Source organism: Cuculus canorus, chromosome 4, assembly GCF_017976375.1.
Source record: "Cuculus canorus isolate bCucCan1 chromosome 4, bCucCan1.pri, whole genome shotgun sequence".
In the NCBI taxonomy this organism is placed as follows: domain Eukaryota; kingdom Metazoa; phylum Chordata; class Aves; order Cuculiformes; family Cuculidae; genus Cuculus; species Cuculus canorus.
Window position 1 is genome coordinate 22263544 of NC_071404.1, and position 576716 is coordinate 22840259.

At 36.4% G+C, this 576716-nt stretch overlaps 1 protein-coding gene and 3 long non-coding RNA genes across 9 annotated transcripts; 2 read left to right on the plus strand and 2 right to left on the minus strand.

Annotated features, from left to right (window-relative positions):
- The first annotated feature begins 26700 nt into the window (after positions 1 to 26700).
- LOC128851956 (uncharacterized) lies at positions 26701 to 59538 on the plus strand. The gene is made up of 4 exons (XR_008449477.1): positions 26701 to 26820; positions 32006 to 32132; positions 43123 to 43258; positions 58918 to 59538. It is a non-coding gene; the product is annotated as an uncharacterized LOC128851956 (long non-coding RNA).
- LOC128851957 (uncharacterized) lies at positions 32608 to 42904 on the minus strand. Its single transcript, XR_008449478.1, has 3 exons — positions 42783 to 42904; positions 40616 to 40658; positions 32608 to 32673 (listed from the first exon to the last, which is right to left on the minus strand). It is a non-coding gene; the product is annotated as an uncharacterized LOC128851957 (long non-coding RNA).
- A 78465-nt stretch (positions 59539 to 138003) lies between the features above and the next one.
- LOC128851955 (uncharacterized) lies at positions 138004 to 147718 on the minus strand. The gene is made up of 3 exons (XR_008449476.1): positions 147092 to 147718; positions 146559 to 146655; positions 138004 to 146480 (listed from the first exon to the last, which is right to left on the minus strand). It is a non-coding gene; the product is annotated as an uncharacterized LOC128851955 (long non-coding RNA).
- A 2782-nt stretch (positions 147719 to 150500) lies between these two features.
- On the plus strand, positions 150501 to 429309 carry PCDH7 (protocadherin 7). 6 transcript variants are annotated; one of them, XM_054064268.1, is made up of 4 exons: positions 150501 to 153711; positions 282625 to 282841; positions 316883 to 316921; positions 426331 to 429309. In XM_054064268.1, the coding sequence occupies exons 1-4, from the start codon at positions 150535 to 150537 to the stop codon at positions 426708 to 426710; spliced, it is 3813 nt and encodes a 1270-aa protein (XP_053920243.1). In that variant the 5' UTR covers positions 150501 to 150534; the 3' UTR covers positions 426711 to 429309. The 6 variants fall into 6 exon arrangements, with proteins under 6 accessions (XP_053920243.1, XP_053920244.1, XP_053920245.1 ...); XM_054064269.1 differs by lacking the exon at positions 316883 to 316921; XM_054064270.1 differs by lacking the exon at positions 316883 to 316921 and having other exon boundaries at positions 282625 to 282817.
- The last annotated feature ends 147407 nt before the right edge of the window (positions 429310 to 576716 follow it).

Sequence of the window (576716 nt, forward strand, 5' to 3'; positions counted from 1 at the left end):
GATGCTTTAGGTTACTCCCTTTTATTCATTTTAGTCTGGTTAATTGAAGCTACCACTAGCTTTTACACAATGGACAATGTTGACAATGTTGGATAACTCAACTCTGTTGAGTTTCTTCACACCATTCCTTCTCAGCCATCTCTCCTCCATACCAAACCACTCTAGTCTACATCCATGACTGCAAAACATTATGTAAATTTCATCATCAGTTTTAACTCTACACAAATTTTTTTAAAAATACGTACTATATATTTATAAAGATGTAGCAACCAGAACACTAAATAGTGCTAAAGATATTAGCAAACTTGAATTCCTTAGAGAATTTTAAGATTAAAGTGACATATATTTCTTCAAATGCAAATAATTCATTTTTTGGCTTTGCATAGTCCTTTCTTGTAACTATGGAAAACAGGTTTTACTTGACTGATCTTTTTTTTTCATTTTAAAACCCGATCTTTTGCCAGTTTGCCATTCTATGCTGAGACACTAGGCTTTATTTATTCTGGAAAGAGATATTTGTTAGAAACATACTTCTGTTTTAATTTGCTCCCTTTGACCTTGACTGCACTTTGAAAAGTACTGTCTAGTCCAACAACCATGTTTCAGTCTCATAATTCATGAAAGGACATATTAAGCCCAAGTGTGGACATGGTCCAGAAAGTTTCATGACAAAATGATATAATACTGCTCACTTCAGCAGTTATACTTGTGGTGACCCAGATTTTCTGTGCTACAATAATTTGGAATGAGCTTGTCTTTCCCTGAAATGTAATACTAGGAAATCTATATGTAGTATTTGTATCGTTCTTATTACAGAAAAATATAATCACCTGGCAATAATTAATGTTATCATCCTCAAAAAAAACTAAGAGGTGTTGGGAAATATGATTATATCAAACAAAGAGAAAAGCCCAGATGCAGAAAAAGTAAAGATCTCAGAAATATTTCAGTAAATAAAAATGTAAAATATGACAAACGTTTTGACAAGAGCACAATGCCAAGTGTGGCAAGATTTTGAAAGCTGGCAGTAGCTAAGGCATCCAGCTTCTCTATGCAATGGAGGAAAATCTTGCATATACCACAACCATCACAATGAACAGAGGGTGTCTAAGCCTTTCGGTTTAGAGATAACTAAATCGCTGTCTGGTTTTGTTTGTTTATTTTAAGAAGGAAGAAAGAAGTAGTGGTAAAGAGTGCTTATATCTACTTTTTCAATGGCCATGTGAATCAGCATCTCTGGCCTTACTCCTTTTCAAGTCAGCCTTGTTACTTTGCAGGAGCACACTGGATTGTTGTGCCAGTGAGTGCAAGGCAGCACTGAGACCTGAACACTACCCAGATTTTGTGTGGCATATAGGATAAAAGCAGAAATAATCTCAATATGAGAAGGCAAGCTTCTTCCCAAATAGTCAAGATATTAAATTTAATATTCACGTATCCTCCTGTTTCCCCTCACAATATTCCCACCTCCGCCATCCAGCAGCCTAGTCTTAGAAGGAGGAATGAAGAAACACCTCAATGCGCACACTGCTTCAAAGCAGCAACAGTATCTCCTGGGCTTTAGCTGCAACAAGACAGGGGCAAACTTAAATTGCATTCTTACTGTTAGTACACAAATGCTTTTAAATCACCCTCTAGGTCTCAGATTACTATCTTGTACTTCAAATGCCTAAGTGCATTTTTGGATCTCACTACTACCATTCATTGATTTCGATGGTACTTAAGCACTGTGGTGCTTTCAAAATTCCTTCAATCTGTATTTTTAGGAAGCTATTGCTTTTAAAACTCATCACACAGCAAAAATCTCAACCTGGATTTGCTGAATCACTGGCTGGTCTGTCTAATCAGTGATGTAGACTTCCTCACTAATCATGCATCTACTAAAGTACATACAGTTAAATAATAAAAACCTATCCCAGAAGTCTGAGTCAGTGCATATAGTTACTTTCATACAGCCCAGTGAATAAAAAGTTCAATTGACAGAAGTAAGCATTTTACCCCATATATCTCATCTTCATTTATAGGGATTTTAATTTCCTTTTAATGCATATATTTTTTTCATTTTCTTTTCCTCTTTTTCCTATGGAACACATAGACATAATCTAGAACATACCGAAATACAGTCAATGTCTATCCACTCAGTTTTATGTGAGTATAAAGGCAGCGTTCCTCTTATGGAAATGCATTTAAAACATTAATATTAGGATCATGATCTTTTATGATGAAAAATGTATTATTTTCTGTACAGTTACTAATAACAACAGCAAAAATAAAGCTTTCTTTCTGTTACAAAAGTGTTCTAGACCTGTTAAGGTCATACCCAAAATGTTAATCTTTCACTTGTGATGGTTTCTTTGTTCAGAAACGCATAAAACTGAAACCACAGAATTGCCATAAGTGTGTTCCTATAAAGATAATACAGAAATATTTGCTTGTTAGAAAATTATTTCAGATATACTGCAACCCTTGCATTTCAAAAAGAAGAGCAAAGAGAAAATATTGATCCACAAAACGTACAAGAACACTATGTACAATATGTAATATTGAAACTTTTGCTTTCCTTTATAGTTAGCTTGCAAACAGGTTTCCCTAATAGAAAATATTTTAAAGACACTAAAGGAATTTTGCATAGTTATAAAAGTATGAATTTGGGTGGAATTATTTCACATAAAAGAAAGTTTGGTATTATTATTTAAACGTCATTATTTTCTAAATACATATAATAAAATAGGAAAGATCGCATTTCAGTGTCTGAAAATAGTTCTGCTGCTCTTTCTAAAACGATATATGTTTACAGAAAGCTTAAAATATTTATGAATTCTAACACAGAAATTTCTTCATTTGATTTTTCCTTCTAAACCTAAATTCTTAAAAGATAAGAAGAAATATTACTGGCTAGTCAATATATTTGTTGAAGACAATGAGTATAAGATTTAAGGTAATTTTTCTTTATGTGGAAAGTCACCAGATTGAAGCTAGTGACAGATAACTTTATCTGATTTTATATTAGAATAAACTTTGTGGCTTTTACCTTTTTTTCTTTCTGGATTCCTTAAACAGGAAAAATAAATTTCTTAAAAAATAAAGATAATATCAATATATGTAATTTAAAAATGAGAAAAGAAATACAAAGCAAACAAAAATAATTCAGAACAATGAATTATAGTGCTGCTCGCATAGTATTTTTTAGTTGCTGCTTAAATGCTTTTCTAATTTGTTTAAAATATTTCTATCACATGTTTTCAAGGAAAGATACTGAGACAAAATTATGAAGAATTACTAAGTGGTTTTTATTCCTGAAACTTCTTATTGCAAGTCATGTCCTATTCTACTATTGTTATACCCCAGGTGAAACAAACCTGATTTTTGAAGTATCAGTTACCTTTGAGGCTTGTAGTACTGCACGCTTCCGGAACTGTTTGCGAGGAGGCTGGAGATGTGGCTGCTCCAGCGTTACACGTGCCTGTGCACCTGTAATCTGCTAATGCTCACCCCAGTGAGAAAGCACCGCACCATACCAGTTACACATATCAAAGTGTGGGTCTCTACACGCTGCCTCCCATACTGTCACTCAGGGAGGTTGTGCTGACTCCTCACAGTGTCTGATGGATAAATTGCTCTGTCCATCGAGGCTGAGCAGAGGCCACGATGCCCTGGGGAGACTGACAGCCCCAAAGCACGTTCACACTGCTGCTTTTTCCTATGCCTAATTTTTTGATTCCATTTAGTCATCCTGAAATTTTAGAGTAGAATGAAAGTCTTTCTGGAGTCAGAATGTTAGGGATCAAAACTTTTAATAATACAGCAACCAAAACATGGTTTTTATTGCTGCTGATGCTATAGAAAGACAACTGAGACTTTTCTTAGATCTCTGAAAAAAAATAAATATACACATGTCATTTGGGTAAGATGCTACTAATTTTGCTTTGTCACTTTTCTGACTTTCAACTCATTTCCAGATTCCTCCTGCATCAAATACACACAACGCTGTTCTTTGGTAACTCTGTTTTACAGAAGGACATACTTGCACAGTCCAGGTAGAAGCATCAATAGTTTTTTTGTGGTACTTGTATATTCTAAAGCTTCAGAGTTTCTGTGAGCAAATATAGTAAGATAATTACCAGTTCCCAGATCCTCAGCCACATTGTTACAATATTTTCTATACCAAACCCAGACAGTGTATTATGATCAAAAATTGAGAGGTGGTTCTCCTAAAAGAAATCTAGGCACTCTAAGATGGTCAGTCACTGCTAGTGAAGAATAATTTTTTTCCCATGCTAATACTGTGGCTATAGAAAAGGCTGTTCGATAAACTTTAAACATTTGGAGGTCTAGATGGATTTGTTTTATCGGGTACTGAAAATAGTTAAAATAATTCTAATTTTATCTTTTCTTCTTTAGCTGAAGTTCTCTTCCATTATCTTATCTGTTTCAATTGTGTGGGCTTTCAGTGTAATGATATGAAACTCCTGAACAGTCAGATACTTTAGGGCAAAATGTCAGCAAGTAAGTACAATTTCTTTTAGAAATCATGCTTAATATAGTATGTATGCTGAAGTGGAGAATTAGCAGTTTATCTTTTACATTTTTGTCCCTCCTTTGAGAAACATTGAAGTCCCTTTAAGTCAATTTAAGTTCAAAGTACTCTAGTTCTGGTACTTTTTGTCCCTTATTTAATTGAATGTAGCCTACACCAAGCCGTGTTTTGGAGGGAAGGGTTTTTTTGATTATCTATCATACATCTCCATTACCGACGCCTTCTCTGTCATCTTCACCTATCAGGAGAAAAGTATTGGTTCTGAACATGCAGAATAACTATGAAAGTATTTTACATTATTTATTTTTTTGTCGTGAAATTAGTTACTTTTTTGAATATCCATGCTGAATGGTGAATATCTTTAACTTCAGTCACAGTCAAGAGAGCCATGTAGTTTTTATCTTAATGGCAAGATATATTTGGTGAAATGCATAAAAATAATTTGCAACTTTTCCGTGTTCAGATGAAATAGCTGTAGTACTGTGGTATGATCGGGAAATACAATGGCTTTCTGGACAGTGACTTCTGTTATTGTAATTTGCTAGATTTCTGTGTTCATTGCAATTTAAAAAAAAAGAAGAAATAATTTGCAACAAACAACTTTGCGTAGATGACCATGGCTTCTTAATTATATAGTAAAGTCTTAAATCATATTTGAAGATGAAATAAGCAGGTTTCCAGGCAACTTTTATGTGATGAGATCTTCAAACAATAGAACAGTCTGTTTCAAAATAGAATTTGAAAAATACTGTTCTTTAACAATTTTACAGTATGGTAGGAGAGCATTTCTACTCTTAATTTCCATTTTTATTGAAAATAAAATGAGAAATTTTATTCCCTTGGTATTTATTTATATTTTCTGGATTGCCCAAGGTATTCATGATCATATAAAGAGCACATTCAGTAGAAGGGGAAATAGTGACATTACTTAATAATGTAAGGAACTCCACCAAAGGAATTATCACCAAGATTTTGTGCAAGGTGAGAGAAAACATTTCATTTTTGTATACATATCTAGGTCAGTGTATTTTTTTTGTCTGTAGTTATGGTCACAGCTAAACTTACTCATAATCCAGAGAAACCGACACATCATCTGGATGTAGCAGTGTGGAGGAGACATAAGACTATTCTGAATAACATTTTAAAGGATATTAAGGCAGACGTCTTAAGGTTTATGAAGATACATAAATGAGAACATGACTGAGACCTCAGTAATGACATTCGCCTGAGATATATTAATGATAGATTTCTTGTCGTTCAGGAATGATATCTGCCTAATCACAATATAAAAAGGGGCAGATTGAACAAATATGTAAAAAAATGTAGTTTTGTGCTGAACATGGCACAACATAAGAGAGAGAAGAGCCTTAATGTGCCAATATTAGCTGCATTATTTTTCCCTTTCTCTACAATCTAAAGCACACTGACTTTTTTAATGGCCTGTGAGACACAGATAGTAGAAAAGAGACTATTTACCCATTTCTGATGATGAAGGCAAAATAAAGACGCATATGACTAAAATGTTCTTTCCTGCTCTAACTTGCTATCTAGGTCAAGCAAGTAGCATGTCAACAATAAGTAGTACTTTCTGTCTCAATTGGCTAAGCAGATATAGGCAAACCAAACCAAGCCTTTGGCTTATAACAAGGTAAAAGATCCGACCAAACACTCATTCTGTTCATTCTGTATTTCCATCGTACAATGTTGTCATTTTATTTTTTTCAAGGTCTGGTTTGGTATAAGATACTTCAGTGAAAATGAATTAAAATATAAACAATTTTTATCTCTGTCTGTGACACAGCCTCTTAAACTGACAATAGCTAACAGATTTATCCGTGGTAAAAGAGCACTCTTCATAATAAATCACAATTTATGCCTACAGGTCAGAAATACCCTTTGTCTCCCTATACAAAAACCAAAGATGACACAATGACATTTATTTCCATGAGGCTTCTATAACAACATTTCTAATGGAGAACAATATATTATACATTTATAAAAAAACACTAAACTGACTGCAGGTCCTAGAAAATATTTTTTAAGTGTGATGCTCATATCACATAATACACCACAGACACTGAAAATACTCACGTTAGGTTTTGTGCGATTAAATTAGAATAGATTAGATGTCACTCACAAATTACCTTCTGCTTTTCTACAGTAATTCATTTAATTGGCCTCAATGATCAACTCTGAGTTTTCTCATCTCTAGTGAATTTGTTCTGCCCAGCAGCAGAGTTTTCAGGAGATATATCAATTCTGAACACTTTTCTTCAGTTCACTCCAGGTTCTCAAGTGATTACAAGACTAGACATGCATGAGGATTCAGTAAAAGTCACCAAAAAAACATCATCCAGAAAATTTTTAAAATATCAGTTCTTTAAAGATTCTGATTATTTTCTACTTATCCAGCAAGGCATGCCTTTAAATTTATTTCTCACCAGGTTATTTTTGATCAAGTAACATCCAGAGTGAAAAGAATATAGACATCTACAACACTGCATCTAGCATCTGATATCTGACTTTTAAAGCAATGGATACAGAGAATTATCAGAAATAGATTGTGTAGTCAAAATATATCACAATATTGCAAAAACTGTGGATCAATAACCAGAAACTCCCTAATCAAGTTGTGGTGCACAAGATGATCATAGTGGTTTGGGGTATTTTTCTTAAATACTATTTAAATCAGACCAGTATCAGGAAGATTAAACTATTAGAAAGTGAAAGGCATACAGATTAGGACATTAATTCAATGTAGGAATAGTTCTTTCCTTTACCATTATTGTGTGTATGCAAGTGCATGAGTAGGTATGCAAGTACAGTTAGTATTGGGTGGGGTTTACTGGCTACCTGTATAATTCGTAGAAAGCATAAAGAGTTTTGTTTAGAAAATCAAGCTTTTCTAGGTTAACTCGTTACTTCTCTTTTTAAAATATTTCCTCCCCTCCAAAGCTGTTTCGTATACTATTTTGAAAGAAACCTTTTTCTCTTTTCTGAAATAGGGTTATGGAAGTCAGAAATGGAAATTCGCTCACTGTTTTCAGTGAAAAAGACTTCTTTAGTTACAAGCCTGCTTGTAAACCTCAGTACAAGCATTACCACAACTGCAGTACATCCACAGCTTTCTTTTAAATCATGTAGTCAGTCACCCTAACTCACAACAGTATCCTACTGCAGTGACTGGCTGATCTAGCTTCACAAGTTATCTCCAAAGAGAATTCTGACAGGAGAGTCAGCATGGAATAATGAGACCTGAGGTTCTCCCTTTACAACAGAGCTGCACAGCAGAAGCAACGTAAGAGATGGCAGGAAGCCACTACACCCTTATTCAGTTATTCGGCAGATTTCCCACTTAGGTAGAGAATAAGCAGCAGCAGGAAGGGAAGTAGGAAGCTTCCACAAGAGGAAGAAAGAGGAAGAAAAATATGTCTCTCTAAAGCTAGACTCATGTTGTCTAATGAAAGTACAGCTGAATTAATACTTTTTCAATTATATTCCTACATGCCCACTCATACAGGTCACAAGGTAAAACTATTAATCACAGGAGTTTACTCTTACATTTCATAGGGAGGATTGATTGAACTAAAATTTGTATGAAAATATGAAATCCAATTATTTTTATAACATCAATTTGAGACTATTTGGGATAAAAGTAAAGATGACTAATTCCTAAAGATAGAAATGAAATAGCTGACAGGAAGGTCCGAGGAATTTTTGCAACTGGAAGTCTCTAGATCACATACTCCAGTTCTCAGGAAGGTTTTCAGCATCTGACATCTCCTGAAATGGCAACACCAGCAGGATGTAAGCAATCAAGGTATTTTGTGTCAGGGTTATCTTCCTGGTACAAGTATCACAGTGATGCACAGTGGGACCTGCTAGTCACTAAAAAGGAAGAGCTGGGCAGGGATGGGACAATGGCAGCCCTGCATTGCCAGTAGATCAGGGGAAGCTATTATTGCCTTTACTCAGTACTCATGAGACTCCACCTAGCGTACCATGTACAGCTTTCAATCTTCCAGCACAGGAAAAACATTAGCAAAACAGGATGAGTTCAATAGAGGGCCTCCAGCCAAGGCAGGGGCTGGAGCACTTGCCCTGCGAGGAGGGACTGAGGGAACTGGGCTTGTTCAGCTTAAAAAAAAAATGGCTTTGGGAGAAAATAGCAGCAGCAGCCCTCCAACACCTAAAGGGAGTAGTTTGACAGACAAAGCTCTTCCGTGTGAGAGTAGTTACATGTTGGATGCAGCTGCCCAGAGAGGTTTTTGGGCCTCCAACCTTGCAGCTGTCAGAATCCACTGCAGTAAGCCCAGGGAGCAACCCTGATTTTGTAACTGGAAGCGTGGATTATAAAATCATTAAGTTTCAAGATACTTTCTTATCTTGATGATTCCATGTTTTCAGTAATAAATTTGTCTTGGTAAAATGTATCCAACTTTTTTCCAATATATAGTCTAAAATGAGAATTGTTAACATTTTTCTAGGGCTTAATCTATGTTTTTTTTCACAAATGAAGGTGTATTTTCAGTTTTAGATTTTTGGAAAAAATAGAATTTTGAATAGCAGTAGAATTAAAAATTAAATTTAATCAAAATGGGTATTTAGAGACTTGAGTAGATATTTCTTGAAAAAGGATACAGTATATGGCTGAAAAATCAGGTCATTATTTTAGTCAATCTGCCAAAATAATTATGCAAACGAGGCAGAAAACATAATAAAACTTCTGGAGTTATGTTTTGCTGGATTTTGGACTCCAATTGTTTCAGAGATAGCTCTGATGAGCTGGAAATCCTCCTCGTGCCAAAGGTATAGATTAACCTGTATATCTATATAGAATGCCTGCACCTGATTCTCCTTTGGAGTGGTTCTTAAATGGCTGGGATATTCTAGGGCAATATAGAGTGCTAGAATATAAAGTTAGGTTTCATGACTTTGGATCACATGTGTTACTTAGAGAAATGTATTCTAAGTACTCATAACTTGCCTCTTAAACATGTTTTTATTAACTGAACCTGTGCATATTGGTTTGTTCATTGTATGCAAATTAATATAGGAAGACCTCTTCAGTCCGTGAAAGAAACATGTTTCTAATTTTTAACTTTCCATTTCACACCAAAATGCAATTTGTTTTATTGTTCCTGTCCATGGGAACAGAAAAATTCTCCAAGTACTACTTTTTTGTAGCATTGTTGTTGGTCAACAAGTTTAAAAATTGATGGAATAGAGCAAAATAATTGCTACATATTTGAGGACATAGAAGCAGTTTTCTAGATATTGAAGGTTACTTCAATAAAAAAAAAAAATTAAAAAAAATAAAAAAAGACTTTATTCATTTGTACTTCATTGAGCAAGCTGCCAATGAACACCTCCAGAGTTGCACCTGAATTTCTTCAATACCTCCAAAAACTGAATTTTCACAGCAGTCTTCAGTCAGTTGTCAGAAAAATAATTCCTCTGAAACATGACAATTAATTTGCAATAGTTGCCACACTACATTATAATTCATTCAAGCATTTTAGATCATGAAGTGTAGCTAACAAGAGAGACCCTTAAAGGTAGAAATACCTCCAGAACACAATAACACTTGGAAAGCAATCTGGAAAATTAGTTGGATCACTTCTTCAGTGATCTTGGTGTCTGCAGAGTTGTTCCTCTCACATATTCTCACTTGTCTGTTCTCGCTGCTGTGGTGCAGGTTTTTTCCCTCTTCTTAAATATGTTATCACAGAGGGGCTACCGCCACCACTGATTGGCTCAGCCTTGGCCAGCATCAGATCTAGGAGCCAGCTGGCATTAGCTCTATCAGATACAGGAGGTGGTTCTAGCAGCTTCAGACAGAAGCCACTCCTGTAGCACCCCTCCCTGTACCAAACCCTGGCCATGCAAACCTGATACATCCTACCACTTGCCTCTGTGAACCGCATATTAAAAAATTATCCACTGATGTGATCTCTCCATAATAGAAAGTCACTAGGTTGGTTATGCAGGACTTGCCCTTTGTGAAGCCATGCTGGCTTTCTCAAATCACCTCCCTGTCCTCCATGTCCTTTAGTGTACCTCCTAGGAGGATCTGTACCATGATCTTTATGAGGCCTTCATGAGGCTGATAGGTCGGTAGTTCCCAGGTCAAGGCAGTTTACGTCAAAAGCTAAAGCAAGAATGATCTATTCACAGAGAAACAGGAGTGAAAGTGATCTACTTGGGTGCAACCAGCAACAAAAGGGAAAGCTGACTCAGGGACCATCTTATTATGAATGATGTATTTCAAAAATGAGAGTCAATTATTCAGTTTCTCAATAGTAAATGTTCTGTAAATATCAAGACTAGTTTCCTTTTCAAAATAATATTAGGAAAATCTAAATTTTAAAAAAGGGTTTTTTTCTTCCTCTGGATGGCAGCAATCAGGATGAAATAGTGCAAATTGTTGTGTCTTGTATCAGTCTAGTGTGGGATCCTCCACTTTTCTGTAAAATTGGACTTGGGGTCAGAAATTTTCTAGGCTAGAAATGTGTACTAATGATTCTTGTAAAGTATAACAGGACGGTTAAACACATTTATATAAACTGTATGGTAAAATACAAGCATTTGTTATATAAAATAGTCACACACATTTCTCTCCTCCCTTCCTTGATGTTTTTCCAGTTTTCCCTGACTTTTCTGACTTAACAGCCTATATATACATATATATATACATATATATGCTGTTTAGATATAAAGGAGTCAATATTCCCCTTAAGCAACAAACTTTATTGATATTTGCACAGTGTAATTAACTACCTGCCAGAAATTATTTTGCAGTAATAGAAGTTGAAACTAAAAGAGTCCCATTAAGTTTATTGTTCATGAGATCTGCTAGAGCTACTACATTGTATTTGAACTGTTTTAGCCATTTTAATTTCAAGAAAAAACACTCAGGTTCTTACAGCTTACCAAATACATCTTTTTGGTAGTTTAATGGACTCAGCAGAAAAGAGTTTTCAATACAAACATTTCTTATTCAGATTCATCCCATTATGTCTAGAATCTCCACATATTTCTCAAAAACAATTATTTACTGGTGAGGGGGACTGCTGTGTCAATATGTAGAAATTGTGCTAGTTTTCTCCTAATAGTAATTTATTCTGTATTCCATTAAATATTGCATAATAGATGAAGACAGTAAAATGCAGGACAGAATTTTCAATGATATCTATGATGACTTACACATTCTAAGCAAGAGTATTTTTTTTATTTTATTTTGCTTTATAGAATCTGTGTATAGTTTTGATATGCTGCAGCCTGTTTGGAGCGTGTGGCATGTTCAATTTCTCTGCTGCCTATTGGTTCCATATTAAAAAAAAAAATCTCTAGGAGTGACAGGAGTAGAAGGTGTTCTTAAACTTGGACTACTCAAGTGAAAAATTGGGAGCTCTAGACCGATAATTACAGCACTCATTCTGGAATGCAGGCAGCTGAGTTCCACCTCTGTTGCATATATATAATTTAGGAGTTTTAGCCAGTGAATATGCAAAGTACACTGGAAGTCCTGGAAGCAAATAAGCAAATGCTGTGCTCCCTTGTTCTTCTGTATGACCTGTAAAATTCTTTTTTTCTGAACCTGCCATTTCTCAATATTGGAATACAACACACCCAAATTTCATAAAGAGTAGAGGCTGATCTCTCTTTTCATTGCATTCCCAGTAAAATTAGAGTATGTTCAACATTTAGGCTACCATACAGCAAAGCAGAATTGGTCTTGATGAAGCATATTAAAGCTATTCTACGTCCTTAGCAGGAATTGAAAAAATAGGAAATAACTTTTCCAACTCTGCTTTAAAACAGAACAACCATGCTGTTAAGCTCTACTTTCAGGAGAAAACTAGGTGACTTCAAGCTTATATTGAACAGGAGTAGCCCTGGTTCATGTTGCTTCTAGAATAGAAACATCTCTAAACTTATTTTTTTCAGTGTGCTATGATCTGTGTACAAACTGAGGGAAGAAGAGTGTATCTGGAGCCTGATGACAAGTCATTCCTCCAGGAAAATACAAGAAAAATCATGTACTTAATTTAGTGAAATAAGCTCTCCTGCTTTTAAGAGAATATTTCAACCAGACTTTTATGTTACGCACTTCTTTTCATTGAATGAAAATGTTCAGAGTTGTTAATCTACTTTCCTGGATTCATTCAAGTACAATGCAATTCAATACTTTTGATATAAGATATTTTCAAAGCATACCATAATATTAGATAATTTTGCCTGTATTTAGATGTGTTTCTGAAAATGTGCAAGCATCCAAATTCAGGCAAGTAGTTCATTTTGGCTGGCATTCATTTTGGATTCTGCAAGTTTAAGTAGCTTTGGAAAATAGGTTCTTTAGAGTGTTTTATGAGATCTGCAAACCCTGACCTTACTAAATGCCTAAATATGTGACTTGGGTTAGCCTAAAGTCATTTAGATAGTATTAAGCATTTAGCCTACACCTCAGACATTTCCGGACAAGCGTTCCAGGAGATTAAGCAAGCGAGTCTTTCAGAACACATTATAATTGCATGGGACTTAAGGAACTGACACTCTATTTCCATAGCCAAATAGTATATTCATTCTGTACTGAGACAGTGAAGAAAAAACAAATTTTTGCCATGATACTTCAAACTACTTCTGTTGTGTTATATGCTGTAAAAAAAAGTTTTGAGTTCTCCTTTAGTTATCAAAAAAAGAATATAGTTGATTCAGTTTCAATCCTGTCATCATAATCTTCATAGTGAATTAGTGAAATATTTTCATAAATTGACTTCAATCATTTAGGATAAAAACTTAGGAAATATTACTGAAATCTGTTTGTAGAATCTTAACATTTATTTTGGCGGGGGTGGTGGTATAGATGTTACTTTTGTCTTTTAAAACAGGAAATGTAAGGGTTTGAGTTTTTCTTCATTTTAGCAGTGGCTAGTGTCAGTTTATTTTTAATTGCATGTAATTTTTTAGAAGTCACCAAATGAAATTAGAATGATACTGTGTTTCAGACACACAGTTGAGATAAGAGATATTCTGCAGATGTCAAAAGTTACTATTTTTACACCAACAGTCAACAACAAAAAATCAGTTAGTTATGCTTTGCTGTTATAGAACAATCTGAACAAGCATTCTCCAACAATAAATTTAATCAGAAAATTTAATTTGACAACAGAAAAGAAAAAGCACAGATCAAGAAAAGAAAAGTAAAACAACATCTGTGTCTTCCTAATTAGGGGTAAAAAAATCTGACTTTGTCTGTTAAGGTCTGACTTGATAACAGGACATATATTTCTACACACAACTTCTGGTGTCAAGAATCTTTTTGTTGATAGTTTGTAAAATAATCTGTTAACTTTGAAACGCAGTGTAACTAATTTACTTGTACATACTGTATATCAAGTCATCCTTGTATTGTGTGCAGACAATAATGTTACTCCAGGTAATACTCAGCAGCCGTTTTGTATTTGACAAAACAGCCATTTTATACAAGTTCTTAGAAAAAGTCATCGCTTAAAGTTGTTTTATAATTACTTCAAACTGACTCTTAGAACCTTTTCTAAAATAATCGCACCACCACTTTGTCAGAATAGAAACTGTATATACATATACAGTTACAGTCCTGGGAATAATTTTCTGTATTTTCCTTAAGTTGTCAGGGGGAAAACAAAAACAAAAAAAAAAACAGCAAGAAATTTCATCTGCAACAGATCAGAAATTAATGTAAAATTTCAAGGAAGTCTTGTGGCCCAGAGAAGATTATGGACAATGAAGAGATAACAACAATACTAAATATACAATAGGACTGAGATCTGATGATTACATTTCGATCCCACTTCTGTCATTGACCAAATTTGTCATTTTTCATTTGCATTATTTTGCAAACATGAAATGGGCTTGAGATTGCATTTTTAAAATAGGGATGGCTGGATAAGATATACTAGGAGACTTGACTTTTTAAATTGAGTTTTGGAGTCTGTGCCCTTTGTGATAACTGAGCCTCAGCAGGATTGATGACATTTACTCTCTTAAAAAATGCATTTTGAGCATTTAACTGATGTTCACAGGTAATGTTTATAAAAAAAAATACTATCAAAGACATTGCAAGGAGTAGAAATACTACTCAGGAATTCCTGACTTATCTCTCACAGTAATTTCTTTAGGTTCTGTATATTCCTATGAGTGAGCTACAGCCCGAGTCCGAAGATTTCTATGTTCTCTCTTATCCTACCAGTTTTTTTTCAATTGGGCAGATGAAAGGACTTCCAGATGTGACTGAACTGCATCTATCACTTGTTTCTATTCTCTGTTCCTCTTTTCATACAAATATCTGATAGAATGGTTCAAGTTTAAACATGCAAGACTGGCAATAGTTACCTTCGATCATCTCTCAAACTAGTAATGTGCTTTTTTTTTTTTCCCCATTTACAGCTATTTAATTATAAATCTTAACCTGACAATTTATAAACTGCACCAGTTTTCAGCTGTTTGTTATGTAACATAAAGGTAAATCTATTTGAAGTTTCTGATGCTGGTTTAAGACTACTAATAGGCAAAAGACAACTGATGTCTGATAATTAGAGATGCATTATACAAAAATTATACATTGATCTAAAAGTGTTTGACCTCCTAGTAATAAGAATTACATATATGCTATCCATGTTTTGCACAGGAAGTTCCCTGAAGTAGATATATTCAGGGATCTCCATTTCCCACAGGTTTTTACATAGCGGACTGTCTTTTCCATGTCAGCTACGCAAGTTTAAGGCGCACTTCTTATTCTCAATGAGGATTAGTTAGACAAGCATATCAGAGGCAAGCTACCAGTACTTCCTTCAATCTATTCCAGCAACATACACAGAACTAAAACAAAGAAAAACATCCAAGGTTTTGTTTCACTGTCAAACTTTTAAATCCCATGCACCCATACAACCTGTTATCAACGCTAAAGAAATCATTCAGCCATTCAACCCTTGTCCATGTCCATGAGACATGTGATGGGTAAGCAGGGCTTTGAGAGAAATCACAGGATTGCAGTGGTAGTTCTTTCTCTGTTGCAAAACAGTTCTTGCAAGAATGGGTTCCACAGACCTTTAGTAGGATCAAGGAACTCCAAGTTTTCTTACATATCTTAAATACTGTAAAAATACAAAGGCTGCTTCCAATAGAAATGAATGAAGAAAATGTGTCTGGAATATGTAGTAATACTAACAGACTTTTCTAAGACTTTGATATACTTCTGTATAAAGTAAGGATTTAAATTTAAATTAAACCAAAAAGTGATGCCCAAGAAAGAAGAAGGAAAAGAAATTAAACTAGGCAAAACAGCAGAAAAACTCAGCTTTTCCCTTGCCTGTGTACAACGAGCCATAGAACAAGTTCAGACTGTTTTAAAAAACCATAGAACATAAAAATTATGCTAGAGGGTTTTTAGCTTGTGTCTGCTTAAATAAAAATAAAATAAATATCTTTACATCCCAAAGAGTTTGATTTTAATGATTACATAGTAAAAACTAAAATCTATCCTGGAGTTATGTTCTTTGGTATGTTCATGATGATGTTCCCACCTGCATTTGCAATCAGATATTCATTTCATCGTAACATAACAGCTTAGGAAAGATCAGTCTTAACATACCAGCCACCTGAAAGTTTCTATTAATTTAAATCAGTCAGTCTCTAGAAATGAAGACATTCCTCTTAGGTTTTAAAAATTTAGCATTTGTGTATTGATTTCAAGCACTGTTTCTATTATATCCTATTGAGTATTAATTTTTTTGTCAGTAATTTTTTCATTGTTTAAAAATTAACTATTATCTTTTCTGAGCAGGTTATTTTGGTTTCCAGCTCACTCCAACAGCTTTAAAAACTAGAAATGTTTTTATTCTTACAGGATGATCATTATGCAAGTGAAATAGCATTATTCCTCAATTAGAACAAGCTTGTTCTTATTTATATTCCAGTATTTCAAGACGGTAAAAAAAGTCTTTAGCACAACATGGAACTCAATAATTTCTTGCCATTTCTATGTGTAACAAATGTTTAAAAATATTTTTAGGAGTTTGAATGTTTCACTGAATGATCAAAGGCAACTTGCTTGCATACAACTCTATTAAATCAAAACAAACATCAAAACAAAAATTCCACCATATTTTATTAATTTATGAGGCTAAGATGATAAAAAAAAAGAAAATAATACTTGTTTGTCAACAAACCCTGAGAATGGAAGAAGGCTCAGAGAAGATGGGCACAGACGATGTGTTCATGAAGCTCAGGGATGGATATAAGGAGTCACCAGAGCTGCTGTAAAGAAAGCAGAACTTACATCAATTCCAAGGGGACTGGAGGGAGACCTTTGTTTTGTCTGCATTATTTGAATGGATCAACTGACTGCATCAGCTGTAGGGAATCAGTTGTGTAAATGGCTTTCCCTCAATCGAAAAATTGTGAATGCCTTCTTAGGGCAGTCAGAAAAGCACAGGGGCAGTGGAAGGAGGGGGCAGCCACGTTTATACACAACTTGGCAAAGTCCAACAAAAAGTATACAGTGTGAGCAAGCAGAAAAAAAGAACTTTGAAGAGAACAGCCTTCAAATCACAAATTCCTTCTTGGTGACTGGGGATACCCAGAACCATGATGGTAAGTTTACAGAGGTTGGCAATGCTAATTATGTTTGTATTGTGACCTAGTTCCAACAGCAATATCATGCTTGTATCTTGATTTCAGTATATTGCTGCATCACTCTGCTAATCAAAATCCCAAGTAACATCAAATAACTCTAGATAAGTAAATTCAAAATTAAAATATTAAACTCCTCCTTGTGTGGTATATCAAAAAGAACACAGTCAAAGAAAATTGGATTCTGATAAATCTGAAGGGCATATGAATTGTTTGCCTTCATATTTAACTCAAGTCACTTTTCCCTCTAATGTTATACTCCAAGTTGCCTTCTGAACAAGGATCATCAAATATTTCTATGTGAAATAATATATTCATTTTGAAATTAAATTAATCTCATTATATGATTATAGTTCCCCTATGTTTTAGCGTATTTGATAAGGTTTGTTTAAACACATCTATTTCATTCAGCAGTAAACAAGTTTCAGGAAAAGCATATTAGTAGCCTGTTGTTTTCTTTTTTCTTGAATAAAGCATAATTAATGAATCCAATTTATACTAATGCACTGGATATTGCAATTACAAAAAAATATATGCAATAATACCTGGGTAAAAGCCAGTCCCATTCAAGACAGTGTCAGCCATATCTCAATAAAAATGGAATAATATCTTTTTTGTTCAAATGTTTAGAAAATAATTCAAATTGTTACACCTATTTCTGACTGTGTCAGAATTTTCTCAATACACAGTACACAAAATACCAAAGCAAATGAAAAGCACTAGTTACATTCTCTCATCTCTTTTTGCCAGTGTCAGATTCCAGCATGTCCTCCGTCACTCCTTGACTGTACCGTCATAGAATTATGGAGTCATTTAGGTTGGAAAAGACCTTTAAGATCATTAAGTCCAACCATAAACTGTAATCTGAGACCATGCTGTAAGTCATTCTGTGCTACCTCATACTTTATTTTCACCCTGTTTGGCAGTTGCTATTTCTTTCATATACTACAAAATTTCCTCCAAACAACAGTTTATCATTTCCTCTGTATTAGTAGTGTCAAGTCTATATTTGAAGTGGGAAACATGACTGCTTCACCTGTTTCTATTCAAAGTAATGTCTCGTCACAGTTTAGCCATGGCCATCCAATTTCGGCAGCTAAAAACAAGCAGTTGGACTCCTAAATTCCCTTCCCCCCAACGCAGAAGGAAAGGGGAAAGAAAAGTGAGGAAAAAAAAGACTTGCAGGTTGAAAACTAAAACTACAGTTTTAATGAAAAAACAATAATAATGATGATGAAAATAATAAGAAAGTAATAAAATATAAACAAATATATGATGTCGTGCCTCCACTCCTCAATGACTATACATCACCACAAATGCTGCAGAGCAGGCACGAGGGAAAGGATCCGAGGCTACGAGGTAGCTGGGATCAGGAACTGGATTCAGGAATGCATGGATCCAGGATTGAGGGCAATCTTTGCTGCCCTAAGGATCTTGAACTCCACCATTTCATGGTCACTACAGCCAAGACTTCCCTTGAGCTTCACATTCCCCACCAGCCCTTCCTTGATGGTGAGAACAAGGTCCAGCATAGCACTCAGGAACCAGGAATCTCCTGGATTGCTTATGTCCTGCTGTGTTGTCCCTCTGGCAGATACTGAGGTGGCTGAAGTCCCCGACGAAGACCAGGGCTTGCAAATGCAAGGCTTTGCCTATCTGTCTACAGAGAGCCTCATCTACTTGCTCTACCTGGTCTGGTGCCCTGTAGCACTGTAATGTCATGCATCCCTGCCTTCCCTTTAATCCTGACCCATAAGCTCCTCATCCTCTGCTCTGGAGACCTTCACCTTGGTGGTAACCTGCTGGTAACCTAGCAGGTAACCTGTTCCAGGTGGTCTTCCTTGAGCAGGCATGTTGGACCAAGTAACCTCCAGAGGGCCCCTCAAATTTCAGCCATTCTGTGATTCTGCGAATCTTTTTATGCCCATATTAATGCACACATGCATAGAACAGTAGAGAAAGAGTTCCTGTTCTCTTATGTGGCTGTACATGCATATATATCCTGAATATATATGAAACAGGCATTCAGTTTAAATAATTTATTTCCAGAATTTTCTTTGAACTTGGATTATCTCGTTAGATATCATTACTTTAACATTCTGACCTATTTAACTTGACAGACATCATAGAAACTATTAACGTGTTCTGTCTTGTGTAAAGAAAAATCATCAATGGTTTTAGTAAAGGGGTGTACCCAGGTACAGACAGCTCAAAGAAAAAAGATAGATTTTTTTCTGTGAGTTGGGATCAAATACAATGCATTTTATTAGCTAAAAAAAAATAAATTGGTAAACACTACTAAATAAAGAGTGAAGTATAATTAAAATATTTTACTTGGGAAATGCTCAATTATTTTATTCTAATATTTTCAAAATAAACTACTTGAAAGTAGCTTTCTAATTTAAATATTAATCTAATTTACTTCAAAAGTAACTTTAAAATTTAAGTGACCTAAGAAACAAAACATTATGTTCCATATTGAACAAAGGTTTTACTTTATCCGTATAAAAAGGGAGAGAAAAATTTTAAAAAGTTGTTTTGGTTTGTGTAAGCTATTCCCTCCTCTCACCATTTTCCTCTTTGGTTTTAGGAAACCTAAAAAACCCCATCTATATTTCTACATTTTTCTCTAACTGTATTTTACTCCACTAAAAGCAGAAAGCAGGCACATGGAAATTTGAGAGACAAAACCAGTTAAAGAATGCATCATTTCAAGACATGAGGAAGTAGATACTAAAAAGACTATCCACAGAACAATAAGCTTGTATCAACTTCACCATCTCCACTGCCAAAATAAAGAAAAGAAAAAAAAAAATCCACTCTAAGAGCAAATCTGCAAAAGCCTTGTACTAATGATCTGCCTGCATACACATGATTAATGGCTGTAGTGAATAGCTTGTGAATGACGGTGCTCTGCTTAATGGAGACGACTAGACACACATGCACTCAGCACACTTATGAAATAATGTGTGCTTTGCTTAGTAAGGATTAAGACTAAATGCTTTATTTAAAGCTGAGAGAAAAAAAACCTGCAATCTGGTTAATTAATGAATTATTTTCAAGGGAAATAGTTAAATGAATAAATATTGGTGAATACATCATGATTTTTAACAAATTCTTATTTCGGTCCAAATTAGGTCAAACCTTTTATAAAATGGTATGCACATAAATGAGCTAATAGTCATTTATATTGTAAGCACAGCTTACAATATATGAAAGCAAGTATTCACATTTTTTAAGTCAATTTTATTTGGAGCGTAATGTGATACTGTTTGCACCACACTATAAGCAGAAATGCTGCCTCTTTCAAGAACTCCTTCCCATAAAATGCAGCTTACAACAGATGGGGGTAGAAATAATGCTTTAAATAAGAAACAAATATTTACCGGTCTCAGCATATCATGGGTATCCATTAAAATTCAGCCTGCAGCAGAACTGAAGATATTCTCACTGATACGATATTTCAGTGTTTGAAGGAAGCATGTGTTCTCTGCTGTTGCTCTTATCATTTAGCATATCATGTCATCTGTTTCCAGTAATAAAAATTACTAGTTTTCTGTCATTTCACTTGAATACAGATTCTTAATAAAATTATAAAACCCTAGTATAGATTTGACAATCTCTTTAGTCCACCTTTTATAACTATAGGGTTTTTTCCCTAGAGTGTGTGGCTCTGTAAATAGTATAGGACATATTGCAAAGGTCTTTGTAGGATTGAGTTTTAAAGGTAGAAAACAATGGATCCACCCTTCTCCTAAAAATCCATTTCAACTATATAGGGCGGGAGATCAGACTTTGCTTCAACCTCCATTACATTCATAAATCTTGTCTACCTATACAATAAACTTTATTTCAGCTGGTAAACGGTGCATTTTTAGGCTCAAACTATTTAAAATATTTGTGATTCATTGTCTTGCTTGTGTGTTTATACATCAGTTTTAGAGTTGCCAAATTTGATTACTCTGCTGAAAAAAAGATTGAATCTCAATGGACATTCCTGTAGTGTCATTCTACCATTGCGTCTTTGGCATTATTTTGTTCAGTTTCCCATTTCTCTTCTTGATCACTGTTTCTCTTCCTTTACACATTCAAAACCTAGCTCAAGTCCATTCTCTGCCAACTTCTTTAAAGACCAGACTCTTCAGCAGCTACTTAGTTTCTGCTCAAGGGCCACTGTCAAAAATTTCTCCCCATGAGATTCATCAGATAGTCTGCTTGTTTTCATTTGGCTCTAAGGCTAACTCTCATGTCAACCTATCAAAAGCTTTTTAAATAATTTTTCCAGGAAACTCAAAACTTACATAATTACTTTGACAAAAGAATTGCTAACATCTATTCCTTTAAAAAAATAAAAATATAAAAATTGAAAGAAGCGTTATAGTGTTCTATTCAAGCTCTAGCATTACAATCAATACTTGTACAATTAAAATAAAAAAGACTTCTTTGAATTCTGTAAACATTTTAAGTTAGTAACTTGTCACCCACTTTAGAAATACAGAAAACATAACTTTAAATGATGAATTGTATAATATTTTAAAACAGAATTTGTTAATCTCCTAAGAGCTGTTAGCTACTTTATTCTCAGCAAAGAACCCAAAGTTCTTGTAAATAAGAGTAAAAGTATGAACAATTTGATTTAAGTGCACAGAATTAAAACTTTAAAGAATTAAAACTTTTTGATTCCAGATTATTGACAGAAGCTAAAGAAAATCTCAATAAATTATCTATTTAGGAGAAAGTCAATTGCTGTAGATGAAGTGGAACAAAAATGTTAAGGAAGTATAATAACAGAAAGTAATTTATTTAAAATGTTAACACAGAGTTCTTAAGGATTTGAGACTAGTCTGTTTATAGGAAGAGAAGATTCCTGGAGCAGCTGTCAATAGTGTCATGATCCACTTTAAAAGAAAGTGAGTCCTTTATCCTGGCACGGCACCAGAGCGATTCAAAATCACTCAGAGACAGAGATGTACACTATATATTTTACAAAACAAGATGCATGCCTTTAAAACACTGGATTCAAACCATCAAACAACCAGTACGGGACAGAGCAGAGACAGGAAAAGCTGCAGCCAAGACAGTTACCGAAACAGTCCTTCAATTGGCAACGCTTGTCAACAGAGGAAAAATCTGCTTAACGGAGCTGCAAAACCAGCACCGGGAGCCCTAATCCTGCCTGGACTGAAACCTGAAATCGAATAAAATACACCTGCTGCAGCCCACTGCAGCTGCACATATTGCAAAGAAGGAAAAAGGAGAAAAGAAGAAAAAAGATAAAAGATAGGAAAGGTTAAAGGAGATAAATAGTTACAAGAAAAATAGGAAATCTGAGAGAAAGGAATAGGAAAGATGAGAGTTACTTAGGTACTCCACATGTAGCAGCACGCATTTCTTTGTCAGGTGGGTCCAGAAGATGGTGAGTGTCCACACAAACACAAGGCAAGACAAAGAGAGAGAGCCTTACAGGCTTTTGTGGGGATTTTTAAACTCCCTGTCCTCACTCCTCACCGAATCAGGTGGGGGAAGAACAGGTAACAGGCTCAGGTGTGTCCCTCCTCCCCAGCCAAGCCCAGACGTGCTCTCCAGCACTTCCAGCCTTGCCACTGGGGCTGGGGGTAATCACCTGCTCTGAGCCATTCAACTCATGCCAGGCCAGCTCCATACAAGTAGTACTATAGCAGAATTGTGACAGTGACATTTTAAAGGAGATTAGACAAATCAAAAGGGCAGGGGGGAAGAAAAAAAAAATTAGTAGGAGTACCCACACATAGGTTGAACAGTTTCTAGATATTAAATTTGAAAGAGGTAGTGCAGAGAGCAAATTGTCTGCATGCTGTAAGTGATCTTACTTGGAGTAACTAACCTGAGAAACAAGTGAATTAATTCCTGTTTCAGTACTGACCTGTATGTGGCACTCGATGTAACTATTGAAAAAATAAACTACAATAGTGGTAACAAAATGTCCATGCTGACCATTTTACACAAATGAAAAGCCAAAAGCAACAAAAACTCCATTACAGTAATAGAACTACATAAACTAAAACTACATCAAAATGAGAAAACTTATAAAATAAACAGATCCACTATTAAGGTATAAAGCTTAAATGCAGCAGAGAAATGAGGAGGGTAGGGAAGGGGACCAAAAAAGTCACAATGTGTTTCAGTAGTGACACAAAAAAAAAAAAAAAAAAGGATATATTTCAAAAATTGGAGATGGTAACCAAATAAAAGAAAGAGAAAGTAACAAAAGTTCTTATATATGGAAAAAAACCCACAAAAAGTCAAGGCCAAAAATTACTTTGAAGAGCAACTCATCAAAGACATAAAAAAGAATAGCAAAAACTTCAATCCCATCAGTAGCAGTATTACCTTCTAGAGGGTCAATGAGGCTGACAGATGACAAAGAAGTAGAAGGATCACTCCAAAAAGAAAAAGCCATGCCACAGGAGAAATAAAATTCTTTGCCTCAATGACTGTCACTGAAGGAACACAATACACTGATATCAGAGGCGTTTTACAACAGGTATATCTAAGGATTTTTCTGAAACCAGTGCATCAATAGAAAAGATTTTAAAGCAGATTAACAAAACCAAAGAGCAGTAATTTGCAAAGATTAGATGCGTTTTGTCCAGGAGTTCTAAAGGAACTCATATACGCAACTGCTAAACTAATAACTGTGGTACTGAATATATTACTTGAATTATCCTTAGGATTGGAAGGACAGAAGGTGGGCAATACAATTGCAATTTTTAAGAGGGTGCATAAAACTATCTAGAAAACCATAGATTCATAAGTTTTATTTTTCTAACAAGTAAATTATGGACTATATAATGAATGATACATTGCCTAAGCACATACACTACTTTCATATTAGCAAACTGTACAGCACATTAGAACTGGATCTGTAGAGGAAGCAGTTCATCCTGCATACCTGAATCAGCATTTTAGGTGTTCTGGAGGTTTTTACTTTGGACAACACTCCCACCCAACTTGGTGTTGGGCTGAAAACTTAGTGAGGGTGCACTCATTTCCCTCATGCAGATCATTCATTATGATATTAGACAAAAGTGGCCCAAGTTACTGAGCCATGGAAAATTAAAAGATCTACAGGATTTTCAGGTCTTCACAAAAACTCTACGACAATAGGAGCCCAAGCCTTATCTGCAAGGAAAGACTCATGAAAGAGAAAAAGTTCTTGGAAACAGTCATCGTGGACTATCATGGATAAACCATGCCTGGATAAACAAATTACCTTCTCTGATGAAATGTCCAGATCTGCAAATGAAGAGAGACCAATGACTTCCCTCTTCAGTTTCAAGGGGCCTCCCAACACCTATGCAGAATATTTCAAGATATATTCAGACTTTTCACAGTGTACATGACAGGAGAATTAAAGAACATGGGTATTAACTATGAAAGAGGAGAGGGTCTACTTGCAATTCAGGGAAACTTTTTCACAATCTGGAACTGCAAATAGCTGCCTAAAGACACGATGCAGTCTCCATCCTTGAAGGTTTTCAAGATCAAACTGAATTAAATGCTGAGAAATCTGATCCTCTTTCATAGTTGAACCTGTTTTGAGCAGGAGATTGGATCAGTGACCTCTTCAGGTCCCTTCCCATCTTAAAAAATTTGTGATAATTAAGGATAAACAGGAGATGAACCTGAAAAGTTCATCCTGGTTAGAAGTAATACGTACGCATATACATAACGTATAATGGACATGATATAGCAATGTGTGCTTAAGGCCAACTGTATCCTGGCCTGCATCAGAAGAAACTTTGCCAGCAGGTCAAGGAAAGGTGATTCTCGCCCTCTACTCTGCTCTGGTGGCACCACACCTTACATACTGCCTCCAGCTCTGGAGCTCTCAGCACAGGAAAGATATAGACCTGTTGGAGTGGGTCCAGAGGCAGGCCACTAAAATGATCAAAGGCCTGGAACACCTCCCCTGTGAAGAGAGGCTGAGAGAGTGGGGTTGTTCAACTTGAATAAGACTTTGGGGAGATCTTATTGTGGCCTTTCAATACTTAAAGGGTGCTCATAAAAAAAGATAGAGAAAAACTTTTTAACAGAACCTGTAGCAATAGGACAAGAGGCAATGGTTTTAAATTGAAAGAAGAGATGTTTAGACCATATATTAGGAAGAATTGTCACTGAGGGCGGTGAAACACTGGCACAGATTGCCCAGAGAGGCAGTAGATGCCCCATCCCTGGAAACACTCAAGGTCAGGTTGGGTGGGGCTCTGAGCAACCTGATCTGTTTGAAGATGTCCCTGCTCACTACAGGAGAGTTGGACTAAGTGACCTGCATGGTCCCTTCCACTTCAAACCATTCTATGATTCTATAATACGTGTACATATACACACACTAATATAGGTGCCTCCCACAGACACATAACCTATACTAAGGTAGTGTAAACATAAGGAATAAAGGAAATACATCATAAATCCTTCAGACTACTATGAAGTTGTCAAAGAGCATTCAGCTGAAGATGATCATGGTGCGATTACACACATGGATTTTAAAAAAATTTTGGACACCATCCTTCACCGAAGCCTTTGGTAGAAACAGAAGAAAAGAAGCATGGCTTTTTCATGCTTAATATATTTTGAAGGTAAGAAACGATGGTAGGAATAAGTTATTAGTGCTCCTAATGGAACAAGATCAGAAAGATAAACTATGCTGTAGACCCTGATGTGACGATATAATGATCTCACAAAGGAAATGGGAAAATTATTGACAAAGTTCGATGCTACTATCAAATTATTCAAATTAATCACTGTACTATTTGCTCGAACAAGCAATTGGATAATGGAATAGCAAGGCAAATTCAGTATTGATAAAAGCAATATGAAGCATATTTGGAAAAGAAACTCTAATTACGCATGCATAGCAAAGTTTTCTTACATCAGTCATTAAAAGTCAGGAAACAAATCTTCTGATCAAGTTCTAAAATTGTCAGTGACAGACGGAAGTGGTAGTAGAATATCAGAAAATAACTGGAAGCAAACCCTAACATAATTATACAATTGTATTAATATTTGATGCACCTGGATCTTCAATGTTCTGTTGAAGTCTAAACTTCCTGTTTCCAAATGCACTAGAAAAGATACAGAAAACAGTGACGAAATAATCACTGAAGTGGAAATAGATTTGTGCGATTCTCTGAAAGGGAAATGAAAAAAGGAGAATAATGCCGTATCAGGGGATATTAAATAGATCGTGTATGTCAATCTGGAAAATATGTAGTCGAAAGAAGGTCTAATAGAGATCTAAAAATGATACGAAACAGCTAAACATGATACGAAACAGCTAAATAGGAAAACCGTACTTGCTACTCAGCTCAAGAAGTAAGCAGCAATCGATGTAACAATCAAACAGTGGGTTAAAAAGAAAAACACTAGTTAACATGCTAGTTAAACGCACCATTGAGTTTAGCATGAGGGGATTGAGGCACGGGCTCCTGGACTTGTATTGACAGAAGACCCTTTCTTGCAAAACCAGGCTGCTTTTAGACAGCTCTGCTAAATTTCAAAACACACGGTGTTATCTGATTGGTTACAAACAACTGTCCCCGCGCTTAAACGTCAGAATAACCGCTCAACAGGTAACTGATCCCTCGCTGTTCACGCGCAGCCCCCGTTCCTTCTTTGGGCATCAGAAGGCTGCTGTTGTCTGCTTTGTTCTTCTGTTGACGGTACTTTTCGTAGTGCTTTCCGGGCGATGTTCCTGTGTTGTCCGCCTATCCAGGGTCCCTCCAGGGCGCTCTCCCGCCCGGCCGTTCCCTGTGTGCTGCCCATGCGGCGGGGCCCGAGCCGGGGGGGCGCTTGGCGGCGGGGGCCGGGCAGCCACTCGCTCCGGGCACCGCCGCCCGGGGGAAAACTGCCCACATCAGGACACTGTGGGACCTCCAGTATAAGTGGCTTTAAGCGGAATTAAACAGAACTGTGGAAGGAAGGGAGTTGCATCAAGACCTATGAAACCAGAAGGACCTGATGAAAATAATCAGCTCTGAAAACTGCTGAACCTCTGGTTGCCAGAATTTAGGGAGGTATTTCGAGGGAAAAAGCAACGCCTGTGTGTGACTTATTTCTATTATTTTTTTTGTAAGACTTTAAGTTGCTACCAGAGGCTTACACAACTGATCATAATACTTTTTTTTAATGACAAATAACTATTTCATGTAAATTTAATATTTCATATTGCTGCATTTCAAATGCACTATATTAATAACGGTTAAATTGCATATTTGGATTTAAACATTCCATTAATGAATATTTTTTTTTAACTAACTGAGACAATGCAGGCTCATGTAAACCTTTTTCTTAATTATTGCGCGAGCAAAGTCTCTTCTGCTGCAGATACCTTCCCGTTCTCTTGCTCCCCTGCAATAGCTCTGGTATGAGATAGCACGCTGATAGCTATCTGTGTTAAATGACTGATCAGTACAACGACGATAGTAACTTCGCAGCTCTGCCGGATAGAAATGTATCTCTGTATCTAACACCTGCTTAATGGACCACAGGACATTTGTAAATCTTTTTACTGGCATATTTTAAGAAGGCCACCCTAGTGTTAAGCAGCAATGAACCAGGTCTTACTGAGATCTGACTTTTTTATTTGCCTACTGGAAAACATAATGTGATGCCCATGAAATCCCTTTGAAGTGACTGTTCTGTTTCTTAGTACCTGCAGTGAAGATTAAATTAGTGACCGTGGGATGTGTTTGTTTTTTTCTCAGCTGGAAATAAAACAGGCAAACAGCTTTTCCTACAAAGAAACCTCTCAATGGTTCTCTTTTCTCTTGGGAATATTTAGTAAGGTACATACTAATAAACTGACTGTGTATTTCTTCTTGATGTATACATATCTCCTATGCATAGCAAACTTGATTACATAATTTCTAAATACCAATAAGCTTTAGAATTATTACCTCCTCTAGTTTGTGTGTATTGGCATATTTGTTTGTTGTCATAAATCTTGAGGATCTTCCCATTTCAAAGGTTTGGATAGCAGTCTTCCCAGAATCCTAAACTCAGAAGATCCCCTTTTAATCCATATGATGTACATTACATTGGAAAATATCGGTCATTCTCGCATTTTCATTTCCCCTCCTCTCTTACACTCCAGAGCTTACATCTTAATACTGTGATCATTTTCTTTTATCCTGTGTTTCCAATTATTAAGGGTTTTACTAGGTGTCAACAGCATTTAGAAACATTCCAAATAGAAAATGTACTTTAAAGTGGTGATGGCTGTGAATCACATATAGCTTACCAAAAAAACCCCAAAAAACAAACCCACAATCTAACAAATTAATTTAGTCATATTCCTGTGCCTCTTTTTCTCTTTCTTCTCTTCTTATTTTAAAATCTTTGATTTTTCATGTACCTATTTCAAAAACTGCAGCTGTCCCTCATCTGCATACAGTTACCAGATAACACTGTGATTAGAATTCTAAATTAGGTGATATTTGAAACTATACTAAATCAGAAGGTTGTTAGTAGGCAGAACAAAGGAGGCAGCAATATACTTTATTTTTGGGGCAAGAAAATTTTTCTTTACTTGTCTGAAAGTGCTTCACAAAGAACACATGAGAATAATTACTCTGAGGGATAATAGGACATATGGGAGCGTTGAAGATATAAATTCATTAAATACTGATTTTCATAGCGTAAAGAAATAGGTGGCATCTCGTGAAACTACAGGTATACAAAACAGATATACAGGCCCTCTGCAAAACAAGTAAAGACATTTATGCTTTAAGTGGGGAGGGGCATTTCAGATAAAAAAAGATTTGGGGATATAGAATAGTAACGTGAAAGGAAAAGATAAACTTTAATTTACTTCATCAAGTGCAGAGTGTCTACCTCTGAGCAAAGCAAAGTCATAAATTCAACAGCAGACGAGGAAAGATGAAAGGAAGGAAGATAAGGTGAGGATAGCCTGCTATCCTCAAACATAGCCATACTCAATCCAAAGAAGATTTCTATGAATAGTATACTTTCATGCTCCACAGAGAGAAAACAGTTATACCACAAACAACAGATCTGGGAATTAGATTTTAAATACAGCAATTACACTTATAGATAGGAAAACATTAACAGCAGGAAAGGAAATTGGTGTTCTGACATAGGATAGGAAGAAAAAATAATTTAAAACCCTAATAGGGGAAGCTGTAAAAGTTGCCAGTATCACAGGAGCTCCAGCAAAAGTTCACATTAGACTCATCAGAGAGGTTATGTCAAAATTGTACAACTAGTCTATTGATTAGAATGGATATCAATATTTGCCAATAATAGACAGCTATGTATGATACCTTACAGTGATAAAATTGATGATAATTAGGGCTAAACCATCGTTCATTCCTCAAAATCATTCTCGATCATGGACTTCAGGTTTAAATCAGAACAGAATAGGGGGCACTGCTTAATGATGAAAAACTCCACATGTGTAAGGGTTTATCCAATAAACATATACATGTCATCATGCCAATAGTACAGTGGAAGAAATTATGAAAGAAATAGTTATGAATATATTCAGGAATATCAGGCTAAGTAGTATAACTAAACTCAAAATAATGACAGATGTGAAATATATGTCTTGAGGTGAAATTGAATTAAACACAGGATGAGCTTGCAAGAAGTAGATGTTGCTAGAAACATTTCTTTTTTTAACAATATTGCTTTACTTTTAGTCAAAGGAAACATATCAGAACTAATCCATCTCCAGTTTGGCAAAATGCTAGATTTGATGTCATTTATGACATTCTTAACTATCCTACGTCAGATAAATATAGCTAGATTATGCAATTAAAGAACTCACTATAGAAATATAGGAGAATAAAATTTCCTGTTAGAACTGCTGTGCTTAACTATATTACTATATGTTTCTGAGTTTCACATTTATCTTTAAGGTTATACAAGCACTTATGTATAAGTGTTCAGCTATATTCGTGTTAACAATGATTAAATGTACTCATACATACATTTAAGATAGATTGCATGTATAAATTGTTTACACATGTACATAGAGTTTTTTCTACTTTTGTGGGCTTTCACTGTGGATTACCATTCTTTTAACCAATGTTTATTAAAAGGAAAGTAAGTGGAATTGGATTTTCAGGTAAAATACTTCCATCTCCTTCTGCATATTCTTCATTTATATAACCTTGTGCATCATCTCTCAACGAAATGTACTCTTAAATAAAGTTAATATTCTGCTCATATCCTCCAGGCCAAATGAGGGCACTTTGTGCAGCTTGATCGTGATCGTTTAGAAAACTCTCACCAGTTCCATACTCTTTCTAGCAAAAATGAAAGTGCATTGATAATGTAAATATAATGAGGAGGAAAGTGGGAAAAATATAATGTGAAAGGCACAGAAAAAGGAGCAGATAGTACAGCACATGTATTTTCCCTACACATCATCTTGGTTCACTCTAAGTGAACCAGTGGATCACACTAACAATCTTTTCAGTTTCTTGAAATGAACAGCTTTTTCAGTTTTAATAGTTCTTTAACACTGAATGCCCAATAAAATTTGCTTACTATGGGCCAAAAATGAACATGCATTACAGATGAAAGCATAGGAGCATAGCTCTTTTCTATATTATTCATTGATTTAAATTTCCACTTAGGCGTGTTTTTTGCTGTTATTGTAGCTATTGCATTTGACATACTCAGTACAATGCAAACATCCATACCCCGATCTGATACAACTAAATTTTCAATCCTGTGTACAAATACTCAAATAATTTCCTTTGCATTATTTTCTTTCTATTATTTTTGACTTTTCTCCATGGTTCTTATTCATTAATGTCTATTAGGTCTCCTTGGAACCTCTCCTCCTTCTCAATCAACATTTTATTTTATTTGATTTTCCACTATCACTGCTTTCACCTTTTCCAGATCAGTGAATACCACACCACATAACACTGGTTCTTCCTTTAAGCCAGTCAACCTCTTCCCGTTGAAAGCAAAGTAATCATTCTCACGTTTTGTTTTGCTTTATTTTAGTCAGATTTTGATTTACGATAGCACTTGTCTTCACACAGCAATAGTTTAACTTCATTAATAGATACCTATGAAGATTTTACCAAAAGTAGTTAAGAAATATCTGAATATACTGTGTCATCTAGTTCTCCAATATTTGTTATTATCTGCAATTCTAGCAAATTTATTTTTGGTAAAGGAAAAAAAGGAAACTAAGGTCAAAGACAAGAAGGATACAAAGTTGAATGCATAGTAAAATTAGACGCCTGTAAAGGAAGAAAGAAAAGGCAACATTATAAGCAGAGATTCAACATAGTAAATTAGATAATGGAAGCACCAAAGTTAAGTTTTCTTGCTTTTGTATTTGTGGGTGTTAGCTCCCTCCATTGATGATACATTATCATAATTTTAATTTTCATGACAAAAGCACTTTTCCTTTCAAAATGTTTGCAAACCATTACCTCAAACTGTCTAGAAGATACTACTCTCTTTTAAGCCTATGTCTTAGCCATCTTTTATTTGACTATGTATTAAGCTCTTTCTTTTCACCTTGTCAAAAGCGAATGGGGAATAGAGGGGAACCCATGAATCTGAAATGTTTGTTTTAAAACATTCTGCATCTATGTACTACTAAATTTTGTTTGGAAATCTTTCTCCAACTTTTAAATTGTCTCCACTTTTCTGAGATATGATTGCTCAGTGTTAAGGGGCCTTCTTTATCGTGTTTAGTTGGTAATCTAACATTAGAGCTTAATTCCAATCGTACATTAAACATTTTGACAAGATTCTCTGGCACAGGTCAGTTGACAAGGAGGAACCTTATCAGATGCTCATAAGCTCTCTCAGCTCCTGAAACAAGATGGCTTCATTCAAACTGCCTTCTGAGAATAACTCCTGGGTCTCCCTCTATGTTGAATTCTATCCAGTAAGTATTGTGGGAAAAGACTAGTTGACACATGACAAACACAAGCTACATTCTAATCGTTTACTGCTATAAAGGATCAAATTCTATTGGCTGAGAATATTCACAGAAGTTTCCAGTTAAATGAACACACCACCTCAGTATAGCATAACCGATCTCAGAATATTGATTTATGGACTTACAGTTTCATTTCTTCAATGTTACTTTGTTCAGTGTCCCGCTTATTTACCCTACTTTGCACTTAGCTTTTGAAGAGTAAATTTTCCAATTTGTCACTATTTCATTTGGGATTCCCTCTTTTTATCACATTTAATGTTCTTGCAAGATTGCAATATATATGAACACTTGTAATTTCAGTGTAAAGCATCTTTACGTCTAAATTTATCGTGTCCCAATGGTATTTTTTTTTTTACAAATCGCTATAATTGTACCTATATTTCTATTTTTTTTTTCTTCTTTTTTCTTCCATGAAAACATACCTGTTTTCAGGTATTGCAGCTGAATTTTGCTTCAGTCTTTTTGTATACGCCCATCTTTTCCCTGTCTACAAATGGAAACAGAGTGTTAGTAAGTCATCTGTTTTCTTGCTTGCTATTCAACATGATGTGCTTTATTAAATTTGAAAAATATTTGTGGTAAGCCATGTTACTATAATCATGGAAATTCTACTGATAATGTGTTTATTGGTGTATCAAAACTCTTGACTTGGTTAACTGCATGAGAAATTAAGAATTTAGGCTTTTGTGATCAAGTGGCAAATTGGATTTCCACTTACTTAATTTTCACAAAACAAATCATGAAACTTCGAGGTACCTTATCACACCCTCTTTACATTACTTTCCAAGGTTTTACCAGACTCAGTCTTTTTTGATTATCGTTCTGTAAAAGATCTATCAACAGCTCCTACATGCAGTTATTCACTTGCATACAGTATACTTCTGACTATGGATCATTGTCATAGGAGAAATAGCAAATATAAGATAGTTATGATTTCTATAAAAACTTCTTTAAAATAAGATATTGTTAAGGCATATTGCGGGCTGGCTGTACCCCAGGGAATTGGGAGCTGCACAGCCTCCCCATGGATTTGATAGGAGATGCCATAGAGCATGCCTCCACCCTCCTCCACCCTTTCTATGTGTGGAACTGGCTGAGCTCAAGCACTGTCATAAGAGCTTTGTGAAGAAAGAGCAGATAGACGTCTTGAAAGGTTTTCCTTCTTCATTTATTTGGGAAATTAAGAAAAAACATACTGGAGCTTTAGCCCTCCCCAAAAGGTCCTGCTGCTGCCAGAGATACTGCTGTAGGGAAGGAAAACTTACGAGTCCACACAGGTAATGTAAGTGCTCATGAACAAGCAGGAAAAAAACACAAGGGGAAATAAATCCACTTTAAAAGTCCTGAGAATTTTGTTCAAGATTTCAGGTGAAAACACTGAGACAAGGTTCAGCTAAGGTATATAGGGCAGGAACCTAGAGAGATGGGTGTATATCAGGACTACAGACTACACTTTGTTCTATGACTTGTAGAGTCTAAGGACATGAAGAGTGACTGAGGTGATGCTGTTGAGAACAATTTTCAACTTAATGTTCATTAAAATGACCTAATTTTCCATGCAGATGCTGTGGATTCTGGAACATTATGGTGTGTGTTGCCCTAACCTGAAATCTTCAAAGATTTCATCCTGAAACTACTCCAAGTAAAGTTTAAAAAGGGAATTTCATTTAAAGGGAGCAGATTGATAAAAGAACATTGACAAGAGTGTGGTATTGTTTGCCTGAAAAATTTTATTCACAAAATTTTTTCCACTAAGAGGTGCTTCTGAAAAGTAAACTATTTTCTTTTGCCATTTCATCTGTAAGCAGCTTACTATGCTCTGCATAATTAAGTGGGTTACTTCAAACAAACAAAAAAACCCAGATAAGACTGATGGCAGAGGTGAATCATTCTCTTTAATAGACTAAAGAGTTTGAGCTCCTTTACGCACTCTATACAGAGATATGTTTTAGACCCATGGCCATCTCTGTACCCGTCAGCTATTGGGTTTTCAGTTTCTTCACATTTCTCTACTTTATTCCTGTCATTTTTCCTGATACAATATTCCAGGTATGGCCTTTCATTGCAGTTTCCTGAGGGCACTCGGGCCCTAATGGCACTGAACACCTCTCATAATAGCCCTCCATCCCTCAAACCTCTTTCTGTTAGACAGGGGCTCCATATAAACTCAAGCTAGGACCTTTAGTCCTGGTCTGAGATATCCCATATGTGTCCTGCCTCTGTGTCTGGCCATGAACCCCTGACCTGTGGTCTGACTTCACAGGTTGTCATCAGACTTCTAGTGATTCGATTTGCCTGGCAGATAGGAGTATGTGTTTGATCATAGTTACCATTGTCAGGCCTAATCCTGCTGCAGGCTAACCTCTTAGCTTTACCTTGGATCTTGTTAATCAGTCGTGGACTTCCCTAATGATCTGGACCTGGATGAACTGTCACCCTTGCAGTAAATAACTTTTTCCTTGTGTTGAAGTGGATCTTCATGTGCTCCAGTTTGTAGCCATTGGCTTTTGCCCTATCACTGGGCAACATTTAAAAGAGTCTGTCTCCATCTTCTTGACATTTGCCCTTTAGATATTTATAAGCATTGGTAAGATCCCCTCTCAGTCTTCTCTTCTCCAGGCTAAGTAGACACAGGTCTCTCAACTTTTCCTCATAAGAAGATGCTCTAGTCCCCTACCCATCTTTGCGGCCCTCTACTGGACACTCTCCAGTAGTTCCTTGTCTTTCTTAAAATGGGGAGCCCAGAACTGGACACAGTACTCTAGATGGGGTCTCATTAGGGCAGAGTAGAGGGGGAGGATATCCTCCTTTGACCTACTAGCCATATTCTTCTTAATGTACCCTACAATACTATTGGCCTTCTTTGGCCCCAGGACAAATTGCTGGCTCATGGTTGTCAACTTGTTGTCCACCGGGACTCCCAGGTCCTCCACAGAGCTGCTTTCCAGCCAGTCATCTCCCTAACCTGTACTGGTGCATGGGTTATTGAACAAGACTGGATTGAGCACTGCCCCCTGGGAAACACTGGTAGCTACAGGCTTCCAACTAGGCTCTTCGCAGCTGATGACAACCTTCTGAGTTCTGCCATCCAGCTACTTCTCAATTGCTGTCCACTCATCCAACCCATGTTTCCTAAGCTTATCTATGAGGCTGTCATGGAATACAGTGTCAAAAGCCTTGCTGAAGTCGAAGTAGACAACATCCACCACTCTCCTTTCATCTACCCAGCCAGGTATGCCATCATAGAAGGCTATCAGATTAGTAATTGGCCTTTCAGCTGGTTATGATGCATATCATTATTCTTGATGAGCTTCATGAAACATCTGTTGACTAATATGAACTCCAGAGATTCTCCACTAATCATCAGCCACCAGACATCAAGTCATTAACCATCACCTTTGAAGATAATAATCTACTTAGTTTTAAATTAATCTAACAGTCCATACACTCAGAGTATATATACTATAATAATATTCTTCAGCCTGGAAGATGCAACAGAAGATAAAGGTCTCCAAAACCTAGACTGGCATGGAGAAATTGAACAGAGAACAACTATTCACTGGCTTTTCCAGTGTAACTAAAAGCCATAAATTAAAAGAAGCCATAAACTAAAGAAGCAGGTGGCAAATTTAAAACAAAGATAAGGAATAGATTCTTCTCAGAATAAATGGAGTATATTCACAGATCTTCACCAAATATTAAAAAAAACCTGGAATAAATAAATAAATAAATAAATAGATTCAATTAAAGGATACAGAATTAATCAAAATAAAAGCTACCATTTCTGCTTAACCTGTACTACATACAATTGTAAAGTGGAAAAGTGTAGCAGGAAAGAATGACCAACCCATTTCTTACACTCTTCCACTGACTTATGCTATTTACCACTAAAGGATGAGTGAGATGGATGCTTATTCTAGGAATTTATGTTATTCATGTCTTACAAAGACACTGGTTTGAGTAAGAAAAAGTAAACATTTCTTCTTATAGGAATGGAGCCTGGCAATGTGTTACTCTGCATTATTAATTGAAGCAAGGCAGATTACACAGAAAATACAGCCTGTTTTAAAAATATAAATCTGTTTAAATACCATAACAAATCACTGTGGCATGCAGCCAAAAATATTTGTCATACTCCTCCATCTTGATCATCTGATCTACTCCTAGCAAAAATCTAGTGAAATTATCAATATAAAATACTTGCTGCTGGCTGGACTACAGCTATTGAGGGGAGATAAATATGTGAAACATTTTTCAAACTTTGTGTCTTTTACCCTTTCCATCAATCACTCAAGTTCTTCATCAGGAAAGAAAAAAAGAAAGACAAGATTTTCTTTGCAAACAGGAACTAACTTGTTGGAAGTTGTTTTAAATGTACCCTGTTGTTAGGGTAACTAAAGCTCTAAAAATACATTAAATAAAAGGGACATCACCTTAAAAGCTACTCATGTAGTCATGGCAACAGTAATTTATGGAATGAAAAATAGTTCATAGAGGAGTTTTTTTCTCCTGATCATAAGGTTTAAAAAACAGACAGCCAAATTCTTTATATAAAGTATTTGTGTTTATTTAAATTCAGATAAAATCCAAATTAAGAATACGCTGAAGTATATTTCTTGTGGGAAATGTTTTGGTGTTTTACCTCAGTCCAGCCACTGCACGGAACATTCGTATCTTGTACAGAAACCATTTTTTATCATGTGTCACAATGTGATCAAGAAATGGGCTGATTTTGTTGCACAGAAGTGCAGAGTATTCTAAATATTTTTTTTTTCTTTTTTATTTTCATTCAGCTTGTGTGGCAACCAATTGCTAAACATTTTTGATTTTCCAGTTTGGAGCAAATGTCAAACAACTGTTGAATAGTCAACAATTAGTTCTTCTAAAACCTCTCAAGCTGTTTTATTTGCCTCCGTTTCAATCATAGAATCATAGAATCACAGAAGGTTAGGATGGTTTGTGTTGAAAGAAGCTTCAAAGGTCATCTAGTTCCAACCACCCTGCCATGGGCAAAGATCTCATGTCCTGTGAACTTGTACAATTTCGGATTCCTTAGATGATCTTGTACCTGACCTTCTCCTACAGTGGGTGGTTATTCATTCTCCCAGTCCCTTCCTTTGCCTTCTGCGCCTTGAGAGGTGTGGCTTGAGGCCTTGCCATTGAAGCCTGAGGCAAAAATGTCATTGAGTACCTCAGCCTTCTCCATATCTTGGGCATTCAGGTCTCCTGTTTCTTCAATCGGTTGTCATCTAACACAGAAATACTTCTACAACTCTCCTCATCTTCACAGCTCTTGCTTTCACTATGAAATTTTTGGAACCAGTGTCAAGTTATATGCTTGTTGATTGTCCCTGATCAAATACTTGGTTGATATCACTAGTAGTTTCTGCTCTTTTACAGCCATTTTTTAACTAGTAGAACAAAATCACTCAAATTTGGGTTTTTCTACCTTTAATTTGGCAGTGTAATATAACAAAGAATAAACAGTGAAAACAAAACCATTACCATAAGTAGAGTGAATTTCATGTTTTAAAATGGTGGAGTACATGAGCACAGTTAAATAAAAGTTTAATCAAAAATAAGCATCAAAGTTTACAATGACAAAACCAGCAATTAGTTTGGCACCAACCTAATATATATATCATTTGGATAATTTTCTCCACTTTTTCTTTAAAAATATGTGCTAATTAAATTTTAGTCTCTTTTTGGTGTTAAGTATGTCTATACCTATGCTGAAGAAATAAGACTTATGAAAACCTGAAGTACAATTTTGTTACACACTGTGATTACTCAAAACCAGTGCTTTTTTTGCATAGAAGTGTATCTCTTTGCTACATAGCTTTTAAGGGTAAATTTGTAAGACATTGATTTTTTCATGTATTTATTCAGATAGTTGTTTTAAATTTCCCTTCTTAAAAAAAGAATCATTAATACTTTTTATTGTTGTTGCTAGCCAGCATAGCTAAGAGAGCGAGAGGTGCCTAAATCCTTCTTGAACTTCATTAACAGTGTTGTTAAATAAAGGCCTTATTTAAAGCTAATTTAAGTCAGTGTAAAGATATTCATTGTGTTCAATAACCTTTGGATCAGGATTAAAATCTATTTAGTTACAGATATACTGTCAAAATGAAGGTTATGAAATTATGGAGTTATCACTAAGGACATAATTTGAAAGTAATGGAATTTCATCTGTAACCAAGGGCCTAATTTTGCATGCAAATCCTTGTTAGCACTGAAGAAAGATACAAAGAGAAGAATGCAGCTTGATGGCTTGATGGCTCAGGTTGTGATTTCAGGTGTAAAATTAGAAACAAATATAATAACATTGTAGATATGCACACTTGATATCATTTGGAGGTATCAAGCATAGAACTCATGAGACAGTGACTCTTTGAAGCAAAGATATGTTCAAAGTTCCTTACTACCTCAGAGCAAATAACTGCTTCTCCTAAGCCACTAAAAATTTCATTCAGACAAAAAAGTATCCATATTTGGAGCAAACTCAGAAGAATTCTATATTAAATAGTCTTATTTATATATGGACAATATTTTAAGCTTCAGAGAAGTTTGAATATACGTAGCATTGATGAGGGAATAAGAGAAAATCTATGGGTGAACCGTGTCTGTGGCATATTCATATTGCCTCCCACAAAATTGTTTTTGTCACATATCTCTGCAACTTATCAAAAGATAAGATAAATATAGTCAGCATTTTAAAATATGTTTATGGAGCTACCATAGAGAAATGAAAATATTTATTGGTGCCATAATATATAGAAAAACACAAAAAGCATCATTAGAAAATCGTAATAGGGTTATTTGTTAAAATACAATGATAGCAAAAACTCATTTTTGTGAATGAGCCACAGGCAAAGACAGTTAAGTTGGAAGAGAGCAAATAGTGAGAGTGAAACTGCAATGGAAGAAGAGACAGAGCAGTTCACTATTTCTCCATATATGTATTACTAAATATGTTACTAAATATATATTTAATTAATAAATACAGGCTGAAAAATCCTAGTTTACTATGAATTTACATCTCCTAGACATCTACAGTCTCCTTTGCAAGAAAAGAGAGAGCTGTTTTGCAAGGTGCTTATATAAGGCTACCAAACAAGGGAGACTGAGAGATCAAGGAACAATTTTTTTTGTCTTTTGTGACTAAGAAATCTGTGCTTATTTTGTGCTGGATTGAGCATAGAGTAGGCAAACACAATCCTGCCTAGTGGAGTGATTAAGTGTTTAAAATGACATTTTAATTCAATCAATTAAAAGCATAAACAGCATGAGTTTGATTGAATCAGTTTAAAGAATTAGACAGAAGTCAATGTGGTTGTCAGCAGGGGTGAAAAATTCATGTATCACCTACACACAGCTTGAATGCTGTATTTCTCAATTAGATATTACAAACAACCCACTCTACTCTATCATAGAAGAATAGCTCTTGAGCAAGAGAAAAAACAGCAAAGCTTTCAAAATGTGTGCAGTTAATTAAAATTTAGGCATCAAGTAACCATGGTCAAACGTTTAATAAATATGACAGCTTGATTAGTCTTTATTTGTTCTATATGTTCCATTAATTTAAAGAAAATATTTAATTTTAAGAAAATATTTAATAAATATTTAAATATGCTTTTAAGAGGAAAAAATATTTTACCATATAATGAAACATCTGCCTTTTAAGAAAACGTCATTTTTATATTCAGTAGATAGATCCCTAAAACACAATATATTAGAAAGACTATAAATATGTAACAACTGTTAATTGTGTATTGAGTAGTTAAGAGATAGCAGTATGAAAGCAAAGAAAAACATTCAATTGCAATGATATCATAAAATTGGTTTTATCCTACAATACACGTATTTGTATGGTAATTTAATGTTAATGTTAGAGCAAGAATTTCCAGAAGTGCTCACTTTGGCCTAACCAAATATTTACATCAAAGACAGAACCCATTGCCCTCGAGATAACTTTGGTTAGAAACAAACATGGGACAAAATCTGCTTTTGAAAATATATGCTCCAAAAATTAACACAAAAATATTAATTTAAAATTTTTTAATGAAATGTACGCGTCTAATTCCAGTCACAGTTATATAAGGACAACATGATTATTAGAGTAAACTGATTTAGCTCCATCAGTATCTACGCTTTAGTTGATGTACCTCTGCTGAACATTTTGTTCTATTAACTTTAGGTTCTGTTGTAACTAATATTTGATATTTCATTTTACCTATTTTATCAGTATAATATTTTCAGATGGCTAATTGTTCTTTAAAGTATTATCATCATACTAATTTGTTCACAGACTAGCTTTGATTGTTATGATAATAGTTTAAAAGCATATAATTTTAATAATATAGAGAAATACACACATGGAAGCAAATAACATATTCAAAATTAACATTCTCTGCTTTGATTCTTCTCACCTCATGTTTTGTTTATCAGCTTTACTCCAATAGTTCATCAAGTCTGAAAAGACAAAAAAGATTGCCACTTACTATATTGATAGTGTTCCTATCATTCATACAGTGATAAAAACCTTAAAATGAGCTAATGTTAATAATTTAATGAGAATATCTGCAACTTGATCTAGAAAAAGGACTGAGGTATTAAGCTACTCCAAGTAATCTAAAATAAATAACTAGATGAAGTACTTAGAGATATGATTTAGTAGTGGACAGGTACTGTTGGATTTAATGATCTCAAAGGTATTTTCCAACCTAATGATTCTGTGATCCTTAAACAGGTATGAAGTACGTTAAGTATTAATGCTTAAAATGCATTTGAACACTTCATGCTGTAACATACATAGCTGCACGGTACAAAGCTCATGGAAACAGTTTTTATTTAAAATAAAGGTCAGGCTAAGCACTGTTGGTTTATCCTCACACTAATTATGTAGCTTAAAGGATTAGCTGATGCAGGGTTATCGCTGGTAAGTACCCAAAGTAGTTAATTATCATGAAAATCATATTTACACATTCAGTATGACATATCTAAAAAAGTGTAAGTTGTTGTTGCTTATTCAGGAAAATATACAGAAGTGTAAATTTTCCATTTAGATGACTTCTCCACCTAGCTTGGGGCCCAACTACTAACCTGGTATTTATTTTATTCTATGTCTTTTTATAGAAATGCTTATGTCGTATATGCGATATTGAACACATAATTATAAGTATATCCAAAAATCCCTCCAAGCACAAAGAAATACAAAAGGGACACTGAACCAGCAAAGCAAATTACAGTCTGTGTCTTCCTATCATCTCCAGCACTTTTCTTTAGTCATTACTGCTAATCAAATCTTGTAATAGTCTCTGAAGGTCATCATATCAATGAAAATATAACAATAAATAGCAAATTTCATCATTGTAGCGCCAATATTCTTTCACTAACTCAGATAAAAAATGTACAAATTCAGATGGCCAAATTCTGATTTGTTAACTATTCAGAACCAATGTAGATGGAGCTACTTTAAAGTTAAACTTAGGAAACTGAGTATAAAGCCATACACATGAATTGGTCAGGTTAGGTTTTAAAGACTGGCCTACAAGTATTTATCCATTCATTTTATGCAACATTTCAGATTTTAGTAAGCTGTAATCTTTCATGTTCATGATTGTGCTAATATTACAGACTGTTTATTTTCTAACCAATCATAGGTCTCATTCCACCAAAAAAGGGGGAGCAAAAAAGGGGGAATGAAAAAGGAAGAGGAAAGAGGGCAGTTTTGCCCTAAATAAAGATTTTTAAAAGCACATATTTAATAGTAGAATGACTACAGTTATAACTTGTGATTCCAGAGTACTTCAGACAGCAAAAAGTTTTGCATGAGTAACTGAATTTATGAAATTTATACTTTATTTTAAATATTTCACTTCCTTTCCACAAGTTTTATATACTTTATGGAACTAACTAAGATGTATTTATCTACCTATAGGTGTGAAGAAAGGTCTTGCTCAGATTCAGATAGAAATATTCAGCTCTGAAAACAGCCTTTAGCACGTTGGCTAAATGAAATCTATATTAAAAAAATCTTAATAGTCTCTGAATGTCAACACAATAGCTTTCTACAGCCCAAACATGACTTCAAAAGGAGACAAATAATCATTTGATTATTCCTGTACTGAAACAAACAAACAAAAAAAGAGACTTTTTATATATTAAGATTTTTATATAATTGCAATTGCTGTTAGTTAGAACACATTGCACTGCATTGTTTCCAGTAGTTTTTACTTTTTTATCACAGATCACAGTCCAAAAAAGATTAGGAAAAAATGTTCAAGAGTTTACCACTCCTGAAGAGGAGGAGAATGAGTTTGAAATTTCAGTTATTGTTATTTTCTTCTGGAAATTTATTCCTTTCTACTATTTTTTTAATAAAAATTACATGGTTGAAAAGAGTGATTGTAAAGGGGGAGGATGGGCTTGAATTTCATGTTAATATGTAGATTTTACAAGTTTAGAACACCAGTAATCTGTTATGAGACTTGTTAGAAGGAATGATTTGTGTAATTATATGTAGCCAGATATATGTGCTCAAGTACTTATGTCTGCATATATGAAAATATCTCTGAAAATCTGGCATTTACTTACAGTGATGCAACTCTAGCCCCCTGTATGTATGGCTCAACAAACTTATGTTGATGGAACCTCATGTCACAATCTAGAAGAAATATTTTTAAAATATTACATAAAATCATGAAAGTGTCCAAAATCCATATGCCTCGACAACTATGATTATAAATGTGCTTAATATATGTTTATGGAATTTTTAAAAGTTGTGTTTTCAAGTTAAATGTCCTTTCCTGGATAATTACATCTATCAGAAAGCTGAGGATATTTTACTTCCAAAATTACAAAAGATTAATTCTGAACTCAGCAGGCTAGATTTAACTGATCTATAGGCATGGCATGTTTTAATTTTTTGATCTAGGTATATACATGTTTTGGGAGATGGAGGAGCCGATTCACTGGAAAGCAGATCCAACTCTTGAATTATGTCTCTAAGGACCTCAGATTGGTCAGTGCATGGGAATTCAGAGTGCTGGAATGGTATAAAGACTGCATGGGTGAGAACAATTTGTTCTTTACCCTCTAATCATGGACTAGTGTAAACTGTACTGACTGAACCTGTGTTCTTCATGCAGTTATATTAACTATGTATAGAGTCAATGCAATTATGTTGGGTCTCTGTGCTAGTAGTGCACATACATCAATCTATTTTTTTTCAGATTTTCTTGTCCTGTAAGCAGTGAGACATGCTTATTATGTTTTTTCTGTGACTTTTGCTAGCACAGCTTTAAATTATTGATTTAATTTTGCCAGCTTATTGTTCCACAGATTAAAGAGCAAAAAGTAAAGATTTTTTTTTTTTCAGTTACATTTCCTTATACTTCATATCCTAAAATTTCTTTCTCTAGATTAATCCTATCATTAGTTTTTCTTACTCGGCTTTTCAACACCTTGCCCTGCAGCCCTATGCACAAAGCTTTTTCATTCAGTACATACAGCCTTCACTTAGCTAAACTTGTTAATTATCTCCTCTGCTGATGAAAGAATTGTCTCCTGGGTAGATTCTAGTATTTTAGGTTAATTGCTCCGTAAAGAGTGGGGGAAATGGGAAAAACATAGAGAATTTTCTCATGCACCTAGCTGGACAGAGAGCTTCATGATTAATCAGTACATGAGGTACATGGCCGAGGTCCATGGGACCTGGTGAGATGCATCCACAGGTCCTGTGGTACTGACGGTTGAAGTTGCTAAGCCACTATCCATCATATTTGAGAAGTTGTGGCAGTCCAGTGAAGTTCCCACTGACTGGAAAAGGGGAAGCACAAATACCATTTTTTAAAAAGGGAAAAAGGAAGTCCCAAGGAACTTCAGGCTGGTCAGTCTCACCTCTGTGCCTAGCGAGATCATAGAGCAGATCCTCCTGGAAATTCTGCTGAAGCACATGGAAAATAAAGAGGTGGTTGGTGACAACCAACATGGCTTCACTAAGAGCAAATCATGCCTGAAAAAATTTGGTGGCCTTATACAATTGGGCTACAGCACTGCTGGAGAAGTGTAACTGGTGACATCCACCTGAATTTGTGCAAAGCATTTGACATTGTCAGGCACAATATCCTTGTGTCTAAGTCGGAGAGACATGGATTTGATGGATGGACCACTTGGTGGATAAGGAATTAGCTGGATAGTCTCACTTGAGGAGTTGTGGTCAATGGCTCAATGGTCAATGGCTCAATGACCTCAGAGGTCATTATTGGGACCGTTGTTTAACATCTTTGTCACAGACATGCACAGTGGGATTCAATGCACCCTCAGTGAGTTTGCTGATGACATCAAACTCTGTGGAATGGTGGACACACTGGAGGGAAGGTATGCCATCCAGAAGGTCTATGACAGGCTTGAGGAGTGGGCCTGTGCAAGCCGCATGAAGTTGAACAAGGAAAATCGCAAGGTCCCGCATCTGGGTTGCAGCAATCCCAAGCGCAATTGCAGGCTGCACTTGCAGCCCAGAAATCCAATCATATCCTGGGCTGCATCAAAAGCAGTGTGAATAGCAGCTGGAGAGAGGTGTTTCACCCCCTCTACTCTTCTCTTCTGAGACCTCACTTGGTGTTATGTGTTCAGTTGTGGGGATCCCAACATGAACCTGTTGGAGTGAGTCCAGAGAAGGGCCACGAAGATGATCAGAGGGCTGGAGCACCTCCCATATGAGGACAGGCTGAGAGAGTGGGTACTATTTTGGCAGAGAAGAGAAAGATGAGGAATAACAGTTGTAAGACGCAAGAGGGTAGATCTAGATCAGGCATTATGAAAAAATTTTTACTGTGTGGGTGGTGAGGCAGTGGAATAGGTTGCCCAGAGAAGTTGTGGGTGCTCCATCCCTGGCAATGTCCAGGATTGGATGGAGCCTTAAGCAACCTGATCTAATGGAATGTGTATCTGCCCATGGAAGGGGAGTTGGAACTAGTTGGATCTTTAAAGTCCTTTCCAACCTAAACCATTCTATGATTCTACAGTTCTGTGATGTGTCTCAGCAGTGACTTTCCTCTTCAGGTATGAGATTAGTTAAAAAAGATTGTATCTCACCCCTAAGAGTCCACTGCTAGCAAATGCTGGCTGGTAACAAGCCAGCACGATCACAGGAGCTGAAAGGGAATCCTGCTGCTGCAGTCACGTGCTGTGCAAAATCCTGCCACAAAACAGAAACATTTCTTTTACTGAATATGTACCTGGAAGTATCTTTGCTCTTTGAACCAGTCATCACACATGACTCAGTATGCTAAGATGATGTAAAATATTACCATAAGGAGGGTGGAAGATATTGTCAATAATGACAATCTTCAAGCTGCTATAACGATACTGACTTAACTTTAACGTATGTTCTCTTCTAAACATATATAATGATGTGATACTCTACTACAAGTCATAAGCAGCTTTTTTTGCTGAGCAGATAATCTAGTACTGTTGCAATTTATTTCACATAAAAACATAAAAATGTAAGAAAATTAATTAGAGAACTATTTTCAGCTGCAAAAGACTTTACTCAGGATGACATCTCTGAGCAAACCAATGGTATTAATAATGTCCAGTTGGCACATTCCAGCCCATAGTACTGAATAATTGGGTATAATTGCAAACATATACAGAAGGCCTGGATACTAACAACAAATGTTGACTAAGTGTCAAGCTGGGAACGTCCTCAAGTCTCATGAGCTCCTAAGAGGAAATCCAAAGTGCTAAATCTCAGTCACTTCCACAGCACTGCAGTACGTAGAACAAGCTCCTGCCGGGGTTGCATAGGGTGCTGATTCACATAATATCCAAGGTATCAATTTAAGAATCCAATAATAGGACTGTATTCCATATAATCCCCTTCCTATTTTTTCTTCCTTTCACATAAAAATTGCTTTTATTAAGACTTCAATCTGATAAATAGGAGAATTTTGTGGAAAGCAGAAGTCTAAAAAAGCAACATTGTCAGATGAAGCGTTCTTACTTTTCAGCAAGTAGGAAGGATTTTATTGCCTAAATCAGAAAATCTGGATCCTTTTCTTGCATAATCATACTTTCCGTGTGTGACCTTGCATAGGTAACTTGGCTACTGCATGCCTCATCATTTCCACCTCCTTAAGATAATTAGAATCTAGTAGAAAAAAGTGGAGAAATAGTTCTCTGAAATGCTTATCTGTACATTTTACATGAGTTTTCACCCTTTCCCTCCTATCGCCCGATTCTTGTAACTGTTAAGAGACACGTCTCATCATTGTGTGACAAATCAGAGATGTATCATTTTTAACTCATTCTGCAGTATTATAAATAAGTACACAAGGCAAAGTAATGAGCGGTCTGGTTCCCAGCGATATTTGCTTCATGTGCAAGAAGACTGTGAGATCTTTGTAAGAAATTCTGATGGAACCAAAATTCCCGTAGGAGTCACAGAGACAGAAGTCAAGGGGTTACAGAGATATACCTAAGAACAGAATGCTGTCTATAAGCTTTAGCCAACAATCCAAAGAAAAGGCTAGAAATTATTGCCCCATGTGACGTGCTTGCTACAATTAAATTTTTACTTGTTAAACTCATTTGCTTTCTACCTGCTTTTAGTTCCTTTGCTTTTGTCAATGCTTACTCCATATTACCAAAAAAGTCTTGTAAATTAAAACACAATCATATTCCCAAACACACTCCAAGTACAGCCATTCATTTCCTGTTATCTAAACATTTGGTTTTTTTTTTTTTTTAATTATTTGGAGGAAACAGGTAGCAGACTTTAAGCAGACTCACTTGAGTCATCTATCACAGGGCAGCCATTTATTTTTTGAGTGTTCTAGAATAGTTTTTCCTGCACGAAGACTACTTAAAAGAAAGGGGAAAACAGAACATTTGTTTTCTTGGAAGCAAGGTGTTTAAAATAGATTTAAAGCGTTTGGTGTTTATAGTATACAACACTTGGAGCCTAAGTTTCACGATATGGAAATCTTTTTTCCACTACTCTGACAGTCTGAAGAACATGAAAAGTCCAGAAGAATTCTGCACAGGCAGAAATAGCTTTTTGAAAACAAAGGGTAAATATTCAGCTTTGCCTTTTCAACTAGGATCAAATATTTTTATTCAGTCTTGTCCTAACGCTTAGGGGGTGGCTATGATATAGAGCACTGTACCCTTGTTTCCAAGGATATTTAAGAGAGTGAATGAATCAAAAAAACCACTAATGCTGTTTTGTAATTAATTTGGATCTATACTAAATGATGGGTAGTCTCATTGTACTATGGTGTACTACAATGTACTACATACATTACTTCAAATTAGGTAGTTCCCTTTTTCTCTAGCTTATCTAGAAAAATTTGTTAAATAAACAGCATTGTCCAAGCTACTTACTACTCAAACTAGAACCTTTTCCATAGACTAGCTTTTAAAGTTGTGATGGTTAAAATCTCTCATAGAAAAATGGTAGAAAATACTGATCTACAAATAGTGATTTACATGAGAAAAGTTTTTTCTATCTTTACATGCTTAAACTGGACTGTTTTTTCTCTCCTTTTCTTTTGGTTTGGTTTGGTTAGGTGTTTGGTTTGGGTTTTGCTAAAGTTTTTTTTTCTATAAACATCACTAAAAATAATGATAAAAACCCCATGAATTTATTTATTTTGGCTTGGCCATATTTTCATTTTCTCCATTTTACCTCAACTCTTTTCCTTTGGTCATTATTTGGGTTTGCTTTTGCTGTCTACTTAGTTTTTCCTAACATGACCATTAGCATGGGCCTTGGGTGTGTTAGGGAGCAGGAGTAAGGTTGCTCTACAAAGAAAGATGAGTCATTGTTCAAAGGTGACCTCAGCACATGTACTTTTCTCACCAGGAGGGCATAACCCTACGAAGTCTGACTACAGTGCACAGAGCAGGGTGCTAATGAGAGGATCAGTCAACAGATCCACTTTATCTGTGCTCTTAGGTTTTAGTAAATAGAAAATTATTCACATACCAGTAGTACTTCATTAAGTAATCTTTTATGACATGGTTCACTATTAACTGACCCTCCTGCAGTTCATATGTATGACTAGGAACATAATAGTATGTTTTAACACCAGGTAACACATCACCTGATACACATAAACAAATACAAAAATATTAGTGTAAGTCTTTGTTCCAGTGCCCTTTCCACCTCGATTACGCTGTAGTGCTCAGACTCTAAGTGCTACTTTATTAAATATATATGGAAATTATAATAGAGTATTGTATTGTTCTGTATCTTTCCACAATACACACTTATTTATTTGTATATGTGCTTTGCTGGTGCATTTGAGAAATATAGTTCCTACCAGTTGCCATGGTTGCTGCCTGCAATCTTAATAAACTTCTTAAAGTGTTTTGAAGAGTGCACAGAAATACCATCCTAGGCAGACTGCCAGCTGGAAGGATATTCTAAAACATTGCACTTGATCACCAGGGGTTTCCCACAATATCTCTCCAGCTGGCAGCCTGCCCTGCTAGACTGGACCCTGTAGGAGGGCAACACTCTACCTGTTGCTGGCGGATTTGATCTCATAGTAGAATGGGAGTGTATCACAAGTATAGGAGCACTGTTCCTATTGTGAGTGTCCAACCACTGACTGTATAAAGATAAATAATTAAAACTTTCCCATAGGCAAACATGAGATACTTGAATAATGGCTTTCATGCAATTTTATTTTTTTTTGTTACAACTTTCTGAGAAAAAGGTGAGTGTAGTATTTTCAAATTTAAATTCAATCCTACTGGATTTTGGAGAGGTTGTTGTGGAGGCATCAACAGGTGTGTAAGATAAATCTGTAAGACTGTTCTGGAGATGAATGCTGTCAGTACTTTTAAGTCAAAAGTTAACAAACTAATCATAATTCTATGGTTCCTTAAGGAAAAAAAAATCACAGTCTTTAAGTTATTAGTCAAGACTTTTAAAATACTACACACTAAATAAGTTAGAGTCTCATCATAAATAAAACCCAAAGAAATAATTCATAAATTTATGCATGTACATATAAAATAACACCTGCAGTACGAAAATGAGAGAGTACAAACTGAGATTAACCAGTAGCTGTTGGACAAATAGGAACAGTGATGACAGCAGGCACCCAATTTGAAAGCCTTCATTTAATAACAGAAACTTGATGTCATCTAATGAATCTTGAATTCCTTTTCTACACAGTAAAACAATTCCACTAGGACAAGCAGGGAATACTGCAATGCAACTTTGTCTTTAGTTGGTGTATTGATCTCTTGCTTTTAAGGCAAGGTGAGGATCACCAGTCTTCTACATGACAAGTATTTTGTATTCTTGTCCGGCACCATTTTTTTTTCCTTTTTTTTTTTTTTTTTTTTTACTGTTAGTATTGCCCTTCCTTTCTCTTTAAAATCACTGCTTTATATCAGTATAGGGGAACATAAAAAGCAGGGTCATTCCACAAGGAAGAAAAACGATGAGTGTCCACACCACGGGTAGGGCAGAGCCCTTACTTACTGGGATGTACTGGTCAGTCTGCTAATAGTAGAGTCCAGCAACATTTCCAGACAAGGGAAGGAGATGAATCAGGCCAAGATTCTAGGCCAAGATTCTAACTAGGGACTCTAGTTAGAAGCAGCTGAAGAAAGGACCAAAGTCAGGACTGAAGAAATCATACAACATACATATGTGAGGCCATTCAGGAGACAAGCTAGCTACAGTGTAGGTCCAAGGTCCATCCAGGAGACAGGATGAAAAACCTGACAAGTACACTTAAGCTACAGCCCAGGCAAGGGTGCTGGGTGATCAGGCCTCAGCTTAACTGAAGTTCCTGGACCCAAGGCAGATGGTGTGAGCTGAAGATCCAGGTGAGGTTGGTTAATCTGGTTATTAGACCCATGGATATCTTAAGAGCTCTGATAATCATAGACTTAAGCTTCTTCATGCTGTCACAACTTAGGAATTCAGCCAAGCAGGTTTCCAGTCAAGCTGGACTAAGAAACAAAATTATCATAACTGCACAATCAAGTTTCTTAGATCAGACATCGACACTGCATTGTTTGAACACAACCATGACTTTTATCAGATTAGTTGTTAAGCTCCAAATGCAGAGTTTGTTTTCTAGCCAAATTGCTGCTTTTGATAATACTGAAAACTCTTCAAGGAATGCTAAGCAACAAGGGACTAAGCTTAGGCCCAAGGTTTGTCAACATCCACAGACACTCTATGTCCCTATTCTGCTGGAATTTTTATGAGTAAAATTATCAGATTGGCTTCTATTCAAAGCATAGCCTAATAATTGGGAGAGGAATTACTATTAATACATAAACTTATGAGCTTTATAAAAAAAGAAAAAAGATACACCTGTTTATTTAGACGGGAGAGAGAAAAAAAGGCTATGGGGAAAGCAGCAAAATAATTGTCAGTCTTTTCTTGAACAGAAAACTGTTATATGACCCTAATGTGAGTTGATCTCTTGTTAAAGATGTACGGAATGCAGTGCAGTGCTAATTAGAAATACCATACAAATGCTCTTCTAAAAAGAGGTTAACTTTTTATGCTCTGCTGACTGATGCATTCATGTTTATACGCAGGGAAGTGTTCAATTCCCTTTTGAATTATGTGTTTTTTTGACACAATATGGGACAGAGAAAGTCATCGTGAAAAAACTTTGTATGGTGGAAAAAATATAGAAAAAAAGAATAAAAATCTGCCCTTGAATTTCCAACACAAGGACTGCCTATTCCTCTGTCACGTACTTCCAAGTCTAACTGTCACTTCTTCCACTCAATATTTAGGACACGGGACTAAGTCCTGGTTTCTGAAATATGACAAAAGCTACCAAGCCACCACAGCTAATAACTTCACACTTAAGGTAGAGATTTCATTCACAGAGAAGACTGAGAGGGATCAACTTTCTTTTTGTGCAATAGATCACTCTATGCCTCATCATGCAGACAAAAAAAAATGTAAAAGAGAGGTTTACTTGATGAGAAATAAAGAGAAAGCTTCTCTGGAGCGTGTCCAGAGGAGAGCAACAAAGCTGGTGAGGGGGCTGGAGAACAAGTCTTATGAGGAGCGGCTGAGAGAGCTGGGGTTGTTTAGCCTTGAGAAGAGGAGGCTGAGGGGAGACCTTATTACTCTCTACAACTACCTGAAAGGAGGTTGTGGAGAGGAGGGAGCTGGCCTCTTCTCCCAAGTGACAGGGGACAGGACTAGAGGGAATGGCCTGAAGCTCCGTCAGGGGAGGTTCAGGTTGGATATCAGAAAAAAATTCTTCACAGTAAGAGTCATTGGGTACTGGAACAGGCTGCCCAGGGAGGTGGTCGAGTCGCCTTCCCTGGAGGTGTTTAAGGAACGGGTGGATGAAGTACTTAGGGACATGGTTTAGGGAGTGTTAGGAACGGTTGGACTTGATGATCCAATGGGTCCTTTCCAACCTTGTGATTCTGTGATTCTGTGATTCTGTGATTCTGTGAAAGTTAGCATCACTTATTATAAAAATATAAATCTTTAAAAAGGAACATTTTCCTGTCAAGTTTTTACTTCTTTTGTTCTAGAATATGTAACATTCTGACCTTACAGAACAAATAAAACAATTGCTAGATAAAAAAGTATTATTTTTGACAAATTATAACTTTCATTTATAAGTTTATTCATATTTTCACAATATATTTCAAGATTCCCATTATGTTTATATTAGATACAGGTTAATTTACTTACTTTCACACCAGTTCTAAAACTGTAAGATTATAACACAAAATAACTTTATATTTGATCAAATCCTAACGATTACAGTAATTTCATTACCAATTCATAAAAATAGATAAATCTTACAAAAACCTTCTCAAAAGTTATCAAAATTAACACATTACAAGTCTTCAGTGTTTTCTATTTTGTTAAAAGATAGTAATTTTTTAAATTTAATCTAATTCATAAAACCAATATTTTCTTTGTGTTAATGGCAAAATTTTCCTGTTATGCCTATATACAGAATTTTCAACAAGACAACTTTCTCATAGAATCATAGAATCACCAGGTTGGAAAGGACCCACTGGATCATCGAGTCCAACCATTCCCAACACTCCCTTAAACCATGTCCCTCAGCACTTCATCAACCCGTTCCTTAAACACCTCCAGGGAAGGTGACTCAACCACATCCCTGGGCAGCCTCTGCCAGTGCCCAATGACCCTTTCTGTGAAGAATTTTTTTCTGATGTCCAGCCTGAACCTCCCCTGGCGGAGCTTCAGGCCATTCCCCCTTGTCCTGTCCTCAGTCACTTGGGAGAAGAGGCCAGCACCCTCCTCTCCACAACCTCCTTTCAGGTAGTTGTAGAGAGTAATAAGGTCTCCCCTCAGCCTCCTCTTCTCCAGGCTAAACAACCCCAGCTCTCTCAGCCGCTCCTCGCAAGACTTGTTCTCCAGCCCCCTCACCAGCTTCCTTGTTCTTCTCTGGACACTTTCCAGAGCCTCAACATCCTTCTTGTGGTGAGGGGCCCAGAACTGAACACAGTACTCAAGGTGCGGTCTCACCAGTGCCGAGTACAGAGGGAGAATAACCTCCCTGGCCCTGCTGGTCACGCCGTTTCTGATAAAAGCCAAGATTCCATTGGCCTGCTTGGCCATCTGGGCACGCTGCTGGCTCATGTTCAGTCGACTGTCAACCAACACTGCCAGGTCCTTCTCCTCTGTACAGCTCTCCAGCCACTCTTCCCCTAGTCTGTAGCACCGCATAGGGTTGTTGTGCCCCAAGTGCAGGACCCGGCATTTGACCTTGTTGAACCTCATGCCATTGGCCTCAGCCCAGCGGTCCAGCCTGTTCAGATCCCTTTGCAGAGCCTCCCTACCCTCCAGCAGATCCACACTTCCTCCCAGCTTAGTGTCATCCGCAAACTTGCTAAGGGTGCTCTCAATGCCTTCATCCAGGTCATTGATAGACATTGAACAGGGCTGGACCCAGTACCGAGCCCTGAGGAACCCCACTTGTGACTGGCCTCCAGCTGGGGTTAACTCCATTTACCACCACTCTCTGGGCCCGGCCATCCAACCAGTTTTCCACTCAGAAGAGTGGTGCGCCCATCCAGGCCAGAGGCAGACAGTTTCTGAAGCAGAATGCTGTGAGAAACTGTGTCAAAGGCTTTACTCAAGTCCAAGAAGACTACATCCACAGCCTTTCCCCCATCCAGTAGTCGAGTCATTTTGTCATAGAAGGCAATCAGGTTAGTTTGGCAAGATCTGCCTTTTGTAAACCCATGTTGATTGGGCCTGATCACCCAGTTCTCTTGCATGTGCTTCATGGTAGCACTCAAGATTACCTGTTCCATGACTTTTCCCGGCACTGAGGTCAGACTGACAGGCCTGTAGTTCCCTGGATCCTCCCTGCAACCCTTCTTGTAGATGGGCACAACATCAGCCAGCCTCCAGTCTAGTGGAACTTCCCCAGTCATCCAGGACCGCTGGAAGATGATGGAATGGGGTTTGGAAAGAACATCTGCCAGCTCCTTTAATACTCTTGGGTGGATGCCATCCGGCCCCATAGGCTTGTGGGTGTCTATCTGGGCAAGCAAGTCTCTAACCTCCGCCTCTTGGATCACGGGAGCCTCATCCTGCTCCTCTAACTCTTAGGTTTGTACACAGGGGGAACAACTTTCTTTGCTATTAAAGACTGAGGCAAAGAAGGCATTAAGTACCTCAGCCTTGTCCTTATCCCCTGTCACTGTTGTTCCTTCTGCATCCAATAGGGACTGAATATTCTCCCTCGTCCTCCTTTTCTTGTTGATGTATTTGTAGAAAGATTTTTTATTATCTTCCACAGACTTAGCCAATTTGATCTCTAGTTGGGCCTTAGCCCTCCTGATTTTTTCCCTGCACGATCTCACTTCCTCCCAGTAGTCCACCCAAGATGCCTGCCCTTTCCTCCAAAGCTCATAGACCTTCTTCTTCTTTTTGATGCATCCCAAAATCTCCCTGCTCAACCAAGCTGGCTTTTTCCCCTGCCGGCTCCTTTTCTGGAACATAAGGATGGCTTGCTCCTGAGCTGCTAGGGTTTCAGAGTACCCAGCCCTCGTGGGCTCCCTTGCCTTGAAGGACTGTCTTCCATGGGACTTTGCCAACCAACCTTCTGAACAGCCCAAAGTCTGCCCTCTGGAAGTTTAATGTGACTGTTTTGCTAATCCCCTTCTTTATCCCATCTAGAACTGAAAACCCTCTCATCTCATGATCGCTTAGTCCCAGGCGTCCCCCAACCGTCACATCCGCCACAAGACCTTCCCTGTTCTCAAACAGCAGGTCAAGGAGGGCACTCTCCCTTGTTGGTTCACTAACCAGTTGTATGAGGAAGTTGTCTTCCACGCACTCCAGGAACCTCCTAGACTGCTTCCTTTCTGCTGTATTGTACTCCCAGCAGATATCCGGAAGACTGAAGTCACCTACGAGGACAAGAGGTGGAGGTCTAGAGACCATGAAGCTACCTCTCTTTGATTACAAAAATTACCCAAAACTTCCACGTGGTCAGAAATTGTCCCACAAACTGAAATTAATTATATGTATATATATGTGTGTGTAATTATCTCTGCATCGTCACCTTCCCAGAAAGATCTCAGCCATGTCATTTTGAGCAAGACCAGACATCAATCAGTTCAGCACTTGGTACTAGTGAGAGGAACAAACATATGAAGCAACATTAAGTATGTCTAATACAGGATCTTTCACTAAAGTAGTATGTTTCAATAGCATTAGACACACCACCACTTTATAGAGACTATAGTTTTGCTGCTGTCACTACTTCGTCCATACAGCCATGAGTTGGGCTGAAACATCCAACAACTGTGCATGGGACCATGCTCTGCAAAGACGGAAAAAATCTCCTCGACCTATCTAAAGAAGTGTTCAGGAATAGAATGGAGAATGGGTTAAAAAAATATAAAAGGAAAACCTGTGATTCTTTTATGGTCATTGGAATAGTGATCATCACTTAAAAGGCCAAGCTTTGACTTTTTTGCTGAAAAACAAAAGAACAAGAAGATAATTCCAGAAGAGCAGTGAGCTATGCATCAAAAGGGTAAATTCCTCTGTCAGTAACTCAAAAGCAGCAGTGTCCTTTTCAAAAAATAGAAGTAAGGAAAAGAGATTAATTCAGCAATGTATTTAGAAGATCAAAGGGCTCATTTCTATTCAGTTTGATTTTTATTTGTCTTGAATTATATACATCAAAAGTACATACCTCAAGCTTAAGAGAAAAAGAGAATACGAAAGCTAAAGCACTGAAATTAACATCAGGGGAACAGAACAGGAAACAAATGCAAGACCAATAAGTAGCTATGACTTTTTCTGTTATAAAGATAAACATTTTGACCTTTTTAAAATATGACTTCTGAAATTGCAAGGGCAACATAATCAGGGCACTTTCAAAGGACACTGATTCAATGCAATAAATTGAAGAGTTTTTAAAGAGCTGAAAAAAGGGGAACTAATAAAATGTTAAACCACAATTTGCTTATCTTTAATAATCTTGGCCATTTTATATTCAAGCATTAGAACGCATAGGTTTCTGTACATTTGATAGCAAATTTCAGAACTTATTTGAATTATGAGTGCAGTGGAAACTTTTTTAAGGGCTGTACATGTAATGGCATTGCAACTGTAAATGTAAAGTTAACATAATCCTATTGCTAAGTATATATAAATCTTATTGCTATGTATATGTGTCTTAAGTAAATGAATGAAAACATTATCATTTTTTAACGATGCAGTTCCAAGAAGTCCTTATAAGATTACAGAAAACATAAAAGAAAATACCATGCTGCTCTGAAAAATGCACAATCTTGAGCTTGTGTGAGAAAAATAGCATACAATGTGTCACCTACCGGAAAAAAAAAAAAAAAAAAAACACCAACCAGAAAGCTGTCTGCTGTGCTGAGTTGAATAGCAACTAAGAGTATTTTCCTTTCCCTGAGGCAAATGACTGGTGATTTAGAAGAATCCTTTCTCACCCACTTATAATTTGTCCTCTGAGGATACTCTTTATTGCAGAGAAGCATGAACCAGCAGCTTCCTGGGGCTGGGAACAGGGAACTGGAGAAAATCCCCAGGCTGGGCAGACAAAGCCTGGCGGTCAGAGTCTGTCCCTCCCTGCTTGCTGGGCAGCAGGGTAGCCGTGGGCAGTTCCAGCACCTGGCACCGGGCACCTCCCTGGGTGGGTCTGCCTTAGTGGGGCCCATGGAAGCATGGCTGTGGGGAGACAGAGACCAGCCCTGCAGTCGGATCATTGAGGCAGGAGCTGAAGGCCACAGGGGAATGAATCTAGGTCCTTGGTCCTGGGCAGAGGTGTAGACAGTCCCCAGGTGAGGCTGGGCAAGGCCAATAAAGCCTGACAGTGTCCTCAGGGACCAGACACAATTAATATGTACCTTTACATCCAAATAATGTATTCACCTATCTTCTCTCTCCACGTTTTAAAGCTCTTCTCATTACTTTTTATGAATGGCTTCTGTGTCTTTCCTCATGGCACCTTAGAGCATGCAGGTCCACTACGGCCACTTTTTGTACTTTGAGGTTGTGGAGAGGAGGGAGCTGGCCTCTTCTCCCAGGTGACAGAGGACAGGAAAAGGGGGAATGGCCTCAAGCTCTGCCAGGGGAGGTTCAGGCTGGACATCAGGAAAAAAATTTTCACAGAAGGGGTCATTGTGCACTGGCAGAGGCTGCCCAGGGAGGTGGTTGAATCACCATCCCTGGAGGTGTTTAAGGGACAGAGTGGATGAGGTGCTGAGGGGTATGGTTTAGGGATTGTTAGGAACAGCTGGACTCGATGACCCAGTGGGTCCTTTCCAACCTAGTGATTCTATGATTCTATGATTCTATGAAAGCAGGCATAAAAGTAATTCTTGATTTTGCAGTTGGAAGCATACATTTTTTTGATGCTAGAACAAGTGCAAACTCTGAGGTCACTACTTAATGTTACATAAGTAAGGTAAGTACTGCAGGGGGCTAACACATAAAGATTCGGTTATTAGTATAGTTGCAAAATCTAACTTTCAATGTCTCTGCCATAAAATAGAAATCAATTCTTTGGATTAGGTAAGTAGATTTGTTATATGGGAGGAGTTAAATATCTGAGAATGAAATACACAAAGGCCAGAACAGTGAGTAACAAAGTACACAAGGAACTCCTGGACAAACTTAAACTCAAAAAAGAAGCCTACAGAGGGTGAAAGCAAGAGCAGATAGCCTGGGAGGAAAACAGAGAAATTGTCTGAGCAGCCAGGGACCAGGTTAGGAAAGCTAAAGCCCTGATAGAATTAAACCTGCCCAAGGATGTTAAGAAACACAAGAAAAGCTTCTAAAAAAAACAATAAAAGGAAGACTAGGGAGAATGTAAGCCCTCTCCTGAAGGAGAAGGGGCTTTTTTTGCCTCAAGTTTCACCAGCAGGGACTCAGGCTGTACCACCCAAGTTGCAGAAGGCAAAGGCAAGGACTGGGATATCAATGAATAGCCCACTGTAGGAGAAGAACAGGTGTGAGACCATATAAGAAATTTGAAAGTGCAAAAGTCCATGGGACCTGAGAGGATGCATTCACAGGTCCTGAGGGAACTGTGGGATGAAGTTGCTAAGCCAATATCTATCATATCTAAGAAGTTATAGAATCATAGATTCATAGGGTTGGAAGGGATCTAAAAGATCACCCAGTTCCAACTGTCCTGCCATGGGCAGAGACACCTCTCACTAGACCAGGCTGCTCAAGGCCCCATCCAACCTGGCACTGAACACTTCTAGGGAGAGGTCGTCAACAGCTTCCATGGGCAACCTGTTACAGCATCCCACCACCCTCATCATGAATAATTTCTTCCTAATGTCTAATCTAAATCTTCCCCCTTCCAATTTAAAGCTATTTAAAGCCCCTTCTTCCTATCATTACATGCCCTTGTAAAAAGCCCCTACTCAATTAATCAACTCCATATCTCTCCAATTTATTGACCATAATGTCATGCCAGACAATGTCAAATGCTTTGCATAAGTCCAGGTAGATGACATCAGTTATTCTTCCATTATCCAGCAAATGTAGGCAACCACCATATTTTTCATCTATGATTCATCCTTAGTGAAGCCATGTTGACTGCCACCAATAATCTCTTTATTTTATCTTGTGCCTCATCATTTTTTCCAAGGAGGATCTGCTTCATGATCTTGCTAGGCACAAAGATGAGACTGACCAGCCTATATTTCCCCTTTTTTTTTTTAAATATGGGAGGCTTTTTTCCCCTTTTCTAGTCAGCAGGGACTTACTGGACTGCTATGACTTCTCAAATATGAGAATGTTTCCTCCTGAGGAACAACTTTATTCATCCCCTTTTGCCCTTGCTTTTTCTCTACCCTCTAAAAGTGTTAATAAGAATGCCTTAGATCCTCATCAACCTATACCATCCAGAACAAACTGGCAATTCAAATACTCCTCTGAGAAGTCCTTATTTCAGCAGAAACACTATCGATGCCAAATCTTTCACATTCTTGATAGTTCTGTAACTGCTAAGATACTGCATGAAAGCACTGTCCATTTTTCTGACTCTTCCTGGGACAAGAATGTTGGCACAACTATCTGATTTTACCTGGGGTAGAGTTAATTTTCTTCCTCGTAGATCACATAGTGCTCTGCTTTGAAGCTGTGACCGTAACAGTGCTGATAACACACTGATAGCTATTGTTGAATAATGCTTACACAGTGTTAAGACTTCTTCTCTTCTCACAGTGCTCTGCCAGTGTGTTGACTGAGGGGGACACAGCTGACACATCTGACCCAAAGAATATTCTATACCGTATGACATAGTACTCAGCAATAAAAGCTGGAAAGAGGACATTCGGAGTTACAATGCTTGAATAACCAAGTAAACATTACATGTGATAAAGCTGAACACCTGTCTGTTGATGGGAAATAGTGAATGAATTCTTTATTTTGCTTGGCTTCTCTATGCAGATTTTACTTTACCTATTAAACTGTCTTTATCTGAACTCATGTATTTTTGCTTTTCAAATTCTCTCCCTCGTCCCGCTGTGGGGAAGTGAGTGAGCGGCTGTGTTGGGCTTATTTGCCTACTGGGTTTAACTCACAATACATGCCTTAAGTTATTTGAGTAATATTGCTTGAGTGATAACATAAGCATTTGTAAGTTTGATGTAAATGAAAATAATTTGACTATCTATTTGGATTAATTCATCAATAAAAATTATGAAGCACTTAGGAAAATGATAGAAATTAATATTTAAAATTGGCAAGTAAAGAATTTCAGCGGGAAAATGTTATGCAGAAATTAACAAAGGAATTAACCAATGACAGTAATATAGAGGGGAAAGTTCACTTCCCTCAATCTGCAGGCGATACTCCTCCTAACACAGCCCAGAATAAATTGTTTGATTATTAAATAAAAGAATGTTAGTGCCGACACAGTGTAATCCTGTAACTGAGATAGCTTTAGTATGACTGGTCAAAGATTGACCTATTGAGTGACACGACTGTTATTACTTTCTAATTCCCATCCAATTACAAGGTCAACATATCTATTCTGTGACAGTTGCTTTGGCACTTGGTTTACATTTTTTCCCTTAATTTCATGCCAATGGTCTGGCTACATCATCTTGTCCTGCACTAAATTATTTCTCTCTACTTAATATTTAAATCCATTGACTATTTGTAGCCTGTTAGTTCTCCATACCCTTTATAATTGCTGAGTCAAGTCATACATGGGTACTTCTTTTTATCTTTCCTGAGAAATCAATCCCTTCATCTCCTTGATCCTTTTTCTTTTGCTGTCCTCTGAACTTCATTCCGTTTGTCAATATCTTTTTTGGAATGCAGGGTCTAATATGAAATGTGATGTTCAAAATATATTCACTCCAGTACATCGCAAAGAGTTGAGTTTCCCTTGTGGCTGAAACCACACTGAACTCTTTAGTGTCTTCTGACCACTTAGTGCTCATTGTGCCAGCTGCTAAACCATAATATACCTCCAAGGTCCTTTATAATAGATATATTTCTCTTTATATTGTCTGCTCCTGTTTGACTGGGCTCATACAATGATAGACTTATTTGGAACACCCATGAAAGAATCTCTCAGAACAGAACAGTAAAAAAGGCAGAGCACAATAGAAACAGCCTTTGTAAATACATTGCCTCTCTTATGCTTTCTTAACATTCAAAATTTGTATCAGACATTTTGGGTTTTGTGGTTTTCATCAAAACTCCACAGGTTTCTTGGAGTTGTTAGTAGTGCAAGACCACTAAGGACCAGTTGGTGATAAGGGTTTTTTTCCTCAGCAATTATAAATTACGTAGTATGGTAACGTGTTTACTAGTCTCTGTATTAAAAGCGTGCAGGTCTCCTGTCCTACACTGTAAATTACTCATAATCATAAGACAGGGATAAAACCTGCTACTTCTGCTTTGCAAAGGTAGAAATTAAATGCTCAGTGTCTAAGAAACTGTTGATAAACTTAAAGGTCTTTTCAAGCCTAAATGATTCTATGACTCTATAATTTCTGCAATAGAACAGACTGCTGTCTCTGAGGTATAGAACTAAGATTGCCTAGATTGTCTGTGCTAGATTTCCTATGAAAAAATAAGGAAAGTACAAAAAATAAATAATTAACCATGTTTTTCTTATTTTATGACATCAGTTTACTTATTAAGAAATACGCATGGTAAGATGCACGAACACTAATAGCGATATTAATAAGGAAATTAAAACAGGCTCTAAACTACAATGCAACTGTTCTTGTTACAAATGCATAATGACTGTAAGAAGTATCCTTTTAGCTGTCTACTAAATCATATTAGAAGATTCTGTATACTCATGCAGTCAGAATATATCCTTAATCTCAGTTTCTTCTGTGTCTTTGAAGTTAATGTAAAGAAGAATAAAGCCTATAGAGTGATTAGAATTAATTTGTATACCTGGCAGTAGCACACACTTGCTGTCAGGACAAAGAATTTAAGTTTATGTCTTAATAAATTTGCTGTATTATTGTACTTATACTCCCCACCTACTCCCCAAACTCTGAACTGCTATATTTTTTTCTATTCAATCTGAATAGAAACTTCAAAGTATAAACCATCATTTTTTTTCTTTTTAAAAAAGTCAGCATTCTTTTTCCCATCTTTATCAGTAAGATGAAGTCCATAAAAAACACTAAGTTTTATTATGTCAGAAATTAACTTGCCATTTCATTCTTTTCTCCAGAAGCTTCTGTTTTCATTTTTCAGCTGTGATGATAACACCATAAACCCTAGTGTTGGGACTGCCTTCTGTTTGCTTTCCTTTATTTGTCCTGCATGCGTAGGCTATTTTCATCTCTAATACAGACTGTGACATGCTAAGCCAACTCTAGTTTACACAGCCTCTAAGATCATTCATTTCATCATTGTAATGTCACTCCCTCATCTTTTGTCTGCATTTCCTCAAACACATTCGACTGCATCAAGCTAGGTTTCTTGGGTAATACCTTTCTTTTCTCACACAGTTCCACTAATTTTTATTTCTGCTTTCAGTGTTTTACCATATCTTTCTCTTCTACTAAAATTTTAGTTCTTTTAGTTGCTGTTCATTTCTGTCAGGAATTTGATTTTTGAGCTGGTCTGCAAAGCTATTCTAAGAAAGGAGATTCAACAAGTTTTTGAGTTACCAGTTCTAGTGTCATACTACGTTCTTAGTGAACATATTTTTTCTAATGTCCACTCTGAACTCTATGTAACAATTTCAAGCTACTGCCTTTTGTTATATCATCTTTCAGTTTAGATCCATGATACCATTAACTGTCTGTCAATAAGCTTTGAGATGCTATTTAGATCAAACCTCAGTCTTTCTTTCAACATAGTAAACAAGCACGGTTCTCTCTGTTTCTCCCAGCAGGATTATGTACATCAGTCTAAGTTTGCCAAGATCCTCTTGGATCAAAGATCCAGAGTTTGGTGTGTTAGTTGTTCCCATTTTAGTATCACCCTGAAGATGTATTTTAACCTGTCATCAAGTTGGTTGGTGAAGAAATAGAATAATACTAACTCAGTACCAAACACAGATACTCGTTACCAGCCACCAAATAAATATCGAGGAATTGATTACTACCCTTAGACTATTGTGGTCCATCCAAATCTCTACTCATGCAATTGTTCAGACTATAATTTCTCTATTTTCAAACGAGCATGCTGCAATTGAAAATGTCAAAAAATCTTACTGCAGTCAAGATGTATTTTATTCATTGCTCTTCCATTCTACCCATTGCCATTTGGTGCACTGTTGAAAGCAATTGGGTTATTTACCATATTTTACCTTATTAAAATTCTATCAACTGTTTCTGGCTATCTTCTTTTATTATACATGCTCAGAAGTGGTTTTCAAGAGAAAATTTTCCATGATCTTTCCAGAGACTGAGATTAGACAGATCCATCTACAGTTTCCATGTCTTTGTCATTGTATTAAATATATTCATAAAATTGCCAGGAGCCCTCTTTTCCCAAATCATCATGATTTTTCATACATAGACAGTAGCCTCATGGTAACAGCCAACTATTTTCAATCAGTTTCTAATTAATTTTCCTCTGTTGTTAGTACTTGTCCTGCCATTTATATCATTGTTTTTTAATCTAAAACAAATAGTGTGACACTAATTGAAGTATACAAGAAAAAAGAAGAACAAAAGAGATCTTTTCCTGAAATATCATGTATTTTATTTAAGAACACTGTAGATCTGTTTAGTGTGCACAGTCGTGTTATTATTATGTGACAGAAATTTAATTTACCAAATATTTTCTGGAAAATTTAATTCCAATGGATACATGCTGGCCATACTTCCACAGGAGAAGATCCTACTGCTTTATCCCAGCATTATGTATTCTTCTGGCTCTAAAGAGAACTTCACAGTCTTACATTTCAGTATTATAGACATCACAAGTTTCACAGCAGCTCATTAATAGACTGGTATTTTTCACAAGATGGATGCTACTGAAAAATGAATTCCTGAAGCATTTAGTCCAAGTCATCACAAATTACACCATAACTGATTATAACCAACAGAAAACAATGAAAAGACAAATAGGATTAAACATACTATATATGCTTCTTTTGGTGAGTTCAGTCCTCTGAAAAATTATTTATTAATGAAAGCCATTTACTTTCCACAGTTCAATTTAACAGATCTAAACAAAGAGCTAGAGAGGCTAGTGAATAACTTCTCAATACATGATTTCCTCACTTTCCCTTATGATAATTTTTTGCACTTCTAAGGGAAATGGAAAAAGAAAGTGCCCTAAACTGTGATGAAATACAAAAAGATCTGTTGTTAGCATCAGTTCTGTTGCAGCCTTTCAGTATTAAAACTATTCCATTAGTTGCTAAGTAACTAAACTTTTAGGACTACAGAACTTAATTCAAAAACAAAACCAAGTAAAATATGAAGGGAAATTTCCAAGAGAAGGAAAATACTGCTGTTTTTCTCACAAAGTGTTCCTTTATATTTCAGTTGATTTTTCTCCAGTCATTATTGCTGCAGTCCAATAATTCCACGTCATTGGAAAAAAACTGATAAGATAATCTTTACAAATCATTCTCTATGAGGGTTTTAAATGATGAAGAATAACTGATAGTGCTGCTGTGGTCAAACCCTTCCAGATGTTTATCACTGTATGAGAGAGATAAGTATATGCTTTGCCAGGGTGAGTAGGTGCCATCCTTTCTGTAAGTATGGATTTGTTAATCATATTAATGACATTTGGAATTGAGCTTGCAGTAATTGAAATTGATTAATGAAGACTGAATAAAAAAAGAGTGCACAGCTGAAAAAAGGAGAGCAGAGGTACTTTTAATAAGCATTGGTAATGTCTACTTAGCTTGTTTGTAACAGGTTTCTTGAATGAAGAGATCGTGCCAGCTGGATGACATCACAATGATGGAGTCATCTGGTGATTTGATGACAGAAGATTCAACTTTTGTGTCTTTTAAAGAAAGAAAGAAAATAGTTTAATTCTTTTCAGCAGGCAAGTGGTTGTAAACACCACAGATAGATTCATTACATCCGCTTTTGTCTGGAATGCTACAGGGTAGCAATGTTGTTTTGCTCACCAGATTTGAAAGTATTGGTACATTGTTATATGCTACAGCAGATGATCTTTAGCTCTGACTTCCCATATTGTGTAATTAAGGCCATATAAACAAAAATTTCCTGACCGTATCTTTTTAAGTATTTAACTAGCCAGAATTTTAGCCACCTACAATATTTTTACAGGTAATTAAAAAAAAAAAAAAAAGTCTTTCCACAGCAGGTTCTCCAGAATTCATGCTCATTACTCATATCATCCTGGCTAAACCCACACAATCAATGCTTCAGTGCTAAATAATTAACAAAAAATTATGTCATAATATAGGAATATCAGGTACATGCATGTGGCTACATTGAGTCTCTGAGTGCCCTCCATGAAATAAAAAGTTTCAAACAGTTCAAATCAGAGATATATTTATGTAATAAAATACTACTCTTTTTTTTCCCTCCAAGTAAATATAGCTTCTATTTTTTTATTAGGAATTTAAAAGGCTGCATCTTCTTTTGTTTTTTAATGGAGTTGTAATTGATACCTGGGAAAATACAGTTGTTTGCAGTTCTCTTTGAGCTGCTGCTTAAAGGTCTGTGGAGTCCTATGCTGCAAGAATTCAAGCAGTTACTTGGCACATGGATAGATATTATGATGAAAAGTACTACGAGAATTTATGAAGAATAGAAGAGTAGGAGAGATAAGGCTATTTTTTTCCCTCAGTATCCTAATTCTCAGTTAATGCACTGATACTCCATCCAGGGGTTGCATATGTAAGAAACATCTCAATTTCTTCATCAAGTAGGTTTAAAATGAAACCTCTTTTTGGCTTAATCTACAAAAAATACTAATCAGATGGCTTGACAGAACAGTTCCTGACAAGGCATACTGACAGATATAATGAGAGCAACTTTAGATTGAAGCATGCTGAGGTAAGGAGCATCAGTTGGGGAAATAAAAATGTAGAGAGAATGATAATCAGCTGAAGATGAAGTTACTTTGATGGACTTTAAGACTCTTGAAACTGTGTAATGAGATGGGGTCAGAATATACTGTCATTTGTTATCAAATGAAGAAAAAATCCTGATATATTCTACCAGTATATTCTTAGTATTCTAAGGTAGCTAAGTGAAAGCAAACAGGTGAGAGTCATATATTTTAAATGGCGGAAAAGGAAAATAGTTCTGCCCTATCCTTTAATTTTTCCCCTTTTCTCTGCCTTTTGCAAATTGTCTAATTAAACTGAAAGCACTTCAGCATAGCAACTTACCTTCTTGCACAACTGTAAAACATCTAACACACCTCTGTGGACTCTACCCAAATTTCCTACAAAATGTCTTTAGTGACATTATTTAGACTGATTAAGACAATAATATAAAAAAATGAAAAATAACTCCTTGTACCTCTGAAGACAATTAAAATATCTTGAAATATGAATATTTCTGAGTCTCCGAGAGAGGTGAAATTCAAGGAAATCCTTGTTTTAATATTGTATATATAGACTATAACTCTAGGTATCTTTTTTTACAAACTTTTTATTTTCTTTTCTGTGGAATGCATTGTGAAATGCTTGTTGTTTTGTTTCAGTAGACATGAGGCCTAGGTGTTCAACCTAACATTCAGGCATGATCAGTTCCTTTTTGGATTTAATCTTGAGCACCTACTGACACAACAGTCATAAAAGCACACACAAATATTTTCAGATATTCCTCCAGGCTTTTCATTAATTGAACTAGGGAAAATCAGGAAACATTTTTACCTCTTCATCTTTAGAAAGCATTGATAATATTCACTTCATACAGAGAAATATTGTGAGAATTATTTGTCCTGCATTTTGAACACATCAAAGATTATAAAATGCTATTACTAATTTTTGTTCCTGCTGTTTAAGAACCATTACTGCTCATTCTGTGCTTGTTGGCTGTTAAAAATAATTGATCCCTTCACCTTTATTATGTCTCTTTACATTTGCATATAGTTATTACTTCTCTAATTAACATTGTTTTCTTCAGGCTAAACAAAAAATAACTCTATTTTAACCATTCTTTCAGGTTCAATTACCCAAACTTTTCATCATGCTTGTTTCTGCTCTCTGAACTACATTCAGTTTCTACTGCTAATTTTGAACTGCTGCGTCCCTTACTGACTAAATGGCTGCAACTGATTGTTACACCACCACGATTACAAAGGATTATTTTTAGCTACATCAGTTCCCTTATCCATCTAGATCACCGTAAAGCCACAAAAACATTCGTATTAATGAAAAAGGGCAACAGGCAAAACATGGGGAGTGGGAAGGCATAACTGACCCTTTCACAAATACTGTCTCCTTGTCACTTCCTTAAGGTGACCAGCCTTATCCTAAGGCCATTTCCTCCTATCTTTCAATCCTAAATCCTTCCTGATTCTATTTCCTTTTCACTTTATTTTTAATAGTAGAAACTTTTCATAATTCATTTATCTTTGAAGTTTTCATGTTCAATTTTTCTCACAAATTCTTCCTAGGATTTCTGCAATCTTTATGGTAATAGCTAAGAAATTCTGAAAGGTGTGTTCTTCTTGTTGAATAAGAGTGTTATTAAATGAGGACAAAGCCAGAGGTAAATATGAAAGAAACCATAGCTCCTGGCTCTATGTTCCTGCTGGGTTTGCAAGTCAGTGGATTGTGGGAGTCCTCCTTCTTCTCAGAGGCAAGATATTTCTAATCAGCACTATCATGGTCTAAGGCAATATCTTACACCACCTACCAGTTGTAAACTCAGCAGGAAATGCAACCCCCTGCTTCTCAAAGAAACAATATTTTTCCTCTGAGTGATGCACATTATCCAGAAAAAGGAAGAAGAAGAGATACAAATTAGATGTGAAAATATGCTACAGTCCGATTCAAGCTGCTATTGACAATGCTTTATACAAAAGCCACGATCCCACAAGCTATTCAGTGTTTTTCTCTTAAATGAATTTTGATGGGAACAGGATTATCAGATTACTCCTCTTGTGTTTCATGAGCTCCAGGGACCAGGAAAAGATTTCTGATTGAATTTTCTACACTCCACTGATTGTAGAAGAGAACATCATATCCTACAAAAGAACGGAAGCAGTATTTAAAGGGGACAGGCACATACAAATATCATGGTAAAATTATAACTTTTTCTGTGTCTGGGAGCCCAAAATGCATAGGTATATTGCTGATCTCATCTGTAGACTTCATTGGTAGCATAAAAAGTAAGGGCTGAAGTAAGGGCTGGCAGAAGTTTGAAACTGTTCATTTAGGCAGAGCTGCAATAAGCAGGCTTTCTTTCCCAGTCTATCATCTTAGAATGAATTGTCCTTTTTATACAAGTATTATAACGGATTCAGATTACAGTTCTTGTATTTCAGTCTCTACATAAAGCATACATACAATTCAATATTTCTATTATAGAACAGACATAGTATGGGTCAATTTCCTTTAAAACTATCAGAGCTTGTCAGGCAACAATATGGACAAGAAAGAAGACACAGAAGCCTTTTCTATAAAACAAAATAGTTTCCAGTGAAGAAATAACAGGAACTATTTAAAAAGGGGCCGCTACAGTGTTTGTCTCACAAAACACTCAACAGAAATAAAAGACTTTTTCGCTTAGGCTTGAGATAACCCACTTCACTGAAGAAACACTTATGTAATCCTATGCCCAATTTAATCCTGCCTTTTGCTGAGGCAGCTTAGAAAATTTCAAGACCTTATACTTTATTTCCCTTCTCTTCACGTTCAAATACACCTTCTTCAGCTTCAGCACATCAAACTCACAAGATTCATTAAGTTATAACAATCTTCATACAAAAATTTTCCACCTCACATCCTTCTGTCAATTATGTTGAAAGAAAGCATAACAGTTGTATGAATTAAGCTGCATATATGCTCATTATTTAAATATTGTCTCTCAGCTACATGAGAATTAGTAAAAAAACTTAGATTTTTAGAAGCTAGTGAAGGTTTGGAGGCTTTTTAATAGGTCTGTTCCTAGCTGGAAAAGAAATTGATTACATATGTTCTTTATATTTCCCAATGCAATTTATTTTTATAGGAAACTTGCTCCAGTCTTATTCAGGCAGTGTAGCCCAAACCACAGAGACAATGCTGCTAGAAATTACATAAAGATGTTATGGATTCAATCCCAGTTACCAATATGTAAAAAAACTGGAACAAAATAGATAAAAAGAGAATGCAATACCACTCATTTCCTCCCTTCCTTTTAAGGGAAACATTTTTTAAATGTTAGAATAATTCCTCAGTCTATTTATTAAAAGCATTTTTTTACTGAACAAGACTTTTCTACAGCTGAGAAAGCAAAGGACAAGACTCACCCAAATTGGATACTTAACCAGCTAGTAAAAGTTGCTTAATTCTTTCTGCTTGTGTAAAATAGTATAATTATCAGGGCTGCAAAGAAGCTACTCTGGCTGCAAAGGAGGTGTTTTCAGGAGAAACATTCATGAAGCACATATATTGGAAAAGCAACCAATATTTCAATAGAGATGTGAAGAATAAAGTCTGAGGTGGAATTTTCAAACACAATGTGTTTATTGTGGGCCTGATAATGATAACTTTCAGAATCTTGGTGATACCTTGCAGAAGGTGTGTGAAACTTGTAGGTATACAGACTATTGAGAGAATGAGTGGAATTAACTAAGACTGTCTGTGTGGTCGCCCTATTTTCTTTTCATTGCATGCTGAAGTGACACTGTTGCATGGGAAATGTTTGTCATATTCATTGAAAGCAGTTCATCTAGAAAGGATGGTCATAGGTTTCCTACTATGCAGAGTAATTTCCATTTCTATATTAGGTAATTTTGCATGAAGTCTAACTGGGGACCATATTATACTTCTATACTTTCACATTTAGGACATTTTCCTTCTTGAAACTCAGTTTAAAATTTTATTACTTCTGATTCAAATTATGACCTTTTAATTAGAGTATGAACATCTTTCATGTTTTACTTTTATCTGATACCCTCCATATCAAGCCATTTATTATGTTTTAATTATAGGTTCTAATATGGGACTGGTTTTTCCCTCTATTTGTGCTACGTCTCTCTGACATATCTGGTCTTTTTCTGTGCTGGTATCATAATATAAGTATTAATAAGAGTAGTATAATAAGAATACACCCCTAATTCAATCTCAGGCAACACTTCTCCCCTCCTTTACAAATCCTTTCTAAGATGAATGAAACATAGTTGGGTCCTCAATCTTGCCATTGTATACATCAGCTAAGAAAAGACAGGGGTCACAGATACTTGTCCTTCACCTTCTTCTCATTTAAATTTTACTAAATTACTTTCTACCTTTAGTGCTTTCGCCATCATCACTCTGTATGAAATATTTTCTCAAGTGTAATGGTGTTCCTTAATGTCTCAATGATTTTAGAGGATTTTAGGAATATTGCACATCTGTTGGATACACACATGCGACACGTCCTTGAAATGCAAATGTTTGTGTGGAAAAATGGATATGAGAATTATTTTTGGTAAAATGTAAAAATTTTAACAAAAAAAATTGAGGCTACACATGTGGAAGGGTGCTCAGCACAGCCTGTTGAACTGAGACAGCCAGACTACATCATTACATTCCTGTTTTGCATGACGCTCCTTTTGCCACCACTCTCATTGAAAGGCAGAGCACAACCAACAGACTTTAAACTGGCAGAGGAGGAAGCTGAAAAAAAATCAGGCTTTTATATAGGTTTCTACTGTTGACCATAAAGTTCTGGAATCTCTTACAGGCCAGCCTCCTTGGAAAAATGTTAAAAAATTAACATTTACAGGAAAGATGAAGTGGAAGGCAATAAGGGGTAAAGTCATTCTTCCATTAATATTTTTAGTTTTCTCCACTTATGACACTGGGTACAAGATCAAAAAGATTTTCCTTGTTGTTGCTTCATGTAACTAACCTCCCTTCTGTCCTCTGTATTATTTGTAAGTAAAAGCTACCATTTAGTGTTAAAATCCACTTCGCCCCTCTGTCCACACAAATCTTAAGTCTGAATTAAATTTTTCCTCTGAGTGACTTGGAAGTGATATCTTCAGCAATGCGCAGAAAGAAATATAAATGAACAAATACAATCAGCTACATGCAAAGGCTGAAGTAAAGTATTATTTGGGAAAAAAACTTAAGATTTTAATGTTATGGTGATTATATTATAAGTGGTAACTATTATATAACCTATCCCAGAATCAAAATTCTTCTGCACATACAGTATATCTGTATTCATTTGAGCAAATAAAAGAAAATACTTTTTTCTGATCAGCAGTATTCTGACTTGCTCATTTTAAATAAACTTTACTTATGCTATTCCTAGTGGTTACTATACGGTCTCCTCTTCATTATGGATACATTTGTATTTCCTATTTCCTTAGGATCTCAGTTTTCCATAAATGTTTTCTGTAACCTAATTCGGGCTCTGCTCATCTTACTATTGAGAATGAATTAACACTTTATACACTGCTAGATAGTTACCTTCACACATCAATGAGCTGCTGAGCACCTCCTTCATTCTCTCTGTCCCTCTTCGGGCATCTAAGTAAACTATGATTATGTAGTATACAGAACATGCCCCAAAGATGAATCACAATATGGATTCACCCCAAGTTTCCTTATTGTCACGCTTCGGTTAACCAAAACTATACCCTTAAGCAAATATATGCAAAACTTTATGAGAAAGAGAAAAAAAAAGCGGGGAGGGGGAGGGCAAGAATCAGGCAAATATAGTTCTACTTCACCCAAAGGTCACAGATATCTTTCAGCAGCAGACGTTTTATTGAATTAGACTATGTGCACTGCTTTCCCAAAAGACTTCCTGAAATAATCCCATTCATCATCTTCACAATATTCATTTCTTTTATATTTAGAAACATTTTTGTAACTGATAACCTACATTTAGTCAGAGAGAGTTTGTTGTTTTGTAAACTTCTGCACCTGTTTGTTCTTTTGCAAATATTGTCTTTTAGCTTGTCATTCTTTATCTCAGGTATTTATTTCTAGAAAGCAAACATATCCTTTCCTATGCTTCACTTTACCAACCAGACCATTCTCATTGAGTTTGTTTAAATAAAATAAAATTTCCAGCCTTCTGATCAACTTAATAACCTTTCTCTACACCTCATCTTAAAAAAGATGACCAGTACTATGCAAAAGATCCTATATACAGGATTTAACCAGTGCCTTGCAAAATGTCATTACTATTTTCTTTTCTAGAACAGAACCAGCTTTTCTGATAGTCTCTGACATGCTTTGCGCCCCCCACCGGCCTTGGAAACCATAATCATTCAGTAATTGTTTAGAATGTCCATTTCCTTTAGTCTGGATGTTTTTGAGCAGAAAAAAACCAGTTTCTCATCAATATAATTTTCATTAATACATAAATGGACTATTACCCATATTTCATCTCATTTTTAATGTCACCTAATTCTTCCTGTCAGATATTCTGAACTTATTCTGCAACATCCAATTTTACATCATCAGAAAATATCATGTCTGTCTTATGGCTTTCTGTGAACAATGAAAGTCAAATTGGTTTGTTAAACATTCTTTAATAAAAAGGTAATCTAATGGATAAAGGATTTGGAGATTTTCAAAGGCTTTGAAAAGTTTTTTTGCTAAATGCTTTCAAAGAAACTGAGCAACAATGGCGTAAGAGCTGGTGGGGATGACTTAGACTGATATGACCCTTGAAAATATTCATATGCAGCTTACCAAATGGGCAAGAAGCAGTGACAAAGTTTGCTTGTGACAGGACTTTATTCCCAATAGTAAGGATACAGGCTGATTGCGAGTAATTGCAGAAGCATCTTACAGGATCTGGGTACTAAAATGACAAATGAAGTTCAATATGAGTAAACATAAAAAAAGGTAATAATAATTGTATTTACAGTTCTAAGATAAAGCATTCTAACTTTTCATAATAAATTATCAGCTCTAAGCTGACAATCAAACCTTCAGAAGCACAGTTTGGGGTTACAAAAGGAGGTATCAAAAACCATTATCTCAATATTCAGCAGTGGTCATAAAACCAAATCAGGATATTAGGAGTTAGTAAAAAAAATGAATAGAAAATGTTATATATTTTTCTATGGTACACAACCAATATTCTCCTACATTTTGATACTGAGTAACATTCTGTTTCACTCTCCTCAGTAAGAATAAAATAAAAATAAAAATGGAAACAGCTCAGAGAAAAAAAACAAATATGACCAAAAGTATAGAAAACAATCCCCAAGATCAAAGTCTTAGTATGAGCAAAAGGAAACACATCATAAATATTCTAAGCATATATAGATATAGCCAAGAATTTTGTTCATAAAAACTGAGCAATCTAATCAGAATAAAACAAGTAGTAATAATAGCAGCACAGCCTAAAAAATACAGAAAGCCTCATTAATAATAGTAGTCTCTAATTGCTATAAGAGAAAAGTAAAATTTTCTTTCCTCTGCTGTTATATTCATCCTCATAACATCCTTCTATGTCCAAAAGTTGATGTCATCAGTCTTCATCAAGCAGAGAAGAAACACAAGGAACTCACAGCAAACTGAAGGGGCAGTCCTTTCTTCTTTGTTGGGATCCATGTGGGGATTACTTTCTGTTTTCCAGCCACAGTCCTCTCCTCACTGATTCCCAGCTGGTTTCCCCTCAACTGACAAAGGATTGGCAAAACTGGCAACTCCACCACAGCCCTACCCTGCCCCAGGAACCAGGCCCAACGTTCACACTGATGTCCTGGACTGGCCTCAGTTTCTCCTCCACCCCTCAGCCCTGCACAGCCATCCCAGGGCTGATATTTCTTCCCTTCACAGGGCCTGATCCTGACTCCAATATGCAAGCTGATGTCCCAGCATGGCCTCAAACTGCCTCTGTCACCTCAGCCTCCTTTTCTGTAGGCTATACAATCCCAGTCCCCTCAGCTGCTCCTCATAAGACTTGTTCTCCAGCCCTTTCACCAGCTTCATTGCTCTCTGGACACGCTCCAAGACCTTGATGTCTTTCATGTAGTGAGGGGCCCAAAACTGAACACAAGTATTCAACGTGTGACCTCACCAATGCAGAGTATGGGGGCACAATCACTTCCATGGTTCTGCTGGCCACGTGGTCCCTGATACAGTTCAAGAGGCTATTGGCCTTCTTGGCCACCTGGACACGCTGCTGACTCATGTTCAGCTGGCTGTCAACCAACACCCCCAGGTCCTTCTCTGCCAGGCAGCTTTCTAACCACTCTTCCCCAAGCCGGTAGCGCTGCATGGGTTTGTTGCACGACTCTGCACTTGGCATTGTTAAAGCTCATCCCGTTGATCTCAGCCCATCAATCCAGCCTGTTCAGATCCCTCCAACAGGTCAACACTTCCTCCCGACTTAGTGTCATCTGCGAACTTACTAAGGGTACATTCAATCCCCTCATCCAGATCATTGATAAAGATATTGAACACAGTTAGACACTGAGCCCTGGGGAACACCACTTGTAAACAGCCTCCAGCTGGATTTAACTCTATTCATTTACTACCAGTCTTTGGGCCCAGCCATCCAGACAGTTTTTTACCCAGCAGAGGCTATGCCTGTCCAGGCCAGTGGCAGACAGTTTGTCAAGCGGAATACTGTGAGATAATAGTTTCAAGGGCTTTACTAAAGTCCAGGTACACTACATCCTCAGCCTTTCCCTCATCCATTAAGCAGCAAATCTTGTCATAGAAGGAGATTTGATTAGTTTGGCAGGGTCTGCCTTTCATAAACCCATATTGACGCGGCGTGATCACCGGGTTCTCTTGAGCATGCTGTAGGATAGCACTCACGATGACCTGCTCCACAACCTTCTCCAGCAAAGAGGTTAGACTGACAGGCCTCTAGTTCTCTGGATCCTCCCTCCGACCCTTCTTGTAAATGGGCATAAGATTTACCAGTCTCCAGTCAAGTGGAACTTTCCCAGTCAACCAGGACTGCTGGTAGATGATGGAAAGGGGTTTGGTGAGCACTTCTACCAGCTCCTTTAATACCTTTGAGTGGATCCCATCTGGCCCCGTAGACTTGTGAGTGTCTAATTGTTTGAGCAGGTCTCTAACCATTTCCTCTTGGATCACTGGAACTTTGTTCTGTTCTTCCTTCCTGTCTTCTGGCTCATGAGGCTAAGTAGCTAGAAAACATCTTACCTTACTATTAAAGACAGAGGCAAAGAAGGCATTAAGTACCTTATCTTATCCTCTGTCACTAGTTTTTTCTCCTGCATCCAGTAAAAGATGGAAATTCTCTTTGGCCCTCCTTTTTTTGTTGATATATTTCTAGAAACATTTTTTATTAGCTTTCACAGAACTAGTCAGTCTAAGTTCTAGCTGAAATTTAGCCCTCCTGATTTTCTCTCTACTTGATCTCACTTCACCCTCGTAGTCCTCCCGAGATGCCTGCCCCTTCTTCCAAAGCTCATATGCTTTGCTCTTATTTTCTGAGATCTCCCCAGAGCTCTCTTCTTGGCCAAGCCAGTTTTCTTCCCAGTCAGCCCATTTATGGCACACGAGGGTGGGCTGCTCTTGTGCTGCCAGGATTTCCTTTTTAAAGAGTACCCAGCCCTACTGGACTCCTTTGCCCTTTAGAACTGCCTCTCAAGGAACTTTATCAATCAGCCTTAAATCATCTAGTTCCAATCCCCCTTGCTATGGGTAGGGACATCTTCCACTAGATTAGGTTGCTCAAAGACTCATCCAACCTGGTCCTGAACACCACAACACTACCTTGAACAGGATGAGGCATCCACAACTTCTAGGGACAACCTGTTCCGGTGCCTCACCTCTCTAAGAGTAAAAAATTTCTTCCTGATCTCTTATCCAAATCTACCCTCTTTCAGATTAAAACTGTTACATCTCATCCTATTACTGATACTGATATTACTGATTACTCCCTGATAAACAGCCTCTCCCCAACCTTCCTGTAGACTCCCTTCAAGTACTAGAAGGCTGCTATATAGAATCATGTCTAAGAGATTCACTGAAGGCTACAAAGCCGATTTTATGTCTGGATGCTGAAGTCCAGAGCTGAATAGAAGTTGGGAAGGCAGTAGGATGAAGCATTATATGTTGGCTGTGGTTTTATTCTCCTCTAGGTAAATACATGGACAGTGTTGAAGATGGTACTAGAGGAGATGGACTTCTGTCAACACCTATTATAGCCATTCATACATTCTTGTATTCCAAGGATAGTAACTACTAAAACTGGTTACTACACTTCTGTCTAGTATAACCATTTGATTGTCAGCATTCATATTCAATCGCTGTTTGAAACCTAAAGTATGGAATTTGCATTGCTGGGGCCAAAACTAGGTTATTTTTAATTCCACACCAGCTCCATCAGACAGTGCCTGATTTTTTTCCTTATTTTCTATTTATTGACACATATAAAGAATGTACAAATTCTTTGCAGAAGAAAAAAACTCTTATTTTCTGTTGTTGTACTCCTAGGATGTCTTCGAAGATTTTTTTTTTTTTTGCTTTATTTGGGATCCAATCTCCAAATAAATTTGTTATTTTGATCTAGAGAAATTTCATAAATTGTCCACAGCCCCACATTTTTTTCTCTCTTAAAACAAGAAACTTAGAACCAGATCTTTCTTTTTTTATTCTTTCACATGATTTAAACAGAATCAATTTAATATACTTCAGTAAAGTGATACTGTCTTCCTCTGTCTTGCATCTTTACTACCTGCCAAAATCAAACTGAATGTATCATAGTCTTTTTGATAACTGTTCCAGGAATAAGTGGATATTACAGTATTGATAATGTGTATAGAATTGTCTTATTTTATTAATTATTTCCATCCACTGTCTCAGTAATGGAGTTAAATGGGGTCTATATATCATGTTTGAATTGTTTAGTGTGCATGAGCTGTTCAGTCATAGTTTCTCCACTAGCGTATCAAATTCTCAGTTCCACAGATATTCATCCCTGGAAACAAAAAACAAAGCAAAGACTGCCAAACTTCCAAAAGTAGCCAGAACCAAGTACACCGGGCATTATACCTAATTTTATTCATATTCCGTCTACTTAGGTGTTTCAGAGGGTTTTTAAACAACATCCGGTTGTATTTTCTGGCAGGTGTCGCATGAACTGTCCGCGTAAACAACACAAATTTCTCAGAAACTAACAGGATTCTGAACTTTTGTGGGTATTTTACTGTGTTTCAAGGCAAAGTGAAAATGACTCCCACTGAAAGGTTTTATTTTGCACTGTAAATGGAGTGAAGTACCTTCAAATAACTATGCAACACATCTCAAGAGACAGGCAGAAAGTAGTGGGAGCAGTTACCTGTTACAACTCAGTCCTGGGTGGCACATTGGTACATGCCTTGATTTTCACCCGCTAAAATTTTGTCCCGGACAACACTAGCTTTAAGCACAGCAGGAACACATAACACATTTATTCAGCAGTTTATGCACCTTGTTGTTACATTGCATTGCAGCAGATTATTCATCTTTTTCACCAAGTGGTTTTAAGAAGTCTAATGCCAAAAAAAAGAAAGAATAAATAAGAAAAAAAAAGAAATCGTATGTAGTAATAATTATTCAAATGGTTTTTAAACTGATCTTGTGAAAAGCAAAGTAAATGATGTATGAACTAAATGGTTCACTAAGAGCTTTTGTGAAAGTATCTTTCTTTCACTAGCTTCCAATTAGCCTCTGAAATTAATGTGGTATGGGTAGTACAATTCATTTTCACCCTCTATTCTTCAAACACTTTTCTTACTCATTCTTATGGAAAAGAAGCAATATCCCTGAAGACAAGTCTGTTTTATTTTCTTATTGTCACCTTTGTTCCAACTTTTTTATTAGCATTTCCCTGGTGAGATTAAGTTTCATAATTGCTTCCTTTGTTTTTGTATGATAATGTTTCCTATTTAACTGAGTGAAAGAAAAACACAGTTGATCAGAGGACAGAATTTATTTTGCCCAAGGTAGCCTCGGCTGATTTTCACTTTAAGTATTGTCTTTCTCTGCAAATCACTTCATGTGGAGTCAGAGCCAAGTCAGTATCAAAGTTTGACTATTAATAATGATTCTTCTAATCAAAAAACGTGCTGTACACGTGATGTCTCCAGGAAAGAGCTCTCCAGAAATGGGTCGTTTTGTGTATTTTGCCAGGGACCTAACACTAAAAACTTAATCCTAAACTCAAAACGCCGGGCTAACTATAATTTGAAATATTAGACAGTTCAAATCCTCAATCCAGTCCACAGAAATATAATCACTAGTTCTTTAGTTACATACAATCAGTAATCTCTTTGATCTATATCTTTAGAGGTAGGACCCTTCTTCTGCATGGCGTGAGAATTTTTCAAAGCCTTGTCCCTAGTCAAAGCAGTAAAAAGCTGATGGCCTACGGAACCACTTCAACTAGGCAAACAGCTTTAAGGCAAGCATGTCGATTCAAAACATTTTTATCATAGAATCATTAGGTTGGAAAAGATCTTTGAGATCATCAACTCAAACCACACCTGTCTACTAGTAAATCATGTCCTCAAACATCTCAGGTACCCGCTTTTTAAACACCTCCAGGAATTATGACTCAAGCAGCTCCCGGGGCAGCCTGTTCCAGTGTTTGATAATGCCTTTTGTGAAGAAATTTTTCCTAATGTCCAATCTAAACTTCCCCTGATGCAGCATAAGGCCATTCCCTCTTGTCCTATCACCTTTCACTTGGGAGAAGGGACAAACACCCACATCTCTACAACCTCCTTTTTGGTAGTTGTAGAAAGCGATATAGTCTCCCCTCAGCCTCCTTTTCTCTAGAACAACAGCTTGTGTGAGAAGCTGCTAGAAGCTTTCTTTATGTCCAGTAGGGCAAACGCCAACCAGCCAACCAGCTCCAACACCAACCAACCAAGGCTGAGCCACTCAGTGACAGTGGCAGCATCTGCACAACAGCAGCCAGAATAGAAAGGGAGAATATGTGAGAGGAACAACTCTACAGACACCAAGGTCAGTGAAGAAGGTGAGAGGGGAGGTCCTCCAGGTGCTGAGGCAGAGATTCCCTGGCAGCCTGTGGTGAAGACTGTTGTGAGGCGGCTTATCCTCCTGCAGCCCATGGATGTTGCAGTGGATCAGATAGCCACCTGCAGCACATGGAGGACCAACACCAGAACAGGTGGGCACACCCAAAGGAGGCTGTGACCCAATGGGAAGCCAGAGTTGGAGCAGGGTCTTGACAGGGCCTGTGGACCCATGGAGAGAGAAGCCTACACTGAAGCAGGTTTGTTGGTAGGACTTGTGACCCTATGGGAGGACCTGTGCTGGAGCAGACTCTTCTCAGGACTGCACTCTGTGGAATGGATCCACACTGGAGCAGTTTTTGAAGAACTGCATCCCATGGGAAGGACTCATGTTGGAGAAGTTTGTGGAAGACCAGCTCCTGTGAGAGGGAACTCACACTGCAGCAGGTGAAAGTGTGAGGAGCCCTCTTCCTTCGAAGGAATGAGAACAGTGGGAGACAGGTGCTTTGAGATTTAGTTTTTATTTCTCATTATCTTGCTCTGATTTGATTGGTGGCAAACTAATTTCCCTAAGTTGAGTCTATTTTGCCCATGACAGTAATTGGTAAGTCATCTCTCCCTGTCCTTATCTCAACCCACAGGCCTTTCATTATTCTTTCTCTCCCCTGTCCAATAGAGAAGGGTGGAGTTATAAAATGCCTTTGGTGGGCACCTAGCAACCAGCCAGGGTCAATCCAATAAATTGTAAAATAATCTCTTAAAAATACTTTTAAACAGAGTAGCCAAAAATATACTTTTCTAGCTAATTCCTTCTGCTATCATACAAAGAAAACATGCACTAAGCTATTCACAGAATTTAAACAAAGGAACATTTGAATAATTTATTATTTTTATATGTAGGCATGTGTTCAGCTGGCAGAGGACATTCCAGTAGTGCCTCAAAGTAAATGAATAGGTAAAGGAACTAAACATTGCAATGTTTGGCAGTTACATGTGCCACTACCTGTAGAATCCTTTTGTATGACATAGGCAGTCGGTTTTTCCGGACAGTTTGTGTGAAGAACAGCACTCATCAATGCTGTTTAGGAAACTGCCTAATTTGTTATGTAAAAAACATGAAGACAAGTGGAAAATAGAAATCCTGTCTAAGGAGTTGTGTGGCATATCTTTTTATTCATTACTCAAAGTCATAAAATTATTTTTGAGATAAGAGAAATGAATCAAGCTGCTCATATTCTATATCCTAACAGTCAGCTAAGATAGGAAAGATCTGGATTCAAATCTTTTTACTTGATATAGACGTAATCGAACACCTAGGAATACCACCGAAATATAAGACATTCTAAAGCAAATTCAGCTGATTTCCTCCTGAAATTAAATCAGTATAAGTACTTAACTATAAATATAACAAAAATCACTGTAATACAGAACAGGACATTTACTTCAGGAACAATAGACACAGGCTTACAATCCTCCAAAATCATACAAAGAAAGAATGGTATAAATCTAGTTCTCTACTTACAAAATTAAAATGCATACAAGTACAACTTCACAAGTATATAATTTATATGTTCGCTAGACTGAAGAACTTCCCTCATCAGTTGTCTTTTTCACCACAGATTCTCAAAGATTCTGCATAAAGTCTGGTATCAATTTTTGTCAGTTTTCCATTTTACTTATCAGGGAAATTTCCACCCAGGCTCTATTTGTATTGCAGGCACCACATATTTACAAGAATAATTCAACTTCCTGATGCAACGGAGAATTACTATAGAATGAATGTTCATTGTTTCTGTTATCATAGCTAGGGAATTCTGAGCAAGTAGAATCAGTAATTGGCACCAGCTACTTATTTCTCAAGTTAAAAACTTCTTGATCAATCTAGAATGGTTAGACAAATCAATATCCTTCTAGCAATATTATCAAATCTGGAATTTGTTATATCTGTAGTTCAGATGATACAACATTACACGAGTGTCTCAATCTATTTTAGTTCTTGGTCACCTTTTTTATCAGAAACCTTTACAGGCAGTTTAGGATTTAAGCTGAATCTAATGAAGAGCGCTTACATTGCCCTATCCCTAGAGGTGTTCAGCCAAGGCCAGGTTGGATGGGTCCTTGGGCAGCCTGGTCTAGTGGGAGGTGTCCTTGCCCATGACAGGGGGGTTGGAACTGGGTGATCTTTAAGATCCCTTCCAATCCTAACGATTCTATGATTCTATGATCTCCTTTTATTTTTCATTTTTAATGTCATATTCATGAAGAGATACCTTTCTACAAAATACTTTGTAGTACTCTAGAAATGCTAGCGAAAAATTTCATTTCCCTTGCCCCCTAAATGATCATTAATGAGCAGTAAAATAATTCAAACTGCTACAGTTTGGTAGAATATTTTTTAAGCCTTTCCCAGGCAAACCACAAGACGTAATTATTCTCTTAGTATTACAAGTGTCTGATTGCTAGCAGTCTCACATCTCTAGATGCCTGTAATTATCTGTAGCAACTTGTTAGCTCATTTGATTAATTCAGAGAAACCGTCTGTTTCTTCTTATAAAGAAATATATAAAGATATGGACCTCTTGCCTCACACAGTGTGCTAATTGCTAAATTTTATTTTGTATAACAGTATAACAACATTTGAAGTTTCAGTGAAGAGATTAAGTCTCCCAATCTGAAGATGGAATAATTAGTCTTACAAGTTAACCATCCCTCTCTCTCATGAGAGAAGAATTATGTAATTTATGGTCAATTCACATGCAAAAAATTAGTATCAGCTATTCAACCATTATTTGAAGATGTTTGCAGTAGCCGATATAATTTATCTGAATTTTAAAGGCAAAACAATGTCAGTGAGACTGTAATATATAGTGAGCATATAATTTAATAAATATAATTTATGAAAAGTGATGTCAGGGTATATCATAAAATATGGAATCGCAAAATGAACACAAGAAAATCATATGCAGCATATAATAACAGAATCTTTATTGAAATGCTAATTAGTTGTTAAAAATTTATAAAATGTCCCAAATAGATAATTTAGGAGTGTGTGCAGTAAAACTTAGCAAAGAAATGCAGGTATATATGCTGTAATCAATATTGCATTTTTTAAAAACTGGAACTAGATGTGTAAAAGAAATTAGAGGTTCAGTTACGCATTGTAAATCAGGCTAAATTGAAAAATCAAACTATGAATAATGTTTTGCAAGTTTCCATTCATACATATTAAGTAAAGATTTTTACTGTTAACTGAAGTTGTTCTCCTCTTACTTGAAGAACCCAGTCAGTGTTTTGGCAACACCGTTATCCCCATGTATTTGTTAAACCAATTGTTTAAAAGCTGCATCAAGAGGACTTCAAGTTTTAACCTGTATAAAAGGTAAAGGTAGAGAGATTTATATAATATTTAGCTGTGATCCAAATGTGTGATGTCCAGCTCCAGGACAGTATTCAGGTTTATGAAATTCAACTTCAAACTCTACTTGGTCAGATAAGCAGTGTCGATCTACTTTCTATTCCTGACAATACAACACATTTTAGTTAATCATGAACAGATTTTCCATCAGAGATTAATGACAGAAAATAAAATTTCATTATTTGTAAATAGCTTTGATTTTTTTAAGGAGAGAAGGGGTCCTTTTCCTCCAGGACTGACTTGTAACAACAGTATAATTTGTGTTCTTTAAATGTAATATTTTCCGAGACCTTCAACTTTGTAGGTATTTTTTTTTACATCTCTTCCTTTCAGAGCTACATACTATGAGACACATACAGATGCCCAAACTTTACACAGATATTGTGTAGCTAAAATGACAAATATATTTCTGCAAACAGAAGAATATTCAGATTTTTTGGTCTCCTACTCAGAAGCTTTCTTGAACTCAAGACAGTCTTTCAGAGAATACTGTACCATTCATCGCTGCTTCTTTTCACATTAAGACTATAATCACTGTATTACCACCCTTGCACAAAATGATCACCAACAGTCAGGTAATGCCCAGTCAATTTGTCTAGATAATTATATGCAAATAAATCAGTTACCAGGGAGTATTGCTAGTCTTTGAAGAGAAGTTGCAAGTTATTCTCAAGAATGCTTCCATATCAATGTGGAATAAAGAAATCCACTATTAGCTCTGGTTTTTTACTCTGGGAATGTAGGACAGAGGTGAAAATAAAATGCTGCAAAGAATCAAGAAAGAATTGTAAAGACAGCAGTCGTTCTGCAGCATGTACTATCAAATGAAATAACATTTTTCATAGATGCATTCCTCAGACTTCCTTTTAAACAAATGGAGTTAAATTAGTTCCCATACACTCAGGAATCCTCTTACTTTTCTCCTTAAGAGCAAGCCTTTACTCTTTTTTTTGGTTTAAATGTATATAAGCATTCAATAAAGTAATCTGAGTATTCATACTAATATGTACTTTCATGAAAATACATTAAGTTGTGTGGCATTGAAACTAGGCTGGTAAGCATCTTCATTTCTATTTCAGAGTCCTTAGCTAACTCCCACACTTTTAGGAGTTTATTTGGCTGCACTTAAAGCCAGCTGATGAGAACTATTCTGAAGAAAAAGTAGAAAAAAACCCAGTGAGGCCCTGCATCTCCCTTGTGCAGGAGCTGCTTTTAAATTGAGGCCCTTTGCCCTATTTTGACTATTTTGTATCTGCATTGCAGCCATGCCTCTGTGCCTGACCACGTAGCCCACCGACTCAGATCCTAACTCTGATGTGTGAACTCACTTCCTGACTTAACCTCAGACCTTGTCAATCTAGACATTTTTGATGATCCGGTGTCTGGGCTGCCTCCCCTCCTAGTCCTCCCTGCTCCCTTGCTAGGTGGACTAGGATGAGTCGTTACCAGTGGGGCCCTTGTCCTGCTGGCCCGGATCCCAACAGCCTCCGCAGGTATATTCTGCCAGCCAGGGAGTTGCCAGCCCATACTGCACCTTGACATTCCAGATAAATGGGTCAAAACAGTTTTTTATCACTGAATTACCGACAACCTCAAAAAACTGAATTACTGACAAACTCATTATAAGCAGGGTAAACAAACATGACTTCTGAAAAGGAAATGCAACCCCCTAATCTAGTGAAATAGTGGATAAAAGAGAACAGGTTCATGTCATTTATTTTTACCTTAAATGAGTCTTTAACAAAGTCCTTCACAGAAGCTTTTACTAAAACTTCTAGTCACGCTATGAAAGGTAAAATACTGTGATGCATTATAAACAAATATAGATACAGAAAATAAAGTGTAAGGATAAATTATCAATTTTCAGCATGACAAAAAGAAGTTAATAACTGGATTCCCTAAATGTTTGTATGAATAATTTAGTTTCTAGATACGCTCAGTACTGATATGGAAAAGAAAATGAGAAGGAAAGCGGTGATAGTCGCTAGGAGCACAGCATTATTCACATGCAAAATCATAAGATTCCCAGAGAAGCTGAAATTTACCTCCATTACGACAATTAAAATTTAAGTCTGATAAATGGAAGTTACTGAATAAGTAATAATTTCACATAAACAAGTAATTCGCAGTCTTCCGTTAATTCCACCCACTTACGGAATTAGATTTTGTACCATTTTGTACTATTAAATAGTAACTCCTTCTCAGTTACAACAAAATAGAAAAATACGTGAAGAATTAACTAGTAAATGTAATTTAAAATATTGCGAGACAATGGACACTATTTTCTGATGTGTATCAGAAAAAGAGCAAGGAATTTTTGAGTAAGGCTGAGGTTTGTCTTTGTATCCTGTGTGATCAAGATAGAATCAGGAAATAGAAATGAACTATTACTATTGACAAATTCATATGGTTTTCATATTGTATATCATAATAGATATACAAATGCTTATATAAATACTTAGCTTTACTATGGTTCATTATGAAATCTACATTGATGCTTTTATATGAGGAGGGTAGTTGAACCTACAGTATTTCTGTAGGTTTAATTTTAACTATTTTAAACTCGGGAGACAGAAAATAAAAAATGAGAGTTGCCAACGAGATTTAATAAGTTATTTCTTTTACCTTTCTCAAACACACAGAAAATATCATTTTAGTAAGCCAAAAAATCATAGAGAAATCCTGTCTTGTTCCCAACAGTGATGATGGGAAATTTATGAGCTAAACTTACTAACTGAACTGTGAAATGGAAGTTCTTAAATTTACTGAAAGGAAAATATGGACTTTGTAATATCCACTGACACTTTCTTTGAACACATTTGGTAAATGTGCAGAAAATACAGTATATACGGTATATCTGCATACACTTATGGCATAGATGTAAATGGGAGATCTATCTTTCCATCTAATAGGTAACTGTAACTGGACATAATTAAAATATGAGTAGATAGAACTTCACATTACAAATTCTGCTACAGCTAGCCAATATTATAGTATATTAGCTTAATTTATTTGCTTTGAGATCCCTATTGGTACCTGAAGGATCATAAAAATTGTATTTAGAAAAATACTATTAGTGATAAATTAAGCCACATAACACAGAAGATTGTTAATGACACCAAATAGACAACCACATTGCATTTCTCAGGTGTGTAAAATCAATCTGCATATCCTGTATCTAGAGCAATAGTTTAAAAAAAAGCTCTCATTCAGGAAGAAACTGGTATATTTAAGGATTTTAGTTTTTATTTAGCAATGGCAACCTTCTAGGTGAACAGTCATAGACTTCTTGTTAAACTTCACTCCTTCTAGAGGATTAGAGACTGTCAAATCCCATCTTATTCACAGAACATGAAATATTCCCTATTGATGCCTTTTTGTCTCTACCTTTGATTTCCTTAGATTGCTATAAGTATTAATGATCCAGATTTCCAAGGCCTTTAACAGTAAGCAAAAAAATAAAACTCTTCCACTTCTCTCATGCACTACAAATTAATACAGGCAGCATAAAACTCAGTTTGTGGAGGAGGCAGTGTAAGAGATTTTTTCCAAGGGTTGCATAAGGCTGTGGAAATGTCTTTACTAGTGCTTTGTCATTGTGTATTCTAAACACAACACACAATGCTTTAACATTACCCCGACAAATAAGGATCATAAAAGATCTCATCACTTTAGATCTCATCATTTTAGAGAAGCTGCAGAATTCAATTCAGATGCTAATTCACAAGTCCAAAGAGGTTCTGGGGTAGGAGTCTATGGAATATTTTTCCATTAGAACAACAACCCATTTTCTTTTCCATTCCATTTTTAGTGTTAAAAGTGTGATGTAGAGGAAGATCTGTCAGTAAAAGCATCATGAAAAGAAGGAAGATACAATATTTCAAAAATAACAATTCAAACACCCACCAAGTAATTTCTTACAGCTGGACTATATCTATATTCATGTTCAAATGTGTATTTATACATGTACATTTAGGTATAAAGTTCTACTTATTGTTATACACTAGCAGGAGTGTTGGTATCAGTTTTGGTTTTCAACTGAACTCATTTTTTCCCCAGAGAAGTAGATATCCAGTGTGTGACAATACCTGGCTTAAAGGTGCACTGTTGATGATTTCCCCAGAGGCAATATTATGTGGTCAAAAAGGGATAAACCAAACTACCTATTAAATTCTAATGGGCAGAGGTCAGTGTAACACCTGCCCTGTCTATTTCCTACTTGTTTCTGAAATCATGCAGAGCATTCCTCTGTCTCAAAAGTTGTTCAAGCATATAACTGCAGTACCGATGAATTGAATCTTCTTTTTTTTCCAACTGATATTGTGGCAAATTGTTTTTCAGCTGCAAGAGCAGCTTATTTAAGATTTTCACTAGCTTTGTTAAGAGTGAATAAAGTGACCACAGACTGTGTACATCAGAGTCTCCTTACTACAAGAAGTCAGTGATAATGAGCAATTTGTCTGAACACCAAAGTGTGATACCTATGCTCTACTATGAAAAGGAATATTGTCCAATGGATTTTTCAATTTGTACAGCAGCTTCTTTTCTCCTTTTTCAGTTTTTCTTTGCTGGTCGCACTAGCTTTGGAAGCCACCCTCATTTTTAATCCTCTTTTATAAAAGGAATGAACTAGTACTCAAATTACATGTCTACTGTAATCCATTCCTTTAAGAGAACCTTTGAGGGACATAAAGAACTTCGAATTCAGCAGAATTTCCTGCCTGCAGACCTGCAGGCTGAAGCCAACCAAGTTCCTGTCTTAGTCTCACTTCTGCAGACACTGGAAGAAATTTTAAGTAGCTGGAACCACAACTGAAACTTATTACTATAGTGAATTTTATTTGATCACTTGTTACACTAACAGCTTCTTACTTGGTGTGTTTGGTCTTTTTTTCTGGTGTTTTACTAACATCCTAACAAGGGAAGGTAAATATAAGCAAGACAGTAAAGCTGGTTAGAAAGAAAGTCAAACCCACTGATGAACTGAATGTTTTTTTCAAACAAGACCTTGGATCACAAGAAAAATATGGAAAAGAAAAAGGGAAATGAGATAGCACTGAGTTAGCAGAGGGCTCCACTGTACTATGACCTTTTAGTTCATGATCAAAGCCAGTATAGTTCAATGATTTCTGTGAAAACTATGTTATTACAGTATTAGCATATGCACATACCATATCCCAAGAGCAGCATTGCAGTTGACACTAATGGATTTTGCTCTTGCAGCTTGAACAAAGATATCAAGGGCTGATATCAAGAACCAGCTGCTGATCACACCATGTCAGAGTTTGCAATTATGCATGGAAAAGTAAAAAAATTAAAATTCACTGTAACCTTTGGGCTATGTGAGATACATTTGTGTATAAAAGCTAACAATACTGTGCTACTTCATATAGCACCATTCCTGCACAGAGATTCACTTTCTGCCACATATATTATTATGGGAAAGGCAGGAACATACATTGGGGATACAAGAGACTACTTTGGGAATAAGGTTTTACAAAATGCAATAGTTTAGGAGTGCTGCAGCATGCCTGAAAAGGTTGACTGATGCTGCCTTGTTCTGTAGCATCAGTAGAAGGGTTAAAGGGACAAGAAGAGATGATTATGGAAAAATGCTATTTTTGCTTTCCTCTACTCCTGCTGAATTCAGATAATTGTTCTGCTCTTGAGGGATCTTTCATATTAGACTCTCCTTGCTCTTCTCTTTGTGGTTACTTGACACAGAAAGACCTCAAGAAGCAAGCAGGAGGTGTGAGAGAGAATGAGGAGGGACTTTGCCACAGAGAAAGACTGAAGATACCTAAAAACAATGGTCTGAAGTGAGCCACTCACCTACTTGCTTACTGCCCTTTAACCATAACCCTCCGATTTCCGAACATATGCTTAACTCTGATTTTGTTTCTTCAAACCTCATACATTTAATTGTATGACTTTATTCTTGTGTCTGATCCCTCTGTTTCTGCATTTATTTACTCACACATTCCATCATGTGTAATTGTTTGTATACAGAACTGAAGGCAAATGATATGTCACTGAAGATGCAGCATATACACAATGGATAGGTGAAGGCATTAAGAATGAGATAAGTAAGAAATCAATGGACTTGGAAGGTTCAAGAGCAAACCAAATCCATAAAGAAAAACTAAGTATGAAACATAAGCACCAGAAAAAGAAAGTGACTGTGTCTATGTGATGCGTTGAAAATAAATACTTTATATGTAAATATGCATAATGTAATCTGGTCTTATGATATATGATACATACCATATTTGATTATATTTCATACTGTGTATGATTTGATACTGCAACTGAGCACTGGCAGAGGTTGCCCAGGGAGGCTGTGGACTTTTCATCCTTGGAGATTTTCGAAAGCCATCTCGATATGGTCCTGGGAAACCAGCTCTTGGTGACCCAGCCTGAGCAGCGGGGTTGTACCAGAAGACCTTCAGAAGTCCCTTCCAACCTCAACCATTCTGTGATTTTGTGACAGGAATGTAAAGTTGAAGAACTGTAGTATATATACTGCTTAACTGCAGGAAATCCTGTCTCAGTCAGGTTCTTCTGTTGTTGCCCAGCCTATGAGATCTCAACCTTAGCAGGGTTCTAGACATTTTTGTAGTAAAAACAGTAGCTAATGCAGACTTATGCAGACTATTACCTCACTCAGCTGTTGTGATTTAACCCAGTAGGCAGCTCAGTCCCACACAGCTGCTTACTCACTCCCTTGAAGTAGGATGGAGGAGAGAATCTGAAAGATAAGCATGAGAAAAGTCATGGGTTGAGATAAGGTAAGATTAATAACTAAAACCAAACCAGAACAAAACTCACCAACAAAGAAAAATAAAAACCTAAAAACCAAGTGATTAAAAAAAATATTTTTTCACCAATATCCAATCAATGCTTAGCCAGTCTCCACGAAGTAGCAGCCCTGGCAAACTTTCTCTCTAGTATTTATTGCTGAAAACAACATTATATGGTATGGGATATCTCTTTCATTAGTAGATGCCCTTGCTGTGTCCCCTCCTAAATTCTTGTCTACCACCAGCCTACTCACTGACAGGACAGCATTTTTGGATTCCCTCAACAAGCATCATGTTGATAACCCTAAGACATTTGGAATTCAACTGTATGAATCTGAGGAATTGCTTTATGACATCTTTAGAATAGTCAGCTTTGAGTATAGACTGGGGTTCCAAGAAACTCCCGGGATTTTCTAGAACCACTCAAATAGTCATGAAATTGGTGATTATGTTCCAGCAAATATCTAAATATGGACTGTTTTCATCTTTCTCTTAAAATAGTATGGAAATATTCCTGAGTACTGCAAACAGAAGCTCCTTCTCTGTGCATTAGAACTTTTTTTATTCTTAATTGAGCTTAGTAAATATAGAAGCCTATGAAATACTGTGGACTTGTGCTCTGGAATAAGCTCTCACCAGCCTGAGGAGGAAAAGTGAACAAGGCTTCAGAAACCACATATAGAAGGTATGATTTGAAAATTATAACCATAAATGTTGCTACAGAATCATAGAATGGTATGGGTTGGAAGGGACTTTAAAGATTGTATAGTTCCAACCCTCCTGCCCTGGGCAGGGACCCCTTCACTAGATTAGGGCGTTTAATGCCCCATCCAGACTGTCCTTAAATACTTCAAGGCAGGGGGCATCCACAGCTTCCCTGGGCAACCTGTTCCAGTGTCTCACCACCCTCATTGTGAAGAATTTCTTTGTAATGTCTAATCTAAATCTTCCCCCTTCCAATTTAAAGCCATTCTTTCTCATCCTATCACTACACGCCTTTGTAAAAAGTCCTTCCCAAGCCTTATTGTAGGCTCCCTTCGGGCACTGGAAGACTGCTATGAGGTGTCCCTGGAGCCTTCTCTTCTCCAGGCTGAACAACCCAAACTCTCTCAGCCTGTCCTTATAATAGAGGTGTCCTCGCCCTCTGATCATTTTCATGGACCTCCTCTGGACCTCTTCCAACAGTTCCACATTCTTCTGTTGGAGATTCCAGAACTGGACACTGTGCTGCAGGTGGGGTATCATGTAAGTGGAATAGAGGGGAAGAATCACCTCTCTTGACCTACTGGCCACACTTCTTTTGATGTAGGCCAAGATGCGGTTAGCCTTCTGGGCTGAGAGCACACATTGCTAGCTCATGTCAAGCTTCTCATGAGTCAGCAACCCCAAGTCCTTCTCCGCAGGGCTTCTCTCAGTCACGTCGTCCCCTTGCTTGTATTGAAACTGGGGATTGCCCTGACCCAGGTGTTGGACCTTGCACTTGGCCTTGTTGAATCCCATGAGGTTCATTCACACAGGCCCACTTCTCCAGCTTGTCTAGGTTCCCCTGGATGGCGTCCTGTCCTTCTGGTGTGACACCTGCACCACTCAGCTAGATGTCATCTGCAAACTTGCTGAAGGTGGACTCGCTCTTGCTGTCTATATCATTGATGAAAATATTAAACAACACTGGTCCCAGTACAGACACCTGAGGAACACCACTTGTCACCGATCTCTACCTGGACGTCGAGCCATGGACCTCTACACTCTGAACTCACCCATCCAACCAACTCCTTATCCTCTGAACTCTCCACCCACCAAATCCATACCTCTCCAATTTAGAGAGAAGCATGCTACAGGGCACTGTGTCAAAGGCTTTACAGAAGTCCACTAAACTACATCCATTGCTTTTCACATGTCCACTATTGTGGTCACCCCATCACAGAAAGCCACTAGGTTGGTTAGGCAGGATCTGCCCTTGGTGGAGCCATGCTGGTTGCCTCTAGTCACCTCCCTGTGCTTTAGCATAGCTTCTAGGAGGATCTGTTCCATGATCTTCCCAGGCACAGAAGAGAGGCTGACAGGTCAGTAGTTCCCAGAGTCATCCTTTCTATGCTTTTTAAAAATGGGCACAATGTTGTCCGTCTTCCAGTCACCAGGGACTTCTCCTGACTGCCATGACTTTCAGATATCATGGAGAGTGGCTTGGCAACCACATCATCTAATTCCCTGAGGACTCTGGGATGCATCTCATCAGGTCCCATAGACTTATATATGTTCAGGTTCCTCAGGTAGTCACGAACCTGATCTTCCCCAAAAAGTTATGGCTCATAGTCACAGTAACTCTCAGTAACAGAGATTTAAATCCCAGCAAATTAGAAGCAGGCATTTAAAGAAGACGTCACAGAACATATGATGAGGGAAGATTTTCTTTTTCTATTTTTCTTCCTGAGGAAGAGTAGTACTAAAACTTGCAACAAGTACCTTATATGAGAACAAATCTATATTAGCAATGTCTACCACTTCTGGGGAAAAAAAAATGAAAAATTTTTGTCCCAAGGGATTCAATACGTATTGGTTTTATTGGTTTTGTTTCTTTTGCAGGCAAGTTAAATTCTACTGTCAGCAGCATGATGTACGCAATATTAAGCATTAGAGCTGAATAGAAAACTGAACTGGATCACTGCTATAGTCACTGCCCTTATGACTGCATAAACTTACATGATACTGAGTTTGTATTCAAAAGTTACAAAAAAAATGCAGTTTTATAAATCCAATAAAGTTTTCTTTAAAGCACTAATAATTAAACTCGTACTTAGCATTCTATTTAAACTCAGTTTCATGCTTTACACGTCACATGCTTTTCTACATTATTTATTTAGCTATCAGGCAAACTTTCTCTCCCTTCCCACAGTTCTGATGCAATGACTGTTAGAAGGAGAATCAGGAACACTTAAATCCTCAAAGGCAAACAGATGGCTTTTTTTCCAAGTGCTAAAAGACATAATGTACCTTTGCACAGCTACACAAGTAAGGGAAATAAGGTAATTGGAGCCTGCACCAGTCTATACACAAAAACTAACAGTAAGCAATACACTTTACCAGAAAAACAGTGTAGGAGTAAACAACACATATACACCTGTAAGGCTGTTTCTTCTTAATTTGTTAAAATTGTAAAATATGTTACCAAAATGTAATGTATGTATATGTGTATGTATATGTATATGTATATATATATGTATGTGATAGTACTATGTGATAGTACATTGCATGTGTACCCCATTGCATGTTCTGTTTATAAGGTATGGTTGAAAACAGGGAAAAGACTGCTGTTTTTGAAGTTAAAAGGAATGTTTATGGGGAAGGGAAGACTGCTCTCTTAGGGTGAGCATCTGGTCAGCTTGAAAATGTACCAGGTGAGACAGGCAGGCACTGAGGGGGAGCCTACCAGATGATGGAGGCCGAGACCTTGTGAGAAGCAAAGGCCCTGCTGTTAGATAGATAAAAAAAACCAAAGCCTGGGAGGGAAAAGATTTCATAAAGGCCTAGAAGCAATCCATGGAATTTGTTCATTAAGAACATGTGGAGTTATTTGATTAAAAAAGATATGGTGAGAGCAAGGGAGAATTGTTTCAAAACTTCTTAATTAATTATGATGCATGAAAGACACTACGTATGGGGTTTATTTGAGAGGTTTCTTTTTTTTTTAATAAAATGGATTATAGAATCACAGAATTATTTAGTTTGGAAAAGACTTTTAAGATCATTGAGTACAACTGTAAATCTAACACTGTCAAGTCCACCACTAAACCATGTCCCTAAGTGCCACACCTACCATCTTTTAAATACCTTTAAGGATGGTATCTCCACCACTTCCCTGGGCAGTCTGTTCCAGCATTTGACAACCGTTTCGGTGAAGTAACATTTTCTAATATCTAGCCTAAACCTTCCCTGGCACAACTTGAGGCCATTCCCTCTCATCCTATCACTTGTAACTTGGGAGAAGAGATCAAGACCCTCCTCACCACAACCTCCTTTCAGGTAGTTGTCTCCCCTCAGCCTCTTCTTCTCCAGACTAAACAAACCTCAGTTCCCTCAGCCACTCCTCATAAGACTTGTGTTCCAAACACTTCACCAGGTTCTTTGCCTCTGTCTGGACACACTCCAGCAGTGCAATGTCTTTCTTGTACCGAAGGGCCCAAACATGAACACTGTGTTATAGGTGTGGCCTCACCAGCACTGAGTACAAGGGGACAATCACTTCCTTAGTCCTGCTGACCACAGCATTTCTGATACAGGCTAGGATGCTATTGGCCTCCTTGGCCATCTGGGTACACTGCTGCCTCATATTGAGATGGCTGTCGACCAACACCACCAGGTCCTTTTGTGTCAGGCAGCTTTCCAGCCACTCTTCCCCAAGCCTGTCGTATTGCATGGGGTTGTTGTGACCCAAGTGCAGGACTCGGCATTTGGCCTGATTGAACCTTATACAATTGGCCTTGGTCCATCAATCAAGCCTGCCCGGATCCCACTGTAGTGCCTGTTTTCCCCCCAAGCAGATCAACACTCCCACCCAACTCGGTGTCGTCTGCAAACTTACTGAGAGTGCACTCGATTCCCTTGTCCAGATCATTGATAAAGATATTAAACAAGATTGCCCCAAAACTGAGCACTGGAGAACACTACTTGTGACAGGCTACCAAATGGATTTAACTCCATTCACCGCAATTCTCTGGTCCCAGCCATCCAGACATTTTTTTACCCAGTGAAGAATATGTCTGGCCAAGCCATGAGCAGCCAGTTTTTCCAGAAGAATGCTGCAGGAAATTATGTCAAAGGCTTTATTAAAGTTTAGATAAGCAACACACAGCCTTTCCCTCATCAGCTAAGCAGGTCACAGGAGAACAGGTTAGTCAGGCCAGACCAGTCTTTCATAAACCCATGCTGACTGGGCTCTGTCACCGTGTAAATGACATATAATGTCTCTCAAGATGATCTGCTCCAGAGCATTCCCCAGCGCACCAAGGTCAGGCTCACAGGCCTATAGAGACACTTTTAACTCTGGATCTATTTTACAGACATCATTAGATTCACCTTTGCGACAGTTAAAGTTAGTTCCTTAATAATGTTACCCTCCACTGAAATCTAGTCCTAAAAAACTACCTATGAAAGACTAGGACTCAATGTCCCAGAATTAAATAATTTGCTTAAGGAATTTGATGTAACATATGAATAGACATTTCAAGCAAGAATTTATTTGCCTTAAGGAATCAAGGACTTAGGCAATACCTTAATGGCTAAGTACTGAACAGAAAATAGTGTGTTTAGGGAAGCCATGACTACCATAATACTTGGATGGCTACATGCCAGATGGAAAACATTGTATTATCAACAGCTCTTGCTTTCTAAGTTTTTGTCAATATTGGTAGCTTTGCACAACTCTACCAATTTTTTTTCAAATATAATTCGCAGTAATTTGTTTAGAATACTTCAAAATTTGTAGTGGTGAACTATATCACAGAAACACAGAATAGCCAGCTCTGGAAGGGACCTCTGGAAATCACCTACTTCAACCCCTTCTGCTAAAGCTGGTTCACCCATAGCAAGTTGTACAGGTACATGTCCAGGCAGGTTTTTAATATCTCCAGAGAAAGAGATTCCACAAACTTTCTGGACAGCCTGTTCCAGTGCTCTATCTATTAGTAAAGTTTTTCCTCATGTTGTGGTGGAACTTCCTGTCCTTCAGTTTTTGCCTATTACCCCTTGTTCTGTTCCTGGGCACCATTGAAAAGAGTCTGTCCACATCCTCTTGACACTCACCTTTCAGATATTTATGAACATTGATAAGATCCCCTCTCAGTCTTCTCCAGGCTAAACAGACAAAGGTCTCTCAGTCTTTGCTTATATGGGAGATGTTTCAGTCCCCTAATGATCTTTGTGTCCCTCCATTGGAGTCTCTCCAGTAGTTCCTTGTCTTTCTTTAACTGGAGAGCCTAGAACTGGACACAAAACTTCAGATGGGGCCTCGCTAGGGCAGAGCAGAGTGGGAAGTTAACCTCCCTCAACCCGCTAGGTATATTCTTCTTAATGCACACCAGGATACTATTTGCCTTCTTGGCCATCAGGACACATTGCTAGCTTATGGTTATCTTATTATCCACCAGGACTCCTAGGTCACTCTTTGCAGAACTGCTTTGCAGCCAGTCAATCCCTAACCTGTACTGGTGCAGCAGGTTGTTCCTCCCTAAGTGCAAGACTCTACACTTGCCTTTGTTGAACTTCATTAAGTTCCTCTCCACCCAACTCTCCAGCCTGTCCAGGTCTCACTGAATGGCAGTACAGTCTTCTGGTGTATCAGCCACTTCTCCCAGTTTTGTGTTGTCGGCAGACCTGCTGAGGATACACTCTGTCCCCTCATCTGGGTTTCTGATGAAGACATTCAACAAGACTAGGCTCAGTACTGACCCCTGAGGAACACTGCTGGCCACAGGCTTCCAACTAGATTCTGCACTGGTGATCACAAACCTCTGAGCTCTGCCACCCAGCCAGTTCTCAATCCACCTCACTGACCACTCATCTAACCCGCACTTCCTAAGATTACCCATGATGGTGTTATGGGAGACAGAAACAAAGCCTTGCTAAAGTCAAGGTAGATAACATTCACTGCATAACCCCTCATCTATCCAGTCAGGTATGCCATGTTAGAAGTCTATCAGATTGGTTAAGCATGATTCCTCACTGGTCAATACATGTTAACCAGTTCAAGTGACATTTTTTTTCCTCTAGATGCTTGGAGATGACATCCAGAATCAACTGTTCATTCACCTTTCTAAGGATGGAGGTGAGATTAACTGACCAACAGTTTCCTGGGTCCTTCTTTTTGCTCTTTTTCAGGACTAGAGTGGCATTGATTTTTCTCCATTCCTCAGGCACCTTCCTGTTCTCCACAATATTTCAGAGGTGATGAAGAATAACTTAGTAATAACATCTGCCAGCTCTTGTAGCTCTCATGGGTGCATCTCATCAGGGTCCACGGACTCATGGGTGTTCACTTTGCCTAAATGATATCTAACTAGATCCTCCTCAACCAAGGGACAGTCTTCCTTTCTCCAGACTTTCTCTCTTTCCTCCAGTGTATGGGATTCTTGAGGACCAGCCTTAGCAGTAAAGACTGAAGCAAAGAAGGCATTCAATACCTCCATCTTTTTTTTATCCTCCATTACTAGGGTACCTGCCTCATTCAACAGCAGCCCACATTTTCCCTAGATATTGATGTACCTGAAAAAGCCCTTCTTGTTGTTTTCAATGTCCTTTGACAGACTTAATTCCAAGTGGGCCTTAGCCTTCCTCATTGTGTCCCTGAATACCCTGACAGCATTCCTATATTCCTCCTAAGTGGTCAGTTCCTTTTTCTGCATGCTATAAATTTCTTTCTTCCACTGAAATTCCTCCCAGAAGCTCGTTGCTCATCCATGCAGAATGATAATGACAATGTTTTAAAATAGAAAAAAAGAAAGTGTTTTGGAATAAAGAAATTATCTAAGCAAAGAACAGGATTTATTTTGAGTTAAGGGTCGCTAATATAAAAGGAAAAAATGGTGGCAGACTGTAGATTTATTCTGTCTGACAAGATTTGAGGATTTCTTTTATTACAAAGATATTTTCCTGCTCTTAAATTTTTAAAGAAACTATAGGGGTTTTAAGTCAAGGTAAGAAGTCCAGATAGTTTAAATCTGAAAGAGACATGTAAACATCTGAAAACTATAACTTGGAATGGATGAAATATGAACGATGGAGTAACACATAAAATATTCAGAAGTAAGTGTCCTCATACTGAGTATGAATTTTAAAGAAGAGAACAATGGACTGGCATTTTCTGAGGTACCTGAAAAAATCTGTGTACATTGACTATGCTTAGAGTGTTGAATTGAGCCGTCCTGAGAAAATTCTGAATCTGGCTGATTTTAGGCACTATAAATATGATAGTGAAGAGTATGAGATGATAAGCTTGGTGAATAATTTAAGAAATTCTGCTACAAGATCATAGTCATAATTTGGAAATGGCTGAAAGAAGAACATTCAGAAGCACTGTTCAATCACTGCAGTTCTGTGACATATTTACATTACTCAGAAGTTAGAAAAAAACAAGACAGAGAAATGTGATGGAGAACTATTTCTAGTAAAGGTAGAAAACCAGCAATTCTATTATCCAATATACTACTGAGATCTCACCTGGAATACTGTGACCAAAAACTACAAAAATTCAAATAAACAAAGTCCAGAGAAAGATTGCTGAGACAACTTGAGGAAAAAGATCAAAATATCCTACCCCCCCAAAAAGAATAACAAAAATCTTTAAGAAAGATAAAATAAACTTTCGTAATTGTGTTTGGACAAAAACAGAAAGTAGGAGGTATTTTAAAAGATGATTGTCACCCTATTTCAAATTTAGCATCAACATAAACTGACAGTCAAAACCCATACCAAATATGAAAGAATGTTTCCAAACATTCTTGAATAATATCAAAAACACCTTCTAAAATATTAGACAAGAATAGTGAAGATTAGGATCATGGAGACAAGGATCTTAAATTTTTCCAAGAGGAAGCCTGAAGCATTCTACTTCCATATAGTTACATGGGTTGGTATGGATTATGAAACAGCCAAAGAAAGGAAAATCTATAAATTAAAGTTTGTGAAACAGTGCTTTATGTGTTTTGTTTGTTGATAGTAAGAGTTTCAGTGTAGTTTTTAGTTAACTGATTCCTTCAGAGCTTCTGTTGGCCAGTGCAGAAGTTTGGATGGCTTTTTTTTTTTTTTTCCCTTAGCCATCATTTGGCACTGTGAATGGATAGAGTTTCACCTTTCTCTAAAGCATCAAATATAAGTGATAGTTAGAAACAAGAGTCTTCTCTTTTCCACAATAATTTTTTGACACTTTTTTCTAAGCCAAACAGTGGAAAAGGTATCAGGAATAAGTTAGGCTATATACGATGAACTAAAACTGAAGTCTGAAGACTTTGGAAGAGCAGAGGGGGGCAAAACCTACTGTTGACGTGTGTGTGCCTTCTAGGTAAAAATATTCAGGTCCTTAATGTTGTGGATACCCAAGAACACCAGACGTTTGAGTCTTCTGAATTTTTATAGTGAAAGTATAAAATTTATTAAGTTTTTGAGGTGAATTCCATGCCTTGCAGTATGTGACAGTGTACAATGGCAAGAGAATGCTTTCTTAGTCCCTTGTCATATCCTCTTATTTAGGATAGATGGAAGAACTCAGAATATTCAAGTGAAAAAAACAAAAATCTGTATTCTTGCCTTCTGTTTTGTCATCTTTATTTGATACATGAAGGCGTAAGTTAGTAGTCAACTGCAGTTTAGGTGGTTTAAAGTTAAGAAAGTCTTCATTAGATGAATAAAAGCTGTCTTCATTCAGCCTGGATAAATTTATTTTTCCCTGCAGTCTAAATCAGATAAAATTGTCCCAAATGTTAGTACTTTCCATCTGTGAACAGGTATATATCTTTTAAATAAATGGAATCATTTTAATTTCCACTTATTATATTTACAATATTTATATAAAAATAGAATTTTATATCAACAGCAAAAAAACAGACATTAAAACAACACCTTTCCTCGACCCTGCTCCAGGTTCAGCTTCTCTCCTTCACTCCCAACTCCCCTCTCCACAACAAGTGGCACAGAGCCAATGGAAGGGAGTTATTGTAGGCATTTCTCCATGCTGTTCCTTCCCCACCACCTCCTCCTCTGCTCCAATGTAGGCTGCAGTCCTTTGAGAATATGCATCTATGGTGATGCAAATCCTCCACAGGCTGCAGGGGAATATCAGTTCCACCATGGAGCACCACCTTCTTTTTTTCCCCGACACTGGTGTTTGCACTGCTCTTTGTCACTCTTTTGCTTCCCTCCTCTTCTCCCTATTCAGCATTTTCTGCCCTTTCTTAAACACATTTTCTCCGAGGCAGTGTCAGCGTGGCTGAGAGGCTCAACTGTGTCCTGCTATGGGTCCTTGGAGCCAGCTGGAACTGGGTGGAACCAGCTGTATCCTCACAGAAGCCACCCCTGTGCCCCGATCCCCCAGCTGCCAACACTTCAACAGTAAACACAATACTTAATGTGGAGGCAGCTTAGCACAGAACATTGTATATGAATCATATAACAAAGAGGACAGAAATGCAGGAGGGAACAAAGACAAGAACCCTTTCTTTCTAACTGAAAATAAGAGCTGGTAAAACCACACAGTTTCCGTTCAAGGTGTAGAGTTAGCCTCAAGTTACAGCTACATAAAGCTACATACATCAATGAGGCATCCTGCTTCCATTTTATATTTGCCTTCAACGTACTTTTTGAAAGATATCTTTGGATCTTAGCGTGCAGAAGCAGAGCCGTCATGGTTTCCCATTGCTGTTTTTTCTCCTAGAAATATGGCACAATTATGGACCATCCTGTCTTTCATCAAGGAGCTATTACCTGTGATTATGTAAAGTTTAGGACTCAGTTCAGTTTGCAAGCCTGTGCCTGAAAAAGTAGCTATTTAGAAGCATTCCAAAATTCTAAAACCTTAAGTGGATTTCCTCCTGTTTTCAAAACACCAAGACGAGCATTGTGGTATTTCTATCACACAGGGCACTGCTAATGATCTATCTAAATGCCACGGTTACCAGAAATTTGCCTTAGAGTTGCGGTTCTAATGCTATACTTCTTAGCATTATTTTTATTACTGGAAGTAATTGATATATTTAATTAATTCATTAATTCATTAATATATTTCAGAATTCTGAGTAAAACAAAAATATACATTCTGTACTGTTTAGCTTACAATGCATATCTACCTGGTCAGACACAGAAGCTTTCCAGAATAGATCCAAATAAGAATGAAGTATTACTGTTGAATGGGATGGAGAGAGTGAAATGATGTCAGCAACAACTATTTATTTCTGCATACTGCATATTATGACAGCTAGCATATTTTAAGGCAAAGTGAGACAAAATAAGAGTATATATGACCTCTATTTCTTTTCTTATAAATTTCTGGCAGTATAACTTTGAAAAAAAAAAATCTTTGCACTTTTGTTACAAAACAAGGTTATGGGTAATATTTGTACCTTTTTTTTCATGTATGCATTCCATTTTCAAGGGAGCTTTAGAGGTTTTTTATTTATTCAAGGCATTATATACTTTGGACGAATGATATACTTTTTGCAGTGATTCTTTAATTTCTGTTTGATTTCCCCTAGGCAGATCTTTGTTTGTAAATATTTATCCGAATGTTAAGCAATATTCTAATACATATTTCAAAAAGATCTTTGTCACTATTTTCATATCTTGCTCATAGTTACAATATCATTTCTCAAACAGTTGTGATATATGTAATCCTGAAAGCTGCTTCGATCTCTGAAAGAAGCTCGTTGGATCTAATCAGTGTGGATTTGGAAGATATGTACAACCAACTCTACACATGATTAGAATCTAGATCTGAACACTTACTAAACCACCTGACTCCCGTGTCCTCTGTAAAAAGTATAATTTTTAGCGCTGTGGCAGAACATGCAGCATCAGAGCCTCATTAAAAATTTACCTCAGAAAAGTTTAAATCTTCCTACTTTATGAGTAGGAAGATTTTTCTTCGTACTGATGTGCATGGTCCTTGTACTTGCTGTGATGACATGCTTTTCATCAACGAATTGTCATAACCACTCACAAGTTGTAGAGACATAGACCTTTAAATGGAGGTCACCGTACTATTAAAATACTCTGACATCTTGTAACCCCTTAAACTGCTGTCTATACTGAATGATAATCAGTGCTTTTAAAGATCATGCAAAACTAATTCTGTGGGATTAACAATTCCAAAATTCATAAATACTTTCATTTTCAACTTTTTGTCCTGTTGCCCAAGCCTCAGAATAAATGTAAGAGGTACAAGATTGTCTCTGTATATTCTGATATTAAAATAATATATTTTCTGTGCTTCTGGCATTCAGATTGCAATCATATTTTCATATGACATTATTTCAAATAACTCTAAAATGCAACTAGAATTGCAAACAATATTGTTATACCAAGCACAGAAAAAATTCTATAGAGATGTCTTGGTAGCTAATTAGTTTTAGATACTTGATATCAGAAATGTTTCCTGCACAAAGAATAAGTACATATAAATTATGTATAATTATTTTATAGTAGGTACACAATGTCTATATGAAGTCCAAGTTCAGTTTGTAAATCCCTGGATGTACAGAAAATATTTTTAATGAACGCTTTGCAATCCATAGTAATGCAATTAACTAATTACTGGGAGCAATTACTTAGAGATGTAAATATGTATTACTTTGTGAGTTTATAAATTTGCCCTTATAAATATTAAATCACATAAACAAAATTCTATCTTCAGGCTAACTTAAATGCATTAAAATAAAATTCAGAACCAATCTGGATACTACTTGTGTTGTTTCACTGCTTTTAGTTATTTTAGGCTATAGTATAAAATATCTTTTATAGGGTGAGCAGAAGTAGAATATGCTAATCTTCGTGACTTGTATTATGTATTTTGTAATTTTCTTTCAATATTTTTCTCCAATAACCTTCACTAAAACAACAGTTGTTGGGCAACAACTACAACTGACTTCAAAACTACAATGTATTCAACAAAACCGCTAAAAGCTATATGATGCTAAATTTTATATTTATGGATTTTCGCAGTGTTGTTTTATCGTTAGAGAGAATTGAATAGGTTACAATAGAATGATGGAATAATATAAATTCTTAGGATTAAAGCCATGGAACTGAAAAAGGATTGATTGACAACTGAATATTTGGATAAAAATGTCTTCTGTTCCACAGGACTAATATGGAGAGACAGATTTCAGAGAAGGAGGAAGTTAAACAAAAGCAGAATTGGATGTCTTTCTAAGAAAACAAACAAAGAATAAATTATTAAAAAAATAATTCTGCAAATAAGTAAGGAATTGATTAACGGATAAGAACATTCTAATGCCTGGGCTCAACACTTACTTAATTGAGAAATAGCTGAATCCTTTACTTTGATATGGAATCAGACCCTCTTGGAGGACATGGTTAAATGTTGTAGGCAATTAGAACAATAAAACCGCATGTGATCCTTTACTACTTAATATTACACGTGGGTTCTACTGGTAAAATAGCAACAATAATAATTGACAAATGCTGTAAGGCTCACAAGCCATTCAAACACACATTAATAATTTGTTGACTTACTGAAGCATGTTCTGAACACTCTGTTCTTAGGCCTGTCAGGATTCTTCCTGTGATCCTGTCCAAGACATCTAATTTCTTTAAATCTCTATTTTACAGATCTAAAACATCAAGTCAAAATATATCTAGACATTTAATATTTCGTGTATTCATCAGTACATGGGAGATGCACAGAAGCAGAGCTGACAGGAACAGGTTTTTTGAGTGATATGAATAAGATTTATATTTTAAAATATGTTTTATGTCTAATATGCTTATAAATTTTTAGAAGGGGCATAACATAATAGAACTATTTAAACAAATATTTTTATTAGGAAGGTTACACTTGTTAATGAGTCCGTAGTTATAAAATAATCTTCTAATGGTAATTCCCACATGAAAAAAAAAGCAAACCAAATCCAAAACCAAACCCCAATCAAACAAACCATTAAAAGCATAATGAGTCTGTCTTTTATTTATTTTGTTTATGTTTTAGAGGAGCTGGTAGCCACCATAGCACAGTATCAAAAAATTTTAAAAGAAGTTTTAAAATAAGGCATTCTAACTCTAATATAACTTCTAATAAACTGTTGAATTTTATTATTTTTTTACCTCTCTCTTCTTTCCAAGGTTCATATGTTCAAATTTTCTCCTAAATCAACTGAAGAAGGAAATTCACTGTTCCTTCACAGAGTTTCTGAAGGAAGAACTGGTACAGCTATGAAGAAAATGGTACTTGCAAGCTCCACTGTCAAGTACTAAGAATTTTTATTTGCACCTCATTCATGGTTTATTAAGAAACAAACAAACAAAACCCTATGAAGTTTCTCTTTTGAAGACCTTGCTGTGCGCAGCTGATGCTAGTTTGTCATTTATGTTGTGAAATTTGCATGTTACATGTACAGAAAACAAAAGTCTGCTGACAGGCCTAAGTATCCACATTCCATAAAATGTCACGTAACTATAATGCCAAGCAAAAGGATACCGAAGAGTTGAATTAACTTCAAGAAGTTTGATTGTCATAAGTAATAAGATGTACTAATAAAATAGAGGGTTTCCAGGGTTTCCAAAATTGCTGTTCCTTTCAGTTCCTTGAAAGTCAGTCATCAGAGGCTGGAAGGTTTCTGCACTATGGCATACATCCTAGGCATATAGAGCCTATACTCCTTGAAAGTGAAGTTCTGAATTTGTTTTTGTTTTAGAGAGTTAAAGAGCAGCTGAGTTCACACAGCTTTTGTGAATGTACAATCCATTCTACATTCCTGTAGAATGTATAGTTTCTGGGAAACTGAAATAGCAGTATATTGATTCACTATTTCTATTCACTATTGATTCACTAGCTTGATCTAAATTCTAAAATATTATAGTAGCTGAAGAAGTTTCACCTGTGTGAAATTCACAGCACCTCTTCAGCAGTCTTTCATGATAAGTGGCTTAGCAGTTTAAGCATATACCTAATAATATGCCAACCAATATGTTATGAAATTAACCCCTAGGAGGTTATAATAAGTAACTTATGAGGTTTCTCTACAATACACTCATAAGTGATTGTTTTTCCTTTTGATCGTTTCCTATCAAGTGGCTGCTTTACCAAGGAGCAAAATCAAGACCGTATGACAGGTAGGTACTCATCCAGACATAGATATTCAATCTCATCTCTGCATTGCAACATCTGCAGTTACTTTCTAATACTTCTTCCTTCTGTAGCTACTGAAATGTCCTACTAGGATAATGACAATATGCATTTCTTTTTCACTGTTATTACTGCTACTAATATTATTTCCTGCCTCTAACGTATATTAAACTGTTTTACTTACAAAAGGATGTGAAAGGAACCATTGAATATCTCTTCCTCTGAGTGAAAATCCAATTATTCATTTGATTCCGTATGGATTTGTTTTATTCGTTAGTGATATGTACTGTTTTATTCTTCATTTTAACCTTGCATCTAGCATTCTGTCATATTCCTTGGGGAAGTTGTTGTTCTTCTTCCTCCAGTGTTTGGTTTTACACATTCACTACCTTTAGTCTTTACTTGCTGTCTTAGGGAAAGGGTTATGTGTTGCATCACTGCAATTCACTTTGAACATTCCGCTTCTCAAGAAGGCGATAGTACATGGAAAGGTTGAAAGCTATACTATGCTTAGTATACCTCTTTGTGAACTTTTTTCTACCTTTCCTCAAAAGAAAAAAAACCAAAAGATAGTTTCAAAAGATGTGTTATCAAATTAGAATTACCTATGTTGAAAACTTTCATTGTAAAAATCAGTGTTAGTGTTTTCTTCTAGGTTTATATTTACTGGAAACCTTACATCTGAAAGAAAACGTTTTATTTTTTTAAATCTTTCTCTTTTTAACAAAGGAGTGACAGTTTAAAACATATAGGACAAAATTAGAAGCTGAAGTATATTCGTAAGATGAAATAAGCATGCATTTATTTGTAATGAAAAGAAATGAGGTCTTCTAATGTTAAAATTCTAAGTAATTCTATAATACTAAATGACCAAAAAAAGCCCCCAAAACAGTCAAAATATAGGTCTCAAAGACCTCATCGGGGTGCTAAAAAATAATGAGAATTCTTGAAGATCAAAACAATATTGACCTGAATTTTTCTGCTGATGTAATTTATTCTTTTCTGGTTTGCCTGCTAGAGCCAAACACTTGTTGCTATATGTAGCCCTAGAGCCAAAAAAAATGCACAGCTCGTGTAATACGGTAAGTGCTATCTCCAGTCAGGAAGTCCCTCCTGTGATATTTAAGTGCCAAAAAAAGATGATCTGCAAAGTGAAGACAAGTACATAGAATTCCTAAGTATCTGAAACTGCCAACAAGACAAATTGTTTTTATAGTAAGTGCCTAAAACACCCATTAGTACCACTTCCGCTTGGAAGCAAAACTGAATGCATTATAAGAGCACAGTCTGTTTGTAAAGCAAGCCCATGACTGACTATTACGTTGTTGGCATCTGCATCGCGAAGGAGGAAATTGAGAAAAGTTGTCCTGGATGTGGAGATAACTAATTCAATACTATTAAAAGAAGCTGCATCTGTGGCTGGATTGAGTTTTACAAATATACACACACAGAGTCACCAAGTCCTGCAAGCTGCACAGCAGGAGCCCAGCATCCAACAATCTATATTCTGAGCTTCTACCTTTTTCCTTATGCAATAGTTTCAAAAAAAAGTTTCAAATGAAGGAATGTCAGGATGCAACAAATACATTCGGTTTCAATGGATGAATACCTTTGTCTAATTGATGTCTTTGTTAATGAAGCCAGTCCAGAAATGGATAACGCTAAGCAATGAGAAAACCACTTATTCCTCTTTGGTTTATGTTTAACCTAGCATTCCCAGTAATTTTATCTATGTTCCTGATATTTAACAGTTAATTAGAACTGAAAATTGAAGACATTTTTTAAATAACTTCCAACTCTCTTCAGTTTTAACTGTCTAAAAATAAAAGCCTATAGTCAAATTGTTCTCTATTTGTTTATGTATCTTCTTGCAAAGGTCCTAGATCACCCGGATAGATAACTTCTATATAAAATCAATTATCTTTGCTGCCATTTCAGCTGGTTTTGCTGACAGCTAAGAAGGATATGATAGTGTGTGCATTTACATTGAAAAGTTATGTTCACAACTAAAAGGAAAGCAAATTCAAGTTTCACCCTTTTTTCTCAGTAAAAAGAAAAATATCTATCTCAGTAAAAAGAAAAATATCTATTCAAAGGCCAGGGCTTTTAGAGAGTTTAATTTGTTTGTTTGCTTTCCTATTAAAAGTTTATCACCCAACATGATTTCTAAAGAACTGGAAATCACATTATAGGCTTAGTTCTCTAGAGTCTCAGACTTTCATCTCTGCATTCCTAAAGTGGAAAAAAATCCAAAATCATCTGGAAGGAACAAATTAATGTCTCGTCTAGATATTTCCTTTATAAAATGATCAGTATTGATATATCCACTAAAAGCATGTTTGTGATAAGTTTTTACACATATTAAGCAAATTCATTATTTCCCCTATTATTTCCTCCTACTATTTTATAGTAAAAAGTTCTTGCACAGTTCAGAAAGACCTGATTACATTGTTTCTATATATTTTCATGGAATAACAGGTCTTTCACAATCTTCAATGGATAACTCAGGACTTGACAAAGAACAAAAACTTAAGCAATAAGCAGACAAATATGGCATCTTCTCTGCCATAGAGGAAAAATGTTATGTGATCATTCAATGAAAACATGGGAAGAAAGCCCAACTAAAGCTTCTCGATATCCATATACCCATTTTTCAGCATATTTATTTCCTAAATTTTAATGAGTTTATTTGTCTACAATTCTGGAAGAAAAGAAGTAAATAATACTCTGTTTCACTGACTGTAAGGCTAAAGCAAAGAACATTGACAACATTCTGTAAGTCATGGAGCAAAACTGCAGTAATGCCAAGAGTATCATCCACTTCAAGTCATGAAATATAGATATCTATCTCTATCTATATAGAGAGATACATATGATACAGATATCTAGATATACAGATATATTTGTATATCAAGTTTTAGCTGTTTTTTATTTCTCAGATGTTATGAAATACATATCCTTTTACGTGTGTATACTCATATATTCATAATTACATCACTAGCATACCATTTTTTAAATCAATGTATATTTTTTCATGACTTCACAGGCAATGACTACTCAAAGTGTTATTCATTCTTAAAAAAATAAGCATGAACATTAGAAGTTATAGCCAGCCAATAACGTGTGGACAGAGCCTGTACTGCAAGTAACATATTTGCAGTACCAACCCTTTGATTTTGTTGCCTATCTGTCAAGAAATATTAAACTAGAAGGATCCACACAACCACACCAGAACACACAGGTAGGGAGAATTTGCTCCAGGTTCTTCCTGGCTGTCTCGTCTGCCACCTAGTGACAAGAAAGCTGATAATTTTGATAATGTAGAGCTTTTTTAATATTTATTTGCTCGTTACAAATCAGTTGCAGGTTCACATTGAAGGAAACTTCTAAGATTCAAGATAATACTAAAGGCAAACAAAAAAAATGCACTTCCAACATCTTCTGAAGCTGATTTTTAATATTTCAAATGTAAATTTTTAAAGGACTAAAAAAAGGAAGGTTTTAAAAATGATGAGTCAACACGATTTTTAAGCCAATTCCAAAATACATAAGTGGATAAAAAGAGGCTTATAAGCATGTTAAAATCTAAGTACCCTACTTTTAAGGCTGTTGAAGACTCATAAATCTCATTGGCTTCGCAGGATTTATGGAGATCTTGTCTATTTCATAACAGGAGAAAATAATGATCTGTGAGATTGACGGTGGTAGTTCTTATTTAGTAACATTTTATTTCATGGTTAATCAGATCCTATTACTTTTAAGATGCATTTTAAACATTGCACAATGATTAAGGCATGTATTGAATGGTTGCCTGCAAAAGTGGTGAAATGGCCTTAATGACTCTGACCCCTATTCCTGTAAGAAAACAAATATTCCCAGTATTTATTATATACATGATCTGATCTCACTCGCTGATTAATTATGAAAAGCCTTGGACCTTGATCATCTTACAGTCTAGTCACTGAGTCCTGCAATGTCCAAGTCTCTCTAAGTTAAAAAGGCCTTTGTAATTTCTCTTAAAACTTGTATTTTCTGCCTTTCCCTTGTTCCCTTCTAGTCTATAGAAAACTTTTTCAAAAACTTATATTTTGGGGAGCCCTGAAAAGTTGAGGAAAGAGCAGCATCTTTAGTCAGAAAATAGCTCAAGGATGTTCAGCTGCAGTGTCTAAAAGGCTTTCTCTCCCTCTGCCACAGGCAGCTGCAGAAATTGATGTTGATTTGATGGAATGTGCCCAGTACAGAGAGATAGAAATCTTTTTTTTGATTAAAGAAGGTTTGCACATGCCAAAATAGGACCATGTTCTGTTTTTCACCACATCATTCTAATAAGTTCATGAAGAGACACATTGAATCCTTTGTCATGGTTTGTGGCTAAGCTATGCAAAATGCTTCATTCAAATTTTTGTGAAAGAATCCTTTTCAAAAGACTGGGCCTCCACTTGTTATTTTTGGGTCAGAAGTCCATAGTGCAAACATTCTTTAATTGAGCCCAATATATACTTCTTCAGCTTCCGAACACAGAGTCAGCCAGCCTCAGGACTTGGCATCTCAAAATTTCCCCGTGTAAGACTACAAGCAGTAGAGTATCCAAAGACTAGAATGCATCTTTTTGAAAACAAAATGTGATTTATTTTCACACAGAAGGGGTATTCACTGACAAAAAAAAAAAAAAAAAAAAAAAAAAAGCATATTCTGCTGCCTATACTTGGCATTTCCTTCGTATTTAGATGAAAACACAATTAGCACTGCCTCTATTTTGGTCTGCTGTTAAACTCATTTTCCTACCATGTTTCTCAGTTGTATTTGCTGTCCATCTGACTGATTCAGAAAAGAATCACTGACAACTCCCCCACATCACAACGTCACAACTTGCATGATAGATCTGTTATCATCTGAGTAAGCCTTTTGTTTCAGGCTGTATTTTTAACTGCATTAAAGTGGTGAAGTCATAAAGTCAACGTTCCACAACTATTATGGTGGCTTTTGTGTTCAGATGACTGTCAATCTGCTCCTCAGTCAATCCTTATAATGCTTTATACGTTTCCATATTTTCTTTATTACATGTGAAATGTCATAGGACAAAAAAGTGATGGTATAATAAAATATTGTTTAACATCAACATGTGTGATAATTACCATTGCAATTAACAACTGTGAGTAACCTGCCTGAGCTATAATATTACACAATTTATTCTATGTTGATCAAAGATTTCTCTCAAGAAAGGGTAATATAACATTCATTTGAGTAATGAATTCATCTCAACTTTAATTAAACAGTGACAATTTGGTATAACCAGAAGACAATTACATATGTAGACAAATATAACACAATTAAAACAGTTAAAATGGGATGGTGGGAATAAATGTGGCTTTGAGGATTTCTATGAATAGACCACTGGCTTTCCAACAAGATAATGTATGGATTCAAACAATGTTTAACCCTTTTAAAGTACTCTTAGGAGGTTTTATTGCTATCTGACTTAAAAAACGAAACTGAAATTAATCATCATCAGAAGATACACATAATTAGTGATTAGAAGTAAACTAATCATAATATTAAAGAAGCCCAAAATAATCTTATTCTGTCACAGTCTTACCCTTTTCTTAGTTAGCAATAATTGCATTTACAATTGACCAATAATATTTGGTACCCACAAAAAATAAAAAAGCAAGGGTGAAATAAAGGCTAACACTATTCCTGTAGAGTTCAAATGTAGGTATAGCAGTTGTTCGTGAGCTGTTAAAATCAATGCAAAAACTCTGGACTGGATCATGCAATGTGCATAGAAAACGATACTCACAAGTATGACTTCCATGATCTTTGCCTGACCACAGTGTTGTCCTAGTTCATATAAATAAGAGTAGCTATGAATACCTTTAGAGGGTGACTCACAATATAGCTTCATTAGCCCAGAAGGACAACAGCCATGACTTTATATCTTATAGTTTAGATTTAGTTTGCTTCTGTACAAAGTGTGTGTCTGGAGACATTTGCAATCTTCTGCAAAATGTTTCACAGACATGCTTCAAGAATGGTTTTATTTATGTGTGTAATGAGAGACTGGCTTTTCCTATTCAAGTTCTAATAGTACTGCATTTTTGCAAATTCTAAAATCAAATTTTTCTGAACGACAAAATAAGGATACGCTCCTAATGAAAATACACAGGATACATTTGTTTAAAAGTTCTACCTCTAAGCCTTTTTTAAATAAAAGAAATTATAATAGGAAAAGGAAATGCATTAATTTTGTTTTAAAGATTTGCCTTTAATCCAAGAAAGTAAGAAAATTCAAAGATTAATTCTCATTAATCTTCAGTTTGTAACAGAAAAGCACTGATTTCAAGACTTAACAATGTTGCAATTAGGAAGCCACAAAGGGAACCTAATGTGGGCATAGTCAAAGTTTTAATCCTAAATATGTCTGGCTCCTGTGAATTTATTAGAGCTTTAACATTGAACGTGATTTCTGTATATGATTTAAACATATATGTCCTTGACCCACTTCAAAAAACAACCATAACTGAAATACCATCTGTTAATCATTAAGAGTTTTGAAAAAAGATTGCATCTCTAGAGATGACTTTTGCCATGAAATTTGCACTATTTGGCTTAGTTTCATTTTTTTTACATATATTGAATTGCAGCCACTTGTTATTCTGAGCATTGGTTTTAGAATTTATTTCTGTTATTTCATTCCAAAGGTATACATTGTCACTTAATATCCTGAAAGAAAAATTTCTGTGTAATTATTGTTTTATCCTGACAACTACAAAAAATTCATTGTAAACTAATACCTTGCAAATGAAATGCTATTTATGCCCTTTAGTCACTATGTAATAAGATTATGAAGAATGTTTGTACCATGTTGAAATAGTAAACAGAAGCAAAGGCAATTTTCCACACTTTTCATAAGATTTTTTATTAAATATTTTATGGGAATAGGGATCCACGCTAGTGGCTCTCCGTGCAAGACTAAAACCTAAAATTATTACGTATTTGTAGAAATTAGTTTTTCTATCCATGATATAATGTTACATTATATTGGAAATATTCTGTGACTGTTATTGACACTAATACAAGAATAGCATTTAAGGAATCCTACCAAATTAATCCTTGAAGCTATATATCTGGATATTAGACCTAGCAAAATTTCGCATTGCTACACTGCTATTTCTTCATGGATCTAACTTTAAAATCCATTAAGCATCAGAAGCAGATGTAAATCCATGTTGAACACTTTAAAATCCATACTTTATGTTTACCTGCCTGTGCAATGAAGAATATAAGGAATCTGAAAAATATTGATAGTTTAATGTCTGTGTTCAACCTTAGCAACTGTGCTATCCTTGATACCTCAACTTTGATACCTCATCTATGTCAGATAAAGAATATATCCTTGATTCTTAAAGCGAATACTGATTTAGTTTTTTTACTTAATAAAAAAATCAGATACAAATCTAAGCCTGTAATAGCAGATGATGCAGAAAAATTTAAATTAAATATGAAAGTTGCAAATTGTCAGGCACAAGTCTTTACTATTATACTTGAATTACTGAAGTGCAGTGCCGTCAGAAGGGTCTCTGGAACGCTAGTTATTGCAATATTAGTTGAGTATGTTTCAGAAGTTCTTTATCAAGATTGACCAGATTAGTAACATTATCCAGCATTAAAGTTTTCAGATACTTCCTGGCCTAAGATATTTTCTACAGATACTTACTAGCCTGTTAAATTATGACATTTTGATCCACGATTTTCTTTGGAAAATTTAGGACAAGTCCATTTTTTTTCCCTGGAAAACTGTAAACATGTCTATTGTTTTGCTAGTGTTAAAATACTCTAGACGCTTTTCGTTGAAATGTTCTAGCACTAGCCTATTCCGGAATAGAATCATGGAATTTGACAGGAAGAATGGGGCTTTGTGGCAAACATATAGATCTGAAAACAAATTCTGCCAAGACTGGAAAAGTCATAAGTGTGAAGAATCATTGTTCATGCTGCTGAGTACTTGATAGTGTTTACCAAATACATTTCTGATTATTTCTCCCTTAAAAAATATGCTCTTATAGCTGCTCCAAGTGTGATCAAAGTGCCCATACACCAAAAGATGCAGGAAATTAGTATCCAGCTCAGAGGTAGGAGAGAATAGGAGGGTTTTCCTACTTTAAGCTGCTCTAGGTTAAGCCCAAATGATAAGAATCTGTGTCTTCTGTGCCTGAGTTACCATCCATATCACTGATAAAAAGAAATTAGGAAAGATTAACTCCTTTGAATCAAAAATGTAGGGGATTTGCCCTGAAGAAGTCACTGGGCTCCCATAAAGTTTTCCAGGACTATCAATGGAAATGATGACTGAGAATTCACAGTAGGTTGACTTTGGTCAACAGTAAAGCCCTCATCCAGTCATCCACTCATTCTCTCACACCAGCGGGATGTGGGACAGAATCAGAGGGGAATAAAATGAGAAAAAAATGCACGGGTCATGATAAAACCAATTTAATAAGTGAAGAAAAGAAAAAAAATAAATAAAACCAAACAAGCAGTACAAAGGCAGTCACCACCTCCCACCATCAGACCAATGCCCAGACAGTTTCCAGCAACAGCTGCCTTGGAAAAACTACTCCCCCATTCACTAGTTTTATTTCTGAGCACAATGTCAAATAGAATGGTATATGCCTTTGGTCAGCTAGGGTCAGCTGCCCTGGGGAGGGAAAAACAACACAAAAGTTAAGAAGCATCTATGAATTTAGGGTAATCAAATCTGATATTCTTTACATGAATTTCAGAGTGGTTTTTATTATCTGGAACTTCACATGTTCAAAACAGAGTCCTCTGCAGTTCAGATTTCTAGATCTCCAGATATGCTGTTACTAAAAAATCTAATTTAAATTATTTTCCTAGGATAACAAAAAAATCCCATATCAGAGACAAAGGTATAATTCCAGTAGCAAATATCTGCTTTTTTCCTTCATTTTTGCTATGTTCAATCTTGAAATTAAATCATGTGGCTTTGTTTTAAAATATGACACTTGAGCCATCCGAAGGTGAAAACTTATGAACTAACTAGCCTACATTATATTTCTTCAGTGGAGAATAAATGTAGTGACATCTGATATCTCCTGTTCAAATAAAATTGTGGATATCACTAAAAACCCCATAGATAATCCTCTCAACCCCAAGCATGAGGGATGCTGTCATAGTTTGTCTTTTCTAAGGAGAAAGACTTAGAGTAACACATGGTACAAGATATTTTGGAGCTGAAAAGAATAGCTTCCCTACTGAGTGATGATAGTATGAATATAAGATTGTTTGCCTTGTCAAGATATTCCCATGAAAGATATAAAGAGGCCATTATATTAGCCACATATATAAATGCTTTGTACTGAAGGCACAACACCGCTTTTTTTCCCCCACATTCAAATAAAATATGGCTCCCTGAATTAACATCTTTTTTCTTCTCTAGTCGGTGTCATGTTTTCTTGTGTTACTAATCAGTACCACCAGTGAAATTGTGCAATGGTATTAACAGAAAACCACCAGTGCTATCCTAGAGCTGCTTTGCTATTAAACCAAGAAGTTGGCATATTGTGAGCATCATTTTTAGCTCTTATTTTGATTTTCATCCCTTGAAAAATGGTTGTTCAAGTAAAAAGAATCAGTTGTACTAAACTCCAAATTCACTTCGCTTGATATTATCCGCTAAGCCTTTGAAAGAACATTAGAAGCACCTGTGTTTTAAATTGCAGCTGATAAAATAGCAAAGCTCTCAGTGAAGATAATGACCTAAAAAGGGATAACATCACAGTAGAATCAGACAGTGCCTTTCAATTGTCTGTTCTGCTATTTGTAAAGTTGTGCTATTATTTCTTGATTTAAGATTATGAAGAACACTGCTTAGGTAATATTCACTACTTCTGGAAAGCTTTTCATGCATAGAATCAGATAAACAAGATGCTACCTTCTAAGACTGCTGAACGCCTATTTAAAACAACAAATTTCTTTTGTCTTTTTAAAAAGTCAAAGAGTAAGCTTTCTCACACTATAAACGTGTTAGAACGTGATTTGAGAGCCAAAACTCAAGCCATAAATATAGGTCTCACTGAGTTTTAAGATGACTGAAAGAAGAAAGAAATTGCCTAGGGTTATCAATGCTGAAATAGCAGAAAATAGGACAAATGTACGATTTATTGAAAGGAATTTGTTCATAACAAAGAAAAAAAGGTAGCCAGCTACTTTGAAGAAAACAGCCACCTAAAACTGGTTCAAGGAACATAATGATTTTGAAAGTCTACACCTTTAGACAGTAAAGGTACTCCTTTTCAATATCCAGAGAGCAGCTATATATTCTATTTATAAAAGATGAACTTCTTAATATTTAAAGAAGAAAAACAAAGGAAAAAAATAAATTCCCTACGAAATTGTTCAATGTGTGTCTATCATCCGTGTAGGTGGGTGTACCTGAATATAAGATGATTCTTTACATTTATATATGAAGCACAATAGCAAAAAGTTAACACAGGATATAAAACAGAGAAGGAAAGCCTGGACTTCAGTTTTAACTAAGACCATGATTTTTCCTTATGCTAAGAAGAAAATAAAGGCACAAATTACATCCTATTTCTTTCCCATTCCTCAGAGAACTGATAATCAAAAATGTTGGAGCAATTTTCTTTTGCACGCTACAGAGTAGTGCTGAGTGAAATACTCACTGCTGAGGGGAAAATTATTCAAATTTCACAGAGCTTTTACCAACAATTGACCTAGTCAATGGTACTTTTGTCTATTAAAATGCACTTAAATAGCATGTGTTATTTCTTCAAAAAGCTAAGTGTTTTCTTCTAATCTTTGAGGTATTTTTAAGCATGGATACAGATAAGTTTTAGAAAATGTTACTTTTTCCTTCTCCTACATAAGAATGGGTTTTCATTTTTAAATGAAAGACAGAGAGCTGCATTTACTACTCTTTGTTTTAAGAAAAATAGACATGTTACATTTAACATCAGGAAACTGATTTTTTTAAAGAAAATTAAAAAATTAATTGTTAATCTGTCACTAAAGATTTATCCTATGGCTATGAAAGCTGAAAGTATCATTTTTCTTAAAATTCAAACTCAAATTTTGTTCAAAAGCAAATAAAGGAAGAACAAAGAAAATTTTAAAAGCGGCTGGAGGCCAGGGTGACTGCTTTAAACTAATAGATCTAAATTCTAGGTGGCTATCTTTGTGAGCAAGGTAAGGAAAAATCCAGTTCTCAGAAAAACAAGGCCTAAATTCCTTACTTCATCTCTAAAAAAAGGGTGGCATTTCTGAAAATCCCCAGGACACCTGTATTAATTTCAAAAAACCTCAATGCTGAGATTCACCATAGCTAAGTTAGGTGGCTACCTTTTCCCATTAGGCAATTCTTTCTTCTCAGGACATAATTTGTTTCAGCTTCTTCTGAGATGGGTACCTAAGGATGGTTCTTTTAAAGATGTAGCACTATTTTTTCCCCTTTAATTAATACTTTGTGTTGGAGCACTTTCCTAGGAAATTTGAGAGATGGGTTCTGTGCTTGCTTCAGCTGCAAGAGAATTAAGTTGGGTTTTCTTTGTTTTTTTGGGTTTTTTTTTGTTGTTTTTTTTTTTTTTCCTTGAGGACAGAGTAGAATAAGAGGGAGCTGGACTTGTTTAGCCTAGAGAAGAAAGAGCTTTGAAAAGATCTGTCAGGGCCCGCTATCAACACTACTGTTCATCCACCCCTTCCTCCAACCCCACAACCTGCACAGTCAAAGAGGGAGGGTCTTTTGATATCTGCATGGCAAATCTTCCAAGGTCAATTCGAATGCAATATTTATTTTGGACACAGTCAAAATAACAAATCAGACACTCATGTGTGCTCTGAGTTGCAACTTCTAAGGGTTACGAAAACAGATCCCAATCTGGTCAGATCACAATCTGACACCCTGAACACAGCCAAGGTCATTAAACAAACTACCACACAACTTGGCTTTGATCCAATACACCGCAGTCCTGAGAAAAAAAAAAGAAAGTACAATAAGATATGTAAGAAAGAGAGAGGAAAAAACACTAGGGGGAAAGGAAAAAATGTCACCACTCCAGTGGGGCATGGCAGGTCCTCTGGAAATTGTGGTCCATCTGGCAGCAATTCTTCAGGGGCACATGGTCTGGTAGTTATTCGGCAGCATTTCTTCAGGCTGGTTCCATGGGGGGAAGGTGGGCACACGCACCAAGTCTTCTAAGCAAGTTCTATTTATAGGGCAAGACTGTGCTCCATTAGCGTGTGAGGGGTGGTCATACTGTGCATGTGCAGAAGCACTTCAGGAAAGTTCTCAAATTGAGGCTGGGGGCTTTAAGGCAGTCAGGGGCTGGAGATGGAGGGGAGGAGCACCTCCTGATGCACCTCCTTCCTCCCCATCTCTGGCAGCCATAGCCCATCACAGGCAAGGGGAGGGGAGGGAGTACCAGTAAATGACTTGGTCTTTACAAGATTGTACGGCAGCCTTCCAGTACTTAAAGGGAGGTTCTACAGGAAAGGGACTCATTTTAGGGAGTGTAGTGATAGATCCAGAGGTAGTGGTTTTAAGCAGAAAGAGGCTAAATTTTGTTTAGATATTAAGAAGAAAATTTTACTGGCACGGTAATGAGACATTGGAAGATGTTGCCCAGAGAAGCTGTGGATGCTCCATCCATAGAGGTACTCAAGGCCAGGTTGGATGAGTCTTTCAGCAACTTAACCTGGTGGAAGGTGTCCCTGCCCATGCCAGGAGTAATGGAACTAGATGATCTTTAAGGTCCCTTCCAACCTAAACCCTTCTCTAATTCTATAGTTCTATGAGAGTACTTAATCATTCGTAGCCAAATAGCCTCTGTTTTTTTCAGTACCACATTTCTTTACAGTTCAGTAGAAATACAGAGGTGGCTTCTCAGAATTTAGGACACAAGTATTTTTCTGTCTCAAGATGGTTAAAGCCTAAAAAGGACACTTTCAGATTTCTCTGACAAGTGCTACAAGCAGCAAGCGATTGTGAAGTACTGAACATCACTTCAAGCTAAAAGATCAGAATTATAGCTGTTTTTTTCAGAATGCCCTTGTAGATCTGAATGCCTGTTTAGCTATGCCTTACTAAAGTCGAGACATAAGTATAAAATAGATAATTATGTCCCCAAAATAAATACCTCTAAAAATGCGTGAAAGCATTCAAGATGTCAAATAATTCTTTAGATGCCTATAAGCTTAGGCAGGGCTGTAAAAGGCTACACACATATGGAACAGCTGTTTAGAAATTAGGTGGAGCTTCAGGTGTCTTTGATAAGATTTCAGTAGAACCTACAACATTCAGAAACTCACTGATTTGTTTCAAAAGTATTTTTAGAATCAAGCAAGTAACTTGAAGCCAGACATCAGGTCATCTTTCAGATCAAGTATATATAAATCATAGTGGACAGTGAAAAGTTAGGCACACAAGGAAAGAAGGAATAATGCAGCCTTAGGAAAAAGAAGAATGATTCAATGCATATTTTAATGGATTCTGGTAGCTACTTTTCATAGAATCAGAGAATGGTTCGAATTGGAAGAGACCTTAGAGATCATCTAGTTCCACCCTCTTGGCCATGAGCAGGGAAATTTTTCACTAGGTTAGGTTGTTCAAAGACTCATCCAAAGTGATCTTGAACACCTCTAGGAATGGGTCATCCACTACTTCTTGGGACAACCTGTTCTTTGTAATATCTAATCTAAATCTCCCCTCTTTCAGCTTAAAACCATAACCCCTCATACTATCACTAAATGCCCTGAAAAGGAGTCCCTCCCCATCTTTCCTGTAGGCCTCCTTTAAGTACTGGAAGGCTGTTATGAGGTCTCCTGAGCTTTTTCGTCTCTAGGCTAAACAAGCCGAACTCTCTCAGCCTGTCCTCATATGGATGGTCCTCCAGCCCACTGATCAACTTCATGACCCTCCTCTAGACTCACTCCAACAGATCCATGTCTTTCCTGTGTTGAGGACTAAAGAACTGAAGGTAATACTCCAGGTGAGGTCTCACAAGAGCATAGCAGAGGGGCAGCATCACCTCCCTCAACCTGCTGGTTATATTTCTTTTGATGCAACCCAGAATACAGTTGGCTTTCTGGGCTGCAAGTGCACATTGCTGGCTCATGTTGAACTTCTCATCCACCATCACCCCTAAGTCCTTCTCTTCAGGGCTGCTGTTAATTTGTCCTCCACCCAGCCTGTAATTGTGCTTGGGGCTGCCCTGACCCAGGTGCAGGATCTTGCACTTGGCCTTGTTAAACTTCATAAGATTTGCATAGGCCCACTTCTCAAGCCTGTCAAGGTCCTTCTGGATGCCATCCCTTCTCTCTAGGACTTCAACCACGCCATACAGCTAAGTGTCACCAGCAAACTTGATTCATCTGCCTATGACTCTACTGAATTTTTCTAATTTTTTCATTTGTCTTTTGACTAAATAGTAACACTACTGTATAAGACAATGGAAAATGGGACATGATCCCCAATCACCTTTATTTCATTGAGTTAGGTAAAAGAATGAGAGGGAAAAAAAAAAAAAGTATAAAACAGACATTATTAAAACTACCAAATACCAGTCTTATTCAATATGTAACTTTCTGGTAATAATTTTTAAATTGCCACAATTTTACTCTATTTCTGCGTGTGTCTGAGAGGCAACTGCACTGATAAATGAACACATTCTCCAAAGTCACCAAGCACACGTGTATTTTAATATTTCTTAAACATAAACTTTGTTAAAACCAATGCAGGGTTGAAGATGGGTTTTGATGGACCTCATCCAACTTTGATTACCAATAGCATTCTCCCTGTACAAAAATTACTCACCTGTTTAAAAATTGTCAAATGCTAGAATGTCAGAAAATGAAAAATGATGGAATCCAGGCCATTCCTAACTAAGGTATAAATCTACATTACCTGTCAGCACATACCTGACAAATGCCCTCACCCACCCCAAATACATAAAGCTGTCCAAAAGTTAATGAAACACCTTTTTAGCTTTGAATGGAGTCTATAAAATATAACATTTAGTAATTAATCTGGGATTAGAGTACAAATTTAATCTGACCTGCGTGCACACAGCAGCGTTCCAAAGAAGAAATGGGATCAGACTGACTCCACCATGATCACCTTCTTCCCTGCTTCAGCTTTAGTTTATTTTGCTCTGTGATTTATTATCAGAGATATATTTCTGTGCCTGCCTGAACTTAGGCAAGTGAGGAGATAAATAGTCTGCTTAGAGGAAAATGGTTTTGTGTGTCCCCTAGTTTCCTGCATTGGCACACAAGACAGTAAACTGACACTAATTTAAGGATTTGACTTTTCTGTGAATGCTGACATTAGTATTTACACTTTATATCTCTTCATTAACATGTTAGTATGAAAAGGCAGAAATAAGTCTTTCATACTTTAAAAACGGGATTTATGGAAATCACTGAGAATACTTGTAATAAACTGAAGTTATATGCTGCTTACCTGTATGAATAAAGAAAAGAAAGAAGGAGATAACCTTTTCCCCCTTTCTTTCTCTGGTCTCTATTATATCTCGGAGTAGAGGAACAAGAGGGCAAAAGGTATGGAGAAAAGTAATTTTGTTCATTAGACAAACTGAAAAAGTTTGGCAAGAAAAAAGAATTTTTTTGTGAACAAAAGCCTTTCTCCAGAGATAAATAAGCACCAAAGCATCTTTCCCTGAATTGCTGTTTAGGGCACAAAATGTGTGAAGGATTTCTTCCCTGCACCCTGTTTCATGTGTGACAGTTTCAAAGTCACTTATCTCCATTAAAGTTATACTGTGGTGTTGCAAATGTTAATTGCTAGATGATGCCTTGCAGGTAGAATTGTTCTCTCTGCTGTTGTTCCACAAAACGTTACAATGGCTCCTCTTGAGAACGGTGACAAAAGAACAGTCAGTCACAGCTCCTGTCCTCCTTTTCTCTGTTGTTTGCTTGCCCCAATGTCTGAACATCTTGTCAAATTTAATCCAAGTCAAACAAGATAGAAATAGGGTTTAGAGCTGTGTTTTTTTTAACCCAGCACATTTTCTTCATTAATGAAAAACAGGAAGCTTGATTTAGAAATATATTTGATTCTTGGTAACACGTATAGATACAGTACACATTACCTACAAACTTTAGCAGGTTGCACATACACGGAACTACTCTTTAGAATATTTTCAAATGACTAACCATATTTTAAAAGACAATATGCATGTGCAAAATATGGCTTTTAAACTTCTGTGCAACATTGAGACATGACAGTCCAATTTTACATAACCTGTGCAAATCACTCCTGCAACTTGTGGATGACTGTGTTTTGAGATTTTAAAGACTGTAAAGACAAATGTTCCAGTCAAATTTCTTTTCCAGATGGGGAACTCATCCTTGAATTCCCAGCAACCAGTTTCACACTATAATAGGCACAAATCCTATTTTGGCACTTTTTGCTATACCCTCTGTCTGATTTTACCCCACTTGCTGTGTTATATCTAAATTCAGAGACATATTGGTTCTGTATAAAAAAAGAAATAGGAAAAAAGTGAGATAATAATCAGATGAGTTTCCTTTAGTGCTGAGAATCAGCAAAATACATAAGAAAAAAATGACATTGCTTTAACAAAGGAATCTTAAAGGTCTAGAGTAATTTGGACACTGTAGTTACTACCAGAGCTTGGAGAAAGACACACCCTGTCTTATAGATTGTAGAAGACACCTTCAGGATTTTTTTGTCTGGTATAAAAGCAGGAAAGTTCAAATAGGTCCAAATTTCTATAAATAAACAATACTGTATTACAGTGTTCTGTGAATGTGTCAAGTCTTGAAAAGCCAGATTGTGATCCTGGCTTTGTGCCCACACCAGGAATTATGAGACTGTTCAGCATTCATGCTGCCTACATTTGCTGCCTATATAACTGCTGTGAATATCAGAAGCAAGGAGCTTTTATAAGATTGATTCGTTGTCTTCATTGGTGGATGGAGAATGGTCAACTAGAAAGCTGACCATAAATGGTATAGAGCTATCCAGTACATGGGTGGAGTGGTCATATAAAGCTACTTGCTCTAAATAAAAGATTGATACATACTGGTATATTTGTCTACTCAAAAAAGAGAGTGGGGAAGAAAGTGTGAGAACACAGAACACTCTGTGGCTTTGAGTCATGATGTGGCTTTTTTTATGCTTGTGCATAATCATTATTGTTAACCTATGAGTTAATCCTAATTTAATCTCTGCACAATGGGGAAAGAACTCACACCTGGTATCTGCAGTTCCATCTGTCCTAATAAATTAAGGAGGGAGGTTGCTCAAGCACTAGACCTCTGTTCATCTACACCTGCTTAATTGGTAATTCTTTCCCTAGTTATTCTTTAGAATGCTCCATACATGTCTCTTCAAGACAAAGTCTGAGCAGGCTTTTGCTTCATTAACTGTTTCCAGAAGTCTATGGAGATGAAATTCCATCAGTTTTCCACCAGTTTTCCTTCCAAATATTCTACACAGTCCTCCAATACCATCCTCATAAACTAATCACCCCATTGTACATCACAGATCGTCATCTCACACTTCAAAAATTCCAATACATGATTCTCTGAGTTTCTTAATATAAAATACTATTCCAGGAAGCTGCAACATAGTTGTCACTTTAGTACAAGTACTTTAATCTTGTGGGGGTGAGTGGGGAATCCAATTGACCCCAAACCCCCAGACCTGTAAAATAAAGGCAGTCTCTCAGGGCCTTCAGGGTTTAGCTGAAACACAGGGGTGAGTACTATGCCTTGCGGATCGGGTAAACCTACATAAGGCTGGCTATCTCTAACCACTGTGTGTCCTTTTCACTTATCTCAGGAACTGAGGCTCTCAGTTCTCAGGAACTCTTACTGCTTGACTACGTTTCACTTCATAGTCTCAAGCTGCTGTCTATTCATTAGGCATTATTATCTATCTTTCCCCAACTAACTGTCTATTAATTTCTTATGAAAAATATCAATAGCACAGCCCTGAAAAGCAAATATGTGAATGCAATGATCCATAAATACAAATCATAATTTAAAAAAGCAGACATTTACATCATTTGAGGGTCTTTTACACAGACACTGTTTATCATATTCCTCTTCCAACGCACTAACAGATGACTGTAACAATTTCTAGTGCTATTGTGAAGGCAGACCTCTCTTTTATAAGCTGAACACTCCAGTTGTCTTCCCACTCATTACATCCTACATGTTGTCAATCTTAGTTTCAAAAACTGTCAATCAGAAATGCAGTGGGTGATATGTGTAGTATTTTTTTTAATCACATTGAGGTGAGCATTTCCTTGATTTTCCTTTATTCTCTTGATTGCAAAGTACAGTATGTGTCTTACATGCATACAAGCAAACACAAAAGTGTATAAAAAACAGTATTTTAAAAAGTGAAAACCTAATACTGGTACAGCCATCTTACATGTAATCAAAGCCTTATTGTCGGTCAGACATCACCCTGATCATTTAATACAATGGTTCCAGATATTATAATTTCCTCTTTAGACTTAAGGTTATTGATTTAGTAAGAACAATAATGAACAAACAAAAGAGAGAAAATAATAATTTGCTGAAGCACATTGTGACTTCTACAGTTACATTGGTATCTGTGATCAAACAGCCAGGAGAAGGAGGAGAAAGAAGGAGAGGATGACACAGGAGTGGAAATAAGATTGTATTAGATGGGTGATTAATCTGACTCAGAATGGGAGTTTTTATGGTTTCATACTAATACAATAATTGCTACTATTGTTATAGATGTATAGATGTCATCTATAACACGGTAAATTACAAGCAAAATGCTGTTCTTATTTAATCCACCTATGCAACTTCTGTGAAAGATTTTATTTTCACTGTTTGAGGAACCACAATGTTGATAAATCTTTTAAACAATCTCAAGAGGCTTTCCTGATGTCATTGATATCAGAAAATGGCAGTTTCACTTATCCTTATAAAGCCTCTGATGACATGTAATTTAAATAACTTGCCAGACTTGCTGAGCTGTTTTGCCTCAAAGGCATTAAGGCCGACCAGTTGGCAATCTAATACAGTGTTATAGAATTGATACTGAAATTATTTTAGCGGTAGGTATATACAGAAAAAGAAACCTTCAAAGGAGAAGAAAATACATGAAAACAAATTTGCACTTTCTATTCTGGTGCTAAAAAAAATATTTTCTTCTTGTCTCCCCTAGTAGCTGAACTTTTTATGGTGACGATTCATAGAACTGCTTGGTGAGGTACTTCAGCAAAAGGGTATATTTCCAGTTCAGACCTGAATAACTTAACAGATTTTGTGGGATGATCAAGAAGCTAAGCACTGACGGGTTTTATTACATCTTTAAAAAAAACTCTGCTTTACACAGTCTGAAATGGCTAAAGCCTTTATATCTGACAAATATTGCTTCAAATCAAATTATTTACATTTATCTTAACTATGGAGATTGTTGGATGTTGCTAAAATTACAACTGTTGCACAATGCTAAAGACAACATGAATGACTGTCAGCAACTAAAAGAAACAGGTTCTGTGCCCCAAAAAGCCTTATCATGTCTAGCTTCTCATCTTTTTAAACCTTATTTCTGTGCTTCAAAAAATACTGAGTTTCTTTAATGGGGCAATGTTATCATTTCTCTTCCAATCCTTGGTACACAGGATACCAAGAGAATAGATGAATTTTGTATTTGTCTGACTGCTGTTTTCTGCAAGGACTCTTTGAACTACAATCAATTTTATTGCTAACTGTTTATAGTTTAATTCCCTGTTTATTGGCATAACTGACCAGAGAGAGGTATCTAAATAGCATACCAAACTCATCAAAACACTAAGTGAAAAAGGAAGTTAACCATCCAGAGAATGCAGATGTGGTACAAACAAGCTTTCACATTCCAAATGTTTTGACACAGTATGTTGGACTTTCCAGCATTGTCATCTATAACTTGCTTTTCATGGTTTCATTGCTTTATTTCTCACGAGAAGCAGATATCTGTTCCTGTCTAGGCAGCGGTAGATGCAAAAATCTTTAGATAAGATCTCTGTATCACCATTCTCTGCATGTTGCATGCAGAAATAAGGGTCATTTCTAACAACCAGTTTTTGGGATGGAAGTAAACTAGTAGCTCATGCGACCAGAATTACAAAGTAGTACATACTTAAAATATACTAAAAATTACAGAGAAGATGGACTACAGCTAATTTCTGAACAATAGTACAGAAGATGGCACTTTTTTCATACATGTTCTGAAGTGCTTCTGACCTCAGTTTGCATTGCCTTTCTTACTTTTGCAAAGCACTTAGATGTTTTTGGAAAAGACACTAATAGCTAGATTTTTAGTTGAGCGAGGTGCCTATTCATTGGAGTAATGGAGACTTAAGACAAAAGATTACAATACGCAAAATTAAGTGGATGTTGTACATTCTGTAAGTTCAAGCAGAGATGTAAAATGAAAGGGATTATTTTCATCTACCTAGAGCTGGTGAACAAGACTGAGATGGAAATAAGACTTGGTTGATGGTGCTTGTCAGTAGCAATCATCACAATATTAGTGCCAAGGTGGCACAGAGTTGATTAAGACTTTCTAGAACCATACCCTTTAGAATGCTTAGTTAGGAGCAATTCCTGTTTCCATCAAATGAGATGTGTCCTGGAGATCAACCTAGCCCTAAATTAACAGCTAAAAATGGCTATTTCTCTATTAAATATTTGTAGAATAACCAGAAATATAATTGCAAGTACTATGGACTGGTGTTGATCCACAAAAGTGAATCTTAAACTGTATGTTAACTTTTCACTCCATAAAGAAGAGAAGAAGGTGGAAAGAAAAAACATAGGTAGTAGCACTCTTAGAAAAGGAGAAAGGATGATTCTTCACAATCTGTCCACATCCAGTTGCTATGTAGTACAATTCTTCATAACTCACACAAACTGCTTCCTGTCTCTGTTTCCTTTAAAAACACGGCTATACAGACATTGAGTAAATGAATTGAGGGATCAGAAGAAGTTTTTTGCATTGTAAAAGCCAGTGGAAAAATTGTTCTGGGAAATTGATTAAACCATGCAGGTGACAAGATGAATTCAACAATTCTTTAAAATGTCATACTTATAGAATAGTATGTGAGGATAAGCAATTTTAAATCATTGCCAAATCATTCAGCAGGGAGTAAACTGTGAAAAGGAGATCTTATTAATGCAGCTTGTATGCTTTTCAGCATTCATTTTTCACTCTGACAAAAGCACCAAGTAAAAGAAGGTTCTCCCAATTACTAAAATAGGCTGTTGCAAAGAAATTGGCAAAATTATGAAGCATATACATGCCAGATGGCTGTGTTTTCACATTCCAATGGAAGGATGTTGTAATTCCATTTTTGACTGCAGTTCTTTACATAAAAGACACCAAAAATAGAATGCATCAGAAGACCATATTCTACTGTGAGTATAAATTTCAGAAGTCCCAGTGCATAAAAGGAAATGACTGGTGATATCACAACTATTTAAAATGTTTAACAACTCTGTACAATATAAAACTAAGCACAGGCTGCTTAAAAACTCTCTAAAACTATCTAACAGTGAAACACTAAGTGCAATTTTGCATTTGGGCTCCTATTCCTTTTTCTAGATGTTAGGTATCATGTCCAGTCAGAGTAGACATCTATTGACAGTACTTACTGAGCTGAACAAAATTTGCCTTTTTCAAACACTGGCTAATTGTCCAGTCTTCCACAGCAATTTACACAGAAATGCAGAAAAGGGCTCAACTCACACAAAATATTAAAACCTGCCTCTCAGATTTATCCTTCCTATTGAAGTCGTGCTACAATTCAGCCATGAATGGAGGAGTTCCCTAGCCTGAACAAGAGCATGCAATTTCTGTAGTGTAGTACACAAAGTAGTTTGAGTATAGTCTGAATTTTGAATTTGTTCATTTCATACCAAAGATACACCAAACTAAAAAGATGAAGAGAGAGCAGTTTAGAAATTTAGAGATTGGGTTCCTTCCTCCTTATTCTTCTGGCCAAAGGCCCCCCTCTACATCTTAGATAGTGTAACAGAGTTTGAGGATCATCTCAAAATCAGTGCAAAATGTAAGTTTCTCCACTTTGAACTAAGGCTAATACAGAAGTAATTCTGAAGTGTTGCTTCAAATGTAGAAGTTTCATTTCTTCTTAAAGTCCACTTTGATTTTCCAGTGTGAATCTCACTAACAATATTTTATTCAACTGAAAATTTATATTCAACTACTAGGCAATGTTCTTCCAAGGGTATTTTAAAGAGCAGAATTTTAAATGACAGGCATTTCCAAGGGAATACTTTAAATTTGTTACAGATGTACAGTCTCTTATGGTTAAAGAAATGAAAAAGGAAAGAAAGTTTACAGTAGCACTTTCTCAAAAGATCTCTTATTTTTTTTCCATTTAATCTCTACAAAATGAATCAGGAAAATATTTCTGTTTAAAAGACAATTACAGATTAAACAGTACAAGAAAAATACTGGTGTAATCTAATACTCTTGCTGAACGTATATTTACTGAAATAAAATTTCTTACAGGAATTTGGATAAGAGGAAGGTAAAGACAGAAATACAGTTTTCTAATAACTGGACAAAAATAGACAGAAGTAGGATGTTTTAAAAAAAAAATGTGAAAAAATAACAGACACATTAAGAATGGAGTAGAAATGATAGAAATTATCAAAAGTACCTGTAGTGTATTATATCACAGAAAACAGGAAGAGTGGTCTTTGAGAACAAGGCCTTCTTCTGGAAATAATAATTAATAATAGAAGAAAATTGTAATTTACTTTTTCCATGTTGCATCAGAGATGTGTTGAAAATTGAAAAGTCAGGTATTTTGAACATAAAGAGCTGAGTAAATATATGGGAAGTGAAAGATATTGACACTAATATGTCTTCAAGAACAAGAAGGTATACATGAAAGTAAAGGAACTAGTTATGGTGTGCATGTCTGTTCGGGAATCTTTGTAGAGTTAATTCAAGATGTGAGAATGGTGTTTCAAGGTTATGTTTCCTCAGGACATCAGTGCCTCACAGAAATAGTTGACAAGACACATATAAGCTAAGTCACCTATGCATGCTGTCAAAAAACTTTGCACTCCATTTCACTTCAATCTGCAGTTCATTGACTGTTCACACTGCTTGTATGTCAGTTTGCTCTGGGCTCTCTTTTGAACTGTCACAGCTAGTTTCCTATCAGGGAATCTTCAGGTGGGGATAATTTACTCGAAAGTCAACCTATAGGCAGTACACATCTGAACCACCACAGTCAAACACAGACATATACATGCATGTACACGTCAACTCTTTCACAGCAAAACCAGAACTCAGGCTCTCATACCAGACTTCCAGCCATGCAACACACCCTTTTGGTATAATTTTATAAGAGCATCACTTGTGGGCTACAAAGGACCTTGACTTTCCCCATGAACTCTAAGCCCTCTGAGGGTGGATGACCACAGCAATGTAGATTCCCTGAGATGCCAGAAACAGTACTGCTGTATTAGTGACGTGCTTAGCCCAAATTAGTAACTCTCTTACTAACTGTTTAATTATACTGACTACATACATAGTTAGAATATCCACTCCTCTGCTTGAATTAATACAGCAAGTTTCATATAAGAAAACAAGACTCGCTGGGTTCTGCCCTACTGGATGCTGTGTACATACACTGGTAGCTTCTCAAAACAAATATGTAAAATAAAGGGTACAGGAGTTCAGTATTCAACTGGAACACGCTCCCAAGTTTGCAGATGCACTTGTTGGTGGGTTGTTAAAAAACAATTCAGTTCAGAACACAAAAGGTTTACACTGTCAGTGTCATACATTGAATATTCTATAACATTTTATTAAAACATACCTCAAAGTTATTTCTAATAAAAAGGAAGCAATTATCTTCTAAATACAAACACTGTAATAAGAGAACACTAATGAATGTGTTATGAGCTTCTCATTCTCTAAGTTCTTTACCTATTCACAGCATGAAGAGCCTGAAGGCACAAGATGAAAGTTTAAGCACGCAGTCAAGTCATGGAATAAATGTCTTCAAAATGCAGGGAGTATGTTTAATGTCCAAGGTCCTTTGGAAATAAATGTGTGGGATAATATATTAAGGACAGCATGATAGGACTAAATAAAGATGCTGCAACCATATCTATGTATATGAGCACTTATCTTTTAAATTATATCTTTTACTAATAATTTATATTTACATTTAACTAACACATAGCAATCTTGTTATCAATCTTCTCACTCAAGTAGATATAACTGAATTAAAAAGCCATTTTTATAATACTGGTTGTATTTTTCATAAGAATAAGATAGTATCACAATTTATGCCTATAGCTAAGGAATTAATGTTACTTTCTTTTTTTCCAAAATTGTTCATATGAAAATGATAAAACCTGAAACTACTTAGATAACTGAAAAAATGCTAAAATTTATTTGAAAGGACTTGAATGTTTACCTTTTATTTATATGTTTTCCCAAGCTATGGGGAAACTTTACAATACTTATATAGCAAAACTAGATCGTGGAAGATTACAAATCACAAAATATTTTTGCTTATGAGACCAAAACATATTATAATATGACAGGTTTGTGTGTTTCTTTAAAGGAGGAGGGGAAAAAAAAAAAAAAAAGAAGGAAAAAAAACCACACACAGAAAAAACCCAAACCAGAGATAAGGGTGAGAAAGCAAAAAGCAAAACTCTAAAAAAAAGAGGCTTCTGTCTTCGTGGCTTTTACACTATGCTGGCTTTCCCTCAAGATTTCTGTAGAATAGTGTGTGGAAGCAAAATGTTCTTCACTGCTTCTAGGACATACACTTTAATTTGCCAAGTACACCAGAGCTCGGTAACACAGCCAAAACATTGTCGTTGTTTAAAGTCTAATTTAAAAAAATCCACTCACTAAATTGAAGGGAAATTAGTGCTTATGTCTTGAAGAAGATTTGAGTCAAATATACCTCAATTTAAATCATTGACTCACAGAATTCAAACATTTCCATTATGTTTAGAACAGTCACTCCCTCTGGAGTGCCTGAAAGAGACATTTCTCCTCTCTTTGTTTCTTTCCTTTGAAATCAGTTTCTCTAACCACAGGAAACACACTGGCAAATTGTGAAGTGCAAAGAATTATTAAGATAAGTTAGTGAAAGAGGTGGAAATAGAAATCAAGAACTCGAGGCCTAATTCATGTGCCTTGAGGCTAAAGGAGGATTGTATAATACGAAGTTTCCTGTATACGACACCCACTGTTATACATTACACAAGAAAATGCCTCTCAGAAATTTTTATGGTAATGCTTTTTCCTTGGTTGGCAATGCAAACTTATCAGCATCTTTTAAAAAATGGAATAAGAAACTACTGCATATTCCACGTATCTTAATGTTTCAATCTATATAAAGAATTGGCTAAGTTTATTATACCATCTACTTGATTTGAAGGGGGAGGAATTAATGAAATGCCAAAATGTAGTGAGGCATGTTTTAAAAGCTTACTTACTAAATTACTTGTTCTGCCACTGTAATGATGACATTTGAAAAAGTCTTTACTGAGATCGGAGAACTGATTTTTCATCACAGAAAAACTATGTGTGGGAAAAGCAAATTATTTGCTATAATCTATATTCAGTATGCTCTTTCACAGCTAGAAAAATGAAGTACATCCATAAAAGAATCATTTAAAAACAGAATAAGGTAACAGAAAAGATAGTAATTCCAAAAGCAGCATCTGCCTTTGTCATTCAGACTCAGCATAAAATTAATGTCTCAGAGACTGCACTGAAAAGTTTGGAGTATATTATATATATAGAATATATAGACAGACATGGTTTACGTATTTTTTTCTTCCATTGATATTATTAGGATCATTTGTAAGGCCTTTGGTCTGAAGATAGGTGGGGAGGGAGTTTCTACTGCCCTCTGTTGATGATTTAGGAATAGAACTGAAGTCCACAGGAGAACAAGCTTGTCCACACCATCCTTTGGTGAGTAAGAGGGAACTGAAGCTTGGAAAGAAGTCAGTCTTCATCAGCTTTCATGGGGAAGCACTTCGAGACTCACCAGAAAGGCATACAAACTCACAAGAGCATGAGGAGAAAGAAAAGGTTCTGTGTTGTGGTTGGGCTCCTCTCAAAGGTCATGTGATTGACCCCATCCTGCCACCAAAGGTTTTGCTAAGGAAATTATACGGATGTGACTGCTGGAAGACATATTTGCAGTTAAAGAGCACTTTGTTAAAGTGGCAGAGGGCAGCAGTAGAATCATAGAATCATAGACAGTTAGGGTTGGGAGGGACCTTAAAGATCATCTCATTCCACCCCCCCTGCCATGGGCAGGGACATCCCACTAAATCAGGCTGCCCAAGGCCCCATCCAGCCTGGCCTTGAACACCTCCAGGGATGGGGCAGCCACAACATCCCTGGGCAACCTGTTCCAGTGTCTCACCACTCTCATGGTGAAGAAATTCTTCCTAATATCCAGTCTAAATCTGCCCCTCTCCAGTTTATACCCATTCCCCTGGTCCTACCCCCACAAGCCTTCATGAATAGCTCCCTTCAGCTTTCCTGTAGGCCCCCTTCAGGTACTGGAAAGTCACTATAAGATCTCCTCTGAGCCATCTCTTCTCCAGGCTGAACAACCCCAACTCTCTCAGCCTGTCCTCATAGGGGAGGTGCTCCAGCCCTCCGATCATCTTTGTAGCCCTCCTCTGGACCCGTTCCAACAGCTCCATATCCTTCTTACATTGAGGATTCCAGAAGTGATGAGTTCTCACAAGAGAGGAACAGAGGGGCAGAATCCCTTCCCTTGCCCTGCTGGCCACGCTTCTTCTGATGCAGCCCAGGATACTGTTGGCCTTCTGGGCTGCAAACGCACATTGCCAGCTCATGTCAAGCTTCTCATCGACCAGCACCCTCAAGTGCTTCACTGCAGGGCTGCTTTCAAGCACATCATCCCCCATCGTGTACTGAAAACGGGGATTGCCCTGACCCAAGTGCAGGACCGTACACTTGGCCTTATTGAACCTCATGAGGTTCTCACAGGCCCACTTCTCCAGTCTGTCCAGGTCGCTCTGGATGACATCCTGTCCTTATTCTAGTTGTTAACATCCAGTCTAACATGTCATGAAGATTTCAGAAGCTACCCTAAAAGTCCAATAGATCAAAACACAGTTTTAAATATGCATAGTGTCTCTAAGTTACTGTATTGCAAGAAGACAAAGTAAGACAGAAACATATACACTCAGACCCAGCAGTTGAAAGACAGTGATTTTAATACTATAAGAACATTGTTGTTTGGTAGATAGTTTTTTGTAAACATACAGGATGAATGTGCCTTAATCTGTATTCATGACCAATTCTGGAAAGAAGTAAGATTAGTACTGCAGTTATGGTTTTTTTAATTATTATTTTTATAGACATACATTCTTAATACACGATCTTTGCATAGAATTAAGAAACACTTTCTGTATTTAAATCTGATTTATAAGAAAGCAGAATTTCTAGAAGAATTCTAATCAACCTACTTTTCCTGCTTGCTCTTAACAGCAAGGCAGCTTCTTGACTATTCACTGTAACTTGACTTAACATTAATCAATACTTCTACATTCCTAGAAAGAGAGTAGTTAATTGTCCGTTTCTTTATCTTTTCTAGAAAAAAAAAAAAAAAAAAGCCTTACATAAACTTTTAACTGAGACTAGTAGAAATTTACCCCAAGTACAAGCTTAGTAGCTTCAAGATAGTAGGAAAAGTAGATATCTAACTTCAGCTGCTCATGAATAAAATCAAGTATATTAATTTCTGTTCTGCCCTCTGCTTCACTGGTGATGTGACACTTATCTCCAGAATTACTGGTGGGGAACGGGTGATTTTCAAAACTCATGGAGTGGTAAGTGTTCTTATAACTAACCAGCTAATTTGCTTCTGGGACATCTTTTTGTCCCCAGCTGTCAAAGCTTTGGGAGACTTACAGAAAACCAGTTTCACTCAGTGAAAAAAATACCTCAAATAAAAATTTAAGTTCTCCTGCTTAAACCCAAATACTTCACAGCAAACACAAAGAACTGGCGATTTTGAGTCTGAATGATCACTCATTCCCTACTGTGACCAGAAAACTTGTAAACAGTTTGGATCATGTGTGTACTTGATCAATAAGGCAGTGCTGAGAGACCTACTCGCCTCAAGGTATCTCAGATTTCCAGGATAACATTACCTACTGAAAATAAACTGCTTCTAGAATAAGACAACTAAAGAAGTGATGTGACAAAGGGATATTTGCTTATCTAGTATGTTTTCATGTTATCAGAGAGACAAAACACTGGCACCAAGATTTTTCGGAATTACTGTGTTTTCCTTTTCTCCTCCATTTCCTATTTTTTCACCCTGCTGTACTTGACCATTGTATAGACCCAACACGGCATGGCTTATAAAATGTCTCAAAGCAGGTGATTAGGTAGGGAGGATGTAGTGAAGGGCAAGCCTCAGCTGGTCTAGGTGGGCTTCCAGACTTGTTACCTGCTCTACCACCTGGCACAGGTGAGGGGCAGGGACAGAGAATGTAAATAACCCTGCTAAAGCCTGCAGCTGCATGGACACCCGCTGTCTTCCAAACTCTGCCCAACAAAGAAACACGTGTTGCAACACATGGAGCCTTTGAGGTGGTGTTTACCTTTCATCTTTTCTATTTCCCTTGTAACTATTTCTCCCTTTTCTCCTTTCCTCTCTTTCTTTGTTTTCTCTCATTCTCTTTTCCCTTTTCTCCTTGCAACACATGCCACTGCAACAGGCTGTAGCCGGCGTTTTTTGGTTTTGACTCCAGCAATGTCAGGCTCGCTATGTTGTTTTCTGGTTCCCTTAAGCAGATTGTTAGAGTGTTCCTAAGTTAGGGACTGTTCTGTAACTTCAGCCATTGTGGTTTCTTGTCGGTGCTCTGCCTTGTAGGAGTTGTTTGATTGTTTGAATCCAGTGTTCTCAGGGTGTGCACCTTGTTTAGTAAAACACTGTTTAGACCCTCTTCTGGAGTGATTTGTGTCGCTCTAGCACTGTGCCAGCATTCTAAAGAGCTCAATTTTAAAGTGGGACACAACAACCATCTTCTTTCCTTCAGTTTCCTACTACTGGGAGCACCAACCTGGGAAAAGCGCCTAAGTTAATACATTCACTGGATTATAATTTGTTCTGTTCTTCACCTTTAATACTGGCACATTTCTCTAGTGAGAGCAGCCTTAGTCATCAGGAAACACTGAACTAAAGGACTAAAGTGCAATTGATGTTTTACTAATTGTTCATAGAAATCAATGGCTGATATATTCTTCTGGAACTTTTCCCACATAGATTATTGTGGGTATTTTATGAATGCTGATTCTTTTTTTTTCCTTACATCTCACTTCAGTGCTTGCATTTAGGTGAACAATGCATTTTAAGTGATGCAAGGAAAGCATCTTTTTTTTCTAGACCTTTTAATCAGATGATAAAGTCAGAGGTCCTTGCAAAGGCCAAGCAGAACTCTAAGAAATTTGCTTCGGATAACTTGACATAAACATAACAATTAAAAGCTTTTGATTTTGAAATTCAAATACAAAATTCTCTAGCAAAATTTGATTATTCAATTTCCATCAGGCTTTTTCTCCATGAAGATTTTTATTTCCAGGGTTGCCTAATATTAGATCTTCCTAAAGTAGTAGCTAAATTTTCCCAGAATGTCTAATTCTTTATGTGTCTAAGAACTGCAGCAGTGAACAGCCCAAATTTGGTCACATATTTGACACTTTCCTTCATTATATGTGAAAGGCACAGTCGTGTAACATTTTCCTTATTTCCTCTGCCACTACCTCCACAGCACAGTAACCTTCACACTGAATGAGAATAGCTGGATACAGCTTCCTTCATGGCTTCTCGATTGCTGGCAATTTAGTTGGCCAGATGGGGTTTCTGTGGAGAAATGCGAAGGCTAAGTGTGCCCCTGCAGAGCTCTTGGCTCCTGCTGATTCAGCAAGTGAAGGGCAGAATCAAGTAGCATAACTTCCACCTCTTTTCTCACCTTCTTTATATCCCCTTCTATTTTCCCTCCTTCCACTCATCCAGGACTGTGTCCATCCTACTATTTCAGGTGACTTTCCTCCCCCGCTCACACCAATTAGGATCTGCAGTACCTTGAAATTAAGGGAAACTTTACCAGTCTTACTCTAAGTTCCTACAGAGAAAATGAGAAGTCACAGAGATTGAAGTGAGGCATAAAGCTTTAGCAGACAAACGAAGCCGAAGCAGTGTGCGTAAATAATATGAAATGGTAGCACAGAGCTCTTCAGCCAGGAATGGACCATCGTTCAGTGTCTGTGTATTGTCTCTGAAAGAGTGACAGTGAGGCATCAGTTGGTTTCTGTTCTTACAGATACCAGGAAGGCATTAAGAGCAGGAGCACAGCTGAGATATAATTTTTTCCGGAGGAGCCTTAAAAAAGACTAAGTGAGGGCAGATATTGAGAGAAATGAGATTTAAGCCCCATTGTAAATGGAAATATCTTCAAATAGAGTCATTTTTAAAATGTGCTGAGGCACCAGTCCATTTAAAAGTCATGGGAACATATTCATTAACCACATTAAAGTGAAGGAAAGTCCCGTAAGACATGCTTGCATTTACAACTGATTGACTTAAGAATGCCTTAAATTGGCACATAGATATTTTTATAAAGAACAGGCAGCTCTGGGAAACAAAACGCTGAAGAAAGCCAGCCAGTCAAACAAAACACCTTTTCAAATGCAGGCTACAAGCAAGTGGGATTCTGGACACAGTATACTTGTACTTCAAATATGAAAGTTTGGCTCTCTGACATTCTTCTTTAAAAAGGAAATGTGCCCTTTTTTTTTTCTGAAAGGCACGCTTTGTTTTATCATAAATATGTCTTAAGTCCCACAAAACAAACACAAGATGGGAATAATTTTGTATTGCTCTAGTTCGCAATCAGGCTTAATGAAGAATCACTGTGCTGTAAAGACAAGGCAAGAATTGAATATTCAAAACCCTTCTTTTCCCTTTATTAAGAGCAAAATATTTTTTAAAAAAATAGTATTTCATGACTTATTAGTCCTCAGCCTGGCCCAGAGGTCAGTTTTGTTTGAATAAGCAAGTCAGATGTTACAGCAGCCTTGAATGGCGGTTTTGATGAGACCGTTCGTGTGGTGAGAAAGCACTATTACATGGGCTATTCTTAGTCTCAGACTTTAAATTTCCACCATGACTGAGGGTCAATAACGATGTTTCTATTCTCCTACAGGCAGTTAGCTGACATCTAATTTTTCTTGCTAACTGAAAATAAAGCTATTTCAGTTGTAGGTAGTGACATTGGAAGGAACAGATAGGCCCAGCTTATTATTAGATGGCTACGTGGCTGGTGTCACCATAACAACTTTGGGGGTTTTGACAGTGGGAAGGCTTACATGGCACTGGGCTTACAGGCATCAAATGGGAACCATCTTTGTCAAAGGAAGAGGATCTTTGCTCAGGAGCTTGCAGGGCTCACTGACAGGGCTTTAAACTACATGAGAAGGGGGAAGAGGATAAGATCAGGCTTGCCTATGACAATCTGTGGGAGGACACGCTATGGTTAGAGGGACAGGGTTCTAGTGTGGGCTCTCTACCTGTTGCCCCAGGGCATGTTGGAGATGCTACAGCACAGCTGAAGTCTTGCGGAGATGAGCTCGGTGCTCCTGAGGTAGTAGGAACCAACAAGGAAACTTCCACTAAGAAGGTGATGTGGCCAGCAGCCCAGATTTAGTGCCTCTACACAAACACATGCAGCTTAGGCAACAAACAGGAGAAGATGGAAGCTACAGTGTTGCTGGAAAGGTATGACCTAATTACCGTTACTGAAACTTGGTGGGATCAATCCCATGACTGGAGTGTGGCTATCAGTGGCTACAGGCTGTTCAGAAGGGACAGACTGGGAAGGAGGGGTGGAGGCATTATGCTTATTCAAGAGTTCTTCCCCAACTCCAGTTCCTTCTTCTCCACAGTGTTGTATACCTAAATACATTTCCTTTTGTGGGAACAGGGAAGTTCGCTGTCTTCAGTAGAAAATACTGTATGCCCCACAACTATATTAAAAGGACTTTATCAGGGTTAAAAATGAAATGCTCATTTCGTAGTCAGAAAACTCTTAAAGTCCAGTTACATGTGGAATTGTAGTTCCTCACACTTGTACTTGTGCAGTCTGACATAGTCTTTCATCAGAGCAGTATTTTTCCCCTCAAGGCCCTACTTTCCTTGTTGTACGGAACTGACCTCCTCTGAAGTGAAATCAAGGAATAAAACAGTGTTTCATAGTGCTAGAACATTGCACCTTAAAGCTGCAGACTGACACTCAATTCCATCATAGAATTCCCTCCTGATATTAAGTCACAGAACAAAATATTTTGTGCTTTTATCTGAGTTCTTACCTGACATCCTGAGACTGACTTGCAGAACAGTGAGCATCTCCAGACATATCAGTGGCGGTTTTTGTTTGCATATCTAAAAGCTATGTAATTCTAAGCACTCCTCAAAATATGGACCTAAAAAGATCATATTAGATATCCTGGATCTGTGGATATTTTCAACCCACATCTCCATATAACATTCCCATTTGTAATACTGGAATCAGAATAACCCCCAATATAGTACAGTTATTCACAAACTAAATTATATTTTTGAATTTTTTTTGACAATGTAGTGATGTATATCATAAAATCTTCCATTTGATAATTCTGTGTCCAGGATGTTATTTGGAAAATGTGCAGTAAATAGAATCTTGTAACAAACACTGAACAAATAAAAATATTAAATAATTTCTTATTGAGTGCCACCTTACACATCTGTCCTGTGTAATTAAATAAAAATATATTATAATTTATTAAAACAGGCTTGTTTATTTAATATGTTTTTTTTGTGTTTAATTAAATAATGTATTATTTATTTACTTATTTGATGCAAATTGAAATCCAGTTAAGAAAGAGTACGTGAACATGTAATTAGACGGCAATCAAACATTGCAATGGATGCTGCAGTAGCATCTGAATTAAAGGTCTGCTGACTCCATTATTCTGATGTCTTCTGAGTGTTTGATATGGCAATATGAATTACATTGTTGATAATAGTTTTTGAGGGGTTTTGAGGAGTGGTTCTTTGGTTGTTCTTTTTTTTTTGCTATATCATTTCCCAGCTAAAACCCAAACAAACAAACTGAAAACAGAGCAAAAGTTTAATCATATGCTATATTAACGATGCTTACATGATTGGTCATCAGAACCGTATCATCTTAATCTGTTGAATAAGCCCTTGCTATTTGAACAACAACTAAGCATAGACAGTGTTACATTGTTTATGGAGAGCATGAACGACATAATTTTACAGTAAATTTCAGTTATTTTTTGACATCACTAATACTTAGGACAGTCAATAAAGTTTTCTCTCTATTAGGTCTAGCTTTTGTCTCTGTGTGTTCAAACATGGCAGCTTCCTGCTCCACATTTTTATTTCCAGATGAGAAATTACATAATAAACGTAGGAAAGTAGTTTCTGGGCAAAGAGATGGAATTTTCAAGAAAGTATCAGCCAACCACCTATTAAGCTACACCCAATGTGAATGAAATATTTTTGAATTTATTTTCTAAAAATGTAAAGTCCTTAAAAATCTTAAGTAAAATTCTTTTTTTTTTTTCCAGTGGATTGAAACTTGAACAAACTCTGGTGGAAGTATTTTAATATTCAGACAAAATACTCACAAAAAACTTGAAAACTCAAGCTCATAGTGAAATATATGAAAGTGTTGAAATTAAATATTTAAATAACATTGTCCAGCCATTCCTATCTGCCACTAAACCATGTCCCTGAGCAGCTTGTCTACCTGTCTTTTAAATGCCTCCATGGATGGTGACTCAACCACCTCCCTGGGCAGCCTCTGGCAGTGCCCAATGACCCTTTCTGCGAAAAACTTTTTCCTGATGTCCAGCCTGAACCTCCCCTGGCGGAGCTTGAGGTCATTCCCCCTTGTCCTGTCCCCTGTCACTTGGGAGAAGAGACCAGCACCCACCTCACTACAACCCCCTTTCAGGTAGTTGTAGAGAGCAATAAGGTCTTCCCTCAGCTTCCTCCAGGCTAAAGAACCCCAGCTCCCTCAGCCACTCCTCGTAAGACTTGTTCTCCAGCCCCTTCCACAGCTTCGTTGCTCTTCTCTGGACACACTCCAGAGCCTCAACATCCTTCTTGTAGCGCGGAGCCCAGAACTGAACGCAGTATTCGAGGCGCGGTCTCACCAGTGCCGAGTACAGGGGGGAGAATAACCTCCTTGGGTTAATGATAACTTCAGATCTGGAAAGAAGAAATTGTGTGCTAAATCTCAGTAAAATAGTAAAAAAAACCAACCTCCCTCCCAAAAAAACCCCATAATTTGAAGTGCCATGAAGTCATAATACCTGATGTTATCATTCTTAACTGTAACTTTCAGAGTACTAATAATACCAAGTCAAGTCAACAACTTCTTCCAAGATTGACATATTAGATGAAAACTAGAAAACTTATCTTCTCATGAATTTGAGTTCATAAATTTTCTGGAACAGTAGTAAATTAAATACATCGTCTTTAAATCCCACTATGAATCATGTAGTCTCCCTTGAGAAAAAAAAAAAAAAGTTTAGTAAAAGAAGTCAAAATATTTTAAAAGAAAAACAAAAGTCAATAAATAAAAGATAAGTAACTTAGTTAAAAAGTAGATTCATCCAGCTGTGTCGATGTATAGGTTTAAAATGAAAACAGCAACTCCCTCAGCTTTCTGAATTTTGCTTTTCTTCATTTCTCCCTCATAAAATTTTAATTGTATTTGTTCATAAAAGGGAAAAAACACTTCACTATCTTCACTCTTCCACTATTCTGTCCCTAATTTTCTCTCTATAATCTATCTCTCTAAACTCCTCTAAGGTACTTGATAGAAGAATCTCCATGGAAGGACATATCTAGATTTTGCTTGTCCATCAAGTACTTAAAATATATATATTCTTTCTGTATTTATAGCCTGGTAAAATCTGGTAACTGGAAACACCTCTCTGCATTTGGAGTGACCTTTGACATTCTTTTAATTCTTTTAATATAAAGCATTCAGATGTGCAAAATAATGAACTTGCAGATGAATAATACAGACAATACGTAGGCAATACATAGACAAGACAGACACACAGACATGCAATGGCAAAACAGCAAAACATGTAAATAGTATCACCTTTCAGACTTGAATGAAATGTCAACTATAAAGATTCAGATCTTATTCAGAGAATGAGATCTTCACAAACATGCTATAAATAAGCAAAAAAAAAAAAAAAAGTAAATTTATATTTAACTAGAGATAGCCAAATAAATTCTACACTGTTTCAGCTTTCAACAAGGTTTGTGATACACAGCAGGACATAAGCAGTCCAGGAGGTTCCTGAGTGCACTGATGACAACTTCCTTCTCTAAGTGATAGAAGAGGCAATGACGAGAAATGCTATGCTGGACCTTTTTCTTGCCAGCAAGGAAGTATTGGTGGGAAATGTGAAGCTCAAGGGAAGCCTTGGCTGCAATGACCATGAAATGTTGGAATTCAAAATCCTTAGGGTAGTGAGGAGGGTGTGCAGCAAGCTCACTGTCCTGGACTTCAGTGGAGCAGATTTTGGCCTATTCAGGGATCTGTTCAGTAGACTACCATGGGTTAAAGCCCTGGAGGGCAGGAGGGGGCAGAAAAGCTGCCTCCAAGCTCAGGGCCAATGCATCACAACAAAAAGGAAATCCGGCAATAACACCAGGAGGCCTGCAAGGATAAATGAGGAACTCCTGGACAAACAAAGTCAAAGAAGAAGCCTATAGAGGGTGGAAGCAAGGGCAGGTAGCCTGGGAGGAAAACAGAGAAGTTGTCTGAGCAGCCAACGACCAGGTTAGGAAAGCCAAAGCTGATAGAATTAGATTCAACCAAGGATGTCAAGGACAAAAAGAAAAGCTTCTACAGGTATGTCAGTGATAAAAGGAAGACTAGGGAGAACGTGGTCCCTCTCCTTAAGGAAACAAGAGACCTGGTTACCCAGAAGGCTGCAGGACTAAATGACATTTTTGCCTCAGATTTCCCTGGTGAGAACTCAAGCCTCATGTCCCAAGGTGCAGAAGACAAAGGCAGGGACTGGGAGATGTAAAACTGCCTGCCCACTGTAGGAGAAGATCAGGTGTGAGACCACCTAAGGAACCTGAAGGTGTACAAGTCTATGATATCTCATGACACACATCTGGGAGACCTTTTAGCGGCCTTACAGTACTTAAAGGGGGGCCTACAGAAAAAATAGGGATGGACTGTTTATCAGGGAGTGTAGTTAGGATGAGGGGTAAAGGTTTTAAGCTGAAAGGGGAGATTTAGATTAGATATTAGGAAGAAATTTTTTACTGTGAGGGTGGTCAGGCACAGGAACAGGTTGCTGAGAAAAGTGGATTGCCCCATCCTTGGAGATGTTCAAGGACAGTTTGGATGAGGCTTTGAGCAATCTGGTCTAGTGGAAGGTGTCACTGCCCATGACTGAGGGTGGATCTAGGTGATCTTTAAGGTCCCTTCCCATTCAAGCCACTCTATGATTCTAATGAAACGGGGAAAAAGATAAATGAGAGTAACAGTGCGGGAAAGAACAATCACATCTGAAAGGAAAAAAGACTACAAAATACTCAAATAAAAAAGTCTTGATGACCTTCATTCCAGAATCCTGAGGGAATTAACACATACACCTGAAGGATGTAGAACAAAGATTCTTAGTGAGTATATCAGGATGAGCAACTATAGAAAATTGCAAGTGACCTGCCTGCATTTGGAAAGGGAATCTGAAAGGAGGAAATATGGAGATTTTTAGGTGGCTTTAGAATGCAAAGCTTCAGAGTAAATTTGAAGCAAAGAATGAGTAACAACATAGAAGTACAGAACACACTTAATCAACTTTCAAAGAGTAGATGATAACATTTACCTGATTGCTTTCTTTAATAATTTATTTTCTAAACAAAGCAAGTGGAGAAGATCTCATGTATATGGATTTCAAAACAATTTTTGACACTATCTAATAGGAAAGTATTACTTAAGATTGAGAAGATACAAAATTGACTAAACAGGAGAGGGCAACAGATTGTGTTAAGTGTTTGCATCATTATGCAGCAGCTGTTAAGGGGTTCTTCATGGGCAGTCTTGCAATAAACCTTTTTGATACTTAAGTTAAATAATGAATCACAAAAACTTGGAACATGCTGTTGAAATTAGCTGATGAAACAAGTCTGAGAATCACTGAAATCATAAAAACACACAGGCGTAATCAGATGACCTTGATTTCTATAATTGAAGCGGGATTAAATTAAATAATACATATAGCCATCTAACAAACTTTTCTGCTATAAACTGAGAGTTTATTACCTAGAAAAGAGAGAGAAAAAGAAAGATCCAGCCAATCTACTACAGAAGGACTGTCAGCCACTAAAACACTATGTAGCTATGATAAATGCTGTTATGGAGTATTAGACAAGATATTTCTGGGAAACAAAGGGATGTTTAATTGTATTACATCAGGTAGAGTACATCTTCATGATGGAAATAATGAACAATTCCTGTTTTACATATTAAAGAAAGATTCACTGAAAGATTCACTAAAAATGGAGTAGAAGTGAAGGGGAAGTCTGTCAGCATTATGTCAGGAACACAGAATTTAATTCATGAGAGCAAATAAAAAAATCTTGTATTGCTTTACGAACATGATTAAGATGAGATAAATATTCTCTGCAAACACATGAATGGATAAGAAGGTTCTGTGGATGTTTGCAGTGATATATTGAACTTCAAGATCAATATCAACATAAAAATTATATACATATATTTAAAATATGGGGTTTTATGCAACATGAGTGACTGCAGTACTGGAGGATGGGACTCAGTACCCAAGGATCCACTGTCAGTTTACTTTGAGTCATAAGCATAATCTCTGTGGTCAGGCAAAATAGCATTTACACCACCAAGTGGTTTCATGGCATTTATTTTGATTAAAATGCACATAATTTTCTTCTTCACTCATGTGCTTAAGATCTACATGAATGCTTTAAACATCATTCACTCACTAGCTCCCTAATACAAAGCTCATTTATCCAAAGTCCTTCTGTTGACTTCTGTATGCTTTGGATTAGGTTCTATATCCTTACCCATCAACCAGGTGCCGCAGGCTTCTAGTTTTAGCACAATATTAGATTGCTTTTCTCTTTTACGCATGATCTTAAAAGGCAAAGAAAGAGGTATACTTTGGTTTGCCCTGTGTGTTCTTTAATGTGCTTAGATTGCAGTTGTTTCCTGCTGAGCCCTGGATGGGGTTTAAGTTTGTTGAAGAACAACTTTTTAATCATCTCACAGAATGAATGAACTGGAAGATATGTCAGGCTTCTATCAGAAGATGAAAAATGTGGAAACTTATCAGTACCTCTCTTCCTCTAGATGTATTGTGGGTCATAAAAACACACTCTGTGCAGTGCTTATTAGTCTTATAAAGGAAGCTAAAAGTGCAATTATGCGAAGGATGATCACCAAGAAACTTTGAAAAACAGTTAAAGCAGGCATAAAGGTTTGGCTGCCTGTGCATAGCAAAAAGTGCAAAGGAGACCGCAGGAGAACAAATTATTTCAAAAATAGACTATGTGATCTTCCCCATAGGAAGGGTGACTACAACCCCTTCACTCTTATTTTGGGGAATTAAGGTAGAAGTGCAAAACATTTCAGAAGCAAAGCTAATCAGGGTTGTACCAACATATACATCAGTGCTTAACAGCCTAAAATATATGCGGCTACCAGACGGACTTGGCTTCATTTTTTTTCCTAATGGTGCTTACAGGATCCTGTTTTAGGGTGATATAAGCAACTGCTTCTCTAGCCTCTAATTCTTTTTTTGACTAAATGCCAAAGCTCTTCACTAGGCCGATGCAGTACAGGCATGGATATATGTTTATGCTTTAATCTAGTTCAGGGAAAGATGCAAGGGACTCCACTTCTTCACACTTGCTTTCTCTTGCTCACCATTAACAGTAGATGGTAGCCCTTACTTTTTTAAAAAAATTAATAGTCATTCCTCTGTTTGGGTCAAACAAAGGGTTAAGGAAAAATTGGTATGTTTCTGCACTGCACAGCTAAATAAGGGTTATAACAATATGACCTTTAAGGGTTCTAATGTTGCACTTTTCATAGGAAAAGAAATTGCAAGACTAATATTACAAAATACCTAATAAAGTAGTTTCAGTCACTGAAGAATAAGGACCTTAAAGATGATTAGGAATTAGATCATCTTTAAAGTCCCTTCCAACATAAACTATTCTATGAGTCTGTGATTCTAAATAAATTGTCAAAAAACAATCAATTGCTTGGGCCTATTCTAAATTGCTTTACTTACCACAGTATTTATTTCCCTAATTTAAAAAAAAAACAAACCAACAACATATATTTATATGACCTTTATTTCAGCTGGAGAGCTGGAATTTTTTTTTTTGTGAAATAGACAAAAACATTAAAGCTCCCAAATATGTGAGTGAGCATATGTGTAGACTTAAAAAATAAGTTTTAGGTATAGCAAATAATGCATATTGGTGTTAACTTTTAGAAAGGAATACAGCATGACAGAATTCAATTATCCGTAACAGCATCTGAGTTTTAATATCAAAGGTTCTTCCTCTGAACGCTGCAGAGTTGCCATCTTGCTTGGATATTTTCTCTTCTCCTCAACAGGCAGCTGACAAAGTAGACACATGAAGACATGCCAGATCTTTTATGCTACCCTGAATTATATTAATAATAAATTAAATCTACACTGGTATACACTAGGAATTTCAGACAAAAGATTTTATAATCTGATGATTCTCATTTAAAAATGAAAGAAAAAATTAACTCACAGCAAGGATATTTACAGTATTTAAAAAAAAAGGGAAAAAAGAAGAAAGAGAAGAAGAAGAAAAAGAAGAAAAAGGAGAAAAAGAAGAAGGAAAAATACCCCCCTGCACCAAAAAAAACCCAAAACACAAAATGAAATGTAGAGCATAGAACTGAAAATTAATGTTAGGTTGAGAAACCTTCAAGGGTGCGTAAAGGAAAAATGGTTTTAGAAAAATCTGGTTACTCAGTTCTGCAGCTGAGAATAACTGTATTTTAATATATCTGTAACAGTTCAGTATATTTTACTGTTATCCATCAAATTTCATGACACAAGACTTTCCTTTGTATCTGAAGTTCTCTGAAACACAGACTTGTTTTAAACTCTTCATAATGAGCTTCTTTGATTACAGCAGCCCATCAAATAAAGCAGAAATGATTGCTGTTTACTTAAAGACAAATATTTAGGTGAATTCAGAATATATGACACACCCCTCCAACCTGACAGCAGTGCACACCGTGGTCTGATGAACTTAATCTGGAAAGACCCATTTGTCAGTGGTTTGCTGGGTGACTGAGTAGGTCACTGCACTTCCTTTTATCTTGTAGGGATAATTTACAACAGCACTTTGAGACCTTCAGTGGGCTCACTGTTGATATAAACCCGGGAAATATTATAGCAGAAAATCCTACATTATTTCCAAAAGTAACTGATGCTCCCTATTAGTGAATCCATATGCATATTAACTGTACCTATTTAATATTTTCAGTGACAATGAACACATTTTTCTTTCTTTGCCAGTGCTACCTAATTCTCATACATTTCATTTAAATTAAATCCAGCTTTAATTATCTCCTCTGAATGTCTCATTGTATCTCTTTATGTGGAATATATACTACTAATTCATAATTTCCCTCTATTTTTGATAAGTATTTATCCAAGCTCACTTCAAATGTTTGGGTTTTTTTCCCTATAGTTTACTTTGCATATAGAGAAACTGAACAATAGTTTAAATAAAAATAAATTTATAAAATAATGGGGCTGGGTACAGCATTCATTTATATCCTTACAAATCCAGGAAAGCCAGAAGTTGCATATTAAGCATAAATCTAACCAAAATCTGCCTACCCTCATGAAAATTCATATACCTTTTAATGACCTTTTATTAATTTTTCATTCAAATTTCAAGCATAATGCGTATGATTTTGAATATTTTTTTGTAAATATCTGGGAAAAAAAACCCTCATTCTGCCTGTAAAAGACCTTTCATAACAGATTCTACAGAATAATGTAATTTTTAGAAAAATTTAAAAAGAAAACTTCAAACTTAATCATTGTGATTTGTAAGGAATATAAGCACGATACAACAATCCTAGTAAACAAAATCACTATCGCTTTTACAAAACATTATTTTTCATCATTCTTTACAAATGCGAGAACTCAAATGCTGATGGAATCATGCCTATGCAAGAACCTTTTATTTTGAACAGACCTCAAATACTAGCTTAAGATGGAGCAATCATAATTGTGAGATTTCACCACTGTTATCCAAGACAGATTATTTTTGCTCCATCAGTAACTTTTATGGTGCATTATCTAGTTCAAAATTCTCACGGAGAGCAAAAGAAAGAGGATTTAAACAAAGTGACTGGTTCCACCCTTAGCTAACATTCCATTAAATAAGCACAGATGCAGTTGTTATCTGCTTAAAAGTGAATCTGTGGTTTCCTTTTTTAAACTCTTAATGTTTAACGTCCTTCAGAAAGGCTGTCGCTGCAATGAATAATTTAATCACTCCTGCCTATTACATGCTACTACATAGCAAGCATATTTGCAAAGCTGTGAAAGACACCAGCCAAGTGTCAGCACTCCCTATAATTCAGCCGACTTCCCAGTATATTCACTGCAGCGAAGAAAGGGAGCTCTGAAGCGGCCAGCGGGAGGCTGCGTAGGGAACAGAGGTGAAGAGATCACAACGGGATTGCACCAGATCAGCACGACACTTCAGAAAGATGAAAGGTCAACGCGGGTTTAGTGCTGTTGTGGTGTCATTTCAGCTGTTTGTCCCTTGGTGGAGTTCTTGAGTTAGTTTCTCCCGTCAAATGGCTTTAACTGCTTTACGCAGGGTTTTGTCCTTGTTTTTTCCTCTGCTTTCGAATTTGCTGTCATGTTTACTGTATTTAACCTTTTTCTCGTATTATTATCAATATGTTACTTTCAAGCCCACCTGGGGTTTTTTGGCTTTTTTTTTTTTTTCCCTTTGGGAGCTTCTTCACTTCTGTTCGCATACACAGGAATAGGCAATATGTATTTGTTAATGTCTAGAGTGGTAGGGATATTTAAGTAGTCTGTCTCTCTGAAACCAGAGATGGATTCCTACCGCAGATCTCGGAAACTAATTTCCAGCCAAAGCCACCGACATTCCTAAACTGAGAAAAAACCAAATCGTCGTGGGCTGAAAGCGTCAATTGCGGACGCGAGTTCGGCCGCCAGCGGCTTCGCCAAGAAATGCAGATAAACTAAGCCATTAATTGCATCTGCATATTTTAGCGATGACCTCTGTCTTTCCAATCAACAACTACAACGACAACAAAGCCCCGCCGCACAGCATCGGAAAGCGAGCTCCAGGGGGGTGGGGATGTGGGGGCAGGGACGGTGGGTGCAGGGGAGCTGGGGAAGCTCCCAGGCTGCTTTAGGGTTTTCCCACATACAGCAGGCTGCGAATGTCAGGAAGACGGATTCCTTCTCACACGCAAGATGCCACCTCGGTGGCCTTATCAGATGTTCCCTTTAAGGACACAAAGTCTTATTTCCCCTCTTGTGTATCTCCAGCATCTCGGGCTATTTTATTTATTACAGCCGATTATATTTGTGACCCTGCTTCCCAATTGATCTCACCAGATGAGGAGGACAAATGCCGTGTCCTATCTGAGCGCGTGTGGGCGTCTGTGTGTGAGAGAGGGAGGGAGTCGGGGGAGGGGGGAATTGCACCGCGCGACAGATCTGACCGAGAGGGACAAGCCTCCCCCGTCTGAGAAAGCGCTGGACTCGGTCCTACCGGCAGCCGAGCAGCTATGTGCCCGCTGGACCGAGAGCCCGCGGTGCCGAGCGGCACAGCCCCCCTCCCGGCAGCCAGGGCACGTGGACCAGGGGCAGCGCTGCCATCCACCATGCAGCTCACGTCGAGCCCATTTCCCACGCCGGCCGCCTGCCCTGGGGGAGGAAAGGAGGAAGAGGGGGAGGAAGGGGGAATGGTAGGAGAACGGGGGGGGGAGGCGGGGGGACTGTTACCTCTGCTCCGAAAGAGGAACCAATCCACTGTGAAGGACGCGGCACTCCCGAGGAGGAAAGACATTGCACATTCAGAAAGAGATTGCATGTAAAGACACTGCAAAAAAAAAAAAAAAGAAAGAAAGGAAGGGGGGCCGGGGGCGCAGACCGCATGTGAAAGGCGTAGTGTGTAAGAGAGGCCCGCGAGGGGAAGGGGGGAGCGACTGCACATGGTAAGAGAAAGAAATCACTCATTCGCTTGAAAGAGGCTCTCGCAAAGCAGACCGTAGTAGAAGTACACATGGAAGACAACGGAGAAGGAGATGCAGACCACAGGCGAGGTGTCTGTGCCGTGCAACAGCCCCGAATCCGATTAAAGTTTATGGGGGGGAGGTTAAAAGCGCCTTTATCCCGCCCCTCCCCTGGCGAATACATTAAGCTTCCTGGCTGCGTTTAAAAGCACAAAGGGAAGGGAACAGCGGGAGCTTCGGGTTGCAATTGTATTGCTAGTGCAGGGAGCCGGTGTAATGCAGTGTGCTGGGATTCCTACGTACTGATATGTCTGGATCGTACACTGTGGGCAGAATTTCCTCCCTCCGGAGCTCCAGAACAGCGAGGGGGAATTTTGATAAATTCAAGGTGCTTGGCAAATATAATAGGGATTTGGTATTAATCCTACTTAACCCGTTGCGAAGATGCTGAGCTCCCGAGCCCCCCTCCTCCGTCCGGGACTGCGGCGGTCAACACTGAGCCTGCGCCGAGCCGGGCTTTCTCGCTGATGCTGCAGATATAAAGGCGAGTGTCTCCAGCATCGGTGGGGGAGGGTTTTCGTGTTCTTGCGAGGCAGGGAGAGCGGCTGGGGCTGCGGCCGGAGGAGTAGCCTCCGGCCCTCCGGAGCCAGCGACAGTCCCTCACTCCAGCGCCGGTGCTATGCGGTGCGACTCTGCCCCTCTGGACTCTCCGAGGGAAGAGGTGGCAACCTTTCCTCCCTCCCACATTCACTCACCGCCCCGAATGACAAAGACACGCTGTGACCGTTGCTTTGAACCACCTCAACATATCCGACCGCTTTTCGCTCAAACATGTCATCGCGATGAAACAGACATTTCTCAACATTCGTCTGCATGCGCCTTTATTCAAAATAACCTTTTAAATCGAGGAATGCACGCACGCACTCACAGAACCCGTACCGGCTTATTTTCCCACATGTGTTCACAGAGAGAGAGAGCAGCTGGATTCGTGCCTTCTCCTCGCCGCGTTCACACACATGCACGCTCTTTCTCCACACACGCGCACACACACACACACGCCGGTTCTCTTCCCACTGGCTGCTCCATGCTCGCCCAGGTCCTCCCTCTCCATCTTGCCCCTCGGAGCGTCCCTTTTTTCCCCGCCGGCAACCGAGAGGGCAAATGTAGGAGTCAGGCATCACCCAGGGCGCAGGGGCGCGCCAACGCCGCGAGCAATTAAATGGCACAAAGTCAAAAGGAGGACCGAACTAGGCACGCTAGAATAAACAAAGTTGAGCGGAGAGCTTTAACGTTAAAGTTTATTTGCCACTTAGGCAGGTAGGTGACGCTACATTTTAGCAATCATCGAAGACGCAAGTCTCTGTTCGGAAATAAATTTGTTACTTCTTACATGTGTTCATCCTACTAAACCCCATCTTCTACGAGGGACTTTTTTTTTTTTTTTTTTTTTCTCCTAGGAAACCCACAAACACGCTGAAAAAACACATTCAAATCAGGGTAGTAGGAAAAACATGAACACAAAGACCAAAATTCTCAAAGCACTAAGGAACAAGACAGAAGTCTGAGAACTAAGGCAGCCCCCCCTTCCTCCCTGGAGTTTTATGCAGTTACAGTGACTGCAGCTATGTCACAAAAGCACCGACACGACAGGGGGAGGTGGGAATCTGTGCAAAACGAGTTTCTTACCAGCGTGATTCCGCAAAATGCAGAGCCCCGAACGTGCATCAGCTCTGCCTAGAAAAAAAAAAAAAAAAAAAAAGGTGAATAAACATTTGCTTTAAAAAATCGTTGCTCGGTTCACAGTCTAAGAGGTGGGGAGGGATAGGATAGGAGAGAATCGCTACAGACCACGGTTTGAGAAGGCAACAGCAGCAACACTCGGGCGTGTAATGAGAATCGGTTTTGAGGAGTGAACTGATGTTTTGTGATGAGCAGCTATCCCACTTGCAGCACTAGCAGCAGCAAAGACAGAGGGTAAGGCTGGGCTTTCTGGAGTGCAGCGCTTGACTCGTCCTCCCTCCTCCTCCTCACCCCTCCCTCGCTCCCTCCCTCTCTCACTCTCGCTCGCTCTCTCTTTGCTCTCCCTCTTTCTCTCTCTCCCTCTCTCTTTCTCTGTGTATGTAGCGCAGGCGGCTCTTCTGCTGCAGCGTCAAGAAAGAGCTACGGAGAGAGGCTTCAGCAGCTCCCATCACTTTGGGCAAACTTGTCGGTTTACTGCTTCTTCTTCTTCTGCTTTTTTTTTTTTTTTTTTCTTCTCCGGTTGGGAAGCTTCTCAGTTGCCATTCAACATTTTAAAGCACCAGCCGCTCTGCCGTGAAAGCGCCTGATCCACACTTCTCTGAAAGACACAGGAGGGAATGCACAATTGCAGATTGTGGCGGTGCAGATCACAGGAAACAACTGACTGATATCATTTTATTTGCAAATAGAACTCTATTATTTTTTTTTAATCGCGTCGCGGCTCTTTTTCCCCTCCCCTTTGCCATTCCGCTTATATGGATGTAATTCAGAATCTGTGTTAATTCACGTGAGGGATCCAGTTACATCTTGTTCCGCTCCGGGTATATTTACAAGAGACCAATAATCGCCTTTGGACACATAGTTTTGTTGCTAACCTTTGAACTGAAAGGATCAAGTTCAGATCTGGTTACCTGCATTGGGACGGGAAGGAAGAGGAGAGAGAGAGAGAGAGAGAGAGAAAGAGAGAGAGAGAGAGAGAAAGAGAGAGAGAGAGAGGGAGACTGCAATCTCATTTGTGAATCGCTCTCAGTGCTGCAGATCCAGATTGCTATAACACATGCAGTGCAAATGCAGGTAAGGCACACACATAAACTGCGGATGCAAAAACAAACTTGGGGCTGTTGTGTGTGTATGTTCGTATCTGCAGCCTTGCAAATTCTGGGCAAACGGCTTCTGCAGTTTCTGTATTGTTGCTTTGTGACTAATGACCTTGCGCAGAGTTGTTAAAAAAAATCCTCTCCGGAGAAAGAGCTGAACATTTTAGGCAATCTCTGAAGATGGATTTGGGTGCTTTTCTGTCAACCAAAGGGGATATTCTGTGGACTGCTCTGTAATACACGGGGTTCTTCTCCTATCAACTGTGCAGCTACCGACGTTTTGGGGATTTTTTTTTTCTTTATCTTTTAGATTTTTTTTTTTTTAAAGAACTGCCCATTGCTAAGAGGATTTAGAGTTTTCCCCGGACACAAGCCCTTTGAATAAAGAGAATCACATTTTTTTTCCTGTGTGTGCAGAGAGAGGGAAGAATAAAGCTAATGCCTTGGTCGTAAACCGCTGAGAGAGAGAGAGAGAGAGAGGAGAGAGAGTGTGTGAATTGTAGTTAACTCTAGTGTCGAAGAAGACGACCTGGGGGGGCTTCGAATCGTGCAGTGCTGCTCCTGCTTTTATTGCAAACCTTGCAAAGTGATTACAGTAAAATCAGAGAGGAGGAGGAGAAGGGGGAGGAGGAGGAAAATCCCATCCTATCTACAGAGATGAATCTTTAAAAAGCAGAATACACTGTCCCGTGAACTGTAAGTATATCGCAACTGGAAGGCAAGGAAAGAGCAGCAGAGGAGCCAACAGCAGGGTTTTGACTATCAATTGCACCAGCCATGAGACAATAAGTTTCCAGGAACAGAAGGATTTTATAATTGATCACCCAGCCTTTCTGTTGGCTTCTCGGGGGGAGTTTGTCGGGGGGCAGGTGGGTGGGTGGGGGGTGGGGGGGTGTCGGTGCGAGGAAGATGAGGAAGATGCAGACTCTCCTTGGGTTTATGCATTGCTGCTGCTGCTGCTGCTGCTTCTTGCTGCTCCTGCCTCCGCCGCTCTGGGTCAGCCTGGCAGCGGCCAAGCAGCTTCTGAGGTACCGGCTGGCTGAGGAGGGACCCGCCGACATCCGCATCGGCAACGTGGCTTCCGACCTGGGAATCGTGACGGGCTCCGGAGAGGTGACATTCAGCCTGGAATCGGGCTCCGACTATCTCAAGATCGATAACATGACCGGAGAGCTGAGCACCACGGAGCGGCGCATCGACCGCGAGAAGCTGCCGCAGTGCCAGATGATCTTCGACGAGAACGAGTGCTTCCTGGACTTCGAGGTGTCGGTCATCGGCCCCTCGCAGAGCTGGGTGGACCTCTTCGAGGGCCGGGTCATCATCCTGGACATCAACGACAACACCCCCACTTTCCCGTCCCCCGTCCTCACGCTGACCGTGGAGGAGAACCGCCCCGTGGGGACCCTCTACTTGCTTCCCACCGCAACTGACCGGGACTTCGGCCGCAACGGCATCGAGCGCTACGAGCTGCTGCAGGAGCCCGGAGGGGACGGCGCCCGGCGCGGCGGAGCGGGCAGCGCGGCTTCGGCCGCCTCCGAGAGCGCCCTCTACCCTGGCGGCAGCAAACGGCGGCAGGAGGGCGACGCGGCGGCCCGCAGCAGCGTCTTCGAGCTGCAGGTGGCCGACACCCTCGACGGGGAGAAGCAGCCGCAGCTGATCGTCAAGGGGGCGCTGGATCGCGAGCAGCGGGACTCCTACGAGCTCAGCCTCCGCGTGCGGGACGGCGGGGACCCGGCGCGGTCCTCGCAGGCTATCCTGAGGGTGCTCATCACCGACGTGAATGACAACAGCCCTCGCTTCGAGAAGAGCATCTACGAAGCAGACCTGGCGGAGAACAGCAGCCCCGGGACCCCCATCCTGCAGCTGCGAGCCACCGACCTGGACGTGGGGGTGAACGGGCAGATCGAGTATGTCTTTGGGGCGGCCACCGAGTCTGTCAGGCGCCTGCTGCGGCTGGATGAGAACTCGGGATGGCTCAGCGTCTTGCACCGCATTGACCGAGAGGAAGTGAACCAGCTTCGCTTCACTGTCATGGCCCGAGATCGGGGCCAGCCCCCTAAGACAGACAAGGCCACAGTCGTGCTAAACATCCGTGATGAGAACGACAACGTGCCCACCATCGATATCCGGAAAATCGGGCGCATCCCACTCCGGGATGGGGTGGCTAGCGTGGCCGAGGATGTGCTGGTGGATACCCCCATTGCCCTGGTGCAAGTATCAGACCGAGATCAAGGTGAAAATGGTGTGGTGACCTGCACTGTGGTGGGCGATGTGCCTTTCCAGCTCAAGCCAGCCAGCGAGGGTGAAGGGGAGCCGCAGAACAAGCGCAAGTATTTCCTCCACACCTCGGCCCCTTTGGACTACGAGGCTGTCCGCGACTACAACGTGGTTATTGTGGCTGTGGACTCAGGCAGCCCTAGCTTGTCCAGCAACAACTCCTTGCTAGTGCGTGTTGGGGACACGAATGACAATCCTCCTGTGTTCAGCCAGGCTGTGCTGGAGGTCTCCTTCCCAGAGAATAATTTGCCTGGTGAGAGGGTGGCCACGGTGGTTGCTACAGATGCAGACAGTGGCAAGAACGCTGAGATAACCTACTCCCTGGAGGCTTCACCCCTCTCCTCGGAGGCGCCAGGCAGCATCTTCAGCATCGACCCTGACTCCGGGGATGTGTCAGTGCAGGCAGTGCTGGACCGCGAGCAACGTGACACCTATGAGTTCCAAGTGACAGCCCGGGACAAAGGGGTGCCGTCGTTGCAGGGCTCCACCACGGTGGTGGTTCGGGTGGCGGATCGCAATGACAACGAACCACGCTTCATGCAGGATGTGTTCACTTTCTATGTGAAGGAGAACTTGCAGCCCAACAGTCCTGTGGGCATGGTGACTGTGATGGACTTCGACAAGGGCCACAATGCTGAGCTCAGTCTCTTCATCCAGCCCAGTGACCACGACCAGGCAGCTGGCATCTTCTCCATCGAGAATGACACTGGAACCATTTTCTCCACTGTCTCTTTCGACCGGGAGCAGCAGACCAGCTATACTTTTAAGGTGAAGGCAGTGGACGGAGGTGAGCCACCACGCTCAGCCACCGCCACTGTGTCTCTCTTTGTGATGGATGAGAATGACAATGCACCCACGGTCACCTTCCCCAGCAACAGCTCCTACACTGTGCTGCCACCGTCCAGCAACATGCGCACTGTGGTAGCCACAGTGGTTGCCACTGATGCCGACACCGGTCTCAACGCTGACCTCAACTACAGCATTGTCGGAGGTAACCCTTTCAAACTCTTCGAGATTGACCCGGCCAGTGGTGTGGTGTCACTGGTGGGCAAGCTGGCTCCCAAGCACTATGGCCTGCACCGCCTTGTGGTGCAGGTGAACGACAGTGGGCAGCCGCCCCAGTCCACCACTGCCCTGCTCCATGTCTTTGTCAACGAGAGCCTGTCCAATGCCACTGTGGTGGAGAGCCAGGTGGCCCGCAGCCTCCACACACCCCTGGCTCAAGACATCGCTGGCGACCCTAGCTATGAGCTGAGCAAGCAGCGGCTTAGCATTGTCATTGGCGTGGTGGCTGGCATCATGACTGTCATTCTCCTCATCCTGGTGGTGGTTATGGCCCGGTACTGCCGCTCCAAGGGCAAACACGGCTATGAGGCCGGCAAGAAGGACCACGAGGATTTCTTTACCCCACAGCAGCACGACAAGGCCAAGAAGCCCAAGAAGGACAAGAAAGGCAAGAAGGGCAAACAGCCCCTCTACAGCAGCATCGTCACTGTGGAGGCTTCCAAGCCCAATGGGCAGCGCTACGACAGTGTCAACGAGAAGCTCTCGGACAGCCCCGGCATGGGACGGTACCGTTCGGTCAATGGCGGCCCGGGCAGCCCCGACCTGGCCAGGCACTACAAGTCCAGCTCGCCGCTACCCACCGTCCAGCTGCACCCGCAGTCCCCCACAGCCGGCAAAAAGCACCAGGCCGTGCAGGACCTGCCCCCGGCCAACACCTTTGTGGGCGCCGGCGACAACATCTCCATCGGGTCGGACCACTGCTCCGAGTACAGCTGCCAGGCCAGCGGCAAGTACAGCAAGCAGGTAAGAGCGCTGCACCCCGCGGTCCTCGCACCTCGGCCGCGCACACCCCACGGCGTGGGTCAGGTTCAGCGACCCCTGCAGCCCGGCACCCGCCCCCGCAGGCACTCAGGTGCCTGGACCAACACACAGCACACAGGAAGGACAGTCAGAGATTATTATTATTATCATCATTTTTACAGTTCCCTCCGCGTTTCAGAGCCGGCCGCCCATCAGCCCGTCCGTGCGGTCGGGGGCGCCGGCGGGACCGCCCTGACAGCAGGGCGAGGGGTGGGCTGAGGACTCGGTCTGCAGCTCAGGCAGCAGCCTGCGAGGCAACCTGAGATGCCTTTCTCAGCCTCCCGCCCGCAGGCCAATCCCGGTTCTTGGGGGGGGGCGGGAGTCAGGAACTCCCACCCGGCTGAGCCGCGATCCTGCAGCCCTCGCCCCCCGCCCCGTGCCAGCCCCGCCTTCCGCTCGCAGGGAGTGTTTCCCCCGCCGTCGTGCTTTCCCAGCTTAGAAACAGCGAGCTCAGGCGGAGGAGCAAAGTTCCACCTCGGTAGCCGTGTGTTTTGGGGAAAGAGGGTTGCTGCCTGCCTGACGCTTCCTAAGGCTGTAGGTGCGAGTGGATTTACAGCCGCCGCGCTGAAGCACTAATGCCTGTGATTGCCAGTCTTTCATTAGGACCAAAATGCTTGAATAATCTAGAAAGCTATCCGCGGTAATTTACACCGCACGGATTACGGTTATTGCAGCAGTTGCTCTGAGGACACGTAACTGTTAGGGAGCTTAGAATCACACCCCAGTAGGTTTCCATTGCCTCCCCCTCCCGTACATCACATGGAATTCTTTCATTCAAGCTGAGAGGCCCTAATTTGCCAGCCCAGCTGCTGCAAAGATCTGCCTGTAGAGACTGTGGCTGCCGTGAGAGCCTTTCAGGGTGAGGTGTGTCTTCAGGAGTGCCGCAAGTGACTGGCGCTGAGCTGGGCTGTGTTGGCGGAGATGAGCTCAAGGAAGCTCCCACAGCCTAAAACTGGTGACGGTAAAGACTTCCTTACAGTGCTAGAACATAAAATAGGGATAGCACAGAGGAGACTCAAGCTCCCGAAGGAAAGCGTCTGTTTTGTTTATTTTATAAGACACATATGTAACCTGAACAGAGGTCACTTTTCTTTGAGAGAGTACTTTTTGGATGATAGTAAAATAAGACGCTTAACACCTGGTGATTTGCGTTACATCTTTCCATGGAAGATAATATTCTGAGTGTTTTCGCAGCTACAGTGCATGTTAGACAAGAATCTGGAGATAAAATTAATGCTGATTCATATAGATACAGAGCCAAGTCTGGAAAAGGGAAATTGGGATTTGACAAAAAATGCATTCTTTTCGACTTATTAACATGCAAATATGGCACACTATGACTTTTTTATGCTTTGAGACGTCTGCTAGTCTGCTACAATGGAAGCTTTACAATGTGTTGCCAGTATTTGCATTCTGCTCAGAAATACTAAAAATACTGTAAAAGAAAATTAATTGTATGAGACACTCAATCCTCCAGCCCCCACCCCCCCAAAGTGTGTTTGATGTACTATCTGCCAGTGTTTTTGTGTATGTTGTCCTACAAGAGATACAGTTTCACAGAATGTTTGACACAATACTTTCTGGGTGATACATTTCATTAACTCTCTCCTGGAGAGTGCATTACAATTTCAGTTTGCAAAGTATTAAGAAAGTTCCTAAGCTTCCATCTACTAAGGCTTATTAAGCACATAGTAGATTTGTGCCCTTTTAGTGAACACTGAAATAACAAGGTAGCAGTGGGACATATGCTAATCAGCTGCTAGTTCTTTCCTGCTGCTGCAATTCATCTAAACATATGAATTATAAACTGTCATAGTGTAATTTATTTTCAGTGTATAAGAATGACTCGCATGCTAAGTGTAGGAACGGTAAAGGATTACACCATACAAATGGCTCTTTTGCTTAATGAAAAACTTATTTAAGATTATATTGCAGAACTATGTTTTGAATTATTAAACATTTTTCAAGGGTTTTTTTTTGCTATACAGTACAGTTCTAAGTAGAAGGAATGGCTTTATAGCACTTTTACTTGCAACAGTCGAACAAAAAGAAGTACATACTGAATTGTTCCATTATTTATCTAGCTTGTTACAATCCCCTCTCCCCACCTCTCTCCCCCCAAATTTCTCAGCGTCAATAGTTTTCATGTGGTAAATATCTAGTTTGTTATGAAGATAAGTTTACCAGGGTAGTTCATAGCCCAGTTTCTAATGCATTGTCTTTTTATTTTTAAATATGAAGAAAGCATTTGCATACTTGTAAAGCATGCACGTAAGTTAAGGAACGAGTCCAAGAAAACAGTAAAGATTGTGCTAAATAACAGACTTCGTGGGAGAGAATACCAGCCACAAAACTTCTGCTACCACTTTCCTATGGGTAGTCGCCAGCTTGTTGTTGTGACATTTATATAGTTTTTGTTCACGCTTTTGCATCATAGTGGGGACATTAAGGCTTATTTGCATAAACAATATGTAGACTTTTAACATCTGGAACACTGACAGTGGAGCATTTTGCAGTTTATCAGGCAAAACACATGAGGATTTTTAACACTCGAACCACGTGGAGCTCTGGTTCAGCACGTTTTTTTTAGTAAGAAATGTAGATAAAGGGTTCTGATGTGGTGTATTATCAGGCTGTTTCGTAGTTCAGCTATACAGGTGAAATGGAACCAGTGACATATCCACGCGACTATGACGGGGAGGCTAGTTGACATCTCTATGGTTGACTTTATTCACCCATTCACAGTTCCCTTTGTTCTAAGGAGAAATTAGAAGGTGTATAAAGTTTTAGAACAAAGAAGTGGACACAGCAGACGGTATCTGCTCCAAGTTACTGAAGATGAGAGCAATGCTAATTGCCATTAGTGTAATTAGAATTGGTAACTGATACTTTCTACAATATAGCAGTCAGGAAATAAAGTCTCTGCTTATGTGACTGGCTGATGTACCCCATTGAATACAAGTTGTTTCCGTTCTTACTGACACTTCCTTTTTAAGGTAATGCATTGACTACTTTCTTTTACAAAATCCCAAATGTGTCTTATTTGATACAGTACTGTATAGGAGAACTTAAATGGAGAAAACTAAAAATAATTTGTAACTCCTTCTTGACTAGGTGTTTAATATAAAGTTTAAAATTAAACTAAAACTAAAGTTTAAAACTAAGTTCTGTATTCAGTAGACTTCTGCTGTTTCACCGTTGCTTCTTCAGAAGATCTTTCACAAGTCTGACTCCTGTTCTTGTCTTATTTAGCATGGTATTACCCTGAAATATTCTTTTAGCTTCTCACGTATTAGTTCTCTGCTGTTTAGTAAAGCACTGAATTATCTACCTAAAGGCAAACAAATGTTTAAATCGCTTAATATTCCGTAGGTTGCAATCACATGCCAAAAGTTAAAGCTGCACAGTAAGGTTTTACTGAATGAGGCTGAGTTGAAGCAAGTGTTTTTCTGGATCACACAATTTGAACCCTCCAGGTGCTGCACAGTGCCTGTGAGGGCCTGGATACTACTCACTTTCAGCAAAGACAGCCAAAGATAGAAAAGTTGAGTGCCTAAGAGGAATCACTTAGCAGCTTGGAGGGTTCCAACCTTAATCATGATTCTAATAATAATTTTAACTGTAAACAATTGTTTTTATCACATTAGCTACAAATTTATCTTTACAATACGTGCTGTTTTCTCCAGTTTGTTTCATAATGCAAAATAGCATCATATGAGCAGGTTTACTGCACCAAAACTTTTAACCACGAAAATGAGATTAGCGTGTTAACAAACACTGTTTGAAGAACAAGTCTTTTAAATCCTGTTTATGGGTTTACTTTTTTTTTGCCATTATATTGTCTTGTTTTCTTTTTTTTAGTTGCTGTGCTCAATAAAACAATGATTATTGACTACTTAAAACACTGCGGTTGTGGATTTGATTTATTTTATTTTATTTTATTTTATTTTATTTTATTTTATTTTATTTTATTTTATTTTATTTTATTTTATTTTATTTTTTTAAAAGGTATTGGTCACCATAGGTAGAATTAGCAGGATCTGTATGGGAGTTTCTGAGCAGTGCTATTTCTTTGCTTCGTGTATTGGCTTTCTAGCCAATTCTATAAAATGATCTTTTGTCATTGGAAGTGTCCTGTATAGTGAAGAAAGATAAAAGAGTAGGCTAACTAAATAGATCCATTTCCTCACAAGTATGCCTATATAACTAGCAGCTTTAATAGGACCCCAAATTCATCCAGTAAGGGGACAATCAGTTTAACCATGCAGGAAAGCATCACCTTTTTTTTCTCAGACACACAGAGAGGCTTCAAAACCTGCTCTTTATAATCACAAAACAACTCTCAATAATATATTTTTTTTCACAACTTTCAGCTAAGCAAATATTCTACAGTATAATAATCACAAAAATAACAATGTTATGGTAGCTCTAAATGCAATGGAGAGGAAAAAAAAGAGAACGTTGTCATTAAGTATAAACATCTACATTGGAAACTTCTTTCATACACTTAACTTCAATACTGTTTGATGTGATATGTACAGAAGTATATTTCAATTTTCTATTCTCAATTTGCATTACATTAAATTCTTTACAATTATTTTTTAGAAGTGACCCACATTTGACCTTCAGTAACAAATTATGATGAAAGAGGGGCTAATCAAACGTGAAATAGATGGATTGTTAATTCTTTAATTATCTTTATTTAACACAAAGTGATAAGTACAGCCTTTATTTTTTTCCTCTTCAGTAAAATGATCCTGTACACTGAGCAAATGACTAAGTTACCACTGAATCATTCTGCACTCCCAGGAGATGTACAGAGCCAAAAGGGACAGGATCTGAGTAAAGGAGGATTCATGCTCTGAATAAGTAACGAACTGTGCTATTATAGGCAAGGGGTAGCAAGAAACATCTTTAAAAAGATAGATTCTGATTTATCAACTCAGACAGCCCTCTGGCACCGTACATACAGATATGAACCTGGGTTATAATCATGGTTAGCAGTTTGACTGTTGCTGTGTCAGTCCTTGTTCTGCAGCAGAGTATTTCTGAGTATGTTTCTTCTTATTCTCTCTTTTTTAATTTTATGTTTAGTTGCCTTGTTTTCTAGTATTTTGGATATCTGCAAATTTGACCAACTGTCAGCTGCGTTTTAGAGAAATACCTATTCTGTAACTTTAGGCACATTTTCCTTTAAGGATTTTCTTCCAACAGACTTAGAAGGCTTATGTAGTTACTGATCTGCAGGGCTACTTTGACATGTAAAACTTATTGAATTGGTTTTGCATTAAAACAGAATAGAAAATCACCATACTTAAGAAGTAGTTAACATTGTGCTTGTGTGTAAGTTAATTAAATCCTTCACAAGTACTGTGAACTCTTCACTGCATTTGCTGAACATTTTAGCATTTAATTACTAATCTTAATGGAACACATAATTTTCATTTTCTTTGACTATACATACAGGAAATATTTATACAGACATAAGGGCAATTTAGTACAGTATTTAGCAGGATGGTTTTCTAAGTGATTTTTAGCAAGTACTCCAACAGATACCTATAAACTCTTAAAGTTGTAAAACAATTTCCTTCTTGCAGTCTTAGTCTGCGTGTAATATATTCCATGTAGTTTATGTTCTACGTCTCCATTTTTTACTACATTTTTACATGTTTTCTATCAGATTATGTGTGCAGGCAATGCTATTTCTGTATTTTTTTCCCCTTAATTTATCTTTTCTGAAGAGTAGATTTGTTTTCCATCTGGTTTTGGATTTTGGACTTTGGACTTTGCTAGCATATACTATATATTAATTTTAATCAATAATTAATACAACAAAACCCAGCTAAACAGTTACTTTTCAGAATCAAAAAAGTTGTTTTAATTATTATTTTTGTATATAAATCTGCATTATTTCATTTTTAAAACTGAGATTGTAAAAGCAAACGCCGATATATGGCTGTATGTCAAGTTTATTGACTGTGCAGTAAAAAACGTGTTAGTAATGTGGGCTGTGCAATTCAAGTTATTCTAATAATGTACACTGCATAGCCCAGCAGCAGTATAAGGTGATCATTTAAAGTACTCTTTTTAAAAATATTTTGAATTATTTTCATTTGTTGGTATCACAATACGCAGTCCTATCTAGCCTTGTAATCTTCCTATCCTACAAAGTGCATGTTGCTAGATAAATACTAAAAATGAAATTCACCTATATATTGTATCTTTTAATTTTATTTATATGAAGTTGCACAGTTTGTAATTTTTAAACCTTAATTAACTGTAAGCAAAAATAATTTGTGAATCTATGATCTGAGTAAAACATCAAAGGAGATAAAATTTTGTGTGCCCTTTGAGTTTTGATTTGTGTGAAAATATCGTCTGAGGAGAGGGGAGAAAATGTACATATTATGAAAAAGCTAGGAATGATTTGCTGTCTTCCTTGTGCTTCATGCAAGAGAGACTTCCCAAGGTCACTTTTGTTTTGCTGTTGTGTACGACAGAATACCGCACTAATGCTCTAGTAGGTAAGGTTAGCTGGGGGATATAAAATGTGATTTACAATAGTAGAAGAAGACAACAGAGGATTTACAGCTTCTGAATTTCTTATTTCAGTTCCTCTATAAATATTTAGCTGAGAAAATATTATGAACAGATGTCAAAATCTGAAAACGTGATTGTACTGAAGCACCAGTTAGTCAAATTCCTGAATGAAATCAGTGACGCACATTAGAGTTGCCTTTAGACTGTGCTCAGTTATCAGTTGTTTACTTGTTATTGTGTGCCCATTTTCACTCATGAGAGTTGTAAAATTAAAATTATGAGCAACTTTTGATTGTATTAAAAAAATAGGGAATAAGTTTGGTATATAAGTTGTATGCGCAGTATGAAAGAACCACTTTATTCTTATTGTTTGTGGAAGGAGTACATGAGAAAAATTAGGAGTAAAAGTTTATAGAAGTTTGAAGAGAAATAATATTCTGTCCACATTTAAAACTGAAAGGAATATGAAAATGATGTACTTTCTTTTTTTTATTGTTTATATCAATTAAACAATCCTTTCATTTAGGTAATACAGCTGTTTTTGTAGTCATTAACTTGTAAAATGCTGCAGCATAACCCCAAAAGTATAGTTTAATTTTACTCAGAGTAGATCACAAATGACATAATTATTAGAAGCTGAAGAAAAGCATTATGTTAGTCTTTTAAAATATAATTCACCTTATTAAGTACTGACAAGGGTGAGTATATTTTTTAAAGACAAACACTTGTCCTGTTAGCTGAGATTTTATGACCGATTTTATGTTCTGAATCAAACAACCTAGTGGCTAGGTTTCTAATCTCATGAATGAAAGAAATATATTGTTTCAAGTAGCATTCCAGGACTATTAGTTAGCAATAAACCTAATGCTTATCAAATAATTTGATACACGGTCTGTTATTATCTACAGATAACATAGTCAAAATATATGTAATGAAAAGTCCAATTTTTAAGATTAGGTAAACGAGGTAGGTGCCAGCTGATGTGCTGAAAATCACTCACAGAATATATGGTAGAACTAGAATATGGAAAAACTGATGCAATCTGACAAAAATGCAGACAGAATTTTATCTTACAGTGATGTCTGATTCAATTCCTTTATGGTACTGCATTGTAAGTAACAAAATATTTGTCCCTTGACAGGATAAAAATTTCTTCATTACATGGTCACGTGAAGATTATGAGGAATCCTCCACAAACTCGCTGAAGTGTCATTTCTTGACCAGGGTTGTAGCCAGGATGCTTTGGAAATATATGTCTTTTGTGCTATGTGCCAAGTGTTTTCTTTGTGGTTGCATTTCTCAGAGAGAAAGGGGAGGAGACATAATAATTTATTATGTCTACTCCTATATAAATATCAAAGACTTTTTAGCCCTGGAGTAGTGTAAAATATGAGAAGCAGCCCCTACTTCCTTTAGATACCAAACCCACGTGATGAGGGTTTGCTCAACGCATTCTCAGAGACTTATCCTTGTGGAAAATATCCTTTATCAGGACAATACTTTTGCAAAGATAGAACTTGATGTAGAATCGCATATCTGAGTTCAGAGTTATGCTGAAAAATGAACTGAAGGAAGTTATGGAGACTGTCATGTTTTGCATGTGATTCAGATCTCTGTCCTAGAGTCGCTTCAGGTACCCTGAAGTTTCTGTGATGTTTGCACAGAGCTTCACAAACAGGGTGTATGATGTAAGACCCAAGCGTCTTCTGGGACACTCTTCTGTACGTGCAGCTCAAGGCCAAGCAAAAAAAGGAATCACCAAGTCCTTTGGCTTAATTAAATAAATATTAATTAAAATAAAATTAAGAACTTGGTGAACGTAGTGCGTTTTGTCAAGGTTGAAAATGATTCTTCATTAAAGATTTAAGCACGTTTTTCAAATGCATGTGCTGTACACATGCCTATTACTAGAACACACGTGCAGATGTAGGTTCACATATATACTAACATTAGTTTAGCAAGTTATTTTTGAATTGGCACAAACTGTTTATCTTTTCATAGAAACAATACTGACAGCAGTTAGTTTAACTGAATTTCCGTTCATCTTCAGACCTCTTAGGCTGACGTTCATGTCATGTCAGGTGAAACTACAGGTGGCTTCAAAAGTCAGTCAAATTTCACTTAGTATCAATTGCTGTAAGTTAAATCGGGTGATAGAGGCTGCTTTATATTAAGCGTAATGACAGAAGACAGGTTTATCAGTTTGGATGTTATGCATCAAATCTTCCCACATTTAACTCATCCTCCTGTACGTATGTATATTTTGCAAAATAACAGAGGATAGGTTCTTATCATGTGCTACATCCAAGTGTGAAATTATCTTTGTAACAAGCTCTGAGTATGATTTTAATGAAATTTAAAAAGATACAATTTTATCATTAAACACATTCTCACTTAAACTAATGGTAGAGCAGGAGTATATATGGCAAGCTACCTTCGTTAAGTTACCTGATAGGTCACAGCGTTTACTTTTGGAGTTGTGTTACCCTTTTAAGAATACTTACGAGAAAGACTTGGCCTGAAGATTCATATATGCTTTATAATACAAAACTGTCTCTCAATTGAAATCTGGCCATTTCCTTAGGCGAATCTATTTCATTTCTTTGAGAGTTCTTTTTTAAACACTATTTAACAAGAGAAAATATTTCAGTAGTTTGCAAGCTTTCTAAAGATGAAAGACAAGCATGGAAATACAGATAATAAAACAACAGCAAATTAAACTGTTAGTTACTTCATCTGGCTCCAACATTTTCACAGTGATATTTTAAGTCTGTATTTTACCACCTTTACTGTTCACAAATTTTATGTCTGTTGGTTCCAGCATACTTTCGGTCTCATTCTCCATCATGTCACTCCTGTTTTAAGTGAAGTTACATTGTCATAAAATTTGAGTGATGAAACGGTAAATTAGTTTCCTTATCTCCATCCATGTGCTCTAAATTGGTTATAATGACATAACGTGTGTCTTGCGTGATAGTGAGAGAGGATATCCATCATTCTGTTAAATCAGAAAACTGCTATTTTTAATAAGCATGTAATTATGTTCCAGTTGCAGCACAAATTTATAGAAGGACAGTAATTGATTTCTTTGAGAGAGACATATTTGTTTCATTTTCAAGGGATGTTGTGAGTTCTTTTGCAGAAGGGATAATTGAATCAGAAACTAGAAATCTCTGCTTAAAAAACGTCACTGCATAGTCAGCCACTGAACCTCAGCCCAGACTTTGGGTAAGATCTGTCACATAGATTAAGAAAATTCACTCAGGAGGCTCCTCTGCATACTGATGGTTTTAGTCTGCTTCCTGCAACTTAAGGGCCTGAATCTATCACTTTATTTTAATGGATTTTTTTTCTGAATACAAATAAAATTCAGCTATTTCTGGAGCAGATGTTAGTTTTGATGAATAAAAGTGGCAGCAATGGGTGTACTGTACAGAACTGTACCGGTTTTCATGGTGCTTTTGATTTCCTGGAAATTACAACATGTAGTCTGGGTCATGTATTTTACTCAATTTATTGCTATATAGATATAAAGTAGAATACAATAACATGTCTGAAATACCTAACAACAGCGCAGATGAGAGTAGTACTTTACAGGAATGACAGAGAACTACCACTGAAGTGCAGTAGGTGTTTTACTAGGATATGGGTTTATGCAATGAGTGGATTCATTCAGTAGGTTCAGATTTGACACTGGCAGCTCCCTTGAGCAGATATGAAACCAGTAGAGTTTGGTACTGCACAGTGACTCAACCTGTTTGAATTCTCCAAGTCCATAAGTAGAATTGTATGTTACTAAAAAAATTGCTGCTTGTGGTATTTTTATGTGATTTTCTGCATGAATTTAAAAAATACATGAGTTTAGTTTAGAAGTGAGGGAAACTTGCGTAACTGTTCAGCAAGAACAGCACTATTTTTGTTGTTCTGTGTTTTGCAGAGATCACTAGACATTTATATAATTTTCCCTATCTTTTTTTTCGCAACACTGGTTCTTTAAATATTTGTTGATGAAGCACTGCTAGTATTCTAGATCTTTTTGGTTGTTCTTTATTGCAGAGGGAAAGATAAGCAACGATGTGAAATTCCTCTGTGTAGAATAAATTAAGAATTTGTTTTCATTATATTGTGAACATTTTTATCACTTACATACCATTTAAGAAGACTTGAGGATGCTATATTCATTTGGCCTTTCAGACGCTGGTCAACAAATCGAAAATTCATCTTTGACTCTCTAATATTGCATATAGGTGCACCTTTCTAGGAACCTCGAATGCTAAATTTCTCTATTTTTTCTTTACTACTTCTTAATTAAATATATAAAGTGACTGAACTCTTCAAACTATACTGTAACCTTCCTGGAGAATTAATACTACAGAAATATGAAAGGACTGGCAAGGCATCATCCTATCAAATGTTTCTAAAAGGCTCTATGTATTTATAAGACTTCATGATCTAGTATTGATGCAAATTACTAAGGATAAAAGAAAATCGTCTGTTATCAAAGAAAAAAAATAAATGAAATAAGTCCAAGGATTTGAAGGACTTAGCATTAAGAACTACGAATTCATACTTTGTGATGGGTTTATAGTAATTGACAGTAGAAAAGACTTCTTTTTAGTATTCACAATGTGGGCTGTTTTTTTTCATAATCGAAAGAAAATGGCTTTGCTGTAAAAGCTTCTCATGTAATATATCCTGTTTCATTTCATAATTTCGTATTCTTCACTGAAATGTCTCAATTAAAATATGACATACACCATTTCATGTCACGTTGTGCATTACTAGTTTTGTTATTATTACCCTTACATTTAATCAAATTGTCTGTAGCTAAATAAATAGCATTTCATCAGGAGCTGCTGGTTTTCAATCAGCTAGGAAACAGATTACTGGCATGAGAACAGATCTCTGATCTGCAACTAATTGTGCACTGATAATAGTACTGCCCACAGGCAACTCTTACTCGCTGTCCTGATCTATGATAGATTTTCCTGTACGTTAATATTAAATCAGATGGAGACATTTTGTAATACCATTGCAGTTACTATCTTTAACCTTCCTTTTTAATTTGAAGTATGTAGTGTTAGGAGATACTATCTCTGTGTTTCATTTCTGAAAAGAAATGAAGAAAAGAAAAAATCTCAAGAACAACATAATAGCCATGCTTTTTTTCTCTAGCTTCTCCTTTTAAAATGGCCAGTTCTGCAGGAGATAAAGTACTCTTGATATTTAAATGGTATTTACCTGTAAAATCACATATTCTGCTGCTTGGCCTAGAGGGGAGAAGAATGTGCCTGACAAATTGCAGCAGGAAATAGTGCTTCATTCTAGCTTGGTGGTGAGGAGGCTAGATGTTGTGAGTGCCCGTCCTAGAGTACTCTCTCTGATCAGTTGCAGACCATTTATTAACCATATCCTATATATGCAGATTACTGTATCAAGACATTATAAACTTTCTCATGTTTTCAGTTTGAAGATGATGAGGGTGACTACTGGAGTGCATAGGAGAGCCTATATTGTACCAAACCTCTTCTAATTTTAGGCTCTTCACAAACGCAGAACATTCTGTAAGAGCTGCTTTTAAACAAGGGATGCTTAGGGGGTAGAATAAATCGTACTGCAGTCAGCACATTATAGTGCTCTGAAAGAACGCTGTCTTCTGCTATGTGTACATTGTTCTTGTGAAATGATTCCAACAGTTTGAAATCTGTTTTTTTCACCTTGCTAATTAGGCAAACAGCTCTTCACTTTTTCACTAAAGCAAGTGGGAATTGTTCACTGTCACAAATAATAAATAACAAGAGTACTCAATCTGCACAGCATGGGAGTGATAAAAACACATGCTTATGAGTGCTTGAGATTTCACAGCTATTAATTTTGAACTTTTGATTGCAGTTCTGTTTTACAAGAGTGGATACTGTTAGGGCACCAGTACACTGTGACAGTGAAAGATTATGACAACATGCACTTATCTTTATGAGCCTGATGAATTCAGTGTAAGAGATGGTCAGAAAATGCCCCTGAATGTGGTCATAAATGCATCTTGCCTTTACTGAAAATTAAACACTTTTTTTTTTATTACTGGTAATAATCTTTAGTAACAATTTCATAGTAACATTAATAAGTTTGAAAAGGTTTCTTTGTAGATAATGAGATTTACAACTCATCAATATTAGCAAACTTCTTCACATGTACATTGAGGGACACTAGGAGTTTATGTGCAGAATGTTACTGTATATACAACATGTATTAACATACAGAAAGATCCTTAACAAAAGGCCAACAAATACTGTAGCATGTTTGGGATTTAAAAAAAGTCAGAAGGACTCTTTAGTATTCAAATAATGTTTTTAAACTTTTTTAAAGACACATTAGCATTTAAAGACTAATTATTAGAAGTTTTGCCTAAAGGTATACCCCTCAACCACTTCTACATTACTCAAAATGTGGTAGATCATGTCTTCCATCATTATGATATTGCAGTATTCACAGTCGGGTAGGAATGCTTCAAATCAGAAACTGCAGTTTTAGTTTATGGGTAGAAACAGGGATTTCAGGAATAATTAGCATCATTCTCAAGCTGTGTACTGTAAGAAAGCAGAACAAAAAGAATCCGGATGCTGGATCTGTAGTATTTCTGTTTGAATCTCATAGACATAGCAGAGAAAAGAAATCCTATATTATACAGTAGAAAAAGTCCTGGGAAGCGAAAAAAAAGTTCCTAAGGGAAGCAAATGAATAAGAACATGTCTAGAAATGTTAGTATCTCATTTTTGTATCTTTAACGTTCTGGGGAATCCATTTACAGCCTTTCTAAAATCCTCGTTGAGCAGGTAATTTTGGCACATTCTCAGAATATCATCAAAGCTGATCTGAAGAAAACATTTTGCTGGTTTTCCTATTTTTGACATAATAGAGATTCACCTCCAACTTTTAAAAAAACGTATAGAGTGGACAGTTTGTTTATTTACTTGGCGGGTGCTATAGGTTACAGTGAACAGTTTATAGTTCATCATGATATTAATAAGAAAGAATTACAGATCCAAGAGGCATATGATGTCAGTGGACATCTAACTCAATAATTAGGCAGTTTGACTATTGACTGCAGTAAGTTTCTACTAGATTGTGATGTGCGTCCCATGTTTAAGTCATTGTGAGCTTGTAAACTAGAGAAGGAGAAGGAGCAATCTCGTGAGAAAAGGCAATCCAGCTTGTAGTAAGGACATCTTTCTGCCTACCACATTTTTTTTTTTTTTCTGTTGTGGCAAACTGCAGGTGTTTGTTTTGTCTCCCAAAGAAAAGGCCTAGCATTCAAAGAAGACATTTCTCGTAGAAAAGGAGAAAAATTAGAGTTCTATCTTTTTTCTTTCCTTGTTTCTTTCTTTACCCCCTAGAATTTTTCTTGGAATTCAGAAAGAAGAGTTATTTTTTTTAGCATTCTAGCATTCTAGTTTCTGCACAGTCTATTAAATAATTGACAAAAATGTATTTTGGGATAACTTTGTTGAGTAAAACTGATGCTCTCCACCTTTCTCTTCCTCTTTACCAAAAGTGCACATTTAAGATCTTGTAGTATATATATAAGAAAGGTGCATCTCTATGCCTGTATTTGGGATGATTTTGAAGGGACTCTTATATGAAGCGTGGGCTAGCTAACTAATATGAAGAAATAAAGAAATGAAACAAAGAGAACCTCTAATGGAAACAGTTACTTCCAAATTATTTTCTCTGCAGTTTTTCCTTTTATTTAAACATAAAGATTCTGATGAAATGAATTAATCTACCTAACCTTAAAATAATCATTTATGTGTTGGCTTTTTTTTTTTTTTCTCTCTGAGATGGACTGTTTTCAGAGCCAAATACAGTCAATCTGTTAAATGTTTTTTTGGAGGGAGAGCTTTTCTTGAAGAGGCAGCAGAATTTGTATACTGATGTATATGGGAATTCTACTCACATATTAGATGTATTGGAGTCCTATAGTATCTGCATTCTAATACCAGCTATTGTGCTCTGAATTTTTAGTTTTACTTTCCCAGTGGCAGTGTGATGATTTGTAGATTTTCATTTCAATCTCTGTTCTTCCCACCAAACCAGTTTATTTTTTCTGGTATAGAAGGAGTCAGATACAACTCCGCAATTAGGGGTCAAACATTAAGAAAATGTGGAGACTGAACATTATTTAAATCTTGTTCTTTCTGATGGATTACAGAAAGTGTTGGAGATCCGTCAGTATATTACTGTTAATTTCTTCTTGGTGATGTGTTGTATGTTTGTTTTTTAATTAACTTCTACCATAAAACCTTAAATATTTGAAGGTCTGAGAATATGTGGTGAAAGGTAAGACAGTGAAGACAGGAAGGATCTTTGTTTACATAATTTCCCTGTGCCATAGAATAGCAGTATGTGCCTGTATGGCATTTTGGAAACTGTTTTCCCAAAAAAGCATATTTTCTCTGTTACAATATTGACAAAACAAAACCGACCAACCCCCGTAAAAATAGCATTCCCCAAATCAGGCTGATTTCTGTTTCCATGAACCAACATCCCAAGTTAAATTCAGAACCGATCTGGCAAACAGCTATGGCTAACCTATAGTGTAAAGAGTAAACAGAGGAAATATCAGTTTTATGACTAATCCTCTTTATTTCGTGAAACCTTTTCTTTCCGAAAGAGGCTTAAGTATCTCAAACACAAATGAAATAGTAGCCATCTTCTCTACTTTACCATAATTCGAGAGCTAGAAAGCCTGATTTGTGAGAAGCTTATTCTATGACTTTGTGTGTAATTAACAGTGAAAAGGGGGAAATAACGGATTGCTATGCCTTTGCTAGTTCTCTTTAAGGCATGCAATATAGTTACTCCTTAATGACCCAAGGTATGAATAGATTCATGGTTTGCAGAACAGCTTTAGAGAAGGCTGAGAGAATTTAAGGGTTTATCACACAGCCTTAAAGCTGGTTAAGAGAATTTTAAAGAAAAAGACATTCAGACTGGAAAATTCTGAGTAAACATTTACCCATCTTGTTGGCAGTTCATTATTAAATTATGTGTTGACATTTTGCAGGCATAGAAGGAAAAGTAAGATACAGACGAAGGAATAGAACCACACTGGTGACATGTTCTTAGAGTTTAAGCAGAATAAATGATTATCATCTAAAATATGGAGCAGAGGCAATAAAAATCATTGGAAACTACTATCCACAACACATAGTGTCCAGTAATACAATTTAGTTCGTTATATTACTGTAAGATGTAGTACTATATGATGCAGTATTACTATACTTTCTCTGTGTCCTGGGCTTAAACTTCTTCTTGAACTAAATCTAAATAGGAGAAGTTTCGTTATGACCTGCAAATGAATCCTTCAGTATAATTCTAAAGTAATGAAATCACATCAAAGAATGTTTTGTTTTGGTTTTTTTTTTTCCAGGAATGGGTTTATTTTTTGGGTATATGTGGTGTTGTTTTCTTTTTTTATTTTTTTTTAAAATCAGATATTCTCATTTGTATTTAAGGAGAAGGAGTGAAGAATCTATGTAATCAGTGTGAGAAAGAATCCATGTGAGAAACACAGGACTTCATTAGCAGTGTGCTGTCATGAGTGTCCTTCAACATAGGTTCAGATCTGTATTATTCTAGACATGGACTCAATATTACACTTTTGGTTTCTTGTCCATAAGAAGCAGATAATAGCACTTTTTTTGCTTCACAAAGATGTTACGAGTTCAGACTAAGGTCAGTAATGGAACTGCTGTTCCTACTTAGTGCAGAATTTTGTCCACGCTCTGGATTCTAGACTGCAAGTCAGAGTCCAGGTGCTGTGAGAGCTGACCAAGTTCCCAGATCTGGTTGTGTTGTACATCCTGATGGAAGTGAAAGCAAGAGCAGGTTGTAGGGTTACTATACTCAGCTTCTTGAAATGTTAGGGTACTTTTTGTTGGACAGGTTAAATTGACTCGGTTGAGACGATGTTTCTTAAAAGTGTTTGTAGAGATAGCTTACAGTACAGTGGCATATAAAGGTTAAACAAGGTTTAAATTTAGTTCTGTTTTGAACATGATGTTTGTTATTAAACTTCTTACAGTGGTGAGGAAGGGAGTGAGTGCCTGTGGGTTAAAATCAGAGGTGCCCACAAGAAAGCAGACATTGTGATGGAAGTCTGTTACAGACCACACAGCCAAGAAGAAGCAGCTGATGAGCTCTTCTATAAACAGCTGGGGATAGTCTCTAGATCGCTACCTCTTGTCCTTGTGGGAGACTTCAATCTTCCTGATATCTGCTGGAAGTACAATACAGCAGAAAGGAAGCAGTCTAGGAGGTTCCTGGAGTGTGTGGGAGACAACTTCCTCACACAACTGGTGAGTGAGCCGACGAAGGAGAGTGCCCTCCTGGACCTGCTGTTTGTGAACAGGGAAGGCCTTGTGGGGGATGTGGTGGTTGAAGGACGCCTGGGACAAAGCCATCATGAGATGATAGGGTTTTCAGTTCTAGGTAAGATGAAGAAGGCGATTAGCAAAACATTCACATTAAACTTCCCAAGGGCAGACTTTGGACTGTTCAGAAGGCTGGTTAGGAAAGTCCCATGGGAGACAGTCCTTAAGGGCAAGGGAGCCCACGAGTGCTGGGTGCTCTTCAAAAATGAAATCCTAGCAGCTCAGGAGTAAGCAATCCCTGTGTTCTGGAAAAGGAGCCGTCGGGGGAAAAAAACAGCTTGGTTGAGTAGGGAGATATCAAAAAGAAGAGGAGTGTCTATGAGCTTTGGAAGAAGGGACAGGCGTCTTGGGTAGACTACTAGTGAGGAAGTGAGATCATGCTGGGAAAAAATCAGGAGGGCTAAGGCCCAACTAGAAATCAAATTGGCTAAGTCTGTGAAAGATAATAAAAAAATCTTTCTACAAATACATCAACAAGAAAAGGAGGACTAGGGTGAATATTCAGTCCCTATTGGATGCAGAAGGAACAACAGTGGCAGGAGATGAGGACAAGGCTGAGGTGCTTAATGCCTTCTTTGCCTCAGTCTTTAATAGTAAGGGAAGTTGTTCCCCTGTGTACAAAGCCAGCAGTTAGAGGAGCAGAATGAGGCTCCCATGATCCAAGAGGAAGAGGTTAGAGACTTGCTTGCCCACCTAGACACCCACAAGTCTATGGGGCCGGATGGCATCCACCCAAGAGTATTAAAGGAGCTGGCAGATGTCCCTTCCAAACCCCGTTCCATCGTCTTCCAGCGGTCCTGGCTGACTGGAGAAGTTCCACTGGACTGGAGCCTGGCTAATGTTGTGCCCATCTACAAGAAGGGTTGCAGGGAGGATCCAGGGAACTACAGGCCTGTCAGTCTGACCTCAGTGCTGGGGAAAGTCATGGAACAGGTGATCTTGAGTGCTATCATGAAGCACATGCAAGAGAACCAGGTGATCAGGCCCAATCAACATGGGTTTACAAAAGGCAGATCTTGCCAAACTAACCTGATCGCCTTCTATGACAAAATGACTCGACTACTGGATGGGGGGAAGGCTATGGATGTAGTCTTCTTGGACTTGAGTAAAGCCTTTGACACAGTTTCTCACAGCATTCTGCTTCAGAAACTGTCTGCCTCTGGCTTGGACAGGCGCACACTCTCCTGAGTGGAAAACTAGTTGGATGGCCGGGCCCAGAGAGTGGTGGTAAATGAAGATAACTCCAGCTGGAGGCCAGTTACAAGTTGGGTTCCTCAGGGCTCGGTACTGGGTCCAGCTCTGTTCAATGTCTTTATCGATGACCTGGATGAAGGTATTGAGTGTACCCTTAGCAAGTTTGCAGATGACACTAAGCTGAGTGGAAACGTGGATCTGCTGGAGGGTAGGGAGGCTCTGCAAAGGGATCTTAACAGGTTGGACCAATGGGCTGAGACCAACGGCATGAGGTTTAACACAGCCAAATGCCGGGTCCTGCACTTGGGGCATAACAACCTTATGTAGTGCTACAGACTGAGAGAAGTCTGGCTAGAAAGCTGCCTAGAGGAGAAGTACCTGGGAGTGTTGGTTGACAGCCCACTGAACGTGAGCCAGCAATGTGCCCAGGTGGTCAAGAAGGCCAGTGGCATCTTGGCTTGTATCAGAAACGGCATGACCAGCAGGTCCAGGGAAGTTATTCTCCCTCTGTACTCGGCACTGGTGAGACCACACCTTGAGTACTGTGTTCGGTTCTGGGCCCCTCACTACAAGAAGGATGTTGAGGCTCTGGAGTGTGTCCAGAGAAGAGCAACGAAGCTGGTGAGGGGGCTGGAGAACAAGTCTTATGAGGAGCGGCTGATAGAGCTGGGGTTGTTTAGCCTGGAGGAGGCTGAGGGGAGACCTTATTACTCTCTGCAACTACCTGAAAGGGGGTTGTGGAGAGGAGGGAGCTGGCCTCTTCTCCCAAGTGACAGAGGACAGGACAAGGGGGAATGGCCTCAAGCTCCGCCAGGGGAGGTTCCGGCTTGACATCAGGAAAAAAATTTCACGGAAAGGGTCTTTGGGCACTGGAATAGGCTGCCCAGGGAGGTGGTTGAGTCACCTTTCCTGGAGGTGTTTAAGGAATGGGTGGATGAGGTGCTGAGGGATATGGTTTAGGGAGTGTTAGGAATAGTTGGACTCGATGACCCAGTGGGTCCCTTCCAACCTAGTTATTCTGTGATTCTATGATTCTCAATCTATAGTTCATTATTGAAAAATAGTAAATGTTTCAGCCTAATATTAGAGCACAGTGGTCTTATTTAACACTACTAAAACAAGCTTAAATTCATGCACGTTGACGTGAACGAAGTTTTAAAAAAATTCCCTGTATTAGTTTGACTCTGTTCCCTGAAAAGGTTTAATTAACTGAGGAAGAATTATGCTTAACTCATTTGTATGAATGTGTTTTAATCAACAGAACTGTTGCTAGATCCCTATATGTACATTAGGTTGAGTTCTCAAGGTAAAAAATGAGGTACACACACCAATTTTAATGAAGAACCATATTTTTTAAAGTTTCTTGCTTAAAGGTGTAGTTTAGCCTTAGGCTGATTCATCTCACCTGAGCTTGCTTGTCATCTATCATAAGTTACTCCATCTAGGGCCACCTAAAAGAAGAGGGATAGGTAACTTCAGAAGTCAAGCTATTCCATCCACTCTAGGTATGTACTATTCTCTAGACCTCTCCATTTATCACAGAAGAAGAGTAGCCTAGGTGGCTTCTACGTCACTGAATCTGTATGAAATTCCAGCTGTACTGTAATATTTCAGAAACGGATATCAGTCATGATTTTACTGGGTGCATGTTACGTCTCATCTGTACAAATGACTGTGCAGACCTGTTACGAAAAGTATTTTAAGGTTTTTCTGTATTTTTTAACTCAGCGCATGGACATGTGGACAGGTATATTTGGTAGTGGCAGCACATGGTGGGAGCACGTGGAACAGCCCTGCTGAAGAAGTGCAGCTATAGATCTTTCTGTCCTCTTGCCTGTTGGGTGCATATGCTTTCTGGAAATGTGGGAAATGATTGGGGGCAAGGAATGTGAGCAAAATGCAGGTGCTTTATAGAAATTCTCTCCAGATGTCAGGTTCTATCATTATTTCTAAAAATGGTAATTAGCTCTTTACCATAGTTATTTTAAGCAAAAAGCGACAATGACGGAAGTGATAGCAGTGATGTGATGCTGTCCTGATACAAAAGGCTGTGAGATCATTATCAAGATTTATGCAGATTTTATTTTCACTTGTAAAGAATTTGCAGTGAATTTTGATGCTTTGCTTTGTCCTTTTGCCCGAGACAACCTTTATAATAAGTAAGCATAAGTTAATGTAAAAAAAAAAACCCTACTTGTAGTACTTATTGTGTGTCATAAATATCATTGATGGATTTTGCTGTTCCTGTATTCAAGCCTAGAAGACGAGGAATATGCAACCTGAGATGCCAGAAAGCGTTTATAGGCTTCCTGATAACTAGGATAACATGCAGAAGCCACAACTTTTTGAACTATTTTGTGTTTTGTCCTTTACTTGGGATTTATTGAACAAATACGGCTTGAACTCTTATAGCCAAGTAAAAATCCCAGGTAGATCAATTTTATCACGATATACACATAGAAGTTGTATACAAATGTGCCAAAAACAGGGGTTTTGGTTTTTTTCATGATTATAGTCACATCTAATGAAGTGTTTCTTCTTTACTTATAATGTCTGAAGTGCTGAAGGTTATGAAAGAGGTTTGGTAAATTGATTTGCAAGTTGAAGATCTACAGGAGGAAAAAGGCAAACAAGAATAAGATAGAAATGTAAGCAATGCTTATAGTCAAACAGTTAATAATAAAAAAGTGAAATTGTAAAGGTACTTTAAAGAAGTTCAAAGGAATCAAATTCCTATTTGTAATATTAACCCTCTTTATTTGCAAAATATTTTGTGAGAACTGTATATTTGATAAAAATATACTATCCTGGTTTTGTGATAACACATTACAGCATTTTGTTTTAATTTCTGCATTGTTCCCTTCTGTTATGACTTTATAAAAACTATTTCTGTCAATGATCTTTCTCTGCCCTTAAAATACATGATTTATTTGAAGAAATACAAAATAAAGTGAAAGCAGGAATACAGTTGTTCTAATACACAAAGTTTTCATTTTGAAAACAGAAGAACAACAGCATTCTGAATGTCAGATTAATATATTTCCAAAATCCGTGTCTGTACATTCAAAGTCATGTCCTGTTCCTTCTTTGCTGAGCAACTACTCAGTTTTGAGGTAGAAAATATCATGGGGTAGATTCTACTGAGAAAATGACAGGCATACATTTTTTTTCCCTAGGGGGAAAAGAACCCAAACCCAACCAAAACTTGGAAATGTTTGAACACAGTAATATAGTGTCTGTCTGAACAGGGAGATAGAGGTGCATCAGGAATATTGACAGAAATAGTTCAGAAGAGTCCATCTGACTAACACTTATTCCTCTGTCCTTGATAAATGTCTGCTTAGCTGCAGATGAGAGCCATATGGGAATACGTCTTTGTGAAGTGCTTATGATAAGGGGCAGTAACTCAGTGCCATGACTTTTTATGGCAGATTCTGTAACTGTTTTATTTCAAACGTGAGTTGTATAAGAGACCAGGATGTGGTTATTATGATTGCTTATACGTGACCTAGAGACCGTAGGTTTACTGTCCATGCCCAAATAGCATAATGTATGGGTTGCCTGGACTTTGAATAATCAATATGAACTTTATCAACCTTTTTATTCCTTCAAAAATTGGTGTCTCTAGGTATTTCTCACACAGAAATGGTTGTATTACATAAATAAACCTCCTCTTACTTATCAGCTTCCACAAACTTTTTAGACATAGTCTATGAATTTCTAAGGGTCTATAAATCTCAGACTGATAATAAGATTTTTATAAACTGTGCAACCTGTTCCTTTGACTGGTTTCTGTAACATTACAGGATGTTAATGTCAATCACTGCAAAAAATGTGTAAGGCCACATTTTGATTCCTGTTCTCGTAGATTTGTCATCTATAGAGCCACAAAACAGGCAAAGAGCCAGACTGAGCACATAGTTAGAAATGTCATTATTCTTATGCTATTAGTCCTTGGTTTAGTGGATTTGGAGACGATACGGAAGATTTAGTTGTTCCTGTCTCCAAGCTATTGCTTTAATGAAGGCTTGACTTCTGTTTTAGAAAAAGAACATTTGGGGAGCAGTGCATTGCTGAAATATAGGTGTTTCTGCCATTCAGGCGGGGGGGGATGTGTGGTGACCTGTAAAGCGAAGACCATGACGACCATCAAAATGTTTTAAAAGAGGTATTTTTTATGCCTTTCTCTGGTCTTGAGCCTAACGTATATTAAAAAAACCAACCATGTATCAGTGGTTTAGTATTTCTCTCTTCCATTTTTAAAAGCAAAGAAACAAAATTTCACATGTGAAACACAGAAACACATAAAAGGCATGGTCCTGCAAAATCTGATGAACGTTGTATTTACAGGACTTAAGGTTAATATTTTTATGTGCTGCTTGTCCTCAGACTTACTGTTAGATCCATAGAGTTGTTATTTTCAATACCTAAAAGGCCAGTTGTCTCAGTAATTAATGTTTTGTCTGGTACTAACTGAAAACCGCTTCTTGCTTGCCATCTCTGATATAGTTTGGTTAATTTAAAGAAGTAATTATTATTCTGCAATATTGATTTTTTTTTTTGCATGAGAATTTACATATTTGTAGTATTGAATATGTTTATGAGTAAATATACTTGTTTAATTATATTTATCATTAATTATAGCAATTTAGTTATGTTAAAGAGAAAAGTATTTTTTAAAAAGTTACTACTCCAATTAGCTAACATATTAAGGAACTTTTGATAGTTAGCTCTTTCACATGCATATAAACTAGTCTGCATTTATTTTAGTATAACATTACAATTGAAGCAGTAGATACTTTAGGAAAAAAGTCATGTCTGTATACACTAGCAGTGTATTATTTTGTCTTTCATGGACTTAAGATACTATTTTTAACCTTTATAGCTTAAGTTTTTTCTTAGATGGCATTCATGCTAAATTTGTTACTTTGAAGACGAGTACTCAAATGATGTAGACTGTCAAGTTAAATGGTTGTGAATTAATAAGAGGCCTGAGAAATATTTCAGCATAGAGAAAGTGGGAACGGGAAGGATTTTTAGTATAAGTGTTTCTACAATTTTAGTTGACATAGTCGGTATAATAATACTTTATAGTACCGAATATTCAGAGATATATAATGAATAGTGTTAACTTTTACATTCCCATTTAATTTTATGAAGAAACTTTTAAAATGTATGTGTAAATTTGTGTGGTAAGGCAGACCCCGTTCTAAATGAGAGACATTATTACTTGATTACTAGACATGGTATGTTTATACTACTCTTTGTTTTGTTTTGTTTTGTTTTGTGGTTTTTGTTTTGTTTTAAGACTCATAGCCTGCTGTAGTACAGAGCTACAAACGCTGTTCTGCAATATACCCACTGGTTGATCACTCCTGTGTTTCATTGCTTGCTGTTGGCACAGTATCAGTGCAATACATTAAAATAATTCGTTACATTTTTAGCAGCTACTGAAAAGCGATGTTCTTTGATGTTTCTGTGGTGATTTAAAATTTTTGGACTTAAAAATCCTTGCTGTCCTACATAAGGAAGGATTCTGGCAAGTCCAGTGACTGTGTAACTGTTTCATTCACCTGCTGTGAAAGTGATAGAGGACTTAAGTACCTTATGTAAGCGTCTGTCTGCTGGCTTTCGGAAGTGATCGAAATTCACTGTGATATACTCGAGAGTATCCCATTCTTCTCCAGTAATCCCAGCAGGCAAAGTCCAGTAGAAGAGAACAGCTAGTACAGTATCAGTGATAAGGAGTTACAAATGTCAGCATAGTTTCCTTCTAAGTTATCACATTCTCAGAGGATGCCAGAGAAGTTAGTGTATTACACATTGCAGTTTCAGCATTTGTCCTCTGATGAGACCTATTTGAGGATAATCTGCATTATGCATTCTGTGTAGTATGTAGTAGTGCAATATCAGTGTAGAATTTTATTTTGATACTATCTTGGTAGACGAAAATTAGAGGCTTTTGCTTTCTTTTGAAGTAACCTCTAAGCCAGTGATATCTGCAGTTTGTTTCTGTTCCTTTTTAAAATTTGACCTTCTGTGGTGAGGCTTTGACCTTTTTCTGTCTCTGCATATGAACTGTGATGTTAGCATAGTATTTAAGAAAAGTGACAAGTTACATTTTTACATAAATATGTGTGTACATTTATAAAATACAAAGATCTATTTTTTGCTTTTATCTCCAGGTGCTAGGCAGGTAGCTAACACAGCTACTGTTGCTGCAGAGTTTTGGCAACCATGTCCCAGGATAATCTTTTTTTTATTTTGTGCTTTTTACAATTTTGTGCAAAAATTGATTTAATTAGAGAAATTTAATTCACAGGTTCATACCTGTTGTTTGTAAGACCAGGACCATTTTTCTCTCACTCTCCAGAACAGGATGGCTGGATTCAGACTGCCTATTGGGGATGGTTCCTGGCCTGTAGTGGCTAAGCACTCTTGAGGATTGAGTACTGGTTGGTATCAACCAAAATTATGCTGAAGGTCATGTTGATAATTTAGTGCTATGGATATTAACTTGTCAGAAACTGGGCATATACTCTGGTCGTGCATAGTTTACTACTATAGATAGTGCTTCACCATCTACTCAGAAAGCTTTTAGTATGTTCCAGGAATGGACTTAGGGGCCTTTTTTGCTTTTGTTTTTTTTTTTTTAAAAGAAAAAAGATTTTTTGTGCCACAGCTACTTGGCATGATATTAATGTATGTACATATTTCCATATGCCAAATAAAGATTTGTGTGATGACTGAATGCAGATATACTTAAAAGATCAAGTAGACTTTAAAATGATTTTGCATTCACAAATATATATATGTCTTTTTTTTGCGTGCGCTTAGAGAAAGGACTCATAAACATCAGGCTTGTGATTATATGCAAACTATTTGTTGTAGGCTCATTGTTTTTATTTTCAGATCTCAGTTAAAAAAAAAAGCAAAGACAGGAATAAAAAAAGCAAAAAAAGTAATACCTATAATATTATTTGGTAGGTATGGGTTTTTTTTTAACTAGATTTAAGTTGTTTTTCCGACTCTTTAAAAGCTTTAAAAATATAGGTTTTTTTAATTTGTAAAATCTTTCTAATATAAATATCACCATTGCTGGTCTGATTACAGTGCTCTTCAGAATCAAGTTTTTTTCCCTCTTTCCAATATATGACTATTAAGCAAAATCTCATGGGAAGAATAATGCCCACAGCATTTCCTACTTACCACTTGGAACTGCTTTTTTGTAGGAATATTACCAATGGAACTGTGAACTTAAATTCTCATTTCAGCTTAGGTATAAAAAGCATACTAGAAAAATTATCCTAAATTTACATTTATATAACTGAAAGTAGAATATGTCCCGTGATACTTTTACCACATATCCCTGCAAACCTGCAAATGAAATATTCCCTCACTTACCACTAAAATGGAAATCCCTACTGTTGGGTAGGAACTAAAACTCCTGTTATTTAGAAATGTTAGCTCAGCATGGCCAGGGGTACCACAAATTGCCAAGAACTGCTTCTGAATTCTATTCTGAATTCTACTGTAACCAACTATCAGCAGATATTGGTGGTATTGAGAGAACCTCATGAAATTCTGACGATATAAATTTCTGACAATATAAAGTTCTGACAGGTTCTTGTTCACTTCTTGAGACTGGAACTTCTTCACAGTAAGAGTCATTGGGTACTGGAACAGGCTGCCCAGGGAGGTGGTCGAGTCGCCTTCCCTGGAGATGTTTAAGGAACGGGTGGATGAAGTGCTTAGGGACATGGTTTAGGGAGTGTTAGGAATGGTTGGACTCGATGATCCAATGGGTCCTTTCCAACCTTGTGATTCTGTGATTCTGTGATTCTGTGATTCTGTGATTGCAGTAAGATTATAAAAATGCATTAAGGTTAACAGTAAGAGCTCTTGTTAACCTCTTCATTCTGGGAATCCTTATTAAAAAGTGCTAATACAGTATGAAAACTCTGGAATAGCTAATATGAGTGGAAAAATACAGTACAACTGCTGACATTACAGTTCAATGCATGCTTATATCACTAAGGAAAGAAGTACTGAATCGCTTTAAATGCAAAAAAAACCCACCTAAATATCGTTCTTTCACATTCAGATAATTCCCAGATGGCTGGAGGGATAGTATTCAAATTAGGAAAAAAAAATCTAGTCAAGTATGAGTGTTTTCAAGCACCTAAAAGAAGTTGAGAATTATATGTTAAACAGCTCCTGAGAATAAAAGTACTGTTTCAACCTTAACACATATAAAACTCATAGAAGAAATACACTAAATGTGTATTATTCCAGTGACATAAGGGAGTTTAGTGAGAGTAAACTCAGGAGTTAGATTTAGTACTGTGGCATGCCATTCCAAAGCTGGCATTGCTCAAATTCAAACACTTATGCTTTCAATCAATCTTTATTATCCACTTAAGTTCTTGGAATTGATCAAAACAGCTGGCAATGTTTGGAAAAATGTATCAGGTGTGTGTGAACTACTAGGATTTAACATGGTTTATTAGAATATGTCCTGAAATCCCTTTTGCTTCATACGGGACCAGCTGTTATATACTCACAAGTCGTCCATTAAATAGCTGGGAAGATGTTTGTCACATGGCAGCTACTGTAGTGATATAAGAACAAATGTATAACTTCATTTTTTTTTTTTTCTGTAGCAAAGTATGTTTTGATCTATTTCCAATTGTTTGGAATCTGAGAGGTTTTATATTTACAAGAATTATGAATTGAAGGTACTAAAATATAAGCTTTTAACAGGAATAAAATTTTCACACAATGTAAGAGTTGTTAGTTTTAAAAAAACCCAACGTCAGGGTATATTTTGGCTGTAAGTATTACCACATTAATAATACTGTCCTGGGAATGACATAATATTTAAAAAGATTGATTGTAGCAAGTGTTAGACACTGGTATGTTTTCAACAATACTAGTGTTCTTATGAGGTTTTTAGCTCTAACATCACTTTTTCTTTAATTATAGTAAATTACTTTAGTCATTGTTTCATGTTGATCCCATTCAATAGCCAAGCACTCACATAGCCTCTCGCTCCCTCTCCTCTCCCCTGGGAGGGGGAGAAAATAGGAGGAAAGTGAGAAGACTTGCAGATTGAGATAAAGGCAGTTTTATAGGTGAAGCAAAAGCTCCGTACATAAGTAGAGTGAAATAAGGAATTCATTCACTACTCCCCATTGACAGCAAGTGTTCAGCAACTTGCTCAAAAGCAGGACATCATCACATGTGGTGTTAACTTAGGAAGACAGATGCCATAGCCCCTAACATCCCCTATTTCTTGTTATTTCCCTGAGCTTTTATTGCTGAGCATAGAATTGCATGGTATGGGATATTCCTGTGGTCAATTTGGTCAGCTCTCCTGGCTGAGTCTCCTCTAAAATGTGCTTTGTGGAGTGAGAGACCCCTGCAGGAGGGAGGTAGGGGCAGGCCAGCTCCTGACTCTTCTTGCTAATTGAAAATAAAGCTATTCCAGATGTAGGTAGTGACATTGGAAGGAATAGGCAGGCCCAGTCTATTATTACATGGCCACGTGGCTGGTGTCACCATAACAACTTTGGGGTTTTTGACAGTGGGAAGGCTTACACGGCACTGGGCTTACAGACAACAAATGGGAACCACCTTTGTCAAAGGGGGAGGAGGATCTTTGCTTGGGAGCCTGCGGGGCTCATTGACAGGGTTTTAAACCAGACCTGAAGGAGGAGGAGGATAAGATCAGGCTTGCCTATGACAAGCTGCAGAGGACGTACTATGGTTAGATGGACAGGGTGCTAGTGTGGGCCCTTCACCTGTTGCCCTTGGGTGTGCTGGGGATGCCACTACACAGCAGAAGTCTTGCAGAGATGAGCTGGGGGGCTCCTAAGGTAGTAGGTGCCAGCAAGGAAACTCCCGTGGAACACCTCAGGGGAAATAAGGGATGTTCCACTAAGAAAGTGATGCCCAGCTGAAGTGCCTCTACACAAATGCACATAGCTTGGGCAACAAACAGGAGGAGCTGGAAGCTACCATGCTGCTAGGAAGCTATGATCTCGTTGCCATTACTGAAACTTGGTGGGACAAATCCAGGAAGGAGGGGCGGAGGTGTTGCCCTCTATATCAGGAAATGGGTAGAGTGTGAAGACCTGTCTTTGAAGAGTAGCCACAAAGAGGTTGAAAGCTTGTTGGTTTGAATAAAAGATTGAGGCAGCAAAAGGAACCTTGTGGTTTGTGTCTACTACAGGCCTCCTTATCAAGGAGACCCTACTGATGAAGCCTTCTTCCTCTAGCTACAGAAGGCTTCACGCTTGCAAGCTCTCATCCTAAGGGGGAACTTCAACCATCCTGACATATGCTGGGAAAGTATCATGGCAAGCTGTAGGCAATCCAGGACACTCCTAGAGTGCATTGAAGATAACTTCTTAACCCAGGAAACAGACGCCCCTATCTGAGGGCATGCAGTGCCAGACCTGATGATCACTAATGCAAATGAGCTCATCAGTGACATCAAGATTAGAGGCAGACTGGGCTGTAGTGATCATGCATTGGTGGAGTTGAAGGTTGTGAGGGATATGGAACAGGCAAGGAGTAGAATCAGGACCCTAAATTTCAGGAAAGCAAAATTCCAGCTCTTCAAGCAGTTTGTCAATAGGCCCCCTGGAGTTATGGTCCTCAGGGACGAGGGAGCAGAGCAGAGCTGGCAGTATAAGGATAATGCTTTCCATCGAGTACAAGAGTGCTTGGTCTCCAGATGCAGGAAGTCTGTCAGGGAAGGGAAGAGACCAGTGTGGCTGAGCCGTGACCTGCTGGTCAAACTAAAAAGCAAGAGGCAACTGCACAGGCAGTGCAAGCAGGGACAGGTGATCTGGGAAGAGTATAGAGATGCTTCTTGATTTTGTAGGGATGGGGTCAGGAAGGTCAAGGCACAGCTGAAGCTGAACTTGGCAAAGGAAGTGAAGACTAACAAGAAGGGCTTCTACAGTTATGACAGTCAGAAAAGGAAGGTTAAAGAAAGCATCCCTGAGCTGGTGAATAAATATGGTGACTTCATATCAACAGATGAGGAGAAGGCTGAGGTACTCAACAACTTTTTCACCTAAGTCTTCACTGACAACCGCTCTCCTCACCCCTCCTGACTCAGTGCACTACAAGAAGAGGACCAGGGGGGTATTGCTCCTCCCACTGTAGGCGAAGATCAGGTTCATGACCACCTGAGGAACCTGAACATATGTAAGTCAATGGGACCTGATAAGATACATCCCACAGTCCTGAGGAACTGACCGATGTAATGGCCAAGCCTCTATGATATTTGAAAAGTTGTGGTACTCAGGAGAAGTCCCTGGTGACTGGAAGAAGGGAAACATTGTGTACATTTTTGAAAAGGGTAGAAAAGATGACCTTGGGAACTACCCACCTGTTATACTCACCTCTGTGCCTGGGAAGATCTTGGAACAGTTCCTCCTAGAAGCTATGCTAAAGCGTATGGAGGACTGAGAGGTGATTATTGCCCAACAGCATGACTTCGCCAAGGCCAAGTACTGCCTGACCAACCTAGTGGCTTTCTGTGGTGGAATAACCACATCAGTGGACAAGTGAGAAGCAATGGATGTAGTCTATGGGCTTCTGTAAAGCCTTTGATGCAGTCCCCCACAACATCCTTCTCTCTAAACCAGAGAGAAATGGATTTGATAGGTGGACTGTTTGGTGGGTAAGAAATTGGTTGGATGGTTACATTCAAAGAGTAGTGGTCAATGCCTCAATGGCCAGATTGCTGTTTTACCCATGCTGTTTAGTATTTTCATCAGTGATGCAGACAGCAAGATCGAGTGCACCCTCAGCAAGTTTGCAGATGACACAAGCTGAGTAGTACAGTTGTCACACCAGGAGACCAGGATGTAAACCAGAGGGACCTAGACAGGGTGGAGAATTGGCCCTGTGTGAACCTCGTGAGGTTCAACAAGGCTAAGTGCGAGGTCCAACACCTGGATTGGGGAAATCCACAGTTTCAATACAGAATGGGGGATAATTTCATTGAGAGCAGCCCTGCGGAGAAGGACTTGGGGCTGCTCACTGACGAGAAGCTTGACATGAGCCATCAAGGTACACTCGCAGTGCAGAAGACTGACTGTATCATGGGCTGGATCAAAAGAAGCGTGGCCAGCAGGTTGAGGGAGGTGATTCTGCCCCTCTACTCTGCTCTTGTGAAATCTCATCTGGAGTATTACTTTCAGATCTGGAGTCCTCAGCATAAGAAAGATATGGAGGGTCTAGAGGAGGGCTACAAAGATTATCAGAGGACTGGAGCACCTTCCATACGAGGACAGGCTGAGAGAGTTGGGCTTGTTCAGCCTGGAGAAGAGAAGGCTCTGAGAAGACCTTATAGCTGCCTTCCAGTACCTGAAAGAGGCCTACAAGAAAGCTGGGGAGGGACTTTTTACAAGGTCATGTACTGATAGGACGAAGGGGAATAGCTTTAAATTGGAAGGGGAAGATTTAGACTAGGTATTAGGAAGAAATTCTTCACCCTGAGTGTGATGACACACTGGCACAGGTTGCCCAGGGAAGCTGTGGATGCCCCCTCCCTGGAAGTGTTCAAGGCCAGGTTGGATGTGGCTTTGAGCAGCCTGAGCTAGTGGGAAGCATCCCTGGCCATGGCAGGGAGTTGGAACTAGATGATCTTTAAGGTCCATTCCAACCCAAACCATTCTGTTTCTATGATTCTTTGATTCTATGAGTCTTGCTTACCTCCAGCCTGCTTGCTGACAGAGCGGGAAAAAAAAAAAATTGATGCTGTGATAGAGTCTTTTTTAACAGAATTCCTGAGGCTCTGTATAATCTACAGTCAGACAGAGAAATATGTTGCAACCATACAGAATTATGATAAAACAAAGCAAAAAGCATAAGGTGGTTTCATCTTTACCTCTCTCTGGTGCACAAAGAAAAAGTTCTTCATTGTCCCTATATAACATTTTGCGGAATGTTATTAGTCCTTTGATAGTTTTGAATAAGCTAGCATCAAGAAAGCTAGCTTATGTTTCACAGAATTCTCATTACTGTTGTCCTCTGAATTCTTTCTGCTTTATCAGTATATGTGGCACCGTATGATGATACACTCAGGCAAATCCTGGCACCTGAGCTGTGCTTATTATTATAACTGAAGCTTTATCAATTCTGAGTAGAAAATTATTTTCTCAGTGTCCTTGTACCAACATTCTTTTTCCTGCATTCCTGGTGTTTGACTCCTTTACTACACATCTTGGGTCATATTTAATTGTCATTCTTCTATGGTTTTGTTCCGTTGTAATGATTCCTGTCTGTGAGGCAGCATATAAAGTATTTTTTTATTTGTTTTCTTAGATTTTTTTTTTAGTGCTATATTTTGCAGCTTTTACAGTTTATTCTGTGGATTTCTCAAGGTCATTTGAATTCAAATCTTGTTTCTTCAGATGCTCATAGCCTTTCCCTGTGTTTGGTCATGCACAGTTTCCACAAGTGTATTCCACTGTTCAAGACTAATGAAATATTGAGTCAAGCCCAATAAATGTTCCCATGGCATCTCATTTGTAGTTCCCCGTTCACGTGCCAGCAAACTGTCGATAGCTACCAAATGACAGTTTTTTCAGGTAACTGAACATCAACAGCATGGAGGACACTACTACTGTGGTTATTTGATTTGGTCAAGCAGAATTCAACCGCTAGCCTATACTCTCTTTCAATCACGTAAGATTCTTTCAATTCTTGTTTTAGTTCAGATAGTCTTTGAATGTAAAAAACCTAGTTACAAATAATGACCATTAACTGGAACAAATAAAGCTAGTGCAACTCCTAGAAAAACAAACCCAAAACACCTCCTAGAAACAAATGATGGAGTTCTGTATTTTTACATTTTCGCTTCTAGTGAAGCAAAAATTTAAATAGTCTTTGAAAAATATGTCTGTATTAGAGTTAAGAGAGTGTGGGTTAAAAACACAAATACTTACCAGATGCAGAAAGAATTATTAGATAATGAAGGCATCGATAATATTGTAGCTATAGTCTACACAGGGATTTATCAATATAGTAATGTGATTTAGGTAGTAATAGCAACATGGAATTAAGAATAAACTGCAACACCCCTCCCTGAGTTCTGTGTTGTTGTAGTTACACGCAACTAACACACACTGTTAATCAGTTAACACTGATTCCATTGCCTACATGATCCAGCCACACCAGGGTCTGCAGCATTAGCCTATCTGTAAATCAGAGAGAACCATTGAACTTGTGCCACGTTTGCCAGTGGTAGAGACACTGGCCTGATCCTACAGACCAAAATACGTTCTACTGCTATATAGTCTATTTTTTCTCTCCATTTTAAGTTCAGTCTTGCCTTTTCCTGCTGCTGCAAATTTTTTTTTTGATTTTGGTATGAGTTAATTTGAATAATTCTGACTTTTGAAATACTGACTCTGTAGACAATAGCTGATAGTGCATTTGTGTATCAGCTAATTATTGCTAATTAAATCCATCTGTTTCATTGCTCTTCCTAAAGCTAGGAAAGGAGGAGTGGAGTAAGTCAGCTGTAGCAATTCTAGTTTCTTCTTGTTGTGGAGGTAAGCACATCATTGCTATTACCACAGTTAATGCAAGGTTTTTTTGACATAGAATAGCTGTGAAGAATGGGCTATACCCATGAGCTTTCTCACTCTGTTGTAGTTTCTGGAGGAGAAATAATATGTAATTTATTATTTTTCCTCCCCCACTCTTGAAAACCTTTTGGTTTCTTTTAGGGAGAGATCTTAATGAATATACTAGTTCTTCAGTTTTTTTACTGATGGAGGGAAGTGCAAGAAAAAAGTGTTTGGCAATTTTGTTTCCGCACAATTTTTCCTTGATCCTTTATTCTTTTGCCAGATTTTGTTATTCTTTACAGCTCTTTCAAGCGGGAAATGGCAGCAGGAGAAAAAGGTGACTGATGAGGCTTTAACAAAGCTGCTCATAGAAACAAAGGGAAAGGAATATCTGTTTCAATATATAAGAGAACAATACTGTGTTGAGACCTCAGTCTTGTAGATGTTTACGTATGTAATGAGCATTTTTCTGTACAGCTCATATGTTGAACCCTCTGCCGAAATAAGGTCTTAATTCACATTGCATGCCTTTGAAAAATGAGAAGAAATATTAAAAAAAAGGAAAAAGAAAAATTAATATCTGTGGAAAAAAATGGTTTTGACTTTTAAGTTCAACATTAAAAATTTTCTCATTAAATATACTTTTTACAGTCCATATATAAATCTGACTTGCTAAACAGCCTTAGTTTGACATACAATACCAAAATTGTTGTATAAAAATGTTTCTGCAATTTTTTTATTATTCCTTTGGGTAAGTGCAACTATGCTTTTATGTTTTGTGGTTCATTATCTACTGAAATAACATGTCTTGGATTTGGACAAAGAAACAAGAAAAATGCCCACTTTGTTTCTAAAGGAGAAAGTGCCCACAGATTTCCTCAGATTTTTCATGATACATTTTGAAGTTATTTACTTTTTTTCACCTCATTTTTCATTTCACCTCATTTTTCATGAATGCTTAGGCTGATTAGGTTTATTCCATTTGATTGTACGACCCTTCTACTTTTATCAAAATGTAAAATTTGCCAATCAGTAAGAACAATGAAATTAAAATGACCAACCACTGGAAAACATGCAAAGACCAGAAGAAAAGCTATTTTGGAAAAAAAGAAAGTTATTTGCTTTACTGGTATAATTTACTGCTTTCTAGTTTTTCATTTGAGCATGAAGTAAAATTCAGAGAAGTCAGATAACTGAGGAAATAGAAACGATATTAAAATTACAAATCACAAAATATGAAATAAACTTGTATTATGCCAAACCATTAAAAGCTTGCTTTTCAGGCAGCTGAATAAAGACAATTCTCGCTGCAATCAGTGAAGAGCAGTGAGTGATTAGTGCCTCTAAAGATAACTACTGCAGGCTAGACCATATCCATGTTAATTGTTAGGATGAGAGAATTGAAGAGAAAGAATATTCAGAGTTGGAAGAAGAAATATTTACTCCAGAGGGTTGCGCCACTCAGCCTCTGTGTATCCCATCTACAGATGGTTTTATTGAAGGAAACCTCATAGTGAATGTTTTCTGCATAATATATTGTATATTACAACAACTTTTTTTTAAAAAAGGATTTTGGAACACAGCCTGAAGTCGGGATTAGATTTTAAGGAATTTGCCTTACAGAACAGGGGTTAGTTTAAGTTTTCAAGCTGGGGATGTAAAAATTGCTTCTTTTTGTTAGCTGAAGAAGCAGTTCAGTATGCTGGAGCTGTTTCTTAGGGAGGAAAAAGAGGCAAGTGCAGACTCCTGGCCAGAGCCCAGCTGCCTTTTAGAGTTCCAGAGTTTGTCCTGATTCACTCCTATTTATTCTTCTCTTGCTTGTTAATTCATATCCTTTCCACTGAATCATGAAACAAGAAACTGTGAAATCTCCAGATCAGAGGATTTCAGTATACTTTTAGATCTGTAGACATTCTATGAGATAATGTAGTTGACAGTAATTTTAATACTGTGTTTCCTTAGAGTATTTTTCTAATGTATGCAGTAGTAGGTGCCAGCTTTTGTGTCTAGAAACACTGAATTGAAACACTATCACTGACATTATCAAGTTTTTCCAAAATGCTCGAACTATGAAAGAAGGAATAAATAAACATTTCTACATACATTTCAGAAAGCATTTATAAACAAGCTTCACAAAAATAAATATTTTTTAATTGATTTCATAAACTGAATTTTGCTGCATTACTGAATAAACAGAGCAGATCAATTTTTTGTGCTTAAAACTTCTTTGATTCTCATTTCTCTGTGTCAGTAGTCCATAGGATTTGGTCTGTTGCTAGTTGTGAAGTAGTGATTGTATGGATGTGCGGAACTTTGAATCCTTCTAAATCTAAAAAATTAATTCCTTGGCATTATGACAAAAAACTTGAGTTTAGCATCTAAAACTATATCTACCTATGCCTTTGTCTCTCCTGAGCAGCATGATTGGTCATGCAACATTTACCAGATCTGTGCAAGTTGAAGGCCAAATATTAAGTGTTCTTCTGCCTATTATACCAGGTTGTAAACCACAGCTGTTACCAGCTGCCTCATAAACACTCTTGCTTTTCCAGGTGTGGGAGCAGGTATCTGTGAAGAGGGCGTAAGGTGGGCAACTGAAGCAAAGATCACTCTGCTAGCTGTCTGTAAGAAAGCTACTCTTTGTCTTTATGATAGAATCGTAGAATCATAGAATAGTTTGGGTTGAAAGGGACCTTAAAGATCATCCAGCTCCAACCCCTCTGCCATGGGCAGGGACACCTCCCACTAAATCAGGCTGCCCAAGGCCCCATCCAGACTGACCTTGAACACCTCCAGAGATGGGGCATCCACAACTTCCCTGGGCAACCTGTGCCAGTGTCTCACCACTCTTGTGGTGAAGAAATTCTTCTTTATGTCTAGTCTGAATCTTTTCTCCTCCAGTTTATACCCATTGCCCCTAGTCCCATCACCGCAAGCCTTTGTAAACAGTCCCTCCCCAGCTTTCTTGTAGCCCCTTCAGGTACTGGAAGGTCGCTATAAGATCTCCTCGGAGTCTTCTGCAGGCTGAACAGCCCCAACTCTCTCAGCCTGTCCTCGTATGGAAGGTGCTTCAGCCCTCTGATAATCTTTGTGGCCCTCCTCTGGACCCATTCCAACAGTTCCATATCCTTCTTATGCTTAAAATTCCAGAACTGGACACAATACTCGAGATGAGGTCTCACAAGAGAGGAATAGAAGGGCAGAATCACTCCATCGCCCTGCTGGCCATGCTTCTTTTGATGCAGCCCAGGATACTGTTGGCCTTCTGGGCTGTGAGTGCACATTGCTGGCTCATGTCAAGCTTCTCATCAACCAGAACCCCCAAGTACTTCTCTGCAGGCCACTCTCGATCACATCATCCCCCCTCCTGTATTGAAATCGGGGATTGTGCTGACCCAGGTGTAGGACCTTGCACTTGGCCTTGTTGAACCTCATGAGGTTTGCACAGGCCCACTTCTCCAGCCTGTCCAGGTCCCTCTGGATTACATCCCATCCTTTCGGTATGGCACCTGCACCACTCAGCGTGGTGTCATCTTGGTCTCTTGCGTCAGAAACCCTCAGTTCAAACTCACATCCAGTTGGAAATCCTTGCCTATTACGTCTTAGCTTGGCCAGCTGATGCTAAGAAAATGTATACAACACGTACACATAATAGAATGCACACAAAGTCTGAAAGAAGGTAGAAAGTTACAAGTCTGCAGCAGTAAAATAGACATCATCTGTTTACCCCTCTGGTCGGTAGGTACTTAACGGCCAGTGCAGGGAATCACCTTTCCTCTTTTCTTCCACATCAGTGGAAGCTTCATCAGTGTAGCTTCCATGTATTGGCTAATATGTAGGTCACAGTGGCTTGCATAGCACTTTGAATTTGACTGTCAACATTTAGTTAGATCACAGCAGCCCATCCTGGTCTGATGAATTTAAGTTTGAGTCAGAAACAGTTTTCCAGGTTTGAGTTTAGATTTGTGTTACTATGAAGTCAAAATCTGCTGCATTATAGTCTGACCCAAAGATTTTGAATTTCTATATGTATGCAAACTTAACTTTAAACCATTAAAAGTGACCAAGATCTTTAGATTTTGGGGTTATTTTTTCCTGAGAGAATGGGACAGCTACAAGAAATTCCAAGTGCTCCTGGAAGGCTCTGGGGGGCCTCTGAGGGGTTAAAAAAATCCAGTGGGTGCTGAAAAATAATCCTTTTGGATACTTCAGGATCTTTAATTATAATAGTACTGTTTTCTTTATTCTTAGTTTGAGACAAAGACTCTATTAGCTCTGGGTTAAACCATTAATGAAAAGGGTGTGTTAATTAAACAACTTGCCTATTTCTAATTGGCAAAAGTACTCTAGCTCTCCTGAGACTTAGAACTAAGCACAGCAACGTCTGCTAAGAGACGCTTATGAGTTGGTAGGAGACGTCATAGAAAATATTAAAGCATCTAGGGGAAGTAGCAATAATGAAAATCTTGTATGCTGAATGCTTCACAAGACGCAAAACGTGGATGTACATATTTCCAGGAGTCTTCTTGTTTTTTTTTCTTTTCTCCCCTTGCTTCCCCCTGCAATTTGCATGACTAAAGGCAAAATGCATTTTTTGGAAGGAAATTGGTGAGATGGCTTGAAATTTTCAAATTTTATTTCAGCAGAAGAAACAATATTCAACTCTTTTTTGTTTTTATTGTTTTCTTTTTTCTAATATTTGTTCTGCATGTCATTAACTGAGAGAAAAGGAGGACAGCACATGTGAAGACAACTTGTGAGATGGAATGCATTGATTTCACACAGCAAAGCAGCAGCATTGCCTCTTTTGAGCCAATTTTTTTTTTATTGACATTCATTAATGTATTAATGGGAAGTCCTACTGATAATGAACTCAGTTTAGGTTATGTTACATAGGAGTGTCATCAGTTGTGTTGACAGACTTACACAAAATCACTCTGTCACAGTATTTAATGTCAGTATAAAGAAAAATATCATAAGATGCTGTATCTTTTAATTTATGGGTATTTTTTTTAAAAAAAAATGTGGAGTTAACTGGTATCTGTGAGAAACACTGCTGGTTCAATATTTGCAGAGATTGTTCAGGGACTAGTTCTCCTGCAGGAGGCAAACAGTTTTGTATATCATCGCCCTATTTAGTTCTCTGAGATTTTGTAGCTTAGTAAAGCTCAAAGGTCAAATTTTATGTAGAGGCCTGTACTATGTGTTTGTGGGTTTTTTTTGTTTTGTTGGGTTTTTTTGTTAGTTTTTTTATTTAGTTTGTTTGTTTTTTGTTTTAATGAGGTCTTGGACATTACAAACGATTTCTTCACTGAAAGGGTGAAGAATGCTGGAACAAGCTGCCCAGGGAGGCGGTTGAGTCACCATCACCAGAGGTATTTAAACGACGGGTAGATGAAGTGCTTGGGGATATGATTTAGTAGTGGACAGGTATGGTCGGTTTTGATGATCTCAAAGATCTTTTCCAACCTAGTGATTCAATGATTTTGTGATTCTGTATGCAGGATCCTGGGAAATAAAGGAGGAAAAAAAGAAGTCTAAAGGACATAGTTTTGAATCCAAAGATTAAAGGGAGCACTCTTTATTAGTGCACAGCAGCTAAGGGAGGGTTTTTATAAAAATGCTTTTTCTGTTCAACAACAAAGGAATCTCAGATTAAACAGGATTGGTTGCTTATCCATCTCCAGAAAGATGGGAGACAAATGATCAATCCTGCATCTTGTCTTGGATTCTAAAAATATTTTGAAGAGTTTATTGTGAGAAAATGCTAATGGTTGTGTCTTGTCTGCAAATTTCCAGTACTGATAGAAAGGTCAATAACTTTCTCTTGAGTTCTTTAGAGCGTGTTATAGAAGCATTTCTAAAATGTAAGAAATTGACTAGTCTTCCTTTTAGTAGTCTGAGTACTGAAATGATTTTTTTAGAAAATGGATGAATTAATGTTTAGAAGAGGTTTTTGTACCTGGGCTTTGGGATATTATTGGTTGATTATACTAGAATATTTATATTGGTTTCTATTTGTATTTTTCTTATCCTTTAGGATGAGAGGAAATGGCCTAAGTTGCCTCAAGTTGTTGAGGTTCAGATTAGATATCAGGAAAAATTTCTTCACTGAAAGGGTTCTCAGGTACTGGAACAGGCTGCCCAGGGATGTGCTTGAATCACCGTCCCTGGAGGCCTTTAAAAGATGGATAGACAAGATGCTCAGGGATATGGTTTAGTAGTGGACAGGTATGGTTGAACTTCATGATCTCAAAGGTCCTTTCCAACCAAATGATTCTAGGACACATTCCTGAAAGGATATGTCAGGAAGGCCTGTGTGGGTTATGATCTGAATAGGAAAGAAATGTTGGGGGAAAAAAAACCAAGCTGAAAATGAGGAGTAGATTTTATAACAGTGTGCATGTGTGAGTGTCCTCGTTCAGAAGAGGATGCCTAAATGACTTTGACCTTCTTTGTTTAGTTCCTGTGTTTGACTGGGGAAACTTGAAAAAAATCTTTTATTTACCTAGGACTGTTTCCTTGGTAAGAAACTTGAAATTGATTTTAACTTGACACGTTTCTTCTCTGAAGTAAAATAAAATATTTGTCTAATAAGTGTATATAGAGGCTTTGTGGCCCATTAGGGTACCATGACATCCCAGTGTATTGATTCTGAGCTGCTAAAGGATGACATATTTGGTGTTAACGGGCCATCAGAGTATTGGAATGTGAATTGTGCACAGTAAGAAACACTGACTTTCCTGTAACATGACAGGCTTTCTAAAGCAGTGGAAGTAACTCTAGTCTTAAGGGATTCCTTATGTGTAAACTTCGAAGATTGTTAAGATTTTTGCATAATCATGCAGAAATTAAATTAATAAAATCAGAAAATGTTGAAAAAATTAGGAAATAAAGAAGAACTGACCTGTTAACTTTTTGACCTGTAACAACCAAAACCATTCTGCAGTTTGTCATCTGTAAAAATTCTTGACATCCAAAATATAAAATGCACTCTTAAAAGGAACATTTTTTTTTCTCTTCTTTCTACAAAATGTAATCTATATCCTAAATAAAGATCTTAACTTTTGTCAGTGTAGTTCATTTCAGCATCAGGGTTTGCTTACATTTTATGTAATATCTGTTCTCTTTATATTGTAGACTAGAGGCATCTAAGTATAAATTTTGTAGCAATTTTGTGTTACCTTGCAGGGCATCAAATGTTGACCAAAAAAGCATGTTCTCACTGTTTTGTGTGCTTGAGTACCAGTTGTCCTGCAAAGGAGTACAGAAAGCATTTTGCATTATGTGTTTGCTCTGTTTTCTGAAAACATAAGTATTTTGCTTAAGCAGATTTGCTAGAAAGTGACAGCTCTGAAAAATTGGACACAGTGCCTGTTGGAAGTATTTCAGTTCCAGGCAATCTAAATAGTGCAGAAGGGGGGAAAGAAATATAACCATATTTTAAAGATGACAGTTTTGTCAAAGATTCCTTTTCACTCTTCAACTTAAAACAAATTGAGTAAATCAAGTATATCTAAAATGACTGTATTGGTTGAAGATGCACCACCTTTTTAGTTCCTTTTTTATTTTCTCCCCTCCTCTCTCCTTAAAGGTACAAGGGAGAACACTGACTCAGTAAATGTCAAACACGCTGTGAGGAGCATAACTCTTCTGGTTTAATTGTTATCTCTAGGCAGTTTTGAATTATAACAGGCTCTCATGAAACACAGTTACTTAGTGAGGATCTAAGTAAAATCTGGTAAGATGAGACTAAAATGAAATATCGTATTCTTCAGAATTATGTTTTTACTCAGAAATTAGAATATTTTGTGTTCAAATTCATTCCAGCAACACAAATAATGCTTTAGGAATAAAAAAATCGAGAATATTTTGGTAAGATCAGGTTTTCTAAACATGTTGTAATACTTTGTTTTAAAATAAATAATGAGACAGTTGTGCCAGACTTTTGACATCCGTCTCTTTGGTTGCATGGTGAATAGCTCCTTGCCACTTATTTACATGGTTGAAACTCTCTAATGTAAGCCATAGATTTTTTTTTTTTGAGAATATACTTTGTAACTGTATTCCATGAGTGACTTCATACCTTTTCTGCAAGACCTGCCACTGTTACGAAGAATGCAGTTTTCTTCTGCCTGATATCAGGGAGCTTCTTTTGATGTAGGCCAAGATACTGTTGGCTTTCTGGGCTTCCTTGCCAGCTCATGTTGAACTTCTTATCCACCAACACACCCAAGTCCTTCTCCTCAGTGCTACTGTCAATCCATTCTCCATCTAGCCTGTGTTTGCACTTGCGGTTGCCCTGAACCATGTGCAGGACCTTGCACTTGCCTTATTGAACTTGATGAGGTTTGTGCAAGCCCACCTCTCAAATCTGTCAGGGGCCCTCTGGATGGCATTTCAAGACCACAACCCAATTTATTGTGATCAGCAACATTGCTGAGGGTACCCTCAATCCCCACTATCCATATCTGCCACAAAGACGTTAAACAACACTGATCCCAACACCAAACCCCTGTGGAACGCCACTTGTCACTGGTACCCACTTGGACATTGAGCCATTGACCACAACTCTTTGAGTGTGATCATCTGCCAATTTCTTATCCACTGAGTGTTCCATCTGTCAAATCCATGTCTCTCTAACTTAGAGACTAGAATGTTGTGCTAGGCAATGTTGAATGCTTTGCACAAGCCCAGGTAGGTGTTTTCAGTTTATTTTCCCGTATTCGCCAACACTGTAGCCCCACCATAGAAGGCCACCAAATATGTCAGGCACAATTTACCCTCTGTGAAGGCAAATAGTGGATGTACTATCTCAGTGTGGTACCCACAGTCTGCAAGTACTGACAAGGAGATGCTAGGCTTCCTCTTGCTGCCATTTAGTTTATGTTCCACAATGAATCAGTCTTATTTGCTAGTCCAAGACCAAGACCAAGTTTAGCTACCGTGTTTTAATAAAACCTATCATAATTTCCTTCTTCTTGGTCCCCTCTAAAATATCACAAAATGAATTTGTATTATTTTAAATTTAATACAGGCAATAAATCTACAGCCTTGGGTTTCTACAGTTCCTGCCTGATACACAAAGAGGGCTTAGATATTTTCATTCCAGCAAAGCAGGTGTTTTCTCAAGGACCTAAAACTATTTTTTTTCCTAGAAAATACAGAAGTCAGAAAGTAACCACTAAATTATTTTTCCTTTGATACACATCATGAAGGCTTTAAGAAAAAATAGTACTCCAAAGTTTTCTCATTTTCTTGAAGAAGCTAAGCCATGTGACAACTTTGCAAATAATGAAGAAATCTATAACTGAAGAACTTTATCTGTTAAAGTTGCTTCTTCTAAGTCTGCATAATTTTTTGAAATATTTTGTGAATAGTCTGTTTTTAATAGGGTTCTGCTGCTGTACTTCTCACAGGTATCACCTGTGGAATTATTGAGTGTCTTGGAATATCTGTAAAATGACTCAGTAGTTTCTTTGTATTTCTAGAAAATATGTGTCTAGTTTATACAGCTGATATTTCTGTGTCATTTGCAAATAGAAGAATTGGGGAAAATTGGTATTTGGCCTTTCTGGTTTCTATTTTAACACATTATGGTTGTTTTCCAGCAGTTAATTACACAAGTGTGTGACAACTAACCACAGAAAGATGTCTTTCAAATTAATTTAGAAGTTTCTCTGCTAACTTCTCTGTTTGCTGGCATCTTGATTGCCAAGTAAGGACTCAAATTAGAAGAAATAACTACTGAAAAAGTATCAGGGGAAAGGTTATGCAAATTCTAAGATGAAATCAGCTCAGTGCTCATGCTATTTGAAGAGAGAGAGAAGCATTTCATTTGTAAAATGTTATACTGTGATGCAGAAAATCAATTATAATATACATGAAGTATGCACCTGTTATTAATTTCTGAGGCATCCTTTTATTTGGAATAGAAATTCTGGAAATAAATATCTAGAATTGTCACCTATCGACCTTGGCTTGTATACTGTGCTTGCCGGTCAACCTAATCATTTAACCTATTTCACAGGAAAAAGGTGCATTTTGTGTTTTATTGAAAAGGAGAAAACAAATCCAAAACCCTAAACCAAAACAGCATATAGTGTTAATTACATATTCCCATGTATCAGTTTTGCACATAAATTAATTTGAGGTAAGGAATTTATGGGCAAAATTATTTGGGATCACCCAACTTCTATAAGCATTCAAAACATGCTAGGTTTGGATTACCAGAGTGCAATCTAATATGAGGTAATTTAACTGATCTTAAAAATACTTGAATGCAGCTCACATTGCATTGTACTGTTCAGCTACTTCTACTGTTCAGCTACTCTCAGATGTGTACTAGTAGTACAATATTCTGATTTGGACACATGATGTAATTTCACATGTATATCTACTATCAAATCTAGCTTAATTTTGGTCATTTTTAGGTTTAGTGTAAAAGAATGTCCAAGAAATTAAAGGTCATTTCATTAACTGCTGCTTTCTCTTTGTTTGATTTTTTCCTTTATGTTACATCATATATTGAAGATAAAACCAACTTTCTCCGTTTCCATTAACAAAAAGTGAATAGAGAAGAAAAAGCAATTATTTACAGAATGTAAAATACATATGATAATTTTACAGACTTGAATTAAACCAATCTACCACATTGTGCTCATAAGACAAACTATGAAGTAAGCTCTAATTTGTTAGAAAACACCATACTGCTCATTGAAAAAGGACTTCAAAAGTTGCAACATATTTAGAAACATGGAATTTTGTTTGCTTTGAAAGCTAAGTCATACATTCTGCTTTGAATTTAATTTTAAGAAATAGTGATAAGTTGACAATATAAGCTCATTTACACCATGCGCATATTAAATTCCATAGTATTTTACATACATATAACAAGTTTCCAAGGATCAATGTATTCTTTATGAACTTAACTCATGATTATGATGCTTCTATGATGTAACTTAAGTGCATATTTAGATGAATGTATCAAGTATCTGAGAATTTACAAATCTTACAGATCTTTTGACTACAGCTTGGAAGTACGCTGAAGAGGGATTCAGGTTACCTAATTTCAGTTTCACATAACTAATGTAATTTTATGAATCTGTGTTTTACATCCATGTGTCTGTGATCTCTTTAAATTGTGGATGCAGTTGTGGATGCAGCCTGTCCTTACTCAGACATTTATTTTGAAATTAGTGATAGACGATTAGTGATGCTTACATTTGTCTTCTGACATCTTTTCTTAGTGATCTTGCTTAGTTTTAATTTTTGTTATTTTTTACTACAATATCCCAACAAAACAGAGTGTTGCCATGGTTAGTTTCCTAGAGTGAAAATGATGCTTTGGAATTTGATATAAAAGGTGGTAGGTCCGCCCTAGCCATTTCCTGCATAAGGGTCTTGTATAAATTAGCAAAACCCAGCCTTTGCTTGCTTATGTCTTTTCCTTTCGCTTCTTTCCTTGACTTTTTCATTTGATTTTGTCTGCTCTTGAGACTGTACCTTTACATCCCTACAGTGCCTCTGCTGTCCAACAGCTGGAGTCTTACCCCCTCAGGAATAGGTCTCAGCTACTCTAACAGAGTCCTTGCCCACACAGCACTATCACATTTATTTTCCTCTCTTGTCCATCTCCTGATTGCTCCCCTGAAGCAAGGGCAAATTTGGATAGAGAGGGCTAAAGAAACCCATGAAAACTGCTATGCCGTAGGTATAGTAGGAGGGCCTATATTGAACAGGGATTACTGGCCCAGTATCTCCAAAGAGCTGAAGTGTAAAACATTTCTGTGAAGTCTTTTGTGCCCAGGAGATTAAAAGTAATGCTTCACATTGCAAAGTAAGCAATAAATGTATCAGTTTGCTATTTCTGCCATATCATAGCAGTCTGGTTTTAATGTATCTATAAGGCATTTAATTCCATGAATAATGTTTCTTTCAATCTCTCAAAAACTTTTCTCTAGAAATCCTCTTTGGCCTTATATGTGCAAATGAAGACCTTAGTAAGCCACAAATTTAATTGACAGATACCATTCCATGCAGATTATAAATTAGGCAATAATTTAAAAAAATCCCCTGTAAAATAAAAGCTATTTGTGCCTTGAAAAATAAAATTTAATTTAAAAAATACATATTTGTCATTCACCTTAGGTTTTGTATACATTAGACACCAAAGTCTTGACAATCTTTGTTTTCTTTCTGTCTTGGCAAGTAGTTTGTGGTGGTCTAATCAGACACAAGTCTAATACTGTGTCTGGAGTGAAAAAGGATGACTAGGAGAGAACACAGACATTTTGCCTTTAGGCAGATTAATTCTGGGACTTGGAAAAATGCAGTCCCTGGTCAATCTATATGGTTTATTCTCTTGTATAGACAGTGATTATAATGCCACTGACAGGTAGGAGGAAGGTGACGTGGAAATACATTTTTGAGGTATAATAAATGCATTCTCAGGGGCTCAGATCCACGGGTACTAATTCTCTTTACAGGCATGAGAGGATTTTTTTTTTTTTTAATGGAGTCAATTACATGATCAGGAAAATTACAAAGAATGAGAAAAGGGAGGAGAAGGGCAGTCAGAAATTTAAGAGATGTACGTTATAGGGGTGTGGTCAGTATAGGGATAAAGAACTGACAAATGTCAATTCAGACATTAAAGGGATGATTAAATCAAAACTTTTAAGCAGTACTAATGGAACAAGAGCAAGAGACAACCAGGACAATTATTACATTTAGCGGTGAAAGATAATGTAGATGTGATGCAGAAATGAAATTAAACTTTTGCCTTAGTTTTAAACTTGCTTTGGGAAGCAAAAGCTGGAACTGCCTGAGATAAAAGCAAAACTTGGATTCTGATGTATGTAAATCAAGGAGGAAGAGATAAGTGTCATTACGGAATTCTGAGTGTTATAGAACAGAGCATCCCATGTCTTCCAAATTTGTTCAGGCAAAAATGGTGCTGTTTGTTTGGAGAATAACAAATACGGTATTTATATGTAAGTAGTGGGGAAAATGGAAAAGAAGGGATAAGGGTGTAATGGTGTGACCTTACTTTTTCTCAAACACTAGAGCAGAATTTATATGCAAAAACTGAGTTGCTGGCATAAAGGAGGATGGAAGGAAGATGGAATAAAATGGAAGTTGAAAATGGCTTGACTGAAAGGAGTTCATACAAGGCAATTTGATGCCTTCTTTTGAAAGGATATTTAATCCTAGATAAAGAAAATTTAATCTCTCTATTTGGACTTCAGCAAGTAATTGATACTGTGCCACCTGGGAAATTATTTGTGCACCTGAGGAAGATGGAGTTTACTAGAATTACAAAATATGCAAGAAATTCACTAAAATGAGATGACAATGGTGGTGTTGCAAAGGTAAGCATTATGAAGCAAAGCTAATCACTCAAGCATGAGTTTAAAGACTGATTTTGCTTTATATTTTAATCTTTATGCACAGACTGAAAATGTAGTAATGAAACAATTATGAAACAAATATGATAAACATGATGGGTTTGGGCGTGGATTAGACTACCAGATGAAGGACTAGGAGATGTTTTGGACTGTAGCAATTAAAATAAAACTTAACAACTGAAAATACAACAGCAGGAACAAGATAAGTTGTAAAATCAGTTATGAAATCATGAGATGGAAGCAGCAGAAAAAGAGGAGAATTTAATGAATTAGGCAGAGTTATTATGAGTACTAATGTGACACAGGCAAATTTGTTTCTGCAACATGAAGCTACATCAAGTTGTGTGCTGGTGCAAGAGGAACGGATGTATTCATGTCATTTGAGAAGTCATTCATGAGACTTCCATTTTCAGGAAGAATTAGGCTCATATTTAGAGATTCAGAAAGAGCTCTTTAATAAACGTGGAATATAGAGTAAGCTGTGCAAGAGATGACTAAAAGGGCTTTGCTTATTTAGACTTAAGGCTCTGAGAGACGTGCTGTGGCATGCTAAAATTGGATGGCAGAATCTGTTACTATCCTGAAGGCATGAATACTTGAACCACCTTTGAACCACTTTTTGAACCACTGCCTGGTATACTATGGCAAACCAAAATGGGAATTCTTTTACATTAATACATGCAGCTGAAGACTGCAATAGTACATGAGCTCATTCATAGGCATATCATATAACCCTGCCCTGAAGGCTTTAATGCCCATCATAAGGGTGGAGCAGATGGATGAAGGTGGTGACTATTCCTGCCATCTGGTTTTACGCCACTGCTACAAGTCCCTCAGAGCCTTAAGAAGTGGTGAGGGGAGATTTAATTGCTCTTCATAAATATATTGGGAATAAATACAAGCAAAAGATATTAAAGACCAATGTTGGTATAATACCAATTAATATGCCACTATATGCGTAGTCTAGAAATTGAAGAAAAGATGTCAACCTTCTGAAGGTATGAGATGATGTAAAAATACCTTACTAGTTTTGATATGGAACTCTATCAGTTTAGAAAATTAATTATACAGGTATTTTGCTTCTAATAGGTTCTTGTACTCCTTAGAAAAGGAAAAAAAGGAAAGAAACAACAACAAAATGTGGACCAGGCTTTTCACACCTTGGTTTCTTAACAATAGATTAAACTATTAGTAGCATTATCTAAACCAATATCAAGTTATGTTCTGTAAACTGTTTAAAGAGCAGCACAAAACCCTCAGTGCGAGGTTTATTGCATCAGAGACATTTAAGGATATCAGTACTTATTCTGCTGTTTTCCTGTAAGCCTTTTTTTTTTTTTTTTTTCCTTGACCTGGCAGTATTACTCAGTTTTCAAGGAAATCCAGAGTGTTACTGGCTTAAGATTGTAATAAATAACTTAAATGGGTCAATCTCTTATTGTTAAATGCTTCTTGATGCATTAGTTCAGTAAGGTAAGGTGACAGGATTTTAATAAATATATTATGGAAGTAATATGCAAACCATATAGAAGTTTGCATAATTGAGACTTTTTGGGTGGACTACTCTTATGTTATTCCACTCTGTGCCTTCGAAGAACTGTTAGCAAGTTGTATTTCTGATTCTATTTACCTGAAATAAGCCAATGCAGATACATTGGAAATAGTACAATAATATCATTATATTGGATTGTAATGAAAACAGTTCTGTGCTTCAAGAATTGCAAGACCTTGTAGTAGATAGTGTTAAATATGCAACATTTTTATTATTACGGTGCTTGTTACCTCTTTAAGTTGATTTATTTAACTTTTTTTCTGTTAAACTTTCATCACCAGGTTCAGTTATAACTTTTCTTGGGTTAAATTAGACAATATGTATTTCAGAAGTTCTAATGACTAAAATCTGTCCATCTCCTTGTGATCAGTCCTCACTCTTATTCAGACAAACTTTCCATCACTTTCAATTTGCCTTTTTTTTTTTACCCATATATATGGCCTTTAATGATTCACAAATATTGTACAAATGGTACAAAAAAGATATTGATTATTTCGTATTCCTGATTAATATTTCTTTTTTTTTTGTTTTGTTTGTTTTAAGCATGTGAGAATTAGGATTCCTTATTCACCATGTATACTCTAAGGAAATATATTCAGTATACTTCCTGTAGTTCCCCATATCTTGTTTTGATCTCTGTCACAAACTGAAAATGAAGCTGTGTGTGTAAAAGAAGTATACAAGTAGGTTAGAATCATCTTGTGAAACGTAACAGGAAATCTATGGCAATACATTTTTATTTGGCATTTGCTGGATTGGGCAAAAATAAGCATGTTGTGCCTTGAAGTTCCATTTAAGACACATTGAATGTTGCAGAAACTTGTAGTGTCTCAAATTTTTAGTAATATATACACATCAATCAGTCAAATATATTTGATAAAAAGATTCAACACTTTGTCCAATACATGTCAAGTAATTAATATTGTTTCTCTTTAGAGATTTTCTCTTTAGAAAAAAAGATAGTTTTATTATTTGATTTGTTAACTAAAATATAGTGTATTTTTCATAGAAGAGAGCTTTAATTACAAAAAAAATCTGTTACCCTTGTAAACCTTTTTGGCCTCAGAATCATCTTACAAGTTCACCAAATCCTCAAAATTATGTTTGTATGTTGGATAAAGATATTTAAAATGCCTATTTGCAGATCCTCGTTGATTGCATACAGGACAAGTCTACTATTTCAGTGAATGCAGTCTCCTTAAAGTTAATTTTTTTTTTTTTCATATGAATTTGAATAACTGTTGAAGCTAGAAACTTTGAGGTATTCATCGTACTTAAATGATAGATACAGACGTAGATTGATCAAGGTAGATACATAGATAGATACATCACCTATATTGCTACAGACCTTTTTTGCCCAGTGTAGTGTTTTTCCCATTTAGTCAAACAAAACCAGTGGAAACTGAACAAAGAAGTTTGCATATAATTGGATTGATGATGATGAAGAGTTTTACTGAAGGGTAAATATATTTCTTCTGTAACCAAAGCAGAATGTTTTGCTTGCTTGTCCCAGATGGCTCCTTGTAAGAAGATCATATTAAGATTGAGGAACAGACATTGCTTATTTGAGGACATTTGGGAGTCTTTTATGGATTATGTTCATAGAGTAAAAGCTGCTTTGTAGAGATGCTTGACATTGCTAAAGTTTTAACTTTGTGTGTGTGTAATAGATTAGAAGAAGTGAATTACTAAAATATTGGATAATATGGTCTTATAAGTGATAATATAATAATGTAAATTATTAATAGCACAAAATTATTAGAAAAGCTGAAAAGACTGTCTGATGAATGCCAACCAAACATGTTATGTAACCAACAAATAATAGATTAATGTTTTTGTGAAGATGACCCATTTCTGAGTGATATTTTAAGAGATGCTTTTGAAGAATGTTGGACAGAAACCTTCACTGTTTATCGCTAGATGTGCCTGTCTCTTTAGTGTCTCATTTCCTTGATAAATGTATTTATCAAAGTTATTCAAAAGAAACACATTTCCCCTTAATTTTCCATTTTCTTTATGGCCATCTTGTAGCATCATAGTTGATAGCTGGCATTCTGAATAACTTAGACATTTTCAGAATTGTCATTGTATGTTGCCTTCTAAATCTGGCTTAATCACTCCCTTTGGTGGAATGTGAGGTGGATGAGAGGGAAGAAGAGGTTCTTGTTTGTTTTCTTATAAAATCCCTATTCTTTGCTTTTTCAACTACCTGATGTCATTAGCAACTTACTGCACTATTTAACCCATGACTTCATGGAGAAAAGTTGGTTGTCACTTTTGAAAAATTTATATTTTTTTTTTTTACTCTGTCTGCTGTAACTATAACTAAGAAGAGGAAGAACATATGTATCACTGAAATTTTTTTATGATTTAAAACCATCCTGTTCCTGGACATAGTTCACTTAATTCCTTCTTTTTCTTAAACAATATGTAATTATTGTGTTTTCACTACCAAATAGTTATTTTATTGAGTATGTTTGGACCTTAGAGAAAGAAGAGGAATCTTTTTACTCACTTATAAGATCCATGATACAAGATGAGATTAGACAAACCCGACTCACATCCTGGTAAGCAGACATATATTTTTGTATTTTTTGTAGGTGGATACATTGCAGACTACACAGCACCCTGGCCACATTGAGGAATCATATAAAATGAATATATATGCTCGTAAGTGAATTATTTATAAAAGGAAACTCCAACTCTAAGGGATGTTGGATGACAAGATACATGAAGTCTCCTTACTCTCATGCTAAGAAATTGATTCCCAGCGGGCAGGGTTACTGCAGAACTAAGTGGACCTTGAAAGCAAAGCTAAGTTTTTTTTTAATTGAAAAAATGGAAAATGAAAATACATTATAAGCTATTTTAAAGAACCCTGAAAACAAGAGATTCAGATTACATTTTGGATGCATTTGGAGAGATAGTAAATAGAGTTAAGAAAAGCCAGAAAAACAAACAGTGTGTGAGAGAGGTTTGGTAGGCAGAAATTATTTCTAGTAGAGGAACAGGATCAAATACCATCTAATTTAGGAGTATGAATAGAATGAAAAACTCACCGTTTTCTGCTTTGTTCCGTCTTTGAAAAGACTGAAATTTGATTAGATGATTGCTTCAATTAGTAACTAGGAGATGAGTGTGATCAAGATTGAATTTTCAGTGTTTGAATCAAGTAAGTATTTGTGGTTTGCTGAAAAAGTGAATCGCCCTGATGATGTACTAGATAAACAGAGTAAAAAATTTATACCCGAGGACTGAATTTTTGGAAATCCAGAAACAGTCTTAGCATTTGAAAATCTGTGTGCTGCCTGGGCATATGAGACAGAGTAGAGGAGAGGAGAGGAATTAGTGGAACTAGCCTTGGGTCCTTCAGGTTTTGCTGAGAAAAATGGCTCTACAAGGAAACACACATAGAAATGGGGGAGAAACCAAACCATGCTAAGTGACTCCACCAGCTAATAAGGAAATCAATGTATACACACACAGTTTGGTTGTTAAACTCAAGTTAATTCATTTGGCTAAATTACTCTAGACTAGAATAACTGTGCCAAGGATTGTACAACTGCGAATATGAAAACGACATGTAGGGAAAACCTCTGACTCTGCAGTCACCATTAAGCTATATACATCATATAAAGGCAAAGAATAGCCAACTCCAATTTTATATATACATATTCCAATTTTTATATTTATTTTATATAGATATTTGGATATTACACTATATAGTGTATCAGCTTAAGATTTAAAGAAAAGAAAGGCTGAATATTTTCTCTTAAATTATTTATTAATTCATGTCCTTCATCATAAGGAATGAAAAAAGAGGATATTTTAGGTGTTTATATTTTTTCTTATGGATCACAGAATCACAGGATAGTTAATAAAGCATAACTTCAGCCCACTTAAGTTTCTGATGTAAAGCTGGTATAACTGTGTGCAGAAACTATATTCTATTTGTAACTAAAGTGTATATTATAACTTGCCTTCCTTCATAATATGATTTTTCAACTGTATGAACAATGCTGAAACCCACTTTTTCTTTCTGATTGTTATGCATTTATGTCTGAATTAGTTCATCCTTTGTGTTTATCCCTTCAAAACTCTTAGTCTGCCACTTTTTTCCACTTGTAGTAATTAGTTCCAAGTGGAGTAATTTATGATACAGTAGAGGCTTTGACCTCTTTATTATACTGAGATATATTATCAGACTTCAAAGACTGTATACTGCTATATTGATTTTTTTTCTGTGAACAAAATCAATGAGCAAAATTAAAATAAAAGAATCAATTCTTTCATTTTTTTAATTGATTCGGGTTTTCTACATGTACTTTGTTTATTTAACCTTGATTGCTAGCCTGGAACTCATTGAAAGGAGAACACATTGAGCCCTTTAATAATTCTGCATAAAAGAAACTGTGGAAATTAATACAATAGAAAGAGAAATGAAATTAAGGTTAAGAATGAGAAGGAAAAGATGTAAAAGAGTTCAAGAAAATAATTGTTCTCAGTTGAGATGTATTGTTTAGGAATATCATGGAACCTATAAAAATTGGTACCAGCAGCCTTGTCAAAAAACCTACACACAGAGCGTTTCTTTTGCATTTTCTAACTCTTTATGTCAAAGGATGGTTAAAAATGGCATATGAAATACCAGTAATCCATTGACCATGTTTCATGAGTTGCAAAGCTTACCTAAAGATGAGAAAAAGTGACAAAAAATATGTTATATGTAACATATTACAGAATGAAATACATTAAGTATGCAAATATATTTGTGATTTTCTCTGAATATAGACATTATCTCAGTGAGAAAAAAAGTTTAACTTATAAAGTGTAAAGTGACATGTTAAGGACCTCTGGTCAGATTATTACCTCTGATAGAGCAACTTTGTATTTCAATAAAATTATTCTGCAACCAGGATGAAATAAAAATAGTGTCTTCTGTGTTCATTGCAATTTCATTCTTCTATATTTAATTTTATGGTCAGAAGCAATTACCAAGAGAGGATCCTTGAAAAGGATTGTGCAGCTACTGTAATTTTCAGATTTCACAGAGTTTAGCAGCCAAGCGATTTGTATGGAATAAAAGCACTTTTATATTGCCTCCTGCTACAACACCAATGGGGAAAGGTCAGCAAAACAGTGGGAGACCAAATGAAGGATTTTTTTCTTGTGTGACATCAACTTGCAAGACAGTGGGAGTTTCAGAATTACAAGTGGTGATACAGCTTTTTTCAACTATTTCATTCCTCCTTGCTCCCTAAGGCTTCTTCATTGTTGAGCAATGTCTTTTTTTTTCCTGTCAGAATGAGGGAGTGAGAGCCTACTTGTGACAAGTGACAGTCTACTTTCTGTTTGCTATTGTCCTGCATGGATGATTGGGGGGAAAAAAAAAATACATCCATATGCCTTTCATTTTCTTTTATATACCTTTTATGAGCTTAAGTTAGAGCTTATAAAGCCAAATCTGACTTGCCTTACTTGTATGAACATTCCAACTAAACCCAGTGAGACTGCTTATATGACAACTTTTCTTTTAGTATCACTTTATTTTCATGCTTTTATAACAAGAGCACTAAAGAACAAGATCTGTCAGTAACACATTATTAGGGAAGTTGTGATATGCAATTACTTTAGCTAGTTAAACGACAAGTTAGATATATTATTAGCAGGAATAGTATAGGAAGCGGTAGCTAGCAGGAAATGGAGCTTTGTGGCACAAGACCTCTCTTCTTAATGGTTGTACTTCTGGGGACTCTGTAATGTCACAGTTTGTAAAGGTATTCTCACTGATGCCAATCACAAATTTAAATATGGATGGAGAAGTAGATATGGTCTTCTCAGAAGTACTCAACTCGCTATCCTATCCTTCAAACCAAAACTAAGGGATTAAATTAAGCAAACTTCTGCCACCTAGACTAAATTTTAGTCTCCGGTTTGCAAAAGTTCATTAAAAATTAAACAGTTTAAAAAAAATCTCTGTCCCTTCTGTTCCTGCAAACTCCATTGAGACCTGAAAGCATAAAGGTTTGGATTTACTCAGAATTTAAGAAGTCTGCTGTGATAATCTGTGCTTTAACCCATTACTCATTTGAGAACCATTAGGTTGACTGAATTTTGCTGAGATAGTAAAAGATAGCTTTGTACTCTCAAATGCAGTGGCTACTTTTAAATTTCCAATATATACTTACTATGCATACTTACAAACTGAAAATTATCTCCCCTGCACTGGGGAAAAATTTAACCTCTTGTGTTTACAGACATTATACTTGACTTTGGATATTACTTATAAGGAAAAATATAATTATGGGAAATGCTGTTCCAGCTTCTATACTGTTCTTAATATTCTGCAAGATTCTACATTAGTAGTGTAATATATGATGAATTCCTTAAATAATCCTTTCTAACACCATAAACATGCCTACACAGTTCTGTTGTTTAAAATTAAGCTATTTGTTTTAGTTAGAATATATCTGAAAATGTCAAGAAACCATAATAAAATTACTATTCTTTATTGTACCCTGGTAAATTACTATTTTAGCAGTTAGTTTTCCTTTGATCTTTAGTTCTTAGAAATGGCATCAGAGGTATCTATCACAGAAAAGCAGTTTGTTACCCCTTCCAAGGGAGTTATGATGCTAATGGGAAAAAAAAAAAAGTCCATTATGTCCCCTAGCACTTATAAGGGAGCCCTCTGTAATCTTGAGTGGTGGAATTCAAGGAAGGTGTTAATGTTTTCAAATCTAGTTTTAAATTAATTTTCTTCCAAATCAGATTATTTTTCCACATTTAAAGAGCATCAGTTTATCCCAGTAACATAATTTTGGGTAGCAAGCACCAACCAAGCCAATGTCCAAAATATTTCTATTATTTATACATATTTATACTATATTTATCTATATATTATCTCTGAGAAATGCGAACTGTTCTGGAGGATTTCAGTAAATCTAATTATGCTCTCAAGCCTATCTTATCAGGCTTAATGATATATATTGCAGAGTTCCTGTTCAGGAAATTAGCAGGACTACAAATTGGATTTTGACACAACAGAACCTTTCTTTAAACTGTGAAACTGTACACAAACAATTGTCTCTGGGAAAAAAAAATATCACTTCTTAAATACCGTTCAGAGCAATTTTATTTTTAGCAAAAATGAGCTGATGGGTAGTATATAGACTAGAACACCTCAGAAGAGTGTGTGGCATAGTTCTACATCATAAAAGTCCATCTGCTTTTAATTTTTACTGCTAGAAGAATGGTGATTTTCTTCTGTTATCTGTCCTGTATTGTGAGAATGGAAAAAGTCTACAGGGAGAAAAGGTGACTCTAGTCTGATCTGTCCCAGTCTGAGCTTCCACTTTTAAGAAGGGAGTTAGCATGTAACTGGTTGCCCTTGCATGATTTTAACGGGTAGATTATGATTATGGTAAAGATCAGTGTCTCGTCTAAGCTAGCTGTATAGTTCCACAACTGAGAGATTTTATTGTGAGAAGTAGGCAACTCTGGGCACCCATTCACATTAGCCCGAGTTGGTTCTCTGATATTTAGCATGAAACATTTTTAGATGTCTCTCTCCCTAAGACTACAGAGACATTTGATCTCAGAGGAACTTTAAATGTATTTAAGCTCAAAATATTTCTGCATCAAGTTTAATGTCAGTTAACATGAAACATGTTTAAATAGAAATGTCTCATCTCAGTTTGCATTAACATACATCTAGTCAAAGAAGATAGTTCATGTATTTGACTTTACCAGCCTCACAGAGCCATTTTCATGGAGGGGCAAAAAGCTAGGCTTGTACTAGCTATTGCAGGGCTAGAAACCCTAGAGATTGAGTCTTCATTCTCAGGTGTGCACCAGTATCCACTTCTTTGGTGCTACACCTGTGAAAATAGAGAATACATTTTCATTATCTCAATCAGAGCAAATAATTTGATCCATTTTGTTTTGTGGATACTTTATCAGGTGATGAGATCCACAGAAATGTCTGTAAAGAGTAATATGATCTTGTAGAAATACTTTGATGTCCTCTGTTTCACGGAAGTTGGGAGAAATGTTTTTTTAAGAACAAATCCTTTTTTGCTTAACATCTGTAAACTGCCTCCTGGCCAAATTGTTTGAAACAGATTAATTTCCAACTTTATGTATATGGGACAGTTCTGTATATATACTTCAGTGCAATTTCATCAAAGAATGCTTTAGATTTTACCATGATGCATTTAAGAAAAAAGATATTTTATAGGGTATCACTTTTTTTCTAAAATATCATATTAGAGAAGCAAATTAAACAGTATTTTATGTTGGTTTCAAAAATAGTATATTTGTTTTTATTTGAGGTTTCATAACTGGGAAGTGTGAATTTATGACATTATTAGTGGGTAAAGGCTTTCAACAAATTGAAAAAAAAGACATAGTATGAAAGTAATTAATTCAATAGTATGTGAAACCTTTGATTATATACTCAGTGCTGGCAGTGACACAGCTATGTATAGGTTTCGTCCTGAGGAGCCTACATTATAGAGAGGAAAACAGACAAGCTGTGGAGACTCGGTGTTTTTCTTGTACACCTTCATCCTTCTTCCATCCTTCATTTTGAAATGGTCCCTGTGGAGGGCATTAGAAAGTTGTGAACTAAAACTCCAGGGAGTCTGAAAGAAGCAGCTATAGGCAGTATTGAGGAATAAAAGGGGTAGATTTCCTGGTGCAATTAGTTAGGTGTTTCCTACGCATGATGAAGAGTTTACAGTCTAGAGAGGATAATGAAAGGAGATTGTAAATAATATAGTTATATGTGTCCATAGATTAATGTCATTTTGTGACATCATGCCATGCTTACCATGCATTTCAGATGATTAAAAGTATGTGAAGTTGGTCCAAGCATCTTGCAGCGATGAGGAGTTGATAATTGCTGGTTACCTGTTGAGTTCAGTTTGTTGTCTTTCAGAGATCTGTTTGGATGTTTTTATTAATCTGACCATAGCTATTGAGCAAAGCTTGTGCTTGTATTATGTACAGGTATCAGAGCATTCCCGCAGAACTTGGAAGTGTATTCAGGGAGCTAAAACAAATAAACTCTCTTGGAGCAGTCTCTAGTTTTCCTTTATTTTTCTAATATTGATGGTGTAATTTCTGATGTTAATATTGAAATAAAATAGTAGAAAACATATGTGTGATACTAATGCACCGTATTTTAAATTTTAATCTCTCATTTTTAATTTTAAATTTTAATCTCTCATTTGCCCAGGGAAGCTGTGGCTGCCCCATCCCTGGAGGTGTTCAAGGTCAGGTTGGATGGGGCCTTGGGCAGCCTGAGTTAGTGGGAGATCTCCCTGTCCATGGCAGGGGGGTTGGAACTAGATGATCTTTAAGGTCCCTTCGAACCCAAACTATTCTATGATTCTATTATTCTATGATTCTATGATTTTAAAAGTAAATTTAGTTTCTAAATATAACACAATTTCATTTTGTCTTGGATTGTGGAGCATTTCCAATACTGCCTTCTGCATTTTGCTTTGAATAATTCTCACTGAGATTAGAACTGTCAGTGAACAGCACCAGACAGATTTTGATTTTACTCAGAAAGTTATTTCTAGTAGGATGGCTTTTGACAAATATATGCTGGTTTTATACATGTTGTTAGGACGATTTTTATATTAATTTGCTGTGGTAGCTTTGAATGTGTGGCTTATTGTAATATGTTCCAAGGTAAAAAAAACCTTCCAAAACCAGGGTCTAACACTATGGGAGGTCAGACAGTAATCTCAGGACCTCAGCTTTGTAGAAATCATTACTATAAGTGATGCACAAAGAAGATACATTAGCAAGGCTTAAAAGAAGATGGAAGATTTTTGAAATGCCATTTAGTTTATTAACTTTCTAGAATTCCCTTGATTTTATTTTTTAGATTTTTACATTTATATATAATACATGCACACAATAGGACATATTTCTGTAAAGGTTGCATTTATAGCATGAACTACATTAATTTCAAATTAATAATCTGTAATAGCGTAGTTTATGACATAGAACTGGGAAGTGAGAATTGAGGATCTTGCACTGCATTCTTCCTGATGACACTGACCTGATTTTTTTGGGGTAAAAGAAGTCACCTTAGATTTCTGTTCCTCAGCTGTCTGGTATAATGAATAGATATAAAACGTCTTACATTACAGAATATGATGAAAATTGATTGAATAAATACTGTTCATGGTGTGTGAATGTCAATGGGAATTTGCTGATTGATGCCCTATTTTTACAAAGTTTTGGGGCACTTCATCTGCACATGTACAGTGCTTTTGTAGATTGAAGTTAAAAAAAATCAGAATCTTGAGCTCTGGCATAATAATTTCAGCTTTGACATTTTCAGAATACTGATGTTTTTCCCATTACTATGATGACAAAAAAAACCCCAGAGAATTGTCCTTAAAGTGTAACCATTTAATTTTTGTCTAATTCATTTGAAATATAATTAAAATCTTTTAATGCATGAGCTACTGACTCTGCAGAATAGAAGATATTCTGGCCATGTTGGATTGCAGTGAGAGAAAATTACAAAAGCTATTATAGTGCATGAAGGGTTGAATTTAAAAAAAAAAAAACCGATCACTATGACTTACTCCAGTGATTAACTCTTTAAAAAATATGACCTTTAAGTGTCAGTACTAGACAGATGTACAGATGGTCATCCACATCTTGCAATAACTAGTGTGAATTCAGCCAGGCGGCAGGTGGGAAAGTCAGGACATCTGTATCATCTCTCTGGCTTGCACATCTGTCTCTCAAGGCCTGTACAGATGTAGTGGCTGCTTCCCTACATGCCATAACCAGGAAAGGGATGGCAGTTGCAATTCAAGTCCCCTGACATGGACATCAATGTCTGGCATCTGATACCAAGTTCCTAACTCGCTATGTGTATTTCATGATGTTTGAACAGGTACAGATTTTTTTATGTTGCACATATCTCAGTGTACATTTCCAAATTTTCATGGTAGATCTTTGCAACAGTGCATTTTATTTTAAGGTGGAACATAAAAAGGGTATTTTTTTCCCTAGAGGAAAATAAAGTGAATAATGAAACCTGAAGAAGTATTACTGTATTAAAAAATGAAAGATAAATTACTACTAGATCTTTTGATACGCAGTTTTACAATCCATTGAAATTCTACTGAAGAGATTTGTACTTCGTGTAGCATGATTGGAATGGCTGCCAATCATGCTTCCCTCATCTATTATCTTATTCAAATTAATACTCGTAAGCTTCAAATATTATAAGTAGCTTTAGCCCTTCTCTAATCTACTTTTAATAGGAGGAATGAAATACAGTCCATATGGTAACCTGGATGATCTGTCTTGAATTTTTTCTGGGATAAAATCAAATACATACTTGAGTTTTGGTTACATACTCAATCCCAAATTATTTTCATTAGAAATTAAAATCTTTTTTAAATACATTTTGTCTGAGGCCATCTGTTGATTTCATAACTCTTGTAGCCTCACTTCTTTAACTGGATAAATCTCTCCTAACCACGAAGGTTAAAACATGTGAGGAGGCAGTTGTGACATGAGCTTGGAGTGCTGCATGCTGGAATGCAAGGGTGAATAGAATTAATCTTTTAAAATACCTATTTCTGTGTCAAGAAAATAAAAAAGTGTTTCAGTGACTTTAGTGGGTTTTGGATCTGGTCTTAGTGTGGTAAATTGGCAAATTGTCTGATGCTAAGTACGACTAGATGAGGACGAACAGTGTGCTACTCCTTATTAAAGACTTTTCTATGTAATGGTATCTATCAACACATAATAGAATAATAACACATGCTTTGTATTTTTATAAAGTGATATGTTTCTAATAATTGAAAGATTAGTTAATTTCATAGGGGCAGAAAAGAAGTGACTTTTTTCAATATAGTATTAATTTAAGTCTCTAGGGGTCTCAGACTTGTGTTTGAAACAAGAGTCCTATGTTCTTGTTTATAAATGCATCATTTTAAGAAGAATACACATTAGAATAATCATTCTTTTTACCCCCCATTATAATTACTGATCCAGTTCTGATTACACTGTCAAAAGGCTACTATAGCTGCTTAAAAAGAGGCTTGGCTTCAGCAATGAAAAAGAAGCACATAATTCATTAAAGCTAACAGCAAGCATGCAAATCCTAAAATAATTTAGCACCAGGGAGTGGTGGTGGGGTAGTGGTGCTTCTAAAACAGCAGGTTCCAATCAAGCTGTGTGCAGTCTGCAGTGATACAAAGAAGGACTTTTTGATTGTCAGAAGGTGCTATGTGTTAGTAGGTTGACTGTACATTTCAATGGCAATGTGAAGTTTTTGTGAAAGTATTGTCTTAATATATATATAGACTTCCTCATATTAGTTTTGTTCTTTGTAGACCCCAGGCAGTTGAGCATGTAAGAAGAAAATATATTTACTTAAACTGTTACATTGAAGTTGGTGAATTTCCCAAAGATACCACTACTGTCACTAAAAGCTCTTGGTATTATATTTATTATTATAACAATAACATCATTCCTTAGAGCAATATGTGTGATTTGGATAGCATAATGGACTTCAGGGCCTTTGAGAAACACCATTATTTTGTTGCTGATTTTGTATTGAGTAAGTACCAGCCTGTATTTGTGGGTTAATATATGCATACCATTTGGAACATACTTAGTGACATTATGTAATTCACAGATGTTTTATTATTCATAGTACTGTGTATTCATGGCTCTCTGTAGTCACTGTTGTGCAAAATCTAATGAGGGAGATTCTGTGTGTTTTTTGCTGGTCTTTTAGACTTGTCACACTCTCATTCAGTCAATTCAAATCACAAACAGTGGGATGTATTGACCTTTTCTAATTATTTTGCTATTTGACCAATGGAGTGGGAAAGAGTAAAAATATTGATTTCTTGTAATTTGTGTATGTATATTTCCTGTTGTAAAAATACAGGGGAGGACATAAAAATAAAACCTTATCTCTCTCTTGTATTTGGATTATGCTTTAATTTATCTTTTTCAGAAGGGAGAAATTGTGGTTAATATAAGTATTAGGTAAGGATTTTATACACACTTTTCATAAGCATAAATGAAATGACACTGTTATAAATAGAAGTGAACTAAAACAAAATGAGAAAGCTCCTGTGTTTCTGTTGTTATTGTTGCTGTTGGTTTAAATCATATTAGAAATGCTTTCTCCGTCTGGTTTAGTGATTCTCTGTCCTTGATTTCATCATCTGATCAGCACCAGACCACTAGCTGATGAAAGAGAAAGTCGGTGTTACTGATTGCAGTGGTATTTATCATTTTCTATTAATATAAAACCCACAGTGTCTCAGTGCTGTAGTTCTACTGAGGAAATCATAAATCATAGGAATTAAATTATGTCCAAAAATTCTCATTGGAATCAGAATTTTAATTTGGAATTTTGTTACCATTCTTTTCCTGATTAAAGCGTGTTCTATTTTACTTTGTTTCTTATTAGTCATCCCTTTTCCCTGTCATTCTTCATTCTGCATTTATGAACTCGTTTCTTATTTTCATCTCTGCTTAGCTGGACTTTTTGAACTGCCTAACTATAAACTTCATAATCTCTGGTTTTTGTTCTAGCACCATATTTAGCATTAATTTCTTGCATGTTATGTTATCATTTTAATTATTATTGTAAAATGTAGTCATTCACTTGGAAAATGTTTATCCACACCTAAAACATCAGTGCTTTAGGTTTAGCTTGTGGGTTTTTTTTACAGACAGTAAAACAGTTCTTTTTTTCTTTGTTTTCATATTTCTCCCCGGGGAAGTATTCTTCCCTGGGAATCCTTGTGCTGAAAATTTAAACTCCCCATGTTTAAGCTCACTGATGTACAGCTTTGTACAGGCTTGACATCTCTGGCTACCTGCTCTTATGGAAAAGATGGATGTAAGTCCTGTGTAACATAGCCTATCCCGGACTGAAATGTCTTGCAGGAAAGACAAAGCAGTTTGCAGTATTCTACCTTCCTCTGTTGTGTTCGTGATACTCTTGCCTTTGCAGAGTCTGGAATCAGTATTAGAAAAGTAAATACACTGAATAATGAATCTGACAGTTTTGTAAATGCAACACTTTTCCATTCTAAGTGTTTGTAAAACTATGCTTTTGATTTATTTAATACTCAACTTTGATCTTCTGTTCATTTTTGTACCACCTCAGTAAAGAAACATGTAAAGCCCTTTAGAGCAAATTATGAACTTCAGTTAAAATGCTCATAGGAAAGTGATGACAAACCCAAGGAACACAGATTAATGTAACATCTGAGACATATATGGAAAAGTTGAGCTTTCTGTCACATTGGAGAAGAATTCATGTAATAAGTCAGTAGGAAAGGGTTTTTTTTTAGGTCTCCCATGTCCAGTGAACTTCATTAACGTGAGATATGCTCTTGAAACATCTTTCTTTCTGTGCTACCAGTCTGGCTTCCTGTGTGACTGTGTCAGTGTTCACACTGGATATCCAAGCTGCAGTCTTCACACTGGATGAGGGTATAACATTCCAACTTGCTTTTCAGAGCTGTGTTACCTTTGTAATGTTTTCTCATAAGACTCAGATAATGTGAATATTCAGTGGTCCAAAACCCACTTCGAAGTCTAGTAGTTGTCCATGCTTAAATTTTTCAGGAAGCTCCTGCTTTCCTGATGAACGGAAGGGGCAGAAAACGTAAAGCACGCACAGTTTGTTTTGCTTCAAGTTGCAAAATTTATGGAATGGTGAGCTGATGGTGTTTCAGCAAAATGGCTTACTGGAAGTCCCCAAAATAGTGCAAAAGGCTTCTTTTGGAGCCCTAGTGGATATCTGTCAAAACAGAACTACTCCTGCAAGCAGGAAATGCATTTCATTCTAATGATATGTTCTGCTTCTGTTGCTGGTTTACTCTGTGATGAGTAATAGATAAAGGTTTTTAACAGTTTTATTTCTAAATTTGGGGGGCTGCAGAAAATGTTTTGTTAAGTCCTATTATAGCCGAGGAATTATTTCAAAAAAGACATCCATTCTTTGATGACTGTGGTACTTTCTAACCTTTTAGTTCATTCTCTCTCATGTCCCAGCATGAAACCGAATGGATATTGCTAATCTCACTCAGACGTATTGATATTATCTTCACGCCACACAAGGACATCAAGAAAATTTCCAGTCATGGAGATCACGTTATCATACACCAGAGAACCACAGGAGTTAGATTCTGACTCTGGTTCTTTGCTGGCATGATAGCAGTTTCCACGTTTAGGTCTGATGAATATAAATGGACAGGAATATGTATCCTACACAATGTCAAAAGAAAAATGCCCAGGGCAAACTAGCTTCTGTTTGGTTTTGTGGGAAAGAAAATGTAAAAAGCAGCAGTTAGTTTCTTCCTGTGCTAGTTCCCCTAGAGATTTTTCTTCATTCACTATGTTCCCCAACTGGAGATAGTTTTTCTATTTCAGATTTTTGCTTTTGTATATGTAGAAAACACTCCAACATAGGAATACAAAGAAGATGGATGAGACAGCTGTTATCTTGAAATGGGGCTACTCACTGTAAGGCCAGAGAAAAATAAGTGGAGGGAAATTCACATAATGAACGAAGCCATGGTTCTCTAAAAGGGAACATTTTTGTCACTATGTAAATATATTCCAATTCTCCAACTTGAATCCAGCACAAAATAATAATACCTCTTAAGTCAAGTATACTGAAACTTCAGCTGTTATAAAATAAAAACCAAAACCTTTCACATAAATATTCCATTTAGATCCATGCCTGAGAGGGGAAGTTGGAAAGACCCTCTCCTCTGGCAAAAGAGAAATCACAACAAAACGAAGACTTAAAAACAAAGCACAAAAGATCACATTTAAAAAGTGAGTTTTACATTTCACCTTAGAAACTTGGCACTGTTTGGTTTTTCTGTAGCATCATTTTTAACATCGGTTAAAGTAAAAACATAAGATCATAGATGTTTTGAAGTACACAAAACTAGAATTCATTGACTGCTGTTGATCACTATTGATGTTGTACATTGTGGGAGGGCAGTTTGGTTGTACTCTTAGGGTGCTGTGAAGAAGTACTTGAGTAGCACGATTAGAAGATTGTTACATTTAAGTATTAAAAATTATGGCATAGAAACATTTTAAACAAGTTATTTTTCCTAGGGAGATGCTTGGGGAGACAAAATCTGTATAGTTTTACAATCTACTTAATGGCCTCTTTCCAAGTTCTGAGTATCCTCACTTTGCTGAGGCTACAAATACTAGTCTCTTCTCAGTACTGCCAAGCCAGGAAATCTTTAGTCTGTTCATATTTTCAATACTGTGCTAACCTTGGTCCCTGAATCATATAGGGACTTCAACTTCTAAATATGAGTTTTCCTCTTCTTTGAGGTGTTCCCCTGTCAGCAAATTGATTAGGTCTTTTAGATAAAATGTCCTCGGAATCATTGTCTTTTCTTGTTTCCCCAAAAGGGCTATCAAACTTCTAGATGTTCAGAGAACTACTATGTATTTTGGGTTGTTTCCCAAAGTATATGGTTTTGGGTTGTTTTTTGTTTTTTGGTTTTTTTTTTGGTGAAGATTGCCTGCTGAAAATCTTCATGAAAGAACTGCAAAACTTAACCAAATACTTATGACATCGTAATTGTTATGTGGTAGATATTTGGCTATATAAATAAGAGAAACCTGCAGAGATCAATGTACATACTTAAAAAATACCATTATTAATATTACTGTTTCTGTGTTTGTCAGGCAAGTAAACATATAGTAGCAGATCATGACTGAAAGTTGTGCTTAGATCTTATTGTCTTTTATGTCTTTTGGGGGATGAATTCCAGCAAACGTAAAGAAATTTCACACAGTATCATGTATGAAGCATAAATAGATGAAGCTCTTCCAGTATGAACCTAGATATGAGTACAGGAAAACAGCAGAAAGGAACTAAGGAGGATTCGGTTTACATAAGCTAGACGTAAGAAAACAATAACTCATGGGTGCAAATTCTGCCAATGTTTCAAACTTAATTCTGTCAGTGTTTTTTTATGACTGTGATCTCCGTCCACGAGACAGAGAAAAAGCAGCAGTTCTAATTATTATTAATAATTTACCTTTTAGTCTCAAAAGCATTGATATTTGCAGTTTAGGTTAAGAAAAAAAAAGAAAAACATACTTTGAAAGAAATGGCAAGCAGAATACTTTCATAGTTCTTATGATGAAACATTTGCTTTTCATAGGCAATACGACAGCTCTGGCAACATTATAAATCTTTCTAAGCTTCTCATTCCAATCTAGCTATACTTGTGAGGATATACATTGAGGGCATCTTAAGTATAAAGCAAACAAAGATGCTAAGCTATAAAACATATATGACAACTAGCATTTTTGACCTGTGTGGATTTGGAAAGGATTTATACTGTATATCAAAGAGTAATTCCTCTATGCCTCTCTGCTGTTCAAGGTATTCACCTATGATTTTTTCTCAGTTCTAGGACTGTCCTATTCTGTTTCTCAGCTTTTATATTCTAGAAATCTGTATGGTTGAATAACTGAATATTTAAGAAATGTGGAATGTTGTCCATGTTGGCATATATAGTCTCTAACAGTATTTGGCAATTAGATGTATGTGCTAGTGTAGTAATACAGAAGAATCTCAGTTTCATAATTTTCCTTCTGGAGCAGCAGGTAGAGCTGTGCTAGCATATAAGCCTCTGGCATCCAGGAATAGACAATTCTTCCACCACTGCTTCTTTGCATTTAACTGCAGACATAATCATGAACCTGATGCTTAAATCATCCCTATGCTTACCTGTAATGACTTCATCCTGGACACGAGAAGGATGGGATATCTTCCAGAGGGATCTGGACAAACTAGAGAAGTGACCTTGTGTGAACCTCATGAGGTTCAACAAGGCCAAATGCAAGGTTCTACACCTAGGTTGGGGCAATCTGTGGCTTCAATACAGGATGGGGGATGATGTGTTTGAGAGCAGCCCTGCAGAGAAGGACTTGGGGGTGCTCATAGATGAGAAACCCAACATGAGCCGGCAGTGTGCACTCACAGCCCAGAAAGCCAACCGTATCCTGGGCTGCATCAAAAGAAGTGTGGTAAGTTGAGGGAGGTGATTCTGCTGCTCTACTCTGCTCTCATGAGGATCCACCTGGAGTACTGTGTCCAGTTCTGGAATCTCCAGCTTAAGAAGGATATGGAACTGTTGGAACAGGTCCAGAGGAAGCCTACAAAGATGATCAGAGGGCTGGAGCACCTCCCATATGAGAACAGGCTGAGAGAGTTGGGGTTGTTCAGCCTGGAGAAGAGAAGGCTCCAGGGAAACCTTATAGTAGCCTTCCAGTACCTGAAGGGGCTACAAGAAAGCTGGGGAGGAACTTCTTACAAGGGCATGTAGTGTTAGGGTGAGGGGAAATGGCTTTAAATTGGAACGGGAAGATTTAGAGTAGGCATTAGGAAGAATTCTTCACTATGAGGGTAGCAGGACACTGGATCAGGTTGCCCAGGGAAATTGTCGATGCCCTCTCCCTGGAAGTGTTCACGGCTAGGTTGGACGGGGCCTTGAGTGGCCTGGCCTAGTGGGAGGTATGGGTGTTGGAACTAGATGTTCTAGTGGGTGGGGAAGATTGGAACTAGATGATCTTTAAGGTCCCTTTTGACCCAAACCATTCTATGAGTCTGCAACTTTAAGACATTAAGAGGTTTTTGGGAAGTAGGAGATGAAGAAATTTTCAGATTACACAGCAGTGAAAAAGTGAAACAGAACTTGAACGGAAGACAGAAACTACCGTCCACTCTCCCTCGGGAGGCAAAGGCAAAAATATAAATAAGTGCACAAATAAATAAAGTTGTATTACTAAAGTATGTAAAAAAAAAAATTAAGAGGTATTTTCTGAGTCCGTAAAGATTTTTGCAGAGTCTTTAGATGACATTGCAAAAGAAAACAATTCTCATTAACATCTAAATGCTTCAAAGGGTTGGTAACTCATGGAGCAAAGGAAGTAGGGTATTTGTTGATGCTTCTCCTTATCCCACAGAAACTCTTCTGTATATATACCTCATAATTAGGGCTTCATGTGGCTGCAGGGAGGGTACACAGCCAGGGAGCAGCCTTTATGCGCAGCATGCTACCCTAGCAACCCGATAGATTGCCAACAGAAATGTGTGGGAGTTAATGCTGATCTTTGCAGAGTTAACCCATTTTTGGAGAGAGGAGTATGCATAGCTGTTGTGGACTAAGCATAGTATGGCTTCTGAAATCTGTAGGAGAAGAACTTACGGGCAGTATGCAAACATATTTGGTATATGTATCTGGATTTTAATTCCCTCATGCACCAGATCCCTGTGTGGAGAGTAATAGGACATTAGCCACATGAGATGATGCTCTCTAACTGTGCTTTTGACCTATCCTAGATTTGCCATTTATTTCTCACCTAAGAGTGATATAAGCCTTAAATGTGTTATTTTCACGGTTATACCAGGTTATCCTTTTTCCTGTTTGCCATTCTAGTGCTTCAGAAGAACACTGAGGAACTGTCTAAGGGATAGTTGCCTTTAAAGCATCGCTTTGTAAACTGCGGCTACCTAGGATCAGATTTCCACAGCTGCCTGAGCTGCAGTGGTGAGGTGGCAAGCAGGCATAAATAACCATCTGAAGCTGAGCTCTACCAGTCTCAGCCAGTGCCCTTGGGCTAATTAGAGTATGAGAAAAAGAAATGAGCAGAGAAGTGAGAAAGAAAGGGGTGAGGAAAGGAAAGGAATTTTGGTGCCTCATTGGGAACTGGCACCAATGGCAATAGCTGTTTGGAACCAGAATGTTCATACCTCCTTTCCTTACACTTTCCTCTGGTCAGAGATAGAAAAACATCACTAGTACAGAGTGAATAACATGTACGTGACTTGTGACTGTGTTAATCTCATTCAGTATTTTAAAGGCATAGAGTAGAATATCCATTGTTGGTTGTATAAAAGGGTGGGAAATTGCTTAATGGTCAAGTGTGAAAGGTTAAGACTGTGGAGAAAGAAGTTTTCTGAATCTTTGACAGGCAGTAGGGACTATTTGCAACTTATATAGTTTAATTTTGAACCACCAGGAGAAGAATTTATGTTCACAATTTCTGCTTTTTTCCATCCCCAAAGGAAAGTATTGCTGCATCATAGTCTCCCCAATCATTTCATATGCTCGTTAATCATCAGAAAAAAAATTGTGATAGTAACCCTGTGTTTGCATACAGTCTCAATGGCATAAATCTGTAAAAATTCTGCTTTTAGAAGTCAGTTTTATTGTAAAGTAATGAAAATACTTTCACCAACATAATCGATAGATTTCACTGAATCCCTAGGTTGGAAAAGACCTTTGAGACCATCAAGTCCAACCGTACTTGTCTACTACTAAATCATAGCCCTAAGCACTTCATCTACCCAACTTTTAAATACTCCCAGGGATGGTGACTCAATCATCTCCCTGGGCAGTCTGTTCCAGTCCTTGATAACCCTTTCAGAGAAGATTTTCTTAATGTCCAAATTGAACCTTCCCGGGTGCAGCTTGAGGCCATTCCCTCTCATCTTATCACCTGTCACTCAGGAGAAGAAACAAACACCCACCTCTCTACAGCCTCCTTTCAGGTAGTTGTAGACAGTGATAAGGTCTCCCCTCAGCTTCCTCTTCTCTAGGCTAAACGACCCTGGTTCCCTCAGCTGCTCCTCATAAGACTTGTTCTCCAGACCCTTCGCCAGCTTTGTTACCAGTCTTTGGACACACTCCAGGACCTCAATGTTTTTCTTGTAGTGAAGGGTCCAAAACTGAACACAGTATTCGAGGTGTGGCCTCGCCAGTGCTCAGTACAGGGGCAGAATCGCTTCCATGGTTCTGCTGGCCATGCCGTTTCTGAGACAAGCCAGCATGCTCTTTGCCATCTTGGTCACTTGGGCACACTGCTGGCTCATGTTCATCTGACTGTCAACCAGTACCCATAGGTCCTTTTCTGCCAGGCATCTTTCCAGCCACTCTTCTCTAAGCCTGTAGCACTGCATGAAGTTGTTTTGACCCAAGTGCAGGACTTGACACTTGGCCTTGTTCAACCTCATACAGTTGTCCTCAGCTCATCAATACAACCTGTCCAGATCCCTCTGCAGATCCTTCCTTCTCTCAAGCAGATCAATACTCCTGCCCAGCTCAGTGTCATCTGCAGCCTTACTGAGGGAGCACTAAATCCTCTCATCCAGATCATTGATAAAAGTATTAAACAAGACTGGTCACAACACTTTGTCACATGGAACACCGTTTATGGCCAGATGCCAACTGGATTTAGCTCTGTTCACCACAACTCTCTGGGCTCAGCCAGCCAGCCAGTTTTTCACTCAGTGAAGAGTACAGCAGTCTAAGTCATGAGCTGACAGCTTCTCTTGGAGAATGTTGTGAGAGACAGTATGAAAGGCTTTACTAAAGTTCAAGTAGGTAATATCCACAGCCTTTCCCTCATCCACTTGGTGGGTCACTTGGTCACAGAAGGACATCAGGTTGGTCAAACAGGAGCTGTCTTTCATTAACCCTTGCTGGCTGGGCCTGATCCCCTGGTTGTCCTGTAGGTGCTTGATGAGTACACTCAAGATGAACCACTCCATAGTTATCCGCAGAAACAAGACCAGACTGTAGTCCCCCAGATCATCCTTCTGATCCTTCTTGTAGTTAAGCATTACACTGGCAAACCTCCAGTCATCTGGGACCTCCCTTATTAACCAGGACTACCGATAAATGATGGAGAGTGGCTTGACAGGCCCCTCTGCCAACTCCATTAGTACTCTTGGTACTCTATGTAAATGATGTGTAAAACACTGCTCATTTGGCCAAAATCAAAGAAAGAAAGGAGTCCTTGTGTGGTACTAGTCTGATGCAATGCATCTGCTGTTTCAAGAAGCCTAATATGTTGCTTCACCAGGGAAGTGGTAGTTCTGTTTCACTTTAAGCAGAGAATGCTGTAAGGAGTACAGTATATTTTAAATTGTTTTATGGTATATTAACCATCATTTTATTTTACCCACCTGGAGGTGTGAGATTGGTTTGAACTATTGCAATTATAGATAAATACGTCTTTCTTTGTTACACGGTTCCCTATTGGTCTTCCTACCTATTTCAAAATTTTGCATTGCTACCCTTCAATACTACCATGTATTGGGTCATCTTCCACATAAAATCAATAGCTTCACTGAAATCCCTGCTAGAACTGAAAGACCACCTGGAATAGCAAGGCTGAAGGCTTTGCAAGGTTTCCTGAAAATGGCTGTCTCTTACTGGTAGAATTAATAAAAAATTACTATAACTTAGAGTGCAAGAGAAATGGTTTTATGTTTTTTTTAATAAGAGAAAATGATGAAACTATAATATTAAATTTATATTTTGCACCCTAAATATTTAAAATTTAAAAAATCAAAGTGATATTTTTGTCTTTTAAGTTTGAAACTTTTGTGAATACAGTTTAAATAAAATTTATACTAGTAAAGGAGGCCTTTCAAGTGGTATTGCAAGGAGGTATTTCCAGTGGTATCAGTTGCTATTGTTTAAACATTTAACTAATAAGAACATAATCATTGCTATATAGACTAGTTATAGGCCCCTTGAAAATAACAGATTAAAATAAAAAACTATTCGTCTCACACCTGAGTAAGTTCATTAGGCAATTAAATACAGAAGATACAATTAATCTTTTTCCTCTTTTTCATGACACATATAACAGTGGGAGTCAATTTTCTTGTTTTCAGGATTAAGACAGATATCTTAATAAAAAGTATATTCTGTGTGTTTCTGGACTGGAAACCTGTATATTTACTCATGTTAGGCCTGAAGTCTTCTAATCCTACAGTAATTAATATATATTTGGGGGGAGTGTGTTCCTTTTTTTATCATTAAGTCTCTCACAGGTTAGTACTTGATGGAGTTTAATATCTATATCCTTGTCTAGTAACCTGCTTTAGATTTTTACATTGTCTCAGTCTCCTTCAAATAAACATAACAAAGAAAAATAGTTTCTATTTGGCCTGAGGGTCTAACACCCCTACATCCTTTCTGATTCAACATTTGTGCTCGTTTAATACCAGAATATCAGTGTTTACATTGATCCTGTACTGAATTATTCTTCACATATTTCTGCTGTCATCACAGCCAAATTTTCACCAGAGCTGTTGTTCAATTTCTCATATATATCCTTAGGACTGAGAGCTCTTTGCCTCTTTCTTGGACCATATCATGTTAAGAAATTGATTTCTGAGTCATGACTTTGTCAAGTGTTGCTTCCTGCTTTTCACAAACACCAGTGATTACCATTAAAATTCACTGATTGCCACTATGTCAGTGACAGCCTGATGCTTGTACTTTTCCACTGACTCCTATTAAAATTCCAAACATTTTAAAAGCTTTTCAAACATTCATCTGTCTTCATTTGCTTTGCTTCTCATCCAGTTCCTCCAACACCTGCCCCATCCTTCCTACAGAGTCGTGCCTGCTGGTGTGAAAATATGTTCTTCTGCATAGTCCTGTGAAACAGCCTACTTGCATTTCTCCTTCTGATCAAGCTTTAATTGCCTTTCCAAACTCAATTATAAAAAGCCTACTTTTTCTATTTTTCTTTTTTTTTCTTTTTTTTTAAATTCCTTTGGCCTTTATTTGCACAAATTTGCTTTCTGTAATACTGTTACATGAGTATATTGCATTGTACATACTTCTGTCTTCTTTGATATTCTAATACATTTATTTTTAATAGTGCAGGAAAGAAATTCAGTGTAAATTGGATTGCCAATAGTGTGACTCCATCTTTGTATTCTAGGAGGATTGGTCTTATTAAAGTGTACAACAAATACAACACTATTGATGGGTTTATTCTGTATGGATATAAAGGGAGTTTGCATGATACAGCAAGTATCATCTTTTGACAGGAGTAGCTGCTGTGTGTGTGGCAGAAGAGCTACATGCACTTCTACCTTTGTTCATGTCTTTTCAGACTAACCTTTCATAAGTCAATAGTGCAACAGGAGAAAAGATAGAGTTTTAGAGCACTTTGGGGCACTAAATAAATCACTGGAGGGCCTCAGCCAAGGCTGCTGATGCAGCCTAGCAAGAATATGAGATTATCAAATTACAGTGCATGTGCTCAAAGCACTTTTGTGGAAGCGACTGAGTAAGGAAGGGTTTGAGAGGACTATTTCAAATAAAGCTAGAGTGACTGCTGTAACACAAGCTGAGTGCGTATTCTCTAGGTATAGGGAAGATCTTCACTGAGCTTTTTACTTAAGTTTGACATTTCTAAAGGGCCAAAACCAAAAAATTATACATCACACATGGATTTAGAATAAATTCTCTACTTTACCTACAGCAAGATTGTGTGGAAAGGATTTATACTGCACTTAAGATGGATCCAAACTGTAATTTCAGTTGTATTCAGCCAGTAGAATTTTAGGCATGCAACTGTGGCTATTATGAAAGTATCACAAATATATTTTTGGTAGCTTTGTGACAGGAATTTGCAGCAAACTTGTCAGGTTCCCCGTACGACCTGTTTTCTGTAAAATTAGGCTGCTGCTTCATTGTATTGCAGACTGCCAACATTCTTCTCCTTGCCCTTACTTGCTTCAGTTTAAATGATATACTACATGTCTCATTTTACAAAGAATGGAGAACAGACTATCCCTGTTGTAAGACATTTGAAGTTTTTCATGCGATCTGCACTATGAAACAACAAACTGTGAACTGCAGAGATCACCCTGTTGTGCATCTTTCAACTGGTGACATTATTCCCTGTTGTTAGGAAGGCTGACAGTTCCTGCCTCAATTCAAGATTTGTTCTGCTGCTGAATAATGACACTGTCCAGTACCTTGGATATGTGGCTCACTTAGAACGGAGGTAATCCTTTCTGTGGCAGGTTACATAAATGCATGTAGCTTATGCTGCTTTCTGAGAAGCTACAGAAATCATACTGTTATTTTGAAAGTTCGAAAAGTTTGTAATTAATTCTGACATTCTGAATTTTTTTCCCAGTTGCATTCCAAAGTCAGTTACTGTCTGAGCATTTGTTGAGCATGTAGATCTTACTGTCAGGTGTAGTTTGAATTCTCTACACCACCAATATCAAAGTCATCATTTTTCAGTGTGTTATGGGATTTTCAGAATACAAAGAGCCTGAGTGAAGTGATATTTGTTTCATCTGACAAACTGCTCTTATGATGTTCTAAATCATTATATAATGTTTTAATAAAGTAATTTTTTATTTAGTACTTTTGAGTGCGGCATTAATATCATTTTAAATAACAATATTTTTTTGTGAAAAAAGTTTTATATAATGCTTTGTAGTATTATAAGGTTTTTCTATTATATTTATTATAAGGCTTTTATGTATCTTTAAGTCCGTTAAGTATTATATGGCTGAGGATGTATAGACATGTGGTTGCTAATTAATACTTGATGCTGGCATCAAGACAAAGCAGAAATTCTTTCCTGAAGAGTCCATAATGAGGGCGCATACAGGCAGCTGTCTATAGATAATACGGTCTTCACTGACTTTTAGCAGCCGAATAGGTCCATAAAGAGAGGAACAGGCTTATAAGATGAGTTGTGACTAAGAACTAGCTTGGCACCAGTAAGCGATGGCAAGAAAAATTCAATTAGTTCCTTATCTTTTTGAAAGCTGAAGAACTAGTTATGCAACCTGTTTGGGAGTGGGATAATTGAGAAAAAGGCTTAATGAATTGTATTTTAAAAAAGAAAAATAAGCCTTTTTTTCCATTTTCAATCAGAGCAATAAAATATATATGTCTGCAGACAGTTCCTGTTTGACCTGCTTGGCCTGTTAGAAAGCCTCTTACATATTTTCCATTGACTTGACTTCAACGGTATGAGACCCAGTTGCCTCCTCCTTAAGGAGAATGATATTAAAGCCATTTTTCTACCTTAGACTTTATCTTTCTAAGTATTGTAGCCCATGTTTAAATCTATGTGCAGTTCCACTGGCTTCCATGTGGCTGTTCTCTTGCTGAGAGTTTAATACATCCATAATGCTGGGACCTTGTTACTTGCTTTTATAAATTCTTCATGGATTTGCAAGGAGATGGCTTATCTGATTTCTCAAATTTAGTAAACATCTCCATACTAAATTGTCTAAGTGCTATAAATTTAATCATACTTTTGATCAGAAAATTAAAAAGATGTTAATGAGTGTTAATAAATAACAAATAAATAATGCAAGGTTCATAAAAGCAAACAAAATAGTAAAAATTAATTGCAATGTACTGAAAACAAAAATCTTGCTTTATATTGATAAGTATTTCCTGCATTCCAAATAATTTTGCGTTTTAAGCATTAAGTAAATGTTGGGTGAGGAATTATTTCTCCTCCCCATCTCTGAGAATGACATTAAAATTTGAGCTCATTTAAAAGACTATTTAGTCTAAAAAGCGATTGATTTTTTTTCCTCAAATGACAGATTGAAAATTTTGCTCTATCTGTCTGCAGTGAAGCATATGACCTGCAGATTGACTGATCTGGTACAGTAACTATATGCATTTCAAACTTGTTTGAGATTTTTAGTATGACAGTAATAGATATGCAGATTTTATAAAAACACATAAACTATTACGCTTAATGAGATACTAAGGCACATCCTGTTTTCAAGGAAATCATGAGTCACCGAAATTTCACACAGAATTCAACAAAGATTAAATTGATTCTTTATTTTACATATACCGAGAACATGCTTTGTTGATTCTACATTAATCTTTTTGCAGCTTTCCCTTCCTCTGTAACCTGAGGAAAAAAAATCTTACCATACCAGTTCCTGCTTCCTGCTCATTAAATATCCTTTTTAATTCATTTTATCCTTCATTGCACTGTTTATGTTTGAAATGCAGTCTAGTCTGTCCCTTCTTCTCTGACGATGACACACCTTTTTTCCTTCTCCCACACAATCTTTTCAGATTTTCTCTTTTCCATTATCAGGCTTTTATTTGAAAACAGACACCTTGCAGTTGATTATGTTTACCATACTAGTAATTACCTTTTTTTTTACTGTAAAGGTGAGGCATATACTTTTCAACATATAGCAGTTGTTGTAAAACAAGGGTATACTAATAATATAACATTATTCCTTACGTGAATGTATACTATTTATGAAGATCCTTTGCAAAATCTATAATACAAAAATCTCCGTGAACTTACAAAATGTTTTTTGATCATGGATTCCTATTTTATTAGGAACTTTGTTCTTGGTTTCTTCCCAGAGATGATTTAAAAAACTCAAATTAAATTGCTTTTAACATATGAAAAATGAAATTAAAAATTTTAATGCATAGTCTGAATGAATGAAAATAATTTCAGATATATTTATAGAACTGCACACCTATATAATAACTAGAGGTATTTTTAAATAAAAATTAAGAGTATACACAACAGCTATTTTTTAGTTACTTTACGTTTTCTTCCCCATTGTTTTCTTTATTCATTCGTCTTGTCTTGTATTCTACATTTTTAATTTTTTTCTTTGCATATAATATTTATTTGGCATTCAAGGAAAAGTTTCAACAAACTCTTTTGACAACCTTTCATAGAATTTCAGCAAAACTGTTTCACATGTGAAAACAGAGGATCTTTTGGGATGAGGGAGTTATTTTAAATAAATTGTATATAGGTTTAGTTTTCACTTCTTTAAGTGGGTGATACAGCATTCACTGGTTAATATACAGTTTTCTAATTGGCAGGATTCTTCTAAGACAAGCATCTGTGAATTCTCAGTAATGATATACTGCTCAGTTGTACAAATAGCATTGTGACAGAATTTAATATAGAATTGAAATAATAAAAGTCTTAGCCTTTTTCAAAGTGAATAAATCATGTGTATTTTAGTACTCTGTCTGCATTGTAGCAGATATAGCCAAAATAGTTGAGACATTAAAGATCTATTCTTTACAGATGAATAGAAGAACACCACTATGCAGCTGGAGAGATTATAGAGGATGCTATTCTAAGGGCACATTAGTTTTATTTTCTACAGGCACACAGAGTATATAAATTATAACAGGGTAATTTGTCAGTTTACGTGCTCATATACAAATTTAGAACATATTTCAAAGACCTGTGTTTGAATCTCTGTTACTTCCCTATCCAAGGTAGTTCTTGCATTCAGTTTAAAATTAAATGAGCTCACTTTTACTGTATTTCTTGACTCAGAAATATACAGTCATAGACCAAGGCCTATTATTCTTGGCACATTAAAAGCAAGTGTCTTGTGGGTAATGAAGGCGCTTGATACTGAGAAATGAAGATCATAAGCTAAGGATTCTACTAATAAAGTTGTCATTAAAACTTGACATAGATTAGGAAAGCAAAAGATCCAAATTACTGCAACATTAAACAAACATTTCAAGAGAAATTGTGCTAGTTTTCTGACTGCTGAGGTTTTTTTCTTCCTATCTCTCTCACTTTTCTAAAAGAAATATAGGAATTTCCTGTGGTTGTAGAGTGCCTTATCCTTGAGAATTCCACAGAAGGAAATCCAGTGTGGGATTATATTGTATTACAGGACTAAACATTTTATAATTGCCATTCTAACAAGAAATTTGTAAACCTTGTGAGATACCAGCACCTACAGTGGATTGTGTAGCTCTAAGGCTGCCTGATATACTCTCCCTAGAGCTGTAGATCAACGTACAGGACTTCTGGTATAGTGTTCCACTATCCTGTTTTAAAGAAGATCATATGCTAGCTGGCAGGCCTGTGATGTTAGTTACTTGCTCTTTCATTCATAACGGTTAAATTAGATAGGCAATACAGTGGCAAGTTCATTTAAAGACCTACATACATAGAAGTAAGAAGCTAAGCATGCTTGTATCCACCTTGTTTTTTCATTAATTCCCAAGGTCTTCTGGGCTGAAGACTGAGTTCTTATGCCTTCTTATGCCTTAAATGTCACATCTTCATTTTGCTTTCATAGACTGCAGATCTACACTTCCTTTCATATCTTATCCTGTCTTTGATGGTTATTCAGTTATGCCCATCGTTCCCTCTTTTCCTGTCTACAAAACATGATGATAATATGATCAGTTTTACATGGATGCACAGTCATAAGATTTTGATTTTGAAGGACATTATGCCTATATTAATAAAGGCAATCAGAGGATTTAAGCCATAGTCAATAAGCTAACTTTGAATGAACCATCGTGAAAACAGTGAGGACAAAACAGCAAGAATAAAATCAAAATGTGTTTATGTAGTCTAAACTACTCAGTATTTTTTTCTCCCAGCAGTTCCAAGAACTGGAAAGATAAATATTTTCATAGAGATTTTATTGTTATTTTTCTTGTATAATGAGACAGGGATGGCAACTATTTTCAACCAATTCAGTTAAGACCTTTCTGCTTTCAAAGCTACTTCATAATGGTGAGAGAGAATATTTCCTTCATGATACTTGTTCGTGTGGCCCTTGCTGTGAAGTGCTTTTGTTCTTTTGTGTACATACTGAGGTAAGCAGCTGCTTGGGACTGTTCAGTAACTGTGATTGAAATATTATTTTTCAGAAAAGCAGGAGAGAGTCTCTTCCCATGAAATGAAAAGTGAAGTTTGTACATTTTAACTGTCTTGAGGGACTATTTCCAGTTACTTCTTATCTGTCTCGTTGTAGTAACCATTTAATGTTATAATAACACAATGCAATATGACAACCATAAAGTCTTAACAACAGGCTTTAATGTGCTCAGCCTTCTCTATGACTGCAAAGTTGGAAAATGAAGACAAGGCTATTGAGGTCTTATCCATCCTTCAGATTTTTATCGAGCCCGGATATTGACCGATTTTTTTATAGATTTTATATTAATTAATTTTTTTTAATGTAAGAGCACGATGATTTTCCCAATGGAATTATATAGCATTGATATATGTGCAGCTATATCAGTTTGCAATAGCTTTGGTAACTCATATCGAAAGATATTGTACCTTTCCTTACAACTAAAGATATTGTACCTTTCCTTACAACTCTATTGTTCTGTTTTCTTACACTAGTATATCTGCATCTATATTTTAGCTAAGCATGGCTTTAAGTATAGAGGTATTATTAAAGGGATCAAACTTTGCTTGTAAACAAAACCAGAGTCTTTTTTTAAGGCTCTGGTACCTCTCTGCCAGAAGAGCTCGCTGCATGAAGGTGCATCTCAGAAGCAGCAAAGTAAATTCTGTATCCTCAGAAATAGCAGTTCCACTCCCTCCAGCACGCTAGATACCGTTCTGGGTTCTGATAATGCGATTTCACTCCCCTCTAGCCAGATTTAAAGGCTGAATCAAAATGGGACCCTGAACATGGTTTCTCTGAGAGGAGCTTGAAGTGATGATAAGTTACCTCACCCTGATTCAATTAATTTAGAGATTAATGATATGATAGCTCTTATTTTAATGAAAAAACACTTTATGCCCCCCCAAAATCTATTAAGAAAACAAGGAAGAAAGAATTTCTGTTGTGAAGATGTATGTATTACTATATTTAAGAAAATATCTTTTAAATTTTTTTCATTGTTCTTAAGCAGCCTACGTAGCTTTACAGCCTATCTTCTAAATAATCTTCTGGCCTAAACAGCATAACAACACATATGTATTAGTAGGATAGCACACGGAGATGTTTTTGCATTTGCCTGTCTTTAGATAAGGCATATATATGTACCAGAAGTCAATATCATACTTAAGAGCCCATTACATCTCACTGAAGGGCTTAGACATTTTACTAGGTGGTGAAAATCACTCCTTGTACGCAGCTGCGGCTATTACAAAAGCAGCAGTAAATTGTCAGAGCCATTTTTACAGTCTGACAATATTTTCCAGAGTAGGCAAGATCTCCTCCATAGTCTTGCTACGTAATCTGCATGCAGAGAAGGACAGAAAGAAGCAGATGGCAAGTTTTCCTACTTTCTTCCTGCAGCCACAAGCTGGAGAACCACAGGCATGCTGTCTTAATGCTGAACATTCTGGCAGATGGCAGCAGCAATGTTTAGCCTGTGTATATGACAGAGTTATAATGGAAATATATGCAGTTAGGAGAATATTTGATGGGGTAATGATGGAGAGTGTAGTATCTTTATAATGTTCTCTGACATCTGTATTTTGTCTTTAGCTGACACAAACTAGAAAAATACAACCCCCAAACTAATTAATTCACCTTATTTTTCTCTGAGTATTACTGAGATAGGACCTCACTCAACAAAACATGAGTAGATCAATATCTATAGACATGTTAGAATTAATGAAACAACAATAATGAGTTTAATAGAGCTTTACTGCAATAGAAATTCTTCAACAGGAAACTTTAAAGGAAGAGAAGATACATGTACCGTGTCTGTTACTTACTTGGGTATTAAAATCTGGAGTGAAAAGCATCTGCTGTTGTAATATTACTTAGATTTTAAGATAAAGAGTGAGTGAGAGTATGGCATACCACAGAGTTTTTTTTTATGTGAAATAATGTGAAATATGGCTAGTGTACTGAAATAAGAGCATATATATAGTGCTCTTCAAATGCACACCTTTGCTTATCTATACAAGTGAAGGGATGTATAAAAGACTGCATTCTCAGCATCAGTGTTTTTTGACATCAGTCTCTTCACATGAGTAGTCCCATTAACTTAATGGGTCTATTCATGTCAAAAAAGATTTCTCATGCGACCATGGTTTGCAGGGTTGCTCCCAGGTTCTGAAAGAGACATTTGTAGCAGTGCAAATCAGTAACTAAGAGAATTACGTGTTGTTTCTTACTGTACAAGACTTTGGTTTCAATGAATTCAGTAATCTGAGCCAGGTTGAAACTAATTACTTGAGGCTTACTTAGGGAAAAATGTGTAAGTGGTAAAGAATGCCCATGGACATGAGTGACCGAGCTCTTTGAAAATGTGTTTGCCCTCCTCCTCCTTATAAATGAGATTTAGGTGTAATTATTGTTTCGTAATACAATTAATCTTCAGGACAAATGACACGCATTAATGTACAGAGAAGAATTTGTACTGACTTCTTTCTTGAAGTGGTTTTGTGTTTCTGACAGGTTCAAAAGTGGCAGGAAATGCATAATGTTACAGTATCCAGGGATATCCCACAGAAATACTTACACAATAGTGTAAAAAGAGAAGGAAGAATGAGCATTATACACTTGATATTACAGAAGACTATTTATGAGGTTTCTGAGGTTTCTGAGCTGTCTTCTAATGTTCAGTTTTTCTTAAATAGTAAATTAAGAGAACAGTATAATGGCAAGTTGCACAAGAATTTACTTTGAATTTTTTCTCCAGGTAATGATAAAGCTATCAACTTTTTTGTAAGTTTTAAGAATATAAAATTAAAATTTTGGAAACATGCTGTAAAACTTTATTTCCAAGGCTGGTGTAATGGATCTAACTCATCAAATTAACACTTGTTGATCTGAAAGTCAGCATCAATGGAAGCTGACGGAAAGACTCCATGGATTTAGTAAGCTTTACATTAGACACTTGTTTCACTAACAATCCTGTCTAATTAAACCCTTTGGTAATAAAACAAAGATCCCAATAGCAGCACTGCAATTTCAAAGACTGTAAAGGTAGATATTTACCCTTCTGTCTGGCATTCATTAGCTTGCTTTTTCCTTAAGCAGTGACTCAGCTTAGAGTCCACCTCATTATATTTAATAGCATAAGTGAGGGAGAGGGACCAGCAGCTACATCTTTTCCCCCTGAAACCAACAAATATAAAAGTGTAATATTCTGTCTGATACATTAGGACATAGATTATGCTTTCGTGGAAAATTAAGAATAGCACTTTTCTTTGAAAAACAGTGTTAGCAAAATGCCCGGTAAGATTCTTTTTTCCACTTCAGATGATATTATATGTCCAAATACCTATGCACACCTCATTTGAAGTATTCAATCTTTTCTTCCTGTCTGGAATTTAGTGGTAATATTTTGGTATTAAAATCAAATGCTGAGTGAAATGGAGACAGAGTTTTATCTGTGTATAATATGACCAGCTAGAGTGCTTCTTGCCATAATGCAAGCATGCTATGAAGATTTCATAGCCTTTGTGTTTCTGGACTGACTCCCAGTTTAGAAGGAGAGAAGCTGACCAACACTTTTGCCAGTGGTAACAGAAGACTTTAATCAGAGTCTGGAAAATTAATTCTCTGTAAAAGCATCTGGATTCTTTTCCTGCCTTGTAGTCATCTTCATTTGCAGTACTTTGTGCTTTACTTGTGGACTGTATCATAAACTGAATTTAAAAAAAGAAAAGCAAAAGCAAACCTGCTGCCATCAGCAGAAGAAAACAGATGCCTTAGTGGGAAATGAGTTTCAAACTGAAAATTAATACAATGAATGGCAAGGCTACAACATGTGGAATATAGAGTTGGATTAAAAAGGGGAAATTGCTCTCTCCACTGAGCAAGCTTTTTGGCATATTTTTATTCATGCATTTGATAACAAAGTTATCCTAACATTGTTCTGCCTGTAAAGCTTTTCCAACCATAATTTACAAGAGCTTTGTTTTTCCCTTCACTGTGATGACTCCGTCCTTTGGTATTTTTCATAGCTTGACATGAGGCAGTAATGGTTCTATTAGCTGCACTGTATCTGCTGAGCTTGCTGTTTTCAGGGAGCATGTCATCAGCAGTGTCTTTCTGCAGTTTCCTTATTAGCATGTGCCCTTTACTGACTCTGCAGGAGCTATCACCTAGAATTAAATATTTTCTGCTAGACCTGTCCTTACTCTGTGCAAAATGATTACAATCCATTATGCCATCCTTTTGCTGACAGCCAGATACCACTGAGTTTACAATAAAATTGCTCCACATTTAAATATGATACTTGCTTGCTGCACTGAGTATTGATAAAAGACAATGTTGGAAAAATCCTTTCAGTTCAGTAACTGGTGATGAACTTCTGAGAAGAAAAATGTGGATACTTATTAAACTGATCTTATCAGCTATGCTGCAATAGTTGTAATAACCATAATAATGGGAAACATAGAGCATTCCAAAATCTATTGCTTCATTAAGATTGCAAATAAGGGGTAGAGTAGCATAGACCTTCAGAAGATACAAAAGAACTGTAATGGAAAACAAAATTTTTATTATTAATACTGATTTTTTTAATACAAAAGTGTTGATTATTAATATTGAATTTTATAATACCAAAGACAAATTAAGTATTCTTCAGCACTTCATGGTGCAAGACCTTTACATGTTGACAAAAAAACCTGTGTGTGCTGATAATTGTTGATAATCAGCTATTGTTAAGGTTTTTCATTGCAGAAAAGAGAAATGCCATAGTTTCCTTTGTTGATTGAATGTAAACCTGTTGTTTCTTTTCTGTTTCTTTTCTCTTTGTCTTCCTTTCAAACCCTGTTCCAAAAGAACCTCAAAACTCTCATTGTACAGTTACCTTTATTTTTACCAAGATATCACCTTCAGCATTGCAGAGGATTTTGGTTTTAGCTACTCCTAGGGAGTGTAATACTCTTGCTGAATCTTCTTTGCTGTATAGGAATTGCTGTAGGAATTGTTGCTGTATATATATGAGAAGATAGCACAGTTCCCCCAAAGTGGATGCTTTCTGTATGAGTATTTTGCTTCTAAAAATTTTGCTCCATAAATAAAATGCTGCTTGAACATAAAGCCTGCTGTGTCACTACCCTACCTTATAGGCAGGGCAGTGCTTGCATGGCCCAGTAAAGTCCTGTCTGTGAAAGCATTAGGACCTATTTTGTAATTCTGACACTTCTTGCTTTTAAGAGCAAGTTGGTTGTCTTTATCTCCATCTCACACTAGTCTAAACCATAGTAACTCAGTCTCAGTCCTAGTATTTCTGAAGAATGACATTTTATAGATATAATAAGGAAAACTCTCTGCCATGAAGAATTTTCCATATAAACTTATCAGTACATTCCTAATCTATGTTTTGTAAACGTTTTAATTTTTTAGCCATAAGGGCTGCCTTTCTTTAGCATTCAGCAGGGCTTTTTTTTCATGTTTTACACACGAACCTGGATGCACCACAAGGAAACATAGATCACTGTCATATTAAAATTTGCGTGCCTGCTTCGTAGAAGTCATCTGCTTCATTTACATGGAATAATCAGCTACAAAAAATATATTGCATAATAACATAGTTTCAAAATTAATATCCACGTTGGAGAATGCATGTCTTATTATCCCATTGCAGCTCATATATGAAGTGTCTGAAGCTGAGAAAGGGACTAGTTTGAGTTGGTCTTCATAGGACATGAAAATGTTTAAAGACGTTTTCACCACAGTATTTTTATATTTAAAAATTAAAGAAATACTATTTCAGAGATTTGCTGAATTATAAAAGATAATTAAATGCATGTGTTTTCTGCCAGCCCCTTTGGCATATGAAGATTGTCTCATGAATCACTGTACTTTTCTTTAGGCTGTGCTTCTGATTTCATGGGGTTACCAAGACTTATTTCCCTAATTTTTGCTGAAAGTTGACTTGTTTCTTGATAAAACCACGAAACTATTAAATCTCTTGATATTACACTTAAAGTAAATAAATAATAAAAAAAAGACTTAAACTTCATATTGTTGGGTATATTCTCTTGAATATAGAGTATTTTTCAATGTCATACCCTGCATCCTATATTCACATTTAAATAATGCTGAAATTAGTCTGAAACCAAGTTAGTCATGCCTAATATGCTTGGGTTATGAAATTAACGTTGACAGGAAGACTACTTGCACTGCAGCTGTGCCATATACAGCTTAAACTAGCTCAAATGTGGCTTTTTTGTAGGACTTGTGTCGGTAGTAGGAGATCTGTACTGGAGCAGGGAAATCTGAATCAGTCAAAAAGCTGATCAGCAACGGCTCATTAAATTAACATTAACAACTACTTAGGAACCACTATGAAGCTTAGAAATCTCCATTCTGCCCAGGAGCCTCTTTGAGAAAGCCTCTGAGGAATCATTTCTACCTTCTACCTGTGAGATATACCCATAGCTCTTCATTGACCACTGAATATTTATCATGTGGCTCCTGACTATATGGGCATATTGGTACACACTCTGTAAGGTCAGATAGTAGAATCTACTATCATTGAAGTCCAAAAATGCTGTTAAACTCATGGATTATACATGCAATATCTGTGTATAATATACTTGGGAAGCCTTTGTGTATGAGCTAGGATTTCATACCCTTTTCACCAAATAATCCTGTAGACTTAGGGTCTGTATGAGCTGGTCTCATATGTGAATTCATGTGAACATGAGCTGCAATGGAGCTAACTCTGCCTGCTGGAAGGCATTGATGGAATCTGGGAGCGGCTTTCTAGCAGCAATCAACATGTCTTCCAATTGTGTGGGAATATATGTCTAAGTGTGTATGACTTTATTTATTTTAGCTGCACTTGTTTTGCAGACCATTTGGTGATATCTGAACTACCAGTTATCTATAGATCACAGCTAGCATAAGAATGCTTTTGTGGAGTCTGGTGTGAGTACAAAAATGGGCATGTATTATTTATTATGTGTCAAATTATTTCTTTTTCCTTGGTAAAGCTGTGAAATATGCTCACTGTATTCATCCACTAGAGAGAAATATGTTATTGAGATATCCTGGATCCGTGTTGATCCTCAGGGCCCAAATCAGTTGAGGTTTAAGTTCCCCCATGTACTGAAGTGAAAGCAAGGACAAATATCTATACCGACAAAAAAGACTGGCGGAGATAGAACAAAGAATCATGTTAGTTACACACAGGGAATATGTAAGCATATGGATCCAACATTTTGTGACTCAAACACAGATGATGATCCAAGTCAGGGAACTCCAACAGAGCTATGTAATTTCCCCCAGTTATCTCTGTCAGGCTGCCAGTACACAGTGTATTTCCTTGTTCCTGTGATAGAATAGAATCACCTGAATCAGAAATCATTGACAAGTCTTGTCTTTACTAGAAATTAAATTTTTAGCCTAAAATTTGTGTTACTAGTCTCAGGTATGTTAGTTTTACATATAGTCTTTTCAGATTCCTAAACTACAGGCTTCATGGAGAAGTAAGGATACATAGGGTATTCCTAAACATAATTACTAAGTAACAGTAGCTTTTCTGCTTCATTCAGCAGTTTGCTAAATCTCTCTAGCCCTGATTAAAAAACCCCAAACTTTATCCAGGGTAAAACACATCCTAGAAAGTGTTACCATTGCCAGTTAAACATGCATATGTAAACTGTATTTTATTTTATAGGATTTCTCCAGTTTCTTCAAAACAAAGCAAAAGAAAAGCCGCTGAAATATGATTGATTTCATGTACTTCATTATGGCCTGTATGTTAGATGCTTTGTGATGTGACAATTGCTCCACTGATGTTAATTTAATTATCTTGCATATATATTTACATGCACACAGAGGCTAATACATAGTTGTATGACTGCTCAATCACAGAATATTGTCATGATAGGTGGAAGATTCTGCCTTTTTTGCTTTTAATTGTATGCATGTACAGTACTACATGGGAGAAAAGGTGTGGAATCAGGAAGGTAAAATTTAGGAATCAGGGGACACATTCAGTAACATTTTAGATAGTTAATTATCTTAGAACTAAAAATGTAAAGAAACTGCTGTTGATTTAAATATTTTTTCTCAAGTATCTGTTACATATGAATACATATAGTGAGAGGTGTATAAAACTATACCTACTCAAGAGAAACTACTTTGCTTTTTAGCCTACTCAATTGCTTTAATACTCATGTACTGTCCTGAGTAGTATTTTCATTCTGCTACTTAAAATGTTAATATACAAATGTTAATGTGCAAATGAATCCTTAACCAAAGGTGCACACAAAAACCAGCACTTACAGGCAAAATTTTAAGATGGTGGACTTCTACTGTGATGGTTAGAATTTGCAATAGTAAAAGGTATTTTCCATTTTCCATTTATATTTGAGTGCTATTGAAGTTCAAGTTATCAATCCATCAATTTATTTTTGTGTTTAGCTATATTGACCCTACAGCACATAAAATATGTCTTTCTGCCCAGAAGTGGGAGCAGTAACTATGGTTGTCTTCATATTTTCAGGAAACTTACTTACAACAATAAGGTCTATTCAGAAGATGCTTCTGTACACTACCCTGAATATTGCATCATTTACATAATAGATGAACAGTCTGTTTCACACCTTACATTTCTCTGTATAATTTCCATTTGGAGCTTTTGAATTTTAAGTAGCTCACAACTGCAAATCAGATATTACCGAATCCCAGATGTGTGTATAGTGTGCACACTGTCCACACGTTCAAAAGAGAAGACCTGCTTTAGAATGTATTTCCTTTAGTTTCCTGCTTTGTGTGCATGGATAGTTTTTTTTGCATTCAAAATTTCTCACATTTTACTGGTTCTTTTCAGCTGAGCCATGTCTTTCATTAAGAATAAATAAACTGAACTGCACTTAAATATGAATAGAAATGAGGTATGTTCTAATGACTGAAATGGAATCCAGAAAATAATGAATTTTGAAAAAGAGGTATTGTTTGTAAGTAATTATAATCCTAAATATTTGGGATATTATTGTACATGATATACAATCCAAACCTTACAACGAGATGCAGCTTTATTGTTACAATGTTGAAAATGCTATTGTTCTGAGATGATGAATATTTCTAGCTCTAAAAATCTGGAATGTCTCCCTTTTGAGAATACATTTGAAAATAAAATAAAAAATGCAGCAATATGTATTTGTGCATGATCTGCATACTTACATGCATTAGAATTTAAAGCATAATGCTTTCTTTATGGTACCGAAACAAACAAACCAAAACAGTATACGTTTCCATTTGAAGTTCCAATTAATTTGTAAGTACCAAGGAAAAAGCACAAGGGAGGTTTTGTTTTTAAGGGTGTTAAGCATAAGGGTGTTAAGTTTTTTGTAATACACTTTTGTATACGAACACATCCTGTTCCTCTTAGTACTTTTCAGCATCATGTTGTATGAAAGAAAATGCAAAGGAAGCAGAGTGCTAGTAATGCTGAGTTATTCATAGAAGAGAGAGCAGAGCATAATTATCTTGTCTTTTGCAGGATATTCAGCAGCAAGGTGGCTGCTGAGTGGCCACCGCGTATCTATACTGCTAGTATTTGCCCTAGTTCAAAGAGCTCTAACTTAGGAGTAAGCAAAGCAAGAAAAACAGTTTGTTAATGTTTTTCACTGTGTTTTGAAGTTGCTTTTAACATGTGAAGGAGTCATTTTAATAGCTCTTATTTCTTTTCCTTAAAGCATATCAAAGGCAAAGCATTAAACCTAAGCAATATAAAATACAAACTCTCATGTGAAAGTTGATGTGTCATTTCTGCAATCAGCTTTGTGTTATCCATTTTGCTAATGTGTCTCTCTCCTCAGTGAAACTTGCTCTGTAAATTCTGATGATTTACAAAAATTGCTATTATTTCAGCAATTCATCCATACATTAATCCTTGGATTTCTTTAATTTGCTGGGAGGGACAGGGCTGGTTTAATATATTTGTATAGATGTGTAGTTGTTCAGCTGATTCATGAGCCTAATGCATAAGGTATCATTCAAAAAAAAGTGATTTTAAAAGACTAACCTTGAACTCAACGTCAAAGAGCATTTTATTATCTCAGTGTTGCCTCAGTTAGAATATACTGTTATCGTGTCTGTGCAGCTCTTGCTTGTGTACTTATAGTGTGATTAATGGAGGCACAGAAGTGAACATCCTACAGTGAAAATGTGGATTTTTTTTATAGTGAAGCCTTGGTTAATTCATAGACGTTAGAGATAATTGTCTTTCCACTATATGAATTAGAACTCAAGCATAAAGTCAGTAGTTATGATTGTAAAGGTTCAGATTCTCAGTCCTGTGAAAATTGTTCCTTGTTTCCACAGGTGGCAAGAGTAGGATGTAAACTGTTTTGTTGTGGCATTCACATGTTATCATGGGATTATATTATTTTTCTACTTACAACACTGATAATAATTCCAGCCTGGTTAATGTGTCGATTTTTATGGCTCTGTTTTTGAATAAGCTACAAAAAGCCTCAGTGTTTTACTTCAATGCTTCTTGGAGCTGATCATATCTGACATACCTTAGGCACACGGGGTTCATCTGCCTCAACACACTGGAATGTTCTTGGCTACTTGTCATAAATGTAGAATCTTTAAGGTGTAGAAACTAGCACTCAGTGCAATCTGTGTTGCAGGGACAGGCAATCAGCGAGGAAAGCCTTCTGTTGCTTTTAAATGTTTTGAAAATTTTTAGTGGGAGTTTATAGTGTTCTTCAAGTAGAACGGTCATTTTACGGTAAAGAAAGATAAGCAGAAAGGAAAAAGGTATAAAAAGGAAAAAAAAAAATCCCAAAGGAAACTTTACATTCATCTTAATTAGGTGGATTTAGATATAACTGAAGTGCTGCTGTTACTGGCAGCTGCCTGCAGTGAAAAGCTATGCTCTTATAGCTTCCTACAAGGACACGAGAGTCATTGTGGCGCTGTCTGGTTTGACATTAAACAGCATCAAGAAGGGACAGGTGTGAAGAGAAAGGGAGGGTAATTAGAGTGAGCTTGTTCATTACCAAGCAAATTTTTTGAAGGGTGATGATCAACGTATTTTACAGAATGAGGAACTGGATAACTTTTAAAATAATTGCTAAATTTTGGTTTTGTTTGTTTAACCTACGTGCTTTGGCTTTTTTTAAAAGTTTTGAAATTATATGTGTTTGATATTTAAAAAGCCAGAATACTTTAATATGCTGAGAAAACTCAGCAGCAATTTTGGATACAGATAATTTTAAGGGAACTATAAAAAATACCACATTGTTAGAAAATGTTTCTTTTATCAAGACATCTTGCATTTTGCTTTGAGATAATATTTAACTTTGAAACCTTCAACTGTTTCAATCTTCTTTAGAATCTATTTCAAAATATTTTTTGTGTATATTTGACTGTTACGCATGATGTGATACATGAATATAGTATTGATGTATCTCTATTATCTGAAATTAGCAATTGTTCTTCCCAATAAATAGTTGAATAAGACAGGTGAAAATAAAACAGAAATTTGACACCTAACTAAAAAATTATCTTTACTTGTCTACCAACTAATGTTTACTTAAACTTGAACCATTTCCTATTTATGTCTACAAAATATTTCTATAAAATATGATTATTTTAAAGAAACCTTCAATGAATTACACCCAATAAGCAGCAGAAATTAAGGACATTTAAAAGTTGACAAAACCAAGTTGTATTTAATTCCTTATCGTAAAAGAATTGCAGAACAGAGAAATTCATCAAATAATGATGGAAAAAAAGAAAAAAGAAAAAGCTCACATGCTTTCATGTCATGTCTTGACAACATCTTTTGACCTCTGAACATAAAAATGTAAATCTTGTCCTTGATAAATATACATCTAAGTATCTTCATTAACTTACATCAAGTGACAATACCAATGTGGAACTTTTACATATAATTACTACAAATTGCCATATTTGTGGCAGACAAATATTTTGTCTTTTCACGAACTTTGTGAAAAATTGACATAGTTCTTAGAATAGATCTACCACAAAAAGACATGACTTCATTTCTAGTGAGCTGTTAATTTTTTCCCATTCCTCTCAAAACCAAATAAACAAACAAACAAAACAGGTGTGTGATCAAGCTTAGTATTTTATAGTGCTAAATTGTAATCTGAAAGTTAAACAGTAGTGAAATCAAAGAGGGCCCAGGATGTCTAAAGGAATTACTGCAGGTGATCTTTCATGATTACCTCAGCTGCTGGATATTTTGGGAGGAATAAATACTGCAAAAAATGGAAAGACTTTGGTAATGTCACCTTCTCCACCTTATTGTCTGTTGTGCCACTGGTGAAAACAATGCCTAAACATGTATTAAGTGTAGAAAAGAACACATAATCTGTGAGTAATCTTTTATCTTTAGCGTGGGTCAGTGCTAAAATTTTAATTTCAGGGCATCAATTCAGTTGGAAGAGAAAGGTTTTGCATGGAATCTCTCTAATTATGAATAGAGGATCTATTCTTATAAATACGAATTTATTCTAGTAAAAATGCAGGAAGCAAGCAGTATTTTTCAAGTATTGATTGTCTGTTTTACTCTCTGATCTGTGCTGGATTGAGCTGAGCTGTATGACTTCGGCTACTATTGTAAACAAATATTAGGTTAGAATATATATGTACAGTCTTCTGAAAATTAAGATTAATGGTTTAAACAGTGCACATTTCAGAATCATTACTTGATATTTTCCCTTAACAATCACACAGTGCTACCACTGTAATACATTTTGTTTAACATGGGTGTTTTAACAAAAAAAGTTGTAAAATTTCATGCTCTGTCAATATCATTTGGGTTGTTTTTTTCACCCTTACTTGCTCTCACTGTGTCGTACTTTACTCTTCACAAAGTCATACCACTTTCATTGTGGAAGGATTCTGAAAAATAAGTCTGCTAGTTGGACTTCAATTTATGAAAAATCTCAAAGAAATTTGGAAAACAAAATGAATCATTAACAGTAAGAATAGAGTTATCATTCCATTTAGATTTTCAGCACTCCAGAGTACACTTAAGACTTTGAACAACCTTGGCATGTATCTTAAAACATAATGTAGAGACTGCCATAAATAAAGCTTCCCAAAAAAGCAGCACTCTCTGTCCTCCCACTCTCTAACACCCCATTTAATTTCTAGTCATAAGACCCATGCACCTCCATCACACCTTCCTACGAGATATCCCACCCGTTACTGCCTCAGTCAGCTTGTACAGATGGACTTTGTAGCATACTTGGAATGTCAACAGTTTATTGCTATTTTAGACCTTGGCAAGGAAAAGCATTCCAGAGGAAAAGTCCCTTGCAAAAGAATGCTTTGCCAGCAGCTCTGCAGTCTTTTATAAAGAGGGGAATTGAGTTTGAGGGCATCTGCAGGTGTCAACAATGGCAGTGTAAACTGTACAGACAAGTGCTGACCACAACTCAGATCAGCATTTTTGAAAAAAAACTGTCTACTGTATCATTGACTCAAGACAGTGGTTTATTATATATTGAGAAAAATAGTGTCATTTTTTATAATGACCTTCCAGTACCTATGTTCTGATTACTGCCACCTGGTTTTGATTACATTTAATGAATCATTCAGTTTTGCCTATTTAACATTTAATATTTTTTGTGTGTGTGATAATGTTAAGCACAAATTAATAATTAATTGATTAAATAATAAATTATTTTAGTAATTTGCATTTTGCTTTAGATTATAATTTTGTCCATTGATTAGTTTCTTATTGGTTCTCCCCATTATAATGCAATTTGTATTTGTCATAAAGTTCTCCTGATTCATACTCTGCAATTTGTTAATTTGTATTTAAACCCCAAATTATATGATATAATGAGGCTGTGATCCCTCACAGAAATATATATAAGCTTTGCTAGTAATCTCTTAGAACTGAATGCTGTGCTTAAGCAGGAAAATGTTTTCATGTTCACAAGACTTTGAGGGATTTTGTGTTAGCCTTATGCATGCCAAGAGTTATAATTCTTATAGTAAATCTATGTGGAAGACATCAGAGACAAATATATGCGTATTGTGTGTGTCTGTATGCATTTCATGTGTGATTGTAAGATAAATATACTCAAAATCCCTGTGTGTGCACATATATATTTTGATCTTGCTTATGTTTTCCGTTGTTATTAAAACAACTTATAAAACAGTACAAAACAATAGCATAAAAGCAATTGAAAGTTTCATCACAAAAACCAATCTCCTTAGTCCATGCATGTGGGTCTTAGTTAATTTTAATACCTTCCAAAGGTTTGACTGAAAAGCTTAAGCACTTTAACTTTCTGCCTCCTATATACTGAATTAAGAAATATAGATTTGGAGTTCAAAGGACTAAAATGCCCATAATTTTGCTGCTGCATTCTTTAAAATGTTGGCCATGTATACTGCAATATGACATTTTCTGTTTTGCACAAAAAAATAACTAATTTCCATTCCATTACAATGCCATTATTCAGAAATTATAACTAGTTTCTCATTAAATGTTAAAATACAAAATGTACATATGTATTTAAGAAAGATGAAACAGTATTTTGAACCACACAACTCTTTACTGCTGTGTCTATATACTAGCAGGACCAGATTTAGATTCTTCTAGTGGGACACAAAATCAAAGAAGCAAGTCATGCAAATTGTCCTGCTGTTGGAGAAGCATAGGACCAGCCTATCTGGTACCATGTAGCAAAGGCTGTGCTTCCCTCTGGCATCCTATTTAATATAATAGAGAGAATCCAGAAGAGGGCCACCAAAATAATTAGAATATATGACACCCAAGGAGAGGTTGAAAGAACAGAATTTTCTGCCTAGATGGGATTCTTGGATGTTATTTTGAGATTTATAGTGGATGATTGAGCTGAGTTTTTCTTGAAAGTGAACAATAAACAAGAAAAGAGAGAAGGCTAACAAGCTTCAACCAGAAGAATTCTAATTAGGTATTGGGAAGAAAAAATTCACCATGAAGGTGGTCAGACAGTGTAACAGGCTGCCCAGAGAGGTTGTAGAACCTCTATTTCTGGAAACTTGAAAGTTTCAAACTTGAAACTTTGAACCTCCTGCTTTTAAGCTGTCCCAGTGTGAGGCAAGAGGATGAAACAGGGGCCACTCCTACCTAAACCATGCTATGATTTGCTGTTCATAAGCTTCATATTCCACCTGAGGCAGTGATTGGAAGTTAGTGTTCACTACAACGCAGACATAAGGTCCTTGCAGAGATGAAGTTTATGGATAAGATTTTCATCTGATATAAATTGGCATAGCTTATTTGAAGTCATTGAAGCTTCACTAATTTAGTTTAGGTGAGGCTCTGTTCTCCTATCCTTTAAAATATAATTTGTGGGTCATATTTAGTTAGATCTCTTTTTTGCTTGGAAGCGTTTAATCTAAGGGCTTCAGAAATACTATGTTCTCATCATGCTGTAATTTTATCATGCTGTTCCACATTTGCCTTTCAAGTACAGAAGGTGGGATTTGTTGATGAAGAGGTATGCAAACTTCTTATCCTTTGTCTCCATGAAGTCTGGAGTTTTAAAAGAACTAGGTACTCAGATCTCATTGATATTCTGTTTTGGCATTTCCAGGTTAAATTCCCTCTTGATTTATAACCTATCGATTTAATTGGAAAAGAGTTGGGCCCTGAGTTGCTCTGCATCAGATGAACAAATTAATTATCCTACTTGCCTCTTTTTCTTCCCCTCCTCCTTCTCAGTCTCAGTAAAACATTTTATTTATTGCCCTTACTCTAGAATCACACTCAGATTAAAGGTGAATCACATTCATAGAATCATAGAACGGTTTGGGTTGGAAGGGACCTTAAAGATCATCCAGTTCCAACCCTCTGCCATGGGCAGGAACACCTCCCACTAGATCAGGCTGCCCAAGGCCCCATCCAACCTGACCTTGAACACCTCCAGGCAGGGGGCATCCACAGCATCCCTGGGCAACCTGTTCCAGTGTCTCACCAAACTCATTGTGAATAATTTCTTCCTAATATCTATTCTAAATCTTCCCTTTCCAAATTAAAGCCATTCCCCCTCATTCTATCACTACATGCCCTTGTAAAAAGTTCCTTCCCAGCTTTCTTATACACCTGCTTTCAGGTACTGGAAGGCTGCTATAAGGTCTTGGAGCTTTCTCTTCTTCAGGCTGAACAAACCAAACTCTCTCAGCCTGTCCTCATACCAGAGGTGCTCCAGCCCTCAGATCATTTTCAAGGCCGTCCTCTGGACCTGCTCTAATAGCTCCATGTCCTTCTTGTGCTATGATGGACACAGTGCTACAGGTGAGGTCTCAGCATGAAGTCTCCTACAACTATGACTTGTCTTTTCTTCCTTGTGGTGGTTGTAGTAATATAAAGGGTATATCATTCTGGTCTTGGCCCCGCCTCTGAAGTAGGTGAATCGGCACCCACATCGTCCACTGACTGGTCCTCCAAAGCTAGAGCTTTGTATCTATTGTGCAGAGGCACCTTGGAGGTATGGGCAAGGCAGTGTTTGGTGCTACCCCATTTGTGGACTAGCTTCTCCTGATGGGGAGAGAATACTGAATCAGTGGCTTTTTTTCTGGTGACTGTCTCCGTTTCTGTTTCGGGAAGCTCAGGGTATGATTCCACCAATCTATCTCTTGCTCAGGTTCCCTGGTGCTCCTTTGCCTATCTACTTCCTCGGATAGCTGTGCCACCAGGGTAGATACTGTGAGCTAGATAGATAGTCCATAGGCTGAGTAGATAGCCTACCTGTTGCCCCTTCTGCCCTCTGTCTCCAGTGCAAGCTGGTGACACTTCATGCAGCCAGAGACCTGGACAGATGTGTTTTTTCCTGGGAGCTTAGCCTGGGCTGATACATCCCTTCTGGCAGATGCAGAGGATCCAGCCTCCTACCAAGTGGGTAGCACGGCTGGGCTCCCTTTCACCAATTGAACTTACTTCCTGAGCTCTGAGAGAGACTGCACCTTCCCCTGCTTGCCCTGCCTGTGCAATCTGCCGTGCAAACTGCTGTGCCATGCCATTCTGCTGTGACACACCCTATTTGCCATTAGGACATTTATGTTGTTTAACAGACGAATTCTCTGTCTTTAGTTTCCCTATTCCGCTGTTATGGGGTATCTATTAATCTCGGAGGTAAAGACTATGAAAAGAAGCAGAAAAGTGTTTTTGCAATATGATTTTTGTTTTGTGATTGTCAACAATATGTAATGACTTGTATACTCTATGTTGCCTGGCAAAGGAATACGTAAACAGTTAAAATTTTAATCTTATATAGAATCATAGAATCATAGAATCACTAGGTTGGAAGGGACCCACTGGGTCATCGAGTCCAACCATGTTAAAGCTCAGAATGTATCACAAACTATAGAAAAAATTTAAACACCAAAACAGTAAACAGTGAAGTTATTTTAATTCATGCATTCAGATTTTTATTGCATGATATCAGAGATACATTTACATTTTGGGAGGCAATTTTTGTGCAGGACATTGCCACGCTTTTATCAGACATTTATGCACATGAGTGGGTACATCATACTAATTAGCTCAGATAGTTTTACAAATGTATAGCTCACAAAGCCCAAGTTGTACAGTATTAAAAGCTGATCAGCAAATTTTTAAGCATTAGGATTCACCCAACATAAAAGTAAAAGTACAATTCTCATCATTTTTATAGTTATAGTTTAAGTCTGTCTACATAAAAATGTCATATCATAAGAAATTCAGCATAAGAAATACCTCAGTTCTCAAAACCTAATTAAAAATTAATAATAAACTATGCAGAAGCTGATGATAGCAAAAAAAATGCCGGGACTGTTTCATTCCAGTCCCTGATCCGGAATGACAAGAATCTCTGGAGTGATGGTATCTTTTAGCTTCCTTCCTGGAACAGAAGAATGTCCTTGAGGATGTCTGTAGAGGGTGCAAAGTATAAAAGGAAACTAGAGCTTTCAAGAAGAGTTTTTCTGCTTACTTAAGAGTAGAGGGATTTGTTATGACAATTCCTAATTGTACAAGGCAATTCAGTTCACACAAATGAGAAACAGGACTGGGGAAAAAAAACAATGTGTCGTCAAATCCAGTTCCCCTTTCTGAAGCCCAACATACAATCCAATTTACCACAGTCTTCAAATATCATCTTTAAACTATTGTTTTCTCTGATTGTTCTTAGTGGAAATAATCTGATTTATTTGAAGATTTATAAACCTTTCTAAGTTTTATTTGTGCTTAGGTTGCAAGTATTTGGGTCTTTCAGGCAAATATTTTTTTTTTTTTTTAAATCTTTTCTCTTCTCCTGTTTTCCATGATATTTACAGAACTGTCAGTAACAGTTTCTGTACTATCAGTTTTTATATGGAGCAAGTTGTCTGACTTTGAGGCATATATTTACAATATAAAGATTTCTTTGAATGATCTAGCACTATATTTTTTATGCCTGATTTTAAAATAGTGTGAGTTTTGCCTGCTCTTTAAATGGAAAACGATCATTTGATTTCATAAATTTAAAGAAATGTGACTTGGTGAATTCACTAGATGTCGTGGTTAATATAAGAATTCTGTTTTGGTTTACTTGATTCAAAGTTTTACAGATTATCTATCTTGTTCCTCTTTAAAAAGAGAAACATGCTTATGGCTTTCAGAAGTACCAAAAGAACACCTTTTATTCAATTAGCCTTAACTAAAACTATAGCATTCAGCGATGCATATGGGGGAAAACTATAAAAAATCAATATGCTGTAGCCTGCAAACATTAAAGGTCCGAAGTTACTCTTTGTCAGTTTGCAAGTCATTATCCACTATACAGATGAGTGATTGCAGCTTTGCTCCTGTTGTTGATAGCAGGAACACCTGACAATAATTACACCATTGTCAGCACTTTCTTCTGAAATGATTTAGAGTGTAATAGCTCAGATGAAAGAAGACTTGGATTTGGCACAAATGATTCATGTGTATCTTGGGAATGACGAATTGAATTAAAAATGCATATCCAGAGTTTCCATTCTAAGATTTTTTTTTATTATTTTATTTTTTTTTTCATTTTGAGACTTGAGACAGTTTGGAAATGAATAACTAAGACAAAAATTGATCCTTGTACAAGAATGGGGACGTAGTATCAACAGATGAGGAGAAGGCTGAGGTTCTTAACAAATTTTTGCCTCAATCTTCACTGGCAATTGCTATCCTCAACCCTCCTGAGTCAGTGGACAAGATGGGGACCAGAGGGATAAAGCCTCTCACGCAGTAAGCGAAGGTCAGGTTCGTAATCACCTGAGAAACCTGAGCATACGTAAGACTACGGGACCTGAAGAAGTGCATCCCAGACTCCTGAGGGAATTGGTTGATGGGGTTGCCAACCACAATTTTAAAAGTCATGGCAGTCGAGTGAAACCCTTAGTGACTGCAAGGAGGGAAACATTGTGCCCATTTCTAAAAGGATCTGTCATCCTCACCTCTGTGGCTGAGAAGATCATGGAATAGATCCTCCTAGAAGCTAGGCTAAAGCACGTGGAGGACAGGGAGGTGGTTTGAGACAGCCAGCATGGCTTCACCAATGGCAAGTCCTGCCTGACCAACCTGGTGGCTTTCTGTGATGAGGTGACCACATCAGTGGACAAGGTAAAAGAACGAATGTCATCTAACTGGACTTTCATAAAGCCTTTGACGCAGTCGCCCTCAACATCCTTCTCTCTAGATTGGAGAGAGATGGATTTGATGGGTGGACTGTTCAATGGATAAGTAATTGATTGTTGTCAATTAGTGGCTTGATGTCCAGATGGAGATCAGTGACAAATGGTGTCCCCTCAGAGGTCCATACTTGGACAAGTGCTTTTCAATATTTTCATCAATGATATATGCAGCAAGATTGGGTGCACCCTCAGCAAATTTGTAGATGACACCAAGCTGAGTGGTGCAGTTGTCACACCAGAAGGACAGGATGTCATCCAGAGGGACCTGGACAAGCTGGAGTGTCAAGGAAGGTGACTGTCTCCCTCTACTTCACTTTCATGAGACCTCACCTGTAGCACCGAGTCCATGTCTGGAGCCTTCAACAGAAGAAAGACTTGGAGCTTTTGGATTGGGTCCAGAGGACAGCCATGAAAATGGTTTGAAGGGTGGAACACCTCTGCTATGAGGACAGGCTGAGAGTACGAGGACAGGCTGACTGCCAGGCTCCTGGTACTTAAAAGGGGCCTACAGGAAAGATGGAGACAGACTTTTTAGCAAGGCGTATTGTGACAGGTTATGGAATAATGCTTTTAAACTAAAAAAGGGTAGATTTAGACTGGATATAAGGAAGAAGTTTTTTACAATAAGGGTGATGAAACACCAAAACAGGTTTCTCAAGGAAGTAGTGCAGGCCCCATTCTATTTCATGACTTCTATTTCACAAGTAAGAGGTCTTCTGTTCAGCTTCCTCATGTATAGAATTCTTTCCACTACTTATTTTACTCCAATTGTCTTCTTAAGATACATACTATAGTGAAGTATGCTTGTGCTCAAGTATGTATGTGTGAAAGTCCATAAACCACAGTTTCTTTTATTCATGTCTGGGTAAAATTTGTCTTCCCAGTTATCATGGGAGTGTACTACATTTGTGAGGTTGTTGATAGCTGGCTTCCATTTCCGTTATGAAGCCAAACTGTAGCCTGATTTATATGATAAATACGTTCCATATGCTTCTGAGATTTGCTATCAACAACCACTGTGTACTCAACATGGTGTGCTAATGTGATTTTAAAGATGAAAGCAAAGGCAGTTTTGATTGAGATAACATCTAATTATTGACACTAACTCTTTCTGGATGCCTCCTCTCTATGATTCTTTTGAGGCTCCTATTACTGTATCTATACACTGTAAATGAAATTATAGTAATGATATTAACATCCAGAGTAGTCTTATTTGCTTTCTTCTTTCTTACTGTTTAGTATTTTAGTCCCTTTTTCCCTACTTGGGTTTTCTGTTTTTCATCTTCATTTGACTGTTTTGTCTAAACTGGTCAGTATTTGAAAAGATTATTTAGAAAGACTGGTTTTCAGATTAAAAGATATAATCTATATTTTTTTTTCCAAATTTTTGTCAGTAGTCCTTAGAGACAGTACTGGACCTGACATACTCAGATATCACACAGGTTTAGGAAGTGCTTAGTGTTGGTTAACAATTGTAGGTATCAAAATCCATCTCTGTGATACAAGAAAAAAAAAAAAACAAAGCCAAAAAAGACTTAGGAAACTACCAAATTATCTGATCTCTTGTTAATCCTCTATTTAGGCATTAGCCTGAGGAAATAATTTGCAATCTATGCAAGGCTTAATTTTTCATTTGGTTATATCAGTTTCATATGCGGCAGCTCCTCTGAAAATGAAAGCAGTACAGTTAGTCGACAAAAGTAATATAAGCAATTGTGTAAATCTAGCATAAAATCAAGTGGCATTGGTAAGTTTTTTACCCCCTTTGCTATGTTCTCTAATTTATATCATTCAAGGGAGTGATTCAATTGTTACCAATAGTGTTTATGGATCACCTAGATTGGGTAATTTGTCAGTTGGACTTCCATAGTTAGTAGTATGACTTCTTGTATAACCTATGATTCAGTTACATATTTATATAGTCCACTTATTCAGAACTTATAATTCCAACCTTCAAATCATGTCATCAAGAGTTCACTTGAATCTTGAAAGTCGATTAAAAAATCAATGCTATATTTCTTGTATTCAGACCAAACCTATATTCAGTGAGTTAAATTTTTACTTTTTTTGCTAGTTGTTCCATTTTCAAATTTTATTAATTATATATTCTATGACAAGACTGATTTTGTATGTGTTGCTTATCAGTATTGTTTATTCATGTTCATAGGCAACTAATTGACATATGAGATTCTATTTCACTGATTTAACCATTTTGCTTATTTTTTGCTATTTAGTTTGTTTCTGTGGGACATTTGTGAATGTCAGACTCAGGATGATCCTTCTCGTAGTTAATCTGTATAGTAACACACAGTATAAAATAAAAGTAGCCTCCCAGCACATTCAGTAGAGATTTTACAGATACTTTTATAAAAAATTATTCTCCTTTTTTTCCCCATGAAAAATTCAGAAGTATAGACTTAACAAAGTTCTGCTGGTGGTTGACCCTCCATTGCTACATGGTCATGAACACAGTTGTTTTTTTTTCCTTTGTTATTTTACTGTAGAAAGTATGGGAAACATGCAGAAAACTGTTAAAAATAAAAAGCAATCTATTTGAATGTGCTTGGAATACAAATACTCTTAGAAGAGTTGAAAAAGGAATTTTAGTTTTTTTTACAGAGCTACGTTAAAACATAAGAGATATCCAAGGCACTAGAGATAAGGTTTGTCAGCATTTCCGTTTATAACCCACTCTGCCTCTCCATACTGTTTTAAAAGCTTTTGTGGACTAATTTTTAGATAATTTGGCAGCAACAATCTTGTCACTGGTTATGTACAACACATACAAATACGACACCTAATAAGGTAGGTGATAGGTGGAAAAGTCCATTGAACTTCTCGGAGGTGTATCTGCCCTTAAAGGAAGTTAATAGCAGCTTCTACTTAAGCAGCTGTACATTAAGAATACATTAAGGCCATCAACAAAATGCTTATGTGAGGTCAAAGCATATTCAGACATTTTACCTTTTATTTCAGAGATACATACATATGTATTTTCCAGAGGCATCTCAATCCTTTCTAGTGAAATTAAGGTTGAATTTTATATAAGGATCTCTTTCCTTTTAAATAGCTTAGTTAAATCCCTGGGAAGTAGAGATGTTTATGGCTTATATCATACTATATTGTGGTAAAGTCTCACATGACTAGCTTTTCAAATTTGTCTAGGAAGCCAGGCAAGTTTTATGCATTTTTCTGCTTAGCTCCAAAGCACGAAAAAACATATGTTCTTAGATATGCCTGTGTCTTCAGACTCCTGTGGAGTGTGGAATTTAGTCATAAAGCATCCAGGATGGTACTTCAAATTAAAGCGTTCAGTGTTGTGTATTGATTTTAGACGCTGTCAAAAAGTAGCTAATGGTAGCAAGTAAGCAGCCTGGATCCGTCTATGAGATATAGTGACTTGAAGTCTGTCCAAAGTTTGAGGTTTGTTGAAGAGTAGCTAAAATGTGACTAGTCTCATTTTGGTATCCCTGTGAAACACAGAAGTAGAACTAATTTGATGTACAACACCTGTGTGATGATTTTAGCTGATTTTGATGTGGGTTGTAAATACACTAGTCATTTGTGCTCCATTATAACAGGAGACAGAGCTGCAGAAATTATAGGTGGTGTAAGTTGTATGGCAAAAAATACAAATTATTTATCATTGAAAAGCGTATTGCATTCCTTTGTCAGAATTTGGTTTTCAAGGCACTGACAGTGAATCACTTCATGCAAAAACGTTTTAATGCCGTAAGCCAGAACCAAACACAAAACAGTAAATTACTTGTTTAGAGAGCTAATTAGAAAAAAACAAAAACAACAACAAACTACAAAGCAGGTGTTTGTTTAACATTTATCGTATCTTTGTAATTAAAGCTGCTTTATTTTTGGCAACAATGATTAATATCTTGTCTCCACGGAGAATAAGAAGTTTGCCTTTTTAGTTTGGCTTTTCTAGAATGTGTATATTTTTTCAGAAGATACTGCCAATAAATCGTAATCTATCCTACATATTAATTCATTGCATTTTTCATTAAAACTTCATTTTAACAATGCCTGAGAAGGTAAATGTTAAGATGAAATTCATCTACATAAAATATGGGAGAAAGTAGTTATTCCAGATGTGGGGAGAGATTCCAAAGGATTAGTCGGCCTCAGAACATTGCTAGAGAATGTGTTGTCTAGAGTCATCATTCTGTCCAATCAGCTCCAATTCTGACACATCTCTGAGAGTACTTAAAATCCAGTAAACTTTCTGCGAGTACTGCAGATGCAGGTTGTATGGAAATAGTATGCTACCAAAAGAACAGAAGATGATCAGCCAGATAAACGTCATTGGAGAGAATGTTAAAAAAGCTGAAGTAGCAGCGATTTTGCTTGTAGACAAGAATATTTGGCAAGTTTTCTTAGCTACTGTTTATAAAAAAAAATGAGTAAAGCTTGTGAAATACCATTATTATTACCATGACTGCAAAAAAATTATAAACTAGATAAAGGGAAAGGGCATAACACATATTCCTTAAGCTCATTCCTGTTCCTTATGTTTTATTTATAATTACTATTTTATTTTAGAACAAGATAAAGGATTTTCTAGACATAGGTTTTTTTTCAAGGTTAAATGTTATTTTTCTTTAAATTTTATTAGAAAAGAAATTGTTTTGGTCATTCGCAGCGAGTTCTAATGATGCAAAATACAAAAAAGGTACAAAGATGCAAACTTTTTTTTTGTTTCATGTCCTCAGTTTCAGAGATTTTACTGATAAACAGTGACCAGTGTAGGTATGCAGGTTCTGCTACAGCCACCAAAATAGAACGACATGTTATATCCAGCTAAGTCTCCAAATATCCATATAATTTGCACCTCTTAAGATGTTTGGGTATCCATATAGTTTGCCTGTGAAAAGAATTGGATATTTCAGTATAAAGCTCTGAAGTGAATGTAAATTTTTAATATACCAGTACAAATTGCAAAGACGGACAGACATCAAAGCAAAATCAGATCCAAAGTCCAAAGAACAGAGGAATCTTTATGGCATTACTATTATTATTATTATTACTACTATTATCATCATTATTATCATTATTATTACGTTTTGTTTTATTTTTTGTGGGAAAAATCTGATTCAATTGAGTTGGAACAGTTTCTCAGCCTTCTTCAAAAAAATTCTCTCTTTTTTTTTAAGGTACATTTTAGAATAATGAAATATCCTGCTTTTCCACTTAGAAAATAAAAGTTAAATGCTTGATTTCTAAATGACTTTTCATTATGGAGATGTGCTAATAACAGTGTTATAGTATACCTTAAAATGACACACTTTGAATATCTCAGTAAAGGGTTTGATTGACTTATTTCTGCTTTTTTTCCCTCTGTTATTATTTTGTAAGAAAGATATTAATTATCAATTTTTCATTCCAAATTGGAATGGGACAATTATATACAAAAAAAATATTGAAAAGAATAAAATTATTAACTTCATGCTAGATAGTGTCCTACATGTCTCTGGGGAAGAGTTTTACCACCTTAAGTTATATATTCAAAATATATACAGGGAACTTAATATTTTCAGTGTATTGCCTCAGAGAAAACCTTAATCAAGGAAAAGTAACTATAAATCAAATTCACCTATGAATTTTTTTATTCTTTAATATTTAATGATAAAACTGTTCTCGATTTAAGTAACAATTCCATACAAATTTTCACATTACATGTTTTCGTATGGGGTTGCTTTAGGTAGTATACCCTTTTTAAAGTGTGCTGACACTCTGAAGATCCCTTTCTTTAAAAAATACAATTCACACCTCTCTGTGTTTTATGATAAAACACTTAATAATCGTATGTAGCCACAATTCATTCAGCCATTTTTTCTTTTCAGTAAATGCTGATTGGGTAGAATGCACTTGGATTGCTGTCTATGCTTATGCAGCAATATTGCAGGATAATGCAAGCTTTTGGCTGAGTCGAGTTATCTTAACAGAAATACAAGACAAATAAAAATATCTTGCAGTTGATAGTGCTTTCTAAAGGGTTTTGAAATGTCTTGGTCCTTCAAATCAGATCGTTTTTCTATGTAAACCATTGTTGGCACTTATTCTTTTTATACTAATTCCTCTTATTCTCTTTTCTCCTGTGAGTGCAGAAGGATTTAACTAAAGCTTTTTTGCCTTAACCTGTAGGATGCTTCTGATTTTCATACATAGCACCTTCCTCCTGAAGAATGTAAAACTTTAAATCTGCAATAGGCTTAATTACATGTGGAACAAACCCCTCCAGGAGGTTAGTTCAATTGTGATTTGCAGTTAACACACCTTTATGAAGAAACCAAGTGGATCTATATACTAATACACTTTTAATTGGTTTTAATCCTCTAAATAAGATGAGTTTTAGCTTCGCAGTCTTTAGATTATATTGGTAAACTTGGTCAAAGTGAACTGCAAAGGCAGGAGCTTTTTAGAGCATAATGATACACTCTTTCTACTTAAAGGAACAAGAAAGTAATTTATTATTTGCTTTTAATAGGTCAGGAGCAAGAAATTTCAGAGATTCTCATTTAAAAGTGAGAGGATATTATGAGATTAAGTCTATATTGAGTTATGAAGTTAGACAGCCATTGTCATCAGTAACATACATCAGCATTATTAATGTTAGATATATGAACCAGGTAATCAGCATCTGGAAGAAATTACATGTAATTTTACTTCAGTGTAAACATAAAACTTAATATGAGAGTTTGTGGGCTCTAAAAAGACATATTTATTCTTCCCATTTAGTTCCTGTTTTGCAAAACTGATTCTGTTATTTCTTTATACTAGCTATGATTATATAAAAAAAATCAAGTTAGAAGTCAATATTTCTAAAGATCATTCTCAGTCGTGTCCATCACACTGACATTAGTGTAACAGCAGTTACATGTTGTAGATATACTAAACAGCATAGGTATATCACCGTTGTAATTACTGGTACCATGAAGATACAGGTAAATTCTCAAGAGATATAATACTGATGATCTTGAAATATCACTACACTCCCCCATCATAATCCTCTTTTATCCTTTTTTCTTATTACCATTTTGGACTGCTTTTACAGACTGTTCTATTGGAAGGCATTAGAAGTCAAGACTGTCTTAAAGTGCAGAGGGACGATTTCAAATGGTATGAGATCAGCAAAACTTTGACTAACAGTGGAGTGGGAACAAATGAGCAAAATGAGAACAATTAAACAACTTGATTTCAAAATGGTTGTCATGAAACATTCATTTTAGTAGGAAATGCTATTTGATAAGATGATTTATCTTTAAAAATATAGTATTTCTGTAGTCACAGAAATTATCCATGTCTATAAACCAAGCAAACTGATGAAAAGTATGCCTGATGAGGCTTTCGTAATTTTGGTTTCCATTAAAATAAGTAGAAAAACTGTTCTGACTGACTGGGTAAACTCAGCACTGTAGCCACAGAGTTTAATATTTTCTTAAATACTTAAAAAAGGAAATATTAATTGCTTCTGATATCAGTCTTTGATCTTGTTTTAATGTGTTTTACATTCCAGAATTATAGTGGAAAGTGTGTGTGTGTGTGTGATTTAGAAATGTATCTGGAATTAATGCTTTTTTAAGCATTAATCTTGGATTTTTTTCTTTCTCCAATATTTACTTTAATCACAGAGATATTTCCAGAAGAAAGCAGGTCATTTGCTATTCAAACTTAAAAATGCAAACATGAGCATACAATAAATATTGCCAAAGTACTTGCAGAAATTCTTTCAGACCTATCTCTGAGCACCTAGAACTGCAGAGAAAGGCTGAACTGCATGAAAGAGTGAAATAGACTGGTGCTTAGCGTAATTAAATCTCAGGTGTGTTAGTTATTCTGACATGGGTGTGAGATACAAAACAAGAAACACTGAACTCTAATGGTTCTGTTGCTTCCTTGAAAATGGTAACACGCAGCAGGGTGTGTGATTGTTGATTAATAAACAAGCGCCTAAAGTGCATGATGAGTCACTGGGTAAAGCCAAATGTTTGCAGACGCCCTTGCTAGGCAGTTGCATATACAGGTGCCAAGATACTGAGTAGACTGTAACTGGAATTGTTCCATAAGTAGTTAAGAAAAGCAAAGCACCCACAAACTTTGCTTTCCTTGACATATGTCTCTGTAGAATATAAGTGACCATTCAACTCACACGGTAGATGGTGATATGTTTAAATAGTGGTGTTTACTGGGGCTCTGCATAAGGCTTTGTGAGTCATGACATCGCTCTTTCTCTGTTACCCCTTGCTGCCCATGGAAGTCAGAGTAAAGCTAAAGGGTGTCTAGTCTGCCAGCTTTCATTGTACTTAAAGTCAGCAGAAGACCTCTTGTGCTCTGTCTATGCAGTCATTATTTTATTGCTGGCTATTTCAAGTGAGATAATGTGGTAGACATAACAGTAGGCTGGTTTTTTTCATTTAAAGAATGTGTGTTGGTACCTAGAGTCTTTGTATTTGGGAAAGATACATCTCCCGATTTATAGTTTGAAAGATGTTTCTTCTTAGGACATGAAAGTTTAAAGGACATCTGTTTCAAAATTTCCGTAGGAAATAGTGGTTTCACTTCTCATCTGTGAGAAAACAGGTTTTATGCAAAAAGAGGCACAATGTCCTCAGTTACACTAAATCCTCGGCACTAGAACAGCATGTGTGAACAAAAATATGAGCTCAGGATCTACATTTCAGTTCAGACCTGGCTGTTCCTGAATTGTTTGGATTTCTTGGGTTGACCTGGCACCTGGCTTGTTACCTTGCTTTAGCCTGGTGTTCACTCGGATGTTAATTGGACCTGGTGGTGTCCCCATCCTGCTCTACTTGACTGGCTAAAGTACATTTGGGCTTCTCGCTTTATGTTTAGTCATTGCCTCTCCTGTACCACTGCCGCTCTGGTTTTCTGGATTGCTTTCCTGTAGGGATCAGCCCAGCTCTTGCTGCTCCCAGATATAAAGCATCTTTTCTGGCATTGGACTGCAAGGTTTCCTTTCTAGTTGACTTCAGACACATTCTGGAGTATGTTATATGCAGAGTTGGATAGCATGGTGTTATTTACCCTTAATTACTATACATTTGCTAATGGGATTTGGCAGCACTAGAGGAGTGGGAGGGATTGCAGTCTTTCACTTTGGAGCACTGAGTCAGCATAGCTCACAGTAGCTGGCCAGCCAGAATTACAGCCGTATGCATTCAGCATGTCACTTTAGCCCTATCGATTCTACAGAGGATACTTATAGTAGTTATCCTCTTTGTATTTATATTCTCTGTGTTAAGCAGGGCAAGACCATGATTTGTTATTAATATTTAGATCATTAACATAGAACTTGAAGCCAATAACCAAAGGTAACAACAGTAATGTCAACCAAAAAATATTATCATTGTGTGCTAGTGCAGTGCCGTGAAAAATTGCCTTCCATAGTGAAGTGCAACCTACAGTTTCTAGAAGTGAGGTAATACTGATAGTCTTCTCCCCCTTGAAGAATCACTAGCAGTCTAGAAATTTCTGTAGCAAGCAATGTATCCAACCACAAATGATCATCTCAGTCATAGAAATCGCAGAGTTAGTCTGTTCATTTGTTTATTTGCTTGTTTTTCAGGAGTAGCTCTGGATTTCACATCCAGATTTAGGATTATTTACCCTTTTCTTGTTGTTTCTTCTAATTTTGACAAAATGATCAAGGTTTAAAGAAATTAAAAACAATCTTTGTGGGTATGATGACCAATGAAATTTGTCTCAAAGATCACCTTCTGATATTTGCTCATGAACTGATCCTGCTTGCAGCCATTAAGACTGATGATAGTACCCAACTGCATGAATACTGAAGCACTTCGAACAGAGGATGTAGTTCTTTGGATTCTCTTATGGACCAGTAAGAACTCTACTGAAACAAATATTTTTCAAGTGGCAGAGGTTCTCTATTTCTCCTGAAATCTAGGCAGGCTGAGAGAATTTGGCTTGTTCAGCCTGCAGAAGACAAAGCTTTGGGGAGACCTTATAGCAGCCTTCTCGTACTTAAAGGGGGCCTACGGGAATGATGGGGAGGGGCTTTCTATCAGGGAGTGTAGTGATAGGATGAGGGGTAATGGTTTGGAGCTGAAAGAGAGGAGCTTGAATAAGATATTAGAAATATTTTTTTTACTGTGGAAGTGGGGAAGTACTGGAACTGGTTCCCAAGAGAAGTTATGGATACTCCATCCTTTGTAGTGTTCAAGGCCAGGTTGGTTGAGGGTTTGACCAAGCTGAGCTAGTGGAAGGTGTCCCTTCCTATGGCAGAGGGGTTGGAACTAGATGACCTTTAAAGTCCCTTCCAACTCAAATAATTCTATCATTCTATGAAGTTATAGAGGTCTTTAGACAGAGATGGCTATGGACAGATTTCCTGTTCTCACATTATTTATGTTTTCCTGTAAGACTGTACCTGGAAGTACAAGGTGCATGGGTGGCTTTGATGGATTATTTGGGAATAATAAATAAAATGAAATTACTTTCAGTGGCCAGGTAGCATACCTAGAGCATGAAAAAGAAATTATGTCCAGTAGAATATTTCCAGGAGTTTCTAAGTGGCACACTTTTCTGTTAGAAATGTCATTTGTTAAGTTTAAGTTAGTTTGCAGAAGTGTGCTAATATTTACATTTTTTTCAGGGAAACAAAAGATTTATTTTTATTGTTAGTGTCAAAATAGATTTTTTCATTTTAATATTATAAATAAAATAAGAGGCATCTAAGCCAGTTGGTTTATTCAAATAGAATGCTTTAATTGATCTGAAACAAAACATGGCAGAGTTTTCCATGGAAAATTTATTCTGAAAGGAAAACATGGTATGCAAATCAATGCAAATCGCTGCTATAGTTAGCATTGGGTCAATATACATGTTACAGAAATCTTGCATAATTACATTGAAATAAGACAGTGAGACTAGAAGCAATACTTTGGTAATTTCTTCTAGATTTGTAATTTGTCCTTTTAATGTTTTTAATGAAGACCGTAAAAAAATAATTGCTTCCATAATTCAAAATTATAAAAGATATTTCAGGTCTTTTGTAGGTCTTCTGGGCTGGCTTAAGACTGATAGCTCTAAGGATGCCAGGACTCTCTCTTGCTCTTCTCTGCATTCTGTGTGGAAGAAGCTCTGCCTGTTACCCTTTTGGTTGTATTTTTGATGCTACTTTACCTACAAATTTCTTATTGCAGCTCTGAAAGACAATGTACATGCTAATTTCTCCACAGAATAGTACAGGAAATGTTACTATAAAATGTACATGAATAAGGAAATAGGACTGAGTATGAGAAAAACTCAATCACAAAACGTGTAAAATTGCAGCAGATAGAAACAAATAATATAATACTTTCTTACAAACTTCTCAAAAACAACAAAAAGATAATTTTTGGAGAAAAATGATTGACCAGTCTTTCTATTAAGGTTTTTTTAAATGCATCTCTTCCAGTACTGCTTATCTTTGAAAGTAAAACATTTTTTCCTAAGGATTGAGTACCTCAGCAAATGCGTGCATTTCTCAGCACTGTTTGTCTTCCCCTCCCCTTGGGAACCTACTCAGCCACCCACCTACATACAGATGTTTCCTGACCTTGTGAATTTTAAAAGATGCATTCTAAATAGCAGAGAACTCCAGTAGCTCAGGTTAACAATTAACTATGCCCCTTTGACCCCTAGGAGGCACTCACTTGCTCACTTACTAGAGACCCATCATCCCCAGGAGGCACCTGTTACTGTGCTTGCTCACTTCAAATTTAAGTGTTCCTATTTCTGTTTCAAATGTTGGGAGAATAGGTTAGTGCATACTCAAGGCATATTGCTGCCAAGGGTTTACTTCCAATTTACAAAGGCTTGAAGAGAGAGCGATCTGGAAAGAGCAAGTAATGTACCAGCTTGCTACTGCAAATATATTTCAGGAATTTTATATTCAGTTGCTCTTTTTTTTTTCACTCCCCTTTTTTGAACATAATTTATAGTTATATTTAGATTGAGAGGCAGAGCTAATGGTATATATGTCAAGCCTCAATAAATCCCTCTACTTGAAAAGCATCTAGAGAAGCTTGAATATATGTGGGCTGGCAGACAGAAAAAAATATTTTTGATCCTAACCTATTTTTGTATAGACAAGAAGGTAACGATTATTAATGATACCATTTAATTATTAATTGTTAGTTGTTAATTGTTAATTATTAATTGTTAATTATTAATTATTGATTACTAATCAGAGTGTGACCTGTACTAAGACATCTTAATTCTAATAGCCCTCTGTGGTTCGTCAAAGTCTTTGTACTAGAAATATGCTTGCATTTAATCTCTTTTGAAGTGTGGGACTAGCTCACTGTTAGTTACAATGTGCTTGTCGTTTATGGCCTACAGAGGAAATCAGTTCTTTTAGCCATTACACTTTCCCTGAGAATATGTATGGAAGCTGATTTGTCTCTTCTACACTGTAGATTGTTCTCTGAGAGTAGTATAGCTTCTAATGCTCCCGTGGCATTCCTGAGAGCTGCTTAAAGAAAAAAGATTTCTTGTAACAACTCTTTCAGTCTAGCATTGCCATGTTTACACAGAACAGAACATATTAGGAAGACTCTTCTTGGTAGGTATGGGAGATCAAATAAAGTAGAGATTCTTTGCAGTTTAGAAGACTGATTTTAGCCTCACTCATGCCCTTGTAACACCATTATAACTTCTGTGAAGTCACCCTCTGATTTAAATTGTTCTGAATACCAGAATCCCTTTCTGAAGTGGTGTCTGTGTCCCATTTCTGTCAATGGTTTTAATCTAGGATCACAAAGGGATATTTTTTGTTATATTTGTCTTAACTAGTGATGCCACTAAGTGAATAAGAAAAGAGAAGTTATTGACCATCTGTGAAAGACCACAGAGCTAAAGCGTGACTATTTATCAGCTGATCTGTAGAGAGGCATGCACGTAATACCCTTCTTACGGCATATAAATTAAAGTGAATTAAAATATCCTCTGCTGATCTGATGATTCATACATCTTATGCTTTTCTTACTTGTTATGGTTACTTACAAATAACAAAGAGAGTTTACTGATACTCATTCATATTCTAAATTACGTGTGAATTGCAATGTCATAACCTTGTCTAAAATTATAACTTCTTCAGAAAAGTGAAGCATTAACAAATATCTTTATATCTTTGAAGTGTACTTATTTACTGCAAAAGAGCTATGTCCAAAGCTTGTCTTTATGCTGAAACACTGGATAGTAAAGAAGTTAGACACAAACTTTAAAAAGAAATTATCCCTAATTCTGCTATTACAGAGTAAACAGGTAGCAATGTAAAACAGTTGACAAAATGTCTGGAAGTGTACAAGTGAGTTATAAATCTATATTCCGGGACTATGAAATGCATTGGGATGATAACGTGTTTTATGCACTTAGTTCCTACGAATTTTTCTGCTCTGATTGGATGTTGTAGCGTTTTTCAGTATGTTGACAGCAAACATGACCATCTGTGGTGTTAAAGTGTGTGCCCATAATACCAAAGCACAGTACTTTCGTACCCTTTTTCTCAAATCTGAAAGTGATTGAATCTGCTACTTCCTTGTCATATGTAGTTTCTCTTGAGTAGAAAGAATTCTAAAATCTGAGCTTGGGGGTTGATTCTGAAATACCAGTTTAGGAATATCCAAAATGAAGACTAATATAAACCAATAAAATAACTATAGAGTTGATTGTCTTAGGTAACAATTAAAATTTAGAATAATATTATGAGCTGCGTGTTTCTCCCTTTCTGATAGGGGGGCTTGGAAATATGTATATATGAAAGAAATCTTAAGTTGTATAGCTGCTGTATACAGGATCAAGTACTTGCTTGCTTAAATCATAGAATCCTTAAGCTAGAAAGGACTGTTAAGATCATCAAGTCCAACTGTTAGTTGGATAAATATCTGCATTTATCATGTCACTGGCAACACTGTATAAATATCTTACATTTCATATATGCATTAAAGATTCATTAGCAAGCCAAATAATGTGATAAGTATAAACAAAACCATTGCACATGTGTCTTTGCCTCAGTGCTCTGCATGAACACTCCTAGAGGCTTTTGACAAATTTTTAATTTTACAAGTTACATTCCATCCTAACCACACCGTCAGTGGAATCTTACATCCATCCACACTCAGATAAATCTGTTTAAATACTTGACTGTCTCAGGAACTTGCTATATTTATTTCTGTCTAAAATCCATAGGAGGCAATAGTGACAAACCCCTCCTTATTTGTCATTAAAAATTGATTTTTCATTACTGCTTTGTCAGAGTAGACCTCTTCAGAGTTTGTTTTCATTTGTTCATTATATCTTATCTAAACTATTGAAATGAATGGTACCGAGCTATCAGTGAAAGCCCTCTGTTACTCACCAGCTAGTATAGAATATTGCTTTTTGTGTTTAGGTGCTGAATGTAGTTTCTCATCTTTGTATTTTGGATTATATATGTTCTCTATCATTTGCAGGGGGCACAGATTAATTCCCAGGCTTTTCATTATGAATTGTGAACCTAAGCATTGTGTTAGAAACAATTTTCCATCAGTATTCTTATGAATTTTGTAATCGGCAATGCCAGTTTCATTACTGTTTCCCAGGGATAAATTCATAGATGCCATGGGAGTCATGTTCTAAGCAATCAGCTGGCAATTCTGGAGTACGTTCTTGACAGTTTGAGGTGAACTTGAACTTTTGGCACTCATTTGGTATTGTAATTCCATTACAAATGGTTATCATGTCCGGTTAATCCCCTGGAATCTATTTTTTATTTAAGTACATGGGATAAAGAAGATAAAGTTGGAGGAGTGTAATTTTAAGAGTCCACTATAATTTTAGTTATGTGATTATATTCAGATATTATGTGACCTTATAAACCTGGTAATATATTATAATGTAGTCTAACATATTTATATCTATTTGTATTATATATTATCTTTAGTGTGAAATGAGTGTGAAAAAAGTCCATTTTATTAGCGACGGCTTTAATTTAGTTACTTAGCATCTTGATTTACTGGATAGATCAGCATTAAACATTTTGTATCACATATCTGGTGAATTGAATTATTCTTTACTGGTGTGCATTATTACATGGTAGGTCATTCTTATTGCATTGAAAAGTTCCACATGTCCATTAAAGATGAGACGTCATACTACATGACCTCTACACACCACTTATATGCAACAGGTCAAATGTACCCAGATTTTCTGGAGAGAAAAATGTATACCATATAGCTGGGGAAACCACTTTTCTTTTGTCAGCCTACATTTATTCTTTGATCAAGTAATCTGTAATGATTTATTTATAAATAATGCTATAGAGCTTAAATAATTTGTATTTCTGAAGTATTCTGATCTTCTCAAGTAAATTGCATTTCCTAGGAAATACTTGAGCTTGTTCATATTGAGCATTTTTTTATATCAGTATGCTTGAGTGTTTAGTATTGCTTAATATTTTCTGATAAATCTCATGAGAGATTTATTTCAGTCCAAAATACACATTGTGTATAAGTTGTTTTATCAAAAAAACAATATCTGGCAATAAATATATACGGGTAGCCAGGCATATGATCTACTGTTTTACTGCTGTCCTGTTGTCTTTACGTTTTTGTCTTTTATTTTACTTGTACTGCGGAGCTCAGAACTGGACACAGGACTCTAGGCACGGCCTCAGCAGTGCTGACTATAGGGGTAAGATCACATCCTTTGACCTGCTGGCACCACTCCTCCTGTTGTGTTCCAGGATATTAGGATACTTGACAGGACAAAAAGCAATGGGGGCAAATTGAAACAAAGGAGGTTCTCTCTGAATATCAGGAAACGCTCTTACTGTGAGGGTGACTAAGCACTAGCATAAGTTGCCCAGAAAAGAGTCTCTATCCTTGGAGCAATTCAAAAGCTGTCTGAACATGATCTTGGAAAACTGGCTCTAGGTGACCCTGCTTAAGCAAGACGATTGGACAAGATGACCTCCAGAGGTCCTTTCCAACCTCATTCTTTCAGAAGTTCAATGATTACTTGCAACGCAGACCTGGGGTAGCAAAAGCACATAAAAGATAAAGGAACACAGCCTTCTCATATTTTTGTCCTTGACCTTAATCCACAAAATAATCTTAGATTCTGACAGGTGTGTACATCTGTCAATAGGAAGTGGGTCACCAATGGGATTATGGCTTTTGAAACCTCTAGCACTGTCCTATCAGCTGACCGAAAGGCCAGCACGTTAGGCATACACAGAAGTTTTCTTATAAAAAAAAGAAGATGGGAAGCATGAGAACAGTGGACGTGAGAAAAGGGATTGCACAAATGATTCTTTGTGTAAATAGTCATGCCCTGGATGTGTGTGTAGATTTATGAAATTTTGTACAGGTTTTATATCTATATTTTGAATAAAGTTGTGGGAATGATTGTCTTTGTAGGATTCACTAAAAAGGGCTTTTTTATTCAGAAAATCTCAGTGCACTAGATCTCTTGTATGCAGGTTGTGTGCAGGGACCACTGAGATATAATAGTTTTGATATCTTATAAAACCTGCAGGGTTTTCCACGTGTGATGAGTAGGGAGAAGAAAAATACAGAAAAGAATTTGTCTGAAAGGATAGTTTTTTCTTATCAAGATGGAAATATTTGCCAGGAAAACTGGAATTAATGAAATAGTTTTGGAAAGCATTTATCTTTTATAAACATTTATTAAAAAACATGTATCATTCAATTCAGCTTAAAATACAAATAAATTCTGAAAGAAAAAAATTAATTTTAAAATTAAATTAATGCTTTAAATTACTTCCTTATTTCCTTTCCTAAATCTTTTCCTTATTTTTAAACAAAATCCCGAATTAAGTTTGCCCTGAAATCTCTTGGCCCTGAAATGACACTTTTTGTGTCAAACCACTTGCAGACATACTTTAAAAACAGACATACTTTAAAATGTTTCAGGAAAATATATATATTTACTGGAAAACTGGAAACATGTTTATCTATATAGAAAAGTTTTCTGTTATTTGCACACCTGAAAAGCTAATTTCTCCTTGTATGTGTTGCAATAGTATAGAAAAGCTAGTGAACCTAAGGAAAACCTCCTACACAGTTCTCTTAGGCTTTAACAAAGTTTTCCAAAAGTATAGCCTTTCAACACTTGTTTTCTTTCCCTGAGGCTTACTAGATATTTCTGTGTATGTATCATAAAATGTCTACTTGTGCCATGTGGATCCTTATTAGTCCCAATTTAGATGATGAAGTTAAAGGACTGTGCCAAAGAATATTGATGAACTCAGATTTGATCTTAAAATTAGAATTTGAAATATTAGCATAGTTGTGCAGCTACAGAAAGGCTAGTTTTAGCTATTTTCTTTAATAAGTGAAGTTGAGATTTTTTGGGAGTGCATATATCCTTTATGGATTCCACTGAGACAGTAACCTCAGAGTATAACTTTGCAGGCTGGATGCAGTGAGTGTTTGTGATGTCCTAGTGATGTGCCCCACCTCACCCTCAGTTACTTTTGCTGTATTTATTTGCAGAGGTTTATACTTTGGAAACAATTGAAACATAGCATAATGTTATGCAGTACTGGAAAGATTAAGTCAGTGATATGTTTGCACATTGATAGTATTGTTGCTGGCCAGAAATTTACATAAGTTTTTGTTCCAGTTTCCAAGAAGATACACTGCAAATGATAAGTATAGATATCAGCACCAACCTCTGTGTTCTGGATTCTTAGGGCTGTGGCAGACCCAAACAATAATTTCAGTTATTTGAAATCCTTATACATTACCTTGTACAGTTTTTCCCATCTGTGCCTCAAACAGTCTCTACTATAAACTTACAAAATCTGCTTACAAGGTCTAGGTAACCATTATAGGAAGATAAAGGGTAATCCTTGTTTTGAATCTAAAGACATGTGAAAGACATTGCCAACGCAAAACATCAGGTTCATGCCAAGATAGGAATTAAATACAGACTTGCTGACATTCTTATCCTTTTTGTTCAACTTCCTTCCTTCTGTCTGAAGAGTGCTGTAATAAAGGTAATTATGTAAACACCAGTTAATTTATTTACTATTCAAATATTGTGCATTTTCTGTTACAGTTTACAAAATGCTTAGAAAAATTATAACAAAAAAAAATAGTACACAGACTGCAATTTTACATCTACTGTGATCCAATAACCTATAGAGATGTGGAACAATCTGAGAAGGCAATATCACTTAAGATAAAGATATTGGCATAAAATTTATTGTAATCAATTTATCCAAATTTACTTTAAAGTAGTGTAAGTGTTGGATTACTTTTTTCACCTTAAAGTTCTTGAAGTATTGCATTTTTTTTAAGGCAGTTCTGCTCAAAGTTTCTTTCCTCTATATCCGTCCAGACTTTCTGCTTTGTTTGTCCTGAACTGGAAAGAGAAGTGTCTTTTTATACCAGATATCTAGGAGAAGTTTTGGACAAACTTCAAATGTAAATATTTGCGCTTTGAAAGTAACAGACATAAAGCTGATACAGTGCTAAATATTTTTGTTGGCCAGATGGCATAGTGGCAGCAATAAAAGCAGCCAAATGAGAGAGCTAAATTTAATTCTGGACTTTGCAGTACAGGTCTGTTGTTGGTGAGATTGATACTTTTTTATTTATAGAGGGCATTGACCATAAAGTGTTCCTGCTAATGCCAGCTGGCTTTATGAAGTGTATACTGCCTCGTCCAATCAAGATCTAAGACTGTCTGCAGCCATGAAAATATTGTTGCCCATTATATTGTTTTGTTTGGAAAAAGCAAAACATCTTGATATAACTAGGGAAAGAACAGATGCCTAAAGTCAGACAGCAAGAATACATTGATTTATATCAGCTGAGGATTTGACCTATGTAATCTTATTCATTCACATGAAATAAATGAAGAATAAATGGTGAAATTAGTGATGTAAGTTGCAAAGTTCAAGGTGGAAATTGTACACATTCATCTCTATGGTGTTCTATGAATAGAGATGCAAAGCACTCAAGAAGCTCACAAACAGATTTCCAGTGCTGTTCATTCAGAGTTAAATGAACACACTGGAACACAATTTGCTCACACAGCAACACAATTTGTGATGTAGATATTAAGCAAGGTTGAGATGTAAGCCGAGACTCCAGTGTCAGAAAGGCTATTTCTGTTATATTCAAAGAGGAAACGGAAGACTTGTTCTTTACCTGGTGAATTGTAAGAATGACCATCTCCTACAAGAATCCCAGTCTGGCTAACAGTACAGTTCATCAGAACCTGCAGGCCAGTCTGACTCTGTGGAAAAATAGCATGCTATTTAGAGAGCATTTCTGGTGGGGATTTTGATATTTTTGTATTTCCATTATGTGTTTCTAATTTCTTTCTGAATGACAGTATTGTAAAAAACTGGGTTTTAGAATGAAAAATTCTGATATTTTATTTAATTGTATTTTGACTACGTAATGTCCAGTTACTCTTTTTCTCTGATACCTAATTATCCCTAAACCTACATTTTATGTTCCACATACCAGTGTACAATGATAGAATAGAATTACATTAAGTGCCCAAAGCACTTTTTGCTTTTGGTACTTCCCACACTTTGATATGGGAGAGAAAGGGAGATGGTTAAGCAAAAATGTTTCTTGTCTATGTGGCATCTCTTAACAGTAGAACAGATGAAGATTTATTTCACTTTGGCACATTTTTTTAATAGCATCTCAATATTTAAAACTTCTTTGGAACTTATAACAAGCATGAAAGTGTCTTGAATTACAGTCACAGCATTAAACACATTCTTAGAGGAATATTTGAGACAGCGCATAAGAACGAGTTTGGTCTGAAAAGACGATGCCAACTACTTCTAATAATCTTTCAATCACAGTACACTTCTGTCAGCTTGTGGTTTCTTCCAGGAAATCCACTGGGCTGTTTTCTCCTCATGACCTTGAAAGTTACCCATCTCGTCTATAGCTTTGAAATAAAAGCATGAACTCCAGTTTGTGGGCTCCTTTTAGAACTTTCTTGAGTCTCAAAGAGTATATTCATGGACAATGTTGATAACCTTCCCATGATCGAAAAATATCCTTAAAAATGTGATTGGCAGGCGTGACTATGCAGTGACTACTGAAAGTGCAGGGATTTGTGAACTTTGTTTTGAACTCATCCTTCATCAGCTACATGTCAAAATGTAGCATAAATCCTTTGTTTTCTGTTGTATTTATTTAAGGCATGGAATTAAAACCAGCTGTGTATTAAACCTAGTGTATTTTTCTTTCTACCACCTTATTTTCAGAATGCCTTAAAGACACTAAAGGAACATAAGCTCTAGCAAATATATGTTCCAAAACTGATGCTTCTTTCTCAAGAACAAAAAAAAAGAACAACCTGAAGAAACATCCATGAATATTTGCCACAGCTGAACTGTGCTGGAAAGATCTTGGAAGGGGCTGGAGCAAATAACCTGAATCTTTTAAAAGGGAATCTTAGCACCAGTTTAAAGGTCTCATCAATTAATTTCATGCTGCATCCATCAATGGGGAAAAGTATTTTTCCATATTTAATATATTGTTGCATATTGATGGTTGTCATACTGAAAGTTTTACACTTCAACTTTGTTAAATGGGTGATGAAATGTTACATATGTAGCCATGTTTTTAATTGAGGAGGTGGGATTTTTTTTTGCTAATCTGTTCCAAAATACTTCAACTAGCTTGACTCTGAAAGCCTATGTATAGTAAGGTTCTGCTTATAAAAATAGATCTATGCAGTTTTAATTATGAGTATTTCAAACTAATTTTAGCTAGTTTTATTATAAACCATGCTTTTCTGTTTATATTTTACAGTATTTTATGCATAATAATTTGATTTTTCTTCAGATATATAATTTTTTAAATTATTTTGTTAAGTGTAGTTTGGAAGTCTTTTAAGTGATTAACAGAACGTCTTTTATTTTTGGGTCCAAATCTGAAGGGAAAGATAAAAGTGATTTTGATTTGGAATGCAAAATGAAAATGAAAGTGCACAAGTGGAAATTACGTCCTAGGATAATACAAGTAGGTATGTCTAAGAACTTAACAGTCCCCACTGTACTTTTCCAGGCAATCATCTTGTTGACTCCTTCACAAAGTCATGTTTTTAATATTAATTTGCTGGAGCATGTATCAAAAACCACATGGCAGTTAAAATTCATTTCCATGAAGTTTCATAAAATTTCACTACTAGACTTTTGAAGAAAAAAAAAATAAACCACAGAGATGTTTTCCTATGGCATTACGCTTTCCTCATTCCTTAATAATTGTGTAAAAAGTTCATAGTTGTAATCAATTCCATGGATAAATATTCCTGTATTTTTTATGAGGCTGTGTTAAGTACAGTCTCAAATAATTACTGACATTTGAGTCAACTATAAAGTAACAGTTTCACATTTCAACATGTCTTATACTTCAGCAATTTGCTTCAAATGGCATCACTGAAAATTACAAAGTAACTTAACCTGAAGGAAGAGGCATGGTGTTACAGATGGGCATAATAGGAAATAAACACCAATATCTATGTATGAGTAGGTGTCAAATTTATGTAACTAATTTTTTTAAACTGCTAAATGTCTCTTTTTTAGTAGTATTTTAAAATACCCACCAAATTCTATATTGTTTGGTGCACCAGAACATTTCAAGTATTTTTCTACAATGGAGGAAAAAGAGATATTAGAAAAATACTTATTAGAAAAATATATTCCAATTTTACAGTACTATTATAGTTTTAAAGGGTATAGAGTATGAAATGTGAAAAAAAACACCAAAAAACCAAACTAAATCCCCCACATCTTTGGCATGATTTTTTGTTATACAGGGTGGCTGTATAGTTAATAAGCCTTGAAGCATAGTTCTGGACATGGACCTCATCTGTTATTTTGTGTGTTTAACTACCTTTTCACCAGTTTCCTCTTCAATTACCTCTTTCAAATATTCTTCTTCCAACAATCTATTTGTCATAATGATAGTATATGTAACCCTCATTAAAATGAAATAATATAACAAATTGTATTTTTATGCTCATCCATGCCTCTTTTTCAACCAATTAAATCTATATATTCAAATATTTAATTTCTGAATAAAATTCTCCATTTTCCCTTTCCCAAGGCCTTGTATTTTGAGCCTGTGTTATGTTTATTATTACGACTTGCATAGCTAGAGTGTTCAGCAAGGATAGCACTTGTTTCATCTAACTTTAGTGATCTAAAAGTTATGTAGCTAATTTAAATACCTCAGTATTCAGTAAATAATATTTCCATTCTATTAATTATGTCTAGATAAGATACATTTCTATAGCTCTGACTTTCCACTTCTTGTGGAGTAACATAGTTGACTATCTTAGATTTTATGCCTGAATTTATTGTCCAATTAATACAAAATGTATAAACCCTTTAAAAATCACTGTTTTTAAATTTAAGATATTTTCTTTCAGAGAGTAGTTTAGACAACTTAGATGAATAAACAGTAAACAAGCACTGAAGACTACATAAGGTATAAGAATAATATCAAATTTCAAAACTATAACTTAATTTTGAAAAACATTTCAACTGCAGGTTTTCAAAAACCTGTCACCATTGATACAGTCATGGTAAACAATACAAAAATCCTTATTCCTAATCACTTACAAAATGCATGAATATCTGTCTTCACATATCTCTCCCATTAGACTTGAAGTGCCTGGTTTATGTATTCATATACATATAGAATTTGATCCTAGTCTTCCAAGAGATATTGCTGGATTTTCCTGAAGTTTGGTACTGTGTACTCTGTTCATATTGGGCTGGAGCCTTTTCTTGTGAACAGCTACTGAAAAGAAAACATTCTCAATAGTATTAATAATTAACCTTTTTAACAATGATGGTAGACAAAGTCAATCAAAAAGTGAGACTTAAGACCCAAAGAGTTCCACTTTGATGCAATGTATGTATTAATAATTCAAATCTTTATTGATGGTTATTTTTTCCCTGTTTATCTAATGAGTTCTATACAGGACACTGTGGTCTTTTAGCATTATATTCCAAATGTTTCATCTAATCTTAGCAGCAGGAATATTTTTCATTACTTAGAAGAAACCATACATCAGTGCTTCTTTAATACAATACTAAAGCCTGATGTTTTGAAAGGTTCATATTTACTTTAGCTTTCTGGATCTGTGATTTCACTGGCGTTTTGGTGAAGATCCTTTTGCAGACACAAGCCACTCCTTGTGCAGGGGAAAAAGCTTTTATAAAGGTTTATGTCTACATTAACAAATAGAATGTCACAGGAGGAATTGATCTATATCATGAAACAGTGGTTTCTGAGGCCAGTTGTCATACTATATGCATTTTGTGGAGATTTACTGTGGAGTAGCTCTAGTTCGATCCTGTCAACTGACCTCCTGTTAGTTCAAACTATGTAGGCATGGTTTTGTATCATATCATTCATTTGAATTGGATCCCAGAAGACTCCAGTATATTTGATTCAAGATAGTTCTTCAAGCATAGCAAAGTACAATAAATGAGGATGAATTTCTGTGGCTTATACCTTATGTGAACTAAAATATTAATATAGATTCACCCAAAATACTACATGAAATATGAGAATATGAAGATTTATATTTATTGTGAACTATTCTGTAGTTCTAAAATATTTTTCTTTATGTGTATGTATATATACACATAAGATTTTATTTATAATTATAAAATAGAATGGTGTTCCAGAACCTCAAGTGATATGTGTGCATATATGAGTTTTGATTAATTGGATTAATTGTTTCTGTTGCATCACATTTTGATCCACTTGGACTGCAGACAACTACAGGGCCATCACTCTATAGCCCATAAAAAGCATGTGGGCAGTCTTTCCCATTTCATCCTTTCTGTACAGGCAGTTTTGTGTGAAAGACTTTGGAAGTAGCCTTATGAATGTATTCCTCCTATTTTAGGGCTTTTCAGTGTCTGATAACTGGGATAACTGATTATATCATTTTTCCTTTCAACACATTGAATTATTTTGATACAGTTCCAGATTCAAGAAAAACTGCTGAGTATCTCAACCCAAATATCTTGGTGAATGAGCTGGTAGGATGGAAATGAGACACTGGTTTATTTGTTTGCAGAGAATAATATTTGAGCCAATGAGAAGCTTATTGAAACATTGTAGCAAATAGACAAAGATATAGATTTCTCATACTTCTGCTGGGATGCAGGAGCTACCAGACATAACAACCTCTGTGCACTAATAGCCCTGGACAGATTTTGGGCAGCAAATTCTTTGCTGAAAAAGAGAAAGATAAGAAAACAAAACATATCCCTCCAAGAAAGAAGAACTCTTAAAGTATTACAAGAAAAGAGGAAGATCTGATCACTGAGAAGTTTGAAAGCGAAGAATGTTAACCACTGTGGAGATGTAGGTAGTGAGTAGTGTGAGACAGTAGAATGACAGTTAGCTAAATGGATACTATTCCAGTGCCTTAGTAATTGATTTTGGTGAAACAAAACAAAAGTTTTCAGAGGATTTTATTAGAAAATTATTAGAAGGAGTTGAAGTCAAGTACCAGAATCTAATGCCATGAATTCAGGAAAAAAAGTTCTAGATCCATTGAAGTTGTGTTTAATCTACACAAAGATTTAGGACAAGTTTGGTTTTTTTTTTAAGAAGATAGAAAGAAATGTGATAAAATTTTTATTTCATATTACAATTCTTCTTGGAAAGGCAAAGTGCTGCTACATCTATTCCTTCCTTCTTGTAGAAAAATAATAGAGCACTTGAGGGTCATAGTTGCTTGGTTCCTATAATTCTCAAACAATGGGATAGTGAAGTGATAACAACAGGGTTTTTTTGTGAACAGGCAGAAGAGTATAATAGAATTATTTTGACCATCTCAGCTACAGTTTCTCATTTATTCTTGCATTTTTTGTGCTCCTCTTTTAATAGCTACCAACAAGAGCTCTTGTGAAATGCTAAGAATATTGGCTTCATTTAAAAGCCTTGTAATCATCCTTATTTTTTTCTAAATGCAGTTGTTTTTTGATATGAGGATGCTATCAGAAAAGAGGATTGTATCTTTGAGAAAGGGAGGTTCTTCATCATTATTATTGGTCTTTTCTCTGGTGATATTCATGGAAATAATAGGCATGCCTTCTATTTGTTTACCTGTAACAGAGACGAGAGTTATAAAGAATCTACTTAAGATAGCTAGGTGAATGAAAATGAATTTGGGCTACTCAGAAGATGTTGTTATGATTAAAAAAGGCAGATTTGGATAACAGGCAAGAGAGGATATTTGAAAAAAGCACTGAAATTCAGAAGGAAAAGTGTATGTTTGGATGTTACGGTAAGGATTCCCATGATGTAAAATGCATTATGAAATATTATCCCTGAATATCAAATCTTAACATGTAGCCGTGGGCTTGAGCAAATAGATATTAGTGGATTTGTATTTCATATTCATACAGAACAAACAAAATATCCTGATTCATGACCAGGAACTCACTATGGCAACTAAGATTAATAAAAATGCTACCAAAATAAATGGCAGTAATGTTGCAGAGTCTTTTGATTTTGTGTAGAAGTCTTACCTGATAGTTGAGCCAACTGCAGTTCCTCACAGCTGATGTCTGCTAAAGAGCCATAATATCAGAATATTTTTTATTTTATTTGACACCTGTTTAAAATTGCAATCGTTACTACTTCTTGCTAAATTTAAAAGAAAAAGTTGATTGTTTTTATCAATAAGATAAGATAATTTCTCTTTTCCCTTACAATTATAATACTTGTCTCAGGTGTTTCAGTCTTCTTAATGAAAAATAATGCCTGTTTAACTTAATTTCCTGCCAATTTCATGTTAACCACAATGACAGAAATTTAGAACAGTAGAAATATGTGATTTAAATGAGGGAGAGATTTGTGTGGGTGGAAACTATTCATGCAGAATAGCATTTGTTCATTAATATTTTGTTTGTCTTCCAACGAGCTTCCAGCAATTAAGAATGAATAGAAAGAAAAGGATAATGACATGTTTTATCAAAATTCAAGTGCTAAAGAAACACTTTGAATTTATGTGATGAGTTGATGTATCTCTTCTGCCTGTTTTTCAGATCTACACTATACGTATCTCAGAGTTGCTGTGTTAGTCTTACAAACAGCTTGACGTTGATTGACTTCCTGAAGCTAACAGGAATTTAGGTTTGACTCATCACCAATGCTTTTTATGTTTTGGCACAAACTGAAACACAGAAAATCCGTTCAAACTTAGGAAAAACCTTCTTTACTATGAGAGTGGCAGATAATGGAACAGGTTCCTCAGAGAGGCTCTGTAGTCTTCATTCTTGAAGATATGAAAAGCTTGACTGACCACAGACCTGGTCAAAGTGCTCTTGGTGATCTTGCTTTGAGCAGGGAGGTTGGACTAGATGATGTCTGGAGCTAACTCTTTGGCCAAAATAAATCCTAGTGAATAGCCCAAGGTATCACATGTTGTTAAAGTAGAAAGTCATCTGATTTGAGAATTAGGGAAAAATAAGGACCTTAGTTCCCGATCTTCAAGGGTTTTGGGTAATGTCCAAGATAATGCCCAATGAATTAGTCAAAATATTCAAAACAATATAGCTTGCTTTATCTTGGTACTCTGAACAATTATTTGTGCTTCTCAAAGTGTTAAGTTGCTTCTTGGATTGCATTTTACAGTTGTTTAAAATATTTTCAGAATCTTGATTCTTTTGAGATGTAGGTGTTGTGACAGCAGGAAGGCCTGATAAAAACTTAGTATTTTTATCCAAGAGTAAGTAATTAAGAGAGAAAATTGCCAACTCTTCCTTGTTACACTTTAGTGCATCCACTTTGTATCCAGAATCAATTGGGAAGTAATTAGCTGAGCTCTCAGTTAAACAAAATTTATTTACTCTCCCACCACACCATTATAGTCCAAATGTACCAGGATTTGAAGCAATAATATTTACAAAGTTGATAGCAATTGCTATACAGAAACCATGAAGACGTATAATCTGTGGACAACGTGAAGTATCAGGAAATACCATGCAAAACTAGAAATTTTAGGAAATTAAAGGGAAATCCATCTCATAATAGTGTAAAAGTCACAATTAAGCTTGATATAGCTGTATGGATGCAGGGTTTTCACCGAGACTATCCACAGTCTGTCCCTAATGCTAATCTCTAATATTAGGGTTCTTCATGATTTGAAAGTATAATATGATTTTGCTTTCTTACTTGGGTAGAGAAGAGTTAATTATTAAAGGTTAAGATAAACACTGTAGCATAGAATAAGTTAATAGGGCTCAATTAGTACAGACTGCAAGAAGTGTATACCTTTGGTATTGCAGTGATATTTTGGGGTGAAAGAAAAAGAAAATATCTGGTTTATGAAATACAGTTGAAATAAGAGAAACAGTGACTTACGTTTGGGGTACAATGCATTTCCATGATCAAATATAATTAGGAATAATTCCACATCAGAAAATATGAATCAGTTTTCAGAGGGGAAAAATTATCACACCTATTGCATTCTTACTAAACGTGAATCTAGTAAGGACTACCCCTACTAAGGGACAAGTAAAGGCTTATGGTTGCTGTTTGGCTGGGAAGGATGAATTGGACGGCTAATGGGCTTATTTGGGTAAAAGCAGCTCTACCATGTTGATTCACAATGCTGACAGATGGAGCTGTATCAATGTTGTGCCCTGAAAATCAATAAGGCTAAACATAACCCTCTCCTCTCATGGGTACATGACTTGTTTTGTCAGCACTTAGAAATTTCTTATGTCCATTTTTTCTGTGACCTGTTACTGATATAACTTTATCAATGGACACAAAAATTAAGGATATAGTCTGTTTCTCCTTGTTAAAGTGCAGCTTATATCCTTATTTTTGGCATTGCAAAAAAAAACATGACACAGCCAATTGTTTTACTAATAAGTTTTTGGAAATATTAATGCTGATATTCATCCTTCATGTTGTCTTATTAATATACAGTTTTCTTTGAAACCTCAAATGTTTTACAGTTTAGGATCTAAATGAAAATTAGAATACACAAAGAAAGTTCTAGTTTATGGAAAGTTTCCTTGCATTCCTAGCAATTGTTTCATAGATAGCATTTATTATATAATTTCATTTAAATGTCCTTGTTAATAACAATTAAAGGACTACTACGAATTACACAAACAGTAATATGCATACACACAGGTTTTTTTCAGAGGCACTTTATAGAAATCCTTTAATTTTGTATTTTCATCAACTTTATCTCTATGATGTCATAGTTTCTTTTGAAGTCTATATATTTATTTTCACTAAATACTTTTTAGGATACTATTATTGTACATATACCCATATATTTACACATACATATACTAATGTACCACTCATGCAACCTAAACCCCTGACTGCACAGAAAGAACAACTAAAGGGTGTCCTGAACAACTACAGGGCAGACAACTCTTTCAGCTGCAGATTTGCAACTGCAGAGTGAGGTTTGTGCCCGGTTAGCAGACAATAAGGTGGAAACTCTGCCTGAGGACACATCAGACCAAGAGACATTCTTCTAAGGGATGTGGAGGCCCCATCTGCTGACATGACCTGCTGTTTAGGGAGGTTTGCAGTGTGCAGGTGCTCAGATGCAGGTTGCCTTGCAAAGGCTCTTGAAGTTTATTCACTTATTGGACTATTGTCTGCTGCTCCTCATCCACATGGACAGCAGCAACGTATCAAGCGTGACTCCATAGCTCTAAGGAGAGAGGGTGAAGGGCGCATAGGACTTCATGGTTTCTCTTCAGTGCTGGTGAGGAAATGCTCGGGAAGAAGCAGATAGGTCCTGTGGGGTTGGGATTTTGAGTTTAGACCAATGGATCCACTCTTGAAGGATTGAGGACATCTGGGCAGAGATAGCATCCACCTGATAAAGCTGGCAATAGCATCTTTGCCACCATGCTGGGCATCTTGGTGAGGAGATCTTGAAAGTAGGAATGGCCATTAAGGGGAATTATAACTGACAGTTGAGTAAGAAAGTGGTGGGCAGGGGTAGACAGCAAAGGGTGCAAGGTGCAAGAGGCCTCCAGATCAGTGTAACAGACTGATAGACGGTACACCTCAAGGATTTCATTTGTACAGAAACATATGCAGCCTGGGAAACAAGCAGCAGGAACTGAGCTCTGTGTGTGCCTCCGAAATATTACATTGTTCAAATTACTGAGCTGTGGTGGGACAGCTTGTGCACCTAGACTACAAGGTCTACAGGAAAGACAGGTAGGCATCATAGAAAGTTCTGTCAATGGTAGTACTTATAGGAGGCAAAACCTGATCTTAGGATCCATCTGGGCATTGCACCAATGACTTAAGTGAGAGTGAAGAGAAATTCTTATGTTCTTAAGCAGTACTCTGAGCTGTTTCTGGAGTAATAGTAGAAGTGCAATTTAGATTGTCCTAGCAACTTTGTCATACTTCATGAATTGTGAATCCATACTTTCCAGACAAAACTATCTCATTTCTAAGGTAAGCAGAAATGGCATATGGTCACCTAACATGGTAATAATATGAAGAAATGATTTTAACTTCAATGTCAAGACAGTGGAGAGATCCCATGACTCTGATCAATGAGAATAATAATTATTTTAGTGGACTAGTGAAACCTTAACTTCTACTTGCAAGTATTCTTAAGTAATCTGAGAATAGGCATGTTGGAAAGAAACAACAAAATCTGTTAACAAGATATGAAATATTGTCTTTGTTTGGCATCTTTTTTGTATACTTAGAAGTCCATCTGTGGAAAGTAAAAGTCCATCTGTAGAAGGGAAATCACTGCTTCCATAAGTTTAAAAAAAAAAAAAAACCAAAACCAAAAGAAAATTGGTTGCTTACATCTAAACCCATAGTTTAGATAAAGACTTTACTTTTCTGTACATTTATTTCATTATTTCTCAGAGGGAATTGAGGGAATTAACATATGTGTAAATCATCAATAACTCAATACACATGCTATTATTGAAGTATGAAAAAACAATACAAATGATGAGGATGTATTGTGGGACAGACTACTGCAAAAGGGCTTTATCTTTCCTTCATGATTCAGCAGTAGTAGCAAAGCTTTTAGAATTCCTGTGCAGTTCAACAAAGGGATTCCTTTACTAAGCATCTACGGGGAAATGATTTTCAAATTGCGTATTGTATATTCAAGTTCTTAACAGCTCTAACCCTCCTCTACGCTTCCTACTATTTCCACAGTAGTGAAAGGAGCAGAAACTCTAAACTATTTTAATGTGCTCTTTTAATGTGCATTATTTGTGCTCTCCATTCTTTTCTTTCACTCTTCCATTTTCCTTGCATTTGATATGATATGAATTTATAAGTTAAATTTGTATAAAAGCACTTTGCAGATGAACAATAGAAGGAAACTGTAAAAGGTCAAAACCTTACCAACCCCTTAAAATGTTCTCATATTTGTAGCAACCCTCACATTTATAAACTTTTGGTCTACTTGTGCCAGGAAGACTTAGTGTTGTATTTAGGTAGTTAGGTAGTACTTAGGTTATAAACAGGTAGTTCAGCCTTTTTATTCTCAGCATTGAGTAACTTCATATCATCAAAAATTTGTATCCTGAAAATCAGTTGTAAAACTTCTAACTGAAACTCCACCTATCCCTCTACTTGTAAAACTAGTGTGAGCTTCTACCCTTGCGGATTTTTGTAAGTGGCTGTCCTCATTTTCTCCCTTCTGGCCTGCATACACATTTCCACCCTGTAGTGACCAGAGGTGCCGGTGGGGGTGATGTGTGCCTGTGATTCATTTTAACATAAGGCTTGAAATTCGTCTGAATCCAAAGGTGGGCAGCACTCTCAGACCTCACATTTTAAACTTGGGAAAATCTGCATAGTGTCTTATAAAATGCATTATTGGTGTTTATTTTAGAAAGTGCTTTCTAGAACATCAGATATTTCTCTGTGTTTTCTAGCCTTGCAAACAGCAAGTTATTTCAAATATATCATTAAATTATTAAGTGTATCATTACTGTTTTAGTGTAGTTTAAATTGTAGGTGAATCCCCTAGTTTCTTACTGAAAATCCTGCCTGCCCTCAGTGTCCTCTGAAATGTGACGGATTGACTCTCCTACTTCCTGGGATGTTCACGGGTGCCAGGGTTCAGCATGTAGGCTTCCAGAGCAACAGTAATATCTGTCATTTCGAATGAATACAAATCCCTAAAAATCTATGTTTGTACAGTCCCAGTGGAAACATGTGGTGTCAGCTGTGCTCACAGTACTTTAAGGGCTTTATTAAGTCAGCTGGCAACACACCCTATCTCCAGGCACTGAATTTTATAGGAAAGGAGCTAAGAGACTGATCCTTTTCCTCCAACCCAACCCCCGTCTTTTTTTTTTTTCTCCTTTCTCATGCCAACTAGCTTTCAAAACCACAGGAAGTTATTTTAAAAATAGGATTATGGGTGTGCTGTTATGTTGCTAATACCCACAACACAGTTTACAGGTGAGCATTTATACCCACCCACACAGTCTTACACATACACACACACACGGGCAAGTACCTTTATGCAGTCTGATATAAACTCAATTCAAATTATTACTATTGAGTAAAAGAGGAATTGTACAGAATTTATGAATAATTATGACAGTTTTATTTGTTCACGCAGCCATTTGAAAGAAGGCTATGCAATACTGTGGGAATGTTCTGGACGATGTATCACAGTAAATATCCACAGATACTCTGTCCAGTGGGCTTTTAAGGACTGTACTTATTGTGTGTTTTGATTTAGAAAAAAAAATTGTTTAATTGGTAAATGTTAAAATATTAGTTTGCTTAAGTCATGTATTGAGAATCAATTGTTCAAAGATCGAACTTTTCAGTGACATTCAGAATCTTTTCTCTTGCAGCCGTTTCGTAGAGTGACGTTTTCTGTTGTGAGTCAGCCTCAGGACCCACATCAAGGGTCATTGCAGAGTTGCTATGACAGCGGTCTGGAGGAGTCAGAAACACCAAGCAGTAAGAGTTCGTCAGGGCCAAGACTGGGTGCCCTTCCACTCCCAGAGGACAACTACGAAAGGACTACGCCGGATGGCAGTGTTGGTGAGGCAGAGCATATGGAAAATGGTAGGGGCAAACACAACATTCACACACATAATTTCACTAGTGAGTGATACTAAGTAGACTTTTAAAAGGTTAGTCCAAAACCATAAATAAATATATTAAATAGCTAAAATCACGATTATTTTATTTTAAAGCTTGTTAAAAGGCAGATATACAAAATAATGGAACATAACACTAGTAATAAACCAGCACTTTCTTTTCTATACATAATTTAAAAACTATACTGCAGAAGCAGTTAAAATGTTGCAAAAAATACTGGTAGAAGGCTGGGAAGATGGTAATTGAATTAAATACAATATTTTTCATTTCAGAGAAAAGACCATAAAGGACATATATTCACTTTTCCTTCCATCTTTTGTTCATGAGTTTCTTAGGAAATTTCCCAGAATGTAATATGTACATCAGCAAAAGAAAGTAGAATTTACAAACCCTACTTTAGAGAATTCCCTTTTCCCCTAAGTGTTATATAGACTGTTTTCAAAATAACACTGAGTGTCAAGTCCATTCTTCGTTATTTAGCAAAGAAGAACATTACTTTCCTTTTCTTCACACTTTATTTTGTACAATACTAATAGAACATCTCATTTAAATTCAGGGTCTATTTATCTAGAAGGGAAAAGCCCTAAATCCTTCCTTTCTATAGTAATTCTATAGCTACTACAAAATAAAGTTAATTTAAATTTCAGTGTTTCTTTTCCTTTCTATCTAAAACTATTTAGGATTTTTAAAAATCTTTTCATTTTTAGATGAATTGCTTAAAACCTGAATGTCTTACTGTTCTCCACTTGAATCTAAATTTTATGAAGTCAGACTTTGACTTCATTGTCTTTGTTTTTGCCCATAAGCAATAAAATAAATTATTGTATGTCGAAGTGTATAGATTTTTGATAATCAATGGAATAATGCATTTGCTAGTCCCTTTGGAATTGGTGAGTATATGCAAGAAAGGTAGTATTTTCTGTTACAGAATGAACAGGTTAGTTCAGCTAAGTGCATGTTTTAGTTTTTCAAAGATTACAGCACTGGATAATTATTTGTTTTATTCTTTCATGAAATAAACATGTTGACCCAATAAAATATATTATTCTCCATGGTAAGATATTACTGAATCTAGTATATATGACTGAGGAATGGCTATAGCAGTTTACATATGCATATAGTGCATATCCCAACAAATGACTAATTGAACAATAAGGAAAATGGTATTATTCATTTAAAAAGAAGTAATCTTACATTATGTATGTGTATGCATGTGTCTGTATATTCTCCTCAGTTGTTTATGTGGATTTACATTTAATTTTTCTGCGTGTGTAGTAGGGATGAAATTGAGAGCAGTATTACTAGAACAATTTCAGAAAAAAGTTTCTAGACTTTGTACCTAAATTAGCACAATTGTTTTACTGTTTTGTAGTGAGGTTTTGCGGTTAAGATAATGAAACTAAACAATATGCTAATTCCCCTGGACACATAGTAGATTGCTACTGCAGTAGATGGCTAGATATCACACTCCTAGTTCAGAGAGCATACTAACATGGAGTATTCTTCCACCATACTGGGAGAACTCTAGAGCCACAACTAAGTATAATTTTTAATATGTTCAGTAGCCAGTGAAAATCTTCACACTTACTGAAATGTAACTGAAAATGAAGAGTGCTTGAATGGTGTGAAAAATTCAAGCAAAACAGTTTATTTAGGTATTTGTGTTGATGCGAAAACTGGCATTGCATTCTAATAATTAAGGTATCTCAGACATTACTTTGATTTTTATATTTGTTAGGATGAATTTTTGGATTCAGTTTTAAAAATAGAATCGTATAGATAGAATAGATAGAAGCATAGAGTTGGATGAATTTATTATTCTGTGAATAAGTGAATGAAAACAAAACCACCCTGAAAAAGAAATGGTGTGGCAGGACATGCATACAGTAATCAGGATTTTCTTCTTTATAAAATCTTGAACTGAGACCTTTGAAAGGTGGGTAACATTGTGATGAAAATTATGTTTTACAGACTTTTGGATTTTGCTGTCACATTTTAAAACAAGATTTCCACAGTGGCATGTCATCTGCCTCCAGAAATTTTTGTTAACATTAATCTATAAATAACGACAGAACAGGATAGGATGTACTTTTGTTCTTTCATATAAGAAATATCTAACATTTAAGTGAGAGTTTTCTGTGATCTAGGTCCACTTGTATTTTAACTATTTTAAGTACAACTGTATTGTTCAAATTCTGATAATGTAATCTTCAACATTAATGGATCATTCTGACAGAAATAGAATTGGAATTGAAATCTGTCAAGTGTTCATTTATCACATTTAATTGGAATCTAGGTAGTCTGCAGTGTTTAGCTTAGTTAAGTTTTAATCAGAATTTATACTGGATTTTCATGCAGGTTTTCCATGGAAACAGCACTTTGGAAGAAATCTTATTAATTGTTATTACTTCAAATATTTAACATTTAATTTCAGTTGGTGTAAAATAATGCGTTTAGAACTAATTGCTTTGAATTTCCTTTCATTTTAAAGTTTGAAATGGTAATTTTCAACATTACACTAAACCCACTCACACATTTGGTACTCTTTGCAAGGAAAGCAAGCAATTTTATGGTTAAGGCTGTAAGAATAAGAAGGTTGAGTTCACAGGGAAAGTAAATAGGAAATTCAGCTTTCTATTTGCTGGGGAGAGGTCTCTTTCTATTTTCTCAGGTGAGGATAAAATGCTAGAAAGAAAAAAAAGGGTTCTTTTTCTTAGAATGTGATGTACATTACCTAGCAGCCTACATGACTGTCAGATGTAGACTGAAGTTTTGTTCTGATGATTAGCTGTGGCATCAGATGCAGGAGAAAAAAATGAAGGGAAAAAAAAAGGAAATGTTAGCAGATTGACTGTGAAATTCAGTATGCAAAGATCTTTTTAATTAGTAAAATCTGCAGAACCAGAAGTAACTTCTGAGTTAATTTATCCCCTGTCCTTGGAGCTTTCCTTACAAGGAAATTCTGCTCATATGTGCAGCCTTCTCTAATTTGCTGTTAGAATTGCACTGTCTTAAAGTAAATTGCACAATAATTTTCTCTAGAACATTTTTATTGCATTTGTATTTGTTTATCAAGGGTAAAGACATTACTGTGGTAAATAAGTTTCCTGCTTTTTCAATCATTTCCTTCTGGTTTTTGGCAATGCCTATTACCACATATCTGTCATGGTTCAGCCCCACCCTGGCTTGATTAGCAGCTAAACACAAGCAGTTTTGTCCCAATTCCTCCCTCTTCACCACCCCCCAGGGAAAGGGAAAAGGGAAAATGAGAGAGAGACTTGTGTGTTGGAAACTAAAGCTAAAATAGCTTTAATGACAGAATAAAAATAAGAGGAGACTCAGAGGAAATTTTTTTAAAGAAACAAAAAGTGTGGCAGATGCTTCCACTTATCCTCCTGACTTTAGCAGTTAATAATCTGCATGTGCTTTAAATTAAGATTTTTTCAATCATATTAATAATACTAAATAATGTAATTTGCCACAAGTCATTAACCTTCTTTAGATTGCTGTCTTAAAGCATATCTTTCAACAAGAAATTGTTCTGAAGGCTATCAGAATTATTTTATTTTTATTTGCTTTGTTTCTCTTCCTTAATGGTTTTAGTGATTGTTCATTTTTATCACTATGAGAAAGAGCATAGGAGTATTCAACTCTACTTTTTAAATACTGTGGATTGTTATGTTTTCTTATCATTTATCTTTCCTCTGAGCTTTAAATATATTCCTAGGTTTTTCAGTCTTTGGCTATCACATACCTGTTATTTTTTCTCTTTCTGTGGACTTTTATATCTTCTAATAGAAGGGGATATCTGGAGATGTATTCTCACCTTTTGAAGAATGGACAATACAGCAATTTTGTATTAATTCCTATATTATTAATTATACATACAATCTCTAAGCAAAGCTTTTCACTGTTCTGTTTCATGTCCACACACCTGATTCTTCAGGTCTCTCTCATGTTTCTTGCAGCCTTCCTAGAAATATTTCATTATATTCATTTTTTTTCCAGATTTCTATATACTTACTATTAATTTATACAGGCAGTGGCCTAATCGGTTTTGTTTTGGTTTTTATAATTTAGAGTAGAGTGCCTACAGCAGTGAAACTGAAACACTATAGATTTTGGCTCCCATGTTCTTCCCTGCAGATTTGTTTCCATGCAGTCAAAATTAGACTGTTTGCCACACCTCAGACCCCTGTGTTAAAGCTAGCTCAGGTATTCCTGCATGAACACAACTTCGGTCTGTAGTAGAATATTTTAAGTTAGCCCATGTTTCAGTATCAAATATGTAAGGGTTGGAGAACATAGTCATCTCTGTGAAAGAAGGAGGATAAGGGAAAGTTTTACAGCTTCCATTTTTACAGGGGGACATGGAGTAAAGAAAGATTAAGTGACGTGTCTGAAGTTACAGAGAGAGTAAGGGGCATAGCTTGAAAAGGAGCTTAGAATTTCTGTGATTCAGTTAAAAGGCAAGGAAGAGAAGTGCATTACCTTAGTCCATATAGTCTGATAATGTGCTATGTTCTCAATGACAATTTCAGATTTAGACCATGTCTCCAAGTTCCACTGTCAATATAGAGAAAAGGTTCATAGTATGTGAAGAGATGACTTGAAAATCTTATTTTGACAATTAATAAATGTAATTAATTTTATCTCTAGGAGCATTCTTTCATTTACTTGGAAGACAGATTATTAATCTGTCTTCTGGACCAAAATGTTAATAAAATTAAGGAAAGAATCCATTAGTTTACAGAATTCATTTCCCTTTACCTTTTTTGCAGTGCAAATAACGCAGGATAATGTTCTTGAAGACTTAACTATCCTTGTTGTAAACATTGCAAACCAGACATCAATTGACTTATTGCATAGAATTACTGTACTTTTGCCATTCCATTATTTTCCACTGTTCCGTTCTCTTGAATTCTGGTCCTAAAATTGCATGTGAATAATTTTATTTTTTTTTCGAAACTGTGTCCTGAAAATGCTAATGTAAGTAGTCCATCTGAGAGGTTGAGTAAAGGGTTTCAGTGTAGTGATTATATGTTAACAGTTCCTTTATTGGTTTGTTTCTTTCAAATAGTGCTACATCCACTTTTTCTTAAATATTACCCTGTGTGCCTCAACCCAAAATAATAGCATGTGCTGCACAAATTAGTGTATTATATATGCATAAGAATTCTTATCCTTATTTCTGATAAATTCTAACGTATAATTAGGCATGGAATAAACTCTGGATTATGTAAACACTGCAAAATATATGGGTAATGTTTTGGAACACATACACATTCAGTGATAATTATGTCTTGAACCAGTTCGTTTTGAGAATAGATTATTCTGATAAAATTTGTAAAAAGACATTTTATAAGAGGAAAAAGCCCCTGCAGTTTCTAAGACAGAAGGCACACTGTGCAGGGATCCCTGTTATACTAATGTATTCTTATGTAAGGCATTGAACCTGGGAAGAACATTGTCTGTTTTCCTCTTTGAGTTTTTTTCCTTTTTAGTTTTTTTCCATGTTTCTTTAGATGACCTTACCCCATATGTCTGTACATTTCTTCAGAAAAGGAATATGTGGTTTACTAATTATACACACAGTAATACTTTAAGTTTCAAAATTATATGGTATTTGTTCTTGAAGAGTTATTTGCATTTTGAAGTGATTTTTATATATATACTTACAATAGAAAGGGGGGAAGTATATTTTGATTGTTAGAAATTTCTAGTGCTGGAACACATTTTTACATGTATTTTTACTTTACTAGGTTAATAACGTACTACAGAATGAACAGTTGTTTAAGGTTGTGTGTTATATGACATTTCACTAAGGCTTATTGAATCTTATCTTCTATTTTATCTTTACTTTATACTTCAAATGCATAATGCAAAGGAAAGGACCAAATGCAGGCCAACTGTGACTAGAAATGACTCACTGAAACTGCCAGAATAGTATATTGTTTATGTCCTCTCTCCTTACTTTTTCTTTTCCACAACTGTCCAGAGAAATACTAACAATTCCTGTGTGCTATCCATTCAGGTAATATACCTGAGTATCACGGTGATTTGTGTTCATTTTGATCAGGATTTTGACTGCACAGAGAACGTATGTTTGCGTCTGCTGGAATCAAAGAAGGAATGCATATTTCTGTACTGGAAATCCATCCCTACACACTGATAGGAAAGATAACAAATTTTTCTGCACTCTTCTGATTTTCTGTCTATCATTGCTATTTCTCTTGCCGTTCTCTGTTGCTTTCCCATTGAATTTGCTCTGGTTCCTTTTGTGTTTCAAAACGAAGTATAGTGTATGGGTCTTTTTTTTTTTTTTTTTTTAATTTAAGCTATATTACAAGAGTGATTCCTCCACTCCTGATTTCAGAATCCTGCTCTTAAAAAGAAAATACATACCGAAATAATTGTTCACCACTCTTAAAAGCAGTATATTAATATCAAGAAAACTCGAACAGCTTTTTACCAAAACTTAACTTTCTTTTATTACATTTAAAAGAAAGTTCATATTTACCTTCCATCAGTTTTTAATCAATAGTTAAAAAATGGAGGAAGACTTTGGATTCTCAGAGAATGATCCCTGCAGTTATATATGTTAGGATGAAGCAGTGATATGTGCATGTGGGTGTGCACACATGTACACATCTTGGTGAATCAGTTCTTACTGCAAATACTCATGAGACCTAGACAGCTGCACTTACATAACCTGCCTTATCTATGAATTTCAAATCAATTCACTGAGGTGGATATGAAAGTACATACTGAACTGAAAAATGGAGAACTAAATCATCAGAAGGTGAAATGGTATGTCCAGTGTCATGCTACGAATTGAACTTTCATCTGGTAATTGACTCAAACACTACCCATGCCTCACAAAATAATAATTTGGACACCAACATCTCGTTTGCAGTCAAATTGATGAGGAGTTTGCTACTGACTTAGTGGAGTTAGGCTTTTGTCCAAATCTGCCGTGCCAGCTGCTAGCTCAGGCTGCCTCCCACTGATGCAGACTGCAGAACTTTCTTTGATACTGTCAGAGTTCTGAATGTAGACAGAGGACAAAATACATTCCAAAATTTAAAGACTTGTGGAAGAAGAGACATCTGGTTTATGAATGGAATATTTAGCGACCTTTGCATCCAAAGCAGCCTCTTTCCTGGAGAAAGTCTAATGCAGATAGTCAATGAAAATTTATTTTCCCTCAGTTCAAGAGGACCCCTTTCAGCATGCTGTGTTTTCCCAGTTCTCTACTTGTATTTAATGACAATTTCTTCAGTTTCCTCGACACCATTAGATCTTTCCATCCCTTCTAATTTTCAACTATAATGAAGATCCCAAAGAAGTCCTTTATAGGAGTATTTCTTCTTCAATTAAGTGAAAAATACATTTTGTTCTCTATTGCTGGTGCCAAAGTACTATTCTATCTATTTATTTACTTAATATTCATTACAGAAAATGTCGATATTTTATTATATACTGCCACTATATAATACATAATCTCACTATTGTCTTTCTCACATAAGTTAAATAGCTTTAGATTTATGGAGTAGTGTTTCCTATATGAAAAAAAAAAGACTGATGAAATTAAGTGAATATGCTGTATCTTTTCCTTGAGACAATTTTTAAAAATATGAATTATTAAAAATATGAATTACTGATTTAGAACAAAAATCTGACTCTATTTTAAAAATGTTGTTCTTGGTCTGAAGGCACCAGAGCATGTCTAATTGGCCACACAGTTGACCATAAATAAATGAAAAAATATTTGTTTTTAAAAATCTGGAAACAAATTAAAATCTCAAGCATATTAAACTGGCATGTGCCACTCTAGGTCATAAACAAAAATTTGAATGTTAACTACCCTTGTTATATGAATACTTTGAGTAGAAGCAGAGTGCAAGTACACAAGTATCCCCAGAGGTGTTCAAGGCCAGGTTGGGTGGGGTCTTGGGGAGCCTGATCTAGCGGGATGTCCCTGCCCATGGCAGGGGGATGGAACTGGATGATCCTTAAGGTCCCCTCCAACCCAAACTATTCTATGATTCTATGATTCTATGATTCTGTACAGAACAGATAGGTATTACTCCAAATCATTGATGTATACACTAGTTTCATAAGTTGCTGCATTTTAATATGTAAGTGAACTCACTTCTTACAGTGTCTTTTTAAAATAATGTAGTCTGTAATAAGGCTTTTTGAAATGTTCACTGTGTCAAAACATAAGAGAACATATAAAAGAGATAAATACTTAATCTTGCATTTCTTTTTACATCCCAAACTGCAATTTTACATTTCTTCTCAGCCTGTAACTTATCTAAGCAACTAAAAAAATGTTTCCTAAAGGCAATACTTTTTTTACCTGCTGTTGTGCGAAGTCAGAGTTAGAATAGCAAATATACTTATCTATTTGCTACTTACTTTAATTCTTCAAGTCTGATCATAATGTTGAAAGGTTAATGGTCCTGGCACTATTCCTGTGTGCCAGCCTTGTATGCATCCCATTTACAAAAAAACAACCAATGTATAGAATCTGATCAAAGATCATTTGGTGTGCAGGGAAGAATTATGCTGAGCAGATTGTTTAATCTTCCAGGTTCTCTCCTGTATATCAAAAGTTTGTGGCTTAGATTTTCTGAGCCACATACAGTGAATTGAATAAACTTTATGGGTTAAATACACAATTTTGTCCAGTTTCTATAAGGGTGAATTCAACTATTAATATCTCTTTCATAGCAAGGTTAAGTGATTGTGTGTCCCATTAGTCTTGGATTGGAAAAAGGACAAACAAACTTGCTAGACTGGTGCCAGTAGATACACAATTTTGAATAAGAATTTTTTTGTTTATATCCATAATGATCTTTGCTGGAGGTAATTTTTTCTGTTATTATTTCATTTCCTAAGAAGAGCAAGTAATTTACACAGGAAAACAGCAATAAATAAGGTCTGACAAACAAAGAATGAAAGGAAGTGTGTGTATTTCTTATGTTTTTTAACAAATATTAATGTCAGTTTAGTATGCCAAAATCTGCAGGTTATTTAAAGGAATTAGAAGGCCCAGTATAATATATGGCATCTTTTTTTTTTATAGGAGATTTTCTTCCACAGAAAAGTAACAATTTCTTTAACAACCAGAGGATTTCAAGGCCAGCATAGTATAACTTCAGACTTAAAAGTATTTTGGGATATTATTATTGCATCACTTCTATATGCTTTTTTCCCTCAGCAGCAAGATGAAAATGTCATTGTCAAATGGTTGAATACTTATAGTAGTAATCACGGTATATACTAGAATAAGACAAATGTTAGAATTTTTAACAAATAATGCCAATTTATTCATATGATAATTTAAAGAAAGTTCCAGAGGAGGCTGATTTTTTGGTCAAGGAACAATAACAACAAAACTCCTGCCAACAACAAAAACAGTTTTTAGGCTCCAACATAGTTTTTATGCATAGATAAAAGCAAAAGCAAAGTCAATGTCAACATTTATTAAGTGAGAAAAAATATTCTAGCAATCTGCTTTTTATAAAGGTTGGGCTTTTGGTTTTTTTTTGTTTGTTTGTTTTTCTTTTACTTCAGACTGGAATTCTAATAATGTTAATTTCAAACCTTATATCATTCACTGTAAACTTGAAAGATGCTATTAGAAATAAATTTGCCTTAATTATTATAATTAAGAAAGCTATCCATTCTTATACCTCTTTCAAGAATTATGGAAAGGACAAACAAATCTCTTATTAAATAATAATAAAAAATATATTTTTGCTACGTTATTCAAATCTGTGCTTCTTTCTACCATATAAAATAATTGAAACTATGTCATGAGTGTAAATTTCTTTTTGTATGATAGAAGAAATAAATTTTAAAGATAGGGAAGGGAGAATAGTATTGATGGAGTTTATTTTGATGGTTGTGTGCTCTCTTGTGTGCTCTCTTGCAACCAAATATGCCCATACCAGCTTTCTCAACTTGCTTGTCTTAACCTGTTTTTTTCTCTATCTAAGGAACAAAGCAACCTTAAAGAGCCCTGCAGGGGCAATTGTTCCGTTACTGTGCATCTGCATTATTTCATCAACAATGGAAGTAAAATCAAAATGCATTATATCTAAAATTGCATGTAAACAAGACATAGGATAAGCTTGCAGCAAAGTGTTTGGGTTTTTTTTCCTACAGTTTATGGCAGAGTAGCTTTCTTGATGCAATGATTTTCTTGCCTATTTTCTGAGGTTGTAATAATGCTATAAAGGCCACTGGAGTCCAAAGAGGGAATCTTGGGAAAAGGCTTTTTGAATTAAATCTCAGGAAACCAGGAAGTTTGTAGTACTTGTATCTTCAAACTGTTTCAGCTGCATGGTAGATTATTGTCTTAGGCATGTTTATTTTGCAAAAAATTAATTTGTATTGTCTTCTCAGAGGAATATCTGTGTCTCTTCTTGGGGCAGTGCAATGACATTTACATTGTCATTTACATCTGTCAGTGGAATCTGACAGTGGAAGCTTTTATTACAAAGTGAAGGCTGAGAGATCTTATGTATTTTCGCCTTCCACTAGTGTTAACTAATAACAGAAACTTCTGCTTTTTACGTGGAAAATAGAAACCTTTTTGTTTTCTTTAACAGACTATTTGACAAATAAACTTAAGGATGTATCGTATGATTTTATTAATAGCTTTCAATGTTTAATTCCATTAACAGTGGTCATTGTATCCTGCTTCTGAATTACATAATTTGGTCTAGCATTCTTTTCATATTCTGCCATGTATTGCAATAATAATACAGTCATTATTGAGATACACTACTAGATTTAGCGGCTCTGGAAATGTATTTATTTCTACTGTCTTGTAGACAAAACAAAGAGCGATAGTTCAAGTACATGATAGGGCAACAAAATAGTTAACTTCAGGTTTTTTCTAAGTTTCTTGTGGTTTTGTGTCTGGGGGGTGTTAATCAGGCAAAAGAGGAGTAACCATGAGTGACATTATTACAAATGCTGAGTTTTAAAATTCAGTTGAAGTATTTTAATTGTGTTTGAGGATGTCTGATTTAACATGCCACAACATGACTAAGTTACTCTTAATGCACTTTCTTTATTCAGTTAATATGTTTTTTGGGGAAAAAAGTAGGAAAACATAGTTAAAATAAAATCTGCTTAAACATATGTAGAAAAAGTTTTCATTTTTACTGAAATTTTCTGACAGTATGGTGATAGAAATTTTGTTATAACATGTAAAGCATATAAGAAAATATATTAAAGTGTCCTGGAACACTGAAATAATAGTTATTGATCCACTTGATAGTATGCAAGAAACCTGGAGAGTATAACTCACAAGTCATATGGAACCAGCACGTATGACTCACATGCTTCCTGAGATCCTTTAATCAACATGTTCATGTACAGAAGTACAATGAACTGGCAGAAGAAAAAAAACAGCATGGACTTTGGTTCTACTCTTAGCATGCTCTGGCCAGCACTCTCAAATTTCATCAGTTAGCATAGACGTGAAAGGAAAACAGGCTTTAGTAACTTTGACAGTATATATTATCCTTTTTATTCAGAAGCGAGTGTAAAATAATCTGTTCTGCCCATAACTCTGTACCTGGATGACAACAAAAGTGGAGGAGAAAGGGTGATAGAAAAAAAAAGAAACAAATTTTCCTTTTTAGCAACATGTCTTTGTGTCTTTTTTTTTTTGTTCAGAGGAATTCAACAACAGTGTGCAAAGGGCTTGAGTAGAATTGATTTTGTCCCCTGCCCCCTTTTTTTCCCTCCTGTACTGCAGATGACCATATCTGCAGAATTAAGCTTTCAGAAATAACAATGGCATAAGAAGCTGTCTGTTGGACAAACCCTGATGAAGCAAAATAGTCCGAGAGTCAAAGAAAGAGGAGTAGATACAAGATTTTATAAATGGCAATACAGAGAACAGGATCCATACTGCCACAGTGCACCATTCCTAACAAAGGATGTTCCTTAGAGGCGTAGCTCACTTACCAGGAGCATAAATAGGGAAACCTGGGACACAGTCAGATTTAAGCTCACAAATGGTAGTGGAAGAATGCAGAAAAATTCAAGATGCCCCCAAAGGTTCAGATAAGTGAATATTTGTCTCTTACTTTTCTCTTCGAAACGAAACAATTGCCTTTAGCTTTTACCAGGTAGTGTCCCACATGCTATTACTCATGCTATGAATTTTAAGTGGAAAAAACATTCTGGAATAAAAAGACCTTATCCTGAGGTTTCTTGTTAAATTTTATATTAACTGAAGAATTTATAAGGAAGTTATAAAATATTTTCTCTAACACAGTCCTTCTCTGTCTTTTACTGTTGTTTTCACACATGTAACTAACTTTTAGAAGGTACTTTTTCAGAAGGGCCTAAGTAAACAGACTGTACTGACAAGACAAATTTGTTTATTGCTGTGGCAATAAATAGTAAAAGAATTGAATCGAGCCTAGGTCCGGTGTGATGGAAAGTCATTACTCTAAGGTGGCAGTTAAATAGCTTGTATAAAATGACTTAGCACTTGGAGAATATTATGTACTGGAGAGGTGCTTATGGCCCCCAAACCATTAACTAGCATCTTGCTTGAGACTGTCAGCTAGGGAAAGAGGATAGCTAAAAACATCTAAGGAAAAAGGATCTGATATCATGTCCATTAGTCTTTAAATCTCAATGGCTGCCAAATGCTACTGTCTTGGCTGGCTTTATATCATGGCACTTCCCATCAGCACTAGGTTTAAGTGGGAAAAGAAAATCCACTTAGGACTGAATTTCAACAATCTATTAAGATAGTTTTACTAAACTATTACAGAATAGTAGTGAGGTAGACTAGTCAGGGCATACACTTCAAAGCAGAATTGGTCCCTATTTTCCTATATTTATATTAACATAATTTTAAATGTTCTTCAGTGAAGGGGCTCCTTCAAGTTCAGATTATCCCAAAATAATGAGGTTTTATAATGCTGCTATAGTTTTAAAATGGTAACTGTTGCCTACTGGAAAGTAATGGCACTTTATGGAGGTGGAAGTTTGGAGCGTTTGCATTCTGTTAGCTGAAAAAAAATTTGGTTGTTCTTTGCCAAGAAAGCATGGAAAATAGGATGGAATAAACAATTATTTTTTTACTAGTCTCAAAATTTTCAACCAATTCTGCTCTCCTGCAAAAAGGAAATTTTTTCCTAGATTTTACCATGTTGGTTCACAAATATCTTTTGAAATGATCCTGTGCTGTGATTTTCCCAGTGCCTTGGCAACCTCTTTGATAAACAATCCTGTTTGTTCCAATTATATAAATACACGTATATATGCATATAAATGTACACAACATAGTTTCCAAAAAGATCTGGAGAGAACAATCACACATGAAACTCCATTAAAAGTGCCTTTTAAAATGTTTTTGTTGTGCTCACTGGCATATTCTTGGAGAGCAGAGAATCCCTATAATATGCCTCATACTATGGTCTCAAAATCTCCAATGTCTTAAACATTGAAAAGGCTTTCTGGGATTTAACTGCACTGTCTCCTTCACTACTGATCCCGAAAGTAGTATTCATTTAGAATAATGTAACCGTAAACTCATATAGGCAGTCTATATCTTATTCTTACCTTTCCACATCCCACACAGGACCAAAATTTTCTTAACATGATACAATAGTCACTTCTTTTTCCACAGGAACTTTAGTTTGCTTAAGGGATAAAGTATTTAAGCGTGCAGCATTTGTAGGATTCAGCTGTGAGGAGATAGATTAAAACTTCATCCACACTACTATAGCAAATGTGCAAAGAAAGGAATTACAACCATTAGAAATAGCTAATTATAGTTCTGTAGTTCCCTGTATTTTGCAACTGCTCTTCACCTAATGCTTTATACTGAGACATAGTTAAAACTCTGCAAGTAGAATATATTTAATCAGGCAAGCCATTATTTATGGGTGGCAAATGACTAGGGTTTAGGTAATGTTATCAATGGAGAAATAGACTTGTAGGAAATACCTAACTCTGATATGTTTTATACTTATTTGGTTACAGACACTTTGGACCAAATGCCAACTGTTGTGCTAGAATGTATTGTTGAAATTCTACAGGTCTTGAGCTGATCGCATATTTATTGGAATAGAAATGTCAGAATTCGTGGAAAGCCTCCATAAAAATACCAAGCACACAATAGATAGACCTCAAATTAACTTATAAACATATAGAAATTCATTATTTTTATTTACCTTCATATATTTTCATATTTATTTTCTGTGCTTCATTCCTAAAACCTGAAGGCCAGATATTTGTGTGTGCCTGTTTCTCATAACTATGATTTTTGCACAATAAAAAAATTTCACAAACTCACAGTTCTGTACGTGACACAAGACACTCCTTTGGGAAGCAAAGAAGAAAAATCTGTAGCTCGTTGAGATTTTTAGTAAATATAATGATATTTAGATATTTTCTTGCTATAAAATAATGTCATGTGCCTGTTGCAAAAGACCACTTACATTTTTCTAATTCCATCAGTCTTAGCTATGTATATAGTCAGGTCTGAAATAGTGAGACTTTTTGTTTCTTAGCATTATATAAAATGCTGCTGATCTTGAGAGTTATGCTGTTTTGTATCATGGAAAATCTGGCAAAATATGCAATGTCTGTGCTTTTCAGGCCTCTGATCACTGAGATACAACCTGAAAAGAATGACAAATATTAAGATACTTTCAAAAAATTTGTTAAGAAAAACTTTCATTCAGTTGGTAGGGGAACCATTAATCAGTGATTAATCAGCAATTCAGGTAAACAAATACTAATCTTTGTAGGGGATGCAGTTGCATCGTGCTGCATCAGCAAGAAATAAGCCTGAGTCCAAGAGTTCATTTCACGGTATGGATGGGAATAGATACTGGGAGCTGGAGAGTCTAGGTTCTACTTTCAGCTCTGCCACAGTCAGTGTGATACAATGAAAATAAAAGGTTAATTATAAAACCCATGCAAAATCTATTTAATAAAATTAATAGGATGTCCTTCCTAAAGATCTGTGAGCTTCTCAATGCGAAAGCTGCTGATAATTGCAACTTTCAGGTATATTCCTTCCAAGTCAGTTTGATAAAGAATGTCTGTATTCAATGTGTTTTCTAAGCACATAATTGTCAAAAGAAAAAAAAAAAAAACTTAAGAGAAAGGATATATAGTATCTTGATATGGGTCCATACATTCCTTTTCCTGAATAAATATTTTCCCTCAGAGACAAGAAACACATTAAATAAATTAAGCATCTCCTATTGATTTCAGAGTTGAATTGGCAATGCCCATTTCAGATGAAGTTATTCTGACACTTTCCAAACCCTGATGGTATTTTTTTCCTCAAGAGGGTCTTTATTGTTGACAAGTATTATCTAGGGCAGGAGGAGGAAGTTTATAAAGCTTCCACTACTCTAGCAGCATTCCTGAAAAGTCTTTCCTTTCTTAACCCTGAAGTTTCATGCAGTACAGTAGTTTTCAGGAAAATTTGGATAAGTGCTTGTGTTTGAGTTACTCAAAAAAAATAATCTGTTGAATAATAACTTACTTTTAGTGTTATATACAGGAGTACTATTGCTAGTAGTGTAATGCAGGTTCTTTTGCTGAAAGATTTAGTAGGCTTAAGGAATAATTACCCTAACACTGTAATTGAGACAATGTTAAATCACCCTTATAGGTGCTTTAAAATATTTTTTTGAAGATTTCTGATTAAAGTGGACATCTGTTCTCTGATAGTGTTGGAGTTCAAAGAAGAAGGAGTCCCATTATTGAAGATGTGCATTAGTGAAAATTCGTCAGTGTTTCAGAAAAGCAGATTTGTATTTCAGTTCGGGTTTTTGATAAGTTTAAAGATCTTATGTCTTCTGCATACCTTTCAGAAACATATTAGCCAACATAGCTGTAGCTTTTTAATTTTTATAATTGTCATAAGAAATAAAGAAACTTGCAGCAGATAATTATATGACAACAGTATAACCACTACTGTGAAAATGACTTAAACAGAAATAACTTTCCAGCATTAATTATAATAAATGAGATTGTTTAGCTCGAGAGAATGAAAAGGGCATTTTATATTCGTACAAGGATTACACTTAATGTTTTTTCTACATTTTAAAGTGTCATAAATCTAGCATTTTACATTATTTATGTTACATTCAATTAAAGGTGAAGTTCAACTAGCTAAGGATAATCATAATCTAACAAAGAAGAAAAAAATCATTATATGCTTTGTTATGCAGTCTTTAAAAGAAAATGGATTTTAATGATTTCAAGCACATAGATACTTTGGTGCACACTGCAGTGTTTTTCTGTTCTATCTGTTGTACTGAATTAGAATAGTTTGTTTTCCTTGAGTAGAGCATCTTTACCACGAATCTCTCTATCATTATTTAGTTGTTTATGCAACTGCTTATAGGATCATAGTCCTGGTGAAAGAATTAAAAATGTTTTCATATAGATGAAAACTCACTTATGCTTCTGCATTTTTATTTCTTTAAAATTCTAGCTTACAAGAACTTACTACCCTCAAGGTAATATCTTTTAAATCCTTCAGTAAAGGCAGCAAAAAAGAAAAAAAACAAAGAAAAGAAGTAAAAGAAAAAAAAAAAAACAACAAACCCACCTTTCTTTACAATGAACCAGAATTCTTAGGCTATACCAGGTGATACTTCTAAAAGTGGAAGGTTTATTTGTTTGATTTTTTTTTTCTTAAAAAATTTATAGAAATTTTGTTTTAGTCAAAATGATTTAAATAATTTGTTTCTCTGGAACTGAATTCTGTGTATGAAAAAGCTAATTCCTCCTTCATATTGCAGGCAATAATAATATACAGTATAGATTTTTATAATCTTATCTTGCTTGAGTACACATATTGCTGAGGTTTTAAGACTTTACTATCCTTTCTTTTTTTCTCTCTTACGTTATTTCACTACTAAAGTGGATTTCACTTTCTATTTTTGACAAATGACATAATTCTTGCCATTGACTTTGCAGTGCATAATTACTTTTTAAAATATTTTTTGTTGTTTTCCTTCATTTAAATATTTTTTTTTAAAATGAAGGGGAAATTCATTTAGTTTGTAATATTAATTTCTTCTCAAGAAAATCAATATTTTTTAAATTTCTCATTACATTTGGTAACTGTGTAGGTTTGGAAATCATTTGAGCTTTTTCATCTGTGTCCTTTAAAGATTCTGTAGTCAATAGTTGATTATATTAATAGTAAATTATTTGACTTCAAGTATAATATAAAGCAAAATACTTATATCTCTTGTGAGAGTTACCATCAACTCATAATGATAATACATCATGTAGCTTATTAACATTGCAGGGGTACAAAAATAAAACAGCAGGACATGCTGCAGGAGAAATATTTATATCACTGCATGATGATTTCAAGGCTTATAGTAAAATACCATGCAAACTACTAACATCAAATGTCGACATCTGTAAAAAATAGTTCCTAACTGGCTTTTGCCAATTTGTTTAGGCCACTGAAAAGGAAAACTTCAGAGCAAAAAACCACATAAAGATAACTGCTTTTCCTTTGTAACCGCCCTAACCAAATCTAAAATGAAAAAAGTGCTACTACACATAAGATCTAGTAGATCACCTGATGGTTTGATTCGCTATATCATTCTCTAATGTCTATTTTAAGGAGAAAGAGAGGTTGAGGGGTGACCTCATTGCTCTCTACAGCTTTCTAGGAGGGTAAGTGAAGAGGGATGTTCCAATCTCTTCTCCCTGGTATCCAGTGATAGGATGTATGGGAATGCTGCACAGCTGTGCCAAAAGAGGTTCAGACAACATTAGGAAACATTTCTTTACTGAGAGAGTGCTCCAACACTGGAACAGGCTCCCTAGGGAGCTAGTTGGTGCCCCATACCTGTCAGTATTTAAGAGGCCTTTGGACATATTTAAGAGGCCTTAATATCATGTTTTAACTTTTGGTTGGACTAGATGACCATTGTAGGTCTGTCCCTTCCTACTGTAACTATTCTATTCTAACTTCAAAAAACCTCTTTTTTCATGTAGCACAATGGAATGTGTGTAGAGAAAAAATAAGAGCAAAGGAAACCAGTTCTACCTGTTAAACTAATTGTCTAGGGGTTTTTTGGGTTTTTTTGTAATATGTTTTCCAGCTGTATTTGCTAGGGATGTCTAATAAATCTCAGGCTTTCGTAAATTTCTGGTCAAACAATGCAGGTTACTCTAACATGACTAGGTTTTATTTCCAATACAATCCACAAGTCAAATCATATTGCAATAAAAACATTCTTAAAAGATATAGGAAGCATTTATTTCATGTTGCGTAGCTTTACAGAAGAAAATTACAACAAAAATGCTTTTGATAAAAACACCCTTTTAAAAAAATATTATATTTGAGATTTATTTTCTTCATAAAATAGAGTGTAAGTACTTTAAGAGGCCTCCCACTCAGCAGTCCCATCCTGTCACAGATAACTTTGTCATGTACTTCATGTTAAAAATCTGTTGAGCTCCAACTTAAAACCACTGCCATAGAAGGAAAGCCAATTCCTACTCCTCTGTAGTGAGACAGACAGTAACTATGAGTTTAAAGATGAAAAAGCTGTGCGGTCAGTTCATTCCTTTTTGCAATTATGCCTTTAGGCTTTTCTGTCTCAGGGCTATGAGATAATCCAAATTTCAAAGTAAAAAATGTTTTACAATTTAAGATTTCAACCAGCCTGGATCAGTGATCTCCAAGCCAAAGCTCCAATGTTTTTTTCTTTTCCTATGTTTGTGACATGTGAGACTGAGCTTTCACACTTTTTTCTTTTATGTTTTTTTCTAATTTTATTTGCAGACAATACTAAAATCCAGACTTGGAAAATGGTTCAGAATGTTGTAGACTTGTATATGTCATCTTTTAACAAGTTTTCCACAACACAGATGTAACATGCAAATGTGTGTGTATGCGCATATATATATATATATATATATATATATATATATATACAAAGCATGTACCTGGTAGAAAAAAGGTTTGTGTCAAGTAGATTAAAAAAGTCAGAAATAAAAGTTTTTATCTGGACTGTGAGACAACAGCCATCAACAACTAGTTGCTGAGAATAATACTTGCCTAAGTGAATGCTCTACTAATGGTTTAATGTAAACTGTAGTGGTTTAGTTGCCAGTTTCTAAAATCAAGCAATTTAACAGAGATTGTTAGCAGAACTAAGCATGCTTATTAACTTAGAAAAGCACATGACTTTAATGGGACATACTAATCACAGTTGGCTTCTGCCAATAAATGCGTTTGAGATGTGTTGCTTTTCAGGTAGAACCTTTGTCTGACCACAGAATCAACAACAGGCTGAACTGAGCCAAAATCTATGTTGCAATAAAGCCAGCATTCCTCTCTGTTGTTCGCTTATGGTTACATACTTTCACATACTCGTTGTTGTTGCTTTCAGAAAATCAGGGCTCTTTCTTCTCCTTGAACAAAAGCTATGCTCATTATCACTCTTCTTGGCTTTGACAAGACGCAAAACAAAGTAGAGCCAAATATTGTCAGGCAAGACCTTTAGCCAAAGCCTCTTCTCTTGGTTTTGGTACTAGCTTGTGCAACTCATTCTCTCAGTACCAATCCCCAGACCACTGGGGCTCCTACGAGAAAACTATTTCTATTATTCCTTTACGTTCAATGTTGAGTGTACTGAGTTACAGCTGTCGCAGTGAGTCAACAGTAATTAACCTGAAACTCTCTGTAGGGTTCTAACATCTTCTACTAGGATAATAATATTGTTGGTTTACACCTTTGTGTTTCCTCTCTTACTGAAAAATGTGACAAGCAGTAATGGCATATTTAATGTGCGAAGTGAGTTCTGCAGAACTAGCCAGTAGAAAACTAGACACACCTGCAGAGTCTTAATTTTTTTAAGCTTACACTAGTAAGGTAGAGGTTATGGCAAAGTTCCTTTTCATGTAGGATAAAGAGCACTGAGTTTTGTCTTTATAGTAAGTACATTTTTCGTTATTTTGGTTTTGTTTGGTTGTTTTTTTTTCTTGAAAAGAAAGTATTTGGAATCAATAGGAAGAATGTTAGCCAAGACCAAATATTATTTTTTGTATAACTATAACCACATTCTATATAACTATATATAACTTTGTGTATATATATAACATTTGTATAACTATGATCACAGAAATTCTATGTGAAGATTCTTCAAGCTCCATTTCTTCTTTCAGGGGAGGCAGTAGACTTGAAGTGTATTTCTGCACCTGAAGGTGTGGCATAATGCAGGGAGGAATGCCAAAGTCATTAATTCAGAAGAAATACATAAAGGAAATGTAATTCTTGTAGATAGGATTCTTGTATAGGTAGTGGAAATCCTGCTTTCTGAACTGCACACTCAGAAGCTTATATAATTGTAATATGCAGGATTTCACAAGGATCTGGAAAGATTTGGAAAAATCCATGTGAGAATTATGAAATTATTATTATTATTTTAGAAGTAAGTAGGTTCCAGAGCTGAGGATGTTCATAAAATATAAACATCAGAAGGACTTAGATTTTTTTCTATCTTAAGAACATACTTTAGAACGTGCTTCACAAGTCATCAAAATACGTACTAAATCCCTTTCTAGCACACCAAGAATGACAAAATACAAGCACTTTTAAGGGCATAGGACTTTTCTTGTATAAAAAACACATAAAATAATTGGGTGAATATTTTAATTCTGTGGTATACAGAAGTACTGCTCATAAATTCTATACTTTCTAAGATTACATTCCAATGAAGCAGATAATGTACAGACTTATTTCTAATAGTATCACATAATATTTATTTAAAATTGTCATTTGATTACATCTGTAATTGAAAGTAATTTAATTTTCACAGCTTCATGGAGCATACATCTGTAAAGCAAAGAGTACCTCTTACTTCAAAGAAAGAAGTGTAATCCAGTTCTATGACATGATCTAGTTTTAATCTACTTTTTACTTTATCAGTTTTAGCTCATCTTCATGTGTCTCATAAGAGCACTATAGGTGATTTTACATATTTAAAAGATTTATTTTTCCTTTCAAACAGCATATTTGAGCATTTTTAGTCAGTTACGCTCTGAGTAGAAAAAGACGATTTTAAACATGAAATTGGCTGCAAAGACTTAATCCACCTAAAGAATGGTAGAGAAAACTTCCAGTCACTCTTGATGTTTAAAATCTTTCTATTCATATCAAACAGCAGATATAATGGTCTGCTTTTATATGACAACTTTTACCAAAAGTCATACCATTTTGATATCAGAAGTAGGTTAAGGAAATGAATCCTAGTATATACCGACTTTTTAAATAGTACCCAGTGTATGTATTTATATACATATATAAAGTAATGCTCTGAAATACGTGCAAGTATGTTGTTTAAATTGAAGAGTCAACTATCAAAGTTTGAAAATCAAGGATTTAAATTCATCCTGGCTAAAAAGCCAAATCAAATTGCACTTTTAATGTTTTTTATAATTTTGTGGAATAATATTTCCATGGCAAAATGTTCATGACGTAACTTAAAAGACAAAAAATATAATTAATTTTATCATATAAATAAAGCAAAATGCTTACATGAAATTGCCCATGACAGCAAAACTCCACTAGTGCTTATGATATTTAAAGAATGGAGTGATCAACTGGTAGGACAGATGGCAGCAAAAGGTACTGCAGATTTTAGAATCTCCAGTAGTAAGTTATATGACCAGAAGAGTACAGAGAAAGCTTCCAGTTTCATTCAAGGGCAGCTGCTCCTCACCCTGGAATACAAATTAGTTATCTACACTTAATTTTGAAGACTTAATAGATAGAAAACTACGTATCCCTTTTAGTTTTTCCTTATGTTCATCTATGAAGACTATAATTAACAAAAAAAAAATGGTATTGCTATCAAGTTTGAAACAGGTATGATGTTTCAACATTATTCCATATTAACAGCTTGTTTTCTACTTGCAGAAATTACTCACAAGCATGAATTTGTCTTCAGTTTGATCTAAAACTGCCAGAATATATTTCACTGTTTTCATACAAGTTTCTATACTTGCATGCTTGCTATATTTCTGCGTTGTGATGAATTTTTGATCATCAGCTTTACATTTAGTGCAGGACGTGGATCTGTTTGGAGATTTTAAAGTCTGACAGCCAGGAATCCAACTGATAGAGACCCCCACTCAAGGAGATGCAACACTGGACCTTATGGTTACCAATACAAGTGAACTCATCGGTGATGTTAGGATTGGAGGCAGCCTGGGCTGCAGTGATCATGCACTGGTGGAGATCAATGTCCACAGGGATATGGGACAGGGGAGGAGTATAGTCAGAACATTAAATTTCAGGAAATCACACTTTCAGCTCTTCAAGGAATTACTCAGTAGGAGTACTGACCCTTGGGACATGGTACTCCAAGACAAGGGGGTGCAGCAGAGCTGGAAAATATTTAAGGAAGCTTTCCATAAAGCACAAGAGTGCTCAGTCTCTGTATGTAGAAAATCAGGCAAGAAAGTGAAGAGATCAGCATGACTGAGTTGAGACCTGCTGGTTAAACAAAAAAAGAAGAGGGAACTGCACAGGCAGTGCAAGCAGGGACAGGAAACCTGCGACGTGTATAGAGACGTTACCTGGTTGTGTAGGGATGAAGTCAGGAAGGCCAAGACGCAGCTGGAGCTGAACTTGGCAAGGGAAGGGAAGACTAACAGGAAGGTCTTTTACAGGTACGTCAATCAAAAGAGGAAGGTCAAAGAGAACATACCCCCACTGATGGTTGGAAACAGGAATCACATATCAACAGATGAGGAGAAGGCTGAGGTATTTAACAACTTTTTTGCCTCAGTCTTCACCGACATCTGCTTTCATCGCTACTCCTGGGTTATGGGACAGCAAGAAGGTGACCAGGGGTGTAAACCTCCTCCCACAGCAGAGGAGGAACAGGTTTATGACCACCTGAGGAACCTGAACATATATAAGTCTATGGGACCTGATGAGATGCATCCCAGAATCCTGAGGGAATTGGCAGATGCGGTTGCCAAAGCCACTCTCCATGATATTTAAAAAGTTATGGCAGTCAGAAGTCCCTGGTGACTGGAAGAAGGGTAACGTTGTTCCTATTTTTAAAAAGGGTAGAAAAGACAACCCTGAGAACTACCAACCTGTCAGCCTCACATCTGTGCCTGGGAAGATCATGGAGCAGATCCTCCTAGAAGCTATACTAAAGCACATAGAGGACAAAGAGGTGATTGATGGCAGCCAGCATGGCTTCCCCAGAGGCAAGTCCTGTATAACCAATCTAGTGGCTTTCCATGATGGGTAACCGCAGCAGTGGACACGGGTAAACCAATGGATGTGATCTATCTAGAGTTCTGTGAAGCCTTTGACACGGTCCCCCACAACATCCTTCTCTCTAAATTGCAGAGATATAGATTTGATGGGTGGACGGTACAGTGGATAAGAGACTGGTTGGATAGTCGTATTCAAAGAGTAATGGTCAATGGCTCAAAGTCTAGATGGAGATCTGTGACTTCAAGGGTCCGTACTGGGACTGGTGCTGTTTAATATCCTTATCAATCATATTGACAGTGAGATTGAGTGCACCCTCAGCAAGTTTGCAGATGACACCAAGCTGAGTGGTGCAGGTGCCACACTGGGAGGACGGGATGTCATCCAGAGGGACCTGGACAGATTGGAGAAGTGGGCTTCTAAGAACCTCATGAGGTTCAACAAGGCTAAGTACAAGGTCCTGCACCTGGGTCGGGGCGATCCCTAATTTCAGTACACCATAGGGGATGATGTGCAGAGAAGGACTTGGGGGTGCTGGTCGATGAGAAGCTCAACATGAGCCGGCAATGTACACTTGCAGACCAGAAGGCCAACCGTATCCTGGGCTGCATCAAAAGAAGCATGGCCAGCAGGTCGAGGGAAGTGATTCTGATCCTTTATTCCTCTCTTGTGAGACCGCATCTGGAATACTGTGTCCAGTTCTGGAGTCCTCAATGTAAGAAGGATATGAGTCTAGAGGAGGGCTGCAAAGATGATTGGAGGGCTGGGGAATCTTCCTTACGAGGACAGGCTGAGAGAGTTGGGCTTGTTCAGCCTGGAGAAGAGGAGGATCAGAGGAGATCTTATAGCGACCTTCCAGTACCTGAAGGGGGTCTACAGGAAAGCTGGAGAGGGGCTATTCATAAAGGCTTATGGTGATAGGACCAGAGGGAATGGGTATAAACTGGAGAGGGGTAGATTTAGACTGCACGTTAGGAAGAATTTCTTCACCAGGAGAGTAGTGAGGCACTGGCCCAGGTTGCCCAGGGAAGTTGTGGCTGCCCCATCCCTGGAGGTGTTCAAGGCAAGGTTGGATGGGGCCTTGGGCAGCTTGATTTAGTGGGATGTCCCTGCCCATGTCAGGGGGTTGGAACTAGAAGATCTATAAGGATCCTTCCAACCGTAACTATTCTATGATTCTATGATTCTATAATTCTATGATTCTATGATTCTAATTCTGAAAATTGCAAAACAGCTACTGATGGACTGAAACATAGATGGTGTTTATTCAGGTACAAAGTTCTTGTATGTATTTTTAGAGTCAGACTATTAAGTTACTTCTGTTTCACCTGTATCTTGAACTGTTCAGGTCTCTTCACAGCACACACAAGGTTCTAGTCATTTAGATGCGTTTGCAGTTTACTCAGATACTCTCAGATTCAAACTGAAGTCTTTGTGAAAAAAAGAAATTAAGATTTCGATATGCAATTGCAGAAAGCTTTCTCTTTGGTAATCATTTTAATTTTGACTTTTGGTTGCATTACAGGAAGAAGTAATATGGGTGAACCATATGAATAAAGATAAAGTTTGCAGCAAAATGAGTTTGAAAAGCTTATATTCATGTCAGTAATATGACTAGTTTGGGGTTTTTTTGCTGTACTGCTAGCTATGTCCAGCACTCCTTTAAGGCAGTTACTGTTTTAATTACATGAAACAATAGCCCAGCCATATGTACGTGTTCTCTCTGAATTACTTTGTTGTTTCAGATATTCACTGTTGGTTGATTTATTCAACAATTATTTGAATAAGTTCCACTGTAGTTCTGTTAGTGTAGCAGGATTTTCATGGAAAAAAACAGAAATCAATGCTAACTTTTTCTATGTCTAGAATTTCTCTTTTTTCCAGATGAGAGAAACTTCACTGAAGCATCATCTTATTTAACATATACAGCTACATTTAACATATGCAATCATTTGTTTAATATATACCGCTACAACAACTTAAAGGTTAATCAAAATATGACTGTGCTAACAATGGAGATTTCAGTTTATTTCTGTGCATTTTAGGGTGCTGAAAACAAATAATTTCTTTCTTCCCCCAGCTTCTGATGTAACAACATCAGACTGATGAGATGCAGGGTGATTCACTACTTCTGCTGGCTTCATGCCTAAGTCTAGTCAGTCAAAACTAAGACTTCCAAGCCCAGAATATCATGCCAGATTGTGACTAAGCTTATGTTGTTTGACTAGAAGTCATTAGAGATTTCATATAATCAGGTAACATAGACAAGTTCTATCTTCTTTTGAAGAGAAACATAAAGTAAAGATGGACTTTTTGGTTTTTTTCGCTATGCTTTTGCTTCCATTTACTGAAATTATTTATTATTTACCGTTGAAGATATCTATGTTATTAATGTGATTTTCTGAACTATTGGTTCATAAACAAGTTAAATAGCTGCATGGTGTTTGTAGGTTGTTGGCTTTTATTTTTCTTATTTTCCTTAAGATTTTGAATAAGTAGAGCTAGGCATTTCTCTTATCACACAAACGTGCTTGTACCAGTGTATCGTCTGCTGCAACAACTTTACAAAACTTGCCAGATATGAAGACAGAGATGAGAATGCGTTTGCTTTTTGTTTTGTTTTGGTTTGGTTTTTTTTCTGATTTTTACCCTAGAAAAAATTACTTCAGTTTGGCTTCAGGCACCTCTAATTTATGTCAGCCATACTTACTCAGCAGATTGTTCAAAGCTTCACTGACCTTGGCATCAAAAAACCAGTCACTTTTACAAGGATTAACTCTTTTGGAAAACTTATCTAGCACATGAGGTATACAGAATATGCTTCTGGGTTTTGTTTTTTTTTTTTTTCAGAACAAGACATAAATGTCTTATTTATCTACCTAACTGCTTCTTCAGCAAATATGTTTACTTTGGCTATGGAAAGGAAAATGAGATTTTAGACTGAATGCTTGAATTTCCTTGCATATTAGCTCACATTACTGATGGAGTAACTGATCATATATTGTCTTTTTCTTGACTTCCTCTCAACTCGCTCTTTTCAAACTTTACTCTTCAAAATTTTAGAACTGATCACTGGTGGTGTGCCAGATTCTTCAGTGAGTATGCTGATATCAAGAGACTGAGTTCCATTGTTTGCAGCTTTGCAAGTGTAAGAACAACCTACAAACTGAAATGTTTCCATAAATAATTTCCAAGAATGACTTTAGTTATTCCTATACACATACATCCCCCTTCCCCACCTCAACCCCTAACAAAAAAAAACCCTAACCCACTAACAAATCTTTTGGAGCATAAAGCCGTCATCATTAAAGCATCACTACGGTAAACCCCTAAACTTCTCTATTAAGTGTATCTTAATCTTTCTTAACTTCTATGTGAAATATTTAACATGTGTGAATATACACATATATAAGTTGTAAAGTTCTCAAATGCATATTAGAGAACAATTTTTCTGTTACTTGAATGCATAGTGATCTGAGATGCACAACCTTTTCATTTCTCTTACTCACAGAGTTTTGTCTGACAATTATGTCAGACAAGATGCAACAGTGTTTTCTACTTTTATTCTCCTGAGCTGTATTTACTGCTCCAAAGCATGTTGAAATTTTGCTATCCATTTCTTCACACAATGCACAGTGAGAGGGCTTAAACATCACTTCCTGGAAGAGATGTAACGATGTCATCTATTCCTCTGCTTCAACAGAGGCATATATGGAAATATAAGTACCCTATACCTTAGGTTGGAGATAGACATTTTTTATCTGCAACGATTAAAATGTTTTTACTACATAAAATAAGGGAAAGAGTTTTCCAAAATGCTATCAAAGCATCATTCCTGCTTTGATATGGAGGTTATGCAATTAGTAATAAGAGTAGGCAACAACTTTTGATTTGTATGCAAGGTTCTCAGACTTTGTTAAACACTATACTAAAATTCCATAACATAAGAAGAGAAAGAATTCTATTGTAGAACTTTGTAAGTCTTTATCTAACCCTTTAGACCATTCTGCAAATGTCACTAAATCTTATTTTTAAGATTACTCTTATCTTACAGTTATGGTCGGTAAAATGCATTATGTTACATTATGTCCTCAAGTTATTATAAAGTTGGCAGGAAGAAACTTTTCTGTATTAACACCAACTTCTGTAATTCTTTGTTCAGGAACTTCATTATTATAGCATTATGAAGTAGGCTACCTCTTCACTTTATGAAGCTTTTTGTTATTTTAATGGTAGTTCGACTATTAAAAAAAAAAAAAAAAGATTACTTACTGCATATACAATTATCTTCTTTAGACATAACAAACTAACTCCAGTAGGGGTTTTTTTGAGATTTTTTTCCAGAGTTTTGGGGTCCTGGCATGTGGTCCTGTCATGTAAAATGACTCTACTGCTGCACAAGGTTAATGTTCACTTTAAATAAAAATGTAAGATTTATAAACCAAGTTGGTAGTGGCCATAAAACTTCAAAGTGAGATTTTTCAGTTTAACTTGAAGCAAAATAATATTAAGTTGACAGAAAAGCCTTTAACTAGGAAGCAGCTTTCAAGTTCTATTTTAAATGCTTTCCTGCGTACCTAGTATTAGGGACATATGAATTCAGGCTCAGAAAGGAAAAGAAACTTCAAGATAGTCTTTTCTGTTAACATTTATTTGATGAGTGGAGTATAGTATACTAGAATAGTATGTGTTGTTCATAAAAGATCTATGCTATTCTCCAGAAAAAAAACTAACTTCATAACTAAGATGGATGCTAGGAAAAGGCACGATAAATATCAGTAAAACATTTTTTAAAAAAAACAAACAAGAGTGTATTTGTATATAAGCCACAAAAAAACACAGCATGAATTCCCCTTATGTTTATTAGCAATAAACTTGATCTTAACTGAAGAAAAGGATTCAATTACTTCTTAGTTTGATTGTATTTGGAACCAAATCAAAGATTTTTTTTTTTTGTTCTGCACCTCCTTGTGTTTTTATATGTGCCTGTTTATTGTTTTGTAATAACTTGGCTCTACTGATGATTTCAGCTAATTCTGATTGCAGGGTAGAAATTCCAGTGATGATGAACAGTACACCTGTAAGTTTCATCAAAATAGGCTGCTTGTAAAAGAGACAGTTCTTATGGGGTCTCCAAATACCAGGAAAGTGTGCTGTCATCTTCAATATACCACAGAGAATATCCAAAGGGCAAGAGTAAGGACAGTCATGCATATAAATTTTATAGTGACTAGAAAAACCTTTGGGTACTCAAATCTTTTTATGACACCTCAATGAGTCATATGCGAAAGAGAGGATAAGACAGGTTGGAAGGAACCTGAGGAGGCCACCTAGTCCACTCTCCTTCTATGATGTTAGCATAACTTGCTAGGGCTTGAACATGTCTGGAGACTGGATTACACCTCTGGTCAGCATATTTCCATGCCTGACTTTCCTCATGAGGAAGGAGGTTATTCAGTTGGAACATCTTTTAGCTTAAACCTCTTACCTTTTTTTTTCCAACCACACAGCACCATGAAAAACCTCTCCTGAACATCATTATTACAACAAACGTAATTTATTATGGTGTATGACCAAGGACTTTCTAAAAAATGGTGATCAAATATCATACTATCAGAGCAATTTTGAAATATTATATTAGGAGAAGAAAAAGGTAACAACATCAATTTTATTTCTCAATACAACAACTGAAGCCAAAAAAAGGGCTTTCTATTTAAGGAGAGGTAAACTGGCATAATTTTAAAGCACTTGTTAATCAAGTAAGTCACAGAATTGAATTGTATTTGCATGTTTTAAAAAGACTGACAAAACAGATTGTTTGAAAATGGTCATGTTTGGAAGACAATGCTTAGAACCTCCATGAAATCCTTTTAAATTTTTGAGGCTATATGATAAAAGCAGCTTATAGTACTGCCTTGAAAATAATTGTTCATATGTGGAAGATTTTTGTTGGTTTTTTTTTTTCTGGAAAACTGATAAATACTTCAAAAATAACATACTAGTAAGTGATATATAAAAACCTTACAGAGGAGGCAGGTATATTAAAAAAAAAAAAATATCTTCCAGGAAACTCATGAGAGTTGGAGGAATGATAGAAAGGCTTTGATTTACAATCAATATTACCATCTTGCATTTAGACATTTTCCATAAGTTTAGTCATATATAAGATTTCAATGATTTAAATAATATTTTCTTGTAATTAGAAGCACCTGAGAACCCAAGGTTTGCCTTAATCATTATATAACTATTATAAAAGTGTTCTCGGAATTAAAATAATGAATGCAATAATTATTTCCAGACAAACATTAAATTGCTGCCCATCGAAAAAGACATCTAGACTCCTAGAATTTGGGACCAAGACAAGAACTATAGTGAGATATTGAGTGAAAAAGCTTGCTAGTGCTACAAATTCAGCTCAGTAAGATTCAAATTCTATATCTTTGTTACAGTTCTGCTTTTTTATTGAGCATTTTACATGTAAAACTGGATGTTTAGTTTATCATTGCTCATCAGCAATATAAAAATCATCTTGGCCATTTCTGATTTACTGTTTACTGAATGGTTTGGTTTAAGACTGGAGTATAGATAAGTGGTTCTTGACATTTCATAACAACACAGAACTTGAATTTATTTGCTTACAGGCATATCATTGTATAAAACGTCTCATCTCTGAATTAGTCTCTGGAGAAATCTGCCTCTCTTTGTTGGCTGTAGAAGAACAAGAAATTATTTAAATACTTGAACATGTGCTAGATAACCTGTATTGAATTCATTGTTCCTTATTTCTTTTAAAATTCTAAATTACATATCTATATAGGTAGATTATACATCTACAAAATGATATTTGAATATTTCAGAAGTGTTTGATTGTCATTCCCTTGACTAGAAAATCAATTCACACTGGAAGAGAGTTTGTCAAATCCAGCTTCATACTCAAAGTGGGCTCAACCCCAAATCAGACTGAGGCCAGAGTAGAGTTGTGTTCAGCTGGATCTTGAAAATCTCCAGAGATAGATTGCAGAACCTCTCTGGGAAGCTGGCTCTGATGTTTGATACCTTCACAGTTATGTTTGCCCTTATATCCAGTCAGACCTTCCCCTGTTTCAATATGTAACAATTAACTCTTAGCCTCCTGCTGTGCATTTCTCTAAAGAGCCTCTCACTATGCTGTAACCATGTATTAAGGTCTTCTCCAGCAAATTAAATTATGTTTTTAGCAGAAATATTGTAATTAATTTAGTTGTTTATTATTTGCAAGTAAAAGTTTCATTCTGAAGCTCAGGAGGAGAAAAAACAATTTTATTACAAACTAAAGCATCCTTAACTTCTTCAGACAAATAACTTGCTGATTTTTTTGGTAATGCAGATTGATGCTCAGATGAGAGGCTTTTCTTTCATGTTTATTCCTAGTTTCTTGTGAATTCTTGAAGTATCATCTGTAGCGTATTAAGCAGCAGGTGGTCAATAGGCTACGCACTGAAACACGTCATCAGGTTGCTGCAGTGCAGATTATTCTTGGTCATCAGAGAGAACACAGATACTCAGAGTAGCTTATCAAAACCCCACAACCAGTTAATGAACTAAGTTACAATTTTTACGGCCTTCACTGCATTGATACTGGCTAATGGGTTGCAGGAAATTGCAAATTAGAAAAATTCAATCGCTTCCTTTTCCGTCTTTTTGATGAGTCAGTAGTTAAGAGACTTGAAATTAGGTGTGGCAGATACAAAATAAGTTCTTATAACTATGTTAAAAAAGAAAATTAACTGCCAAGATTTTTTTCTTACAGATAAAAAGAAGTAGAATATACTCGTGAAAGAACAAGAAATAAATGCCTCATATGAACATTAGTAATTGTGGAGGAACCAGCATCTTTTACTCAAAGACTACTCTATTAACCTAGTAGGCATTTCTAGAATTATTTTATGATAAATAGTTATATTTATCCACTACTGCTACAATTTCTCAAAGATATGTAGTTCGTTATCTCCTTCCTTTAAGTATTCACAAATCATTTAAGTGTCATTGATAGCCTCAAAATAATGCAGTTGAATCTAATCTTTCAAGCACTTATTGATGGATATGTGCAAAGCCATTAAATTTCTGCTGCCTTCCTACCCCTTGAGCTTTGGTGTTAGACAAAAACTGTGAACAAGGATATTCAGAATAGCTATTTTCTTTCTCCTTCCCCTCCCGGGTTCTTCTAGCTTGCTCTAAAATCTTCTCAGCCATTTGTATGGGTTTCTCTTATGCCAGCATAGATCAGTGATGAAAGAATTTAGCTGTACAGGCAAACTGGATTCAAGTCTTTTTAGTTTTAACAGGGCCTTGAAATTCACACTCCCACAGTGCCTAGGAGTACCTTCACCACCAAGCATTATCCAGTAACTGTCTTATGTAAAATGAAAAAAGAAATTTTTTTTCTGTTGGTAACATATAAAATGTAATTTCCAAATTCAACATTGGATTTCTTATCTTAAGGACATGGCAGTTGCTTAGCTTCTCATCAGATTTAGCAATATGACTGTTTTCAGTTAAATGAACATCTTCTAGATTTTTGGTGAAATTACCAGCTGACCTGAGTATATTTTTGGTAACTAAGATTTTTCTGATATAAAGGGAATACTTACATGCTTGATCTTAATGGATATAGTTCTACATTAAATGAAAGGACTGTCTGTTTTTACACTTCCATATTACTTTCTAAATAAGACAGAGTTACGGCATTGAAACTAAACCGTTTAAGTAGCAGAAGTTGACTAAACAAGTTATCAGTATGCACTCTGAAATTTTTTAGGTTAAATACACTTCTAGCACCCTTCAAAATCTTGGTCCCTGGGAGCTTCACTTTATTAACTGCACTGCATTATCTGGCCATCTGCTGTATCTGTCAGATCAGCATTCCTTTAGTGGTCATTATTAACAAATTTCATGCTTTGTAAAAGTCAAAGTAAAAACTTGTGCTGCCTACAGTTGTTTACCAATCTTTCATCCCCTAAAAACAACTAGAGGTGGAAATCCCAGCGATCAGTTACTCAAGGAAGATTAGATCATATGACTAAAAGTTGCCATGTGAGTTATTTTTCCTCCCTGTAGCTTTATTGTCAATGTTTTCAAACTCTTTACATTAGCAGAAAGACTGCCTTCAGTTCATGTCCTGGAATAGTGATGTGATTTAGTAGTGGACAGGTTTGATTGGAACTGATTATCTCAAATGTCTTTTCCAACCTAGTGATTCTGTGATTTTATGACAGATAAAAGGAAAAAGTTTAAAGAAAATGACGCATTTTGTTTACTTGCTCTTTCTTATATAACTGTTACCAAGGAATCCACATAATAAATAAATTCCCTAGGTGCATTGGCATTTCTAGATGAGCACCACTTATTTACTTTTTCAGCTCTGCTGGGTGTTTTCTGGAAACCAATAAATTGATAGGTGTACATGACTTGCAATTTCTCTTCGACAATTTTTTTGTTTCACGTGGAGCTCAGTGCACGGGAAAACCATAAGGATGAAGCTAGTAAAGTATGGAAACAACAGTCCATGTTAATCTTCAGTGCAATCCTTTAGACTTCAGTGAAAATAAAGCGTTGAGGAATTTGGCTTTTTGCTTGCAGGCATTATTACAAGTTCCTCTAAACCACAGCTAAAATACAACCATAAACATCAAAACAGCTTTCTGACTTTTGTATTTGTTGTGTTATTTCACTGGAATTTTCTTTATTTTGGAAAAAAAATTAGAAAATGGACATATGTATGTGAAATATTAACTTATTCTGTGCATTTCATTTGTCTAATGCAGATTCCTTCATATCTCAGTGTAGGTTAAGCAACGGGGATGTGATATGTGCAGGAAAAAAAAATCCTTCATGGCATTCATGCAGCTGTGCTGTAGTTTTAACAGACAGTAGTTTGTACTTGCCAGCTGGATAGCTAGCAGACAGACTTTGGGGGCAGACCACCCAGTGTGGTTTAGTAGATAGAGAAAGCAGAGTAATTTACTAATCCTCTTTACAATTCAGCCGTTTTCTTCTCATCCTTTGGGGGTGTAAGGTGGATTAGAAAAATCTGGAATGTTTTACAGATTAATTATTTTTAAACTGTGTACTTAAGGTTGGATACACTAATCAAAATCCCTCAGCACCTCCTAATGTCTCTACAGCACCTTGAGATGTACATTCAGAACATATGCTGTGCATAACAAACACAAATGAAATATCTATTTAGTCTTTATCGGAGTTAGTGACGTAATTTCTCCTCTGTTCATTAAGATGTTAAAAGATTCTTCCCAGAAAAAATATGCATTGAAAGCACTAGTCCTCAAGATATTGCTAGTGTAAAGAAAAAACTAGGTCATTGAATTTGATCTGATTACATTAGTTATTAAACTTATTTCATTGACTGCCATAAATTGCTTTGGAGTGGGAGATGGGCTTGGATCAGCCTTCAGATAAATTATATCCAAATCCAACTCACTGGGTTTGCCAAATTCTTTCTTCATGCTAAAGTTATTATGAAACAAAAAAGTAATAATATTTATGAGCAGCTCTGTACTTGCATGTGGGAGGGGAACATCTCAGATTATGATCCTTGTTCCCATGGCTATTTTTGTTTGCACGTCATACAGTTGTTTGATAAAATACTAAGATAACATGAAACAAGATCCTTTTATATGGAACCATGTTTTCTATATTTGCTATTTCTTTTGCCCAAATAGGCCTGGCCTCCTACAAACAATTCCAAACTTCAGGAAGAGGTAAAGGTTCTAGATGTAGACTATACGTGGTGTTTGTGTGTCAGTGTCTGGGAATGAAGACATAAGGTCTCTAACACCCTCTGGCTAAGAACTAAGTCTTTCTCACTCATATTGGAGTGAATGCTTTCAGAAGGCCTCTCTTCTCCTTGTATGTAGAACAATACATGATTTTCAGAAACTGTTTAGACACAGCTTGAATTTAGCTTATACAGACCTAGCCCTGTCAAAACCAGTGTGCTTAGAGGTGCATCTTAAAACTTTCAGTCCAAAGAGCAAGTTCCTCAAAACTTTGTGTAAGAGCATGCATTTAAACCACTGCCATGACTGTAAGAGCTTTGCATCCTATTGCAGAGCTGTATTGCAGTATGAGGATTGAATTCCTTTTGAATGAAACTAGGCAAAAAGATACGTTCCAGGAAAAGAGCATAACATGCTCCGAATGCTAGTAGATATTTATTTCATAGGACCAGCAGACTTGGAAGTAAAATTCCCCAAATTTTAATGTGTTATTATGGAGTCCTCATCAATTATAATTTGCTCTTTTAAGTGACAGCAATTAAAAATGTTGACTGTATTTATTCTGATTCTACTCTGGCCTGCAATTTACTTATCCTTTTTTTGGGGGGTGGGAGTGATTAAATATTTAGGCAATGAAAGTCTACATAATGTTAGCATGATATGCATATCAGCCAACCCCAGTGACTAGCTAATTTATTTATACAAATTCAGTATTTTTAAGCCATGTCTATAGAACATACAGCGATACACAAAGTGATGTTTTGTTATTCTCAGTCCAGTCATTTTACTGCACAAAAATGCCAGTTTTATCATGTGAAGATTTTGTGCATTCAGCTGCAAATTACAATGTTCTTTTTTTTCATGGTATAAATCGCTTCAAATCCACACCTAAAATGACTGTGCACTTGTTATCAGATCTCTTCTGGTATTATATGTTTTCCAGTATTTTTATTCCTACATAATTTTCTTTTTTTAAACTGTCTTCTTTCTTTTACATTTTCATACTGAATCTTATTTTGCAATTTTCTGCCCATGTGACTAATAGTTTCCTAATCCCTGTGGGTTTTTTCCCATGTCTCCCTTTAAGGCAGACAAGAGATCATTACAATCTAGTGGATTTAAAATAAATAAATAAATAGCTCTAATTAAATCTACCAACATTTCACTTAAAATATTTTAACTAAGAATAGTTTGTACAATGGAAATAAACAGTCATTGTGTCTCACAGTAGGAATATGGAACATGGATGAAAAGATTGTTTTTGAGGTTTTTTAAAAATGCTAAGAAAAGAACTACATCCTCATGTTTAGGGAAAGATAAATTTTTGAATACAGATTCGTGCATTGAATAAAAAACATCCAGAGTTTGTATTGTGTCCGCATTGTCAAATGTACTGTGTATGCGTCTGTCTGCTGCCTATTCTTGCTTTTATTTTAACAAAAAAATATTAAGTGTACTAAATCGCAAGCGAAACTTAAATAACATTTTACACTATGGTGCTTGTTTTTTATTTAGAGTTAACAGCTTAGTGTAAATTTTGACAATCAGCGGATAACTCCTACAACTGTGACAAACAACAAATACCTGAGTATCAGTAGATTAACATCATCAAACCATTTCTTTTCCAGTAAAGCATTACTTGAGCTTAACAGCAAAGGTGTCCAATTTACTGTACTTTCTTATTTTTTAATACTGTATTGATTTTATGGTAGGACTAATCACAGTGATGTTAAAGCAGACCACACTGAAATGTTAAGAAACCCATATATTTTGCTTTTGAGCAACACAGGTTAACTCAATTTCAATTAAAAAGTGACTAGGAGCTCAGTCATTCTTTCTCCTGAAAGGGAATAGGCAGGCAATAATGGAGATTTCATACTAGCTTCTCATTTAGTCTTCCTTGATCTGTTTTGCTTTTAATTTAGATTAAGATATACTGTATATTCTGTTAACTGACATCTGTAGTTCCTCATTAGAAAAGAGAACAGCTGCCAGTCACATAGCAGTTGACTCTGTGTCTTCAAGTACACTGTGGCAGAGAGTAAAAGAAATAAAAATATACTTATGAACAACAAGTGTATTTAAAATCATCTATGCAACAAATTTCAGTTGACTGTACAGATGTGAATATGTTGGAAAAATGAGTTAGTAACAGCTGCTGTCTTAATGAATTATCAGTGGTAATTTAAATAATGATACCTTTCTTTTTTGTTTTTAAACAAATTTACTAAAGAAAGATGAGTGGAATACATAAAGGAAGAAACGATAAATCATGAGATGGTATTGCAAGATTAAAAGAGGAATGTGTCACCATTTTATTTAACTATAGGATATAGTATGCTTATTTCTGACCAGATCATAAGGGCAACAAAGACATAGTGGGTTAAATTTGAAAGGAGATAGCCACTACATACTGAAACAGTGTCTTGGTCTTGGGTTTCTAGTCACTGTATTAAGACAGGTGATGAATAAAGCCTAGAACCTAGATATGCACGCTATATTTTACATTTTGTTCTGTGGATTAATGCTACAAACCCTTATAGTGGCAGGTCCATTCACTTAAATACAACTGCAGATAAAAATGAAGATATTTTTTATGAAAAGTGTCAATATCATTTGACTGCAGTAGTACAGAGAGTGTTAGAAGACTTGTTTCAGTTTGAGCTTAGATTCAGTGAGAAAATGATCATGGAATGGTGAGCAACACTGAATCAGTGTGAAGCAGCAAACAGTGGATATTACCATTCTATGAATAGTCTAGCGAGGCCACATGGAAAGAAAATAGTCGACTGGTCATTTTTAATCTCTGCCACATGAGAAAATACACAGATGATTGTATTAAACTCATCAGTGTTACAAGTTTCAATACTGGAAAATGTATTAATGAAACTGTAAACAATGTGGGTTTGCTGATCTGAGTTCAGGCTAAAGGTCTGACAGCAGGAGAGGCTCACCTTCATATGTCAAGCCACAAGTCTTTTGTCATTCTTTGAAACTTTTACACAATTTGCATATGGAGAGCACTAAATAAAGATGCAGCATTTCAGCTACTGAGTGTTGAGACTGCACCATATGCCTTTGCAGTCAAGTCCCTCAAGATGGATTATGTGATGGCACGTTATTTCCATCATATGAGATTGTCATGAAGCTGTCATGAACTTTCATGCAAATATCACAACACAAAAATACTTTTCTAGTCAATGTTATACAAACAATCCTTTTCCAGTTCATTCTGCTTGGAGACTGTATGGCACACATTTTTATAAGAAGTACTGTTCTACACTTCACTACAAGTTGCTAGTGAATAGTATGACAATAAATAAACTACTCTCATCTGAGTATTTGATCATGAAATATCCAGAATTTTCATGTGTTTGAGAATGTTCCAGATCCAAGGAAACTAGGAAAAACATCTTTTCTTTCCTGGATAAACATCAGATATAAAAAGCACCTGTGTGCCCAGATTGCCAAGAAGGCCAATATCATCTTGGTCTGTATCAGAAACAGCGTGACCAGCAGGACCAAGGAAGTGATTCTGCCCCTGTATTTCGCATTGGTGAGGCTGCACCTCAAGTACTGTGTTCAGTTTTAGGCCCCTCATTACAAGAAAGAACTTGGGGTCCTGGAGCGTGTCCAGAGAAGAGCAACAAAGCTGGTGAAGGGGCTGGAAAACAAACCTTACGAGGAGCAGCTGAGGGAGCTGGGGTTGTTTAGCCTTGAGAAGAGGAGGCTGAGGGGAGACCCTATTGCTCTCTACAACCACCTGAAAGGAGGTTGTGGAGGAGTGGATGTTGGTCTCTTCTCCCAAGGGATAGGTGATAGGATGAGAAGGAATGGCTTCAAGCTGCGCCAGGGGAGGTTCAGATTGAACATTAGGAAAAGTTTTTTCACTGAAAGAGTTATCAAGAACTGGAATAGGCTGCCCAGGAGGTGGTTGGGTCACCATCCCTGGAGGTATTAAATGGCAAGTAGATGAATTGCTTAGAGATATGATTTAGTAGTGGACGGGTACAGTTGGGCTTGATGATCTCAAAGGTTTTTCCAACCTAGTGATTCTATGATTCTATTTCTATGAAAATAAATACATATAGTCCTGCATTGTATATGTTGCTTGCGCTTTAAAAGATTGCTCCTCTCAGTATATAACATTGTGCTGGGACAGAACAACTATAATCACGTAAGTGGAATTTTCATAACACTATGCACTGTTTTCCTTCAACCTCTTGTATTTGAGTTGTGCATAAATTGATCATTTTTCTAAAGTGAAACATACAGTTTTTTTATCAACTTTTTGCACGTGCTACATTAAGTATCACTTTGATCTTGGAGACTCGAGCTCAAATTATACATAGTTTTTAGATAAATAAGGAAAAAATCAAAACTTTAGCAACCCATGCATTTTCAAAATACTGGACCGATATTCATAAGTGTAAGCTTATGGGCATAACCTAATTGGAGAACCACAGCACTTTGCAACATAGCTTTGCAGTTGCTGGGGAGGGATGATAAAAGATGAGTAAAGGTTTGTGTTATGTGAGGACTAAGGAGTGTTTATGCATTAACCATATTTCAAAATATAGTCTGTCTTGATCAAACCAATATTATTCCCATTTCCCAAGCATTACAAATTACCTTACACAATAACTCCTTACAAATCTTTCTGGAAAATGCTAACAATGCCCTTTTATACTATTCCAAGAATGAAGTAAGAAACTAGTCCAAAAGTTACTCCACTCAAAACTCTGTTCAAAATACTAATGGTTCACTCCACAGAATTGGGATAAAAATCAGTGAGTAAAAAGCAGAACAAGTTGTATTTTCTAGACATTTTAAAATAACTCAAGATATAATTTTCAGAAACAAAAGGTAGTGGTGTGAAAAATGAGCTGAAGCTTTTGGGAAGAAAGAGCTATTTTTACGTACAGTCTTTATATAAAATAATACTAAAGAAGTTTTGCCTGTATGCATTTTTTTTGTTTAACTTTTAATCTAGATTGCATAATTAATAATAATCAATACTTGTCATTTTTCTTTCCAAGATAGGCAGCAAAGGATTTAGTGGAAGGAAAGATTTAGATCTCAAATAACTTAAGAAAAGTATACTTCCATAGATACTACTAAAATATACCTAGTTTTATTTCTAGACTTAAGAATTAAGAGATTCAATAGATCTCAGTCTAACAACTACTAAAATCTTCCAAATGTTTAGAAAATATTTTCCCTATTCTTCACACAAAACCTGTTAGGTTAGTAATTTTTATCTTATAAGTTTGTGCTTTTGTTTATTTATTTTTATTTAACTTAGAAAAAATTGATGACCTGCAGTAGTTTAATGTGATTCTTTTTCTTAGGCCATCTATATTTATAAAGTAGCAGTAATCAAAATGCATTCCATATGGAATTGTAGCAAAACTGACATTTTGAAGTATTTAAAATTATTACTGAATATGCTGTAGCGAGAAAAATATTCTGAAACCAATTACTGTGATTTCATTTATCAAATATAACGGAATTGTTATAAGTACTTCTAATAGAGTCATTACAGTAAATTTGCATTTGTCTGTGCATATACAACATTATGTAGTTATACTATACTGCTAATGAAATGAAACTGCTCCTTCTTGTCACAATTTGAACATGATCACAGCTGTTTTCCGTGTTGAGGAAGCTTCTGAGAGCTGCAACATCTTCCAAATATTAAGACCATGAAAACCAAGGAAACCAATAAATAATGTAAAAATACTCTGGCATATTGTTATTTGTATTTTTTTTTCCCTTGAAATCAAAATTATATGTTATATCATAGGGTAGATTTAAGTGTTAATGCTAAAGTTGTAAATATATAAGCACTGTACATTTAATAATAAAGTGAATATTTAAACCAGAAAAAGAATAACAGAGATATATGAAGTTTTTAGTTCCTAGGGGAATAGATAAATTTTATTTTTCACATTGCTCTTCTATGAATTCTTTGAGTCAGATAACAAAAACAAATATAAAAGTGTACCAAAGAGGTCATACAATCACAGACTGTCCTTGCTCCTTGCAGGATGACCTAAAAATAATGATATGACTAAGAGTGATGTCCAGATATTCCTTGAACTCTGACAGCCCTGGTGCTGTGGCCACTGCCCTACGGAGTCTGTTCCAGTGACCAACCACCCTCTCAGTAAAGAACCTTTTCCTAATGTCCAGTTTGAATTCTCCCTGATGCAGCTTCATTCCATTGTCCTGTGTCCTATCACTGGTCACCAGAGAGAGATCAGCACCTCCTCCTCTTTTGCCCCCTTTATGAAGTGGAGATAACACCTCAGCCTTCTATTCTCTAAATGATCAGAAAATGATAAATGTTGTTTGCTAAATAGTATTTTCACTGTCTGCAAAGATCCTCCAGCTCCTTTACACACAGATACTGCTGCAAAACCTAATATGTTTTAAAAATTCTTTAAACAGCTTCATGCGTCCTTTCTATTCTGTTATTCAGAAATATGAATGGCAGTGACCTGTGTGTGACTCAGTCCTACTGACTAGGTTTTTGCATTGAAGAAGATTTCAAAGGAGTATTGTATGTTAATCCTCAAAGAACATGGTAGAATACAGAATTTAAATAGTTCATTTTCATAATTTACCACTCAGCATATAAAACACAATATATTGCAGCACAGAGATTTAAGAGTAACCTCTAATTTTATTTCTTCAATTACTGATAAGATTTTTTTTTTGTTTATTTTATTTGTTTGTTTTATGTAGGTTTTGGATTTTTTTTTTTCTTTTTGAACAGTTTAAAACTTTCTTGGCATGATTTCTAGAAGTCCTAGGCACTCCCAAATATGTACTGAGATAGTGGGTGTTCTGAGAATTGAGAAACCATGAAATCAAATTGAGCTCCCAAAGTAGCAAAAATGAGCCCCAAAGTTGAAAGCCCTTAAAATCAGAAACGGTTTAATAAAATTTTCTTTTATATGACTAATATTATGAAGTTGTAATTTCCAATATGTTTCAAGTAATACCAAATCACTTTAAAGGTGTTAGACATTTTAAAAAGAGCTTCCTCTAGATGAAATTGAGAATGCTAATAGAAGCATTTAAAAAAAAAAAACAAAGCAACTCATACATAAATCACATTCTGTGCACACTACTGAACAATTAAAATAAAAGTATAAGGAGCAACAAAATTTTTTGAATGCATATCAGATTACTTCTGACACTCAACATATATAAATTGTCACTGTTTTAACTGTTCAGCTCTAACACTTTAAAACACTCTAGTCAATATTAAGCTGAAACAAAGTTCTGGTAGAAAAGGAAACCTAACATTTTCCATATGCACTGTCATATTCCATCCCTTTTCTAATATTCATGTTCCATTAACATTCAGTATTGGATTAATCTAGGCTTGAGGATACAAAAGATAAAACCAAACTAAAGTATTTCTCGCTTGTTTTGATATTTGCTATCTATACAGTATTTGCTCAGACTAAGCCATGTCTGTTTTTATGGAAAAAAAAAAAAGCACAAATTCTGAAATAATCAAAATCTTGATTTATTATACTATTGCATATAGAATTGCTACAGAAGCATTACTACATTGGCAAGACTGAGATTTGCAACACTAAACACTACTACAGCTTTGATCATTTCAATGCTAGAACTTAGTGTTGGAAAATCCTACCCTCGGCGTTGAGAGTTAAAGATATCAAATGAGACTGGGAATGGAAGACCTCAGTTTACCTGCAGGCTATCTACAGCAATGGTAGTGTTAATGCATGTTTTTCTATGCTACCCATAAACTAGCTCAGTCAAATCACTGTTTTTCCCCAAAAAGGTTTTTCAGAAAGGTAAATATGTAAGGTGTCTTGAGAAATCAATCATTATTCTTTATATGTCTTTGTACACAAAATCAAGTTATATTAGATGACTCATATTTTTCTTTTTTTAACTGAAGCAATTACACTGAATCAAATGGTAAGTTAATTGATCTGAAACCTTTTGTATATTTGGTAGACAGAATTTTTGCAAATGATTATATACACATGACTTTCCTAAAATCTTGCATTAATTATACAAAGACAAGTCACATGAAAATCAAATAATTGCAGTTAAAACAAAACATGGCTAATATTTTGGTATATTAGAAGTACTGAGCTATAAATTCTTCGTATCTCTTAACTGCAGAAAACTACAGATATTTGTCAGTAAGCAGCATATTTAGTAGCCGTATAATGTGGTAGCTTAAATTTCTTTATAGTTCGAAATTTTTCTTTATCACAATGTTTAATTACCAACGGATCTATTTACTATTTACACAATAAGCATTAATCATAGCTGCAATATCTACCACCTGTAGTGTGCCTGCAGCAGTGCATGTCCTGTCTGTTTTATATGCAAATATTGTATGTCTGTACTGTGTCTACAACTTTCTGTAATACACCTGTAAGTGTATGTGCTAACTAACCTTTCACAGGTGCTGCAACCAGGCTTACCAACCCTCCAGATTTTATCATGAATCTCACAATATTTGGTGTGTGTGTGCTTTGTTATATTTAAGTTGGATTTTCAGTCCAGTTTCATGAATATTACTAGAGAACATATATGCTTGTCCTAATCCCTTGTGAATCTGTTCCATGGCTTTTCTGGGGGGCTAAAGTCATCAAGATAACTGCTACTTCACTGTGTTTTCTGCATTAGAAGTGAGGTTACCCTGAGCCAACATGCTTCCATATTCCATCGTTCTCAGAGCCATCTTTGTACAGATCATTAAGTATTCAGGGAAACAGGCACTGGAAACATAATCTTCCACAATGAATTTGAGTGCCCTAGACATTTGACAAAAAAAGTTAGCAGTCCACCTGGTCTACAAACCTAATAAATAGTTTGGCATTATGAAAAATAATAAGGGCAGAGACATTAAAGTAAAACATTATTTTACCCCTGTGACTACACTGGGCTGCTAAGAGGGATTCTCCCTTGACCTTCACTTCAAAAAAGGGCTTACGCCCCTTAGCACCTAAGGTGGTCAAGCAAAAACAGCTCCAATGATAGTTCTAATATTTAAACCCTCTGCATCCAGCTTGAATTAGGTGTTAAATCCAATTTACTGGCATTTGCTTCCAGCGTTCTTTGGCTAGTTGCTTCTCAACTTTGTGCCGTTATTAAATAACATTCATAGTTACCTAACTGTCTGCACAGTACAGGGGAATATAGTACCATTCTCATTACAGAGACTAAATTAACTCATATTCTGCAAGTCTTGAATGGCCTTTTAAAGGAAGAAATGGTTTAAGAGAAAGACTTCCTTCTGTGATCGATTGAGCTTATGAAGATGACCTGTAGGTTAGTGTCATATATAACTGATTCAGGCTGCAGTCTTGCTTAATATGAGGAATTCTCTTGTCCTGTTTGCGTGTAAATGATGGGAACATATAATCTGCAAGATAACTACCATGTTATCAGATTAGTTGTAAATTGACCCCAGATTCGTAAAAAAGTAGAGTTTACAGAGCAGACACATAAAATCAAGCACTTCAAGAAATGTTTCCAGCTATTTCATGCATATCAACAACCATCAGCATATCCTTTCATTAATTTTAGTGTTTTGATATGCAAACATTAAGCCAGAAATGTAACATCATCAATAAGTTACATAAAATAGGCCATATTTAAACACCTAAGTGATATTTTTTTGCCCCAAAGGAGCAAGACAAGAGCAGTAAAGTATAAATTCTAAACTATAGAAAATCTGAGTTAGTAATACACTGAAATATATTATAGGCATTTTAAAAACATGGGTGATTAAAAATGACGTGAGTACAAAAACTGGTTTATATCATGTATGAAATTTTTGTGAATCAGTTAAATATGTTAAACTATTTGGCTTTGAAATTTTTTATGATGGTTATAATGATAAATCAAATGTATTTTGTATTTCTAGATATAACCAAACCTCAAATTTTCAATCAAATTTTATTTTAGTCTTCTATTGATTTAAAACATCTGAAAACAACAAAAATTATGATATCTTCTGAGAGGAGGACAAGTAACTTCACAGATATACTAATGATATGTTACAATACAGGAATTCTATAGGTGCCTGGGTTTTATTACTACAGTCATTCGTAGGGATAAAAAAAAATGATCCTTAAACTTATTTGGAGGAAACTTTTTTTCAGAGAGAAATGCAAGTCTTAGGAATATTTTCTCCTAAGAAAGTATCCTCCTTTTCTGTAGGGGCCTATCTGTTGAAGAAAGTATGAAATCTCCAATAAGATGAATGTTATCATTATCATTGCATGTATTTTCTGTTATGATTACATGAGCAGTCACAGCATATACTCTCGTAGGCATAGCTATGTTAGTGGTATTAAGAGCAGAAGGTGGTATTTGAACAAGGTGGCTATATTGACAAAAGTTTATTCAGTAGAGATTGTGATTTTAATAGTCTGATGCAACAAACATTTCTCATGACATAGTATCTTTTCCCTGGGTGTGTTTTGCTGTTGTGCTGAAATATGAAGTCGCTGTGGATACAATGAAAAAAAAAAAGGGAACATCAAGTAATGCCATTGAAACAAACAAAAAGGACAGCAACAAAAGCAATCCTGTGCACAGGAGAAAACTTGAGGTGGCCCTGCATTCCTAGTTCAACTTTTCATAAGCTATATCTTCTTGAAACGCATCAATTCTTATGGTTGGTCTGAAAGAAGACAAAAGTCCCCTCTCTATTAGGCATTTAACAAAGTGTAATAAGTTGAACGATGAGACCTTTACTTTCCTAGTTGTCAGTCTTGGAAATATATTGATCCAGAACTTCTTTTTAATGCATTATCACCTGTAATAAAGTTTGTTCAGCATGAATGGTGCTCAGTGATATTAATGATTAGGAACATATTTCCCTTTATTCTCTTAGGAACAACTTATTCCTGCTATATTTGTGTGCTTGTGGGTACTTGAAAGACAGGCATAATAAAAAGTTAAAGCATAAAAGATATTAAAACCCAAAATACATATTCCAAATACTTCACATTAATTAAGTAAATCTGATGCTTTGATAGAAGAAAACCTAAAGCTTACAAGCCAGAATAATATTTAGGTTTCTATCCAGGACCTACGGATAACAATTATCTCATTAAACTTAATTAATTTAAAGATACAGAAAGATGGGATTTTTGTTCAGGTCCGTAATCAGTTACTTTTATGTTCCAGTTTGTTGTTTTCCAAATGCAAATATATATCTTTTGATGGAGAAGAAAGTTTTGCTTTTTGTTTCTCTGAAATAATTAACTTTTTTTATTTTTAATGTTCGTCTGTGAGGAACTTTACAAACAATTAAAAAAATTCAAAATATTTGGAATGCACTGATTCTTTTAAAAGCCAGCTGCTTTAAGATATTTAAGAATTCAAGGCATAAATGTAAAAAAAAAGGATTTTTTGGTCTATGGAATCTGTACTGGCAAAGTAATTGATGCAGTAGAAAAGAACATTTTTGATAGTATGAGACCATAAGCAATTTCAGGTTTAAAAAAGTAACAGGGGTAAAAGAGAATAAAAAAAAAAATGAAGGTTGTTAAATGTACAGTTTCTCTCCTGTTCATAAGTTATAAATGCTAATGCATAGAACTTGTACAGTTGCCAGGCTTTACATGTGCCAGTATTACTAAGGGCTTTACTATACAAATGATAAGGAGTGATGGCATTCACCAATGCTAAATATAGCATCGTTTAAACCTTTAGGCCCTTGAAATTGGATACAAAATTACTAAGTGTCTATTAAAAAGATGCAATAATACGTTCGTAAAAAAAATAATGGCATGCACTTTCTGACATTTGTGCATGAACATCTCTCCTAGAAAAGTTAAAAGTGTCGAAGCCATTTAGGTGTCCATATACTTTATGAAAATGCTGTGCTCTTTATCTTGGGAAAGTTAACATCAGAGTATTTAATAAACTTAGAATAAGTTAAAAGATGGAGAAAGAAAAGTGTTAAAACCAAACCAAACCACAAAAAAAAAAGAAAAAAAAAAAAGGGGGCTTTTTGCTCCTTAGGACATGCATAAGATTTCAGGCCTGCAATCGATTAAAGAAAAATAAATGTCAAGGGGACATTAAGTAAATGAATTATTTCTTTTATGGATACATTTGAGAATGATGTCATCTAAGTGTTCTCACTAATGCAAAGTAAGATCTTGCTTCATAGAGCATATAGGAGAGAACCCAGAGTGCTTTCATAGAGGCAAAATGCATTATGTGTTCAATAGAACAGCTTCACTTGCTCTGTGAAGGCTGGAATAATTCTAGGACTTGCAGGTCTTGGTGCTCTTTCTTAGTGGATCTGAAACCATCAGTGTTATTATTGTTCCTTACTAACAGAAAATTAAAAGCAAGGATGATGGATAGGAATCTTGTTTCAATCAGGTGGTATTTGCATTTAGCAAAGTGGATATCAGGTATTAAAAAACCAGATTTATCTCAAGGTCTCTTTCAATTTCCCTCTCAAAAGTAAAGTTAATCCTTTGATACTGGTTTATGTTTTCTTAGAGGATGAAGTGATAATTAATTATAATATTTAATCTTTCCATTTTTCCACATAATGATGTAATGTACTCTACACCATAAGGTCACAAAATAATTGCTTCCTAATATATGGATGTGTCTAACAGGTTTGCTTCTTTCTGCTTAAGTAAACAATTTTAAATTATGCTTATATAATGTGTGTGTGTGTGTCCGTAACTTAATAAATCTTCCTCGAATATTGACTGTTGATGAACTAGCTTCTTTGATCTGTAATTTTCAGTATCAACTGGTTGTGTATAAAAAAGACTATTTTGTTATTAGATGAAGCAGATTTTTTTGTGTGTTTGTACTCCCTAGACATGAAGCAAATGAAATAACGATGAAATAACGTCAGGTAGAAGAATTTCTAAACCATGACTAGAACATAGTTTCCTTATTTCTTCTTAGTCTCTTTTCCAGTGCTTGTCTTTATTAATGCTGTGGGTTGATTTTTACCATTGTTCTTTTTCTTTTGTTGGACTCATTCATGGGCATAAGGATGATGGTGTTTCTGGGGCTGCATTTATGTCTGAAAACTGTGCTTGAAGATTCTTCTTCTGATTAGAGAAATAATGTAAGGTCTAAGGTTTCTTAGTTCTCTACATGTGGTGTAATTGTAGTTTCTAGTAATTTTCTTAAGACTATTTTATAATACAAATATTTAGCTAAATAAATTTGAAACATCTTCATAATGTATTTATGTGCAAGGTTAATTCAGCATTATTTGAGTAATCTTCTTTCTTCTTGCAGTGAAAATGATTTAAACCAGAGTGAGTAAACAGTTCAATTACTTTTTACTCTGGCCATAAGTATCTGGATTCTTAACTGCCAGAAAGAACTACAATAATAAAATTAGCAAGCCCTAAATGCACTGCTATAAATACTGGCACAGCATTTATTTGTTTCATCACAAACACTTATTCAATTAAAAGCAGTTTCATATTTTTTCAAAGCATTCTTTATAATTTTCTTGCTGTTCAGCTAGTATTTCAAAGGAGTCCTATAGAGTTTAGAGTTACATTTGCTTAAGTAAAATGTGTCTCCAAATAGGAGATCTGGAAAAGAATGTATTTTTAGACTACAACCTAAACTATCTGATCTTAGCTAAAACCTTTTTCTTAACATTGAAATAATTCTCTGTTGAAACATTGACGTTTAGACCAAAGAGCATGAAGTGTTATAATTTATTTTAAGGTTAGGGAAACACTGCTTGGGAATTCCACTAATGCAGTCTTAGTTCAACATTAGGTTTGGGAATGGGTTTACATTGAATAATAATCCGCTGCCCAGATAATTGTCACTGTTCAAAATTTAAAAGCATACTAGCTGAATCAAAATAAATGATGCTTTTATTTATCCCACAATGCAAAAGACGTAAGGAGACAGTTCCATGTTTTTGAGGAAAAATGGAAAGTGCAAATGTGAAAAAAGGCCAGTTCCTAATGTTGAATTAACGCAGGCATCTTTTTATCCTTGCTCAGTTAGATACAAAAAGGTGTCTTGGGTAAGACCTATCTTTTAAGATACTCATATGCAACACACTGTACTTCCATAGATGTTAGCTGAAGTTCTGGATGCATTAGGTAAATGTACACTGAACACTTTGCCAAATGAGAAGTTCCATAGGATGAAACAAAATGTGATCTATGTTTTAACTGAAACATACTGTCACCACAAATAAGATAAATTAGTTAGACCAATTATGTTTTATCACAAATAGAAATAATCTACAAGTATAGTTAGCTATCACAGAGTGGATAGGTTGCAAGGCAGAACTCCTGTATAAAGGAATATGAGTGATGTGGACCATGCTGGAGGAAAAATATTTAATATTCGTATGCATAATACAGAGTGTTTGGGAATTTTGTTTAATTATTTTTAGGGGCGTTCTTTGTTTTTTATTTTGTTCTAAAATGGCTTCCCATATGGAAGCTGTTTTTATGCAAAGCTCTTAGGGCAGAATCTGAGATGGATTTCACATCTTCATATGGAATATATTGAATAAACGTTTTACTTGAAATGATAATTAGACAATGGTAATTGAAAGTAAATCTAGGCAGTGATTATACTTTCTCAACATTGTTTGGAAGAAGTGACTCAAATATATTACATTGTCAGGTAAGATGCTAATGATATATTGATGCATGCTGAACTAAGCGATTTAAATTCTAATTCTAAAAGCAACTCTGATAATACTGACTGAGGTGCAGCAAAAGTTTCTTTTGGAAAAGAGTGAGTAGAATGGTAGAAAACCCTGTACTGTCATTAAAGACATAAATAACTTATTAATAAGTTTCATGTTTAATGAATTCTCACAAATTTCAATATGGAATGATCAAAAGAACAGGTATTAATTTTTATCTATCAATAACACAGATTTATTAAATATGTTGCTTGAATTTTGTCACTGGAAGTTGATTGACATTGATTGCACAACTTTCGCATTCTGTGCAATAGTGGGTAAGTGTAAAATTTGAGACACCTTTTTACACAATCAATCATTGGCCAAAAAACTACTTCGTGATTCAGATTCTTTTTCCTCAGATTGGATTTTTAATATACCTTCTTCATCTAATAGTTGTAGAACCAAAAAGGTTATGTAAATGGTACATCTGAATGTACATTTTAACGTATCAGTTTTAAATAAAATGTACTACAAGGTACTATATTCTTTTTTATAGTAGCTTGTTAGATAATGGCAGAGATGTTATGACTACCCTCAGTTTTTCTGAAATCTATGAAATTCATCTCAACCAAAATCAAAATTTGTTACTAGGAAGCAGCAGCTTTATATTAAATGCAAAGTGCAACTATAATGAGAAAAGGAAAGGGACTCAACATGCAGTGTGGAGCAAATCCACAAGTATTAATTTTTGTAGTTCTCCCTCTGTAATTGTGTCCTTTAATCTGTTGTAATATTTCTGCTTTGATTGTGTTATAGTCTAACTCAATGCAGTAATTATACCTTTGGCCCAGTCAAAAATGACTGTTACCGGATAGGTATCATATTAATTACCATGTTTACTCAGTCAGAGTAAACTGAGATGGAATTCTGCAATAGAAATTACACAGAGAAACCAGACATATAGAGACGGAGGTCAGCAAATACCTAGCAGTTATGAGTGTGTGATTTCTTTTTTCCTGTATGTTTTTTTAACATCACAAAACTCTACTTGTTGATCAAGTGCTAGTGCTGTAAAAATATTTTATTTGGCTGGGAGGAATTATTTTCTTTCCTGTGTACATGAACAATGCTTACTTACTTAACTAATTATATACAGAATAGGTTTGAGCTTCATTGTACACATAGAACACACCAGATTTAATAAGGTGGTTATGGCTTTATAAGTGCTTTTACTGTAAATCTTCTACATAAAACTAGATTTAGGATAGAATCAGAGGTGAGCTGAGTATTTTGGGTTCGTATGGTTTTTTTTCTAAATTCAGAACAAACATATGATAATGCCATACACAATTTGCCTTAAAGAAATAAAAGTTTCTATTAAAACCAGGTTCAACTAGATGTGCAAAAGTGCACTGAGAGGGAAAGGCAGTATTCCTTTTTGTGACACAACATGAATCATTCTAACTCACTTTTCAGAAAGATCTTTAGGAATAGAGGAATGTACGAGAGTCATCATGTTTCCGTGAGACAACTTTTAAAGTCTATGAAGTTTCAAAGCTGATATATGATATCTTTAAAGCAGGCAGGTAATTGGAGAGTGATGTAAACAACTACAAAGATGTAACATGCCTGGGCAAGGGACCATTTGCACTAACTATGTTGTGGGGTTCTCAGGGTGTAGGAGATGAACTTAAAAGCTTAGCAGTAAAATAATTAAACTGATGGCTAAACATGCCAGCTTCAAGGAACTGAGTTATGAAGAGATAGGAATTAATAGCCCCATGAGAAATGTGAGAAAGTTGCTAAATCATCCAAGATATTTTGGCAGGCTGGTAGACAACTTGCCTAAAGGGAGAGGCCGTTGCTGCGTGGTAGGCCTGCTGCAAGATAAAAGAACACATATATATATACTATATGGAGGTAGAGTGAAAAAAACCCGACGTTAAATGAAAAGTTAAACCCAGGATTTGGTTCAGCTAGACATTTTATCATTAATAACTGTATAAGCTTTCCCAGGAACAGTAAAGAATTTTATAACATGAAGTAAGATGTACGGAAGTTTCAATTTACTTATGTCTCATGGTTTACCTTTGTTAACATTACATTTTTCTTATGTTTGCATTTTTGAGTATTTCTTTCACTTAAGGTGGATATATTTTTATTTATACATTTCTAGCTTCTTCAGTACAATGCAAGATAGCATTGTGTCATCTCTAGCTCAGTGTTGAGAACACTCTCCTCATTCTACTAACACATTTTCGCTATAGACAGGAGTGTAAAGAGAGCAAAATTGTCAAAGGGCGTGGACCTGTCGCTATTGCCTCTTAGATCTCGTATTTTCAGTCTACAGAGGCCCTTCAAATTATAGGAGATGAGAAATTAAGGATAAAAATTGAAATTATGTGTGTTTATCATCAGATAGTCTTTTGATATTAGATGCTTGTTTGAAAATAAAATCAGATAGAATTCAGCAGAATTTATTTATTCTACATTATAATGTTCTGTGAAGCAAGTAGCATTTGGTATCAAAATCTTTTTAAGCTTAACAAAACTAAAAACCAAATTTTAAATTTCAGTAGAGAGGTAAAAAAAAAGTAACACACCAGTTGTCATAGTAGTACACAATGAATCTATAAGAGCCAGATTGTGACATACATTGCAGTGCATACAAACTTGTCATCTTAAGGGCATGATGGGATTCCTTTAGCATTTACCTTTATTTTGAAATGAGAAAGGCGTGAGTACTGCTTGATAATTTTATTTTTCTCTTAAATGCCTGTTCTGTTATAAGCTATCTGGCATGTGACATGGTCTCCCCCAACATCCTTCTCTCTAAATTGGAGAGATACAGATTTGATATATGGACTGTTCAGTGGATAAGAAATTGTTTGGATGGTTGTATTCAGAGAGTAGTGGTCAACAACTCTATGTCCAGGTGGAGATCCATGACAAGTGGTGTCCCTCAGGGGTCCATACTGGGACCAGTGCTGTTTAATATATTCATCAATGATGTAGACAGCAAGATGGAATGCACGCTCAGCAAGTCTGCAGATGATAGCAAGCTGAATGATGCTATTGCCACACTGGAAGGATGGGATGTCATCCAGAGAGACTAGGAGAAGCTGGAAAAGTGGGCTTGTGAGAACCTTTTGAGGTTCAACAAGGCCAAGTGCAAGATCCTACACCTGGGTTGGGGAAATCTGCAGTTTCAATGGAGGATGGGGGATGATGTGACTGAGAGTAGCCCTACAGAGAAGGACTTTGGGGTGCTGGTTGATGAGAAGCTCAACATAGGCCGGCAATGTGTACTCGCAGCCCAGAAGGCCAACTGTATCCTGGGTTGCATCAAAACAAGTGTAGCCAGCAAGTCGAGGAAGGTTGTTCTGCCCCTCTATTTCTCTCTTGTGAGACCTCACCTGGAGTATTGTGTCCAGTTCTGGAATCCTCAACATAAGAAGGGTATGGAACTGTTGGAACGGGTTCAGAGGAAGGATACAAAGATGATCAGAGGACTGGAACATCTCCCATACGAGGACAGGCTGTGAGAGTTGGGGTTATTCAGCCTGGAGAAGAGAAGGCTCTGAGGAGACTTATAGTGACCTTACAGTGCCTGAAGGAGGCTACAAGAAAGCTGGGAAGGGACTGCTTAGAAAGGTTTGTAGTCATAGGACAGGGGAGAATAGGTATAAAATATATATATAAAGGATATAAATTGGAGAGGGGCAGATTTAGACTAGACATTAGGAAGAATTTCTTCACCATGAGGGTGGTGAGGCACTGGAACAGATTGCCAGGGAAGTCATGGATGCCCCATCCCTGGAGATGTTCAAGGCCAGGCTGGATGGGGCCTTGGACAGCCTGATCTGGTGAGATGTCCCTGCCCATTGCAGGGGGGTTGAAATTATATGATCTTTAAGGTGGCTTCAAACTCAAACCATTCTATGATTATTTGAAATAAAATTTCCCACCAGAATATCTCTGAAATAGTTACTATATGAATAGTTACTATATGAATAGATTCAAAGAGGCAGGGAATTTCTGTTTCTGAAGGATTCTATTTAGGATTAGTGCTATTTTAACCAGGAGTTTTCTATTTACATTATTTCCTACTTTCCTACATGTCTGGCGTGATGTTTGTGGAGCAACCTTTTCTGTAAAATTAATCCAACAATATTCTTTAATAGTTGTTCCTGTAGTTCATAAAGAAGGTTTCTACTTATAACTTAATTTGCTACATCAATGATATTCTCTTATTCTGCTGTTTCCCCTTTCTACTTAAGCTCCACATGATCTAAAAAGTTTTTGTTGTGCTGATTATCAGTTTTAGATCCAAAATTAAATTCCTTACACTGAAACCATAATTTGAACATAGGTGAAAATTTGAACATTTTCCTATTTGTCTCCTGAATCATAGAATAAATGCAGAGTTATAGTCTGGTTTTTGATTGCACTGAAGTGACAACAATTTCATGACGACAAACAGAACAAAATCTATTGGTGTGATGTAATCCAGATGTGGGGAAAAGTGGTCTTATAAATGATAATGAGCATCTGTATTTAACACCAAAGTGTTATTTACTTTCTACAAGAAAACCTGTTGAAGCTTTGTGTTTTCACTGCATTTGTTTCAGCTGTGCCTATTTCCTTTTCCCTTTGACTGACCAGTTGTGTTAGAGACACTAGTAAAAAGCTACCCCTCTACTTTCAGGAACTGATAGATGCCAATTGCGTTTGTCTTTTGCTCCATATCACAAGGTTAGGAAATTATTCTTTTTATTGCCTCATTTTCATTTCTGCAGGCTAAGCACCATTTGTAAGTTTTTAAACTTGTACTGAATTTTTTTCTAAACTAATGGAATGCAGGTCTTATTTCCAGTTGACTTAAAGCTGCTGATATCCATTGACCAAATTGTTAGCTGGCTTACATTTAACTAAAAAGCCACTGCCAAAGGAAAAAACAAACAAACAAACCCCATGAAACACATCATATTTAAAAGCAGAATCCAAAGTAGCTTGTGAGAAGGATTTTTTTGGGGTGGAGTTTTTGGTTGGGTTTGGTAGTTTGGGTTTTGGTTTTTTTTTTTTTCAAAGCCTACTAAGAGCTACTAGAAACTACTAATCTGTTGAATATAAAAGAAGCTATTTGTATATTTTATATGCATAGTATTCCTGCTACTAATGTGTGAGATGTTCAGTGGGGCAATATTATTTTGTTATCTTGCCCTTTAGTTTCCTGCTTTAAAATTCTAGGCATAAACTGTGTGCAGCATATGCAGTATTATTATTTAGTTTCTAACTGTGTCTTGTGTTGATTTAAGACTCCAGCCTGACAGGGAAGACTACAGATTTATTTTTTAAGTTAGTGGATGACTCTATTGTGTTAGCTATCTAAATGGTCAGAGCGGTGGGTTTTCCTATTACCGTTCCTTTTTGGTCACAACAGTATTTTGGAAGGCAGGCAAATGTGGTATAAAAAAGGTCAATAAAGAATTTTGAGAAAATGATGGGGGAAAATGAGAAGGTAAAAAAGTTTTACATAACACTTTAATAGAAATGAAAGTGTACTGTATTTAAAAAAATGATAAGCTTAGGGAGTTTAGAATCTATATAAAAATATCTTGTAAAAAATTTTTAGCTTTTTTTTCATTTATTATGTACTTGTAAAAAACTATTTTTTTCCTGTTTCCTGAACATTTTATACAATGCATTGCCATCAGCATTAATTTCAGCTGTAAAATATAGCACAGTGCTATTTGTAGAAAAACCTTTTCCATCAACTAAACTTTGCATGTGATCAGCCTGGGGACAAAGTCCAAATGCTGAGCCTTTATACTAGTCTTGGTTCATTGCCATATAATTGATGGAAGTGCTTGTGTTTCTAGATATTAATACCAAGAGTTTAATCTTATTTAAAAAAAATGTACATTGATTAGTCTTGCCATTCTTTCTCCATTATAATTTCTTTTTTTCCCCTCTCTCATGATCTGGCGATGCAACACTGTATTTGACCTTATTCACTGCTTGCGTTTTAAACTGTGCACTAATTCTTGGTAGATAAACTTGCTCAATTTTTCGAATCTTGCCAGCACAGACTCACAGAGATTTTCCCTCCTGATCTGTCCAGTTACTTTTTCTTATGCCTTCGTGCTAGAAAAAACAATGAATTAATGTTTTCACAAGTCTTTAAAATTCTTCCTCCTCTACTCCATTCAATTATATTCAGTTATTCTGACTTAATTTTATTCAGTCTTGAATCCTCCAGAGTCTACTGCTGGAATATGTTTCTGATATGCAGATAATGTACTGGTCTAACTCTCCTGCCATCAGCTTTTGCAATACTTTAAAGTTCCCTGGCATTTTTTTAGAAAATTAGTGAGCAAAATTAATAACGGAAGTACTCAATATTATCAATAAAAGGATTTGCACCCAGGTAATAACTGTTTTTAGTGCCTAAGATAATAAACATGTTTCTGCAGGCTGTTTCTCTTTAATCAAGTCATTCCTGAAAGAGCAGCGGAATAGCATGATTTTCATGAAGTAGAAACCCAAGGTCAATCCACTGTTTCTGTATGTACAGTTACTTCAGTAAGAATATTTTAATTGATTTTTTTTTTGCACTGATAGATGTCAAATACACACCAGATTTTTTTTTTAATGGTTTTTACAAATACATGAAAAACTTTGGCTTTCACATTGTGAGAATGAGACTCAAAATATCTGAATTGTTATGTTAACTGAAAGAGTTCTATAATCCAAATAACATTCTGTCTGGTCTAGCATAGTTCCTATCTACTGATGAAACCTGCAGCAATTCAAAAATTAACTTTCTGTCTCATGGCATAGGTAGTGCTTCTGTCTTGTGTGCTACTATCCATTTCTCATAAAATGCCTACAACAAGGAGACAAATTTGTATCAGTAAAATGCATGTAAGGAGAAAGATGTGGTAAATGCATTCACCTGTATTGTAGTCAGTTATTCACTTATGAAGATCTTCACTACCAACTGCATAGGCCACCAAAAAAAGCCTCTCTTGAAGCTGAATATTTCAGTGATGGTGACTAAGCTATTTTTATGCCAAGGGAGAGTTTAAGCCTGGAATTTTAAAGATCAGGTGCATACAGTCTGTATGTTAGTAATTACACATTTGAAAAGTGACTATGTATTACCGTTAGGTAACATCTCTGCCAAACTGTATTCTGATGGTTCCCCAATAGTCTATGCACTTTTAGAAGTCTGTTTAGGCCAATATCTGTTCTTTTAATTTGATGATTATAATATATGAATATATTAAAAATCATTGTGGTCATAACAATGAGAAAGCAATATAGCTATATCTATCTGTATTAGCTTCTATATTATTACGTATTTGGAAATGTACAATTAAAGAAGGAACCCTTGGAAGCAGAGAGGAAACATCTGAAAAAAAAATTGAGGTTCCAGCAAATCTTAAAGTAACAGTTCAACCATGAATCTAGCCATATTAATGGACCAGTAAAACAAATGAAATAACAATTTTCCATTCTTGAGCTCAATTACAACATTATAAACCTGTGCATGCTTAAAGATACATTGACAAATATTCTACATGGGAATTTAATCATCAGTACAATAGAAGAAATATTTTGTTGAAAGATAGTGTAATTTTTAACTGATATTCTAAGATTCAACATGCCATTTTAACCTTTCTCTTGGCATTTTTTTTCTTTTGCTGTTTTTTTTTTTTTCTTTCCTCCCTCCCACCCCACTTTGGAAAGAATGTTTGCATTTTTCCTTATTGGGCAGAGAGGATATGAAGATACAAGGTATCATGTGTTTCATCTGGAGGCTGGCATGTTTCCTGGTCTCTTAATTGAACTTAGTATGCCAATTAGGACACACCTGCACTGGAAACGGATGAAAAGAATTTAATTTTGAATTACATTTCTTCACAGACTTTCTGTAGTGCATCATCTTTAATCCTCCTTCACCATCTTTTTGCGAGGTAAAGTCTAGCCCTAATTAGATAGTTCTGTATCTAGCCACGCTATATGAGAGCAGTCAAATGAGACAAACGGTGAAGTACCAGACAGAATAAGTCATTCGTAAAGTGTAAGAAAAGACAGTGGAGGTCCTCCCTTTTAAGCAAAGAGGCTCGAATAAAGTTCATGTGCTATGAGGGAAGTTGTACTGGAAGTAGTAGGGAAAAGGAGATTGTCAAAGCAAGTATATAACACATTTTCTACAATTTATCTATTCATCATTAATCCCCCTCTTTACTTAGGCCAAGCTACTTCTGATGAAGTGTTGGGGCAGAGTGGGCTAAAGTTAATGTTTTAACTTCTTATCATAGAATCATAAAACAGTTTTGGTTGAAAGGGATCTTAAAGATCCCCTATTTCCACCCCTCTGCCATGGGCAGGGACACCTCCCACCAGATCAGGCTGCCCAAGGCCCCATCCAACCTGGTCTTGAACACCTCCAGGGATGGGGCATCCACAGCTTCCCTGGGCAACCTGTGCCAGTGTCTCACTGTTCTCATAGTGAAGAAATCCTCCTCATGTCTAGTCTAAATCTGACCCACTCCAGTTTATACCCATTGCCCCTTGTCCTATCACTACGAGCATTTTGCATAGTTTGGTTTCCTCTGTTTGCCACTGAATAGTGTAAGTCCTTCCAAAGACTGACCCTCTCCTCTGTAGGGTGAGATAAGTATGTGTGGGGTATTGATTAGAACTACAGTAGTCTATGATTTCAGGTGTGTTTACTTGTACTTTAGAACTATAATCCCTTTAACTGGAGGTGGAGTGTCTATCAGGTTATATGGAAACAGACACGCTATTTTCGGGACTGTACTATTTATCAGACGTACCCATATGAATTTTGTTTGTAATTTTCACATTGCTGCTTCCAAGAAAACAGTGGTTGCAATAAAATGAAAAGAGAAAAGGTTGCCAGAACAGATATTGTTAGTAAGGGAAGCTTGAATATACATTGCTTTCTTTTGTCACCGCTCTGAAATAATGAAGGAAATAATACTTTAAGGATCTTCTACGTGTAATGTCAACACCTACATTAAGTTTGCATTAAGTATTTTACAGCAGCCAAATCATGTACTGCAATACACCCAGGAAACATTTCAGGATCATTTTCCCACTCCTGTACTTGAACTGAAGATGGAAGGGAAGCTTTCTATTACTTTTTTTATACCTTGGTTTTAAGGTTAATTCTATTCATGGTGTAACCTAATTTGCATGAAGAACAGTTTTCCTCGAATCTATCATTTGCTTGGGAAAAGGGGTATTATTCATGCAAGCGGTGCTTAAACCTCCCAAGACTGAAAAATGTTTGTGTGCAGCAAATAATATTTAACATGAGCACTGGAAGTCAATGGGAATTGCGAGTGCTGTACTCCATTTAGAATGTGAATAGTGTTTTACAGAACTAGGACCTAATTTCAGCTGTATCCACCAGAATAAAGAAAAACAGTTTGTAGATGTTTGTCTTTCATGGCCTGAGAGAGCATAGTTGAACTTATAAAATTTTTCATTGCTTCATTATGATGCAGGGTGGAGCTATTATAAATGAAACTATTTTCTAATTTAGAAATGTCTTCTCCACTCCAAACCAATGGTCTGTATTTTACTTATTTGTTAAGATTGGGAAGTGAGATTTCCATCACTTTTCAGCATCCATTTGGAAGTGTTTAAGATTTGAAGAAATGTTAGGCCAGGACTTTTGTTCTTTTTCCTCAATTTCCTCAGTTCAATAGCGCAATGAGAAGAGATTTTTTTTTTGTTTGTTTTAAAGATAATATTTGAGTTTTATTGGGTTTTTCAAGAGTTCTGCTCCCTGCTACCTGCTTGAGATTTCTTTAGATACATAAACAAATTTATATCATGCTTTAGAATGTAAATTATTCTTGTGCCAAAGAGAGTAAGCTTTGACAAATACAAAAATAATAATAGTTGTTTAAAATCAGAACTAACTCTTGCTACTGCTTAACTAACTGGATTGAGAAGCTTGCCTTTTTACAGGTCCTGAAGTATTACAATTTATAAATATTATTGGAAGTATTTTTACAATAGTACTTAAATATAAATTGTGATCAGATCTGCATTTTATTATAGAAATTGATGGGTATACTAACGAATAGTGCTTCTTGTAACATGATACGTAGTCCTTGCTCACAGTGAATTGCTTGCTGTTGAATTTTTTTATGGCTGTAAGTATCTGAATCTGAATTATGATGAAAGGAGAGGGTGTAAGCTCCCAAGCTTTAGTCATCTGATGAATTTCATGGTTGGCTTGCTCACAGGTATGCAGACTGGGGGAGATAGTTGTTAACTATGACACACATTTTATTTTTCTGTTGGCCTTGGAATATTTAGAGGAAAATCTCAAAATACAAAGCAGCAGCTGCGGATTATATGAGTTTTCAGCACTGTAATGAGGAAGGAGAAGGGAAGGTTATAACCACCTTGGTCTCTGTTCTTATTCTGTATTGTCCTCTCTGCTCCCTTGTGTACTCAGTAAATCCATGTGTGTACAAATTAAAGTTGTAATATCTTAATCAGACAATTTCTTAAGTCTGTATAGAAAACAGAAAAAAACCCAACATTAATTACGTAAGTATACACACGTGTTCCTGTAAATTGTGTTATATTTTCCATTAATAATGTGGTATTAGCAGTATGGACAACTAACTTCCTTTTTCAAAGAAAGACCCTACAATACCTTAACTACATATTTTATGCCTATTCTGTATGTGACTGTTGAGGTATGTTTGTGTGACACTACACCAGCTGCACCTAAAGAGTAATAGATTTTATTCAGAACTGTTTGCATGGTGCTCCAAGGGACTAAATTTTATTCTGTTTTCTGGATGTGTGTCTCACTTTTAGCAAATATAAATAGAGTATCTCTCCAGAACTACACTATTTAAAAAAAAAAAATAAACGAGAATCCATAAAAGCTACGTTTTGTTCTTGCGCATGATATGATGAGGTAGTGCTGAGGGAAAACTTTGCTTTGTTTTGTTAATATTGCTCAGCCGAAATGGCAAAACCTGATCTTAAAATCTACCTAGGGAGCTGTAGTAGTTTTACATCATTGTTCAAAAAAACACATGCGCCCTTTTTTTTTTTAAATGATAAACCTTGATATGTCTTTTAATTTGAAGGTGATGAAAGTGATGCTATAATAAATAGATATTTTTATCAGGAGAATATATGACAACGTAAAGATCGAAAATTCTTCAAGTCTGCTTATTTTCAGTCTTACTGCAAAGGCCTCTAGTAAGAACACATTATTCTGCTGAGGAATAGCTATGGTAAAGTGTCATGGATTACAATTTTTTTTTTAAGAGTTGCAGTATATATAGTACAAGAAACATCTTGATAAAATCTCTGCAAGAGTAATCTTGAGATAAAGCTTAAATCTAGCCAAATGAAGTGAGATACTTGCCTGTTTACAATAATATAAAATACACCACAATGTTCACAAAATGTTTTTCTTTCCAGATCTCCTCTGAGCACTAACAATAAACAAATTTATTTCACTGAGACTTTTGCAAGATTTCCAAATCAGTCTGTGTTTTGAGATTTGGAATAAAAACAAGCTTAAAATCTCTGTGAAGGAAAAGTATGATGTCTTTCTTTCATGTATCAAAGCATTTTGTTTAAGTGTTCTCTCCTTTTTCTCCTTTTTGTAACAATTTTATTTTAAAAGGGTAAAAATTGTGATCTATGACAAGGGTTGTAGAACAATGACATTTTTTAAGAATAAACACTGAAACAAGAAACAGATCACTTTAGTCTTTCTTCTCAGAAAGGAGTAAAGCATAATCAAACCTGTGAAATTTCTCTTTTATACTTTACAAAATGAAATCCAAGTGAATTGACCTAACAATTCTAACAAATTCTAGTACCGATTTATTACTGCTTCTCAGCCAAATTGGTTTGCCTAATCATTAACATCTGTATCTTATAATTTGTTGCTGATATTCCTGATCTGTACTATGTCGTACAGCAATATGATATGCTCTCCTTTCACTGGCATCCCAGAAAGGGGTGTGGGTTTAGATAAACAACCTAGTGTGACTTGCATGAAGACTAATACGGTGGCAGAGATGAATTGGAACCAATTGTGTGATGATGTGGAATGTTACAGCCTGTGGAATATCCAACATGCAATATAGTACTTCACAAGTATTTCAAGTCAGATTCAGCTAAAAATGTACTTGCTTGAAGATGCTGAGTCACTGAGGAAACTAATAATTTTGTAAACTTGTTTTATGTTTATTAAGCTTACTGAACTAGGTCCATTGTCTTTGGCATTAGTAGATTGTATATTGAGACTGTTGTTAATACCAGTTAGCAGAACAGAATGGAGAGACTTTTATGGACTTCACTAGACTTTGAATTAGACCTTTTTATTACCAATTTTTTCAGAATTTAAAACAAAGTAAATGAGAATATATATTCCTGTGAATCAAGGAGATTATTATCCTCATTAACAAAAACAGATGTAGGACACCACCTTGGAAATGTTATTTTTCCAAACGCTAACCCTCTACAATTCCTAGTGAAGTCAACAAAGATATTATCAGAGTAAATCAACCTAAGGATGTGTAAGTCTTAGCTAGCATGGATATAACTGGTGACTTGCTGCCGTTTCTGTAAAACAACAACAGATGTTCACTTATTTCTGTCACATAACAAGGATTACAATGATGCTGCAGTGCAGTGTTTAAACCATCCTTGAGATTCGTAGAATCACAGAATGAATAGGTTGGAAAAGACCTTAGAGATGGTCGACTGGAACTGTACCTGTCTACTACTAAATCATTTCCCTGAGCACCTCATCTGCCCATCTTTTTAAACACCTCCAGGGATGATGACTCAACCACCTTCCTGGGCAGCCTGTTCCAGTGCTTATTAACCCTTTTGGTGAAGAAATTTTTCCTAATGTCCAATCTAAACTTCCCTGACACAGCTTGAGGCCATTCCCTCCCATCCTATCACTTGGGAGAAGAGACCAAAACCCACCTCTGCACAACCTCCTTTCAAGTAGTTGTAGACAGTGATAAGGTCTCCCCTCAGCCTCCTCTTCTCTAGGCTAAACAACCCCAGTTCCCTCAGCCACTCCTCTTTTTTTTCCAGTGCCTTCATCAATTTTGTTGCCTTCTCTGGACATGCTCCAGGACCTCACGTGCCTTTCTTATCATGAGGGGCCCAAAACTGCACACAGTATCCAAAGTGCTCAAAATTATTTGCATTCAGGCTGTGGCTAGACATAGTCATTGAAGCTGCTAAAAAACACTATTAATACCAATTTAGGTCACAAATGTCTCTTGATATCAATTTGCACTTTTAAACATCAGATTTGCTTTACAGATGATCAGCAAAGTCTATCAGTTGTTTTATGTCTCTTGGCTTTGCTTTCTTTTGAAAGAGCTTTAAGTATCTTAGGTTCAAAATAATAAGTTATGCAAAGTAAGTGGACATGAGATAATGGAAAACCTAAGGGATGTGGTAAAATGGATGGAAGTGACAACTCAAAAATCTATCTAAGTACACAGATGAATCTCTGTAATCTGCCTCTTTGACTTCATTGGATTATAACAGTGATTGACACTCTTTCCATAACTGGTTTATTTGTAAAGTTTCTTTCAGTGGATCCTCTTTTTTGTTTATAGATTTCCATTTTGTTTTGTGGATTAATAGAATATAAGCAGGATGTGCGTGTGATTACCGTGGGAGAACAGAAAGGCTTTAATTGCTGTCATTAAATAATATGAGTGGTGTTTACTAGACTACTATCCTCAGGCCTGTGCCTGACTGAAGCTTAGTCTTTTGTTTTAAGGGTAACGTGTTTCCATAAATCTCAGTCAGGGAGTTTTACTTGACTGGTATTCAGCAGTCAGCTTTTCACAGCTTTGCTGTGTACTTGAAGGAAGGACTTGCATGGATTGAGTCAGAAGAGTTTTCTAGTCAATTTAGCTAGCATTTCTGCAGATATGCAGATGATCTTGACTAACTGAAATCTGATCTCAGGAATATAAAGTGAAAATAATCCATGAGCTGCAAAAATGAATCATAGAATCGCTAGGTTGGAAATGACCTCTGAGATCATCAAGCCCAACCGTATCTGTCCACCAATAATCGTATCTCTAAGCAACTCATCTACTCACCTTTTAATACCTCCAGGGATGGTGATAACCGCCTCCCTGGGCAGCCTGTTCGAGTGCTTGATAACCTTTACAGCAAAGAAATTTTCCCTAATGTCCAATCTGAACCTCCCTTGGCACAGCTTGAGGCCATTCCCTCTTGTTCTATCATCTATCACTTGGCAGAAGAGACCAACACCCACCTCTCCACAACCTCCTTTCAGATAGTTGTAGACAGTGATAAGGTCTCCCCTCGGTCTCCTCTTCTCCAGACTAAACAACCTCAGTTCCCTTGGCTGCTCATAAGACTTGTTTTCCAGCCCCTTCATCAGCTTCATTGCTCTTCTCTGGACACGCTCCAGAACCTCAAAGTCTTTCTTGTAATGAGAGACCCATAACAGAACACAGTATTGGGGGTGTGGCCTCACCAATGCCGAGTACAGGGGCAGAATCACTTCTCTGTTTCTGCTGGCCATGCAGTTTCTGATACAAGCCAAGATACTATTGGCCTTCTTGGCTACCCGGACACACTGCAGGTTTGTGTTCAGTCGGCTGTCAACCAACACTCCCAGGTTCTTCTCTGCCAGGCAGCTTTCAAGCCAGTCTTCCCCAAGTCTGTAGCGCTGCACAGTGTTGTTGTGTCCTAACTGCAGGACTCGGCAGTTGGCCTTGTTAAACCTCATCTTGTTGGCCTCAGCCCATCGATCCAGCCTGTTCAGATCCCTCTGTAGAGCCTCCCTACCCTCAAGCACATCGACCATTTCTCCCAGCTTAGCATCATCCAAAAATTTACTAAGGGTACATTCGATCCCTTCATCCAGGTCATTGATAAAGATATTGAACATAACTGGACTCAGCATTGAGCCCTGGGGAACACCACTTGTGACCGGCCTCCAGCTGGATTTAACTATTTACCACCACTCTTTGGGCCCAGCCATACAAACAATTTTTAGCCCAGCAGAAGTTGAACTTGTCCAGGCCAGCGGTAGCCAGTTTCTGAAGCATAATACTGTGACAAAGGGTATCAAAGACTTTACTAAAGTACAAGTACACTACATCCACAGCCTTTCCCTCATCCATCCAAGTGGGTAACCTTGTCATAGGAGGAGATCAGGTTAGTTTGCCAGGACTTGCCTTCATAAACTCGTGCTCAGTGGGCCTGATCACCCAGTTGTCCTGTGTGTGCTGTGTAATAGCACCCAAGATCACCCTCCACGACCTCCCCTGGCACTGAGGTCAGACTGACAGGCCTGTACTTTCCTGGATCCTCCCTTCAACCCTTGTAAATGGATGTAACATCTGCCAGCTTCCAGTCAAGCAGAACTTCCCCAAGCTCTTGGGTTTGGCAAGCACCTCCACTAACTCCCTTAGTATCTTTGGGTGGATCCCATCTAGCCCCTTAGGCTTGTGAGTGTCTAATTGGCCAAGCAGTTCTCTAACCATTTCTGCTTGGATCATGGGAGATTTTTTCTGCTCTTCCTCCCTGTCTTCTGGCTCATGAGGCTGTGTACCCAGAGAACATCTTACTTTGCTATTAAAGACTGAGGCAAAGAACGCCATACGTACCCCAGCTTTATCCTCATACTTTTTCACTGTTTTTCCCCCTGCATCCAGTAAAGGATGGAGATTCTCCTTAGCCCTCCTTTTGGTTTTCATATATTTGTAGGAAGATTTTTTTATTATTTTTCACAGAATTGAAAAGCCAATCTAAGTTCTAGATGGGCTTTAGCTCTTTTGATTTGCTCTCTGCATGGTCTCACTTCACCTCCATAGTTCTCCCAAGATGCCTACCCCTTCTTCCAAAGCTCATATACTTTCCTTTTTTTTTTCTGAGATCCACCCAGAGCTCTCTGCTCAGCCAAGCTGGTTTTCTTCCCTGCTAGCTCATTTTCTGGCATGTAGAAATGGTCTGCACTTGTGCCACTAGGATTTCCTTATTAAAGAGCATCCAACCCTCTTGGACTGCTTTGCCCTTAAGGACTGCCTCCCTTGGAACTATATCATCCAGCCTTCTGAACGGTCTTATGTCTGCCCTCTGGAAGTTGAAGGTGGCCATTCTACTGAACCTTGCTTACTCCTAGATCTCCTTACTTCTCCTAGAACTGAGACTTCTATCATCTTGTGGTCACTGTGCTCCAGGCTTCCTCCAACCGTCACATCTCCCACACGCCCTTCTCTGTTCGCAAACAGCAGGCCCATGAACTGGATAGTGTTAATAGAACCTCTGTGTTTCTCTTTTTATTTGCTTTTTACAGTATTTTGTTGTGGACAGAACTACTTTGTTAATAGCTGAAATTCATATAAAGCATCAAGAATGGTAAAGAAATTGTAAGTCATAGCCTTGATTTACTTCTGTAGGTGAAAATTGCATATGACTTTTTAAGTATTCTATAAGGTATTTTCCCTCTAAACTTAATTTTTTTGAAATTATTTTAAAATTTTATGCAGTAAATCTTGCTCTGTGTTGCTGGCAGAGTAGGTATTGCACTGAAGTATTTTAAGCATCATTTCTATAATCCTTTATGGAATGAGGTCAAAGCGCAGAGAAAGGATCATAACATTAGATTTGACACTTCTTGGGTTTTGATTCACTTTTATAGTGATAAATTAATGGAGAAATTGGTGTTTGAGTATCTTCTTTTGCAGGGGAGGTAAAGTTTCTCATTCTAGAAGAATATAATAGGGTTTTTTTCTTGTTAAGCAGTAGCAAAAAATGCTATCTGAATAACATATAGCCCTATGTGATATAAAACAAAGGAGAAATGTTGCAGCAGGAAAAGTCGCCTGTTACTTTCTAAGACAACATTCTGATGGAATATCAGATATATTGGAAGTCAGAGACTGCTTCTCAGGAAAACACATGCTTTTTACACATTCAAGGAATGCATCTTTACCCTGTTTGCAGCTGTTCTTCTGTTTCTATCAGGTTCTACTGGAGGACTATCTGTAGTCAGCTTGTGATCCATTGAGGCATAAATGATCTTTATAGCAGATTAGCTATCGTAGTTCACTGACTACAACTGTTACTCAGAGGAAATTGTTTAACACAGTGTAAATTTTTTCTGTGCTCTTCATATAGCCGAGTGATTCTTTATTTCTATACATAAGCTTAGTTTGTATGAAGAGTAAAGTACTTTAAAAAAAAAAAAGGTTTTCACATGGTATTGGTGGTTAAAGTCTTGTCAGACATGTTTATGGCTGTACTTTGATTGAAAAGCATCCTAGTAATTGTGAATTCTGAACAATACTGCAAATGTAGTACATATATGTATTTGGATAACTTTCATACCAAGTCCTTAAGGCTGCTTTAATTCTTTTTCCTGAGATTAGCCCCGTGGTTTAAGAAGTTATATCCAGATACAGAGACACTGTATCAGCCACATCTGCTAAGCATATTTAGTTGGTTTTTGCTCCCTGTAGAATCTCAAAACCTCACTGACTTCATTCCATATATCTATTGTTACTCTAATGCTTCCTGGGTAACCACAGGAATTGAATAAAGAGAATCAGAGAAACTCAAGAATAGCTGCAGCAATTCTGATCTCATTTTAAAATGATTTTGCAATTACTATTGAAGAATAAGCCATTCAGCACTATTGGTTTTCTACTGCTGTGAGGCACTCTGATGCTGTTGTTTTGATGTGAGTTTGGATTGTTCATGCAGTGCTGGAGTGCTCAGAGGAGTGACTGAAGCTGTGATAGGGAGAACCCTTAAGTATCGGCATGGCCAACATCATAGCACTCTTTCTGTATCATGCTTTTCATGACAACTGCAAACCACAGTCATTTTGGAATTGATGATGCTAGTCTAAAACTATTCACCCCTTGTCGCCATTCTTGCTTCTCTGAAGAGAGTTGAGAGGTGTCACACACTGGTTCTTTAAAGTGGCACACTCCAAGCAAGGATTACAGTCCAAGTGAAAATTTTGCACAGTGCTTTGCAGAACAGTAGGCTGGCTGGAAGCACATGTCCCTCTGCTACGCAGGGGTGAGAGCATTTTGGCTTCTTCAAAAGCAAACAAACAAAGCCCCACCCCTTGTCCACCCCATGTCCCCCAATCTGTATCACGTTCTGATTGCACCTTTATCTAACTCTAGAAACAGAACCATAGAATGGTATGGTTGGAAGGGACCTCTGGAGATCATCTAGTCCAACTCCTTGCTAAAATGGGTTCACCTACAGCAGGTTTCACAGGAATATGTTCAGGTGGGTTTTGAATATTATAGAATCCTAGAACAACAGCCCTGTGTTCAAAAGAAGTCAAGAAGAAACTCTTGGGTTTGTAGCACCCCACTCCTGTGTGTGTTACAACCAGTGAAACAGAGACTTAGATTTCCATTTGGCAGTCATACATAGGCATTTCTATTTTAAATTAAATGTTTGTTTGTTTTTTCCTTTTTAATTAACAGGTTAGAGCTGGAAAAGGAGATAAATGAAAATATCTCAGATAGTGTCTAATGGCCTTTCATGAGTCCAGCACAAACTAATTTTAACTCCAGATATTGATTCCTTAGAAGTCGTTAAAGGAGGAAGCACAGAGTCTAAATTAGTTGTTTCTTTAGAAAAGGGAAAAAACAAATTAACAAGAAAAAAAAAATCCCAGCAATAAAGTTGGGGAAGTAAATCATTATGAAATAAACAAAAGCAAGGACCTAGTCTTAGTATCAAGATTTCTTATAATCTGACCTACACAGATTTTTGAAGAAATTCAGATGCTATAATAGAAGGTTAAGTATATAAATATATATGTTTATATAAAGTACGTATTTTTAAACTTCTTAATAAGACAGGGAATATCTGCATTGTGGTGTATTTGGGAATATTGCACACATTAAGATGCCTTTGAAAATAGCAAGCAGGAAAGCATAAGACCTGAAATGATAAAACAGTAGGATGGTATGAAAGAAGTGAAATTTTTAGTCTTAAAAACTATTAAAATTCATGTGTATTTAGCATAGAAAATATGAGTTATCTGTGCATCTAGTAACCATAAGAGGTTTTTTAAACATTAATTATCACTAAAACACGGTTAGATGTCAAATGACCTGATTTCACGTATGTTGCATTACTGTTACAGTGCTCTTCAGAGTTCAGGGAATTAAATTTCACCAGGAGCTAAACAATGCCAGTGGCAGGTATTGTGGATCAAATTCATTCTGTATGTAATTCTTTTGAAGTGTATGAATTATACCACAAAGAATTCGATGCCTTGAAGGTATTTCTTCGTAAAATATATTTTAGGGGCAGTTTTGCTGGCACAAGAAAAATGAAGTAAAATACATTATGCTTGCACATATTAATCCTTGTAGAGATATTATGGGACTGTTCTGTCTTCTGTGAAGACAAAGCACTACATTTTCCCCCTCAGAACTATAGCTTTTTTCATTTTAAGTCATTGCTGGAAAGATAGCATTCAGATACTAGAAAGGGGTAACTGAAGTAATTTTTAATTAAAAATTCTTATAACAGCATTGATGACTGAAATACAGTGAATGTACTTTTGGTCTTGCATGCTGTTCTCAGAACACGGCTTCAGATAAATAATTTTCTTCCGGTAAGAGCCTTTATTCAGATGCTCATGCATGTATAAATGTGTGTATAAACATTAACTTATTGCATGTAACCATTTGTGCTATCAGGACCATTTGATATAAATGTATCATGCTATGTAGATGTGTAGATTGTGCCTACTTAGCTGTTGATTAAGGCTACAGCAGGTGCTGACTTTAAAAAAACCCTTCAAGTGTAAACTATTTTTTTATTCAGTTTTTGTGGACTGTCAATGTGATAACAGACTTTAATAAGTTTTTAGATAGACAAGTGTAATGTGTCAGTTTCAAACATCTTGGGAAAACAGAAGTTAGCTTAACCTTCAAGATGGCTTAAGCATGCAATCCTCTGGTCTGGTTAGGAAAAGTTTGGTGGAAGACATTGTTTATGTTATTTGCTAAATGATGGTGTTAAAAATACCAACTTTTCCTTAAGGATGAAATTGTGTGTGCTTTTATATAAAGAACTTGTTTACTCCTAGATGAAACCATTTTCTTTCAGAAAACAAAGTTGATCAATGAAATATAGATTAGCATCATTGAAAATCCCATTCTGACTTAACAGGAGTTCATCTGAAATGTAGCACTTCATAAATTAACCTATCAAAATTGACCAGAGCTATCAGTCATTTAAGGCTACAGTGTGGCCATTTTAACACAAGACTAAAGAGACTGAGCCCACCTTTAAGGCCCTTGTGAAAGCAAGACCTATAAAGCATTAACATTGTGCTCTTAATACCTTGTTTAACTAGTTGTAAATGGAAATGTTGTGGTTGATTCCCTTGCCTGAAACATGTTTTTGCTATATGTAAAGGAAGTTGGAAGCCAAAATTTGTTGAGCTTCCCATCCTAACCACCTCTTTCCCCTTGAAAAATTACATTGGAAGGAAATGAGCAGCAATTAATGCAGAGAAAGTGATTACCTGGTTAGGAAAAAGTATTGACACTAGCAGATGGTTTTGTTTACAGCTTTTCAGTGATCAGTTACTGGGGAAGTAGATACCAAAAACAGAGACACTGAACACAATCTGGTTCTGTAAATAGATGGGCTTGCCCATTAGTGATGCCTGGCTGTAAGACTTAAAAAACTAATACTGATTCATCAAGCCCAGTGTGGTAGGTGCAAAACTGAATGCTGAGGATGACATTCCAATACTTGTTGGTACAATATTGTTCCTTGTCAGTTTCTAATTCTTTCTGACTCTATTTACTTTTTAGTTATGCTTCTGTAATAAGTAATGAGATGGTATAGTCAGAGTCAGATACATGTCAGCCTCAGCATCTCATTCCTGAATCCTTAGCTTATAGCCTTAGCCTATCACTTTCACAGACAATTAATAATATTTCTTCTTGTGCTTTTCCCTCCATCTGACTTTGTTTTCCTAGGCTTCTGCTGGAAGGAAAGGGTAAAAGAAACATGTCTGTCAACATGTCTTTTACATGCAGCTACCTACATTCATAATATTGTGCGTATGTATTTATGTGTGTACGCATACATATGTATGAGTGTATGAATACATTATATAAATATTAATGTTTAGTGAAGAATTTTGAAGTAATGCTGAAGTACAGAAAACCATGGCAAGATCTTGAGAAAAATTATTTCATTTGAAGTTTTAAATAGATTTGGAATTTATTGTTAGTTTAGGCTAGTGTGACTCCTTATTGTCACATTCTGATAATCAGTGACTTTTGTAAAATGAATAATGGAAAGGGCATAAGGACATCACTGTACTGTTTTTCTCTTCTTGAGTATGGGAGCCTTGGAATTATCTTTGTATTTGCCTGCTCAACGTAGAATTGGTTTCTGCTACAAAATAAAACAAAAGCTACTAAAAGTTTTATAACTTACTTATTTCTTACTGTAGCTGGTGGAATGGTTTAAAATAAGTTTGGGAAAAAAATCTGAGTAAAATACTTCAGAAGAAAAGAGGCATTTTATTTTTTTTTTAAATTGTTTTCAAATGCTTGGCATCCTTTCAGATCATAATCCTATTTTTCATTGTTTTTTGGCCGTCAGAAGCTTGCAAAATGGCCTTAAGTCAGTGAACTTCTGTATATTACAGTCTGAAAGGAGAGAGAAGAATTCAAAAGAATTTGATCACTGTGGGGGGAAAATCATCTCCTTTTCTTTGATTTTTTTACTTAACATGTATGCAACAGATGACAAGTTTTGACAAATAAAACCATGATGTATATGTTGCGTATTTATGAATTAGTTATGCCTGATTATTGCTCAATTTCCATGTAATGTACTCAAGGTGCTTCTAATGTCTACACAAGCACAATTTATCAGCAAAGGTGGCTTAATGCGGACAGGGACACTTACCTAGTGTGTATCTCCTGGGCTGTTCTGGATGGTGCAATGATACATGCACAGCAGGCAGTTTATGCTTTCACTGACCTTGGCAGTGTTGCAGGGATAATTCTGCTTCTGCAGGGATGAATTTGATATTAAACAATGTCTTGAATCTATTAAGAATAAGTATGCTTGCCTTAGCCATCTGGAATGTGTATTTGTTTGTACATGTTTTACTGCCCTAGTGCAAGAAAACAAAAATTAAAGCAGAACCCTCTCCATCGTAGGCTACCTTTTGTCTCTTCCTGCACACAATATTTTCACATACTGATGTATTCTATTATTTGTCTGTGATTTTTTTTTCTGAAATTCTGGTTCTGTTTAGGTTTTTTTTTTTTTTTCCAGCAGTTTTTGAAAGCTTCAATCAGCTTAGTTTAGGGTCATATCTTGAGCTGAATTCTATTTCTTGGGCTTAATCTGTTCAAACTACCTCTTACTCTCTGGTTCAGGAAGACAAGTTAAAAAATCTAGTGCAGTGTGAGGTAACATTTTTTGAGTAAGACAGCTGTACATAGTGTGAGGGGTGGCATTTGCTTAGTCAACGTGCTTCACATCTGCTCCTTTCTCACCTACCCAGGGAATGCAGAAGTCCCTTTCTCTGAAAGTGACTCTACTTCAAGTTATCAACTCTAGAGAGTAAAGCAGATTCTTAGACCTGGTTATTCATTCATAATGGCTACTATAAAATGATGAAATTTGAAACTACTTTAAATTAAGAATGGTGGTATATATTTTAAAATTGGAAAGTCATCTTCTTTCTTTCTTCTCCCCCCCCCCCCTTCTTTTATTCTGTTTTCCTTTGGGAATTTTGTACATGTTTTAAAATCACTTGAGACTTAACTATATGAAAGTACCACTTCTGCGTTAGCTTATCTGATATGAGTGTAATTTTCATGTGGTACGGGAAATGCTGACCTTTGCTACTACTTTCAAAGTGCATGATGCAAGACAGTAGGAGTTAGCAAGGAAAACTTCAAGGTGTTCATTAAAATTTTGAATTTTCAGGAGTGAAAGGTAAATATTTAATGCCAACAGAGCTGCAAAATGAGATTGAATATAGTCAAGTAGCTACTAAGTTTGTTATCCTGAGAAAAATACCCAGTGTGCAGCACTTTCAATAGACTTTGGTAAAAGAATAGAAACAGAAGCCTGTCTTGAGCGTTTTGTATGCTAATAGCCTTAATACAAAGGAATGGTTCATCCCTTACTGCCTAAGTGTCTAAGTCCAAAGCTGAAGAACTGCTTGTGACTTTAATGTGCTTTGGGTCACTTTTTAGCAGAAAAATGAATGTAAGGCAGTTATTCCATTTTCACCTGACTTCTACAATATAGTTATAGCCCTTTTAAGTACCTTTCTTCCTTCTTCACCCCTGCTGCGACTGTACTGGGATGTAACAATTCTAGAGCCTATGGTAGGAATAAGAAGATATTTTGTATTTTCCTCAAACTGATTTCCACTTGTAGATAGACACCTATCCTGACTGCATTCTTGCACTTTATAGGCAGAATGAGGTGAGATATATAACCTGTATGGTATGAAAAGCCAGTATTGAGAGTATTGTACTACTGAATGTATTGAGAACATTTGTGTATATATATGTGGGAAGAGAAATAAAACAGCCTTTACTGCTTCCTTTCTACCTCATGCACAGTACAAATCAGTGGGAGGTTCTGAAAAAAAAAGACAGTCATAACAATGTAAAATCCAGAAGCAGACGGTAAATATTTAATGGCAATGAAGAAAAGTGAGATCAATGTAATCAGGTAGCTACTAAGTTTTAATTTAGTTCCTTGTGAAAATTCAATTTCTTAGCCCTTTTGCGGTGAAAGAGTAATAGAGGTTAAAAAGCATTTAGTAGGCAGACAGCAGTTATGAAAAAATAGAACTGGTTCAGAAAATCAGTTTTAGCATCATAGGTTTTATCATGATTGCATTTGATTTTGACATGAGAGATTATACAGTTATTCACACAGTTTCTTTTTCTTACAGTGACTTTTAAAAAAATGTTGCACATTTTAGAATTTTTTACTTCTTGCATCCCAAGCTTATTCTACCCACCATGGCTTATTGGTTCCATTCCTATATCCTCACCCTAACTCCAGATAAATCAACGAGACATAGGAGCGGCTATTCCAATAGGGTATGACAGAATTTGTTAGCTAGGCGAGTAATTCTAGATGAATTTGCATTGACATCGTGAATAAAGCTTCTGGATCAGTAGAGCATCTATTAGGAGACAGAAGTCCCCACCTTATCAAAGTAAACATAACAGCTGCCCCAGTTCAGAAGCCAATGCTGTGCAACATTTGATCAGGAGCTAGTGTCATCTAAGAAAATGTAAGGTACTATTCATTCTATACATTTGTCAGCTCTAGACAACGTACCATCGTTTGTTTGGTAAAGGCTGTCATTTTACTAAAGGAAACCTCCACATCTTATTCTGATGTGTTATCATTTTTAATTTAACTGCCTGATAACACACTGCAGCATGTACTGAATCTGTGTATAGCATCTTTATGTTGTTCATTCTGAGCAGTCATACTTGCAGAACTACCACCTTCATAAAAGTTGTGATTTGTTGTTAGAAATACTTGAGATACTGTGGAAAGTTGTGTCTTCTTGAGCTTCATTTGCAAGATCAACCTGATATTTTACAGTTTGCAGTAAATACAATAGAAACACATGTATGCGGAGGAAAAATACTTCTTGAAATATGTGATTTTTACCCATTCTAAGCAGTTATTTTATGTAAAAGAACAGCAGAAAAATGCCTCCAAATAGTTTCTGCTGATTCCAATTATTTATGGCTCAGCATCAGTGACTTAGAAACTAATTTGTCCAATAATGAGCTCTCTGTTGCTGAGATAGATAACAAATGGTATTATAATATTCAACAGCAGCTACTTGTTTCAGTGTTTGAGGAAGTTACTGTGAATAGTGTTTGTCTCTGACATGATTTAAACTGATGAATATTACATATGGCTTGATCTTAGAGCAGTGGAACACAAGATCTGACACGTTAAAATGCATTCCATACCGCTGAAGACTAATAGGGGTTAAGGGGGTTTGTGTGTTGCAATTTTCTTCACACAACCGTAATGTGGTAGTCAAGCTACAAATAGTATGTCTCTTAAAACAAATTGCTTCTGTGAGTAGTATTAGAATAGCACACAAATAAGAAGCTTAGGAAACATCCTTTTTTCTTTCTTCTTCTGTGTAGCAATGCAGAAGTCTAAAAGATTGCAGATGGACCTATTCAAGTCCTTAATGAAACACTGTCTAAAAAAGATAAAATCTATATTTTCTTTGTTAAATAGTTTTCTTCCCTCAGAGAAGAAAGTCAGCAGTTCTTGTCTTTCTGAAGATCTCTATACCAAACTTAGAGCTGCTGTAATTTCACACTTTAACTTATTTTCAACTCTGTCTCTCAATAAATGTAATTGATGTGTATACAGAGTTCACTAAAAGAATCTAACACTTCAGTTCCAGTTAGAGAGAGTCAACCTACAGCTTATTCCTCTATATATTAAACAGTATAGTCTTTGTTATTTGTGGGTGAATTATCTGCTTTGTATAGCAACTGTTCTTCAGATGAGTGACAACAGGCTGCTCTGGTTTTGCCTGGCCGACTAGGTCAGATTAAGCATTATGCAAATGCAGCCATGATGTTTTCAAGATCAGATTAAGTCTAGAATAGTCTTACTGCTTTAGCATGGCATGAGAACTGAACTAACAAAATCTGCAAACCTGCAAATTTGCTTGCTTACACCTAGTCATTTCTACCGAGTATCGTGCCTTAGGTCTATTTTAATGGAGTAAACAGACACTTGAATGCTTCTGCTAGGGTTTGTCCAGTTATAAACTGCCTAAAACTCTGGCTTTGAGCTGAAAACACCAAAGGCAAGAGAGATCCATGAGAAGTTTTCTGTTTTTCTTTCCTTCTTACTAATCTGTTTTTGCTACTGTCCAATGTATTCCAGTTCTTTAGTACTCAAATAATGAGGTAGTGATTTGGCAGGCCATTTTAATCACCTTTTTTTTTTTTTTTTGTTATTTCTTCTTTGTACATTGAATTTAAAATGTCTCTATATAACCATGTAAATTATTTTTTAATGCAATGCCAATACTAAGTATTGATAATATTGGAACTACAATAATTTGATGCACTTTTTTTTAATGTGAACTCCATAGTTGTTGTTTTAAACATGTTTTGCATATATTTAAGTATTCCTTGCAGCTACCCCTAGAATGACCTTGCTGCTTAAACTCATCTGCCTTTCTGTTTGTAGAAGTACAGTTATCAGAAAGAAATACAAGTCAAAATTTCTGTAGATTTAAATTAGTGCAACTGTATCATGAAAACAAATGCTATACTTTAAGAATAACAAAGGCAAAGAAGAAAGAGGAGATATTATACACTCGGGAAGATTTTGAGCAATTTAGATCTAGAAAAGGACTATGATGTGTAAACTTTTAGGGACTTTGTCACTGAATCCACAGTCCTTATTAGACATCTCAGCGCAATATGCAGTGCATAACATAGATGAATAAGAATTTTTACAACAATCAGCATGCAACAACAGTCAGCTATTGAATTAGCTCATAAGAAATATGAAGGATACTACTGAGAGTTCAATATCAGACTTCTTTAGAAGCCTGAATTCCTGAGCTGCAAGAAGTAAATGCTTCTGTTAAAAGCTGCAGTTTTAGACCCTTTGCAGATGTTAGATTCTGTCAGTATTAGAATTCCCTCCCACCAAAACACAGATGAAATAATATTGTATTTTTCAGTAGTTTAAGTGTTGTGCTATAGCTATGGGAGCTTCTAGGTATTGGCTATGTAGATTTTATGTGCAAGATGGCTAATGTTTCCCTGAAGTACTTTCCTGTGCTGAGATCTACACACACAAAAGGGTTTTCATATTTCTCAAAATGCCAGTGTAAATAGAAATTCTCAATGCACCTCAGAAATTACATACAAGGATATGAACAATTATTGTTGTATATATGAGTGTATATGGTTTGCTATCTTAGTTCATGCCTATAGGAAAATGTCGGACATGGAAATATCAAAGGTTATCTATTTCTCCTCCTCCTCTTAGATTCCTTTTAAATTGCAACGTTTACAAAAATCAGGAAGTTTTCAACACTGAATTCCTTAGAGCCTAAAAATAAAGTTGGGTAATCTCTATGTATGAAAGTCAGCAACTCTTTCTGAATGTTTCCTCTTTCATTCTTGACTAGATAGTACTTTATCTTACCGTGATAACATTTTGGGTGTGCCACAAAGTGGGATTTGAAGAATTGTACTTTTAGCAGTTGGGATATAAGTAAAGGGAGTGGCAGTGTTTTGCAATGAAGAACTTGTATGTCTGCACTCCCCTTTCCGTATTCCTTTAGAATGGAACTTAAATGTTAATTGTGAAAATAGGAAGTGCTAAGCAAGCACTTTTTTATTCAAAAGTTGTTCTAAACCAGAGAACAATTAACAGAAATATAGTTTTGAATGTAAAACTACCCATAGCCACAGAAAATAAAGTTTAGGGTGTAAATAGAGTTAGATCTTTGTTGAACTGTTTCCAGAAATGTAGCCTGAAATGTTAAAGTTTTAACTACAGTATTTGTGCCTATTAACAAAAGACCACAGACAAATTTTTTAATGAGTAGTTAACATTTTGTACGGTTCTGCTTTTGAGATACCCAGCCTGGAATGTTGTCAGTAAACCTAATTACCTTAGTGATTAATAAATATTTGCTCTCTGAAAATTGCTTTCCCTCATGCCATGTAATACAGATGTCTCTTCAGGTTTGAGACTGGTTTGCTCTGTATATTTAATGGTGTAAGGGTATTGTTCCTTGCTACACAGTGGAAGGAACAAAAGAAAAAAAAAAAAAACTCTAAAAACCTCACTGGGTTTAACGTTTCTTTCCAGAAAGCCCCTACTTATTGATACAGTTATTTAGAAGATATTCCAAGCTATCTGTAGGCCAATGTGTTCAAAGATATTGAAACCATTTTATTAGGCAATAAAGAAGTATCACAAAAAATATTGAGCAACAGTGCCTCTAAGAGGATTCATATGCAATAGATTTCCCCAAAATATATAGTCTCTGGGAACAAGTGCTGTACTGGTTGTGCAAATTTCCTTTGTCCTGCTCAGTCATATAAAAAAAAGGCATGACAATTTTTGACTAATGAATCTGCTAATTCAGTTCCTTGAGCAGTAGACATGAGATGCTATACATGAAACTGTGTTTCTGTTTTGTTTGTTTAGGGGGTGCTCTTTGAGAACGATCAACGTGGCTGTCAGAAAGTAGACATTTGAACCGTGGTAGAAATTGTACTGACCAGTTTACAATACTGAGAATAACTTTGCTACAGCATAGCAGTGTACTGATATCAGGATACTCCTCAAATTTTCTCTCTCCCTCCAGCTTTCTATCTCAGCAATTTTAAGATGCAGGATCATGCTCAGCATGTCACAATGCAGTCACTGCTAATTACTGTGTTTGCAAATTCTAGCTTGACAGGTGGATATCAAACCACATTCTTTGATGTGCTGTAGGCTACACAACAATCCCTTCTTGTGGGGAACCCACAGAATGATAGTGAGAGAATTATGCTGACTAAAGTCACTGTTAACCTGACACCAACTGTGATTTACAATGCAAGTAACAGCCTGAAAACATAATTTAGGTTTTGCTGATATACTAGTTTGCTTATGTATTATTAATTGCATGTTAGTACTGCAAATAAAAACCAAAAAGCCTACTGAAAGATTTTTTTTTTTTTTTGCAAATGTTACATGGTACATATGCTCATGTACTATGAGTTGTATAATTTGAGACTTAATATCTTTAAAGTATTCTCAACTTGCGCACAGTTCTGCAAGTCAGTAACAAACCAAAGCCACATTAGACAATGTGCTTAAGACACAAAACGACCAAGAAAAGACTTTTACAGATTTACACTCCCTCCCCCACAGTTTGTTAAAATGTTTTTGTTAAATGAATTCATAAATATCGAACATTTAATGTATAGAGCGACTGCACTGTTGTTTGTGGAACAAAGTTTGGTTATTTCTGGTAGTACCTGTGGCTCATCAGGATATAAAAATTAACAACAACAATAAGAAAGCTAATTTAGAAGCTTTGTTAATGTTGATGTGTTACGCTTGCAGAGCCACCAGCTTTTCTGGTTATCAGAACCTCTTCCACATGAGGTAATGGTGGGCCTGTCAGCTTTATAACTACCTGTACTTTGGGTTCCTGGGGTAAAGGTTCAAGCCTTGGCTTGTAGAGCTGTTGTTCTATTAACATTTTTCTCCTGTATGGTTTACATCTAGGTTATGAAATGCAAGACTAGAAAGCATGATAAAGATAATGGTATTTCTCCATATTAATTGTGACATGATTGATTATTTGTCTGCTTTTGGCATAACAAAGAAGGATTGTATTTCTACTGCTCTGTTGTAAGCGTAACAACACAATTGCTAGCTTAATAAAGAAGTTGTATGGTAAAAAAGTCCTTTTATAGTAAAGAGTATTCAATGAATAATAAGAGGAAACAATATGTATATTTTGTGGAAGAATGATCGGTATCATTTGGCATTGGGAGTTTAGTGAGACACTTTTTCTGTCCTTGGAAGTGGAAGCTATGAAAAGCACAAAGTTTGGTGTTGCCTTTTTTTCTCATTTGCAGTGGTTGATACAAGGGATAATAGACATGGTACAAATTAACTGCACAGCTTCTTTTTCATTTCAAATGCATACTACTTACCTATGTTGAGGAGATGTATTTTGACTGCAGTTGTCTTGGAATGGGATAGTAAAATAGGACTGAGTATTTTTTCATATATTCATCAACAGACTCCATTAATTACCTCCAGATGCAGAGTGCAGTTACTAACCTTGACATTAAAGTACTTTAAGGCGTGAGAACTTTGCCATTTTGTGTAAAATAGTAACACCAATCAAAAATTTCCCCTAAAGCTAATACCCACTATGCTTTATGGAGGGTAATTATTGGGTGGAGATGCATTACAGATGAGGGCATAAATAAACCAATACCTGTAATAGTGCAGTTTAGTGTTCTACAGACTACATGAGATATTCCCAGTCCCAAAAGATAGGCATTTCTCACCTTTTGATTCTAAAACTCTCTACTTAAACCACCTTTTTTGAACATTATCTTCTGTTTTTTTCTTGTGTCCCTAAAGAAGCAAAACACTACCAGCCTTTTACCTTTTCTCTCCTATTTAACTCTTGATGTATTGCATACCTCTCCTCAAACTGTTGATGAAACTTTTTCTAATTCCTTTCACCACTTTTCTGCTAAATCTCTCTATTGGGTTTGCGTGGCAAGATTTTGGAAATGGATGGGGCTACAGGTGTGAATTCTTTTGGAAACTGCTAGAAACTTCCCCTATGTCTGTTAGAGCCAAGGGCAGCTGACTCCAAGACACACCAGCTGCTGGCCAAGGCTGACCCAGTCAGCAATGGTGGCAGCACTTCTGTGCTAACGTATGTAAGAAGGGGGAAAAATATCCTGCACAACACCAGCAGCTTTTGGAAAAGAGGATTAAGAATATGTGAAAGAAACAACTCTGCAGACACCAAGATCAGTGTCTGCAGACAGCAAGAAGGAAGGGGAGGCGGTGCTTCAGGCACTGGGGCAGAGATTCCCCTGCAGCCCATGGTGCAGTCTATGGTGAAGCAGGCTGTCCCCCTACAGCCTGTGAAGGACCCCGTACCAGGAGATTGTGAGTCTGTGGGAAGGCTGCACCAGAGTAGGCTCCTTGCAACACCTGTGCAGCCATGGATAGAGAGGAGCCCATGCTGTAGCAGATTTGCTGGCAGGACTTGTGACCCCATGGGGGACCCATGCTGGAGCAGTCTGTTCCTGAAGAACTGCACCCCATGGAAGAGATCCATTCTGGCACAGTTCAGCTGCAGCCTGTGGGACGGACTTACACTGGAGAAGTTCATGGCGGACTGTCTGTCGTGGGAGGGACTCTGCACTGGGGCAGGGGAAGAATGTGAGGACCTGTCCCCCTGAGAAGGAAGGAACAGCAGAAATGATATGTGATGAACTGACTGCAACCCCATTCACTATCCCTCTGTACTGCTCAGGGGGATGAGATAGGAAAACTGGGAGGAAAATTGAGCCCAGGAAGAAGGGAGCACTAGGGTGAAGGTGTTTTAAGATTTATTTTTCATTTCTCAGTATCCTACTCTGATTTGGTTGGTAGTAAAATAAATAAATTTTCCCTGATTTCAGTCTGTTTTGCCTATGACAGCAATTGCTGAGTGATTTCCCCTGTCCTTATCTCGACCCACGAGCATTTCATTTTATTTTCTCTTCCCTGTCCAACTGAGGAAGGGGAGTTATAGACTGACATTTGTGGGCACCTGGCATCCAGCCAGGGTTAACCTACCGCAATCTTATATTCCTGCAGGAAGTCATTGACATGCTGTCATTTACTTTTCATTCAAAGTAGTTTCAGAGGTCAAATACAGCTGATGAAAAATATTCATTTAGCATTTATTCTTATCTGTTTGTCTCTGAAGACATATTATGAATGACCTTGTCTTGATTTGTCTGCGTAGAGCTATAATTTTCAGAAATATTTGTGTGTCAATATAAGGGGACATCTGGGAATAGATCTGCAGAAGTATATCATCCAAACCAAAAGCTTGCATGAAAGCCTAATGTCTATGGAGCGTACCTTTGATTACCTTTTCTAAGTTAGCCCATAGGAAATAACTGAAGTGTCACGGAAGTGTTCATCTACTAGAGGATTCACCACCTTGAGTCAAGCACCTTAGCCCCATCTTTCAATACATGGATGGAAAAGAAGATTCATTCTTCTCTTTTTTTCCCCCCGTAGTCAAATTGTCATAACATGTGAATTCCTTTTGAGGAGTTCTATCTTCTTTTCTCTGTCAAGCTCTGCTATCCGTGTGATAAGCTGGTGATTGGAGTAGTTATTTGGAGAAGGAAGATGAAGATTTCAGTGGCTGCTTTAAATCACATAATTGCAGATAAAGTAAGCTAAACTAGGTCTTGGGCAATTGCAAAAACTATATTGAATACATACCTGCATAGATAAGTGGTTAAGTATTTTTCAGAGTTTGGAGTTCATGATAAGGCATGGCAGAATCTTTTATCTGGTTGTGTTTTGAAGTTCCTGATTTTTATGATGATGATATATAAGACTTGTTTAGGAGACCATATCTGTAGTTTGGCAAGTTATTTTATTTTTTTTGTTTCAGAATATATCTTGGTTATGGAGATGTGAATATCTTCTACAAATCTGTTACTATTCTTGTGGAAATAAGAGTAGATATAGAGAAGAGAACTGAGGTAGTTCAATTTTTACCATTTATGGACAGTATAATAAAATTCTTAAGTCAGTGTGACAGAGTCATCAATGATTATCATTATCAAAGATACCATCAAAGAATCATGATTTCTCAAAACATGATTCTGTTCCGTACAGAGCAGGGACAAGTTGAGTTTGGGTTTGTTCTTTTTTTTTTCTGTTTAAGGGGCAAAGCCCTAAGTTAGTGTTGAAGTTTGCTATTTGTGACTGACCACTTAAGAAGTAGGAAAGTCCAGCCAGTTTTCAGGTACTTGAACTCACGGAAGTATATTCTTCAAGGAACTGATAGTTTGGTTCCAAAACTTCAGCTGTGGTCATCAGTGTATGTGAGATACACCTGTTCTGCCAGGTGGCTGTGTTGTCATTCAGAGATATACCAACAGGCTGAAGAAATAGGGGGAAAGGAATCTTGTGAAGTACAATACTGAGTCCTGCAGCTGGGGAAGATCAAAATGATGTACCAGGACAGGCTAGGTGCTGACCAGCTGGAAAGTAGCTTTACAGAGAAGAATTTGGGGGTCCTGGTAGACAGTAAGTTGAACATTAACCAGAAATGTGCCCTTGTGGCAAAGAAGGCAAAAAATTTGCTTGCCTGCATTAGTAGAATATTGTCGTTGGGCTGAGGGAAGTTATCCTTCCCTCTACTCAGCACTAGTGAGACACACCTGGAGTGCTGTATGCAGATCTGTGTTTCCCAGTATAAGGGAGACATGGTCATACTGGATTGAATGCAGCAAAGACAGCAGACATGAGCAGGTTAGAGCATCTGACGTATGAGAAGCTGAGAGAGCTATAGGATTGTTTAGCCTGGAGAAAAGGTGGCTCAGGGGTACCTTGTCAAACTGTCGGAATACCTACACAGACGACACACTCAGACTCTTCTCAGTGGTTTCCTGTGAATAGATGAATGACGGTGGGCATGAATTGAAACATAGGAAATCCTACTTAAACAGAATAAACTGCTTTATTGTAAGACTGGTCAAACACTGGAACAATTTAAGCAAATATTATGGAGTCTCCATTCTTGGAGATATTTAAAACTTAATTGGACATGCCCCTGTGCAGTAAGTGGTCTGAGCAGGTGGGTGGGACTAAATGACCTACAGACGTATTTTACTACTTTAGCAGTCCTGTGATTCTGTGAATATATGCACTGCAATTGCTGTCTGGACTATGACTTTTCTTTAAACTTTGCATATTTCCAAATTTGTGTATTGTTTGAGGGAGATCTTCACTGAGAGTGGATATGAATGGAGCTTAAGCTTATTTTACACATGCCTGTGACTCAAAGTTTCCAACTCAGAGCTAAAGAGTAGCAGTTAACTTTGGACTAGGAGGGCATTGAGGTACAAACCGTATGGGTGTAGGTATTTTTATGGTGTCGGTTTTGTGTATAAACAAACCACTATCCTAGTGTTTAATCCTGAATTATATTAACTTCCATTGTGGTTTTTAGTAGTCACTTTTAATTGACTCGTCTATCTTAACTGTAAATATTTTCTTCTTCAGGGCAGAAAATATTTCTTGTTTGTATAATGCCTCTTATTTTCAAACCTCAGTCTTTTGGTTTGTGTTCCCTTCATGCAGATGATCATCAACATGTTGAGACTTCTGCTTTTCTATATAGTTATGAGACCATTTATGCAGTAGATCTGTAAACTTTCATACATATGTCCATCAATTTGGATGAGTTTTGGGTGTTAACAGAGGTTCCATTCTTCTGTGGGCGTTGATTCGCGCCAGTGCTATGAACCAAGCTGGAGACTACGAGACTTTCTGTTTTGTGAGATTAAATATTCTTTTCTACAAGACAGAGGAGGTGCTTCTTAGTGTGTATTGACCTAATCTCTAAAATTTTTAGGGGAGGAAAAAGATGATGCTAGTTAGGAAATTTCTGAGGTGCTGAGCAGTTTGCTTAACGTATTTGTTTAAGAATTTTGAATACTAGCTCTGATTTTCAAATGGCTCCTGTCAAAGTGACAATTAGTAGTAATTGTAAGACTATCACTACCAATCTTTTTTTTGAAAAAGAAAAAGCACTAACCAGCCCAAACAAACCACCCCCTCACCATCATAAACCAACTTGACCAAATAAATGAAAAAAAAAACTATTTCATAATGAAGTTTAATTAGTTAATGGTACCAATACTGAGTACTCAAAATCCTGCATTTGCAGAATATAGAAAGCAATGTTGTGCTACAGTGATAGTAAACAACAGACCATGGTGATTTTTTTCACTGCTCTGCTGTGTCTAGGATCTCGTACATATATAGACAAATAAACAGAGACTCTAATCAGTACACTAGCACAATTATAAAACACACTGGAACATGCACACAGTTACAGGAGTAACTTGGCAAGCCAGTCTCACAATTATCTGATTATTGCTTCTTCAGCAGTTAAGTCAATTCATCATCAGTGCGTGGTGTGAGATTGACAGCTTCAAGATCCACGTGTAAAACTCTGGAATATTTGCTTCTACTAGCAGAGATTGGCGTTTTAGGCTTTTTTCCTTATGTCAGACTTTTAGACTTCTTTCAGAGTAAGTTATCAGTAAGTCTGAGGAGTGGCATTTTAAGTAACATGCAATTTTGAGAAGCTATATCTTTAAAAGTAAACTGTTTCCAAACTCACAATTGGTGTACGTGAATTTGTTATTTTCCACACACAGTTCCAAATCAGTATGTGAATAGCCTTTCCAGTTGTGGATACGTATTCAAAATTTGACTAGTGAGCACATATGTGGTGTACCCGTACACATAATTTTTGATTAACTGTGTTTCTAAACCATGTTAAAAACAGAAAGAAGAAGAAAAACAAAAGTAGTGAACTTCTTAGTTAAGATTGCCCCATTACTAGTACTATTTTAAGGGACTTATGACTACTTCTCAGGCTGGATGCCAGTAAGAATTTTCCCATGTCAGTGGACTTCAAGACTAATTTGCTGTGATTATCAGGAAATTATTTTGTCAGATTTCCTGTTCACTTTTGCAAGGACAGACCTATTCATTCAAACTCATCTACTCTATGTGGAATGAAATTTAAATTCAACAAAAGTAATCACAAGCCTCAAGCTTTTAGTAGTAACAGTTGATGTTGGTTCTGCATACTGTACTCATAGGATAGAACATCATGAATGCGCTTTAAAAATGTCAGAATGCTTAATTCATCAAACAAGGGCATTATTGCACTGCAGCAAAAGAAATGCGTATAGCCAAGTGCACACTGTTTTGGTTTTCTTTCAGCCAAGAGATGCAGCAGAAATATTAAATCAGAAGATTGTTTTAACAAAGCATCTTCTACAGACACCAGCACAATAGGACAGAGTGCTCCCTTGCAATTTTGAAAGCATCAGTACACGGGAAGGGCAGCCAAGTGTATGATGTAGGTTTCAGATTAAAATCAGAGGTTATGAAGCAAACATTTAAGAGCATAGATTTAAATTTCAGACTAGAATTCCTTTAGAATTGCATTCAAGACATGATAAACTCAACCTGAAATGGAGATGAATTATTATTATTTAAGTAAAGTCAGCTCTTTTAAAGTTGACTGTAACTATTCATCTATGTAGCACTTTTCTTTAAAATGTTGATAATGTGCAATATTGGTATCTCGTATCTTCTGATTAGCACTTTCTGATATATTGTAATTCATCTTTAATTAAAAAGTATTTATTTTTAAAACTGATTTTATATATGCTATATTATTATTACATTATTATGTGGATTTTAATGGAATGTATCATATATTAAAAGACATATTATTGTTATGATATAGAATATTTATTTTTAACTTTTTTTAGAACTTTAGTGGTTGGTTGCTTGCTTCAAATACTGAGACAGACAGTTGGAGAAAGGGGCACCAGTGTATTCAATTCAGTGTTTAGCTTTTGGAAGTGTGTTGCTATCACTGGTATATTTTCCCCATACTAAAATGGATAAACAGAGATCTTTGTTTTATAATTACAGTAATAATCACTTGAGTTGATAAATTAATCACATATTAGGTCTTTAATACATAAATCAAGGAAGCTCTTAATTTGAAGCTTTCATTTTAATACAGATAAATAACTCTAAATTAAAAATGAAATTTAAAATTAAACTTAAATACTTGTTACATGCCGCGCTTTTATTTTTCTGGTTATTGCAGTCTTCAAAAATGTGTATACAGTCATGAACACAATCAAATATTTGTTATTGAAACCTAACATGCAGCCGAATTAATTCATCTCTCTTCCGCTTAGCTGAGGTAAAATCCATCTGCAGTTTGTGTTATCAAGAAATACGTTTCAGTAAACAAACTGTGTCATTCTTGTGCATGTTTTTTTAAATTTTATTTGTTTATTTAGGCAAAATAAAAATTGGCCTGTGTCTGCATTGTTTTTTTCTTCTAAATCATCATATGATGTGATGCACATGGTGGAAAAAGACAAATAGAAATCTTCATTCTGAACCAAATGATGCTGAGCCATATTAGCAGAAAAGCTAGACAAAATTTTTGTTTATACTTCAGTTATTATGTCAAGGATAAGTTAAGAGAATATACGGAGAAATTCAGAAAGGTGTTAATGATCGATTTTTCTATGTGAAATTCCTGATAAATATTTTAAAACAGACTATTAAAATGGCAGACAACTCATTCCGTATGGTAACTAAAAGCCTTTCTGAAACCATGGTCAACTTTTGGAGAAATTTGTTCGTGGTGTTGTCCAGTCAAGTTTCAAATGTATTCAATGATGGAGATTTCACAACCTGTCCAGTAGCATCTTCCAATATTTGACTACCCCTGTTGTAACCTGGTTTTAATAATGTCAAATTGAAATTGCTGCAACTTTTGTCCTTTACTTCTCGTCTTGTTTCTGTGCATCTTCAAGAGGTGTCTGTCTCCATCTTCTCCGTATTATACTGCCGGGTAGTTGAAAGCTGCAACAAGATATGCTCTTGGTCTTCTCTTTTTAAAATTAGACAAACCAAAGTCTTTAAGTCTTTCTTCTTGTATCACGTGCTTCAAGAATTTTAGTGCCTCTTCTCAGACAAAACAGTGAATGAATGTCTGCCCTATACCAAGGGGCCCAAAACTAGACACATATGCCCTCCTATAAGATTCTGCGTAAGCAGGGAATGCCCTCTTCTGTCAATCAGCTGTTGAAGATTTTAGGCCTTCTTTGGCACAAGGGTATACTGCTGCTTCTGCTTAACTAGTCCAGCAGGATCAAATACTCCATGTCCTTCTCTACAAAATTAAGTGAATATGTCTTATATTATATGGAATAAAGTAGGAAGAAGGTTAATATTCTGTTTTAAGTAGAAATAGAATTTTATAGCTCAAAGCATCTGCTTTGGATGTGGACAGGAAATTTCTGTACTGTTGAACATAGGACTAGTATAACTTTATTTGTAATGATGTATGCTTGCCTAACCATCCATGTTTGGGAAATGTAACTAAAGTAGTAAAAAGCACAAGAAAAGATATATGTGTCAATGAAGGAATACAGAAGATGTGTTACAGCAGGAGAACTAAGAAACCTGGAAAAGACAGAGTAAAGGATGTTGCTAGGTGCTAGTATTTGAATTGCAGAAATTGTCAGGCATCTTTATGTAACTGTGTACTATACTAATTATCTTTTACCATTAGGTGGTAGTATAATAGCAGACATACTAAAATTAATTAAAATAAATACAATTACTTCATAAATATGTTATATAAAACATAAATACTATTGCTAGTATTTTCCCTTTCAGATGTTGATATTTTACTTATAATGCTGTTAGTAATAGCGCTTCAATCAATGCTTCATTATAATCTTAAAAATCCTTTATAATAAAAGCATGGTTTAGCAATTGACAGACTAGAGAGGAGATTATAGTGGTTTACTAATTTCTAAGTGGCCTGAATAGGGATCTTATAATACCATGGGTGTGAATGTGTTTATACTTGGCTGTACTGTAAGCAGTATAAGCATATGCAAATTATGCTGAAGTACTGGAGTAAAAAAACCTCAGCAGGAGGTAGACGAGTGCATTTTCAATAAATGCTTCTCATTATCACCAGAAAGTCTCTAGAAAAGTAGTTATAAAGAACTGGCTTATATCTTACCTCCACTACCAGTTTATATTAACCTTTGTGGAATACGTAGCCTAATAATGTTTTCTTTATAATGCAATTTAAATTAAAGAATATCTGCATAAATTTCTTCTAGTTTGACTTTGGTGTCAAGAGCTGATAAAGAACACTCTTTATTACTGCATGAAAATAATATCATGACATTCAATTTGTCTTAGTCTGATATAATGTTTAGTGTTTACCTACAATAGAAGTTACGTTGGAGTAATACTTTTTTTCCTTTTGGATGTAATCTTCTTCGTTACCTTTAGCTTCAGACCAGCCATAATCATTCCATTGTAGTATTTTTTGCACGCTCTCAACCCTGTCTCGTGTCTGTAAAGTCTAGATTTGGGGTGAGGGGAGTTATTTATTTTTGCTTTTCTCTCTTTTGTTAGATGTCATACATTGTATCACATTCTTTTCACTTCAGATGTTTCAATTACTTAAGAACAAGGTGCATTTAAAATGTTATTTCTGTGGCTCAGTTTTATTATCATCTTTGTTATTTATCATCTCAGCTCTGTGCACAAGTAATCTATTTTTAACTTCTGAAGCACTTTTCCTGATTTGTTATAATGTAGCTTTTGATTTTGTTCACATGCTCTTATGTGTTTCCAGGCTTCTAGTGGGGTTTTATATCTGAGTACAATTAGTGGATGTTCGGGAACATAGTGGCTTGTTTTTTACTTGCTTGATTATTAGCACTTAGGTGGTGAATCACATTTTCTGTAGCAATGTACCCATCTTGTCTGATTTTATGTATCAGAATAGACTGCCTGGTTTGTTTTGCTCAGATTTTCTGCTTCCTCCTCCCCTTAAGTGGTTTGTGTGTTTTGCCCATTTCTTTGCTTTATCAATTCATTTGCTTGTGAAGTGCAGGAGCATATGTTATACATGTCCTCATTGTTATGAAGGTTTTGGGAGTCTTTGCTTAACCCAGATCAGATGCTTTCTGATCCATAGTTTGAATCTAGAGATGTGGAGCTGAAATGATTAGTTCTATGCTGTAATAAAGAAAACCAACTTCTTAAGATGTTTCTGGCATAGGAAACTATTCTGCATCATGTCCCCTGTATAGCTTGAAACACACTGAACAGAGCTAAGACAGGTTTCTACCTTCATAAGAGAAGTCTTAGGGAAAAGCAAGCATCTCAGCTTCTATATACTAGCTATATGTGTTAAGTTCATTATGTACAGCTCCAAAGAAAATATTCAGTAAAAATTGAGCCACTAGACTGGGTTCAGAACTCTAGCTGAAAATGGTAATCTTGTCATGTTGCCTGTTTGAAAAAAGGAACAAACAAACAAAGTGAGAAAAAAGCAAACCAGTTATTATTAGAGGTATACTACTAAATATTTGTCTGAGGCAATGGAAAAAGATCCATGGAATGCATGACTTGGAAAAAGGAAGAGTCAAAGAATTTGTTGAGAACTGCCAAAAACAGGTTTTCTTGAACAGCCAGAGAACCTCTGCCTGATAACATACAGTAATAGTTTGACAAAAATGAAAATGCATTGTCATAGGGGCAAGATCACATTGTGTAACATCATTTTTCATGCATGAGTTTAAATAGTTACATGTAGATAACTTTTATACTTATCCATGCTAATGTATTATTCAACTGCTTCGATTTTTTTTCTTCTTCTAATGCACTTGCCCATTATCTATCTATGCTGCTGCTAAACTAAGTATTTTGAGGATATCTTAAGTTTTAAACAAGAATTATGTAGTCTGTGGTACAAAATAACATCAGTTGGTTTTGGAATTATGCTATTCCATAACATATTCAGAAATAAGTTATGTATATCCTTTAATTTCTGTTCTGTAGGAACTGTTGTTTTCCTAGAAATTGATGTTTGATGTAGTATTTCTTGTCAGCTTCTCCCTTACCTCATCTACTCCATTTCCTGCACTGAATGTAGTTGTAATTCCTCAAACAATTCTAACATCAATATCTGTTACCATTTTATTAACATTCATTAAAAGTTTTGTTACTTTCTGATTTAGGCTCATATTCTTCATGCTGTCTCCAAAGTATAGTCATGCTTTGTAAAATCTAGACAAAATATGTTTAAAATTTTTGTTACTGAAGTTTGCTTTATTCGATTTAAGAATGTTTAGAAACATTCTCCCACCCCAGTCCTAACCTAAATCTATGTACACAAAAGCTGGAGGTACCTGCCTGAAAACATTTTGCAACCCATTAAAAGTTTCTTTTAGTCAAATTCTACTGTAGGAATACTGTCTCATAGCATATGTTTCACCAATATATATAAATTCTGGTTAAATCTGACTTGCTTAACCTTGCAATAAACTTTAATGCATAAGCTTATTTAATTGTTCTGCCCTGTCATCTCTATTTTAATAAATGTTGCTCTATAACTATCAATTAAGGATTTTAAATGTTGCTTTGCAGTATTTGCCCTGGCCCACATAGTAAAGTTAAATTATGTCCATGCAACAATAGACTTTTCTTATCAACCATTTCCCCCCCTGAATTCTGTTGTGAACTGTGTCCTTTGAAAGGTGGTTATAATTAGACAATTTGGAAATTAGCATCTAGCTTGCTGTACGATGATTTATTTAGCAATGTTTTGGTAGAATGTGCACAACAAACTTCTTACTCAGTTTTCTTCCTGTTTTGTGGCTCTTCAATATGGTTTTTCTTTAAGGATAAAGCAATCATGATTTACAAACTCTTTTTTTGTCTTTTATTATATTTAATCTATCCAAAATGTGTGGGTTTCCCTCCTCCAATGAAAATGAGTTTTTATAAAAACAGAATCCTGGGAATGATAAACTATGCAAGACAAAGTGAGTTAAAATTGTCAATGTGCATTCAGAGTGAAACAAACGGGGCTGTTAATTTTTATAATAAAGCATTTTTCTCAAAGAGGTTTTGGAGTATACCTTCTTGGAGATATTCAAATGCCATCTGGACATGTTCCCGGGCAATTAGCTCTACGTGGCCTTGCTTGAGCAGGGGAATAGGATAAGATGATCTCCAGAGGTCCCTTCCAACCTCAGCCAAACTCTGATTCTGTGATTTTTGCTTGCTGTTCTTTGATTACTAGTATTTGATAGAATATCGGGATGTTTCTTCATGCTATCCATCTGACTTACTGGGTGGCAAAAGAATCACATTATTATCAGTTTTGAGTTCATTTTTCTATATGTGTTTTGGGATACTTTGTATGATTTCATGTAAAGACATCACCCGAAAAGAGTTGAAAGACAACATTCCTGAATCCGAAGTGCTAAAAATTTAGATAAGTTAAATGCATCTAATATGTTTCTGAAAAAAGCTCTTAGTAAAAACTTTGATTGTGATCTGATGCTGAACATATTTGGAAATTATTAAACATATTTACAATATAGTACAGTGCATCACCATCAACCTGGCTGCAACAACTGGGTCAGTCTCCAGCGGTAGTTTTCTTTGTTTTATGGTATGTCACTTAGGTAAGTAAAGGAATGACTCGCCTAGAAGAAAGGACTTTCAAACACATCTGTCTCTGCTTTCTTTTCAGTGTTTTGAATATATGTATTTGGCACCTCAGTGGTCTTGAATTTAACTTCTAGAAGTGTGCATGGGAGTGCAATGTTCTATTTAGGAGATAGAATACTAATAGTTAGACGAGGCGATGCTGAATGTTATTGCACGAGTTGTGATATATGGGGATATGATTCCCAAAAAAAAATCTTATCTACTTAGAGGGGAGTAGCCTGTTCTAACAGTGCATTTTTTTGTTTTGTTTTGGTTTGGGTTTTTTTGGCAGGGGGAGCATGGTAGTGTCCCTGCTTTTGTCCTAGATGAGAAAAAAATACACAGTTTTCAGAATTTTTAATGCTTATTTATTAGGCATAGGTTGTAATACTTGACTTCATTCTCTCTTGGTTCACCATGGTGGTCATTGATGTTCAAGGGATATCCATACAAAGAACTGGGAGACAACATATCCTTTACATAGCAACTAAGAATACTCTTTTCTTCTGATAACGTCAAGTTATCATTAAGGGAAACTGCATTAAAACTAAATATTACTTTAGTTTCAGGTAAACTTCATCTGAAGTTACCTTTATTCCGTTTCCTTCTGGTTAGAAAGCATATATGTCTCTTGTTAATGATAAGACCCTACATATTTAATTTCATTTTTTTTTCAGAAGTGTTAAGGTAGTGTACTGTTTCTAAATTGCTGTCTAAACTACCTTTTTTGTGATTTGTGTTTAAAACTGGAATTTAAATTCTGTAGAAGAACAGATAAATGATATCTTTTTTGTCCCCACCCTTTTAAACGTATTTTTTTTTAATCTGGTTGTTAAGGAAAACAGTAAAACTGCAATCATTTTATAATAAATTAGAAAGGGAATAGAAATAGAAAAAGTAATGTAATCAGAAGAAAAGCCCTGAAAAAAACACATTGCTTTATAACAAAATAAATATGTAGTGCATTATTATTGTACATTATGAATTGTTCCAATTCTACGCACTTTCTCATGGACGAGGCAATTCATTACACAAAAAACCCATGAATTCATGTCTCACTTCACACCAATTTTACCTCAGAAACTTTAGACTGGCCCTTTTGGAATTGTTCTTAATATACATAAATGTAAATGAGGATACAATCAGCCTTTGCAACTGAGTCTTGGTCTTGCAGAGTGAAGCTATCTGCAAACTCAAGAACACAGAGAAAATTAATAATTATCTATTGTAGCTGCAGTTTTGTAATGTCTCAGGTTAAATAGGAAAGGATCAGACAGTCATTGCACTATTCTCTGATAAACCTGAAGGCACAGCAGTTACTGCAGCCTACCAGCATGATCCCAGCTCAAACTGTCCTAGCAGATTAGAGAATAAAAATGTTACATAAATTAAACAGTTAAAGATTCTGCTGTCCTCTCCTGTGAAGGCTTTTATAAAAAAAACCCAATGGTTACAAGAATAACTATTACATAGTTTACTTGCTCAAAAAGAGTGCAGGTAACTGTATGCTTTGTGTAGCACTTAACATGGTGGGATTCTAATTCTACCTTGAAACACAATAATACACTAGTATTAGTACTGTATAATGTATGGTGATAGCACTGATTCTGTATACTATTAGCACTGTATAGTATTAGCACAATGTTAGCACTATATGTGAGTTTATATCCCCAGTCTTAAGGTTTTTCCCCCATTTCCTTTGATATGCGTGTTAGATGTGATTTTTTTTTTTTTTTAATTTCTTCTCCATATTCTTTGGCTATAAAAGTAGACACCAGGAAAATGCTAGTAATTACAAGATGAGAAAAAAAAAAAACCCAAAACTTTGCTTGGACTGTGTGCAGAGTTTCTTGATGAATCAGGATCTGCTTTCACAAATAAAAAAAACCCCTTATGTTAGGAGGTCCATTGCCAGTGAAAATCAATAGAAACAATTTCCATCTCATGATCCACTCTTCACTGGCTTCTTCTTCTTATTTTCTGCATCTACTTTATAAAAATGCCATAGGGCTCAGACAAAGGCATTATTTATGCCTTTTCCCCCGTGACTGAATTTATGGCACCAATTTCTGGGTTTAATATTAAATGACTTTGTGTCACTTTCAGTATGTAACTTAAAGAAAAAATATAAATTCCTTCATGAGCAGAGAGATTCAGAGTGTCAACAGCTGGTGCTCATCTTTCTGGTATAGATTTCAAGCTTTTGAGCTCTGGGTCATAGGAGTCAACAGAATGAGGTTAAGTCAGGGCCTGCATACTTATGAGGTTTAGAGAGTATATTTGTGTGACTCTGAAGGGAGATAAATGTGCTATTATGACAAATAGATGCAAGAATCTGCACTAGCTGCAGATGTTTATGAGCTAGAAGAACAGAAAAAAATTAAAAATACATTGACAAGACTTGCTGGTAGGAAAATTGCTAAAATCAATAATAGTGTTTTAGGTAGTTTAAAATGTTTCTGTATTATTATTTATTTATAATGAACTTCTGGATTCATGATCTAGAAACCTTTTTTTCTGACTATTTTCTCTTTTGCATCAATTGTTAGTTGGTGGTTGTGTACTTTTCTTTAGAAGCTATAGGGTTTTTGAAATATTTAGTTGAAAAATCAGGACCAAAACATCTTGAGGAAACAAGATCTCTCTGTCTTTCTCTCTCTCTCTCATATGTTTATATATACACAAATGTTCTGTGTAGATATAGATACTTGGCAGTAAGAAAAGATTGCTCACATGCTGAATCTGTCAACTGGGCCTTCCTACACAGGAAGCTATGAAGTATGGACATTTATTACCATTTTATCATTTACAGTTGTCTTGTGTTCAAAGACTGCAATGACTGTGGTTTTGTCATCTACATTTTTTATTTATACAAGTGCTAATTAACTTTTTTTGGTGAGTCATCATGCTATCCAGGAGAGATGTGCTTTGGGGCAGAATTAACCTTAGTGATATGACTGTGGTAAAAATTGGGAAGAATATACAGTCTTTGAATTTAATGGGAAAGAATCTCCCCTGTGTTCAGATACATAATTCTTGATCTCCATTGGAGGAGGTGTGTTTTCTGTAACATGTAGGATTTCTAAATAAGGAAGACGAAATTAAAATAAGCACCTGTTACCAAATGTAGATGTTATGAAGTGCATACTTGGGGACTAAGCTCCAGTGATGCAATTTGCTATAAAGTAAATGTAAATTATAGTAATATAACTTGACCCTGGATAAAGAAATTTGGTTTTGTTATACAGTTGACTGTCCATTAGAAAATTAAATTAATATGATGAAAATTATAATAGAAAAAAACTAAAATATTATTTTAAAATTTAAAAAGCAATGAACGTGAAGAAAAAACAACTCCATGGTTCAGACTTCTGCTTTGAGTCTATTTCGTCTGTTTATTTCAGTATCTTTCAAAATGGAAAGTTCTCTCTGTAAATCAGCTAAATATACACAGAAAATAATTGTCTCAGATTGTAAGAGTTACAGTTTCTACTTATAAAAAGAATGCTAAACAACAGAGTTCTCATCCTCTAATATTGTGCTGTGGGGACAGTAAGCCAAAACCAGATTTCATTGACACCTCAGTGAGAAATATTGCAAAGGCTATGAAGTTTCCCAGATTTCTGTGGGAATACTTTACAGTAAGCATCTACATTTTATTGACAGTTACATCAAATATATAATGGAAGCATAAACCTACAGAAGAAAATATGAGACTGCTCTTGACACTCAATGTTACCTACTCTTCTTTTACCTTTCTTCCTTTAAGTAGTCTGCATATGTACTGCAAACTAATGTCTATGCCCGCAGCTGCCCATTACCATCAGGTTATGTTCCCCTCACAGACACTTTTCCTGAAAACTTGTCTTATTTTTTTTTTTCCTAGTCTTATTTGGAAAAAAAAAAAAGCAACAAAAAGAAAAGCTGTTGGCTCATAAGTTCACATGTTAACAATTTGGGAACAGTGTTGTGTGAATTCACAGTACACAGGTAAACCTCTCCTCCTGTGCAGGGGAAATAACATCTGTTAGAAAGTTAAGGTAACGGTTACTGTCTGCTACTTAATGACATGTTAGGGAAAAGAACCTTCTATTTCCTTTGCCTCCTTCCTTTACCAATTCCTTTTTCTCTGGAGGCCCCGGGTGAACAACATGACATAGCATGCTGCTGTTCCTACGGTGTACATGGCTCACCTCTTGCCCTAGAATCTATTAACTCCTGATAATGACAAGCACAAGTGGAAGCTCGTGATTGACGATATTCAGCATCAGCCCCATCTGTCAGGCAGATGGTTGAACACATGAATTTATTACTGCATTGATAAAAGACTTACTCTGTAGGTAGGGAGCTTCCGATAACAAGGTGGGGAAAAGGTAAAGGGACAACATCTGAACCAAGACATACCAGTGTGCACTTTTCCTTTTCTTCCTTCCCCGCATAATTGCACTGGTGTCCTATAATGCACTTCAGTTTCCTAATGTGCTGCTTAAAGTTAAAAAAGTAGCCCCTCCTGCTTGTTCTTACTTTATAACCTGCCTTTGCATTTGAGAAAAGGAGAAAATTTCTGAATGTTCAAATTTCCTGGTACTTTTCTACATTTTGTCTTTCTTTTGAGATATGCAGATATTGTTTACAGATAAAGGAAAGAAGAAAACTTGGCAGAGGAACTCAGGTCATGTGACAGGGAGCAAATGAAGTATTGTTTTTACTTCATGGGGCAATCCTTGAGCTGTTGGAGATGCATCTTAGTGAAATATTGCAAAACAGACACAGTTGGGGGTAAGAAACTAAGCCTAATACTAATTAAATTATTTACAGAAATGCAAATCTGTGGATGCTATGCCCACTAATGAGATGTTTGCTATTTAATATTCCTTACTCTCATGAAGTTACGCATTTGTGCATCAATGTCCATGTTTTGTCCTCTTGTTTATAATTTATGCATTGAAACAAAATCAACAAATGCAAATTTACAGTTCCCATAAAGTTTATTAAGTGTTATTAGGGGCACTGGCTATAAACTGGAGAGGGATAGATTTAGACTAGAAATAAAGAAGACTTTCTTCACTATGAGAGCGGTGAGGCACTGGCACAGGTTGTCCAGGGAAGCTGTGGCTGCCCCATCCCTGGAGGTGTTCAAGGCCAGGTTGGATGGGGCCTTGGGCAGCCTGGTCTAGTGGGAGATGTCCCTACCCATGGCAGGGGAGTTGGAGCTAGATGATCTTTAATGTCCCTTCCAACCAAGACTATTATACGATTCTGTTCTATGGTTCTGTGATTAGATTCTTTGGTGGAGGTGGCAAAACATTATGTTAAGATTATGGTTAAGATTGTCCATAAAAGTTTCTTATCATTTACTTACCAAATGAATGGCTCCATTTCTAAAGGTGCCAAAATGTTGGGGCATGTATTTTATATTTGTGCTGATTAATTGAAAAAGTTCATCAGTTTTAGTTTTTGCTTGTCAGATAAAGGAATATTTTCAAAATGCAAAAAATAGATAATATGAGACACAAACTTGGCAAATAGATAGTTAGTGATAGTGATGTTTTTTACAGAAGAAATTCCCTTGGCCTATAACATACCGTTCATGGTAATATAGCAGTATATTCGTTTTCTCCCGGTATATAACTGTTGACTACCAGAGAGAATAAAAAGCAGCATTTATGCACAAAGGTAATGGTTGTGTTCAACAATGGTAACTTCTCATGTTTGAAGAGCAGACTGTTGTAAATAATGTATTGTGTTGTAAGTTCATTTTAAAGGGAAAATTTTTCTTGCCACTACTGATGCTGTTCTAAATGCTGCCGATAGCAGCATGAAACTTTGCTAGATTATGGGTCAACGGTCACCCTCCTCCAAATAAGTGCAACTCCACTAATAAAGGAACTTTTGTGCAAGCCAGATTACATAAGAAAGAAGTGGCTGCCAGCTTAAGGCTTCAGTTTTGCTCCTCACTTAGCACATGAGCAGTGTTGCGTATATGTAGGGTGTCGGTTTTCCTGTTCCTCTGTTCTCACTTTCCAAACACATCTCCAGTGTGGCATTTCTGTTGGCTTTGTTTGTTTGTTTGTTTAAGAAAGGATGAATTAATTTATAGTTTGTAAATTATTATTTATTTTAAAAAAATCATATTTTGATTTATAAAGTACCACTGGAAAAGTGCAGATTTTGAGATCATAGAATCATAGAATCAACAGGTTGGAAAGGACCCACTGGATCATCGAGTCCAACCATTCCTAACACTCCCTTAAACCATGCCCCTAAGCACTTCATCAACCCGTTCCTTAAACACCTCCAGGGAAGGTGACTCAACCACCTCCCTGGGCAGCCTGTTCCAGTGCCCGATGACGCTTTCTGTGAAGAATTTTTTTCTGATATCCAGCCTGAACCTCCCCTGGCGGAACTTCAGGCCATTCCTCCTTGTCCTTGTCCTTCAGGCCATTCCTCCTTGTCCTTGTCCTTCAGGCCATTCCCCCCTACCTCCTTTCAGGTAGTTGTAGAGAGTAATAAGGTCTCCCCTCAGCCTCCTCTTCTCCAGGCTAAACAAACCCAGTTCCCTCAGCCGCTCCTTGTAAGACTTTTTCTCGAGCCCCCTCACCATCTTTGTTGCTCTTCTCCGGACATGCTCCAGAGCCTCAACATCCTTCTTGTGGTGAGTGGCCCAGAACTGAACACCGTACTTTAGGTGCAGTCTCACCAGTGCCGAGTACAGAGGGAGAATAACCTCCCTGGACCTGCTGGTGACCCCATTTCTGATACAAGCCAAGATGCCATTGGCCTTCTTGGCCACCTGGGCACACTGCTGGCTCATGTTCAGTTGGCTGTCAACCAACATCCCCAGGTACTTCTCCTCCAGGCAGCTTTCTAGCTAGACTTCCCCCAGTCTGTAGCACTGCACAGGGTTGTTGCCCCCACGTGCAGGACCCGGCATTTGGCCTTGTTAAACCTCATGCCATTGGTCTCAGCCCAGTGGTTCAGCCTATTCAGATCCCTTTGCAGAGCCTCCCTACCCTCCAGCAGATCCACACTTCCACCCAGCTTAGTGTCATCTGCAAACTTGTTAAGGGTGCTCTCAATGCCTTCATCCAGGTCATTGATAAAGACATTGAACAGGGCTGGACCCAGTACCAAGCCCTGGGGAACCCAACTTGTGACTGGCCTCCAGCTGGAGTTAACTCCATTGACCACCACTCTCTGGGCCAGGCCATCCAACCAGTTTTAGACCCAGGAGAGTGTGCGCCCATCCAGGCCAGAGGCAGACAGTTTCTGAAGCAGAATGCTGTGAGAAACTGTGTCAAAGGCTTTACTGAAGTCCAAGAAGACTACATCCACAGCCTTTCCCCCATTCAGTAGTTGAGTCACTTTGTCATAGAAGGCGATCAGGTTAGTTTGACAAGATCTGCTTTTCTAAACCCATGTTGACTGGGCCTGATCACCCAGTTCTCTTGTATGTGCTTCATGATAGCACTCAAGATCACCTGTTCCATGACTTTCCCCAGCACTGAGGTCAGACTGACAGGCCTGTAGTTCCCCGGATCCTCCCTGCAACCCTTCTTGTAGATGGGCACAACATTAGCTAGCCTCCAGTCTAGTGGAACTTCCCCAGTCAGCCAGGACCGCTGGAAGATGATGGAACGGGGTTTGGAAAGGACATCTGCCAGCTCCTTTAATACTCTTGGGTGGATCCCATCTGGCCCCATAGATTTGTGGGAGTCTAGCTGGGCAAGCAAGTCTCTAACCGTCTCTTCTTGGATCATGGGAGCCACATTCTGCTCCTCTAACTGCTGGCTTTGTACACAGGGGGAACAACTTCCCTTACTATTAAAGACTGAGGCAAAGAAGGCATTAAGTACCTCAGCGTTGTCCTCATCCCCTGTCACTGTTGTTCCTTCTGCATCCAATAGGGACTGAATATTCTCCCTCGTCCCCCTTTTCTTGTTAATGTATTTGTAGAAAGATTTTCTGTTATCTTCACAGACTTAGCCAATTTGATTTCTAGTTGGGCCTTAGCCCTCCTGATTTTTAACCTGCACAATCTCACTTCCTCCCTGTAGTCCACCCAAGACGCCTGTCCCTTCTTCCAAAGCTCATAGACTTTCCTCTTCTTTTTGATCTCTCAGGATCTCCCTACTTATTGCTTAATGACTCATCTTTGAAACCTGATGTTTTATAGGACTGCAATATAATTTTCAAAATTAGCAAAGATTTTATGGCCCTATGGAAGACAAAAGGTGCTTTATTTGTATTTGTTTTACAATTTCCCAATAAGTTAACCATGAGATAATCAAAGCTTTCCTTTTAAGTACTGAACAAAAGAATTAGAACTCTATCTAAAGTCCAGTATGTTTCTCTGATTCCAGATGTCCTTCGGCATATATTTATATGGCAGGGTGAGTTATTGATCTATCACACTAACAAAATCAGTCAGAAACATAATATTTGAACTGTTTCATTAAAATGAAATAGCTTAAAGTATTTAGGCAGATATCTGATGAATAGGGCTTTTCAAACAAGTTGGGGAATGTTTGTTGTATTTATTGATCTTATAAGATGCAGTACACAGAGTGGCTTTGTGTTTAAATTAGAAGACAGAGCAGAATGTGCTGCTCTATTAGAAGAAAGGAATTTTTAGTGTTTTAAATTGATGTTTTTGAGGACATCATACACATAGAAATACTTATAAAAATGCATATAATGTAACTGTGGTAGCTAATGCATAGGATAGATTTACCAAATAAATCAAGATATAAATGGACATATTAGATACAGATGTTAATACGAAGACTATGTTTTTTTTCCTTAGCCATAGATTTATTAACATTTTTATATAGTTTAATTAATACCTGTAAAAATTAAAACCATTGAAAAATATGCAAATACATTTCACATCTGTATGTCTTGAAACTGGAATTGCTGTAGGTGATAGAAAACAAAAGCCTTTCAAATCAATAATCCCAAACTGAGTTCCCATTGTGGCAAACTTAAAATGAAGGAAAAAGAAGCTTAAACAAAGGCAATTATGCAGTGTTTAGCAGAGATTGTATTAAGTGCTATAGATGTATTCAATCTCACCATTTGTCTCAGAGCAAAACCTAGTTCTATTGAGCAAGTTCAGAAGCCTTTATTCTCCATATTTGCTTTTAGAGGCTTGTTTTGTTGAGATAAAAAAAATGGATTTGATGGAATGGAAGTAATTTGAAGCCCATTCGCAGGTAGAATGGTTAGGTTCTTACACAAAAAAACATCCTCCATTTTCTCTATAGGAAAGCATTAAGAAAGGTTAGTGTTAATCTATTTGTAGCAAGTTATTCATCCAGCTCTGAGATGACTGTCAGTTCTCATTGAAAATATGGTTAGCAGCATTAAATAAGTGGTAATTTTGTTTCTTCACAAGCAAGGTGATATATTGATTATCTGAAACAAAATATGCACAGAGGTGAAGGAAAATCATTATAATTTGGTGTGGTAAGGGACAGGCTTTGTGGAAAAAGCTATCACACAATATTTGTTGGCAATCATTGGTTAGTTATAAAGTGGGTCGCATCCATGACAATATCACTTTATAACAACTTTTACAGGCACTGAAAGTAGCCAAGGCATTCCAGGAATCTGGAAGTCAATTTTGGTACTTCGTACTTTGCAGCTGATGGACTACCAATCACTTTATTATAAATGAAAGGATTTTAATTTATTTTTTAAAACACTAAGTAATTACTTGAAGAACCAAAGCATTTATGGGAGAAAAAAAATTGTCAAGGAAGATATAAAAGCCCATTCTGCTTTCTTTGTCAAGGCTAAGAATGCTGTAGAATAGCTTTTTGTCTCCCACACTTTCTTATTTTATCTCCTATAACCATACTCAATATCTATATATTTTGATGTGTCTTATAAATTTTTGTCCCTCCTCTCAACTCTTGCTCTCATACATTTCTTCTTGATGCTATGTTTGAAATACTTCTAGGTAGGGTGAAGAAGTAGTCAGTATGTAAGCAATGAAAAAAAGCAGAATTTTTTTTATACATGTGGGATCAAGATAAGCACAATATCTGTCCCCAGAGAAGGACCAAGGATAAGCCACTTGCCAAGAATAAGTGTCATTTTTGCTGTTTTTGTGTAACTAAAGAAATACCATACTGAGTTCATTCTCTGTTTGATTGTCATGGACTCTGAGATGGAGGCTTTGAGATTGGCCTGTCTTTGATCACAGGTGTCTGGAGAAGGTATTTCAGACACTGCCATCCCTTTAAAATTCCTGACTTAGAACGCTACACCCTCACATATACAATATCAAACATTGTGAGTGATACAGATAGGAATAATGGAATCTGAACTATATTCGAACCTGTGAATCTACTTCTGGGAATAAGGATAACAGTACCTGCCTTTTAAGTAGTAAGTGAGAAGCAGGTCTTTTCTTTAAATTTGTGTTTAGAGTTTTGTACCTCAAACATCAAGATAAGTAAACCTTTGTTACTAAACAGATTATAAATTTCCTGGTACTTAGAAATATTTCTATAGTCACTCAGGCTTTTGCATAGTAAATGGGGTGGAAAAAATATTTTGGCTAATGTGATGATAAACAACTTGTTGCTGAAAAAGCACACATTTTTTTCTGACTTTTAAATTACAATACAATTACTTTTACTTTCTCTTGTAGCAGAATAATTTGAACTATTGTTTTTGTTGCTGATCATGCAACCTGCAGTTTCTTTTTTTGTCTTCAATGTGAAATCTTTGGAGCTACCAAGCTGCTTGGCAGATGATGCTTCCAAATAACTGAGCATCAAACAAGTTAAACCAGTTAATCAATTTCACTGAATATGCTATTATGATTAGTGGACCTATATTTATTGCTTGGAATGTGTATGTATAATGTGGAATTTTAGAAAATCTTTTGGCAAAGCAGAGTGATAACAAACTTTGGTCCAGAGTAAATATATACCACTTTTAATGGTAAAATATATAGCTGTAAACTGCATTTTTTAGAAAGATGTGGCAACGTAAGTTGCAGTTTAAACTTTTTTAATTCTTTGAACTGAAGTTGTAATAAAGTTTTTCAATAGCACTGTCTGACAAATTGACTCTGTCAAGAAAGCTTGTGCCTACACCTACTGCCTTAGGGTTGTGTAGCTGTACTGCAGAAAAATATGTATAGCTACACTGTCATGGTAAATGATAAGATCTCTAAAATACACCTACAGACTGTGTGACCACAAACTCAGGTTAAACTCATGTTGTCATACAGTTGTCTACAAAGAGCTGAGGGAAAAAACAAAGGCAAGTCAATTTGATGGAAAAGCGTGGCTTTTAGTTCATAACACTAATCTAATTTTTTAGAAATGTAATAATTTGCCAGGATAGACAAACATCATGACTGTTACTATACCTGTCTGCCACACTGGTTGAAAATGAATGATGTCTGTGATTATTTTTGGCTAGCATGCTGCTTGCATGCAAATTCAGTTGAATGCTGGTATTTAGACATTTTTTCTCTATGTCTATGCTTATGTTTGTATTTTAAGATTTTTTTGTGTCCTTTTATTAAAATCTTCCTATATACTGGCTGTACTTCTGATGAAGTGAAAAGGAAACTTTATAGTAGTATTGTACACAAATGGTCTATGGAGTTTCACTTTGCTTCTCTTTCCACCTAAAGCTCCTTGCAGAATGAATATAGTGTCTAATTTGTATCCATTTTCTTTATATGGGGAGTTAGTTACAGTATTTCTGGCAAAAAAATAATTCTCATAACTGGAACATAATTTATCTATGCCTTTATCAATGTTCGTATTTTCATAGTATCATTATCAATGTTCATAATTTCATAATATCATAATTTGTCTATGCTTTTGTCAGTGTTTCTGAAAGGTTATTGTTTTAATGCTATACTTGAAACCAATTTGAAAGATAAAGCAAGAAACCTAACACTATCTATGTTTCCACCACTACACATTAAAAAGAATACACCTGCTTACATGGAGGATTAGTGGTATTTTTGCATTTGCTGGTAAAGACTAAATTCTTCGGTGTATATGCACTGTATACTGTAGTTTCACACATGTAACTTTGGGAAAAAAATGACTATAAATTGCCACGTGATTCTTTGGGTTATACATGTTGGTCTTTTTTTACGTGTAAACTTGAAGGTGCAACTAAAACACCTTTAAAAATGCTACTATTTAGGAGAGATTAATGTATGAAAATAACGTAAGTGTCGTGAACATATGCTTTTTGGACCTGCAATTGACTGATTTTTTTTTTTTTATAAATCAGCTGTATCCTAATTTAAGAAAGAAAAAAAGAACCCCTCAAAACACAATAATGATAAAGCATAACAAGATTGAGCAGCTAGAAACTAAATTTGTCAGAGGTGTTCTCTTCGATAAAGCAATTTAAATTAAATTAAATATTTATAGTTAAGCTTTATTTTAATGATCAACAGTAACTTTGAAACAAAACTGTATCTTTCTTTTAAATTATGCTTACTGAAATGTTACAACATTATTGGGCATTAATGGGGCAAATTTTGCCGTAATTGCTAATACATTTATGATTGTAAAGTACATTTGGCCTATAAAACTGTAAGTCAAAAATATGTTTAATTGTATATTAGCTCATGTGGAAGTATTTGTTTAGGAAATGAATGAAAGATTTATTTGTATGAAAAAAAAGTACGAAGTACTTTAGCAAATCACGTAGTGCCTAAATAAACATTCACAAAGGGATTAGTGTAATTTTGGAGGGGAGAGTAGAAAGAGGCTTGGGGAGTGTTACTGATTTGTTCTTTATTTTTCTTTTACTGGAAAAAAATGGAAGGGAAGTAGTTCCTATACTGAAAGCTTTGTTTTCTGACTCTTTGTCCTCTCATTACAGTCATGGAAGAAGAGTCATAATCCCTCTCCTTTTTTCCAAAGCATTATTTGAGTAGCATAACACTATAAAACTACACTGATTTACAGAAGATTTCTTATTTTGTGCCAGTATCTGATTCATTTAAAGGATCTCTGTAAATTCAGCTAAAATTAAAAAATCTTATTTTATTTCCTTTGAAACTCAAGATAAATTTGACACTTTCTTGAAGTTAAGAAAAGCACAATCCTTTCATTCCTTCGTTTTCTTCTATTCCTTACTTGGAGTGGAACAAGAAATTGAAAGACATATATCTATATCTCATATATTATCATATATTTTTCATATAGCATATGAAAAACTATTCTAATATTAACCAAAACCTTTTCAGACTGAAAATCAGTGCTGTAGAATGGTTCTAATTCACATGAAACTGAGGACAGTATCATTCTAGCCTCTCAACTATCTTTTCTGAAGGGATTTCAACTTGTGGCCTGGTTGCAGGAAAAAGTCCTCCTTCAAACCGCTTTAAATTGTTAAAAATAATAATCATGTGTTTAACTGGGAATTACTTTGCCCTGCTTTCCTGCTCCTCAGTTCATAGAAGGGTCTAAAAGGTGTCTTTATTCCTATTACTGAACTCACTATTCATCTTAATTCCCAAATTATTAATGATCTGTAGTCAGTCTGAGTTAGTCTTCCACTTTTTCTTCCATTCTTATTTTCCAGATAGTGCAAGTCATAAAATCTTAACTGTTTTATGTGAACCTTTACTGATGTTGCTCTAAATTTTCTTATTTTCTGCAATCCTAAATGAACAAAAAGAACACTTTCTATATCTGTTTCACTAAATATACAAGAAGGTCATACATTTTCATGAAATATCCCAGTGTCCCATCAAAAATATAGGGATAGATACAAAGAGAAATTCAGGCAATAGTATTGCTTCTTAACTTTTATGTCGCTTCCCACAGAGGAAGCTCACTGTATATTAAGTAGGGAGCATAAACTTTCTCAAAAAGGGATCATTACAATCCAATGCTAGAAGCAGAAATTGTGCTTGAATCACCGAGGTTAGGGAGATACAGGATTGAGGTGCATTTCTTCAGCAAGTGTCCATAGGCTTGAGTGACTTCATTGTTCAAGAGGCAACTGTCGTGTGCATGGTTTATTATTTTTAAAATATGATCAAAAGATAAGCTACTGTTATCACAACTAAAATACTGATGATGTGAGTTGGCTTTATTTTCTTTCTTTGTGTCTTTGAAATAATTCTTTTGTCCTTGGAGGCATTGCTAGCAAGCTGGTTACAGAGTAAAATTATATAAAATAGTGTAATTTCTTCAGCTGCAACTTTTCTATATGGCTGAGAATAATTAATGTAGTTGAGAACTGGAGCTATAGCACATGTTATTATAGCCTAAGATGCTTATTGTGATGGCAAAAAAAAAGGGCTGGGCTTCAAACCCTATTTCAGTATGTATTTTATTATTTTTAATAAGCTTAAGAATATCTTCACCAGTAAGCTATAGAGCCATATAGTTAGCAGGCCAAGAGGAGAACAATGAATATTGTTTTCTGTAATACAGAAAGTTCATCAGGTAACAACACAAGTATGTGCATAAATGCTAAATTCAGAACAGCTGAAGACTGGAAATTAGGGTTATATTTTGAGCAGATGATGTAACTGAATGTTGTTTTCTACTGTTATTAGCAACCATTAATAATGCTGAACTGTAAAGTGAAATGTTAACAACTCTACCATCACTTTCTTTAGCAGCAGATGTGCTCTGAAAATGCCTAAATCATGCATTATTTTTGCTATTGGTAATATGTAAAATATATGTATTAAACCTCAGATAGACTTCAAGTTGTTTGTCCTGAGGTCTGTCTGTTTATGAACAGAAGCAGATTTGAAGACAATTACTTAAATTATGTTCTTGACTACTTGAGTACTTAGCAAGTTCTTGGGCTAGTTAAGAGCCAAGCAAGAAAGTTTTTACACGTTATGTTTTAAAGCAGAGTTTTTAAAAAATGTGAATGTAGATGAAAAACAACCAGTTTCTTTGCATGCTTTATTTACTTAGGTACTCTTATAGTCTGAAAACTGTCCTGTCCTGTATTTTCTACCCTGCTTTTCTGTCCACAATGTGCATTTATTTACACAAGTGATTCAGTACCTTTCTAGGTAACTGTCAGATTATTCCTGCAAATGTTCATAAGAGAAAGGAAGTAAACTGTCCTAGTAATTAAGTGATTATTTAGTGTGTATGTACAAATACTAGTAAAGCAGATAGAAGAATTTAAAATGAAGACATACATTCACAGCATAGATTCATAACGAGTTGTTCAGTATTAATTTCATCTTTGAGCCCGTTCTGCTTGCTTTTTAGCTGAATAGTATTTTAAGCATTGTGATATTTATTTTATGAACTCAGCCTGTGAAACATGTGGGTCAAAAGAACCTAAGAGAACAGGTATTAATAGATTTACCATGCTGTTAATGATGCCTGGTTGTAAAATAGTCATAAACGTATACCAGTTTTCTCACAACCTAAGAGGTCTTTTTAATATCTCTGGTATTGTAAGTTCTCTCAATGTGTTAAATTACAATAATTAACCTTGTGTCCAGAATACTAGGTATTAATCTCTTGTAGGAAAATTATTACCCTAGAGGGATTATTTTTATACTTCATTTACCTAGGTTTTTTGCTTGTCAGTGTAAGGAAAGGAAACAAAAGAATGAAGAATGTGTCACAGTTTGATAAATACGAAAATTTCATTTGTGAGTAAAACAAAATGAAAATATAAATATGTAATCAATGATAATATCCCTATTCTTTATGGTAAGAGCATTAAGATAAATTCCTAATTTACACTAGTATGAATAGTCTACATTCCAATTCAGCTGTCTTATTATTTAGAATGGGATGAAGTTTTAAAAGAATAAAGAATAAAATTTTTATAGACTACTTCCTACTCCAGTAGCTGCTCTACATGTTGAATTGAAGAGGTTTGTTTCATAGACTATGACATCCAGTTACTGGGCTATAAAGGCATCCCAAATCTAAGTTCACTCCATGATAGAACCAAAAACCAAACTGGGATCTCTGAACTCCATTGTTTGGTGCCATAATGGATAGATTAAAACAGGATTTATAATTTGTTTTTTTAATATGATTAACAAAAAATTGGGTCTATGATTTCTGCTATTAATCACTGTTCCCTGAATCCTAATACTGTAGAATGTTTTAGTACAAGACTAATATTTTCTAGGCAACTAAATATAATAAATCAGTGCATTATCTCAGCAAGTTTCATTGACACTGGTTTCTAGAATGAGTTTAATCTTCCTTTTGTTAAAGCAACCCAAATTATCTCAGTAATTCTAAGAGTAGAGAGAAATGAGCAAAAAGTAATAGAATGGGAAATTAGCTGATTCTTCATTGTGCAGGGGCTTTATATATACGCTAATGACACTTTTTTGTGTATGCGTTAATATTCCCAAATGCAATGATACTGCAAACTACCTAATGAAAAGATACAAACGACTACTATTCAGACAATTATTTCTCTCTCCTTGAACAAGTGAGCTGCTTGTTCAGCAGCTGAAGGTCATGCATGAATAACAGTGTTCTGTACCCTTTATTATAAGATCAAGCAATAATTCAGATTGGAAGGAACCTCAGGAGGTCTCTAGTCCAAGCTCCTGCTCCAAAGAGGGTCAGCTATGAGGTCAAATCGAGTTACTTAGGGCTTTATGCACACTGGTCTCAAGTGCAATAACAATGGAGACTGCACAACGTCTCTGTACAGCCTTGCCCACTGCTTGACTGTCCTTGGGGTGAAAAAGTTACTACTTATATCGAGGTGGATTCTGTCTTTTTTCAATTCAGGCAATATCCTCCCTCCATGCCTTTGAGCAATGACTCTGCTGTTTTCATGACCTACTTATAAGTATTTAGAGGCTGCTGTTAGGCCCCCCCTAGCTGTTTCTTTTCCAGCTCCTTTAGTCTCTCCTCACAGGGCAAGTGCCCAAGTTTGAACTCACTCCAGTTTGTCAGTGGTACCTCTTTTATTGAGCGTGAAGTCCAAAACTAGACACTTGACACCAGCCTCACAAGTGCTTAGGAGAGGTGGGAATCACTCCCACCAACCTCCTGGCCATACTTCTGTTAGTACAGCCAAGGAGGACTCACCTTCTTCTCTGTCAGGAACACACGGCTGGCTTGTATCCAGCTTGCCATTCAACAAACACCTTCAAGTCCTGAGCAAAGCTGCTCCAAAGCTGTGAGGGTCCTCAGCCTAAACCACCTCAATGGACTCTTACTTCCCTGCTGCGAGTACTTGGCATTTTTTCGTCTTGAATTTCACAAGGTTCCTGTTGCCTATTTTTCCAGCTTGTCTAGATTCTAGATGGCTATCCTGCTCTCAAGCATGTCAAACAGGTCCCCTAGGTTTGATTTTATCTGCAACCTTAGTGACAGTGCCACTCTGTTCACCTCCTCCAGGTTAATGTTAAAGATGTTATACTGGACGGTCCCAGGAGAGACCCTTGTGGCATTCCACTCATTGCTGGAGTTCAGGTGGAGTACAACCCTATAGCACGACCCTCTTTAGCCCTGCCATCTAACCATGTTTTTTCATCCATCTGGTTGTCCACTCATCCGGATCATAACAGTCCCAATTTGTATACAAAAATAATGTGGAGCAATGTTGAAAGTTCCTTTAAAGTTGAGTTATATGAGCTTCAATGCATTTCTTTTCTCCACAACTGACCTTTTATACATGAACTGATCTTTATCATGGAAGGCAATCAGGTTCATCAGGCATGATTTAAATCCATGCTGACTATACCCAAACACCTTCACATGCTGAGAAACTTATTCCAGGAGGACTCTCTGCCTTATTTCCACAAGGGCAAAAGTGAGGACTGTGTTACTGTGTTTCTTAAGGTGACCAATGGCCTTTTCAGAAGATGGGTGCAATGTTTTCCCTTCTCTAGTTCTGGACTTGTAAGGGTTGAGTTCTCTCATGTAAGCCCTTATGTAATCCTCATCCTCTGTTGATATTTCTTCTCTTTATTCCTGTCTCTAAGCACGAAGCCTTGTAGGTGATAAGTAAGGCAAAAAAGGCATTCAGTACTTCAGCACACTGTTGTGGTTTAATCCAGATACGCAGTTGGGCAGCCACACATCCACTTGCTCATTTCTTCCACCGTGACAGGAGAGAGTGAATCAGAGGGTAAAACTGTGAAAACTCACAGGTTGATTTAAATTTACTTTAATAGATAAAGCAGAGGCTCCATGAGCAAACAAAGCATAAGGAAGAATTAATTCACTACTTTCTGAGCACAACCTCAAATGGTATGGGACATCCTTTTAGTCAGTTGGGGTCAGTTGTTCCAGATGTCTTCCCTTCCAGCTTCTTACACACCTCATTTGCCACTGGGCACATGTTTTCCTTGTGTATCCTTTTGTTACTAATGTAGCAGTGGAGGCTGTTCTCATTGCTCTTGATGTCCTGTGCAAGTCTCAGCTCCAGATGACCTTCGGCTTTCCTGATCCTTCCTCTACATGGTTGGGTACTGCTTGTAAATTTCTCCTTTTTGCATGCAGCTTGTGACTTTGATTAATTTCTGAAAATAAAATTAGAAATGTAATTATAGTTTTATATATTAACTATGCTATGTAACAACAAATTTCTATGTTAAGAATTACACTTCCAAGTCCTTTTCAGTGAGAAGAAATAGTAAACTGGTTTAGAAGAGAGCTGAAAGATCATATCATGTAATTGAAGACTATTTCTGTAGTACCCAAGAATGGGAGCTATGAGTATAAATTCAATATACTTTACTCTTCCTCGCTTCAAGTATTTTTAAGCCACAAATATAAAACAACAGAAGGTGCAAAGAAGCTATAGTTAAGTGCTTAAACCAGAATATTTCACAGTGGATTGGATATTCAGTGACTATGTGAGATTTGTTTAAGATAAGCAAACATGACTGTGAAAAAGTATAGAGTACTCCAAGTCTTGTTCAGAGCAGTTCTTTTTTAAAACTACATAAACCCATAAAATTATATCTTTTCTTTCTCCATCCATGTAGCTGTCTGTTGAATAAGAAGTAAAAAATTTACCCCTACCCATGCACACACATTTGAAATACCATTACAGGAACCCCATAGCTTCATTCCTCTGTATTACTCAGACCTGGAAAATGAAGGAAAAAAATCACCTGTACAAACATGATTTAGTCTTTGGGTTTAAAAGTTCAGCTGGCTGAGATGTCAGCTTCTCAGCCTATAGAAGTACAGTTATGTTGAACATTTTCTGATGAAGAAATAAATATTAATTCTTTAGAAACTTAGACCTCTAGTCTTCCCTATCTGTATGCAAGATTAAAGAACAGAGTAACAGACTTCCTCCTTCACCTGGCAGATCAAAAGCACACTTCTCAGAATAATGTCTGAAGTTGTCAGTGTTCACTAAAGTGAGAGGGAAAGCAAGGAAGGCCTACAGGTCTGATCAGAATTCGTTTGCTGGTTAGAAAAGTGATTGGCAGAGAAGACGTATTAAGCACTCAGACTCAGAAAAAAACAGAATGAATGTACAGCCAGATTGCCATCTGTTGAATATGAATGATTGGATCAAGACATTACAGATACATTTCCCCAAACAGCAGGGACAGTATTCTTTTTTGGAGACGTATCACAACAGAGGTAGGGAAGCATTAAGATAGAAGTAGAAAAGCTGTTCACTAAAATTTAGAGAGCAAATTATGTTATTGGTGCAATTGAACTGTATTTAAAATTGTGCTGGATCTGTGAAGGACTTTAAAAACCAACTACTATATTAACACATTGGATTTTGTGACAGTTATTATACCCAAAGCATACATATTGTTATTATTGCTAGGTTTTGGGGGATCCAGTCCTAAGTGACCTCTGAGCTGTGATGTGTGATCTTTTAGGCTGAATAAAGCCAGAGATGTTGTATCGCTTTTGAACCTCGCATTTCCTGAACTAGCTGTCCTTTTACGAATGCTAAAGCAGTGAAAAAGATTCTTCTTGTTGTCCACATGCAAAGAACTGTTGCAGAAGATAGAGGGTACCCCTAACACCTGAGGGCCATGGTGGTTGTTTGTCTATGCAATTACTCTTTTCTACCTTCTTTCTTCAGTTGTAAACTCAAATGTGGAAACTAAGGAACAGATCTAAAATCCCCGAGATTAATCACATCTGCGCAATCAGCAGTTTAGGATGGTATCGGGAGTGTAGAGACTTCCGAGAAGGATTAAAGGATCTATTTTGTCCCTCTCAGTTCTTCCTGCCCTCCAGTTTGATTTTGAGTTAGATAATGAAAGTTATTCAGAGTCCTACTGCCTTTTAGCATTGCTGAAAGACCCCAACAAATGACTAAAGAAAATGTGAAAGTGTGTGGATGAGCATGATAGGTGTGATATATTTTTTTCTCCTTCAAGGCTTTTGAATATTGTGTAGTATTTTCCTAAGAAAGCTGGGAACTATGACCAATGAAGCTGGTATGAAGCACTTCCCAACACTTTGTTGGAAAACTATTTCAGAACAGTTGGTGAAGTTTTAATGTAATATTCTAGAGAGATTTTTTCCCAAGTCTGGACTTGCTAAGAAGTTTAATTTAAAAATGAGATTATAAATAGGGCATACTTTTATCACACAGCAGATGATACCATTCTGGGAGATGGTTGGATATTTTTAGAAGAGAAGAGTAGAAAAAAAAATATATTGGGTGGAGAAAAAGAAAAGAAAAAAAAAATCCCCAAATCAACAAACATTCATAAACTTATATAAAAGAAATTGGCTATAAAGATGTATAATGTAATCTCTCCACTCTACTTGTACAGTAAGGATCAAGTAGTGTGTCATCACTTACGGATCACTTTTTAAGAAAGATGTCAGGTAAATGGTAGAGAATTTGCAGAAAGACAGCAAGTGCAGAAGCTCAGCAATACTAAGGAATTATGAGACAAGAGCAGAAAGGTGAAAAAAATGGGTTTGTTCTAGTCTCTAGAAGAGAGAGATCACTAAGAGGCTTCAAAACATGCTGACCATGACGAGAAAAAAAAAAATTGTGATTTGATGCATGAGATATTTACCATTATAGTAGAAAAATACTCGCAATACTAAATAAAGTTATGCATAGGACTAGATGACATGGAAAGTCAAGTAAACTCAACATTAAAGATTCTTGAAACTTAAATCAGATGATTTCTGATAAGTATTCAAAATAGATTGTTTTTCCTCTTAGGAAAGAGAAAAGAATAGATGTTTTTTGTACAATTTGATGTTACAGAATAGGTATTGATTGATTGATTGATAGATTAGAAAATGCTTTCTTCAAAATACAAGATCAACAAAGGTTTTCATTGTACAAAGCCTTAAACTACATTTTATCTACGTACTGCGAAACACAGTTGATATAAAACTGTCCAGATTCAAGGTGGAAATGACTGTGTTGGGGAGGGAAGATAAAACCTTTCTTGTTGGATTCAGGAATCTTATAGATCCAGGACACTAATTCATCACCGCTTTTTTTTTTTTTTTTCAAGTCTACCTCCTTGGTTATTTGACCCATGCCCATCCTCATCTTATGCTTTTTTTACACTTGAGGGCAGCGAGAAATTCACTGCTGTAAAAAAAACCCTTACTGATTGGTTTCTTTTTCTCTAGATTCTATCCATGTTTTGCTGAATCATTCTATTTTATATCAATTGATTAGCAGTAACAGAGGATGCTTCCAATGGTGTACATTTTGGCAAGCAGCACAACAGAGAAGAGCTGTGGAACACAAACAGCAAAAAACCATATTTTTTAGGCAAAAGCTGTATAGCAGAGTAGTCAGAAAAAGGATATTTTCTTGGCAGTCCAGTTAAATAGAGGCAGAGTTGTGGTCAAAAGGCAATGTTTTTCATGTTTTGGAACTGGATTTATCCAAAAGAAAGTTTACTTATATGCTTCTTTCTCCAAAACTTAGAATCACATTGTCATCACAAGGCTGTTTAGTTTCTTTTAAAAATACTGAAATGTTTCAGACTAATATTGATTCTTTCTCTTTGTAGGGTAGATGTTAAAGGGATCTTGACTGTAGAATATCAAGGATTGTTGGTAAGATAGCCTTTAAAATCAGGATTTCTACTTGATGAAGCAAAGAAGTCAGTGAATCTCAATTAAGAATGGTACTTGCAGTATAGTTGGCAGAAGTTTGTGTGGCAGACAGTGGGAAAGGTTGAGTTTTCTCTAAGTGTGGTTCTGCTCTAATACAGTTTCTCAGTATCTGCCTCAGTGTGGAGCCAACTCCAAGCTAACATGCTTTGCTCCTCAGTATAGCTTCTTAGGCCAGGCTCAGTGTTGTATTAGTGCTGCTGTTCAGCTTCCAATACTTCTGAAATGTTGACAGAGGGAGACCAGCATTTCTTAACACAGAAAGTAGACACGTTTGAAGACGAAGGTTTGTTCTACTTAGGTCACCAAATCGCCAAGTCTTCAGACTTTCAAAAGCAAAATTTTGCTACCATAATTACTAGCATATCAACACTCAGTTTGACAATGTTGTGAAATATGTCTGACTTGTGTCTGTGCACATGAATTATACTATTATGACAGAAAAGTTTTATTTTAGATTGTTGGCATACTTATCCCCGTTCGTTTACTATTTGGTTATTATGAGCTTGTAGAAATCATGTAAGCCCTTCATTTTAGGACTTAGAAACATTCATAAACTCTTCTTTCTGTCTTTAACAAAATTGCTATTATCCATCACCTTTTATTGTTTCAAATTGTTTTACTTTGCTATTGAAAGAGCAGATCGTTGACTGGACATAGAAGACTTTTTGTTAGCCAGAGGAGATGTGTGTTTGCTTGGTGCTTTCCATATGATAGGATTTACCATTAACTCTCATTTTTAAAAAGGTGTGGAGAGTGAGTTAATATTTTCGAGCAAAAACTGCATGGTGACATTTCTAAACAATAGCATTGTAAGCTAGCAGGTCATGGAGAAGAACGCTTAGGGTCAACAACTTCACACTGCTTAACATTTTGCTTACTATTGGTATAGCCTTTGAGCATTACAGTTGGGGTTTCTATTTACAGTTTACTCTTATCCAGGTCTTTATTTGATAATAAAAATACTTGCAAGTGAAACAAAAATGCCTTACTGAAAATATGTTTATTTACACTAATGAAAGCAGAAGCCCTAATTGTGCCAAAAAAGTGACTCCTAATAATCATTGTTGCAGCTATACGTCGTATCTCCCGATGTTTATTTCTGTCTGTGTAGTTAGAAATTTCAGTCAATACAGGTGGAATTCATGGCCAATAGAAATGGAAGGGGAATGATAGACATCATGAGGACAACCCTCCCACCAAAAAATTATTTCTTAGTCTTTTTTTTTGTTTTCTACATATTTTTATCACCCACATAATTCCAAATTTCACAATACAGTATGTATCGTATATGTATTGTAATGTGTATGTATGTATACAGTGATCTTCTCCATGCAGTGTTGGGCAAAGTGTACATATGCTGTTTTGTAGGAAGAAAGAGATTATACTCTTGAGAGAGCTTATCGAGTGTGATTTGATTTACCAATTATCACAGAGATCCTCTGAATGTCAAAAAGGAAAAAGAAGCTGGAAATAAGACAGATGCAATAAAGGACCAGCAATACTCACTGAGACAGTAAAATGGAATAGAAACAATTTTTGTACAAGACGTTTATTGGAGATGAGAATTCCTGGAAAAACCAGTTCAGAATTTGACAAAAAGAGTAAGAGGAATTGTATTTTATACAAGTCATTACTTATCCTTCTTGCTCTGCTTTTACAAGGGACCAGTATCACTGACATTGGGGTCAACTGTGTGCTGGCAAGAGTCAGATTATTCAGGTGTTTATGAGTCACATTCTAAATACTGGAAATCAAAAATCTTCAGTGGTTTTAAAAAAGCAAAACCAGATGCAGATCTGAACCCCTTAATTTAAGCATATGTAGGCAAAAGAGGAAATTAAATTCCCTCTGATGGGTCACGGATGTGGCTTGGCCAGTGTTAAGTTTCTTAGTTGGCTTATATATATTCATTCTAAGTCCGTTTCATTATTTCAGGGTGCTTTTCTCTGTAGAACTTGCCTGTACATGTCCTCATTATATAACACTGACTGAGGTCTGCGAGCATTCATCCAGCTTGCAGATGAGTAATGATCTACTAGCTGCCAACCCTGAGGATGGTTATATATCTGACATATGTACAAAAGAACTTTGCTGACATGTATAATAGTCTTTTTGTATATTTTCAGTATATATTATTCTTTTAATAAAGCAAAATATTTTAACTCATCAATTTGAATAGATTAAGACATCCTCCCAAATATACTAGAAAAAAAAATAGATGAGATAATGTATGTCCAAAATTTATTTGTACAAATACTGGTTCAGAGCCCTGATCTTAATAACAGATGTGAGTACAGACCATTATCTGTGAGGACCAGAAAAAGGAGAGTAAGAGTCATGTGAATGGAAAAGCTATAATAGGAGTTTGAAATAACACATAATTGAGTGTGACAAAAAGAAATATGTGGTATTTAGTCTTATAATGTATACAGACTAGCATTTGATGAATCAATTTTTTTTTTGTGAATGGTCAAAAGACAAATCAATAGTTAAGATGTGTTGCATTTATAGCATGGGAATGTTTGTTCAATCGATAGTTTTTCCATATACGCATCTTTATTTTTGTCATCTCCATCTTACTCAACTTTATTGATATGTTTATTGCTGTGTTATGCATGAGCATTTCCAAATGCTCTCCTTTTGAAGACACACTAAGAATAAGATTCAGAAATCACTGTCCAGCACAGATTCTATTATAGTTCGATAGCTTGTTTTGAAGAAGGCGTTATATAACATCCTATTATATAAAACGCCACTGTTGTGGATAGTTTGGTGGCATAGTTTCAAGATTTGTCATCCTAAGGCAGAGATATCAAATTCAACAGTAAAGCCTTTGCAAATATAGATTACAAGGTGTTTTCTTCATATACTGAAGGGAATGAAGAATTCTTGAGCTTCTCCATAGTGATAGAAATGTAAAAGAATTACCTGCACTGGTGTGTTGTGGTGATCTTCCATTTTAACTTTTAAGCTCTGAGTTGCAGTTTTCTGGTGGCTTATCATGTGCACCTTTGATTACTTCACCACTATGGCACCTTTCATTCTTTGTCACTTGCAATAAATAAAAACCCAAACCCCTTGGTTTAGTAAGTGTAACATACAAAGCTCTAGCACAGAGAACATGTTTAAGGGATTAGGGCCCCACTGATGGTCTCTGAACTCTGCACACTCTCCATTTCCTCTTCCAGTATTTGGGAGATTAGGTTTCACTTCTAGGTTGTATAGTTGTCTCAGATTTATAGTTTTTCAAAAACAGCTCATTCCCCAGAGGTTAAATGCAAATGTAACCAAGGTGCCAGGACACTATAACTATATGTAGCGTGATCTTGATTCTGTTCTGAAGTTAAGGAAGAAGTTAACAAATCTCTGATCTGTCCTACTAGCACCTTTCATGGTGACATCTCCACTAGGTCTCACTGCCAGTTCTCAAAGAGTGTGTACACTCTTATCCAAAGGCAATTTGAACTTAGAGCATATAAATGTGCTTATATCTCAGTTTAGAAATGCACTATTTCAGTCTCAAAACTAATTGATCACTTATATTATTATTTTCAGAGTATATCTGAATTTCTATTGACTTGCGGCTGATACTGCTGACAGTAATTCTAAAGGGAAAAGAAAGAAACTTCTTTAAGATCAATTCTTTCTTCACTCTCTGCTTTCTTTCCCCTGCTATTTCAGGTCTACTATGCTAGAAAAAATTAAAAAATAATCAGATTATAAGCTTCGGGAATGAAGGGTGCATGAGATGCCATGAGGATGTGTCAGATTCCCATTATTTCTTTGCTCATTAAATAGATACTGATGCCCAAAAAATGTCAGTATTTGCGTAGGACAGTTAGATTAGGAATTTCAGCATGAAAAGATCCCATGAGCATAGGCTACTGGCATATTCCCTGTTTCTTATGAATTGTAGTAATATTCACAGTATTGCTCAAGCCTGCCAGGTTTTTATGCACGACTCGCCTATTAACGTTCAGAGTGAAGAGAAAGAAGCTTGTTTCCGTCTATGTTCTCATTTGAGTTTTTAAAAGTAAAGTATGAGAGTTAGCTAACCCCGGGCTTTACTTTTTTGTTCTGTTTTGCTTTTTGCTTGTATTTCCCCTCAGTTAATACTTTCTACTGCCACTGGAAAAGCTTTTCTGTGAGACATATCTGGAGTTCTCACACGTGTTTCCCCCTCTGCCTCCTAAATATGAAGCATTTTCTTTTCAGCTTTCTTAATGCTCAAAGATATTACTGAGCCACAGGCAGATAAATCTGCTTTCTTGTGTAACAAAACCACATTACAGGACTTAAAAATGAACAAACAAAACCAAAAATAGCCAAATAAATAAAAAATAACCCTACTTCCCTACTTCTTGTTTAGAGAGATATCTTTTAAAACATAAAAAGATATAATAAAGAAGGCTAATTTAACAGTAGCAGATAACTGAAGAAAGGCAAAAAGAAATCTGAGTATTGGTAGTTCCTAGTTTCTAGCAAAGAGTTAAACTGGCTTACTTGGTAGATTAGTAGGTGCATTCTGAATCTCTTCTCGTTCTTCAGCTCAGAGAACTTCCCCTGAAATGCTGTTGTAAAAGAGAATTTTCCTCTCCATGACATATTTGATATTTTATTTAATTTTGTTTAATTTAATTTATATTTTATTTCTAGATAGGAAGGTATGCAGGAAACAGGTAAAAACTTTAACAGAAGTTCCTGGAGAAGGCAGTGTTCTTTACTAACTTAGGTTTTTGCTTGTGAGAAAACAAGGCATTACTGGAGCAGAATTGGTAAGTGGTCGAGATATTAGTGTTTATGATGAAAAACAGAACACTGCTTTATAGTACTAAATACTCAGCTGTGCATAACCAAAACATTGGCTTACTGACATTTGCTTTTGTGTTTCTGAACACAGAGTTGTTGGTAAATAGATAAAGTGGAGAATGGGAGTGGTGCCAGTTCAAGATAGACTTTCATTTGCATATGCTTTTCATAAGATGAAAAATAGATTGGTAATATCATGTGATTAATCATTAAAAAGGATTTAAACATCTCAGAGAAAGGCAAGGTTATTCAAGCAGAGAAAAACAGTCAGATGAGGTAAATTATAAAGGCCAGTATAGTTCACATCTAGTAAGTGACATGTTGAGGAGTGTTCCTCCAGTTGTATCGTCTTACACAGTGTAAGAGAAAGCAGTGATGGTGAGAGAGGATGACATGGTCAAGTCCTCTTGATCAACTTGTCTAAATCTTCTACCACTACAATTTGATGTTTCACAAGAAAAAGAAGCTTCTGTGTTGAGAAGAAGGTGATTGAATGCTAAAAGATTTATTATTAATATTCCAGTACATTAAAGGACTACAAGAAAGATGGGGAGGGACTTTTTACAAAGACACGTAGTGATAGGAATAGGAGGGATGGCTATAAATTGGAGAGGGGCAGATTTAGACTAGACATAAGGAGGAATTTATTCTCAAGCAGGGTGGTGAGGCACTAGAACACGTTGCCCAGGGAAGTTGTGGATGCCCCCTTCTTGGAAGAGTTCAAGATCAGGCTGCATGGGGCCTTGGGCAGCCTGGTCTAGTGGGAGGTGTCCCTGACCACTGCAGTGGGGTTGGAACTGGATGATCATTAGGGTCCTTCCCACACAAACCATTCTATGATTCTGTGATTCTATATAGAATATCAAAGAAAAGAAAAACTACAAGATAGACTAATCTGTAAATAGTTTAGGAGACAACGTAAAGCAGGTCATGAAAAGCAGGCCTTTCCAGCTGATAATATAGGATACAGATTTTGCTATAAAAGGTGTTTGGGAATAATTAATTTCATTCTGTAGTGTAAACATAGAAGAATAAGAACGTGAGAAAACAAGGTGGAACAGGCACATTCCTTTATTTCAGAAAATAGAAGATAATACCTTGAAAGCAATTAAATATAGGAAACTAGGAAGGAATTATTGATGTAATGTTGATGTTATTTATTTACTTATTTTTAGTATGTGTGTATTTTTTAAAAACCTCCCAAAAGCAGTGTCTGGTAGTTGGGGTTTTGCCCCTTTCATTTACATACTATATACATGTACTGTAACACCAACAATATGAATATGTGCAAATATGAACTAATTTAATCATAAGTAGTCAAAGTGCCTAGACAAATTCTCAACTTTATTTTTTAAAAAAGAAAACTAATTTTGAATTCAGGACTATATTTGATGTTGATTCTGTGCAACAGAAAGAAGTACAGAAATCTGAAGTCTCTCAGTTTCAATGGAAACTACTTATGGATTCAAATCAGCTAAAACAGAGGATATGGAGTTATACTAGGAGGCAGTGTCTTTCTTCTTCCTTGTTTGTTCAGCTATCAGAAAGAACGCATTTTATGTTTATTTCAATGACATGTAGAAAATTAAGGTATGCCAGATCTAAAAATATACATTACATACATTAATTTATTTGCTTATGATTCTCATAGCATAGTGTCAGAATTGATCAGATTAATTTTACAAGCAATTACTCTCCTTGGCATTAACAGATCATTCTTTAGGTCATCAATTACTTTCACATATGGCTACAGCTGAAAGATTAAGGGGGGAAAAAAACCAAAACCAATCTACCCCAGATGTTTCAGTGTTGGCTATCAAGTATTCCTAATTCCTTTCAGCAGTCCTAACTCTAATTTGTGTGAAAATCCAGACAGAAATTAAAGTAATGTATTAGCTGTACTGGATAAAACGTTAAGTCAATTATACTCCTGCAAGATTTATAAGAACTAAAGTGAGTTTAAATTTGAATTGTCAAAGGAAATTTTACATGCTTTTCCTGCTCAGTAACATCCATCCCATGTATTTAATTATGTACTGGGTTTTGAACCACCATCTCCAGAGCAGCGTAAAAAAAGTTTTCCTGAACTGCTGTTCATAGACATTTCTGTAAATTACACATGTATGAGACTTGGATTTTTGAAACTGAGGTCTCACTAAAAGAGTTCCTAATATTGATGTGTATTACAGTATGATAGATGTTACTTCATTCTCTTGATTGTTTCAGCCAGTTCCAGTGATTCAGTAATTTAGGATTAAAAGCTTGCACATGCACATCCCAGTATATTTGATATTATTTTACTTGATAGGATACTCAGAAAAATTTAATTTGGTAAAGAAGTTAGGAAAGCTTTGCTGACAGGATGAAACTTGTTTTAATGTGCAATTAATAACTCCAAAATTAAGGCAATAGTTTTGCAATGTAATTCCTATCTGTTATGAATCATTATTATTACAAAGGTATCATCCATTACTAATGCAAAACAGCTTAAAGCAAAATGTAACTAAAACTGTAAAACAACAACAAAAAATATTTTAGAAATTTAAAACAATGTTCTAGCTTCTTTATTAAACTTTCTCATATGCCTTTTCAGGGGTATATGTTCCAAGAACATTTCAATTCTCAGTTAACTGATTTGCAGACTAAGCCAAATTTTTAAAACTCAACTTGTAAATTCTTCTCTTTTGCTTGCATGTATGAACTGTATGCACTAAGAGTGCAGAATCATAGAATGATTTGGGCTGGAAGGGAGCTTAAGATCATTTTGTTCTGACCCTCCTGCCATGGGCAGGGAGGAGTGTTTCAGGGTCACATATTTTCAAGATATATATTTATGTCTATTTTAAATGAATACTTACTGCAGTACTGGACAAGAAAGGCTGAGTGGAGATACAGCTGCAATATAAATACAAAATGAAGAGTTTATGTTTTCCTAGAGCTTATACTATTAGTAGAGACACTTGAAGATGAGCAGACGGAAGAGGACATAGAAAGTGTTAACAGATTGGTTCAGCTCACTCAAACTGTGAGCAAGCACAATGGAAATTCAATTCACTTTAAATCCAAAACATTTCATAGAACACACAAGTTTTGATGGAAAATATTGTTGGTAGATTTCATATCTTAATACCTGGACAGAATTCCAGGTTATTAAAGTACAAAATCATCCACCATGGAATAATTGCCATGTCTGAGACAAACAGCAGCTTGAAGCATCTACATTCCTACATCTTAAGTAACTTAATGAATTAATAAATAAATAAAAAATAAAATCAGGAGCAGAAAGAAAACTACCTGGCTTTTAAGGCAGTTCATAGTTAGTTTGTCTGGAATTTTTGGGACAGAAGTGAAAAATATACTGTAGAAACGTATTGCACCCTTTCTATGGGATTGGAGATTTAGTTAAGGCAATTATATTCAGGTTCATGATATATTCACAATTTTCCTATTTGTGATGAAATTAAGAAAGGACTGTGTTTTTTTCTGCTGTAGGCAAGTGGTGTAGAAGTAAACTCCTGTGTCCAGTATATCTTACTGATTAATTTGCCATTCCCTTTTTTCCTCTTTTTCTTTTACACAACACTATTCTGTGTATAAAAATACATTACTGTGAATTCTGTCTTCCAAAGCATTTTAAGTAGCTACTTACCGTAATTTAATTTGAGAGACTCCTGTGCCTAATAAGCTTTCCATTTAAAATCCAAGCTCTGAGCTTTATAAAAGCTACGTGGTCTACATGTAAACACTGTGTAAATAGCGTCTGAATAAAAGGCAGGGACACACATTAGGAGCTGCCCAGAATTATGTTTGTTGTGGCTGCCCTGCTAGCTGCTGCTTGAACAGCTGAAGGAGAAAAGCACTGATAGACTAGTGCCAGCTCAAGCGAAAAATATGCCAGCACAGAGAAAAGTTAGAAACCAACACAGAAACGGTTTCTAGGAAGTGTGTATATCTTTTGGTAGAGCGGCAAGACAGGGATATTTAATATGTGGTTATGAAACAAATGTTTGCTCGTGATTTAATTTACTACAGAAATAGAGAATCAGGTTCTTAGGATCTGTCAGATGGTACTACTGCACATGATTTCACAGTATCTAATAGACCATTCTGCCTGCAATGTTGTTTTATTTTTTTTTTTATCTTTATATGATCTAATATGTTGCTAAAACATTGTGACTGAAATGATGATTGTTTCATATGGCATAACACAGCAGGAATGTGTATGTGGCAGAAGGCTTGTTTTGTCTAGAAACTGTCTATGATAAAGTTGAATGTGGGACTACAGTGTCTAGAATAACTATTCAACTATTTAAATGACAAAAAATGTTTTTAATTGCTAGGTTTGGATTTAAAGTTTCTAATGTCTTCTGCCTTACTGTACAGTTTTGCTGGGAAGCTGCATGTTTGTGTTTATCTGCTCTAAGCATCAGATTATGTTTTACTCAAAGAAACGGAAAGTAATCCTATATATTTTAATATCCACTTCCAAACAGTCGCTTGTTATTTAGAACAGAAAAGCGTTAAGGAAATCAGCAATAATAATAAATCTAGATTATTGAGGGTTTTAATGATGTAACTATAAATCAATTTGTAGGTATACTAAAGTTTTCAGCTATCATTCCTTTCATAAATTAACATCTATAGTAAGTCCATTATAGATAAGTATAGTAACAGTGTAATGAGACTTTCAGGCTAACCAGTGATCAAAGTACCTTTTCTTTTTTTTTTTTCATTTTCAAAAAAACCTAATACGGAGAAAAATATTATATATATATGATTAAATTATATTTTCTGTCATATAAACTGTTGCAGTAGTGTGGTTTAGCTCAGAGACAAAAAAATGGTGTAAGACAAATAGGAAGGACAATTTGTGCAATTAGAAGTTGAAAAAAAATATGTCAAAATGATACCTTTGTATGTGCATGATAAAATGGATTGCTGAGACACTTTTTCTTAAATAGGAGGAAAGTATTGGTTTTAATGGGAAAAGATGTTCTAAAGATTTTAAGTTCTTTTGGAAATAAAACTGCTGATAGCAATTTAATCTTTGCCTGTTTACAAACACTTTTTAAAGCCTGAGAAAATACCCCAATTTCGTAGGAAAACTTATCAAGTTAGGTCTTTGTCTAGGGAAATACATTACAGTTGAAACTTTTTCAGCTGTGATTATTCTTTAGAGGACATGAACTTTTTCATTAAGTAAGAAAGAAGGTATACAGGAAAGCAGAAGGATACTTCATTATATATACTCATATGGAAAGATAGGTTTTTCAGTTTTGTATGTTTCTGGTACACAAAGAAAAATAAAATAAGGTCCTCCAAAGATAAAGAGTAAGGGTAATTAAAATAATAGTTTACTAGGGAGATGTAATAAACTGAACATTGTTTGAAGTCTAAACCATACTGTATTACAGAAAACATACTTTTATCTTGCTCCTAGGAAGGGAAGAATCTTCAATTTATGCATTCAGCAGTACCATCTGGAACACAATAACAGTACCTTCTGGCCACAGAAATTGAGTCTGAGTATTTTGGCTGAGCATGTATCTTTTTATATCATATAAATACTGACATTACAATGCCCGCAAGTAATTGAATTAGTGATAGTTATGGAGGCTTAGAAGTACATCCTGACTCATAGCATTAAATTATCTGACAAAATTTGAAGGGTTAAAGTCATGAAACTCTCAATATAATTTGTCTAACAGACTGATGGGAAATATTAGATGAATATTAGCTTAGTCAGACTCCTAATAATGCTTCTGCAACTCATGTTCAGTCATGCTGGTTACTAAGACATTGATTAGTGTTGGGAGATTAGTGATGAGCTGAAGCAAGTAGAGTATGACTAGAACAGAGGAGCAATTGCATTTCATGAGCTATCATGACTGATGCAGATCCCTCAGAGGCCTGCTAGACAGCAAACCTTATAGTACTGGTTCACAAAATAAAAAGTTGGTGAATCAAGTGGCTTGTATTCATTGTGTTACTTTTAGATCGTGCCAATAGGTGTATGACAGCCCTTATTTGCTCATAGCAACCACATCTTAGAAAATACGCAAGGGTTTCATTTGTGCAATTATGGTGTCTAACGGACTTGAAATTCAGCTAGAAACAGTGTGTCAAGTCTTCCTGCTCAAGCTGACAGATCTCTAATCAGTTGTCATCTTATATTTACTGTAAAAGACTTCATTGCAAGATATTGAATATTTTGCAAGGAGAGCTAATAGCTATGGCTTCATGCTATTAGTCTGCTGAGAACAAGGTGATAATAAAGTAAGTCCTAGTCTTTTGAGGGGCAAAGACTATTATAAACTCAGTTGAATTTTGACCATCTCTTTATTGAAATGTTATTGAAGATGTCATACCAGTTAATTTATTGAAATCAGTACTTGATATTGAACCCTAGGGAAGATATTAGTAATTACTGCAACTCAAAATTTAGTATTTGCTTTAGACTTTAATTAACAGCATTTTGATTTGTATCACAGAGCAGCTCTAGACCTTGCCATTTTCAAACTAAAAACCTTAGCACTGCTCTGACAGATTTGGTGCCATATGAAACTGTTACAACTAGTTTGTTCAGGCAAATGGGAAAGATCAACAGCACCTATTTTGGCTCTGGAATTAAGGTTTAGGCATATGTGCCTAAGCAACAGTTTCAGAAAGCTAATCTTCTAGTAGCTACCTTACTCTGTAGCTGTTGTGAATCACAAAGTTACCTAAGAACCTAACATTCACAGTTAGAAAACCATTTCATCTGGAAGTCCATGCTCTTCTGACATCCAGAAATAAGGCAAAATAAAAGATCAGTTATGTTCTGAATGCTCTTAAAACGCATGAACAAAACAAATAGCTTAAAATCTGAATAGAAATCATAGACATGTTCATTCAAGCATGGCTATTGAAAGGTGTAAGTACCATATTTAGCCTAAGGGGATGGATTCAGGTCCAGAGCTTCCAGCTTTTCCTGGTGAGAATGATTTTGCCCTTCTACTCTGCACTTGTTAGACCTCAGCTGGAGTATGGTGGTCAGTTCTGGAATCCTCAGCACAGGAAGGACGTGGGTCTGTTAGTGAGTCCAGAGTAGGGCCATGAAGATGATAGAGGGCTGGAGCACATCCCATATGAGGACAGGCTGAGAGAGTTCAGGTTGTTCAGTCTGGAGAAGAGAAGGCTCTGAGGAGATCTTACAGCAGCCTTCCAGTACCTAAAGGGGGCCTACAGGATGGGGAGGGGCTTTTTATCAGGGTGTATAGTGACAGGATGAGGGATAATGGTATTAGGCTGAAAGAGGGGAGTTTAGGTTAAATAATAGGAAGAGATTTTTTACAGTGAGGATGGTGAGACAGAGAAACAGATTGTCTGAAAAAGTCATGGATACCCCATTCATGGAGGTGTTCAAGGTCAGATTGGACGAGGATTTGAGCAACCTGTTCTAGTGGAAGATGACCCTGCCCATGGCAGGGGGACTGGAACTACATGATCTTCAAGGTCTCTTTCAACCTGAACACTTTATGATTCAATGATTCTATGATCCTGTAGCTCTGTGCTGTGTGACCACTACCAGGAGTTACAAACAGAGAGAGAAGCAGAGTGACCTTGACTCTGTAGCCTATTAGGCATTTAACTAGGGAGACAGGTCTGCTTTCTAAAATCTGATCATGAGTCCCTTCCGCTTACCATTCAGCTAGAGAGGTAGAATGTGTTTCTGATCTCTCCCATAATCAATAAGAAAAGAGAACCCTTGAATGACATTACTTGGAAAGGAGTTGGATTCTGTATGAAACACTCAAGTATGAACACATGATGACATGTTGACTTGAGCTATTGGCTGCATTAAATAAAAAATAAATTTCAAAAAATTGCTATTAAATTCTCTGTTCCAGGATAAAAATTCTGTACCTACATTAAACTAAGCCACCACATGTTTTGTCAGTGCAACTTTCATTTTAGTAACTCATTACTGATTACTTGTAAACAAGAATATTTTCATGGCACCATTTCGATTTGTTTGAATCTGGGATGATATAACCAAGCTCTTGCAAAAGATTAGTACTGAAAGGTCACAGCAGATAGTGCAATAGAGAAATGTAATAATTCAAACTGTCATAAACTTTCCTTGTTCCCTGAAAATATGCTCATACAGCATTATGGAAATAAAAGGTTTGCTTTGAAATTGTTGTGCATAGCAGAGCTCAGAAGTCATGTACTTTCAGAACAAGTTAAATATTTCTAATAGTAAATCACTGTGACTTTTCACAGACAAACAAGCAAGTCTGAAAATGTCTGCTTTTGTTCAAAACTTTTGTTCAAAATGCTTTTCTCCATATCTTAATTTTTTTTTCTGCATATGGCAAAAAAAAATGTGTAGCTCATTTTACTTCTGCTGACACAATTGTTTATTTCTCAGCACATACAATATGTGAAATTCAAAATGAGTCTTTTAGTTAGGTATTAGAAAATTATACCTTCTCACAGTCAAATTGTATTTGGTCAATAAAAGACTATTTTTCTTTTTAGCTTAGGATTATGGAGTTACTAATAGTGAGCAAATCATTAGGGATGTTATTGTGAAAGGACATGTTTTCAAATAAGTCTCTTACCTACAGAAGGGTTATGTTATTGTCTGCTACAAACTATGAGTAATTAAGATATTCTGCATTTCAGAATGTACAAGGCAGAATTCTTCTGATGTTTATAGTGTTGAAAAGAAATTGTTTCAATCCTCTTACAGTTGCTTCCTGCAGAGAAGAACCTCATAATTAAAAACAGAGCAGGATAGAACTGCAATGCAATTGCCATCATGTGTTGGATACCTGATAGATTTTCTTGAGAGAAAATAAACTATAGCTATTAATAATACTTCTCTTTTAAAGCTAGATTTGCAGAACTACCTGGAGTTTGTTTGGTTTGCATTTTTCTTGATGAATAACAGAATATTAAGCATGAAGGATGTAATTACACTATCCAGAGTAAGTCAGGTTTACTCTCTGGGATGGCTGTTCAAAACACTACGAAGATTTTGTTATAATTTCTTATCTCCTCTTTGGGCAAAAGTTGATTTCCTTAAAATTTAATGATTTCTCTTCCTTTTTTTTTTTTTTTTTTAATAGATAGACAGACTTTATAACCATGAATGCCTCTTTTAATTCTTTTTAACCTACTTTTGCTGTTCTTTAAAAAAAAAGAAAACAAAACCAAAAAACCACAAATCCCCAAACCCAAAAACCACCTGACAATATTATAGAAGGACAGAAGAAAGTTAAACATAAAACAGTATGTGTAGTATACAGCTGTAAATGTTGTTTGTATTTTAGTTTCACAGCAGACAATGACAACTGTTAAATCTAGTTTCAATTACTAAGAAGAACTTTTCCCATCCTGTAAACTTTAGGGTTTTTTCTTTTTCCCATGTTAATCTGATACAATACTGTTCTACGGTCTGTCAGTTGTGTTCCACCAGCAAGTAGACATATATAACTTGCAATTTGTGTGTTTAACAAGGTGAAACATTATATCTATCAAACAGGAATTTCTTTAAAAATATTTTTCCCTACAAATTATATACTGAGTTATTTTTGCAATATTGTCCTGTGATTAAGGGTTAAGTTTCTGTTATAGTCACCTTTTTGAACCTTGTATTAACATCAACAAATAAATCACTATAATTTTAAAACAAAAGTTTTCAAATTAGACCAAAATTTATTTAGCTTCATCAGACTAAGTCTGTAGGTAACGTAAAGCTCATATGGCTCCTGAGATAGCTTCAGCCTCGTTTATATACTATCTATTTATAAATTAGGACTTGTTGATTTCCTAATGTTCCTTTGTTTGTATTTTGTTTGATGAACTGCTTGGATCAGTCTTGCATTGTAAATAGCACACTGAGAGATGTCAAAATTATCCTGTTCTCCAAAGCCTTATTTTATTAGACTACGAAGTATTAAGCTAAAGATTTATTTTTTTAGTAGTGGAAACAAAGAACTTCTGAGTGAGACAATATAAAGGTCTGAAAATGCATCTTACCACTTCTCTTTAACATCCCTTTCTTCCAGACTGTATATTCAAACACACTTCAGTGGCTTCCTATATGGAATAAACTGTACAGTGTCCCTGAAGTCTCTTTCCAGCATCTATAAATGTAGAGTTTTGGAGACAGGTTACAGGTTCCCCTCTGAACTACAGAAACTTCTCTCAGCTAAGTATGATTAGTTGCTCTTAAGAAAGGAGCACTCTTCCTCCAAAGAGTTCCACTTGACCTAAAGCTTATCAGTCAGAGGAAACACACACAGAGCATTTGAGCCAATTTGCCAAGCAGCTTTACACTTTTGGGCCTAAAAAATACATTATACAGTATTTATATGACAGACTAGAAGCAAATAAATCTCTTTATTTTACTTTCTATTATGGTGTTTTATCACCTCTGTCCTTGTAACATTGACAGCAGAGATGCAGTCAAATATAGTAAAAAATTTGGCACCATCTTCAATATACTTGATGAAGGAAGAACTGTTGTCTTTACGGACACAAGAACTGTTAGTTGTTGTTCTTGGACAGCTCTGGATCACACTTTATATTTATTTCACATTTTTGGCATGCCACTAGCTTAGTTGATTACTTTGAATTTCCACTTCTCACTGATGACAGAAATATCAGATTCAAAGTATGTCAAAGGAGTATGAAATCAGTCTCTGAATATGCAAAATATTTGTTCTTTTAGAAATCTAAATAAAGTGGTATTTCCTGGACTTCTAAATGTTATGTGCTAATGAAGTAGTGCATCTTATGAAAGCTACATCTTAGGTGTGTATTACCTTTCCCTGAAAAACAGATTAGGTAAAAGTGAACTAGTGAGAAATTCTCCCAGACATTTATAATTACAGCCATTGCTGATTCCTCTGGCAAGTTTGTGTAGCTGAGGTCTTAAAAATAATTTTAAAATTCTTAAGGGAGTTGTCAAAATACAGATTATTGTAGAAAAAAATTTAAGCTTTGTTTTGCAGAATAAGAGATGCCTGCAGCTATAGAATTTTCATAAACTGAAGCGTAATAAATGAGAGGATCTAACAACAGAGCAGCTAAATGATACTTGCTTTTTGTGACATTAGCAAGGTAATTTTATTCCTAGTCTCCTTTCTTACTTTTCCCTCAGTTCTGCTTCTTAAAATTGAAATCTGAGGTATTTTTTTAAATTCTAATTCACTTTAAAAACTCCCTGTGAGTAAAAATGTTAAAAGTTAACATGAATAATTGTTCTTTTATAGCATAACCAGAGTCATAAGTATTGTAACAGATTGCTATTTTGTTATTCCAGAAGAAGATGTAATTATTTTCAAATATATTTTCAAACAGTTTCAACTAGAGGCAAGATATTTCTCTACTGAGTTTAGAACAGATGGTGGTGTAAAATATGTTAAGTCTATAGAATCTCTTCACTTAGTAGCACACAAAAATCATACAGCCTTTTGGAATTAAGTTGATATGGCATCTCTCAAATGACTTATAAACTTGTGGCTTTAGTACTTGCTATGAGTCATAAAAGCAAAGAAACTTGTTTCTTTTATCTTTCTTTGGATGCAGTGTAGAGCATTTTATATGAAAGAAAATCAGAGACAGTTTTTCTTGTAAATTGCTCTGATGCAGAGTTACACATTTACTTAAGGATTTTGTTTTGGAACAGATAGAAGAGTTGAGCAAACCTTTATCTGTTGACGATTATTTGGCTGCTACTTGCACCCTGCTAATGTTATCTGTAGAGAGATAGGATTATGTGTGCTTGAGACAATAAATCCGGGGGGGTAAAAAGCATTCATATTAAGTATCGAACTATGTCAAAGATGAGATAACAGATTTTATCTGGGAATGATTGACATGAGAAATAAAGGTGTAGAAAATACAAGTAAAATTCAGCCTATTAGGTCTGATCCCTTAAAGGAAAATAAGGGAGACCAGCCTCTCACAGACATTTCTTGAAGCATGAAAATTTTTTAAAGGGCATCCTAATTTATCCACTTCACAAAGCTATCTGTGACAGCAGGAAAAGATTTTTTTCTTTAAATGGATGCCTTATTCTCTTTCTCCTAGTAGCTGTTCAGAGCCTTTTGTCTATTTATATTCATTATTGTTGCTGTAAGAACAGTGCTGTATTTCATTATTTCACTGGCATGAGAAGCCCTGATTCAGTTTTGGTGTCAATTTTGACCTCTTTCTGTACCTCCTCTGCTTTCAGTGACTGAAAGCATCAGTAAAAAGAAACAGAGAAAACACCATAAACTACTTCTGCAGCAGCACAAAATAAGTTTAACACCCAAGATATAGGAGTATGCAACTGCAGTTCGTATCTATGGTAGGGTAAAGCATGCACTGAGAATTGGCTTAGCTGTTTCTTGCACTGCTATGTATTTAGTGAGTTATCATATAGCTGGTGGGAGAGAGATTTGAGAGTCTAACAAAAAATAAGATTCCCAAAATAGCTTCACACAGAGAGTAGAATAAAATTAATGCTATTTTTAATAGGGATAAGTATTTGTTGTCAGAAGATTTTGTGAACACATTAATTTTTCTATTTACTTTTTATCGGTAGCAGTCAAAGGTAAAAAGATATATTTTAACTTTATCTAGCCAGCCACTCATCTCTGATTTAAAATAGGATATATCTCTATATAGCCATGATTTATCTGCCCAATTAACTCAATTAACTTGAAGCATAAGTTTCATAAACTAATCACCGGTTTGCACCGCTGTGGACTGAGTTTATCTACTGTGCTTATCTAGTCCTAATGTAATTAATCGCTATCGCAGGTGCTTTGTTTACAAAGGAGCGTGAAATATGCTAATCAGCTGGATGTGCTGCTCACTTCTGTACAAGGACCACTAAATATCCAAGTCTGATGCCCACCTTCTTGCAGGATTTCATTCAGTTCTAGAAGGAGCATAGGTTTCTCTTTAAATAATTTTCCTAGAATAAATCCATCCCTGACAGTTATGGTGGCTCAGACAATTGATATTTGGGCACACAGTTTTTTACCTCAGGTTGCAGCTTCAAAGTTGACCCAAGAAGAAACCAACTGTACTGTCCAAGAATGAATCTATTATATGAATAAATTAGTTATACTTCAGTGCACAATGTTTTACATTCACAAGAACCATAGTCACAACTGGCATCTCCATTATGATCTCAGAAAGGAGCTAGAGACTATAACACTGTGCAGAGAACAGTTTTCCACTGAATATTTTTCATTCAGAAAACCATATTCTGAATGGCCTGGAAGGAAGATGCCTGCACTTACTTTTCCCATTTCAAATCCACAGAATCATTTCTGCTAATCTACACAATATCAGTTGCAGTGTTCATAATCAATTAGCAGCTGCTGGATTGTTTTGAATATCTGAACCAGACACAGAAATACAGTGGTTAAGGTTTCAAATATAGAGGTTGGGTAGAACATAAAGAATTTTCTTCAGTATATGTACTCTTAAAAAAAAGTGTTTAACCTCCCTGTTGCTATATTTTGCTTGACTGGGTTTTATGCTATCCTAGCAGATATAATTGAGGCTTTTTCCTACCTATTGTCAAGAATTTAGTCATGCATTACAAGTGGAGCAAGCTTAACATTGTCTAATTTCAAATCTTTTGTCAGTTTTACTGGAGTCTGAGTGAAAGCATAAATTAATAATATAAGAAACGTCTTGATATTCAAATAAGTGAGACAAGCCAGAGAATATCTGATACATTCCTGAAATGTTGTCTATGAAGCAGTAGTCTAACATATATGTACTGCACCTAGGAAATCTGAAAAAATATTGGAAATATTTCATATATTTTGAAGGAATATCTCAAGAAATCTGTAGAGAGATATGCTCAACTATCCATTCAAGTAAGTGTTACCTAGCAGCTGATAAGCAACAAAAACGCCAGAATCTTTATCTCAGGCATGAGAGAGAGCTCCTGACTAATACGGTTAGACGTCTTTGTTAAAGTCCAGTCTTGTCTTTAATTTTCATCAGGACACAGTTCTATTTGTAAGTGTTCTGGTTCTTTACCTTTTATAACTGTTGAGTGAATGAAACACTGTAAGACACTCAGGGTTAAGGGCAGGGGTCAAAAACTATGATGCATACTGTAGGCTCCACTAGATTTTTCTTCTCACAAGAAGGATTGAGAATGCTATTTCTGACAGGCTTAAACTTTGTAAGTGAAATGATTTTTTTTGCCTTCTATGTTTCATTTCATTCAAACTTCTCCTACACTTCCCATTAGTATAAAAATATATTCTCATTCTATTTTTCTATATGGTGAAATAAACAGTGATACTCTAGTCTTTACTACAACTTCCCTATGATTCATTTGTATGATGACAGTCTATCTACTGCACAAGGGGAATTAGTACTATGCTTAATACTTAATTACTAATGGATTGTAACCCAGATAAATCTGTCATAAGTATGTAACCATTTTAAGCTGATGTTTGTAATTAATTCGCTAGCTGTAATCTGCACACACAGCTGAAAAATCAATTAAAAAAAAAGAAAAAAAAATCCCTTCGAGCAGGGCATAAATCAGACTGAGAGATTCATTATCTTTCTGTATCTGTCTCTCCATTTTTCTGAGGTGTGAAGACTTCTATACGTACTAAAAAAAAACCTAATAACAACTACAAACTCCAGCACTCCCCTTCCTGTGCATCATCTCAATGAAAAAGCACTACTACTTGTAACAGAGGTACAAACCTACTTAGGTGGATTAATCAGCGCAGATTTTACCTCTTCTTAGGAAAAGGTGAGGGTTCAAAATAATTGCTCTAAAGACCAGTGTGACACTATGGTTCATGCGACTGGAATGGAATAAAAGACAAGAGTTTATACCTAGTTAATTAATAAATAATTTCCTTTTCCTGTGACAGGTGGAAGTATTACCATTTACTCCTGAGTTGTATAATTGTATGTTTCTGCTATGCTCCATGATTAATGAAGATGAGCAGTATATTTTATAAAATGTAACCTATTTTTTAAGAGTATACTTCTACAAACAGGAAAAATCTGTTTTAATACATTAATCTTTACATGTTTTTTTTTCCATTTTTAACTTTCATTTAAGTCTTAAATCATGTAGTTCTTCTGCTAAAGAAATGAAAATGCATTCTTTTATTTTTGAATTCACTAAATTGAAGTTGATTCTGTATCCCAGATCTTACTAGGATGATTAAGTAAAATTCCAAATTTACAAGTGTTTCTGTGAGAGAAACACATATGACATTAACAGATAAGCGATCATTTTTTTCCATTGCATTGATAAGTTTCCCTTAATGTGACATAAAATGTTTAATAGATCCTTCATGACTGCTATGCTTTTTCTTACAACACAACTTCCTCTTGAAAGCTACTGAAAAGACAAGTAGTCACAAGTTACTTGTTTTTGCTTCATGCTGAGCTCTATATTATTTAGATGATCATTTGCATGCAGAGCATGGAGAACTTTCTTCTTCCTCCATTTGAAAAGAATGTAGTATAAATTAATAGAGATTCAGCACATTTTACAGTTACTGTTTAAGTTTAACCTTTGAGGATCTATGACTTGTAACAAAATAAACATTATATGAGTCACACAGAAAATGTCTTGGGAACGTAAGTAATTCCCTTTTTATGAAAGCAGTACTACTATTTCATATATGTTATTATATAATATTTCATTCTGTAAAGGCAGGAATGAAATAAGATCTAGAATCCAGAAATGTATTGCTGCACAAAGTAGAACTGTATGAAATATTTCTTTTTTCAGGAATGCAGTGGTTCTATCAAGATAATCGGTTCAAGTTACTATTTCATATGGCAGAAGAATTTTTTAAGAAAAAAATAACTTATTGAAAGATGTGAAAGAAAGAAATCATTATTCTCCCTTAAAGCAAATTCTTAAACACAGATGAATTCAGCCAGAACTTTCTTTTAGTTTGAACTCTTGTCTGTAGTCATAAGTGATTCAGTTTTGCTGTTTGTTTGTTGATGCGTGTACCCCCCTGCCCCCCCCTCCCCCGATAAACAATTAAGCATCCAGGGGAAGGGGAGGCGTGTGTCTTTTTTATCACTTACCCTTTGATCCTAAATGTTAGTCATGTTACATCACTTCAATGAATATCAAGCTTGTAAAATTGATTGCAACTCTGTCAAGTCACTGATCTTTTCTATATGGTCAACTTATTACCAAAGGCAAGTCCTGTATGACCAGCGTAGTGGCTTTCTATGATGAGGTAACCACAGTAGTGGACATGGGAAAACCAATGGATGTGATCTATCTGGACTTCTGTAAAGTCTTTGACAAGGTCAATATCAGAATTGATAGTCATATAATCATAGAATCAATCATAGAATGGTTCGAGTTGGAACGGACCTTAAAGATCATTCAGTTCCTACCCCTCTGCCATGGGCAGGGACATCTCCCACTAGACCAGGCTGCCCAAGGCCCCATCCAACCTGGCCTTGAACACCTCCAGGGATGGGGCAGCCACAGCTTCCCTGGGCAACATGTTAAAGTGCCTAACCACCCTGCTTGTGAAGAAATTCCTCCTTATGTCTAGTCTAAATCTGCCCCTCTACAATTTATAGCCATTCCCCCTAGTTCTATCACTACTTGCCTTTATAAATCCCTCCCCACCTTTCTTCTAGGCCCCCTTCAGGTACTGGAAGGTGGCTATAAAGTCTCCTTTTTTTTATTTAAGATTATGGAGTTACTAGTAGTAAGCAATTCATTAGGGATGTTATTGTGAAAGGACATGTTTTCAAATAAGTCTATTTACCTAGAGAAAGGTTATGTTATTGTCTGTTACAAACTGTGAGTAGTTAAGATATTCTGCATTTCAAAATGTACAAGGCAGAATTCTTCTGAAGTTTATAGTCTTGAAAAGAAATTGTTTCAATTCAAGTGTCCTCTGAGATACTTGTGACACACTCAGGAGATCTGATGACACTGATCATCTTTTGGGATTGTGCTTTCAGTTTCTTAATGGAAGCAATACACTCATTGATATCGCCTAGGAAATGTTACTTGGAGTATCTCCAAAAAGAAGTTGCCTTTTTAATGAGATGGTCATAAATTGGAGGAATATGAAGGACAATCATATAAACGTTTTTTCTCTTGTGGCAAGACCACTAGTTTTCCTATTGGGTATCCTTTCCTGATGAAGAAAATACATTACTATATCCTTACATCCAAGAAATAAATCAAAGGGGAGGCACAGTACACAGCTGAGATGAGCTAATAATGGCTGCTAGCTACTCTGTTCCCTTAGAGCTCCTGCAGTCCCATCACTTTGTCATGAGTATCAAGGAAATTATGTTGACTCTTGAGCCCTGATTCAGACTTTTCTTAAGTCATATTTGGGAGAGCTGACATCCTAATTGCTCCATTAATTGTTCCAGCTCAAAGTGTGTTAAGCACTGACAGGTTTTACTGAAAAAAAATTAAGGTATGTAATTTGAAACAGTGACAGATTAATACTGTACCATCAGATTGGCAGAACAATTAGACAGCTTAAATGTTTCCTACATCTTAATGTCTATGTTACTTCAGGAGGCCATAGTAAGCCCTACTTTTCTGAAGGATATGTTGCCATTTCAGTGACAGAAGTAACTCAGGCTATCAAAGGATTTAACAGGATTACACGGAGTATTGTAGCAATTGCATTTAAATCTAGAAAATTAAAATTTAGAGAATTTAAGTTCAGCATGGTATATTTATTACACTACTCATCACTGGTATCACATAAGCTGATAATTCTTCTTCCTTTTTATGTATGAATCAGTCTTATGAACAAAAAATGAAGTAAAATCTGAACTACAGTATAAATACAACTTAATCAAGAGAAAACAATGTTTCTAATGTGCTTCCTTTTATATTATAATGTAATCAAGGTTTTAAATTAATATTCGTTTAGAATTAAGTTGGTTTTATTTGATTTCACTTATACATAATATCATGTACAAACGATATGGTTCTCCATTGACAACCATGTGATTAATATGATTTGGGCCTGGAGGAGTACAGATAGATTTTTAGTATATGAAAGTAATGCCATAGGTCTGTTTTTCATATAAACACTCCTTATGTCAATTGTGAAATACTGATGAATCCTTGAAGATGACAGATGCAATATTAAAGAGTTGGTACAATCACTACTTTAGGTAAGAAACCTTTTAATGTAGTTATTCTATAATCAGAGGAACAGTTAAAGGATATTGTACCTTAACCTACTACAAGTAAATGTGATAGAAATAGCTGTGAAATCTAAGCAAGGAATTTTGTTGCTTGGGAAATATTTCTTTAGTTACATGTCTCAGTCATATTAAATAACTACATAGACTGGTATAATCCGTTCCATTAAACAAAGCAAATACATCAAAATCTCATGTATTCTTTATCTTATTTGGCTGTTCCTCCCTAAAACAGAGGCAGGTATTATGCAAAGGCAAAAAGAATCAAAACATTATATAAGAAGTAAATACTGTTGAAATTCTCTGCTCTATAGTGTCTCTCACACCAGTTGCAGGTTTAATGGACTTCAAAGACATGATATGTGTTTTGCACCACTACAGGTAGAAGCAATATTCAGTCTTTAACTTGAAAATGTAAAATGGAACGGATGTGTTGGGACTCATGGAAGAAGATTTTATAAATGTTATCATGTTGAAACTTGAGAGGAGGCTTTTTCTAGCTTTACTGGCTTTTTGTTTCTGTATTTCCCTGATTAACACTTGTCTTAAATGGTCTGATAATTTTTGTTGTTTTGTTTGTAATTCTGTTAACATAAATGTTTAAGGGGGATGTCATTCTAAAATGGACTTTTGAACTTAAGTGCAGCTTCTAAGACTAATTCATTATGAAATGGGTCAGGAATCTGAACACAGAAACCGTTAAGGATTGGAGTAAGGCTGAAATGGATAAATGTTAGTAATCATATTAATAGACTTGCAGAATTGAAGTGAATCTTTAGCAGTGATGCAGTGCATCTGTGCTTTCTCAAAGTAGCATTAGCTATGTTGATATCACCCTTGTGAAAAGTTTTTCATAAAACCCTCTCAGTGCTGAAGATTCTATAATGTTCCATCACTACATTTATCTTCAAAGATTTTTCTGATTTCTACCCTGATTTGTCATTGTTACAATCAAGGTATTACTTTTGGTCTTTTCCAATACAGGCATGTAAAACAGATTGTTCCCACTCTTGCTTTGCTGTAGCCTTTTGCGAAAGTGAAAACACCATGTGAAAAGTGCTGTTTTTTTCCCTCAGCTGCCTTCTCTTCTGGCTAATTCACTTCCATTCTTCTAATATGACCTTTTTTCAAACTTTAATGAATCAGTTACCTATTTTGAATTTCTTATGTCATTGCTTATAGCTTTGGGGTGTTTATTTTTATTATTTTTAGTTTTAGAGGACTAAACATTTCATGTTTGCTTTGAAAATTCTGCTCTAGTCTCTCTTGAAAGCATTTAATTACATGGCCTTTGAGATGCTGCAGCAGTGAGTCTTGGTGTTCTTAGTAATTGTTTAAGGGATACTTTCGTTTTACCATTTTTCAAGTAAGGTATTGAAAATTCTCACTTACATTCTATATTCCTTTTTTCTTGCATATCAAAAGAATAGAACAGTTCAGAAATCATTATTTTATATCCTCTGCCATACCTTCTTTCACAGTATTAATCATTCAAACAATGTACATGTAAGCCTTTCTGTACTCTGAAGTATGTTCTTAAGCGCAATAAAGGATTTTAGAATTGTGCATGGTATACATGAAATTATTCTAGTCCAAAAGCAATTAATATATTCATTACTTCAGTGCACTTGGCATATCTCAAACAGTTGATTTGTGTTTGACTTTATTCAGTAAGACTGTTTTGGAGATGGCACGCACTATCTCTGCAATATACGATAATGCCACATTCAGAGTGACAGAAGTCCAAGCCTTGGGGCACTAAGTGCTTCTTGAAATACATTCAATTGCTGTTTAACTGTATTTAGCCTCAGGTGCAGAGAAAGAAGTTGCTGATGCCTTCAAACATGTCTAAGTATTTTAATAGAGTCTTGGCATGTCAGAATACGCCACAGCACTAACTGGGGTGCAGTCTCTGAATCACTGCAATTAGGAGGAAGGAATTTCACAGACAGTACTGCTGTAGCTGTGTATCACTATAGCTTAGCTCTCTCTTCATTTTCACCCCCCCCCAAGTGTGATTTTCTACAATGTGGATCCTCTCAGCTGTTTTCTGTGTTATTGTTTTCAGATCATGAAAAGTTGTTATGCTTTAAGAGTTCTATTGTGTCTCCAGTCACACAGGTCATAAAACAGACAACAATTTAATATAAAAGCTATGGAAATAGACTCCTGTTTATTTACACAGTCTTACTAGTGTTTCACTTGAATTTTGCATGATCCTTTAAATATACTGTATTTGTGTACAGAGTGCAGGAAAATGTGGGATGAAAAGTGATTCATCCAAACATAGTTTCTGTCATTACCATGTGACAGCCCCTATTCCTTTTTCTTATCTCATAGTAGTTTGGAACAGGCATTCTTTACAGGTCCTTAATAACTGGAACCATGTAAGGATGTTATGAGCCCATCTATGGGGAAAGGCAGCAAAATCTTCATTTAGTCATTGATTTGTCATACATACTATTTAGAACTCATCTGCCAATGGCTTCTCAGATCCTGTGGACTAGGCTGCATGGTTTACAGAAATACTGTTGCACTGCTATGCAGTGCACTGTATGGCCACTGTGGTTTTGTACTCCTCTAAGAAAAGTTCTAGGAATGCTTTCTGGGCACAGAGTTCTTTCTGGGAATGTTAAAATTACTGTATCTAGATAGGGTGTCAGTATTGCTTCAGAGGGCATTCCATCTCTAAGGACAAGTGGAATAGAGCTTTTGATTACTTAAGTACATCTAAAGTCTGTTGTTACCATAGAACTTTCGTGTGATTTACAAAAGATGAGAAAATGAAAAGCCCCCTGCATCTTCCTACAAAAGAATGTATGTGCTACAATCATGTCATGACTAACTGATAATAGTGGCTTCACGTAGAATACATTGTCCAAGAATATTTGTTAAAAAATGTGCAGAGCAGAGCCAGAGTGAGTGTGCATGTTTGATTATATTCCTGCAGTGTGTGTGTACAAGAAACCATGTAACTTGTACTCGTGGACTACTGTGTTCATAATACTTTTTCTGTACTTAATGAAATATATTGACCTCCTTTGTTAAGGAATCAGAGGAGACAAAATAATGGAAAATTGCTGAGTGGAGTATTGTGGAGGTTAATTTTTTGGCATTAAATGTTATATAGAACATCATATTTCCCTTCTTCACTCTGGCATGGTAGGCGCCTTCCTTTTTTCCTTCTAGCCCTAAAGCAACAGTCAGCTACAATCAGTAGAAACACGAGCATACATATAAATAATTCCATTCATTTGCATGATTTTATACAAAGTTTTATGGAAAATACAAGCTAACACTGCCTCAGAAATTAGCCATAAACTTTAAAAATTTGTTAAATTAATGATAAAAGTTAATTTTTTTAAATTATATTTAACATCCAACTTTGGAAATTAGTGGTGGAAGTTACTTCAGATGCAATGGGAAAGTAGATTGTGAGGCTCTGTAGATTAGTGTTCTCCGATTTTTTTTAAGCTGAAGTCTGAGCAGTTGCAAGTGAAGTCCGTTTTATAAATATTCATTTTTGAATTCTCTGCTTACATGTATACATAAAAGCTTGTCTAAATATGTGCGGTTTAGGGTCTGGCTTTGTAAATAGTCAAGCAATGCCATAAAAAAATATGTGTGAAAATAACTGAAATGACATCTTCCATAGTAACTTTGAAGATAATTTTATGCAAATAAAAGTTTACATTTGAGTAGTCTATGTTAAAACCATTTTAACTAATTAGCATTGTGATGAAATTTGTTTGTTAATAATTGCCATTTTAAGCCTTTAAGTCAGTTTCCAGTTGTCCAATGTGATAGAAATCTGTTGTACTATTAGTGATTTGTCAACTGCACTGACAAATTCTTTGCTTGTAAGCTAGCAGTGTGGTCACTACTAAAGTGTTTCACTTTTAAACTGAGAATTACTCTAATAAGCACGTCACTTAGAGATAGATATGTTCGGATGTAAATTATGCTACAGGACAAGAGTAGCTTTTCTTTTTCCTTCAAACTCAGAGATTGTTCACAACTCCATGGGCTCGATAATGTAAAAAGAACATAAAGAGGGTCAGTCTATTCAGGGAATTCACAAAATTAATTAAAGTTAATTACTTTGTAGCTAAAGCTATGTGATGATTTATTCAAAATGGAGATTAAATCTCTGTTATCTAGAGAAGTGTATAGAAAATACACGTTTTCCTTAACTGAGTAGTTTAAGTACTGATAACAGTTTAGTCCTGACAGCATTGATGTTTTATTCATCTTCTGACGTAATATACACATAAAACGGTCACTTCCTTCCCCGCACTGCTTCTCCTCCTGCCCCCCAATGCTGCATGTCCATGTTTTAATCAAAAGAACAATTAAAATACAACTGATTTCAAAATGTGTTAGATGAAACATGATATTAAATGCTGTACTGATTCAAGCTCTTACAACAGATGCAAGAAAGCAATGGAGTAGAAGGCTACATTAACTGTGCATGCCAAATACTAATTGAAGGGTATTTTAGAGGAAATATGTCACACTGGATCCAACAGCCTGAGGGAGGCGAGGCTGCTGCTGCTGCTCCATGTCCCTGGGTCCAACCAGTAGCAATGATGGAGATGTATTCACACAGACATGGAGCACACATGTACACCAAATATATACACACTGATCACAGACACTCAGAAAACTTACAGAAACACAGATAGTACCAGTGACCTCATTCTGCCTCCCTCTCTGGCTGGACAGGGTAGAAGTTCGCTAGTGAGAGTGGACACACACACGTATATATGCATATGTACACATAATAGCCCACACTCAGAAAGCGTTTGAAAGGAATTTAATAAGAAGGTAGGACAGACAGCACTGATCAGGCACAGGGCACAACCAGACAAACTTATTACCCAGCACACTATTTAATGTGACTGGCCCTTTTATTCACTTATCTCTATATTTTCCCACCCCTGTTCCTCCCCAGCTCCCCTAAATGCTTTCCTTGTCTTCCCTTTGGCTCCTTCTCTAAACGTAATGTTTCAGCGTAATAAGTCCTGTGCTATCTCAAACTGTTTTTTCCCCATATCTCATAATGTGTCCTACACACCTAAGCAGCAATCCCCCTCTTAGACAGAAAGGTGATTTGGAAAGGAGCTGCCAATGATTCACGGTGATGGTTTTCAGGTCTGAACCATAGGGCTAGGATAGCCCTGGGAGGGGCTCAAACAAGGCAGCTGTTCCTACTGAGTCTTTGATTTGGGTTCCTATCTGCCACTGTACACCCCTGTTCTCTTCTGGGATGGGCAGATGGCCCTTTCATGGGCTGATGGCCCCTTTGATGGACCTAGGAGGAGCCCATCAGGGTCTTATTTGTGCCAGCAGTATCTTGCCAGTGTCTCTTTGGCTCTTTTGTGGATGCAAAGATGAAGCATATCACATAACCCAACAGGGCAAATCTGCTGAATTAGAGCTTGTTGCTTCATAAAACAGCACTATGAGGCTGAATTGTGTAGCAAGTCTTCATGTTTTACAATAAAGAATTCTAATATTTGTCCAAAAGTGAATAGGAGATGCACTACAATGCAAAATGTTAAATTTTCAAGTGCATGATTCAAGGACCACTAGCAAGGGACAGATTTTTATCAACCCAAGTAATGCTGCTGCAAGATTTGTTTGCACTAAAAGTAAACCATCACACATAATAAGACATTAACTCTTCCCACCTGGAAAAAAAACAAACCTAAATATCAACAAAAAAAAAAATCCTTTTCAATAAACACATACTCCTGTGTTTTAAATGAAGGTCAGACATATTTGCTAGCATTCTGCCTGTGGAGTAACTGAAGTACTAGTAGTGTTGTCCAAAATGTGGATCTGCTACTCGGTGTGCAATAATCCAATAATTACATCACCAAGACAGACATGGTTTTATGCAGGTTTGTGCAAACTGCAGGTGTTTGGAGGTTTCCCTGAAATCAAACATACCCCAAGGGTTTTGTTGCTTTCACTTACACGCAAAGTTACACAAAGCCATACATTACTCATCATGCCAAGTCATTGCTTGCATCTTCTGCACATGCTACATAGGGGTCTTTAGGGGTGCCTGATGGTCATCACCCCCAAAATAACCTGCCAATTTCACCCATCAATTAATTGAGTCCTCCCAGTCTCCTCCCAATCTCCCTTCAGTCTCCTCCCATTCTTCTCCCATTCTCCTCTCATTCCTCTCCCAGTTACTGGCTCAGTATGCTCAAACTGCTGGCTTGGAACTTTTTGATTTACTTAAGTTCCCCATTCAAGTTGTGCTAATAAACTGCATCATTATTTCCAAAAGCCTAGTCTCTCTTATCTATAGAAAACAGAACCATACAGCTGAATAAACTTTAACTAAAAGTACATGTTTCCATATCACAAAAATTACCAAAGATCATCATTAACTGGGAACCATCTTGTATAAGTTGCCTGTCTAATGATCCTAAGATATTTTTATGATTCTAATAAAAATATCATGGGCTTTTACCAACAGTAGCAAGCACAATTTTTAATGATCTTTGTTTGGAAATAAGGCACTGTTTGAAAAGTTTACTGAGATATAGATGCTCTCCTGTAAAAATATGAAGAGAGGTTTTCTGTTTAAAAATCAAAGCACATCAGATGCAGCCCAGCAGTTAATTATGGTTCTTACCTTTAGAGAGTGCCAGAATAATACTAGATTTAGTGAACAAACATGGGCTTCAGAATCTTACTCTCTACTTAAAACAGTTGAGGTAGCTTTCTAATTCATTTGTAATGCAAGTATCAAAATAAAAGTATTAAAACTACCTGTATTTTTATCAGGTACGAGTCAACCCTGCAGGCCTCTGCTAGTTTTCAGTGAAAGCTCTTACAATTATGGTAGCTAGAAATCTTAGACATAGTATTTAGAAACAGGACACATTCTAACACAAGTCACATATAAAACATTAGTGCATCTATTCAGACAACAGTCAGATTTTCTCTGTCCTTACACACATACAGCAAGACTTAGAACAGCTTTATCCTTACATGTTGGATTAAATTTATAATCAGTAGCAGTTTTTTGTCTGCTTCTACTCATAATTGATTGTATGATTCTGGTAACATATTTTGTACTAACAATGAATGCTCAGTCCTCAGAAATACAAGTGGAGGTTTACATTATGTGTAAATTGAGTCTCATTGTAAATAACAGAGCTGCTCATTTGCAGGGTGTTAACTATGCCCATTGCAGGGTCCAGAGTCTCAGGTTCTTTTTGCAAAAAATTGGAAGCGTTCTTTAAAAAAAATTCAAAGAAAGGTATTTTTAGTAAGTTCACAGAAATGTACGGTATGGAATTAAGTGCTTGGTTATCTTTTAGACATCAAAAATCATTCAGTACCTAATGTCAAGTGTTTCTGAGATTGGTTTACAAGCACAGGAAGTGGCTTAGTGTTATTTTTCAGTTCTTTAGGTTGAGGATAACTATACAGATATGGTTGTTGTCTATGGCTACATACAATGTGAAAAAAACATTCTTACCAAGGCCTTTGAAAATACCTTCTAAGAATTTAAGGATTCCCAGTTTCATTGGAAGTCATTGCAATATTATTCATTGTTAAAGACTACTCTATTTTACTTTCAGATTCAAGGCCTCTACCAGATGTAGCCCTGACAGGGAAGTGTACCCGAGAGTGTGATGAATACGGCCACTCGGACTCCTGCTGGATGCCAGTTCGCACTTCTCCTGAAAGAAAGCAGAAGAGCCAGCCAAAACTCTCCACTTTCATGCCTGTCGATGAACGGGGAAGTCAGGAAAAGCTGGCCAATGGAGAAGCCTCCATCATGGGTGATCGCAACAGAAACCTCCTTAATAAAAAGTTGACCTCATCCTATGAGACCTTCAGTGCGGCTAGTTTCAACAAAAATGAAGAAGGCAATCCAGAGGATATTCCCCTTACACAAACAGGGGAATACAAGCCATCCCCTGTCAATACTCTAACTAGAAGAGAAGTTTACCTGTAGGCTAAAAAGCATCAAGAAAGTTCTTTCATATTATAAGAAAGAAAAGGGGCAAAAGTCTTAAAATTGAAACAATTTTAACAAAAATATAAGAAACAAAAAAGAGGGGGCCACCAAAGAGACAAAACATCTGCCCACCACTTCTGACTCCATAACAGGCATTTAATAATACTGCCTGCCTAACTATACTGTACGATGTAGAAAACGTTGTTATTTGCATGTGTAATTCCCTTTCACTGATTTTTATTTTCCTAAGTCTATGGTTGCAAATTCTTCCATAGTAATGAGCTTGATTAAAAAGAACACAACATACTGTTATTTCCCTTCTGCAGAAGCATGAGTAAAACCACTTATTTTGTTTGATCGTCACCTGGCTTGTTGAGGATAACAGGTCAGGGAAAATGTATTCAAAACATATCATCTGAATATTGCTGATCCCCACCAGGGACAATCCTTCAGAAACTATACAAATATAGAGACAAGTATAAAGGAATAATCATTAATAGGCACTTTGTGAAGACCACAGCTTTAATATTCTCACCTCTTATCTGAGGCTGGAAGCAACAGAAATACTTTCAGCCTGAGACTGCAGTCAAAAACTTGGCACACTTTCCTATGATTCATGAACTCTGGTTCTGTTTTATCCATAGAACAAATGTGTTCTTGCTGGGTCTCTTTTCCTCCTCTCTTGTTCTCTGTAGTGATGACTTCAACATAAACACAATTAGTAACACATATACTATAGGATAGCAATGATAAACTGTTGAAATCATTATTTTGGGCAAAATTAACATCTAGCTGGGAAGATGGTAATGACAAAAAGGCCAAAGATCACACAATGGATCAGGGGAACTGCTAAGTATTGGGGCTTGGCTTAGAAAATGAATATATTCACAAATACACACATGTACTCATAACACACCTTTAGTTACATTTTGCACAGCAGTACAGTTCACAAGCCCAGATGACACAATGTTTTTATTTCCAGTGTGGTTCAGTTGAATGCCCAAAGGAACTGATGTGGGGTTTCTTTGTAATGACATGATATGTTGCAGCAGGTGCTGCGTATGATATGCTGCATATGCCAGTTCCAGGGAATTTTTAAGATCAAAATTAAAAAGTAGTAGAAATAGAAGAAGGCTGTGTTAATGAGAATGCTTGGTGGGATGAAAAAGGTGGACAATGGGATGATGCAGTGACAAGAGAGTATCACAAGTCAAACACAAAACCTTCTTTTCAGAATGCAAGGAATGTTTGCTAAGTCTTCTGTCATCAATGTTGCAGATTACCAATTACTTCAATTATGTCAAAGATGTAATACAGGTATTCTTGAAACACAAGTGCATTTAAACCAAGAGAAGTGCAATACTAAATGATGTCAAGACTTGGAACATTTAGTCTAGGTAGAAAATGGTCTGTTGAACAGTGGTATGATACTCTCATAGCAGATCAAGACGAGTCAAAAGGAGTACAAGCTACCGTGATATGCAAGAGCTCTGGGCTTGTGAGCGCTTCTTGAAAGGAAGAGGAATTGAAACAGGTTTTTGTGCAATAAAAGCAACAAAACATACAGGACTTCAACCAGTTGATTTGTAGCTGATGCTGGAGTAATAATAACAGACTGAACTCAGGCATTCAGAAAGTGACAACTGAGCATCACAGCAAGGACATCTTGAGAAAGGGGAAAGCATTCAAATCCCTGGCTGTTTAGCCTGGCATTAAGGCATGGATAGATGGCTCTCTAGTATACTGTAGTCATAATGTAGCTTTGGGTAGCTTCTTGCTTTGAAGAATTGCATAGAAATAACTTTAAAGAACCTAAAGTAGAGGTTGGTAAATCAATACAACTCATTGCATTTATCTTTTAAATTCACTTTTCCATATAGTGAGATGTGCCAGTATTGGCCATTTTGTTCTTCTCTCTCAAGTTTGCTTTCCTCAAGTAACATTAGTTTGTGTAAATCAGTTAAGATGAATGGGCACATTTTAGAAAGAAAATATTAAAATCAAAGATTAATAATGATTGAACATTTTTATGTTTAGTTATTTAAGTAATATGGAGAGATGCAAACTAGTACTTTGTATGAGACTGCATACAGCAGTTACTGCTTTGTATAATCTGTAAGTACCTGTTTAAAAATGCTTCTAAAAATGCTTATGTAATATATACACATTTTTCTTGCACGTTTCAACAAAATACAAAATTGCATAACACAAATGTTCAACAAAATTTCCTTTAATAAGATTTTATTTAATATTAGACACTCAGAGAAAAAAAATTAGGTAGCTTTGTTCCGTATGTTCTTAGACCCTTTTTCTACAAGGCTAATAATACAGGTCATAGAAGACCTTCAAATTAAATGGATCAGCAGTCACTCCAATTTTTGCACCACAAAAAACCAGTCATTAAAATTCTTTACTTGTGTGCATCTCCTTAGATCTAAAGTGGGTGTGAAAGAATTTGTTTAAAATTCTATCTACTGTAAGTATTCACAGTAATTCTAGTGGAACTAGCCACTATTAATACGCTGATTACTCTTCTGACCTGGCATGACACACAAATATATTTTGTGTTTGTATTTTTCCTCTTTCTTTGAAATAGGTTAAATCTGGTGTCACTCCATAAATAGAGTGCTTTTGTATAAAAATAAACAAATAAAACTATAAAAATAATTAGGGTGAATGCGAAATATGCAACTGTGCCTTTTATACCTATTATTACAGTAAAGTGGTAGTTGGGTTTGGACATTGAGGGATAAGGGGCTATTCCCAACTTTTTTGAACCTGTATATTTACCTGTGTTTATTTTCTGAGAAATTATAAATAATATATTTAAAACAAGCCTTTTGCCAAACTCAGTTAATGGACCAGTCTTATGCATTATTAACACAAGGCTGTGGTTTAAGTAGGTCTTGAGGATTTTTTAATTACTATTTGTGTAGGGTTTGGGGTTGTTTTCATTTGTTTTTAATTCTGCTGCCTGCAAAACTATGATCCGTCTATATTATAGTTATTTAGCAAGGTGTCACCAGTTCATGTTGCCAGGAAAATTGTCTTTTTTTTTTAAAATTGCTTTTAGCCTTCATCACATTTCAGTTGTACAGTATAGAAATCATCCTTTTATTTCATTCCATGGGAAACTCAAATGAGCTTTGCATGTATTTTACATTAGGGCACCTTTATCGACTGATGCGTTAATATGTAACTTTATATGTATTAGAAAATTCAATAGCTTTGGTCTAAAATCTAATGCTCATTCTGGATCTCAGATACACTGTGTTTATTCAATATGGTTTCTGACTGGCCTGCTGCCTGAGTTTCAGGAGAAAAAAAAAAAAGTTAAACATTATTTTTATGGGGGGGAAGAACTTAAATGGGATTGAAAAGATTGGCTGAAAGGCTACCCTAGGAAGTTGTCAAGCAGGAAAACAAAGGATATGGATAAAGACCTTGCCATAAATCCAACCATCACCAAACACTTGTAAGGAACTTGAACAACGAATATTTTTCCTTTTGTTTTGTTGGTGAAAAACATACAGTGTTTCCTTAAGGAATTAAGCAGATTAAATAGCAATAGAAGTGAAAGTCCACCAGTTAAGTTGTATTACTGACTGCAAAGCATGAACACAAGGAAGAAGACAACATTCACCAGCTACCTGGGGTATGCTTTCAGACAACTTTTTCCTAAATTTTAAAGCACTTGCATTCAGTGTGGTACGATCTGTTTGTAATATTAATCATTGACTATTGTTCTGCAACTTGGATGTTGATAGTGAAGCAGAGAACAATTTATCATTGTTTATTATGAGTCACTATGCACGCAACTATGCTAAACATGGCAAAATGTATTAAACGCTTAGTCCACCTCTATTTATGAAATATTTACATAATTTAATTTGCTTTTGTACAGTTTCATGTAAATAAATTGCTTGTCATTTTTGTCTCTGCAAATTAAAATATAACATGTTTAACTGGTTGCCCATTTGCCAGTGTACTTTCTCAGACAGGCTCTTCTACTCATACTGGATTAATTCACATGCTAGTTTGCATATTTAACCTATATTTTGCATGGCAAAGATGAAACTGCCTTTGTAACTGGCTGCATTTTCAGCTGCTGATGTAGCTGATGTTTTCTCTGTCTACAGAGTGAAATTCAGTAAGGGTTATTGCCACTCGGGACAGTATACAGCTATTTTCGCAGTAGAAATAAAGTACTTGCAATGATAGCAGTTGTTTCTGTTTACTGTTCAACAGGGCTTCTTTTTAAGGTGTGTTTAAAACCTTCAAGTTAAGAGGAATAACACGTCTTAAGTAAAAGCTCAGGTATGTCCATCATGGAATGGCAATTTTTCTAATTATTAATGGGGTTGATATTTTTTTCAAGAAGTTTAGAAATATTAACAAATGCTAAAATGTCAGTGAAACATCTGCACTGAGAAGCACAACACGATTAATGCAGCATTTCAGATGAAAATGTGAAATAAAAACCTCCAGATCTTTCTAGCTGTGAATCAAATTATCCATCTCAGCATAACTACAGATCAAGAACACACGTTCCTCCCTCAAGAAGGAGCATCTAAGAAGCAGAAAGAGTTTATTCCTTAGCTGTCTGGCTCACACGCTGCTTTTTTTGTTTGTTTATTTTTTTTAAAAAAAAGCAGCTTCCAAACCAACCATTAAGTTGGGATTTGCATCAGCTGTAATATGTTACAAAATATGTTTGTGGAGAGAGGGATTGAAGGTTAACTCCTCCCCCTCCTCACCCCCTGAGTTATTTTCTACAAAATACGTTATTGCTATAGAAACCTTGCAAATCATTGTGTACAATTTCCCACTGAACACCACAGAAAGTGACGTTTCTGTCTTTTTGTCTCATTTACAGATTAGGCTTTGATTTTTGTGAATACAAGCTAGATAAAACTTTCTTTTTCTTTTTTTTTTTTTTCTTTTTTAAATAAACTTTTCATTGCAAATGTCTCTCTCTGACTGTACTCTGTGCTTTCAGTTAACATTGCCTGGTCTTCTCTAATGAACGTGTCAAGAAAGATTCGTCTTTTCATAAGCAGAGGTCTGAATCTGCATGCCTACAGAGAGAATTCAATCCACCAACTGACCCCAAATCTCCCATATCACACTCGAATCAGCTACTCGTCAACCTCTTTCAGCAGTAGCAGTATTTTAATGAGTAACTTCAATCAAACCTTCATGTTTATTTTATACTAGATGTAGTATGCAAGGCATGACCTTATGCTTGTTTATTTTGTCTTTTATCTGCATTTTTCTTGTTTACCAACTGCATCCAGGAAGGTTATTACAGGAAGATAAAAGAAATTTCCTGAGCCAGAGAGAGTGGTAAGAGAGGATAATATAAACCGGCAAAAGCTAACAATTTATGCTCCCCTTTAACCCTGGCTTCATTTCTCCCTTCTGCACTGCAGTAGAATGTAAATCTTATGCAGAGACAGAAATTAATAAACGTGACCTAGGCAGAAATAATTTCATGTCTGTATTGAGCCTCCTGAGGGGAGTGCATAGAAGATGCTTAATAGTTCATAAATGTGCAAATCATCTAGCTTATGCAAAAGAAGAAAGCAGCACCAGAGTTAAACAAGAATATTTAGTATATTGCTTAGTAAAATATTGGGATTCGAGTCAGTAAGTTCATACAGCAATTTCTTCTGAAGTGAGTATGGCTGGTTTAAAGTCTTAGATATACTCACCAAGAAACCAGAAAAAAAATGCAAAATTCCTATTCCGTAGTGGCATGGAATAGCCTCTGGGAGAAGAAAGAACAAAGAACAGCAAATAAGTATACTGCAATGTCACAGAAGTGTTAGAAGTAAATCCCTTTAGGACTTTCAAACTGATTTAAGGATCCTAAAATAGAGAGATATTAATGCATAATTTGTAGCTATCTATAGTATGGTACTGTAATTTCTAAGAAAGGATTCTTGCTATTTTTAAGGCATATGATTCCATTTCAGGTTATGTTTTTAAAAATTTAATTAATGATTAAAAGTATTTGTATGCTATTATTCCTTCTTTCTAAGCTTACTAAAGCAAAATTCAACAGGCTTCTACAGCACTTACTGTAGAATGCGGGTATGGAAAGACCAGCATAACCAACATACATATAGAAATATGTATTTTTTTTTCTATTTTCAGCAATGCAACCAACTCCTTCATGGTTACCCTATAATCATGGATTTAAAAAAGAAATTTAAAAAATCAAATCTAGACTTTTCAAAGGCCACTGCTTTCTAGCATATTGCAGAGGGAAAAATGTAGTGTAAAAGCAGGTTTAATATACTATGTTGACTTCTGCTTTGGTTAATTTACACTCAGCAAACTCAGTGTTATGGAGAAAACATCTTAAATAAGAATGAATCACTAAGTTTTTCCCAGTTCAGTGGGTAATCAGAGAAGGAAGGAAAGAGTAGAGCAAGAGGAAAATACTTCTGTCTCATTTTATTATCTACCTTTCATGGATTTCTAGCACTTACAGAAAATAACATGAATGGTATCTCTACTATTGGGAGTCTAACTTTTCCCCATATAAGTGTACACCTTCACTTCTTCCAAAACAACTTGCAGGTTTTATAACTTTTCCTAAGTCTAGTTGAGATAAACCATCTTCTTGGTTCTTTCCTTCTTTTAGAGTAAATGAATTACAAGATTCTAGAAAACGGAGCTGATTCTAACTACGACAAGATTGTGGTGGTGGTAGTAGTCTGCTGTAATTAAGTTGAATATGCATTTGAAGAGACAAGCAGAAGTGAAGAAATCAGAATAAGATTAAAGAGATCCTATTGGTTTGAAAAGATCCACAAACTGCTGCATACACTGTAATGATTTGTTATTTGGGTCTGATCAAAACAGAAGAGGTTGAAAATTTCATTAGCCAAAAAGAGAAAAGAGGAATAAAAAAACATTATAGATGGAGACCTAATACCAGTTAATTATGTGCATGTGTGCATGTGCATATAGGTGTATGTACATATATACACGTACACCTCTCACCTCTGGCTTTGGAAGCACATTTCAATGTACTCCTCAAGATTCAAGAAAATTGTCTACTTCTAACATTAATCAATGCTAGAGAGACAGAATACTGGACAATGGCAACCTACAGCATAAATAAATTAGTGGCTATCACTTAATGTGGCAGCGTATGTTGACCACTGAGTTAGAAAACAAGGTAATTTCTAGAATTACATCAGTTTCTGCCTAGCCTCCTATTTCACATAAGGAGCTAGAGCAAAACTGAGAGCATATTTTTTAATCTTAGTTCATCTCCTTTTGCTGACAGTTGCTGGAATCAACTTGGCACCTACTTAGCTTTTGCCTATCTTGTTCTGAACTAGAGAAGAGCCCTGGAACAATACCTGATTTGATATTGTTTTTCAGTCTGACTTCTAAGCATACTGGCAGGCATCATGCTGCCACCCTTATCTATAGGAACATGAAATCATAGTAGACTCCTCACACATATCTCTAAATATGAATTTGAATAGTAAAAAGGGTCCGTATAGGTGGAAGAATGAGATGACTTGAATTTAGAAAAATATGGTGCTGTGCTGATTTAAAAAAAAAAAGAAAACCTGAATTCCAGAGAAGATTGAAAAGCTGCTCTGTGTGATAAAGAAAAAAACTATGCTGGGTACAACCCTATAATAACAAGCAGTACATTTCTTCTTGCTCTAATCTGTGTCTTACGTAGAGATGAAAGAAAAATGTACCAATGCCCGAGTGCTGCTGAAGTAGAGTTAACGGTGTTTCATACACACAAGAAAGAAAGAATCATCTTTTTCCCAGGCCTAAGTAATTTAAGCTTGTTTCCAATCAGTTTGGATGCCCCTGTTGAATATTATGATGTGTCATCACATACAATGATAACAGCTAATTAATGATAGCTAGCCTGACATGCTCATTTAGGTAGGCATGGAACTGAATGGAAAAGTGCCACCTGGAGAACAAGGCATCCAAAAAATAACCCACATGAGGTGCTATAATGTATTGGCTAGCTATATTCTTACATATCAATATAAAATTTACATTCTACTTTTCAATTCTGAAGAAAACTCAGCTAGTCAAAATGAGCATTCAGAAAGAAGTAAAGATAAGTGAAAATATGGTTAGTCATGGATTCAGAAGGTCATGTCTGAGTGTTACAGAATAATTTTTTGTATTGAGTGACTGCAGATGAAATAAATTTAGCAACACTCAGAAATAACACATCTTGTCTTCTCTTACACAGTGTTAGGATCCAAAGCTCCCAGAAGCTTATTGCTAATTGTTACTTATAAAAACCAAAACAAACAAAGGAAAAAAAATGGAACAAAGGCTTAGAATTAAGGAAGGGGCATCAAATAGCATAGATTCTGATGCTTAAATCACAATGCAGGTGCATCATGAATATTTTGCCCAGTTCTTATCCCTACTTCTCTGTGTTAAAAAGGATAGAAATAGTAGAAGAGATGTAGAGTAGGGTATTAAAGTTATAGAATAAATAAGATAGGGAGGACTCTTTAGCCTGAAGAAGAGAACAGAGAGGTTTGACAGTGGTACATATAAAGTCACAAAGAGCATAAAGAGAAATAGTGAAAACTATTAGTTTCACTGAATAAATGGGCTACATAGCATCATATGAAATTATCAAGCATTAGGTTCAAGCTAGATGGAAGATGTGTTTTCTTATAGTGCATCAAACTCTTCTTGTCAGAGGAGATCAGTTTTTTGGATGCACCCCATGAATCTGGCTCACTTAAAGAAGAAAATAAAATATCCAGTTTCTAGATTGATACTTTTTATAAATAAAGTAAGTTAATAACAAAAGTAAAAGACTTATCTGTTTGTTTCTCCTGCTAAACAGACACACTAACAACTACTGAAAGTACAATACTGAATTGAAAGCTTCTTTCTCTCTGAAAATCCCCAAACCAAACACACACAAACAGGAAAACCAACCAAAAAACAACCCTCAACATCACTATTTTGTTAACCAACACAGTAAAAAGCTTTGCTTCAGGAAGTTCTTATTGATGGTTGGTGTTTTTGATACAGTTTGATAGAGTAATGAAAAATAATCTATGTGTAACCACAATTCGTTAGACATCTTCAGCTGCAAGTTGTCTTCTGAGAAAACTTCCATTAAAAAAAAAAAAAAAAGTTAGTTTTTCTATTCTCCAAACTGCAATAAACTTACTAATTGAATTCCAAAATGTTGCACCTCAGGAAACACATAGCTGGACTCACAGAATTATGTAGGATATGCACACTAAAACAGACAGTCATTGGGTTTATTTGGACATGTGAACAGCCCTTTACATGGTTTTTAAAGATAATCATGCATTTAACTTCTGCTGAAATGAGTGATAGACACTTACCTTGCTGGGCACTCCTGATAGTGGACATTCATATAGACAAAAATGCACGGCAAAACAGTTTCCAAGGGTTTGTGTTGTTTCAAACTTTATACCTCCTTAATGCATGTATGAAACAGAAGACAGTAGAAAATACTTAAAGAATAAAATAATATGCAAATTCTCACCAGCCGATGTATGTGGTCTTTGCAGTTTCTGGAGACATCTGGTTTTCCTAACCTTCTAGCTACCGCTTTTAGCTGCAGTGTTGTAATTAGAACTTCTGCTATGTCCTCTGATAAAAATGAAAAGATAATTTCTTTTCTCCCCCCAAAATTTAAAAGGATTGATGTTTCTTCACCTTTACATTCCATTGGAGAAAGCAATTGCGTATTAATAGACTTCATTTTGGGTCCATTTGAATCACTGCAGGTTAATATGCAATATGCTAATAATATAAGTTTATATTATTTCTCTTCAAAATTAGATTTAAAAACAAAATGTTTTTTTCCCCTAGTGAAGTCCCTCAATTTTCTCAGTGTTTGAAGTTCTTGTACTATCATCAGTAATATTCTCAAGTGCCAACCTGCAATATCTTGAGAGACAAGTTCTTGTATTTTTTTCAGGGTACAAATAAGCAGAATCCCTACAACAAAACACTTCAGTGAGATGTTAACCAATAAGTTATCTGATATGTGACTATCATCTTACTCAAATAATTTAGAACTAGTTCCTATTTTTCCATATGTCTTGATAAAAGGTTTCTTTGCAATGCATGGCACAGGCATCTGGCTTGCAGTGCACTCTGCAGAAGATTAGACAGGAGAACCTATTTTAACTCTTAAAATCTGAGCAACTTCGAGTGTACGATCTGATATGGAGGAGATACACTCCAACTCCAATAATGTATTACCCTCTTTGTGAGAGTACCTATTTACTGTAGAAAAAGTTAGGGTCAGATATCATGCCTCAATGAGAGACTTCTGCCTCTGAGCAACAGAAACATATCGGGCTTTGTAGTTTCTTGCTGCTTCTATCCTTGGCTTTCACACAACAACTGTGGAAAGCAACACATATCAGGTATGCCTAAAGACCTTTATTTGTAATCCTTGAATCTACCAGCTACTCATTTGTGACTAGACCAAATTCTTACTGAAATCTTTTAAAAGAAAAAGGATATTAATATAAGAAGTGAAAAGTTATAAGAGATTTTACGCTTTATTCTAGAGAAAGCTGCACCATCTCTCAGTCAGAGAAATAAAATCCTGACTCTGGATCACTACAGCAGAAGATACACAGTGAAGATTAGCAACTCAGATTCTGTTTTCAATTTACCCATGTAACGAGTACTAATCTGAACACAGTTTGTTCCACCATACTCAAATTACAGGGAAGGGGGGGAAAACAGGCAGTTATTTTTATTTTTTTTCCAATAAATTCTCTTCCTTGCACTAGACATACTAGGTTCTAGTGCACTCTAATATAGCCTTGGTTGGCATGCTAGAAATGCAAAATCTCTAAAAACATTCTTCTTCAAAAGGAAGACTCTTAAAACTAAATTGTGACGATTTCAGAGCCCCAAAGGATCTGTTTGAATGCATGATTTTATTGTAACTGTAAAATATAGGTGTGTATTATTTTATTGTTTGTTGATATATACCATTGGTACCCCATTACATTGTCAAAACATTCCTTTGTGCAATAGGCAAAGGAGAGCAATCTTCCTCTGACAGATTATTTGTCAGTTTTTTTTCCCCCTCAAACTTTTCCAGAAACTTTTGCTTTTTCTTGCTGACCTTAAAGTCATTACAGAACATTTACCCTCTTGCTCTCAATTGCACTTATAGACTTTAAAACGTGCTTCCTGGGGAGAAAAAGCAGCAGTCTCTTTTGGATTAACACAGCAAGGGTTGTATATACATGTCAGCAGTATCTCAAGTTTCTTCTTGCTCCACCTCACCAAACCACAAGAAAGAAATACAGTGACCCAACAGCAGCAGTGTAGTTTAAAGAGAAAGTGCAATGAGATTTAAAGTCTGTCCTGAGAAATCATAATAACTTCCAATATCTATTGCATCCAGAAACTCATATGGTCAGACTATTTTGAGATTTTTAAAGCATATCTTTTTAAACTAACAGAAGTGGCAGGAAATTTGTTGTCCAAATCCTCAGGTGTAATAAATCAGCACATAACCTATTGAGACAGGTGAAAAATCCATTGCCCCTAGTGTTCTTTTTGATTTAGATGATGACGTTCCCAGAGCTTTTATTCAATAGCTGGTTTATAGAAAACTTTGTAAACTATAGTATACCAACCCAGTTATTATAGAAACTTGATTAGGTACTTCTGTGGCTGATGTCTTCAACAGTGATTTCGCCTTTAGACCACAGGGCTGCTTTCTGGAGGGCTGAAGACAAAGCTTTGGCAAGAGCAGCTTTGCCGGCAGGCTGGCCAGCCTGGCGAGTACAGTTCTAACCTAGGATTGGCTGTGGATGGAAATTACAATCCATTGGTAAGTAAGGAAGTGGTAGGCAAGGATGCACAGCAAATGGTACAAGGTGGAAAGTACAGAAGAGGCTTCCATAATAATAATAATAAAACAGGGTGAAAAAGGGGCTATCTCAAGCACATCGTGCGCACAGAAATATAAGCAGCCTGGGAAACAAACAGCAGGTACTGCAGTGCTGCATGTGGTTACACAGCTATGACATCATTCAAATTACTGAGATGTGATGGGAAAAGTCACAGAAGTAGGCTATTGCAATGAGTAGATAAAAAGCCTCCTGAGAAGACAGATGGAGAAAAGGACGAGGAAGGAAAGAGTGAGGTGAAGGAGTAACTCAGAAGTATGTGTCAAGGAACACTTTAAAAAGATGTGAGCTCTTTAATCCAGCACAGCCCCAGAGCGATCCAAAATCACTCAGGAGGAGGGTGTAAATGATATTTTTTACTAAACAAGGTGCATGCCCTTTAAACACTGGATTCAAATGAACAAACAACACATACGCTCTCACAGCCCTGAGAAGTTCCTGGAACAGCATCACTCAGCAACAATTGGCAAGACTGTAATAATTTGCTTAACCAAATCAGCATGGAGAGCTCTGATGCTGGAGTCAAAACCGAAATCAACCCAACCCTGCCCACTACAGGCAGCTGCACCTGCACGTGTGGCAAAGGGAAGAGGGAGAGGAAGAGAAAAAAAGTGAGAAAAGAAGGAGAAAAGAGAGGAAAGGATAAAAAAGAGAAATAGTTACAGGACAAATAGGAAAGATGAGAGATAGTCACCACCTTGGAACTCCGCATGTAGCACCCTGTGTTCCTTTGTCCAGCGCATCCAGGAGATGGTGGGTGTCCACACACAACATAACAAGACACAGATAGAAGACAAGACCACATAGCGGGCTTTAGCAGGGATTTTTAAGCTCTCTGTCCCCGCTTCTCACTGGATCAGATGAGGGAAAGACAAGTAACAGGCTCAGGCATGCCCCCCACTAGGCACCTCCAGACATGCTCTCCAGCCTTTCTGGTCTTGCCGCTGGGGGCTGGGGACCATCACGTGCTTTGAACCATTTAATCATGCTGTGCTAGGTCTGTACACTATGTGAGTCTCTCTTTTGGCACAGATGACAGTTTGGCTGAGAATTCACAGATTAGGTTCAGAGGAGAAGACAGTAAGGGAGACAGTGGTGGGAGTTTTTTTACGGTTAACATGATCAGGACAAGAAAATGGACAAAGATCTTTCAAAACAAGTAATTCTAGATAACAACCCCCCAGTTCTTATGACAAAACTCTGACATCTTCTGGAAGGGCACCATGGCAGGAAAAATTTCTTCAGAGTGTCAGATAACTTTTTGATACCAGTACTGATACCAGCCAGGGGTTATGTACAGGTGGATCAGCTGTTCACAAACAAGGTGGAAGCAGTTGGGGATGTGATGACCAGTGATAACTTTGTTTGGAATGACCATGAACTAGCAGAGTTCAAGTTCCTGGGGAGAATCAGGGAGATAATAAGCAGAGTCTGTGTTCTGCATTTTGGGGGAGTAGCGTTCAGCTGATTCAGGGAACTGGTAGATAGGATCACATTGGAAAAGGCAGCTCTGGAGGGCAAAGGTGCTCAAGAAGGCTGAAAAGGGCACCAGTCAAACACAAGAATGGTCCATTCTGGTTCCCAGGAAAACCACCAGATGTCTCAGGAGGCCAGCTTGACTAAACAGGGAACCCACCGTGGAACTCCATTGGAAAAAGAGGGCAATATGCAAAAAGTAGAAGCAGAGAGAGGCTACTAAGGAAAAATTTAGAAATATTGCTCAGGCATATAGAGGTGGGGTTAAAATCTGTTAAGAATGTCAAAGGTCACAGGAAGAGCTTCTAGCACTGCAATAGTCCTAAAAGGCTGAACAGGAACAATGCAAGCACAGTGCTGAAAGGCGTCAGGGATTTAGTGACAGCAGATGTGTAAAGATGAGATTCCCAGTGCCATTTCTGCCTCAGTCTTTGCTGAGAATGTGTCCCAGGCACCTGTGCTTCGTGGATGGATTCAGAGACAATAGCCAGTATTAGATGAGTATAAAGTCAGAGTTTACTTCAGACAACTCAGCCCATGCAAATCCGTCTGGCTGTGTCAAAGGGTGCTGAGGGAGATGGTCTATGTCCTTGAAAGGCTGGTGTCAGTTATCTTTAACTGGTCGTGGACATCTGAGAACTGGAGAAAGGCAAATATTGCAGTCATCTTCAAAAAGGCCAGTATGTCAGCTTTGGAGAACTACAGACCAAGCAGCTTCATTTTGGTGCCTGGGAAAAAATAAAGGAGTAAGTCCTCCTAAAACACAACTCCAGGCACATGAAGAACAAAATGCTTGGAAAGTGTCAGGATTGATCAAACGTAAACCATTCTCGAGAAACCCATTTGCCTCCTGTGATAAAAAAAATGGATTTATGGATGAAGTTAGACCAGTGAAGGTAATTTACCTTGATTTTATTCAAACCTTTCAAAACTGTCTCCTGCATTATTCTTACATCCTAGTTAGAACATTACAGTCTGGATTGATGAATAAAAATAAAAACATCTATCTGGATTAAAAAAATCTGATAGAACTGACAAGGTGGTAATTAATGGGTCTTTTCCTACCTGGAGGTAGGTAAAAAGTCGAGGCTTTTTTTCTGAGGCCTGTCCTATTTAAGAACTTTAACAATAACCTGGGGGTGCTGAGAGCAGTCCGCTCTAATCAAGTTTCTCATAAATGTCAAAGTGCTGGATCAGTTGATATGCTCGAAGGCAGGATGGCCATCCATAGTATATAGGATGAAGGCAAGGGCAACAGGAACTTCAGTGAGGTTCCTCAGTGAGGACAAATGCTAAGTCCTGCACCTGGAAAGTACGAGTCCCTTGCAATGAGAAGGGGACCTGACTGTCAGAGGAACAGCTCTGCTGAAAATGTCCTGGTGGTACTGGTGGAAGCAAGCTGGGCATGAGCCAGCAGTGTGCCCTGACAGTAAAAAAAAATCACGAACCTCTTGGGCTGTACTGACAGAAGCATGACCAGCAATCAACAGGAGTGATCATTACCCTCTCAGCACCACATCTGGAGTCCCATGTCCAATCTTGTGCTCCCCTATAAAAGAAAGATGCTGATAAAGTGGGTTTTAGTACAGCTGGTCCAGAGCTGGCGTAGTCTGTGAAGAGAGGATCAGGGAGCTGGAGAAGGGACAGCTTTGGGGCAACTTAACAGCAGCCCTCAAGTACTTATAAAAAAGTCGTTAAGACAGTAACGCCACGTTGTTCAGAGATGTATCAAAGGAAGATGAGAGATAACAGGCATAAGTTGCAACACAAAAGTTTTTCCCCCAAGAGGATGGTCAAGCACTGCAACAGACTACTCAAAGAGACCACGCAGTCTCCATCCTCGGGGTTTTTTCAAGAACTAGCTGGATTAAACTCTGACCGGCCTTGGTCTGACCTTATAGCTGACCCAACTTTGAGTAGGAGATTGGACTGCAGCTCTCCTGAGGTCCAACCTGAACAATCCTATGATCCTAGTATTTTCTGGGTATTTTTTAATATGCAGTACTACCTTGGCTGTGCTTCCACAGAACTGAGTGACACAACTTGGAATTGCAGATTTTTAAACAGTTCTTTAAAAAAGACGTTTATCTCACGTCCCTTAAAGATATGTGAATATGTACATTCACTTACAGACACCATAATAACATTTTTAATTTGCTTACACCATTAGGATCAAATCTTCAGAGACCATCAGTTATGCAGCTCTGTTGGAATAAGTCTACTTTTCAAAACAACCCTTGTGGTTTTCAAGTCTTGCAAATCCTACTGTTCTAAGACATATCATTAAACGTTTTAATCTATTTTATTTCATACTGCCTTGGGAACAGTCTATTGCTGTCCAAGACACCCTGCATAAAGAAGAGTCATATGGTATATACTAAAGTAAACGCACCAGCCTGAAAGCTTATGCAGAGACTGAACACATTGCATTGACAGATGACGTGCTACGCAGAGGATCTGTAAGTAAGACACTAGTGACATGTACTACACCTTAAGCCTCACACTGAGGAGAGGCTGGTCTTGCTGAATACACATAAACCATATATGCAGCACATTTGCAGTTGATCTGATATGTTCCAAGATTAATCTATGGCCACTACTGTTATTCTAGATTTCATCTGAAGGCAACTCTAGGATTTCAAGGAAGTCTTCAAACTACAGATGGAATCATATGCCGGCCATTATACCACCTTGGTCATTTTCTTGCCTTTTGCAGCAAACCATCCTTCTGCCTCTACCTCTGTCCTTTTCACTTTGTTTCTTGCAAACTTGAAATAAGACCACATCATTTGGTTTTCAAGATCCCTTTAGCTGAAATGAAAAGGAATCATTTGCATCCAAAATGTAAAATGTTATTCTGAGCTGAGATAAATATAAGCAAAGTAGTGTTGCTGTGCAGACTAAAGGCAATGCTATGACTGATGAAAGAGCTACAGTGCTGTCAGGGCTTTCACCAGTACCTCTGCACATCACCACACTGCTTTGTGTAAGCCATCCAGCTTGCTCAGGGCCAGCTCTCGGGTGTCTTTATTGTCTGAGATAAAAACACTGCTTTTCTGTCAAATATTGTGCCAGGGAACAGGAACGCATAATGCAACCAAGCCTTAAACTAAAGGGAGAATAAAATGCTTAAGGCCTAGCTTAACTTTAGTTGGAATAAGCTATACCAAACAGCATAGTAGAACTGCTCTCTATCTGCTGATCTCTCGCTGGTCCAGTAGTCTCTAACACCAAGCACTTAAATCCATGCTACATTCATGGTTACCATTAGCCTGGCATCCACAGATGCTGAGTCACAGTGGGTCAGTAGCTTTGAAAAAAAGCTGCCTTGACATTCATTAATCAACACTATGATAGATTCACGTGCATGCTGACATAAATTGCATGTGTAGTTATCTCTATACAGCATCAAATGGGCAGCACGCAGGTATACATACAAATGTGTAGACAAAGAATGATAGATCAAAACCAGGTCCCTAACAACTGTCATGGTAAGCCACATTAAGAATGTCGATCTTCAGAAACAATTACGTTGCACAGCCCTTAAAGTGTTGCAAAGTGGCGGCCACACACCCTTAATCATATTGTTTACTTACACACTGTATTCACGCCTTCAGATCTTCTTGTGCTGAAACTGCTTTTCAAGGAGTCTTACTGTTTGGGGGGGGGGGGGGGGTGTCATCATTATTGATGTTTTTTTGCTTGTTACCAGCATATTATGCAGTATATTTTTTATTCCAGAGTAGCTCATATATTAGAATCTTTGCCCCTCAAACCATAAGTGATGCATTTATGGACACTCCAGCTCATCTATGCAACAAATGCAATCACAAAGTGATCAGTACACTATCGCGATTTAAAATTGCATTCAAGAAAGGTGCTTTCCTGACCTGCTCTGGATTTATTTTTCAAGGTCAGATTTACATTTCTCAATTATTAACAGTTTTTATACACCCCTCCCCTACCATTTTCCAGCCAAATATTTGAAGTTTATAAAATTTAAATCAAGTAAGTCTGTCTTACCCTGTGACATATCAAAATATAATTATATATTCTAGGAGTCAGCTGAACTTTGTCCCTAATTTGCATCTTATCTTGAACAATTTATTTTCCCACTTGTCATGAAACCTATGACTGGAGTTGATCTTTTATAGACCACTTGGCAAGAGTGAATAATTAGAAACACAGTTCCATCTGCATGAGAATGTTTTTTGTCCAAAGTTTTGCCTTGCTATATCCATCCCTAAAACTCCCTAATAGAAGTACAAGACACAAAACACCAAGATGAATACAATGAACTACCATTTGGAAATTAATAAGCCTTCTCTTTTTTAATGTGTTATGTAACTATTTTATTCTCGTTTAAAACTGATTTTACCTGAATTAGTGTCATTAAATCTATATGATATTTTTTTGTTTTTAAGGAAAAATTTATAACCATCATGATATGTAATACTTCAGATCCTTTGAGGAAAGGGTCTAGGATTTTGGTTTCATTTAACTGCATTTAATGAAACAAGTTTGAGAATAATAAAAAAAAAATCACTTAGTTGTCACATATGGCAAGCCTGCTGTTTTGAAGTAACATTAACAAGCCACTTACTGTATTCAGTAAAGCAGATATCAGAAGTCCATATACATAGATATGCTTGTCCTAAATTCCAGCAGCACAGCACTGTTCAAGATATTCCAAGAATTTTGGAAATGCAACCAATTATGTAACAAGATATACTGAAGGACTTAATAATTAAAAATTAGGGCATAGGAGACATAATTAAGACGCAGATCTTCAACAATATTTTTCTAAAAATCTCAGTAAACTACACAAAAAAAAAGAAATATCAAAGATCGCAGAGTTGTCTGAGACTTAAGTTTCTCATTTGTATAGTTAGAAGGGAATATAATTTTGCTCACATCAGTCTATGCAACCAGTGACAATTTCTCACTTTCTTAAAACACGTGTACCTTCCTTACTGTTTACCCAGGTCAGAATAGACAATAATCAACACCTCAGTGGAAAAAGGGAAAGGCTACAAAGTGAGAAATTCCAAAAAATGTGAAGATAGTCTAAGAATATCCAGTGTCACTCACTCCACGTTCTTTGAGTTTGTTACAGAGTTAGAGCAACTCAGACTGACCTTTGGAGTGCAGCTGGAGGAGATAATTTCCCTGCTCAGGAAAGATTACAGAAGTGGTGTTTACTGACCCAATACATTTCTATTGGGTTCAGCAAGGACTAGGAATAGTTTATCTCTGTGGTATACCTATCAAAGTTGGTCCAATATGCCTCAAACTTATTCTTCCTCAGAGGTCTTAATTTTTTTTAGGGTTCTATTAGACTACATCATCTTGCTTGCTTAGAAATATAAGAATGGAGCCCACTAATTACAAATTTAATTTTCTGGAATGTTAATGAATACAGAGTAGACTAGGTTCTGCATTCTGTTCCTGTTCATAGAAGTTTACTGCTCTCCCTCCATTCCATAAGTCCTACAACTTCATATTTACAGTTATTTGAGGATAATGGGAAGATGTGGTCACAATCATATCTCAAGAATCAAGAAGAGATATTGGTTGTCTCATATTAAAATGTTGTAATAGAAATAGTGGTACCAAACAGGTGAGAAAATAAGACTTGAACAGATACAAGATGGGGCCACTACAAGTGTTTGAGGTGCATGGGAACTTGTTGGCAGCATATAGCAGCATCCTCTATAATAATCCTCTATAAACCTAAGCTGTGGACCATACTTAAGATATTTAAAAATGCTACTCAAAACAACAGGACAAGAGCTAGAAATAGCATTTCTGTGTTGAATTTCTGTGAGGGGATCATGAATGTTAAAGTTAACTTAAAAGGGGCATAAATGAGAACAATTAAGAAATTTCCAAAGCTTGATGGGATTTGAGAATTTAAATTTAAGCATGTGAAGAAACCCTTTTCAAAACTGTATTTAGTACAGAATGATGAAACAAACCTATCCCACGTGAAAGCAAATTAGTAAATAAAAAATGTGTGGACATGAGTGTAAACCCACTCAAGCACATTAGTTTCCAACATGATTTATTGCAATAAATGCAATCGAAGCATTTTCTTAAAATTTCTCCATGTGGAAATGCAATGCTGCTTTATATAGAACTATGTTCCCGTGTAGATCACGTTGGACTACTGGAGGTGATTTGGTCCAACTCTGTGATTAGTATTAGGTCAATTAGATCAGATTACTTAGGGACTTGTTGTGGTGGGGTCACCATGATTGGGTGCCAAGTGCCCATCAAACTGTTTTATCACTCTCCTCCTCAGCAGGATAGGGGAAGGACAGGGAGCAAATAAGATGGAAAAAACCCTTGGGTCGAGATAGAGGCAGTGTTTGAAATTTCATATTCTTACATACATGACAATGACTGCGGCCCTTCGTTCTCTAAAATCAAGTTATAAGAATGCATATTTACATAGATACAGAAACTATTTACTTGAAATAAGAAACTGTGAGGATAGGGTAAGAGCAGGCAAAATGTTTTAAAGTGATGTACAATGGAGAAAATTGCTTAACAGGCAGATTCATTTCTAAAGTAGAAAAACGAAAGTTGCTGTCTCTGCTTTGTGTTATTATGATTGTTATTATTTATTACAGTAAAGCCCAGAGGCGCATTATAGCAACTATTGTGCAAAAAGCACAGTTCCTGTAAAATGAATCCAATAGCATAAAAGTATATTAATGCAAAGGGATGTCGAGGGGCACACTCCATGATGGGTTATTTTTCATTTACTTGCATTCTGGTTTCCTAGTGCTTAGTAATATAAAATGTTTATAGTTCAGACACGGTTGTGCTATAGCAGTAGATGGATTCTCTGTTCAGGATCCAGACTTCATTGCTAGGGGTTCTGTACGGACATACAAATCTGGATTTTTCTCAGAGAATATAGGGTAAATTTGATATCTCTTGCAGCTTTAAACCCATTAAACAGTCACATGTTCCCTTCTGCCCTTCTTCCCTTTCCACTGGCATTCGACCTCTTCGGCCGTAACATATAAGCTAATTAACACAAAAAATAAGAAATTAAAAAATAACTCAACCCACCCAGACCAAACCACAAACAACCCCCCAAAAAAACTCACACCACACAGAAAAACCACAAACACATCTACTAAAAAAATCCCAAAAAAAATCCAAACTCAAAACATCCCCAAACCTAAAAAAAAAAAAAAAATCAAAAAAGAAGAATTCTCCAAGGGTTTGGCAAAACTGAATTGACTTAGTGCAGAGAAAGACAGACAGAGACATTTGACATAAAAGAATAAAATCTTTCTCCTTTCAACATATTTGGGGCATGAATTCAAGAAAATCCACATCATATAATTTCACCCTTTGGCTAGATTTTAGAAAGTGTTTAGGTAGCTGAAATAAGACATCTTTTCAAAGCCTAATGCTTGTATTGGGGGTTAGAGTGAATGACAGCCACCTTCTGCTAGCCAGAAAAGTAGAGCACAAAAGTTACATGCCTTCCGTGCGCACACACTTCCACTAAGTGCTGGCCATAGTGGACAAGGCTATATTGTCTCAAGATTGTAAAAAGACACACCTCAATACAGCAGGTATAGCTTTTCAAACAATATCAGTCCAGAAGATGTATAAATGGGGCAAGAAATAGACTACATTCGACAAATTTTCCACAGAGCAGTCTTTGGAAATAATGTAAGCCTCTTTGTTACACTTGCTTCCTATTACTCTGGTAAAATGATTTCAGATATTTTGAAAAGAAATAAAACACAGCTGAAATTGAGGCTACATAGGCTTATAATCATAGTAGTCATAAAGTGCAGAAAAAACAAATTATGAAAGAATCAAGAAAATTTGTATAGTTGAGAAGAGAGAAATGTACGTGAAATGGTTTGATGCTGCCAGAAGATTCCCTGGGGCATAATGGCCTTTGCCCAGGCTGGGCAGAGCAGCCTCTCCATTGGATACCATGAGGAATCTACACCAGCTCTTAGTTTGACAGTATGGGGCACAGTATGTAGGGATTTACACCTTTGGGGGCCGGAGTGGCACTTGGCCTCTTGTAGGGCTTCATCAGCTGTGTGTGCACTAGCAAGCTGCCGGGATTGGGCTACATTGGTTACACATAAAGCTGAAGGAAGCACCCACATCTCCAACACAGATGTGCGAAAGTAAGTACGCCGCAGTGCCAAGAGATGGGGTCTAGTTATAATCCACGTCTTGTGAGGCACAGATGGAATGCATGTGACTGTGTGAATGTGTCAGTGTCATTGGGATTTGGGATATTTGTTAATGAAGAATGTTCACAAATTTGAAGTAATTTATTAACATTTTCTAAGTGTCTAGCTACTGGCATTTCAGCTGTATTGCTGACACTGAACCTCAATGTACAGTTCCCTGATTAAAGTTAATCACGTACTGTTAAAAAACAAAACAAAACCAATAAAGTGCTCTTATCCTTGTTTGATCCCATGTGTTATTATTTCTTAGAGTTGCATATTTTATTTGAACAAGCTGATTTTGAAGAAGCAGTGCAACACATACATGGAGTCTGACACAGAAGGCCTGAAACTGTCTGTAACTCCTTTTGTTTAACAAATTAAGAAAATCAAATATGATCACCTTAAAAAAAATTCCCCTCTGAATTGACACACAGCTGCATGCGATGCTGCCAAAGTTCAAACCAATTCCGCAGATTGTTTTCTGAAAAGCTGTTGAAGATGTCCGTCATCTTTGCTTTCACATCTTCCACCGTCAAAAAATGGGTTTCTTTGAGCACCAAATTGATCTTTGGGATCATTATAAGCCTTAGTGAATAACTGAAAAGTTTTCATTGCAGAGTTGCTCAATTTCACAAGACACCTGATGTTAACTCGCTGCTCACCCTTGCACACTGACATTTTCATACCAAGGGTAGGAAAACCTCTGTATTTGAACAAGTGTCCGCTCATACCGAGTGATGTAATCAAGTTGAGCCTTGTCACCCTGTGACAGGTTAGAACATGTTCTATAATCATCTCTTTGTCTCTCCCCTCCCACATTTGGTTCCTGAACCATAGGGTTAGCCTTTTTTCGTGTCAGACCTTGTATATATATTTCATTGGGCTTTTTTTTTTTCTGAAGATTCTAAAGGTACGAGGGATGTGACCTTGCCATTAAATTAAGACACTGAAAAATGAGTGTTACACCCGCTTGCATCTCTTCATTTGAACTAATGTCAGTAAGGTTATATGACTGAGCAGAGGAAAAAAACCTGCAACTGAACAATTTATTTAGACTACAGATTTAAAGTAATTTTCCTGGTTAAGAAACGAAAGCTATCTAAAGTTAGAAGCTGAAAGCATACTCACTACCAGCAAGCTAGCTGCAATTTTTTGCAGTGTTCTCAAAGCTAATACATCTTAAGTATTAATTACTAAGCATAAAAAGCAATTGGCTAATCTAGACTCCAGTGAATTGAGACATTTGTATAAAGCCATAAGACACCATTGCTAAGTCATCCCTAGAGGTAACTAACTGCCTATACTTGAATAGCAGCTTCCTAGGTTATGATGAGAAGCAATTATCTTTGAAGAGATTAATCTCCATTTATTAGCAGAGTAATTCTCAGTTATGTTCTCTTCTCATATATGTACTATTGTACACAGTCATGCTCTTGCTGTTGTCGCTCATACCTTTAAAAATTTGTTTTGCAAACCTGTCAGAATTCAACATTATGAAGTTTACTCACAACATGATTGGCTAACTTGATAATGTGATTTTGGTCATCTGGGCTCACTAAACTAAACGCTTCCATACTCCAGTCAAGGTCACATGCTGGGTACCTTTACAGAACATAAGTATAAATACATAGATGTACACAGATATGTATGTATAAATATATACATGCCTTTCACATTATATATGTATGTATATACACACATACAGACATATATAAAAATAAAAACCCTCATCATACCCAAATATGCTGTTTTTATAAAGCTAACTTATTCAGTCAATATAGTTAATTCCACGCAAAACAAGGAAAAACCCCTGGTGTATTTAAGCTAATAAATGTTGTTGGCTTTTTGCATTAGAATCCTTCTGTAAGTATTCAAAGGTTGATGCTGCCTATTTCAAATACCTTCATGAGTATTATGCTTTACAGGTGAACAGCTTCCTAGAAGGCAACAGAGCCTATTACTCAAGGGCTCCACTTAAACACGTGGTAGAATGACAATTTACAAAACAGATTTTCCAAATCAGATGTTCTGTTTGGGCAGTAGCAATTTAGGCCACCAGACACAACAAAATGGAATTTAATAGGGAAGTAGAAAATCTTTGAAATGGGCTTTCCATATATTAAATAAGATCAGTATAGTAGCTTTTATTTCCTTCAAGGCGAGTGCTAAGGCACATTCCCACCTATTAGAGCAGGCGTCCAATAAGCAGCACCTGTCCTGCATCTTAAACACCACTTTTATCCACACCTACCCACTCACAAAACAGTTCTGCACTAAGTGCTCTAACTTGCAACTGAAACTTGCAGAACAGAATATTCATCAAGAAAGATAATACGCATTCTTCCATCCTTAAGTGTTCTACCCACTAGAAAAGTATTGATCTGCTGTGTCCTTTGATATAAAGGATAGCAGAGAAAATTAATTTCCTTTGGGGTGCAGAAGGAAAAATTCTTCCTGGACGCTCCTGTAGCTTGACAAGTGTAACCACAGTTATTAGTGCAAGTGAAGTGTTCAGAGCAGTGATTCCTTAAAAATTTCCCTCTGATTCAGAGATAGAGAACATCTCCCAGGACCGCCCTGTTTGGGTGCCAAAATGCAGTCAGAAGAAAAGTCCTTTCCTGCACTGTAGTTCCTATTTCAAGCATCTGTGCATCTCCATATTTTGTATTACGACTTAACAAAGGCATCTATAACAATATAGTTATATTCTGTTGGTTACTACAAATAGCTAACTAAATATATCAAGTCATTCAAACAGGGCAATCTTCTCTGGAGTTACTGAACATGGACCTTGCATGCATGGCTTCAACACCAGTAACCATTATTTACTAGTAGAACAAATTTCTTTAATTTGTTTGGCTTTGCTTTCGGTATTTAACTACTGTACTACAGAATTCCAACTGAGCTTCATGACCCTAGCAGTTTGAGATTCCTTTCTGCAAAACAACTTCAAAGCAGGGTGAGAAAATCCTGTTATTCGCTCTGTATTCTAAGCAAGATGTGAAATGGCTTTTTGACCCTCTTCTGTGTGGGCCAAATAACTCTAACTTGTTTCCTTAGCACATGTTCAAACCAGTAGATCACTACATAAAAGCTAGACAGACACACCACAAAATAAAAAACAAATAGTACCTAATAAGTTAAAATAATTCATTAATTTATAGTAGGCATAATTTTGTGAAGCTTTCTCAGGATCCTGAAATTGAATGGATGAAAACCAGTCTATTCCAGTCAGAGGACAGAAAAGGAACACTGAAAACTACTTAGGAGCTTTCAGGTTAACCCAGAAAATGGGGTTGAGGACTGGAGTGGGGAGAAGAAATATCAGTTCTGAGCAGTTAGATGCCAACTTTGTCATTGCTTTAGTAAAAAGAAAGTATGCAGGGGTGATAGCAAAGATAACAGACTATCAAACCCACATAATTACCTTTTGAGTTGTTATGCCAATACAGTAAGCATAATGATACAGAAGTCCATTGTAGATATATAATAACAAAAATAAAATTCACAGTTTCACTACCAGACTTAATTCACTGGATGTGCAATCCATCTCACATTTGCCTCCCTCCTTTAGGCTGGTCAAACCTTGCTGGGTAGCCCAGCTGCTTTAGCACAAAACACCTTAATAAAGATAAGTACATTTGCCTTCCAGAGAAAGAGCAAAACACAACGGTAATCTCATTTTTCTGCCCACAGAATGAAACTAGTCTTTAGTAGTTAGGAACAAAGTAACTCAGAAACAACCATCTTTGCCTCCCAGGTTCCCTTGCACAATCAATATGAAGCTCTACAAGTGGAACCAAACATCAATGAGGATGTTGGGTCTCACAGCCTAGAAATGTTCCCTAGATTAAGACAACCTAAACCATCCATCAAAATGGCTTCTGTTAAGAAGGGATGATGGGTCATTGTCATAGGGGACTCCCTTCAGTAGGGAACAGAAGGCCCCATATGCAGACTAGACTCATGATGTGGGCAAGTCTGCTGCCTATCTGGGGCCTCAGTTAGAGATTGAAAAAGAAAATGTCCAAATCTGTGGTCAGGCCCACAGATTATTATCCGTAATTGACTTTCCAAGTAGGCAGTAATGAAATCACAATGAGAAATCTGAGGGAAATTAAAAGGGACTTCAGGGCCTTGGGACAAATGGTGGAGGGCTTGGGTGTACAGATAGTGTTCTCCTCTGTCATTCCTACTACAGGGAAGGATGAAGGAAAGATGAGGAAGAGCCAGGAAATAATTACCTGGCTCTGAACCTGATGTGATGAGGAAAAGTTTGGGTTCTTTGATCACAGGTTGGCCTGCACAACACCAGGCTTGCAGTCCAAGGATGGGGTACACTTATCCCCAAGGGGTAAAAGGATACTTACTAAGAACTTAGCAGGGTTCATTAATAGATCTTCAAACTAGATGCGAAGTGGAAGGGGGACAAAACCAAGCGTGATAGAAAAAACCTTGAGAAAGGCCCTCCAGTGTCTGAGGAATCATGTGCTAGTGAGGCCCTTTGGTCTGTCACCTCAGGGGAAGTGGGAGACAGAACTTCAAATGGCAGCACAGATGTAAAGGTTAGTGATGGGTTAGAAAATTCAGTGAGTAGTCACTTAGGAATTGAGACTATTCCACTAGGAGTGTAGTGGGATCAACAGCCCAATCAAAACGCATCTACAGCAATGGATGCAACATGGGCAATAAACAAAAGGAACTAGAATTGTAAGGCAAGAAGACTAGGATATATGGCTGGCTATAAGGTCTTCAGGCAGGATAGGCGAGGAAGGAGATGTGATGGAGTAGCCCTCTATGTAAGAGAGTGCTTTGATACTCTTGAGCTCCCAATCAGCAGATCTCCTAATAAGGCAGATATTGTGATGGATTTCTGCTATAAACCACCCAGCCAGGAAGAAGATGAGTTATTCTACAAGTAACTGGAGAAATCTCATGAACACTTGCCCTTGTTCTTGTGGGAGACTTTAAATTATCAGATGTCTGCTGGAAGTATAATAAAGTAGAGAGGAAACAGTCTAGGAGGTTCCTGGATTGTGTGGAAGACAACTTCCCTACACAACTGGTCAGTGAGCCGATTAGGGAATACACCCCACTAGACCTGTTGTTTGTGAACAGAGAAGGCCTTGTGGGAGATGTGACAGTTGGAGGAAGCCTGGGGCATAGCGATCACGAGGTGACAGAGTTCTCAATTCTAGGAGATGTAAGGAGGGGGATCAATAGAATGGACACCTTGTACTTCTGGAAGGCAGACTTTGGACTGTTCAGAAGGCTGGTTGGTAAAGTTCCATGGGAGGAAGTCCTTAAGGGTAAAGGACCCCAAAAGGGCTGTATGCTCTTTAAGAAGAAAATGAGCTGGTGGGGAAGAAAACCAGCTTGGCTGAGCAGAGAGCTCTGGGTGGATCTCAGAAGAGGAAAGTATATTTGCTTTGGAAGAAGGGGCAGGCATCTCGTGAGGACTACAAGGATGAAGTGAGGTCATGTAGAGAGAAAATCAGAAGGGCTAAATCTCAGCTAGAACTTAGATTGGCCAATTCTATGAAACATAATAATAAAAAAAAAACTTCCTACAAATATATTAACAACAAAACGAGGGCCAAGGACAATCTCTGTCTTTTACTGGACACAGGGAGAACAATAGTGATAAAGGATGAGTATGAGGTACTTAATGCCTTCTTTGCCTCAGTCTTTAATAGTAAGGTCAGATTTTTTCTGGGTACTCAGCTTCGTAAGCCAGAAGACAGGGAGGAAGAGCAGAACAAGGTTTCTGTTGGAGAATGAATGCAGGAATGGTTAAACGAGCAAGGCCATGGATCTATGGAGAAGCTGTGTGAGACTCGTATAACACAGAGGCCACTTGACATAAGTGGAGATCTACCAGCTGCAATGGGAATGTACCAGGGGAGTATTGAAACATGCTGATAAGGGAGTAGGTAATGGTCAGGCTGACCTAGAAAGGATGCAGGATGAGCATAAAGTAAGGAAACAGGAATGTACCGTGGGCCCCCAGCTGCAACTGCAAGCAGGAGGGAATAAGATTAAATGAATGCAATAGTAACCAATGATTGTTTTACAAATGTATAACCAAACCAATCAAGTTTAGGGAATGACTAAGTAGAATGTAGTGAAAGATATATAAACTGCAACTGTAATCAATAAAGTTGAAGCTTGCTTTATCACTCATATTGAGTCGTCTGCTTGCTTCCCTCGTCCGTCGCAGGTTCCAATGATCTGTGAGGAAATTGTTAGAGACCTGCTCAGCCAATTAGTCATTCACAAATCTATGGGGCTGGATGGGATCCACCTGTAGGTATTAACGGACCTGGTGGAGGTCCTTGGCAGACCCCTTTCCATCATCTGCCAGCAGTCCTGGCTGACTGGGGAGTGCCATTGAGCTGGAGGCTGGCAGATGTTACACGCATTTACAAAAAGGGACAGAGGGAGGATCCAGGAAACTACAGGCCTGTCTGTCTGCCATACCAGGGAAAGTTATGGAGTAGGTCATCCAGGGTGCTATCACACAGCACACACAAGACAACCAGGTGATCAGGCCAAGTCAAAATGGGTCCTGCCAAACTAACCTGATTGCCTTCTATGACTAGGTGTTTCACTTAATGCATGAAGGAAAGGCTGTGGATGTAGTGTGCCTGGACTTCAGTAAAGCCTTTGACACTGTTTCTCACAGTATTCTGCTTGAGATAGTGGCTTCCACTGGCCTGGACAGACATAGCCTCTGCTGGGTTAAATCTGTCTGGATGGCTGGGCCCAAAGAGTTGTGGTAAATAGAGTTAAATTCAGTTGGAAGCTGGTCACAAGTGATGTTCTCCAACGCTCAGTGCTGGGTCCAATCCTGTTCAATATCTTTATCAGTGACGTGGATGAGGGGTTGAATGTACCCTTTAGTAAATTCACAGAATACACTTAGCTGGGAGGAAGTGTCAATGTGCTTGAGGTTAGGGAGGCTTTGCAGAGAGATCGGAACAGGATGGATCGATGGGCTGAGGCCAACAGGATGAGGTTTAACAATGCCAAGTGCCAAGTCCTGCAGTTAGGACACAACAACACTGTGCAGCACTACAGACTTGGGGAAGAGTTGCTGGAAAGCTGCCTGGCGGAGAAGAACCTGGGGGTATTGGTTTGACAGCCAACTGAACATGAGCCCACAGTGTTCCCAGGTGGCCAAGAGGACCAATAACATCTTGGCTTTTTTGAGGAAAAGCATGGCCAGCAAGACTAGGGAAGTGTACTCAGCTACTGGTCAGGCTGCACCTCAAATAAAGTGTTCGGTTTGGGGCCTTTCAGTACAGAACAACATTGAGGTCCTGGAGCATGTCCAGAGAACAGCAATGAAGCTGGTGAAGGGGCTGGAGAACAAGTCTTACGAGGAGCGGCTGAGGGAACAGGGGTTGTTTAGTCTAGAGAAGAGGAGGTTGAGGAGAGGCCTTATCACTGTCTACAGCTACCTGAAAGGAGGTTGTGGACAGGTGTTTGCTGGTCTCTTCTCCTAAGTGACAAGTGATAGGACGAGAGGGGGAATGGCCTCAACTTGTGTCAGGGGAAGTTCGGATTAGACATCAGGAAAAATTTCTTCACCCAAAGGGTTGTCAAGCACTGGAACAAGCTGCCTAGGGAAGTGCTTATCACCAGAGGGAGCAAACAAGGCAGGGCACATCAAGCCAGGGCATGGTGTGGCAGTTGCATGGCAGTTTGTATAGGCAGGGTGAGCAGAAAGGGCTCGTCTCTTCTCCTCATCTGGTAGATGCCACATCCCTGGAAACATTCAAGGTCGGGATGGGCCTCTGAGCAACATAATCTTGATGAAAATCTCCCTGTTCACTGCAGGGGGGGTGGATTAGATGGTGTTCATGTTTTTTTCCAACTCAAATTGTTTTATGATTCCATGATTTTATGATTCTGTGATATAAGTTTTAAAGTCAATCTTGATTTAGGGACTATTTAAGGCATTGCTTACAAAAGAAAAAAACAAACCCAAACAAGAAGAGAAGAAACCAACTAACCAAAAAAATAAAACCCAGAAGGGAGATCCATATCTGAAATGGGGTTACCATGAACACAACTCTCATTCCAAACTGACCTGCAGCCAAGCAAGAGAACTGTAGCAATTAAGGTTATGTGATGTGTTGGAAAGATAGTTTCTTGGAAAATTCTTAGACTGGAGATAAAAACCAAGGTACCTAGAAATCTAATAGAATATCTGGAATGTAGCAAATTGTCTGAAACGAGGAATCAGAATATTCTGATTTAATGTGAACACACAGGGTAGAGAAAAAAAAAATAAAAAGTGATTTCATTATACAGACCTTTCAGAGTGAAATAAAATTTCTTTTCCAACTAGCAGCAAAATAAAAAAAAAAAAGATCCAAACTATAGATAATTACTGGAATGAAAAAGAAACAACCTTTAATTAACTAAAATTGTTGAAGAACTACAATATATTCTTTTTTGCAATTATCTTCAAATTTTAATGCTATTTAGCAGAACATTAGAATGGCATAATCATTTGCCATTTACTGAGCTGTTTTTTTAGCTCTGTAATAGCACAGAAGAAGGGTAGGTTGCAAGAAAAAGAACAAGTGACAAGAAAGTGACATGTAATTTCTGGTGGCATGAGACATACTATATTTGAAGATGTTCATTACGCAGCGAAAAGATTTGACAACACTACTAATGATAGGAAAGAATCTAAATGACTGGGCTTGTGGCAAAATGTTGAAAAGAGACACTAAAGAAATTTACATAGTTAGCTCATAACCTGATAATCATAATCTTGCAGAGATCTCATAATCTCCCAGGAAAGACACTGATCTGAACTCATTTAAAATGAGAGCAGGGCTGAATCCTGTTTTCACATTTGCTGAAGGAATGCTTTCTTTTCCTGTTACGGGTTAAATCTGGTGGGCAGCTAAGCACCACACAGCCACTTGCTTACTTCTCCTCCTCTCCTAGAGGAATGCTGGAAAATGAAAGAAAGAATAAAAGCAAGAGAACTTGACCATCAAGATAAATGAAAATAATAATTGTTTAAAATCATAGGATCATAAAATTGTTTGGGTTGGAAGAAAGCTTAAAGATCATCTAGATACAATCCCTCTGTCATGGGATGGGGCATCCACAACTTCTCTGGGCAACCTGTGCCAGTGCCTCATCATCCTCACAGTAAAAAAATTCCTCCTAATATCTAATCCAAACCTTCCCTCTTTCAGCTTCAAACCATTGCCCCTCACCCTATCACTACACCTCCTGATAAAGAGCCTCTCTCCATCTTTCCTGTAGGCTGCTTTTAAGTACTGGAAGGCTGCTCTCTACAGAGCTTCCTATTCTCCAAGCTGAACAAGCCCAACTCTCTCAGCCTGTTCTCATAAGCGAGGTGCTCCAGCCCTCTGATCCTCATGGCCTTCCTCTGGACTCACACTCTAACAGATCCATGTCTTTCCTGTGCTGAAGACTCCAGAACTGAAGGCAGTACTCCAGGTGAGATCTCATGAGAGCGGAGTATTGGAGTACAGGCGCAGAATCACCTCCCTTGACCTGCTGTTCACAGTTCTTTTGATGCAGCCCAGGATATGGTGACTTTCTGGGCTGCAAGCAGATATTTCTGACTCATGTTGAGCTTCTTATCCACTAGTAGCCCTAAGTTCTTCTCTTCAGGGCCACTCTCAATCTAGTCTCCATCCAGCCTGTGTTTGTGCTTGGGATTGCCCTGATCGAGGTGCAGGACCTTAATGAAATTCATGAGGTTCGCACAGGCCCACCTCTCAAGCCTGTCAAGGTCCTTCGGGATGGCACCCCTTTTGTCCAGTGTGTCAACCACGCCATACAGCTTGGTCTCACTGTAAACTTGCTGAGGGTACCCTCTGACCCACTGTCCATGTCTGTGACAAAGATGTTAAACAACACTGGTTCCAATACTGACACCTGAGGAACACCACTCATCACCAGTCTCCACTTGGACACTGAGCCATTGACCACAACTCTTTGAGTGTGGTCATCTAGCCAATTCCTTACCCAGCAAGTGGTCCATCCATCAAATCCAGTTTAGAGACAAAAGTGTTGTGCAGGACAGTGTTGAATGCTTTGCACAAGTCCATGCAGACGACGTCCATTTCTCTTCCCTTATCCACTAGTGCTGTAGTCCACTCTAGAAGACCACCAAATTTGTCAGTCATGATTTGACCTTAGTGAAGCCATATTGGCTATCAACAAAAAACTCTTCATTTTCCATGTGCTTCAGCAGTTTCCAGTATGATCTGCTTCATGATCTTGCTGGGCACGGAGGTGAGACTGACTAGCTTGTAGTCCTCCTGATCTTCCTATTTTAAAAATAGGAGTTATATTTCCCCTTTTCCAGTCAGTGGGAACCTCACCAACCTGATATGACTTCTCAGATATGGTGTACAGTGGCTTAGCAGCTTCCAGTTACCTCTGGTCCTGCAGATGTGTCTCATCAGGTCCTGTGGACTTGTGCACCCTCAGGTTCCTTAGATGATCTCACACCTGATCTTCACCTACAGTGGGTGGTTCTTCTTGTCCTTGACATTCTTGGCCAGATTTAATTCTATCAGGGCTTTAGCTTTGCTAACCCGATCCCTGGCTGATTGGACAATTTCTCTGTTTTCCTCCTGGGCTACCTGCCCTTACTTCCACCCTCTGGAGGCTTCCTTTATTGTGTCGAAGTTTGTCCTGGAGTTCCTTGTTCATCCACGTATGCCACATGGTGGTTGTGCCTGACTTCCTCTTTGTTAGGATGGATTGGTCCTGAGCCTGGTGGATGTGATCCTTGAACATGAACCGTCTTTCTTGGATGCCTCTCCCCTCCAGGGCTTTATCCCACAGTACCTTACCAAGCAGATCTCTGAAGAGGCCAGTCTGCTCTTGTGGACTCCAGGGTAGTGAGTTTGCTGCATGCGCTCCTCGCTGCCCTAAGAACCTTGAAATCCATTGCTACTATGGCCAAGGATTCCCTTGAGCTTCACATTTCCCACCAGCCTTTCCTTGCTTGTGATATCAAAGTCCAGCACAGCACCACTCCTCATTTACTCTTCTATCTCTTGGAGAAGGAAGTTACCATCAATGCATTCCAGAAACCTCCTGGACTGCTTGTGCCTTGCTGTGTTGTCCCTCCAACAGATATTGGGGTGGCTGAAGTCCCGCATGAGGACCAGCACTTGTGAACACGAAGCTGTGCTTATCTGTCAATAGACACTATAGGTGACCTTATCTGCTTGCTCTTCCTGATTTGGTGGCCTGTAGGAGACCCCCACTATAATGTCACCTATCCCCACCTTTCCTTTAATTCTGACCCGTAGGCTCTTGGTCAGCTCCCCTCCATCCCCAGTCCTCCATGGACTCCAGTTGGTCATTGTCATAGAGCGCAATATTCCCTTCTCATCTCCCCTGCCTATCCTTCTTAAGACGCCTGTATCCCTCCATCCCAACACTCCACTCATAGGATCCATCCCACCATGTCTCCATGATGCCAATGAGATCATAGGCCTGCAGGTACACACATGACTCTTATCTCCTCTTGTTTATTCCAATAGTACGTGCATTGGCATAGGAGGCACTTAAATTGGGCCCCTGATGAAGCCAACTTACTGGCTGGAGATCCTTTGTGTTTCTCTTCAGGTGCTCTACTGCCAACCTCTGTTCCTTCTCCAGAATGTGGGCATCTATTGCTGACACTGACATCAAACTAATGGGACTGGGATGGATTGAGGTTCCTCTCCCCAGTAAATTTAGTTTAAAGACCTTTTCCTCAAGTTGACAAGCCTGTGACCAAAGATGCTCTTCCTTTTCTCTGACAGATGAACACCATCAGCCACCAGTAGACCAGGTTTCTCAGAGTGACTCCCATGCTCTAAGAAGCCAAATCCCAGGCCGCGGCACCAGTCCTGTAAAGATTTTTTGATTTGCCACACTTGACTGGCCCTTTTGAACCCCATCCCTTTGACTGAGAGGATTGATTGAAAAACTACCTGCACTCTAGAGTCCCTCAATGAAGCTTCCAGGGCTCTGTAATCCTTCCTGATACCCCTCAAAGTGCTCCTGGCTGTATCATTGGTACCCACAAGAGCAGTGGATAGTAGTCAGTGGGCTGTACTAGGCTTGGTAGCCTCTTTGTGATATCCCTGATACAAACCCCTGGTAGGCAGCACAACTCCCGGAGAGTGCATCAGGTTGGCAACTGTGTGCCTCTGTACCTTTCAAAGAGACACCTACTAGTATCACACGTCACCTTCTCTTAGTTGTACTAGTTGTTATCTGTGGAGCAGATCAGGCTGCCTTACTTGGCTCCAACATTTCTCCGGACGTGACAGGTATTTCCTCTAAGTCTGGAGAGCAATAGAGCAGTTCTGCAAGGGCATCTTGGGCTTCAGGGGAAGCCTATTCCTCCTGCTGTTCCTTGCCATTACAAGCTTCCATTCTTCATTATTATTCCTCCTCCCCTCAGCATGTGTTGCTGGGGAAGTTTTTGGCTGTTTGGTTGTGAGTTCACTGCAGACTGAGCTTGGAACCAGCTCTTTAGCTCCTTCTCAGCCTCCCTGATGCTGACCTGCCTTCTCACCTAAATTAGTGCATTTATTGTGTAGCTAGTCAAATTATAGCAGAGACATCGCTGCACTGAATGACTAAGACAACATGAGAACTGAGGAAGGGCGTGATTTCAGGGTGTTCTGTTGTATTATCTATGATCTGCTTCTAATTAAAATTCTGGTCAAGTAATGATTATTTATGTAGTTTTAATTTTGCAAATGATTGTTATCATTTTGAGGCACCTTGCTTTTGTCTTGTTGAGGAACCTAACCATTGGACACAGGATTTAAGGGAAAGCAATGCCTAAAAGATATTACAAAATCTGACCTGCAAATGCCTACATACTCTGCTGAATCTAGCGAAAAGCGAAACGTTCAGTTTCTTTAACATGATTGAGTAAATCCTTCATTATTCTTTCATTTCCCTTTTTGTTGGTAAAATCTTAATTGCTAAATATAGGATGGCATAGAAATAATTTGTTTCAGTGTTGAAAGAACAATTTCCTTGCATTCTTTTTAATTACACAGTAGTCATTAATGTTTTGCTTAAAAGGTTTCATAACTGAGATTATTGTGCTGAAAAGGAACACATTATTACTAAGACTTCTTACTCAGTGACTGTTTGAAGAGAGCTCATGTAACATCAAGGGATATCTTCAATGATTTTTCTACAGTTCATATGCATGTTAGTGCATTTACTTCCTTTTCAAATTAAATTATTTATTTAAATAATCTTCTCAATATATAGCACAGATGACATTGAGGATTTTAATATTTTTTAATTGGGTTGTGGGTTTATTTGTGGTATTTTCTTGAAAAGCTAGAGGCTTTACATGAAAGTAACTACGTAAGTTTGAAGCAAAACTTGAGCTGCTATTGTTTTGTTCATATTAGTAATCTATACAATTAAAGCCAGGGTGAGACAATTTTTTTCCCTTAGGTGGATCTGAATATGCCTTAATTGTGTTAGATAGAGCCATTGTTACCTCTGCTACTGCTGAACCCATGAGCCTACAGCAGTGAGAAGAGTAAATTGCAAGGATAAGAAGAACTAAAGCAAAAATTGTTAGGAGTTTCCAATTATGATAGCCCAATACAGTTAAGGCTGCTGTAGCTCCATATCCCCAGTTCCAGGCAGTAATGCATCTGAGCCCCCAGCAGGCACACATGTACATACAAACACAATATCTACATGCATATGCACACAACAGGAAACTGGGATAAACACAGACAGAAAACAGAACACTCCCATCAACAGCTCCAATGGCCTTACCCTGATCCCCAGTCTGTCTAATCAGGCCAGTTATCAGGTCGGGGTGGAAGTATATATGTACCCTCCATATACACAGTATATGAGGTATATGGATCCCTCCAGAAGATGGTCATACATACTCAGCCTATCCAGCAGCAAAATGGATAAGCTACCGAGGCCTGCAACGCCACTGTAACTGTTGGTACTTTCATAGAATCATAGGATCATAGAATAGCTAGGGTTGGACCGGACCTTAAAGACCATCCAGTTCCAACTCCCCTGCCATGGGCAGGGACATCCCACTGGATCAGGCTGCCCAAGGATCCATCCATCCTGGCCTTGAACACTTCCAGGGAAAGGGCAGCCACAACTTCCATTGACAACCCATTCCAGTGTGTCACCACTCTCATAGTGAAGTAATTCTTCCTAATATCCAGGCTAAATCTGCCCCTCTCCAGTTTATACCCATTCCCCCTCGTTCTATCCCCACAAGCCTTTATGAATAGTCCCCCTCCAGCTTTCCTGTAGCCCCTTTCAGGAACTGGAAGGTTGCCATAAGATCTCCTCTGAGCTTTCTCTTCTCCAGGATGAACAAACCCAACTCTCTCTCAGCCTTTGTGGTACTTTGATGTACACACATCCCCGTGCTGATGATCTGTGGTCTTCATTCTGCTTAAAGTGGCACTTAGACATCCTATGCATACCTACACACACAAATAAGAGAGTCCTTTTCCACAAAAATAGTTAGAAATGGAGTTCAATTAAAAGGCAGGACAGACCTTGCTGAACAGATGGAGGGCACAGACAGAAAAATGTACTGACCAGCCACCTGTTTACACATGACTTCTTTTCTCCTATACATGTACTTTCCTCTGCTTGTTCTTTCTCAAAACATCTTGCTCTGTTCCCTTCCTTTGGTTCCTTACCTAAACATCCCATAATAAGTCTTGTACGGTCCCAAAATGTTCTTCCTCTTATTCCATAATTATTCTCATGGCACTGTAGGCAGTAAGTCACCAGTGATCCATATTGCTTTTCCGTTGACTCATTGTGAAGGGTGTCACACCTGGGCCATAGGGCTGATGCCTCCTCTCAGATAGCCTTGGGAAGGAATATGCTGGGGTAGGGCCCCCATTTGCCTTGAGTTATTTGGTTTCTTCCATCTGTCATTGTTGTTCTGAGTTCCTTCATATGTTTGGAGATAAGTCTTCGATCACATATATAAACAGAAGTAGTGAGGTATAAACAAAATGCAATGGGCATTTAAAGACCATGGGGTGAGGTCTCAAAATATTTTATGGACCATTTCAATATGCATGTGTTAAACTAAGGCAGAGCTGGAGATTAATATTTGCCTAAATGTCACCTTCTGCATTGTTGAACATAGAGCTGGAAATAGCCATTTGAACTGTGTGAAAATAAAAACAAGAAACAAAAAAAGTTTGACCTCTATCTTCTTTCACCTTCACTGAGGTCTGTAGGGAAGAACACGTCCTAGCACGCCATGAACCATTTTGATCTAGTAACTGGATTTGTAGTCTCTGTATTTTTTTTTTATTTCATTTACCTTCATGCTAATTAATATTTGATTTCTAAATACTTCCAAGTGTATCACAAGAGTATCTATGCCTATGTAAATGAGTTAAGTTAATTCTATTTTAGCATGTGGGAAACTTCCATCTGATGAATCAGCTTGCTCTATATGTTCTTCATATTATTTAAGGACTTGATACCTAAACATGTGGATATGCTTTTCCAGTAAGTTCACAACTGGATGAAGACATTGCAATTATTAAATGGGGTATAAAGAAGCATCTGTCCTTGCTAAAAGAGGAGAGTATGAAATAAACTATTAGAAAAACCGGCAGATGATGTTTCCCTATGGAAGGATTAGAAATACATAGACGGTTGCCAGAATCATTCTGAAGGCATTAACTGTTTCTGTAAGAATATCTTTCCACTTATTTATACTGAGAATGATGGAGCCAAAACACTAATATCTCATCTTCTACATCTTAAAGCAGTTGAAGAAGTAGTGATCCATTCTGTTCAAAGATGTTCCTAGCCAGGCAAAATTTGGAATTCCCACTATGGGTTGTTTCTGTCATTTACAAATGAAAAGCCTTTTCAATCCTTCCTCGCCTCTGTCATGCTGAATAGTCTGGCTGTCACTCTTGGCCTACATTACACTGTTGAAAGCAAATCTGTGTCACTGACCTTACCAGTGAGGTTGAGTATGCCACAGAATGTCATCCCAGGGGACATAATTTAGAAGTTCTTCCTGAGACTTGTTGTCACTGACATACTAACTATGAGGTAGTGATGATAAATTGTCAGAATTAATGAATGTTGAAATATGTTCCAAGAAACATCTTATACTGATGGCTGCAAAGAAGATTAACAGATAAGCAAGCCAATTAATGCTACTGCATGTATGTAATACACAAAAAATACTTTCGGAAAGGAGATGGATTTTCATTTGGAATGCTTATTTCAGGTATCCAGCAACTCCAGTGAAAGACTCTAAATACCTACTTGTTATGAAAAGCAGGCCACTACACGATGCTAAATAAGGTGCTAGGAACACAACCTGAAGTGCCTATTTTTGGTTTGTAGGCTTCTCTTTCATATTAAATAATAAAAGCATTTTACTAAATAGGGGCCTTTTTGAGAGTCTTCCATGACTAAGTCAATTATGGGTAGGTACGGTATTATCAATGATTATTAAATATCAATATTTATTAATAATTATATGTGAATGTTTTTACTGTACAAAATGTGGAAATACTATGTTCTCAGTAGAAGTGGGATAAATTTAAGAAATACTAACATGAACCTTTACCACACTGCTTTTTATTCTCATCTATCCTTTTATTGTTATAATTATTAAGAAATTCAGAGATTTTTTTTTTTTTTTTAAGCTCTGAATAAGAAAAATTTGGAACAGGGAGTACACTGCATGCAAATGAATCAGCATTAAAATCTAAAGTTGAATTTGGAGAGAGAACAGAACATTAAGACCTTCATCTGTGGCAATGCAGAGATGAGATTAAGAGGTATAATAAAACAAAATTAGATCAAAACTGTACAAGGTCTTGAAGAAGTTCTTATATCTAATGCACTGTGGAAGAGGGCGTCAGTAACTATACTCATCACTGACTTGTAACAGAAATGAAAAATGAGGAAGGTAATTTTAGCAGCTGTGATTTGAATAGATAAAACAGCTAAGATTAGCAACAGAAAGGCTAGAGGAGAACTTCCAGTAATCAAGGTAAAAGTTAATCTGCCACTCATGTAACTAGCAACAACATATAGGACTAAATATCTTTAGGGATATTTATTTACTGTCATTACTTCATTTATGATTCTTGGGGCTATTGGAGAAAGGCATAAATACTGATCATCATATAATTTATTTCCTTTATGTTTATATTGTAAAGCAGACATGAGCACCAGTAAAAGTACAATTTGCCAGAGCTAATGGCACTGCAGGGAAAACTTAAAAAAAAAATCAGACTATTTCCATATGACAAAATGATTGTGATTATAGTGCATGTTAATCCACAAGTACTAGCTTGATTTTACTCATGTAAGTACCATAATTATCAGTGAAGATATCAGCTTAAGTTTCTGCTGACAACCCTAGCACAAAGTAGCTTAACCATTATAAAGACCTCCCTACTGTACTAGCGTTGCCTCTTTATTAGGTCACTTAAGCTCATGTAGCTTTGTTACATTTTTTTTTTTATCTTGCTGAAGATGTGTTCAGAACATTTTACTGAATAGTGTTCATCTCAGTCAAAGAATCACTGACTGGAGTCCCAGTCTGTATCACTGACACATGCAGAAAGTGCACTGCCATAACAAATGCCCTACAGTGGCTGAAAGACGCTGGCAAAAGGGACTATTCTTTTAGTATGCATGCGCTGCAGCTGAGCTCTGCGCCTCTGTACAGCCCCTGAGACTGTGTGACTGGAAGAAGTCTCAGTAAAAGGTCTGTTTTCTAAATCCCTTCAGACCAAGGTAACACTGCTACCCAGCAGCAGTTTTAGCACAGGTACAAAACAAACACAATATTTGTAGCTAATGCATTTGTAATACACACAGTTCTAACAAAATCTTTGTTGGATTTCAGTCACAAATAGTAAAGTACAGTTTTTCCTTACTAAGGTAGACTAAACATAAGGAAGAATTTCTTCACAATGAGTGAGGTAGAGAGCCACTGGCACAGGTTGCCCAGGGATGTTGTGGATGCCCTGTCTCTGGAGGTGTTCAAGGCCAAGTTGGATGGGGCCTTGGGCAGCCTGATCTAGTGGGAAGTGGCAGGGTGGTTGGAACTAGATGATCTTTAAGGTCCCTTCCAACCCAAACTATTCTATGATTCTATGAAGATGTTTTCTTGCATCTAATAAAATAGAGGTTATATTCATCCGTAAAATAATTTCCCTCTGTTTAAAAGCACAACAAGCTTTGCTTCTTACCTTCTGAAAAGTCTAGGTTTTAATAGAAGGGAGGATTTGTGTTTTGAGTAGGCAAGTTCAGAAATACTTGCACTTTGCTTTCTGACATCCTCATATTTACTTGCACTAGCTGATAGAGTGGAAATAAAAGTGTCTTCTTATGTATTGCTTCTACTGCAGTTTTCTTTCAGTTATGAGGTTTGTTCGGATACTACATTTGGAACCTGAGGTCTGATGCAATATTTAATATTTTACTGGCAGCATGATATAACGTGAATGAAAAATAATGCTTTGTATAGAATGCCTTTTTAACGCACAGCTCAAACAGAACTAATGAGCTTTATAATCATGTCTGTAGTCTTTTCAGTTGTGTACAAAACTGTGTCAATCAAGGATCACATCTCTTGGCCCTCTTAGCTACCTAAACTATAGACACCTCTGCAGGTGGCTGAGGAACACACACACACACACACACGTGTAATATATATATCAGTGGCAGTTATCTGCCCCTTTTTCATTGGCTTGAGCTTATTCCTTTCCACAGCACAGCTGGTAAAGTGCTTCTGGCAAATTCTGGTTTATTCACGTCCAGAGGAAAGCCAGTCAAGTTTCCAAAAGATACAGAAAAACACACCAGGCTGCTTTTAAGAGAGGCTACTACAGAATCTGCTACCATCTGGTTAACAACTGAGTTTAAATAGTGTGTATATAGGTCTCATTTAGCTTGTCTCAGAAGTAGATCTGAGATACTTACAACTTGGTTGGGCATTCTGAGTGGCACAGACTCCAGAACAGAGAAGACTAGGAATGACAACCATCAGCACAGCTAGCCCTGAAAGAGGATATCTGTCCTTAGCCCCAAGCCAGCTATTTAAATTGCTTGTTCTTAGCTGGGTGATTTTGCCTGAAGATGATGAGGTATCAATCACAGGAACCACTCTGCTGGAGGTTACTGCTCTCCCAGTTCTGGCAAGAATGCAGTAATCAGCAGCTGGGGGGCATAACTGTAAGGCTTCCACCTGCATATCAATTGCAGCATGACGTCTGTCTTTAGCTTCACATATAGACCTAGGTTAATTAAAGTTGCTTTCTAAGTTGCTCTGTCTATAAATCCTTACATTTCTGTGATTGAATCCATATTTTTATTTATCTGTATTTTCTGGGAGCATGTTCTTTTGCATTGGTTTAGGTTATTAATTAATAACATAGTATGATTTCTTTTAGTACAACACTGAAAGTTTAGATAAAAGCACATACATAGTAGTGTGACTTTTCTACTAAGCTTGATGTTTCCCCATTGCTGTAGGACTTTGATCTTAGCAATAATATCAAGATATGGAAGGGGTGAAAACAGACTGAAGAAGAACACGAAGTTGTCATTGCAAGTTGTCGATGCAGCTTTACTCTGAGATAGTGATCAAAATCTGTTCTTGTATCAACTAGTTGAAAACTGGACGCAGTAGGAAAAGCATACCTAAGGATCAAGCACAACTCTCAGCACAGTAATCAGATGCTTAAGTTACCTTTGTCAAGATTCTCAGACAGGTTACAGTGGATGGATTCAGTATTCATTTTCTCCTGGTGATGGACAGCCACAGTCAAGCACCAATTAATCCATCATCACAGTCTGTCCCATCTTTTCATTACATTCCATTTCAAGTTATTTTTTTGGGTGAGGAGCCTTCTTGTGTGTGCATATATGTGTATGGGAGGTCTACGTGCCCATGACTGGAATGCCAGAGGGCCGGTGTGTGTGGGTCACCAGCAATGACAATGAGTACAGGTACACAAGTCAGTGTATGATCACTAGCAAATATAAAGTCAGGCTAGCTGGTGAACAGTTTGGATCAGATAAATGTGTGTGCGTGTGGCTGAGGCAGCCAGAGGAGGTGGCTACTAGAGGAATCAGCTGCTGGAGAGTCTGTGGGCTTTGGAGGTTGACTGGGACACCTGTTTGTGTGTGTCTGTATCTGTGTGAAGGACAACAAGGGAAAGGACAATGGAGTACGGTTGTGGCCTTGGAGGTGGCATGCCCAATTATCATGCCCAAGTGTCACCAAATGGGAAACTGGGATCCAGGGGCAGCAATTTGGCAGACTGTATGATCCCAGCTGCTGGAAGGGTGAATATTATATATTTTATCTATTCCCATCATCAGATGTTTATCCTGATCAGCCAGGGAAGGGAACAGAATGAGGCTGTTGGTTTTTTTTATGTTTGTGCTAGTGCCGCATGCGCCTGTATGTGTTAATCAGTACAGCTAGCTACATATGCAAGTGAACCTGTATTGTATACTTGTGTTTAGGGGTGTGCTTACTGGGAATACATGCTACTGGTTGGACCCAGCTGCATGAACCTGTGGCAGCCTTGCTCTGTTGATGTCAGATTTGGTAAATCCCTAACAATTTATGCTGAAAATGGCATATAAAGTCTATGAAATGTAGATATGCTATAGGTGACATATCTACACAAATTATATGCATGCTATTTTGAACACATATATTAATCTTTGGGGAGGATATGTAATTTCTTTTTTGCATAAGATGATTTTACTATATATGTAATTTTCATAAAATATTTCTCATACAGAGTGTTCTTAAGTACATGGCTGAGCCTTATAAGTTGTTAGAGCACTATGTGTCACTACTCTGAAGAAGCAGGCCCAGACATGAGAGATTTTAGTGGCAGTAATAACGTGCTCCCAGCAAATGTCATAAAGATTGATGATGGTGAATGGACTGACAGAAAAGACAGAGATAATATCACCTGAAGTATTGCAAGCCTTTCTGCCACTAGAATTCTTCCCAGATATGAAGTAGCAACAGCCTTACTGCCACTGGAAGAAACCCTTTCTTGAGAAGTATCATCACCACAAGAAACAATGCTACAGGAAATTCATGTGCTCCTGAATTCATGCAAGACATTTAAATACTTTTCCTAGATTCATGATTCAAGTCCAAGTCCCCTTGGTATGTAACCAAATGAGATGAAATCCAATTAGGCATTGTGCATATGTGTCTGAGAAAGCATAGTAATATCTCTATTAAGATGGAACATTAAATTATAAATTAATTAAAGATCATAATTTCCCCTTAAATGGTGGAAATATATATTTGCTTCAATAAGATTTACAATTCTTCTATTGCTCATAAAATAACCAAACAGCTGGCTATGGCTTCTTAATTGTGGGCAATAATTGTATTATTTTAAGGTCAATTATAATGTTAAAATATGCTTGGGTTTGTTTTTTTTTTTTTGTTTCCCTATTTAAGAACCAGCTTTGTAGAGAAGACCAAACCTTGAAATATTTAAATGTGATTAAATTGATTTAATATATGATAGTCCCACCTGTATTTTGTTTCTGATGTACATCTGCCACATAAAAAATTAAAAGATAAGTAACATGATTGCAATCAGATTAGCGAGTTTCTGCAAGTAAATGAGATTACAAATCTATTGTGAGTGAAAACTGCACTTCCTAGTGAGACCACTTTCCATCACATTAGCTTAAAACGAATTTTCAACTTTCATGTAAGATGCTGACTGGAAAATCCAGCCTCTGAAACAACATTTTACAAGTCCATACAACCTGCCTCCTACTGGGGTGCAGACTAGTTGTTTCTTGCTGGAACTTTTCAGTTGGTATTTATTTAAGAATTGAATCATTCATATGGATTGATTGTTGATCAGATTAGACTTCTAGGGGACAGAGAATTTTTGTTTTCACTGTGTTTGGGCACCAGGGATAAACAGAAGGATCAATAATTACTAAATAAATACCATGTATATACTCAAATAAAATTATGTATGCTCAAAATGTATGTAGCTTTATGGGGATGCAGTAAAATAAAGGACAGTAAAGCATATACGCTAAAAAAAAGATCCTTTCCCATGAAAAAACTCCATTAGCTAAAGAAGTGGAACATTTGCAGTCCTGGGGAAGAGATTGCTTTGAACCTTAGAGAGGTTGATTTTGAAGTATGGACTTTTGGTTGGTTTCTGTCATAACTCCAAGAACTTTCATGAATCTGTACATTTAACAGTTGTAGACATCACAGTTTGATTTAGTTTATAAGCTCTGTAAAACAAGTCTAGTTGTGTTCCAGTGCCAGACAACTTTGGTACTAGAAATAAAAAAAAACATAGATGGACAAAACCTGAAATTCTGACAAAGAATTTCCTAGTGATTTCAAAGCGGAGTTCAGCTGAATTGAATTCTAAGTTCTGCTAAGGAGCAGCAAATTATGAATCATATTTAAATTTGATATTTATCATCTGCTGCTTTAATCTTAATGAAATCCCCTGAAATTTTACTTGATAAAACTTATTCCAGGCCAAGTTATTTTCAATAAGCTTTATTATTATTGTAATGTTCTAAAATTATGGCATTTAAAAAATGGATTCTTCATCACTCCAAATCTTTATATGTGTTTATTTGTGGGGTTTGTGGTTTTTTTTTTTTTATTTTTTTTCAAGTGGTTCTCTAGTAGGGAAGTATTATATTCATTATATCTTATGATGATTTTACAAATTACACAGAATGATAACTTTAAAGCCATTAAACACAGAAGAGGACTAGAAGTGATCACAATTATAGGCTTAAATGGCTTTATTTATTATCTTTTTCTTGGTTCAAAAGAATAATTAAGTTTAGATTTGAATGAATACTACTGTGTATGGTCTCTTTATTAGTAGGCATTTTATTATTACTTTCACATTATTTTATTATTTCCTCCCAAAGCATTCAAATTTATCCAAAACCAAGGGCAAGCAATATTGTGAAGCTTTTTTCAAAAGCAAACTGTTTCACAGGGAAGTGTTTTAGTTCATTAATATGTAGGTGAGGTATAGACAGTAGCTTTGCCTTTTATATATTTCCATACAACTAGAGAAATAAGAGAAATATGAATCAAAATAGGTTCTGTTACATTTAGAAATCTCATTTTAAGGATCGCTGTGTCATTGTTACCAGTCAGAACACCAGTTTGAATCTTTTATGGGAAACAGTTTTATGAAGTGGCATAAAATACAAGGCCTACAAAGAATACAGTCCTTGCAAACATCAAGAAAAAGTGAATGCAAAATCTCATAGCTGTTAAACTTAAAAGCAGGCTATATATCTTTAAAGATTTTTATGTAGATATTATAGAGCTAGAACAAGCTAGATGTCCATAAACTTTTATTTACATAGATTTTTATAAGTAAATTGTGTAGCTATTCAAGTATTATGTTACTTTTTTGACAGAGAATATATGGAAACATATCAGTGCCTCTGAAATAAATTCAGTTCCAAAACAGCTTCAGATAGGTTTAAGAATATGGATTTCTAATGGCAAAAAAAAATATTTTTCATGTCTAGTTTAACAACAGTGTTTCTCAAGTGCTTTATAAGCAGGTTTACACCCTTAGGAATGTACATCAGAACACTGAGCAGTTCTCATTTTACTATGTTCTAAGACCAGAATCTTCATACCACTTTATTCCACTTTACAATAGCAGGAGAATAACAATTTGAATAAATCAATGAAATAAAATGTAAAAACAGCCAACTGCTATATTAGCTGAAAGTTCAGGATAGTAGTCTCACTTCAGGATCATATAAGCATGATTTACTTGCTGCAAACATTTTATATTTAAGGATTGTTGTTAATAAGGTTATAAAATTGTGTCAAGCTAGTCTAAGAATCACTTGCTGTTAACTTTTTATATGTAAAGACTGAAAAGATTCTACTTGTCACTGACAGTGGAGTACAACATAAAGGATCTTTTTTTGTGAATCAGTGACAGTTTCAAATAAGATATAAGAAAATACTTGTAGTGAAATCAGAAGGTGGGTTAATAGTAAAAAAGGTCTGAGGCATCTTTTCGAGTGGAAGATCTTCATCTTGAGGTATGGAAATTGTAGGGAAAAAGTTAAAAAGCTTTGCAAGCCTGGCTGGTAAGAGGCAGTGGGGGGTGGGGAGGAGGAAGGAGAGATATGCTAAGAAAAGTTAATACAATTTCACAACCTTAAGTGCATTATTTTAATTTAATTTAGAGGAGATCTGCACTACCTTCCTACACTGTATGCATCAATGACAAACTCCTCTTGTGTTTTCAGTCTTATAGCACTTTTTCAGAATTCCTTAGATGCTAAGGTGTAAGAAATAAGGGCAAGTCTTGTAGCTATCCTGTCACAACCAATAATTCTGCATCATAACTTCGAGTTTAAGGACTTATAACAATTCCAGACTGCATTATTAGAAAATTAATGTTGATATAAGAAACACACTTAAATTATATGCTCTAAAATGTGGGTCAAGGTTAATTGAGAAAATGTCTCTTGTACAGGTGTGAGAGCTTAGGGCAGTTCCAACAGGGAAAGGTCTTAGGCAGGCAGAGTTTAAATTGGACACAGACATCTACCTGAAAGAAACATTGAAGTTACTGGGCTGCGGAATACAATATGTCAGTCAGAGTTCATTGCTTGATGACAAATTGCCTGGAGCCTCTCAGAAAGAAAGTAAAGGGAGCAAAGTTTAAATGAAGCTTTTCAGAGTTTGAACGAAAGAGCAGCAAGATACTGTGAATTGTAAAGATTAGAGGGCATTAAAGGAAAGGAAATAAAGCACTAAGAGTTGTATGACTTTCGGAAGTCACAAAAAATATCAGAAGATAACAGCACTAGGGAAACTGTGGCAAGAAAGAACAGCTCCAAAGACTTGATGAAGTTCTTCAGTTTAGCAGTGAATATCTTATTTCTTTTCCTAAACACACTGGAAGGCATATTCAGATCTTTGAGTTTCAAGTGGCAGCTATCCCTAAGGTTCTGCATGATTTTGTTACATAATGTATGTGTGGAATCACATTAGGCTGTTGTGTTTTGCGGAATTTATTCTAAAGATTTTCCCTTTAAGCTTGCAAAAGCTTGTCTCTATGCAAAACCAGAACTAGTATGAAAAGATGACTGTATCTTTCCTAAGACCCACTGAATCATTTGAAGAGCAGTATGATGGATGAGAAAGCCGTGAGTCACATTAAAAATAGAAGTTCCCTCCCATCTAAAGCATAAAACCCAGATCAGAAAAAATAATTCCGACATGAAAATTCATGAAGGACTAGACTAAAATCTCTGTGATTGTAGTAAATGGCAAAATTTGTGATGCCTCTGAAGGTAAGCCTCTGCTGCTGATGAGTCTGTGCAAGAGGCAGTGTGGCTGTGTAGGTACAGTTCAAGACAATATGATTTCTGCTGGGTCTCACGGTCACAGAGCATTCACTTCCCTTTTCTGTACCCACTTATCATCATATTTTTTAACTATAGTAACCTTACATAGAGAGCTTGTATGGAAAGCATAAATTCATAGGGTCTCCTGGGCTACTACATCCAGTTCCATACTAACTATATGATACTTTCTACTTTTCTTTTTTTTTTCTTTTCTTTCAAATTTGATCAAGAGCCACCTTAAAACTGACTTGCTTTTGGGCTTCTTTTGGTCCTTACATAGGGCTGATGTAGAACTGGAAGTTTTTTATTTGCTTGTGTTTATTTTCCAGCCTATTGTTTTTATTTCTAAAATTCATTTTCTCCACAGACCCTTGGGATTCTGTAATTTACTTCCTATGAGCCCAGCTGTATTACACTCTGCTTTTGGTAAATCTTCTTAGAAAGTTTTGGCTACTTACAGATTGCTTCTACCCTTGTGCTGTCTAAAATAAGATTAATCAGAAAAAAACTTTTAAAGGATAAATTTCTTATGTGAATAGTATACCCGACTAATGTGGATAAAGATAGTAAAGTAATTCTTAACTCCACTTTTATTAGCTCTTGTAACCTTTTATGCTTTGTATTACTCTTCTATCAATATTGTTACCATTTATATGCTCAAATAATTACATTTTGTATTATACTGGTTTGCAGAATTCCTATTTCTATGGAAAAGTACTTTGTTCATTATTTGAACTACTGAGTTCAATTCTCACAATTTATTTGACAATTAAGAACTAAGTTTGTCATTCAGCTAACACAATAAGTCAGTTTTGAACGTCATTTTGGCTATACAGTTCAGTGGGTCTCTATGTCTTTAAGACTAACAATAACAAAGTTCTTACATCTAGTCAGAACATAGGTATTTCTCCTTGTGACATCTTTTTTGGTCTTAGTCTTTATCTTATATGCTTTCTCACAGAATGCTTAGTATGAAGGTGCTGAAGACTGCAAGAATAGACATTGCTTTTTGTATCTGTAGGGTAATTATGGCCTCTACTTTTATATCTACAGTGCTTTTCTGACCAAAGAAAACACGGATCCAGAATCAATTTCTTCCCATTTGCATCAGTCTTGTCAAAATGCGTTATTTTGCAGAAAAATAATTAAAAATACTTTCTGTTAGAGAAGGAACAACTGGTCCAACTGCAGGTGAAAAGAAACAGAATCAACGTTTTGGTTTAATGTAAGAAATATATAAATGTTGTATTACCCATATAAGGATATTATCTCCCTTTACTGAGCTATGAACTGTAAGAGAAAAAGAGCAAAACCACATCTAATCACATAGCCTGACTCTGAAAGTAGACTGGAATTTGCTACTTGATATTTAAGGAAGGGTTTATAAAAAGACATGAATTTATATGATGTTTCCTAGATAGTCTCCTAACCTCTAAGGATCTGAAGCTCAGGAATTCCGTAGTACTGACAAAAACTGAATTAGTAGTTTACATGAACTCCTACATGATAGTTTACATGATACATCTTGTACTCTGAGAATTTTGCTGAAGTCACCACTGAAAGAACCACATGGAATATGATTCATTTTGGGACCTAACCTAAACTTTGTGAGACTTTTTGCATAAAAAATAGAGCAGTTAACGGAACAGGGAGAATAATGACAATTTTTATGCTTCATGAATGTGCTAATAGCAAAGAAAGAATTGCTTCTTCTACATTTTATTTCCAGCACAAAAAAAAAAAAAAAAAAAAAAAATTGGATCACATTTCATAATAGAATCCAGGCAAAACACAGCTTTAAGGAAGACTGAAGAGTGTTCCTTTAACCTCAGAAGACTATATAGCCAGAGGGCAAGGTACTGAACTTGATAGTGACTGAAGTTTCAATTTCCTGGATGAGAGCTTCAACCCTAAGTATACTGAGACACACAAAGATATTTTCAGAAAGCATTAGTCCTTTTCCTTTAAGAAAAGGGATAGGGTATTAGTTGAAGAGAAGACTAAATTGTATCCTTAAGTAAAGTGTCTGTATGGTAAGACTCAAAAGATCGTCTCTGCTGTTAGCTCTGTGCAGCTATGCACAGAGATCTCCCAAATTCACCTCAGCCTTCATGGAAAATTAGTGAAGAATGGCTTCACTAGAATCACTACATCAGCCAACACAGAAAGAGCAGGACCACCTCCAGAAGGTAATTCACACTATTATAAGATAGATGTGTAAACTATATGGCATTAAAAACTTATTGGAGATGCTTATTTCTTTACTATGCCTCTTGGAAAAAAAAACTTCGCGTTTGTTATACCATCTAAAGACAGATGAAATAAATTTGCCTGGGAGGTGCAAGGTCTAAGTGTCCTCTTACTTAGTGAGATAATTATTTTTAATCCAGTTCTAAGGCTCTTAACAGTTTCCCTGAAATACTTAAACCTAAATACTATTCACAGAGTATTGATTTCTATTCTGTGGGATGAACACCTGGAATTTAGGAGTTTTGGCCCAAAATCCTTCATGATTTTTTTTTAAACTACGGTTATACTATATCTGATAAAAGCCAGTAAATTTTCCCATCTCTGAATGTTATCTTCAGCCATTGCCAATCTACTAACAGTCAATATTAAATTCACCTTCATTTAAAAGGTGTCCTTGTGCTTTTCTTTCTCTTGTCTGAAGCCTTTCTTAGATAGCTAAAATTTTACTGATTTGGATTTGATTGGGTTTTTTAATTTTCTTTAAATTTTTCCTGATATTTCAATGCATTTTTTAAGGCAATCATGGCCCATCTTCTCTCCATTTATCTGAGGAGATTGTGATCACCTCAGATCCTCAGTTCACAACTGTTTTGTATTTCTCTATGAACCCTCATGTAAATGAGATAATTTTTTCTCAGCTCTTAACTACTTCAGCACAAATAATTTCAGAGAAGTCTGTGTATGCGTGAATGTGAATAAAACTTGTGTTTTAGAGCCTCAGCTGCCAAGGAAGCATCTTCACACATTTTTATTTTATATTTTTTCAAGCATACATTTATAAAGAAGGACAGAATCTCTTTGTGCACGTACAATTTATATATAGCTTTGTTCTTTCAGCTAGGCTGGCCAAAACTAGTCAGTGAACATTCAAAGGAAGACTTGTAATATATAAAATATCCCTAGGGGGAGGGAATAAATGCTGTTTAAGATATTGAATTGTTGGAAGAGAGCCAGTTATACAATTCTTATTCATTTGCATTTTTAGATGACTCATCAAATCTTCTGCTAATGTCTGTTTTGAAGCTCAGGGAATAAAGTCTTTAAAATGTCCTGATTATAAGAAAACAAAATTTTGTAAAACAGAAGACTTTTTTTGTACAACTTAATAACATGGAGGAATCCACCATTTGGATCTGTTTCCAAATGTGATGCAGTAGTCTGTACTTTAAACACTGTAATCTTATTTCCAATTTTACCATGAAAAATGAGAAGGAAACAAAAACCCTTGTGCTGAACTGTAACAGTGATAAAGAAATTGGCCCTTGGAACTAATTTAAAGCAAAGAGTTTTGGGAAAAGACAGTGTAGATATAAAAAGTATTTCTTAAAAATGAACAAGAAAAAAGAAGGAACATATTCTGTTATTTCTTGCAAAGCTTATACTTTTGCTTGTGCTTTTTCCATTACTTCCAGCTGCTGGTAATGATTCCTGCTTTTTGTGTGCTCATTCATTGTCTTTTAACTCATAGCTTTAAATTGAATAGCATCTTCTCATTGCTTGCCACTTAGCTTGTCAAACTCTAAACTGAAGGTGGCTTTGCCAAAGTCATTGTCAGCAACATTGTCACTTCTGTGCCAAGGAATTCATCCGTTAATGATATAAGCAACAAAATTGTTTTTTTCTTATTCTTTTTTCCTTCAGTATTTTTTACTTTTAAGGCAACAAACTGTATAAACAAACTTTTACATACTCTTAAACTTAATGTGGGAAGAAATAGTCCAATCCATTAGTGTTATTCATTTTACAATGAAATGAAAAGGAAAGGAATTTGGTTTCATTAGTATAAAAATAAGCAGAATAAAACATGATAGTGAAAAACTCTAATGACCTCCAAGGAAATGTGGATGCTATTTTTAAATTGCTGATGTTTCCACCATAATGACAACATCCTACAGTGTTAAAAGTAATGTGACCTTGAGAATGCATGATGGCAAAGGTCAAGCTGGAAAATATTGCCGGGGAAGGTTTCCATTATTTTTGACATATTGAATGTTTTCTGCCTTTATTCAGGAAGAGTGAAGAAAACAGAAAGCTTTGCTTGCTGAATTTAACTACTGTTACTTCTCTGTAAAATTAAAAGTTTTAGTTCATTCTAAGTTAAGCTGCTGTGGAGTGGGGCAGAAAATCCTAGTTCACAGGCAGAGATGTCCTTCTAGTACTTTGCAGATTCTGGTTGGTAAGTCTTAATTCACATCTTCAGTTTGACAGGGATGTGGTTAGGTCACTTGTTCTTCTATTATTAACATGTAACTCCACTGACTCCCACCATAATGCTAGAATTTCAGCTGTAATGCTGATGAACTCATAGACTCATAGAATTATTTCAGTTGGACTGTACCTTAAAGATCATTTGGTTTAACCTCGCCACCACGAACAGGGATATCTTCCACCAGGTTAGGTTGCTAAAAGCCCCATCTAACCTGGCCTTGAACATTTCCAGTGATGGGGCATCCACAACTTCTCTGCTAACTGATCCCAGTGTCTCACCAAGCTTATAATAAAAAAATCTCTTCCCTCGATCCAATATAATTCTACCCTCTTTTAGACTAAAACTATTACACCTTGTGCTGTCACAACAGGCCTTGGTAAAAAGTCTGTCTCCATCTTTCTTATGAATCTGCTTCATATATTGAAAGGTCAAAATAAGGTCTGTCTGGAGCCTCTCTTCTCCATATCTCTGCTGTGCTGGGGAGCCCAGAGCTACAAATAAGTAGAACTCCAGGTGGGGCCTCACTAAAGTGGAGAAAAGGGGGAGAATTACCTCCCTCGACAAGCTGGCCATGCTTCTTTTGATGCAGCCCAGAATACAAAAGGCTTTCTGGGTGGCAAGTGCAGGTTGACAGCTCATGTCTAATTTTTCATCTACCAACACCCCCAAGCCCTTCTCCACAGGGCTCCTCTCAGTCCATTAATCACTCCATCTGCACTAATATTGGTGGTTGCCCTGCTCCAGGTGCAGGACCTTGTGTTTGTCTTTGTTGTACTTCTTAAGGTTCACAGTGGCCCACCTCTCAAGGCTGTCAAGGTCCCTCTGGATGGCATCCCATCCATTCAGTGTATCAACTACATCACTCAGTTTGGTCTCACCTGCAAACTTGTTCAGGGTGCACTCAATCACACTGTCTATGTCATTAACAAAGATATTGACCAGCACCTGCCCCAATACAGACCTCTGAAGGACACCATTTGTTATTGATCTCCATTTGGACATTGTGACATTAAATGTAACTCTTCTGATGTAGCCATCCAGCCAATTGCTTATCCATCAAGAAATCCATCCATCAAAACTACATCTCTCCCTCCTAATGTTGAGGATCTTAATGGAACCATGTCAGAGACCTTACAGAAATCAAGGTTGATGATATCAGCTCCCCTCTCTGTCATCCATATGCCTTGACAAAACCGCCAGTGTTAATTCAGTGTTTATTCAGACCAGTTGTTCTTTTTTTTTATTCTCTGCCACCATTCACAGCAGAAGCATCTTGCAACAAAAGTGAAAATGCTACATTGTCAGCTGGGAATATAAATAAATTATTTTTTTCATAATCATAGCTTTATATTTGCATTCTTCACCCTTACTTGATAAAAGGTCAGGATCTGTTGTTATTCTAGGTTTTCAGTTGAGAAGTGGAGGCAAAGGATAACTGAAAAGCCTGCACTAAGCATGACCAAACAATTCCATGGAGCAGCAGGAACAGGGATGTTCAAAGCAAGGGCTGATAAGCCAGTACCAGCAGTGCCCTCGCAGACAGGGCATAATCCAAATGGGTCTGAACACAGTGAATATATAATATACTTTTTTTTTCTCTAGTAAGTACTAAGTTGTTGTACTGGATGTAAATGGTAAACTGGTAAGTCCCAAATACTTTCTGATTTCACTAGAGGTGTATTCTCCAAGCCGTGAAAATTCAGCTGTGGTTATGAATGAAGTATCTATTTCTAAGACTTTTAAAATAAGTGCAGAATCTCAACTGACTATCGTAGCTGGCAGGCGTAGAACACAGGAAAGAATAAACAACAATGAGATAGAAAGATTATGCTATAGCACTTTACTATCTATATGTACCATCTTTACAAGCCATGAAAAAAGTGTTTTACCAAACAAGTTTCCATCTGCACAGCCATAAAACCAAACTAAACCAAATTTCCAGAAGACCTCAAGCTACTGTGATAAATTAAGTAATAAATTTAATAGCAGTAAACTGATAAAAAAATAAATCCACTGCTTGTAGCTCAGATATGCTTATACTAGCCCAGATCTACCTTCTGCTCTTAGGAGGAGAAAGAATGTGAAATCAGTACTTAAAATAGTAGATAGGGAATAATCTATTCAACAGCATAAGTCTGAGACATTAATTTTGAAGGGAAATGAAGCTAGTAAAAAAAGAAACAAAGAATACACCCTCAGAAAAATCCTAGGCTGCTGCTCTGAAAGGATTACATAAACCAAGCTGATTGGCAGACATGGCTTCAGAAAAGTCAATGCATATGAATTGATTTGAAATTTCGGGAACATATGTAGCAATAATTTGCTGGAATATAAATCATGGGTGTTATTGATTTATGAAAGCTGTTTCTGAAATCCAAGCCCTTCCTGGAGCCAAAATTATTCACTCAGAACTTTTGGAACATCCTCACCTGTTAATTAAGATCCACAGTCTGAAATCATTCCATAACAACTATATACGGAGCATAATCAATTGGTTGTTTCAATTGCACCCATCAGAAGAGACAGAGCATTCACTATCAGTCTCTTAGATAATGCCTAGTTGTTAGATCACTTGCCCAGGAAGATGACATTTGGTTTCAGGGCCTGAAGTAGTTCAGTCCTTGATTTCCACAATGTCAAAATGCAGTCAGTTAATAGCCTGGGTGGAAAAGATGCAGTCTCTTTATCCATTTTAAACAATTGCCAGAGTAGAGGAAATAGTTAGAGATTAACAGGGAAAAGGGAGAATGTAGACAGGAGTATGATTCTGTAATTAATGGTTAGCTCACTCATTGGGAATTATAATTGTTGTTTTGGGTGTCCTGGTCTTTGAATTTTACCTAATAACTTAGGTAATCCATGTCTATTTTGTTGAAAGCAGAACTAAGAACATGTTAAACCATTGACTACTTCATATTGCCTTTTCTTACAATTTTTCTTTGGAATAGAAAACCTGTGTTCTGCTCTGTAAGTTCACAGCTTGAACAGGATGCATACAATCAGCCCTACTATGTTGTTAAGTTGTTCTCTTGAAATGGGAATGAGGCTTTGAACTTAAAGACATTAAGCTCAGGTTTCTTGCTCCGCAAGTGAATAGTTTAACCATAAAATTATTAGGAAGTAAATGGGCATCACCACAATTTCCAGTTTAAAAAAAGGTGGTCATTGCTGTATTTTGAATCAAACCTTCTGTTATGCATTACATATATTTGTTATTTCTGGTCATCTCGCTTTTTCAAAATCACCCTTGCTTTTTCAGTAGAAGTCATGTAATTGTATATTCTGTCAAAGATAATAAAAATAGATTATTTCATCTTCCTATTGCTTTCATTTGTTCCTTATCCTGATCATGTCTGTCAGCCCATAACCAAAAGGAAGACCACACATACAAATAGATACATTTTTTTTAAAATATCTTCTGAGAAAAAGAAGTTTATAAAGAAAATACACAACAAAAAGCAGAGACAAGAAGAATAAATTCTGCAGTTACAGGTTTTAGAGACAATTTTAAAAAAATCTATAAATACCTGCCAGGGGATAAGACTTATATTTCAGTTAACACACTTCACAGAGTAAGCAAAATTAAAATTTCTCAGTTGCTTATTAACATGATGGAAACTGGACAGCTTCTGAGCTGTTTCTATTAGCAAAGCAGCTAGATTTTATAAATGTTGAGAAAGCACAAACTAGCAGTTTCAGTAAGGCAATATGAAAAACTTGCATAGTAGAATTAAAACATTCTGCGAGTTAATAATCAACAGTAGCAAATTATACTTCAGTCGTAAAAACATACACCCAGCCCTGAAATTATATAGACCATGTTACAAGCTTAATTGTTTATCTTCTTTATTTCCTTCATTTCCCTCTCTCCTGAAAATTCATGTGCAAAACCACCTTTATTTACATAAACCCCACACTTGGTGTATATGCGTATACAGATGTTTCCACTAGAATACTGCATAAATAATGAAGCGAGCTGTAATTCCTTCTTGAAGAGATTGTCTTAGTTCTCATTTCAGTAGTTTAATTGTCACTGTGGGCAGCTTTTGTTTATAATATACCCTGTGGTTCAGTAAGTACTAGTAGCCATAGCCCCTGAAGGGAAATAAAAAAAAATTATAAAAAAATATAAACAAGCAATGAACACCTGCTGAAGTTATTATTGTTCAGATTATAGAGATACTTTCATATAAGCCTAGAAGAAATAGACAATAATAAAAATGCTTTTGCTCCTTTTAGGAGAGAGCTGTGGTGAAAATGGTATCATTATGCCTAGAAGCTGAGTTGAACTTGTAGTGCTCAAAATGACCTGCTTTTCGTTAAAAAAAAAATTTCAAAATATTTAAAAATCATGGTTTCCTGTATCTGTTGTTTCCTCAGAGGATTCCTTACAATAAAATACATGTTCAGTGCTACCAGCGTCCTTACCATCTACCAGTTTTGAGTTGTAAGAAAATATGAATTTTCAAATAAACAAAGTGACAAAACACACACACAAAGGTTTTCCAGTTATTTTATATTACTGTAAGTTTGATCTAGCTCAGTAGATTTGTCTTTCTGAATTAATGGGATCAAATCCAGTTTGTTGTATGACAGTATGTATTTAAGGGGTTTTATTATATAAAATAATGATATATATATCTCATTATAGAATGATTCTATATCTTTACTTTTTTTTTTGAATCCTACTGGGAAGATGAAGCTTTGTTTCCTTCTTTTTCCTGACAATGTTACTTTTTCCTCTGGTTCATTTTCACCGAAAAGTTAGCGCGGGAACATAAAGTCAGTAACTTCCCTCTACTTCATGCACAGAGCTCTTAGATCTAACTTGAGTCATAGTTTGCTGCTTAGAAAGCTGTGGGGAAGAGAATTTGTGCAGCAGCCAGATGCCCACTCAACGTTCCTCTCACTTGCTGTCCTCATCAGGATTCAGGGAAGAATATGTTGAGAAACCTAGTGGGTTGAGATAAAGGAAATGAGATCACTTACCTGTTACTGTCATAGGCAAAAGAGACCTGATGAGGGAAAAAAATAATTGAATTTATTGCCAAACCAAATTTAGGTACTGAGGAAGAAAGACAAATATGTAAATAAATAAATAAAGCATACTCTTCTTTTTCCAAGTTCACCTGGTTTCCTTCTGAATGTGGTAGTCCTGACTCTTTTCCCTGCCATGAGCAACAGGGCAGTATGGAGTATGGAAGACTGTGGTTAGTATGTAACAGTTCCTCTCTGCCATTCCTTACTACTTACACTTTTCCCCAGCTCCAGCATGAAGTCCCTCCCTTCAAGATAAGATTGCTTCTGCGTGGACTTTCCACAGGCTGTACATTCTCCAAGAAATGTCCACCTGCTCTGGCTTGAGGTCTCCCATGGGTCTCCATATTCACTGCAGTGTGGATATTGGCTCCGCTTCGGTCTGTTTCGTGGGCTGCAGAGAAGCTGTGTTCACACTGCTTTTTGTCTTCTTTTCCTTCCTCCTCTGCCTGGGTGGTGTTTTTGCTCTTCCTTAAATATGTTCATGGAAGTTCCACCAATTTGGCGGACAGGTTAAGCTGTGCACTCTAGCAGGTCTGTTGCAGAACTGTCTGGAACCGGCTGTGTCAGGCATGGGGCAGCCCCTGGACTCCTCAAATGCCATCCCTGAGGCTTCCTGCTGCCAATACCTTGCCATGGACACCCAGGAAAAAGCTCCTCTCAGTTTAGTTGGCTGCATATTCGTTTTTCTCTTTGACCACAATACAGAATATGTGATATTTTCTTTAAAGTAAAAAACCCTATTGACTTTGGCACTTGAGTTGCATTGAGTCCCAAAGGACTCCCACCATGACATTACAGCACTCTGCCACATGCCTAGAACAGAAGGTTTCTCCCAGAAGTCTCTGAGAAACAGCCATATTGGGTTATTAATTTTCTTTATTTTAGCAGCACAAAAGCCTGTCATTAGAGGTCAGTGCATACCAAGCACTCACGAGCATTTTAAGTTTAAAAAGATGCTTATTTTTGAAGTTCATGTAGTTTATAATGGGATATAAGCTTTTTTATTCAGCCTTGTAAGCAAAAAATAATTTAGAACAAGTAGTTTTACTACTTTGTTTTAAAACAAAGCAGTACCTATGAGTCAAATAGACTTTATCAAGGCGAATTTTGACATCCAATGTCCCTATATTCAAATTTAGAAAGAAAAAACAGACCTGTTCTTCACTCCCTGTGGTAGAATAGTCAACATAAAATGCTTATCTGCTCCTATAGTATCAGATGTTTCTGTAGCTTGGAGCTTAGAGCACTTAGTTGGGAGAGGCAAGTCCTGGATTCTCACACTAGAAACTGCAAAGCTGCTCAGAGCATATATACAGGCTCCAATCCTAAACACAAGTTAGGAAGAAGAAGTTTTTCCCTGTGAATGGTGCTGGTATGTAGGCTTAAAATTGGCATTACCCTGGTTGGTATTTTTGAGTAATTTGAGGATTTTTTGAGTCTTGAGAAATTCTGTATGCTCCAAGTGAGTGCAGACTCAGAATTTATGGTGGCACTTTTAGATTCCTTGGGAATTTAGGAACATCAAGGTTGTTTATTTGTTTGGGAGTCTAACTTTGAACTCAGATGCTGAATGTAGCAGTTACGCATTGATATCTTATTTCTCAATTGAATACTACTTGTTTATTTTCCATGTCAATAACCTTACCATGAATTCATTCAAAAGAAAATGCTAAAGATTTCATTGTAGTTATTGCATAATATGTAATAGCCAAACTTTTAAATAATATTGATAGACACTGCATCATCTTATTATCTCCTCTCTTCATTTCCATATCATATAAAATGAGGTGCTATTCATTCATGCAGAAGTAAGTTTTAATTGGGAAATCAGTACCACAGGAAATGTATCCTCCTACTGTTGATATTTAGTTCTTCTTCTGAAGTGTTATCAGGACCCAACAAAGTTCACATAAGATATAGAATTCTGAGAATATGAAAACACTAAATAACAAGCAAAGTAATTCGTAATGTTCAGTGAACTTACAGGCCTCAGGAGAAACTCACTAAAGGTAACAGTGAATTGATAAATAGAAAATAAGCATGGCCACAAAGAAATGGTAAAATTCTGCTATTTGAAATCAACATAACTATCTTAGTGACAACTTTAGCCAGAGAAGATGATGAAGAAATCCTAAACTATTAAAAGTTATTGTTGTTACTTTGGTCAAGCAGTTAGGCAATATTAAGGTTCTTGAAAAGTTTATTTGCAAAGTGGGTATAAATCAAGAAACTTTTGATACTTCGTTTTCCTCAAATGATCTTTTCTGCAATACAGTGAAAGCAGAACAGTGAGCAATTTTCTTTGCCTAGAAATCTGCAATTACAATGAGCTTTACATCTGAGAATCTTTAGGTGGGAATCTCTTCACCCAGAGGAGACATTTTACATATGTGCTGGTTTCCTGAGCTTTCTTTACAGTCAAAGAGAAATACATACTTTCAGGTTGCAATTAATCTAAACATATTTTATTTATTTGTTTTACAATTAAATACATAGTTTCTCTTCCTTCACTCCAAAGTATATCTAAAAAAACCCCCTAGATACTACATGTACTGTAGATGTGTTCTGGAGAGTTGCACTAGAATCTACAGCTGTTCTACCACATACAAGGATCAAATTCTCTGTTTGAAGAGCCTGCCTGGTACCCACTTAGCACCACTTACTAGCTTCAGTGAGCTCAGGGCCATCAGAGGTATAAACAGAAAAGGCAGAATCTTCCAGCATAAGGCTCCTGGAAGACTGGGGGGATACTGTTCTCCAGTTCAGGTGAAGTGATCTACAGCTCATCTGTGTTGAAAGAAGATGGTTTTGTTTGCCTCTTCCACCTGCTCTTCTCCCTTGCTCTCAGCTCTCAGATGATGCCCTCTCCTTCTGCAATTCTGATGTTGCTTGAAACTTCTATGTGCGTATATAGTTCATTAAGCCAGCAGAAAATTAACTTCTTTATACCAGATCAATTTTCTGCCATGATCTAAACTTAAATGGTGTGTTTCATGACTGTGAGCTGTTAATTCTGCATCCAGAGCAAAAGCCTGTAACAGACATCTGTAATCAAGATGTAATTAATACTAGTGTACCTTGAACCCAAATATAAGTGTACAAAAATAGTGCAACCAGCAACAGTGTTTAAGAATTTTGCTAACAGTATGCCATTCTCTACAAGCATTTTACATATATACGTTGCCAATGTGACCTCAAAGTGGCTAAGACTGGTCTAACTGCATTTGCAAGGTATCCAGCTAATAAGAAATTGTGAAGAGAAACAGGTAAATATTTAATAAAAGGCTGCCGAGCAACCAGGAGATCTTGAAGGAGAGAATACACAATACAAAGACCTGTACAACGACTTATCAAAAAGGTACTACACAATATCAGGAGAAAATATCTCTTTCTGGAGGGAAGCAAGATGAAAAGCACAAAACAGTTTGGATGACTACTTACAAGAAGTATTAATCTATTGTGTTCTTAAATATCTGAGAACTTTGCTACCTCACCACAAGTATATGTGATAAGATCATTTTGCTTCCTGCAGAACCTGGAAGAGGGAAAGTGAGGTAAGGTAATTTGGTGTTTTAAGCTTGTTATTTCAGGCTACCGTAGGACATGGAGAAGAGCTTCTGAAATTCTAAATGCAGTGATTTCATTCAAAGTCCATTTGAATTATCTCTGGTTTCTTGGTCAGATTGTAAATCTATGATTTGCCGTCAACTTACCTGTCATTAAGTGAAGAGGGAAGCTTTAAATGAAGATGACGTCTTCATGTCAGGGTCAACTTGATATATAGTGTTGACATCTAGATATCTAGAGCTATTGGATAACTGCTGTATTCCCATGAGAAATTAATTTACTCAATGCAGTTCAAGTAGACTTATTAAAATATTTTGATGAAATCCAGTAGCCATAGTACTTAAGGAACTTGTTTTACCATTCTACTACACAGTGTTTCTGTTATTATCATCAGTCAATGGAGGTGTACCAGCAGGAAATAAAAGTAAATAAAGATAGAATCATGCTCCATGTCTTGCTAATATGGAACCAATTGTAAAGTAGTACAGAAAATAAAAGAAACTGAGCCAAAATTCTCCTAATTCTTGTTTGATACAGTTTTGGTATCCACATTCTTTGTTCATTTATAATATAGCATGGAGGTTTGAAATATTTTGTTGCAGAAAAAGTAAGATATGAATATTATGAAAAAGCTTTCCCTGGCTTGTTATCTCTGTTAGCATCTGAGTTTTGCTTTCCATTATATGCTGAAAACTGATCCTTCAGTCAGGCATGAACACACAGACACATAGAAGCTTACCCTTGATAAAAATGTATTGAGAAGATTATTTGAAAAATCTCCTCATGTCCTTGTAACTGTACTGTTAAGACTAATAAAATACAGTGGGGTATACCTGATGAAGAGAACAGAATTGTTCTGGATTTTAAATTTAATTTCCTGATATATAACTGCCCAAGATAAAAACATCTTTATTTTCAAGTGACCTTTTCTTTGCAGCTATATGTGTACACATGCCTGTGTTGGTTCCTGGCATTCAACAAAAATGACTTTTAATGTTCAACTCTGGCTACCAAAACCTCTAAATCTAGATAGGAACACGTGGAGAAAGAATATCTCAGTAGGAGACTCTTATATAACTGCAGCCAAAAAAACTTAGTGACAGCAAATTTAATAAAAGGCCTATGAAATCACTTGCTCAGAGACCACTCACAAGGTAAAGATCTACAAGAATTTTATTACTTTACCTATGCACAGATTAAAAATTAATTACTGAGTTACAAAAAATAAAACACTAAATTGTATACGCAATGCAATGAAGATTAAGAGTGATGGTAAAATTTAAGCACTTACCAATAAAGTGAGAAAATGATAAAACTATATAATTAAAGGCAAGGTGTTCCTTGACTAACAAGATCAGTGGGCAGAATTACAGTAGATGCTTTTTTTCCGAGAATCTCGGAAGCATTGTTTCTTGCCAGTTATCATAGTAACACTTTCAGGCAACAGAAGTTATTACAGCAATCACTGCCATTAGTTACCTAGAGCACACTGAAATTCTGCAAAGCTCTTAGTTTACTATAATCATTACATTTACTGAGAGATGGAATGTTGCAAACTATTTCCAGAGGTAAACTTTCAAGTAGATGGGAGTTTCTAAGTTATGCTTAGCTGACAAGACAAAGTGATCTTTTGAATATTGAAAGGCACCTGCAAGATATTCTTCAAGAACAACAAAAAAAAATCTCCCCCTTGGGTTGATACTCCAACCTCATTCGGGCTCTGGAGTTAGAACAAACTTGAACCTAAATAAGACTGCAATGAACATTATAGTAGTTTAGCTTGATTCAGAGTCTGTCATCTGATACAGAATGGATATATAGATTCATGGCTGAGCATTTTATCTTGCCCCAAATCTAGGAAATATCTACCATCATAGTTTCTGTTGAATAAAGTAGCTACATTTCTATCATTAAAAAAAAAAAAAAAAAAGAAAAAGTAATGACCATACAAAGCAAATCTTGAAAAATAAATTTAGAAACAGGGTGCTCCTTGTTTTTGTACTTTTAGAATTTGCTTAAAAATATATATATTGCCCAATTATACTCTTTGAGAAGCTATGTCCCTGAGCCTGTATTTTATATGCTGGACAACTCAACTTTATTCCAGCTGATAGAGACCCTCACCCAAGGACATGCAACACTGGACCTTATGGTCACCAATACAAGTGACCTCATCAGTGACGTTAGGATGAGAGGCAGCCTGGGCTGCAGTGATCATGCACTGGTGGAGATCAATGTCCAGAGGGATACAGGACAGGTAAAGACTATAGTCAGGACATTAAATTTCAGGAAATCACACTTTCATCTCTTCAAGGAATTACTCAGTAGGAGTACTGACCCCTGGGACATGGTACTCCAAGACAAGGGGGTGGAACAGAGCTGGAAAATATTTAAGGAAGACTTTCATAAAACGCAGGAGTGTTCCAGCCCTGTGTGTAGAAAATCAGGCAGGAAAGGGAAGAGACCAGCATGGCTGAGTCGAGACCTGCTGCTTCAACTGAAAAAGAAACAGGAACTGCACAGGTAGTGCAAGCAGGGACAGATAACCTGGGATGTGTATAGAGACGCTGCCCAGTTGTGTAGGGATGGGGTCAGGAAGGCCAAGACACAGCTGCAGCTGAACTTGGCAAGGGAAGAGAAGACTAACAAGAAGGGCTTTTACTGGTACGTCAATCAAAAGAGGAAGATCAAAGAGAACGTACCCCCACTGATGGAATCACATATCAACAGATGAGGAGAAGGCTGATGTATTTAACAATTTTTTTGCCTCAGTCTTCACCAATAACTACTCTCCTTCCCCCTCCTGGGTCATGGGACAGCAAGATGGTGACCAGGGGGGTAAACCCCCTCCCACTGTAGAGGAGAATCAGATTCGTGACCACCTGAGGAACCTGAACACTATATGTTCAGTCTATAGGACCTGATGAGATGCATCCCAAAGCCCTGAGAGAATTGGCAGATGTAGTTGCCAAGCCACTCTCCATGATATTTGAAAAGTCATGGCAGTCAGGAGAAGTCCTAGGTGACTGGAAGAAGGGTAATGTTGTGCCCATTTTGAAAAAGGGTATAAAAGATGACCCTGAGAACTACCGACCTGTCAGCTTCACCTCTGTGCCTGGGAAGATCAGGGAACAGATCCTCCTAGAAGCTATACTAAAGCACATAGAGGACAAGGGTGTGATTAATGGCAGCTGGCATGCCTTCACCAGGAGCAAATCTTGTATAACCAACTTAGTGGCTTTCTATGATGGAGTAACTGCAGCAGTGGACATGGGTAAACCAGTGGATGTGATCTGTCTGGACTTCTGTAAAGCCTTTGACACAGTCCCACACAACGTCCTTCTCTCTAAATTGCAGAGATATGAATTTGATAGGTGGATGGTAAGGTGGATAAGAAACTGGCTGGATGGTCATATTCAGAGAGTAGTGGTCAATGGCTCAAAGTCCAGATGGAGATCTGTGATGGGTGGTGTCCCCTAGCAGTCCATACTGGGACCGGTATTGTTTAATATCCTTATCAATGATATTGATGGCGAGATTGAGTGCACCCTCAGCAAGTTTGCAAATGACACCAAGCTGAGTGGTGTAGTTGTTACACCAGAAGGATGAGATGTCATCCAGAGGGACCTGGACAAACTGGAGAAGTGAGCCTCTGAGAACATCATGAGGTTCAACAAGGCCAAGTGTAAGGTCCTGCACCTGCATCGGGGCAATCCCCATTTTCAGTACATGATAGGGGATGATGTGATTGAGAGAAGCCCTGCAGAAAAGGACTTAAGGGTGCTGGTTGATGAGAAGCTCGACATGAGCTGGCAATGTGTGCTCGCAGCCCAGAAGGCCAACCATATCCTGCGCTGCATCAAAATCAGCGTGGCCAGCATGTCAAGGAAAGTAATTCTGCCCCTCTATTCCTCTCTTGTGAGACCTCATCTGGAATACTATGTCCACTTCTGGAATCCTCAGCATAAGAAGGATATGGAGCTGTTGGAACGGGTCCAGAGGAGGGCTACGAAGACAATCAGAGGGATGAATCATCTCTGCTATGAGGACAGCCTGAGAGAGTTGGTGTTGTTCAGCCTGGAGAAGAGAAGGCTCAGAGGAGGTCTTATATGAACCTTCCAGTACCTGAAGGGGGCCTACAAGAAAGCTGGGGAGCGATTGTAGTGATAAGATGAGGGGGAATGGGTATAAACCGTCAGATCTAGACTCGACATTAGGAGGAATTTCTTCACTATGAGAGTGGTGGGGCACTGGCACAGGTTGCCCAAGGAAGCTTTGGATGCCCCATCCCTGGAAGTGTTCAAGGCCAGGTTGGATGGGGCCTTAGGCAGCCTGATGTAGTGGAATGTGTCCGTGCCCATGGCAGGGGGGTTGGAACTAGATGAACTTTAAGGTCTCTTCCAACCCAAACTATTCTATGATTCTATGATTATCATCAGAAAATACAATGAACATAGCTGTTTGGACAGGCAAAGCTATTCCAAAAACTACTCATTGTTCAATCCCAGACATTATGATAAAATTTTCTAGAACCTGAGTTATCTATATAATACTTAATAGATTGTATTTAACTTCATTGTAATTCTACATGCAATACTAGAACATTTAGTGGGAAATTAAGGCGGGGGGAGTGGGGGTGGGTGGAAAGGAGGAAATAGTAAAAACGCAAAAATTCAAAATTACCAGGACTGTAAGAAATGTTAGGACTGTAGGGGAAAAAAGCCACAAAAAAAAAAAAAAAAAAAACAAAAAACCAAACAATAAAAAACTTGCTATTAATTTAAAGGAACAAGCCTTTATGTTACAGAATAACACAAGATATCACCTGTACTACCACTCCTACAAATTCATATAATATCCATATATCTATATATTACCAGGTTTATGTTGGAAATCTTATCAGTGGTTTATTTCAATGACATATTGTGCTCACTCACTCTCCTGTCTGTCTATTGTTAACACTAATAAGCATACTATTCTCCTAAAGATGAACCATTCATTAATACCAGCCTTTTTCCCAGGAGAAACTATTTAGTTGTTTTCAACATTCTCCTTATTAGTATTACCAGATATAAAGCAATCTTAAAAAGAAAGTTCTAATCCTTACACCAAGGCAGTTTAAATCAAGTGTTAGAAAGTGTGAAATGCTTATTTCCACACTTCTTGGTGTTAAACTTCCAGTGTTCACTGCTAAAACAATTCCCTCAGGATGTATTGAAATGCAAAATCTATGAACTGTTAAGCTGTTTGCAGTTTATTCCAGTATCTTTCTTGGTAGCACTTCCATTTGTAACTTCCGTGCTATCCTTACATCATTTCCAAATCCCAGGAACAGCATAATATATGCACAGATAGTTCCCTGACTTTCACAGGGGTTTTATTATCCCAGTGAACATGGCAGGGCATTTTCCCCTCTTCCTGCCTCTCATCTTTATTTTATTATTTATTGATTTTTTTACCAAGACCTTAAGCTTCAGCTGTTGCTTAGATTTTCAGTCAAAATATCCACAAAAATAAAACATCTGTCCAAAAATCTCTAGGAAATACCTGCCTTTTTGACAACTGTAGAAACCTTCTACTCCACTCTCATGAGACCCCATCTGGAGTATTGTATCCAGTTCTGGAATCCCCAACATAAGAAAGATCTGAAGCTGTTGGAACGGGTCCAGAGTAGGGCTACGAAGACAATCAGAGGGATGGAGCACCTCTGCTATGAGGACAGCCTGAGAGAGTTGGAGTGGTTCAGCCTGGAGAAGAGAAGGCTCAGAGGAGATTTTATATCAACCTTCCAGTACCTGAAGGGGCTACGAGAAAGCTGGAGAGGGACTGCTTACAAAGACTTGTAGTGGTAGGATGAGGGGGAATGGGCATAAACTGGAGAGGTGCAGCTTTAGAATAGACATAAGGAAGAATTTCTTCACTATGCGAGTGGTGAGGCACTGGCACAGGATGTCCAGGGAAGCTTTGGGTGTCCCATCCCTGGAAGAGTTCAAGGCCAGGTTGGACAGGGCCTTGGGCAGCCTGGTCTAGTGGGATGTCCCTGCCCATGTCAGGGGGGTTGGAACTGGATGAACTTTAAGGTCCCTTCCAAACCAAACTGTTCTATGATTCTATGATTCTATGATTCTATGATGTGGATGCAAATCAAAACATTGTTAAGAACTGCCAGCAAGATAATGTTTAGTTTAAACCCAGCATTTCAGAAGTAATCTGCCACCGCACTAATTCTACATGAATATTACCAGAACTATATTTTCAGAGATTTAAAACATTCAGTTGACTTTTGTTTCCATATTATGTGAAATCTGGGTGTGTTTTTTTTTTTAAAGTTAGAAGCGAAAAGTAACAAAATACCCAAAGCAACTGATCTTGCAAGCCTCTCACACAATAATCATCCCCACCAAATTCATAGCTTACATAGTTTCTGTGGGACTAATTAGATTTACAGGACATATTCCCCTATGACTGTTCTCATATTATTCCTATTGGAGAATAACTGGCATTATCATGAGATGGTTTGATTTTATAATTATTTTAAAATAATTAAAACTTAGATAATTTTCTAAATTAATCTTTTAAAATGTTATCTTGTATTAATTGTTAGCATAAAACAGTTGAACAAACTTTCGGTTTTTCTACAGTTCAGTAAGTGAATGATGTATGTCATCATTTGTGTTACGCAGAATTTTATGTAGCTTGATATTCATATCAATAGCTGCTGGCAAAAATTGCCTAAACCAGATGCCAAAGTAAATAAAATAGTTTGTGTGGAAAGCCCAGTCTTCTAAGGTACTTAAACTCAACAGATAATGCCTTAAGGGGTGAGAACTACATTGACAGTAAAGATGGAAGTTGGTTAAGAGTGGTATTGTTGTTGTTATAATTTATCACATGCCAGTTATACTATGATTAATTTCTTTATGCCTCTGGGAATCACTTCCACTATAACCAAAGTGGTAGTAATTTTGAATATTAAAGTACACGTTAAAGACCCCATTTTTAAAAATCTCTCTATTCTTACTCTCTATTTCAACATAACTGGAATTAGGCAAAAATAATAAATTGATTTGCAAAATATTCCCAAATTGCTCTCTTCCCTAAAATGATGCTAAACTGTGACATTTTGGGTCACTTTCTACTGAAGCTTTGAGGAAATTCAAAAAGCCACTCTTGCTCAAAATGTCAAGCTGTGAAAAGCCATCTGCTATTAGAATTCTGAGTTGTGGAGCAACTACTGTCCATAATTACAGACTTCTGTATTTGGCATGGACAGTGTATGGATTTCCACCCAAGGTTTGCACCTATACTGACTGAGAATAGAATAGAATAGAATAGAATAGAATAGAATAGAATAGAATAGAATAGAATAGAATAGAATAGGCCACTTAGTAATACTATCCTTCAATTCAGTGCTGTAGTCTGTTGTAACTGACATACACACACTAAACTCTTCCTCTATACTCATTTGTAATCTTGCTATTCTGCTCATGCCTAGAAGATATGACATTAAACCACCAGAGAACTCTAGGTAAACCTGTATGTAGGGTCAAATATGAAAAAAACCCTCTCTCTGTAGTGCCGTGTAATAAAAGAAATTCCTTTTGCCAAGGAACTGTCACATCTCTATAAATAATTGTCTTGGTAAGTTTTTATAGAGGAGGTTTAGTCTGAATCTCTATAATAATAGAAAATAATATCCTCAACTGTGCAAGTGATGAGAATAAACTGGGCAAATAGAATATTGTTCAGTGAGTAAAATACATAAAATACTACTGTACAGGAAAATATGTTTCAGACAATACAAAATACTTGAGTTACAAAGAAATGAGGTAGTGGGGTTCATTGGTTTTTTTGTTTGTTTTGAAAGACAGTTGACAGTGTATTTCCTAGTATGTTACTTTGTATTGACATCTGTCTTGTTAGTTTGAATGAAAACATAAACTTGAGTTGACAACAATATGGAATAACATCTTCCAGAAAGAAGAATGTAGAGAGTGGTTTGTTTTCATATCCCTGGCTCATTTTCATTTTCCTTGGGTTTCTCACATCTTCCCTAGTCATATTAAAATTTTAATATTAAGAGAAGCATTGAACAGTTAGTCACAGTCCCCACTTCTTCAGACAACTGGCGTGAGTCATTCACATAACTTCTCTCATACAGAGCCAGTATGTCTGCTGCTGCTGAGCAATCAGGTTGTTCTCTCTGATTCATTCTCACTTACAACAAAGGAATCCCAATAGAATTCAGCGAAAATGCCCATTAAGCACAAGGCCTCCGGTGTCAACTGCTGAGTTGTTATCACATTAATGAGTTAAAACTCAGCTACATTCCCAGTAATGGCCAAAGGGCATAGAGTGCCAGCTGAAAGGTGGAGGAGTAAGTGATTGCACACAGGAGACATAAAGATCAACTTTGTCATTGCCTAGTTCTAGGACACTGGGATATCTTCCAAGGGCTGAAATGGCTTTTTGAATTAATCCACATAATGGCTTCTCAGTTGTCTTTGCCTCTCCTTTGGCTCTGCCTACTAAGCTGTCCATTTCAGGAAAGTGTCTGAGGAGCCTTTAACCTATTCTGTGTCCTGGGAAAACTCCCATGTATCAGGACAAATACAGCAAAACCAGATTTAATAGCTGTACTATTCTATAAAGGACAGGATTTTTTTTGTGGATCTTTCAGTGAGACTTTCGTGCATTTGTATAAACCACAAGTTTGAAAACATTACTGGTTTAGCATTTTAATCCTGTTGCTTTTTTTTTTCTTTCCTTAGACTAGAAACTTAATCAGAACTGCTAGGGGATGTATGCCTTATGTTACAGAGTTATATGCAATCCCAAATATTAGAAATTTACCAAAATGTATTTTTCACCTAGGTAACTAGGATAGATTTTTTTTTTTTTCACTACGGAAATTACTAAAAATGACTCCTGTTAAAAACATGAGTTAAACTCAGAAGAATAATGTAAGGAAGTCTAAATAACCTCACATATATGAAATTAAATGTACCTTGAAATTAAGGTACACAAGGCTGATATTTTATGTAAAATGCAAAACTAAGCACTATACATTAATTTTTGCAAATATTTAGTAAGTGAAAACAATATTTTCCTGAAGAAGAATCGTGATGTGAAAATAGAGTACTTGATCTTCCAGTGTAATGTAATAGAGACATAAAATATAAAAGCAAATAGACACAAAAAATATATCCATCTTTGGTCATCAGATATGAGAAAACAAAGTGCATATCGAAATGCTATCCTTTAAACATAGGCAACTTTCCATAGGTATAAGGATATCTAGTGTTAACATTTATATAGTAAAATATGGTATGTCTGTATTTCCGGCTTTTGTATATATGCAATATGTTTGATGACTTCATGAGAAGGAAAAAAAGATACAAAGAAATACACATTTACATAGAAACTGTCAGTCAAAACCTCTCGAAGAATACAGATATATACTGAAAATTATCAAATTGTGCCTGTATTGAAATGATACTAAAAGAGCATAGGGAGTTAAATAGGTGTATTCCCGGAAGGTATAGCTACTGAATAAAATAATTCTGAAAAGAAAGGGGTATTAGAGTCTCATGTACTTAAGAGAGCCTGCAACTATCCACCTATGGAATGTGTAACTGCTGAAATAATACCGCATTTTACCAGAGGGGTGATGGCTAAATAGGTACACTGGCTGCATACACTGTTCACCTGAACAGTTCGCAGTTTCGCAGGGGTTTTAGAAAAATGCATATGTGTGACAACTTTTTTTCCCTTTGCTTCTCCAACGTTTTCTGGAATTAGTGAACTTTTTCTGATGTTCCTGACAAGGCTCCACCGTGGAACAAGAAATTGGAAGTCAGCACATGCTGTGGCAGGAGCAGAGCCCATCCCTCTCCCCCTGCCAATAAAGGCCAGAGCTTTTAAGGTGGCAGCTGCTGGCTCTTTCACGCCCCTTTCCGCTTTGGGTTTGCCTTTGGTGACACACTGTGGCTGCTGTCATATACAAACTCTGATGAAGTGCTAGCCAGCAGGTATTGCCCTTGATGGTGGAAAGGATAAGGTGGGACCCGTTGGTCCCCAGCCAATGAGGCACCTCAGCCCAGAAGAATCTCTGGAACATGGTCAATAGATGACCACAGTTCAGGCTATAAAATGAGTCTCCTACTGGAGAGTCCCTTCCAGTGGTTCTCCTTGGAGCAGCAGGTCTGTGACTAGAAACTCACCTCTTGGAACTGGGACATCACCCGAGGAATGTTCCTGGAGCTGAGTGCCTTCACCCTCCTTTCAATGAGTGATAATTCTTCTGGATATGTCCCTGAGTGAGCCCTCACCTCTTCGAGTGATCAATTTTATCTTTGAGAGGCTTCCTCTTTTGTTTGTGAGCTTGTGTGTACACCTGAGTCATGACTTGTGTGTGTTATCATGCAGTAATAACATCCCCAGTGGTGTACTGAACCTGTATAGGGAAGTGTTGTTCTGAGCCCCCTCCATCCTTCCCCCAGTTGTCTTGTAGTTTCAGCTGTTTGGTTTCAGTTTTGAATGAAAGTTTGTTCAAATTTGTTATCTGTATAGAGTAATTTTGGTGTACCTACATGACATATGTCAGAACTGTACAGTATGAAAAGGAAGAATTATTAAATATTTAAGTCAAACACTAACGAATGAAAGCAAGCAAGAAGAGATTCAATATAAAATAGTTAGTTAGAAAAAAAATCTGGAAAAAATAGTATTTCTTTTATTTGACAGTTATATTAATGTTTACAATCTTTCTGCCTATCATTATGATCATAACAGTCCTTTCTGGGTTTGATACTGGGGAAAAATAGGGCTTGAGAAACCAAATACTTCCAATATGAATTTGGAATGGAATGTTGTACATGTATGGAAGGTGAAACTTGCACACCCTCTAAAATCCCTAACCACATGCTAAGCATAGTGCCTTGTCTGAGTAATACTTACTTATGCGAGCAGAGGGACTACGAGTTTGCAGCATCTGAACGAATAGTAGTATTCTGTCAATTGTTGGTGATAATAGAAACTAATTGCTCTATGTGGTTTCACACTTGCAGACATCATCATACAAAGTACACTCTAAGAAGTAGGGCACTGTTTAACATAACTTACCACAAACTGCATATAACAGGTGAATGCTTATTAACTGGAAACAAATAAATAGCTCTAGTCAAATGCACTGTTCATATAATAGCAATTAAATTCCCCATAAGAATAATAACCAAGTAGAAAACAAGCAGATTTTTTAGTGAACACTTGAATAATGCTTAGTCTAAAGGTGAAGTTCTCAAAGCAGTGATCAAATTCTCTTCCCATTACATGCTATCAAAATTTACCAGTGTTTTTATGGAAAGTAGGATGAGGTCATTATTACTTTTGAGAGATTCAACTCTGAATGATTACTAGTATTTCTTCTACAAAATATCACAAGTAGACTAGATATCATTGCAGTTCACAGAGGAAAAATAATTGATAAATTATTTTAATTCTATTTAGATTAAACCACAGTGTTCTGTATTGTATCACTCCCAGTACAGATTTATTCTTTAATGTTAACTGTGCAGTATTTACAACACATGAATGTGTGACTGATAAATCCAAATATAAATATATCTGAAAGCTAAAACTGTTGAGAGGATATATAATATTAGATACAAAGCTGCTAGATGTGTGATCCTTGACTCAGGATCTACTGCCAGATTTTCTGCTTTATGCTAAATTTGAAAATTTATGTCTGTGTTACTGTTGTTGTTGCTGTTGTTTGCTGTTGCTGTCATTGTCATGTCAGATTATTTTTCATGCATTTTTTTAATACCAGCTTGTGCAAAGACTCTGGATTTCTCAGGAATGTCTGGTACAGCTCTACAGCTGTGCTAATTCTCTGGTTAGCTTGCAAATAGTGCTATAATAAGGACTTTTCCTTTTTTTCATACAATGAGCATTATTCACCAGCATAAGGAAGATATATTATTTATTTCGTAATAATTTCTAATACAATTTTATGTAAAAGCACTCCAAAAGGAAAAGAAAAAGAACACTTTTCAAAGACCAGTGTTGTGTTTGCTATTAACATATACTCAGAATGGTTCTTACCACACAGCTGCCACTCTGGCTTGTCAAAAGGAACAGAATTTTCTGTAAATGCTTCTATTTTTCCCACATAGTCACTGAAACTTGTTACAGAAAACTTCCTTCAGACAGACTATTAATATTTTTTCTTAATGTGGGAAGAACTGCCTGTCTACTTGCCTACTGTTACAGCAAATTATCTATTAGTACCTAGAGAAGGTGCATACGAGGGATAGACTATGTTTAAAATATCAAAAATAAGATACTCAGATACAGGATATTCAGTTCAGATGAAAGATGTGATATAATTGTTACTATTTATTATCATCATTTATTTGAATTGGTTTTTTCTGATTTTTTTTGTATCCTAAACTACAAAAAAAAATTACATTAATAAAAACTTTAATTAAAAAGAGTATGCCTTTCTAATGCCTACCAACATATATGTAAGTGTTTAAAAATCGTGAGTGTTTTCATGATATTTCATGCCCCTCTATTCTGCTCTGGTGAGACTTCACCTGGAATACTGCATCCAGCGCTGGAGCTCTCAGTACAGGAAAGACATGGACCTGTTGGTACAGGTCCAGAGGAGGACCACAGAAGTGATCAGAGGGCTGGAACACACCTCCTATAAGGAAAGGTTGAGAGAGTTGGAGTTGTTCGGCCTAGAAAAGAGATGGCTCTGAGGAGACCTTATTGCAGCCTTTCTGTACTAAAAGCGAGGCTATGAGAATGACGGGACAAATTTTTTAACAGGAAATGCAGCAATAGGATGAGGGGTGATGGTTTTACACTAGAAGAGGGAGATTTAGATTAGATAGAAGGAAGATTTTTTTTTTTCAACAGGAGTGGTAAAATACTGGAACAGCATGCCCAGAGAGGGGGTAGATGCCCCATCCCTGGAACATTCAAGGTTGTATTGGACAGGGCTTTGAGCAATCTGATGTAATGGAAGATGTCCCTGTTCATTGCAGGGGGGAGTTGGACTAGATGACCTTTAAAGATCCTTTCCAACCCAAACTATTCTATGATTCTCTGATGCAAAGCCAACTGTTACTTTTCTAACTTCCCAAATCAACATGAATTATTTTATTTAGAGTACCCAGTCTGTCTGCACTGAGATGCTTTAACTTTCTGCAAAGGAATGTGCATCAATAGAATTCAGGATTTATGAGATAACCAAAGGCAAAAGATTTTGTATAACTTCCCTTACCAAATTTTTGATACTGTTTGATGACTTTCTATTGCTCTAAGCCTCTATCCGTCTTAGAAAAAAATTAACTGCCTAATTAATTTAGCAGGAGAACTTACTCCAACATGAAACAAAATGTGGCATCTAGTTTTATGAATCATAATAGTCATGGCTCTTCCTTAGTAATGGACATCAAGGTGATTGATTTTTTAGCCCTGTTTTATGTTATGGCTCTATGTAACCGGGAATTAAGGCTTATTATTTTTTTAGAGGGATGAAACAATGGGTAGAATAGGTTACGCTGAGGTATACAAAGCACTTCAATCTAGAAAAGTAATTTACAATTAGCTGTCAAGGTTTTATTGCAATATATGATAGTTAATGCAGATTGTCATCATGACTGATTATGAATCAGTGGGTGGAAACTTAATTTAAAAAAAATATTTAATTGCTTTTAAGGCAATTATTAGAAATAGAGTGAAATTCTATTAGAGAGAGAGATAGCTGAACTAGTATTTTGTACAGTGGTGGGAAATACATGCATACATAGCAGTTTATAGACTACAGGAAGTGTACTATTAGAATTTACAATCTTTGCAGCAAATGAGAAAAAAAAAAATTGAGAAACAGACGAAAAGACATAAACTGATTCAACGAAAAGATAAGTGAAAAACTGAGGTGGGGGAGGGATATGGTCTGTGATGATATGAATATGGAGCAGTTCAGGATTCCTAAGTCTTCACATTCTTCCCTGGATGGCATGTATCTGTGAAAACAATTGCCAAATTGTATTTCATTCTTTTGTTGTGGTTGAATCACATACAATACTATTCTGTTCATGTGACCAAGGAGTGAAAAGTAAGCCCTGGCCCCTGGTCAATTTAAACCAGATGCTGGCTCGTATTTCATTAGAAGACTTATTTTATATGCAGTACACAGTGTGCTTATCTCTGTGTGTTGTCTAATCCACACAGAGTAGGTTATCTTACCAGCATGTTTTGTAAAAGGAAAATGTTAATGTCCTCAATGCCATTTATCATTTCTTTCATACTGATGCTCCCTGATCCAGCTGCTCAATGGTAAGGAATACATGGAATCCACCTTATCCAGGGGGATAAAGTAAGACAAGCCTGAATCCGTATGAATCATGACAGTTTTAAGGAATTGTTCAGCAAAAGCTTAACGACAAAATTTGACAAGCAACAGGAATTTTTATGATTTCAAGATTGACATGAAGCACCTATATAAAAAATATGGTGAAAAATGCATTTCATACCTGAATGAGTGCATAAAAACACTACATGTGAGAAATTAAAAGAATCTTTTTTTACATCTGCCTCTAAAAAAGATCCCAAGTAGTAAAAGGTTAAAGAAGGGAATTGAGTTCTGCTGCTCGTAAACAATAAATCAAGTTTCCTCTTCCCAAATATTCATGAGCTCATTCTTTCCCTTGAATGTGTTACTACAGGGCCAAACATGCATAATGCAGGGTAACACACACACACACCAGCTCTAACAGATAAGTTCTGCTTTCAATGAGATACACAAATATAGTACAGGTAGGCAGTAATTCAAGGAGACTTCTGCAGCCCTCCCACATAGTCTGAACACCTGTGCAGAGCCTTCTTTTGTGACTGCCTGCATAGACAAAAAAGTAAGGAAACATGAAGAAGATTACTTACAGGACCTTATAAAGGAAAGACACACTACAGTACACATACTAAATTATACTTAAAATCAACCAACCAACTTACAACAAGGCCAGACAATCTAGAAATTAAAATGTAGGAAATCAAATCACTACCTAAAATAAAGGACAACCATTTTCTTGGTCTATTACTCACCCTGAAAATATACTTACCTGTCCACTGCCATAATGCTGGCAAGCTGGCTATTGGACTTGTGAAGTGGCAGACATGGACCTTGGCACCTCCAGGACAGCTGAATCAGGACACACTGGGGGAAAGAATGAGAAACTGTTAGTTCCTTTTGTGGCCTGTGAAGCACAGAGTTGTTAAAGTGCAGAAGAGGAAACTGCAAAGAAGCAAAAGCTCTTCATGTTTTGTATCATTGCCTTTAACACGCATTTATGTTGTTTCCTTCTGTCTCTCTTTTCTCCTCTGTGAAACTGACCCAAGAGTGGTATCTATCGTGTTCACAAGTTTATGCCTTGAAGACCTCCCATGAGCTGCTCAGTTCATAAAAATCAATCCTTCTGAATTTTATATTTGGCTGGCTGTTGCTGTGCTTTCCCAGGTCAGAGAGTTGGTTTCGGTCTGTATATAGCTACAGCCAAGACCTCTTTCAGTTATGTCTAATGGACACAAAGTGATCAGAGTGTTTGAAAATACTCCATTCAACTCCTTACTGAAGACACTGCCATATCATATTCAAAGTCTGAATGTGCTAGGGTCGTTGTATCGGCTTTGGCCAGGATGAAGTTAAATTTCTTCAGAGCAGCTTGTACGGTACTGTGTTTTGGATTTGTGATGAAAACAGTGTTGAGCAGTGCATATACAGCTCTAAGGCCTTTTCTACTCCTTGTACTGCCTTGTCAGTGAGTAGGCTGTGGGTGCACAAGAAGCTGGGAAGGGACATAATTGGGACAGCCAACCCCAGCTGATCAAAGGGATATCCCATACCACATGGCATCATGGTAAGATAAATAAATAAATAAAAAAAAATAATACTAGAAATTAAAGTAGCTTGGGTGTGGTGGTTGGTTAGTGCTGCTATTTCTCCAGGACTGGCAGGGCATGGGTTGGCTGGTGGTAAGCAGTTGGGTTAATTTTTTGTTTTGCATTACTTGTTTTTCTTGGGGGCTTTTGGTTTGTTTGGGATCTCTTTTCCACTCTTTAGTGCTTTCTTTTATGTCTTTTTTTTTTTTTAATTATTAAACTGTCTTTGTCTCAACCAGCAAGTTTTCTCAGCTTTAACCTTCTGACTTTCTCTCCCATTACATTTGAAGTTGAACAAGTGGTTGTGTAGAATCATAGAATCACAGAATCACTAGATTGGAAGGGACCCACTGGGTCATCGAGTCCAACCATTCCTAACAACCACTAAACCATGCCCCTCATGTGAGAAAAGGCCAGCTCCTTCCTCTCCACAACCTCCTTTCAGGTAGTTGTGGAAAGAAATAAGGTCTCTCCTCAGCCATCTCTTCTCCAGGCTAAACAACCACAGCTTTCCCAGCCGCTCCTCATAAGACTAGTTCTCTAGCACCCTCACCAGCTTCGTTGCTCTTCTTTGGACACACTCTAGAGCCTCAATGCCTTGATCCGGGCCATTGATGAAGACATTGGATAGAGCTGGACCCAGTACCGAACCCTGGGGAATCCCACTTGTAACTGGCCTCCAGCTGGAGTTAACTCCATTGACCACCACTCTCTGGGCCCGGCCATCCAACCAGTTTTCAACCCAGGAGAGTGTGCGCCTGTCCAGGCCAGAGGCTGACAGTTTCTGAAGCAGAATGCTGTGAGAAACTGTGTCAAAGGCTTTACTGAAGTCCAAGAAGACTACATCCACAGCCTTTCCCTCATCCAGTAGTCGAGTCATTTTGTCATGGAACGTGACCAGGTTAGTTTGGCAAGACCTGCCTTTCATGAACCCGTGCTGACTGGGCCTGATCACTCGGCTCTTTTGCATGTGCTTCATGATAGCACTCAAGATCACCTGTTTCATGACATGTTCCAGTTACAAATGGAGTTCCCCAGGACTCGGTACTGGGTCCAGCCCTGTTCATGTCCTGTATCAATGACCTGGATGAAGGCATTGAGTGCACCCTTAGCAAGTTTGCAGATGACACTAAGCTGGGTGGAAGTGTGGATCTGCTGGAGGGCAGAGAGGCTCTACAAAGAGATCTTAACTGGCTGGACTGCTGTGCTGAGGCCAATGGAATGAGGTTTAACAAGGCCAAATGCCGGGTCCTGCACCTGGGCACAACAACCCTATGCAGTGCTACGGACTAGGGCAAGAGTAGCTAGAAAGCTGCACAGAAGAGAAGGACCTGGAGGTAATGGTTGACAGCCGACTGAACATGAGCCAGCAGTGTTCCCAGGTGGCCAAGAAGGCCAATGGCATCTTGGCTTGTATCAGAAACGGCATGACCAGCAGTTCCAGGGAGGTTATTCTCCCTCTGTACTCGGCACTGGTGAGACCGCACCTTGAGTACTGTGTTCAGTTCCGGACCCCTCACCACAGGAAGGATGTTGAGGCTCTGGAACATGTCCAGAGAAGAGCAATGTAGCTGGTGAGGAGGCTGGAGAACAAGTCTTATGAGGAGCAGCTGAGAGAGCTGGGGTTGTTTAGAAGAGGAGGCTGAGGGGAGACCTTATTACTCTCTACAACTACTTGAAAGGAAGTTGTGGAGAGGAGGCAGCTGGCCTCTTCTCCCAAGTGACAGGGGACAGGACAAGGGGGAATGGTCTGAAGCTCTGCCAGGGGAGGTTCAGGCTGCACAAAACAAAAAAAATATTTACGGAAAGAGTCATCAGGCACACGAACAGGCTGCCCAGGGAGGTGGTCGAGTCACCTTCCCTGGACGTGTTTAAGGAACGGGTGGATGAATTGCTTAGGGACATGGTTTAGGGAGTATTAGGAATGGTTGGACTCTATGATCCGGTGGGTCCTTTCCAACCTGGTGATTCTATGATTCTATGATTCTATGAAAAGACTGAGAAGACGAAGGATGTTCTTTGCCTCCTCATCCTTAAATTGCTGTGTTTCTGCTTTTAACAAATACCCCTTACCAAAACATAATCTTCCCAGACAAATAATAAGACTGTACTTTTGTTTTCAATAACATGACACTCAGAATGTGGGATGCATGCATCTCAACCATTGCTTGTGGATATGATCTTAAACTTGCTAGAATAATGTTGAAGGATTGTCCCTAGCAGAGAGAGTGAAACATTATTTCATTTGCTTCAGATGGGAACTTGGGATGCAAACAGAAAATAGAGAGTATATATAGGCTTGGAGGAAAGTATGGAATGATCCAAACTGTTAGTGTGCAAAAAAATACTGAAACATTGTTGTAAACTGTAATGCTTATGTAGAACGAAAAGAAATTATAGACTCAAAATGCAGAAGGCAAAGTACCACTGGACTTATTTATTTTATTGAGCCAGGTGGCAGATGTATGAATGACAGTTCTACAACTTTGGTGTAGTGTGATGACTCAGATGCATAAATTATAATGATACATTTTGCTTTTTAGATAGTTTCATATGTACCAGGGTTTAAAAAAATGATAAAAAGAAAATAAAAGGAATTTGTATTTTGCTAGTGTCATTTTCTCTTCTCTGGTTTCTTATCCTCTGTGTTCACTACAAGAGTAAGGATATTTTTTCTGTTTTGCCTAGACATGTTTGCCTACTTCATATCCTCACTCTGCACGTCCAAATCTCCCCATATTTAAGTAACAATATACCAGTATTTCTTATAGAATTGTACTTGTCAATTTTAACAGGGTCAGTCTTTTCCCTTATACGTGGCTAAGAGAAAAGATTCAAGAGCTGACATATGACAAGATTTGTTGCAGCATCTTGACAATAACTATAATTAAAGTTGCCACAGCTTTGACCTGATTAAACACTGAAAAATACAACTGCCACTCTTTGATTACCTTAGGCCGGTGAGCATCTTATGATATATAATATCTTTTGGCAGCCAAGTTAATTATAACATACTTGAATGCATTTCTTTAGAGGGGAAATATTTAAAGAATTACTGGGAGAGGAACTGTACTGAAAGCTGTCAGAGTAATTCTAAATATTGCTAGCAGCATATCTAATATTTCAGAAGTACATTAACTTTTTCATACTATTATATATTTTTAAGATTTTCTTCAGATTATATAAGAATTTTACATTCCATGTATGAACATTTAAACATACTGAACTTTGCGATGTCAAAGCTCATATTGTTTCATCCAAGATTCACAGGAGCTGAAAGCTAAGACAGTCAGGCACTTGGGGGACCTGAATGTTAATTAATGGGAACTGAACATTCAAATCTCTTAGGTAGCACTGAGAATCATAACCAATGTGTTTGTTTCAGCCCTTTGTATCAAGATGCTGACACTGATGTTCCAAACCTATTTCTAACACTGATACATTAACAGCTGGATGGATGTGGTATGTACAAAGCAATTATATGCAAGTAGCACTGATGAGTATCTTTGTAACGTGGGATTTTTCAGTGTACTGTGTGATGGTTTTGCTGAATCGCAGAAAACTTAGGAAACATACATCATAGCTAAGTCTGACCAGCAAAGATTTTTAATACACATTGATGAGCCTCAGATTAAGAAGGACATCCTTCTTATCACTGAATCTGTCACAGACAGATAGATATAGTACTTTATGAAATGTAAAATATCTCTAATAAACAAGAGCTCTTCCTACAGCTTCAAGCGTACTAAATTGAAAGTCCCCTGTGGCATACTGAAAAATACTTTGTCTCTCTAATTATTATTACAGGGAACTTTAATGAGGTATGCATAATTTTTATTAAGGTACTTTAATTTGTATTTCTGTGCCTGATTAAATATTTAAATCATTGCTTCAGACTGGGAGTGAAAAACACTACAACAAATATTTCTACTGTCTTTCTTGAAAATCAAGAAAATGTTTTAGAAGTGATTCATAACTTCTTGCAAAGTTTTGACCTAATTCACTCAAATCTTTTCTGAAATAAGACCAAAAAGAACTACTTTGTACTTTGAATAGGTAACATTTTTTTGTGCAACTACAATCTAAATCTTCTTTGTATAAATGACAGTTCAGGGAGACAGGCAATGGAAGTTCAAGATTTTCTCACTCAATGCTCATTTGCTTCATAAAGAGTTGATGCACAGATTTTATAACTTACATTTTGTAGTTGGAAGCTTCTTAAGAAGGAACTGCTAAAAGTAGCTATTTTTTTGCAGAATCATAGAATCATAGAAAGGTTTGTGTTGGAAAAGACTTTAACATCATCTTGTTCCAATACCCTTGCCATGGGCAGGGACGCTTTCACCTAGACCAGGCTGCTCAAGGCCTCATCCAACCTGGCCTTGAACACTTCCAGAGAGGGGACATCCAAAGCTTCCCTGGGCAACCTGTGCCAGTGCCTCATTGTGAAGAATTTCTTCCTAATGTCTAATCTAAATCTCCCCGCTTCCAATTTATATCCAATCTCCCTTGTCCTATCACCATATGCTTTTGTTAAAAGTCCTTCCCCAGGTTTCTTGTAGGTCCCCTTCAGGTACTGGAAGATTGATATAAGGATATAAGATCTCCTCTGAGCCTTCAGCCTTCCAGGCTGAACAACTCCGACTCTCTCAGGCTGTCCTCATAGCAGAGATGCTCCATCCCTCTGATTGTCTTCGTAGCCCTACTCTGGACCCATTCCAACAGGTTCTGATCCTTCCTATGCTGGAGATTCCAGAACTGGACACAATACTCCAGGTGGGGTCTCATGAGAGTGGAGTAGAGGGGGAGAATCACCTCCCTTGACCTGTTCACTGTGCTTCTTTTGATGTAGCCCAGGATACATTTGGCTTTCTGGGCTGTGAGTGCACATTGCCATCTCATGTCGAGCTTCTCATCAATCAACACCCCAAAGTCCTTGTGCACAGGGCCACTTTCAATCACGTCTTCCTTCATCCCATATTGAAACTGTGGTGGATGTCATATAGTATGGAATATCCTTTTGATCATGTTCTCTACCAAGATCTTGCCCACTGCCAGCCTACAAGTGAGAGGGGCATGTTAGAGACACAACCTTGATGCTGAATGAGCACTGATCAGCACTGGCCAAAACACTGGTGTGTTGCTACCAACACCTTTCTAGCTACCAACACAAAGTACAGCACTATGAGGGCTGCTATGGGGAAAATTAGCTCCATCTTAGCCAGACCCAATACAGCTTGGAAAGACGCTCAGATAGTCCGGGAGAGCAGATCAAACACTGTCTTGTACAGGAAGCTCAAAATCCAGAAGGCTTCTGTCTCTTTCACATGAAGTCAAAGTCCTTCCTAACTTATCTTGACTTTCCTTGACCTAACAAACTGAACAACAAGCTCAGGTATAGACTGTAGGCTACGAATATATTCTGCTTGTACCTCTCTTGGGGTCTGGCCATGAATCCTGTACTCCTGATTCACATTTTATAAAGATCTTACATTTCCTATTATTACAGCATTCTGAAGAATTACTGCACTATCACTGCAGTAGGGAGCAGTGGTTTGCACAGAGGAGCTATGCCACACCTTTCTGGCTAGCAGGACTAGAGCAGGTCACTGATTTTCTACCTAGCAAATTTAAATAGAAATTAATAGACATCTATAAAATTATCTAGCAGATTTTATTAACATTTAACTGAACAGTTTTGCTTAGATCAACACTAAAAATTGTTCACAAAATGATAAGTGGCTGCAGTCACCTGAGGCAGCAGTCTGACCAAAAGCAATGGGATCCTTGACATTTGTAAAATTAAAGTTTACTGCACTTTTTTAGTAGGGTAATACTGTGTATCTGTCTCTAATAAAGATGGCAACCTGAAACCTCACTGGAAGATGCAACAAGATATATTGTTGTCCAATAGAAGGAACAGATTTTCTGGTGGGATATTCTGTGAAACAAAGTTATGCTTTAGGTACTTAAGTTATTCAGAATTTGCAGTAGCTGGCAGTAGTAGTAAAATACACTTACTTCTGATATTTATCAGTTACAGTGGGCGCCACAACAGTGATAGAATAATTAGTAATCTATATGTCATATGTTAGCTGTGTCACTGGAGTTAAAGGCAAAAATCTTTCAATCTTAAAGATGGCTATTGATGTTCTTGTGCAATCTATTGGATTTTGGTTAGTTCTGGCATGAGAGAGCCATCTGCTAGTGTGATGTAGAAGAAAATAGAGAGGAGAATTTTTAATTGTTTTCTTTGAAATATATAGACCATGGTTTCTGTGATATTGCCTGTAGTGTTTTCAAATTGCATTTCTTCAGATTATAAATCAAATTAATTTTCTCATTCAAATTCGTAAATACTATTTAGCAAACACACAGAATTCACTTATTGCCCAGCTTTAGGAAGTTGAAATATATAACAAAAATAAAGAACTTATAAAACTTCTAAAATTTCATTTAACATGTAAAGGAATATTATGTGAAAAAATTATGTACAAATTTAAAAAGGATTTTTCTGCTTTGTCATCTATTTTTTCTGAAAGAGAAGAAAATTAGTTCCTTTATCTGTCTTTATTAGAAACAATTTGCTTTTACTTGTATAGGAAAGGCGTTGAAGTTCTTCCAAAAGCTATCTTTATCTACTGAACCTTTAAAACTACTTCTTCAGACACTGACTTAAGTCTGTGAGTTACACTGAGGTCTGTAACAAGGCTCAGTTATTCATATCACTTTGTTTTCACAGAGAAAATGGATACTGAAAGATATTCAGATGTGCATTTGTTTATCTTCTGAGATTATTTTTTATCTGCTGTAGATAGTGTTTCTTGATATGTTTTTGTACCCACATCTTGATTATTATACTGCAAAGCATGACAATGAAAAGAGGACTAATCATAAAAGTAATCCACAGATAGAAAGTGAGAGGGATTTTATCCTTGACGTGCAGAAAGAGGATCAGAATTGCTGGCTCTATACAGCACTTTTCTAGATTAAAATTTTGCCTGCAATAGCTTTTGAAACATCTAGGTCTGACCATTACAGTGACTTATGCTACTATTTACTTAATTCCTAATCTAATGGTTCTATTATCTATTTTGCCCCCCTTTTTAAAAATATAGTGGAAATAAAAATTAATTACTCAAATGTAGATAATAAAAACAATTTTTTATTTTTTACACTAAGAACACCGAGAACTTCAGATCTTTATTAGATGCTGAAGATATATGGGTCATAGTTTTAGGGATATCTATACTTAATGATCAAATATCTTTCTTTTCAGGAGCAAAATTTCCAGGTCCAGTAAAGCAATATATGAAATAACTAGGGAAAGAATTGATATTTATGCAACATTCAAACAGATATTTGGAAATAAATTAGCTGTGAATAAGATCTTATTCCTTGAAAGTTTCTTCTAAGTCTTAGAAATTAAATGAGTCTATAAAATATATTATTTTATTATGAATCATGAATTGAGACCAAGCTGAGTGGTGAGTTGCGCCACTGGAAGGATGGGATGTCATCCAGAGGGACCTGGACAGACTACAGAAGTGGGACTCTGAGAACCTCATGAGGTTCAGCAAGGCCAAGTGTAAGGTCTTGTACCTGTGTTGGGGCAATCCCCATTTTTAGTACATGATGGGGGATGACGTGCTTGAGAGCAGCCCTGCAGAAAAGGACTTGGGGGTGCTGGTTGATGAGAAGCTCAACATGAGCCAGCAATGTGCGCTTGCAGCCCAGGAGGCCAACCGTATCCTGGGCTGCATCAAAAAAAGCGTGGCCAGCAGGTCGAGGGAAGTGATTCTGCTCTTATGTTCATCTCTTGTGACACCTCAGCTGGAATGCTGTGTCCAGTTCTGTAACCCACAACATAAGAAGGATATGGAACTGTTGGAATGGGTCCAGAAGAGGGCTACAAAGATGATCGGAGGGCTGGAGCACCTTCCCTATGAGGACAGGCTGAGAAAGTTGGGGTTGTTCAGCTGGAGAAGAGAAGGCTCAGAGATCTTATAGTGACCTTCCAGTACCTGAAGGGGGCCTACAGGGAAGGTGGAGAGGGGCTGTTCATAAAGGCTTGTGGGGATAGAATGAGGGGGAATGGATGAGGGGGAATAAACTGGAGAGGGGCAGATTTAGACTAGACATTAGGAAGAATTTTTTCACCATGAGAGTGGTGAGGCACTGGCACAAGTTGCCCAGGGATGTTGTGGCTGCCCCATCCCTGGAGGTGTTCAAGGCCAGGCTGGATGGGGCCTTGGGCAGCCTGATCTAGTGGGATGTCCCTGCCCATGGCAGGCGGGTTGGAAGTAAATGAACTTTAAGTTCCTTCCAAGCCTAACTATTCTATGATTCTATGATCCTATGAAGTTAATAATCAGTTTACCGATGTTCCATAATTGCTTTCTACACTTATTGAGAAAGGGTACTAGTAGATAAGAAAGCTACATAAGTGGAATCAGTCCAGAATTATAACTGCAAAACACAGCAATAAAAAAATCAAAGTCATCAACATTTTCGTTTCTGCAAATTTTCAGTATATCAGTCTGTTGAAGTCAGTGCATCTTTTGCCATTTATGTGTGTGTGTGTGCTCGCACTCGTGCACGGACATTCAAACATTACAGAATTAGTTTCAACTGTTCACCATTTCAAAGCCTTAAGATTACTGATGGTTGGTTTCATTAAAATCTTTCCTCCACAGAGGAAAGACATGCAATACAATAAAAAAAACCCCAACACATCTATAGATGCATTCTCATTTTTCTATTGAACCATTTGATAATGCCTGAAGAATGAAAAGATTTTAGATTGCAGTTATTCTCATGCATCATCTCGGGATGAGGACCATTGATTAGAATATTTTAAATGGTCAAAGTGGTCCAAGAAAGACTGGAAAGGAAGGAGAAGATATGTAAGAAAGAATCTAATGAATTTTTATTTATTTGGTTTCATAAAGTGTGTCATTTATTTGACCTTGTGACCTATACTAAGCTGTATAGCATTGGCCTATTAAGCATTGGCATTTCTCATCAGACATTTAAAGAAAAGCAAAAAAGAGAAGCTACAATTATTGCTGATTCTCAGACTACATTTGCTTTTCTGAGTCCAACTCATGCCCTTCTTCCCCCAGAACTATGAGCTCACAGTTCTTTAAAACAGCAAATGAAAATGGAAGTAACTAGTGCGTGTATGTGGGAATAACCCACCACATTGAGGTGTCATATTATATTTGCCTTATAAAAATTCCTTTTTTAAGACTTCTAGTCTTCTTTACTCACAGACAATGCATTTGATACAGTATTAAATAAATTTTTTTTAATTATTTTTTTAGTTGCTCTGTTTCAATGTACATTAAGTCTTGAGTGATTCCAAGACATATGAATTTCTCTACTATCCTGGCTAGTAATAACACCAGAAGAGGTCAACTGGATTAGCAATAGAATAATTCAGTTTATCATGACATTAATGCATTCAAAAAACATTGCTCCTGTGCAGCCATATTGCCACGGGCTCTGATTGTCAGGTCCTATAAACTGAGTAAGGCAGTGCTTCCAGTAGCTGGATTAATGGATTCATAGAAAATAAAATGAAAAAAAAAGGAAGTGACAGAACATTATTTTTTTGAGTGCTTTGGACTTCATTCAAAATATATTCCTAAAATTTTGGTTTTGCAAACTCTTCTTTATTGTCTGTTTCAATCTACCGTGTTTCTGATTAAAAAACCCAAATACAACAACCCTTATATTAAATCTTTTGACTTAATAAAAATAGTTTAAAAAAAATCTATTAGTTCTTTTTCCAACTCTTCCCTTTTATGGAAAAAAGAACACTTGAAATATTAAAATCTTCTGGCAGGTTAGAAGAGCTGTTATTGTAGATGGACTTCTACTATTCTTGAAGTCATAGTCGGTCTTGCCATCCAGGGAGACATTGAGAGGCTTCAGAGGTGGGCCCGTGTGAGTCTGCTGATCCTGCATGTGGTTCAGGGCAACATTAAGCACAAATAAAGTCTAGGCAGAGAATGGATTGAGAGTAGCCCTGAAAAGTAGGTTTGGGGATGCTGGTGGATGAGAAGCTCAACATGAATTGGCAATGTGCACTTGCAGCCCAGAAAGCCAACTTCATCCTAGGCTGCATCAAAAATGTGGGTGGCAGGTCAAGGGAGTTGGGTCTTAACCTCTGCTCTGCTCTCATGAGACCTCACCTGGAGAACTGCCTTCGGTTCTAGAGCACTCAGCACAGGAAGGACACAGTTCTGTTGAGTGAGTGCAGAAAAGGGCCATGAAGATGATCAGAGGGCTGGAGCACATCTCATATCAGGACAGGCTGAGAGAGTCAGGCTCGTTTAGCCTGGAGAAAGAAGGCTCCAGAGAGACCTTCTAGTGACCTTCCAGTACCTAAAGGGTGCCTACAGGAAAGTTGGGGAGGGGGTTGTTATTAGGGAGTGCAGTGATAGGTCGAGGAGTAATGGTTTCGAGCTGAAAGAGGATGGATTTAGATTAGCTATTTGGAAGATTTTTTTTTTTACTGTGATGAGACACTGGAACGAGTTCTCCAGAGAAGTCATGGAAGCTGCATCCCTGGATGTGTTCAAGGACAGGTTGGATGAAACTGGGTAACATCATCTAGTGGAAGATGTCCTTGCCCATGGCCAGGGGTGGAGCTAGGTAATCATTAAGGTCTCTTCCAACCCAAACCACCTTATGATTCTGTTATTCTATGATTCTAAGTAAAATGATGATTAAAATGAAAACCTCGGAGAACAGCTAAGTTAAACATTTTCAGAAAGAGTTTAAGCTAGATTCTTCCTGGATCTTTTTTTTGTTTTCTATTTTTTTTTATCTGCAGTTAATATTTAACATCTTCCCCACAAATAAAAACAGGAAACTAGAAGATAGAGGGACGATGAAAAAACTGACTATATACAAATGATCTGGCTTCTGTTAAAGTCCATTTCCTTAATTTTGAAGCAGAGCTGACAGTGCTTCAAGGCAGCAGCTGAAAAGTGCACATTTTGTTCTGGTGGAATAGATAGGGAGCCAATATGTACTAAATGGAGTGAAGGAACTTAAGAAATTAGTTCATAAACTCATCTATGCCGCTCACTATTAGCTTTCATATTAACTTTTATCTTGAGAAACTCTGTCAAATGTACAAAAAAAAAACAAGACATGGAAGCATAAAGTATTGGATAGCGTTTCTGCATTTTAGTATCTTTTCTTGGTATTTATAATAGTTTTAGGTTAAAATTCAAAATGCATCTTCAAGTTAATAGAAGAAGTGTATTTGCCTGTAAAAACCTGCATCTGACCTTTTGTTTTCTTCATATAATGAATGTTCCCAGCATGGTGTGTATGTAATAGTAATCTTCTAAAACTTTTAGTTATTTCTTCAGGGAATTAAGAGGTTATTAATTTATTTTTTAAAATTAATTTAACATGAAGTATTTACACTAGGATTTTCTTTTACTATAGTATTGTTTGTCTTATAAAATGCTATTTGTTGTGTATGATTTGCATGGTGAAAATATATTTTTTTCATTTTCATTTAGTGTATTTGTTAATCCATTTCAAAAAGTATTATGATAATTATAACAGTGTACTTCACATTTAGCATCTGAATTGCTCATTTTCATTTTTTTAAATTGTAATCTGTTAATTACTTGTTTAATGGAGTGTGTAATTACCTACTTTAAGCTAGAAAACTGTTCCCATTTCAAAGCAGGAAGCCTGTTCTAGAATTGGAAGTATGTAAATGTATTCCTTCCAGATACAGTACATAACTGTTTTGCTTCAATAATTGTTTCATTTGTGTCTGAAAATAAATTGTTACCCACCCTCTGTCTGTAGTTGTTGTTGACACTGTGTTCTAGGAGACCGAGTCCTTGAATAAGAAGGAAGTGCGTCTTTAAAGACTACAGGGAGAAGGGTTAACATCGAAGAATGTATTTTTTAATTACAAGTGATCAAGAAATAGTTTCTTTTGTATGTGGGGCCCAAGCCATCTATGCCAGAGGAGGGGCCAATATCAAAGTGACATATTCCCCATATTATAACAAGTGCCAAAAAGCAGAAAAACAAGAGGAGGATACTATCAAGCTTGTCTATGACAAGTTGCAGGAGGACACACTATAGCTAGGGGGATGAGGTGCTGGTATGAGCCCTCTGCCTGGTGCCCCAGCGTGTGCTGGGGATGCTGCAGAACAGTTGAAGTCTTGCAGAAATGAGCTGGGGGGTTCCCGAGGTGGTAGAAGCCAACAAGGAAACTTCCATGGACCATCTTAAGGGAAATAAGAGGTGTTCCATTAAGACAGCGATACAGCCAACAGCCCAGCTGAAGTGCCTCTACACAGCTTGGGCAACAAACAAGAGATGGAAGCCACCATGCTGCTAGAAATCCATGACCTGATTGCCATTACTGAAACTTGGCGGGATGTATCCCACCTGACTGGAGTGTGGCTATCAATGGCTGCAGGCTGTTCAGAAGGGGCAAGCTGGAAAGGAGGGGCAGAGATGTTGCCCTCTATATCAGAAAATGGATAAAGTGTGAAGAGCTGTCCCTGAAAAAGAGCCACAAACAGGTCAAAAGCTTGTGGGTAAGAATAAAAGACCGAGGCAACAGGTCTTTCAGTGCTGAGCAGGAAGGCCCTAAATTAAACAGCTAAAATTTGGGATTTCTTCTGTCAAACTGACTTTTAGGGTTGTGTAACTGCTGAGAGTCTCAGTATACTTGCAATTGTTGGTGAAAAAACCCACATGAATTATGGAAAGTAATCATTCACCATCTCAGTGTTCACTGGTTTGGTAAATTGAAATACTCATCTGAGAATAGATTCAGAGTGATGACGTTGAAATTTATGTTTTCCTGTAGGTTACTGAAATGACTTCCAGTATATATAGGATTATTGATGGTGATTCTTATCAATGTAGAGAAGCTCTGGAAGCCCCATCTCCAGACGTGTTCAAGTCCAGATTGGATGGGGCTTTGAGCAAACTGATCTAGTGGAAACTGTCCATGCCCATGGCAAGGGTGTTGGAACTAGATAATATTTAAGGTCCCTTCCAATCAAAACCTTCCTATGAATCTATGATTCTAGGATAATATTTCCCAGTTAAATGATTTCTTTTTCCATTCCATAATAAAGAATTATTTGAGGTATAGTAAACAGGTTTCATAATCTTATAGGCACTAGGTAAAAATTCAGAATATTAAGGTATTAAATTTCTTCTCAAATAACTCCACTAATATAAATTTTAAAGGATTATTGGAGGATTTTTTGGAGTCCACGTCTCCCTTCTTCAAGGAACTAATATGATGACTGTGCCATGAAGTCTTTCTCCACCTATTATTCGTTCTTTTAAAAATACAATGTCCAATGTGAGAGAAAGAGAGTAACTGTTCCTTGCTTCCAACTGTAAGTTTTCATTGGGATGATCAAATGTCTCTCAAAATTTGTTAATTTTTATTTGCTTTTTAAAATAGATGTTAATATTGTGATTACTGAATTATTTATTAACGTCCTTTATAAATAAAATGGATAAAAAACAGTACAGGCTTGTAGTTCAAGCAGAAAGCTCAATCTTGTGAAACTTTACTACTGGTAGAAGAAAAATTCTGCACCAGTGTATGATGTATGAGTTTGCAATTTGTATTTACTAATTTAATTAGCTCCTTGCTGAAGATTCGATCATTTTTTTTGACCCCATTCCTATGTACTTAACTTCCATATATATGAAGACAGTTTAAACCTATGGATTCTTATAAGTCTCTGAGGGACAGCGTAATTTTCCTTAAAGAGCAAATGGGCTCCAGCCTCAAATACAAGTTTACACACCAGTCAGCTCTTGTGCATGGATCTAAAAGAGCCAAGACAAAAGAGCCTGGAAAAGCAAACCATTCCTGTATGATTCCAGCTTCAGCATTACACTTAACAATTATCTCAAAACTAGATACTATTCACCATTGCTAGATTTAGGTTCTTCTCTGGATTTTGCTTCAGCTTCATCTCAGAAAATAGAACATGTCGTTTACTTACTCTGCATAATACGAAGCAAGATAGTTAGTAAAACCAATATATGAAAATCTGAAATTTCTTTGTGTGTTAAGTATCATGGACAGTCTCATAAAAACTAAATCCCCTCATTTAGGATGGCTGGGTAAGGTTTTGGGGGAAAACAGTTCACAAAGTTACCTCTAATAAATGGTACTTTTAACCAAAGAAAAGGTATCATTACATGAAACAGAACTAGGCTGCACTAAAAATGTTTGAAGAGTACAGTGCTTGTGGCACTACTATAGACACAAAATACCCCCATTTTTAATGTTTTTGTGTCTTATTGTATTTATCAAGAGCATTTTTGGGTTTCTGTTTGAGTGAAAATCAGACATATAAATATTTATCCCCCAAATAACTTTTGTCTCATATTTTTTTGTAGGCTATGCAGCGCTTATGTGCCTGTATTTCATTTTTTTCAGTAAGGTACTTCTTTTTCCAATGTTTCCCAGTTTTGTGTTTCTCTCCTACTGAAAGGAGATTTGAGAAATATAGTTCAGAGCTTAGTATGAAAGGCTGATTTCTGAATTTAGGCAAAATCAGGAAGGATGCAGAACTTGAAAGCTGGAATGAGGCTAAATGTTTTTGCTTTGGTTTGTTGGCAGTAGTAATATATAGTTGAGGGTTTTTTTACAAAAAAATCTTACAAAGAAACCCAACTAAAATAATGAACTAGACTTTCATACTGGAGGTATGAGTTCAAATCCTGTTAAATTCACAAATGAGTGAGTTTGGTGGTCTCTGTCTCATTCTCTGTGAACATCTGTCTGTGTCACTAAGCTGTTCACATGGTTTAGCATGATTGGCAGCTCTGTCCAGAAGGGACTCAGAGTATGACAGCTTGAGTACTGCAGATCAGACTGAAGGTGCATTGAAGGTGTAGAGAACTTGCATGTGATTTGTCATTACTTTACTATACTGCATTAAATCAAAAATGTGGAAACTTCCAAGAAGTTACTTTTTGCTATAGGTAATCACACATTTTTTTTGCAAGAACAGACTCTTTGGAAAGAAGAGCAAGAGGGAAGGTTAATGTTAAAAAGCTTAACTAATCCCTCCATTCAATTTCTGCATATTTTATGAAGTCCTAAATCTGTTTGAAGGAATTTGTCTGTGGCGATATTTTTGTTGCTCTTTTGAACACAACTCAGCCTCCTGTTCTTATCCCTCTCTTGCAGTAGCAATTGTTCTACATTAATTCTTAAAAATTTTAACATGATCCAAATTTAAAAGAAGAACAAAGGAGAAAATAAGCAAGTAAAAGGAAATTTCACTTAGAAGGTTATTATCAAGACATTTAACATCTGTCAAAAATAAAAACATGCACAGAATTTTCAAATTAAGAACTTATATCTTCTTTTCTTTATTCTCTTTTCCATAGGAGGAAAGCAAAGAGGTCTTTGGGGATTTTACTGTTTCTCGCTCTTCACAAAGATGGATGTTATTCTATATAACTAGGCAAGCAACCTGGCAAAAGCAGTATAACAATAAAGCTATATTTAAACAACTCTAGTTTCAGGTACAGATACCATAACCTCTTTTCTTCTCATAGTTCAACCTCCCTGCAAAAGACAACTTTTTGACCTAAGTGGTATATTTTAAAATAGATTTCACTTCATAGCAAGGGAATTCTACTGATTGTTTGTACTCTACCGTCCTTATAAGAACTTGTTTGCAGGTGGTATAAAGGTTGAGTGCTCTGTATTAGAGACCTATTGGTAAATGTGTCCTTTGTTGGGGAAGCAACCTAGTTTTATTGTTTAAAAAAATATTTGCAACGTATTTTTGTGTCAACTAAATAGCAGGATGTAAATACTATTTTTTGCTAACATCGTCATAGACTTAAGGCTGCATATAGGCACTGGTTTTACAAAAGCACTTAACTGAATTAGGAGCTTAATTCCTGTTGATTTTCAAAATACCACACATATTTATGATGCATTAGATTTTAATCTGGTGTAACACATAGATTTCACATACTTATTTTTAAGCAAGGAACATTCTTAACAAGTGATTTCTGAACCGGGATTATACATTCATTTGTACCAGGAGCCACTTGTGGACAGAGAGAGCAAGGAGTGTTTTGTAATTCTATGTTCAAAAATATTTAAACCTTTAAAAATAATCTTATTTCTAGAAAACTTTAAAACCCACATAGACCAAGAATACTTAAAAATCAAAATAAAATATTCTGTGCAAGTAGAGTTTCCAGTTCATCCACTTAAATTTTACTCAAATTATTTTTCCATTAAAATGAATGCTGCAGTTTTCTTTTATATTTATTCAAAATCTTTTCTACATTTTTATAAAATAACTGTCAGCAACTAGAAAATCAGCTACTCCCATGTATCTCCTACATTTCAAGTAAACTACATTTACCATATTTTTTCTATTAAAAATGCAAAATAATTTTATGCTCTTTGAGAAAAGACGATCTTGAGTTCTCATACTATCCATCCTGTTGTTCTCTTTAAGGTCTCCTAAAAGAGTTTTAAATAAAGGAGTTTTACCACCTTTTTGAAAATATTCCAAAGTGGTGTCACACTGAGATTTAAAAAGGCTGAGACCCACAGAAATTTGAAGGTGTTCATAAACTTCTGATTTTTCTGTGCCCTGACATAAAATATGAGAAATTCCTTGTTATTTTGCTGCACTGATAAATCATTTCATGAAGTATTCTTATTACAAAATTCCTTAAAACCCTATAAAATTTATCTACTGAGCTTTGTTATGTTAGTCTATACCATCTCCAGTTTCATACATTCTCTGATTTGGAACTGAACTACTGAATAGAACTATAACAGTATTAAATTAAAATAGCACAATCTTTGTCTATTTGATTCACTGTCTTTTCATTGTTTGCTTCTTAAAAGAGAATATTAAAACAAAAGATCATACTTTCTGCTTTTCCTTTATGGTAGAATTATGGATAACAAATGGAAGGATTCAGGTTGTCACTATGTAAGAATAAAAGAAACAATTTTTTCTTTATGGTATTTTTGTAAGCCTCCCAGAAGCATGGCTTTTAGAATGAAGAAGATTAGAATTTATACAAATAGCTGCTAAAAAGCAAGGAACTACTTCTAATATGCACTTTGTTGCAAAATTTAATTATTGTCTATATGTTATTAACTAGTGATCTTGGTTTGTAGTGTTTTGGTGTTGTTTTTTTTTCCTTTCTTTCTCGTAGGAAGAGAGTAGGCTTATTATAGAAATTCCTAAAGTTTACATTATAGGACATTCTAAACTGATAGGTAAAGGTAAATAGCTGGGGAAAAAAAAAATATCATAGTGAGTAGAGTGTAAGGAAGACAAATTATTCCAAAATAATTCTTTGGCTAATTCTTTGATAACAGAGCTATTGGACTAGTTTGGACTATTGAGGGTTTGGCTCAATTATATTTTTGTTTTCCTTAAGTGTTTTGTACATCCCTGTGCTTTGACTTTTTCCACATAAATGAATTACAGTGAAAAAGCTCGCAAGCCACAAGAGTCCACAAGCCACAAAAGCTCACAAAAAAAAGTGTTTAAAGAAACTGCAGGAAACTAAAATCGAATTCTTACTAGGGTAATGAGAGCTTAGGTGCTGAGAAAAATAAGGTACATGCTGTCCTAATTATTTTCAAAGTTATGCAAAGAAACTGGGGACAAAATAATTAAAAGTATTTATGTGGAATTTGAATAAAACTGTATAAAATCAGTCCCTCAGTAAATAGATTATCTTTTGCCTTTCATTCAATTTGATAACTAATTTTTAATGAATTCATTACTATTGTCTTTGAATCTCCCTTTGTGTGTTATACAAATTTTGTTTGCATATTTTTTTATGCAATTGGATGCCTGACATTATGTATTTTTAAAAAAACAATCATTTTGTGTTGTGCCAGATATTTCCTTTTCTTCTTGTTGTCATCTGTGTGATTATTAACGCTTTTCTCATTATCTTACTGCATCATGGTTTTGTATTGTACAAAACACGTATAATAGAGATTTAGGGAGGAAGAATACAAAATTAGTTATTTATGAACTAATCTGCCCTTCGCTATAGCTTTGGATATAAAAAAAGAATATTAATGTAACAAAATAGAAGAAAGAATTTACACAGGTTATTTTCAATCTCAGACTTGTAATTCAAAGATGTAAAAGGAAGAGATAGAGTTTTCCAAAACATTTTGGAATTCAGGTTCTTTTTAGTCCATCCAGTAAAAAAGTCATTTAGATTTTCAAATAATTTGAAGAGACTTTTCAATATTCTATTTTGGGTTTAATGTGAATGTCATTTCATTTCTTGAAAAGCCCTATCCTATGCTCTTTCCCGATGAGTCAAATCCTTAAAAAGCTCTTAGGATTGTCTTAGTTCTTTCTGCTTGACTGGGAAATGGATGCCAAATAGCAGAACATTTGCATATGGACCACATTGAAAATAACAGCCCTGAAAATTAAAATTTTTTCAGTATGGATTATAAAATATTGTTTTTGAATAAGACTCAGATTGCAATAAATTTGAGATCCCTACAGCACCCTCCTGTTGTTAATATACTTTCTGGAGGCAAACTAACCAAATCCAAATAAATTCAAATATACTCTTTACATTGTAGCTGCTGAACATAGATAGGATCTTGTAGTAATCTTCTTGAATTTCTTAGATTACTTAAGCATAACCAGAAGCTCTAAACGCAAGGTCTGCATAAATGTTGACCTGGTTTAAGCATTCCCAGAAGCTCAAGAAGTTAACAGAGAGAAAATATACTGAGTAATCAGAAGAGGTCAAAAGACACATAACATTAAGAAGATATTCCATGGCATTATATTTTATATCCAGGCATGTCTAATTCCTAGAGATCATTAAGATGCTAAAGGTCATGCAAAGCTATATGCAGCCGTGGCAGGCTACTGACAGCTTTCCTGGGCATTGAAATTATCCCGCAAATTTAATGTATTTACATAGCTAAAACCATAGATTATTGTGTGATCTCACGCAGATGAGATCAGTATCCTTCAGAAGAACCTTTATGACAGGCCTCAAGAACTCTACATCATATTCCTACACAGGATGTTGCATGAGGTTATCACCTCAACAATGTCATAGCTACTGGCTAATGATATTTATTAAAGGTGGAGGTCCTAAGATTTCCAAAAAGCCTATAATTTTTATGTTCCTGAACACTTTCTATCCATCTGGTTTTGGAGCTTCATAGCCCACATACAGTATAAATACTAGATACCATAGATCACTGTGGACATAGAATAATCATCATACTTTTTAGAAAGGATGTCCATTTGTCTATTTTGGAAGAGGTTTTGGAAAACGCCATCTCAATTACACAGCATAATAATTTTACATCATTTCGAAGAATCATGTTGACCATGTAACATGGGTTCTGAGCTACTTCTGATTTATGATACTGGTGCATATAATTGGCACATGGGTTTCATCTAAAATCCTATCACAGGCTAAAAAGGCCCATAGTTCAAAACTGTATCTTATGTCTAACTGGTTTTCCTATTTTCTCACCCATGCTACAGAATCATTTTCACAGATCTCAGAAGACCATGTGGCAATTTGATTTCTAAAAGACATCCTTCAAGAATCATAAAGAAAATCAGAATTCTTCATTACTACTATATCTTCATTATAATATCTTATCTTCTAAATATACAAGCACTTGTATAAGAACTTTAAAGCAAGGCTGTTTTTTTTTTTTTATTTCGTCATTAACCTGTTCTAATTCTTCTTTGGTTTTTGTTTGTTTGTTTGGATGCTCAGGCATTTTTTGTCTTTAACATACCTCAGTAATGTTAATACGGCTGCAAAATACTTTAAAAAAATGTGTTTCACCAAAAATAGTAGTCAACAGTCTTAAAAGGTAAGATTTTTTTTGCTTTTTTTCTTTTGTTCTGTTACATTTTATTTATTTATTTACACTTGAGGATATACATTCACAGATGATATGTGGGAAATAAATGATAACTCAGTATCTGACTGAAAACCTCTGCAAACAAAACTAGGAGGAATATTCTTATTGGATTAATAGTTTATCTTATCTACTTTATAATGAAAGAGAAAATCTTCCTAACACCATATAAATAAATTCTGTTTGAAAAAATAAAGTTTTCACACAATGAGATAGGTAGTCATAAGTGACAATGATTTTAAATAAGATATATATGTATTTCAATCTTAAATAATTTTGTGTCTCATTCCTTATCATCCTCTGCCTGTAATCCTCTATATTACATCCTTTGTCTCTACTTCTCAAGGCCCCTGCTATTGTACCAGATCTCTATTTCTCTACCTCTATTTTGTTACAGTTGTAAATATCTCATTCTATACAGAATAATGGTTTTATTAATCTCTCCAAAAGTGTAGTTGTACCACATAAAGATAAACACAAGTAAAACAAATTAGCTATGAATACCAGGTCAAATAGAGAAAGTGTTGTCACAGTGAAATAAAGTGAAACAAATCTCTAAAGCTGTTCAAGTAAAATTCAGAAAGAGCAAGCCTGGTAAGCCTCAGTCCTGATGCGTTGTAAATTAAACACAAAGCTTGTGGCTTGCTAATAGACATGACAGTATCTGTTATTAGGCTAGATGGTCACAGCTTGTTGTGCTTGCAAACAGTTATACATAGACTGTGCATCCTCCTGATTACTCAAATATGTATCAAAAGCTGGTGTGGTACTTTTATTTGGAAGTACCATGAAGTACTACATTTTAATTTGGGTCTCTTATTTTCATTAATTGCTGGATAAGCCAAAGTTTTTTAGTCTGTAAGTGTACATTACATACATATATATATATATAAACACACAAAATATGTATAAATATATAAATGCAGGAGGTTATCTGTTATTATCGTTACTATAAAACCTATATATAATTTATACACTGTTCTAATTGAGAGGGTTCTATGGGATTTAAGCAATGACAGTAAACTCTTTAGAAGTTTCTTTTTTTTTTTTCATTTCTTACATCATAGGAAACTAAATATGAGACATTAAACTTCAGCTTGTTATGCAGCCAAAAAAGAATTAATTCAGGCCAAACCCACACCTTCAGTTCTTCACTAAACTTTTAAAGTACAAAAAGCCAACATAAATTCAAGGCTTCTAAAGAATCTCACCAAACTCTACAGCAGAGGAATTCTGCAGCAGAGGTTTATTTGCTGAGCATTTCATGATCAGAGGTAAAAATCTGATCTTTTTTTTTAGCCAGTATAAAAGGATTTGTTCGCTAGAATTCATATCTCTTGAGAACAGCTCAAAGCAGCTCAATATTCTTTGGCTGCCAGTTGTTGCTGATGGCCATTTTCTCTGTCAGCATGGCTGTCAGAAGGTGCCTTTAAGAAAGATTTATTTGGTAAAGAGTGCAGGGGCTTTTTTAACACACAGGTTGTGGGATTTTTATTTCTTTGTTTCATTCTTAGCTGAGTCTTTTCTCCTTCTGAATGCAGTCTTGACTAATATAACTGATGGATATTTCCTATTAAGCTACATTTTTTTTGATAAACTCATTTAATGAAATGCACTAAAAAGCATTGTACATTTGACATTGCAGTTTATCTTTTATTTGATTTCTATTTATTTTAGCACCTACCAAATATACAAACTTTCCTCCTTTTTTTTTTTTTTGTTTTTTGTTTAGTAATGTGATTTTTAGACTCTTGAAAGTCTCACTGTCAAAAAGTGATCACATGGTCTGACAGGTAACTTTTCTTGAGCTTAGTGTTAAATGAAAAATGAATTAATTTGTAACATCAAGAAAAAAAATGGGGCAGAATAACCATAAGTACAGAAACCCTCCAGCTCCAAGCTTTAGCTTTTTCCATTACCTTGCTTAGTTCAATGTGTTTTTTCCTTGTTTTAGGATGTCTAGGAGCCTTACTGGAGTGTTTCTTCACTTAGTCTGTTTAGTGTTCAGAAATCACAGACAAGTATGTATCGCAACCCACATGATCTAGACAACTAATTCTTTCCCATCTGCAAATGGGATTATTATGATATAAAGGAAGTAAATAGTTGCTAACTGGTAATCACATTTTAATTTGGCTCAAAACTCAAGGATTATAGTGACTGTTAACTAAGAAGGAAGGGTAGATTGGACTCTTTCAATATCCTGATCTGAACAAAAGGAGGAAATAATTCTTTCTAACAGGCTAATGAGTTCAATTACGTTTTATATATCACTTGCTTTTGGGAGAAAATTGTGGTGATGGGGACGCAAGTGGTATGGAAGTAGAAAATATTTTATTGTTACATTAATAAAAATAACACTGTGAAATTTGTGTTCCACAATTTAAATACTTAATTGACAGTAACCCTATAGTGAGACTAACCTTGTTACTCAGGAACCAACAGTGTGAGGGGAGAAACAAAGATATGGTTATAGAACACGTTCTAACCAGTCACAGTGAGACAAGGCTGGACTAGATCACTTCACTGAGTACAAGTGGATGCTTATTCAAATATAGATGTTTTCTTACCTTTGGTCACAAAATGTTGGTGTGCACCAGTCCACAACAATTTATCTGTGAAGTATTTTTCAGCTAATAACAGCATCACTGTGCTTAAGCACCCACAGTATTCACCACCTGGCTCCCTCTTCTCAAAGAACAAGTCAATACTCAAAGGAACCCAGATTTTGTCAGTAGAAAATGTGAAAGCAAAAACGATGGAGATCCTAAACCTTTCAGAAAACAATCTACAAACTTGCTTTGAACATTGGCAGAATTGTATGCAGCTGTATGTCAACTCAGGTGGGAACTATTTTGAAGGTGATAATAATTGATTTTCTTAATTTGTTAAATAAAAAGAGTTTACAGGCACAGTCTCATTTTTTTTAGTGTGTTGGACCTCGTAGTTTGAAACCGGATCATTAAAGTGTTTTTTATTTATCTGAAGACCCAAAAATAGAAACATGTGATATTACTTGGGTGTCACAAATTTTCTGAGTACTTAAGTTCTGTTGGAAGATCTTTAAAGGATGGGAATGGGGAATTCAAAAAAATTTTCACAGCAGTTTAAAACTATCTTAGACATCTTTAAAAGTATGTGTCTTTACCTATGATTTGCAAACATCCCTCTGCTTTGTGGTATAATAAAAAATGTAGCGTGAATACAGCATCTTACTGTAAGAAAACATTTGTGTTTGGAAACCTAATACTGGATATCTATTCTGTCTTCCATAAAATGACTGATTTCAGACCACACCTATGAGATGAGACAGTGAAACTGACTTCTTAGGGGAGGTAGATTTTTGTTATGAAAAAATGAGATGTAAAAAAAGACTCAGTAGCAAAGACATCACTTTGTTGAGGTCATTCAAGTCTTCAGTTCAGTATCTTCCTTTGAAGGAGAAACACTGATAAGATCTGTCACTTTGTGCAAAGGTGTACTAACTATCAGGCTCCTAAGTAACATCATAAGTCTGTCCTACTCATTCTTGCTGAAGCTTCACAAGCTATTTTAAGGACTAACTACTTAGAAAACCTGAAACTAGTAATGAGAGTGTAACCTAGTTAGTTTGGAAGTTTGAATCTCAAGTTTCTTTTTCAAGAAGGCTTTTTTTATTTTAAATAAATGTAGAGTAATAAAAAATTTGAATATTTTCCAACAAGAAAGATAGAAGATATCCACCCTAGAATACTGCAGTGGAAGCCTGTGGAACAGTGCCATTGCAGCCAGTGCTTGAGGCAGACACCCTACAGTCTTGTCTGCATTGCTAACAGCTCTCTTGCATATATCAGGAGCAGAGTAGCAAATCTGTGCCTCTACTCTTCCCCTCTGGAATGCCATGCTGCCTGTTGTCGAGACTTTTGTTCTCCATTTGCTTGGAATTTGGAAGATACCTGTAATATTAAGCACAATAAAAGAACAACTATAATTGTTCTGGGGTCTCTGGGGTCAGTTAAAAGGGCTAAATACACAGGGCACATTAAATACCTCTGTACTACAGAGCAACAAATACATATCTGAAGGCCTTGGTGTTAGATTGTTAGATGCAGAAAGCCAAAGTGGTACCTGGTGCTTTATTTTCCTTGTTATAACAAAAGACATACTTTCTCATTTCAGGTATGGTATCTTTTAAACCATTTCAGAACTTGAGTATGTGAATGACTGACTCTGAAAATGTTCAGCACCATCACTATCTGCTTGTTTTGCATTTAATTTAACTTAGGGAAGAAAAAAGTAAAAAACCCAACAAAGCAACTTAGTTGCTTGGAATCAGAAGCTGAAGATTTTCACAAATGTAGTCTTCAGAAATCCCTCATTCTATGTAAGTTAGTTACCAGAATCCTGAAGATGAATTCCACTGATGTAGAAAACCTATCTATAGGAGTACATAAAAACAACTTTACTTTTGTGATGCTGTGTTTATGAACTAATTTTCCATCTTTCAGAATTAATGGACACAAATCCTAGATTTTTCTCAATATTTAAGTCACTATTTCTCTTTTTCTGTGCATTTTAGTGGTTCCTCTTGTGACATTGTTATTTCATGCAATTTTTACTTTTCTCACATATTTTTAACTAGTTTCTTCCTTTTTATAAACCTCCAGATGCTACAGATTTTTAAATCCTTAAATCCATACCCAGATGGCAAGCAGAGTGTCAGAAAAAAAAAAATGTACAAAAATTCAAATAAGTCATTTACTAGGAAAAGCTTTTTCAATGAAAGGACTGTCAATCACTGGAACAGCCTGCCCACGGAAATGATAGTCACCATCCTTGGAAATACTTAAAAGGCATGTAGATATGGCACTTAGGGATATGGTTTAGTGGTGGACTTGATGGTATTAGTTTGCTGTTGGACTCAATGACCTTTAAGGTCTTTTCCAACCTAAATGATTCCATGTTTCTCAGATTCTTTCAGGCCATCAATGTTATATATTTTTAGCAGATTTTTTCCAGAGATACAGACAAGCATTTACGATTAATGCAAGCTTGAAAATATTTGTGGGTTGTTATTTTTCTGATCACTAAGATATAGGATAGTTTATTTCCTCATTTTGCATCAGTAAAACACTGCAAAAAAAATAGAGAATGTTACCAGAAAAGGGTCTTGCTATGTATGCTGTTGCTGGTCTGCTGCATCTAATCACAAAATGGCAAATGACACTGGAATAAGGAAGGAAATTTTTATTTAAAACCATCATGCAAAACAACATGGAAACAACACCCTGCAACAGCTTTAACATCCACTCAATGCTGTTAGTCTATACCTATTCCTCAGTATCTGACAATTAAAATTATAAGCTTTTGAGGCAGAAAAAGTGTTGATGTTTATTACTTAAACATAATGTTTATGAAGTTTATGATTATAACTTCATTATTAGAGACATAAAACAACAAATGCAATATAATGAAGAAAAGAAAAGTTTCAAAAATAAATGTGCCATTTTTTTTGGAAATGAATACAGTTCAGTTCCATTGTTTATACTTAAAAAGAGAATAATTAGACTAGTTTCATTTCATCTGTACTCATCGGCAAAATCTACTGGCTTTAGAGATAGAACAAACTGTTGTCCAGAATTCATTAATCTCCATATCACATAATTTGTACCCTTTCCCCTAAAAAAGACTGGTAGAAATTTTGTAATTAATTATTCTTGCTATTTTTCTTGTATTTACCTTGATACCAATCAAAGTACGGTTGCAAGTTCATGAGAGTTTTACCATTTACTTTACTCATAATAAAATTCAGTCATTTACGGTGGGTCTCCAAGTCATTAACGTGAATTAGTAAGGTTCTTCTGCATTGCAAAAGAAATAATGAGCTTATGTGTCAGATTACCTACAGTCCACTGAATAACTGTTCCTTTACGGACCTTGTACATTAAACAACATTTCCCTCTTGGAGTGGTCTTTATTTTATCCAGTGAATGTAATAATGAAAAGCATACCATTATGTCTAGCCACCTCAATTATTGGATTAGAATAGAATTTTAGTTAATTGCAATAGGATGGCCAATTCCCTTTCCTGGGGGTAGTGAGAAAATGAATTCCCTTTCCTGGGGGTAGTGAGAAAATGAATTATCATAAAAGTAAAAAATGTTGCATAATAACCTTCACCATAACTTGTGTCTTGAGTAAATTTCCGTTTTAATGTTACTTCTGTCTGCTTAAATACACAGTGAAGTTTCATTAAAATTTAGTACTGTTATGTATTTCCTTTCTTAATGTATTTTATAACATTGTTTTGCATGATTAAGCTGCTTCTGCAATTTCAAAGGGAATACTTATTTCAGTGGGGACAGAAAAGAACTTTATAAATTTTGCCTCACATTATTCTTTGTTTTCCAGAATGAATATATAATATGCAACATATATGATACATAAAAAAATACATTCTATGAATAGAATTTACAATAGCTCTGATATTCCTTTTTGATTTGTGAGTCAAGTGCATTTATTTCTTTGTCATAAGCTCTAAAACACTATAAAATGCCCTCTAACACTTTGATCTTGTTGCAGATGACAGCACTGCCATCAAATTTTATAAATACATTAAGTTGTGTATCAATTTCTGAGGCATTCTTTACTACACTGATTTATTTTAGACTACAAGTAGACACTACTAAGGGTTGCAAATATATGATAACAGATTAAAATTGTTTTAATCATAATTTGATATAACTTGCTATACATAACTTTAAATAAATATATATTGTAGTGTAGAATTGGGATGATATTCAAACATAAAATAAACTTGTATATCTTCTATGTGAATGCAAATTCATATTTTTTTATTATCATATAAAAGGAGAAAGTTTAGGTTCACACTACCCATGAGTCTGGACTCCTGTTTGAACCTATTATTGTCAGCAGTATCATGGGGTTGTTTTGTATTGCTCTATCTTCAAGCCATAATGTCCTTTCTACAAGAGAGCCTAACATAGTGTGAAGGTGTAATTTTTAGATAACTGAGAGGCTGATTTGCCATTAGAGAATAGAGGAAATGCTATGGTGAGGTAGGTTTCCACATGCCCTTTTGTTTCTGCATGTATGTAGAGTTCCACCTGGTCCTTTCACTATCAGCCTAGCTGACTTTTTTCAGGACACCCCAGTGTCACAGCAGCTACTGATCTTGTTGATGCAAGCATGTGCAAAAGCAATTTGTAAAATTTCTGGTGCCTATAAGGGGATAAATTTGAATTCTAGTATCTGAAATAGTTGACATATGAGGTGTTAGATGATCCTCCCTTCATAATTTTGCTGTTTGTTTGTTTGTTTTTTAAGTCTGGATGTGACTGCAACCTGGATGCCATCATCTAAGTACAAGAGCTGCCTAATTAATTTTATTTACATAATCTGATATGTTAAATGAGCAAAATATGAATGAAAGCTGAGAGGAGAGAGAGTCACATAACACTGGAAAGGGAATCTGGACTTACAGAACTTTTCAATTTGATTCTGTGCCTCTGCAGAAAAAGAACTCTGTGAAAAAAAGACTGATAGTTATGTATGGCTTCAGAGTCTTCATGTTTGTGAGTGAGAATTGTGATCTTGCTCCACAAGTTTCTCTTTGTCACTGCTTCCTTTTGACAAAAGAAATACGCCAATCCTGCTGCTGGTAAAAAAGGGAAAAATGTTAGGAGGAATGATCTGTGGTTTATATAAAAGACAGAAAGGACAGAGAGGATAAGAAAACAAAATATAATTGAAAATCAGCAGCTAAGGCATGACAATATCACTATTTTTGTCATCAGAAGCTTTTTAGAATGCAAATATTTAAAAGAGGCCTTTACTAGGTCTATAAGGAAAGGCTTCTGTCACGCTTTAACTTGAAGTCCTGAGTCGGATAATAAGCATCTTGGAACTGCAAAATGTACCTGAACCTTTAAAGACAATGTAAACTGTACCCCATAAATAACTTTTTCCTATTCTAGATCCTATAGAACAGAATTACAAACGTTCCATTACAATGCATCTAAAGCTGAATTTTCGGTCTACACTGTGATTCAAGTTAAATTAATTGGCTCTTGGAATGCTGAGTTGGGTTATATCATTGCAAATGTTAAATAAATTATAAAAATTTTCAAGACTATCCATTACTGCAATAAGTTGTACTTTCAAGCGTGGCTATCAAGCCCCTCCTTGTCTAGTGTCATCTGGCAAAAAAACAGTATCTTTTCTAACTAACTGCTCCCTGCAAGTCTGCACATGGCACCAAGTTGAGTGTGAGTGTTGATCTTCTTGAGGAAAGGAAGGCACTACAGAAGGATCTGGACAGGCTGGATCAATGGGCTGAGGCTAATTGCATGTGGTTCAACAAGGGTAAGTGCTGGGTCCTGCACTTGAGTCACAACAACTCCATGCAACGCTACAGGCTTGGGGAAAAATGGCTGGAAATATTTCCAGTGGCAAAGCACCTGGAGGTGCTTGTCGATAACCAACAGAACATGAGCCAGCAGTGTGACCGTATGGCCCAGAAGGAAAATAGCAACCTGACTTGTATTAGAAAGTGTGGCCAGAAGGACTGGAGAAATTATCATCCTCCATACTTGGCACTGGTGAGTCCACAACTTGAATACTGTATTTAGTTCCGGGGTCCTCACTACAAGAGGCATTGAAATCTTGGACAACATCTGAAGAAGGGCAATGAAGCTGGTGAAGGGGCTAGACAAGTCCTATGAGGAGTGACTGAGGGAGCTGAGGTTGTTTAGTCTGGAGAAAAGTAGGCTGAGGAGAGACCTTATCACTCTTTACAACTACCTGAAAGGAAATGCAGTGAGGTGAGTGTCAGTTTCTTCTCCCAAGTAACAAGTGATGGGACAAGAGAAAATAGCCTCAAGTTGCAACAGAGGAGACTTAGACTGGATATTGGGAGACGTTTCTTCACTGAAATTGTTGTCAGGCATTGCAACAGGCTGCCCAGGGAAGTGGTTGAGTCACTATCCCTGAAGGTGTTTGAAAGATGTATAGATGTGTTGCTTAGGGACATGGTTTAGTGGTGGTCTGGCAGTGCTGTGTTAATGGTTGGGCTCCATGATCTTAAAGGTCTTCTCCAACCTAAATAATTCTATGATGCTATAAAAATACTGTCTTCAGGACTATAGCTACATTTTTCTGCTGCTTAGGTGCACCATATTTTTTCCTTCTGTCTCTGAACCAATATGGACAACTTAGTAAGCCAAGGGTTTCATCTATATAACATCATATTTTTAAATTGACTGATTTATGTTAGTGGAGCCAAATAATTTTCCAATAGCATGTGAGACATTAAATTTTGCTTGAAGTTTGGGTGCATACATCTCCACATGGTCTAGCAGTGGAGTTTAGTTGATGAGGGAGAGGCTGAAAATAAAATGGAAACTAGGTAAGTTAGTCCTTGATATCTTCTTCATAGATTTTGAGTGTATTTTATAAAATTGCAGAAACATGACAAGGACGAACTCCAATGTTTGCAAGAATACCATTAATATGTCTCATATTCATTGACTTTATTTTCAATTTTTTCCCCTAAAATCTGAGTACAATCCTGAGATAAAAGCAAATACAAAGCCAGTTTACTCTTACTTAATTCATTGTTGTTCAATGATATGGTAATTAATTTATTATAAGTATACTTTTTCCAATTTTAGTGAAAGAGTGTTTAATAAATGAGCTTCATAGGGACCTAAAATACTTATTTACACATAAATCTATAGCTACATTTATTAATCTAGTTTTTTTCATTGGTCATTGGCAACCACATGGAAAAAGATTTCCTTTTCTTGGCTCTGTTCTGCTCTGCCAGTCTTATTTCCATCTGTGGAATTTTATCATGCCCTTTAATCCATCTGTGGAATTTTATCATGCCCTTTAATAAGCATAGTTCTGCTCAATCATATCACCCCTTTGACATCTGTTGTTGCAAGAATGTGATTGCACACGAAGTTTTGCAGACACAGTCTCACAGAGAACGGCACTGTTGGAAGCAAATAAAACTGCAAACGAAAAACTATGTTTAAAAATAAGTGTGCCATCCATAAGGGCATAAAGAATCATTAAGGAATTATTCATTGAAAAAATTGGTCTGGCTCATGAATTGAGCACAGCACTGATTCACTTTTGTTCTACAAAATGGATTGCCAAGTAGTTTGAGGCTTCTAAAAAAGGGATGTGTTAATATTGAAGTAATCCATAAACACCATAACAGCTCTTTCTCAGTACTGAAAGAGTCTGCAAACCTTCCAGCTGAATGTAATGATGAGCCCATTGACAAGATGACATTCATTTGAGTAGTAGGCAGCATTAGATGGATAGATAAGTCAGACAGATTCCTTCAGCTGACACAGGCTGAATTTGTAGTCGTAATCAGTATTTCAGAACAGTATCTCTAATTTGACACTGATGCAGAGAGGTTTCTATGCAGTTGACTAAAAATGGACGTTGTTGTCACATTGGTGTGTGTGTGTATAACATGCTGTCAGTCTTACAACCTCTAGTCCTGACTCATGATGGATCTATGCTTATTTTCAAGGCATTTATGAAAAGAAGAGAGAATGCAAAAACCACACTTGCAGATTTGTCCTGAAGTCAAATGTCAAATTCAATGTGTGTTGAACTGTCTTTTTCAGGAGTATGAACAAGAGAAAACAACTAGCAGAAGAAACTATAGCCTTTCTAATGCTGGTTATGAAAAAGAAGAGACTTTCACTACAGGTTTTTTGTTACCTTGTTCTCAATGAAGTTCAGAGGAGGAAGAAATTTTTCCTTATGAGTCTATAGAATGTATAACAGTGGTGTATTCCATGCTTTTCTTTAAGGGAAACCAGCTACAACAGTCAAATGGTTTTGCCTCAGTAGCTAACATTTTGATGAGTTCCAGTAACAGATAATTCAATTGAGAGCATATTCATATTTAAATATGAAGCATAAACATTTCTTAACAACAACAAAGAATAGTAAAATTAGACATTACTGTATTAGAAATTAAAATCAGAAGATATTCTAAGTTGCTATATTTGAGAATGTGTTATTCCCTTAGCTTCAGGGTCATAAACTTAAAATGGAAATATGAATTTATAGTGAAGTTTACAAATATTTTAAAAATATTAAAGAAGCTTTATAAAACAATACATCTTTAAATATTTTTAAGGTATTCTGTCTTGTTTTATTCAAAAGATGTTCTTAACTTTGGTCCAAATTTATTAGTAAGCTCAACTGCTTTGAATCACTTTGGTTTTACTAAGGAACTGTAGTTTGTCAATGATTCAGAAATGTGTCAGAGATTTTTCATGTGATTCCTGACACAGAATTACTGCCTTTTCAGTTTTCATTATGTGAACTAAATTTTTTAAAGCAACACATTTCAGCCTAGTTCTGGAGTCTGAATTCAATATAACTTGTGTTGTCAAGGCAGTATCTCAGCTAAAACAATAGAAACGCACATCATCCACCCTCACAACAGTTTAGAATAACATCTGAGGATCTGAAGCTGCAGTTGAGACTCACAAGTATTTATAAAAATAGTCTTAGCGTTAACAGTGATATATTGCAGCAGCAATTACAGCACACTTACTGATTACAAAGCAGTTGCTCTAGCAATTTTTACTTTACCACAAACTCTATGAACTTTATGGTTATTTGTAAGAAATTTTTGTGACTTTAGGAAAAAAAAAAGAAATGGTGACCCGTTTTATTAACCTAAATGTGTCTTTGGTACTTTTCTGAGGATTTCAGCAGTGAAAAGAACAAGCAAACATTGTGCTACAATATAGGTATGCAAAGACAGGAAAACACAAAAAAACCCTTTTTATTTTGAAAATATCCTTAGCTGAAGAAAGGCCTGTTATTTTAAAAAATGGCAGACATTTGAAATGATAATTAGAAGGCTAATACTCTTAAAGTGGGGTGGAATTCCCATTACCTGAGTGAACACCTTTGCATCTTCTCCTGTAACTGGATGCAGTTAAATAGAATTGAAAGAATATAATAGAATTGACCAGAAAATAAAAATGTTCCTGTGTGCTACTGACTGGTATCAAGGCAATTTGTCATTCTGAATAGCTCTCTCAGTGACTTAAAACCCAAGAAGAATGAAGAGAAATTAACTTAGGTAATTTTCTTGAATTTTAGCTACCTTTGTGACTCTGATCTGATAGATGCAATTCGATTCTCTATGGAACAAGTAAGTGGCAAATTTATGAACAGTACCTGTCAAGATCCTGTATGAACAATGATTAATAACTGACAGATATAGTACATGTATAATGTTTGCTGCTTTACAGCGTTTTTTTCTGTAAAAATTTTGTCTTAAATAATATTTACTATTATTTCTGAAAGCTGTTTAACCATTGCTTATATTCCCTCATTTTTGCTGAGATAAAGTGGAAGTCCAGGTGCTAAACTGAATTCACAGTTGTTGAAATAACTATAATAATTTATAAGAGGATTATATTTCTAAAATGTTGCTCTGAAGAGCAACTCTCAAGTTACTTCTCCAAGAAAAATGAGGGCTGGAAGCTTAAGACCTAAGGGCATTCCCTGGAGAAGGTCGCAGTCTCTCACAGATGCAGTTAACCTCATTTAGCTAACAGGTAGGAAAAAAAATCCTTACTTCTATTGCTCCTGAAGATAACAATTTTATGTGACATAGATTACCTACTTTAAAATCAAATTGATTGACATTAATAATATTTTCAGTGTCTAATTCTTCATTAATGAAAGCTTGAACTTGGATACAACTATTTTTTCAAGAATTAATATATACTTTAGTCTGTCATTTCTGGATCACCCTTCTAAAGTGCCAGAATTCAGCAATGTTATGCTGTATTCTGATTTTTTTTAATATTTTATATTAGCTTCTCATAGTTTCTATGCATGTAACATTTTCAGGAGATCAAAGACCTCCAACCACTTATGATATTCATTTTTGGAAAATGCAGAGACACATAGTAGGTGGAAAAGACAGCTAAAAACATTCAGCAGCTTAAACATTTTAACCTTAACTGGGACTTGAGGAGATCAAACAAACCATATTATTGAAGAAAAAGCTGAGAAACAATTTGGTCTCTGTGAATAGGTCCAAACACATAGAAAATCAGAATAGGAAGATTTTCAGCCTTTTTGACTAAGTAACGAAAGGATGCAAGTATCAAAAGTCTGTTTCCTGGCTTTGAGGGTGTCATGGTTTAGACTCAGCCCAGCCAATTTTGGTAGCTAAAACCAAGCAGTTGGGTTCCCAGTTCCCTTACTCCACACCTCCAGGGAAAGGAGAAAAGGAAATGAGAGTAAAAGACTTAAGGTTTGGAAACAAACTAAAACAGCTTCAATGAAAAAATAATGAAGAAAATAATATTAATAAGAAAATAAAAATATATACACAAATATAAGAAATTGCATCCCCAGCCCTCAACAACTATACTTCACCACAAATCCTGCAGAGCAGACATGGGGAAGGGTTAGTAGCAGGAAAGAGCTGGGCTTCGGAACTGGGTTCAGGAACACAAGGATCTGGGATCAGGGGTAAACAGACAACTTCCTCACTGGATGTTGGTCAGTTTTATACCGAGTATGATGCATATGGGATGGAATACTCTGTTGTTCATTTTGTGGTCACCTGTCCTCTCTACTTCTCCTTGCAGGTGCAACCTTTTTTATCTTTGAGTTACGGCATTCATCAGCTTGAGGATGGCATTGGTTGCTATAGGAATAAATATAAGCAATGGTCTTTCTGCATACCAGTGTCCTGTATTATCACTGCTAGAGATAAAAACAGTGTGAAAAATATGGAGTTAACTTGCAATATATGAAGTTACTTAGATGAGATTTAGCTAGATGTAGATTTATATAAGATTTAGTTAAAAAAACTGCTTCTACCTTAGTTTAAACCAGAACAGAGGACACAGTAGTGTAATAATATGGTAGGTAATACAACTACCAGTGTCCAAGGATTTTTAAGAAGAATTAGCTAAGCTTTCAAAAGATGTTTTCTATTACAGTTCTGTACAAAGTTCAGCAGTGTTTTTGCATAGTTGAAATTCCTGACGTTGGAAGTTGGAAGTTTTGGCATAAGCATCTTCATTCCCTTTTTACACGCCTCCATGAACAGAATTGGTTGTGTGTGCTACACGCTTATAACAGTTGCAGCTCTTAGTTGAAAAAAAAAAAAAATTCATACCTCAGCAGTTCAGCTACTAGCCTCTGGGTTATATATCTTTTGTGTGTATGATGCACAATCAGTCTGTTGTCATTTATTCTTCTCCTGTCAGATACTGCCCATGATAAAGTCAAGAAAAGACAAATCAGTAATCACAAACTGTTCAAAGAATGCTTTTCACATTGATGACTGGCTGGTATTTCTTACTCACCTCCTTAGGGATATACTGACAGCTAAATTTCAATGTGAGCAATAGCTTCTCACCACTCCTGAGATATTCTGAATAAATTCTTTCCTAAACTTGGTCTCCCTCTAGTCTCCTTTCCCTTCCTCCTCTCCACCATGCGGGTATGATTCAGCTTCTAGATTTCCTAGATGTGTTTCTACTGTTGCAAAGGCTCCAGGTGTTTCAGCCTTACTTGATTTTGGAAAGTTGCATATGGATAAGTTTTCTAAGAATAGATATACTTTACTTTTCATATTCACATTTGGTTGAGAATAATCTAATTCTCAAAGGGAAGACAGCTGTTTTACTTTTATCATTTATTGGTCAGCAGTACAATTTCTGATAACATATCTTCTACCTTATGATTTGGAGGTCAAAGAGAAGGAAGTAATCTAGTGTCACACACAAATACAGAAACTTATAGTGGCATATGGATTTCTAAGGAAGACCTTTTAGATACGTAATATAATCAATTTCCAATATACTGGCATATTTTCTATGCAGAAATAACTCACGTCCCATTAATTTAATTCTTACGTAGCAAAATGATGGCCAGACAGACCTTCTGGACTTCCCAGGCAAATCACAACTCCCATTGTTAAGGAAGGAATTATCTTCAAATCAGTTTTGAGCCTGAAAGAGACAACATGCAGAGACCTGAAATAAAGGCAGCAAACCAAAACAATGAAAATAAATAAAAACAAATGTACAGAAAAAAAATAGCCTGTAAGATAATGTTAAACTGTCAGCTTTGTGTAGCTCTAAGTCTGTAAAACTACTCAATAATATTTGCAGTGAAATCTTTTTCTACAGTTTTGGTATGATTCAGGTAAGCAAAGTGCTACTTAAATTCCCTTTTCCTATGTGAATATAGGATATTAGAAGAAACTGACTGAAAGCTTTGTTATTCATTTAAGATTCTTAAATCATTCTACAGCTACAGTAAGACAAGAGCAAGGGAAGGGGAATAATTTATTTACCAAAAGTAGAATAATGATTTTTTTGATTCCTAAGGACAAGTTTTTTTTCTTTTTAAAGATTCATTCATTTCATTAATCCTAGATGTGGAATTGAAGATGAGAGCTGGCTGACAGAATCACATCAAAGGAGTCCTTCAGAGGAAACAAGTTGTATGATATGTTGGAGATAGAGCTAGTCCATGCAGCATTTCAAAATTAGAAGGTCAGAAAAGAAGCTTGATGTACCAGACAACAGAGAACAGCAGTGACTTCTGGAAAGCTGGTGGTATTGCATGACCAGCACAAAAGAGGGTATCTTTTAGTTTGTTGACTGCAAGCTGTGGCAAGTAAGATCACCTAGACAAGGACTCAACAAAGATTAGAGCCTGACAAGGACCTGACAAATACAGGGCTTGCCAAAGACAAAAAGACTGGGGCTTTCAGCTGTTGAAACCGTCATTCCCTACTACTTGTGGTGCTGGGGATGAGGATTAAGTAGAGAACTGTTGCCAGACTCACAGCCCTGGAAGATGTGAGCTTCTAGTCAGTTAGAAATGGCCACAGATCAGATTTGACTAGGGTATAAAATGAGGTCCCACTGGAGACCCTCTTTGAGCAGTTCTCCTTGGAGTAGTGGGCTCTTACCAGAAACACTCCCCTTGGGACTGCGATGTCACCCATGGAAACCTCCTGGGACTGAGCACCCTCACCCTCCTTGCAGGGAGTGATTATTTCCTCTGGCAATAGCCTTGAGTGAGGCTTCACCCCTTTGGGTGAGTGATTCTATATTTGGGTACCCTTGAGAGAGAGATTTCCTTTTGTGAGTGTTTGTACACATTTTGGGTCAGCCTTCTATATGGTTGTTCATGAAACTTAGGAATTCTTAAGGCAATTTTGTAGCAGTATTTCCAGCAGAGATCTGAACATGTAGTTTACTTTTTTTGTTGAAGCTCTGAGGAATTTTGTTTGAATTGAACCTTCATTTTGGTTTACTGGTTGTTTGTTTTGTGAGTGCCTCCATGACACCAGCTATTGTCAGGATATAGAAACAGAAGTGAATAGAGAAAACAGTGAAATGATAAAGTTGCAGTAACCAGTGAGATGAACAGATATGTGTGCATCCTAGGAAAGAAAATAAGTCACGTAGTCCACTCAAAAAAAAGATTATGACTCAGGAATAGACAAGATACAAAGAGATAAGATAATACTGCAAATCTCATCGATTGTGCCATTTTGGTTGGTGTTTCTTTTCCTTTGTGACACTCTCATGTCAAGTAGTTCAAATCTGGTGATACAGCTGTGAACATGTTTGTATACTTTAGTCTTTATAAGTGTCAATTGTTTTATATACCACATAATGGACATGAGAAATGTGTTTCTCTCAACAAAATGCCATCCCACAAAAGTGGTTTTATTGCTTTTACTCAGAACTATTTCCTACATTCATTTTACATAAATACTCTCATATTTGGGACTGAGTGGAACTTGGGTGATCAGTAGAACCGATTTTTCAAATTATTTAAAATATCTTATTTTGAATTTTATTGTTTCTTTCCCCAATGTATTTACAATTCCATAAAATTCTTCTAATCTATGATATTATTACCTTAAATGAACAAACGCAGAGTGTATACAATATTTAATAATATGAACAAGCATAATGCAAGTCAGTAATGAAAACTTTCCACAGAATGTGGAAAAAAAACCTATATTCCCTCACACACTGCAAAATTCATGAAACATAGACAAAGTATTACAAATATTGCTCAAGAAAAATGTCAGACTACGATTGTTCCTTCTTGCATTTTGCATCTAACAAAACAAAAACAACAGTTAAAACAAAACTTTGAAAGCACTGAATATAACCACAACTTCAACTAATCTATGTCTATATTGTTCCGTTATTGTTTTCACTTTGACCTAGTTTTATGAAAGTGTTTGATTTTGCTGAACATAATGAAAGTACTGTAAAAAGACCCAGATATAATGTGTTCTACTCTACACCTATCAAAAGGTCAAAAGGTTATTTTCTTACTAAACAAACCTCATCAGTGTAGTTTATTAACAAAATTAGAAGTTGTATGTTCTCCAATTTCGGATAACATTTTACTTTTAGGCACTTTCTGCTTTACTTAATGAAACTGAGAGATTGTTTCCAGACATATAGTCAACATGTTAATCAAATTGTAAAGACTCTTAAAAAAATAAAGTAAATTATTTTATTAGGTTTTTTCCATTTAATCTAAATACAGTGATCTTTATTCAAAAAGCAAAGAGTGGAAACACAATTTAACTAATATATATTTTCTTTGTATTTTTCCTTTCCATAGTATTGTTATCATTAGCATTATACTGGCAAGCCAGTAAATTGGTATTTTCATTTTGAGACAAGAGGCTTATACTTACTATGGAATACCATAATTTTAATGAGAAAAAGTGATTTGATGTAAATTATAAACAGATCATTTAGTACTGCTAATGCTTTGCATTTTGTGTTTCATTAATTGCACGTCCTTTGTAGCTTACATATACAATTATGTCAAGTTCATTTATTTAGCTATATGTGCTGGCACACTATACAGCTGCTATTTGTCTAATATAAAATCTGAAGACCATTTACTATATTCTTCAGCTTTCAATTTAAACATCATTAGAATAGCTACTGTGTATGAGATTAATGCAGAAAAAAAATAGTATTTGTATGTCATTCTATCAAGGAAGTTCAAGAACAGTTCACTTAGGATTTATTTTGAGAACTGTTGAAGTTTAGTGATGAACGCAGTATATTGATCTAATACCCAGACAACGTCTACATGATAATTATGGGTATGCATCGGGTAGAACAGCTAGATTGGGTGGTGGTTTAACACTCATAGCAGCCAAGTGACACCTGGGGTGAGATGGAGACCTCACTGCCTGGTGCTGCTTTAGCTAAGAACAGAGATATCCCCAAAAGCCCTTACTGAACTTCCCACATCAAAGGGTGGCAAACAGTAGAGTAACTGCTTCTGAGGATACCAGGGGCCTTGCCAAGGGCCAATCAACACCTACTAATTGACTCAGTCCCACCTTTCCCACCTTTTCTTTCTGGGGTGGAGAAAAATTTACCAGCTCACTTGGTGGACAGGTCAATGGCCCTGGACCTCTCTTCCTTCATCAAGAAAAAATACCTTTTTGGTAAGAATCACGCACCTCTGACTCTGTCAGGTTTATTTCCCTGGGAAAATAGCTACTAAGTCGAGTTTTTATAGTTACTTATTATAGATTTTTATATATGCTGCTTGTTAACTGGTTATAAGTTTTTAAGCACTAACCCAGCAAGTGAGTTTATCAATGGCAATCTCCAATTTGTTTTAATCTCTCACTTGAATTAAATTACTTACTGCCTCCATCATCGTGAAATTGTGTCTCTGACTGATTTAGCCACACATAGTTGCCTCTCTGAAGAGCTGGTTGAAAAACAAGGGGATCTGTTTTAACCTCATGATTCAACGGGAGAGTCTCCTCAGCCACCTCTCAGAATCTCACCTGTTTAACGTGACGTACTGATAATCTTTGAAAGAAAATTTCTGAAGCTTCCTTTAAAGCTGTATTTATTTAAAGTACTGTTAGTCAATTAAAGTAGAATTTAGGCTATCTTTCTTCCACGGATCATTATTCAGTCTTGACATTGAAAATTTATTTACTTTCTTGTTTACATTTTATATCTCTGATATGGGAAATATTACTTACCTGAGAGCTATGAAATCTGATATCTGAGCCAAAGAAGCCGAGTTATTTTTAAGTAACCTGTACTTAATACTGTACTTAGAATTAGTGGGCATTACAAATACTGTAATTTCATGCTATCATTTCATCCTATCTCTAAGTTTCTACATGATTCTGAAATACTACTTCTTAAAAATAAGTACTCTAAAAATGGCAAAACATTCTGTCTTGTGCAGGTCATTACAAAGGGACAACAGCAAAGGCTTCTGCTTTTGCATTTTTAGGGAAGAATTCTGAGCACAAGTTTGTCTTTATAATTACTTTTGGAGCCCCAGTGACTTCAGCTAGTGTTCTTACAAGAAGACTTATCAACTTTATCATTCTAATAGAAATTGTAAAAGACTGACAAGGATCTGGTGAGCCATTAAAGTTCTTAGGATCAGTTAAGGAAGGTAAGCATCATTAGCTAACAAACTTAAAATATTAAAACCGAAATTGTCTGGTTGGCAAAGATCAAATAGCTTCAGCAACTGTGAGGAATAGATGAATGGAAAAAAAGTGGTACATTTCTTTCCCTGTATTTGTGGATATGAAGAAGAAAGGAAGAGTGCATAAGAAGGTACCAAACATCTCCATTCGTTACACAGTATTTTGAAAGCAGTCACAGATGGCTTGTCCAAAGAACACAAGTCTGTATAGTCTGTGTTCAATTCAGGAAGAGAACCGCATCTTGTCTAACAGTTCACATCTTAGTGAGCCAATTTCTCCTTTTCCCAGAATATGACTCAGAATTACTGGAATTCTTAGAGATTACACTGACACCCACCTCCCCATATGCTCCTGCACAGTTTCTACATTATTGCTGTTTCACTGAGCATTCAAAATAGATTAAACAAAATGTTGGTCTCATAATTTTTTTTTTTTTTTCAAAAAAGCCCTAACTAGGCCCAAAATTATAGAATTATAGAATCATTAGGCTGGAAAAGACCTTGAGATCATCAACTCCAACCATATCTGTCCACTATTAATCATATCCCTAAGCACTTCATCTACCCAACTTTAAATACCTCCAGGAACTGTGACTCAGCACCTCCCTGGGCAGCCTGTTCCAGTGCTTGATAAGTCTTTCATTGAAGAAATTTTTCCTAAAGTCCAATCTAAACTTCCCCTGACACAGCCTAAGGCCATTCCCTCTTGTCCTATCACCTATTACTCAGGCAAAGACACCAACACTCACCTCTCTACAACCTCCTTTTAGGAAGTGGTAGAGAGCAATAAGGTCTTCACTCAGCCTCCTTTTCTCCAGGCTAAACAACCCCAGCTACCTCAGCCGCTCCTCACAAGACACATCCTCCAGCTCCTTCACCAGCTTCGTTGCTCTTCTCTGGACATGCTCCAGGACTTCAATGTCTTTCATGTAATGAGGGCCCCAAAATTGAACACAGTATTCAAGGTGCAGCATCACCAGTGCTGAGTACAGGGGCAGAATCACTTCCGCGGTCCTGTTGGCCCTACCACTTCTGATACAAGCCAAGATGCCATTGGCTTTCTTGGCCACCTGGGCATACTGCAGGCTCATGTTCAGTCAGCTGTCAACCAACACCCCCAGGTCTTTCTCTACCAGGCAGCTTTCCAGCCACTATTGCCCGAGCCTTTACGGAGGAGAAAACAACTGGTGCCCCTGAACCCTTCACCATAATTCCCAAGGCCCTGAAATCCCTTTTGATTACTCTCAAATTTCTTATTGGGATTTCATTACTACCTAATTGGAAAATCAACAGCAGATAATAATCCGTTGGTCTGATCACAGCTGTTAATTTTTTGTCTACACCACTAACCGAGGCCCCAGGAAGGTAGCAAACTTCCCTGTGTAATGGTCTGGTCTACAGATTGATAATTTTGTTCTGTTTAGAAGGGAATCCCCTATGACAATAATCTGCCTCTTCTTAACAGAGGGCATTTTGATGGAGGGCTTACGTGTCTTATTCTGGGGAACATTTATATTATAGGCTGTGGTTGATGCTACAGTTGCCTTCAGCTAGCCAGCAGTATTTTTCAGTTTGGCCTCAAAGTTAAGCTCAGAAAAGGTGTTTAAGGATCTGAAACAGATTTGCTTCGTTTCTGAAACATATAAGTTATCAGAACGTAAAAGGGTATTTTCTCCATGGTCATCTGAAACATACAAAGTAATGCATCTTCTTGTTGACCCTTCACAGATACCCTATATTTCATCATGCAATAGCTATGTTTTTATTTCTGATTCTGCTCACTCCATAATTATTTACTCTGTGATATTTTATTGTTTCCCCTCTCCTTTTTTACACTACTTTTGTAAACAAACATAGTCCATAACATTCAGACAAGTTTGACATGAAACCAGAGAAACTTGCTCATACAAAAGAAGATACTTGTGTGTTAAATTTCTACAAAATAATGTTGTAGTAAAATAACCAAGACAGATATCAAAATGGCACTTTTGAATGTAATTATTTATTTGCCATGTCAGAGAACGTGTAAGACACTACTGTGACTAAAAATGGACATTCTTACTCCACGTTCACTTTCCCAATCTTCTGTGCCATAAGTGATTTTCCACAGAGATTTTGTGAGTCTGTTTCTGCCTGGCAATGTTATAGATGGCACCAATGATATACAAATTAAAATAACTTCTAATATGTCTCCTAGGATTATTCTTTTCTTCTAAAGATGTGATTAAGCATTTCAAGTGTTTGATATCTGAGTTAAACCTTTTTCTAAATATGAAGTGTCAGGCAACGTTTTTTGAAAGAAAATTGTATGCCTTTGTAATAACCTGACAGTTTACTAATTTACTGATCTTAAGTCTATTGTTCTTAAACTTAGTTCATAATACAGATGTTTAAAAATAAATGTTGTAGAAATACCATATCTTTCTGGTATTCTTTAAAAATTCCTTAAAATAAATGAATATAAGCAAATGATTTAGTATCTCAGAAAACAAGATTTTGACATTTCTTATCACCATTAAGAGTGACAAACTCCTTCCAACTTGTTCATAATTTTTTATTAATTTTTATTGCCTTCGAAATATCGAGAAAACGGGTCAATATTCAAAATCACTTTTAATCGAATACGTCTGTGAGTGTTTTTGTAGATGGAGAAAACATATATTAATGTGGTATTTATGCAGCATAGCCCTATGGATAACATTCAATTTTACACTGAGCTGAATTATTCTATCAATAAAAATAATTTTTATTTCAGAGAAATAATGCTGCAACATTGAAATTCAAAAGATTAAGAAATTGAAAGGTTTAGCATAAACAAAAAATATTTCTATGTTGTTTAATCAAAGAAAGACAGGTTGCTCATCAAAATAAGACGTTTTGAAATGAAAACAGTAAATTCAAGCAACATGAGTTATTAATGAAATCTATTTTCTCACAATTGCTTTAATATTTAGATGGTTTTGAAAGCATTTTTGCCATGGAAGTGAGATTCTGAATGCTGGTATTCATATTTAAAAGTCAAAATGCAGTTAAGCTAATAAAAAACACTTCTACTTCTTTTCTGCACTTGTTTTTGCGCGGTGGATTTACTGAAATATTTTTATAGCTGATATACCTTAAATTTCTCTCAGTCCTTCTCAACTGCTTCATTGGGACAGAACTTCTCCACATGGTGTTCTAAAGTGGATTACATAATTTATTTCTTTACATATTTTCTTTCACCATCACTAGGCTGCTAAACTAGGTATTTTAATTTTCATTTTTCAAGATACTGACCAGGATTTTCTGACAGACAACCTTTTATTCATTTCTCAGTTTGACTTTTCTTTTAAACTATTCTGTCTAGGTGGTTTACAAGACCAACGACTGCAAATCCATCAGCATGTTTTAAATCTTTTGTCAGTTTTAAGCTCAGGTTTTCAATTTTTGATAATAATGAATTCTGCTTTTCTTCCCAGAAGGGTACACCTCACAAATATGTTCTTAGTGCAGTAGGTTTCAGAATCAAAATCAAAAAAATGGAGAGCCTGTGACTGTTCCCAGAATACCTATTTTCCAATCCCAAGAATCTGCAATCCTTCTGAAGCCACTACCACTGATTCACTTGTTACATCAATAATACCCAACCAGTACCAGTAATACCTCAAAATCAATAAACCCAGCATTCTAAAAACCCAGATAAGTTTGTTATTCAACTGTGCATGGAGTTATTTGGGTTCAGAGCACCCTTCTATTGAAAAATCAATATATAGGAATAGCAGTTTAATAATAAAGAGAGAAAGGATGTAGTACAGTGAAACACTACTTACCTAAGGACTGAGGTACTTCCTTATGAACACAAAAACACACACAAAACAAAAATCTGAAAAAATTGGAGAGAGATTAACTATTAATAAAAATTTTTCCCAGAAAAGTTTTTTAAAATGCAGCAAAAATGTGCGCATAAAAATGAATATATTTACTTAGTTTTCTCATCAGAGATAACAACATAAATAGTATTATTACCATTTGTGTACATGAGTTCTTTATTATTGTCAATATAAAATAAATCTCTTATAAAAATTTTGCAGATATTTTTCTTTCAAATGTCATTACTCTCATTATGTCACTCGGATTACAAGAATGAACATTTTATTTCACCAAATTTTTCAATAACTTTATCACTAATTTTGCAGCTGTCATCTGTTAAAATGAACTTAGAGTTATGGATACATTGTATAGATAACATATATAAGAGTATATATTGCATATTACGTATTGTATTATATAATATGCATTATAAATAACATAATGTATAATCTTTAATCTATAATACAGATACATTCATTACATACTGAAAGTCTGCAATCAGTGCTCCTCAATGTCTTCTCTTCTTCAGGCTGAACAATCCAAACTCTCTCAGCCTTCCTTCAACAGGAGAAGTGGTCTGAAGAACTTCACAGCCCTCCTCTGGACCCACTGTTACAGGTCCATGTCTTGTGCTGGGGAGCCCCAGAGATGAGAGCAGTACTCCAGGTGGAGTCTCACAAGAATGGAGTAGATGGAGAGAATCATCTCCTTCATCCTGCTGTCTCTTATTGAACATAATGATGTTCACACTGACCCACAACTCAAATCTGTCAAGGCTCTGAGTGGCATCTCTTCTCTCTATTGTATCAACTGCATTACTCACTTTAGTGTCATCCACAGACTTGCTGAGGGTGAGCTTAATCCCACTGGGTCGTTAATGAATACAGACCAGCACCAATCCTGATACAAATCCCTCCAATCCTGATACAAATCCCTAAGAGATACCAGCAACTCCTGACTACTCAACCTTTAAATTTAAGTGAATGTGACACAAACCTGTAGTTGCTCTTTACTTAGGCATTTCTTCTTGGCTTCTTTTTACATGTATCTTAACTACAAAAATAAAATGTCACTTTATATTTTACTATAGGTTTTCTTATATAGCTTATTCTAACCTTATGCAGTTTTCTTTTCGGTTTTATCTGAACCCTTCAAAATAATTTATTGCATACAGTTTTTCCCTCAGTCAATGTGTATTGGTTGTTTTAGATAGCGACTTAGCTTTAAAGTTCTTTGCAAGTTCCATAAATGAGAATGTGACATCCAAGAGTTTTATGGAAATTGTTTTTAGTAGTCTGAAGATGATGAGAGTTTATTCAAGTCACATAGCTTCCTTTATGACAGCACAAAAAGAGTGATCTAAATAGAATTTCTTTCTCTCTAGGTAACAAAAATTTGACATTACAAAGACATTTCAAAGGTGAAAATCTATCCAGAATTTTCAAAAGTAAAATGAAAGGAGAATTTTTTTTTATATAATTTAATGTAATTATATTATTATTTAGGGGTTTTAGAGACAGTCCCATTAAGAATGTGTCATGATCACTGAAAAATTCAAAGATTTGAATTTTAACTTCATAAAGTCACACAGAACACTCAGTCCAGGAAAAACAAATTTTCCAAAACAGAGAAAATGAAACAATTAAACAATGAATCCCTAAAATACTCTACAACAGTATGTCCAGTTTTACACTGCTTGGATGAGTGCAAATCAATAGAAATCAAGCCAACATGGAATACAAATGGCCTTCACAGCTTTTCTTTCTATTTCTAATGTAGACACTTCAACATAGACAAAATTATAATTGATAAAGATGATTTTGAATGCATGCTAAGCTTTTTTGAAATTGGGGTATATAATTTCCACTATTAAATAAGAGATTAACAACTCTTACTTTCTTTGTTTTGCTAATTTTGAAAGTTATACAGTTTACCTTAATTTTAACCTGGAAACAAAACAATTTCTAGAAATTCCTTTGATAAAATGTAAAAATAAACAGATTACAGAATAATGCAAATGAACAAAAAGTTTAAAGTTTAAGATCAGAATTTTACCCAGAGTCAACTGATACTACCGCCTGTACATCCATTGCAGCTGAAAAGATATATTTACATTCATATACAAATATCATATGCATGCATCTGTGTATAATATAGACCCATATCCACATGACCATGTATATCTGCAACAACTTAAGTAAGTGTGACAATATGATTTATTTCTTTCATTCTGTTTCAGTAACAGAACAATTTAAGCAGAGGTAGTCCTCTTAATATTCCCAGATCTTCCATTTCATTCTTCAATACTGCATGAAGAATGGGTAGACTTTCTCAGTAGCTCTTTTTATAAAACAGATAGTCAAAGTCAGTTTTAAATAGTTTGCCGTCCTGAATTTTCAGATTGTAGATTTTCAGCATGTGGATCTGATTACTTCTTTTTATTACTGTTTTTGCTCTTTGGTTTTTGTTGCTGTTTTGTTTTGTCTTTGTTTTCTGTTACTTGCTTGTAAAATACCTCATGCAGTTGTCATTTATCTAAGTAGAGTTTTTAGGAGTTTATTTAAATAAAGGTTTTCACATGCTAAACTTTCCACATAAAATGAATTTAATCATTATGTAATAAAATACTTTGTCCTTTGTTCATCTCACCCAGCTTAGTGAAGTACCTCAATTAGTGGCATAGTTAGATTATCTGTAGTCAAGGAAAACAGGTCTCCTACACGATTCAACACAAGCAAGAGTGGAGTCAACCTCTGACAGCCTTTCTTCTCTTGTGAAAATAGTATTTACTGTTCCCTTCAGTAGTGACTATGTAGTGACTATGTTCTACACAGAGAGATGGGTATGCTTGCACTTACAGTGCTTGAAGCCTACTGCTCATCTGCATCGTCTCCAATTTTATGACCTTTAATATGAACTGCTTACAGTCTCTGTCAGGCTTTGCTGGAAGAAATCACAATTTACAGGCTGTTCTCTCCTGACATGAAGGATAAGCACTGCTGGTGTGTTTCCTTGCAGTCAGACCTCTCTCTACTGTAGATAAGTCTGGGACGTATCATCAAGTTAAATAAAAGCCTCCAGTGCTGTTTTTAAATAGAAAGATGAATTCTTAAGTATTTACAACACTTTAAGAAAACAACAAGTCAGGGAGATTCCTGAGCTTAATACACCCCTGTATAAGACATGCATAGTAAAAATGAGCTTGATCTGCTGATGCTCTGAGCAGAATGCACACTCCTTACATCCTAGTCAAATGCAGTGTGGTAATAGTAGTGCTATAGCAAACAGACTGTAATTCCACTAAATCTCAGTGAGGGAATGATTCAGATTTTCATCAGACTAGTATGTCCTTACAGCTTTAGTTGGCTCAGAGCACAGGCTGGGCCAGCCCATGTCTGACAGCAATGTACCGTGTCAGATAAAAATACTCACATCCTGAAATACTTTGATAGCGAGGCCTTAGAGCATGCTAAATGTTATGAGATTATGAGATTTTCATCAAAGGTCACATATGAAGCAGTATTGGTTTTTTGTTAATTTGTGTTAATATTAAAAGAAATACAGATGTGTTGGGTTAATACCCCAGTGTTCTTTTACTGCTGATGAGGTTTTGTCTTGATGTACACTGAATGTGCCAATTAATCACTGGTTATTTTATTTTCTGTGAATACTTTTAACTAGTAAGCCTATAGTCAGGATTAGTGGAATTTCATTCAGGAAGTTCGAAGCTTATATACACACATCAAGGTGCCTAGACACTTATAGAAAAGAAAGCACATTCCAAAAGTAACAAGAACAACTCTTAACTCAACTGAAACCAAAGCCACAAGTGAGTTATAAATGTATTTGTTCCCAGTTAAATCGATTCCATGCAGTGCTGCAAGTGCTTATTATGTATTCTGTTTATTCCACAAGGAGGAAAATAATAGTTCTCTTCCTGATCTGCTAAAATACTACAATACAAAGCAGCTTATTTGGTTTCGTTTTAACTATACCAATTTTGCTTCTAATCAGCTTCTGTGTGATGCTTACAGTGATCTCTAAGCTGGTGCTAGATTATTGATTTCTATTAAGAAGAAAGAAAGAGGAATCAGTTCACACGTAATTAATGTCATTTTACTATGTAGGCAGCTGGTTTTGTGGGTTTTTTTTACCAAAAGAGATTTGAATATGCATTTCTTACAAGCATGCATTGTAGTTTGTGGTGTGTATCAGCACGATTTGAGATTTTATATAAAATTACTTTTTTTGTCAATGCAGTTCTTACTTAATGATGTCCAAAGATAGCATATGCTTCTACCAGAAAGGATGTTAACAGGCCTTCATACTGCTTGGGGAGTGTGCATCGCAGTTCCCTTAGACAGCAGAACAACTTGACTTATCAAGGAAAAAAACATTTGGATGCTGTTTCCTCAGAAGTAGATGAGAGAATTAGAACCGGTGATACATTTACTGTGTTGTTCTGTGATGTAAAACCCTGATTTTGAGAAACCTTGTGGGGATATCTTAGAAATTGACCACTGTTTGAAAAGACGCATTTGCTGGTTATAACACAAAATAGAACAGAAACAAGCAATGAGTGTACTCATTTCTTCTTTCCTTCATGTTCTACACATTCTTATCAGCTAATTAATGACTATATTCAAAGTTGTTACAAAAAAAGAAAGGAAGAAAAAGAGGAAACCATACACCTTAAATGACAAATAAGAACTTCAATCTGAATAGTTTTAGGCCTCATAAAGGGCTTTGACACAGTGAAATGCTGGAACACAAATAAGAATCAGGTTATAGATATTAAAACAAACTCTATTTTGAAAAGCTAGTGAGGAGTAGTCTAACTAGACACCCTTCTCATCATTATTTCCTGCCAATGCTTACCTTGAAAAATTCTGAACAACTTTCTAACGCTGCAAAAAACTTATGGAATCCGAGTAATCAATCAATTCCAATATTTCTCAGTCTGGTTTCTGCCAAAGGACTCTTCATCATTGATCATGTCTGTCATACCAATCACTTGGGTGAAGCACTCAGCATATTTGACCACCAATAAAAAAATGATAGCACTGAAGAAATCTGTCAAGGTTATCAACAAAGTTGAATTCCTCTGACAACAAATGGTCCTTCTGCTGCATTCAGATTTTCTTTGTCAGAATTTTATTTTTCATTTACTGATTAGGGAGCAATTTATTTTAAACTTAAACTTCTTATGATATGCAACATTTAATAACTTTCTGCTATTAGTTACAATCATTTGAGAAACTGCACACGCTGGTTTACATGGGACAATTTAATGTCCTCACATATAGTAAGGTATAAAGGATCTCGCTACCTCTAGTAATTAAAAAATAAAATAAACTGGCGTAGTCAGACACAGTAAGAGGAAGAGTCAGTATTTTTGAGAGGGTAAATATATCAATTTATTTAGAGATAAATAGTTGAAGTAGGGCTCATATAATTTCTGAAAGAAGGGTGTAGAATATAAAGTTATATTTTCCTATTAATGGAGATATTTCTGCAAAAGGCTGCAGTGCTGAGAAGGAAAAAAGAAATAAGCAATTCTCTATTCTCCTGCTTTTCTGGAAAGAAGAAAAAATATACATCCATGTTTATGAAAGTACGTGGCTTGAATGAATTACATTAAGATAGTTACATTAATATGGAGCCTGTTACATAATTTTCTTCCCCCAGAATTTATGCTCAGCAATATCCTTAATACCTGATTTTTCAGCCTTTATGAACTCCAAATCATTCTTGGGAAATATTTCATCCACTAAACAAGTTTTTATTTGAAATCCTATGTATAAATACTAATTAAAGGTGAATTAAGGACCCCTGGATAAAAGAATGGAAATAAAAGAACAAACCTTGTGTTAGAATTGGCTCAGAACATGATGTGTTAAAGGAATTTGCACAACATTTTGTTGAATCTAAGGTCAGAGAAGAATCAGTAGCATTACTGAGAAGATCAGAGCAGACTCAAAACATGGAATGTTCTTTAGTAACTGTTCGTTAACAATTTAGTAGGACATGATCAGATATCCCTAGATAGCAACAATAATTGTTTCATATAGGTTTCATACAAAAAAATGCATGGATATAAATGTTTTTATGACATGTCTGATATATGAAAATTCCACTTTTGGGAGAAACACTACACTTGAGTGCTGAAGCAGCAATATGCTTATGGATATGATTACTCATGACTAAGATAAAACAAATGCTTGATTAACCTCAAAGATTAAGTCTACAAAATTTTGAGGATCTTTTAGGGAATTTCCATATACTGCATGGTATATTATAACATGACTGTCAAAGCTCTTTTTGATGAAACACCTAACAATGCTTTGCCTTATTGAGCTTAAATAGTCCCATTATGTCCTGTAAAACTAATCAGCCAAATGCATACTTGAACTCCTTTTCTGTGTAGCTAGTGGGTGGTTTACTGATATCTACTAAAAAACCTTTTATCTAGTCCTCAAATGAAATAAAAGGAGACATCTACGTTTTTCTTTCACTGGGTAGTGGTTTCATATATTATACAGAAATGGGTGTTAAAGAGTGAAAAGGTGAATGTACTGCTTAAGAAACACCTAGAAAATTTTAGGGTTTCTTCAAAATATGATAGGGTCAGTATCAGAGGGCTGAGAGAAACTACAACTGATTCTTGGCAGAGTAAAATCTAAGTAAATTAGAGAGGTACTGGTAAGCACCCCCAAACTGATAGATGAGAACAAACGGGCATGAAGCTGGACATCTGAGCAACTGTGGGGATGCTGGAGAGTGTGTGGGATCTACTTCATTAATAAAATATACATGACCACTTTTAACAGCTCTCGACCATTTTACTGGCGCAATGAATGTGGATATAACCCTTTCTGACAAGAATATTGAAAAAGAAGTCTATAGCTGTATTATTATTTTCTCTGTTTGTTTGTTTGTTTGATGTGGTGTTTGCTTTTATTCCCCCACAGAGGATGGTTCTGGGTGAAGGATGGTGTGATTTGTCATTTTTGAAAAGGAAGGAAAAGATTGTTTCTATTTGTTTAGCCTCAGTACAAAAGCTGTATCTTTGTATATGAAGGGCTAACCATTACTAAACATCACTTAATGTCAGTAAGTTACTGCACATAGTACTACATGACACTACTACTTGCTATGAAGAGATACAGTGGTCAAAAGTGTTTCAGAACACAAAACTTTTAACATAACCAAATTAAATCAGGTCATAGTAGGGCATGCATAATTTTACATCTTCTAACTCTCTTCTTTTCTTTATGTAGCATGTCTTTAAGTGCTTTCATGTTTATTGGTCTTTTTTAACTTGATGTTGCTCCAGGTGAAAGATCTTTTCAGGGAAGCATGAATTAAATGGCAGCTATAGCAGATGAAATAACTATGAAGTTCAAAAAGAGAGGGCATTAAAGAGTTGTGTGAAAATCTAGTGGTTTCATTTTCAAGCTTTTTTTGTTGTGTTTTAAACTGTGATTTCTGTTTCTGTATGTCCCGGCACACTGTCATGATATTCTCAGTCTCTAGTGATGCACTGGGTAGTTGCAGAACTTTGGCACGGCAATAAAGAAATTAAATCAATGGCAGCTTGTGTTACCCTCTGGGCTTCTTTTTAGCTTTGTCTTTATTCTACTTGGGAGCAAGAAAGGTGCTGTTGTGATTATTATGAATTCTTTATTTTTGATTTTGGGAACTATGCTTAAATTTCATATTTTTTTCCAAACAAGAAATGGATTTGTTTTATTGAGGTGTGAAGGCATCTTTTTGATGTGTTCAAACATTATGAAGTGCAGTTCTGAACTGTTTGATAAAACTTTCTTTAGAAACAGTGTTCTTAGACTGCTTTTCAATATACCTCATTTATCACCTAAGAGATCCAGTACCCATTCTTAAGCATTTACTCACCTTTTAACTTCACTCTTCTCCAGAGTGCAATATATTGCAATAATTTTACTATTTCCAGCAGATTATTATGAAAAAAAAGTCAAAAAATAATTTTTGCAATGAGTGGAACTAGTTTAAGTTCTAGAAAAGTTGAAGAATAAAGAGATAATATTTACTGGAAATAAAATTAGAGAAAAGAACAATCATCTGAAGAGAGTGTTAAGAGTGAAGATCAAAAATTAAGGAAAAAATAAAAAGATGTTTCATACAAACTGGGTATGGATCTTAAAATTTCTACCTGTTATCTTTTTTTTTTTTTTGTAGCAGATGTTCTCAGTGACTTTGCAATTTGGAAGGTAAGAGATTTGCTCAATCTACTTTTGTAACATCTTGCCTTTCAATGTTACTTCTTTTCTCCCTGTCTTTAGCTGTTTTTATCTCTTTATTTTCTTTTTATTTGAATATCACTCAGTAAAAATGCCATTCCAGATTTCATTTGTATAGATCACTTTGTTTAAAAAAAAACTAAAAAATTGACTGGAAGGTATAAAGGAAGATAGGGGGGAGGGGAAAAAATCGATGGAGAAAAAGCGGAGTGAAAGGAGAGATTTCATATGTGGATTTTCCTGTAATATAATTTTTAAAATATTCATGGAGATTATACAAGGAAACTAGGATTACAGATCATGCTCATGGTAGTATAAATTACTTAAATGCGAATCGGAATAGTAGCTGCATTTCTGTGGTACAAGTTCTCTTGCCATGCTTGTCTTTTTCTTGTTCAGGAGGAGGCATAATTAAAGGGAAAAGAAATAGTATTGCGCTATTATTCTTACTCCACCTTGTACCTACTGAATTCTCTGGTTGCATTCAGCATTTGTATTGCTTCATAAGTGTGTGTGGAGTACTTACTCTGCTCTTTGTCCCTAGTGGGTAAAGGCTAATTTTGCTTTCCTTTTGGTTAAACCAAAAAAAGTATGGAGTGTATGATAGGAAAAATTCACCTTCAGTTGTTATGTCTAATATTTTCACAAATCTTGTCTCCTGGTTTAGATCTCATTACTGAGCAAAAGAGATAACTATATATCACTTTGGGAAGTTTTAAGAGCATTTCTGTACTAGTCCATCTAATTTAAAGTGACTTTATGCTAGGAGAGATGTGTAAGCAAATCCCTTCTGTTACACTAAAAGCTGTAAAGTGTGGTACATGATACAAATGGTAGAATAATCAGGTCACCATTTGAGGAGTCAACAGTCACTACAGTGTTTCTGAAATACTTCTGTTTCATTTTAACCAAGAAGCAACTGTGCCAACTATGTGACAGCTGAGGATATTTCAATGATGACCACTGTAACCTAAAAAAAACACTTTAAAAAAATTCTTCAAAAAGGACTGCTGACTATCCAGTTAATTTTAATGAACATCACGATCATATTATAGACTGCAACTCTTCTTAAGCAGAAGTGTTTTATAATGTCATAGTCATGAGAAAGAAAATCACGACTGCCATGAAATACAGACACTTTCTCTGACTCATGAATTCTGCATTCATTAAATGCTTGTGTCACTCTATTAGGAGACAAGATACTTCTAAGTCAGATGGAGTCAGTGGCTGTGTGTACATTAGTAAGTAGTGCATATAAGTAGGAATAGTTTAAGGATTAAAACAACGGGGGCAGGAGAGCTGAAATACACTCTGTACATATTGAAGACAATTCTGACTGTGAATTATCTCTAGTTGGGTCCCATAGTCATGATGTGTGTTGGAACCTTGAATGCATTAGTTCTGCACCTGGAGCAAATACTGTAGTTTACTTTCCTCTGAAAGCAATCCCATTCAAGTATACTGAAAATGCTCTGCAGTGCAGATCTAAGCACAGTATGTGGCGACTACTGGGAGATTCACTTTAAAAGTGCACTGTTGGTCTTCATTTAATTATCTGTATGGAAGTATCCATGAGAACTATTCCTATATTTCTGAATAAACATTTATATACTTTTAAGCTTTACTGGGAGTAAGTATATACCTGCACCTCTCAACTGCTTGGTCATTGTAACAATGGTTTTGTTCTTTTATTGTTTTGTATGTTATGATACTGTTTGCATCCGAATAGACTAAGCGTACACAAAATTCAAATGCTGAAATACCGCATGGTGACAATGAAAGCAATCTTTTTATTCTTTTTTTTTTTCCTTTCTCTTGGTTCTATAAACTCTGTAAACATTGGTATTGGAAACTCCAAAGGCTGTTTGCTAATACAGACCATCACCAGAGCAGCTTTCCTAAGAGAATCAAAGACTATGAAAAAGTTACAAGATCGCTTTTTTCATCTGAGGTGCATGTCAGTTTTGTTGACTGTTCAAAGTACTTTTCATTCACCGGATCTTCAGAAGTAAGTCTATTTGATGCATTTAATACTCTATGAGCACAGACTGACTCATATATTGCAACTACTATTTAATAATAACTTCTTTTCTTCTTCTTAAGCAGATGTGAAGATGTTACATACAGGAGACAAGTCCATTTGATCCCATGAGAGCAGAAAAAATCCAAAGCTCAAAAAATAATCATCTGTAAGTATTTAACTTCTTCCCAGAACATGTCAGTTACAGTTAAACTTCTATTTCTAATTATTTTTTTTTCAGATTACCTTCAGTATATTCCATACATTTATGTGTTGTAGAGAATTTAATTTAATTTGATTTGATTTAATCCTTATAATTTATAGGAAAGACAAAACCAGATACCCTTGGAATTATATGTATTAATCACAGCATTATATACTGTATGTTTTACTAATCGCCTAGCATGAAGTCTAAACAACAGTTAAAAATGGAATGCATAAAGTCATACCGCACAAATGCATAAAAGAAATGTGCCTGTTACATCTAACAGATATGTATGGATTATAACTAAAAGATAAAATAGATTGATATAATGTAAAACATTCAGAAACATCTAACAACAACAATGCCGAAGCTCTACAATGATGTGAGATGAGAACTACCCAGACTGAGGTAAGATAAGGATTTAAAAAATGCCAAGACCCATGAAGTGAAAAAACAATTTGCAGGGGTTACATTTGTTATGATGAAGGCAATTAATCTCTTTTTACATGCCGATTAAGTTAATTTTAGAGAATAGAAATACAGTGGTGAGATACACTTTTAAAGGGATATTTTCAAAGTAGAATCATGTTTTACAAAGAACAGATGACACTACTGTGCATAGCAAGTTATTTTACAATGTATGGTCAAATATTGTATGGGACAAATATATCTGGAAAATATATGGATATACATAGATTTACCCTGCACCACAATTATTCTTGATTAAAACCAACAACATCAAAATTGAAAGTTATTTCTCTTTCTATAGTAGCCAAAGCAGAGCTGTATGAAAATTATGAATTATAAGTGGGCTCATCTGGATATAGCTAATATAAAATTGTATCCAATCCAAATACATATTCTAAAGTATTGTAATAGAGAAGAGTTGTGCGTGTATTTTGTAGTAGTATAAAGACTTTACCAGGAAACTTACAGAAACCTATGAGCAATAAGGTCATGAAAGAGGCAGACAAAACACATTTAGTTGCTTGTAGGAAGCTTATGAGTAAAACAAATTGCAAGAATATATACAATATATATACACATATATATGTTTGCGTGCATGACATATACATGTTCACTTGCAATGTTGGTACAAACAGGTATATTAAGTGTCACAATATGCAAAACTGCTTTCTAGTGTCAGTGACCTCTGCCACTGTTTCAGTCCTTAATGTAGTACACCAGAGAAAGACTGCAATGTCCAAAGTCTACTTGGCTTGCTACCTTCCTTGTCCCAGGCACACCGATTCCTTATTGCTCATGATAGGCATATGAGACATCCAAATCTAAACTCAATCTCTGAATCAAAAGGATGATATATCTTTGGCAGGAAAAGTCTTTTCTGCTCATATACATCAGGATTATGGTCCTCTTTCTCCACACGATGCATTAAGTAGTATCATAGTGTTTGGGAGTTTGGCTATTCATTACTAGACAATGGGAGTAGAAGTAGTGAATTAAAAATACAACAAACATTATGCCATCTTTTAGCTTCCACTTATTTTACGTATTTTCTCCTGAACCAACCACCTTTAGTGAACAGTGGTAAAGTATTCACATAGCTGCTGCAGGATGTCCAATCAATACACATAACAGTGCTTAACAATCCTTCTCATTTAATTTTTTTGAACTATTTTAGAAGAAAAGTTACTAAGCTAGAAGATGGGGAAATTAAATTGAAACCTGATGCTGCATAGCCAAAGAAAGAATTTTTTACCAGAAAAAATAATGAATCTACTAGTTCTTGATGTTTTTTGTTCTTGAAATAACTTCACCAAGGTTTTGAATTAGAATTTGCAAAGCAGTATTGTCTTTAGACAAAACTGAATCACGGCCTTGCTTTTCAGTCATCATACGTAATAATAAGCAACCTTTGTACTGAAGATCTGGTAATTTAAAGAGACAGAGTAGTAGGAGGAATAAAATTACTCATATTTTTCTGATGAGGACTTTGGGCACCAAGACATCAAGCAGCTCTGTCAGAATCACATTTAGAAGTTGGAAAAAGTGTCTGGATCCGAAGTCTCCTCTTTCTGACTCACACTTCTATTCATAAGAGAGCATCAATTTTCTCAAATCATCTATGATATAATACTTGGTATCAGACTTTAAATGTTTCAGCTTCATCTTCTTATATTACTCCGATTCTTTGATGTTACTGTTTTAAGTTATTTGTTTATGGAGGGTAACCGTTCTGGAATTCTCTCATAACTACCTAATGGATATGCTTCAGAGATAAAGAATGCAAAAATGCAAAAAGAAAAGAAATGAAATTATTGAATCATTTCTCTGTCACCTCTGAGAGACTTTGGTACTAACTGCAGTATGAATGATTACCTGTGGCAAAGATTTTAGTACAGACAAACACAAAATTATTAGCTTTTCCAAGTAAGGATATATTTCTAAAAAAACCTCTACTACCAAAAAAAACAAAGGAATTTTCTATTTGCCTGTAGGATGGAATATTTTGGGATAAACTCTGCAAATTAAGATACAGAGCATTTAAAATTTCCTACCTCATTCAAAATTATAACTCAGTTCAGTCAGCCAGTTATGATATGAAAGGACATCTATTTTATATTATTCAGTAAGTATTATAAGAGTTAAATCACTGATTGTTGGTTTTAAATTTATATACAACTATAGATTTGTCTTCATATGGCCTTAATCAGGAAAAATCTAGTATATTATGTGTAAAAGGAATTGCCCACATAATTACAAACTAAAGTTTTAATTTGCCAGAAAAAAATAAAGTTCTGATTTTGAAATGCTTAAAAAGATAGAACTAACGTGAATAGGTTCAGAATAGTATATTTTTGCAACAGTATATCATTTTGTCAATGTCAAACTATATCATTGAGTTAGTGTACAACAGCATGTACAACACAAAACAACACTGGCAGTTTGGTATGATTCTGCTTCAAGAAAATGCTGTGAGCAGAATTAAAACAATATTTGAAATTTCAAAGGTTGTTGTAAAACAGAAATGTTATCTGCCAATCAGCTGTTATTAAACAAATATTTAGCAGGTGTGACTAATCTACTTGCTTGAAAAAAATTGAAGTGAAGCGGGAAGAATTGAAAGAAATCACATAGTCTTAAAAGCCTTCATTTCAGAAAGCATTTGAGCTTGTATGTGTCTATTCTGACTGCATTTTGTTGTGAGCTTAATTTTAAGCTCCAATTTAATTCCCATTGACTTCATTGTAAAATGGTCATTTTCTGCGATGAGACCCAAGTGCATAGAATGGAATCTTAACAAGCAGTGTAATGAGGGCAGAAAGAAAAATCACATGCTTCGAAACTAAGTGCTTGAAGGGCAGAGACAGAAATATTGAGATGAATCTGTGGTATGAAGAAGCGTGTACTGAAAGCGGAAGGTCAATGTCATTAAATATATTACCATTTATTGCACCTGATGCCTAAAATATTATGTGATTCTCACATGCCAAACACTTAAATTCTGCTGCTGTCACACATACTGTAAGCAAAAATTAAAATCTATGGGGTCTATAAACCAACATATCTCTGACTGTCTGCATGTTTCAGAAGTGATTAAACACAAAACAAGGTGACTGACGCACACAAGAATTTGCACTGTTATCCTTATCTTCCCCCCCCCCCCCTCGGTAATTTAGGATACCACCTTTCTTCAGGAATGACTTTGGTCTTCTCAAAGTCTCGTGTCTGCTCCTGACCTGAAGGACATAATTGGCTGGGTAGATGAAGGAAGAGAAGTTTTCTGCCTTGACTTCAACAATGCTTTTAACACTGTGTCTCATAATATCCTCATAAACATGCTTAGAAGGTGTGCATTAGAGGAGTGGACCATGAGGTGGATTGAGAATTGGCTGGATGGCAGAGCTCAGAGGGTTGTCGTCAGTGGTGTAGTCTAGTTGGAAGCCTGTAATTAGTGGTGTGCCCTTAGTACTCAGCCCAGTCTTGTTCAAGATGTTTGTCGATGACCTGGATGAGGGAACAGAGTGTACCTTCAGCAAGTTTACTGACGGCACAAAGCTGGGAGGGGGGGGCTTAACACCAGAAGGCTGTGCTGCCATTCAGTGAGACCTGAATGGACGAGAAAGTTGGGCAGAGAAGAATTTAAAGTACAGCAAAGGCAAGTGTAGATTTCTACACCTAGGGAGGAATAACTCCCTGCACCAGTACAGGTTAGGGATTGACCTGCTGCAAAGCAGCTCTGCAGAGAACATGAGAGACTCGGGGGATGAAAAATTGAACTTGAGCCAGCAATGTGCCTTTGTGGCCAAGAAGACCAGTGGTATCCTGGAGTGCATAAATGCCCAGCATGTCAAGGGAAGTTATCATTCCCCTCTACTCTGCCTCTGCCCTAGTGAGGCCACATCTGGAGTACTGTGTCCAGTTCTGGGCTCTCCAGCACAAGAAAGACAAGGAACTACTGGAAAGAGTCCAGCTGGGGGCCACAAAGATGGTTAGGGAGCTGGAGCACCTGTATTACAAGGACGAGCTATTCAGAAATCTGAAGTACCTTAAGGAGAGCTACATTCACATCTAGCCATGTTTTCATGTTTTTGCTCTTATAGTAAAACCTGGTTAACGCAAACCTGTAATTTTGGTTATGTTTTAAATTAATAGTCACTAAATGTAAACAAAAATAATAAACACAAATTTTAATAAAATAGTTGTCCAGACTAACCTCTTTCCAACAATTTTAATAGACAGTAAACAGCATGCTTTCATCCAAGGCAAAGGTAAATGCAAGGATGCTCAAAAATCAAAATTTTCATAAAAAAAGAGTGCAATAAGAGTGTAGAAGACCAGATTACTCTTCCGTTTAAGGAAACCAAGTGCAGAGACTGCCAGTCAGATCAGAGATCTTATTTCTGCGTGACGTAACTGAAAGAGCTTCAAGAAATTTAGTAAGGAAAAAAAGACTGTTTTTTTGAGGGCAACACTACAACAGAAATAGACAGTCTTTTGCTCTAATAAGTACAGAGGGACATATATGAAGAAGAACAAAGGAGATTTTTTTTGAACAGGTTTTTTTGCTTTTAAATGCAAAGGATATGCCTTTTTTGTTTGTTGGATTGAAAATATAATACTGCTTCAAAAAATTTACATGAGAATGTTTGTTACATTTGCTGTATTTGGTGGCAGAACCCACAATAGCCTGCAAACTTGAGTATTGAAGGAGAAAGACAACAGAGACTCATCTAAACAGGAAGATTTCTGGACCAGAGATTTTGAGTTGTCCTTGTCTGGTACTTTGCATGCATATTAGAGATGATTTTTTTCCAGTTAGAAGTACCTGATTCTGAAAAGTGGGAGTTGGGTGACAGTCTAGTGTGTACAGACACTTTGGAAAATCACATTATTTGCTTTATTGTCTTCTTCTGGAATTGCATTTGTAAAAGTGGTCTGTGTTTTTTATCTCTGAAACTCTTTCTTAAGATAGCTAAAACATTTAAAAGGTGGTAAACTGGAGGCACAAAATCAGCTCAAAATTTTATTCACAAAATCACGTAGAATGGCTCCTGAACTACTCAGGGCATATTCTTGACCAAGATGGAGCACTTCAAATGCTGCATACTTATTGTCAGACATGCTAAATTATGTAAGATTAATAATTTTATTTTATGAACAGACAGCAAACACAAGTTTAACTTCTTATCTCATTCAAGTGCTAAAAGAATAGGCATTCCTATCTGTCTATGTTGATCTCAATTTCATACAGGTTGCTGTGAGATGACTGCTGATTTTGTCATATTTACTTACAGCATCTTCCACAATTGCTGCACAGTCATCATAGCTTTATTCCCTGGACAAGTGTGTAAGCCAGGATTATAACATTTTTATATCTCATTATTAACTGTCACCCATATCCTTGAACAGTCAGATTAAATGATTTGTGTCATTTTAGTTTCCACTCTACTAACATGATGAAAGTTATTTACTGGATTTTATGAGGCCAGAGAACAGTATGACAACCATTTAGTTTGATCTTGACCAAAAGATCACATTCAAATTGGTAACCCTGAGCCACTGCACATCTTTTTATTGGGCTTTCAGGCTTTTAAGTGATAAAGAATGAGAACGATTTTGGAAGCAGTTCCTACGACCTACACTATAATAAGAAAACCAGCAAAAAAGCATTGGAATTTAAAAAAAGGTACAGCATCTGTTCTGAACTTCTACAGATATCATACCTTAGCTGACATCATTAGTAAAATGAGAAACGCCTCTCCATTTAGATACTAGCCAAGTTCCTTCTAGTTTGAAGAACTAAAATAACTTCCTTTACCTCAAATAATACAGTAACTGCTGTCAGGAAGCCTGAGTAGTTGAGCTGCTCCCAAAGAAAGAGTGCAAATGTGGGAGGGTGGCCCCAGGGCAGGCAGGCCAGTGCCCTCCTAGGTGGAGCACAGTCCCACAGTGCCCATGTCAGGTGAGCAGAGCAGGGTGGCTGCAGCAGTGCATCCCTCCAGCAGTGCAACAAATATGAGGTGATGATTGAGGTCCAGCTCAGTTTTTTTACTCTTTCTTTTTGAAGTGTGGGCATTAGAACTGAATGCTGTATTCCTATGTGATCCCATTAGTCTCACATTAAGTTAACAGTGTCTTCTTGTTAAGTACTCCTCTGCCAATATAGAAAAATATTCAGCCCTTGAGCTATTATGAAAGATGCAATATAAAGTTCGAAACCCATTTCAACATGAATTCCTATATTTTTCTGATGCACAGATTTTAAGGCTATAGGATCCATCCATGTAGGTGTGAATTTTGTGTTCCTAATTATGTCATAATTTGACAACTCCACTGAAATACATGAGTGATCCTTTTATTTATTTAAAATCCCTTCATCAAACATCTTGTTTACAGAAACAATATATGGCCTATGTTTTCTGTATTCTAGAATCCTAATATGTCTGTTGAGGTTTTTTCCAGGATTCATAATTATGATATAACTTACTGATACAAGAAACAAGACAAATTATGACTTGCTGATAACCTAAGATAAGAAGAGTTTTCAGTGCTTGCCTGATCTCTAAACAGTTCTGTTTCCACCGGCAAAGGCCCACCAACTGGAAAATAAAGCTGATGGAGTTTGTGTCCTCAACTCTGAGACTTAAAACCAATTCAGTTAGAGAAGAGTGGTAAAATAATTCCAGTAAAAGTAAGATACGATGGATTTCCATGAATATGTGATCATGACTCCAGCTGTTACTGTTTCACAGGAATCTACAGCATGCATATCTTCCACAAACTCTCGCAAAGATTGTTGACTGTTAGTTATGTTTACTGTAAGAAAAGCATGTTTACAACCTGCAGATTTGTGGATTTTTTTTATGTCCGTTTTGCTTCTCTTACGTGCTTGACTAAGTGCACAATGCATGGTTAATATCTTGATCTAAAACCAAAACATGAATGCAGAAGAAGGATAGGGTATCTGTAACAACATAAATGGTAATGAATACATTTTTTAAATATTTTGTAAAAGTAAAGTTCATATCAAACTAATTTCAGTTTTTTCTTAATTTGAGTCTATCATTTTACAAGTGTTGTGAGCATCAGGTCATCATTATTCACAACTATCCACAACACAGAAATATTTACTTTTATTCATAAATTAATTGAAATGAATACCTAAAGTTAACTAAAGTTGACGTAATAAAAATATGGCATGTATTTTGCAATGTAATGCATATGTAACACACCTAGTGTATATGATATATTAATCAGCTAGAACTAGTTATCACTTAGTTTGGGATTTTTGATTTTTCCAGAAAGCTTACTTAGATTCATAGATTCATAGAATGATTTAGGTTGGAAGGGACCTTTAATGGTCATCTAGTCCAACCCCCTCTGCCATGGGCAGGGCCATCTTTAACTAGAGTAAGTTGCTCAGAGTCCCATCCAACGTGACCTTGAATGTTTCCAGGGATAGTGTGTCTAACACCTCCCTGGACTACTTGTTGCCGTGCTTCACCATTTTTATCATAAACAAAATTCTTCCTTATATCTAATCTAAATCTATCCTCTTTAAAATCATGACCCCTTGTCCTATCCAACAGTCCCTACTGTAATTCTATCCTGATCTTTTTTTATAAGCCCCCTTTAAGTGCTGAAAGGCTGGAATAAGCTTGAGAAGAGTAGAGGAAAGTCAGTACAACAAGGAATGCCTCCATTTACTCAATGCTTAATAATTTTGACTTTGTAGTTTTAACCAAGAGACATGTGAAGGAAGAAGTGAAGGCAAAAGACAGACACATTTGCATGAGACACAAGCAGATAATCTGTTGTCTGATCTTAGTATAGTCAGAGTTAGGAAGCTTTTCGTCAACTGTCCTGACTTCCGTTTAGAACCAATATTTTCCTCACATTGTCCCAACAACAGTGCTTAGTTTTGCTTGCTTCTGCAAGAACTCCTTTCACCTAAGTCCAGCTGGAACCAACTTGCCAAAAATCAGGTGTGTTTAGACTTAGTACCCCAAACATTTTCAGAATAATAAATAATTATGTGTTTTCAGAAAAATTGTTTTAAGTGAAAGCAATATTAACTAATTATCAGACTTCAAACGTATGTACCTGCTTCTTGATTTTTCTCAAAAGCACTCAAGTGTGATAACAGGGACACACGTATAGAAGTTCAGTGGACTAATTAGCCATCAGTAATGAAAATAAAATATTGTCAAGGACTGTCTTGTATACAAACTCATACGATGGTGGGTGAAAAGACCTTCTTGTTTCTACTATATTTGTTTTTCTCCAAATTTTAATGCTATAACAGAAAATAATCGAGTAGGCAGTTTATAATTTCAGCAAACCTCTTGCCAGATTTGATGAAATTTCTTCACTCAATAAATACCACATGCTTTTGAATTCTATAGCATTTTCCAAATGTAAAAAAAAAAAAGTCCTACTGAACTAATATAATAACTACAACTAGTGAAATATGTGAACAAAGTTATGTTTAGGGAAAAATGTGGGAAGTTTTTTGACTTTTTAAAGAAAAACCTAAGAATTAATTTTATATTTCTTTTCCAGGCTAATAGGAAACTGATAGAACATAACATGAAATGAAGACTGAGATGTATTTTATTTTCATAGAATTTTATTTTTTCATGTTATCTCATTACTAAATAATTTGTCATATAATACTTTCAGACATCTAAAAGTCTATAAGTGTTTAGTAAGCTCTTGTGGGGTTGACTCTTCAGCTGGGCAAATTTCATTAGTGCTTTTCTACAACTTACCTGTGAAGTACTCTTTAGTCAAGCACCTGTTACACTGAAATATTCCCAATGGTAAATTATGAAGCTCATACGTCTCTGACTGACCTAAACTAGGAATTAAACCAACATGTCATAAACCAAGATACTGTGTTCAGTTCTGGACCCCTCACCACAGAAGGATTATTATTACTATCTCATTATCTCAACATTCTGTACATTTGCAAACTCATATCTAGTCAAGTTGCACTAAATAACATTGAAAAAAATTATAAGACTTGGTTCTTCTCCCTAATAATTTTTCATACAAACTAAAATTCTACTGTTAGGAAAACCTAAATGATAGAAAAAATGTTTCCAGTTTCATGTCATTATGCACTTTATGTCCATTTACATGTCAGCCATGTAAAGTCATAAAGATGGCCTGGTTAGAAGAGAATTACTGAGTAAAATAAAATGTCTGTTGAAAAATACTGACACAGAAAGGACTACCAGACTGGGAACTAAGCCTAGGAACCAGAAACATCCTAGAAGTACAGCTGGGTACCTAGAAACCAGACCTATCCTTATATACCACTGATAATCACAAACACAAGGCACTGTAACAGGAACTTATCAACTCAAAAGGTGTAAAAGAGTCTTAAAAAATAAAATTGCTCTTAAAGAACAAGAAAAATCTTTATCTATTGGCTATTTTTCTCCCCAGCATAAGAAAGACAAGGAACTACTGGGGAGAGTCTAGTGAAGGTTCACAAAGATGACTAGTGAACTGGAGCATCTCTCTTACAAGGAGAGTCTGAGAGACCTGAGTCTGTTTAGACCAGAGAAGAGAAGACTGAGAGGGGACCTTACCAATTCTTATAAATATTTAAGGGACAGATACCAAGAGGCTGAGGCCAGACTCTTTTCAATGATGTCCAGCGACAGGGCAAGGGGCAATGGGTACAAACTGGCACACAGGACGTTCCACCTGACCATGAGGAAAAATATCTTTACCTTGAGAGTGACGGAGTGCTGGAACAGGTTGCCCAGAGGTTTGTGGAATCTGTTTCTCTGGAGATATTCATACCCCAGCTGGACACATTCCTGTGCAACCTGTTTAGGTGAAACTACTTTAGCTGGGAGTTTGGACTGGATGATCTCCAAAGGTCCCTTTCAACCGCTATCATTTTACAATACTGTGATTCTGCTAGACAAGCTGTAGCTTTTTGTACATCTCTTTTGGCAAGATACAGCATTGGGCACCAAGGTAACCATAAGGGAAAGCATCTCCGCTGCAAGAGACACCAGCCTGAGCTAGCTGTCCCAGGCAGGGCTGGTGGAGGGAATAGAGGACTTGCAGTGTCCCACCTACCTTGGAGACATGAAATAACAGCCTACCTGTTACTCTGCATGCACTGCTGTAGCAGATGCTCTTCCCCTGATGAAGACCAAACAATGATTGGAGCTTACCAGAGACCCCAAAATGACCAGGGCTTTCCAACTGTTCAAACCTGATTATTTTTTTCAACATGTTTACCTTGTCTTCTTTTGCACTGTTATGGTAACAGTTGTTCTGCACACAGCTCCACAACATGGGCCTCTCAGCCAATTAGAATAGACCACACGTCAGACTAAACTAGGGTATAAATGGAGCTCCATGGAAGAAACTGTGTCAGTGCCCCTTGAAGCAGCATGATATTTCAAAGATATTCTGATATTTCAAAGAACGTAATTCATACTAGCTTGAACAACGAGGTTCAGTGGTAAGAAAGGTTCCTAGAACTTACCAGATCTTCTACCTTTCTCCATTAAGAGTGCAGCACAATCAAATTTCTCAACCATTATATGTCAGATACTTAAAGAATATTGGCCTCTTTGAAATTGGCATATGGAAAAAAAAAGCTATCTATATCAAATAAGGCAAAACCCAAGGTGCACCCTGAAAGACTATTACTTTGTCCATAAATGCAACATGTATGTGTGGTGATGTAAGGAGAAAACATAATTTTCAAGATCATTGGTGATTTGTCTGAATGCCCGGTATTTGGACAGAATGAAGAATGTATGCTGTATTTCTTTCTGGTTTGGTTGTGTTTTATCTTTTCCACAAAGATTTTGATTTTCTTGAATTTTTGCTTTCTGAGAGATTAATACAGCAGCTGTCATAGTTGAAAAAAAAAATTTCTTCTTTGAGTGCTGTGCCATTTTTTGTTTTAGAGGCCTCACAAAACTCATCTCCCTTGTAATGATTACTACACGTGTTATTCACAAATTCTGAGGAAACCCAGCCCCGTGTCCCATTATAGTAGAAATTCTATAAATACAATTAAAAAAAAAAAATCTCTTCCTCAAATAGTTTATGAGTATTACAGACAAACTCACAGGTAAATAAACCACATAATCTGATAAAATCTATATAGAGATGGGCAACTCTTATGATATAGCAATGGCCTAACTCTTTAAGATCATTTTCTGTATGGTCAAGGAAAAGAAGTATTTTCAAGACTAGTTACAATGACAGAATAACAAGAATTCTGGAGATATTTGAGGCGCGTGACTGAAAGTTACTTGATAAAAAATTCAATATGCAAGCAGTGGGAGTTCACACTGTGGATAACTTCATGGAAGTTATCATTTTGATAGAAAGCAGTAATTAATCAGATAAAGGAAAACCAGAGCTGTGAGCCTTGAAACTGATAACAGACATATTGTATTTATTTAGAAGATGCAAAACAAAACAAAAAAAAAAAGTCAGCAAACAAGTTGAAAGTAATGGATGACATGGGAAAAGAAACCAACAAAAAAAAAAGAAAACTATCAGATAGTTGCATATACAGCAATAACACAGATGGCTGCTATTAAAACAAGATGTCTGTCCTAAGCAGAGTGCTGCTATGGAAAATACCAGCAAATGCCAATGTTTATAACAGAATAAGCTATGTGATAAAGAAACTATTTCTCAAAGTGCCTTGAAAAATGATTGAGCTAAGAAAGAAAGGGATAGATTGTGAAAAGGCATAAAAAGAAATTACTCCAGATACTGGAATGAAAAAGGAGACCAGGCTGTAGTAGAAGGCAAATGAGTTTGAATATGTTTTGATTTCTATTTATTTTAATAAAAACCTAAATTTTCTTATTGAATTAAAAATAATTTATTAATTTGTATGCATTATCATACTTGGTGTCTCAAATAAGTGTTCATTCTTACTTTCTTAAGTATTTTTACTGAAGTCTTTTATCTGTCCTTGAACGGTATGAATGTATAGCAATGTGGAACCGGAATAAACAAAATCATCTAGATGAAGACCACCTGGATTTCTAGCAGTGGGAGAAAACAACCTCAATGCATTGTCAATGGAATAACCTCACTTGTTTATGTCTAAGCTTAATTCTTTGCCTTAACTTACAAGCTTTTCTTTGGCATATAATGAAAAATGCTTCTATCCCCTTATATTTGGCAGTTCAAATTTTGTTTATTCTCAACAGAGTATTTAAGATATCGGCACTGAAAAAAGTGGAAAAGTTAATCAAGTTGTCTTTATATGAACCTGCATGAAGAAAGCAAGGAGGAAGGATAAAAGTTTTATTACATTTCAAGGAGCTTCAAATCTTCCCCAGAGGATGCCAAGCTAAAGAATTATTATAAAAAGATTGATTAATCGTATATGATGGCATTCGTGACACCAGTTAGCAACCTTCCAGAAATTAACCATTTTGTAGGAGAAAACATCTACAGAACACTTGCATGCGTAAATAATCTTTTTGCTTTCAAAGGCTTTGTAAGTGGAGAATTTCAATGATAACTAGGTTACTCAGGCTACTCCCTACAACTGTATTTAGCTGTGTATATTGTTTGTCTTAACATGTACTTTCTCACTTTTGAGATAATACTGACTTGAATATTCATTGATATTTTGACGTGGATTTGTGAAGCCTAAATGTGCTTTCTGCAGTCAATGATCTGCTTCTGTCTGACAGAATGCAAATCATTTAACCACTGCTTTGAATTCCATATTCTAGGCTCTGGTGGCACATGCCAATATGATATTAACTTGGGATTTTTGTTTTTAAAATGCTCTCCTGTCATTTAGCCATCATGAAATGAAAAAAAAAAACCAAAACTGGTCCTCATATTGTTTTAGATCTTTTGATTGAATTTTCTTTTTACTTAAATATTGATTTTCTTTTTCCATGAATTATTTCCTGTTTTTTCTGTTTTATTTGTATCTTCATATTTTCCTACTTTTTTCTTAGTGTTCCTGTAATTTCTTTTTTATGACTTTGCTATGATCAATTTTTGATTTACATTTAAAGTTAATTTATTGACTGAAAAGACTGAAAATATTTACGGTCTAAAAAACTACTATTTTATGTCCTCTTGCAAAAAAAAAAAATATATTTCAAGTCTTACATCTTAACTTTGAAAATGAAAGAAAAAAAATGTTTCACATTTTCTAAGTATCATAGGGACATATGTTTACTTGGTTGATGGGGATATGATTAATATATGATTCCCATGGTCTTCTCTAGAATACTCACATAGCTGCATTAGAAAAGAGGATCTGATTAGAAGACGATAATTTATCATCTCTTTGACAATGAATTGTTTCAAGAAAGTAAGTTTGATGAGTTCAGGAAACAAACAACATTTTAAAAGTTTTGTTTGTCCTTGTTAAGGCAAGTCATGGTGAAAATGCAGAGCTCCTGAGGATATGGTGAAGGTTTGGTTAAATAGGATTAAACAGTAGATAAGATGTCCTCCACTGAAATATCAAGAAATATTATTGGTGGTTCAATGACAAACTCTTATTGCTACAAAAGGGAGGTCTGGTAGTATATCTATGTTTACTATGTCTTCGCAGTGTGAGGATGTTCACCCTTCTCACTGAGTATATTATATTTGTAAATTTTTATTTCCACAACCATACAACGTTGTAGTTTTAATATTTGAAGTTTATTTTCTAAACTCTCCTAGATGATGTTTAATCTGGTGATGTAGTAGTTTCAACGTACAAAGAAGCTTTCCTGATTCCGCTTTTAATATTTCAATTCTGTATTTTTGTCTTCAGTGGAACATAAATTCAAGCTGCTAAACGATCACTTTCTGTTTATATTTCTTGGTTATCACAGAAATGAAATCAACATTATGTATGTTCCACATGCTGTGGCTAGCTGTTAAAGAAGTGGAGTGGGGGAGATTCATGTGTTTAAAATATAAGACAAAAATCTATTTCTTCCCTTTCTACAGTTTTTATAACCACTTCAACAACACACACACAGCATTGGCAGACAACTAGTACAAAAGTGGCTTTGATAATTGAATAGAAAGACAAAGGGCATGTTTGTACAGTGGCTGAGGTGCCTTAGACTCAATAATACTGAGGGCTTGCTGTTTACAGCTCTGTAACTTTTGACTTAAGCTCTTGTTTCAGTGTTTTTCTGGAGCCTGTGTGGTTGTATACCCATGTGTTCGTAAGCTGCTATTCTGGTGCTGTTGGTCTTAGGGGTTTGCACTTGCAAAACCTTAATATTATTGCCGTGGTAGGTTCTCATGGGAAGCAACTTCTACTGGTATGACAATTACCCCTCTTCATCCTTCTTTATTTTTTGTTTTGTAGATTTTACTTTGTACTCAAGATAGACAAGTGAAGAGCAAAAAAAAGGTAGATAGTAATCACTGAAATTCCTTATAAACAATATCCAGTAATATGTGTGATCAAGGACTTAATAAATATGCAACACTCGTGTTCCAAATGGTTCTGTTGGTGTCAGAAACAGGAATAAACAATGGGAAGCTTGAGTAGGTCCCACTGAAAAGAGACTAATGTTAAGAAAACAGCAGGTGAAAATCAACTTCATCACTGGCACCTCCTGCACTTGGAGGAACTCCTCAGAAGATGCTCATCTGGGTTCTCTCACTCCCATTATTGTTTCTCCCTTTTCCCATGTGCATTTTCCCTCTTCCACCCCTTATTTCTTTCTCTCTTTCTCCTTTGTTTCCTCCAAAGTAACCTTCATAGTTACAGTTGAGATATGCCATCAGCTACAAACTCTGCTAAGAAATGTTCATATATATGAAATTCTCTGAAGATTCTTTCTGCTACTAGAATATGTTTAGTTAGAAAGCCTCAATAATTTTATAAATAAAAGGAGAAGCTGGAAGATTGCTGTATAGACTGTTAAATTTATTTCTCATCAGCCTATTAATGCGGTTCAAAATGAGCAACTCCTGAGCGTGGTTCTATCTCCCTCAAAAAAAAGATACTTTAGTTCAGTTTTATGTTTTCTATTTTGTTTGCCTTTTGCACCTCTGAAGAAATAAACCATCCAACCTCCCTAATTTTCCTGATTAAGACTTCAGATTTTGAACAGTAATAACACAAAAACCCATCTTTTTTTTCTCAGATCAAAGAATCATTTAAAAGCTTGTATCCTGATTTATCACCAGGAAATGACATATTTTCCCTCTGTATTTTGTACATTATTTGGTTCTTCAATTTCTGTATTTTTCAAGAGAGCTTTTCCCTACTTCAGTAGATAATGAGGTCATACCTTTTTAATGTGGAAAAAAAATGTTCCAAAAATAAGTCTTACATATCTGATCAATTGACTTGAAAGTCATTTTTACTGTAATTTTTTCAGGTATACTTATATATTAGCTTAAAAATATATTTCCATATTTGGTTTAAACAGTGAAGAAAAGCTGAATAAGGAGATAATTCTGCTAGGAAATTATTCAAATGCCTAATTACCAGGTATTAACTTTCACGGGACATATACTATACCTCCACTTCAGAATATCTACTGTATTTCAATTAGCTTTTAAGTGTTTTAAATATTTATGTGATATTTCTTCTCTCTTTTCCTTCCTTCCTTCCCTCCCTCCTCCCAGCTAAACTAAAATACAATTACTTTCCTTCTTGCTACATGCTGAAAAATTCAGCAAGTTTCTTTAACTTTTTGCATTTTTCAGAAAAGTCTTCCCTCTCTCTTTCTTAAAGGACAGGGAGCATTTTCATCAATACATTTTCAAAGAGCAGTTCTCACTCTGAAACATACCAGTAGATTGGAGGATGGCTTAAGCATGCATGCATTTTTTGTCTTCAGAAAGTGTTAAAAGAACTGTAAAGCTCCTTTGTAGAGGGCATAATTAAAACAAAAGTCATCACTATCAAAAATAAAAATGCAACAACTGAAAGAATCTAACCAATATAATCAGGTAGGACTTCAGCTTGGTTTTAATGTAAGCACAGAAACTCAGGAAATATTTATGGAGATATTTTGTTATGACAGATATAAAAATACTAAAAAGCAGACAAAAAAACCTTTTTTATATGACTCTAAGACAACAGAGGAACAGGATTTTGGTCAGCATGCTAGACAGGAAAAAAACCACTAATGAAATAACACCTTTAGACACCAAATAAAATAATCCTTCTCATCTCATGTGATTCTCTGTTCTTTATGCTATGTTTATCTTATGTTCTTTATAGTTAAAATGAAGTCTGTAACCAGTTCTCTTTCTAAAGAAACAACCAGGAAACTCTAAATACTGATTAATTCTTAGGTGAAAATATGGTAACTACTTGAGACATTATCAAGCAATTTGACTGTTTGGGCAGCAAAGCATTTTAACTCCCCAGATTATTGCTTTTCTCTCTCCCAGGGTTTCCCCCAATCCCCAAGAAATTGGCCACTACAGGACAAGAAGGCCCTGAGGAGATGAACAAAGGCGGTAGGATCATCGAGCTCAGGAAAGAGTGTAGGAAGTAATGATCATCCCTGTTGCAAAGAAAGCCGATTTTATCTCAGCACAAAAGGTGGGCTTTGCTTTCGCTGAAGGGTTGTATCAGTTGGATGGATAAACAGACTGCCTAAATGTCCCCAAGATAACTGAAACTGTCTGTCTTTTTAACTCAGAGCTGCAGAAGGGAGGAAGGATGTTATACATGTCTGAGCCCAGAACAGTATAAAAGCTAACAATCAACAAATAAAATGTTTGAAGAGAGACAAAGGGCTTGAGCTGTTTTCAATCCATGTATTCTTGGAGATTTGAGACATCCAACATAGTGATTGCGAGCATATTCTAGAGATCAGAAATGGATTTTTATGTCAGGTGAAGCTAGGGGTGGCTACTCTGTAATTTTCAAACTTTAGCTGGGAACTGGGGAAGAGGAAGAAGACTTGATAAGAAAAGGAAAAAGATATACTCATTGTTACTACCATGCTTTTCAGGATGCTGACATTCACATTTACCACTAACATTCTGGTTGAGGAAGACTGATGTCTGCTTTAGAACCTGGAGGAACATTCAGTGGGGGGGTCTTTCAAAGATATCCATATTTCCTATACTCTCCTCTTTCTGTTAGTTGAACAGAGCAATAAGAACTGACATTAACCTTTCCTTCCCTGGGCTGGAGCAGTTCAGCTCTCTCAAACTCTCCTGGCGTATTCTGTGCTCCAGACCCTAACCATTCTGATATCCCTTTGCTGGACTTGCTCCAGTCTGCCTGTTTCTTTCCAGCAGTCCTGGCTGACTCGGGAAGTTCCACGTGACTGCACATTGGCAAATGTTATGCTTATTTAAGGGGTATAAGGAAGGATCCAGGGAACTACTTTAGATTTTTGTGTTACCAAACTATGTGATGGATGATCCTCATACTGTACAAACTACAAATTAATTATGTGTTCATTGTTTCTCTGAAGAATACAGAGAAACTGCTAAGTAAATTACAATGTCAGACGATGTTTTTTTCATTTGAATGTCTAGAAGTTGGGTTTTTTTCATTATCTATGAGGATGGTCTACAACACAATAAAGTAGAATCCTACTTTTCAAGATTTTATGGAGTCATGGAATCATTTGGTTGGAAAAGACCTTTGAGATCATCAAGTTCAACCATACCTGTCCAAGCTTAATCTAGTTCAATACTAGTTCTGAGTATTGAAATAATCAAAACAACTCCCCTCCTACCCCAGTAAAAACACAAGTACTGACATAAATTTTTATGTGGACTGGGTTCTGATGGTCCTTATATGGTGGTCTGTATAGCTCCCTGTAAAGAGGCAAGAACTTTGAGTTTGGTATGGTTGTTTCTGAAAAGGTTTCCCTACATTTCAAAGACATGTTTGGAAGATATTAATGCATTTCATTCACTTCGTTGTAGCCAATAAATCTGGAAAATAGTATGAAATAAGCTATCCATTAAACTGTAAAGAGACCTTTTTCAAAACTGGTTATATGATCTTGTTCATCATCTGTGCCGTGGAATGAAAAGTGTTTCTGTATATTTCAATTGGTACTAAGATCAAAACAGTTTAACCTAAGGGACTATTTCTTTTTATTTCCCATTTTGTATTTGTTTATCATTATGATATTTGACAGTAGAAAGCTATTAAAACATTCTGCACACAGTGAATAAGAATGATTTACAGGGGAAAGAAACACACAGACAGTCTTTGGGAGCACTATTAAATTGAAGTACTTAGTTTCCTGCACAGGCACACACAGATATAGTATACGTACAGATTCAATCTCTTCTTCAGCTAGTAATGTTAAATCTTCCAGTGAATTTTTTTCATTAGTGTACTAAGATAATTTAGCTAAGCAAAACAAAACATGTGATGTGTAAGATTACCTGGACTTCTTTAGAATCAAGGTATATAGAATATAGTACTACATATATGTATATTTATCAGACATTACAATTGTTAAAAATTACTAGGGCATAACTTTTGCTTCTGATGCATCTCCTAGAAATATATAAAGACATGATGTATTGCTTTAATCCAAAATCTTTCTAAATAAGGGGAATTTAAGACACTTCATTCTTAATTTTGCACAGGAGAAATCCATCCATTTGGCCTCTGAAGGTGGTTAATGACTGGAAAATAGCTGCAACAATTCCTTCCTTCTACCAGTCCCTGGAAGCAGTTGAAGCAGATGAATAAACAGAATAAAAAACTGTCTGACTGCACCTTTGAAGAGATGAAACGCTCTCAAGACTTGGGTCAAAATTAGCTTGAACTTTCACTCTGTATGTTTGAAAACCCCTGTTGACAAGAGATGAAAAATGCAATTGCAAGTACAGGGAATGACAGTTCTGCTGTGTAGTATTTGTATTGCCTGGACACTTGAAGAGCCACTGCCTTTTCAAGGCAACCAGACCAGACTTTCCACACAGGTGACATAGTGGCTTTCAACAACAAAATGGATAGAAATTTCAGATAACGTCTAAGACTTGTACATCTATTTCAGGACTTCTCTGGGTCTGAATTATTTTCTTTCCCCTCTTTTTCCCTCCTGACCCAGTTTATATTTTGTTATGCTTTTCTTTCCAGAGGTTCAATGTAGACAAAATAGATAAAAGATAAAAGATAAAACACAAACCCATTACCATTTTTTCTTCAAATGAATCATTGCTGTTTAAAGATGAAGCAATTACAGTAGCACTGAATCTTCAATAATCACTCATTCTTTCATTCACTCTTAAAGAGGATCAGTCTCCCACTGAATTTAATGACTAAGCTGCAACTGTTTTCAATGAAATGGAAATAAAATCAAGTGTCTTTAGCATCTAGGGTGTAATATATCTATTGAAAATGCAAAAGAATAAAGTTACATCAATAACAAAAAACAAAATCTACTAACAAAAAAACATCCAAAAAGTATACTGGACATCTTTCAATCAAAAAAAATCTTATACGATCACCTTTCTCATATATACGTTCAATATATTTGTCCAATATAGCTTTTTTCTGTTTCTTTTGGTATGTTTCTGCTGACTAAGCAAAGAGATTG

Excerpts from the sequence above, each read along its gene's own strand:
- PCDH7 (XM_054064268.1), top strand. The coding sequence starts at position 150,535 with ATGAGGAAGATGCAGACTCTCCTTGGGTTTATGCATTGCTGCTGCTGC. Across the intron at positions 153,712-282,624 it reads GCGGCAAGTACAGCAAGCAG|CCGTTTCGTAGAGTGACGTT; the intron begins GTAAGAGCGCTG and ends TTTCTCTTGCAG. Across the intron at positions 316,922-426,330 it reads ATTCCAAACTTCAGGAAGAG|ATTCAAGGCCTCTACCAGAT; the intron begins GTAAAGGTTCTA and ends TTTTACTTTCAG.